The sequence below is a fragment of the Homo sapiens genome, chromosome 6, assembly GCF_000001405.40.
Source record: "Homo sapiens chromosome 6, GRCh38.p14 Primary Assembly".
Lineage (NCBI taxonomy): Eukaryota > Metazoa > Chordata > Mammalia > Primates > Hominidae > Homo > Homo sapiens.
Window position 1 is genome coordinate 97,284,391 of NC_000006.12, and position 576,716 is coordinate 97,861,106.

Below are 576,716 nucleotides of genomic sequence, written 5' to 3' on the forward strand. Positions count from 1 at the left end.
CTGTCAAAAATCAACAAAAGAAGAAAATTTGAGTATCTCTGTATTTATCGTAGTACTCAGAATCTTTGGTTAAGCCTCCCTCCTCTCTCTCTGCACACACACACACACACACACACACACACACACACACACACCACTTCTTACAAGAAAACTTCAGGCCAGGGCAGGCACAGTGGCTTTGGGAGGCTGAAGTAGGTGGATCCCTTGAGACCAGGAGTTCCAGACCAGCCTGGGCAACATGGTGAAACCCTGTCCCTTGTCTCCACAAAAAAAATACAAATATTAGCCAGGCGTGGTGGTGCTCATCTGTAGTCCCAACTACTTAGGGAGGCTGAGGTGAGAGGATCACTTGAGCTGGAGAGTTCGAGGCTGCAGTGAACTGTGAGTGTGCCATTGTACTCCAGCCTGGACAACAGAGCAACACCATTTCTCAAAAGCAACAAAACAAACAAACACTCTCCAGGCCAAATGGCCTTACTATTAAATTCTCCCAAACATTTAAGGAAGGAGTAATACCAATTCTATACTAACTCTTAGAGAAATTAGGAGATTGGATGCTTGTTTTATGAGGCTAGCACCACACTGGTATCGAAACCTGACAAAAGACAATTACAATACAATATCACATGCAAACATAAAAGCAGAAATGTTAGCAAGCAAAATCCAGCAGTACATAAAAAGGATGACATATGATGGCAAGGTGCAGTGGCTCACGCCTGTAATCCCAGCACTTTGGGAGACCAAGGCGGGTGGATCACTTGAGGTCAGGAGTTCAAGACCAGCCTGGCCAACATGGTGAAACCTCGTCTCTACTAAAAATACAAAAATTAGCCGGGTATGGCGCCATGTGCCTGTAGTCCCAGCTACACAGGAGGCTGAGGCAGGAGAATCGCTTGAACCCGGCATGGGGAGGTTGCAGTGAGCCGAGATCGCGCCACTGTACTCCAGAACAAGACTCCGCCTCAGAACAAACAAACAAAAAGGATGACATATGACAAGAAAATTAGATTCATGTTAGGAATGCAAGGTTATTCAAATTTCTACAAGTAATCAGTTCATTATATCAAGTCTATAAAAAGAAAAACTGTCATCTCAATAGACACTGAAAGATCACTTGATAAATTCAACATCTATTCATGATAAAAACTCTCTGCCAACTAAGAATGGAAGAAAACTCCCTACCTTATATGTGATATCTATGACAAACCTGCTATTAATATCATACTTAGTTATAAAAATGTATGTTCTTTTCCTAAGATTGAGAAAAAGGCAATGATGTCCACTTTTTCCACTTCTCTCAACATTTTACTGGAGGTAACTAGTCAATGCAATAAGGAAGATGAAGAAATAAATGTCATATAGATTGAATAAGAAGAAGTAAAACTGTCTTGATTTTCAGATGACATAATTATTCATATAGAAAATCCTAAAAAAATCTCTACAAATATATATAAAAACTATGAGTTCAGCAAGGTGGCGGGGTTCAGTGACACACAAAAATTAATTGTATTTTATAGACATGAAAAGACAATTTGAAAATTAGAGTTTAGAAAACAACACCATTTAATGACATAAACAAGGTTTAAATTTAACAAAATATGCGTCAGATTTTGTTTGCCAAGGATTCCAAAATATTGCTGAAAAAAATTCAAGAATATTCAAGTAAATAGAATGAGATAGCATAATCATAAATTGGAAGACTCAATATTATTAAAAGTTCTTCTGAAGTTTATCTATGGCTTCAAAGGACTGCCAATCAAAATCCTAATCCCAGAGAACTTTCTTTTGTAGAAATTGACAAATGCATTCCAAAACTGATATGGAAATGCAAAGGGCCTAGATTAACCGAAACAATTTTGAGTAAGAATAGTGTTGAAAGAATTCCAGTACCTAATTTCAGGACTTGCCATTAAGTTACAATAATCAAAACAGTATGATTTTGATCTAAGGGTAGACATAGCCAGTGGAAAAGAATAGAGACTCCAGTAACAGGCCCCCATACACGTTTGATCAGCTGCTTTTTGGCAAAGGTAATTCCATGGTGAAAGGATAGTCTTTTCAACAAATAGTGAGAGAACTATTGGATACTGATACACTTAAAAATGAACCTACCTCATATTATAAAATTTAACCCAGTAAGGATCATAGACCTACATGTAAAAGCTAAAACTCTTAAAAACTTTTAGATATTCAGCTTGCTAGTAATCAAGAAAATGCCAGCAAAGAAAAGCAAGAAATAAGGCTAGTCCACAGAAGAAAAATCAAGTGTGTGTGGTATGGTATGATGTCTGTCATGAAATCCAAGAGAAGTATTTTATGAAAGAATGGGTAAGCTAATAAAGGAAAACAGATTAATCATTGGTATTGGCAAGAAATAGGTCATTACTAATGTTGATAAAAGCTGTTTAAGTTGAGTAGTTGGGGAAAAACATCTGATAGGAGTGGGTCATATAGAAAATGGGAGGTGAATCAGCAAATATCAAAACTTTACCCAGGAATTTAATTGAAAATAAAGCATAAAAATAGGACAGAGGGACATATAGGGATCAAGAAATGGTATTTTCAAGATAAAAGATGTTAGAACATGTTTGCGAGGCTATGGCAGTTATTAAATGGAAAGAAAAAAGATGCTGAACAGAAGGGGAATAATTGCAAGAATAAAGGCATTGAAAAGATGAGAGGGGATAGTATTCATTACACAAATGACATATCAACCTCTGATAGGCTCAAGAAAAAATTTTTATCCTAATAGGAAGAGTAAAAAAAAAAAGTAAATCTTAAAAATACAGAATAAGATGGCTGGAGGTGGTGAACTACGTGTTGGAATGTTGAGTTGTTTTTGTTTTATTTCACCTATTTCTCTATGACACATCAACTGGAAGTGAGAAGGAAGAGTAGTTGTTAGAAATTAGAGAAGAGGTGCAATATTGTCATATTGGTGAGTAGAAAAGTATATTTACTAGGCAAAGATAATAAGAATGTCTGGAAGTGTTGAGTTATCATTTGAGATTTGTGACAAAAAATTAGAGTTCAGTCATCATGGTTTTGTCATTTTCTCCAGCACCATTCAGCTACTTGGTAAAAGAGGGCAGGACAGGCCAGGTACGGTGGCTCATTCCTGTAATTCCAGCACTTTGGGAGGCCAAGGCAGGTGAATCACTTGAGGTCAGGAGTTCAAGACCAGTCTGGCCAACATGGTGAAACCCTGTCTCTTCTAAAAATACAAAAATTAGCCAGTTGTGGAGGCACACACCTGTAGTCCCAGCTACTCGGGAGGCTGAGGCAGAAGAATTGCTTGAACCCGGGAGGCAGAGGTTGCAGTGAGCCATTATCGTGCCACTGCACTCCAGACTGGGTGACAGAGCGAGACTCCATCTCAAAAATAAATAAATAAATAGAAAACCAACAACAACAACAACAAAAAACAGGGAGGACATATGATAGAATTTGAATGTTGTATAATAAATGAACCCATTCTAACTTGCTGCTTTTTAAAAAATATACCCACAAACCATCTATTTAATAATGTATTCTTGTGTTTTCAGGTATCAGACTCAAAGTCAAACAATTTAATATGAATGTCATGTTTTGTAGGAGGGAAACTTTTCACAAATTCAACTTAATATGATATATTCCACTGATTGAAAGGTCTCAGTTTCAGAAAGTTTATGATTTTAATTGAAATCTTATTTAAAGTTTAAGACTGTTCCTTCTTATCCCTTAAATGTAAATGAGGATCACCTTACCACTTTATAGTAACTGCTGTTAAGTCTAGAATTGGATTCAACATTGTAGCAATATCTGACCAATATTAACTCCAGTTCTAATGATCTTATTATTACAGTTGGACACTGTTGAGGATACACTGAGATAGCTCAACTTAGTTATGGCTTTTAGTTCTGTGCTGTGCTATTGAAAATACTAGGTTATCTCCATGAGCTATCTATTGTAAATGTTTATACAACCTACTGTAAGCTGACTTTCTGTTGACCCACAGTATTTTAATGCACTAATTTTGTGCAACAGATAATGAACTCTTAACCTCTCAAGTGCTACTCCCTGGCACACATATTATGATTTAAACAACTACTTCAGTAGCAACAGAGAAATGTAGTTGGTTAAGAAGGAACAACTTTCCTATAAAAGGAAAAGGACTTTTCATACAACTGTTCAAGGCACTTAGTCATTAACAAGGGAATACACCACATAGAACTTTGAAAAAATCTACATACAAGAAAAACTCCATTATTGATCCTCATTCATTTTTCTATAGCTTTATCATCTTTCCCTCCTGCTTGTGCTCTTAATCCATTTTCTTTTACCTCCAGGAGCTTGATCCTTCAATTACCACTATTTCTTCAACCTTCAACCACTCCCTCTCTCCTGTCTTCTTTCCCAAAGCCTACTGTGATAGACATCTTCTAAGATTGCTCTCAGTAATATCTGCCAGTATTCATGTCCTTGTGCAGTCTTCTCCCCTTGTGTGGGCCGAACCTAAAGACTTGCTTCTATTGACCAGAATAAGGCAAAAAGTGATGAGATATCACTTCCACAATTAGTTTACAAAAGACTGTGATTACATCTTGCTAGAACTCTCTCTCTCACTAACATTCTTCCCCTGTCAGCTTCTTGATTAGTTCACTTCGATGCAGTAAACTTCCATGTTAGAAAGGCCCACATGGCAAAAACTGAGAGCAGACTCTGGACAATAGGTAGTGAAGAACCATGGTCCTCAGTCCATCAGTCCACAAGGAACTGAATTCTGCCAACAATCATCTGAGCGAGTTTGGAAAGCAGATTCTTCTGCAGTTGAGATTTGAGATGACTAGGCCTGTATCTATTGTATCTAATACAATAGATAGCTCATGGAGATATATAGTAAATAATTTAATCTTGTCCAAAAAGGAGTCTGGGCCTTTGCCCTTGGCTTATGAGAGGTAATTTCTAAGCCTCTGGAATGTTGTGTCTGATAAGAGTGTCTTTTTTGCCTGGGGCCTAGGATCATACAGGATAATCTAACAGTGTGATTTGGGCTGGCAGTTGGCCATGGCTGAAAGATCAAAAATGTAATTTAGGATGGGTCTTTGAGTCACGTGATATCAGTCTGGAGACTGAGATCAACCATGTGGGTAATCACTCTAACATGCCTGCATAATGAGGACCCACTAAAAACTCTGAACACTGAGGCTCAGGTGAGCTTCCCTAGTTGGCCGTATTCTGTGCATATTTTCACACGTTGATGCTGGGAAAGTAACACATCGTGACTCCACTGGGAAAAGAAAACAGAAGTTTCACCAAACAGAAGTTTGATACTTTCTCATATGGGTTTCTTCTCTTGGCTGATTTGAATCTGTATCCTTTCCTTGTAACCATAACTGTGAATATAATAGTTTTCAATAAGTTCTGTGAATTTCTCTAGCAAATTATCAAAGATTAGGGTGGTTTTGAGAACCCCTTGGACCTATAATTGGAGTGAAAATTGAGGGCAGTGGTAGTGTGGACTGTCTGCCCCCAACTTCACGGTTGGCTAAACTATTTTAGCAACATTGCTGCCAGTCACCCATGGTGACTGACAACTTGACTGCACCTGTGAAAGTCCTTGAAGCAAAGGATTCAGTTAGCCCACCTCCGGATTTCTAGATGAGATAATAAAATTTTGTTATCTTGAGAAACTATGAGATAATTTGTTGTTTCAAGCCACTAAGTCTTGGCGTAACCTATTACATAGTAATAGATAATTAATATAACTAATAGCATACTTTTAAAAAAACAATAAAGCTTGCTTCAAGCCAAGAGTTCAATATCAGCTTGGGGAACAAAGCAAGACCCTGTCTCTACAAAACATTTAAAAAATTAGCTAGGCATGGTGGCACATGCCTATAGTCCTAGCACTTTGAGAGGCAGAAACAAGATGATTGCTTAAGCCCAGGAGTTGGAGGCTTCAGTGAGCTATGATTGCACCACTGCACTTCAACTTGAGTGAAAGAGCAAGACTCTGTTTCTGAAAAAATTTAAAAAATTGAAAAAAAATAAAGCAACCAGGCATGGTGGTTCTTGCCTGTGATCCCAGCATTTTGAATGGCGGAGGCAGGTGGATCATCTGAGGTCAGGAGTTTGAGACTAGCCTGGCCAACATAGTGAAACCCTGTCTCTATTAAAAATACAAAAATTAGCCAGGTGGTAGTGGTGCTCGCCTGTAATCCCAGCTACTTGGGAGGCTGAGGCTGGAGAATCACTTGAAACCGGGAGGCAGAGGTTGCAGTGAGCCAAAATTGGTCACCGCACTCCAGCCTGGGTGACACAGTGAGAGTCTGTATCAATCAGTCAATCAACCAATAAAGCAAAACAAAACAAATCTTGTTTTCTTGTATTTAAATAGTCACATTGATTCCAAATCTAACCAAATGATAATAAGCACCCTTCACGTCTCATGCTCTCTATATATCTTTTAACTAATATCCTTATTTTTAGAGCATTTTTAGGATTATTAAAAAAAATTTTTTTCACCTTTTATTTTTACAGATGGAGTCATGCTATATTGCCTAGGCTGGTCTTAAACTCCTGAGCTCAAGGGATCCTCTCATTCTCAATTCAGCCTCCTGAGTAGCTAGGACTACAGGCATATGCCACTGCACCCAGCTTGAATTTTTAGGTTTACAGAAAAATCGAACAGAAAGGACAGAGAGTTCCCATGCATTCCCTTACCCTTCTTTGTACATAAATTACCTTACCCTTTTTCACACTCTGTATTTTTTCCTAACCAACCTACTCCAAACACATTTTCTATTACTACTTCCATGCAGATTACCTATTTAAAATAAGCTGGAGTGCAGTGGCGCGATCTCGGCTCACTACAAGCTCTGTCTCCCAGGTTCACACCATTCTCCTGCCTCAGCTACTGCAGGCGCCCACCACCACGCCCGGCTAATTTTTTGTATTTTTTTAGTAGAGGCGGGTTTTCACCGTGTTAGCCAGGATGGCCTCAATCTCCTGACCTCGTGATCTGCCCGCCTCGGCCTCCCAAAGTGCTGGGATTACAGGCGTGAGCCACAGCACCTGGCCAAAATTGAGATTTTTTATTGTTATGTCCTCAGGATTTAGGATAGTACCTGTATATGTGGTAGGTCCTTAAAAATATTTTTGATTAAATGAATAGAATGTTGCCTTTAGCGTTTAACTACTGATAATCATATCTTAGTTTTGGAAATCTTTTTGAAAGATGTTATTATGTCACTTTCTTTTCCTCAAAATTTCTGCTGAGGGACAAACCTGAGAAAAATAGCTGTAATGTATCCAATATTCTAACTGAGGTGCTAGACCACTATTGCAAAGGAGGTGGCCAAAATTTACTTTTATCAGCAAATTTGCTTTTATTAGCTCACTCTGTGTGTGTGTGTGTGTGTGTGTGTGTGTGTGTGTGTGTGTGTATAAAATAATTCACTGGGGGGATAAAGTTTCTAGAGTTAGGATTTCTTTAGAGACTAAATATGGAAAGGTGCAGTGTTTTCACTCTCCTTTAAGCTAAATAGGGGAACTACAGAGAATCACTTTGAGAGGCTCACATGTATCTTCTGGCACTTGGAACGCATAGAAATTGATCCCTGTCTGGATGCTGACATCTGAAGGCAAAAGGTTGGCTAGAGTGGCTCTTGTTGGCAGGGCAAGGAGTGAGTGCTGTGGAAGGAATACGCTGTATTGCCACTGGGGTAGGGAAGTAGTGTGTGAACCCCTGAGGCAGGGAGCCAGACCTGGGTTGCCTTGGGAGGGAGCTTGTCCAAGAGGACTGCTTGCAGGCATCGGGTAGCATCAACAGAAAGAGACTGGAAACCAGGTGCTGAGGGGCAGTCAGTGGCAGCCGGCAAGGGAAGGCACAAATTGGATCAACCTCTTTGCTTAAAATCCTGCAGTGGCCTCCTATTGTACTTACAGTGAAATCTATACTCCTCACCTTTGTGATTTGAGCCCTTCCTATGCCCACAGTCTTATCCTTTACTATTTTACACCTCTCTCACAAAATGTCAGCCACATGACCTTGTTTCAGTTCTTCTCATACACTGTATTCTTTGCTGCCTCAACATGTTAGCACAAACAGTGCCTTATGCCAGGACGATTTTTTTCTCTTGCTTTATCTAGGCTTGGCTCCTTTTTGTCTTTGAGATCTTGGCTAAATTTCCTTGCCTCTTAGAGACACTCAATGGACCCCTCAATTTAACATAAGTTTAATAATTTGAGTTTGGCAAAGTTGCAAGTGGCATAAAACTCAACATAACCGTAACTTAACAAGAAAAAAGGTTTCTATTCCTTTTGTGAGTCAGGTAGTCAGTCTAGATCTGGTAGACCTTTATGGTGTCAGGATCCAAGGATCCCTAATCCTGTCTTCACAGTGTGTGGCCTCTACTTTAAGTGTGCATCATTGTCCATGAGGGCTGTTCCTGCTGCAGCCAGTACACGTATATTCCAACTGGCAGGAAGGGGAAAATGGGAAAAGGGCACTTCTAAGGTCAATTCTAGAAGTTGCTCATACTACATCTGTTTACATACCACTGGCTTGAACTTAGTCACACACTCCCATTTAGCCACAAATTAGACAAGCTGGGAAAGATTATCTTTATTCTGGGTGGCCACATGCCTAACTAAAATTAAGGGGCAGGTTAAAATGCATCTATGGGACTACTGATAGTTGCTCCCACAAACACCCATCAGTTCTGTTTTCTCACAGCACTTAAGTTATAGAAGCTAAAACTTTTCTCCCTTGTGGAAGCTTTCTTTGATCACTCTGTCTAAAACAAATTTCTGTAATTTACTTTATTCTTTATTTACTTTAATCCCACCAGGCAGAGAAGGGGGTTCAATTGCAAGTGACAGAAAATTCAGTTTTAAAATGGCTTAACAAGGAAACAGTTTCGTTCCCATTCACGTGGAAGTCATGTAATCATTCTAGGATTTGCATGGTACTCTATGGTATCCAGAAAGGGAATGAGTTAAGTTATATCAGTCATCAAACTGTATCCTGTGGGCCAAAGCCACTTACCACCTGGTCTTGTAAGTAAAGTTTTATTGGAACATAGCCACACCTATTGGTTGAAGTATTATTTATAGTTGCTTTCTCACTAACTCTTTCTAACTTATGGCAGAGTTGAGCAATATAGCCCACAAAGTCTAAACTATTTACTATCTAGCCCTTCAAAGAAAATGTTTGCCAATACCTGAGTTATGTTAATAGGTTTGCTGAATAGCATGTATTTACAGGCATTACTCTCCTTGGAGCTGTAAGATTTTTTCCTTAGAAAGCCAGTAGTTGTAAGAAGAAGTGTTTTAAATTTGTTCCTACAACACCCCACCACACCCCCAATTTCTTCTTTAATTTCTGTTTTCTGTGGGAGGTTAGTGAGATTAAGACTCTTTAATTTTCTCCCTTAGCATTGTTAGCTGTCTAATCCTCATAATATCACGATTCTAAGAATCAGAGTACCAGAGCAGGAAGGTGCCATGTGTCTTACCCTATGGGGCACTCTGGTGTGCCACCTAGATTCCTAAATCTCTTTCTTATTTTCTTCAGGAAATCCAATTACATGAGTGTTAAGTCTTTTGATATTGTCCCACAGGTCCATGGGGCTCCATTTACTTTTTTCAACCTTTTTTCTCTTGTTCAGATTGTACAATTTTTATTGATTAACCTCAAGTTCACTAACATCCCCCTTGTCATCCCCATTCTGCTACTGCTGTCATCTTGTGAACTTATTTTAGATATGGTGTTTTTAGGTTCTAAAATTTCTCATTGGTTCTTTTTTACTTTCTATTTTTCTGCAGAGAACTTCTATCTTGCTATTTATTTCAAGAGGGGTCACTTTTACTTCTTGGAGGATGGTTATAATAACTGCTTTAATACCTATGTGTGATAATCCTAATATATGATCATTCCAGGGTTGGCATCTGTTGATTGTATTCTCCCTTAAGATTTGGTTCAATTTGCTGATTTCTTATGTGTCTAGTAATTTTGGATTACATCCTCTGCATTTTCAATTTGTGTTGTAATACCTTGTTAAAAATCCTTCCAATTATGTTTTTTAGGGGGAGGCAGGGGATGGAGAGAAGGGTTGTTTTAGGAATTAATTGGTCTAGTTAGCTTCAGGTTGTTAGTTTTGTTTCACTTTCTTTTGGTGAATATCTATGTCTTTTCAGTTTTCAAAGCATTTGTTATGTTCTTTGGGTCTCTCCCTCACATATGCCACTTAAGTGTTAGTTTGAGGCTTGGGCAGTGGTTTATTAAAGCTTTTGCTATGCTTCTTTGGTTATGTTTCACGCATGCGTAACTTGGGGGTGAGCCAGGGACTTGTGTTGATTCATATGCAGAAACGGGTGATCTCTTCCAGCTCTATCTGCACCAGGATTTTCCCCAACTCTCTGGCTCCTAGGGACTCTTCTAGTTCTTCTGAATAGAAATACAGGGTTCTTTCAGGTGAAGTCCTCTTGAACTGCCACTTAGTTTCTTGTGATAAGGCTTCTCTCCAGAAAAAGTGATGAAAGTAAAGAGGAAAAGACAAAAACAAAAACAAAAACACGGAGATATTTCCCCGCAACACACACTGTGCAACAAAGGCATCTTTTTCTACTCCTTCTATACTAAGATGGTTTTTTCTAAGTTTTAGGTGCCCACTCCACCTCCATCAGTTAATGCAGCACCATGACTATGCCTGGCCTTGGGGAAAGGCTGGGAGAGAAAAAAAGAGAAAACAAAATGAGGGTTTTTCTCAACACTCTCCTGCTTGAAAAGGTCCCTTTTCCTGGTCCTCCAGCAAGAAAGAGGGGTTTCTCTTAGAGATTTTGTTGTGCATGCTGACAATGGAGTTCCCCAATTCAATCTACCCTGAGTCAAAACCGGGAGATAGACGAAATTATAGAAAACTCATTATCACCATACCAGTCATCCTTTTAATTTTGACTTTCCCTACCAATTTGGTATTCTGTAAGCTCCAAAATCTTCAGCTATTTGGTTTTTTTGTTTGTTTTTTTAAATTATCCAGAGTTTTTAGTTGTAATTGATGGGTAAGATAGACTCTAGTGGGGTTACTCCATTTTGGCCAGCACTTTACCATAGGTAAGCCTATCAAACATAATTGTCACAATTGTTGGATAGGAGGATGCAAAAACTAATCAAGAGGTCAGTAGCTACTACCATAGGAAGCCATCTGTTATTTAACTTCTGTCTCTTCTTTTATTAGAGATAATACCACCTTGCTGTGACTTTTTTCTAAGGTGTTTTTTAAGTTGCAGTTTAATATATGTGATATGAACCCATTTATGTATCACAACAAAAGTTATATGTGTAAGGTTACACAGAGATTACACACAGAACTAGCTACTAGTTAAAATTGTGGAAGATGGGAATGAAGGCATACCTTTTTAAAACGCTATACATGTTTGTACTGTTGGAACATTAGAAATGACCAAACCAACCTACCAAAGAATAGAAGAATCCTCCTTATCCTAAAACTTATAGTGTCAGCTTTCACAGATTTCAGATTATTTATGTCTGATTTCTAGCTGCAGTAGAAACCTTTGGTGGGTGTCTGCTCAGCTCATCACAACTTTCTCTCTTTCTTTAAGAATCCTCCTCCCAATACACACTTCCCAGAAGGCCAGGCCCTTGGCAGCCATGTAGATAGTAAAGACCCAGTCTCACTGGCCAACTGAAGGATTCTGTCTCCTGAAGATTTATACTGGGAACTGAAGGGGCTAGCTTATTCTGGACTGTACACTTGATCTGATGTTATTCTGCTTAAGGAGCTGTAGGACAGCCACCTTCTACCACATATAGCAATAAGTAGAGAACTGGTCACTGTGGCTAATGTCTATAATCCCTGCACTTTGGGAGGCAGAGGCAGTTGGATTGCTTGAGGCCAGGAGTTTGAGACTAGCCTAGGCAACATAGCAAGACCCCATCTCCACCAAAAAGAAAAAAATTAACTGGTTGTGGTGATGTGCATACCTGTAGTCCCAGCTCCTCTGGAGACTGGGGTGGGAGGATTGCTTAAACCCAAGAGTTCAAGGCTGCAGTGAACAACTATGATTGTGCCACTGTGCTCCAGCCTGGGTGACAGAGTGAGAACTCATCTCTTAAAAATAAATAAATAAAATAAGTAGAGTAAACCATTTAGCAGAAAGAGGAGGAAAAAAGCACAGAAAAGTGCAAATGAAAAAACCAAGTGGTCAGAGAAAAGGAGAGAATTAAACATAATGAGAATTAGGTGGAGAATAAGCAAAAAATAAACTGAGAAAAGCGCTGAGTTGTTCCTAAAGGCTTTTAAATTCCCTAGTTGTACTAGTCTATTCTCACATTGCTAATAAAGACATACCCAAGACTGGGTAATTAATATAGAAAAGCAGGTTTAGGCTGGGCGCAGTGGCTCATGCCTGCAATCCCAGCACTTTGGGAGGCCAAGGCAGGTGGATCACCTGAGGTCAGGAGTTTGAGACCAGCCTGGCCAACGTGGTGAAACCCCATCTCTACTAAAAACACAAAAAATTAGCTGGGCGTAGTAGTGCATGCCTGTAATCCCAGGTACATGGGAGGCTGAGGCAGGAGAATTGCTTGAAACCAGGAGGCGGAGGTTGCAGTGAGCCTCTATCGTGCCACTGCACTCCAGCCTGGGCAATAGAGGAAGACTCCGTCTCAAAAAAAATAAAGAAAGAAAGAAAAAAAGGTCTAATGGGCTCACAGTTCCACATGGCTGGGGAGGCCTCACAATCATGGCAGAAGGCAAAGTAGGAACAAAAGCATGTCTTACATGGCAGCAGGCAAGAGAAAATGAGAACCAAGTGAAAGGGGATCCCCCTTATAAAACCATTAGATCCTGCGAGACTTACTACCACGAGAACATCATGAGGAAAACCATGATTCAATTGTCTCCCACCAGGGCTCTCCCACAACGCGTGGAAATTATGGGAGCTACAATTCAAGATGAGATTTGGGTGGGGACAGAGCCAAACCATATCACTAGTTCCACCACCTTTTGTGACCTATCAACATTGTTATCATTTTATTCAAGGAAATAATCATGTGTTTTTATAATAATTATTTCATTTTCCTTAAACTCTCTGAACTAAGACATTATATTTCTAGCAATAAATAGAAAACCAATGTTATAGAGAAAATGTGACTTAGATAACTATGATTTTCTTATTGTTTTGAAAAGAAAGAGATGGTTGAGATTGTACACATATGAAACAGCTCTAAGAAGGCATAATCCAGTATGCTATCACTATGGCCAGATCTTATCTTAAATGGGGAGCATAGTGAGAAAAAAATTGTATAGTAAATTTGGGAAAGGGTGGGAGCATGTGGATCGATTAGGAAAAAACAGATTTCTGGCAATCTTGGAATGAACAATTATGTTAGTCCATTCTTGCACTGATATAAAGAACTACCAGAGAATGGGTAATTTACGAAGAAAACAGGTTTAATTGGCTCACAGTTCTGCAGGCTGTACAGGAAGCATGGCTGGGGAGGCCTCAGGAAACTTACAATCATGGCAGAAGGTGAAGAGAAAGGAGCCACATCTTACATGGCTGGAGCATGAGGAGGAGAGAGAGGGGAAGAGGTGCCACACACTTTTAAACAACCAGATTTTGGCCCAGCGCAGTGGCTCAAGCTTGTAATCCCAGCACGTTGGGAGGCTGAAGTGGGCAGATCACTTGAGGCAAGGAATTTAAAACCAGCCTGGGGAACATGGTGAAACCCCATCTCTACTAAAAAACATACAAAAAAAGTAGCTGGGGGTGATGGCGCCTGCCTGTAATCCCAGCTACTTGGGAGACTGAGGCAGGAGAATCACTTCAACCCGGGAGGCAGAGGTTGCAGTGAGCCGAGACTGTGCCACTGCACTCCAGCCTGGGCCACAGAGTGAGACTCAAAAATAAATAAATAAATGTCTCAATAAATAAATAAATAAATAAATAAATAAACAACCAGATCTCACGATAATTCACTTACTATCATGAGAATAGCAAGGGGAAAATCTGCCTGCATGATCCAATCACCTCCCACCAAGCCGCACCTCCAACATTAAGGATTACAATTCTACATGAGATTTGGGCAGGGACACAAATCCAAAGAATATCAATAATTTACTCAGAAAAAAATTACCTGTATGCATTCATTCAACAAGTATATTTTGATTAGCCATTACATCCCAAGTATTGTAAGTGCTGGAGATGGAGTAGTGAATAAAACGAGGCCTTGCCCACATGGAGTTTATGGTCTAGGGGCAAGGAGGCAAAACAAACAAATACGAAATAGGGGTGATGGGTACTCTTTTTGAAAATAAAGTGGGGGTTACATAATACCTTGGCAGGTATGATACTTTGTATAAGAAGGCCCAGGGAAGCCTTGCTGATAAGGTGGCATTTAAGCTGAGACCTGATGGAAGTTTGGGAGAAAGCCAAGCTGATCTCTGCAGAGCACGGGTGGCATCTTTGAGCAACAGCAAGATTTCCTGTGTGAAGTATAAAGGGGAGAGGGTGGTAAACGACGGGACCATGAGTGGACATGTCATGAAGAAGGCCAGATCATCCTGGCCATAAGTACTCTGGTTTTTACTCTGAGCACAGTAGGAAAATGTTAGAAGGTTCTGGGCAGAGGGGCAAAACAACTAAATTCTTAGCAAATCACTCTTACCACAGTGGGAAGAATAGACCCTATGGGGTGAGTCTGGATGTGAGGCAACAATTAGTAGGCTCTTGGAATACTCTAGGTGAGAAAATTTAGTAGTTTAGACAAAAGCAGAAATGACGAATATAGTCTAGATGTATTTAAGATGGTGCTGACAGGATTTGCTGATGGGAAAATTGTGAGTTGTGTGAGAGAGGAGTTACATTTTTTTTTATCAGTAAGTTTTTGGATTAAACAGCCGGATGGCTGGAGATACCATTTACTGAGATGAAGAGTCATGATTTCTGTGTGGGGTTGGGGAGAAGATGCAATAGCTCTGTTTTGGGATGCCTATCTGTAGCTAACAACATGCCATGTGTCTAAAGACTGGACGGTTATAAGACATGCTTTAAATCTATTCGCTTGTTTAAGCAATCATCTGAGATAGAGTAATAATATTGAGCCATTTTGATTGAGGAAACTAGGCAAAGAGAAGTCACATATCCCTTGCCCGATTACAAAGTTAGGATCTAAATCTAGGGAGCCTAGCTCCAGAATCTGCACTCTTATCTATCTAAATGGATATATCAGCAGGCAATTGGATACAGTCTTCAGTTCAGGGTAGAAGTCAGGTCTAGATAGAGATATGCAGTTGGGAATTATTAGCACATTGATGGTATTTGAAGCCACGGTACTGTTTGAGATCATGTAAGGAGAGAGCATGGATGGAAAAGACAATCAGTTCAGGGGCTAAGTCTTGGGGTATTTCATCATTTGGAGCTCAGAAATGAGAGAAGGCACCAGTAAAGAAAAAAAAAGTTGGCCCAGCATGGTGGCTCACATCTGTAATCCTAACACTTTGGGAGGCTGAGGAGGGAGGATTGCTTGAACCCAGGTGTTCGAGACCAGCCTGTGCAACATGATGAGACTTCATTTCTACAAAAAATAAAAAAAAAAAAATTTAGCTGAGTGTGGTGGAGTGTGCCTGTAGTCCCAACTACTTAAAAGGCTGAGCCAGGAGGATTGTTTGAGCCTGGGAGAGTGACGCTGCAGTGAGCTATGATCATGCTACTGTACTCCAGCCTGGACAACAGAGCAAGACCCTGTCTCAAAAAAAAAGAAAAAAGAGAGGACTTGCCTGTGGAGTAGGAGGTAAATCAAGACCATGTTGTGTGTGGGAAGCCAAACATAGAAACCAGGCTGGGCATGGTGGCTCATGCCTGTAATTCTAACACTTTGAGAGGCCAAGGTGGGAGAATCACTTCAACCCAGGAGTTTGAAAACAGCCTGGGCAACAAAGTGAGACCCAATCTCTAAGAAAAATTTTAAAAATATATGGGCAGGGTGGTGAATACCTACAATGCCAGCTACTCAGGAGGCTGAGGTGGGAGGATCCCTTGAGCCCAGGAGATTGAGACTGCAGTGAGCTGTGATCACACCACTGCACCCCAACCTGGGCGACAGAGTGAAACCCTGTCTCTAAATCAATCAGTCAGTCAACCAATCATAGAAATTGTTTCAAGAAGGAATGATCAGCTCTGTCAAATACTGCTGATAGCTTGAAAAAATGATGACTGAGAATTGACCAATAGATTTGACAATACAAAAGTCATTGGTGGCTAAGCATTTTCAAGGAATGACAGGGGCAGAAGCTTGAAGGAGTGTGTCAAGGAGGGATAGGAAGAGGGTAAATGGAGATCACCAGCTTGGACAACTTTTGAAGATTTTTTTCTAAATAAAAGGAAGCATAACTAAGTTCTCTTTTCTTCTTCCCTAGTGGCTCTCTGCTGACTCCTCCAGATTGTGACACTCCATTTTTACCAAACTTGTAACTCCCAGAAAAGTCATATCTGGGGGCCTTACAAATCTCAGTTGTCAGAAACACACCTGACCAACCGCCAATCATATGCCCATTCTCACCTCTGCCCTTTTCTGGTTCATGGGCCAGTTATCAACCTAGCATCTGGTCCTATTAACCCAGGTGTCTCCCTCAAACTCTACCTCTTAACAGCCTTCCCAAACTCCCAGACTGGGTCAGGCATCTATAATTATGGGATCCTGAACTTTGCTCTATGGTGCTTATCACAGTTCGTAATTATACACATTTTTGTATGATTGTTTTATTTATGTTTGTCTTTTCTACTATGCTGTGCTAAGAAACTGGGCTCTGGAATCAGATCGCCAAGGTTCAAATCTTGATCACACGGACTAGTTGGATGGGCAAGTAATTTAGTCACACTGAGACACAGTTTTCGTATCTGTTAAATTAAAGTAGTATTCACTTCATCCAATTTTTGTGAGGCTGATACTATGTAAAGGGTCTAAAGACTGGTGCCTAGCATTCAATTAACCTGAAAATCATTGTGAATATATTAAAGTAGAAAATACATATTTTAATATAGCCAAAATAACCTAGAGCTAATCTGTTTATTTCCACCTACTCTTCCCTCCTTCCACTGCCGCTCAGGCTCACTGTGTTATATATTAGGCACATATCTTTTTTTTTACCTCTATTATACCCAACTGCAAAAACCATTATCTTACTGAATTTAGCAACTAATAGAATTTTTTAATGGAAGTGGTCTAAAACATTATAAGAAATTCCACCATTACTTTTTCCCTACAGTACAGAAGCCCCTTTGTTGTTTTGGGGGAATACCTAACAAGTAAAAGGCACTGAGTGAGTTTTCCAATTATCTGTTTCTCCATAACAAACCACCTCTCCACCTAGTGTCTTAAACCAACCATTTGCTATGTTTTATTACGATCTGGTGGGTAAATTGGGCTCATGTGAGTAGTTCTTGCTTGTCTCTCTCATACTATTGCAGGGAAAGAGATCCTGGAGCTAAAGTCATCTGTAGGCTACACTGTGCTGGATGTCAAATGTGGATTCTTCACTCACATGTTTAGGTGGAATAGAGTGATGGAACAGCAGCTGAGGACTAGCTGGATCGATTTCTCTCTCTCTCTCTCTCTCTCTCTCTCTCTCTCTTTCTCCCTCCCTCCCTTTCTCTTTGTGTCTCCTCTCCATAGTCTTCTCCATGTGGTAGCTTGGCTCTTTAATAGTATGGAGATTTCAATGTGTTCACACTTCTTACATGATGGCTGGCTTTCCCAGAATGAGACCTAGGTGGAAACTTAGGTCTTACCTTGGCTCAGGAGTCACACAGTGTCACTTCTACTGCACTCTGTTAGTCAAAAGCAAGTCACACAGGACCAAGCCAGATTCAAGTGGCAGGGAATGCACAAAAGCATGCATTCTGAGAGGCATGGTTCATTGGAGGGCCATCTTTGAGGACTAATGACCAAAGTGAGCCTATACACATATACAGTAAAACCACAAAGACTCTGCCTTTAAGAAGCTTATAGTATTGTATAGGGCAGGGGTTTTTAACTTTTGCACTACTGACTCTTTTTATTAAATACATTTTATTTTTAGAGTAGTTTTAGATTTATAAAAACATTGCAAAGATAGTACAGTTCACATATACCCTACACCCAGTTTCCCCTATTATTAACATCTTACATTAATATGGTACATATATTACAATTAAAGAACCGATCAATTGACATTATTATTAACTACAGTCTATACTTTACTCATATTTCCTGAGTTTTAACCTAAAGTCCTTTTTCTGTTCAAGGGTCCCATACATTACGTTTAGTTTACATATCTCCTTAGACTCCTCTTGGCTATGATAATTTCTTACACTTTGTTTTTGATGGCCTTGACAGGTTTTTTTTTTTGTTTTTTTTTTTGAGACAGTCAGGCTGGAGTGCAGTGGTGGATCTCGGCTCACTGCAACCTCTAGCTCCTGGGTTCAAGCAATTCTCCTGCCTCAGCCTCCCGAGTAGCTGGGACTACAGGTGCGTGCCACCACACCCAGGTAATTTTTGTGTTTTTGGTAGAGACGGGGTTTCGGCATGTTGGCCAGGATGGTCTCGATCTCTTGACCTCGTGATCTGCCCACGAGGCTGAGGGGCCTCCCAAAATGCTGGGATTACAGCCATGAGCCACCGCATCTGGCCAGGTTTTGTTTTTTTTAGAGACAGAGTCTTGCTCTATCACCCAGGCTGTAGTGCAGTGGTGCGATCACAGCTTACTGCAGCCTCGACCTCCTGGCCTCAAGTGATTTTCCCATCTCAGCCTCCCAAATAAGCAGCAATGAGAGCAACCATGCCTCACTAAGTTTTATATTTTTTGTACAGACAGAGTTTTCCCATGTTGCCCAGGTCAGTCTTGAACTCCTGGGCTCAAGTGATCCTCCTGCCTCGGCCTCCCAAAGTGCTGAGATTACAGGCATGAACCACCACACCTGGCTCCTTGGCAGTTCTGAGAAGCCTGGTCAAATGTTTTATCAAACGCCCCTCTATTGGAATTTATCTGATGCTTTTCTCATGATTAGATTGGGGTTAGAGCACACACATTATCAACATGACTTACCATTGTTGATGTACCTTCTCACTACCTGGCTGAGGTAGTGTTTGCCAGGTTTCCTCTGTAAAGTTACTCCCCCATGAAACCCCCATGAAACTCCCCTCCCACCTTCTACTGTGGAAGTCAGTAATCAGCCCACACTTTAGGAGTGGAGAATTATACTCCCTCTCATTAAGAGAGGTTATTTATATAAATCATTTGGAATTATTTGGCAAGGAAGATTTGTTTCTTCTCCTCTGATTATTTTTCAATAATTTACTTACATTAATATAGACTCATGGTATTTATATTATACTTTGAGTTATAACCCAATACTACTTTGTTTATTTTGTTGTTTAACTAGTTCTAGTTTTAGACATCGAGAGCTCTTTCTGATGGTTCCTGTGTCCCTTTGACATACCCCTAACAATGTGGGTTTTGTTTTGTTTTCTGAGCACTTCCTATTTCCTAGCACTGCAAGATACTCCAGGCCCACTTTGTATATTTTCAGCCCCAGTCCTAGAGTCAGCCTTTCGTCTAAGGACCCCCAAGTTCCTTTTATTAGAAGCCAAAATTTGTAGGGTGTATAACAGTATCCTTGGCCTCTGCTTATTGCATGCCAGTAGCAACCTTTCTCCTGTAGTCATGAAAATCAATGATGTTTCCAGACATTGTTAAGTGTCTCCTGGAAGGCAAAATGGCCCCAAGTTGAGAACCACTGCTATAGAGATAGACCTGCTGAAAATTACATTAAGATAATATGATGGAGGCCAGTGGGAGCATTCCAGAAGAAGCTTCTGAACCTGTCAGCAGATATTGCTGCAGAGGAGGTTTGCCAGAGGAGGTGCCATTTGAACTGAGAATTGATTTGCAATTCTCAGTTTTATTGAGCAATTATCACAAGCCAGACATAAGGTAATGTTTTACTTTAATTATTTCTTATAATTCCAACCTTAAAAAGCAGATATTATTGTCAGTTTACAGCTGAAGAAACTAAGGTTCAAAGGGACAAAGTAACTTGCTTAGGGTGCTTGAGCTGGTCTTGAAAGTTCCAGCTGTGCATGTGGATGGAAAGTTACAAGGGTGCTGACATGTGCCCACACTGCTTGAGTCAAGACTATCTCAACTACTTTCTTTGTTTACAAACCTGCAATACCACTTCATTTTAAATTTATTTTTTTCCCATTGAATTCTGGGTTCTCGAGAGCAGGAATCTTGCAGTGTTCATCTTATGTCTGCTTTCTAGCACAATGTTTGCAGTGATAGGTGTTCAATAAATGTTCAACAAGTGAATTAATATTAATCTATGTCATCAAATTCACCACTTACAGCTTATGGAATTAATTCAAGTTCCTTCCGGTCAGATCACTATCCTGGCAGCACCTCTGGTAGAGGACTCATTGCTAGACACACCAACCAACCTCCAGGAGTCTTTTAGTCACTCTGTCTCATTGTTTTACTCTCAGCATCCCGTAAGGCTAGTAGGCTGGTATTATGACTTCCTCAAATGATTATGGTATGTGATCATAATATGTTGCCATGGGTTAGAGCTACAAAACAGGAGTTCTCTAAGGAAGGGAAAAATATGCTACATCTCTAATATTAAAATGTCAGAATGTATTGTTACTAATTTTCACATGTAACCCCAATTTTATATATATATATGTATATATGTGTGTATATATATATTCTTCTGAAAATCCCTTTATCTTGATTGTTGTAGCATTTTAAGATGAAATTTTATGCAGATCATGAAAGAGTTTTTTTTCCTTTCTTTAAATTCCTTCCCATTCTCATCGTAATTTCCTTTTATTTAATTTATTTATTAATTTTTGGTTGTGAGGATGGAATCTTTCTCCTTGTTTATTAAACAAAACAAGGGGAGAAATGTCCTTTTTTTGTTGCTTTTCTTTATTCTACAACTTTTGGATCTGCTATTTGCAGTTGCTCTGAAATTTTGTCCATTGAATTAGAAGTTGCTCTCTGGTTTCAAGACTCTTTCTTCCTTTCCTTTGCTAAAATTTGGTCTAATTAAAAAAACAGTAGATCATAGTTAAATAAAACTGTACCCAGGATAACCCTAATTTCCATATGCAGATTTATCTGCACTGACAGCCACCCCCCTTACACACACACACTCTCTCTTTCTCATTCTCCTTTCCCTCCTCTCCATCTCCCTATTGCATTGTGTCTGACTGATTTTCAGAGCACCTTCGCTGTTTCCCCCTTCTCGTTCCCTTCTCATAAAATATCTAGACAGGAAGGAGGTGGCTGCAGAGGCTGAACAATCTCATATTCTGCCTGCAATGTCATCGTTTCTTTCCCCCATTTTAGGGGGCTGAAGTTGCCCAGCAAGGGATGCAGAGGAGCTGGAAAAGAAGGGGGGAGCTCTCCAGAGGCAGCTGCGGTCAGGGGCAGGGACTGCCGCCAGATGTGCCTGCCTTTCTGGGCTTTGATGAGAAAGGGGCAGCAGGAGGAAATATTGGGAGACAAAAGCCCCGGTTTAAATGATCATTTTCTTTATTTAACATGGCAGCAGACACTCTCTGCGTAGGATCATCATGCCGAGCATAAACTGGACTTTCCCACTTGCCTGGCAGGAGTCACACAGATCCCTGCGTGCTAAATGAACATCTGAGGTAAGACCCACTGTTTCAGATACTTGCTTTTTTCCTAATCGATTAATTTTCTTAAATATATGTTTCAGCCTCAACCACAAACAGCATAGTGGGGGCAAATCTGTGTTAATGTGTATCTAAAAAGCCAAGAAAAACCAGAGGCATAATAGATTCAAGTCAATTTGGGGAGGTTAGTTACTTTGTCAATTCTATGTATGCTGTTTGTTTTGTAGGAAAAATATTTGGTTTAAGAATAGACTAGTGTCATCCTAATCCACCACTGGTGATAATACTGATGTTCAGACTCTTAAAAAAACTTTGTAAAAAGACAGTGAGCTACAGATGCATGTGCTGTATTTTTAGCTCACATACAAATATTAGAACTCTTATTAAAATGATAGGGTTTTTTTTTTAGCAGAGAAGGATGAATGCTGCATAATTAAGTACAGTATTTAATTTGGCTGTTGTGAAGCAAAAGAATAAGGTAATAATTTTTATTGTACTAATCAGTCTCAAGATGTTCTCTGTGTTAATTGGGTTAAAAAAATTGCAGTACTTATTAGAAATTCTAATTTCACAATGCAGCACTGACAATAAGCTCAGCCAGTGAATTATTCACATCTTTAATTTGCTCACTTAATGACAGTGTTCTGTAATCAGAGTGCAGAGACTGCTGCCTATGCATTATGTATGATGCTCAGGACTTAAATGCAGGACATTATGAAGCTCTCAGTGGTTCAGTAATTAGTTTTCCACAAGACAGGATTTAGATATTCAGAGATAAAAGTCCACAGTTGGATAATATTAAGGTTGCAACACAAAATAACAAAGGAAAGGAAGCTCAAAGTTTGGACTGAAACTTTGTCTCTAGGGCCTTGTCCACCGTGGAAACAGAATCATGCCACCTGAAATAGTTGCCTAGCTCTGATCACATGTTTGAAAACTGTTTTTGAACAAAGTTGTAGCAGGCAAGGCATTTGAACAATTTCAGTGGACCAGAGGGGAAAGATAAAACCTTTTTAATTAGTGTTCACAGAAGCCCTGCAATATATCCTCCTAACAAGTCTGTAGTATGCATAGCAGGCATCCTCAATGTGCTTTGTAACTTAGTTAGTGCAAATGCAAATCAGGTTACAATAGTGTTTGGCTGTAATTGTGTTTGTAAAAGGGTTACATGCCCAAATGGAGATTGAGCTTGCTCATGGTTTTGTTCCAATTGCTTCTGAGGGAAGGTTTGAAAATCAAATGAGATATTAAGTAAATCTGGGCATGAAAGGAAGTAGATCCGAATTGTCACTGCAACTTTGGAATTTCTTACACTTGTCAGTTTGGAGTTGTCAGTTTTTCTTTAACGATGCTACGGTTGTTCTGTCATAATTATGTAACTTTAATGGATTACCCAGCCCATTAGCAATACTTTAAAAATGTATACTAGGTTTCAGAAAACATGTCACAGTATCATTTCTAAAGTTTAATAAGTAACTTGAAATCTTTAAGTGATTTTTTTAAAAGAAGAACATGCTGTTATGGTAGACTATATGGGGTATTTTTGAGAGCTTAAATATTAATATTTACTAATAAAATCTCACTGCTTTATCATTTATCAGTCTAAGATTTGTGCTCATTTTCAAAATCCAGGAATTAGAATCCTTAGTAAAAATTGGTATCCAACATTGGAATACACAGCAATACTTTGTAAAAACTGCCTTTTATAGGTTACAGCATTATCTACAAGAAAGTTGAGTTGAGAAGCCTTATAAACAAATGTAATGTTTAGTAAATAATGAAGGGTCAAATTTCTAAAAGTTACATCTTACCATACATTTGAAAAATTCAAAATTAAAAAATGTAAGTCACATCTCCAAATTTGACTTCTAATTTCTAAAACTAAAAAGTTACTTCAAAAAATAAAAAAACTTTTTCATAAATGTTTAGGAAGCTATTGCCTGTGTGATACTTAGAACATACTTTTTGGAAACGATGCTTGATTGGAGCAGAATTAGGATACTAGGCAGCTGAGCAGGTGACCTGGCTTTGACTTGGGTTTGGATACAGGTTAGCATCCATGTATGGATAACATGTGGCAGTCTAATCAGATGGTGGCAGTGGTGCTGGTGGTAGCTGAACAGAGTTTTAAAAATAAATAAATAAATAAAAAGAAATAGAGAAATGGTTGAGAATTAGGAAACTTGAGTTCTATTCTCACTTTTGCCACAAAACAGCCATAAAGTTGTTACAGGGATAAATGAGGTAGGAGCAAAAGTTTTTTTGAAGATTATAAAGCACTAGATAAAAACAAGGGAGCTATTTAACATAAAGTTAAATGTATTTCTTTGAACCTGTGTTGTTCATTATGGCAGGGATTGCCATCCAGATTTGCAACACTCTATAATGCTAAAATGTCAAAATATTCTCAAGCAAATCAATTTAAATTTAATTAAATGAAAAATAAGCCATGAGGGGAAAAAAAGTATTCTTCTTAGGTATTTTGGGGAGAATAAGAGCATTTTGAAGTCTCATAAATGTCAATTTGGTGTTACCACTCCAAAAAGGTTAGCAATCATCATGCTTTAGAGAGTTCTTCTACCCATAACTTAAGAGACACTTGCATATTAATATTCTAAGAAGTCTTATGCATGAAATGTCTGCTAATTACTAAGATTTTAGCCATCTTTTTCATTATAGATTGTATGAGTCAGATTGAAATCATTTATACGACTAGAATTTTGGAGCTCTTTTCCTCACTAAAAGTCAATTTATATATCAATCAATCAATAATTGACTATCGGCTGGGTGTGATGGCTCACACTGTAATCCCAGCACTTTGGGAGGCTGACATGCAAATGGAAAGCAAGCTGGTCAGATGTGTGTTTCACTTGAGGTCAGGAGTTCGAGACCAACCTGGCCAAAGTGGTGAAACCCCAACTCTACTAAAAATACGAAAATTAGCCAGACCTGGTGGTGTGGACCTGTAGTCTCAGTCATTCGGGAGGCTGAGGCAGGAGAATCGCTTGAACCTGGGAAGTGGAGGCTGCAGTGAGCCTATTGTGCCACTGTACTCTAGTCTAGGCAACAGAGCAAGACTCCGTCTCAAAAAAATTTTTTTAAAATAGACTATCGATTAATGATTTTTTTCAACACCTACTGAGCACTTATAATGCTAAGAAAAATAAGGTGATAACTTCCTCTCATTCTTGAGAGGCAGTATCCCCATATTCCAGGTGAGAAATTGAAGCCTAAAGAAGTTAAGTAGGCTGAGCGTGGTGGCTCACGCCTGTAATCCCAGCACTTTGGGAGGCCGAGGCGGGCAGATCACGAGGTCAGGAGATCAAGACCATCCTGGTTAACACAGGGAAACCCCGTCTCTACTAAAAAGACAAAAAAAATTAGCCAGGTGTGGTGGTGGGCGCCTGTAGTCCCAGCTACTCAGGAGGCTGAGGCAGGAGAATGGCGTGAACCTGGGAGGTGGAGCTTGCAGTGAGCCGAGATTGTGCCACTGCACTCCAGCCTGGGCGACAGAGCAAGACTCCGTCTCAAAAAAAGAAAAAAAAAAGAAGTTAAGTAACTTGACAGCACAACAGAGCTGGTGAGTGGAAGTTGGAATTGAACCAGCTTTAGGTCCTCAATTTTCAACAAATAGACCATATTTTCAGTTTCCAAGGCCTTCTGCTAAGGCTGAAAGAAGGTAGATTGAAAGAGGTTCTTGTCCTCAAACTACTCACAGTGGTAATACTTGAATTTCTTCTACCTGGCTCAGTTGTTGGTCAAGACTCTTGCTCCTCTTGGTGCAGTCCAGAGACCAGCAGCATTGGCATCATCCAGAACTAGGCTTGGATGCTTCTCAAACATTAATGTGGACTTCGAATCACCTGGGATGTCTTTACAATGCAGACTCTTATTCAGTAGGTTTGAGATGGGGCCCAAGATGCTTTTCTGACAAGTTTCCTGGTGATGCAATGTTGCTGTTGGGGAAACCTCCATTTGGTGAGTTCTACAATTTGTCTTGTTTTTCAGTGTGTCTAAGGTAGGCCCAGTATACCTTACTGGGTTCCTTACTGAGTCGTAGCTTTCCTCCAATTCTGATGTTCTCTTGATTCAAATAGAAGAGCTTTCACCTTGGCTTCTTGGCTATGGCCCTCTGCTGCCCTGGGTCCCAACCTACATAGCTATGGCCCTGCCTGCCTGCTTATCTCTAGCTTAGACTTTCGAGTCCACACTCCCAGTTACCAGTGATGTTCTAACATCAGCCTGGTTGAGGATCTTCATTCCCTCCTCTTCATCAAAACCAACTGTGAAGCCCATTAAAAACCTGTAAGCCTTCTAGGTCTACAACCATAGATTTTAATTCTGGGGCTAGTCTTTGGAATTTTATTTTCATTTACAAAGTTTTATAGTTGATTCTGATGGGTGTCACATACTGAGAACAACTTCCCTAGGGGCCCCTGCTATGCTCTGACCTGATGGGAACCTCTTGGAAAGTAATATTGGCATGGCTTGGGTTCAAGTTTGCAATACACTGAGAACTTTTTCTCTATGCCTCTGTGTTAGCAATGAGAGCACAGCATGGAGAGAACTTAAAACTTTACTGAACTAGTTTCAGAAGGCTTTGCTGAGTGATTGGCATTTGAATTGGATAGCCATTGAATGAAGAGGTCCTTTGTTCAGGCCAAAGGAGTGGTATATGCAATGATAGTTAAAAGTGAGAAGTGCCTTAAGTAAACATCCATTTGGACAAAAGTGTTTGTTTAACACATGGAAAGGAGAAGTAGGAGATAAAATTATAAAGGTAGGTAAAAGCCTCACTTTTAGAACTTCATGTGTTACACCAAACAGTATGTGCTTTATTCTACATATTGTGAGGATTATCAGAGATTAAGATGGAAAGCAAGCTGATCAGATGTGTGTCTCAGAAAGATAACCTTGGCATTGAGGAAGATGAATTCAGTGAGGCAAGACTGAAGACAAAGAGACCAGTTAGGTACGTGTGGTAATAGAGTGTGAGAGATGAAGAGGGATCCTTTCCTTGTGCCATATGCCTGGGCCCTGAACCTAAGTTCCTCTGTCTCAGACACTGATGATGCTTTTTTTTTTTTACAGTTACATTTCATAGCAATAGCCTGCTAAGCCTCTTAGACTTTATAAATGGCATGGCCTTGAGCATTCAGGTAACTCAAAGCTTTTATGAGCCATCAGTGGTTCTTACTTCTCCTGATTATTTTATTTTATAGTGCTGAGACAGCTAGCTCTAGGGTTCTTCCCTCAGGAGATACTTAGAGTTTTTAAGGTAATTATTTGGTAGAAAATCTTCTACTAATGGCCTAAGATAAATTTGAAACCAGTTAATGAGCAGCTATATGAATCCAATGGTTGGGAGAGTTGTGTCTAGGCCTGTTGAATGCACTGCTTTGCTCTACCTTTGGAGAAAGACTTTGCGTTATCCTTGACCTAGCTTGATTTTTTTAGGTACTGCCTCTGGATTTGTTCCTTTTAGAGCGACAGCTCCAGTCAGTTGCCTTTTAAAAGTAAGCGTAGATGTGGCTGGGCGCGGCAGCTCACGCCTGTAATCCCAGCACTTTGGGAGGTGTTGGTGGGTGGATCACCTGAGGTCAGGGGTTTGAGACCAGCCTGGCCAACATGGAGAAACCCCGTCTCTACTAAAAATACAAAAATTAGCCAGGCATGGTGGCGGGTGCCTGTAATCCCAGCTACTCGGGAGGCTGAGGCAGGAGAATTGCTTGAACCTGGGAGGGGAGGTTGCAGTGACTGAGATTGCACCATTGCACTCCAGCCTGGGCGACAGGGTAAGACTCTGTCTCAAAAAAAAAAAAAAAAAGAAAAGAAAAAATAAGAAAAGTAAGCATAGATGTATTGCTTCACCAGCCTTCATTTACTCACCTCTACGTGGAAAGCTCACTAAATTCTAACAACTACATATATTGTATCATAGAATATATTTTGGGGACAATAATACTCTCAGATATGCCTAGGCATTTCAACAAGTTTTTGACCCAGCCTAGTTTGTTCTTATTTCCATTTCTGTTCTGTACTTCCTTGTTATTAGCTCAACTCTGTCTTCCTTTGTGGGGTAAACTGAGTGTCCCCCTCCCATGAAGATTTCCACTTCATAACTCTCAGAGCCTGTGAATATGTTACTTATACAGTAATCCTCTCTTATCTGAAGTTTTACTTTCCACACTTTCAGTTATCCATGGTAAATCACAGTCTGAAAATATTAAATGAAAAACTCCAGAAATAAATAATTTGTAAGTTTAAATGCTGTTCTGATTAGTGTGATGAAATCTGTCACCATACCACACTGTCCTACTCTGTTCCACCTGGGTGTGAATCATCCATTTGTCCAGTGAACCCATGTTGTAGACACTACAGGCCCATTAGTCACTTAGTAGCTGTCTCCATTATCAGATCTACTGTCGAGGTATTGCAGTGCTTGTGGTAAAGTAACCCTTATTTTACTTAATGATGTCCCCAACATGCAATAGTACTGATGCTAGCATGTTGTTAAAATTATTCTGTTTTATCATTAGTTATTGTTGTTAATCTCTTACTCTGCCTGATGTATAAATGACATTTTATTATAGGTATGTATGTATAGGAAAAAACAGAGTATATATAGGGTTCATTATTATCCTTGGTTTCAGACATTCACTGGGGGTCTTATCTCCCTTGAGAATAAGAGGGGGAATACTCTATGGCAAAAGGGACTTAAGAGATATAATTAAGAATTTTGAAATGGGAAATTATTCTGGATTTTCTGGGTGGGACTTATGTAATCACAACAGTCTTTTTAAAAGGTAGGCAGGAAAGAGTCAGAGAAAGGAGGTGCTACTGTGCTGGATTTGAAGACAGAGGGAGGGACTATGAGCTAAGGAAAGCAGGCATCCTTTAGAAACTGCAGAAGAATGGAAACAAATTTTACCATGCAGCCTCCAGAAGGAACCAAACCTGCCAGTATTTGACTTCTTATATCCAGAACTGTAAGACAGTAGATTTGTATTATTTTAAGCCACAAAGTTTGTGGCAATTTGTTACCCCAGTAATAGAGTATTAATATAGCATATGGTGTACCTTTAACTGATTTGTTTCTTTGCTGTTTGTCCTACTGATAACATTTTTATTGGTTCATCGTTGTTCTTTCTTGACTACTTCTCTTTTATTGAGTCAGCACCCTTACTTTTTCTGAGCATCCATTTCCTCACTTAATGACAATAGTGTTTTCTAGGAGATGAATGACTGCTGGCGTCTGAGGTGAATGAGGTAAGGCCAGCAAAGCACGCCACAGTGTCTGCTGTACAGCAGGTGTGTAATGAATGCAGCTCCTGTCACTTCGTGGGCTTTTGCCAACCTGATCATTGGGGTTTTACTCACAATCTTGGAGACATTTAGAAGCTGTTTTGCATATTGGCAACTTACAGGATAGAAAAGTTTCATTTAGAATTTAGATTAGTAAGTGCTTAGTGCTAATAGCATTTCTAGATTAATTTCATTTTCTTCAATCCATTTCAAATCTCATTTAAAATATATTTTAATTTTGAATTCTTGACTTTTGTGGTAAAATACATCTCATTTGTGGCCATGTCTACACTTTAAATACTGAACTAGCTAAAGCTAAGCAGAGCAGAATTCCTCCCCCCTACCCCCCCAACACACTACAGTCCACAGTACAATTAGTGTCCTACATAGATAGAAGCCTTAAGGGTTAAGTGAGAATGCAGGTGAAAGTACTTTGTGAAGTCTTTTGCTGTACAATGTAATTTGTTGGTACATTGTTGCATTTTTAAGGTTATGAGCTCCTTGAGAATAACACTGTGTATTATTTCCTTGAATCCCCAAGGCCTTACAAGATTTATTAAATAAATTACTAAATAAGTTAGAAAATTAGAGTGGGGAAAGGAAATGAAGAAGTGTTAGAAATAAAGAACTGGATTTGGTAGTTCTTTGAGTAGGATCACTCACTAGTTGTCTTGGAAATGGCTCCTGATCCCTGTATTTGCGCTCTCACCCCCTAACCTATACACTGCTGGTGTGTAAATGCTAAACCCTCCCTCACATAACTTGTCTCAGTAACTCAGACTGCCCAACTAGGGTGGGCATGTAAAGCAACCCACTCCCTAAATGAGTTTCCTATTGTTGCCATACGCAATAACCATAAATGTGGTGGATTAAAATGACACACATTTGTTATCTTACAGTTCTATAGTAAGAAGTCTGGTCCAGAGTCTTAGCTCTCACCAGGCTAAAACCAAGGTGTCAGTAGGCTGTGTTTCTGTCTAGAAGTTCTAGGGGAGAACCTGCCTTGCTCATTTGAGTTGCTGGCAGAATTCAGTTCCTGGTGGTGGTGGGGCTGAGACCCCACTTTCTTGCTTACTGTTTGAGGGATATTTCCAGCTTCTTAAGGTCATCCACATTCCTTGGCTCATAGACCTGTTCCTCCATCTTCAAACCCCACAATGGCAAGTCCAGTTGCTCCCTCACTTCAGATTTCTCCTCCTCCTTCTTCCATATGATCTTTCTGGCCCATTCTTTTGCCTCTCTCTTTCAATTTCAAAAACTTATGATTACTTTGGATCCACATGGATAATCCAGAATAATCTCCCCAGCTAAAGATCCTTAACCTAATCATACCTGCAAAGTCCCTTTTGCCTTTAAGGTAAAATATTCATAGTTTCCACGGATGAGGAGGTAGAACTCTTTAGGGTGTCATTATTCTGTTTATCATAGACCCTAATTTATAACATTTACCTATATTTTAATTATTCCACATTTAGTTTTCTGATTTGTGTAGTAGCATTTTTTTTTTTTTCTTTTTGGAGACAGAGTCCTGCTCTGTCTCCCAGGATGGAGTGCAGTGGTGTGATTTCAGCTCACTGCAACGTCCACCTCCTGGGCTCAAGTGATTCTTGTGCCTCAGCCACCTGAATAGCTGGGATTACAGGCATGTGCCACCACACCTGGCTAACTTTTGTATTTTTAGTAGAGACAGGGTTTCACCATGTCGGCCAGGCTGGTCTCAAACTTCTGGCTTCAAGTGATCCACCCACCTTGGCCTCCCAAAGTGCTGGTACTACAGGAGTGAGCCACCACGCCCTGCCTTGATTTGTGTAATAGTATTTTTAGTTTCTCTCTAAACCTCAGTTATCCATTCTCGGAATTCTATCGGGCATCTGGTTCAACTCTGTTGTCAGCTTCGTTTTTCTGCAATATAAAGTCATTTTTACCCCAGTTTGTTTCAATCCAGTTAGATTCAATTCAATTCAACAACACTTTATTGTCTGCTGAAAACATTCCTAGTATGATAAGGTAAGGTAAGGTATAGAGTTTGTAATCTGCTTGTAGAGATAAGACATATTCACAGGAGATAGAGAAAAATGCAAGACAGAATACAGTCACCTGCCATGTGTATATTACAGACAAGGGAGCTGGAAGGGGAAGATGAACATGCATTGGTGGGATTAAGTAAACAAAGTTGTGATTATGCCTGGCTGAAGTCACTTATATGCTGTGATTTAAGGGACAATGGGAAGGGCTTTCTGCTTGAAACTATCTCCCTACATAGCCTGAAATTTGTTGCATCACTTTGTCACTATTAGATCACATCCATTTAGTTTAACAAACATTCTGTTTTATCAAGGCATCCTGCAGAACTCTTGCTCTCTGTTTAAATATATATATATATACTATTTTTTTTTGTTTGTTTGTTTGTTTGTTTTTTTCTAGACGGAGTCTCGCTCTGTCACTCCAGGCTGGAGTGCAGTGGTGCGATCTCGGCTCACTGCAATCTCCGCCTCCCGGGTTCATGGCATTCTCCTGCCTCAGCCTCCCAAGAAGCTGGGACTACAGGTGCCCGCCACCACGCCCGGCTAATTTTTTTTTGTATTTTTAGTAGAGAAGGGGTTTCACCGTGTTAGCCAGGATGGTCTTGATCTCCCGACCTTGTGATCTGCCCACCTTGGCCTCCCAACGTGCTGGGATTATAGGCGTGAGCCACCACGCCAGGCCAAATATATTCATAATTTTTAATCGAACCACTGTATACTAATCCCTGTACTTTAGTTTGAGTCAACTTTCTGTAGATCTTTTTTTTTTTTTTTTTTGAGACAGAGTCTTGCTCTGTTGCACAGTCTGGAGTACAGTGGTATGATCTTGGCTCACTGCAACCTCCGCCTCCTGGGTTCAAGCAATTCTCCTGCCTCTGCCTCCCGAGTAGCTGAGACTACAGGCACCTGCCACCACACCTGGCTAATTTTTGTATTTTTAGTAGAGACGGGGTTTCACCATGTTGGTCAGGCTGGTCTCAAACTCCTGACCCTCATGATCTGCCTGCCTTGGCCTCCCAAAGTGCTGGGATTACAGGCGTGAGCCACCACGCCTGGCCACTTTCTGTAGGTCTTTAAAGAATATTCCCCTTCCAAATTTGTTGTCCTAATAACTTGATAGGGTTTCTAGCAGCAGACATTTCGAGACCTCAGTAATACATAAGTAAGTCAGGACCAAATGAGAAAAAGCCTTGGAAAACTGATCTAGGCCAGGACACCTTTTATTCTCTGATGATGCCCCTAAGAGAAATTAACATGGCAGTAGTGCTGACTCCCACGGAGTGTGGCCGGGAGTCCATATTCCAGTGTTCAAGGGCAAGTAGTTCAAGTCTGAAGCAAACTACTATTAACATCATAGAAGTTCTTAAAATGTGAAGTAGTGACCTAGCTATAGAAGTATTTGGACAAGAGCAGATAATTATAGTCAGGTAGAGGTAGCTTGTTTTCAAAATAGTAAATCCAGTACCTTAGCTAGTGTCTGAGGATACAGATCTAAGTTCCAGCTCCATTAGGGAGAGGTGGCTGACAAGAGGTAGGTAAATTCGGATTCCAAGCAAATGGCCTAGAGTTCAGAAAGGAGGCTTGAACATAAAGTGGGCACCATGGCTGAAGCCCAGAATAGAGTGGGACAAAGGGTCAAGCTTGGAGCTTGGAGCACTAGTGTCATGGGAGACATGGGCTTTGGATGACAGGACAAATTTCAGACCACTGGGATCATGACTCTAATATCCAATGAGGCCTCATTCTCTTTGGCTCTGGCAGAACATGACTCACTGACTATTGTTCTGTAACCTGTAATGGCACAGCCCATTGTAGGCTCCACTTGTCAGCCTTAGAGGAATAGGAAGAGCACAGTCAGTTACCATTAGGGGTTTTATGGTAAAAATACCATCACAGGCATTTGTCCCACCTATGTTGTAGTTTGTCTAATGCCATATGACTCCAATCATGATTGAATTAACAAGTTATTCCTATTAAAGTGTTATTCTAAATCTAGACCTTGGTCATTAAATTATTTGTTCATTTTATTCATTTTCTAAGCCAAAAATTTAGGTTGTATTTTAGCTGAATAGAAGAAATAAATTCTAATAATTCAAGTTCTCTGAAGATGAAATGAGAGGCCATAGGCTCCCTGAAACTGGAAGGATCAAAACATACATTGGATGACCATTTGGCAGATGAGATGCTGAGGGATTAAGCAGGTGACATTTAAGGTCCCTCCTAATCTTAAAACCCCATCTAAGCCAGGATAATACAAACATGCCTAGAGTTCACAGACATTAGTTTTATTTGCTGAACACCTGGCTTCTTTCAAATTTTAGAAAAACACTTATTAATTAGAAAAGAGATATTAAAATGGAATAATTTTCATTAAGCATACTTGGCCATTTTTAATTACTTTCTTCAACTTAAAATCCCCTTAATACACTGATTACTTATTAGATAAACCAATAATCTTCTATGATTTGCAGTAAAATGGAAATTTATGCATAAATATTTAAATGTTACAGATAGTCATATACAGTGAGGATCCTCCTTTTTTTAAGCATAAAATTCATACTGGTATATTTTATTACAAAGTTGTTTGTTTTAATCCTGAAATAAAACCAAAGTTTGTCTCCTAGTTGCACTGAATTTCAATGGCCTTTTAAGTTGCAATTAAGCTCAGAGTTCTTTTAGAAGAAGAGCCTATCTGTACTTAAGATGTAAGTTGCCCTAGGTAAGGCTTTCAATCCCTGCTGTGCCTGGCAGTCTGTGAAGAAAAAGTCTAAAAGAATGGTGTGTGATTTTGGAATTGATGTCTATATCTAGGAATAGGGTCCACTGAGAAAGGCCTTTTCTAAACTTTTGCTTTGGTGCTTCCAGTTCAAGTCTGGAATTAACAAATTTTTGTGCTTCAGAGATCATTAGTGATGGCTCTTGCCTCACTGAGTCACAGTGAGTTTGAGTGGCTTATCTATTCATCTGTTGTACCTAAGAGTTCTCTAAGCTCTGTTACTTCCAATTTGACAGTGACACATAATCTCAATTATGGGATTCAGTGACACGGACAAGATCACACTTTCAGTAGATCGGAGTCATGTTACCTCCTCTTGTGATGCTGGGCTACAGCCTTCACAGTACTTCTTTCCATTTTTATTTCTCTAATGACTACAAGGTGACTAAATTGAACCTTATTTGTCTGATGGTAGGTAAAATAAGGTTACAATCTAGACCATTAAATGTAATTCTCATTTATTGAAAAATAATGTTTGTAAGATTTGTAATTACTTAAAGATACTTTTTTCCTAAGGTATTTACTAAACCTTATCGTGTGTAGTATACATTTTATAAATAATATAGATGTCAATCATATGTATTAAGATATCAGATATTTACAGGTTTCAGGATACTTAGCATTTTATAAATAAATTACTGCTTATACAGTAATAGTTCACTTGTTGCCTTGTGATTGTTAGTCTTAATGAATATTGTTATATGTAGTTGGAACAATCAGGAGCAGAAACTTGATCATGATTCAGGCTGAAAGTTATTCTCAGAATTTTAATTTCATAATGTCGTACATTATAAATAACTGACTTGATATCTCTTGATCTCTATGTGCCGATTTTAAAAAAGTATTCTTAATTACCTGCCTAAAGCTAGAGGTAGGCAGGAATTTTGATTGCAGCATTCTTATATCTTGTTTCTAAGAAGTTGCTTGTCCAAAGAAATAGCACCTTCCTTGCACCTTCCTTTTTCCCTCCCCCTCTCTCTTTCTTTCTTTTTCCCCTCTGAGCTCAGATGTGATACTCCCACAATTTCTCTGTTGTCATCACAAGAACTCTCTAGCATAGGGAAGATGTATCCAAGCCACTTTCCCTTGACCTTCATGACTGTACCTAGACTCACTGCTGGGCTCTTTACCATATGCCATCCCTTTTATTTTTATTTATTTATTCATTTACTTATTTTTTGAGATGGAGTCTCACACTGTCACCTGGGCTAGAGTACAGTGGCATGATCTCGGCTCACTGCAACCTCTGCCTCCCGGGTTCAAGCGATTCTCCTGCCTCAGCCTCCTGAATAGCTGGGACTACAGGCGCGCGCCACCATGCCTGGCTAATTTTTGTATTTTTAGTAGAGACGAGGTTTCACCATTTTGACCAGGATGGTCTCGAACTCCTGACCTCGTGATCTGCCCACCTCGGCCTCCTGAAGTGCTGGGATTACAGGCATGAGCCACCGCACCTGGCCGCCATCCTTTTTATTCTTACGACATTCCTGAGACCTAAGCATTGCATTAGGATTGTTGTTCTGTAAATGAGGGAACTGAGGTTTTGAGAGGTTTATTGTGTCCAAAACTCATTCAAGATATCCTTTCTACCACACCCAGCTTCTTAATTATATTTATTTGTTGGTGGGGGGGAGACAAAGAGAATAAAAATAAGATAAAAAATGGCATTTCACATCTGTAGACCACTTTAGAAATTTTTCTTTGTCTCCTAGCCCATTATGTTTTATATGTATATTACAGTGATCTCTAGAGAACTAATGTGTTAATGATAATAGTAATATTTGTTAAAAACTTGCTATATGGCAGGCACTGTGCTAAGTGTTTCACATACATTATTTCATTTCATCCTCACAGCAATCCTATGAAGTAGAAATTATCCTCATTTTTAAGATGAAAAAATGAAACTTGGAGAGACTAAATAGTTTGCCCAAGGTTACTGCTGTTTAAACCAGAGCAATCTGCAAATTTCTATCCCCTAACCACTCCTCTCTGCTGCTTGCACTGTACCTAAGGCTCTTCTTGTTTTGCTACAACATTTCTTCTCTTTAGGAAGGGTTGCAGGGGAATGACTTCTGCACTACCACTATGCTATTAGGAGCCACTGCTACTGACCAATGCCCTCAAATTTTAATGTGCATGGAAATTATCTGTTGTTTTCTAAGGCAAATTGTCCTAGACATTTCTGAAATTTTCATATTACAGTAAGTATAAAATTTAAATGAATTAGAGTTGCTTAGTGGATAAAACGCTACAACTTGATATTGTCAATAAATATCTAAAGTAAATAATCATTTCTCAACTTATTTTTTATATAAAATCAGATTTTGTAAAGTCAATTGCTTTAAAAATTTTCTTTCTTTTTTTTTTTTTTTTCGGGATGGAGTCTTGCACTGTCTCCCTGGTGCTGCATGGTGCCTTATCTTTGTAATTCATACAATTGTGGGATATAATCAGAAAAGATCTTTGTTTTTATTTCTCTGCCCCTTTAAATTTCTTTAGTGGCCTTAGCTTGTCTGCTACTGAATGGAAACATGGGCAATTCTATCACTTTACCACTCTCTCCTAGGATCCTACAGTGTCTGTATCTAACATACACAGTCTCAATTTAGTAATGAGAAGTGTCCACTCCCATGTATTGGCAAACACTTCCATCTTCATTCAAAATACAATTACTTACTTACCCTAGCTGAAGCTTTTTGCAGGTGGGAATCCAAGTGGGGAGTGTGGGCCTTCCTTTCTTCTCTTTTTTGAGACAGAGTTTCACTTGTCACCCAGGCTGGAGCGCAATGATGCAATATTGGCTCACTGCAACCTCTGCCTCTCGAGTTCAAGCGATTGTCCTGCCTCAGTCTCCCGAGTAGCTGGGATTACAGGCGCCTGCCATGACACCTAGCTAATTTTTGTATTTTTAGTAGAAACGGGGTTTCACCATGTTGGCCAGGATGGTCTCAAACTCCTGACCTCAAGTGATCTACCCGCCTTGCCCTCCCAAAGTGCTGGGATTACAGGCATGAGCCACCACACCTGCCTTTTCTTTTCTTTTTTATTTTTTTGAGACAGAATCTTGCTCTGTCTTGCCCAGGCTGAAGTGCAGTGGGCCAAGTGATCACGGCTCACTGCAGTCTTGTTGACCACCTGGTCTCAAGTGATCTGTTCACCTCAGCCTCCCAAGTAGCTGGGACAACAGGTGGGATGCCATGCCAGGTGAATTTTTGTATTTTTTTGTAGAGACAGGGTTTGCCATGTGGCCCTAGTCTCGAACTGGCTGGTCTCGAACTCCTGGCCTCAAGCAAAGTGCTGGGATTATAGGTGTGAGCCACTGTGCTCTGCTGGGCCTTCCTTTCTATTTCCCTATTTCAGTGGTTCTTAAAAAGCATGATCCTGTGGACCAGTAGCATGAACAGGGAAATTGTTAGGAATTGATATTCTTGGTTCCCACCCAGACTTACTGAATCAGAAAATCGGGATGAGGCCAGCAATGCATTTTAACAAGTGCTCCAGGTAACTGATAAACATTAAAGTTTGAAAAACACTGCCCTATCTGACACTTATTTCCCTCCTCATCCTTCTTGGTATTCTTAGTTTCTGTGACTAAACCAAAGGGAGCGGGGATAGAAAAGGGGCCAGTAGGGTTATTATTCCTCTAGTATTGTTGTAAGATAACTTCTTGCATTAGGGCCTGAGTCTTATCTATAGTTGATGCTTTCTCTGGTGGCTACTTTTTCAAAGGCCTTGGCTAAGAATATACGTTTATCCCTTTTCTTCTCTTCCCCTTTTTTCCCTACCCTTCTTCCATGTGAAAGGATCTCTCTGTTGGGGTCTTACTGTCCTTTCAGGGCCCAATCAGAATGACCCTAGAAATGCTTTTGTTTGATATAGTTTACAGAATACAAAGTTGTAAAATAAAAAATGAGTCTATTCCTTTATGAACAAGATTTTCTTTTCTCCCACTGACCCCCTGCCATTTTCCAAGTGTAAAGAAGTTTATGAATTGATTGATCTGGGGCTTCCTTGATAGTATTTTGAGGTCTCTCAGTCCAGAGTGAGATCATGAAACTAGACAACAGTCAGGGATTAGGTTAGAACTGCCTGATCATTACCTACTGAACTGGACTCCTCTTGTACACCATTTTACATCATCTTGTCCTCACTTATTACTCTAGTCACTGCTATAGTTACTAGGTCTAGAGAGACTTGACCAGTCATGTAGGTGCAACATGACAATGCCTCAGCCTGGGTCAATTACATCCTGTTTCCTGCCTGGTGCTTCTCTGATGGCCTAGTATCTGCTGGGCTTTCATGCATGATCAAACAAGAACTGGGTGCAAGGGAGTTAATGCCTATGGCGCCATTCTTGGCTAATAGGGAACACATTTACCAGATAAAAACTTCTGCCTTTTAAGCCAGGTGGGAAATTCTGAAATGGATGTTCATAAAGCTTCTCAGAACCTCCTACAGAATTGAGTAATTATTGCCTATAGAAGTTTCCAGCTAGATAATGCATCTTTGTATTGACTTTCCCTCCTTCCTCACTCATTCTCTCATTCCTCACTGCTGTTCCCTGATCGCTTCCTAAACAAATGGCCTGCTTACAAACCTTTTTCTCAGCCTTTCAGGGGGACTCAGGCAAAGACACCAATATGAACCTTTCGTATTTCCTATCTTTTGAAGATTTTGCAGACTCAAAGATTCAAGGTGATAAATTCATTTGAAACTGAGGATATCTGCAAAAGGGAATGTCTGAGATTTGTTGGCTTCAACTGAACAATTAGTCACCAAGAATTGAAATTACCCATATGTGATTCATGAAATACTATCAAGCTGCCATCATTTCTGGAGGCAGGGAACTACTAGATAACATCTTTGAGAAACACTGAGGATTTCAGTGACTATTTTACAAGAGGGAGGCACTTATTTTTTTCTGTCTCAGCAAAGTATCAAAAAATCTTGGCATTTATCAGGGCTCACAAGTGACTATACACTGAAGAGATGACTTATAGTTCACTTTAATTTAAAAGCAAGACATACTTGTCACAATTCAGAGTTCTCTTGGGTGACAGCGATGCCAGTATTGCCTCAACTTGCCTTTGTGCTACACAGAAGAAGCCATGCAAGTGCATTAGCTTTTTTAGCCTCAGAAACTACTGTGGTTGTATGCTAATCTAGCCAGTGGTTTGAGAAAACTGGCTATGAATTGATTATATTGAAATCACTAGGGAAGCTTTTTAAAAATACATGTTTCTGAGTTCCATCTCTGGGTATTTGGATTGGGGCTGGTGTGTGGGCAGTGGTGGCCTGAAGCTGGCTGTGAGAGCTGATTGTGCACTTCTCTTCCTTACTCTATGTTGAGTGACTTTATGTTGGTAGCTTGAAATCAGCTCTAGTGGGAGTATGTATACCATGAAAATTGGGAAATCCTACAACTTGGCAATTTATCCCCCTAGAGAACTGGTTATAAAACATTTACTAGAACATCACTAGATTGAGCCTATGAATCCAATGCAATCTTCTACCCAGGTAAGGAATCTGCCTTTCAGGAATGTTAATATTTTTATTTCTGATTTAATATGAGCTGTTCAGATGTCAGTACAATTAGTCCACTATCCATTTTTTGCAAGTATAATGTTTAAGGTAGATATTAACCTTTTGTATTTGATATATTATTGAAATTACTTTAATAAAAATACCAATTTGACTTGTATTACAGAAGCTAATGTAAATGACCTCCCCTTTGTACCTGATTGGATTTTCTAAAGGAAAACCAGTCCACATTAATTTAACTCCCTATGTGATACTGTTCTACAAAATTAAAATATTTATCTGGCTTGGTTTAAGGACAGTTGTTAGAATAATTGTTTTAACAGAAACTTGGACAATATATTCTCACACATATTATACTTTAATGAACGATTTCTGTGCTAAACTGAATAGTTATCATTATAAGATTTTATCTGGAATTTGGAGAGGTGGCCCGTTAGAGAGATTACAGGGGAGTTCCTATTTCTCTCTCCTATTGGTACCATTAATTATTAATATTAAATGTTAGACATAGTGAGGTTGGAGAATTCAGTACATATTAAGAAAGAGAAGGAATAATAATTTTCAACACAATGCCTATATTTCTGTACCTGGCAATAATGATTTAAAGACCAGTTTAGGTCATTTATGCCATTTCTAACAGAGTTTACACTGATAAACTTGAAATACAAAAAATCACAATGTGGTTTTAACATGAAGTGGAAATGTCAAATTGTTTGATATGGTATAGTATTCTGAAAATTGAATTAGATGTAAGGAAGAAATGTGTTCTAACCTCAGCTTCATCATTTCCTATTCAAATGCCATGGGTCAATCACATAATCATTCTCAACTTCGATTCCTTATTCTTGAAACTAGTGAATTTATATTACATAGCTTATTCTGAGGATCAAATAAGATAGTGCAGGTGTGAGCACTTTGAATATTCTACATTACTCTTCAAATGTAAGATGCTTCTTTTGGATGCTATCTGCCATTGACAAATGTGGTTATCTTCTTTTGGATGTTATCTTCTTTTGGATGTTATGAAATCATTCTCAAAATTCAAATAAATCTCTTAATAGCTACAAGCATTATTTTGCAATTATTTTATGGAAGAAGAGTTGTATTGCTTAAAATATTTCTATCTTCTGTGAAGGTGTAGTATAAATAAAAAAAATAGCTAACTTATGGAGTTCTTACTGTGTGGGAGGAACCATGTTATAAAGTAGAGTAGGTATTATTAGTATCCCATTTTTTTTCAGATGAGGAAACTAAGGCTAAGAGAGAATAATCGATTTTCCACGTCTAACAGCTATAAGATGATAAAGCTAGGACTCAGAAATTATTCCACCTGACATCCAAGCTCAGACTCTGAAACAAAATGCTAATACTGCCTCTTGGATTGTTCACCTTTGCCTTTATTCTCACTTTACCCACTATATATGAATGTATATATTTTATATGTGTACATCACTATACATCTTCATCACTATATATGAATGTACATAATGTATATAAAACTGTCCCTACGTTTAACAGTGGCTGCAAACTACCTAGCATCCTGACGGTCTGATTTCTGTCAATCACATGCATAGCAATTTATAACTGTAGTTAATGGTGTTATTTCCTCAATTAACCCTAGATTTGAAGGTCAAGTGGACCTTCAAATTTCCCTCAAAGGACACTTATTTAGTTTATTATGGGAAAGTAATAATAGGCACAATTTTTATTATTTGTTAAGTACCTAGCAATTTGTACCTATAACCCTTACTATAGGCATAGATATTATAATCCTCATGTTGCAGATAACAGACTGAGATGGACAGTACTCTGCTGGAGGTTATGCAATAGCTTAGTGGCAGAGCTGGAATTTAAACTGGTCCCCAAACTCCGTAGCCCATCATTTTCTCACTAACAACAAACACATGGCACACCATGTGTGATACACTGGGGGGATCCCCTTGTTAGAATTGGTCATCTCTAGATGCTAGTGTGATTTCAAAGCTTTGTTGACTGAGGGGGAAAAGTTAATTCTGTGCTACATTTATGATTAATTAGCAAATTGAGGGTAGAGCTGTTTTAGTTGTTCTCAAGATAATGTAGTTTGGGTCCAAACCAGGGATCTCTAAGAGAATAAATACTTTACACTCATCCTCTGGAATTGTGATTGATATGATGTAAATAACATCAAAATTAAAATTAAAATTTTGATGTTATTTAAAATTATGTCTGTGATTTTTAAGGTTTCTATACATTAAAATTTAGGTAGTAAAGAATACTGCTTGCACTAGAGTTCTTGAAAATGATAAGATCTTACATTTTGTTTGGAAACCACCAAATTCTAAATTCAGGGGATGAGTTGGAGAGGGAGCACTAACCTCTTTTTGTTCATTATCGTGTAAGTTATATTATGCAATCCTCAAAATAGGCTTTTAGGCCATTACTCAGATGGAAGAAGCAGATTTTGTTTTACAACTAGAGGATAATATAGTACATCTCCTGTAAAAACAAACTCAAGTCTTCATATTCAGAGACCTATTTTAGTTTTCTAATTAAAAAATGAAACAAACAAAAAATTGTTCTAGAATTACGAAAAAACTGAAGAAAATATACTAATTAAAATATCAATTTGGCAGAAACTTTAAAAAAAGAATTGTGTTTCTCAAGTATACCAAAGTTTTAAATAAAATCTTACAGGGGATTTTATTCATGTGTAGGCAGTCATAAAATATCTCAAGTTGAATGGGGGTGGGGAGGCATTCTTAAAGTTAGTATTACTTTTGTGGGTCAATTCTTTCTGAAATTTTTTATTTATTTATTACTTTGAATCCTCAAAAGCTATTTTAATTAATTAATTAATTTCTACTTTGAACCCTGAGAAGCTATTTTAAAAATTTAACTTAATTTTCAAACTAAATATAGCTCTTTTTTAAACTTTTTTTATTTTAATTTTTTTCTTTGTTTTTTGAGACAGGGTCTTGCTCTGTTGCCCAGGCAGGAGTACAGTGGTACAAGTGATTTCAGCTCACTGCAGCCTCGACCTCCAAGGCTCAAGTAATCTTCCCACTTCAGCCTCCCAAGCAGCTGGGATTACAGGCATGTGCCACCATACCCAGCTAATTCAGAAATTAATTCATATCTACACTCATATGTAGTCCAGAGTGTTTAGGTCACTAACAAAAATAGTTCACTTACATATCTTAATATGATACTTTATGTAAAAGAATTTCAAAGTTTAAAAACTGTAAGCAAACATAGGTTATTGTTATTATTTGGGCATTTCCCCTTCTTAATCAGTAAATACTTTTTAAGTGCATACTATGAATCAAACACTATTAGGTGCTGATATTGTTTGGCTCTGTGTCCCCACCCAAATCTCATCTGAATTGTAATAATTCCCACGTGTCATGGGAGGGACCTGGTGGGATATAATTGAATCATAGGAGTAGGTTTTTCCTGTGCTGTTCTCGTGATAGTAAGTCTCATGAGATCTGATGGTTTTATAAAGGGGAGTTCCCCTGCACATGTTCTCTTGCCTGCCACCATGCAAGACATGACTTTGCTCCTCATTTGCCTTCTGCAATGATTGTGAGGCCTCCCCAGCCATGTGGAACTGTGAGTCAACTAAACCTCTTTCCTTTATAAATTACCCAGTCTCAGGGATGTCTTTATTAGCAGCATGAGAACAGACTAATACAGTAAATTGGTGCCAGTAGAGTGGGATGCTGCTGTAAAGATACCTGAAAATGTGGAAGTGACTTTAGAACTGGGCAACAGGCAGAGGTTAGAACAGTTTGGAGGACTTAGAAGAAGACAGGAAAATGTGGGAAAGTTTGGAACTTCCTAGAGACTTGGAGTACTCAGAAGGCAGGAAGATGTGAGAAAGTTTGGAACTTCCTAGCCTTGTTGAATGGCTTTGACCAAAATGCTGATAGTGATATGGACAATGAAGTCCAGGATGAGGTAGTCTTAGATAGAAATGAGGAGCTTGTTGGGAACTGGAACAAAGGTGACTTTTGCTATGTTTAACAAAGAGACTACCAGCATCTTGCCCCTGCCTTAGAGGTTTGTGAAACTTTGAACTTGAGAGAGATGATTTGGGGCATCTGGCAGGAGGAATTTCTAAGCAGCAAATTATTCAAAAGGTGACTTGGGTACTGTTAAAAACATTCAGTTTTATGTATTCACAAAGATATGGTTTGGAATTGGAACTTATGTTTAAAAGGGAGGCAGAACATAAAAGTTTGGAAAATGTGGCTGGGTGCAGTGGCTTATGCCTGTAATCCCAGCACTTTGGGAGGCCGAGGTGGGCAGATCACGAGGTCAAGAGATTGAGACCATTCTGGCCAACATGATGAAACTCCGTCTCTACCAAAAATACAAAAATTAGCTGGGCATGGTGGTGCATGCCTATAGTCCCAGCTACTTGGGAGGCTAAGGCAGGAGAATCCCTTGAACCCCGGAGGCAGAGGTTGCAGTGAGCCAAGATCATGCCACTACACTCCAGCCTGGCAACAGAGTGAGACTCTATCTCAAAAAAAAAAAAAAAAAAAAAAAAGTTTGGAAAATGTGCAGCCTGATGATGCAATAGAAAAGAAAAACCCATTTTTCTGAGGAGAAATTCAAGCTGACTACAGAAATTTGCCTAAGTAATGAAAAGCCAAATGTTAATCACCAAGACCATGGGGAAAATGTCTCCAGGGCATGTCAGAGGTCTTCACAGCAACCCCTCCCATCACAACCTGGGAGACCTAGGAGGAAAAAATGGTTTTGTGAGTTAGGTCCAGGGCCTTGCTGCTTTGTACAGTCTAGGGACTTGGTAACCTACATTGCAACAATGGCTAAAAGAAGCCAACATACAGCTCAGGCCATTGCATCAGAGGGTGGAAGCCCCAAACCTTCGTGGCTTCCACGTGATGTTGGGCCTACAGGTGCATAGAAGTCAGGAATTGAGGTTTGGGGACCTCTGGCTATATTTCAGAGGATTATGGAAACACCTGGATGTCCAGGCAGATGTGTGCTGCAGCAGTGGAGCCCTCATGGAGAACTTCTGCTAGGGAAGTGCAGAAGGGAAATGTGGGGTGTAATCCCCCTCACAGAGTCCCCACTGGGGGACTGTCTAGTGGAATTATGAGAAGGGGGCCACTGTCCTCCAGACCCCAGAATGGTAGATCTACCAACAGCTTGCACTGTGCCCTGGAAAAGCCACAGACCCTCAATACCAGCCTGTGAAAGCAGCCAGGAGGGGGAAACCCACCTCTTGCATCAGCATTACCTGGATGTGAGACATGGAGTCAAAGGAGATAATTTTGGAGCTTTAAGATTTGACTGCCCTGCTGGATTTTGGACTTGCATGGGCCTGTAGCCCCTTTGTTTTGGCCAAGTTCTTCCATTTGGAATGAGTATATTTATCCAATGCCTGTATCCCCATTGTATCTACGAAGTCACCAACTTACTTTTTTTTTTTTTTTTTGAGATGGAGTCTTGCTCTATTGCCAGGCTGGAGTGCAGTGGTGCAATCTCGGCTCACTGCAAGCTCTGCCTCCCAGGTTCATGCCATTCTCCTGCCTCAGCCTCCTGAGTAGCTGGGAATACAGGTGCCCACCACCATGCCTGGCTAATTTTTTTGTATTTTTAGTAGAGATGGGGTTTCACTGTGTTAGCCAGGATGGTCTTGATCTCCTGACCTTGTGATACACCCGCCTTGGCCTCCCAAAGTTCTGGGATTATAGGCATGAGCCACCGCGCCCTGCCACCGACTTACTTTTGATTTTACAAGCTCATAGATGGAAGGGACTTGCCTTGTCTCAGATGAGACTTTGGATTGTGGACTTTTGAGTTAATACTGAAATGAGTTAAGACTTTAGGGGACTTTTGGGCAGGCATGATTGGTTTTGAAATGTGAGGACAGGATGTTTGGCAGGGGCCAAGATCAAAATGATATGGTTTGGCTCTGTGACCCCACCCAAATCTCATCTTGAATTGTAATAATCCCCATGTGTTGTAGAAGGGACCTAGTGGGAGGTAACTGAATCATGGTTGTTTTTCCTGGGCTGTTGTCATGATAGTGAATAAGTCTCATGAGATCTGATGGTTTCCTAAAGGAGAGTTCCCCTGCACATGCTCTCTTGACTGCTGCCATGTAAGATGTGACTTTGCTCTTTATTTGCTTTCTACCATGATTATGACACCTCCCCAGCCATGTAGCCATGTGGAACTGTGAGTCAATTATACTTCTTTCTTTTATAAATTATAGTTTTGGGTGTGTATGTCTTTATTAGCAGTGTGAGAGCAGACTAATACAGGTGCTGTGGAAGATTTATAAAAAATGTTTTTGAATATATATTTTATTTTATTTATTTATTCTTTTCAGACAGAGTCTCGCTCTGTCACCCAGGCTGGAGTGCAGTGGCACGATCTTGGTTCACTGCAAGCTCCGCCTCCCGGGTTCACGCCATGCCATTCTCCTGCCTTAGCCTCCTGAGTAGCTGGGACTACAGGTGCCCGCCACCATGCCTGGCTAATTTTTTGTATTTTTAGTAGAGACGGGGTTTCCCCGTATTAGCCAGGATGGTCTCGATCTCCTGACCTCGTGATCCACCCGCCTTGGCCTCCCAAAGTGCTGGGATTACAGGCATGAGCCACTGCACCTGGCTCCTTGAATATATATTTTAAATAATCAAATAGTTTACTATTTGAAAAGTAAAGAAAGGAACATAGTGAAAATACCTTGAAAATTATTGTTTCATTCTTATTCCTATGCCCAGAGGCAACAAATATTACATGTTTCTTGTGTATCCTTACACAGATAATTTATGCAAATATAAGCAAAGCAGGGATTGTTCTTTCCTTCATACCTGTTGTGCAGCTTACTTTACATACATGGTAGCAGATCCTACAAATAGTTCAGAATCTTGCCTCCAGCTCTCCATCCCTCTTGCTGCAAAGGACATGATTTCATTCATTTTTATGGCTTTTATAGTATTCCATGTGTATATATACCACATTTTGTTTAACAAAACAACCATCGAGGGACACTTAGGTTGTGACTCTTGCTTTTTCACATGCATATCTTGCAAAGTATTTCAAAGCCCAGGTCATAAGTTTACTCATTCTTTTTTTTTTTTTAATGGCTGCAAACTATTTCCTTTTATGGATGTTTCATAATTTATTTAACTAGTCATCTGGTATTGACACTTAAGTAATTTCCAATCTTGCTGTTACAAATCATATTGCAGTGAATAAACTTCTGTATAGGTCTTTTCACCCATAAATATCTATGTCTTCAAGGGAAGTCCTTGAAGTAATGTTGTTGGATTAAAGGTATATGCTTTTGCAACTGTGATAGATACTGACAAATTAAACTGCATAGAGGTTGTGTCAGTTTACACTTTGGCTAGCAACATGTGAAAATGCCTGTTTCTCCAGCCTGGCCAACATGGTAAAAACCCATCTCTACTAAAAATATAAAAATTATCCAGGCATGGTGGTGGGCACCTGTAATCCCAGCTACTCAGGAGGCTGAGGCAGGAGAATCTTGTGAACCCGAGAGGCAGAGGTTGTAGTGAGCTGAGCTCGCACCACTGCACTCCAGGCTGGGCAACAGAGCAAGACTTCATCTCAAAAAAAAAAAAAAAAGCCTGTTTCTGAACTGTCTGGCCAAACAGTATTATGAATTTTTTGTATCTTTGCCCATCTGCCAGATACAGAGTGATGTTATTATAGTTTTAATTATCATCACTCTTATTTCTTTATTCATGTATTTAAGAGTTATTTGTGTTTCATGTCCATGAACTATCTGTGCATATTGTTCGCTTATTTTTCTATTGGGTCATTTATTATCAAATAGTAGGTATTCTTTACTGTTTATTGGTTTGTGATATGAATTTCAAGTACTTATCCCAGCTTGTCGTTTTTCTTTTGTCATTGCTTATTGTGGTTTTTGCTGTAAAGATTATTTAAAATTTTTTGTGTTGTACAATTTATCAGTCTTTTGATTTATAGCTTCTGTGTCATATTTAAATGGGCCTCTCCTCTACCAACATTATAAAGATACTTCTCCCACATTACTTCTAATACTTTTAGGCTTTCAGTTTTACAATCATATCTTTCCATTTGAAATTTATCCTGATATAGAATATGAGGCATAACGCCAATGTTATTTTTTTTCTAGGTAACTACCCCATGTCGTTTTTTCTTCACCTATTTGAAATGCTGCCTTAATATGTTTTGTTATATTAATAATTATGGTGTACACCCTATGAATAAAGCATTGTGTCAGGCACTGTGGGAAAATTTATAAAGTGTAACGTAGTTCATGCAGCCAGAAATTGCCATCTAGTTATAGTTACAAAACTAACACTCACAGAAATAACCAAATGGTGGGTTGTATCAGAGAAGATTTTATGGGATGGGTCGTCATTAGTTCTCTAACAGTTGTAAGTGGATTTAGAGAATAAAAACACAGAAAAGAGGCTGGGTGCGGTGGCTCATTACTTTAAAATTTTTAGCAATAGAAGATTTAGAAACCTCTATAAGGATGATACAATTACATGTATTATTTTGTCGTTGTTTTTCAACTTAATCTTTTTTTTTTTTTTTGAGACGGAGTCTCCCTTTGTCACCCAGGCTGGAGTGCAGTGGCGCGATCTCGGCTCACTGCAAGCTCCGCCTCCCGGATTCACACCGTTCTCCTGCCTCAGCCTCCCGAGTAGCTGGGACTACAGGCGCCCGCCACCACGCCTGGCTAATTTTCTGTATTTTCAGTAGAGACGGGGTTTCACCGTGTTAGCCAGGATGGTCTCGATCTCCTGACCTCGTGATCTGCCCGACTCGGCCTCCCAAAGTGCTGGGATTACAGGCGTGAGCCACCGCACCTGGCCTCAACTTAATCTTTTTAAAAAAATTGAGATATAATTCACATGCCATTAAAATTCACCATTTTAGGCCGAGCATGGTGGCTCACGCCTATAATCCCAGCACTTTGGGAGGCTCAAACTCCTCGCTTCAGGTCAGGAGTTCGAGACCAGCCTGGCCAACATAGTGAAACCCTGTCTCTACTAAAACATACAAAAATTAGCTAGGCATGGTGATGCACACCTATAATCCCAGCTACTCGGGAGGCTGAGGCAGGAGAATTGCTTGAACTCGGGAGGAGGAGGTTGCAGTGAGCTGAGATCCCACCGCTGTGCTCCAGCTTGGGCAACAGAGTGAGACTCCATCTCAAAAAAAAAAAAAACACAAAAAAATTTTGGCATTTTAAAGTGCGTAAAGTGGTTTTTAGTAAATTCACAAAGTTGAGTAATCATCACTACTATTTAATTCCAGAACATTTCCATTACCCCAAAGAGAAGCCCTGTATGAGTTAGCTGTTACTTTTATAATAACCCACTCCCCAGCTCCTGACAGTTACAAATGACTACTTTCTGTATCTACAGATTTGCCTATTTTGGACATTTCATATAAATGTAATCATACAATATACAGCCTTTTGTGTTTGCCTTCTTTCATTGAACAGTGTTTTGAGGTTCATCCATATTGTGGAAAGTATCAGTAGTTTGTTCTCTTTTTATGGTTGAATAATATTCCACTCTATGTATGTAGCACATCTTGTGGTGTATGTGTTTATCAGTTGATGAATGTGGGAGCTGTTTCCACTTTTTGGCTATTATGAATAATGCAGCTATGGACATTTATGTACAAGTTTTTACATGGACATATATGTTTTCGTTTATCTTTTGTATTTACCTAGGAGTGGACTTGCTGGATCATTGATAACTCTATGTTTAAATTCTGGAGAAGCTACCAAACTTTTCCATATTGACTGCACTGTTTTATATTCATACTAGTAATGTATGAAGGTTTGAATTTCTTCACATCTTTACCAATACTCGTTACTTATTTATTTATTTTTTTGAGACAGGGTCTCACTCTCTCTTCCAGGCTGTAGAGCAGTGGCGTGCTCATGGCACACTGCAACCTTGATTTCCTGGGCTCAGTTGATCCTTCCACCTCAGCCTCCCAAGTAGCTGGGTCTACAGACCGGGTTTCACCATGTTGCCTGGGCTCGTCTCAAGCTTCTGGGCTCAAGTGATCTGCCTGCCTCAGCCACTCGTTATTTTGTGTTTTATTTTTAAAATTATAATCATCCTAGTGTGTGGAAAGTGGTATTTCATTGTACTTTTAATTTGCACTTCTCTAACAACTTACGGTGTTCAGTGGCCTTTCGTGTACTTATTAGGCATTTATGTGTCCCTCCTTAGGGAAATATCTATTTAAACGCTTTAACCATTTTTGAATTTTGAATTGGTCATTTTGAATTGATCATTTTATTACTGAGTTGTAGATTTTTTTATATATCATGAATACTAGAGCCTTATAAGATATATAATTTGCAAATAGTTCCTCTTGTTGCTGGTTTGTCTTTTCACTTTCTTTATAGTGTCCGTTGACACACACAAGTTGTTTTGTTTCTTATTAAAATTGCATTAAAAGCTTTTGTTCATTTTTAAATTTGAAAATGAATCCAAGTTATCTTTTTCTTTGATTACCTGTGCTTTTGTTTATAACTAAGAAACTTTTGCCTAACTCAGATTCATGAGGATTTACTCCTGTGTTTTATCTTTAGAGTTTTATGGTTTTAGCTTTTACATGTAGGAATTGGATCTATTTTGAGTTATTTTTTATGTGGTTTGAAGTAGGGGTCCAGCTTCATTTTTTTTTTTGTATGTGGATACTAGTTGTCCTAGTGCCATTTGTTGAAAACACTGTTCTTTCTTCATTTAAAAGTCTTGCCATCCTTGTTGAAAATTAATTGACCAAAGATGTAAGGGTTTATTTCTGTACTCTCAATTCTATTCCACTGATCTATATGCCTATCTTTATGTCAGTATCACACTATCTTAACTATTGTAGCTTTGTAGTAGACTTTAAAATCAGGAAGTATGAGTTCTCCAACTTTGTTATTTTTAAAGATTTTTTTGGCTATCTTGGGTTACTTGCACTTCTATGTGAATTTTAGAATCAACTTGTGTATTTCTGTAAAAAAGAAATTTAGAATTTTGACAGGGATTGCACTGAATCTGTAAATCAGTTTGGTCATTCAGTGTTTCCAAATAAGTTGATTCTACTATGTTTAAAATATTCAAATATTCTTCTCTTATAATTTTTTCTAATATCTGATCTAAATTTTAGGGTTAATACTGAATTTGTTCTCCTAGATCTGAATTTAGTGTGCTTTCCAAATCGTTACTATTGTCACATGCTTATTTTTGCAACTTTTCCTCTGGAAGAGTATTTTGTCTGACTTGAATTCACTTCGTGATGATCCTGGTGGTAAAGGTGCTGATGCATATAATGCTGGTTTTAAAGATACTAGACATCAGGCAACAAGGGACATTTATCCCTAGTGAGGGTCATATGATTTATGGTACAGATTAAGTGAAGGTTTTGTTATAGTTTGAATAAAGAAAAGTATGGGAAAACTGAGTTATCATGTGAAATATAGTAGATGCATGCGCAGACCAAATTAAAAAGAATCCTCAATAGCTGTCTGAACCATATTCATATTGTAAGCAGCATTTTTTTTTTTTTTTGAGACAGTCTTGCTCTGTTGCTGAGGCCGGAGTGCAGTGGCACCATCTCAGCTCACTGGTTTCAAGCAAGTCTTGTGCCTCAGCCTCCTGTGTAGCTGAGATTACAGGTGTGTGCCACCACGCCTGGATAATTTTTTGTATTTTTAGTAGAGACGGGGTTTCACCATGTTGGCCAGGCTAGTCTCAGACTCTTGGCCTCAAGTGATCCACCTGCCACAGCCTACCAAAGTGCTGGGATTCCAGGCTTGAGCCACCGCGCCTGGCCTGTAAGCAGCAATTTAATTTCAGGTAAATATCATGTGTTGGCTTCAATTAATATTATTAATTTGAATTTTATTAATTTTGGAGTTTTTGAGTGATTTTAATTTGAAAATGTGCTTTGCCTTTACAATTAAGAGCTATAAACAATAACAAATATTTATGTTAACTGGAGTTTATAAGAATTTAAAAAATATATTACATTAGGGGTCCTCAACCTTTTTGGCACCAGGGACTGGTTTTGTGGAAGACAATTTTTCCAGGGACACAGGTGGGGTGGGGATTGTGGGGGATGGTTTCAGGATGAAACTCTGCCATGTCACATCATCAGACATTAGATTCTTATAAGGAGCACGGAACCTAGGTCCCTCACACACACAGTTTACAATAGGGTTCTCACTCCCATCAGAGTCTAATGCAGCTGCTGATCTGACAGAAGGCAGAGCTCAGGTGGTAATGCTTGCTTGCCCACCACTCACCTCCTGCTGTGCAGCCTGGTTCCTAACAGGCCACAGACTGCTACCAGTCTGCAGCCTGGGGTTTAGGGACCCCTGTTTACATGATTGAGAATTTCTGTTCTTAGGCAACCATCATCTAGCCTCCTATATTCTTCTAAAATAAATATGTAGGTGATGCCCATATCTTCAATCTACCTCTACCTCTTCTTTTCTGGCCACACTATTTCACCCTAGTGCAGAATGCTAACAATTTGTTGTCTATATTATTGTTCTAGCCTTCTAAGTCTTTCTTCCACTCATTTTGCCTCTCGACCACCTCTTATATACACTTCTATTAGATTAAGTCATTTTTGTATTTTCCCATGCACAAACACCAGTTTTCCAATATCATGATTCTACTAAGCCACGTACCACTTACACAACCCTACTCTTTGCCTCTACCTTGCTCTTTAAATTTTTCTTGGATGTTCTTGGCCTGAATTTTAGGATAACAATAAAAGTTTTTGAAAATCTGTGCTGTGACATTGATTAAAATTTCTTTGAATTTATAAATTATATGGGAGGGAAATTTAACTTTTTAAATATCCAGTCTAAAAATATGGTATATTTCCTCACTTATTTAGAATTTCTTTTATGTTCTACAATTTTTAAAACGTTGCATGAGGTCTTGCACATCTTTTGTTAAATTTATAAATTTATTATTAGTTACCTTAGAATTTTTATCACTGTTGTCAGTATGATTTTCTTTTCCATTAGTTTTCCAATTGTTTATTACTGGCATATAGAAGCATTTTTTGTTTTTTGTACATTTACCTTAATGACTCTTATTAGCATAAAATTTAATCTGTAGCTGTTTTTAGAATTTTACACAAGTCGACCGGGCGTGGTGGCTCATGCCTGTAATCCCAGCACTTTGGGATGCCGAGGTGGGTGGATCACGAGGTTAAGAGATCGAGGCAGTTCTGGCCAACATGGTGAAACCCCGTCTCTACTAAAAATACAAAAATTTAGCTGGGCGTGGTGGTGGGCGCCTGTAGTCCCAGATACTTGGGAGGCTGAGGCAGGAGAAACACTTGAACCTGGGAGGTGGAGGTTGCAGTGAGCCGAGATCACGCCACTGCACTCCAGCCTGGTGACAGAGTGAGACTCTGCCTCAAAAAAAAAAAAAAAAAAAAAAAAGAATTTTACGCAAGTCATCTTTCTCAAATGTAAACCTGATAGTTTCTTTTCTTCTTATAAACCTTCCATGGCTCCTCATCCCCTGCCTGGCATACAGGCTTCTTTATGATCTAGCTACTTCCTTCATCATGCTTACTACTTTTAGCCAGACTCCAACCCCTGCAGTTCCCAAATGTTCCATGCTACTTTACATACATGTCTTTGTTCTGATTCTTCCAGCCCCTGAAAGAAGTGCTGAAGAAATGCTCAGTACTTTTTTTTGTTGTTGTTCAGAGACAAGGTGTCACAGTGTTGCCCAGGCTGGCCTGGAACTCCTGGGCTCAAGCAATCCTCCCACCTCAGCCTCCTGAATAGCTGGGACAACATGTGTGAGCCACTATGCCTGGCTTAATACATTTTTTTCTTGAGTGATTGAAGGAATAATTGAGTGAGCTTCCTCTGCTTGAAACATTTTTCTCAATTTTTGTCCATCTGCTTTAGATCAGCTAATACTTTATTCTCCCTCTAAGACTTTACCTTCTTTTAAAATCCTCTCTGACCATACCTAGGCAAATTCCGGCACTCTTTTTCTGTGCTTGCCTCTGTTACCCTGAATCATGTATGTGCATCTCTTGTAATACTTTTTATGTCTTGTAATTGTTCACATACATATACATTTTTATCTTAAAAATTGGAAGACAGGGATATTCTCTTTCTCTTTGTGTGTGACCCCACATCTAGCAGAGTATCTTATATGCAGACTTAATAAACATATATTAAAAATAAATAAGAAAAATATGATGTTTTCCTTTTTATGCTGGCTTTATTGACTCTCCCTCTCTCTCTCTCTCTCTCTCTCTCTATATATATATATATATATATATAGCTTATTTATATATATATATATAACCTTGGTCCAGAAAATTGGACCAAGATTTCAAGGATGAAAAATGTGGCACTCATGCAAATATCTAGAGAAAGCTTTCCAAGGAGAGAGAGAAAAAACAGCAAGTGCAAAGGCTTCTAGGTAAGGATGAGCTTGGCATATTCATGTAGGAGATACATAAAGAGAGCTATTATAGATAGAACATTTAGGAAGGGAAGGAAGTGAATGAGAGATGACATGGAGGTATGTAGAGACCTATCATGTAGGGGCTCTATGTGTCCTGCAAAGAGACTGGAGTTGGAATTTATTATAATTATAGTAAAAATTTATGGAAGGGTTTTAAGGGAGAGGGGTAGAAATAAGCTGCCCTAAGAAGCTTATGCACAAGGCATAGCTCTGAAATTAAATTCCAAACAGAGCAAATTTACTCAAATGTAAAGATGAGGCTGGGCACGGTGGCTCACACCTGTAATCCCAGCACTTTGAGAGGCTGAGGCAGGAGCATCACTTGAGGCCAGGAGTTCAAGACCAGCCTGGCCAACATGGCGAAACCCCATCTCTACCAAAAGTACAAAATTTAGCCAGACGTGGTTGTGCGCATCTGTAATGCCAGCTACTCAGGAGGCTGAGGCAGGAGAATTGCTTGAACCCAGGAGGCGGAGGTTGCAGTGAGCCGAGATCGTGCCACTGCACTCCAGCCTGGGCGGCAAAGTGAGACTCTGTCTCAAAAATAAATACATAAATAAATCCAAGTAAACAGTCCTGTCTCATAGAAGTCTCTCAAATATTTTTTGACTAATTATGACTAGTTATAATACTGTTTTCTCAACATGTACTCCAATTTTTCTTTCACTTATTTTGGCATATGATTAGTTTTTCTCCTATTGCTAAACCTAGTCTTTTAAAGGATGTCTCTAAATCAAAATTCAATTGCTTTATGGCAAAGAAACACAGATGTGTTCAATCACACAAATAAACTCTCAATTATTAGGGCCTTTTATAAACTATGTAAACAATTGTGTTTCTCTTCATTTTAAAATGCTAGTTTTCTGTTGTTCTGAACTTCTGTTTAACAATGTATTACTGTTATTTATTTTCTCTTATATATTTTGCCTTTTGCCAACTAGACCATAAGCTACTAGAGGCAGGGAACATGTTCAGTCCTTTGGATATCTGTGATGTCGAGTTGAGTGACTGAGCAAAGTTTCAGCTACTCGCATAGTTGTTTTCATTGCAACTGGAGTCAAGAAACAAAGAGAAAAAGAGCCAAATCAACTAGACATTACTAATAATGATCATCATATCTTTATAACAGACTTGGTGAAAGAAGGATGTTGATGTTTTTAAAAATGTGGTTTATGTGTTTTGTTACAAAACTTTCCAAATCAGCTCTGTTCATTGTGTAAAAGCTATTGTTCATGTTATCAACGGTTATAATGGCACGGCCTTTGTAGCTGATTAACCTGTGTAATTTAAAGCCTTTCAGGGCTCCTGCAAAATATATTTGGTATGGAGAGACACTAGAATTACATGTATGTTATGGACTGAATGTTTGTTGTTCTCTCTGATTTCCAATTTTGTATGTTGAAACCCTACCCTCTAATGTGATGGTATTGTGAGAAAGGGCCTGTGGGATGTAATTGGATTAGATGAAGTCTTGAGGGTATAGTCCTCGTGAATGAGAATAATGCCCTTGTAAGAGTCCTGAGAGATCTTGCTTCTCCTTACTCTCCGCTACATGAAGATACAAGCAGTTGGCAGTCTGCAACCCAGAAGAGAGCCCTTGCCAGAACCCGACCCTGTTGACAACCTGATCTCAGAATTCCAGCCTCCAGAAGTGTGAGAAATACATTTCTGTTGTTCATAAAACACCCAGTCTGTGGTAATTTGTTATAGCAGCCCAAACTGACTAAGACACTTCCTTTTAGGAACTCTTAATTTCTTTAAGGAAAAAAGCACAAAAGTAAATGTTTTAACATCCTAGTAGGGTTAAGATCTCAGTTGGAGGCCAGGCGCGGTGGCTCACGCCTGTAATCCCAGCACTTTGGGAGGCCGAGACGGGCGGATCACGAGGTCAGGAGATTGAGACCATCCTGGCTAACACGGTGAAACCCCGTTTCTACTAAAAATACAAAAAATTAGACAGGCGTGGTGGCTGGCGCCTGTAGTCCCAGCTACTCAGGAAGCTGAGGCAGGGGAATGGCGTGAACCTGGGAAGCGGAGCTTGCAGTGAGCCGAGATCGCGCCACTGTACTCCAGCCTGGGCGACAGAGCGAGACTCCATCTCAAAAAAAAAAAAAAAAGATCTCAGTTGGATTAAAAATATAAATTGGTAAACAATGCTCTTTCAGCAAATCTGATGGCAAATTACTTTTTCACTATAATTGAAAGAGATGTTATTACATTATAGCATTTGTGATATGCTGAATTTATTTGCAGTGTTTATAATATCTCTCATATATTTTATGGAAGAATTTTAGTATGTGTTTATCAAATTAAAAATTGCCTCTAAGATTGTTCATTCTGTTTTTAAACTTTATCACTGATTATAGATACAAGGCACTTCTATCATTTATTTTAAAGACTGTTTATTAACTTGTCTTTAGGCTAGTTCAGACTGCATATTGCTAAGAAATTAAGTGCTTTGGACAATCAGTAATTTGCATAATTATTGTTTTGGAGATAATTCTGTAGGGAATAGTCTGCATCTATGAATATTTATAAACTATCTGATTTATAAGCATAGAAACAATAAGTATAAGGTATTGTTGTCTAGTTGTTTGAAAGATAATAAAATATCCACAGAGAAAAAGTGTATTATCTTTGATACGGCTCAAATAACTTTATCACTAATCATATAATAGAAAAGAAACAGAGTAAGGGGAAATTTTCCATTATTTAGATTATTCTTTCACTTTCAGAACACAGTTCCTGAAATACTCAGTATAGTACTTTATATTCGAGTGTGTGTATCTGTGTATGATGATGCATATGTAACATGTCTGCATGATGTACAACATATCTTTGTATGATGAGATGTAATCTAGATCAAGATCTGGCAAACTTAATGCCTGTGAATTGAATCAGGCCTCACTTACAGTTTTTGTGTATAAGGTTTTGTTGGAACATAGTAATGCTCATTCATTTGCATATTACTTTATATGGCTGCTTTAATGCTCTGTCAGCAGAGTTGAGCATGGCCTGCAAAGGTGTGCCCTTTAAAGGAAAAGCTTGTGACCCCTCACCTAGATATTAATTATATAGATTCAGCTGACCCTCATGCCCCAGAAACACTATGTTGCTGTATTTTTAAGTGTTCCATTCGGTAAATGCTTTTCTTTCTAACATACAGGAAAACTGAGGACAGTCTACAGGTATCAACTTAAACAAGATCCAATAAATCTTTTTGATCCTTATCTTGCATCTATATTTATAATCATAAGCATCCAAAGTAAAGATATATAAAACACATTAATTCAAAAACCAAATATTCTGTCATAAAATGTTGTAAATTCTTTAGTGCTTTTTGAATACACAGGAATACCTGATTAATAGCTTGGAAAACTGAACACAAAACGTATTATACCCTTGATAGTATGCATTGTGACCCTCCAAAGCCACTCCGTCCATCACAAGAATAGTTTCCAACAATTCTCCTCCCTTATTTTACAACTGAAAAAAAAATGAGGAAAGCCAATTCCAATGTAACTATAAGAATATTTTATATCTTTATTTAAAGACTTATAATTTCAATAAAAATATTGAGTCAAATGACCTCAAGGGTTTTCTTAAATTTTAAAATCTTACAGTTTTTTTCAAGGTCATGTAAGATTTTATCAAACAAAAACAAATTTATACTTTTAAAGAACCAGTTTAATTTGTTATTAGTAATAAAAATGGCTGTTTTTCATAAGCTCATTCTCTGTAGAGATAAGTCATAAGAAAATAACTGCAGGCCAGGTGTGGTGGCTTATGCCTATAATCCTAGCACTTTGGGAGGCCAAGGTGGGTGGATCACTTGAGCCCAGGAGTTAAAGACCAGCCTCGGCAACATGGCAAAACTCTGTCTCTACAAAAAAAAAAAAAAAAAAAAATTAGCCAGGCATGGTGGCATGTGCCTGTAGTCCCACCTACCCAGGAGGCTGAGGTGGAAGGGTCACCTGAACCTGGGAGGTTGAGGCTGCAATAAGCCATGATCATGCCACTGCACTCCAGCTCCTGGGTGATGGAGTGAGACCCTTATTCAAAAAATAAAAAATAAAAAGAAATAAAGAGATATACCATGTTCATAGATTAAAACTCAAGATTGTTAAGATGTCGATTCTTTATAAATTCTCTAGACTCACTAAAATCACCAACAGTATCCCAGTAGGCTTTGTCTTTAGCAGAAACGGGTAAATTGATTCTAAAATTTGTATGGAAACATATGGGAATTAGAATAGCCATACACACAAAAATCTTGAAGTAGAGCGATGTTGAAGAACTCAGACAAACAACTTGACTTTAAGACTGAATTTGAAGCTATAGCATTAAGGACAGGTCTGTTATTGGCATAAGGATAGGCAAATAGATTATTTGAATAGAATCAAACACATTTGTGGTAGTCTGTTATTAAAAGTCAAATCTACAACAAATGGTCCTAGAACCAACGGGAAAATGAACTTTTCCCCTTACATTACACATAAAAATATCAACATGTATCATAGATGTAAATTTAAGACCTAAAAGAAAAGGCTTCTAGAAAAAAATAAGAGAATATCAATGTAGTTTTGGATATTTGAAGATTCCTGAGACAAGAGCAGAAATTCCCAACCACAAAAGGAAAAAATAGATGAGTTGGATTTTATAATAATTATTTTTTTTCTCATCACAAGGTATTGTTAAGATAATAAAAACAAGGTAAAAACTTGAAGAAAATATTTGCAATATTTACATCTGTCAATCTGTACCTATACATAAATAATATATATTCCAGAATATATCAGTAATCTTACAAATCAGTAATAAAGACAACCCAATAAAAAAGCTAATAAACTAGAACAGATACTTGAACAAAAAGAATAAAATGAATGGCCAATAAACATATGAAAAGGTGCTCAACATCATAATAGAGGTGCAAATTAAAATCACAGTAAATTACCGTTTAATACTCAAGAAATATCTAAAACTAAAAATTTTGACAAGAACAATGATTGATGAGAATGTAGAAAACTGGAACTTTCATATTGCTGACAGGTGTATGAAATTGTACAACTACTTGGAAAACATTTGGCAATTTTTTATAAAATTAAAAGTAGGTTTATCTTATAATCCAACAATTTCATTCCTAGATATTTACTCAAGAGAAATACAGATACAAAAAGCATGTTTATATTTGTTTGATTCATAGTAGATAAAAACTGAAAACAGCTCAATCACTCATTAAAAGGACAATGAATAAATAAATGGTGGTATAGTCATACAACATAAAACTACTGGGCAATATGAAAGAGCAAATAACTGAAACCTGGAACATCATGGATGGGTCTCAAATTTTATGTCAAATGAAAGAAAGCAGACACAAAATACCACAAACAACCATATATTTCAATTTATATGAAGCTCAAGAACAGGCAAAACAAAAAACTGAAAGCAATCTAAATGCCCATCAATTGGATAAACAAAATGTAGCGTTTATACAATGAAATATTACTCAGTTAAAAAAATGAACATCTGATATAACTGATCCATCTGATACAAGAGGTAAAGCATTATGCTAAGTGAAAGAAGCTAGACACAAAAGATTACGTAGTGTCTGCCGGGCACGGTGCTCACGCCTGTAATCCCAGGACTCTGGGAGGCCAAGGCAGTCAGATCACTTGAGGTCAAAAGTTTGAGACCAGCCTGGCCAACATGGCAAAACATTGTGTCTACTAAATATACAAAAATTAGCTGGGCATGGTGTCGCACGCCTTTAATTCTAACTACTCTGGAGACTGAGGCAGGAGAATCACTTGAAACCAGGAGACAGAAGTTGCTGCAAGCCAAGATGGTGCCACTGCACTGCAGCCTGGGTGAGGGGGTGAGACTCTCTCTCAAAAAAAAGAAAATTACATAGTGTCCAATTCCATATATATATACATGGAGTTTTTCAGAAAAGCCAAATCTATCCTGACAGAAAGCAGATCAGTGATTACTGGGACTGCGAGTGAGAGTAGGGATTGACTGCAAATGGATATGAAGGAACTCTTTTTTTTTTTTTTGAGATGGAATCTTGCTGTCACCCAGGCTGGAGTGCAATGAGGCGATCTCAGCTCACTGCAACCTCCGCCTCCTGGGTTGAAGTGATTCCTCTGCCTCAGCCTCTCGTGTAGCTGGGATTACAGGCCTGCACCACCACGCCTGGCTAATTTTTGTGTTTTTTTAGTAGAGACGGGGTTTCACCATGTTGGCCAGGCTGGTCTCGACCTCCTGAGCTCAAGTGATCTGCCCACTTTGGCCTCCCAAAGTGCTGGGATTACACGCATGAGCCACCGTGCCTGGCCTGATTTGGGTATTTTTATAGTATATAAATTATACCATAAATTAAAAGAAAAAGTCATTACAAATTTAGACTCTGTTGACTTGGAAAAAAGTAACAGTGGAAGTTACCTGGATTAAACTTTGCTTGATTCTGAGGCATGAAGGAAACAGACATGGAAGAAGATGATGACTGTTAATTTTATCATATGTGAAGTGATTTCTGAGGCAGTAAAACATGCAGAAGCTTGAGGAGAGAGAGGTGATGTCAACACAGAATTTATTTGCTCCTAGATACACGTGATTAGTAAAAGGAAGTAAAATTAAGCATCTTTTATTTTTAAGAGGCCACATTTCTGCAGTGGAGACCATTGTCACTTTTTTTCAAGCCAGTACTTTAAGAAGTTTGTTAGGCACATGGAGCTCTCCTCAGTTTACAACTAGAAGCACTATGAATAAGATAAGGTAAAAGTTTTTTGAGGAGTAATGAAAAGCTCATGTTTAATTGAGTAGTAATGAATAAAAGGTGTATAGTCTACACCTAAAATTTTTTAACCTCATTTCTTATTCTCTATTGGATGCTCTAGAGGCAGAGCCTGAGAGAGGGATTCTTGTTCAAGTGACTCATTGAAGGAGTGTTCTCTGGGGAAGGAGAGTGAGGGATGTAGGACAAGACAGGGAATGTGTCTCAGCTGGAGACTGGTTTCACTCAGATCCTATTGGGAAGGTCTGGGATGAAAATTACACTGAAAAGCTGGTCCCATCATGAGGTAAGTGGGTCCTTTTTACTCTTCTATCAGTTATTGGCTGAGGTTTCAAGGGCGGTAGTGTTGGAAAGTGTAGCCTTCCTGGTGTGGTAGCTTTCTTTGGTGATTGTCTTAGTCTGTTCAGGCTACTATAACAAAATACCTTAAACTGGATAATTTATAAATAATGTAAATATATTTCTCATGGTTCTGAAGGCTGGGAAGTCCAAAGTCAAGGCACCAGCAGATTCACTGTTACTGTCTGGTGAGGACCTGTTTTTCCCAGGTGGTGCCTTCTCTATGTCCTCACTTGACAGAAGAGGAAAAGGCAGTTCCCTTCAACCTCTTTTATAAGGGCACAAGTCTCATTCATGAGGGCAGAGCTCTCATGACTTAATCACCCCCTAAAGGACTCACTTTTTAATATTTTTGCATTGGGGGTTAGGTTTCAACATGTGAATGTTTTTTGTTTGTTTGTTTGTTTTGGTGATGGGTACCAACATTCAGACCGTAGTACTTTCCAGGGAATGGAGTCATTTGTGAACTATTATCAACCTACACTCACAACAGCCAGAGGATGAGAGCACCTGCCTGAAAAGGGGCAGGGTCGCACAGTGTCCACTACAGTATAGTATAAAATACATAACTCTGGAGGGTTACTTTTTAGGGAAAGGTTATGTGCATGTTCAATTAAGTGTTTTAAAACTCTTTTCCCCTTATGCTTGGAAAAAGCTATTTTCTGAATCAAAACTCAGGATATTTTGTCAAGTCATGTATCCTGACTTGGGATTTAGAAATGTATTTCTCTGATACTTTATTTTTATGAAACATGTGACATATAAATTTAACATATATTTATTGGTATACTTAAACATTAAAATAATAAATAAAGATGGGCCATTGGGATGCTTTGGAACATAAAAGGCTTATTATTCCCAAGTATCATATACAGAGTCTCAAACCAGATTTGATGGACAAAATTTCTCATTTGCTTTACAAATCTCAATTCCTTTTGTCTCACTCAAACGTCTATTCAAATTTTCTCTTCCTTTAAATTTTTCTATAATTTAAGTAACATCTTGTTTCTATTTGCTTTTTTTTCTTTCTATAAATCATATTTATTCTTCTTTTGCTTGCTTTTCAGGCATGGCTTGAGGTTTCTCAGGAAACTTATTCTTTTCATCTAACCTATTATATCTATTAATTGTTATCTCTATCATCATTTTTTTCACCTCATTGACTCATTATTCTCAGAGTCAAGCAAATGGGAATGCACTTAAGTGTACAGGAGAGAAATAGTAAAATGTTGACAATGTGTAATAGTGTTTTATTGCTATCATCATCTGTTATAACTCCTCTGACACCCATTACATATGTTTATGAAGAGCCAGGTTGGAAGAGCATGGAGTCTGCTTTTGGGAAGGCATTTGAGCTGCCTCCAGCCTGATAAAGAGTTTAGAATGGTTACCCACTCATCCCCAGATGATAATTATATTACCTTTATTCAATATTTTCTTATGCTAGACATCATTTCATTGTAAAAGCCAAATAAAATTTTAAATGTGTTTTGAACCAAAAGTGTTGCAGATTTCATTGTCTTTTAATTTTTTCTGTCTTACTTTGCATTCCTTATAATCCTAATATTCTGATTGTCTTGATTTTTCTCCTGTTCATGAACGATCCTTAACATGCTCAGGCTACTTTTCTATTTCTGAACCATATTTAATGCTAAAGCATACTGCCCAGAAATCCTGTTGTCTTGTAATGGTCCCTACTTCCTCATCAAGACCCTCTCCCTGCCTACAAATACCTTGGCTTCACCCAGTTGCTAAAATTTTCATCCAAAGACCAGAGTGGGAGCTGCCATTGCCAGTGCTTCCCAAAGTGCACTCTCAGGGATCCCCTGAGTACCATGAGGTCTTCCCCTTGTGCTTTTTCAAAACCTAGTTTTTTTTTTTCTTGCTTTTGATTTCTGTGGACCTCAGATTACTTCACTACTTCTGAGGCAACATGACCATCTCTTTTTGCCATCTCATTTCCTCAGAAGCAAGGCCTCACTTTTTTTTCATTTCCATTTAACAGTTCTTGGTCTTTTTTCATATGGGTTTTCATATGCCTTTTAAAAGACCAACTCCTGGGACTTATTTCTCTTCTACCTGCTCAGATCTAGGACTCTTTTGGATCTGAGCTTCTTTCTCTTTTTTTTTTTTTCCTCTTTGTGAACATTCTTACTTTAATGTCAAAAAAAAAAAAAAAAAAAAAAAAACCCAAAACTTTTAAAACCCGGTTTTTAAACTGTTTCTATGGGAGTTTCTATTTCCTTCAAAAGCTCTGGCAATTGTTTCTATTTATTTAATAGTAAATTTGTTTTTTGGTTTGATGTCTGTGTGTGTTTACTCTGTTTTCTGCTGCTGTAGCACAAATCAGATTCCTAAAATCAGTGTTTAGGCACAAGACCAAAAACACCTTCTTACCCTGGAAATATTGCATATCTCCTCTCTGCTTCCAGAATTCATTCTTACTTTTTCATCTCTCATTAAACTTCACTTTGAATAATCCTGCACTCTGGATTCTCAAAATTAGTGACAATGATTAAATCTTAGTAACATACCACTCCCTTCCCTCTTAAAAAACAAGATTAAGAGGGAAAAAAAATGAGCTGGAGTAATGAAATCCAACTCACATATTAAAGCAAAGGTAAAACTGCATCTCAGATTTCAATCTATTTGAAACAAATCTTTCCTGGCTTCCAGAATGACTTCTTACCTCCTCCACAACCAGATTTCTGCATGCTTCACATGATGTAGGGGCACTTATGAATGTAGCTACTATTTATAGAGGCTTCACTGAAACCAAACTGAATCTCTATTCACTCCATCTCAGATTCCTCTTATTTATTATCTGCTGTATAAAACTTACATCTACTAAGGATTCAGAGTTTTGAGATACATGGCTCTAAAAGTATGATTTTTTTTAGTAATCTCTTTTCCCAATTAACCATCCACTATGAAATTATCATCAGACTGGAGTGTTTCTTCTGGAGGAAAAATTACCTGTGAACCTAGATGCACAAATATCCCTACAACCTCATACTGTTGTACCTTGCCAAGATGCATAAGCATGGGAGACATTCTTTAGGCAAATGCTCTGCATACATTATTACTAGCTGTGGTTTGGATCTCAAGCCTGTTTAAACTGTGATACTAAATGTAGTCCACCAGAGCCACATGTTTTCTTCTAACTCGAATGGGTCAAGTGACTCCATTCTCCTAGGCCTATTTGCTGATCTAATTATTTTGGACTCATCATCAGTTTTGGAAAAGGAAGTAGACAAAATGGAATCCAAGAAAGTAATACCAGAGACAGAGCTAGTCAGAGACAGAGCTGACCTAAACGATCTCTTCCACGTCTTCCTCCTTTTGGAGCCCAACGAAGTCCATTATACCCAGCACCTTTCATAAGATTGAGAGATTCAAGATAAATAGAGATAATAGATTTTGGTGGGAAGATAATAAACTTAATTTTCAATAATAACATCCTTCTAAAATTCTAGAAAGTAGTTTGAAGTGCAGGACGAACCTGGGAGAGGAGTTAGGACTGGAAAAAGATTTCGAAGTCATCTGCATAAAGTATTTAAGGCCATGGGAGTAGGTGGAAGATTGTGTAAGTGAATCAGAAGTATAATAGTATATATCTGAGATCAGAATGCCTAGGTTTAATTCTATCTCTGTCATATTTTAACTGAAATCTTGGGCAAATTACCATCTGTGATCCTTGGTTTTCTCATGTTTGTAATGGGGTTTGATTTAGGTTATCTTTAAGTTCCCTTTTATCTCCAAAATTCTACTATTTTAAGAAATTGTTAAAGGTGAAAATGCAGAGATAAAATATAGAGGACCTGTAAGTACGTAATAGAATTGAGACTTAAGGCAGGTTTCAAAGCTGAGAACAACTTAAGAATGTGCATATTTGAATGAGATTATTTGTTTCTTGATTAACACATGAACTTTTTCCCCCCTGGGGGGTATTAGGACCCAATTTTCATTAAAATTTCCTCTTCACAAGGTAAAATGTAGTACTCTAAGGAGATTACAATAACTGAGACTAATGATGGTTTAAGCATCAAAAATTAGAATAAAACAAGTGAATTTTAGGGATGATATTTCAACGATAAAATAGCAACTGATGACAACCTGAATGTGGTATGAGAGAAGCAAAGTCAATTGGTTCTAAGATTGCACACTATTTGATATATAATTGAAGACATAGTGTAAGAGGAGATGGAAATTAAGAAGTTGTAATCATATGGGTGCCTTTATGAAGCACTCAAAACACTTTGCACACATCAAGTGTTAATCCTTATTATATCTTTAAGAGGCAAGTAAGAGAACGGGTATTATTCTCACTTAGAAATGGATGGCTTGTGTTTATGGGGTAAGCACGTGGCACATGCAGAGGCAGCCAAATGTCGCCACTGAAAGGATGTGCTCTACGTCACGGGGCCTGCATTTAGCTCCCCAAAGCACCACCCCACACATCGTGTGTCCTAGGGCGAGTTCTTATTTGGGCTTCAATGTTCTTGCCTACAAAATGGAAATAATAATGGTTATTAGTAGCTGTTAGGTTTAAATAATGTGTGTAAAGTGCTTCTAATGGTATCTGCCACATAGTAAATATAGTCAATATAATTTACTACTACTGCTATTACTGCTACAATGACAATCAGCAACATACAGTGAGGTTTTGATACATGTAAAAGGAAATTAATGTTTCTTCATTCTTATTTTGGGGCTTCTATTCTGTAAGTGGGGCCTGGGGAGAACAGGGACTATGAAGGTCCCTGTGGCAGTTCATTGCGTGGTTCCTATTAATATTAATATTAATGATACCACAGTGCCTTCACTTTTTTGAGTACGAAACTTGTTTATGACATTTTGTTGAAGACAAATGGAAGTTAAAAACAACAGCTTTTTCTTTTCCCATTAATTTTGTGTTTTTAATGGAGCAGGAACTGGGTTAGAGGCATAGTTTGTTTGAAGGGTATTTCTTCTCATGAAAGGGGTCAATGAAAAGCAAAAGCTTAGGAGATTTTGTGCCGGAGTATAACGGCAGGATAATAAATTAGTGATATTTTTAAAAAGATAGGTGAGAAAAGTCAGACTAATAGCCTGTTGCATAGTCTTTCAGATTCTACTTCTACCCCACACTGCGTCAGGATTTATTTCTATCCCATTCTTTTAGCTAAGCCTTCTACCCTCTGAAAAACTTTCCTTCCTCAGCTCATTAAGCCATGTCTTTTTGATCCTTTAATATGTGATTCAAAACATTCTGATTGTCTCCCCTACTTAGATCACCCACTGGATCACCTCAGTATACATATATTATTTGCACTATTTTAATTTTGCACTAATTTATGTTTCTTTGGAAACCCTATTTTAGTCCATTTATATAGCATGAATAATCAGTACTATTGAAAGTTCCTTGTTGTCAGGAACCATATTTTCTATTTCTATTGCATCTCCCTAGGGTATCTGTCATAATGTTCAGAAACATTTATGAAGTACCCAGTAATGCTTAATGAATGTTAGTGATGACAAGACTCTCATGCAATTGAGATAGCAATACAACATCTGAGAGATTTCTGGGAGACAAGCAGAGAAACAGAGGCCAGAGGTGTACAGATTTGAGTTTTATCCATGTAATGAGAGTAGTTTCACTAGACAAAAATTCCAGGTTTCTTAAACCTTTTTATTCACCTAAGTGCTCCATGTCTTTTTAAGCATTTTCAATGTCTTTTTTGGTATACTCTTACAAAATTTGTATGCCTTTTCTCTCTAAGGAAGATGACCTTAACTGATTGAAAGGTGAAAGGATACCATAATTTATATAATGGTATTATATTTCTTTCTAATATTCTCCAATTATGGAGAGCTTTAAGATTGTCCCTGTTAGCTATGGGATGTCATAGCTATAATCTTGTACTATGCCATGTACTATAATCTTTAAAATGAATTCATTTTTGACATTTTTATTTTCTTGTGACATAGCATCATCAAATTTTCAATAGTATATGTGACTAGTATATACAAACCTAAAACAAATCATACATTCTTTGAAAACTATGGAGTGAAAATAAACTACAAATGTAATTTGGTATGTATCTTAGCTTAAAGTGGGAAACATTCTAGGAGATATTTTATATAAAAAGAAAACAAAAGAAACCTAATTTTTCCCCTTTTTATGATTTCCAGAATTAGTGCTATAAATTGCAGAAGAAAATAGAAAATTATATAAGCGATGCAATATATGTTGAAGATACATTCTTGTAAGGAAACACTATGGTACATAATTGTCATAGTATTAATAATTCTTTACCTTGAAAAGTAGTCAAATGATCTTCACTTCAGACAAATCATAGGACCGTAAGTCAGGTATAATCACAATATAAATATTCATGTATAGCATATATAGGAATATATGTGTGTGTAGTATATATGTGCATATGTGTATACATGTTTATAATAGGTTCTGTTTAAAATATGTTATAGTAATGGAGAAAACTTTTGAGACAGTAACTTTTAAAATAGAAATCTTAAGGAAGGAAAAAGAAAAAAATTGTCACAAACCCTGAAATTTACACAGTATAGTACTTCTCATGGCAACTGTCGTTGATATTCATGTGGTCATCCATGGAATGCAATGTGCAATGAGGACAAGAGCAGTGATATCAGCAAAACAATTTAGTCGTGGATGTAAGCTCATTCCTGATACATAAAACACTATACTTGATTTTAGCCAAAAGGCTGAGAAGTGCTGGCATGTAAATGACATATAAAATAAATTTGGTTCTCTCTATTAAGCATATTAGGAATTAGCATCAATTAATTATATTTCAGGGGCTAATATGTAACTAATTTTAATGGGCCTTGGGCCTCAGTGCATTCAGTTATTTTTATAGAAAGCACCTTTCACTTCAGGTGCCAGATTAAGGTAACAGTCTGATAACAAGCACATGCACTAAGAATAAATGAGGGTTTGTTTGCCTCAGAGTGGTTGGAGTGACTTCTTTCATTTGTTTTCATCTTGCTGATCTCAAGCATTGTTACTTTCTGTCCCTTCTCCAGATAAACAAGGCATAGGTCTACTAGCAAGAGGGATTTCTGTAGTTCCCAATTATAGCTCATTTTGAAGGAAATGTGTATTGGACTTTTTGTGAAGAACACTAGTAGCCTTAAACAAGCCATTGAAATGCAAATACAAAATTATCTAATTGGAACATTTTTATGAATTGCTAGAATAATTTTTACATATTTTTAGAAGATATTACTAGAGTCTTTAAAATTTTAGTAGTAGTTCTGTGACTCAAATTTAGTGTTTTATAGAAAAGACAAGGTTGGCATACCTTCTGTTTTTAGGCATACTTAAGTTGAGATTAGAAGAAAAATCAGTGTCTCTTTTCCTGCATTCATTGGTGTATTATGTGGAATTTTGTCAAAGTCATGATCAGTAAGTAACAGAAAGCTGTGTAAATGAAAAGCAAAACTGCAAAAATCAGCTGCAGTAAAGGTTTATTTTTCATTGATAAAATTTTCTAATTCCCAAACAATCTGGAGTCTGGCAAATATGTAGTAGTATAGTAGTTTCATTAGGCAGGTTTATATGAGAGAAAAAACCAACAAGGAAAAGGTTTGCTTAAGCATCTGAAGGCCACCCTGATGATATCTAGTGTTTGAAATAGCTGTGCTTTAGAATTGTGCAAAAGGGAATCAAAGGAAATGCCTTAAAATTCTACCCAATATATTGGTTATGGAGTATCTCCTGGGAGTCACATTAAAACAAACACACACACACACACACACACACACACACACACACACACAAACAATTCATCCAAAATTGTTCAAATTGTGAATAGGTGGATATATCGCAAAAACATGCATATCAAACTCTAAAGAATGGTTATAACTATATGCAATTGAGCAATGTAATATAAAACTCACAAAAAAATTAAAACATTTATTGTTCTAGCCCAGCACTTCTCAAATTCATGCCTAGAGCTGCAACTACATAGATTAGATTCTGACTTAATTTGTCTTACGTGGGACTGAGGACTAGGTAATTCTTTCAAGCTCTCTTAGTGATACTGGTATGAATACATGGTTGAGAAATACTGCTTTACACCATGGATCCTTGAGAGGAAAGCAAAGACTTTAGGGTGGATTGGCCCTCTGTTGAAATCCTAGCTCTGCCACTGACTGTGTGGCCTTGTGTAGGGAACTCTCAGAGGCTTCATTCTCAATCGTATGGGAAATGCAAAACCACAGGATTCTTATGAGAATTATATTTGGTAATGTTCTTAAAGCCTTTGGTATAGATCAAAAATACTTGTTTACTATCTTTATACACTTCTCAGTCTCTGATAACCCCAGGCATAAGGTCACCTTGTCTTATAATATTAGGTAATATTAGTGTCACTACCCCCAATATATTATCTAGTACAATGTTCAGCATTTTTGAGGATTCTTTGGGGATGAGGTTAATGCATGTAATTATTTTTGGCTCTTTTTTCCTGCTTCTTAAATTCACAGTGTCTACCTCCAATTTTGCTTCTTGCTTCTGACTCTATTTCTATTTTGTAATGTGCCACTGGACAAGGTCTCTATCCCTTTGCTATCAAAAGTATCAACTGTAGCTAATTTTAATGAAGGTTTGTGATTCAACAATCTAAAATTTTACATTGGATAGTCAATTTCTTAAAAATATCGCAACCATTTCTGGCTCTGAGGAATTTTTATTGTCTATTCTAGTGGGGTTTTGACCTCTTTTTATGTTCCTGTTCTCTCTTTGTTTCTTTTTAAAACTCCATTACATGTTCTCCTAGATGTTTTTGCTTCAAAATCCCCAAATAGCTAGTTAGTCCTGAGTTCTCCATTTGGCTCACTTTGAGGCAATTCAGTTATATGCTGATTAATGTCTTTTCACCACAAAGTTATTGAACACAATATTTTGCTAAATAAAAATTGTTCTTGCCTCAAAGAGGAATTTTTCCATTCATGAGAATGATAATTTTCCTTGCCATTGTACAATGTTGGCACAACTGATTTTTTTTTTTTTTTTAGTATGTATAATTGGCTGAACAATGACACAGTTGAGATAGCAGAATACCTTCCAGAGATCAATAGAGCTAGGGTAGTATCCTGGAAAACTAAGTTTTGTTTGTCAGTTCATAGCTTTGACCTAACTAAATTTAAGAATCACTCCATATAATATCTGGTGTTGAATGCCACTGTCTTTATGTGACTTTCAGGATTATGCAAAATGGCTGAGAGTATTGACTTAGAAGTAAAATAATTCAATGGGTCCATCTGAAAGTTGGAACATACTTAGAATTTTTTATTTTTTTGTATAGTTAATACCTAGGTATCTATTTCTTAGTTCTTCTCCCTCTTTTTAATGTATTTAAATTTTTTTGTATACACAGTGATATTTGTCTGTTTTAGAAAATCTAGAACTTAAAACAAGTAGAAAATAAGAAAGTAAAAAGGATCTGCAATGTTACAATCCAATAATAATTACCACTGACATTTTTGTTTTAATCTTTCTTTCCTTTTTTATACAAACATTTTTGCTTACTAATAAAAAGAGGTTAACATAAATACAATTATGTAATTCACTTTATTCAGCTTAACATTAGGCAAACATCTTTCCATGCCACTAGATATTTACTTATACTATTACTTTTAGTGATATATATATATATATATATATATAGTGTCCCATTATATGGATACACTAATAATTCATTCAATTTTCTATTATTGAACCCTTAAGGTTTTTTCCCTTACCATTTTTATTATAAAAAACATCCTAGTGAAAATTATTTTAATTAAATTATTGCATACATTCAGGATAGACTTCTTAAAATACTTTATTTTTTAGAGCAATTTTAGGTTCATAGCAAAATTGCAAGGATGTACAGAGATATTTCCTATACCCAGAACTCTTGCATTTGCATAACCTCCCTTACTATCAACATCCCCAGCAGAGTGGTATATTTGTTACAATTAATGAACCCACACTGACACATCGCTATTATCCAAAGACCGTAGTTTACATTAAGTTTCACTCTTGGTGTACATTCTGTGGATTTTGGTTTGGACAAATTCAAAATGGCATGTATCCACCATTATGGTATCATACAGAGTATTTTCACTGCTTCCAAAATCTTGTATTCTACCTATTCATTGTTTATGGTTATAAAACAATAATCCCATCTCATTTTTAGAGTAGTACTTAGTTTTACTCTAATTTTAAAAATAAATCTAACCTTTGTGGAAAATTGCAAAAAAACATGAAAAGGAAATAAAAATCAACCTTAATTTTAGCAGCTATAAAAAATTAACGTTTTGGGTATATGCTCCTTTCTATGTATGTTTTTCCCTCAAATTATAAAGTAAGATGTGTTAATCATTGAAAACATGGTAGTAGAGAAACCTGCAAACAGGATAAAATTTTATTTATTATCTCAGTTTCCTGAAGTGACCACTGTTACAATGTAGATATAATATATACCTTTCTTCTTTATGTTTTTATTTATTTAAGCTCATATTGGATAGATTTGTTATGATTTCATTAACTTTCTATTGTTGTAAAATAATTTCCTGGCGTTATTAAGAACTCTAATTTTTAATACTGCTTAATAGTCTATTTTGTGGAAGTATTTTCTATTATTTGGCAGTTAGCCTATTATTTGATAGCTAGTTTGTGTTATTTTTAATATAAATATTATGAATACTGCTGCTTTATGTACACTAATGCATTTTTAATGTACATTAGGGTTTTTTTATAAGATTGGTTCTTCCAAGTGGAATTAGAGTGTAAATGTTATGAACTTTATTTCTGCTGTTTCTTATGTTTCTGGTTAACTGATGCTGGTAAACTCACATCAGTGGCATTAAAAGGCATGTTCATCTTCCTATTTTCTTGAGAAGGGTAAATGTAATTTTCAACTTTTGCAAATTGTTCCTGTACAAATGAAAAAGAGAATCAAGAGCAAATATAATTATAGTGGTGGATATAAATATATTTTCCTTTGTTTTTGTGTCTTAGAATTCTCATATATTTTCTTCAAATATATCTTTTTGAATTAGCAAATTGTGTGAGAAAATACATGCTAAATGTTTTTAAGTGATAGTTATGTTAATAATGGTTATTCATTAATCAAGTATTTTTTTTAAACTCCTACGTACCAGACATGTTCCTAGGGGTTTGTTTTATCTTTTCTCTTTTTAATGTATTTAATTCAGTGAGAAACTGAATGAGGAGATCTAAGTAGATTAATTCATTTAATGAATATTTATTCCATACTCTCTGCTGCATGGGGGTTAAGTGCTGGCAGTACAGAGAAGAATAAGACATGATTCCTGTCCCTAGGAGCTCCAGGTCTAGTGGGGGACAGTGGGTCAACAAGTGATTGTAATCCAAAGTGGGAGATGCAGCAAATTGGTGTGCTTGCTGTCCGTGGGTGCAAGGAGTGAGCAGTGATGCTCTGCAGGGGGAGATGATCAGTGGAAGCTTCACCTAGGAGAAGGCACTCAAGATGGTTCTGGAGGGATTTAGGAGTTGGCTAATATGAGAGGATGGAAGGTGAGGGGGTACTTGCTACCTTAGTCTCAAGGTAAAGGGAAGGATCGAAGATGTATAGCAGGTTATGAAATGGCATTAGCCTTGGTGAAGTCAACAAAAGCCTTATGGGTCAATTAGACAGTGATTTTGTGAAATTAAGCTTGAATAACATGAGACAGCTTTATGTTGTGCTTAATTAGTAGACATTTACATGTGTAATAATACAATTAACTAAGACAAATCTTTTTGCAGTAGTTATATTTTTCTGTGTTTACAGACTACATATTTGCTCATTGAAAAATTGTGAAAATATAGGAAAAAGAGGAAAATAAATATTCAGGCATAATCACTGTTAACATTTTAATGGACATGTTTTAGAAATTTTTTTAAACATATAAACATCCTTTAAAAATGTAATCATATAATGCATATGGCTTTTTATCTGTTTCTTCTCACGTAGTATATCATGAAATCTTTCTCAAAATAAACATAAGCTAATATTTCATATTAACATATTCTGCTATATGGATATGCCACAATTGGTTGAACAAATTCACGTCTTCTAGTACATTTGAGGTTATCCTTTTTTTCTATTAAGAAGAATGCTAAGGTAAACAGTCTTTTATGGTCATCTTTGTTCACTTCTTCATATCCTTAGGAAAAATTACTGGGTTAAAGTATTTATGTTTCAAATGTTGCCAAATTGGCTTCTTGAATGAAGGTTTGTATCGTTGTAATTATATTTTCACTAAACAATGTAAAAGAATATAAGCAAATCTTACTCTGATTCAAATTGCTTTCCTTGTAAAACTAACGTTATTCTGCTCAAAATAAAACCATTGGTGCCAATATACTTCAATTAGGCTTGTGATTAAATTATAAATAAAGAAGAAATCAGTAACTCTGTGCTTCTGAGTTTTCCCCTCAAGAATATTAAATGAAAGTGTAACAGACAAAATTGAACATAAATAAAATTTCTCCAATGAATTAATAGACATTTATATTTAAGCCAAAATTTGAAGAAACTGAAGAAATTTGTATTTTGGGGATGTCTTCATACTGAGAAGCTTCGCATTTTCAGTTGTGTTCTATTATTGAATAATCAGATCATCCAGATTTTTGTACCCATAAGCTAATGTTCTTTGTCTTCAAAGAAATTCATAGAATAAGTTATGCTAACTTAAATAACTTTCCCTTTCACGAGAGTAAATTTCACGAGAGTATTTCAGTGTTCTAAGTTAACCCCTAGTAATCTCAAAGAATTAAGACAACTTTTCAAAGTATACAATTTAACACTGGAGTGTTTTAAAATATAAAACAAAATTGGCTGGGCGTGATGGCTCACGCCTGTAATTGCAGTACTTTGGGAGGCTGAGGCGTGCAGGTCACGAGGTCAGGAGATCGAGACCATCCTGGCTAACACAGTGAAACCCCGTCTCTACTAAAAATACAAAAAAACATTAGCTGGGCGTGGTGGTGGGCACCTGTAGTCCCAGCTACTCGGGAGGCTGAGGCAGGGGAATGGAGTGAACCTGGGAGGCAGAGCTTGCAGTGAGCCGAGATTGTGCCACTTCACTACAGCCTGGGCAATAGAGCGAGACTCTGTCTCCAGGGGAAAAAAAAAAAATATATATATATATATATATTATATAATATATATTTATAAAGATTAATAATATATTTATAAAGATATAAATATATATTATAATTTATAAATATATTATATTTATAATATTTATATTTATAATATAATATGTTTATAAATATATTATATATAATATATATAACAAAATTAAACGAATCTAGAGGTTTATGTGTGCTTTTATTATTATTTAATATTCAAAGTTAAAAAAATTACATTAACTTCCTAAGATTTAATAGCAACTCAAAGTCCTGTATAAATATATTGATCCATTCTTTATAATTACTATGCATCAATAGTCTAGGCACCCCAAATTCCTGGTGAATGAGTCATTTTAGATAGCCATTTTCTAAGTAATAGAATTCCCCCCCGCCACTAAGAAATAGAAATATTTCAGAATTACCTTTTAAACTTCCTTGCCTTATTTAAGCAAGCCTCAGGTAATTGTTATATACTGTACTGCTGCATTGACCTCAGGGTCTATCGAATTTTATTTTTGCCCCTGCTAATTGATCCCATATTTCTTTGCTGAAAATTCTTGAGCTTGCTTTGTATTTTTCAGTCTTCTTTGTCAGTTGTCATATTTTTCTGTCAGTGTATCTACTTTATCTAATTCTAATTTGCTGATGCTAATCTGGCATAAATATGCTTGTTAAGATTGTATAAAGCAAAAGTAAATGAGAACTTGGAAAGGAAATGACAGCTTCTTTTTGAGCAAAGAACAAGCATTTTCCTTTATAAATATAAATCTTATTAATATACTGACTGGCTAAGGAGTCAAAATTACTAATTTCCTACTCTGGCTATCCTATTTTGAATAGAAAAGCTAATTTTCTTACTCTAAGTGCCCCTCTTGACCCAAACTAAGTGTCAAGCAAAAGGGAGTTTTAGGGAAGGCAAAGAATAAAGCTGTCATGGCTTTCTCCTACACTATCATCAGATTAAGGTGCAGCTTCACCTTAAATTCCACCAGCTGTAGTGTCTGTGTGCAATTTTCCCTGTTTTCTATGTTCTTCTAAAATGAACTGACTTCTGCTGTGAGGTTCCGTAAACTTATGAACATCAGCTCTTGTTTTCACCCTGCGTCACCCACTGTTCTAAAATCTGCTTTGATTTTTTTTCTTTTTGGTAAAAATAAGAGCAAGTTCCAGGGGGTTTTAGCTCATTTTTAGCAACATATGCATTAGAGAAGAAGGACTAATCCTGTTGTGATTCAGGAAAAATAGGCATACCATATATTTAGAGAGTGTCTGGACAGAGTTACTGGATTAAATTGGAGTTAAAGTCTTCATTTGAGTTTGATGGTGTTTTGTAGTCCAATATACACTGAAATCTTCCTTGGCCTGAAAGCAAGTTAGAAGTAGCTGGGCAATACAATTAGAGATGAGGAAAAAATGTTTAGAAGAATCACTGGTAATAAACACAAAGTTTTTAAAAAGTTAGAAAGCAAGTCTAGTGATACAAGTTATCATAAAAAAGGTTAAAGTAGAAGTGTAATCTTCTATTTAATATTTGATATTATTTTTTGTTACCTAACTTAGGGAACACAATTATGAAGTAATTCAAAGGAAATAATAGCTTTAGGGAGCATTAGAAATGACATTTAGGTATTGTGTTTGACATGGAAGCATCTGAGAATGTACCACCCCTTTATTTAAAGACAATGTGGCTAAAAATAAGCAGATCATTTTCTGATATGTATGAAGTTTATTGTTACTGAAGAACTGACTAATTTGCTTCCCATTTTTACCAAGAACGGGATAAATCATATGTAATCTATTCATTATTCTTCTAGAATTCTTTTTGGATTGTACCTATAAGAGGCAGGGGACTCTAAGAGCCTCATGATTCTATTTTTAAAAGACCAACAAAAAGAATGGAAAGATATGGGCATTTTCTCTTTTAAATGATACATAAAGAGGAAGATCTTGCTCAATTCTGGATTAAAGATGTTGGTCATTTTCTTCCCATCAGCTATGCTGCTGATGGGGAGCACTGACCTCATGCTTTCTCCTTCCCGTTATCTGCAGATAAGTCACTTTTCCATTTCTGAGGGAAGTGCTTAACATATTATATGAAACTACCACAAAGGCTTTGCCGTTACTGTTTTTAAAACAAAATTATTATATACATATTCATGTAGTTTTGGAACTCTTGTATTTCAGTTTTACTGCAATTTTTTAAAACTACAAAATACATGCTTATATGATAACATGTAAATTTTTTTAATGAGAGGAAGACTGATGGTCATGTTTTTATCATTCTTCTTGCCAATCTCTGCCATGAGTAGCTTTGACAAAAGTGTTTGGCAATTTATTTTTACTAGATATAAATTACACATTGTGCAAATATTTCTTTTGTAAATATGATTAAACCAGGATGATTTTTAAGAATATGTTGTGCACTAATAGGTTTGAATAATTTTCAGGACACTTAGGCAAACATGGTCACCTATCAGATTATAAGGCTCAAAGTGTTTTCAAATATATCTAAAAACTGTAGAATTAACTATTACAATGCAAACATTAATTCTAAATCCTCAAATTATTGCCTATTCAGATAATGTAGCCACATGAGTAAATCATGTGAAGTATTCTAACAAAGCATGTGTAACTATAAAAAGACACACTGAGTTGGATTTGTGGCAGCAAACCTTAGTGATAAAGAGCACAGAGTGCAAAGTCAGACTGTGAGACCTTGTGCTAGTTACTTTTCTAGTCTGTGTCTCAGTTTCCTCTTCTGTGAAAGGGGTATTAATAATAGTACTTACCATGTAGAGCTGTTGAGAGGATTGAATTAGTCCATTTAAAGTGCTTAGAGCAGGGCCTTACCCAGGTAAACTCTACAAAAGTGCTGGCTGTTGAATGATTATGTAAGTGAGAGCGATTGCAACAATAACTATGGAATGCCTGTACATTTCTGGGCACCAGGCCAGGCGCTTTATTTATTCAGATTCTCACAACAATCCTTCAAGACAAATAGTATGCACATTTTATAGATGAAACTAAAATTCATAGGTTAACTAATTTGGCAAGGTCATATTGCCAGCATCTACTATAGCCATGATTTAAGTTCTGGTCTGTTTGAGTTCAAAGCCTGACCCCTTTCTACTAAGTCATATTGTAGTTATAAGCTTTGTTATAATCATAAAATTATATGAGAATAGGAGGATACTTTTTCACGCACAGAATATACTGAATATTAAAGTAGCTACATCCTCTACAATTGAAAAAATAATTGCGGTGGCTGACGCCTGTAATCATAGCACTCTAGGAGCCCGAGGTGGGCGGATCACCTGAGATCAGGGGTTCGAGACCAGCCTGGCCAATGTAGTGAAACCCTGTCTATACTAAAAATACAAAAATTAGCTGGGTGTGGTGGCGCACGCCTGTAGTCCCAGCTACTCAGGAGGCTGAGGAAGGAGAATTGCTTGAACCCAGGAGGTGGAGGTTGCAGTGAGCTGAGATCACGCCACTGCACTCCAGCCTGGGTGACAGAGCTAGACTCCGTCTCAAAAAAAAAAATATGTATATATATATACACACACAAACAAATAGAATTTTTATATGAATAGAATCATATTTCATATTATATATTGCAGTTTTGCCACATCGGCATATATAAATAGACCTTATTTTTTTGTTGTTGAATAATATTTTTCTAGTTTTCATTACTGATAAAAAGTGCTGTGATGAACATGACACAGAAGTGCTGTAAGTTTAATATTGCGCTTGTTTTGAATTTAGCAACCTTCTGTTCTTTTTGTGTGTAACTGACTTCATTTATACTTCCTGGGCAAATGTCTCCATTATTATAGCAGATCACCACAAAGAGGTGCTTTTACTTCGATTTTGGGGCTCTTTTTTCCTCAGGCATCCCCCTTCTTTCGAAACAAATTCTGCCCGTTACCTCCTGTTTTGTGGTTCACAGACTCTCTTTCACCAGCAGAATTCTATGAGAAAAGACTCCCTGGTTTCTCACCTTTCTGCTACCTTTACACTTTATTCTTCCCTGCCTCCAATACCATGTCTGATTTTTGGCCCTCCTCTTCATCTATTCCTTAGGACAACTTAGTTACAGAGTAGGAATGAAAGCAGAACAGGTACAAGGAGTTTGGGGTAAGGATAAAGTCATGAATCGTCGTGAATTTAATGTGTTAAGGGAAGCAGTCATGATAACAGTAGTTGTTTTTTGTTGTTGTTGATTTTGTTGTAGTTTTGAGATGGGCTCTTGCTCTGTCACTCAGGCTCCAGTGCAGTGGCGTGATCACCACTCACTGCAGCCTGGACTTCCTGGGCTCAAGTGATCCTCCCTCCTCAGCCTCCTGAATGGCTGGGACTACAGGCATGTGCCACCATGCCTGGCTAATTTAAAATTTTTTTTTGTAGAGATGAGTTCTCACTATGTTGCCTAGGCTGGTCTTGAACTCCTGAGCTCAAGTGATCCTCCTGGCTTCGTTTCCCAAAGTGCTAGGATTACAAGTGTGAGCCACCATGCCTGGTCATAACAATAGTTTTTATCTGTTTTGTTAAAAATGTACAAATGTGGCCAGGCGTGGTGGCTCACGCCTGTAATCCTAGCACTTTGGGAGACCGAGGTGGGTGGATCACCTGAGGTCAGGAGTTCGAGACCAGCCTGGCCAACATGGTGAAACCCCCTGTCTACTAAAACTACAAAAACTAATGGCATGGTGGTGGCAGGCGCATGTAATCCCAGCTACTCAGGAGGCTGAGGCAGGAGAATTGCTTGAACCCAAAAGGCGGAGGTTGCGGTGAGTCAAGATCACGCCACTGCACTCCAACCTGGGGGACAAGAGCGAGGCTTCGTCTCAAAACAGAAAAAAAAAAATGTTCAAATGTTTACTTGAGACTGCTAGTCTTTAGCAGTCAGATTCTTCAAACAAAAACTTAGTTTCAAAGGAATGAAAATTGTCTGTGTAGTTTCCTATACCAAAAATTTGAGTTTAATAAAGAGGAAATATTACTTTACGTCTACCGTCAATAACAGCATAATAGAGTAATAGATACATCTTTAATTTGATTAAGTAGTATTCCTGATCTAATGATATGGGAAGGTCATTACCTATGTACATGGAATAATGTTTAGTTTTATATTACAAACCAGGCAAAATGAGTGCATATAATTAGAAAGTGAAGTTATATCATCACAAAATATCAAGAAGATGTTTCATCAAGACTAACACTATTAAATGAGGAAATGTTTATGGACATTCATAGTTTAATATATGAGTTCTGTGAGGGGAAATACATAAGGTGGACAATGTTATGTGTAAATAAATGCAACCATTAGAATAGAATATTAGAGCTATATAATTAGCTGAATGTGTAATATGCTAATACTGAATATTTAACTCATCTTAATTCTGTGTCGAAGTGGAGAAAATCAATTTAGAAAACAGAGTTTAATGGTCATTATACTCCCCTTTTTTGAAGACATATTTCTTCACTGAGCACTTTAGTTTCCCTGTGGAATGTTTGTGAACATTTAAAAGATTCAAACTGTGATTACTACATTAAAAACAAAGGTCTTTTAGGTGTAATTCCTTTGCAAGCAATTAGACTATATTAACAGAAGAACATGAGTTTTTAGTTTAACCTCTGGTACTTTTTGTGAACATTTATTAAAACACATAGGTATGTTATTAAGATACTATTTGCCATAGAACAAAATTCTAAGCTAGTCTTTACTGAATGTTATATTACAGGCTTTAGATGCTGAATTATCTCATTATAAGGGGCTTTACTTAAGGCAACATGACATTACAAATTCCAATAATAGTTCTATAGGAGACTTACAATAATAAATACATGCATATAAATATTCATGAATTATATGCCAATATACATGTATGTGCATTTATTTACAAGGATAACACGTCTGATATCCTTGTGGGTTGTTTGGAGCAGCACTATGTTAAGAAGTTAACATTATCAGTTAAGTCTTGGCCAGGGGCTGTTTTTGTTCCAGATTGTTGGATGGTCATAAGAGGGACAGGGAATGAATTGGTTCAGAATTATTGCTTCACCTGGTAAATTTTAAACTAATGCCCACTATTTCCCAGAAACTATGGGTAATAGGTATATGATTATTACAGGAAAATAAGTAAATGACTATTACAGGAAATTACTATTTAAATAGGTAAATGATTGTTACAGGAAAATTTTTTGTATACCCTAGTAATAATTTTTCAAAAGTTTTTGAACATTTATAATGTTCAAAACATATATATGTATTTTTGTTCCAAACTTTTGATCGTGGTACTGTTGACATATTTGTATAACACCAATAAGTGAACAAAAATCCTTTTCAGGTTGAGCATTCATTCATTCAACCATATTTTAAAAACACCTTTATTTATATGTAGTCAAATTAATCTTTTTCTTTATAATTTTCTCCATTACTTTTGGAGAAAAGCCTTTTTCTCACAGAGTTCAGATAATTATTCTTATGTATTATCTCTAAAGTTTTCATTTTTGACTTTTTGCATTTAACTCTAATCATCTGGAATGTTTTGAAATATGTGCAAAATTGGGTACTAATACATCCCTAATATTATTATAAAAAAGTAGAGCTGTATATACAGTATTTGGCACTGAGCACTCTGCTAGGCTCATAACTGGTGCTCAACACATTTTCTGAATCCACCCATCTACTTTCCCAAATCCAACCAGGGAATATACTCAGTCAGTGTCCCAGAAAATAAACATCTGACCTAAGAAGGGCCCAGTTCTTGATGCCAAGGCACTCGCCAAAAAGAAAAGGAGGAGATGCAAACAAATGACTCTAATATAACTTTGGTGAGACAAGAGGACAGAGAAACCTTCAAAGGGGGCATTCAACAATGCTACCTGAGATATGAGTTGAAGTTTATTAAATGAGTGGAAGAGAAATGACTCTCCAGGAAGAATGTACCTAAAAGAGTCTGGTGTGTTCAGGGGCTTCTCAGAAGCACAGCAGGATGCTGACATGGCTGACAGGAGGTGGAGGATGGAAAGAAGGCCTAGGCCAGATAATGAAAGAAGTGGCAAGCCGTGCTGAGGATTTTGGTCTAGAATTTCTTGTATATACTAGGATGCTAGTAGCATAGTTCATTCAGACTTTTTGATTCTTACATTTCTAGTACAATTTTTAGAGTGGGTATAAAATATCTTTCATGCAGTTTTGTGTCTGAATCATTAACAGTTCATAATACTCTTGGTTAGTCTGAAATTACTAGAGTACTTAATTTATAGTAATGCTTAGATCATGTGGGTTGAAAAAATTTGCTTGCCTTCCCCCATTGATATTTTTACTTATGTATGGGTCTATTTACTTAAATATTTGGGAGCATACTTTTGTAGCATACTCATGGAGTAGAAATATGGTTTTGCAACATGGGACTATGCCATATAACTTGTTTTTGCTCTGAAGCAGAAAACTATAATGAACTGTACCAAGACCATTTTACTTTATTCACAAGTTTTACAAACATACTTGACACCATTAATATTTATTAAGCATGCTTGGCAAACCACGAACTTTGTCAACAATCTAAACTGAAGGCTTGCTAAGTATTACTTGGGCATATCTGAATAATGGGACTTCATCTAATTTGTTCTCATTAACAGATGGAATGAGGAAGTTTTCACCTTTAATATGTATCTACTATAAACAAAGAGTATGTTTATATATACATAGTCTCTGAAGATTGTCTACTTATACATTTGCCTCAAGATAACACATGATTGACTGTTCCAGTTGAATCTTATTAGAGAATGAATCATTATATTTGCATGGGTTGTTTTGTTTTTGGGCTCTGAGAATTTTCCTGTGAAAAAAGCACTGATGTTCAAGTAGGCATGGCTGATACACTGTGTTAGAATGGGGGAAATGGGGAAGTTGAATGTTAAAGAGGGACTCCCAGAAGGCTGGGAGAAAATACAAGTTAAGGGAAGAAAGTTTGGAAGAAGGAGCTGCATTGAAACAGAGGGGTGGCAGAGGAGAGTGGTTCTATGGATAAAGTCATTGCTGTTATTTAAACTTACTTCAACCCAGCTATTCCGCTCCTTAAGAGAAAGTCTATGAGCATGTAAAATTAAATGATACTACAGCCTAGTATCTCCTTATGGGCACCTCTAAAAGATCCTGACATAATGGAGAGGAAGCCATTTTGTTTCTCATTTCTTGGTAGAATGATGGCCAGCTCTTGAGCAGAGTAGTGGGCTAGCATTAATGATATGGGTAGCTGCCTGAACACTGGGCAAGATTTCTGCTCATTTATGGGCCTAGGAAGGGAGTAGACTGTATGGAGTGGTTCTGGAACCTTGTAGCAGAAATGGTATATTCAGATGCTAGAATGTGGCCTGGAAGTGGTGGGTCACTGGAGTGGTACAAATGGAACCTCAGATGTTTGTGAATGTTGGTCTACAATAACAAATGATGACAAAGCTGCAAATTGAACTTGCCTGATTTGTGACTGAGGTATTGGGAACTGATTCTGTTGGGAATTCTGAAATAATTGAGAACTGAGATGAGAAATATATTCAAACTGTGAAAACTGGTGTGGCATATTGATATTATCCCATTAGTAACCCTGTGCTGAAGAGGGCTTGGAATACTTGGGTCACACACTGATTTGACCATTATCTTTACAAACGTCAGTTGGAGTTTTCAGTCAATGGCTAGGCCAGACATAAATAACTGTATAAATCAGGAAGGTTTATTTATTGCAAAAAGTGCTTTTCAACCATGTTTACATCATAGAATGCATAGAAGATGATGTATTTGTTTGGTATCCAGGAGTAAAATGGAGGAGGTTTGGAAGAGCATTTCCATGAGGCTTAGTTAAGAAAAAATTGTTTTCTTTATGTTATATAACAATGAAGGGAGAACTAAATAAAAAAAATTAGGACAAAATTGCATGTATGTCTAACTTTCAAATAAATGTTATTGAACATTTTAATAAACTTGACTTGCTTTAATGAACTCATAGTTTCTGATCAAAACATTTTAATGATAATTTCTTTAATACTTGATACTATAAATAAGAAACTTTTAAAACTATTTTTTTCAACAATCCAAATTTTTCAACTGTTACAAGTGAGAATTTGAAGAATTCTACAGCTCTTCTTTTCTTTCAGTGTCAAATGTAATGCTAAAATTTCTTGTGAATTCAAATGCACTTCAATTCCACCTGCACTTTTTTATATCAAAGATTTCAAAAGAACAGTCAAACTCTAATTGCAGAATATACATGCATTTTTACTCCATAGTCAGTTTGAATGCCCCTAGGTGGCCACAAAGTCATAAACTCACAAAAGTATTGGATATATGGAAACACAGAAATTTGGAGTCAGATTTAAAGCTGCGTCGTTCAGTAGTTCTCCCAGCCCACCTCTGAAAATTGTTCCCTGAGCTGTGTTTCTTCACTTCTGGAGTGTGAACTCTTCCATCAGCTTCACAGGCCTCTTGAGCAAGGCTGGTGGTAATTTGGTCTGCCCCAGGCTGCTAAAGCAGATATCCAGGTAATAGATCACCTCCCTAGGGAAACTCATGATGCCACAGAGGAGCAATAAGTGTAGCACATGTCATTTCTTGTGCACCCATCTGAGGGTATCATAGGGTGAGCCTAACCCTAACCTCTAACTTTTCTCCAAGAAGTCCTGGAAAATGCTTATTGAGGTCAAAGCCATCCAATGGGGAACTCCAACCCCAAGGCCCAAGTGGATCAGGCCTTCTGCATACACTTTTAAGCCACAGAATGCATATCAGTGTTCTGCAGTTCAACAGGTGGGAAACTAATCTAAATCCTACATGGGAGAGTAACACAACAGAAATATTAGCAGTTTTCTCCAGTGATAGATTAAGATGTTTCTGTGTCTCCCCAAAATACTTCACACATTTGCAGATGATAGGTCTGGATTAAGAAGAGTCAGTTTAGAGCTTGAAGAAGTGCAAATGCTCCCCTTATGGCCTGACCTTAAATACAAAAGGCTAAAGTGTTCCAAAAGACAACTTTGCCAGAACATGGGCCCCAGCACATTAATCTCAGAATTACAGGCCAGACACCATGGCTCACACCTGTAACCTCAGCATTTTGGGAGGCAATGTCTCTCAAAAAAAAAAAATCTCAAAATTACATACATAATATGTGGCATACAGTGTACTTGGCCCTGAATAAACTCCTTGGCCATTGTTCTCAGCCTCCTAGTGGGACACAGATTGGATCAAATACAATTAATTCAGTGGAATTTGAGCAAGTGGCAGCAAGATTTCTGGGATTCCTTTTCATATGTTGTGAGACAAGCCAAAGGCCAATTGTGTACAACACATGATCTGTACAATTTCTGGAAAACAGTTCAAAATATAGCTGGAACTGGCTATCATAAAGATTATTGTACGCAGTATTTGGGAGAATTTTCTGGTCTCTTAAATATCCTGTATTTTTCCTCTTTTGTGGACACAATGAGAAAAGGGGGAAATGCGAAGATTGAGATATCTTTTTACTTAACGTTTCAATGCGTAGATTTAATTAAGTTTGATTATTAAAATGTAGACAATATCAAGATGAATTTAGAAGCAGTGGATTATGTTAAATGTGCATTAGTCTTTCCATAGAAATGGATACTCACAGGACATTGAGGAAACTCATTTCCTGAGGAGACAAAAAATGGTTTGTCAAATGTCTTATAAATGTTGGTGTCTCAAATCTGAATGCAGCCAGGAGTTGCTTCTGGCAACTGCAAGATTTTAACATCACTTGTCTGTAAAGTTGGCTTATGCCCTGGAGCCAAGGCACATTCTGCTTCCTTGCTCCTCTGAACTTTCCAGGTTAATTAAAAACTATAATTATCACTGTTTCAGCAGCTTGCATGCTATAAAATGAGCTATAACAAGTGATTAATTGAAAAGTAGAGGGTTATTTCAGAAGTCTTAAGTCAAGAGGGAATGTACCTCCTTCACTACCAAAACAGTACAAAAATTAGTTCACACGGGGCAAGCGTAAGTGGGCCCACAGATGTCTGCCAGTCCCCTTGTCTTGGAAAACTTGAGATCCATCCTTCTTCAGACCAATTCCCTATTCTGATTCTGACCTCACGAGCATCAGCCATAAAGGAATCACTAAAGGGTGCCTGCGATTCTGCAAATAGAGTATAGAGTCCTGTAGTGCCCCTAAAGTAGAAGGATCAAAGTGTGGGCCCCTACTCACATCATTCCCTTGCCCTTCTCCCCATTGCAACAGCAGGTAAATCCTACATTCTGAGAATGTGCTGGGTTTTTGCTCTTAATTGGCAAGTGGTTGTTATTTTTGAGACTTATTTAATGTTCCCAGGGTTTGTGAACTGTCCTTTTTGCTTGGTGGGGGACAATTCCAATGTGCATCTTTTTCCAATCAAACGAAACCTAAATGATTTGTGTTAGTATACTCTTACAAACATCTGCCTTTCAAATAAAAGTTCCTAAGGACAATGACTTCTCCTTTGATAGAGTAAACTCAATTCTAAGGGCTTTTCATCATTCTGATTTCAAATCAAATGTTTCTTTTCTGTGAACTCTTTCATAACTCTCCAGATAAAGATAATTGTCCTTGCCTCTGTACTCCAAATCTTGTCCCTTTGTATATATTTCTGTAATAATGTTTACCATACTAAACTGCAGTGATTTGTTTATATTCTTTTTTGTTTCATTAGGCTGTGAACTCCTAATGGGCAGTACCTTGTTTTTCTTTGTATTTTCAGGGTCTAGCACTAGAGAGGAATAATAAGGACTTAATTAGTGAAAGAATGAATAACCAATCTGTAATGAATCTTAACCAAAGAATTTTAGTTTCTTAGGTGCTAAGTAACTACTTTAAAGTTACCAAGGCATGAAGTGTAAGAACATTGCTCTATCAATGTATCAGTATTTTGTTTATAGATTATAAATTTATATGCCAAGGAAGATATTAGATCCTAAAGTTCCTCTCCTACTTTCTATTCGAAATACTGGAATTCTTATATCTTATTTTAATGATTATATTAGATTTAGGACCTTGAATGATTTTCTGATATGCAAAGTAATGCCTGAATATACTGTCATCATCGGACTTACATAGGAGATAATGTAGGGCTTAGCACTTGGGGTTCGATGGATTATAATTCTAATATCAAATATATTAAAAGTGGACTACTAATCTCTACTTTATATAATTTGGTAAAAATTACTTTCTTAAGGAGATACTGCAAATCAGAATTTAAAAATCAATTTTTAAGAGTTTATTCTGAACTCCTTCTGAAAAACTAAGCCATAAGCTATATTATTTTTTAATAATTCTAAGGAATTACTCAGATTACAGATAAAAAATAAAATAATAGTTTGAGTTTTTTCCTTCCCCTTTCTCTTATACTTGTTTTTAAGTAAGATCTCTCACAGATATCTAAATTTTTTTTGAGAGAATTGCCAAATAATGGGGGATTGATCACCTATCATAGGTATGATATAGGCTGAAGCTTTGTATTTCTTTAGGCAAAAATATTATTCCTAAAGTGCTCATGCTTCCCTTTTCCTGACATTATCTGTTTACAAATATGATTTTATTTTCCATTTGGTTGGATCATAGTTGAATCATATATTCAGATTGAAGATTATAGAATGAAATCAAAAGCATCTGCAAATACAAGCAAGACAATGAATAATTAACAAAAGGAGAAACCTTGATCTTCAAAGTGCTTTCAAGTAGAGATTTAAAAATAAGGTTTTACTTATAGAAAGATGAAGCTGAACTACTACTGTGGAATCTCTTTATTTCAAAACCTCAAATTCAGGTTATTTTTGGAAAATCTTTTTTTTTTTTTTTTTACTTTTTTGCCATTATTGAAATTGAATTATTGTGGTTTAAATTCTTATGGTGATTTATTCTTGGGTTCCAGATGGTGATAAGGAGTTCCAGGCCTATATACTCCTAGGTTCAAGTTCAGCTGGAAGAATCACATGCCTGTCTTTTGGTATACATAGCAAAATCCACAGACTAGATCCCATTGGCACTGAAAAAGTCATGTTCCATTTCTGAGCCAGCCCTAAGACTAAAGGAATGAGCTCCTTTGACTACTAAGATTAGAGTTATATGCATCATCCCTGGAATTAGTAGTAAATTCACTTCTACAAGAAGCATATAGATTCAAGCAGAGCAGTGCATGATCCCTCATACAAAGATCAGGATTGTATAATGTCCTGGGATTACCAGAAGGTGAATGAGACATTACATAGAAAATACAATAGATTCCCACTACAAAGAGATTACAGGTCTGCCTTGCTTTATTGTACTTCCTAGATTTTTTTTAACTGATCAAAGAAAGGTTTGTGGAACCCTGTGTCAAACAAGACTGTTGGTGCCTTGTTTCCAACAGCATGTACTTACTTCATGTTTTTGTGTTATATTTTGGTAATTCTTGCAATATTTCTAACTATTATTATTATATCTGTTATGATGATCTGTGACCAGTGATTTTTGATGTTGCTATGTAATTATTTTGGAGCACCACAAGCTGCACCCATATACGATGGCAAACTTAATTGATAAATACTGTATGTGTTTTGACTGCTCTACTCACCAGCCATTCCCATCTCTCTCCTTCTCTTCAGCCCCCCCATTTCCCTACATACAACAATATTGAAATTAGGCCTATTAATAGCCCTACAATGGCCTATAAGTGTTCAAGTGAAAGGAAGAGTCACATATCTCTGACTTTAAATCAAGATCTAGAAATGATTAAGCTTAGTGAGGAAGGCATGTCAAAAGCCGAGACAGGCTGAAAGCTAGGTGTCTTGTGCCAAACAGCCAAGTTGTGAATGCAAAGGATAAGTTCTTGAAGGAAATGAAAAGTTCTACTCCAGTGAACTCATGAATGATAAGAAAATGAAGCAGCCTTACTGCTGATATGGAGAAAGTTTTAGTGGTCTGAATGGAAGATCAAACCAGCCACACTATTCCCTTAAAGCAAAAGCTAATCCAGAGCAGGGCCCTAAATCTCTTCAATTCTATGAGAGCTGAGAGAGGTGAGAGAGCTACAGAAGAAAAGTTGGAAACTAGCAGAGTTGGTTCATGAGGTTAAAGGAAAGAAGCCATCTCTATAACGTAAAAGTGCAAGATGAAGCAGCAAGTGCTAATGGAGAAGCTTTAGCATTGTCCAGAATATTTAGTTAAAATCATTGGTGAAGGTGGCTACATTAAACAACAGCTTTCAATGTAGATGAAATAGCAATGAGCCTTCTACTGGAAGAAGATGCCATCTATGACCTTCATAGCTGGAGAAAAGGTAATGACTGGCATCACATCTTTGAAGGACAGGCTTACTCTTATTAAGGGCTAGTGCAGCTGGTAGCGTTAAGTTGAATTTAATGCTCATTTACCATTCAAAAAATTCTAGGGCCCTTAAAAATTATGCTAAATCTACTCTGCTTTTGCTCTATAAATGGAACAACGAAGCCTGGATTGCAGCACATTATTTATAGCATGGGTTACTGAACATTTTAAACCTACTATTGAGAGGTACTGCTCAGAAAAGAAAAGATGCCTTTCAAAATATTACTACTCATTGGCAATGCACCTAGCCACCCAAGAGCTCTGATGGAGATCTGCAAAGGGATTAATGATGTTTTCATGCTTGCTAAAACAACATTCTGTAGCCCATGGATCAAAGAGTAGTTTCAACTTTCACATTTTATTATTTAATAAATACATTTAAAAAAACTTTTAAGTTCAGGGGTACATGAACTTAAAATGTTACATGGGTAAAGTTGTGTCGTGGGGGTTTGTTTTACAGATTATTTTGTCACCCAGGTGTTAAGCCTAGTACTCATTAGTTATGTTTCCTGCTCTTGTCCCTCCTTTCACCCTCCACCCTCCAGTAGGCCACCATGTCTGTTGTTTCCCTATATGTGTGCATGTGTTCTCATTTTTTAGCTCCCAACTATAAGTGAGAACGTGCAATATTTGGTTTTCTGTTCCTGCCTTAGTTTGCTAAGGATAACGGCCTCCAGCTCCATCCATGTTCCTGCAAAGGACATGACATAATTCTTTTATATAGCTGCATAGTATTCCGTGGTGTATATGTACTATATTTTCTTTATCCAGTCTACCATTGATGGGCATTTAGGTTGATTCCATGTTTTTGCTATTGTGAATAATGCTGCAATGAATGTATGTGTGCATGTGTCTTTATGATAGAATGATTTATACTCCTTTGGGTATATACCCAGTAATGAGATTGCTGAGTTGAACAGTATTTCTGTTTTTAGGTCTTTGAGGAATCGCCACACTGTTTTCCACAAAGGTCAAACTAATTTACACTCCCACCAACAATGTGTAAGTGTTCCTTTTTCTCTGCACCCTTACCAGCATCTGTTTTGTTTTGTTTTGTTTTGTTTAACTTTTTAATAGCTATTCTGACTGGTGTGAGATTGGTATCTCATTGTGGTTTTGATTTTCATTTCTCTTATGATCAGTGTTGAATTTTTTTTTTTTTTTTTTTGAGATGGAGTCTCGCTCTGTCCCCCAGGCTGGAGTGCAGTGGCGTAATCTTGGCTCACTGCAAGTTCTGCCTCCTGGTTTCACGCCATTCTCCTGCCTCAGCCTCCCCTCCCGAGTAGCTGGGACTACAGGTGCCCACCACCATGCCCAGCTAATTTTTTGTGTTTTTAGTAGAGACGGGGTTTCACCGTGTTAGCCAGGATGGTCTTGATCTCCTGACCTCGTGATCCACCCCCCTCGGCCTCCCAAAATGCTGGGATTACAAGCATGAGCCACCGCGCCCAGCGAATATTGAACTTTTTCTCATATGCTCGTTGGCTGCATGTATGTCTTCTTTTGAAAAGTGTCTATTCATTCCTTTGCCCACTTTTTAATGGGATTTTTTTTTCTTGTAAATTTGTGTAAGTTCCTTATAGATTCTGGATATTAAACCTTTGTCACATGCATAGTTTGCAAAAATTCTATGCCATTCTGCAGGTTGTCTCTTTACTCTGTTGATAGTTTCTTGCATTTCTCTTATGATCAGTGATGTTGAACTATTTTTCATATGCTCGTTGGCTGCATGTATGTCTTCTTTTGAAAAGTGTCTGTTCATTCCTTTGCCCACTCTTTTATTATTATTATAATTTATAAATTCTGGGGTACATAGGCAGAACGTGCAGTTTTGTTACATAGGTATACATGTGCCATGGTGGTTTGCTGCACCCATCAACCCGTCACCTACATTAGGTATTTCTCCTAATGACATCCCTCCCCTAGCCCCCAATTGCCCGACAGGCCCTGGTGTGTGATGTTCCCTTCCCTGTGTCCATGTGTTCTCCTTGTTCAACTCCCACTTATGAGTGAGAATATGTGGTGTTTGGTTTTCTGTTCTTGTGATAGTTTGCTGAGAATGATGGTTTCCAGCTTCATCCATGTCCCTGCAAAGGACATGAACTTATCCTTTTTATGGCTGCATAGTAGTCCATGGTGGATATGTGCCACATTTTTTAAATCCAGTCTATCATTGATGGACATTTGGGTTGGATCTGAGTCTTTGCTATTGTGAATAGTCCTTTGCCCATTTTTTAATGGTATTTTTTTTTCTTGTAAATTTGTATAAGTTCCTTATAGATTCTGGATATTAGACCTTTGTCACATGCATAGTTTGCGAAAATTCTATACCATTCTTCAGGTTGTCTCTTTACTCTGTTGATAGTTTCTTTTGCTGTGCAGACGCTCTTTAGTTTAATTAGCACCCATTTGTCAATTTTTGCTTTTGTTGCAATTGTGTTTGGCATCTTTGTCATGAAATCTTTGCCTGTTCCTATGTCCAGAATGGTATTGCTTAGGTTGTCTTTCAGGGTTTTTATAGTTTTGGGTTTTACATTTAAGTCTTTGATCCATCGTGAGTTGATTTTTGTATATGGTGTAAGGAAGGGGTTCAGTTTCAGTCTTCTGCATATGGCTAGCCAGTTATCCTAGCACCACTTACTGAATACGGAGTCCTTTCCCATGGCTTGTTTTTTTCAGCTTTGTTGAAGATCAGATCGTTGTAGGTGTGTCGCCTCATTTTGGTGCTCTCTATTCTGTTCCATTGGTCTATGTGTCTGTTTTTATACCAGTACCATGCTATTTTGGTCACTGTAGCCCTGTAGTATAGTTTGAAGTTGGGTAGCATGATGCCTCCAGCTTTGTTGTTTTTGCTTAGGATTACCTTAGCTATTTGGGCTCTTTTTTGGTTCCATGTGAATTTTGAAATAGTTTTAGTTCTGTGAAGAATGCCATTGGTAGTTTGATAGAAATAGCATTGAACTTATAAATTGCTTTGGGCAATATGGCCCAAATTTTAACAATATTGATTCTTCCTATTTATAAACATAGAATTTATAATATTTCTATTTGTGTTATCTCTGATTTATTTGAGCAGTGTTTTGTAGTTCTTATTGTAGAGAACTTTCACCTCCCTGGTTAGCTGTATTCCTAGGTATTTTATTCTTTTTGTGGCAATTGTGAATGGGATCATGCTCCTGATTTGGCTCTTGGCCTGATGACTGTTGGTGTATAGGAATGCTGCTGATTTTTGTTCGTTGCTTTTGTATTCTGAGACTTTGCTGAAGTTGTTTATTCGTGGAAGGAGCTTTTGGGCTGGGGCTATAGCTGCCATAGATAGTGATTCCTCTGATGGATTTGGTCACAGTAAATTGAAAACATTGTGGAGAGGATTCATCATTCTAGATATCATGAAGAACATTTGTGATTCATGTAAGGCGGCCAAAATATCAACATTACAGAAGTTTGGAATAAGTTGATTCTAACTCTCTTGGATGACTTTGTGGGATTTAAGATTTTAGTAAAAAAAGTAACTGCAAATATGGTGGAAATAGCAAGAGAACTGGAACTGCAAGTGGAACCTGAAGATGGCACTGAATTGCTGCCAATCTCGTGATCAGACTTGAATGGATGAAGAGTTGCTTCTTTTTTTTATTATTATTATACTTTAAGTTTTAGGGTACATGTGCACAATGTGCAGGTTAGTTACATATGTATACATGTGCCATGCTGGTACGCTGCACCCACTAACTCGTCATCTAGCATTAGGTATATCTCCCAATGCTATCCCTCCCCCCTGCCCCCACCCCATAACAGTCCCCAGAGTGTGATGTTCCCCTTCCTGTGTCCATATGTTCTCATTGTTCAATTCCCACCTATGAGTGAGAACATGCGGTGTTTGGTTTTTTGTTCTTGCGATAGTTTACTGAGAATGATGATTTCCAGTTTCATCCATGTCCCTACAAAGGACATGAACTCATCATTTTTTATGGCTGCATAGTATTCCATGGTGTATATGTGCCACATTTTCTTAATCCAGTCTATCATTGTTGGACATTTGGGTTGGTTCCAAGTCTTTGCTATTGTGAATAGTGCCGCAATAAACATACGTGTGCATGTGTCTTTATAGCAGCATGATTTATAGTCCTTTGGGTATATAGCCAGTAATGGGATTGCTGGGTCAAATGGTATTTCTAGTTTTAGATCCCTGAGGAATCGCCACACTGACTTCCACAAAGGTTGAAATAGTTTACAGTCCCACCAACAGTGTAAAAGTGTTCCTATTTCTCCACATCCTCTCCAGCACCTGTTGTTTCCTGACTTTTTAATGATTGCCATTCTAACTGGTGTGAGATGATATCTCATTGTGGTTTTGATTTGCATTTCTCTGATGGCCAGTGATGGTGAGCATTTTTTCATGTGTTTTTTGGCTGCATAAATATCCTCTTTTGAGAAGTGTCTGTTCATGTCCTTCATCCACTTTTTTGATGGGGTTGTTTGTTTTTTTCTTGTAAATTTGTTTGAGTTCATTGTAGATTCTGGATATTAGCCCTTTGTCAGATGAGTAGGTTGCAAAAATTTTCTCCCATTTTGTGGGTTGCCTGTTTACTCTGATGGTAGTTTCTTTTGCTGTGCAGAAGCTCTTTAGTTTAATTAGATCCCATTTGTCAATTTTGGCTTTTGTTGCCATTGCTTTTGGTGTTTTAGACATGAAGTCCTTGCCCATGCCTATGTCCTGAATGGTAATGCCTAGGTTTTCTTCTAGGGTTTTTATGGTTTTAGGTCTAACATTTAAGTCGTTAATCCATCTTGAATTAATTTTTGTATAAGGTGTAAGGAAGGGATCCAGTTTCAGCTTTTTACATATGGCTGGCCAGTTTTCCCAGCACCATTTATTAAATAGGGAATCCTTTCCCCATTGCTTGTTTTTCTCAGGTTTGTCAAAGATCAGATAGTTGTAGATATGCGGCATTATTTCTGAGGGCTCTGTTCTGTTCCATTGATCTATATCTCTGTTTTGGTACCAGTACCATGCATTTTTGGTTATTGTAGGCTTGTAGTATAGTTTGAAGTCAGGTAGCGTGATGCCTCCAGCTTTGTTCTTTTGGCTTAGGATTGACTTGGTGATGTGGGCTCTTTTTTGGTTCCATATGTACTTTAAAGTAGTTTTTTCCAATTCTGTGAAGAAAGTCATTGGTAGCTTGATGGGGATGGCATTGAATCTATAAATTACCTTGGGCAGTATGGCCATTTTCACGATATTGATTCTTCCTACCCATGAACATGGAATGTTCTTCCATTTGTTTGTATCCTCTTTTATTTCATTGAGCAGTGGTTTTTAATTCTCCTTGAAGAGGTCCTTCACATCCCTTGTAAGGTGGATTCCTAGGTATTTTATTCTCTTTGAAGCAATTGTGAGTGGGAGTTCACTCATGATTTGGCTCTCCGTTTGTCTGTTGTTGGTGTATAAGAATGCTTGTGATTTTTGTACATTGATTTTGTATCCTGAGACTTTGCTGAAGTTGCTTATCAGCTTAAGGAGATTTTGGGCTGAGACAATGGGGTTTTCTAGATATACAATCATGTCGTCTGCAACCAGGGACAATTTGACTTCCTCTTTTCCTAATTGAATACCGTTTATTTCCTTCTCCTGCTTAATTGCCCTGGCCAGAACTTCCAACACTATGTTGAATAGGAGTGGTGAGAGAGGGCATCCCTGTCTTGTGCCAGTTTTCAAAGGGTATGCTTCCAGTTTTTGCCCATTCAGTATGATACTGGCTGTGGGTTTGTCTTATTATTTCGAGATACGTCCCATCAATACCTAATTTATTGAAAGTTTTTAGCATGAAGGGCTGTTGAATTTTGTCAAAGGCCTTTTCTGCATCTATTGAGATAATCATGTGGTTTTTGTCTTTGGTTCTGTTTGTATGCTGGATTACATTTATTGATTTGCGTATACTGAACCAGCCTTGCATCCCAGGGATGAAGCCCACTTGATCATGGTGGATAAGCTTTTTGATGTGCTGCTGGATTTGGTTTGCCAGTATTTTATTGAGGACTTTTGCATCAATGTTCATCAAGGATATTGGTCTAAAATTCTCTTTTTTGGTTGTGTCTCCGCCCGGCTTTGGTATCAGGATGATGCTGGTCTCATAAAATGAGTTAGGGAGGATTCCCTCTTTTTCTATTGATTGGAATAGTTTCAGAAGGAATGGTACCAGTTCCTCCTTGTACCTCTGGTAGAATTCGGCTGTGAATCCATCTGGTCCTGGACTCTTTTTGGTTGGTAAGCTATTGATTATTGCCACAATTTCAGCTCCTGTTATTGGTCTATTCAGAGATTCAGCTTCTTCGTGGTTTAGTCTTGGGAGAGTGTATGTGTCGAGGAATTTATCCATTTCTTCTAGATTTTCTAGTTTATTTGCGTAGAGGTGTTTGTAGTAATCTCTGATGGTAGTTTGTATTTCTGTGGGATTGGTGATGATATCCCCTTTATCATTTTTTATTGTGTCTATTTGATTCTTCTCTCTTTTTTTCTTTATTAGTCTTGCTAGCAGTCTATCAATTTTGTTGATCCTTTCAAAAGACCAGCTCCTGGATTCATTAATTTTTTGAAGGGTTTTTTGTGTCTCTATTTCCTTCAGTTCTGCTCTGATTTTAGTTATTTCTTGCCTTCTGCTAGCTTTTGAATGTGTTTGCTCTTGCTTTTCTGGTTCTTTTAATTGTGATGTTAGGGTGTCAATTTTGGATCTTTCCTGCCTTCTCTTGTGGGCATTTTGTGCTATAAATTTCCCTCTGCACACTGCTTTGAATGTGTCCCAGAGATTCTGGTATGTTGTGTCTTTGTTCTCATTGGTTTCAAAGAACATCTTTATTTCTGCCTTCATTTCATTGTGTACCCAGTAGTCATTCAGGAGCAGGTTGTTCAGTTGCCATGTAGTTGAGCGGTTTTAAGTGAGTTTCTTAATCCTGAGTTCTAGTTTGATTGCACTGTGGTCTGAGAGACAGTTTGTTATAATTTCTGTTCTTTTACATTTGCTGAGGAGAGCTTTAGTTCCAACTATGTGGTTAATTTTGGAATAGGTGTGGTGTGGTGTGGTGCTGAAAAAAATGTATGTTCTGTTGATTAGGGGTGGAGAGTTCTGTAGATGTCTATTAGGTCTGCTTGGTGCAGAGCTGAGTTCAATTCCTGGGTATCCTTGTTAACTTTCTGTCTCATTGATCTGTCTAATGTTGACAGTGGGGTGTTAAAGTCTCCCATTATTAATGTGTGGGAGTCTAAGTCTCTTTGTAGGTCACTCAGGACTTGCTTTATGAATCTGGGTGCTCCTGTATTGGGCACATATATATTTAAGATAGTTAGCTCTTCTTGTTGAATTGATCCCTTTACCATTATGTAATGGCCTTGTCTCTTTTGATTTTTGTTGGTTTAAAGTCTATTTTATCAGAGACTAGGATTGCAACCCCTGCCTTTTTTTGTTTTCCATTTGCTTGGTAGATCTTCCTCCATCCTTTTATTTTGAGCCTATGTGTGTCTCTGCACGTGATATGGGTTTCCTGAATACAGCACACTGATGGGTCTTGACTCTTTATCCAATTTGCCAGTCTGTGTCTTTTAATTGGAGCATTTAGTCCATTTACATTTAAAGTTAATATTGTTATGTGTGAATTTGATCCTGTCATTATGAAGTTAGCTGGTTATTTTGCTCGTTAGTTGATGCAGTTTCTTCCTAGCCTCAATGGTCTTTACATTTTGGCATGATTTTGCAGCGGCTGGTACCGGTTGTTCCTTTCCATGTTTAGTGCTTCCTTCAGGAGCTCTTTTAGGGCAGGCCTGCTGGTGAGAAAATCTCTCAGCATTTGCTTGTCTGTAAAGTATTTTATTTATCTTTCACTTATGAAGCTTACTTTGGCTGGATATGAAATTCTAGGTTGAAAATTCTTTTCTTTAAGAATGTTGAATTTGGCCCCCACTCTCTTCTGGATTGTAGAGTTTCTGCCGAGAGATCTGCTTGTTAGTCTGATGGGCTTCCCTTTGAGGGTAACCCGACCTTTCTCTCTGGCTGCCCTTAACATTTTTTCCTTCATTTCAACTTTGGTGAATCTGACAATTATGTGTCTTGGAGTTGCTCTTCTCGAGGAGTATCTTTGTGGCGTTCTCTGCATTTCCTGAATCTGAATGTTGGCCTGCCTTGCTAGATTGGGGAAGTTCTTCCGGATAATATCTTGCAGAGTGTTTTCCAATTTGGTTCCATTCTCCCCGTCACTTTCAGGTACACCAATCAGACATAGATTTGGTCTTTTCACATAGTCCCATATTTCTTGGAGGCTTTGTTCATTTCTTTTTATTCTTTTTTCTCTAAACTTCCCTTCTCGCTTCATTTCATTCATTTGATCTTCAATCACTGATACCCTTTCTTCCATTTGATCGCATCGGCTCCTGAGGCTTCTGCATTCTTCACATAGTTCTCGAGCCTTGGCTTTCAGCTCCATCAGCTCCTTTAAGCACATCTCTGTATTGGTTATTCTAGTTATACATTTGTCTAAATTTTTTTCAAAGTTTTTAACTTCTTTGCCTTTGGTTTGAATTTCCTCCTGTAGCTCGTAGTTTGATCGTCTGAAGCCTTCTTCTCTCAACTCGTCAAAGTCATTCTCCGTCCAGCTTTGTTCCATTGCTGGTGAGGAACTGCATTCCTTTGGAGGAGGAGAGGTGCTCTGCTTTTTAGAGTTTCCATTTTTTCTGCTCTGTTTTTTCCCCATCTTTGTGGTTTTATCTACTTTTGGTCTTTGATGATGGTGATGTTTTATCTACTTTTGGTCTTTGATGATGGGTTTTTGGTGTGGATATCCTTTCTGTTTGTTAGTTTTCCTTCTAACAGACAGGACCCTCAGCTGCAGGTCTGTTGGAGTTTGCTAGAGGTCCATTCCAGACCCTGTTTTCCTGGGTATCGGCAGCGGTGTCTTCAGAACAGTGGTTTTTCGTGAACCGCGAATGCTGCTGTCTGATCGTTCCTCTGGAAGTTTTGTCTCAGAGGAGTACCTGGCCTTGTGAAGTGTCAGTTTGCCCCTACTAGGGGGTGCCTCCGAGTTAGGCTGCTCAGGGGTCAGGGGTCAGGGACCCACTTGAGGAGGCAGTCTGCCCGTTCTCAGATCTCCAGCTGCGTGCTGGGAGAACCACTGCTCTCTTCAAAGGTGTCAGACAGGGACATTTAAGTCTGCAGAGGTTACTGCTGTCTTTTTGTTTGTCTGTGCCCTGCCCCCAGAGGTGGAGCCTACAGAGGCAGGCAGGCCTCCTTGAGCTGTGGTGGGCTCCACCCAGTTCGTGCTTCCTGGCTGCTTTGTTTACCTAAGCAAGCCTGGGCAATGGCGGGCACCCCTCCCCCAGCCTGGCTGCCGCCTTGCAGTTTGATTTCAGACTGCTGTGCTAGCAATCAGCGAGACTCCATGGGCATAGGACCCTCTGAGCCAGGTGCGGGATATAATCTCCTGGTGCACCGTTTTTTAAGCCCGTCGGAAAAGCACAGTATTCGGGTGGGAGTGACCCGATTTTCCAGGTGCCGTCTGTCACCCCTTTCTTTGACTAGGAAAGGGAACTCCCTGACCCCTTGCACTTCCTGAGTGAGGCAATGCCTCGCCCTGCTTCGGCTCGTGCACAGTGTGCTGCACCCACTGACCTGCGCCCACTGTCTGGCACTCCCTAGTGAGATGAACCTGGTACCTCAGATGGAAATGCAGAAATCACCTGTCTTCTGCGTCACTCACACTGGGAGCTGTAGACCGGAGCTGTTCCTATTCGGCCATCTTGGCTCCTTCCCCCACCAAGTTGCTTCTTATGGATGAGCAAATAAAGTGATTTCTTTGAGAAGGAATCTACTCCTGGTTAACATTGTTGAAATGACAGTAAATAATTGAGAATCTTCCATAAACCTTACTTGATAAAGCAGTGCAGGGTTTGAGAGGATTGACTCTAATTTTGAAAGAATTTCTATTGTGGGTAAAATGCTAAAAAATCAAACAGCATTGCATACTGCAGAGAAATCTTTTGTGAAAGTAAGAGTCAATTGATGTGGCAACTTTATTTTTATTTTATTTTAAGAAATTGCCACAGCCACCCCAACCTTCTGCAACCACTAACCTGTTAAGTCAGTAGCCATCAACATCAAGGCACAACCTGCCACCAGCTAAAATATTGCTACTTACTTAAGGCTCAGATGATTGTTAGTATTTTTCAGCAATAAGGGATTACTTTTTTTTTTTTTTTTTGTAGAGACAGCAGTCTCACTAGGTTGATTTTAGGTTGGCTAGTTTTGAACTCCTGGCTTCAGGTGATCTTCCCACCTTAGCTTCCCAAAGTGTTGGGATTACACACATGGGCCACCATGCCTGGCAGCAGTAAGGTATTTTTAATTAAGATTTATACATTTTTTTAAAACATAATACCATTGTAGACTTAGTAGACTACAGTGTAGTGTAAACATAACTTTTAATGCACTGGGAAATGAAAACCTTTGTGTGACTTGCTTTATTTTGATATTTGCTTTATTACAATGGTCTGGACCTGAACCTGCAGTATCTCTGAGGTGTGCTTGTATAGTCATTGTTACAAAAATAGCACATAAATTTGCAAACGTAGAGCAATTGTTTTAGGACTGTAAATGTTCAAAGTCAAATGATAGTACAGAAAATACACTTTAGACCAAGAAGTACTCACTGAGAAGGTCCAAAGAAGACTTAGGCTTTGACCGGGAAGGGGACTTAATGGGTGTATTAGGTGCTTTATTACTCTCATTTATTCTACTCTTGAAAATACATAGTAGAGTATGTTACTTCACTAGTATAGATGACAAGCTCAAATTCAGAGAAGTTAAGTTACTTAATAATGGTAGTACATATTTATTAATGTTTTCTATATGCTGGAAACTGATAAGGGCTTTATTTATATATAGTTATCTATCTATCTATCTATCTATCTATCTATCTATCTATCTATCATCTATCTACATCATCATCATCATCATCACCAACAACCCCATAAAGATAAAGAAATGGAGAATTAGAGATATTAAGTAACTTAGCCAGGGTGGCATACATGATAAATAGTAGCCCTGGGCTTTGAACCTGAAGAGATTTAGTCACGAACCAATAGGGTCAATCTGTGCACTGTGACTTAGTCAAGGTTACGTTGCCAGTAAGTGATGGAGCTGAAATTCGTATTCCTGACTTGTCTGACTGCCAAGCCTATGATCATTTTCTCTGTATCATTGTTTTTGGTAAAATTTAGATAGGAATTAAATATTTGGTAGAGTATTTAAGTTAAATTATTAGGGCTGTAATGACCAAACTAATGTTCCCATAGCAAAAAATCCTCAAAAGAGGGCATATAGATGGAAAGGCAGTATTATATATATATCTTGTTAAGTGGTTTGGCCAGTATTAGCTCCCATTTCCCATTTTGATAAGCAGGATCTTCCATTTTATGTTTCTTTCCATATGTTTGTCTTAGACCTGCCACAATTCTAGACAATTCTTGTTCTGGTTTTTACCAGACATTGGATTGACACTTTGTTTCTCCTAATGCTATGTTTCTACTAATCCAACTTCCTTGTTTTCAATCCTTTAGCTTCAGGTTCTTTATACATTCCATTATCCAATCCAATAAACCAACATATGACAGAGCATTCGTGGAAAATCTGCCTGGGTAGATATTTTCTCCAATTTTTTTTTAGTTATAATCTGTCTAAGGGCAGTGATTCTAATGGTGAGAATTTCAAACTTGGTAGGAGAGAACAATTCTGTGGAGCAGGTCTCCCTTGGTGAAACCATCAGTTCAACTGCATCAAATTTCACTTTATTCCTGATTCCCTCTATGGATCTTTAAGTAATAAACTTGAATATTAGAAGTGAGCCTGAGGCCAGGTGCGGTGGCTCACGCCTGTAATCCTAGCACTTTGAGGGGCCAAGGTGGGCAGATCACGAGATCAGGAGTTCGAGACCATCCTGGCCAACATGGTGAAACCCCATCTCTACTGAAAATACAAAAAATAGCTGGGCATGGTGGTGTGTGCCTGTAGTCCCAGCTACTTGGGAGGCTGGGGCAGGAGAATCGCTTGAACCCCGGAGGCAGAGGTCACAGTGAGCTGAGATTATGCCACTGCACTCCAGCCTAGAGACAGAGAGAGACTCCATATATATATATATATATATAAAAGAAGTGAGCCTGCTTTTCTTCCCTGCAAGTCAAGAACTAAACATAGCTTAAGAGTTTTAGGAAATGAGAGGATCTGTGATTAAAAGGTGACTTTGCCGTAAATAATATTTTCTCAGTAAATACTGTTCAATATATCTAAATTATCTCATATTGAATCGTATTATAATTCTTTGAAATTTGCTAACCCATCCGTACTTTATATGCACCTTCTATTAACCAGAAGGGGAGATTAACTTACTGTTGGGCCATATTTTGTTGCGAATTGAAATACTGATTTTTTTCATTTTAAAATTCCATTTTTGTGTTCATTAATTGGTTCATCCTTTGAGTAGATACAGCAAAGCAAATTTAGATGTGGCAAAGCAAATTTGTAAGATACAGTTTTTAACTTAAAAGCCTTTGCAATTTAGTTGAGGGTATGACACAGACATATAAACATTAAATTATAGTAGAAGAGAACCATACTATTTTAGTGATTATAGTTTAGATATGAAAGGACCACCAAAATCTTTAATCCATTGTTTTTCACTTGTTTTTTTCAGAGGCTTCTTAGAAAGATTGTTTTTAGAGGTAGAGGGAAGAGAGGCTAGAGAAATGGAACCAGCCTGCCAGAGAACTACCCTTCTCCTTATACTTCAGCTATAGATACTCTACTGTCATCTATATTATATAAGGTTTGATTTGAACACAGAATTGCCGTACTAAAAATGTGTGAGACTCACTGATCCAATAGAATTCCTATTATTTTCAGATGAGATAATTGCTTGAAGCCAGCATAGATTATAGGACTGCCCTAGTTTGAAGAGTTTGGAGTTAAAGGAAGGGTTGAAACTGGTTCTGTTAATGTCCTAGTATTGGCCTAGTTTTATGCTATTTGTAGATGCCCACATTTTAGTAGCAGATATAAAATATTTTACATAAATTAGACTTTATTAACATGTATTATATAAATATGCATTATATATAAATATATATTATATACATAAATATATATATTATATATATATAAATGTAGACCACTCTTCTTACATCTAATAAATTAGCATGTAATTTTTCACTTTTCTTCCTGGTCTTTTATGTATAAGTAATTTTTATATAATTATCATTCTACAGATATATATGTCTATGATTTTTTCAACCTATTTTGTGATAAATATTTTTCTTTCGAATTTATATTCATATTTATAAATTTTATATTTATAAATTTTAATTCTTGTACAAAGTCCTATTGGTTGATATAGCATACTTTATTTAATCTTTTACACGTTATTGGATATTGAGGATATTTTTAGTTTCTTTGCAATTTTGTTACATCCATATACCTTTCCTTTCTTTTGGATTATTTAAAAAACTAAATTGTGAGGAGTAAGGTTAATGTATCAAACGGATATAAAAAATTTTGTAAGCCTTATATATTGCTTTCTCAAAGGGTTATATAAGTAGCATTTACCATGCCTCCCACCTGTAGGTATTATCAATATTTTGAAATGTTGTTAGTTTTTTTTTGTGCTACCACATTGATTTTTGTTTGTTTGTTTGTTTGTTTTTTTGAGGCAGAGTCTTGCTCTGTGGCCCAGGCTGGAGTACAGTGGTGCAATCTTGGCTCACTCTATCCTCCACCTCCTGGGCTCAAACGATACTCCTGCATCAGCCTCCCGAGTAGCTGGGATCACAGGTGTGCACCACCACACCAGGATAATTTTTTAATTTTTAGTAAAGACAGGGTTTTGCTGTGTTGGCCAAGCTGGTCTCAAACTCCTGGCCTTAAGTGATCTGCCTGTCTCAGCCTTCCAAAGTGCTGGGATTACAGGTGTGAGCCACCATGCATGGCCTAATGTTTTGATATTGTATTTTGATTATTAGTGAAGATTGTTATTTTTATCATTATACTTACATGCCAATTATCGTTCTTTGGATGAATGGATTGCTGATTTGTACACTTTTTTCTTTTGTGGTTCTCTTAATTTGTAAGAGCTCTTTACAAATATATCATTTTGCTAAAAATACATTCATAGTCACCTTTTAATATTTTTAACCAGTCACTTTCACGTGTCTAACTCAATTTCCCACTATTACTAATGCTTTTAACTAGGTGTTAAAAATATACATTGAAACGTTTATTTTTCCTTGTTAGAAACTGTCCTATTTTAATAAAAATGAGAGAATAATTTTTATAAAAGAATTGATTGCAGTATCTAATATATAGAGAGGATTAATTTTGGGCTGGATAATTTGGGCAAATAACAACATTTGTAAAACTCAAATCGTTTTAGATTTGCCCTACCATTTCTTACATAAAACACATCTTCACAGCTAGCAGTTGTCCTGTTTTTACTAGCAGATTTCCTCTTCGTAAACCAATTCAGATTACTGACAATTCTAATCTTTATATATGTGTGTATATATATATATATAATATATATATATATATATAATACTTTAAGTTCTAGGGCACATGTGCACAATGTGCAGGTTTTCTACATATGTATACATGTGCCATGTTGGTGTGCTGCACCCATTAACTCATCATTTATATTAGGTATATCTCCTAATGCTATCCCTCCCGCCTCCCCCTACCCCACAACAGGCCCCGGTGTGTGATGTTCTCCTTCTTGTGTTTCTTTGAGAGATGTTGGACTAAAGCATTTCATTGATCCTGACAGTTTGAAGACTAAAATTATAAATGATAAAAGTATAAGATTAGAATTGTCCTTGCAATTCTAATAAAAGTATAAGATTAGAATTGTCCTTGCAATTCTAATCTCATACTTTTATCATTTATAATTTTAGTCTTCAAACTGTCAGAATCAATGAAATCGTTTAGTCCAACATCTCTCAAAGAACAATTCACTTGTTATGCTTATTTCTATCTAAATAAAATAGAAAAAAAGCAGAAAATTGTATAGTCCTATGCAGGCCATCCTTAAGTTACACATGTGAGCTGGTAAAGTTGAGAAGGAGTCTTCTTTATTTGGGAATATTCTTATGAATGCATAAACAAGCAAGCACTCTTGGGTTTTGTTGTTGTTGTTGCTATTGTTGTTGTTGTTGTTATCTTAACCCTACAAACAAACAGAAAAGGATGCTTTAAGAATTTGACACTTGTGCACATATTTCCCTACTGGTGTTTCAGAGCTTCTGGAAACATCAAATACAGTCGGAGGTTGTTCAAAACTATGTTTGCTTGCTACTGCAACTGGTACAGTGAACTAATTTTTCTGAAGTGATTGGCCCCTAACCTGAATTTCTCTTCAGCTGCCTCCATCAAATTGAGTTAGAGTCTTTTCCATTGCTGTGAGGTTAATAGCATTTTCAGATTCTATTCTAGTCTGTGGAAAATTGTCTTTTTAAAAAATTAATCAATAATACTCATTTATATATCAGTATGTCAAACAAGGCAAAGTCTACCACATCAGGCATTTCTGCCACTAACTTTACTATCAGTAGATATTCCTACATGACAAAAGTCAATAAACTCACCATGCTTGCAGCGTTGCCATTTGTTCACGTTTTTAATTCACTCGTGTATTAAACTCAGCCTGGAAGACTCACTGGGCAAAGACACTAAATTCCCCTGAAGCAAATAATTTCAGGAAAAAGTCTTAAATACATTTTCATGTGTATATCCTGACTCTTTCTCTTCAGGGATACTGGACAAATGCTCTCTGAAGACAATTTATGTGTACTGCCACAAAATAATCAGTTAATGAATTAATTTCCAAAGTGACCTGGAGGTCACATCAAAGCAGATTTATTGAATAAGAAATCAGGAAGAGTTGTTTTAGGGATTTCATTAGATAATCATATAAAAACATATAGTTTCATGCCAGAAACATAATAAACAGTTGATATTAGCAATAATGAGCATTAGCAATTATTACTTACATTATATCAAATAACAATTACGGGTTGTAATTGGGACTCTGTATAGGGCAACATTAAGCATAACCATTTCCATCATTGATATTACCATGGTAAACCATTGTTTCTTTTTCCCAAGAGAACCAAACTGGCCAGAAATAGACTAAACTGTTAATAAAATCAATCATGGAAGAGATTGGGTATTAGACCGGTTATGGCATAGCACTTTTAGCTCAATTCAATTGACATAAAGCCTGTACTATGTGTCAGTTGTTATACTACAGGTATTATTGTATCCCATAGGGGTATCAAATGTAACTTTTAGGTCCTGTCTTAAAGGAACTGTGTGGTAAAGTATGGGAGACACAAATGTAAATTAATTATATTACACTGTGGTAAATGCAGTAATACAACATGTAGGATACAGAAGAGGACAAAGTGATTACGTGATTACTAACAGGCAAGATTGGAGAAGGCTACCTGGAGGAATATTCGAGTTGGATTTCGAAAGATGTAAAAGTTAGGAAGCATGTTATGACAGAGAATAAAGTTGCGCAAAAGCTTGGAGGCTGGAATAAACATGGTTCTTAAGGAAAATTTAACATGGCTGCAGTGGTAAATGTGAGAGGAAGATGAATGAAGAGAGATGAGGCCACATTTTGAAAAGGTTTATAACTACGGAATTTGGACACTGTTTCAAGGTCATGAAATAGAGCCAACTGATCATTCTTAAATATTATAAAGAATACTTTAATTCTAAAGTGTGAACGGGCATAGTGGCAGGTGCCTGTAGTCCCTGCTACTCGGGGGGCTGAGGCAGGAGAGTCACTTGAACCTGGGAGGCAGAGGTTGCAGTGAGCCTAGATTGTGCCACTGAACTCCAGCCTGGTGACAGAGCAAGACTCCGTCTCAAAAAAAAAAAAAGGATTGCAAGAGGCAGGAATAAAGGCAGGGATTTATAATTTCGGACCTCATTCACTGCTATAGAAACTTATAAATCCAAACATGATCAAAACTCTTACTTATCAATGGATCATTGATTAATGGTTTGAGGCAGTGGTAATATGTATATTTTGTATTTTCATCTTTGAAGATTGCCATTGAGGTCCCTTTTGGTAAGCTGGGCTCATACTTTAGGTTTATTTTCTGATTCCAGGAGTTTATGTCAACATCAAGGTAAGAATAAAATATATTACATTGAGGGCAATTACACACACACACACACACATACACAATTGTGTGTTTTGTGTAATATAATGCATTTAGGAATTCATGAGTGAGGCAAATGGGTATGGAACAATTTGATGAGTCTGAGATTTCTGGTTTGTGACACAGGATAACCTGAAGAGAAGAGCGGTTCTGAAGGATGTGGAGTTGAAGGGTGGAGAAGATTCAGCATGGACCACTTTTGCTTTGGAAGGTCACTGGGAACCTAGCTTTCTTTTAGGGCTGTCTGATGATCCCAAGCTCAGGACTGGACACAGGTTATACACAGTATGCTAGGGCTTCTGTGGATGAAGCCTAGGCTAGACCCTTGGTGCTGTTCAAACCTCCTTGTTATAGTCTGGTCTAGTTCCAGGGAGGGGCTGGAAACTGGCCCTATTTCTACAGGAGAAGGTTGGGTCTTCTTATTGGAATGATCTTCTATGCCAGTTTTTGTTTCTTTTTTTTTTCAGTTATTGTTTCTACAGGTTGTATTGGCAGCTGGTGGGTTTCTGAGTTAAATATTTTGTACTACTTGTGAGACTGTTGAGTATTTTATGTCCCCAATTACAGATATAGAACTTTATGTACTCAAGTGTATCAGACTTACATATATATAAGCACCTAAGGATAAAGGTGAATGGGTTCTAATTTACAAGTAGTTAATTTGGATCTAAAATTGAGAGACACTCATTTCAGAAAACTTTTAGGACTCAAATTTCAACTGTGTTAGTAAAAGAATTTTGAACTTCAATCAGAAAGTTAATAGGCTTTAATTACCTTTATTTCTCCTTTACTAGCCTTCTTGTTTATTGGATTTGGAAATTTTCTAACTTGTAAGGACTAAGCCAAGATTTTGCTTTCCTCAGGGAGCATTTCCTGCTACATCCTCGTAGTCCGTTTTTCCATCCTCTATCCATCCTTTATCTCTAATCCTGGCCTTCCCACATCATACTGTATTATAATTATATGTTTATATATGTTCTGTCAGATTGTGAGCTCCAGTGGAGCAAGCCCTGTCTTGTTCCACTCTGTCTTCTGGGCACCTAGCAGAATGTCTGCATAAGAAAGAAAAGAAAAGAAAAGAAAAAGATGGTGGATTTAATGAATGCAGCAAGTATTGCTGTCTTTGTTTACATATTAGATTCAGTGACTTCCATCTATACCTCAATTTCTAGAGCTATGACAGGCACATAGGTTTCTTTGTGTTTTCTTTTTTAAAACCGTTAAAAAATAGCATCAAAAAAGCAGCCCTAGTAAAACACTTACTTGCTTAGATCGTATGTTCATGTGAAACCCACACATACATACACACACACACAAACACACCCACTATTTTAAAAAGCATGAAACAAACTAGTTCAGCACAGTGGTCATTTTGATGGGAGAGAGAAGTATGGTCAATGAATGGGCCCTGGGTAGGACTCCCACTATATAGGTAATGTTTTATTTTGATCTGATGATACATAAACATATGCTCATTGCATTCTTTATTCATTTTTGCACATCCTATTTTATGCATATGAATAGAAGGTACTGTAATCTTGAATAGAATCTTCCTATCATAGGACATCTTGTATTAAATGTTTTAAATGAGAATTAGCAGATCTGGGGAACTATAGAGGCTTTTTTGATTTGTTTTACCTATAGGAATTGCATTTTGGACATAGATTTTAATGTTATGTTGAAATAAATCGTCTAATCAACATTTTCCCTAAATATTTTATAAATATGCAAAATTTATCAAAGTGCACTTGTATGTAGATCTTTTGACTATATATATAGTCTATATATATTTATATATTTATGTATATATATATAAAAATTCATATATTATATGTATTTATATACTACATATATAGTTAAAAGATCTACATACATAAATACATGTTTATCTATCGATATAAATATAATAAATATATTACTATATTTATTACATATTAATATATTTATATTCACCAAAGCTGAAGTGCAATAGAGTGATTATAACTAACTGCAGCCTCAAACTTGTGGACTCAAGTGATCCTCCTGCCTTAGCCTCTCGAGTAGCTGGGACCACAGGCATGTGTCACCATGCCCAGCTATTTTTTATTTTTCATAGAGATAGGGGTCTCACTTCGTTGCTCAGGCTGGTCTTGAACTCCTGGCTTCAAGCAATACTCCCTCTTCAGCCTACCAAAGTGCTGGGATTACAGGTTGAGCCGCTACACCCAGCCACTATTTTTATACATAGCTTTAAAAGTTTTGAAAAATTTTCCTGGGGGACTGATATTACTAAATGTCTATCTTTTCATGACTCCTCCATGCATAAAATATAATTAAGGAAATGGAAGGGCTAATTTAATCTGTAAATATTTTAGTAATGATAAGATATTAAAGAAAGCAGAAGGACGAAAGGAAGGAAAGCTGGGTCAGGGCGGGGGGATAAGGAAGACTTCAGGGAGAAAGCAAATGAATTGAGCTTTGAAGAATGAATAAAGGTTTGCCAAAAGGCTGTGGAGTGTGAGGTCAAAAGCATTCCAGACAAGAAAAAATTTCATGCAAAGTTCTAGAGATGTGAAAGGATGAATCATATGATTAGAGAACTTGGGTTAATTAGGAATTGCTGGATTTTAAATTGCAGGTGGAAGACACTATTCAGAGGAAGGTAGAGATCAGAAAACAAAGAACCTTATTTCCTTCTAAGGAATCTAGGCTTTATTTCTAAGTGATGGGAATTCTGAGGACTTTTGAGTGATAGGGCCAGGTTTCTGTGAAGTTAAGTTTAGATTTGTGGGATGAGATCATAGAAGGAAGGGAGTTAGGAGATTATCAAATGTTTGGGGCAGAGATAATGAGGTCTTAGGCTCAGAGCAGAAGGTTGAGGAGAGACAACTGAGAATAGAGGCTTAGAAGGGAGGAGGGAAATGGATGTGGGAGCAAGAGATGGGGAGGGAAAATGACATAGAGGAGCAGAAGTAGGTTAAGGAAGTCAAGCGTCCTGAGAACTCATTATTAACTCATACACATATATAGGCAAATAATGTTTTGTTGCAGACATGTGTTGTACAAAATAGAAAATAGTAAATCTGAATCCCATTCATTGTATAGATACTGATTTTTAAATATATGTCACACAGGCAGAACACACAAAGACATAAAGGTGAGTGGAGATAATTTTCAAAAGGAAACCTCTCAGTAAGGAAAATCACAGGTTGCTTGCTGTTTGATTCAGAATCAAAAGTGTTAATTGAAAATTGTTATTTATATTTCCCTAAAGTCTCATGACACTTTTTTGGTCTACTTATATTAAAATGCGGATAACACAAGGTATGATGAGGTAATTTTTTGCCACTTTCTAAACCTCTTGTTATTCACTCTAGTTGTTTAAGTGTTGAATTTCTTTGTCTTGTTAAAAAGTGTCCTGTTGCTGAATGGTACAAGTACTAGATCTGTTCATTAGTAGCTAATTTTATTTATATTTAAATGAAGAAGTTATTGATGGAAGGAGCAATGTCATAAAGAAAATCGAAGTAAACATTTTATGTATAAAAATTAGATAAATGGTTCCTTTTGAGTGGGAGAAAGAGGGACCAGTCCAGAAAGGAAGAAGGGTACTTCCTTGGCCATAAATGCTTTTCTTATGTTTTTGGTGCCTTGTTACCTGAAAGTAGATTTGAGGAGTGTGAGATGAACAGCATTAGTGGAACCATTAGAGAGGTGTAGGCCACCTCTTTTGCTTTGAGATCTGTTTCTTAAACTGAGAGAATCAGAGGGATGACTAATCCAACTAGGGGGAAATTGATCTTAGATTAAAGAGTCCAGGGTGAAATATAGTAAATTCCATTTTGGGGTCTGTAGAGTTAGAGTAAACTGCTAATTGGACAGCTAATATGTAGTGAGGTAAGATATCAATCATGTATCATAGAATTCTAATTTCTTTTAAAAATTTAAAGTGTATTGATACTTGTTCACATAATAATTACATTTCTTTTTGAAATAATTTTTAAGAAAGAAATTATCTCTGACTAAAATACTGATAATACATGCTTTTAAATCTGTGAGGAATTGGGTGCAAAGAACCAGCAGCCTAGAAAAGAGACTTCTAGATTTGTTGAATGAATGAATGCTTGGATATCAACACATCGAGGTGCTCTGGCTGCTTACACTGCTTCACTGAGCACTACTCCCACCTAGTGGCAATCTACCTGTAGTGCATGGGTATTTTAAAGGAATGAAAACTGAAGTTCTCTGGAAGGGAACTATGTACTTTGACCTCCTGTCAATCATACTTCAACATTATTAAATTTATTGAAGGAAGAAGCCTTGTAACATTCAATTCTGAATTTTCTATAAAAATGTAGTTGAAGATTTTGTTCACCATATTCATGATTCAATGTAGCTTATTTGAAAGAACAGTCTTTTAATAATTCCTAGAAATAAAAAAATAATTTACAAACAAAAAATAATTTACAAATAAGAAAAATATAAATTGCTAATATATGGACATATTTCAACCTCATTAAGTAACAAATAAATGAACATTTGGATACTATTTCTCCCTGTCAAAATAGCAGATTACAAAAAACAATAATATTGTGCTATAAGGAAGAAATGAAGGAAGTATCTTCAATAATTATTATTGGTGGGTGAGCAAATTGGAAAAATCATTTTATTTTAATTTTTAAACTTTTTACTTGTGAATAATTTCAAACTTAAAAAAAGTTACAAGAATATAATTAGTACAAAGAACACCTGCATGACTTTTACCTAGATCTATTATTAATATTCTAACCCATTTGCTTTATAATTACCTTGCAGACCATTTGAAGCTAAGATACAAAAATCGTGACCTCAACACTTCTGTATGTATTTCCTAAGAATAGGGATATTCTCTTACATATCCACAGTACTGTTATTGGCTTTGATGAATTTAACATTAATGCAATGATGTTTACTATCTAATCTACCATTCATTTAATAATTTTGTCAGTTGACTCAATAGTCTTTTATATTGATTTATTCCCCTTCAGTACAAGATCCAGTCTAAGATCAGCTGTTGCATTTAGTTGTCATGTCTCCTCATCCTCGTTTAATCTAGAACTGTCCTGCAGCCCTAGTTTGTCTTTTATGACTTTGACTTCTTTGAAGAGTATAGCTGCTTTCTTTTTCTTTAATACATGATTCTACATGTTGTGTTTGTCTAATGTTCCTCATTAGATTCTGATTATACATTCTTTGTTGAAATGCTTTTTATGTGATGTTGTGGCTTTCTCAAAGTATCACATCTGGAAGCACATGATGTCCATCTGCCCTTCCTTGACAATGTTCATTTCATTTACCTGGTCAAAAGTGGTCTGATTTCTTCATTATGTAATTATTTTTTTTCCCGTGTAGAAACACTTTAAGAACATAAAAATATTCTACTCTTTATAAAATTCTCCTGTAACCTAGTACCTATTGATCATTTTGTTAGTTCCTATCTTTACTGTGATGGTTGTAGAATGCTGATTTTCAACTCCAGTACCCCCTTTACATTTATCACCTGGCCCTAAGCATTCTATTGTAAGCAAATTGCCTCCCTTCTTTCTTATTTGTCTGTATAGACTCATTAATTCCAATTTTTTAAAATGACTTATAATTCATTACTGTACTCATTGTCCCAGATTTGGCCAGTAGAAGCCCCTTCAAGATGACTCCTTCAAGGTAACAAAGAAAGAAAAATAAGAAAAATGCACATATGTGATCTTGCTTCCTTTTTTTTTGAGACGGAGTTTCACTCTTGTCATCCAGGCTGGAGTGCACTGGCACAATCTCGGCTCACTGCAACCTCCACCTCCTGGGTTCAAGTGATTCTCCTGCCTCGGCCTCCTGAGTAGCTTGGATTACAGGTGCCTGCTACCATGCCCAGCTAATTTTTGTATTTTTTTAGTAGAGACAGAGTTTCATCATGGTGGCCAGGCTGGTCTCAAACTCCTGACCTCAGGTGATCCACCTGCCTTGGACTCCCAAAGTGCTGGGATTACAGGTGTGAGCCGCCGCGCCCGGCCTGCACCTTGTTTTTTAAATCTACCAAAATGTTGTGGAAGTTATTCCATATCAGTTCATAGTGATCTTCCTCATTCTTTTATATAGCAGCATACGTATCACTCCAAGGATTGTCTCTAACAGCAGGATCTTTAAAATGTTTATAGCCATTGATCAAGTAGCTTCAATTTTAGAAATATTTTTTAAAGGAAATTGTCAGAGTTGCAGATAAACGTTTCTATACAAAGATGGTCAATAAAATACCATTTATAATGGTAAAAATTTATGAATGATCTGAAGAGTTTACATTAAAGTAATGATTTGTTTACTATGTCCATGTAATTAAACATTATGTAATCATTAAAAAGGTTCATGTTAAGCAAATCAAACAAATCTCAAAATTATATACTTGGAACTAAAGTAGGTAGAATGCACAGAAAAGAGATAGGAAGGAAATACACTGAAGTGATAAAAATGGCTGTTTCTGAGGGCAGGATTTCTGATTTTTTTTTTAAAAAGTATGTTTCATATTTTTATACTCTCTGATTTATCTTCGGTGTATATATATTCATATTATTTTCAGAAAAGTTGAAATCAGTAATCTAGTGTTATAAGAAGCTTTTCTCCCTTAGAAACTGGAATGCTTCTTCACTGTGAACTATAATAGTCTTTATTATATTGCATTTCTCTTTATGCTCTGGGTGCCAGGAGCCAGGTTTAAAGGTCAAGCACAACAACTTAGAAAGCAGACACTTGAGTTGTCTTTTTCTTAACTTTTTAATATCTGTTTTTTAACCTTATTATGACATCTTGTTGAAAACTATCTCAAATCAGTTTTTAAAAGAGGTGGGATATAAATAAATAGAATCTAAATGAAATTTCTACGTAACAATTGTCCAAAAACTGCTGAGGTAGACATTATGGATACATAATAGATTTAGTTTTAATATTTAAAGTGTCTTATCATATACCATAGTAATAAAATAGTAGATTTCTCTGATGGTTAGTAGGTGGAATCCGAGAGAAATTTACCGATATTTCTATTTTCTGGAAGAATAAAAAAAAAGAAGGAAAAATTAAATCCACGATACTGAGTTGACACTGTAGAAAATCTACTCAAAAGCAGATTTAAGTTGGACCTTAAAAAGTTATATTTTTAGAATAGCAGATGTCTCCATTCAAGATAGAACCCACTTGGTACTTCTGTTCCCAGTCGTCCAACCCTACTAATGTTAAACATATGCTTGCTGACCCGCTCTACTCTTCTCTGCCTAGTACTTAGGAATTGTCTAACCCAAATCTTCCATGTTCTCATTTAAGCCAATTCCTTGTGGCGTTGGCCTCTAAGGACATGTAGAACAATTGTTCTAATTTCCATGTGGTGTTCTTTCATAAAAATGAAGACAATTGTTAAATTCAGCTCCTCTTTCTCTGTCCCACTCTTTCAGAATAAATTTAAATGAGAGATAGTAGATCCTTTTACATAACTATAGGGAAATGAACACCAAATAAAAGTAGCAGGGATTTCTGGATTTTGAAAAATTAGAGTTTATTTTCACATATCCACACAATTTCAGACACAAAAGAATGTCACTTCTTATTCAAAGAATTAAGGAAATAAAATTTTCTCTTTTTTGGCAATCAATTATTTAAAAAGTCTTACAGTAGGACCTTCCCGCCACAAATCTGACTACCTTTATGCTTCAATTTGAGCACTTGTCCTCAGTGGAGACGGAAAGAAGCAGAAGTTACATAACTGAATTAACCTGACAACTCTTACTAAGCTTCTTTTGATTTTTTTCTGTCTTTTAGGATAACAAATTTGGTCCTTTAAACTTGTTCTATAGATATTATTTTCTAACCAATTAACCATATCTGTAGCTTATCTATGAATTGTTTCCAGATTGTTCACATATAGTGATGTGTCACTTAATGTCAGTATATATTCTAAGAAATGTGTCCTTAGGCAATTCTGTCATTGTGCGGACATCACAGGGTATAGTTACACAAACCTAGATGGCATAGCCTACTACACACCTAGGCTATATGGTCTGGCCTGTTACTACTAGGCTATAAACCTGTACAGCATGTTACTGTACTTAATACTGTATGTGATTGTAACACAATGGTAAGTATTTGTGTATCTAAACATAGAAAAGGTACAGTAAAAATATGTATTATAATCTTATGGGACCACTGTCTCATATGCTGTCCATCATTTACCAAAATGTCGTTATTCTGTACATGGCTGTGCTTCCGTTGCCATGCATCTTAAACAAGACACAGTCTATAATCATCAAGCTATTATATTAAATATATGAAAATATCTTCTCACATTTTATGCTGTTTGTGTTACTCAATTTGCTTCTGGACTTGCTTTTATGAAAATGCTACTTTATTACAGATTTCTGTTTTAAGTACACCAATCAGCCTAAGATCACTAATAATCATCATTCAGACTAGTAACCATAATTCAGCATCAGGAGGGGAGAAACTATATTTGTTTTGCTCATGATTATATTTGCGGTACCTGACACACAGAAGACACTTAAATATTTGTAGCTGACCAACTGAATGGGTGAAATTTTCTGTAGCATTTCATAATTGGCAGCACAATTTTTAAACAGAATTTCATTTAATTTTCAAAGCCATTGGCAAGCTTGTTATTATAAGCTGTGGGAACTGGAATTCAAAATAATCTGTGAAAGGTTACTCTTAATCACAAAGTAGTGGGGCTGGGCGTGGTAGCTTGTGCCTGTAATTCTATCTGCTTGGGAGGCTGGGGTGGGAGGATCGCTTGAGCACAACAGTTCAAGGATGCAGTGAGCTATGACTCTGACACTGGAAAAAAAAAAGTAGTGGAACCAATTGTTTACCTACATCACTGTGCTGTGTAGAGGTAGTGTGCACCTTGGAAGATGGTGTGGTCTCAACTTGCAGAACAGCTAAGTTACAATGAGTGTCAGTGTGAAACAGGCCAGGTCAGGCCAATGGGACTTCAGAATGTGGTATAGAAACATAAGCAAAATTATTTTCTCACGTTATGTTGGTTTCTTGGATAAACTAGTGTTTTTGAGCCTATTTTTCTCATCTGCATAATGAGGGTAAGGGTGATATCTATTAACTATTTCACAGAGCATGTCTTATGAGCACAAAGATACAGAGAGTGTGTGAGTTTAAAAGTACTCTGTAGACTGTAAGGTACAATGCCTGTGCTGGGTGGTGGTGGCACTGGTGTTACTGCACCATGTAGTGTGTTCCTCTTTCTTGACCGGAAAAGGTTGGCTAACCCATAATTTAGATAAATGCTCCTCTCACTGACAAGAAGTAGTCAATATATGTGCACAACAAATATAATGTAAACTGTATTTCCAGTTTTAAAAATCTTTCTGTGTTTGGTCCCTCTATCTCACAGGCTGTCACTTTGGTTACCAAACAACCCCCAATCTCCACCCCCACCCCATCATCCCTATCCATTAAAATGAGAAGACTTGCATTGCTTTAGGTGAGGTACCCTGTGAGACCATGTACTTTTAAATATAAATACCATATTTATTAGATATTTGATAATGCTACTGCATTCAATGTTGTTTGTTTCTAGGTATATCTTAAGGTATCAGTGATGATCTATATATTTCTTAACAGTTCAGGTCTTTTTTCTATATGAACAACTCAGAATAGGTACAGCACTGTGGAAATTAATTCTGAGGTTCGTTATCTGGTGACAAGAAGATTTGTGGAGTTTGGTGGAGGCTCTAATTATTCTTGGCAGGGAAATCCAACCTATTGAGTTTGGGGGCATCTTTATGAGAGCTACTTGGTATTGTAATATATGCTGATGGCTGCTGCTGTGCTTTATGTATTTTAGCTAAATTTTTTATGTTTGTATTTGTACCTTCAGGCAATTTAATCCTTAAATATGTAAATTGATAAATTTTAAAAAGACACAAAATAAGAAATATAAAAAATAAAATGTAAATAAATGAACTTCCTCCTAAACAAAACCCAAATAAAGATAACAACAAACCAGAATTTTAAAAAATTGCCTTTTAGAGGCTAATGTGAAGAGTTATCTTTTCCTCTAACCCAGGTTGTTTATTTATTTATAATCTTAGGCGACTGTTCCTTTTAGAAGTGTGTACTCCCTGTTATCCCACAGTTACTAGTGTAGCAAGACACTACTCTTGAATGAATTATGTCTCTCAGTTGTGTTGGGGTAGAAAAGACATTTGATTTCATATCAGATGCAGTCAATTCTCCAGGATGCCAAAGGGAGAGAGAGAAAAAGTATAGGAAGTACATTGTGAATAAGAATGTAGCTTTAGGTAGAATATAGTACATTTAAAAGCAATTTAGCTAAAAAAAAAATAACTTTTAAAAGAAAATATGGTTGACCCTTGAACAAAGAAAGGGTTAGGGATGCTGATCGGCCATGCAGTAGATCCATGTATAACTTCTCACTCCCCCAAAACTTAACTACTAATAGGCTACTGTTGACAGGAAGCCTTACTGATAACATAAACAGCCGGTTAACACATATTTTATATGTTATATTTTTATATTTGTATTCTTGCAATAAAATAAAATGTAAACAAATGAACTGCCTCCTAGACAAAACCCAAACAAAAATAACAAAAAAAGAGAATTTAAAAAAATGACCTTTTATAGGCTAAAGTGAAGAGTTACCTTTTCCTCTAACTGCAGTTGTTTACTAATGAAATAAAGTAAGTTAGAGAAAAGGAAATCTTATTAAGAAAATCATAAGAAGGGAAAATATATTTACTATTTATTAAGTGGAAGTGCATCATCAGAAAAGTATCCTCGTCATCTTTATGTTGAGCAGACTGAGGAGGAGGAAGGGGAGAGGTTGGTCTTGCTATCTCAGAGTGGCAGAGGTGAAAGAAGCAGAGAAGGTGAAAGAGGAGGCAGGAGAGGCAGGCACACTCTATGTAGCTTTATGGAAATACATTGTAATTTTTGTCTGACATTTTTCCTTTTAATTTCTCTAGAAGTGTTTCCATGTAGTACCAATCCTTCTTCTACCATTGGCTTTAGTTTCAGTGATCCACAACATAGAAGGGTTCATGTTGTAAAATAAGTCAAAAATAGGCTTGAATAATTGGAACCCTTCTGCCAGATTGTCTAATGCCAATTTATTTTCTGGCACTGCTTCTTCTGTGTCCTCTTATTCATTATCCGGCACTGGTTTGGAAGCACTCATATTCATTAATATGTCTTCTGTTAATTCCTCTGGTGTGGTAACTGTTAGCTCTTGAATTTCTCCAAAATCCACGTCATGAAACTCTTCACACTGCACCCCTCACTTTTTTTTTTTTTTGGCCATATCCATAATCCCTCTCATGATTTTCTTGCTTGGTTCTGCTGTAAATCCTATGAAGTCACAAATGACATCTGGACACAGATTTTTTCCAGCAGGAAATTATTGTTTCAGGCTTGATGACTTTCCTGGCTTCTTATGTAACAAAAATGCATCTTCAATGATGTAATCCTTCCAGACTTTCACGATGATCTCTCTATTGGGGTTCTCTTATTGGCAAGGTACTTGCTGACTTCAGGGACGAGGCATTAATGGAACCAATCCAGGAAGAGTTTTCATTGTTCAGGCCTTCCTGTTGTACAACCAAAAGATGTCAGCTGATGTTTATCTTTTCCCTCAGGAGATAGCAGCTTTATAGTTAAGGAAAGTCCTGATAAAAAACCCAACTGTATTTGCACAAAACAGCAGAGTTAGCTTGTCCCTTCCTGCCTTAAATCTTGGTCCTACTCCTCTTCTCTTACTTGCTAATAAATGCTCTTTGTGGCATTTTTTTCCTCCAGAATAGGCACTTTCATCTGTATTAAAAACCTGTTCAGACAGATATTCTTTCTCCTCACTGATTTTCTTAATGGCACCTGAGAACTCGTCTGCTGCTTTTTGGTTGGCAGGAGTTCCTGCTTCTGTTATCTTGACATTCTTTTTTTTTTTTTTTTTAGGATTTTTTTTTTATTATACTTTAAGTTTTAGGGTACATGTGCACAACGTTCAGGTTTGTTACATATATACACATGTGCCATGTTGGTGTGCTGCACCCATTAACTCATCATTTAACATTAGGTATATCTCCTAATGCTATCCCTCCCCACTCCCCCCACCCCACAACAGGCCCCGGTGTGTGATGTTCCCCTTCCTGTGTCCATGTGTTCTCATTGTTCAATTCCCACCTATGAGTGAGAACATGCAGTGTTTGGTTTTTTGTCCTTGTGATAGTTTGCTGAGAATGATGGTTTCCAGCTTCATCCATGTCCCTACAAAGGACATGAGCTCATCATTTTTTATGGCTGCATAGTATTCCATGGTGTATATGTGCCACATTTTCTTAATCCAGTCTATCATTGTTGGACATTTGGGTTGGTTCCAAGTCTTTGCTATTGTGAATAGTGCCACAATAAACATACGTGTGCATGTGTCTTTATAGCAGCATGATTTATAATCCTTTGGGTATATACCCAGTAATGGGATTGCTGTGTCAAATGGTATTTCTAGTTCTAGATCCCTGAGGAATCGCCACACTGACATTTCTTAAAGCCAAACCTTTTTCTAAAATTATCAAACCATCCTTTGCTGGCATTAAATTCTCCAGCTTTAGGCCCTTTATCTTCTTTTTGCTATAAATTCTCATATAATGAGTTCACTTTTTCTTGAATCACATTAGAAAGACATAAAAGGTATGCCTTTCTTATAGCAATCCTGCACCCCATAAAAGCTGCATTTTTGATATGAGATTAAAAAGTATTTTGCACAAAGTGCAGGGTTATTGCACCTGCTGGAGTAGATGCAGTGACAAATGTATGAATTTCCTTTTCTTTTTTTTACATGCTGGATTCATTTTTCTTGAAATGGCAGGCAACTGCAGCTGCAGACTTCAATATGTGGTACTTGTCAAGCAATTTCACTTTTTCTTGTAATGTCATGACTTTCCCCTGCTTCTTGGGAAAACTTTCAGCATCACTTGTGGTACTTTGCATAGGTTCCATGGTATTACTCAAGGTTTACAGTATTGCAACAAACATGATGAAAAATACACAAAGACCATGAGAAATCACCTTTTACTGCTAAATTCATTTTATTGGAGAGAGGATCAATTCACTAAGAGATGATCAGCATCACATGGCGTTTTAAGCTAATACTAGCAACACTTGAGCACATTGCAATAGCAACAGGGGTTGGCTATGAAATTATTACAGTAGTACAATATGTACTACAGTTAATTTTATGTAGTTATGATTTAATACTGCATTTTTGTATTTTATTATATGTCTCTGGACTGCAGATGGCACCATGTATGGTCTGTAATGTTTGTGTGCATAAGTTTTGATAGTTTTAAAATGTTTATAATAGATTGGTATATACTTTAAGTGGTGAATGATAAAATGGACTGGTATCTACATATATTTTATATATTTATGACATTCCTAATTTTTTCTTAAATTTTTAAATATATATGGGCTACCTGGTTCATCTGTGAGCTTTTTCAAATTGTTGCAAATCTCCCAAAATTCTTTCAGTATATTTATTGAAAAACACCAGCATGTAAGTGGGCCTGTATTGTTCAAACCTGTGTTGTTCAAGGATTAACTGTAATATTATAACATCTTCAGTAAAAAGCTTTATTAAAAGTTTATTATTATTATTATTTTGAAACAGGGTCTCACTCTGCTGCCCAGGCTGGAGTGCAGTGATGCGATCATGGCTCACTTCAGCCTTGACCTCCCAGGGCTCAGGTGGCCCTCCCACCTCAGGCCCCTGAGGTTGCAGGCCTACAGGCATGCAACAGCATGCATGGCTAATTTTTGTTTGTTTTTTTTTCTTTTTTTGGTTGAGACGAGGTTTCACCATGTTGGCCAGGCTGGAAAACTTCCAAACTTCCAAATATTTTGGATATTTCAGTTTAAGAAAAGGATACTGTTTTCCTCCATATTTTCTAAAGAGAGAACTTGTTTAAGCAAATTAGTGGTTGAAATAATGTTGTAAGGAGATATTTACTTAGAAGAACTTAAACAGATTTTTGGAAATATTTAGTTATAAAAAAACAACAAATGGCCTTGTATATGAGGTTAGCATTATTTAGACTAGTACACAGTAAGATAGTACTTTTCCAAGGTAACATGGAATATTTTCATATATAAGGGATATATCTGTTACATTAGGCAAATATTTTAAATATGTATTACATATTATATATCTATTACTCCATATACATTCTAATAGAGAATTCTAAAAAGTTAAATAAAACCTTAGTGATTCTACAAATAAAGGAATTAAATAATTTATTAAAGCTTACCAATACTGTCTACTATGGAAATAAGCAGCACAACCTCAACTTAAATGTGCAAACTCAGATACCGTATCTGGCCCTCTGCAATATCTTTCATGAGCACAATCTTTAATTGATGTTCAGTAAAGGGAGATATTGTTCCACTTTTGGCTCACAGCCCTTAAGAAATCATTCTGAAAAAGTGTTGTGCTGTGACCCAACACTTTTTATTGAACTGCCAGTTCATGTGTGAGAGGTCCTTCTGTTTGCCCTTCAATGTCCTGGGGTTTAAAGGATAGCAAAAGCCTGACTTAATCACCAGGCCTGCAGCATGGCCACAGTGCAGAAGGACCATCTTTCTCCACCACTCTAATGTTCACAGTTCCTTTTGAGATGCATTGGTTCCCAGAGGTGTATTCTTCAGTATAAGCTGGCTTGGGTCTCGCTGAGCACTTATTGTCCTTTTCCTTTAGTATCTCTTCAACTCTGAAGAAAATACTTTGCTCAGCAGCTAATCTGCTTTCCCTCATTGCCTTGATATCATGCACAAAGAAAAAAAAACTTCTTAAAATCCTTTTACAAAACTTTGTCCATGGTAATAGAGTCTTTGACAACTCTTCACCACTGGGCAAGTGCAGGCTTTCTTTGGCACTTCACATTTTTCTGAGGGTCATAATTCCTGCAAATAGTCATACACGCAGGTTAACCATGCTTTCAACTTTCACTGAAGTTCTGTCCATTGATAGGTGAATTAATTTTTCACTATTAGAACATTCACTTTTGGTGGATTTGCCAGTGCTCAAGTGATTGAGTTGTGGACTTCTACATTCTACACTTTAATTTATTCTATGCTTGTATTTTTAGACAACAATCACTTAAGAATTTTTATTTTCATTTTATTATATTTGCTAGCAGTTAACCTTTTCTGATAAACTTTTCTGATTTTATACAAAAACCAAAGCTAAGAAAAAAAAGAAAAGAAGAAATCAATCCCTCAAGAGCATTACTGTGCTTGAAATTATAGGCTGAAAGCAACAAAATAGGACGCTGAGTGTGATGGAGACCCAGGCTTACGTGCTATTCAAATAGCTTGCTCTTGCCTGTCCAAGAGAGATCAGGTCCCTGCTTTTGTTAAATCGTGAATGACTCCACATTCTGAATCTGTAGGGTTGTTTTTAAATTGTTGAATTTAAAAATAATTTAAACATCATGAAACAATTTAAAAACATGAATTTAAAACATGAATTTAAAAACAATTTAAACATCAATTTAAAAACAATCGTGAAAGATAAACCTTGCTTTGCCCCAGTTCCAGATATTAAATGTTCTGCATAACAATGAAAATTGTGTTTAAAATGTTTTACAAATTTTATTCAATTATTGTTTTAAAGTAAAGTTTTTTAGTATGTGGCGAAATAAATACTTGTAGGTACATTTAGTTTGTTAAAAGAAAAACTTTAGAGAAAAAGTTAACAGGGTTTATTTGAGCAAAGGATAATTCGTGAATCAGGCAGCACTTAGAACCAGAAGTGGTTCAGTGAGCTCTGCCCAGTAGTGTCAGCAGTGATCTTTTATAGACTGAATACAAGCATAGAAAAAACAAAAAAAAAAAAACTGGAAAAATCACTTGATTAGGTACAAGTAGGAATCTGCATTATTCGGGCATAGTGTGATAAGGCATTTGCCTTTTTTGGGCATGATGCAATAAGGCATTTGCTTTATTTGGGCAAGTTCTAATCAGTTGGTTGCCTGCTGTTAGCTGAATCTTGACTGTTTGCAATGGGCTGAATTGCAAACAGGGCTGTAACTATGTGTAACTATTTGTTACAAAAAATATACTCCTAAATTACATTGTGGTTTGTTTACCTACTAAGTTAGGTGGAGTTTGTTTGTAGGAACTCAAAGTAGGAGACAGCCTCAGGTTAATGTCCTCTTGCTTATGTAATTTAATGAGTTTATATGCAGTGAAGCCTGGTTTTCCTTAAGGTTTGTGTTTTATAGAAGAATGGAGCTCCTAGAAAATAAGAAACCTATCTTTCTGTAATTAAGTGAGATGTATTTTTTCCACTTGCATTCTTCTCATAGAGACATGATTATAGAAAAATAATCAATCTGTGATGATGATCTCTGAGCTGAATATTAACATCTTTTAAAATGGATTTTTCAGATCTTTAATTGGCAACTGATAGTATTTGGCTTTGTGATGAACTTTTGGATGGACATCATTTAATTCTTACCAATTTGTTTTATTTTCCAAATATTGTCTTATCAACATTGTTTGTACTAAGTCATTAATTTTTTAGTAGATACAGATTTTAACTTTGACTTCAGCCTTAAATGAAATTGTCTATACAGCGTTTTTTTTCCCCAAATGCTGATTTAAACTTTTTATTGAAGATATCACTAAAAAATTATCTTCTTATTTGGATTAATTGCTCAATACATTTTGTTAGGTGAGTTTCCAGTTACATTTTTAAAGGTTTTATGAAAGGCATTCTGTGATATGGAATATTATATGAAATGATCAAATGTAGTAGGGTTTATACTTAATTTTACAAAATTTAAATGCCTACCCACATTTAGTGATTAATTTAATGCATTAGTTTTAAGTACAACATGTATCATGAATAGTTTTTGTTGAATAGTGCCCAATACCCTTCCTTTTATTTGATTTTTAAATGGTGTATACTTTTTAAAAAGTAAAATACCCAATATAAATATAAATTTTGTGCAACATTTATATTGAGCTAGTTCATTACAGTCCAATAAATCCTCAAATAGGAAAAGAGTAACTCATTTAAAAATGACTGCTGCTTTACCTGTTTTTTATGTTTAAAGGTAAAAAAGGTAAGCCTAAATTCCATCTATAAAAGTGCCTTTTTGATGTGTTTTATACACTTCTCTGCATCTCAGATCCTTTTAATGTTTTCAGAAAATGTACTGAACGACCAGATGTTGGAATTTGAGTTACCTGGAATTCTCTTGTTGACAGTTTATAAACATAACTTGCATTTTTCTTAAAGTCACATGATATATTTGTTTTACTTCCTAAGATCTAATGTATAGAAAGGCACAGCAACTTAATTTCAGTAGTGATTATTTAGAGCTATAGCATCTGAATATAAATAAGAAAAAATGTGGTTATTCTGCTGAACTTATAACATCACCATTCATCTGTAAATGAGAAGGTTGGGAGATTTTGTTTCCTCCATTGACTTAACCTAACATTGTCTGTTCATTATCTTCTTTACTTAATATTTGTTTGTGTACTTTTGAGGAACAGAATTCCAGAGGCCAAATAAAATAAAAGCTTATCTATTAGTCAGGATTTTCCAGAGAAACAGAACCAATAAAGAACAAAATAGAGGCATCATGCTACCTGACTTCAAACCATACTACACGGCTACAGTAACCAAAACGGCATGGTACTGGTACCAAAACAGATATATAGATCAATGGAACAGAACAGAGACCTCAGAAATAACACCACATATCTACAACAATCTGATCTTTGACACACCTGATAAAAACAAGCAATGGGGAAAGGATTCCCTATTTAATAAATGGTACTGGGAAAACTGGCTAGCCATAGGCAGAAAACTGAAACTGGACCCCTTCCTTACACCTTATACAAAAATTAACTCAAGATGGATTGAAGACTTAAATATAAAACCCCAAACCATGAAAATCCTAGAAGAAAACCTAGGCAATACCATTCAGGACATAGGCATGGGCAAAGACTTTATCACTAAAACACCAAAAGCAATTGCAACTAAAGCAAACATTGACAAATGGAATCTAATTAAACTAAAGAGCTTCTGCACAGCAAAAGAAACTGTCATCAGAGTGAACAGGCAACCTACAGAATGGGAGAAAATTTTGACAATCTATCCATCTGACAAAGGGCTAATATCCAGAATCTACAAAGAACTTAAACAAATTTACAAGAAAAAAACAAACCCCATCAAAAAATGGGTGAAGGATATGAACAGATACTTCTCAAAAGAAAACATTTTTGTGGCCAACAAACATATGAAAAAAAACTCATCATCACTGTTCATTAGAAAAATGCAAATCAAAACCACAATGAGATACCATCTCATGCCAGTTAGAATGGTGATTATTAAAAAGTTAAGAAACAACAGATGCTGGTGAGGCTGTGGAGAAATAGGAACTCTTTTACACTGTTGGTGGGAGTGTAAATTCATTCAACCACTGTGGAAAACAGTGTGGTGATTCCTCAAGGATCTGGAACCAGAAATACCATTTGACCCAGCAATCCCATTACAGGTTATATACCCAAAGGATTATAAATCATTCTACTATAAAGACACATGCACATGTATGTTTATTGCAGCACTGTTTACAATAGCAAAGACTTGGAACCAACTCAAATGCCCACCAATGATAGACTGGATAAAGAAAATGTGGCCATGATTCTGAGCAAACTATCGCAAGGACAGAAAACCAAACACCGCATGTTCTCACTCATAGGTAGGAATTGAACAATGAGAACACTTGGACACAGGGTGGGGAACATCACACACTGGGGCCTGTCGTGGGGTGGGGGGAGGGGGAGGGATAGCATTAGGAGATATACCTAATGTAAATGATGAGTTGATGGGTGCAGCACACCAACATGGCACATGTATACATATGTAACAAACCTGCATGTTGTGCATATGCATGTACCCTAGAACTTAAAGTATAATTAAAAAAAAAAGAAAATGTGGCACATATACACCGTGGAATACCATGCAGCCATAAAAAGGATGAGTTCATGTTCTTTGCAGGGACATGGATGAAGCTGGAAGCCATCATTCTCAGCAAACTGACACAGGAACAGGAAACCAAACACCGCAGTGAGTTGAACAGTGAGAACACATGGAGACAGGGAGGGGAACATCACACACCGGGGCCTGTTGCAGGGCGGAGTGCAACAGGAGGGAGAGCATTAGGAAAAATACCTAATGCATGCGGGGCTTAAAACCTAGATGACAGGTTGACAGGTGCAGCAAACCACCATGGCACATGTATAACTATGTAACAAGCCTGTACATTCTGCACATGTATCCCAGAACTTAAAGTAAAATTTAAAAAATTGAAAAAAAAGAGATTAAATATATACATATGTGTATATTTATGTATTATGTATACTATATGGAGATATTTACTTAATATATAACACATATATACATAACATAATTTATGCATATATACTATATACATATATAGACATATACATATGTTAACTATATGTGATATATTACATATATGATGTATATACATATATAGTGTATATATACAATATACATGCATATACATATATACAATATAATATGATGTATTATATAAAAATATATAGGCACTATATATGTATATTGTATATAGTGCATATATACATATATTTTTATTGTATATAATGTGTATATATACAATATACATATATGATGTAAATATATAAAATATATGCCTATATACACTAAATGTGTATATTGTATACATACACACATATATGATGTATATATAAAATACATGTATATATACACTATATATGTTTATTGTATAGTATATCTATGTATAGGTACATGTATACTATACATAAACATATATTACATGATATAGTAATATATTGATGTATATGTATATATCATATATTTAATATATCAGTATATTACTATATCAATATATACACATGCTGTATATATGCATATATACACATACATATATGTATACAATGTATACATACATATATAGATATACATACATATGTTATGTATGTATATATAAACACAGGCATTCCTGAGAGATATTGTGGATTTGATTTCAGAGCATCACAATAAAGCAAATATCACAATAAAGTGAGTTACACAATTTTTTTAGTTTCCCAGTGCATATAAAAGTTATGTTTACATTATGTTGTAGTCTATTAAATATGCAATAGCATTATATCTAAAAAAAAGTATGTACCTTAAGTAACAATACTTTATTGCTAAAAAATGCTAGTGATCTTCTGCGCCTTCAGTGAGGTGTAACCATTTTGCTGGTGGAGATTCTTGTCTGTATGTTGATGGCTGCTGACTGATTAGGATGGTAGTTGCTGAACATTGAGGTGGCTGTGACAGTTTCCTAAAAGAAGAAAATAATGAAGTATGCTGCATTGATTAACTCTTCCTTTCATGAAAGATTTGTGTGTAGAAATCTCTGATGGCATTTTACCTACAGTAGACCTTCTTTCAAAATTGGAGTCAATCTTCTCAAAGCCTACTGTTGCTTTATCAGCTAAGCTTATGAAATGTCCTACATTCTTTGTTGTCCTTTCAACAATGTTCACAGCATCTTCACAGGATTACATTTTATCTCTAAGAAACTACTACTTTCTTTGCTCATCCATAAGAAGCAAATCCTAATCCATTCAAGTTTGATTGTGAGATTGCAACAATTCAGTCACATCATTGGGCTTCACTCGTAATTCTGGTTTTCCTGTTCTTTGTATCACATCTGCAGTTACATCTTCCACTAAAGTCTTCAATCCTTAAAGTCATCCATGAGGGTTGGAATCAGCTTCTTCCAAAATCTTGTTAACGTTGACATATTGATCTCATTCTATGAATCACGAATGGTTTTTTTTAATGACATGAAGAATGGTGAATCCTTTCCAGAATGTTTTAAATTTACTTTACCCAGTTGCATCCTAGGAATCATGATCTGTAGCAGCCATTGCCTTACAAAAATGTATTTCTTAACTAATAAGAATTGAAAGTTGAAATAACTCCTTGATCCATGGGTTGCAAGATAGATGCTGTGTTAGCAGGCATGGAATCAACATGAATCTTCCTGTATATACCCATCAGAGCTCTTGGGTGATTAGGTGCATTGTTAATAAACAATAATATTTTGAAAGGAATCTTCTGAACAATGTATCTCAATACTGGGCTCAAAATATCCAGTAAACTATGCTGTAAACTAACATGCCATCATGAGGATTTTTGTTCTTCCATTTACAGAGCAAAAGCAGAGTACACTTAACATAATTCTTAAGGGGCCTAGGATTTGTGTCATCATAAATAAGCATTAGCTTCAACTTCTAGTCACCAGCTGCATTAACCCTTAACAAAAGAGTCAGGCTGTCCTTCAAAGCTTTGAAGCTAGGTATTGACTTCTCTGCAGCTATGAAAGTCCTAGGTGACATCTTCTTTCAATAGAAGGCTGTTGTTTTCTATGTGGAAAATGTGTTGTTTAGCGTGGCCACCTTGTTCTGTGACCTTAGCTAGCTAGATCTTCTCAACAACTTGCTGCAGCTTCTACATCAAGCACTTGGTGCTTCACCTTGCTGTTTTTTGTTATGGAGATGGCTTCTTTTCTTAAACCACACGAGCCAACCTTTGCTAACTTCCAGCTTTCCTTCTGCAACTTCCTCACCTCTCTCAGCCTTAATGTAATTGAAGGGAGTTAGGATTAACTCTGGATTAGGGTTTGGATTAACTCTTTTTCAGTTTGCCTTAAGAATACTCACCAGTGGCACTTGTGGCTGCAGCATTTACCCCAAAATAACTTTGCCAAGAAATATCTCACTTTTATTATTATTTTTGCATCACTCTAGTACATCAACTTTGGAAACAAAAGACATCATTCTACTTATAACATTCTGTTTTTAGTAGTGGTATTTCCATTGACAAAATGTAGTAATTTTCGATCACTGAAAATGTCAAATCCTAGAAAACGCAGCATTTCTATGCGTAATGTTAACATCTTTCTTGAACAGTTATTGGCCGGATTCATTTGATGAATTCAATTTTTCTGAAATAGATGATTCTGATGTTAGTTCTGTTTAGAAATAACTCCAAGAACAGTTTTTATATTTTATTTTCACACTAAAAATCAGTCAGATTTGCTTCAGCCTCAAAGAGTGTGTTTATGTAAATTTAAATGAGTGCTGGCAGAAAGCTGCACCTTTTTTTTTTTTCTTTCTAAATGGGAAAATTTAAGCAAATGTTGTGGCTGGTTTGACCTTCTATTCAGACTGCTAAAACTTTCTTCAAATCAGCAGTAAGGCTGTTTAACCTTCTTATTTTTCAAGTGTCCACTGTAGCAGCACTTTTAATTTCCTTTAAGAACCTTTCCTTTGCATTCACAGCTTGGTTAACTGTTTGGGACAAAACTGTTTGGTATAGCTCAGCTTTCAACATGCCCTCCTCACTAAGCTTAATCATTTCTAGCTTTTGATTTTAAAGTGAGAGGTACGTGCCTCTTCCTTTTACTTGAATACTGAGAGGCCACTGTAGGGTTATTAATTGACCCAATTTTAATATTGTTGTATCTCAGAGAATAGGGGGACTCAAGGAGAGGATGAGAGATGGGGGAATGAGTAGAGCTGTCAGAACACACAACTGATCAATTAAGTTTGCTGTCTTACATGGGTGCACTTCATGGCATCCCAAAACAATTACAATCGCAACATCAAAGATCACTGATCACAGATCACCATAGCATATATAATAATAATGAAAATGTTTAAAATATTTCAAATGTTACCAAAATGTGACACAGAGACATGAAGTGAGCACATGCTGTAGACTTGCTCAATGCAGTGTTGTCACAAATCTTCAATTTGTAGAAATCCCATCTGCGAAGAGCAATAAAATGAAGTGCAATAAAACAAGGTGTGCCTGTATATAAAAATTAGAAATTGGCTTCTGTGATTACAGAGGTTGAGAAGTCCCACAATCTGCAATCTGCAAGCTAGAGAACCAGGAAAGCTGGTGGTATAATTCAGTTGAAGTGAAAGCCTGAGAGCCAGGGGCACTGATGTCTGAGGGCAGAAGAAGATGGGTGTCCAAGCTGAAACAGAGTGAATTTGCCTTTTCTTTGCCTTTTTGTTCCACTGGGCCCTCCCTCAATAGATTGGATGGTGCCCACTCACACTGGTGCGGGTGATCATTTTTACTCAGTCAACCAATTAAAATTCTAATCTCATCTAGAAACACCCTCACAAACACACCCAGAAGCAATGTTTAACAGCTATCTGGGCATCCATTTGCCCAAACTGTTCATTTGTGACAAATTAGCCATCACAAGTCTGCCCCTTGTCAACTTAGCACACATATACATCTCCTTAAATCAAATTTAATCTTCAAATAAAGATAATAACAAGGTCATAATTCTACCTAATATGATACAAGTATCCTGTGTAGAAACAAAAACATACTAATCCTTTCTTTAGATGAGGAGGTAAGTCCTTTAGTGATGTTTACTCTTCTTTTGATATCCCTTTACTTAAATATTATCATGTAAAATTAACAATAGAGTCATTCCTCAGTATCCATGGGGGATTTGTTCCAGGAGCTCCTATGAATAACAAATCTGCAGGTGTCAAGTCCCTGACTGAAAATGGTGTAATATTTGCTTATAACCTATTCATGTCCTCTCATTTAATTTAAATAATCTCTAGATTACTTATAATACTTAACACATACAATGTAAATGCTATGTGAATAGTTGTTACACTGAATTGTTTAGGAAATAATCACAAGAAAAAAATCTGTGTATGTTCAGTACAGGTGCTTTTTTTCTCCAAAATATTTTCTATTTGTTGTTGGTTGACCCCGTGGATGGTAACGTGTGGATACAAAGGACTGGCTGTGCTTAAATACTGATATGCATCTTATGTTAATACATATTGACTTAACATAAGTTATGTAACATCTTATGTTAATGATAAGGAAATAGAAAAGAAAACAAAGATAGTTTGTTAATACAGGTATATTTACATGCAAACATATTCATAAAAATTAAGGAGGAAATACACATAACGATTAAATCCTCATTTTTTTTACTTTGGAAGAGTTCTTATACGTATGTTGCTTTTATTTATTATTACCTTTAATGGCAAAAACCGCGATTACTTTTGCACCAACCTAATATTTAAAAAAAAAACTCTTTTGGCCGGGCACAGTGGCTCACGCCTGTAATCCCAGCACTTTGGGAGGCTGAGGCTGGCAGATCACCTGAGATCAGGAGTTTCAGACCAGCCTGACCAACATGGAGAAACCCCGTCTCTACCAGAAATACAATATTAGCCAGGCGTGGTGGCACATGCCTGTAATCCCAGCTACTTGGGAGGCTGAGGCAGGAGAATTGCTGGAATCTGGGAGGTGAAGGTAGCAGTGAGCCGAGATCGCACCATTGCACTCCAGCCTGGGCAACAAGAGCGAAACTCTGTCTAAATAAATAAATAAATCAAATAAGATAAAATAACTCTTTCTGTTTTAAAATATTATCATTTGGCAAACTGAAAATGATCCCATAACTGGCCACCCTGAGAGATCTTTTTGTTATAGCATCTACTACAAGTGAATGATCATCAAATTAGTAATGTGAAAAATTGGTTTTACCCAAAGAAGAATCTGAATTTTTGTATAGGAGCTATCATTTTTAAATTTTTAATTTAATTTTTGTGAGTACATAGTAGGTGTATGTATTGATGGGGTATATGAGATGTTTTGATACAAGCACACAATGTGTAATAATCACATCATGAAGAATAGGGTATCCATCCCCTCAAACATTTATCCTCTGTTACAAACAATCCAATTATACTCTTTTAGTTATTTTAAAATGTATAATTATTATTGACTGTAGTCATCCTGTTGTGGTATCAAATAGTAGGCCTTATTCATTCTTCTAATTTTTTGTACCCATTAACCATCCCCACCACCCCTCCAGCCCTAACTATCTTTCAACCGTTCTTCCAGTCTCTATGTCCATGAGTTCAATTGTTTCGATATTTAGATCCCACAAATAAGTGAGAACATGAGATGTTTGTCTTTCTGTTCCTGGCTTATTTTACTTAATATAATTATCTCTAGTTCTACCCATGTTATTGTAAATGACAGGATCTCATTCTTTTTTATGGCTGAATAGTATTCCATTGTGTATATGTTCCACATTTTCTGTATCCTTTCATCCATTGGTGAACACTTAGGTTGCTTCCAAATTTTAGCTATAGTAAACAATGCTGCAATAAACATAGGAATATGTTTTTCATGTAAGTAAGTCTTTGATTTACTGATTTCCTTTCTTTTGGATATATGCTCAGCAGTGGGATTTCTGGGTCATATGATAGCCCTATTTTTAGTTTTTTGAGGAACCTCCAAACTATTCTCCATAGTGGTTGTACTAATTTACATTTCCACCAATAGTGTACAAGTGTTCCCTTTTCTCCACATCCTCACCAGCGTTTGTTATTGCCTGTCTTTTGGATAAAAGCCATTTTAACTGGAATGAGATGATATCTCTTTGTAGTTTTTATTTGCATTTCTCTGATGATCGATGATGTTAAGCACCTTTTCATATGCCTCTTGCCATTTGTATGTCTTCTTTTGAGAAATGTCTACTCAAATATTTTGCCTATTTTTCACTTGGATTATTAATTTTTTTTCCTGTAGAGTTGTTTGAGATCCTTATGCATTTTAGTTATTAATCCCTTGTCAGATGGGTAGTTTGCAAATATGTTTTCCCATTCTGTGGGTTGTCTCTGCTTTGTTGATTGTATCCTTTGCTGTGCAGAAGATTTTTAACTTGATGTGATCCCACTTGTCCATTTTTGCTTTGGTTGCCATACTTGTGGGGTATTACTCGAGAAGTCATTGGCCAGACCAATGACCTGAAGAGTTTACCAGTGTTTTTTTTGTAGTAGTTTCATAGTTGGAGGTCTTAGATTTAAGTCTTTAATCCATTTTGGTTTGATTTTTATATATGGCAAGACGTAGGGGTCTAGTTTCATTCTTCTGCATTTGGATATGCAATTTACCCAGAAGGATTTATTGAATAGATTGTCTTTTCTCCAGTGTATGTTCTCTGGGGAAAAAGACTTTGTAAAAATGAGTTCACTGTAGGTGTGTGGGTTTGTTTCTGGTTTTCCTATTCTGCTCCATTGGTCTATGTGTCTCTTTTTATGCCAATACCATGCGATTTTGGTTACTGTAACTCTGTAGTGTAATTTGAAGTCAGATACTATGATCCCTCCAGTTTTGTTCTTTTTGCTCAGGATAGCTTTGGCTATTCTGAGTTTTTTGTTGTTCCATAAAAATTTTAGGATTGTATTTTCTATTTCTGTGAAGAATGTCACTGGTATTTTGATAGGGATTGCACTGAATCTGTAGTTTGCGTTGGTTAGTATGGACATTTTAATAATACTGATTCTTCCTATTCAGGAACATGGAATGTCTTCCATATTTTTGTGTCCTCTTCAATTTTACTCATTAGTATTTTATAGTTTTCATTATAGACATCTTTTACTTTGGTTAATTCATAGTTATTTAATTTTATTTGTGGCTATTGTCAATGGAATTACTTTTTTGATTTCTTTCCGAGATTGTTCACTGTTAGCATATAGAAATGCTACTGGTTTTTGTAGGTTGATTTTGTATCCTGCAACTTGACTGAATTTGTTTATCTATTCTAATAGTTTTTTGGGGGAGTTTTTAGGTTTTTCTAAATATAAGATCATATCATCTGCAAACAAGGATAATTTCATTTCTTTCTTTCCAGTTTGGATACCCTTTAGGTCTTTGTCTGATTGCTCTAGGTAGGCTATAGCCTGTGTTTTCTCAAAGCCCTGGGGCTCCACAATCAGAAGGTGGCAAGCTGGACAGGTCGGTGTCTTTTCCTTTAGGATAGCAAGCTCCCTCAGGTTCTGTGTTAATCTGGAGGTGCTATCTGATCTGGGAGCCAGGGACTAGAGTCAGAAACCTTAGAAGTCTCTCTGATGAAGTCTCTCTGGTGTTCTTTCATACTGTGGCTGAGCTGGCACTCAAACTACAAGACACAGTTCCTCCCACTCTTCCCTCCCCTTTCCAAAGGCAGAGGAGCCTCACCCCGTGGTCAATGCCGTCAGTACTATGTTAAATAACAGTGGTGAAAGTGGGCATCCTTGTCGTGTTCCAGATCTTAGAGGAAAGGCTTTCAGTTTCTCCCCATTCAGTATGTTAGTAGCTGTGGGTCTGCTGTATATGGCTTTTATTATGTCGAGGTGTGTTCCTTACATACTCAGTTATTTGAGGGTTTTTATGACGTGAGATTGAATTTTATCAAATGGTTTTTCAGCATCATTTGAAATTATCATGTGGTTTCTGTCTTTCATTCTGTTGATATGATGTATCACATTGATTGATTTGTATATGTTGAACCATTCTTGCTTGCCAGGGATAAATTCTATTTGGCCATGATGAATGATCTTTTTAAGGTATTCTTGAATTTGGTTTGCTAGTATTTTGTTGAGGATTTTTGCATGGATATTCATCAGAGATGTGGACCTGTAGTTTTCTTTTTTTGATGTGTCTTTTTCTGGTTTTGGTATCAGGGTGATACTGGCCTTATAAAATGAGTTTGGGGGTATTCCCTCCTCCTCTATTTTTCAGAATAGTTTGAGTAAGATAGGTATTAGTTCTTTAAATGTTTGGTAGAATTCAGCAGTGAAGTCATTGGGTCCTGGCATTTTCTTTGCTGCAAGACTTTTTATTATGGCTTTGGTCTTGTTTCTTGTTATTGGTCTGTTCACGTTTTAGATTTCTTCATGGATCTACCTTGGTACATTGTTTGTATTTAGGAATTTGTTCATTTTTTCTAGATTTTAAAATTTATTTGCATATAGTTGCTAATAATAGCCACTAATGATCCTTTGAATTTCTGCAGTGTCAGTTGTGATGTTTCCTTTTTCATCTCTGATTTTATTTATTTAGATCTTCTCTCTTTTATTCTTAGTCTGTCTAAAGGTTTATCAATTTTGTTTAACTTTTCAAAAAACCAACTTTTTGTTCCATTGATCTTTTGTATTGTTGTGTTCATTTCAATTTCATTTATTTATGCTCTGATCTTTATTATTATTTTTCTTCTGCTAATTTTGGGTTTGTTTTACTCTTGCTTTTCTAATTCTTTAACATGCATTGTTAGGTTGTTTATTTGAAGTTTTTCTCCTTTTTTTTTAACAGGCAGTTATAGCTGTAAACTTCCCTCTTAGTACTGCTTTTGCTGTATCCCCTAGGTTTTGATATTTTATGTTTTTGTTATTATTTGTTCCAATTTTTTTCTCAATTTCCTTCTTAATTTCTTCCTTGACCCACTGGTCATTCAGGAGCGTATTGTTTAATTTGCTGGTATTTTTTACAAAATCCTTACGTGATTTCTAGTTTTATTCCACTGTGATTAAAGAAGATACTTGCTATTATTTTAATTTTTTTAGTATTTTAAGACTTGTTTTGTGACCTAACATATGGTCTACCTTTGAGAATGATCCACATGCTGAGGAAAATAATGTGTATGTTGCAGCTCTTGGGTGAAATGTTCTGTAAATATCTATTAGGTCCATTTGGTGTATACTGCAGAATAAGTCCAATGTTTCCTTGTGGATTTTCTGTCTGGAAGATCTGTCCAATGCTGAAAGTGTGGTGTTGAAGTCTCTAGCTATTATTGTATTGGAGTCTATCTCTTATTTTAGTGCTAATAATATTTGCTTTATATGTCTGGGTGCTCCACTGTTGGGTGTACATATTTTTAAAATTGTTATATCCTCTTGCTAATTGACCCCTTTATTATTATATCATGACCCTCTTTGTCTCTTATAGTTTTTGTCTTGAAATCGCTTTTGTTTGATATAAGTATAGCTATTCCTGCTCTTTTTTGGTTTCCATTGTCATGGAATATCTTTTCTCCTCTCTTTATTTTCAGTCTATGTGTTTCTTTACAGGTGAAGTATGTTTCTTATAGGAAACAGATCATTGGTCTTTTTTTTTAAATCCATTCAGCCACTCTATGTCTTTTTGACTGGAGGATTTAGTCTATTTACATTCATTATTATTATTGATAAGTAAGGACTTACTCTTGCCATTTTGTTATTTGTTTTCTGATTGTATTGTAGTCTTTTCTTTCTTCTTTCCTTCCTGTCTTGCTTTTAGTGAAGGTGATTTTCTCTGGTGATATGATTTAGTTTTTTGCTTTCTTATGTATTTGTTGTATTTTTTTTTTTTGGTTTGAGGTTACCAAGAGTCTTGTAAACACTATTTTGTAACTCATTATTTTAAGCTGATAATAACTTGACACTGTTTGTATAAACAAACAACAGGGGAGCAAAAAAAAAAAAAAAACTCATGAAGACTCTACACCTTAACTTTGTTTTTCCATTTTTTAACTTTATGTTGTTTCTATTTATATCTTATTCTACTGTCTATGTCTTGAAAAGTTGTTGTAATTATTTTTAATTGGTTTATCATTTAGTTTCTCTACTTAAGATAAGAGTAGTTTATATACCATAGTTACAATATTATAATAGTTTGCATTCTTTCTCTGTACTTACTATTACCAGTGAGTTTTATACAGATGATTCTTTATTGCTCATTAACCTCCTTTTCTTTCTGATTGAAGTACTCTCTTTAGCATTTCTTGTAGGATGGGTCTGATGTCGATAAAATTCCTCAGCTTTTATTTGTCTGGAAAAGCCTTTATTTCTCCTTCATTACTGAAGAATATTTTTGCTGTATATACTATTCTAGGGTAAAAGCTTTTTTCTTCCAGCACTTTTAATATATCATGCCACTCTCTTGGCCTGTAAGGTTTTCATTGAAAAGTCTGCTGCCAGCTGTAGTGGAGCTCCATTGTATGTCATTTGTTTATTTTCTTTTGATGCTTTTTAGGATCTTTTCTTTATTCTTGACCTTTGGGAGTTTGATTATTAAATGCCTTGTGGTAGTCTTTGTTAGGTTAAATCTGCTTAGTGTTCTATAACCTTCTTATTCTTGGATATTGTTTCTTTGAGTTTGGGAAGTTCTCTATTATTATCCCGTTGAATAATCTTTATACCCTATCTCTTTCTCTACCTCCTCATTAAGGCCAATATCTCTTAGATTTTCCCTTTTGAGGCTATTTTCTAGATCCTATAGGTGTGCTTCATTGTTTTTTATTTTTTTTGGTTGTCTTTTCTGTGTATTTTCAAATAGCTGGTCTTCAGGCTCACTAATTCTTTTTTTCTGCTCCATAAATTCTGCTATTAAAAAACTCTAATGCATTCTTTAATGTGGCAATTGCATTTTTCAGCTCCAGAATTTCTGCTTGATTCTTTTTAATTATTTCAATCTCTTTGTTAAATTTATCTGATAGAATTCTGAATTCCTTCTCTGTGTTATCTTTGAATTTCCCCAACACAGCTATTTTGAATTCTCTGTCTGAAAGGTCGCATATCTCTGTTTCTCCAGGGTTGGCCCCTGGTGCCTTATTTAGTTCATTTAGTGAGGTCATGTTTTCCTGGACGATATTGATGCTTGTAGATGTTCATCTGTGCCTGAGAATTAAAGAGTTAGGTATTTATTGTAGTGTTCTCAGTCTGGACTTGTTTGTACCCAGGCTTCTAGGGAAGGCTTTCCAGATATTCCAGATTGGTGGTTGTGATGTAAGCAGTATCTACTTTAGGGGACACTGTGAGCCCAGTAATACTGTGGTTCTTGCAGACTCGCAGAGGTACCTCCTTGATGGTCTTGGACAAGTTCCAGAATAATTCTCTGGATTACCAGGCAGAAACTCCTGTTCTCTTTTTTACTTTCTTCCAAACGTATGCAGTCTCTCTCTCTCTGTTTGAGCCACCTAGAGCTGGGGTTGGGGGTGACACAAGCACTCCTGTGGTCACCACCACTATGACTGTGCTAGGTCAGACCTTCCATAGCCAGTATAGCACTGGGTCTTGCCCAAGGGCTACTGTAATTATTTCCTGGCTATAGCCTGTGTTTTCTCAAAGCCCTGGGGCTCCACAATCAGAAGGTGGCAAACTGGACAGGTCGGTGTCTTTTCCTTCAGGATAGCAAGCTCCCCCAAGTTCTGTGTTAACCTGGAGGTGCTATCTGATCTGGGAGCCAGGGACTAGAGTCAGAAACCTTAGAAGTCTCTCTGATGAAGTCTCTCTGGTGTTCTCTTATGCTGTGGCTGAGCTGGCACTCAAACTACAAGACACAGTTCTTCCCACTCTTCCCTCCCCTTTCCAAAGGCAGAGGAGCTTCACCCCATGGTCACTGCCACCACAGACCCACAGAGGGTACTGCCAGACTACCACTGACATTCCCTTAAAGCCCAAGAGTTCTTCAGTCAACTTGTGGTGAATGCTGCCTGGCCTGGTACTCACCTTTCTGGGCAGTGGGCTTCCCTTTTGGATGCAAGAGCCAAGTCTTGCAACTGGGGACCCCAAGAGCCCACTTGGTGCTCTACCCCCCGTGACTGAGTTGGTACTTAAGGTGCAAGACAAAGTACCCTTTGCTTTTCTCTCCACCTTTCTCAAGTGAAAGGATTCTTGCCCTATAGCTACCACAGCTGGAAATGTGCTGAGTCTCACCTGAAGGCAGCAAGCCTCAGAGTCTTACCAAAGGCCCTTGACATAGTACCTGGGATTCACTGCTGGTTATTCAGGGCCTAAGGTCTCTTCAGCTAGCAGGTGATGAGTCCTGCCAGGACGTGGTCCTTTCCTTTAAGGTAGTGCATTCTCTTCTGGTGCAGTGTGTCTTGAAATGTCATCTGGGAGCTAGGGCCTGGAATGACTCTGACTGGTGCCCTATCCTGCTGTGGCTGAGCTGGTATCCTAGATACAAGACAAAGTTCTCCGCATTCTTCCCTCCCTTCTCCTCAAGCAGAGAGAAGAGGATTTTTTTGGAGCTGTGAGCTGTGCATCCTAGTGTTAGAGAAGAGGTGATGTCAGCACTTCCTTAGCTGCTCCAGCTGGTGTCTCAGTAGGTCATATACCAGCCCACCTCCCCACCCTCCCCACCCAGTTCACTGTCCCTGGGCCTGCCTAGTTCAGCACTAGGACTCACATAGGGGTTACAGTCCTTGAGGCCTAGACTGCCTTTCAAGTTTATTTCGGGCCCCAGAGTACTTTAACTCACAACAGGGAAGCTTTTGGGAACTTAAGTTTAGACTGCTGGGATCAGTGATTTCCCTCTGGCTATGACTGGTTTGAATGCTCCCTCTGTGGGTGGGCATCAGCTGAGTTTGGTCCAGTTTTGTTTTCTGTTATATTAGGGTAGCACTGAGTTCAGTGCCTAACAAATGCTAGGCTCTCCCTCTCTCCAATCGCCAAAACATGCTGTACCATGCTTTTGCTGCCAGGGGATGGAGGACGGATGGCGTCAGTGATTTAAGACTGTTTTTTTTTACCTCTTTAGTGCCTCTTTCAATGATATGAAGTTAAAACCAGGTACTGTGAGTGCTCACCTTTTCCTTTGTTCTTATAGAGTTTGTGTGTGTGTGTGTGTGTGTGTGTGTGTGTGTGTAGATAGTTGTTAAATTGTGTTTGCCACAGGGACGACTGGTAGAACCTTCTCTTCCACCATCTTGCTCTGCCCCAAGTCCCTAAATTTTTCATTTCTGTAACTGGTTGTGTGGTAGTAACTGGTATTTATAATTACCTTATACTGTCCATCCTGTATTTCCTTTGCCTTCAGCAAGAACCTCAGCTGGTTATGGTTCTTTACCTGGGGTGGGTGTGAGGAGTGACTAAAATCTTTATTTCTGAAGGGTCTAGACTATTTGTAGTACTGCCTGGATTGGGTTGTAGTTTTCCATGTACCTTAATCACAGGGCCTGGTAATACTAAGAGATACCCAAAGGAATCTCCTATAATCCAGGCATACTCTCCCTTACCTCCATTATGGAGTCATAGTCCAATGTCTCTTTTGTTGTCAGGACCAATTACCCTACCCAACACCCTTGTCTCTCTTCTTTACCTGTTGATTCAGAGGCATGAGGAGCCCAAAGTTTCCAGTTGGCACTCTTAACTTCCAGTTCAATGGAATGGTTGTTGTGTCTCACAGTTGTAATATTCTCTCTGAAACTGAGACTTCTAGACCAGCAGATTATAAAATCACTGAAACAGAAAGCAAGAACTTTACTAGTGGGTAACTAGGGGTAATACTGACTGGTGTCACTCTCATTTTCACTCTTAATTCCTAGACCCTTGAATCCTGACTATTGGAGAAACAGCACCATATTTTGGATACTGATTCAGACCATATACAGCCTTCTGGAGAATCTTGCCCCAGTCCTGAAAGGTATTTCTATTCATCTAGTTGGTGCTATAACTGAGTCTTCAAAAGACAATTCCACTGTTCTATCAAGAAAGCTGCTTCAGGATGGTGGGAAATATGGTAAGAGCAGTGAATTTCATGAGCATGGGCCTGTTGTCACACATATTTTGCTGGGGATGATTTCCTTGATTGGAAGCAATGCTGTGTGGAATGCCATCATGGTGGATAAGGCCATTATCAAATGCCATAATGGTGGATAAGGAATTATGTAATTCCATGGTTGGTAATTTTGGCATAAGCATGTTATGAAGAGAAGACAAATCCATATCCAGAGTAAGTGTCTATTCTGGTAGGGACAAAATGCTTCCACTTCCACAATTGAAGTGGTCCAATGTAATCAACCTGTCACCAGATAGCTGGCTGATTATCCCTAGAAATGGTGTCATAGTGAGGGCTCCCTGTTGCTCTCTGCTGCTGGCAGATTGGGCACTCAGTGGTGATCCTGGCCAGGTCAGGCTTGGTGAATGGAAGTCATGTTGCTGAGCCCCTGCATGACATCCATCCCTTCCACTATGGTCACTGTGTTCATGAGCCCATTGGGAATGACTGGGGAAAGAGGCTGACTGGTGTCCACAGAAGAGTCATTCTATCTATTCAATTATTAAAATCTTCCTCGGTTGTGTTCACTTTTTGGGTAGCATTCATATGGGGCACAAATATCTTCACATTTTTGCTCATTCAGAGAGATCTATTCACATACCTATTCCTCAGATTTCTTTGTCATAAATTTTCCAATCACGTTATTTCCAAGTGCCTGAATCTGTATATAACTGCACATCTGGCCAGTTTTCCTTTCAACCAAAGATCACAAGTAGGTGCACTTCCCAAAGTTCTGTCCCATGGGAGGATTTCCCTTCACCACTGCTCTTCAGTGATGTGTCAGAAAGGGGCCGTAGTGCTGCAGATATTTTCTTCTGGGTGGTGGCCACATATCATGTAGAACTGCCTGTAAACTTGGCCTCAGTCTTCTTTTTCTCTGTCAACTGATCTTAGAGAACCATCCATGAAGCCATAGGTGTAGGCTGAGAGAGAGAAAGGAGTGTAGCAGGAGTGTGGACCATGGGCATTTGCCATATCAATAGCTGCATACCAGGTACTGGGGAATGTGTGCATATAATAATGTTTCAAATTCAATAATATAAAGATAGACAACATTAAGTGCCTAGGCATTATTCTAAACACTTGATTGGTATTAAATCACTAATCTTTTACTGACAACCATGTGAAATATATCCTATCATTATCCCCAATATATTGGTAACAAAACTGAGTGTCAGAGTGATTAAATAACTACTTAACGTCAGACAGCTGGTAAATGGTAGAACTGGGTTTCAAGCCCTGTGTTTCTGGCTCATTGTTTGAGTTCTTAAACACTGTCTTTTGTCTTCCCATACTGTATGCCTACTTATAATAATGCTCAATTAACAGAAGACCAATAGATGAGATTCCCCAACCAACAGGAATGATGTTGAACCTAATTAATTTTCAAGACAATAGGTAAGGTTAGTTTGAATCAGTGATTTAGTAGAAGACACTTTTCTGACTAAATCCTTAGGTTGAACATTCGCCCCAATGGTATCATAAATGTGGTTAAAACTTAGAGTCAGAATAAATGTTTGGAATATAGTCATTGGTTGACGTTATGTTTTTGGAAAACAATTTAACTATTCAAAACCCCATTTTTTTCACCTATAAAATGGGAATGAGAGCTTTCATGTCTCTCTGATAGATTTCTCTCAAAGACGAAGTGAAATAGCACTGGTGAAAGCCCTTTGCAAACTGCATAGCACCCTACATCATTGTCTTCAACAATATAATAAAAATGATATTGATACAAAATTCCAAGATACATATGGATGGTATATAATTCTCCAAATGTAGAGTTGATACTTGCCTCTGACATTGCCTGGCACCTGCTCTTCCCTTTGGAATATTATGCTACTCTCTCATTAACCAAAACTACACCTATTTTTGTCCCTATATGTTCCAAAGCCTTCTGGTCAGCTTCACTGTTGCTTTCAATTACCTAAAACTGGACATTTTTAGTGCTGAAATCAACATCTCTTTCCTAAAACAATTCATTCAGTCTCTAATTCAATTGATGGTACCAAAAACCAGTCAAGAAAGCCATAAAGCTCTGTCACTCTTCCCATTCCCTCACCCCTGCTCCAATCAGTTACTTATCCAGCTGATTTTTGCATGACAAATATTTCTTAAACTATTCCTTATTGCTATCTCCACTGTCTCTGCCCTAGTTTAGGTCTTTCTTTCTCTGATTTTGAATATTGGCTGGAAGAATCTCCTAATAGATCCCTGAGACCCTAGCCATCTCTTCTTTGAATCACATGCCACATCAGGGGTATAGATGTAAAACAAAAATATAATTATATCAATTCTCTGCTACCTTCGTACAGATCTACTTAACCTACAGAATAAGCTCTTTAACATGGCACCCAGGGTTTTCCATTATCTGCCCTTGTCTATACCTCTAGCCTTCCATCTCCACAATCCTTGTCTTATGTTTGATGTTCTAGCACAGTAAATTGTTCATAAATACCTAAACACACGTATCTTTCTGCCTCCAGTGCCCTTCTGTAGGCACTCCTCTCCCCGGCCTACGTTTTCACCAGCCTGCATTTAAACTCTGAATATTTAAGACTCTTCTAAGAGATCGTGGATCCTTTACCTTTAAAAAGTAGGAATTGTAGAATCCAAGTCTGTTAGAAAACTTAAAAATGATACAAAAAGAAGATAATCTCTTTTTTTTTTTTTGAGACGGAGTCTCGCTCTGTCGCCCAGGCTGGAGTGCAGTGGCGCGATCTCGAAGATAATCTCTTAATAGCTACCAATTATTGATCCCATACCATATGCCAGACTCTATACGTGGTGCTGTCGTGCTTTCCCATCTAATGCTCACAGTAAACCTGAAAATAGGCATTATTAATTCCATGTAACAATCAAGCAACTGAGGTGCAGAGAGTTGTGTGTCTCATCCATGTTCATGCAGCTAGGAAGTGATAGAGCCATTATATAAACCTCAATTCATTTGTTGATAAAGTCTGCTTATAACTGCCTCTATATAAAAATATTATAATACTGTCTGTGGTTTCCAAAAATAAGATACCAGAGAAGATTCCAGGGAAGGAAGTGGAAAAACATTTTTTATGATTTAAGTATACAATATTTAGGGCATATATAGGCATATATATAGGATATACACAGCAATGGCCTTCCTTTTCTTTTCTCCTCTGGATACTTACTCACTTAACAAAGATTTAAGGGCTCTCCTACTACTTCCAGGTCCTGTGCTAAAAGATGCTTTAGAAAAGTTCCCTTCTTTTAAGAACATGTGATTCTTTTTGGATTCTTTTGGCTTTCTCATTACCAAAGCCTACACTTCTCTAGAAATAACAGAGGGAGCTTAGAGAGGAGGGCCTAGAAAATGTTCAGTGCCAGACTTATTAATTTGAATATTACACTCATAATAATGATGATGATAGTAAAAATGTGTGTCAAGCTTTATGTTTCACATATTGGACATGGCTTTTGCATATATTATTTTATTTAATCCCAACAAACCTTTGAGGTAGGTACTATCGTAATCTCCATTTTCAGATGAGGAAACTGAAGCACAGAGAAGTCAAATTATTTGTCAAAAGTCAGACAGATAAAAACTCCACAGAGTTGGAATGTAGACCCAAAAACCCATGATATATGTTATAAGTACTCTAATAGCATATATAAAGAGTGTCTTTGGAATGCAGTGGATGGAATTTTGCTTAAGTGTGTAGTTGAGAGGGAAGACTTCACAGAGGTGGTGTCTTCGACCTGGATTCCAAAGCAGAAAGCTTGAATTTTCCAAGCCAAGGAAATGGAGAATGGTGTTTCTCATAGTAAGAGAAAAATAAATATAAAAGCCTGGAGGTTTAACAGTGGTGATTTATTTTCAAGAAATGGCAAGTAATTCAGTGTAGCTAGAAATGGAAAATTAGAGTAGATACACAGTTTGTGGTCATATCATAAATGGCAAGAACTGTCAGCAGGGAGTGGGAAGCCATGAAGCAATTTTAAGAAAAAGGGAGAGAGATGATAATAGTAACAGTTAACATATAGCTCTTGCTATATGTCAGACACTATTTTAAGTGCTTTACATATTTTAACTCAGTTAATACTCATAAGAATCCCATGATGTACATAGACTGTTAATTATTATCTCCAGTTTATAGCTGAGGAAACAAGCAGTGAGGTTAATAAGTTGTTCAAGAATCATAGCTAATAAGTTGCAGAGGTGAGAGTAGAACTCAGATTGTCTAGTTTCAGAGTTTTTTGTTCTCACCAGCATACCATACCACATTTTTTATGAGTTTTGAAGAAAATCTCTCTGGAGGCAGCATAGGGAATTAATTAAATAGGTGGCTAGACTGGAAACAAGGAGAACCACTTGCAGTGGTCCACGTAGGAGATACTTGGGGTCTGAATCAGGTTAGTGGATATATCCTCCAAAATCAGAGTGGAAAATTGAAAGGAACTGTAACTGGCTTGTTACAGTTATTGATAAAGATGCCCAAGATGACAGGCTTATGCTGGTTGAAAACTCAAATGATTACAGAGGGAGCAGTTAGGTAATTTAGAGTCGGGAACATGTGCAAGTCACTAGATAGTGGTGGAGACTGTGGGGATTATAGAGCACATACTTGGTCTAAAGAGTGCACTTGCTCGGAGGCTCCAGTGGGTTTCTGCCATCGAAATATGAGCCATGTACTGTCTGATATTGTACTCTAATTTCTTTTCTTTTCTTTTCCTTTTTTTGAGACGGAGTTTTGCCCTTGTCACTCAGCTGGAGTGCAGTGGTGCAATCTCAGCTTACTGCAACCTCCGCCTCCCAGGTTCAAGCAATTGTACTCTAATTTCTTAAAAGGAGTTTTAAATTTGAATCTTTATGGAGAATCTGCTGATTTTTAAATGATAATAAATAATTTAGAAACAGAAAAACAATCCTGTATGACTCAGTCAAAACAAATCTTCCAGTTGAATTAAACCTGCAGCTGTCATTTACAATCTTTGCAATAATTCTGGATTTTGCAACTGAGAGAATATTAATGTCTATAGAGGATGTAGGAATAAAAGCAGGCTGGAGGATAGGCAAAAATGCGTTAGGAGTTTTGGATGTATTTTTGTGGATGTCTTGTTGGGTGGACCAGAAAAATGATTGGAAGCAAATAGTGTCATGAAGTAGAAGGCAGAAAAATGATCTTAAGAGCATAGATCAGTATGATAAGATGGAGAGAATTCCTATCAAAGTGTGATAGTCATAATTAACATCATCATTGCTGTCATATTGAAGGCTTAATCTGTGCAAAGCATATTCTTAATTTTACATTTAAGTTTACTGTCAAGCTAACATTTAGCATTTTTAGGATTAAATGTTGATCTCATTTAATCCTAAAAACAACCCTCTTAGGCAGACATTATCATTATTATTATTATCACTGTACCTATTTTATAGATGAGGGCAAGTCTTAAAACAAGTAAGTGGAAGAACTGTGACTCAAACCCAGATTTTCCTGTTACTAAAGTTTTTATTCATCTGGAAATATAAGTGGGAGTGTAGAGAAGACGGCCTAGAAATGTGCAGCACCAGCTTTCTACATACCAACATTTAAAAATTAAAACTTTTAATTTGAGATAATTGTAGATTTATGTACAGCTGTAAGAAATAATACAGAGAGTTTATATGTACATCTGACCCAGTTTTCCTCAATGGTAACATATTGCAAAACCAAAGTTGTGTATCACAACCAGGATACTAATATTGATGCATCCAAGATTTAGAACATGAACATCCTGTACATGTTTTAAATATACTCCTAACTGTTTACATTTTTTGGCATTGATGTAAATGGCATTATTTTTAAAAATGTTGTTATCCATGTGTTCAATACTAATATATAGAAATAAAATTGATTTTTACATGTTTATCATATATCTTCTGACCTTTCTTAACTCACTTATTCATTCTATTTTTTTTTTTTGGTAGATGCCTTGGAATTTTCTATGTAGACAATCGCATCATCTACAGTTAGGAAGAGTTTTATTTCTTCCTTACTAATCTGCATGGCTTTACTTATTTTTCTTGCCTTACTGTACTGAAGATAACTTGTAGCATGTGTTGAATAAGAGTGGTGACAGTGGATATCCTTGCCTTGCTCCAGATATCACAGGGAAAGCATCCAGTCTATCAACATTAAGTATAATGTTAACTTATAGCTTTTTCATTTAAAAAAATTTTTTATAGATGCTCTTTACCAAGTTGAGGAAATTTCTCTCCATTCCTAATTTTCTGAGAGTTCTTATCATGAATGAATGATGAATTTTGTCAAATGCTTTTCCTGCATTAATTAACATGGTCATGTAATCTATAGCAATGATTAATTTTTGAAAATTGAACCAGTGTTGTATCCCTGGAATAAACCTCACTTGATTATAGTGTACCTTTAAAAAAAAATTGCTGAATCCTATTTGCTAATATTGTGTTAAGGATTTTTTTCACATCTATATTCATGAGAAATATTGCCTATAGTTTTTTTGTATTGTCTGTCTCTGGTTTGCTAATAGGTTAATATTGGCTTCATAAAATGAATTCAGACATGTTACCTCTTCTATTTTCTGGAAGAGATTATATAGCATTGGTATTACTTCTTCAAACCTTTGGTAAAATTTTTCAGCGAAACCATCGGATCCTGGAGAATTTTTTTGGAGTGTTTTAAAATTGTGAATCAAGTTTCCTTAATAGTTTTAGGACTATTCAAATTACCTATTTCCTATTGGATGAGTTGTGATAGTTTATGTTTTTTAAGGAAATGGTTTATCTTGTCTAACTTGTCAAGTTTGTATTTATAGAGTTGTTAGCAATATTTACTTATTATCCTTTTATGTTCTCAGAATCCCTAGTGATAGCCTTTATTTCATTCCTAATACTGACAATTTATTTATTTTCTCTATTTTCTTCATTAGTTTTGCTAAAGAATTGCCAGTTTTTCTTTTCAAAGAAACAGCTGTTTGGTTTTTTTCTATGGTCTTTGCTTTTAATTTTGTTGATTTCTGCTCTTGTTTTTATTATTTTCTTCCTTTTGCTTACTTTGAGCTTATTTTCTTCTCTCTTTCTAGATTCTTGAGATAGCTTAGATTATTGATTTGAGACTTCGTCTTTCCTAATCTATGCACTTAGTGCTACAAATTTTTCTCTCAACACAGCTAAAGCAATTTTTATGTGTTGTATTTTTATTTTCATTAAGGTCAATAGATTAAAAAATTTCTTCTGAGATTTTCTCTTTGAACCATGGATTATTTAGAGTGTGTTGTTTAGTTTCAAATATTTGTAGATTTTTCCATTATGTTTTTGTTGTCAATTTCTAGTTTGGTTCCATTTGGTTATAGAACACATTCTGTATATTTTCACACCCACTTAGTTATGGTGTATAATTCTTTTCATAGGTTGCTAGGTTAGGTTTATAAGTATTTTGTTCATAAAAGATATTAGCCTGTAGTTTTCTTTCTTCTACCTGGTAACACCCATTACTCACATTAATCGTAGCAGATTCCAGTCTGCTGTATCAAATCACCTTAAATCTGGTGGCTTTAAACAACAGAAATTTATTCTCTTGCAGTTGTGGAGGCAAGAAGTCAAAAATCAGTTTCACTCAACTGAAATAATTGTATTGACAGATTAACACTCCCTGTGGAGGCTGTAATGAGAGGGTCTGTTTCTTGACCTTTCTAGCTTCTGGTGGCTGTCAGCTTTCTTTAGCTTATGGCTGCATCACTTCAATTTCTGCCATTTTGATCACCTTTATATTGGGAAATTTCTATTATTCCATCTTCTACTTTATTGAATCTTTTCTTTCTCCCTTACATTCATTCTGTCATGGAACCCACCCACTGAGCCTTTTTGTTTCAGTTATTGTATTTTTGAGTTCTACATTTTCTATTGATTCTTCTTTACATCCATTTTTTTTTTGCTGAAGGTTTCTATTGCTTTCATTTGTTTCAAGCATGTTTAATAGCTTGTTGAAGACTTTTTATTAAGTCTACTTTACAGTATTTGTCAGATCATCTAGTATTTCTGTCACTTCAGTGTTGACATCTATTGATTATCTTTTTTGCATTCAGTTTGACATCTTCCCAGTTGTTGGAGCCACATTTTTTGCTGCGGTGTTTGGCTATATTAGGATGGTTATTATCTGAACATTTTGTCTTGCTAGGCTGTCCCTTTCTTGATCCTTTTCCTAGAGAGAGAAAGCTTTTGTTGGGGCTTTAGTCTGTGTCTGTTTAAGTTTTTATGTTTCCAGCTTCTTCACCTTTAGTTGTGGTATAAGGCAAGAAGAAAACCCAGGGAACTTACTACGATGTTATTCTTCAGGTCTCGAGGTTGCAAGTAGTCTTTTATCTTTGCTTTCCAGTCTTATATTTATTGTATAGGAATGTCCAGAGTTTTCAATTGTACCTAACTGGAAGAATAGGAAAAAGTACATCTACTGCATTTTGCCAGAAATGGAAGTTCTATATACCTATTTGAAACTCTAATTTATTTTTTAAACTCTTTATAATAGAAAATTTCAACCATATATATAAATAAAGAGAAGACAGCATAATGAACTCTATGCTTCAAAAATGATCAATATTCTGCCTTTTTTGTTTCTTTTTATCTCACAAGACACTAGTTGGGGGAGATTAGGATATTATAAATAAAATTTTATTCGACTCTAATTTGTTTTATAGGATAGTCTTTGATTCTTCATTAAATTATTACTTAAAACTGCTTTGTACAAAGATTCATGTATTTTCTTCCTGGAGATGTTTGTACATATTATTAATTGAAACTGATTATACACACATATAATATTCTGAGCTACCAGTATGCTGCCATATATGTTTATTAGACATGACAAGGTGAGACTTTTGGTGACTTTAAATAAATGTAGTTAATTAAGTGTTTAATTTTTCAAATGCAGAAATGAATATTTGTCATTGCTTAAATGACTCAGAACACTGGTTTGGGAAGACTCTCATATAGAATTGTGAGCTTGAATTTATGAATTATCTACCTTTCCCTCTGTGTTAGTCTTTAAAGATGAATGCAAATTTTAAAAATTTTCCTGACTAGCAAAATTCAAAGGCAACTATGATCTGTATTAAGTAGTAATTTTGGTGAGTTGCTAATTTATTGTATGATACATAATTTAGTTTTTAGAATCTGAAATGCAAAAGCTGATTCAACAAAAACCCAATACTCTAAAGAGTAGTAACCATAAAAATGTCTTTCTATGGCCACTGATGTCACTGAGGCTTGGTGTGGACTCAAAATCCTGCACTATTTCCTCTTCTTCAGAGGAGAACATACTCAGCAGTTCAGTCCAAAAATAAGTGAGAGAAAAAAAAATGCTACAGATAGTTTAATGACATACCCCTCAGGGTAAGTGTAGTTTTAGTCATGGTAAACAAAGGACAAATGGCAGCCCATCCAAATTGAGTCTGAAATTTCTTCAGGTATCTGAACAGTATTTATCCCAACAATAATGTGAGCTGTCTCTTTGTGTCAAGAGTTATAAAGCCAGCCTTTTAGAGGAGTTAACACACATTATGCCAGATCTCTGTCTTGAAACTTTTTGGTCTAAAAATACAAATGTGGGACAGTTGTATGTTTTAATGGAGGGCTAACATAACCTTTACTATTCCCTCTTTCTTGCTTATCCTTCCTTTAAAGTTATATATTTCAGATTCTTGATGCAGACTGCTTTTAGAAATCTATAGATTAAACTGCTAAAAATAATAGGTTTATAGAGTTCTGTTAGTATAAGGCTCTTGAAATAATTGGGGTTTTTCTCTATCCCCTTGTTATTCTGTATAATTTTTCTGTCACTTCATTAGTGACTTCTAGTTCTTGGATTTATTTATTTAAGTTAGTTATTCCTGCTTCTATTTTCTCATATCCTCTGTTTATGTTTGTATTCTATAGTTCTGGCTCATTGTATAAGAGAAGTTTGCTGCCTTAGTGAGATTTGTAAGTACTCTCGAATGTAGAGGCTGTGTTACTGTCCTTTTATTCCCAGCATGTAGCACATGGTACATAATGGGCTGTCAGTCACTTCTAGGTTAAAATTTTGAGATGGTGTTATTTGAATTGAAGGACAGATGGGACTTGCATGAATTTTGGCGTTCAATAATCCCTCCTCTTGCATCCTCAAACACAACAAAGCACACAAAATGCCCTAAAATAAAAATTGTTTTCAATTAATTTCTCACTAATAACTATAGCTCTCTCCCAGCTGGACTCCTGATTTGAAGATGATAGTAGCTATAAATGAACATTGAATTGAGTTAAACTAAGTGTCCTAGAATCTTACCCTACAGGATCAATGGCAAGGTCCTTCCAAGGTACATCTCTTTCTTTTTGCTATGATTTCTGCTCTTGCTATCTCCTTTCTTCTAAGCAGAGGCTCTATGGGTTCCTTATTCCCTCTCCCCTACCCTTTAATTATAGCATCCAGAGTATATCAGAGAGACAGTGTCTATATCTACTTAGGTAGTGACCAATCCATGCTATACTTAAGAGAAAGGACATTCTCTCTCTCTCTCTTTCTGTCTCTTCCTCTCCTTCTCTCTCTCTCCATCCCTCTTTATCTCTCTGAGACAGGGTCTCACTCTGTTGCCCAGGATGGATTGCTGTGGCATGATCATAATACACTGTAACCTTGAACTCCTGGGCTCAAGGGATCCTCTTGCCTTTGCCTCCTGAATAGCTAGGATTGCAGGTGCATGCCACCAAACCTGGCTAATTTTTGTTAAATTTTTCATAGAGACAGGGTCTCACTGTGTTGGCCAGGCTGGTCTCAAACTCCTGGTCTCAAGCAATACTACCACATTGGCCTCCCAAAATGCTGGGATTACAGGTGTGAGCAACTGCACCTGACCTAGGACATATTTTTCTTTAACCTCTGTAATTGGTGGCTAAAGCAAAATTGCATTTTATCCTTTCTATTCTCAATTTTCTATTGTGTCTCAAGTGGAACAAGCCCGCTATGCTTTTGTGGAACTTTAAAATTAAGCTTAAGGGAAAAAATCTAAAAGAAATAGTGTGTGAAAAATTATTCTTCTTCACTTTTAGGAGCCTCAGATGATTTGCTTGTTTCAATAGATTTTCTTTCCTTATTGTCCTATTCACAAGGGCTAAAAGAATCTTCTGTAGTATCCCAAATTGATTGAACCCTGTGTCACCAAAGAAGAGCTAGCTATATGCCATGGCAAACATTTGTTGAGTATCGACAGGTATCAGGCACATTGCTTGGTGGCACTGGGGAAACAAATATGTTTCATATTCATATCCTTAAAGACTCTCAGCATAGTCGGGAAAAAGGATGTTAAGAAATAAGTGCCAGAATGGTGAAAGAGGGTAAAGTAATATGAAACTACACATTATATAATAAGAGGGGCTATCGCTTCTCTCTGATGTAGATTGTAGGAGGTCAGGGCATGCTTCCTAGTGGACATCACATTAGAATTGAACAATGAAGAGCATAGGAGACAGTGATTCCACAGGAAGCACCCTGGAGGCCAAGAGACTGCAGTGGTTGTTGACATAGCCTGAAGGATCCATTGGGCATTTTCTCAGAGATTTTCCAGGTCTCCAGAACTGATGTCTCATACTCACTTTATATCTCTGAGGGTTGTTTTAGGGTCTCTAGACCAATCCACTATTGTAGTTTTAGTTGGAGACCCTCTTGTATTAATGATATTTCCCATTGAACTGTTCTCTCCACCTGGGATCATTCTGCTGTGACTATGCCATAAAAAAGGACATTAGAAAATATGATATGAAGCTCTCTTTTCTCCATCCTATGGTTCTGAACTGTTTTGAGCTGGTCTGGAAGAGCATGCAGGCAAAAAGACACCATGAGTAGAGTGATAGATATAATTCAAATTTGGCAATGATATGAGGGGATATATGTTCTTATATTGAAGAAGTGCCTTTGGGTCTTACAAAAAGGGACAATTAACAATAATATTTACTTAATCAAAATCTCTTTTTTTCCACTTAAGAAGCCCACCGAGCACAGTGCTTATACTATTCTTCAAGGACTAGTGTACACTAATAGCATATATTATTCTTCAAGGAATATTACTGAGTCACTAGCTTGGCTATTCTACTTTGGTAGTATGGAAGTTTTTGTTATTAAGTACATTTAAAAGGCTGTGAATTTTGGTATAAAAAGAATATAATTAAGTTTCTAGTTTTAAAAATGTCAGAAATCTGCCTTAGTCAAGCGATCAATGTTAACACTAGTTGTAACACATAGTGACAACATGAATCCCTTGAAATGATGTTCTGAACAGAACACAATATCTCTTCTGTGGTATTCTTGCCAAAACTCACAACTTAGAAAGTTTCTAGGTCATGAAAGATAAGGAAAGACTGGTGAACAATTATAGATTAGAAGAGCCTAAGGAAAAATAACAAAGAAACGCAGTGTGGTGTCCTGGATGGGACATTATAACAGAAAAAGGACATTAGTGGAAAAATTGGAGAAATTTGAATGAAGTCTATAGTTTAGTTGATATTATTGTACAAAAATCAGTGTCCTGGTTTTGATAACTATGTCTAAGTACAAAATGCTAACACTAGGGGAAACTGAGTTGGGGTATACGGAACTCTGTATTATTTTGGCAAGTTTTTTTGATTTCTAAAATTAGTCAAAACAAACATTTAAAAGATCTTCATACATATGTAAATGTCATATAAATATGCAACTGGAAATAAAAGCAGATTTATTATTCATGTATTTACATTGCCAGTGATTGTTAATGGTTATTTTAAGTTTAGAGGTGTTTGTATCAATATGGACACTATAAAGTTTTGAATAAGTTTTAAAAACAATGTTATTCATATTAACTCAAAGTTTTTGGCCAGGCGCGGTGGCTCACGCCTGTAATCCCAGCACTTTGGGAGGCCGAGGCGGGTGGATCATGAGGTCAGGAGATCGAGACCATCCTGGCTAACAAGGTGAAACCCCGTCTCTACTAAAAATACAAAAAAAATTAGCCGGGCGCGGTGGCGGGCGCCTGTAGTCCCAGCTACTCGGGAGGCTGAGGCAGGAGAATGGCGTGAACCCGGGAAGCGGAGCTTGCAGTGAGCCGAGATTGCGCCACTGCAGTCCGCAGTCCCGCCTGGGCGACAGAGCGAGACTCCGTCTCAAAAAAAAAAAAAAAAAAAAAAGTTTTTGGTTTTATTTGAGTGGTTTTTGGTTGGTGTTCCTTCTCTTTAAGCTGCACTTTCTGGATATTTTTCTAAGCATTAATAATGATACTTATAGTAGATTGTAGCAGAAATAGGATTAATTTTTTTGGTTTATGAAACACTAAGTACTTTTTGAGGATAAAATTGGCTGTCAGTCCTTGGAAATGCTGTACTGATAAATTTGCTTGCTTTTAAACATTTTTTTATTTCTGCCCCCTACCCATTCTCCACCTTTTTGGATTACAAACCACAATGTTCTTGCCTTCTCTATTGCCCTCTAGGGGTAGACTAGAGAACTTGTGCCGTTGTGAATTCCTGACTGCAGTTCAGGGGGAAGAAAATAACTTGGAAGTTTCTGAATTTAGTGGAGATAAATACGGATAGCTCAGAAATATATTTACCAAATATCACAGTCTCGATCTTTGTCTAGCATTGCCAGCATGTTGTTTAAAGACCTATTGTTTATTGTGGCATATGCAAATCCCATTAGCCTTGTGCCAAGTGGAAGACTTGGGGGCATAGTAGATGCTTTATTCACAAAGACAATGTCAACAGAAGCCTTCAGGATCAATCTCTCATCTGTGATCCTTCCTCCTTCATCATGCACACCCCCTTCCCTCAGATGCCTCAGGCTCTTTGTTCCCCTTCCTAATATTAAAACCCATTCTGTTAGCTCTTTTTCGGAAATAAATGTTTGTGAAGAATTAAAATGTTATTTCACCTATTTCTGCTTTTGGAAAAAAAATCCTACACATTTACTCCCTACTAAGAATATATTATTCTTCAATTTATTTGTTTATTCTTTCATCTCTCTACTATCCTTCGGAGTTCAGGTGTTAGTAGCACCATATTTGCATCGAATATTTTCATTTGCTAAATTAAAAAAATCTCAGAAGTATCTTTACCTTTTTTTGGTAACATTGCACTTTTATAGCATTACTGAGACTTTATTTTCTAGGAATATAAGGCTAAAATGAAATTTAAGTCATAATTCAATATGGTGAATATTTTAATTCTTGACAAAAATATAACTTTTCTGAGATATATTTATTTTATGAATGCACAAAAGAAATATATATATGAGTTAATGAAAGCTTCCAATTGACATTTTTAGACTGGAAGTTAACTGAGGCCAGCTAAACGTGTTAATTAGTTGACTGTCATTTTTAAATAGAGATTTACAATATGAGTTTGAACTTATTAATATTATGAATTTCATTGTTGTTTTCCTGTGAGCTGTATGAAACTCACCACAGTAGAGAGCTGGATGGTTTCAATATCTAATGACTGAACTTTTCACCTCAGGCCTTGGGTCACATTAGGCTTTGGTTTCAAGTGATTGACAGCCATTTCATAGTAACCTGAAATGAATTGGGGGTCAAAATCATCCAAATGATGGAGAGAAAATGCCCCCGTTAGAAAAAAATAAAGGCAGAAGTAAACTAACCAGTGTAGTTGAAACTAATTGGCCTCCTTATTGGCAAAGGATTGAACGGGCACAGGGACTGAATTAATCTCTTGAATTCGGTGGCAGATCCTTGCAGGTTGAAATTGTGAATTGGCAGGTTAGCATAAGGGGTGGCTGTATCCCCCTAGCATGTGATACTTCTGTTCTGTGAATTTCCATTTTGTGGAGCTGTCAATCTGAGGCTTTTGTGAGCATTAAACTTTCTTTAGAAACAACACCACTAAAAAAAGAATGACCCCACCTCCTAAACTACCACATAAATCAGCTTGATTAGTAATCTCTATTAAGAGACATTGAGTTTTGAATTGGCTGGGGTATTGTAGGTCCAGAATGAAGGACTTGGCAGGCCCAAATAGGGAAGTTTGAACATCTGCCCTACTCCGTCCTAGCACTTCTGCAAGTTTTAAGCCTATTCACAAATGGCCTAAATTATAAAAGTGCAAACTGTAGTTCTCCACAAGCAGTTTTTCAAATAACATTAAGGGGTGAATATATAATATTAGTATTTATTGAAGGTGTAGAAATTCCATAAAATATTTTATATTAAGGAGAAAGGTAACAGTAACAGACCTTTATATTTGAGCCCATTAATACCAGCTTTCTTTTAGCATTCTTCTTTTCTGTAACAAGTGAAGTTTGATCTTGAATTTTTATTCAAAGCTCTGTAAACCAAAGCCACAGATGGGGTATTGCTGTGTCATTTCCATGGCCTTATACAGATTACAGAATGTATGCAGCTGTCCCATACTCCCTTAATAGACCTTCAGCTTTTCAATACATCTTCCACTGATGGCATTTCTGTGGATAAACATCATTTCAGAATGAAATGTGCCAGATGTCCTGCAGTGCACTTAGGTACAACAAGGCACTTTTTAAAAAAGTCGCGCCTGTATTATTTACTCATTTAGAGAATGTGACTTCTGGAATATACATTGGAAATCCAAAATTTGCTGAATGAGAGAGGAAATATTATAAATAGTTTTTAACTCATATGTACCTTAAAATTCCCTTAAATACATTTTTTCTGGACCATAAAGAAATCAATGTTTTATATCCAGGTTTCTCATAATTTTTTCCTCTAGGAGGCATAACTCAATCAAAATCTCTGGTTACTACTGAATAGAAATAGTCCTTTTTATTGAGGTTAAAAATTGCTAGATCAGGGATTTGGAATATATATGTATGTCTATATATACACACATATATATAATGTTTCCTTTAGTATAGCTAATTTTATGAAGCATTCCTTTCAACATTCTTGAGTTTTATATTCCTGCCACAAGAAAATATTATTTTCAAGTTCTGTATTTTGTTATTGTTGTTGTTAAGAGACTGGAATAGGTGATCCAAATGAAAGTAAAACACCAGTGAGAAATGGCAATTCAGGATCATTCCAATATCAGCATTTGATTCTCTCATATCAGATGCAACTATACCACATGCTCAATTGAGTGCTTGACTGACTATTGACTTATGTCATTTAACATTTTTTTACATACATACCACTCTTCAAAGCCTGCAAATCATTGACTGCAAGGACCATATCTTCTGCCACTTAATATGCCTCGTTGCTGAACACAATGTGAGATTTTAGTCAGTGGCTGTTGAGTTGATGACTACGTTTATGGTAAACTAGAACAAGGAGATGTGTATTAAATTTTTCTATGAGGAAATCCATTTTCACTTATAAGTGCTTATAGATTATACCAAAGATATAGACTTCACTTAATTGCGATATCGCAAACTGTGGTAGCTTTAGTGTTCTTCAGCATGTTTTTTATGCATTTTTCATTTTTTAAAGAGTGAGATTTGTAGAGGCAGTCCACTAATAGCTGATAAAACTGAGGTACAGACCTTTAGATGGTCCACAACTAAAGGAGATGGTGCTAGGCTGTATTTTGAAGCTTCTGAGAATCCCTAGGAATTATTTAAAAGAGACACGTCCTTCAATATTGCATAAACTAATTATCTATGAACTGTTTATCCTAAGCAAAATAATAATAATAATAATAATAAATCATAATGAGAAAATGTTACTCCAGGAACGTTGACAATTATTTAAAATCTCACTATGTATTTAATTCAAAAAGTGTGATTCTTGAGGCTGTATACTTTTCTATGTGTGCACTCCCTAAGAAAACTAGCTGAAACTTTTAATGATTTATCAAATCACTTGATAATTTTATATATTGTCAATTTACCTCCTCTTCCTAACAGCAATGTTCCTCTTAACACAAAATATACTGCATTTAGAAAACTGAAACATATTTATCATTTGTCTTGCCATCAAGGTTTTTAGAAAATATCTGCGCTGTAGTTCTGTCTCTGACAGCTGTGTGGTTAATTTTTCGATCCCTGGTATGTAGCTGTCTCTTTCGGTGCTGCTGCGTTTGCAGCCATGCTGTCAACATCCACCAGAGAGCAGAGCAGCTCCAACCCCCACATCTTTCATGCTAGAAATAGATGGAGACAGTAACACAGTCAGATCCTTGGCCAAACAACGCGGATTGCAGTTCATTTCAAAGGTCAGCACATATTTAAGCTTGCTTCATTACTGCCACCTTTATGCCTGAGATTTTCATTTAAAAAAAAAATCAGTTTACCCAGGTTCCTTTAGAGACAGAAAAATGAAAGTGCTGAGTCCTATTTTCATTTGGAGATATCAAGCTTTTTATCAAATTATAGTGGTGGCGTTTCAGAATATTTCATATCTGATCAAGAGGGAAATCCAAAAATAATTTTCTCTTTATTCAGGAGTCTTTCAGGCAGGAAAACTGTTTTATTTTTTACTTAATATTGTGCTCAAGCCAATCATTTTAAATTCATAGAGAAAGCAGACATTTAAAAACAATTTATAATAAAAATATTTTGGAGTTTAATATTTTTATTTATATTTTCTAATGAAAACACCACAATTTGTACTCTTTCGACATGTTTTAACTTATCAACTAGTAAAATAAATATACACACTTTCCTTTCTTATATTAAGGATGGTGAACAAGTGGATAATTATAAAACACTTTCTAGTTAAAAAGAAATAGTTTGCCTTTTAAGAAAAAAGCAAGGATGGTTTATTTTGTTTTAAATCAAATCTGTCCTTTTCCTATTTACCATAAGGATCTAATATACATAGGAAGAATATGATACAGTATACATTAGGAATATTAATATGGCCTGTGTATATTAAGGATTCTCAATGGTTTATGTCACAGATATCTTTAAAACTAATACTTTATTTTTAATTAAAATAATTAATTTTGAGACGAAGCTTTACATCTTCTTTGCAAAAACAGAGTTCTAGGAAATGAAAGAAAATCATTCTGAGATAGGATGTACAAGCCACTGAGAAAATACATTTTCAAAATAGTGTTTTAATAAAGGTTTTTGATACCAAAATGTGAAAAAAATTGTATAAGTGGTTTCGTTAATCATTGGAAATTAAACTGCCTATAATTTTTTTAATGACTAACAACATAAGTAGTAAAAAATTTTTCAAACTTGATGTCATGATCATTTTAGATCATTGAAATTTATATTTTTCTTGTAACACATTGTGGGAACATAATTATGGACATACCTTAGAAAGAGTTTAAAAGGAATGCCTGGAGGCTAAAGGCTTCCTAAAAGAAATACTCACATACTCAGGTTATATAGCTGAATATATATATTATATATATATATAATATATATATATATACGTATATATTTTAGTGATAATTTTAACTAGGTTATTTTAATTTTGGCATTCATGTATTTCTGAAATGAATATTTAAAATACACTATAACTGAAAGAGGAAAAAACATATCTATATTTAAAGTATAATAATTTTAGATTTATAAATAGATTTTATAAAAGTTTTTTGAATACTTCATTAATACTTTATCTATAACTTACTTTAAAATAATTAAGAAATGTATATGGCTGAAAGTCCAGTCATCAGTTGTATTTAGACTTGGACTACTTCACTCAATTCTATAGGCTGGTTGGAATTTGAAAACAAATTCTCATTTGTTTTCAGGAATAATGATCTATAAAAAGTATGTGAATGAGATCCAGAAAATATGATAGTAGGACATTAGGATAAAAGTAAGAAATGTGAAAGGTGAGAAAACTGGGAAAAAATAGGACCTCAAGTCCCTTGGACCATCCAAGTGCATCTTTTAACCTGAAAGATAACATGAACCCTTTTTCTTGTCCCTCAGATTCTAAAGTACATGGTGCTGATTTTACTTGTTATAAATTCTAACGTGACTTATATATAGGTTCATTTACTTCTTTCTTAGATGCAATTTAAAACAACAACTCAGCATTATGAAATAAAACCAGGTAACAAACTTGCATAAGTGCTCCCTGAATCTAAAGTAAAAGTTGAAAAAATTAAAACCAGCAATAAAAGAAAAGCAAACTTCTATTAGAAAATTATATTCCTATTTTAAAGGAAGTAAAAAGATATTTATTGCCAATTATTTGCCCAACAGCACATTATCTCATTTAACCTTCATTATCACACTGGGAGCTGGGTGGTGCTAGGCCCATTTTACAGAGAAGAGACTTAAAATTTTAAGAATTTAGTGATTACCTCTATTACCTAGCCAAGGCTTGGTCCCAGATCGTCTGACTTCACGTCCTATTTTTCTCTTTTGCTAAGTTAAAATTCTGGACAAAGACAAAAATCCTTTCCTTAAAGGTTAACTATCTTAGAGATTCATGGATTTGAATTACTGGCAGAAAGAAAAATTAGGAAGAGCAAAGATTAGCTGTGAGGTGAATGATAATACATGGGTGATTTCTATTTTTCAGTTTGCGATTTAATTCTGTAGTCAATTATCTGTATTAAAAAACAAACTAACTAAAGTGCTCAAAACTTAGACTGATTTGTTATTTATCAGGTATTTATCCTAACACTTTAATTACTACTCATAACAGAATAATTAAACCTATTTGGCCTATATTCCTGGTAAAATGGGAGTTTTATATATGAAAAAATAGCACACATCATTTTTGGATAATTAAAGGTAGTCCATTGTATGTGATATTAAAGGCTGATATCTTTAAATACGTCGTGACAATTTTAAGGGTGGAAATATAATTTAGCTTGACTTTTGGCTTTTTTTTTTTTTTAACATGGGTTAAAAAAGTTTAGTGTACTCAAAGACTACAGAATTGCCCTATTGTTATTTATTCAACTCAAGTACCAGGGGCTAAGAAAGTCAGGAAAGCCACTTTTTTTTTTTTTTTTTCCATTCTTCATCACGGCCTCTACTTCCCTGGCTCCCCAGATGTAGCATGGCCTTGTTTTGAAATGATACATTTAACAGCAATATTTTAAAAAGCCTTTTTCATTTGTACAAATGAGAAATCAGGTTCAAATGATTACAGGTAGAAGTGATCTTTAGCCTTTTCTTAGAATTTAAGTTAGGTTTACACGTAGAGGTAGGTGATCTTTGGCCTCACTTTAGAATTTGAGTTACAGGTTTTTGAAAGCCTGGTAGCCTGGTAGCCCTTTACATAAGCTCTACATATCCTGCAATAGAGCAACCAAAGGATACTTTGACTGCTGTAGTAGACAGTTTCTTTTCTTTTGCTTATTAATACAAAGGTGCTTAGCGGCACAGTAGGAAAATTTAAATTCACTCTCCAAAAGCCCATTTATGTGGAATGTGTTAAAATTACTTTTTCCAAAATAATTTGCTAACCTAGTATTCTTCTATATTCAGAAGTTTAAAAATAAATCTCTTAAGCCTCAAGCAGAATAATGATTTAATACAAAAATAAAGATAAATGATTTTTTTTTCTTACAATATGGTCATTGTCTTTCACTGAGTTCTAAGGATGTTAACATTAAAGTTCCTATGATGAAAACACTTTAAACTCTATGATAGGAACTTGGAACTTTCTGTGGAAGGCTCTTAAGAAATCTGATACAACCAAAATATTTTTCAAAACTTGTGTTTGTTGTTGTTGTTGTTGTAAGTTGTGCTTGATTAAAGGGATTGTACTTTACAATGCAAATATTAGAAGGCAGATTTGAAAGTGCTAGTATATTTTTAAAGAAATTCATATATGTTTTCTGAGTTGATTCTATCTGAACTTTTAAATAGACACAGAAGCAGAATCTCTTATCACTAAATTAGGTCATGGAATAATAGCACTATGCAAAGGTTCAGATGAAAAGATAGTGGTAACATCAAAATTTTCTCATTTTCTTAAAATTTAAGATAAAAATGAAGGGTCACTGTGTAGAGATTTCATGAGTTTGACTCATTAATTCACGAAGAAAGGAAAAGGAGAAGAATATATTTTTAAAGAAAAACATTAGAATGTGTTGGCTGTATTTCAGATGATGATTTGTTTTTAGTGATTTAGACCTCTATTATATTTCTGTAGAATTAGTATTGATCATTTCAACTTTTTTAGGAGCCTTATTTTGCTCTAATTCAAAGGCAGCACATTCTGTCTTAAAATCGTGAATACTGCAGAGTTCTTCATAACTTTATGGATCCAGTCTTTTAGTATTCATTTGGATATTGCATTGTTGTTAGCTAGGTATCCCTATGTTGCTTGTTTGTATATTTAGAATATGGCTGATATACTTTATTTTCTTAATATATCCCAATGTATTTTAATATAGGAGCTTGCATGTGGAGTTCCGAATTTATTTTATGATAGCACTCTCAAATTTTATAGTACATTATTAATTTGCTAGGCTAAAAATCTAAGCCAGTCTCTGAGCCTTCAAAGAAATTCTAAAAAACAAAATGCTGTTAGTTGGAAGTATGATTTCAGTAGGAATATCTTCTGAATTGTTTGTGGTTCATATAAATATATTTTGAGGGAAGTTCTTGTACCAAAGTTCAAGGTCCTGATATTTACATAGTTTCTTTACATAGTGCACCAAGTTGATTTGTGAGGAAATGAAGAGAATTTAAATTAAAAATTTAAACCATGAATGTAAAATTGCTGGATATTTGCACATAGTACAGGGTTGAAGGGAGTTTTTTTTTAAGTTATCCATATGGCAGCAGAACTTTTAATAAACAATAGTTCTAACACAGATTCTTTATGGAAACAGAAAATAGGATTTATGAGGTGACATTTTGAGTATGTTAAGTAAAATGAAATAAGATTAGCTTTATTTTCCTATTTCCCCCCAGCCTTGCGAAGGTTTAGTGGCTGAATTACCACTTATAATTTGTTTTTTCATTCCTCGCATGCATTTCATTAACCTATTCCTGGCTCTGCAGCCAGCCTGCAGAGAAAAATCAGCAGAAGGATTTCTGAACAGATTGGCTACAACACGCTATAGGACATATTTCAGAATCCAAGGACAATTTGATAACTTTTACTGTGCTTTACATTAATAATGTGAAAAGTTTCATTTTGTTTAAATGGTATCTTAGAGAATTAATGTTATTTAATAATATTTAAGTAAAAGTTATGAGATATTACCAAACAGTCAAAATTTAACTCATAGTTCATTGAAATTATTCTGACTGCTTCAGAGTCAGGATTAAATAGATTAGTATTGAAGTTCAGTTCAGGGATTTTACCACTTATTGGATGAACTACTGGAATAGTAGTAAAAGTTTTTTGTAATACAGTTGATTTTTCTTTGAAATAGTTATGAGACTCATGTAATAAAGATTGGAAGATATTTCAAACAGATGTAATTGTACAATTTTCTGAATATAACAGAATTTTGCCTTTCATTCTTTTTAAAAATAACTCTCAGTTATGTATGTTAGCGCAATAATGCAATTGCACATAAATAAATGAAATTGGTGTTGAAATGCAAAAAATTATTTTTCATATGAAAGTTACCTTTTAAATTATATTTTGATTTGACTTTAATTTTGTACATTTGCATTCCCCAACAGAGAATGATGGCTCAGAATGCCCCAGGTGAGAGGATGAGATGAGTTTGTGATTTAAAAATGCTGTGACTCTAAAAAGAAAATTTTTAAAGTTAAAAGGTACTTCAGTTCAACCTTTTGTCCTATAATTCCCTCATCCTGTCTGAAAACTCAGCATTCTCTGGTACTGTTTTATAACTTATTATTTGTTCGGGCCAGTGATAGTACACTCATTACCACCCTGCAAAAGGCAGCCTCTGTTTTGGGATATTTTAAGAATCAAATTGTTTCTTTCTTTTCTTCTTGCTTGTTTTGAGCTCAAATCTGCCCTATAATACCTTTTATTTGCAGTTTTTGTTCTGTGATAGAAAGCTACCAGAATGTCACTCATTCTCTACGTAAAAGACTATCAAATTCAGCTATTGCTACATTTCTCTGCTCTATTTTATAGCAAAAGTCCTGGAAAGAGTTCAATTCAGCAAATGTTTATGGAGTGTCTAATGTTATTTTAGGTTCTTAGGATATAAACAAACAAACAAACAAAATAAAGATCCCTGCCTTGAGGAAGCTTCTATTCTAGTTGGAATAACAAAATAAAAGACAAGTTTACTAAATGATTTTAGAACACCATTGGCTCTAATTGCTTTTCTTCGCATTCTTTCATGCACCTCCCAATAGGCTGTTGTCCCTGCTATTCTTCTGAACTACTCTTCACTTGAGAACTAGAATTTCATTATTTCTTCTTTATTCTCAGTCTTCATTAGTTTTTATCTTTTCAGCAACATTTGAAACAACAGAACACACCCTCCCTCCTTTTTGAAATATTGTCTTTATTTTTAGGACACCACTGGCTCTTACCTTTTTCCTTGACTCACTGCCACCCTTTCTATTCTCCTTTGCCAGCTTCTCCTCCTTTTCCAGGCCTTTAAATGCCCCAGGGCTCTGTCCCTACTCCCTCATCCTTCTCCTGTTTTTTTTCTCTGCCTATACTTACTTATTAGGTGATTTCACAGTTTCATGGCTTCAATGACATCTTTATGCTGGTATCTTTCACATATTCTATAATCCAAAGAAACTAAGACACTGATTCTGAAACTGACTTCTGATGCACCATTATTTTGTATACTACTAAGGAGAAAAAAAAGGTTGCCATTTCTCTGTAAGATATTATTGATTGTGAGACATGTCCCCATTTCAAAGATGTTAAAATAGTGAAAAAGAGTGTGTCATAGAATAAATGAAATGTGGCATATATCCTGACCTCTCCTCTCAGATTCAGACTGGTATATCCAACGGCATATACAACATCTCCACTGAGTTGTTGAATGGGTGTCTCAGGTGGCATTCCTTAAACTGAATTCTCAATTCCCACTCATTCCCAAATTTGCTCTTCCTCTAGTGGTCTCCACATCAATAAATGGAATCTCCATTCATCTGGTTGCTTTGCTCAAAACCCCAAAGGTAATGTCTGATCTGAGTTTTCAACTTTGGCACAAATTTTATAATAAGCAAGTTCTCTACTCTCAAATAAATCCCCAAATTTGATCACTTTTTACTACCTCTGCTACCACTCTTGTCTAAGACACTTTGTTTCTTGCCTATAATACTGAACCAGCCTCCTAACTGGCCTCTGGTGTCCATCTCTTGCTCCTAAGCAGTTGTATTTCACATATAGCCAGAGTGAGTGTTTAAAAAACAAACATCAAATTGCCCTACACCAACTCAAAACCTTACAGAGGCTTCTCTTTATATTCGAAATATATTCCATCCCTTTCCTTGGTTTTCAGGGCTCCACATGACCATGCTCCTGCCTCACTCTGTGACTTTACTCCCCATTGCTCTTTTCTGGGTGCCGTATTTTCCAGACACTTTGTTATTCTTGCTATTCCTCCACAGCACCATGCTAGTTTCCTCCCTGCTCCCAGATCATTAGAGTGTCACATAATTTGAAGCCCTGCTACATGATGATCCTGCTGTCTTCATCCTCCTACCCACAACCCAAGGTAACTAATTATGCCTTTGCCTTTATTTATGGTTTTAGCACATATATAGACACCTCTAAAGTATATATAACTTTTAGTTTTGTTCTGTGTAAATGGAATTATACTGTATGTGTTCTCATGTGAATTGCTCTTTCACTTAACATTATGATATGTACAGCTGTACTTTGCTCATTTGCCCTGCTGTGTAGTATTTCATCGCGTGGATATACCAAATTCATTATTCATACATTTAACTGTCAACAGATTTTTTGCATGTATGTGGATATATTAACAGTGCTGCTGTGACAGTCATGTGCATGTTTCAAGATGAAATTGTTAAAACGTTTCACTGGAAGTGGATTTGGCATCAAAAGGAATATGTATCTTCAGTTTCACTAAATAATGCAAATAATTTTCCAGAGTAGTTATGCCCTTCAGCAGCATATAAAATTATCTGCAAATCCCCGACCTCAAGAAATCCTGATATTGTCAGACTACTTTTTCTTCTCAGTCAAATGGGTATAAATAATATTTCATTATTTAAATTTATATTTTCTCTATAATTTTATATACTTATTGGCCATTAGTGTTTCTTTTTGTTACATTCCTATAAGTGCCTTTGCCAGTTTTTTTAAAATGAGATTTTTTAAGCTGATTTTAAATGTGTTCAACTAGGATTACCTACCCTCCTATATGAGTATTTTGTTGGTTAAATATTCTGTAAGTATTTTCCATTTGTCATTGCTTAGTATTTTACTCTCTTTATAGTATTTTTTGATGAATAATAGTTCTTGATTTACCAACTTTTTCTTTTATTAATTGTACTTTTTGGATGTTATATAAGAAAACTTCCCTAGTCTGAAATCTTGTAGATATTCTCCTATATTTTCTTCTAAGTGTTATAGAGTATTGTCTTATACATTCAACTACTGAATCCATCTGGAATTAACTTTTCTGTTTGGTATAGCTAACAGTTAAATTCCATTTTTTTTCTATATAGAAAACCAGCTATTTCCATGCCATGTATTAAAGTGATCACCCTTTTAAATAAACTAAGAAGTCAACTCTGTCTTAAATCACAATTCACTATGTATTGATACTCTTTCTGGGTTCCTTATTCTGGTGATAAATTTGTATATCTCTTTGCCAATACCACCCGTCTTAATTGCTACAGGTTTAAGTAATTCTATGTAACTGGTAAAACAAGTTCCCTGACCGTGTTCTTCTTCTGCAATATTTAGGCTGTTATTGGCCTTTTGATATTCTGCATACATTTTTGGAATACAATTTTCAAATTTAGTGAAAAAATCTGTTTATATTCTGATTGAAATTTTGGTAAATCTGTAGATCAATATGGAGAAGCTTTACCATAACCAGCCCCAGCTAAGTCCCTAGGCACTGCATCTCAAATAAGCTTCCCTGGTAGATGACATTTCACATGAGCTGTCACAATTCATTGCTGTGGGAATTAAGTGTGCTTTGTGTGACTCTGCTAGGCGAGAACTCTTGGAAGCTTGTGCTTGCTTTTCTCTTGACTTTGCCCATGTGCTTTTTCCCCTTGCTGATTTCCCTTTCCTGATTTCCTTTTGCTTCGTATCCTTTCACTATAATAAATCTTAGCCATGAGCATGGCTATATACTGAGTCCTGTGAGTCCTTCTAGTAAATCCTGGTTACTTCCTACACACCCAGAGTATTTTTCCATTATATTTTCAGCTTTCCCATGATTTTATATTTCAGTGTATCTCTTGATAAAGCCTTCTTACTGTCTCCCTTTGTGGCAAAGATTTATTTAGCTAATCTTTTCAGGGTGTTATTTTCTAGGGTCCTGGTTTTATTATTTTTCTTGGATCTCTGCTCTGACATTTCACCAAGCAAGAGGCCTAGACTGAGTCTTCTTTTTCCATGAATGTTCCCTGAAACAAAGGTCCAGACCACCAAGGACTGGCAAATGCTGTAAAAATGTAGCAGTCAGCATCTGCATATTAGCCTAACCCTCTCTGGCTTCATGCTCCCTCTCTCTCTCTTCTTTTTTTCTCCTGTAAACATTTTATGCAGATACCATTACTATTCAGAGGCTTTCACTCTCAATTTAGTCCCTCATCAAATGCAGTGCCAACGCAGTTCTTTGCATCCTCTACTAAAGGCGGTATCTTTGATAGTCCAAACAGTCCTGGGCCCTGGAGCTGACACAGCTTGCCTTGGAAGAGATTTGGATGCAGATGTGTTTTATCCGCAGCCTGTAGCCATCTCTTCAACAAAAAGTATTTGTTCTAAACAGTTAAATTTTTTTTCAGGACACATATTATGGACATGCAGTGTTATCTAATTGCTAATTTATATTTGTTTATTTTGAATACAAAATAATAAATCCATAATTCCTATTAAAACATTGAAAAAACCCATTATTTCTAAATAGAGGGGCTTTTCAGAAGTTACATTCTCTTTTCTTATGTACTGATTCATTCTTTTTCTGGGAGTAATAGATAATAATAGCTCTTTGTATTTCCTATATTTTATCATGAAAAGTAAAACAGTAATCACATAATGATTTTATGACTTTTTACCTTCTCTAAGTGACTCCTAAGTGACTCCTTAATATCCTAATATTAATATCCTAATATTTATCCCAAAGATATTTAGGGGAGTCCTTGAGATCCTTAGTTGCCATATTCGTATGGGTCCTAGATATAGAACTTGGTATTGATTGTAGCCCATAGTTCTGTTTTTGAGCTAAGCAAAACATGGATTTAAGTAAGACATGAACCCTAGCTCTAGGTCTTAGAAAAAAGCAATTATGAAATAATTTGAGGTTGCAGTATAAAGAGAGGCCATTTATATAATTCTGGGGACATGACTAGTTAGGATTTTAGGATAATGAAGGAAGATAGAGGTTTAGTCAGTTTAGGACATAGACTTTTCTTTGGCTTGGATTTTGTAGAAAAAATCTCATTCAATTGGGATTTCCAAAAAGTCATTGGATTATAGCAATTAAATTTTCAGTCACCTAATATGATTTTGGGTCATACAGTTGAGCATATCTCTGCAAGATTCTTTCATGGGAAGATTTTTATGGAGGAAAAGGGAAGGTAGGTCAACTGGTCTATTGACTTTAGCACAGACTATTAACACTTGTTGAGTATCTCTCATATAGCAGATGTTATCCCTGACTGTCTATATTTGTTATTTTATTTTATACTTCTAAAATCTCAGTGAAATTAAGCATTTAAAAAACCCCTCTCTAAGCCAGACATATTGGCTCCAGCCTGTAATCCCAGCACTTTGGGAAGCTGAAGCAGGGGGACTGGTTGAGCCCAGAAGTTCAAGACCAGCTTGGGCAATAAAGTGAGACCTCCATCTCTACAAAAAAAATTAACCTGGAATGGTGGGATGGGCCTGTAGTCCCAGCTACATGAGAAGCTGAGGCTGAGAGATCCCATGAATTCAGGAGGTCAAGGCTGCAGTGAGCCATGATTGTACCACAGCACTCCAGCCTGGGTGACAGAGTAAGACCCTGTCTCAAGAAAAATTAAAAATGCCTCTCACAGATGAACAAATAAGACTCAGTTTAAGTAATTTACTTGAGGTCATGCAACTTTTGGCTCTAAAGCTTTGGCATGCTTATTATATATGCTGTCTTAGTCTATTTTCTGTTGCTGTAACAGAATACCACAGACTGGGTGATTTATAAAGAAAAAGAGTTTGTTCAGCTTATGGTGCTGGAGGCTGAACCATGAGTATGGTAGATAAGTTGAAAAGTCCAAGAGTATGACACTGACATTTGGTGAGGGTCATTCCATGGTGGAAGGGCAGAAGGCAGGAACTCATGCATGAGACAGAGAAGAAAAGGGGGCCAAACTCCTGTGGTAACTAAACTACTCTTACAATAATGGCGTTAATCCATTCATGAGAATGGAGCCCTCATGGCCCAATTGCCTTCCAAAGGCCTCACCTCTTAACACTGCCATAATGGCAACCAAGTTTCCAACACATGAACTTTTGGGGGTCACACTGAAACCATAGCACATGCAAACCTTGTGTTCCATAGATCATATACAGAATTAGCTCTGGTAGAAATGTGTATCACATAAGTCATTAAGGCAGAAGCTTGAACAGAAGGGGAACTGGACTAGTTTAATGTTATTCTCCATATTTGTTTGAAATGCTTTAAGTTCCTCCATTTCAATTTAGCATAGACTTAGGGACTGGGACAAAGCTGACCCCACTAATGAGGATCAGTTAGATTCTGTAAGATCTAGAGGCCGGCGGAGCTGACAGCATCAAAGTACATATAAATATGGAGAGGAATTCAGAACAAATGGCTTATCAAAGTAAGAAAGAATTAATAGGGAAGGGGTTTTGTGGCAGAAAGGATTTGGATGATCTCTAATTCAGCAAATGTTTAACAGATGATTCTTTTGTATATGGCACTTTGCTTGGAGACAAGTAAAGCCAAGATGTATATGGCACCCTCTCTGCTCTCGAAGAATTTCTATTAAACAAATTACCTTAATATTTGGTGGAATGGAATAAATACTAAATAGAAGAACAAGTGCATGTTATGGAATCATGGAGCAATTACATGACTGGTGCATTAATGGAAGCCTTAACAAAAAAGGTGACAGGTAAACAGGTTATTGAAGGGTAAGTAAAACTTAAAAAAAATGGTAGATCAGTTGACAAATTTCATGAGACAGCAACACGAAGAAACAGCACAGAGCAGGGAGTTGTCCAAGGAGGTAAATGAGATAAACAAGTCAATTTTACTTAGGAAATGACATAGATAGAATAAGGTAGACACAATTGTTTTTGCCCAATGAATACTTATTTTTCTCTTGTTTTCTTTTTTTTAATTTGAATTTTTTTTTTTTTTGAGTTGTAGTTTTACTCTTGTCGTCCCGGCTGGAGTACAATGGTGCAATCTTGGCTCACTGCAACCTCCACCTCCTCGGTTCAAGCGATTCTCCCGCCTCAGCCTCCCAAGTAACTGGAATTACAGGTATACGCCACCATGCCTGGCTAATTTTGTATTTTTAGTAGAGACGGGGTTTCACCACATTGGCCAGGCTGGTCTCGAACTCCTGACCTCAAGTGATATGCCCGTCTCGGCCTCCCAAAGTGCTGGGATTACAGGTGTGAGCCACTGCGCCTGACCCTCAGTTTACCTTCTTATGATAACAACATGTTTATCTTACCTGGGGAATCATCACTCTTTTATCTCTTATCCTGATTATTTGAATATGATGGCTGTCTACCCTACATTTTCCCAAATCAGGAGTGAGCATGTGATCTAGGCTTGGCCAATTAGCAAATTAGACTCAATCTTGAAGTTTTGATTGAAAAAGAGCCTTCTTCTGAGATGGTTAGGCTGTGATGATGTGTTCCTGGAGCAGCCAGGGAGCAATATGATGGGAGATCCTCCCTTAGAATAACCAGAGAGAAAATCAGAGCCAAGGGTCAGAGACAGTGTCCTGATCTTGCCCCAAATTTTTGATTATGTGAGCCAATACCCCTCCTATCCTTTTTTAACTTGTGTTTATTTAAATTGAAGGTATAAATTGTTTCTAATGAAAGGGTCCTGACCAATATACAGGGCTTGGAGGCCCCACGTTGGAAACTGAGCAGAAAGCAGAGTAGAACAAGCTGTTGAAGTAACAGAAGCGGTTGGGCCATGTTGAGACTGGTGAGAAATGAGACAGGAGAAGTATGATAATACAAATTGGCACAGAGCTGAGCAGGGGATTGATATATTAACAACTAGGAGACAGTCCAGTGTTTTTTGGGCAGTAGACTGATACAGTGAAGAATTTTAATCTTTCTCTCTTTCTTGTAATTTTTTTGTATTCCACTTTCTACCCTCTCTGCTCTGGCATTGGTTATATTTATAGCAATGTTGATTTTGTTTCCTATGGCTATCTTTTGTGGAACTTAACACTGAAATTGATCAAGACTCCAAATCTCAGATATTGTGCCTCTTTGAAAAGAGATGAGAGTTTTCTAGAGATGATACACAGGGAACACAGACTCACTAGATACCTCTCAGTTGGATTTCATTTTTTCCTCTTCCAAATCCATGTACCACTGAATTAGTATTTCTTTTATGGCAATAAACCCAGTATGATGTAGGCTATTGTTGTATGGCACTTGTCTTCAAACTACCCAAGCCCTCTCCCTTTATGCCAGATTGTAGCCTTCTTGGTGGGCAGGAACTAAACATTGTGCATATTTTAGAAGAAATTTTTCACAGTGCCAGTCCATTCTCTTGTATACAATAGGTAGTCCAAAGCTTATGGGGAAAATTTTCCTTTAAATAAAACTATTACATGTTTATTAAAGCAAGTATTAGTATCTAGGCTTAGAGACTAGTTACCTGAAAATTTATTACTCTTTGAATGATTAAAGGAAGAAATAAGTTATGGAAGAGACTGTTTTGACATTTGGAATGTGCATGTGCATTTATCCCAAAAATAGGAAGTACTATTGTTTCCACAGGTCATAGGACGTTTCCTAGGAGTATAATTCTCAATCCTTAAGTCTCCTGTTCTCCTTTTCTCAAAAATTTTCTATTCAATAAAATTATTACATATGTGTAGATATTCCCTTCTACAGGAGGTGGAGTTCAGTTCTGCCCCCTACTCCCCTTGCCCTCCACTCTTTCCCCTTGAGTGTAAGCTAGACGTAGTGAATCATTTCCTAAGCATAGAGTGAGCAAAAGGAAAACAGTAACTTTACAGTGGAGAATACTGGAAAACATTATCTTAACCAAGTGATGAAAGTTACCATTAATCATGTTGTCATGTGGAGAACATGTACCCTTGATGTGACATGACAAAAGGGCACTTAACCTCTGTTGATTCCTTTTCAAAAGCCCATAACCTCAATCTAACCATGGTAAAAATAACAGAAAAGGCCCAAACAGGGGACATTTACAGGATATTTGGCCAGTACTGCTTAAGACTGTCAAGGTCATGAAAAACAAGGAAAGACTGAGAAACTGTCACAGGTTGGAGAGACTTGACAACTAAATGCAATGTGGTACTCTGGATTTGATCCTGAAACAGAAAGAAGACATTAACGGGAAAAAATGGTGAAAGCCAAACAAAGTCTGGCATTTGGTTAGTAGTAATGTACTAACATTAGTTTCTCCATTTTGACCCAAATGTATTATACAATACTAACGTAAGATATTAACTAATGTAAGATGGGGGAAACTGGGTCAAGGAACAGAAACTCTTAAGTACTAATTTTGCAACCTGTAAATCTAAAATTATTCCAAAACAAAAAGTTTATTTAAATAATTGTTATGAAGTATTTCAGTAATGTAGAACATTAAGAAGGATATAATTAACAACACGTATTAATCACCCAAACTTAAGAGAGAAAAATTACAGATATACACTTTTCCTTGTGCTTTCACAATCCTGATACACTTTTCTTGAGAGGTAACCAGTATTCTAAATTGTGTTCATCATTTCTGTTTGTCTTTGTTTTATTCTACATATATGTGAATCTGTAAACTTTCTATATTATTGTGTTATACATATTTAAACTTGAATTAATGGAACAATACTCTGTCAACATTTTTTCAGCTTGCTTTGTTCCCCTAGTAATATGTTCTTGAATTTCATCTGTAAGGTTGATCAGTCCTGCTCCAGTCATTCATTCCATACCTATTTATTATACCTGGTAGAATACTAGGTACTTAGGATTCAACAGTGAATCAAATATTTCTGGAAGGCCCTGTGCTCAAAGATGTATATATAAAAAGTGTTATTGATAAGCTTATAGTCTAGTTAGGGAGCTTTCACACAGTAAGAGGCTGTAATATGGATATTTATTTCTAACTTCATTGTTATCTACAAATACTCTCTGTTAGATATTTTATTTTGATGGCCTGCAGACATGTTTTGTTTAGTCAACTCAATGCCTTTTAAAATTTTGTGTTAGTTATCAAGAGCAGTTAAAAATTAAGTGATTTCTTATAATGATTTGGTTTCCAGCTTCTCTTGAAAAGTCTGGCCCTAATGGGCTGATTCCAACATGGTTACCACCGGGAGGAGCAGAGGAGCTGTGGCTCTGAGTTACTCACAGCTCGCTTTGCCCTTTGCACAACTGCCTTACTTGCTGGACACCCCGGGAAGTTTCAGACACTTGAGCTGTACAGTTAGGCATATGCATGCTCCTTGTTTTCCCATACAATCTCTTAAATGTTGTCATTGATATTGTTGACAAATATGGGAGAGTAAAAAGATGTGTATATACACATAGAGCTTGAGATTTTCAACACTGTATATGCTATGGCAAATTTTTCTTTTTTTCTGAAAAGAATTATATCATTTTTATGAACACACAAACCAGTTTTTCTACAAGTGGGCACAGTTTTCCAAATTAGATGCTTTTATTGCAGTTTATTCCACTGTTTCTTGAGGGCCCAATACATTCAGGACATGGTTCTAACTGCTGAAGTGATTCAAAGAAATATATCGTAAGGTAGTAAAACACATTCATAAATGACTTTGTAATTCAACATATTTGTTGAGCACTTGCTGTAGGCTAGGAACTTACTATATGCAAAGGGAATGACATAGGTGAATAAGATGATTCTTGACTTCAAGTACTTTATTATTATCTGGAGCAGTGGTCCTCAGAGATGCATGTGCTGACATGGAGATTCCTGAGCCCACCTGCGCACCTTCTAATTTAGTGATTGAGGTAAATACGAGGCATCTTCAGTTTTAAGAAGTATCTCAGGCAAAGGCAGATTTATTGTGATGGTAACTGGACTTAAGTGGCAGGGCCCTTCACTTGAACTAACTGCGTGAATTCTGGAAGTCACTGAGAATTCTAGAGTGTTTTATGAGGAAAGAGAGGAGAACCAGGTTTCCACTAGGAACCGTTTCTAAGCAAGCACTGTAAATTTTCTAATGTGACCTTAATTTCCAAGTCTCCAGTACAGTCGGCCCTCTATATCTGTGCATTCCACATCTGCGGATTCAAATATGGATTGAATTATATTTGGATTGAAATATTTGGATTGAAAATATTTGGAATGTACCATGGATTGAAAATATTTGGAAAAAAGCATTTCACAAAATTCCAAAAATCAAATCTTTAATTTGCTGTCTGTGGAGTACTATGTTGAATCCATGAGGATGTAGTGATATGTAGACATCGTAATAAGTATGACAAGTAATCTAGAGACAATTTAAAGGATGATATGTTTAGGTTGTGTGTAAATACGATACCATTTTATATAAAAGACTTAAGCATCTGGGGATTTTGGTATCCACAGGGTGTCTTGGAACCAATCTCCCACAAATACTGAGGGGACAACTATAATTTGTTGTGATTTATTTTCTCATGCTAAATAGTCACATTTGTATCTAACTTTAATTCAAATATTCTTTTCTTTTCCCTAAAATGACTTCACCAAATTATGTAAGCTTCAGGCTGATAGCCCTGGTGATTTTGGTGCATGTTGTTCCTGGACCAACCTTTGACAAATGCTATCCAGGGTTATGGAGTGAGATGGGAGATAGAATATCAGTTACATGTAATGCCAGCAAGATGTCAGATGGGCTGTTGTTAGAGAGTCAGAAATAGTATTAGAGGTGAACATTGGAAGTAAAATTTAATTTTGATTGGGAATTTTAGGCTTTGTGCCTAACCACTATGTGACCACTGGACACCAGCCTGCCATGCAGTGGTAGTTTGGATAATTTTACTTATTTGCTAAATATGGTACCTCTGGAAGGATGTGTTAGAGGATTGCCTGATTGTGGGTATATATTTTTAAAAAGGTTGGATGTCATTGAATTGATGAGAATGTACCTTTATGGACAGTCCAACCTCAGGTCCTCTGCTTCTGTTCTCCCTACCATCTGTAGCTTTTCAAAGTTGAGTCCACTGCTTTCCACACACCTCCCACCTCTCCCACCACCTGCAAGCTTAAACCCTCCCCCTTTTAGAGGTAGTCCTCACTGAGGCATAAAGTGCTTGAACAGCCTCAGCTCTATCATATAATTGGGCTTTCAGTTACATCCATATCCCAGAGTTGGTGGCACACCTAGGACTGCTAGATTCTACACCTTGTGATTTCTCAAGATTTTTCCAAAAACAGAGCCGGGGGCCAGGAGGAGTATTTGTGTATAGTTTACCTCCATTTCTCTCATTTCTCCTAATCCCCAGAAAAAACCCTGAGTTGTAGCCTAACACACCCTATAATTTGTCTTAATCCAAACTTAACTTCCCAGAGTCACAATTCCTACTGAATGTTAAGCTGTAATTATTGAGGAACAAAGTTTGCACAGAATCAGGGGCTGCAGATGGTATGAAATGATTTCCTAATAGTACAGGATATTATGGCCATGCCCTCTCCTCTCTTTATTTGCTGGTAATAGCCTGATCCAGAGCAACTTTGGAAAGCAATGGATCTCATTAGGAATCTTGCTGAAAACAGAGCCCAAGAGATAATCCGCCATTCTCTTGATAAATAGGTACCATAGTTTCTGGTTATCTTTTATGATATTCCAATTAGCAGAGGGTTGGGGTAAGAATGAACAAATGATTGAATTGTGGGTCCTGATAAGTGTATATTATCTAGCATGACTGAGTGCCTTTTGTATGCCGGGAACTTTAACGAATGCTTTATGTACATTATCTTAATCTTTTATATACATATATATATATAAATATATATATATAAGCAAACTCATTGTATATATAGATGACAAAACTGAGACTTGAGGAGAATGTGTAGCTTCTCAAAAGCCATATAGCAATCAAAAGAGCTGAAATATGAACTCAGATTTTAGGGACTCAACTTCATTGTATTATAGACCAATCATTATTTGTCTTCCCATGTTTAAGGCATACTCTTCATTGGTCTATATGGTTTGTATCTACGTACAGTTTCTTACATACTCCCAAAGCAATGTATTGATAAAGAATTAGAGTCAATCAGGACACTATGCAACCTGAGATAAAGGGTTCCTTAGCAGTGGTGCCCTTGGGAACGCAGAAGATTAGGTGAGGTTATTTGAGACAAACCAGGATAAAGGCAACAGGATTTTATCATGGATGTTCCTCACATCTGTAGAAGTGTTCCTATTGGCTAGGAAGAAGCAATATTAGTAGGAGTCCTAATTAGGTGTTTGCAACCATTATTTCTACTAACTGTTAACTCTGAGCTATTAAGACCCCATTTGGGCACATCCTAATTTAGGGTGTAAAAGAAAATAACAGGGTGGGCTGGGCGAGGTGGCTCATGTGTGTGATACCAGCACTTTGGGAGACTGAGGCAGAGGATTGCTTGAGGCCAGGGGTTTGAGGCTATGGTAAGCTATGATGGTGCCACTGCACTTCAGCCTGGGTGACAGGGTGAGATCCCGTCTCTCTAATAAATAAATAAATAAATAAATAAAAAATAACAGGGCTGTCAGTGATATCATTTCCTAGGGTTAACATAAAGCATCTGTCACTCTTTGCCATTTTTGCATTTGGTTAAAGGAATACTATCACATCACGTGACACCCACTAAAGGGTCCCAGAACAATCATTTTGTGAAGTGTTGGGGCTACTGCAATATAATTGCCCAAAGAACTATACACTTTGTTTCTTTATTGACTCTTAATGTGCTGTTGCAGACAGTGAAGATAGTGGCATAGTGGCTCCAGGGGAAAGTTATAGAGTAATTTCTGGTGGAACGGAGATGTCATCAAAGACAGAAGAGACCTTTAGAAACAATGCCACTGGCTGTACTTTCAAAGCCATGTAATCTGGGAGTAGAGATCTCACAGGGTGGCAGTGCCAGTGCTATGCAACACTTAGGTCTGTGGACCCAGCTCATGCTTCTTTCTCAGTGTCTGTTTCATCATTTTAAAGACTTCTGATGTACCATGATTAGCTATCGGTCTTTTTCTCACCTCATCCCTTGAAAGAACATATTTTATTTTTCTTAGTACAACATAGCATAATTCCACTAAACAGTAGTCATCTGTAAGCCTGCCAAGCCAGATAATGTTTGGCTCTCTTTTCTAGCTCATTCCCCTGGAGAAAAAATATAGTGAAATCCCAGAAAAGGTTACAGAGGTATTCTGCTGTTTAACAGTATTGCTGCCTTTTAAGAAACAAAATGAAAACTATCCAAAGCCAAATATCCTTTGATAATATGGATGCATATCATCCCTTTCTAGACTAATGGATAACTATGTTCAATTTCTTTTTTCCATTTAAAATTTGAAAAGACAATATTTACCTGTCAAAATTTTGAAATTCCTTGATTGGAAAGAAAGGTTTCGTAGGAGATGTGGGGGATGGGGATTGTGACTTCCTCTTCTCAGGGTCCCACACAGTGCCTGGCATGTAGTAGGCTCAAGAGAGGTGAATCATACTGCCTGGATCATCCCTAGTGTGTTTCATGGTCACTTCCGCATGTCCATCGACACTTCCTTTTTCTACTGAATGAGATTTACACTGAGGCATATGCACATTTATATTTACCCTTCTTTCAGGGACAGTGCAGCTCCAAGTGCCCTCTGCACGTGTGATTAAATATTAATTAGGCTTCTAATATAAGCAAGTGAGTTCACAGGCCTGAGTGTCACATGAATAATTTATGAGGTACCCGAAGGTTCAGCCTGGAAAGCTGATTGGCCACCTTGGATTTGTATAATTACGAAGTTTCATTATTAACAGTGGAAGCGGTGCAGAGATTTGCCTAGCTTGAGGGACTTTGAAAGCATAAGCTGTCTCATTAGGGAAAAAGGGAATAAGGCAAAATATGCAAACTTGTTAGCAGAAAAGAAGGGGGGTGGATGAGATTTAAACTTAGCTTTCAAACATGACTATAGTATGTATGCTTTTAGAAATATGTAGTAAAATTGGTATTCTGATTGATAAGCATGTTTGCTTTAAATTTTTAGTATACTGAGAAATGCTTCAAAGGTTTTTTTTTAAATTGAAGGCCAAAATCTTTAATATTTTACTGATAAAGCCACAGGTAGCCTAATGGGCCCTGTGGAGTGAGAGGTTTGGAGGTAAAAGAATGAAGACAGTCCAGGGCTCTTGCTAGAATGTGTGTTGTGCATGCAATTAAATCTCAAGGTCAAACAATTTACAGACAATTACTTTTCTAACATCTCCAGAAATGCCTGCTTACACGTCTTTAATTTTAAATGATACTGATATTCCAATTCTCCCCAAAGGTTAATGCTGACTAAATCCAGCTGTGACCTGACACGATGCGACAGCACAGTGCCTAATTATCCTCTGGATAGTCATTTACTTGAAACCATTAAAGGAATAGGCTGAGAGGAAGATTTAGGACCCTGAAAAAATGTTAGCCTGACTTCTTTCTTCTTGAAGATGGGATGGGCTGAAAAATAAAAATAAAATCCTGCTAAATGTTAGCCATTTGCTTTGATGGCAGAAAATTGTTCATCCCACTCTGTTTTTTTACAGGTTAAATTGCTAACTAGTTCATTTTATCCATTGCCTACGGCTGGCGCTAAATGTCAGTGACAAATTTTGTACTTGTCTTGAAGAATGAATTAAGTTATGCACAAAAGCTATAGTGCTCTTTTAAGATGAGTGAATTGCAGAGGGAAAAAAGTTGCTCTTTTGAGAAAGGATTATTTTGATTAAAGGCCTTTTCTATAGTAGCGGAAGACAGGTAGTGGTTTAAGATAATTCCGACAGTTACCTCCCACAGAGGCTGCAGTCCTTTGCTAGAAATTTTCCTAAGAGCAATTGTGTCAGATTATATACTATGATTATTATCATAAGACCATTAGTGACAGTGAAATAAATTACTAAAAAAAATTAAAAAACCCTAGTTTTTATTAACAAGAGTAAAAATCATTGTTTTCTGTTGTAGGGGTTAGCATTCCATCACTTTGTTACATAAACCTTTCACAGTGAGTTGCAATGGAAATTAAAGAGAGACATAATATGCTTGCCAAAATGTTGCGAAAATGAAACCTTAGGTCCTTAGGTAACTTGTAATAGAAAAATTTGACAACAGCTGCTAGAGACCTTCATCTCTCTTGTTTTTAGTTTCTTGGCAGTTGAGTCTTGACTCATCGCCTCGTAATAAAAACTATCTAGCAACAGTTATTGACATCCCATTGTAAGCTAGTTTACTATCACTAGCTTATATAAAATGAGATTTGCATCAGTTCTATTTCTGGTTTTCATTTTGGAATATTTTTGCTTATTTGATATACAAAGTTTAATAGGAGTAATTTTGTCATAGTACTGAATTATTCCAACTAAATTTTAGCACTCTTGATAAATAAAATGAGTAGACTAAAAATGCAATTTTAAAAAATTATAGTGCTAATATGAACATACCGAAGTATTGAGTACCTGAAGGGAGATTTCACCTCTGATTCAAATAGATGGGTTTTGTTTGAGTGGGGACAGGATTTTCTTTGATGAACTCCAAGAATGTGACTGACTACAAATAGTTTATAATTTCTATTCTGTTAGTCCAAGATGTTTACTTGAAGGAGCAAAAATATGCTGATGGTTTCTAGGTGAAGTGATAATACAAGGTTATTTAGTTAGAATTTTCCTTGCATCATAAGAGACAAGTATAACCAAGCTTTGTTAATTGATGCCATTTCATACTGTGAAATTATTATAGGGAATTTGATTTTAAAGAAAACTATAGTGATTAGTTTTAAAACCCTAGTTAAATAATTACTTACTTGGGATCGGCTCTTTTAAATTAAATTAATGAAATGAGTTGTCAAATCAGCTCTCACTAAAGTGATAGATAAATATAGGTATTTGAACTTCTGTCAAGACCTAGTATTCAGTCTTGGCAAGAAATGGCTTTTGTGATTGAATGGTTTCCTCTTTTACTCCTCGGTCCCCCACCCCTTTTCTAACTACTGCGATCCTGTTCTATAATTATGAGTAGTGTGAATGGCCTCTCAGTTGGAGTTGCCATTATCTTCATCCTTCCCAGCAAGAGTTTCAGTCTGATGATGTAGAACAAGATTTTGAGGAAACAGCCTAGGCTTCAGTATTAGGGAAAAGTGGTCTCCCAGAATGTTGTTTAGGATGTTTTTTTCTTGGTGTACATATATGTGTGTCTGTAGTGCAGTGTGCTGTGATGTAGTGTGGTATGCAGAGGGAAGTGCCAGCTGCATTTAAATAGAATTTTATCTACAAAATGGTTTCTTATGTATTCCTGCGTTTGGGCTCACACCATCTCTTTGGATAATTCTGCAGGGGCCAGATGCTCTAACTATCACGGGGGGGTGTATGTACACATTTTGCATGACTGATGTGTCAGGAAATTGGACAATAGATGATGGAAATCATGTGGCTGGTTAATTTACCTCATTGGATTGGAGTTCACTAACTTCATGAATTTGGTGCTGATTTTACCTGATTTTCTTCTCTTCCTTTTGTATTTTATGGTTTATATAATTAGCACATTAAACTTATAGGCTTAAAGAAAACATAATTTAGTTTTCAGTAAATAACTATGTTTAGTGATGCGTGTTTTTCTAGGTAGGTTTTGTCTTCAAATTGTTCCCACTGTGACTTGTTGGCATTAATAAATCTACTGGAAGAGTCAGAGGGATGAACAGGGAACACTATTTTCCCCAATGAAAATAATCTCTGGTATCTCCGTATTTGTGGCTGAGAATGTAGACCTACTACTAGACAGTGTTCAATATTGCAAGAGGTGTGTAGTGAAGCCTAGAATATATTTTGGCATTTTGCTTCCCCATGCAGCTTCTTGTATAATCAATCCCACTGTGTTTACAGGTGAAATCTTACTATGTTTGTTTAAAAAAGAAAATAGTGGAATTGGTTGGAATGTGTAAACTTGAAGAGTAAAGTCCTCTGCCATAATGCACACTGAGAGCCAAAGTATTTTAATTTGTGTGTAAATTGGACATATACTAGCAACATATCTTTTTGTGCTTTAGCTGTGAATTGTGTCCACTTATCTATTGTCATCAGTCAACATTTCTAGAAGAGTGCTTTTTAAACTTGCAGTTAATATTCAACACAGGTAATAACAAATATCCATTCAAAAAATAATTTTACCATTTCAATTTATTTGTTAGGGACTGTAAATCATAAATTGACTTCCAATATGATTTAGTCCACATAATCATTTCTATTAAAACATAAAGTTTATCCATGTAGATTAACATTATTGAGCATTTTTGTTTCCATTTTTTAATGGTGATATTGCTGTCCTGCACCTAACATTCCATGAAGTCACATGTGTAGCAATTGTAAGTTCAACAGAAGGAATGGAGTATCCATAGAAGATTGAGTGTTAATAGGACATTTTATATTTGATTCTACCTTTGTTTCCAAAGTTCTTCATATAATTGAAGTCTCCTTTAACCCCCTCTACTTTTCAGAGAGGCCTCTCTCCTTTACTGCTCAGACTATTATTTCAATAATTTAATTTTGATTTTATATTGCTAAATATTGCATTAAACATTCTCTTTTGAGAACTATGTACTGTATTTGACATTCCACTTGAAAAATCTTAAATTCATTTTCTGTCTCTGTTGCTTATTTTTAAACCCACTAAATTTAAACTGTCCCGTTTCTCTCCCCCCTCCCTGGGTGTTCAGACCACAAAGTTTTTTTTATGTGATATAGGGCACATAGAGGATGAGTCAAAAAATATTTAAAAATGGCCTCACTTATGTAACCATAATATAGATCTTAACTTCTTAGCAAATGCATAAATTATCACTATGTTTTCCCACAGCCTTGGACTTCCCAATTGCCACATGTAGTAGTTGTGGGATACTATTAACCAAAATGAAATAATCAAATGAAATTAATACATTTTCCTACCTAAAAGCTCACCAGCTTATTTACTTGTTTCTAGCTCAGAAGGCCAGAGCATGCCATCTAAAAACTTGGACAACATGAACTTGGACCCAAGTTTGTCCAACTTAGATCTCCTCTCTGTCTAACTTAGATACCCTCTTTTCCCTTGAATATGTCTCTCACTATTTTGGCAAAAGCTATGGTCCTTCTGAATCAGAGTCATGCAGTTTATTAGGGACAGCTAGCTGAGAAACCACAAATAAATATAGATCTTTTATATCCACTTAACATTTATTTTATTATTTCTCTGTGGGAAATTGGAAATAACTTGGAGTGTAGATGTATTGCTTCAAGCAGATCCAATGGATGAAACGGTTTGCTTTGGAGAACAAGCAAGTTACTGGTGATTTGCTTTATAGTACTAAGGATAATAACTATAGCAATTATACTTTTTTGAGCACTTACTGTATGTAACTCTTATTTAATCCTCACATTTACTCTGCAAGGCAGTTATAAACTGTATTTTACAGGTGAAAAAACTGATGTTCAGTATTGTACAATATGAATTAAATAAGTGAATCTATCACATCACTGACATTATTTTCTTGCTTTCCTCTGTGTTTGAATAGAAATACTCTGTAACTGAAAAAAAGAATAAGTTATTTGGAGTGAAAGTTTATGCAAATATTTTTTCTCATGGGATTCAAGTTATGGCTCTGGCTTTTTGCTTCCATCTCTACCCCCTTGAAATATTTTGCTATTCATATTGGAATAGGCATTTGTCTATCAGACATTTGTGATCTCCCAATCAAATAAGATCACTGAGAACTTGCAGAAATATTATTTAGTGTCATGATTTTACTTGGCATACATGACTTAGAAATAGTTGAAATATATATATTTTTAAAGGAAATCATACCTTAGTAAGTACAAGAGAAAATTCAGATTAACTTCATTTTGCATGTTGTCTTTTAAACGCTTCCTGGGATCTGATTTATGCTGACACTGTGGGCACTATATAAACAGTATGTTGCAGTGCTTCTCTCCTTGTGCCCCCACTTCCCTCTCCATCCCAGTAAATCCTTTGAAGGTTTTATTATTCAGGGGTGGGAAGATTGGAGTGAAAGCTACAGAATGATTTAACACTGTGGGAACTTAATCAATAAGAGTGTTGCCGAGAGCTCCCAGGAAAGGGTGTTGTTTTCCATCCAGATGATAATGAGGCCGAGTAGCAGCAACCTCTGGAGGAGGAGTGCTGGGGCAGCGATTCTTTGGTAGTGCTTTTGCTGGTTGCTAATTAATAGTTTTGAGGCCAGTGGGGCACCTTTTGGCCTCTCTGACATTTGCAAGCTTTTCTGTGGCTTGTCCCACATGTCTTTCCACCATCAGGGGTCACTCTCAACTGGATTGGAGTCTGACAAGTCTAATTGGCTCGAATCTATGCAGATTTAAACATCTAGCCCACATGCCAAAAATCTGATGTTTTCTCATGCTGCTTCTGAGTTCCTGGCATTATAGGATCGGTGCATGCCTGAATTATTATGTACCAGCTTATCCTTCTGTTAGCATGTTAAAGAGCAATTAACTGGATGTGGTGTAAGAAATAGGGGAAAGAACTTCAATGCAGTTCAGTTGTAAATGCCTTTTATACTTAAAAAAAACTGTCAGACCATTGAGCATTACTGGTTGGAAAGCAGATTGAATCGTATAGTCAAAATTTTTAAAGGGTGAATAATTTTTTGAGAGTTGGTTTAAAAAAAAATCCTTGCTGGGCAAACATACAACGGTAGTATAATATAAATCACCCAAACATTCTTGATTTACTTACGTTGTCCCACTTCCTTTCCCAGATCTTACACTTCTCTCTCAAACTCTCAACTTTTATTTTTCCAAAATTTCAACTTCCTTATAACTGGTGAGTGGTCAGCCAACTTGCTAGATGAGTTTTCTTGTAGAGTATGTCTTTTTCATCACTGCCACTTTATAGGATTCTGAGTTAATGGCAGAATGCTGAGCTGGATGCACTCATAGTCCACACAAGACATTTGGATAAGATAATAAATTTCCAGTTTTCTTGTAAATAATTTATTTTAATTGACCATTATGACATATACAAAATAACATAATAGATATGCTGATATATTGCTTTGCAATTTCTAATGCATTTTGCCATGTTTAATCTTCACAATAATCTTGAGAAGACAATAAAGCCAGATGGGTTAATATTATTAAATTTCTAAATAAATATATTGATTTACAGAAAAATTAGATGGCATGCACAGTGTGCCTGTGCTATTGAGAGGCGGAGTTGGATTTTGATTACAAGCCACTTTTTCACCATAACATATATGAAAATAATTTGTTCAGTTGATTAGTTCATAAAAATCTTTTATAACTATGGCTAATTTTTAAAAATGTGTTGGCATAGTCTTAAACTATCCAAGGAGTTTTTGAAATATAGCAATAAAGTGATGAGTAAATTTATCTATGTGTGACTTAACAATTTTAATACCAAACTACTCTAGAGACTGAGAATGCATTTGATTTTCATTTTCTGAGAAATCTGTGTCATCGATAATTCACCTGAAGACATCAACCTTGCCATACAACATGTGGGAAATATTAAATTAATCCTTAAAAGTCTTACTTTTTAATAAAATGTTGACATACGAAAGTATGTTTAATGCAAATAATAACTGAAAATATCAGTTAAATGCTATTCTTAGCTTTTGTCTCAAACACTTGAGAAATCTGGTAAATAAAATCTTTAATTTTTTTCCTATTTTTTTCCTCAGAGAATGCTCTCCTTTTGTTTTTTTTTTTTTTTTTTGACAATTCTTTTGTGTCTCAAAGTTTCTGAGGTCTGAAAATCCCTCTTTCCGTATCCTCACAACTTATATTGTAGTTGCAGTGTTGGAAAAATATTACAAGTTAAAAAGAAGAGTGTGTGTGTGTGTGTGTGTGTGTGTGTGTGTGTGATGCATGGATGTGTAGCATGTGTGGTTTCAAAATAATTTAGAATTTTCTAGCCTTCAGTATAATTGATTACATGGAATATAGTGAAATGCATTTGTCTCTTGCTATTGGCGTCTATTTGTGTAGTATTAGATACCCTTTGAGTGAAAAAGATGGACATTTAAAGATCAAACTGGTAGAGAGCTTTGATATCATTAGTTCAGCTTCTCATTATACATTATTTTATTTATTTGTTTTTCTGTTTTTTTTTCCCCAAAGCAAATAATTTTGGGCCCATTAGTATAAGAAGAAATAAAAGGGCTTTATATATCACCTATGGAAATATTTTGATGTGATTTTCTATTAGGAAGTGAATAAATATTAATTTTAGCAAATTTTAACATACGGTCAAGCAATTTCAATGAGCAAGATCCTAATTTTACCATTCTAGATAAGATGAAATTGGACTAACAGTTTGATTATTTATCTATTTATTTATTCATTTTAGAGACAGGGGATCGCTCTGTCACACAGGCTGAAGTGCAATGGCGTGATCTCGGCTCACTGCGACCTCCGCCTCTTGGTTCAAGCAATTCTCCTGCCTCAGCCTCCCAAGTAGCTGGGATTACAGGCATGTGCCACCATGCCCGGCTAACTTTTGTATTTTTAGTAGAGACTGTGTTTCACCATGTTGGCCAAGCTGGTCTCAAGCTCCTGCCCTCAAGTGATCCACATGCTTCAGCCTCCCAAAGTGCTGGGATTACAGACATGAGCTACTGCACCCAGCCTTCACTTTGAAATCATACAAAATATATAACTTGAATGAATACCTTCTGTTCCATTTGTGTAAACATTCTGTAATGGAATTAAATACCATCAGATCTGAGTTTCTAGTTTGAATTTGCCACTAACAAACTGTGTGATTTAGATCAAATTATTTACCTCCCTGTAAATCAAATTTCTCAATAGCAAAATAGGAAAAACACATACCTTTTATATAAAATAATAGTGACTCACCAGAACTTGCTAGTGTTTTTATAAAATAAGCAGAGAAGCTTTACTATTATCAGACCAAAAATTTTATTTTAAGGTGGTATCATACACTTTAAGATACATAATATGGCCTGGCTCACACAGACCTTGATTCAAATCCTGACTCAGCACTTTTACCAAATATGATTGTTTGGGGAATTATGTCAGGTTGTGGACTCCCTGCCTCCCTTTCTTCCTTCCTTCCTTCCTTCCTTCCTTCCTTCCTTCCTTCCTTCCTTCCTTCCTTCTTTCCTTCCCTCCTTTTTTCTTTCTTTGTTTTGGTTTCCATCTGAAAATAAAAGGGAAAGAACATGCTCTTTATCTCTTTGGCACAGATTTGCTAAATGATAGGCCCTCAATAGATGTTAGTTTCTCCTTTCCAGTTTTATGAATATAATTGGACAACAAAGCTTAGAGTAATATAAATGTGGCTTACCACTGTTATTATATAATAATGATAAAATATTATGTTTCATCTGATTTGCTCATTTACTTAAATCACTATGTTTAAATTTTCTTGATGTTTAGAAAGGATAAAAAATTAAAAATGACACTGAATTATAGATATATCTTGTTTCAGTGAAGGGGATGGAGAAAAGTTAGGAAAGATACAAGCTACTTGAGCCAAATGTGATATGGTTTTGGTGGGCTTCAATTGTGGAGGAAGGGACCAGAGTAGAAGTCTTGTCAACTGTCTGGAAATTAAGGAGAAAGAACCTAGGCAGACGAACAAGCTAAGATGGTGAAGGGCAGGGAGGGATGTAATTTGGGGTCTAGATATAGCCTTTGGCTTTAACCATGTCTAATTTGGAGTAAAGACCAGTTTTGAGTAGGAAATGTGGGTAGGGGTGGGTTTGTAATAGAATGGTTTGGGAGGAGTGGTAGGCAGTGTTAGGAAACTTTTAGTATGGGTTTCAAGCTCGATGCTATCATGGGTCCCAAGACTGGTTGAAATCATTGGCACATCTGCCTTGTTATGAGTTAGAGAAGAAACGTGGGTGAACTACATCAAGAGCTGATGTCTTGGTTTGTTTCTTTTTGTCAAATTCATTATTTAATGGTAATTTACACCATGTCCTACTTAGCAGTTGAGTATATGACATTTTTTCATTTTCACTGGGACACAAATGAGTAGGTAATCTCTCAGAATTGTGTACAGGTAGAGGACTAGAGCTCTATATCAAGCAAGCTTTATTCACTAGTTTCCTCTGGAATCTAACTAAAGGTAATAAATGGTTAAGCAATTATTTAAAAAAATTTATGTCTATTTTCCTCTGAAAATTCTACAAAGGACATGCTTGTAAATGCATCTGGAATGTCTACTTATTGTACGTTAAAAACTTTTCTTTTTTGTTACTGGGTTAGAAGGATCAATCTCTCAAGCCCACAATCAATTGTGACTACATCCATAAAACTAACAGTGGATGTACATTTTCAAAATTGAAAGTCATTATAAAACAATGTAGGCCACTGTAAATCATAGCTAAAAACAGTCATAATGGAAGTCTTTTATCTATGTCTGATCCACTAACATGCAGTTATTCTGAGAACTAATAACTTCTTCTTGGAGATAGGGCCCCAAATTCAATTTTATAGCTCACAGTCCCAGTAAATAGAAAAAGTCTGCCAAACCTGCATTTATAAATCTTAGTGATTTCATGTTTTTACCGTATGTATTAGACTAGAAAAATGAGAAGTGAGGTTTGATGAGTTTTCTTACTTGGCCAATAAACTCTGCTATGTCTGTATGGAAAGTTTTATTATTAATTTTTATATTATTTCAGAGCTATATAACTAGCATTAATTATTTTAATAAAATTCAAGAGTACTTGGGAGAAATATTTGCTCCTCTTTCAAATAATAATTCAGCCTCAACTGTTTGAATAGGCCATCAATCCTCATTTTCTACTCATTGAGCAGCTGGGCTACAATAATCGACTCCCACCACAGTGTTATTAGAAGGGAGTACACTGCTCACTTCCTGGCAATGGACCTCTTTGATGCTTCCTAGTTCCAAAGGAGAAATTTACTAAATAAAGCACCAGTGCTCTGGGAAAAGAAAAACTTAAAGGACCAATCTGCTTCTTTCACACTGAGAAACTGATGTCTTGTGAAGGGATTCAGATCCCAATGTTGATATTAGCTTTTAACATTATTTGGTAATATTTTCATAAAGCGATTTTATTTTTGTTTAGATATTTTTATTTTTATTGAATTTGTTATTTAAAAGTTAAATACTTTCATGAATCAGAGATTTTTATCCACACAAAAGAACCTGACTGGCTAATTTAAGACAGAATAGAAATTTGCTAAAAGGATATTTGATATTATATAATATTAAACAGATATTAAAAGGAATCTCTGGAAAGACTAGAGACCCAGGCTTGTGGGCTCTGTAGACTGGAACAAATCCTAAAACTATTTCTCAGAACAATCTGTTGGACACAGATATGACACCTTGTACCCCTGACAGTACTTACCCTGGACTCTGCTTACTTCTAATAGAATTTGCTGTCCCTGGAGTCTGGTTGTATCTGCTGCTATACTGGCCCTATCCTTGCTAGAATAGATTCTACATGGCCATTTCAGGAGGGTGGTGCCCTGGTGCTTGTCTCTGCTGAACGTCTTGCCATCCTAGAGATTAACCCAGAGGTTTAAACAATGAAAACTAAACAAAACCCACAGTGGTTTATCTAGTGGAGTTGTGAACTTCTATTCATGGAATTGCTCAAGTAGAGAATAGGTGAGCACTAGGGATATTTTAAAGGGGATTCCTTCATTGGTTGGGGTTTGTACAAGATAATGTTTAAGGTTCTGTAGAATTTTTAGTTTAAATCTGAGAAAAGTTTTAGGATATATTTATTCTCCCATTCGTTCATTTCTGTACTTTCTTCTTCATCTATTCATCTGCAAGGGCATCTGTTGCAATCTTACTCTGTGCATGTCCCTTTATAGATGCTGCTATAGGTGAATTAAAGGAGGATGATGTAGGTTTATGCATCAGTTTTATACTCCAAATAATAACTACTTCTGAATTACGAAACCCAGAAATAAAGACAAACTATTGTGGATGTTATGGGCTTCCAGTTTAACACATTGGGTTGAAAACAATTTGTGAAACCCAATTAAAATAACAAAAGTTTAATAAATATATAAACACATGGAATGGAAGAGGAGAGAAAAGTAGATAAAAGATGTTTCCAAGTTTGGAAGATAGAAAACATATGTAAAAGTGGTACCTAACTTGATGCAGCAAGATACGTGAGCTGGTTGGCTTTATAGTCCTTTGGAAAATTTCAGGAATTGTAGGTACCAGATAATTCTGCTATGTTTAAAGAATATTACATTCTGTAAACGTTAATGTTGAGTATTTAGGCTTTAGATTTGAGGAAAATGGAAATAAGTGACATAAATACTTTTATTTGAAAGTTAGACTCAGAGGGTGAGAAAGACTATACAAGATAAGGGAAAAGAGCGTCATACCTTGTTAATACTTCAATGTTCACTGATGAAGAAAAGTAAGCTCAAGTCTCAGAAGATGAAGAGATATTTCTCTTCAAATTTATATATGCTGCTTAGAAGCTTTCATGTTTCCAGGAACTTAAAAAAGTGCTCTAGATATTTTAGTAACACTTCTGAAATACTACTGCCTCTTGAAAATTAACTAACTCATTCATTTGTACATTTATTCAATAATTATGTTTCCCTGGAGTGGCTGAGAATACAGTAGTAAACAAGATTGACACAATGCCTAGATTCATGGAGTTCACAGTCTTGAAATGACAAATTTTATGGTTTTGTTAGATCAGTTTCTTCTTACTCTAAAAGAAAAAGAATTTGCCTGGTCATATGATAGATGTTTTATATTTAATCCTCATAGAAGCTCCATTAGGCTTCATTTTTAAAAATCTGTATATTGTTTTGGATTGGTGTAAGGATTAAATAAGATAATGGATATCCTTGGCTTAATGCTTGCCACTAAATAATCATTCAACAAGTGTTAGCTATAGTTAATCTTTCTTTTATTCTTATGATTGTGATATATGCTTTAGGACTCCACCTGTACAGATGAAGCAAGTGAAATTCAGAGAGAATGTATAACATGCTCCATGTCTCTTGACTAATAAATTGTGGAATTAAGATTTGAATCCAAGTCTGCCTCTCTCAAGACTGCATGCTCTCTCCCCTCTCTTATAAATACTCTGCCAATACATTATATAAAAATCTGCCTTTTCAGGTTGGCTTGCTATTGAGCAAGTGTTTATGAAATAATCTTTCCAAATATGTGCCTTATAAATGAGCTATTGAAATATAATTTGCTCATAAGTGGTGGCTTATTTAGCTATTGTGGAATCAAATGGATCCCCAGTAACTTGGAACATTTTTGTCTCACATTTCTTAAAACTAGTTAAGGGATTAAAATATAGTCATGTTCTGATCTTCTCGTTTTGGAGTGTCTAGGTAATGTCTGAAGGACTCTTTAACGACAGGAAGAATTCTATGTAGAGTGACGAGATTGCTTTCCTAAAACCATTTCCAAAGGTTGGTTTCAGTTAGATCGAGAGCAGACACATGGATTTCTATGGCACTGTATGACCAAAGATTTAATGACTAGGACTTCTGAAGCTAGAAGGCAGGGAGGTAGGCTGGGATGGTCGAGTCAGGGAGAATTATACTGTAACCCTACTTAGGAAGGGAAGAAAATCCAAAGCAGAGAAAGACAGAAACATTTCTGTGACTGTCATGTGAGGGACAAAAAATGAAACCAAGTGGTTGGAGCCCATCCATATTCATTGTTTGTTTGTTCATTTGATGTATTTAGAGAATTCTAAGGAAGCTCTGAATCACTAATTTTAAGGCCACCTAGTATGAGATAGTGAGATACTTTTGGATGACTTCATGTGTAGAGGTTCTAACTGAGCCACAAAAGAGTTAGTGAGACATTGAAAGAAAATCCCTGATTTCACTCAGCTTTACCGCTAGCCAGCTGTGGGAATCTAATCTCATGAGGGCTTATTTTACTCATTTACAAGTTGAAGATAAAATCTGATTTGTCTTTTCTTGTGGAAGTGTGTTGTGAGAATGGATCAAAGTAAGGCACGGTAAAGTCCTTTGAAAAGTCAAGCACCATGCAGATGAGATATATTACTAGTACTGGTTGTAGCGACACCCACAGGAGACCAAATGCCTCTAATACCTTAATTTCTTGCACACCTTTCTTAAAGAAAGCCATTTTTTATTTGGCACTGAGAAAAGTAGCAAGAAAGCTGTGGATGTAAAGCACTGACAAGAGTACCTACTGCTAGTACTATGTGTTAAAGTGATGTATTTTCAAGATAATAATAATGGGGGCTTACATTTATCGACAGCTTGCTATATAAACAAACATTATAATAAATAATAAATTAACTCATTTAATCCTCACAGAAATCATATGGTACATAATTTTCTTATCCCCTTTTACCTGTGGAGAGACTGAGACACTGAAAAATTAAGCTTCCCAAGGTCACATAGCCATTAAGGGGCTGAATCTAGTTTAGAAGTCAGATATTCTGTCTTCAAAGACTGTGTTACTAAACGCTACATCATTCAGGCTTTGGTATTGAGACTATCAGCTTGTCACTGATTTGAGTAAGCTCTTTAACACATGTTCAGATACTCATAAGATAACTTTTATATAACTTTTATTTTGGAATATTGTACTTTTAGATTTATTGAAGAGTTGAAAAGGTAGTGGAGAGTTCCCTAATATTAACATCTTCCATAACTGTGGTTCATTTGACAAAACTAAGAGGTTAACAACAATATACTACCATTAATTAAATTATACACTCGATTCAGATGTGACCGTTTTTTCTTTAATGATATTTTTCTGTTTTAGGATTGCATCTAGGATATCATATTGCATTTTGCTGCATGTCTTCATAGTCTCCTTTGCTTGGCAACAGTTTCTTAGTTTTTCCTTGTTTTTCATGATCTTGACAGTTTTGAAGAGTACTTGTCAGTATTATGTAGAATGTCTTGCAATTTGAGTCTGTTTAATGTTTTTGTCTTGGTTAGATTGGATTTACGTTTCTTTTTGTGATGAATACCACAGATGTGCCTTTCTCATCGCATTGTATCAGAGGGTGTCTAATATCAACATATTTTATCACCAGTGATGTTAACCCTGGTCACTTGGTTAAGCTATTTTTTTACCAGGATTCTCTACTGTGAAGTTCCTATTTTCCCTTTCTGTACTCTGTTCTTTGAATGCAAGTCACTAAGTCCAGCCTACATTTAAGTGGAGGGAGATTAAGTTCCACTTCATGGAGGCTGGAGTATATTTGTATGTATTATTTGAAATTCTTTTGAAAGGACTATTTGTTTCTTCTCTTGCCCCCTGTTTTTCTATTCCAGAATTTATTTATGCTCATGTGGGCTCTTGTATATTTACATCATATTTTGGGTTATGATCTAGTACTATGTTATTTATTTTGTTGCTTATCAGATACATTTAAAAATACTTTCTTCTTGGCTTTGAAATATGATTCAGAATATTTCATGACTTGACATCTGAAACCTATATTGAATGCAAATAGACTCTGGACATTTCCTAGTGTTATATGAAATTCATTATCTTGGTGCCCCCCCCCCCCAAAAAAAACCAGTTATAATAGGCTCTTTTAATTTATGCTTTTAACATTTTTTAAGGGCACATTGTGGTATTGTTAAGTATATGCATATTTTTGTAAAATAGATATCTAGAACTTTTTCGTCTTGCACAAATGAACTTTGTACCCATCGAACAACTACTCTGTTTCCCATGTCCCCCCCGTCCCTAGAAACTACCATCTCACTTTCTGTTTCTATGTATTTAATTATTTTAGATAACTAATATAAGTGGAGTCATGCAGTTTTATCTTTTTGCGATTGGCTTATTTCATAGCATGATAGTCTCAAGATTCATCCATGTTGTAGTATATTACAGGATTTCTCTCTTCTTAAAGGCTGAATGATATTCTACTGTATGTATATACCCCTTAGCTATTGTGAATGATGCTGCAATGAACATGGGTATGCAACTATCTCTTTGAGGTCCTATTTTTAATTTTTGGGGAGATATAAGCCCAGGAGTGGGATTGGTGAGTCATGTGGTAGTTCTATTTTTAATTTTTTGAGGGCCCTCCATTTTGTTTTTCGTAGTGTTTCCATCATTTTGCAATCCCTATAAGAACAGCACTGAAGGGTTCCAATTTTTCTACATCCTCACCAACACTTGTTATTTCATTTTTTTGATAGTGGCCATTCTAATAGGTGTGAAGGTGATGTCTCATCATCATGATTTCTTTGATGATTAGTGATGTTGAACATCTTTTATATCCTTCTTGGCAATTCCCATATTTTTTTTTGAGAAATGTCTATGAAAGTCCTTTGCTTGTTTTTAAATGATTTTTTAAATTTATTTTTTGTTTTTCAGTTGTAGGAATTCTTTACATATTCTAGATATTAAACCCTTTTCCAACATATGATTAACAAACATTTTCTCTCATTTCATAGGTTGTCTCTGTTAATTATTGTCTCTGCTACATGGAAGTTTTTAATTTTGATATCGTTCCATCTGTCTTTTTTTGCTTCTGTTACCCATGTTTTTAATGCCATATTCACGTAATCATTGCCCATTCCATTGTCATGAAGATTTTCCCCTATGTATTCCTCTGGGAATTTATAGTTTAGGTCTTACATTTGGGCCTTTAATACATTTTTGAGTTAATTTCACTGTATGGTTCAAGATAAATGTACATCTTCATCTTTTTCATGTGGATATCCAATTTTTCCAATATCATTGATTGAAGGGACTATTCTTTTCATATTGCATGGTCTTGGCACATTTGTGAAAGTTCATTTGACCATATACGGGAATGTTTATTTCTGAGCTTTCTACTTTGTTTGAACACAATGGTGTATATGTCTGTCTTTATGTCAATATCATACTGTTTTGGTTATGGTAGGTTTGTAATACGTTTTGAAATCAGGTAGTGGATGCCTTCCAAATTTGTTCTTCTTCCTAAAGATTGTTTTGGCTTTTAGGGTTTTTGAGATGACATATTAATTTTAGGATATTTTTCTACTTTGAAAAAAATGCTACTGAGCACACAATTTATAGTCAATAATAATTTATTGTATATTTCAAAGTCACTAGAAGAATTGTAATCTTCCCAACACAAAGAAAAGATAAATGTTTAAGGTGATGGCTGTCTCTCAATTACCCTGCATTGCTCATTACACATGGTATATAGGTTTCAATATATCACATGTACTCCCAAGATATGTATAATTATTAAATATAATTAAAAATGCCACTGATATTTTGATAGGGATTACATTGAATCTGTAGATCACTTTGAATAGTAGAGAAATTTAAACGAGGTGAAGTCTTCCAGTCCATAAACACCGATATCTTCCTGTTTATTTGTTTCTTCTTCAATGTTTTGTAGTTCTCAGTGTATAAGTCTTTCACCTCCTTGGTCAAGTTTATTCCTAAGTATTTTTTTGACATTATTGTAAATGGGCTGTTTTCTTGATTTCCTTTTTTTGGTTATTTTTTGCAAGTTGATTTTGTATCCTGTAACTTTGCTGAATTTATTAGTTCTAACAGTTGTGTGTGTGTGTGTGTGTTTGTGTGTGTGTGTGTATTTGCAGAATCTTTGGGGTTTTCAACATATAAGATCATATCGCCTGTGAATAGAGATAATTTTGCTGCTTTTTTAAAATTATGCTTTAAGTTTTAGGGTACATGTGCACAACGTGCAGGTTTGTTACATATGTATACATGTGCCATGTTGATGTGCTGCAGCCATTAACTCGTCATTTAAAATTTGGATGCCTTTTACTTCTTTTTCCTTTCCTAATTGCTCTGACTGGGAGTTCCAGCAGTATGTTGAAAAGAAGTCATGGAAGTCATGAGAGTAGGCATATTTGCTTTGTTCCTGATCTTAGAAAAAAAAGCTTTTAGTTTGCTGAGGTGATGTTAGCTGTGGGCTTTCTTATATGACCTTTATTGTGTGGAGGCAATTTATTTCTATTTCTAGTTTGTTTTTATGATGAAAGTCTGAAGAATTTTATCAGATGCTTTTTCTACATCAGCTGAAATTATCATGTAATTTTTGTTCTTTGTGCTGTTAACATGTTATGCTACGTTTATTGATTTTCATATGTCGAACCATGTTTGCATTTCAAGGATAAATCACCCTTGCTCATAACATATAATTTTTTAAATGTACTGTTGACTTTGTTTTACTAAGATTTTGTGGAGAATTATTGCACCAATATTCTTCAGGGTTATTCGTCTGTAGTTTTAATTATCTGGCTTTGGTATCAGGGTAATGCTAGCCTCATAGAATAAATTTGGAATTTTTTTTCATCTTCAGTTTTTTGGAAGAGTTTGAGAATAATTGACATTAATTGTTGTTTAAATATTTCATAGAATTCTCCAGTGAAGCCATCTGGTCTTAAACTTATCTGTTAAGAGGCTTTAGATTACTGAGTCAATCTCCTTATTAATTATAGATCTATTCAGATTTTCTATTTCTTCTTGATTTAGTCTTGGTAGGTTGTATATTTCTAGGAATTTATCCATTTAATCTAGGTTATCCATTTTGTTAACATACAATTATTTATAGTACTTTCTTATGATCCTTTTAATTTCCATAGCATCAGTTGTAATGTCTCCCCTTTCATTTATGATTTTAATTATTTGAGTCTTCTCTGTTCTGTTTTTTCTTAATCTCTCTAAGGGCTTGACAATTTTGTTGATCTTTTTAATAAACCAAATCTTAGTCATTGATGTTTTTCTATTGCTTTTTCATTCTCTATTTTGTTTATTTGATCTCTAATTTTATTATCTTCTTCCCTTTGTTAACTTTGGGTTAGTTCGTTCTTCCTTTTTCAATTCCTTGTGGAATAAAGTTAGATTGTTGATTTGAGATTTTTTTTAAATGTAAATGTTAACAACTATAAGCTTCTCCCTTAGTAATTCTTTTGCTATGCTCCATAAGTTTTGGTATGTTGTGTTTTAATTTTCATTTATTTTAAGATATTTTCTTATTTCTTTTTTTATTTCACTTTGACTCATTGGTTGTTTAAGTATGTGGTGTGTAATTTCTACATATTTTTGAATTTTCCAGTTTTGCTACTGTTCCTGATTCATTTCATTGTGATAAGAAAAGCTGCTTGGTAAGATTTCCATCTTTTAATATTTGTTTTACTTATTTTGTAGCCTAACATGATCTATTCTAGAGAATGTTCTGAGTGCATTTGAGAAAAATGTATATTATGTTGCTGTTAAATGGTAGGTTCTATATGACTGTTAGGTTCAGTTGGTCTGCAGTGTTGCTATGCCCTCTATGTTCTTAATGGTCTTCCGTCTGGTTGTGGTGGATATTGAAATTTCCTACCATTATTGTGTTATAGTCTATTGTTCCCTTCAATTTTGTCAATGTTTGCTTCATGTATTTGGGTGCTCTGATGTTAGTGCATATATACATATATATGTATATATATATATATTTTTTTAATTGTTATATCTTTCTGAAGAATTGACACTTGTGTCATTAGAGCATGTCCTTTGTCTCTTGTGGCAGTTTTTTAGTTAAAATTTAGTTTGTCTGTATAAGTAGCTACTTCTGCTCTCTTTTGGTTACCATCTGCATAGAATATCTATTTTTATCCTTTTACTTTCACGCTTTGTTCGCCTTTCCATCGGAGGTGAGTTTTTTGTAGAAAGCATATAGTTGCATCTTTTTTTTTTTTTTTAAAGTAATCCATTCAGTCACTTCATATCTTTTTATTGGGGAGTTTAATCCATTTACATTTAAAGATATTACTGTAAGGAAAAACTTACTACTGTCATTTCCTTAATTCCTCTTTGACTTTTACTTCTGCTAACTTTAATGTGTCTTTACATGGGTCTTTTTTTGGTCATTCTGGATAAGGTCCTTTGAGTTCTTTGAATTTGGATGTCTATTTCCTTCCTCAGATTTGGGAAATTTTCAGCCTTTATTTCTTCAAATAAGCTCTGTGTCCTTTCCTGCTCTCTTCTCCTTCACTGTGTATTACATGTTTTTCTGCTTGGTGGTGTACCTAAGTCTCTCCTACTTTCTTCACTTTTCTTCATTCTCGACCTCTCTGTCTCTGTATCTCTTTCTCTCTTTTTGCTCCTCTGATTCATTAATTTCAAATGATCTTTCTACACATTTGCTGAATCTTTCTTTTGCTTAATCAAATCTACTATTGGACCCTCTAGAAAATTGTTGAGTTCAGTTATTGCGTTATTTAGTTTCAGAATTCCTGTTTGGCCTTTCTTTTTTTAGTTTTTAAAAAATCATTTTTTTAAATTGGGAAATGGATCATTTTCCTGATTTCATTTAGTTGTCTATCTCTGTAGATCATTGCCTTCTTTACAACAATTATTTTGAATTATTTGTCAGGTAATTCATCTGTGTTTCTTTGGGGTTGGTTTTTGGAGATTAATTTTGTTAATTAATTTTGTTCTGCCATGCTTTCCTTTTTCTCTCTCTCTCTCTCTCTCTCTCTCTGTGTGTGTGTGTGTGTGTGTGTGTGTGTGTGTGTGTTTGGCTGAGTTTTATGCGTTTGAAAAAACAGCTACCTCTTCCAGTCTTCACAGATTGGATTTGTTCAGGGAAAGACCTTCACCAATTAGCCCAGCTAGAGATCCTGGGGGCTTGAAACCTTTTTTGGGGAATGTGATTTTTCCAGTCTTGTGCATATGATTTCCCAATTAGAGAGCTTTGCTGTTTTCTTTCTCAGGAGCTTATAATCTCTTGCTTTCTGTGATGTCTGTCAGTCATACTATAGGTTATCTCATAGAAGTAGCAAGGTACTCCTCTTTCGTTTGTCTTAGTAGCCTCCAGGCATCCAAAGCATGGTAGCTTTCCACTAGCTTCCCAAGTCAGATGAGACAGATACCAGTTCCTTGGGCAGCATTCCAAAAAGCCAAAATGCCAAATGTCTGGTTTACTTTTTTCCTCTTTCCCAAGGGAGAAGTGATGAGTTGAAAATCTTGTCCCAGTTGTACCAAGCCCTAACAGCCTCTACCTGCAGCACCACATGGTTCCCCACTTTCTTTCTTTTTTTTTTTTTTTTTTTTTGAGATGGAGTCTCACTCTGTCGTCCAGGCTGGAGTGGCAGTGGCACCGTCTTGGCTCACTGCAAGCTCCACCTCCCGGGTTCATGCTATTCTCCTGCCTCAGCCTCCCGAGTAGCTGGGACTACAGGCGCCCGCCACCAAACCCAGCTAATTTTTTGTATTTTTAGTAGAGACGGGGTTTCACCGTGTTAGCCAGGATGGTCTCGATCTTCTGACCTCGTGATCCACCCGCCTCGGCCTCCGAAAGTGTTGAGATTACAGGCTTGAGCCACCGCGCCCGGCCACTTGCTTTTGCTTTAAGAGACCTCCAGGCATCCAAATTATGCGGTTCTGTTAGTACTTTTAGTCAGGCAAAACAGATACCAGTCTCTTGGGCTGTCTTCCAAAAAGCCAGGATGTTAGATGTACACTCTTCTCTTTGCCCTTAAAGGAAAAGCCATGAGCCAACCTAAACTGTGCTGACTTGGAGGAACAATCATGGATAAAATGGAATGGCCCTTCTTACCCTTTTCAATGTTGCTGTACTTAGCTTTGTGCTCACGAGGGGTACTGCAACTTCTTAACGTTTTTCTGGAATTCTCAAAAAGGATTTTTGCTTTGTTTGTTGCTGTTAATTCAGTGACCCTGTGGGAAAAGAGAAGTGAGACTTCTTATTTTACCATCTTACTGATATTACTTCAATTATAATAAACTTAAATACCATCTTCAAGTTTATGATGGATTTCTACAAAATACTGAATGTGAGGAAACTTTCTCAAAGTTAGTAGTTACACTGAAATTGGGGAAAATAACTCATGAAACCCATAGTTTTTACTTAAAAATAATTAGTTTGCCATTTAGACTTTTTTTTTTTTTTTTTTTTTTTTTTTTGACACGGAGTCTCGCTCTGTTGCCAGGCTGGAGTGCAGTGGCGCGATCTCGGCTCATTGCAACCTCCGCCTCCCAGATTCAAGAGATTCTCCTGCCTCAGTCTCCCGAGTAGCTGGGACTACAGGTGCGCACCACCATGCCCAGCTGATTTTTGTATTTTTAGTAGAGACGGGGTTTCATCATGTTGGCTAGGATGGTCTCGATCTCTTCACCTTGTGATTGCCCCGGCCTCCCAAAGTGCTGGGATTACAGGCGTGAGCCACCGCGCCCAGTCATCATTTAGTTTTATACAAGTATAACATCTAGTTAGAGATAATTCACTTTTGATTATTCCAGCCCTATTTGCCTTTAACTTTAATAGCATCAACACCCAAGAGTTATTCATTGGCAGATTAACATTTTTAAGGTTTGTGGCCTCTAAATGACAGAATGAAAAAAAATCATTGTACAAATGTGAAGGAGCAAATATTCATCAACTGCAGGGAAAAATATTTTGATTAAAGATTTGAAAGTAGATTACTAGGGTTAGTTAAAATTGCTAGAGTTCAACTGCTATTGGGACTTTGTTCAAGAGAATGAGGAATATATGCTAGTAATAGAACAAGGAAAATAAGGTGGCTATGAAAATATACAGATGCAGGAAATCTTAGAATATGCATTTATTTTTAAAAAAGTGAGTATTTAACTATTTAGTATGTCACTGGGAAAATTTATGCAGTGACTGAGAAGCAGACTAGGTGCTTTGACCGATACATTTTACCTTCAATTTATGTCCTGTTGTGCATGTGTGGCAATCATCAAGTTATCATTTTATTGCTTTCATCCAAAGGTCATTAAAAGATCTATGGAGCAAAGGATAAATAGAGTATGATGTTTAGAATGGATTATAGGGACAAAAACAGAACAATATGACTTTCTGTATGTAAAACAAACTTGCATTTTGGAATAGAATTTAGAATAGAAATGATCAAACCTCTGCCATTATTATTATCTATAATTATTAAATAAACTTTGGCTCTAGATTTTTGAAGCACCCAAGAAATAGAGACATTCTGAGTCATAAGCAGAGCTCTGCTACAGATTAATTTACTTGTTTCTTTAGGTGTTTTAAATGATGTTTCTATTAAAAAGTCTGTATGTGAATTCTGGCTTCATTCTGGATGCATGGAGTGGATTAGTAAGTAATGAAAAAGGATTTTCAAAGTAAGTTGTGCAAGATGATCTCTTGTCATTCAGAAAGATACTATTAAAACTTCCTACATCGGGCATGGTGGGATCACGCCTGTAATCCCAGCACTTTGGGAGGCTGAGCAAGGAGGATCACCTGAGGTCAGGAGCTTGGGACCACCCTGGCCAACATGGCAAAGCCCCAACTCTACTAAAAATAAAAAAAATTAGTTGGGTGTGGTGGTGCATGCCTGTAATCCCAGCTACTCAGGAGGCTGAGGCAGAGAATCTCTTGAACCTGGTAGGCAGAGGCTGCAGTGAGCTGAGGTCATGCCATTGCACTCCAGCCTGGGTGACAGAGTGAGACTCCGTCTCAGAAATAAATAAATATATAAAACTTCCTTAAAAATTATTTTGACCTCATTTAAAACTTCTTTTTTTTGGTGTGTGGATGAATTTAAAAAAATTTCTATATCAGTACAGTAAAACACATATTTACTTTTAAATAAATAAGAATATTACAAAACTTTTTACAGATAAGACTGTCTTAAGTTTAGGTCCATTGAGATCCAAGGCTTGGAACTTTTGCATTCAATTAGGCATTGACATTTTTCAAAAAGCAGATTTATTGAGGTATAATTTACATACCATAAAATTCACCCTGTGTAACCAATGAAATAATTTTTAGTAAATTTTTAAAATTTGCAACCATCACAGTATACCAGCTTTAGAATATTTCCATCACCCTAAACATTTCTTTAAAGCTCATCTTCAGTAAATTCCTATTCCTTCTGACTTCTGTCTCTATAAATTTTCCTTTTTTTGGACATTTTATATAAATGGCTATACAATATGTAGTCTTTTGTGTGTAACTTCCTTCATTCAGCATAATGCTTTTTTAAATTTTAAACACTTTTTTCTTTGTTATATTTTAATAGTTTTTGGGAAACAGGTATTTTTTGGTTACATGGATAAGTTCTTTAGTGGTGATTTCTTAGATTTCGGTGCATCCGTCACCCAAGCAGTATATTTTGTACTCAAAATTTTGTGCTGTACTCAATGTATAGTCTTATCCCTCACCCTCTCCCACCCTTCTCCCAAGTCGCCAAAGTCCATGATATCATTCTTATACCTTTGTGTATTCATAGCTTAGCTGCCACTTATAACTGAGAATATATGATATTTAGTTTTCTATTCCTAAGTTAATTCACTTAGAATGATGGTCCCCAACTCCATGTAGGTTGCTGCAAATGCCATTATTTCCTTCCATTTCATAGCTGACTGGTATTCCATGGTGTATATATTTTCTTTTTCCACTGTTTGGTTGATGGGCATTTAGGTTGGTTCCATATTTTTGCAATTGTGAATTGTGCTGCTATAAACACCACTTAGTGTAATGTTTTTGAGGTTTACTCACATAGTAGTATGTAACCATAGTTCATTCCCTTTTTTGCTTAATAGTGTTCCATTTTATGGATACACCATATTTAATTTATCTACTCATTATTTAATGGATGTTTGGATTGTTTCCAGTTTGTGGTTACAATATAATGTTGATATGAATATAATAGTCCTCCCTTATCTGCAGGGAATATATTACAAGACTTAAGTGGATGCCTGAAACTGCAGATAGTGTCAAACCCTATATATACAAGTTGAGTATCTTTTATCTGAAATGCTTGGGACCCATGCTTCGGATTTGGAATTTTTTTAAAAATTTTGGAATATTGTATTATACTTACTGTCTGAACATCCCAGATCCAAACATTCAAAATCTGAAATGCCCCAATAAGCATTTCCTTTGAGTATCATTTCAGTGTTCAAAAAGTTTCAAATTTTGGAACATTTCAGATGTTGGATTTACAGATTTGGAATGCACAACCTCTTGTATATATTTTCCAATATGTACATAACTATCATAAAGTTTAATTTATAAATTAGGCATGTTAAGAGATTAACAACAATAACTAGTAATAAAATAGAACAATTATTAAAATATACTGTAATGTATGTGAATGTGATGAACAATGATGATGAGCATTTTTTCATATGTCCCTTGGCCATTTGTGTATTTTCTTTTGAGAAATATCTGTTCAGATCTTTTGCATATTTAAAATCTGGTTATTTGATTTTTTTTTAATTGGGTTGTTTGAGTTGTTATATGTTTTGGATATTTAGCCCTTACTGGATACACAGCTTGCAAATATTTTCTCCCATTCTGTGGGTTGTCTCTTCACAGCTTTGATTATTTCCTTTAATCTGCAGAAGCTTTTTAGTTTGATGTAATCTTACTTGTCAGTTTTTGCTTTTGTTGCCTATGTTTTTGGGGTCATAGAAAAAAATTGTTCAGACCAGTGTTGTGGAGTTTTCCTACTATGTTTTCTTCTAGTATTTAGAGTTGATTTTTGTAGATGATTGAGATAGGGTCTAACTTTATTCTTCTGCATGTGAATATTCTCTTTTCCCACCACCACTTATGAGACATTATCCTCTTCCCATTGTATGTTCGTGGCATCTTTGTAAAAAATCAATTGAATATAAATACACGGACTTATTTCTGGGTTCTCTGTCCTGTTTCATTAGTCTATGTGTCTTTTTTATTTATGTACCATGATGTTTTGATTACAGAAGTTTTGTAGTATATTTCTTATCAGAGAGTGTGATGCTTCTAGCTTTATTCTTTTTGTTCACTATTGCTTTGGCTATTCAGTGTCTTTTGTGGTTCCATACAACTTTTAAAATTGCTTTTCTATTTCTGTGAAAAACGTATTGGAGTTTTGTTAGGGATTGCATTGAAGCTGTAGATTGCTTTGGGTAGCTGGGACATTTAAAAAATATTAAATCTCCCAATCCATAAATACAAGATGTCTTTCCATTTATTTGTGCTTTCTTCAATTTATTTCATCATTGTTTTCTAATTTTAAATGTAAAGATCTTTCACTTTCTTGGTTAGATTTATTCCTAAGTATTTTAATTTTCTTAGCTATTGTAAATGGGATTGTTTCTTGATTTCTTTTTCATATAGTTTGTTGTTATTGTATAGAAATGCTTTATGTTCTTTTTGTTCATTTTGTGAAACTTTACTGATTTCAGTAAAGTTGTAGGATAATAAAGTTAACTTTACTAATAAAGTAAAGTTTATTAGTTCTAACAGTTTTTTTGGCAGAGTCTTTATGGTGAAGTCTTTAAGATCATATGGTCTGCAGACAGACACAGTTTAACTTCTTCCTTTCCAATTTCGATACCTTTTATGTCTTTCTCTTGTCTAATTGCTCTGGCTAGGACTTCCAGTACTATGGTGAATAGATGTGGTGTGAACTGGCATTCTTATCTTGTTCCTGATCTTAGAGGAAAAGCTTTCAAGTTTACACTGTTAAGTATGTTGTTCTCTGTGGGTTTGTTATGTATGGTCTCTATTGTGATGAAGTATGTTCCTTCTTATATCCAATTTTCTGATAGTTTTTATTATGAAAGTAGGTTGAATTATGTCATAATTTTTCTGCATCTATTGAGATGAACATATGGTTTTTGTCCTTCATTCTGTTAATGTGGTGTAACATATTTATTGATATGATTTTGTTGAATCATCCTTACATGTCAGGGATAAATCCCATTTAATTATGGTGAGTGATCCTTTTAATGTGCTGCTAAATTCAGTTTCTAGTATTTTGTTGAAGATTTTTGCATCTATGTTCATAAGGAATATTTGTCTGTAATTTTCTTTTTTTCAGTATCTGGGTAATGCTTGCTTCGTAAAAGGAGTTTGGAAATATTCTCTCTTCTTCAATTTTTGAATTTAAGAAGAATTTGCACTGCTGCTTCTTTAACTGTTTGGTAGAACTCAGCAGTGAAACTTTTTAAAAGAAACTGATTTGGTCTCTTTAATTGCCCTAGGTCTGTTCAGGTTTTCTATTTCTTAGTGATTTAGAGTGACATGTTGTATGTTTCTATGAATTTATCTGTTTCTTCTAGGGTACTCAATTTCTTGGCATGTAATTGTTCATAGTAGACTCTTATGATCCTGCATCAATTGTATTGTCTCCTCTTCCACTTCTGATTTTTTTATTTGAGTCTTCTCTTTTTTTTATTAGTATAGCTTAAGTTTTGTTGATTTCAGTTATGTTTTCAAAAAATGAACTCAGTTTCATTAAACTTTTCTATTGTTTCTCATATCTCTATTTCATTTATTTCAGCTCTGATCTTTATTATCTTCTGAATGATATCTTGATTATCTCTACGTTTTGTCAGTTATGAACATCCATCTGCAGGTTTTCATGTGAACATAAAGATTTCAGTTTTTTTGAGTATAGACCAAGGAGTTTGATTGCTGGGTCTTATGATAAATGTATGTTTAGTTTTGTAAGAAACTGCCAAACTGTCTTCCAAAGGGCTGTGCCATTTTGCGTTCCCACCAGCAATTAATAAAATTCCTGTTGCTCCACATTCTGACTAGCATTTGGTGTGTTAGTGTCTGGATTTTAGCCATTTTAATAGGTATGCAGTGGTATCTCATTGTTGTTTTAATTTGCATTTCCCTAATCACATGATATGAAGCAATTTTTTTTGTATTCTTATTTGCCAATTGTATATTTTCTTTGGTGGGGTGTCTGTTAAGATCTTTGTCCTACATTTAAAAATCAGTTTTTTATTTTCTTATTATTAAAGTTTAAGAGTTCCTTGTATATTTTGAATAATAGTCCTTTATCAGATATGTCTTTTTAAAATATTTTTTCTTGGTCTGTGGCTTGTTTTTTCTTTCTATTAACAATGTCTTTTGCAGAGCTGATGTTTTTACTTTTGATAAAGTACAGCTTATTAAGTCTTTCTTTCATGGGTTGTACCCTTGTGGTGTATCTACAAAATCATGACCAAATCCAAGGTCATTTAAATTTTCTCCCATGTTATCTTCTAGGGGTTTTATATAAAGTTTTGTATTTCACATTTAGATCTATGACCCATTTGGAATTAATTTTTGTGAAACGTGCAAGGTCTGTATCTAGTTTTTTTTTTTTTTTTTTTTTTGCATGTTGATATCCAGTTGGTTCAGCACCATTTGTTGAAAAGACTGTCTTTGCTCCATTGTATTGCCTTGCTCATTTGTCAAAGATGAGTTGATTATTTTTTTGTGGGTCTTTTTCTGGGCTCTCTATTCTGTTCAATTGAACTATTTTGCCTGTTTTTTTAATACTACACTGTCTTCATTACTATAGTTTTGCAGTAGATATTGAAGTTAGGTAATGGCAATTCTCCAATTTTGTTCTTCTCCTTCAATATTGTGTTGGCTATTCTGAGGTTTTGCCTCTACACATAAACTTTAGTATCAATTTGTTGATATCCATAAAATAACTTGCTCAGATTTTGATTATGATTGCATTGCATCTACAGATCACGTTGGGAAAACTGACATCTTGACAAAATTGAGTCTTCCAATCCATGAATATTAGCAACTCTCCATTTATATAGTTTCTTTCATCAGTTTTGTAGTTTTTCTCATAAAAATCTTGCACATATTTTTGTTAGATTTATACTAAAATGTTTCAATTTTGGGGTGTTAATGAAAATGATATTCGGTTTTTAACTTCACATTCTATTTCTTTATTACTGGTATGTAAGCAAGTGATTGATTTTTGTATATTAACCTTGTATTCTACAACCTTGGTTTTAGCAGTTGTTTTTTGTTTACTCTTTCGGACTTTCTACATGCTTTATGATTTGAAATGTACAAATTTTGCACTTCTTTTCTTAAATTTATTTATTCATTTTTATGCTTGTGTATGAAATTGTTTCCTGAATTTATTTTTGGGTTCCTCATTGTTAGTATATATAAATAAAATTAATTTTTTGAATTTGTGACCCATGACCTTGCTGAAGTTATTTGTTAGTTTTTTGTCCTTAAAATTTTTTATATACAAGATTATTTCATCTGTCTTCAAAAACAGTTTTACTTCTTCCTTTTCAATTTATGTGCCTTCTACTTCTCTCTTTCCCCTTCTCACTCTCATGTTTGCTTTATTGTACTGGCTGGTACCTCAAATAAATAAAATGTTGAATGGCATTGGTGAGTTTGAGTACCTTGCCTTCTTCCCAACCTCAATGGGAAAGTATTTACTCTTGCATCATTAAGAATGATGTTAGCTGTAGGCTTTTTATAGTTGCTGTTTATCGGTTTGAGAAAATTCTCTTGTATTTCTGATTTATTGAATATTTTTCATTATGAATGGTTGTTGGAATTTGCTAAGAACTTTTCTGCATCAATCAATATAATTTTTGTCCTTTATTCTACTAACATGGCGTGTTACTTTAAGCAGTTTTCATATATTAAACCAATTTTGCATTCCTGTTATAAATCCAATTTAGTCATAAGTATAATCAAAAGTAAAATTTTTTGTATGTTGCTAGATTCACTTTGCTAATATTTTGTTGGGATTTTTGCTTCTAAGTTCATGAGGGATAATGGTTTGTAATTTTCTTTTCTTGTAATGTCTTTGTCTGATTTTGATAATAGGATAGTTTGGGAAGTATTCTCTTTCTGAAAGTTTGTGAAGGATTAGTATTATTTATATATTAATTATGTTAGAATTAATCGTTTTTATTTTTAAAAAGTAAATCAGATCATATTAATCATTTGCTTAAATTCCAATTATGCCTCCACGTTAAATTTTGCATAGAATCCAGTTTCCTTACCAAGGCCTACAAGGCCCAGTGTATAAAGAGCCTTTCTATATCTGACATTGTTTTCTATTAATTTCTTACTTGCCCACTATGCTCTAACTACACAGGCCTTTTTATGTACCTCGAACACTCTAATCTTAGGGCCTTTTTACTTGATTCTTTCTATTACTGGCTCTTTCTCATCAATTATATCTTAGCTCAAATGTAATTGATAGAGTTATTCCCAGTTTACTCACCTTCATTTCTGCCCCAATGACTTTTTACCCCCTTATTATGTTTTATTTTTTTCCAGAACTGTTCAGTATTTGACATTCTTATTTATTTGTATATTTAGCATTTATTATCTGTCTCTTCTCCCTTAAACATAAGCTCAGTGAAGGCAGCTATCTGGCCTTTCTCATTTGTTGCTATATCCCTTGTACCTAGAACAGTGTCTGGTCCTTAGTAAAACCTCAATCATTATTTGCATAATAAGTGAATGAAATGAGTTATCCACGGTCTTGCTTGGGTTTTGGAAAGATAATTAGATAATGTGATCCTTCCCAAGAGTTCTTAATCAGAAACCTTAAAAATAGAAAAAATAGGCCCGGCACGGTGGCTCACACCTGTAATCCCAGCACTTTGGGAGGCCGTGGCGGGCGAATCACGAAGTCAGGAGATCGAGAGCATCCTGGCTAACACGGTGAAACCCCTCTCTACTAAAAATACAGAAAAATTAGATGGGCGTGGTGGCGGGCGCCTGTAGTCCCAGCTACTTGGGAGGCGGAGGCAGAACAGCGTGAACCCGGGAGCCTGAGCTTGCAGCGAGCCGAGATTGCGCCACTGCACTCCAGCCTGGGGGACAGAGGGAGACTCTGTCTCAAAAAAAAAAAAAAAAAAAAAAAAAAAAAGAAAAGAAAAGAAAAAGAAAAAGAAAAAATAAGTTGATAGAAATCATGAGATCCACTTTTGTCGGTAAATAGCATTACAAAAGTTTGGTATCAGTGTTGTCAAGACCGTATTGGTCATATGGACAGTAAGAAATTAAAGAAGTGGTTGGGATCTTTAGGCTCAATTACTTCCTCCGATAATTAAAATGATTAAACAAATATTTCCCTTTGCTCATTTTACTGATCCAAACAGATCATTCCATAACATCCTGGTGTGATCTGTGGTATCCTTAAGGACCTTGAAGCTCCATTATCTTCCTCATTTTCTTCATTCATTTAAAATAAAAGTCAGCCTCTAGTGGACGATACAAGACAATTTCCACCTTCTTAATAAAAAGATCCCCCGGAAGTTTTTGGCTTACTTATTATTTTAAACTTCTATGCATATAAGTCAGATCACGTAATATCCACATATAGTATTTCAGTTAGAAATTTGGTTTTTTGTTTCTATTTAAAATCTCATTTTTTAAAGCATTAACTGATAAAGTTGCTTTTTTTCCATTCATACATCATGGAATTATTGTATTCAGATTTACTTCAGTTATTTACCTCTTCTATGTCTGTATCAACACTTTAACCTATTTTTTTTTGTCATCGAATACCATTTTCCATTCAACGATTTCCAAAGTAGCTTATTTTTAAAGTTGTTTGAGATACAGCGATCTTGGAATCAGCATATGATACTGTCTCTAAAAATGTTATTCCAAGCTACAGGTAAATATTTATAAAATATTTTAACATTTTATAAACATTATAAAAGTTTTTATTTTTATTCACCCTATTTATTATATACTTATCAATACACCACTTTGTATATGTAAGTGTTGCATTTTTTTTTGTAACATGGTCTTTAAAAAACTTGTTTCTGTTTGAATTGTAAGCTCTTATTCCAGATAGAAGTACTGAATCCACATTTAATATTTTATTTTTTTGTCTTTTTTCTTTTTTGTTGCTTTTTAAATATCAATCTCATGATTTAAGCATCGCAAATTAGCATTGATTACAGACTAATGTGTCTTCTCCAAACTACACTTAGTTGCTTAAAATAAATATTGAATTCCATTTAATAAAAATATTTTAAAAGCCCTCTAATACAGTGCAACATTCTTTTTTTGTATGAGATCATTTTGGGGGAGAATTCATGCTTCCAGTTTGGCCAGATAGAGATTTTAAAGAATATATTCATGTCTTTTAATTTTCAGACTTCCAGGAATATAAATTTTTTTCCATTTGTTTAATGTAGATTTTTCTCTCCCATCTTTTAAAAATATTTGTGCAGAAGTGAGTATTTTATTTGATTACTTACTCTTCTACTAACTACCACCATAAAGAAATCCACCTAATTGATCCTACATGTTTGAAGTAACGTTGAACACTACATGCTTTGTGAGAATGTAACATCTATGAAAGTTCGTTTCTTTGAAAAATCAAACAAAAGCAGATGAATGACTTATTTACTTTAACTATATAGTATCCTAGTATTTGACGTGTTAGGATTAATTTTGTATTTTTAGATGCATAACTCAAATTTTTATTAAAACAGGAAACTTTAATATCTTTATAATTATAAAATCTTATTGTTAACAAATCTGTTAGATGGGCAGGTAGTTCACAGGCAATACCTGTGCCAGATATTATAGTATAGTAGTTAAAGGTATGATTTGGAGCAAGGCATCCTCAGTTTAAATCTTGATCTTTCTTTTATAGCCATGTGATTTTTAGGAAAGTTGCTTAGCCTCTGTGTGCCTCCATAGCCTCCTATATAAATTGAGAATGACGGAAAGATTAAGTAATTTGACAAGCATAAAGAAAATGTGTGGTGCATAATAAATATTAAATAAGTATTTGACATCTTAAATAAGTATCTGATATTATTGTTATAATCAACAATAACAATAGAATGTCCAGTCAAGAACTTAGTCTTTTTAAAAATTTATTAGTTTTCTGTAAACACTGTGATGACTTAAGAACTTAGTCTTAACACCAGCTCATCTAATTGTGATTCATTTTCTTTTTCCCTGTCAAACTGTTTTAATTTAAAATGCATTTATTTGTTAACTACCATTAGTTAACTATTACTAGGTGGGATATATCTTCTGCCAATTAAAAACTTATTATTGACAGGTGTGTTTGACAAAAAATCCAATTAACTCTAAATAAGATGAAATATAATAGGAAAAAAGCTAGTGTTTATTGATCATGTACTTAGCATTGTTCTTCAAATTCCTTTTTCTTTATTTATTTAATTCCAAACTCTTCAAAATTGGCATTACAATTCCAATTTTTACAGATAAAGAAACTGGAGTTCAAAAAGTTATGAAAATTGCTAAAAGCCACACTGGTGTAACTAGGATTTACAACTATTTGTAAATGAAGAGGGTAATTTTATTATGCAGAAAGAGGTTCAAATTCATCCTAGATGTTGAAGCTAAAGTTTCTGAAAATGCTGTTGCTTATGAAAGTGACAATTGGCTATGTTTCACAGGCTTTGGGACAGTTTTTCTTGAGGCTGTATATTGGTTCAGGCCTACTCTTGTTCCTATTTCAGCTAGGGCATCTTTCTGAATTTTTCAACTGGGGTATCTTGTCCTGCTTTTGACCACCTCTAGGAGGTTGCATATATTTGTTGTTAGGAATAACAAGGCACCTTATATTCCATGCCACCATCACTTCTTTATGATTCATTTGGACAGCTCTACCTACAGAAAAGCCTGGTTATCCTGAAAGTACATGCAATCCCAAAGATAGAACTTTAAAGAGAATAGATATGTGAATAATACATTGCAAATGAAGGTCAACTCCTAAATATCCAAATAGATTTTAATTCTGCTCAAGACAGATCAATAAAGCCAAATTTGATGATTTCAGGTATAGCTGATTTAGAGCTATTACCTTAAAACCAACTTGCTATTTCCTGTACCAATGAAAGATTGCATGACTTTTACAGTAAATGTTACTTAAAGAAAAAATTGCCCTTATAGTTCTTGGCCAAATATCTGGGGTCAGATGGAAAACCTTTGGAAGCTTAGCAATTTTGGCAGTTCCCCAGAGTTTAGTAGTATTAATGTTTTAGTTTCCTAATAACATTTTAAATTTCTTTAAATTCTCAAATAGATTATGTCATTTGAAAATATAGAATAATGTCAAAAAAGGAATATAATAACCTTGAGATTTTTAAATATTGATTTTGGAAGCTCTTCACACTTATATAATTTAATATAGTAATTGGTTGATTTGGGTTTTCTTTCCATTGTATTTAAATTCTTACAGGAATATTTTAACATAATAGGTTGCCAGCAGGAGCTTAAGTAGTAAAAATAAAGAATGGATGCCATTATAATAATTTTTGAGAAAATTTTCTCTATTTCTGTACTCAATAACTATTTATTTGTGCATTTATAGTTATATTCATCCCTGTGTCTTTACCTAGATTTGTTTACGGACTTCATACTCAAGTATAACTGGCTGCTGATACATTTTCACGGAAAGATCACCCTTGAGGCACTTCAAGCCCAACAGCTCCAAAATCAAATTTGTTATTTTTATACTTCGATTTTTCTTCCAAGTTCCTTAATTTGGTCAATGGTATCACCATCCATTATTTATTCAAACAAGAAACCTTTTAGTTATATTTAAATTTTCTTTTTCACCTTCCATATCCAATTAGTTACCAATTTTGATCCTGCTCTTTAATTTCTGAAATAATCTTTTTTTTTTTTTGCCATCTCCTTGTAACTGTTACTATAGCTTTCAAATTGGTCTCCTAGCCTATTCTCATTCCAAACTCACCCACTGAACCTGTCTTCTATTCTATCTTAGCCTAGGTCTTCCCCCAGAACAGATCCTGAGACAGGGCTCTCATGCTGGTTGCTTACTTTGGGAGGTGATCCTAAGGAACAAGAATGAGCTGCTGAGAAAAGTGAAACAAGCAAGGAGAGAGCAATGATCTGGATGCCTTATCAAGCTGGGTCCACCGGGGCAATTAGCACCCTGTCTTACTAAAGACTCCTGATGAGCTCTGTAGAATCTACCTCAGAATTGTACATCCGGGGGATGAAAACAGGGAGCATTTATCTACTAGCTTCCATTCTCCACTGTTCTAGAGTTTCTTAAAGGTGTTAACTCACATATTTTCAGGTTTAGTTGAACAGATGCCCACATGGGATTACACCAGAGAAATTCAACTGCAGAAAGCAAGATAGCAGGGCTAACTGCATGGGTGTTGATCTATGCCCTCACAGGCACCCACACTTTGAAGGTCCTAATGCTTGTTGCTCTTACTGTTTCAAAATTCATAATTATTTATGAACAAAAGAACTTGTGTTTTAATTTTCCACTGGACCCCTGCAAATTATGTAGCTGGCTTTGCCGGAGGCACAGAGTGGCCCTGAGGTGAGGGGCTTCCTGAAAGCAGTTGTCTCCCATATCAAAAGTTGCAGTAAAACAGTGAGCCAAGATAATGTGAAGTAAGACTTAAGAGGTATCCAGGACACATCCTGTGTCTTGCATCTATATCTGCGTGTCTGTGTTTCAAGACATGTGAGTCTGGGGCCTCTCTGCTTAGGGCAGTCCTTGAGGGCAACCATGTAGGCCATGATTCAGGCCTGGTGTGCTGGTTCCTCAGATTAAATGTGAGCGTGAGGTTATAAGCATTTCTGAATAAGCCTTCTCCTGTCTTCTCTGCACCTCCCTCCACCCCCAATTTTGAATTGAGGGGCTTATCCCTAAAATCAGCTGGGAAGATACTCCACCAACGTGGGGGAAGCACATATGGACGGGTAGGCCAGGAAGAACACCACTTTTGTTTGCCTGTTTCTTTTCTTAATGTGGTGATTGCTGTTCCAACCCAGAGCTTCGAGGAAGGAAGGGAAGCACATCCACAAAAAATGATTTAAGTAATTTACCGATATGTATGTCTTTTCTATAACATGTTTTTGCTATCTCTTATGTACCACTAAGGAATCTAAAGAAAAAGGTACAATTTGGGTGTATAATCTGAAATGCGCTATATTCAACTTGCTATTATATTTTTACTGGACAAATACTTTTGTCAGCTTTTAAATATCAAGGATCTGGGAGTGTTCTGATTGGTTCTAAGGTAAACTTTTGTTTTTGAGAAACAACAGAAGAAAAGGCTAGAAGCACAAAGTGAAAAGAATACATTTTATGAAAGAATAAAAAACACTGAAGTACTCCTATAAGATGTAGAAAATAGTCTCAAAAGGGCAGATCTAAGCATTATTGGCCTTAGGTAACAAATGCTTGTGAGGATGTGGTGAAAGGGAACTCTTGTACACTGTTGATGGGAATGTAAATTAGTACAACCACTATGGAGGACAGCTTGGAGCTTCCTCAAAAAACTAAAAATTGAGCTTCCATATGATTCAGCAGTTCCACTGCTGGGTATATACACAAAAGAAATGAAATCAGTTTGAAGAGAATCTGCACTCCCTATGTTTGTTGCAGTACTGGTTACAATAGCTGAGATTTAGAAGCAACCTAAGTGTCCATCAACCAAGGAATGGATACAGAAAATGTGGTACATATACACAATGGAGTACTATTCAGTCATAAAAAGAACGAGATCCAGTCATCATTATGTTAAGTGAAATTAGCAAGTCACTGAAAGACAAACATCTCATGTTCTCCCTTATTTGTGGGATCTTAAAAACAAAAAAATTGAACTCATGGACATAGAGAGTAGAAGGATGGTTAGTAGAGACTGGGAGGGTAGCGGGGACCCAGGGGCAGGTAGAGATGGTTAATGGGTACAAATAAAATAGTAGGAATAGAAGGAATGTAAAATAGTAGGAATAGAGGTAACAGTAGAAATAGAAGGAATGATTAAGACCTACTATTTGCTAGCACAATAGGATGACTATAGTCAATAATAACTTAATTGTACATTTTAAAATAAAGAGTGTAATTGGATTGTTTGTAACTCAGAAGATAGATGTTCAAGGGGATGGATACCCCATTCTCCATGATGTGCTTATTTCACGTTGCATTCCTGTATCAAAACATCTCATGTACCCCAAAATATATAGACCTACTATATATTCACAAATTTAAAAAATAGGAAAAAAATTTGAAATAATACATTTCATTTTTTTTCTTAGGTGACAATTGCCCCACAAGTTAAGGCATTGTCAAATAGTGTTTTTTATGGCTCAAAATCTGTAATGCAACACAGGGAGGGTTTCTAAGCTCTTCAATCAGAATTATCTAGCAAGCTAAATATGAATATGAACCCAGCCCAATATTTTGCTCATTGAATTGACAGTACTAGTTTTGGAATTTCAGTTGTAATTGAACTCTGAAGATAATCATTATCAATTTCTTTTCTCCCCACTCTACCCCCTTTTTCTTAGTATGAAACTATGAAGAAATGGGGATGACAAATGATAATTGTTTAGGACTATTTTTTTAATAGTCAAAAAAATAAATAAAACTATGTACATTTCATTGGATTATGGAAACAGTTACTGTTTAAGTGTTTCTTTTGTGAGTGTCTCTAGTTTACATGTATTCAATTTACAAGTAAATCATTGTGAAAAGAAAGTTGAAAGGATTTAATAAGATTTTGTTCATGTTAACATGTACAAATAATGTGTTTATATGCATATGCAGGGTACAAATGCATATGTTTATATGTGTATAAACACATAAATAAAAACAGGAATGATTCAAGCACAGGAATATGAAAGGCTATTATTGTTTTTGGGTGGTGTTTCTTCTCCAAAGAGGCAAATAGCTACATTCCACTGAACACCTGATTTTTCTTTGTGTCATTGTTGTAAATTAACTTGTTGTGATGATCTACATAAAAACTGATGACAAATTATTTTTGAAAAATGTGGACACATTCATCATGATCAGTTGTGATCAGCTGGAGTGAAGATATTCTTTGAAAATGAGGTGTTTTAAATTAAGATGCTTAAAAAGTACAAATAACAAAAGCCAACTGAGCAAAACCTCCAGCTTTTCAGACTTGGTATGTGAATGTGTCCATTTTTAATGAGGAAAATGAGGTCAGCATCAGTTGGGAACTTTCAGGAGAACACAGTGTACTGTACCAATTAGTGAGTCTTCTCAGGAGGCCGCAGTGACACAATTCTTTATCCTGCTGCCAGGTGGCGCTGTGCAGTAGTAGGTACAGTCTTGCACACTGCATAAAATGTCTGCTCCTGACATGGCAGTTTAATTGTATTACTAACCTGGTAACTGATTCTACTGGAAGTGTGAAAATAAACTTATTTTCCAAAGTTCCAAAATTCCAAATCATCTCTGTATAACTCTAGTTTAATCGGTCTAAATCCTCACTTTCGGTGGCAAGCTTCTGTGCTAGTGAATAAATCTTAAAAGACTAGATAAAAGACTCATGGTTTCCAAAAGCACTGTCTTTCATTATAACTGGTGCTTATGCCTTATAAACCCTCTGCTTTGAATTTAAATAAAGCAGTATTAAAATAAAACTCTTTTGTTGCAATAGAATGCTTTTTACTTTGGAAGAGTTAGACCAGAAGGAATTTAAAGGCAATGAATAGAAGAAATATCTTATAGCATTAGTTTAACATGTGTAAGCACACACTTTAATTTTTTTTAAGAAAAGACTTCTATTTAATTTTTTTTTCAAAAAATCTATTTTTGCCCATTTATTCCCCCAAGGATAGTTACAATCATTCTTAAAATGGTCAACTTTCTGTTTTTTTTTTTCTTTTGACGTGATGTAATTTGGTTCTTTTTCTTTGTTATGATAATGACCTGACTTCAAAATTACTCTTAAATCAATCTTCAGATAGGAAGTTCCCCAGCCCAATGCAGTTGGCATATATTAGATCCAAAATTATTTTAAATGTTTGATTTATTTGATTGCCATTACAAATTTAAATCCCCAAATTGTGTAAATGTATAAGGCAAATGTGCTCTTTGAGTGTGAAACACCTATCAGAAATATGATGTTTTGGGTTTTTAAGAGATGACATTTAAAAAATGTGAACGTTTTTGCAATCTATGTGAAACAGGACAGTTTTTCCTGTTGTCAACCGTATCTTTTCATGTTACAGAGTCATCTAGGCATTACAATGGTTAACAAAACAGGTGAATTTATAGATGTATCTTGATTGTATTGGTATTTATAAAGTCCCACGGTTTATAGAAAAAATTTCCAGAGAGAGGGGGCCATATTTAGCTGTAATTATTAAGTTTTTCATGCAAAATTTATTATGGCACTATGAGGAACTCGGAGTAGTATGAATGTGTGAATCAGTTTCATAGTGTTTGAAAGGAGAAATATTTTTATTGAATGTTAATTGGTGGGGACATATTTCTTAGAGTGGTTCTTATTGAATATCCATAATATGGTGGGGGTAGTTGAAATCAACTACCAGTTGGGCAAGAGTTGTGGCTTCAAGGAGATTTTACTTTAATTGATGACAGAAAATTCTATTTTGAAGGGAGTGTCATAGAAATAAAAGATGCTTATTAAAGAGTTACTGGGAGCAGTATAAATATTTTACAATAAAATGGAAGCTTAGCAAAGTACTGACATATCCCTATAATATGCTACTTTAACATCATGTTTTTAAGAATATATAATGGTATGGATAAATGCTCACCATTTATAATTGCAAAAAAAAGGTAGGCTATAAAAGGGCATATAATCTTTCTCCCTAACAACACACACATACGATAAACCCAATTTCATATTAAATAACAATAAAATATACATTAAAAAGATTTAAATATTTTCATCAAAATGTTAAAAGCAATTTTTTTTCTGGGTAGTAGGATTTTGAATGACTTTTTTTCTTCACATTTTGTGCTCTGGAAAATTTTCTTCACTACATGTATTATTTTTAAGTTATGAAAAATGCATTTTCTTTTTAAAAAGTAACAAAAATTATAGTATTATGTTCAGAAGTGCAAGATTTTGCACTTTTGCAACAGTTTGCAACATGCAAACATTTTATTGTCAATATATTTTATGAAACTGATAAAAAAATCTGGTTCTTTGCAATGCTGATATGTAATCTCCTCATTACCCTGAACCTGGGCTAAATTTTTACTCTGCGATATCTAACGGGCACTATTTTATATATTCATACCTTTTTAAAGATCTTTAGTTGCAATACATTTTGGATGTCTTGATAAGTAAATTTCTTTTATGTAGTTTTAAACACAAGCTTAATTTTGCCTTTCCACTGATTCATAATATATAGGCGAGGAGAGACAAAAAGTGGCATGAATAAATGTGCCTAAGGAAATCCTATTAAATGCTGGTTTCTAGGCTTCATTTTGTACTAATTGGCATCATTTTTCGAGCACTCACTGTGTGCCTGGCATTGTGCTAAGAGCATTTTAAAATACTTTATTTCATTCCCATGTTAACTCATGTTTGAGTTCATATTGTTCATATTGTTATTTCTATTTTATAGGCAAGTAATTGGGTCTTGGAAAGCTAATGGTTTACCAGAGGTCACAGAATCTGAGACTCTTTTTAGACTTAAAAATCTATGCTTTCTAATTGTAAATTAATCAGTTGTTTTACCACATAAATTACTTTCTAGGATTTAATTATTTTCTCATATTTAAAGTATAGGACTTGGATGAGGTTGCGGGGGTAAGAGGGTGGTGCTAAAACTCTTCCTAATAAGAGCTACTTTAAATTTTTCCAAAATTTTATGTTTGTATTTGGGGCTAAACCAAGTGTACTGATTAACAAGTTGTTGAGAGTGAAAAAAGCTTGGAAATTGAACAGATAGGTATACTTTTTACATTGTTAGTAGATAGGAAGTGACTGTCTAAGATCTCTGGATCCTCTAGGGAACTTTCAGACAATACTAGTTAGTGATTCTCATGTACCTTTTACTGGCCAAAATATATGTTAGTTAGCCTTCTGTTTTTTTAAAAAATGTTTGAGGTCTGTTTTAAAGAGTGTCTGTAAGAAGGATATAGCAGTAATAAGAGGGATTAGTTACAAGTAGGTAAGGGCAGAATTATTTATTTGTTACAAAAAGTCCAATAACGTTTAAAGGCAATGATTGTCAGGTTAGAAAACAATTCATCATAGTGAAAAAAGTAATGCAATGAAAGGAGAAATAATAGAATCTCATAATGGGAGAATAGACTCTATATTTGAAAATATTTTGCTGAGAGCACCCTGATACCAGGAACAGATGAAGTGAGTGACCTCACAGGGCTTTTCTAATTTCTGTGATTCCGTAACGGAGCACTCTGAAGGTACCTTGCTTATGACATTTCTGGATTTACATTTTACCACATAATGAACTGCTGAATGATTTTGGTTGAAACAGTTTCCATATTATTGGACGAGTCACCTCATTATTGAATGGAACAACTTCACAAAGATTAAAACTGGAACTTGACTATAATGATTTTCTAAGTTCATTTTATAATCAGTGATGCAATGCTTCATATTCATATTCATAAATATAAAAGGTTTTGGGGACTCTACATGTCAATATCATATGCCATTAAACTTATGCAATTTATTTTTATAAAATACAAAAAATGACCAGAATGATATGGAAACTATAGAGTGCATATTTCCTTTTTATTAGTACTTTTTTCCTCCCATCTCATACAGCGCCCAATTTAGGGCAAAGACAAAACGAAAGTGTATCTTGAATATGCATCACAGGTTCCAAAAATGAAAAGAAATTGGATTTGGATAGCACTTACTCAATAGACAGATATGATACATGGTAAGAAGGTGCACTGTCTGCCCTGTGATAGATTAAACTACTTTGTAGGAAAATTACTGTGAGCCAGTCACCACCACCACCGTGGCTAAATCTTTAATAAAATTCTCTTCCATATTCAGGAGTGAGGTATGAAGTACACAATAAGCAAAGTGAAGTAGAGTGCCATTTATCAAACACCGACCAGGTCTGTAATCTTCTGCTTTATCCTTTCTTTGTACTTTATTTCTTTATTGTTACAAGGAGGGATATTTACCCAGAGCAGTGGGCATGAAGCCCTGATAAACCTCCTCCTTCCTGTCTTTCCCCTTTTCTTACTCCTTTTCGTCAGCCTTGTCAGTATAATTTGTTTCCTTCTAGGTGGTCTTTTGCTTGTTTGGCATTCTTTTTTCTCTTCTTTTCTCTGCCTTTCTTTGAAATGTGCATTCATGATATGGGAAATGACACCAAAACTACAGGAAAATGCAATGGGAATGCTAACAACTACAATGAAGGACTGTCCAGGATGCATTCGGTAATGACTTTGAATGCCTCTTGGCAAGATAGCAGTATTAAAATGTTGTAGACAGCCCCTGGGTGGCAGTGCACAGCCGGTCCTGATGCCATCAAAAGCATTTTCAAAGTAAAGATTTTATATGTGGGTGTATGTGTATATGTGTAATATATATATGTATGTAATATATATGTTATATATGATGTATGTATGTATATGTAATATATGTATGTTTCTATATATGACATGAGTATGTGTTATATGTATATTTGTGTGTGATATATATACATGTATCTATGATGTAGATATGTAATATGTTGTATAAAATATATTTTATTATATATATACACACACAATGCATTTTTACCCAGCTGCTCCCAAACTAAAGAATTTAAAAGTAGCTTTCTATTTGAAAGATACAAATGCTCTATCTAATTTATCTCTTATTTCTTAAGTACAATAATGATAATTTTGCTAAAAATGATTTTCATGTTTAAAAATCATATACTGAAAAGGTCCTAGATATTCTGGCCATGTGATAATGTCTGAAATGTCTTTGAAACCATGCAGATATAGGTACAGATGCAGAAGCGTCTAGAGGGTAGTGAGAATGTGGCTGGAGGTATTTTGTGCCCCTCAATCTGCACACTGCCAGTCTATACAGCAGCCTTGGGGGTAAATTATTTTTAGTACTATTATAACCCTTTTTTATTGTTTGAATAGCAGTTTTATGACAAAACATTTATAGTCAGGCTGTCTTTGTACTTGACTGAAAGAGAGCAATCATGGAGAGTGATAAGGCAACAATGGTAATGATAACTGCATTTATAAAGATGTACAGAATTTAAATGGGTGTGCTAAAATAGACTGGCGGTAGTTCTCTATCTGTACTTGGAGCAGAGATGGGCACAATTCTTGTGGCAGAGATGCTTTTGTTATTTGGGGCAGATGACAGAGAGAGAGAGAGTGTGTGTGTGTGTGTGTCTGCGTGCATGCACACACATGTGCATGCTTTCCTTTGTCATTGTTTCTTCCTTTCAGTTAAATGCACCTGATATGTAGTTGTAGGGTTAGTAATAACAAACAGATAAATATCCTATATTCAGATTGACAATTATCATGATTTTGTGAGATTATGATAAAATGCAACTGCATTTCTGCATAAACTATTCAACTGAAGTATTAGTTCTTTAAAAATTATGATTATTTGCTCTTATCTAGCATTGGTCTATTTCTCTGTCTCTTGAGAATCTACCTCTCATGAAAAATTGATAATTTTCTCTGAGAAGGAGAGGAGGATGGAGGGGAGGGTGCTGTATCTCAAAACATAATTCAAGAGTGAGAGTTTATTCTGTCTGCTTGGTACCAATGGTTTTCATATATTTTTACAGTTTCATCAATTTTCTTTATTTCTAATGTTCTGACCATAAGTAAAAGTGAAGCTTCTTCAGGTCCAGTTACATTCCTTTGTTTCTTTTTTAATTTTTAGATATTTTGTAGCATTAACATAATGATATAACATAATAAAAAGGGTTGACATTGTACAATTGCCTTGTGCTCTACATAAAACTAAAACCATACAATGTGGGTTAGAAATAGTATCTTCTCTTCACAAGGTATCCCCAAGGTCTCTTAAAATCAGCCATACATTGCTGAAGTCTATATTTTGTCTTCCTTGGCCCACTCTCCTCTTCAGCAAAGTTAATAACTTCTATCATGAAGGGAAAAAATCAATTTATTTGTGTCCTACCTTGTTTCAAAAAGAAATTAAGGTGACTTACAAAGATACATAAAATAGATTTAAAACTAAGTGAGGGAAATGAAAGCCAAAGGAAAGCCAGAGAAGGAGGGAAGGGTGGAGAAAAGAGTAACTGTGGAACCAAATGCCTATTGTGAACCCCTATGTGCCTGTGAGACTTGGGCTGCAGATTTAGGTTTTAGCTCTCTAGCAGCCAATACAAAGATGGAAACAATTCCAAGATACACAGAGTCAACATCAAGAGAATAAATAGATTTCTCAGGAGATATGCAACTATTTCAGGGTATTCAGGCTTATAGGAAATTTATCTCCTGGGTTGTAATAGAACACTGTGTAATCCCAGGAAATATGTTTCTTAACTATAGCCTATGGTAAACACACGTGTAAGTATAATAAAAACTAGTTGTAGCATCTTGAGAAAGCAAAAGTCAGTGAAAGCAAGTCTAAAGTTTATTCATTCAGTAGTCATCTATTTAATGTGTCCTCTGTATTCTGCAACAGGCAGGAAATGGAACAGTAGAATAGTAGTGAGCAAGAGCCATAGCCTCCTGCCCTCATCAAACTTACAATTTTTTACTGAAACTGACATCGACAAATTAGTTATGTGTGTGATGAAAAATCCTGCAAGTGATGAGAAGGAGAAGACTCAGCTTAGGTCTCGTAGTCTAACCTAATCATCAGGTAGATATCACAAAAACTGGAGCTACATACAATGTAGGCAGCTGTATACAAATGGCACTTCTTTTTTAAAATAAAATTTATTTTAGGTTTGGAGGTACATGTGCAGGTTTGTTACATAGGTAAACTCATGCCATGAGGGGTCGATGTACAGATTATTTCATCACCCAGGTACTAAGCCTGGTACCCATTAGTTATTTTTTCGGCTCCTCTCACTACTCCTACCCTCCGTTCTCAAGTAGGCCCCGGTGTTTGTTGTTCCCTTCTTTGTGTTCATAAGTTCTCATCATTTAGCTTCCACTTATAAGTGAGAACATGTTGTATTTGGTTTTCAGTTCCTTCATTAGTTTGCTAAGGATAATGGCCTCCAGCTCCATCCATGTCCCTGAGAAGGAAATGATCTCATTCTTTTCTGTGGCTGCATGGTATTTCATGGTGTGTATGTACCACGTTTTGTTTATCCAATCTGTCATTGATGGGCATTTAGGTTGATTCCACATATTTGCTATTGTGAATAGTGCTGCAATGAATATTCATATGCATGTGTCTTTATAGTGGAATGATTTATATTCCTCTGCAGATATACCTAGTAGTGGAATTGCTGGGTCTAATGGTGGTTCTGTTTTCAGCAATTTGAGGAATTGCCACACTGCTTTCCACAATGGTTGACCTAATTTATACTCCCACAAACAGTATATAAGTGTTCCCTCCTTTTTTTTTTACAACCTCTCCAGCTTCTGTTATTTTTTGATTTTTTAAATAATAGCCATTCTGACTGATGTAAGATGGTATCTCATTGTGGTTTTTATTTGCATTTCTCTAATGATCAGTGATATTGAGCTTTTTTTCATATGCTTGTTGGCCACATGTGTCTTTTTCAGAAAAGTGTCTGTTCATTCTTTTGCCCACTTTTTAATGGGGTGGTTTGTTTTTTCCTACAAATTTGTTTAAGTTCCTTATAGATGCTGAATAAACAAGCAATGGGGAAAGGGGTCCCTATTTAATAAAATTGTGCTGGGATAACTGGTTAGCCATAAGCAGACGATTGAAACTGGACCCCTTCCTTATACCATATACAAAAATCAACTCAAGATGGATTAAAGACTTAAATGCAAAACCTAAAACTATAAAGACCCTGGAAGGCAACCTAGGCAACACCATCCTGTACATAGGAATGGGGGCAAGGATTTTATGACAAAGACGCCAAAAGCAATTGCAACAAAAGAAATAATTGATCTAATGCGACCTAATTAAACTTAAGAGCTTCTGCACAGCAAAAGAAACTATCAACAGAGTAAACAGAGAACCCACAGAATGAGAGAAACTATTTGCAAACTGTGCATCTGACAAATAGCATTTCTATGAATGCAGCTTTTAATTTGTGTGCGGTAGTGGTGAGTTCAAGATGTACTTCCTGACAAGTCTGAAAAGTTCACTTTTTCTGGGTTGCCAGTTGAGAACAAAGCCACATGCCTCAGGAATCAGTTGAGCTTTTGCTAGAAAGACAAGAAAAATTGAGAGAATTTCATATTTAACCATATTCATTTGCCTACATGAAGGAGAAAAGAAAGAAATGTTTATATTTGCATTTTGGCCGCCTAATTCTCCCATTATGAGTCTCTTATCTTGCAATGTGTTTAGTCTTTTCTTTAGTGTTTATTTGTGGAGTGTAACTCACATACTAACCTATATCTTTAGAATTTTTAAACAGATTTTCTTTCAACAGTCACTGTTAAAACCATGCTTCAGAAAAGAAATTTTTTAGAAGGCATGGTTATCTTCCAGGAAACACATACATCTATTTGAAAAATAGAATTTTATGACATCAAGGAATTTATTTTTCATTAATCATATAATTGGATTGTAAATGCTCTTGTTGTGTTCCTATTTAAGTTGTTATTAATAGTATTGAGCAGTTTCACTTTAAAATATGGAAATACAACATTTCAAGCAATCTATCTTTTTGGTTCCATGTGTCTCCAAGAATGGTCTTGTTTGTTTAGCTTTTAAATTCTTTTTACAGATCCATAATTAGCTCTCTTCAAATGATTTGTTTGTTCCTCTTTTGGAACTGTTTGTGAAAACAGTGGGGAGGGAGGAGAAAGATGTCTAGTAAAATGATGATGAATCCAGTATTATGATAAAAAGACGAAAAAAAAAAACCTCCCAGCAAATTCTGGCTTCGTGGTAAGATACAAAGAACACCTGGTCTTTGGTAACCAGTTTTGGATGATCAGGTCATGTTAACTTATCAGGAAGACAGTTGCTGTTTAGCATGAGATTGTTTACCAACATGGAAGGGATTTGGCAACTTCTCTCAGAAAGTAATTCTCAAGCCTATTTTGATTAGCAACCCTCCTATCCTGCCTTACCTATATATACAGGCCCTGCAGTGATATTGAGCACTCCTCCTCCTTTTTTTCCACATTCTATTGTCTTATTTGCTCCAAAGTAATGGAATAAATAAATAATCTTTATTACGATTAATTTGAATTTAGAGAGTTTAGAAGAGCTCTGTGTGGAATAATGGAACTCATCTCCTACACACTGACATATTAGAGGAACCAGAATATCTTTCTTTAAAGTGGATTTGCCTATGAGACGTGGGGATAGGAGATAAGCAATAGTTTCATCTCTTCTCTGAGTAATCCAGAAATCTCATGATCTTCAAAATATTCCTAAAAAGAAGTCACCGTGCTGTTCTCCATCCATCTCCAGACCCCACCACCATCCCCAGCTTTAAGCTACATGAGAAATACAAAGCATTTGTCCTCCTTTCCTCTCAGAAAAAGAAAAATAAGCCACAGAAATAATAACATTATTTTTTATACTTTTACAGCCTGACTATGGGAGATCCAACTCATTTGACTTTGACTGCTCCTTGAGAAATAACAACAAAAAAGATATTTCATAAAAGATATTTTACCCCTGAGTCATTCTAGTTAATGTCTATTTTCTAATGTATGTCTCTCGGGGTTTAAAAACAGTGATACAGAGGTGCATCCAAAAATTATAGAAATGCCTTTAGACTTGGTAGAGATGGCCATGCATAAAATTAAGCAAAAACCTGAAACTCCTCTTATTGTTGCCTAATGTTATCTATTGCATGTAGCCAGTATTAATTCTTCATGGAGCTCTGGTTTCACAGCATATATAAAACTATGGTTTAAAATGGGTAAGTGGACTTTACAACTACCTGAAGCTTATATCCATTCTTAAAAATGAAGGATGTCTCTATGGCATAATACTGGTTTATTTGAACATTAGAGATTCCAGTTTAAACTTAAGCATAATTAGTTATACTATAACACTAAGCAAGTTTTCTTCTAGTTGGCAGGTTACTTTCAGATACATAATGACAAAAATAGATTTGTTTCTTTATGTCCCTTTATTTCTTCCTTAGCTTCCCTAACAAAAGCTTTTTGGCAAGACAGAATCCAATAGGACATATTTCCTTTTAGACCTCATTGAGAAAGACTTAAGTGTTAACCACATTAGGGCATTGAGAAATAATACACATTAGGTATAAGAAGGGGAAAAATCAAATAACAAGAATAAAGAAAGATGAACTAAAGAAAGTGATAAAGAGGGAAGAGAAACAGGAAAGTGCTCTCAATCTAATTAAAAAGCAAAAGCTTCAATACAGCATTGTATTTCAAAGCAGATACATTTCTTCATGGACATATATTTTAATTTTTGATAAAGGAGATGATGTTAAAAACTCTAAAGACTTTTTTGTCAGGTAAGAAATGTTGCCCTACAAAATGGGATTTAGTAACTAACTTTTGACTCAAAATAAGATGTTCACAAAATAAGAAATGATTGGAAATAGCCTCACTCTAAGGGGGAAAATCTGCCTGTTTATCTATTTTGAGAAGTAGCAGTAGTTGTTACATTTCAGACGTTCTTTCCTAAAGAATATAATTGTAAAGATGTTGCAGATAAGAGATTTTTATCTCTTCAAGTTTATCTATGCAACTTGTCTGCAACATCTTTACTATGATAAAAATCTCCCCCTCTTCTCACCGTTTTTTTTTTTTTTTTTGAGGATAAAAGTTTTATCTTGTGGCCAGAAAGACAGTTCTTTTATGTCCAACTTAGTTGATAACCAAAAACAGTGTTTTAAGCTCAGTAGGGTCAATTCCATAAAGGGATATGGAATTACCAAGTAGCAGGTACTTATGGATATTAAGTACATCAGTTTCTCTTTTCCATCTCTGTCTTTTCTTTGTTACAATGATGTCTGCATGCCCTTTTTATGTACTATTGTGATATGATGTTGGCTCCCAAGAGATGATGCTATAATAGGCAACATGGCAGCATGCAGTGTGCTTTCCAGGAATACCCTGTGTTTACATCTCTAAATGCTACATTGAAATTGTAATCCCAATAGTTCTGTGAGATTAATTTGTCTACTGTGTACAATACATTAGCAACATCAATTCTGGGTAGCTGTCTGGTAGGGATTGTTAATGACCGTACTCAGCTGTGGCTCTCAAAAAGTCACAATATTTAGCAAAGATTTTACAGAGTGAATTCTTCACCTTCCTGCTAACTATGATGGTTAGGTAGAAGTGATAGTGTTATGGGAGGATAGGTAAAAGTTTAATAATACACTTTCACTTATATCTAATCCAAATAGAATTATAATAACAGAATCTTAGCGTTGACGGCATCCTTAATGGTCATTGATTCTCACCCTCATTTTATAGGAATGAAGAAATAAGGCTTAAAATGCAGTTCTGAAGGCCCCATGTTATTGGAAGAATAAATATCATGAATCAGATCTTAAAAACTAAATTTGCTGCCTTTTCCTGGCTTTGGGGTTTTTAGTGATATGATTTCCCCTCTACTAATATATTACTTTATTGAGTTTAGGTTGAATAAAAGCATAAAGGTCATAGTTCTCTTATGCACATATTAATTCCTTGACCACTTGCATAATTAACTTTTTGAATATTTTTGGATCATGCTTAACATTTTCTCAGGAGGAATTTCTTAAAATTGCACTTTTTATTACTTTTGTCTGTTTTAGATTTATAGAATTGTAGAAATCAAATGAATCTGTAAAAGATCACCCAGTGCAAACTTCTTACTTTACAAATGAGGAAACTGAGGACCAGAGACTTTTTTTGTCATTTGTACCAGACCCACGGTCAATAACTGAGTGGAGATGAAAGTGCCAGGGTTCTGTGACTCAGTCCATTGCCCTTTATAATCTTCTGCATTGTATTTTTTTCTACTTATATTCTATAAAAAATTAAATTTTGAAATATTTCAAGCATACAGAGAAGTATTAGTGGGATCCTTGCACTGTAATCCTTAAAATCATAATGTTTTGCTCTGTTTCCTTCCAGACATTTTGTATCTTTATTTTAAAGAATGAACCAGACACGGTTAAGCTGCTTGTGTTTTTCTGTCCCTCATTTCTACTCCTTTTATTTTAATACGTATTTTTTTTTCAACTTTTGGTAAGAAAAATTGTAAACATGGAAAAGCTGAAAAATCTTACAGTGATGATTGTATAAACTACTATCTGGATTCTGCTATTAACATTTTACTATATTGCTTTGTTGCATATCTATTCATCTAGTTATTCCTACATTCCTCAATATATCTATTTTTGGTTGCATTTCCAATGAAAGTGCAGATATTAATACACTTTCCCCTGAACACTTAGCATGCATATCACAAAGGAGTATTCAATATTTTTTACATTTTTTCTTTTGATGTAAAATTTGCATGCAATGAAATATACTTATAAAAAGTGTACTTTCATCAAGTTTTGACAGTTCCATCTACCTGTGTAACCACCACCGTGACTTTGCTACAGAATACTACCATCTCCCCAGAAAATTCTCTCATGATCCTTCTCAGTCAATTCTTGCCCCAAACCACCCAGAAATAACCACATTTTTTTTTTTTTGAGATGAAGTCTCACTATGTCACTCAGGCTGGAGTGCAGTGACGTGATCTCAGCTCACTGTAACCTCTGTCTCCCGGGTTCAAGTGATTCTTCTGCCTCAGCCTTCCCAGTAGCTGGGATTACAGATGCACACCACCACAACTGGCTTTTTTTTTTTTTTTTTTTTTTTTTTTTGTATTTTTAGTAGAGAGGGGGTTTGCTATGTTGGCCAGGCTGGTCCCAAACTCCTGACCTCAAGTGATCTGCCGGCCTTGGCCTCCCCAAGTGCTGGGATTACAGACATGAGCCACTGCACCCGGCCCCACTGTTTTGATATTTTTTACCACTAGTTAGTTTTTCCTGTTCTAGAGCTGAATATAAATTGAATCAAACAGTATGTTCTGTTTTGTGTGAAGCTTCTTTCCCTCAGCACAATGTTTTTGAGATGTATCCATGCTATTGGATATTATCAATAGTTAGTTATTTTTTATTGCCAGGTATTATTCCATTGTATGAATGAATCTTGGTTTGTTTATCCAGTTCTCTGTTGACAGAATGTTGGCTTTCTAGTTTTGCTCTATTATAAATAAAGCTGCTATGATAGACAATCTAGCAATGCTATAATTACTGTTTCAATTTCTTTTTCCATATATTTAAACTATCCATGTCTTTATATTTAAAATCCATCTTATGCAAATAACATAGAGTCTTGCTTTTTTAATGTCTGATGATCTCTACTTTTAAATTGGAATTATTAATCCACTTATTGTTAATGTAATTATTAATATTTTTTTATTTAGGTCTATTATGTAAAAATTTTATTTTTGCTTTTTCTTTCTCTGTTTTTCATTTCTTTTTTTCTCCTTTGCTGTCTTATTCTAGATTTCACAAATATGTTTAGAATTTTTAGAATTATGTTTTATACTTGGCTTTTTGGCTATGCTCTTTTGTGTTATATGTATTTTAGTGGTTACTACAGGTGTTACAATATACAATCATAATTTTCCACACTTTAATTAGTGTTAATTTTTTTAAATCAAAGTAAAATGTATTAGGTTGGTGCAAAAGTGATTGTTGTTTTGCCATTGGTTTTGCACCAACATAATAGAAATGTTTCAACTATATAGGCCCCTTTACCAATTCCCACCTTCTTTTATTCTGTAATTTTCGTATGTCATTTATCTGCATATGTTATAAACCCTACAGTTTAAACACAGATTTAAACAATATGTGATAAATAAATTAAAACGAAAAAGTAGTCTTTTGTATTTACCCAGATATTTATCATTTTCCTCATTCCTTCCTAAAGATCCAAGTTTCTATCTAGTATTATTTTCCTTCAGCCTGAAGAACTTTCTTTAGCATTTCTGGCAATGTAGGTCTTTCTAGTAATAAATACTCCTAGTCTTCTCTTATCTAAAAGTGTTTTTATTTTGCCTGTATTTTTGAAGGATTTTTTTTCTGCATATAAAAGTTCAGTTTGACAGTTTTTTTTTTTCTTTATGCACTTTAAATATGTTCTACTTTCTTAGGCAGTTTTTGTTTCTGATGAAACACGGCAGTTATTTGAATTCTGTATCCAATGTGTTGTTTCTTCTGTTTTTAAGAATTTATCTTTGTATTTGGTTCCCACCAGTTTGACTATGTATGCCTATGCATTATTAATTTCATATTTATTCTGTTTGGTATGTTGAAATAATTGAATTTGAATATTTATGTTTTTCACAAATTTAGGAAGTTTTTGGCCAATATTTTTTCAAATATATTATCTCTACCATTCCCTCTTCTCTTTCTGGGACTCCACATAACCCTTGTGTTAGTCAGTTTTGCATTGCTATAAAGAAATATCTGAGACTGGATAATTTATTTTAAAAAGAGGTTTATTGGAATCATGGTTTTGTAGGCTGTGCACAAAGCATAGTGCTGGCATCTGCTTCTGGTTAGGGTCTCAGGAAGCTTACAATCATTGCAGAAGGTGAAGGGGAGCTGGCATATCATGTGATGAGAGAGGGAGCAAGAGAAAATGGGGTAGGTGCCTGGCTCTTAAACAACCAGATCTCACATAAGCTTATAGAGTGAGAACTCTACCATGAGGAAAGCACCAAGCAATTCATGATTGATCTGACTCCATGACCCAAACACCTCCCAATAGGCCCACCTCCAACACTGGAGGTCACATTTCAATATGAGATTTGGAGGAGACATAACATCCAAACCATACCGTCCCAGTTAGACATTTTGTTAGTATTCCACAGGTCCCTGAAGTGTTGTTCCATCTGTTTTCAATCTTTTTTCCCTCTTTCTTCTTCATTTGGATAGTTTCTATTGTCTTATCTGCAGGTTCACTCTTTCCACTGACATCTCTACTCTTCTTATAAGCCTATCTATTAACTTTTTTTTATTTGTTTGTTTTTGAGATGGAGTGTCGCTCTGTTGCCCAGGCTGGAGTGCAGTGGCGTGATCTTGGCTCCCTGCAACCTCCACCTCCCAGGTTCAAGTGATTCTCCTGCCTCAGCCTCCCAAGTAGCTGGGACTACAGGCATGTGACACCATGCCCAGCTTTATTATTTATTTATTTATTCATTTTTTTATTTTTGTATTTTTAGTAGAGATGGGGTTTCACCATATTGGCCAGGCTGCTCTTGAACTCCTGATCTCGTCATCTGCCCGCCTCGGACTCCCAAAGTGCTGAGATTACAGGTGTGAGCCACTGTGCCCAGCCTCTAGTAACATTTTAAAATCAGATTTTGTGCTTTTCAGTTTTAAATTTTCAATTTTAAAAGTATAATTTCTTGAGTGATGTCACCCAGATGGCAGAGTAGGGGATACTAGCCTTCATACCCCCACACAAAACCAAATATAGACAGCTATTCACAAACAGAAATAGCCCAAAGAGGCTCAAGTTCACATTAAAAGATCTGAGGCAATAGAGTGGAACAAATAAACAAACAACAACAAAGGAGAATATCCACATAGAAAGTATTGTTGATGAGACTGGCATACCTGAGATACCAGGAAACAGCTAGGAGCAAAGAATAAAAATGAGACTGGCATACCTGAGATACCAGGAAACAGCTAGGAGCAAAGAATAAAAATGAGACTGGCATACCTGAGATACCAGGAAACAGCTAGGAGCAAAGAATAGAAAAGCAGATTATCACTATTAGCTACAGGGTGGGAACCACCATGGTCCCCATCAGCCTACTCCACTAAGAACACAAGGATGTCTTGCCACTCAGGTAACCAAGAGCTATTCCTACTGGGAACCCCCAAAAGGGAGATGATGGTTGCACATCCCTTTCCTGCCCAAGAAGTGGCCACTGTTGAGCTGCTTTGGGAAAGGAGTCACTGCCTCTCTCATCCCATGTGTGCTTTGATGCTAGACCATGGCTGTTCTGCAAGTGCTCACACTCCAGACCAGGGTTCTGCAGCTACACTGAATCCACTCACAGCTTAGACACTGGGACCATTGTCATATTGAGCTATTTCACCCTCTACACCCTAGAGCCAAGCCCTGATGCACCTGACCATGTCCTGGGTGCCAGCCTAGCTACTACAGAGAGCTAGACCCTGCCTTGACCCTGGAGTTGCACTAATTGTGCACACATCTATGTGCATACATTTTGACTACCTGGCTACTTCATAAGCATCTGTGCTTCAGCTACGGTTGCCAAGGCAGCAATACAGGTGCCTTAGCCTCAGGTACTGACTCAGCTGCCATAGAGAGCTAGACCTCACCCTAACCCTGGAGCCACTGTAACTTTGTTCATATATGTGCTTCCATTCTTGGCTTTCCAGGCTGCTTCACAAGCATCTGTACCTTACATTCAGTTACCAATGTGGCAGTGGAGATGCCTGTTCCCTGGTTATCAATGCCATTACTTGCTCAATCCCAGAGTCATAATTCCTCCATTCATGCCTGAGCTTCAGACCTCAGCTCTGTGGCTCTTGCAGGGGTGCCATTCATAAGACACCAGTTCCACCGTGACTGCTAGCAAGCTTATGATCCAGGCATAGTACCAAGAGGGATCCCCTGACCACAACTTCCCTGGTGAGAGAAAAAGAAATTGTGATGACCTTAGCAGCCATCACCACCAAAGACCCCAATAGCACTTGCTATCACTGCAAATATCCACATATTGGCTGCTGAGGATCCCTGCAATATTTATCAACACTGACTTCAGCTGACAGAGCTGCACAGAGACTACACAGCTGATACCCACACTGGTACCAGAACTGCTGCACTCCACCCAGCAAGTGCCCTCATACTCCCCAAAGGGGAAGGTCTCTCCATAGGAGAGCTAGCCTGTAAAGACTGCAAGTGGTTACTGCTCTATCAAATGCACAGACATCAATATAAAGCAGCAAGAAACATGAAAAACCAAAAAGATATAGCATTGCCAAAAGAACACAATAATCTCCCAGTAGTTAACCACAAAGAAATGGAGATATATGAAATGGGTGAGGAAGAATTCAAAATAGTTCTTTTAAGGAAGCTCAGTGAACTACAAGAAAATACAGAGAAACAATTCAGTGAAATTAGGGAAACAATAAATGATCAAATGAGAAATTTAACAGAGAGATTAAAGTTATTTTAAAAAAGGAACTCAAGAGCTTAAAAATACAATGAATAAAGTAAAAAAATGCAATAGAGAGCATCAGCAGCAGACTCAATCAAGCAGGAGAAATATTCTGTGAACTCAAAGGCCAGATATTTGAAGATATATAATCAGAGGAGAGAAAAGAAGATCAAAAAGAATGAAGAAAGCTTATGGGATTTATGGGATAGTATGAAAATAGCAAACATTTGAGTTTTAAAAGTTAATGAAAGAGAAGAAAAAGATAAATGGATACAGCTTAAAGAAGGAATAGGTGAAAACTTTTTAGATTTTGGGAAAGATATATATATATATGTGTCTTTCAAATGTGTATATATATGTGTATATATATGTATATATATATGTGTGTGTGTGTGTATGTATATATGTATATATACATACACACACATTTGACCTTCCTGTACCTGGAAATAGATGTATCTATATCTATATGTATATAGATATATAGGCATATCTCTTTCCTGTACCTGGAAATAAATCCTGTACCTGGAAATAGACATCTATTTATCTATATATCTATTACCAGGTACTGGAAGGTCAAATGTCTCCAGGCAGACTCAACCCCAAAAAGACTACATCAAGACATATTATATAACAAAATTGTCAAATATGAAAAGGAGAGGATCCTAAAAGCAGCAAAAGAAGAGAAAGCAAGTAACATATAAGGGACTTTCAAGATTTTTAGCAGTGGATTTTATAGGAAAAACTTAACAGATGAGGAGAGAGTGGGATGATACATTCAAAGTGCTAGGAAAAAAAAAACCCTGCTAACCAAATATACTGTGCCTGGAAAAGTTGTCCTTCAGAAATGAAAGAGAGGTAAGGGCTTTCCTAGACAAAGAAAAGCTGAAAGAATTCATTGCCAGCAGATCTGTCTTACAAGAAATGCTTAAAAAATGTTCTTCAGGCCAGGCACGGTGGCTCACGCCTGTAATCCCAGCACTTTGGGAGGCCAAGGCAGGCAGATCACAAGATCAGGAGGTTGAGACCATCCTGGCTAACATGGTGAAACGCCATCTCTACTAAAAATACAAAAAATTAGCTGGGCATGGTGGCACTCGCCTGTAATCCCAGCTACTCGGGGAGCTGAGGCAGGAGAATCGCTTGAACCTGGGAGGTGGACGTTGCAGTGAGCCAAGATTGCGCCACTGCACTGCAGCCTGGGTGACAGAGTGAGACTCCGTCTCAAAAAAAAAAAAAGTTCTTCAAGCTGGAAGAAAAGGACATTAATTGGTAATACAAAAAAAAAAAGTATAAAACTCACTGATAAAAATAAGTCAAATTCAGAATACTCTAGTACTGTATAGTGTGTAAATCACTTATATCTTTGGTGTAAAAGTTAAAAGACAAACTGTTAAAATATTAATAGCTATAATTTGTCAACGGTTACACAATATAAAACGATGTGAATTGTGATATCAAAAACATAAAATGTGTGCATGAAGATGGAGTAAAAGTGTTGTTGTTTTATGTGATCAAAGTTAAGTTGTTATCAGCTTAAAATAGCCTGTTGTAGCTATAAGATGTTTATGTAAGCTTCATGGTAACTGCAAAACAAAAACCTATAGTAGACACATCAAAGATAAAAAGTAAGGAATCAAAGTCTGTCACTAGAGAAAATCTTCTAAACTCAAAAGAAAACAGCAGAGAGGAAGAAAAATAAAAGATCTACAAAGCAACCAGAACAAATTAACAAAATAGCATTAGTAAATCTTTACCCATCAATAATTACCTTGAAGGTAAATGGATTCAATTCTGTAATCAAAAGACATAAAGTGGCTGAGTGAAAACAAAAACAAAAACAAAACAAACAAACAAAGAAACCTCAAGGTCTAACTATATGCTGCCTCCAAAAGACTCACTTCACCAGTAAGGAGACACATAGATTGTGTGAAAGTGAAAGAATGGAAAAACATATCTGATGCAATTGGAAACCAAAAGAGAGCAGAGGCCACTTTACTTACAGCCGATAAAATAGACTGTAAGTCAAAAACTAAAATGAGACAAAAATTTTGTTATATAATGGTAAAGACTTTTCAAAATCGTGCAAAAATCACAAGCATTCTTATACACTAATAACAGACAGAGGGCCAAGTCATGAGTGAACTCCCATTCACAATTGCTTCAAAGAGAATAAAATACCTAGGAATCCAACTTACAAGGGATGTGAAGGACCTCTTCAAGGAGAACTACAAACCACTTCTCAATGAAATAAAAGAGGATACAAACAAATGGAAGAACATTCCATGCTCATGGGTAGGAAGAATCAATATCGTGAAAATGGCCATACTGCCCAAGGTAATTTATAGATTCAATGCCATCCCCATCAAGCTACCAATGACTTTCTTCACAGAATTGGAAAAAACTACTTTAAAGTTCATATGGAACCAAAAAAGAGCCCGCATTGCCAAGTCAATCCTAAACCAAAAGAACAAAGCTGGAGGCATCACGCTACCTGACTTCAAACTATACTACAAAGCTACAGTAACCACAACAGCACGGTACTGGTACCAAAACAGGGATATAGACCAGTGGAACAGAAGAGAGTCCTCAGGAATAATGCTGCATATCTACAACCATCTGATCTTTGACAAACCTGACAAAAACAAGAAATGGGGAAAGGATTCCCTATTTAATAACTGATTGTGCTGCTATAAAGACACATGCACTTGTATGTTTATTGCGGCACTATTCACAATAGCAAAGACTTGGAACCAAGCCAAATGTCCAACAGTGATAGACTGGATTAAGAAAATGTGGCACACATACACCATGGAATACTATGCAGCCATAAAAAATGATGAGTTCCTGTCCTTTGTAGGGACATGGATGAAGCTGGAAACCATCATTCTCAGCAAGCTATCGCAAGGACAAAAAACCAAACACTGCATGTTCTCACTCATAGATGGGAATTGAACAATGAGAACACATGGACACAGGAAGAGGAACATCACACACTGGGGCCTGTTGTGGGGTGGGGGGAGCAGGGAGGGATAGCATTTGGAAATATACCTAATGTTAAATGACGAGTTACTGGGTGCAGCACACCAACGTGGCACATGTATACATATTTAACTAACCTGCACGTTGTGCACATGTACCCTAAAACTTAAAGTATACTAAAAAAAGAAGAAGATATAATAATTGTGTGTGTGTGTGTGTGTATATATATATATATATATATATATATGTTTCTATATATATATATGTTTCCATATATATATATATATATATGGAAACATTGGACTTGAACTACTCTGTATACCAATGGCCTGAGCAGATCATTCTGCTCAACAGCAGCAGAACACCCTTTCATATTAAGACCACAGAGAAAATTCTTCAGGATAAAAGACATCCAGATTGGAAAGAAAGAAGTTAAATTGTTTCTGCGGACCACATGATCCTATGTATAATAAACCCTAAGGACTCCCCACCAAAATTCGTAGAGCTAGTAAGTGATTACAGTAAAGTTGCAAGATACAAAATCAACACATGAGAATGAGTAGTATTTCTGTTCACTGACAACAAACTATTTGAAAAAGAAATAAAGAAAAATCCCATTTACAATAGCTACAAAAATAACATACTTAGGAATAAACTTAACTAAGCCAGTGAAGATCTGTACACTGAAAATTATAAAACATTGATGAAAAACGTTGAATGAGACACAAATAAATGGAAATATATTCAATGTTCATGGATTGGAAGAATTGCTCTTGTTAAAATGTTCATACAACCCCAAATGATCTGCAAATTCAAGGCAATCACTATCGAAAGTCAAAGATACTTTTCACAGAAATAGAAAAAAAACTTCTAAAATTTGTATTGAACTACAAAAGGCCACAAATAGCCAAAGCAATCTTTAGTAAAAAGAACAAAACCAGAGGCATCACACTAACTGATTTCAAAATGTACTACAAAGCTATAGAAATCAAAATAGCATGGTACTAGTACGAAAACAGCACATAGACCAATGGAAGAATTTAGAGAACCTGGAAATAAATCCACAAATCTATTGTTAACAGATCTTCAAAAAAGTGCCAAGAGCACACAATGGGGAAATGAGAATGTCTTCAATAAATGAATACATAGTGCTGTGAGAACTGGGTATCCACATGCAGAAGAATGAAATTGGATTCTTATCTTACAGCATCTAAAAATATCAACTAAAATTGACTAAGGAATTAAACATAAGATCTGAAACTAAAACTAGTTTTTGTTTCCACAAGAAAACAGTGGAAAAACTCCATGATGTTGGTCTGGGCAGATATTTTCTTGGATATAACCCTAAAAACACAGGCAACAAAACAAAGGATTACATAAAACTAAAAATCTTCTGCACAGCTAAGGAAATAATCAACAAATTAAAGAGAAAAACCTACAGAATGAGAGAAAATACTTGCAAACCATACATCTGTTAAGGTGTTAATATACAAAGTATATAAGGAACTCAAGTCAATAGCAAGAAAACAAATATTCAGATTAAAAAATTGACAAAGAACTCGAATAGATATTTCTCAAAAGAAGACATACAAGTGGCCAATAGATGTATGAAAAAATGCTCAGCATCACTAATAATCATGGAAATGCAAATTAAAACCACAATGAGACATCACTCACACCTGTCAGAAAGGCTACTATCAAAAAGATGAAAGATAAACAGTGTCAGCAAGAATGTGGCAAAAAGGGAACCATGCATGCTGTTGGTGGTGGGAATGTAAACTAGTACAGCCTTTCTGGAAAACAGTATTGAGGCTCCTAAAAAATTAAAAATAAAACTACTCTATGATCTAGCAATCCCACTATTGGGTATTTATCCGAAGATTATGAAATAAGTATATTAAAGAGAAATCTGCACTCTAGTGCTCACTGGAACATTATTTACAATAGCCAAGATACAGAATCAAACTTAGTGTTCATTAACTGATGAATGGGTAAAGAAAAGTATTATGTACACACAGTGGAATATTATTCAGCCTTAAAGAGAAGGAAATCCTGTCATTTGCAAAAATGTGGATGAACCTGGAAGATATTATGTTAAGTGAAATAAGCCAAGCACATAAAGATATATCCACACTAACTTATAGGTGGAATGTAAAAAAGTCAACCTCATAGAGACAGAGAGTAAAGTGGTGATTGTTTACTTGAGGCTGGTGAGAGTGGTTGGGGAGCTGTTGGTAAAAGGTCACAAAATTCCACTTAGACAGAGGGAATAATTTCAAGAAATGTATTTTACGTCATGATGACTACAGTTAATAACCATATATTGTATATTTGAAAATTGCTAAGAAGGTAAATTTTAACTGTCCTCACCAAAAAAAAGTGATAAGTATGTAAGGTGATACGTATGTTAATTATCTTGATTTAGCTACTCCACAATGTATATCTATACCAAATCACCATGTTGTATGCATTTGTAATTTGTAAAAATTACAAATATGTGTAATTTTTACTTGTCAATTAAAAACATATTTGATAAAAAGTATTTTTTCTATTTTCCTTCATTGCAGGCAGATTTTCCTTTAGATCATTGATATAATTGTTTGTTTAAACTTGCCTGAAAATTCCAATATCTAGATCATCTCAGAATTGGTCTCACTGCTACTCCCTTCCCTTGAAAATGGATCACATTTTTTTTATTCTTCCTATGTCAAATTAAATTCGATTTTTTTGAATATAATGTTTTTTGAATTTATGGTTTTTTGAATATAATGTTGTGGAGACTCTGAATTCTGTTATATTCCTTAAAAGAATGTTGATTTTTTTTAAAGGAGGCATTTAACTTAGTTCCACTATTAAGAAATTCTGGGTTAAGCAATGATTTCTTAGATATGACACCAAAAGTCTGATTCATACATAACAAAATCAATAAATTTGATTTTAACAAAATTAAAATATTTTGTCCTTCAAAAGTCAAGCCATATTAGAGAAAATATTTGCAAGTTCTATATCTAATAAAGGACTTCTATCAAAAATATATTAAAAAGGTGACAATCCAATTTAAAAAATGGATGTTATTTTATTTGTTTAGTTTTTATTTTTAATTAATTGACAAATTATAATTGTATATATTTATGGGGTATAAAATGATGTTATGTTTTATAATACAATGTGGAATATAAATATTTAAATATACATTGTAATAACAACACAAATATGATTGGCTAACAAGCACATGAAAGATGCTCGATATCGTTAGTCATTACTGAAATGCAAATTAGAACCACAGTGTGATATCATTACACACTTAATAGAAGAGTTGTAACCCAAGACTGAAAATGCCTGGGTTAGTGATGATGTGGAGCAATTGAGACCCTTATACATTGTGGTTGGAAATGGAAAACAGTTAGGCAGTTTATTAAAAAGTCAAAATGACCTTTACCATATGACCCAGCAATTTTACTCCTAGTTAGCCTCTCAGGATAAATGAAAACAGGTTCACACAAACACTTGTATGTAACTGTTTGTACAGGTTGAGCATTCATAATCCAAAAGTCTGAAGTCCAAAATGTTCCAAAATTTTAACTTTTTGAGTGTTGACATGATACTTTAAGGAAATACTAATTTAAGCATTTTAGATTTCAAATTAGGGATGCTGAACCAGTAAATAATGCAAATATTACAAAATCTGAAAAAAATCCTAAGTCCAAAATCCAAAATACTTCTGGGCCCAAGCATTTTATGATAAAGGTTACTCAGCCTGTAGCAGCATTATTCGTAAAGACCTTACACTGAAATAATCCAAATGTGTACCAATTGGTGAATGAATAAATAAAATATGGTATATACATATATTTAAATATAATTCAAAATAAAATGGAATAGACTATTGATACATGCTACATCATAAACAGACCTCACACACATTATGCTAAGTCAAAGTAGCCAGATACAAAGGACTACACCTTATATGATTTTATTTATAAGAAATGTTTAGAAATTTCAAAACTATATAAAGATAAAGGAGATTAATGTTTGCCTGGGGCTAGTGGTGGGAGTGGGGATTGATTGCAAACAAATATAAGGAAACTTTTGAGGTGATGAAACTGTTCTAAAATTGAATATTGATGATAATTCCATGGCGTATAAATTAACTAAAAATTATTAAGCTGTAAATTATGTAAATTACACCTCAATAAAATGAGATATTACTACTACCAGATTTGCTAAATTGAAAAGACTGACTCTACCAAGTGTTGGTGAAAGTACAGATCAGCTATATATCTCATTCATTGCTGTGGGAAGACAAAATGGCAGAAGGACTATAGAAAACAGTTTGGTAATTTCTTATAAAATTGAACATACACTTACATATAGCCCAGAAATTCCACTGCTAGGCATTTACTCAAGAGATATGAACATATATATCAATATAAACATTTATACTCAAATGTTCATAGCAGCTTTATTTATAATGGTCAACAGCTGTAAACAACTTATATGTGAATGGATGGAACAAATTGTGTTATATTCATATAATGAAATACTTCTTGGCAATGAAAATGAGTGAACTACTTATACAGCCAACAGCATGGATGAATCCCAAAAGCTTTACACTGAGTTAAAAAAAGCTGGACACAAAGGATTGCATACTGTATGATTCCATTTATGTGAAATTCTAGAAAAAGAAATATTGTAATAACAGAAAGCAGATCATTGGTTGCCAAGGGTCAGGGTGGGAGGAGTGAATTGATGACAAAGAGACACATGAGACAAAACTTCAGGGTGCAGGGAATGTTCTGGTTCATGATTCTCGTGATGTTTACATGTGTGTATACATTTTTTCAAAACTCATCAAAGTGTCTGTGTAACATGGAGGAGTTTTCTTGTGTATAAATCACATTAAAAGAAAAACGTTAAAAAATAAAAAATACCTTTTAAGGAGATAAATTATAAGAGCAAATTTTTAATGTTTATTAATCTTCCCTGGTTTAAAATTTGATGTAATTTTAAAAATGCCACTTTTATTAATTGTTCCCACTTTTTATTTTCTGTGAAACCTTACTAATGCCAATGACAGTTTTATCAACCTCTGTACTTTTAAGTAGAGAAGAAATATGTATATATGTATACGTGTGTGTGTGTGTGTTTGTGTAGTGTAGATTTGTGTATTTTTTTGAATTATGCTATTCAATTTTTGAAGCAGGAAAATTTAGATGCAAAATGCTTAGTTGTGTTCAAAGAAAGAAAGTGGAGACAGAAGGAATTACGGATGAATAGTATAAACAGTATAAATAAAATAAGGAACCTACGAAGTGGCATATTATTTTAATAACCTATAATAATAAAAAATAAACATTTTCTCAAAAATTGCTGAAAAATTATTAATTAAATTAGGAACCAGAATATTTTGAAGTTCATAAACAATTCTAATTTGTTTAAAAATGCAAGTGATATCAATGACAGTCTTTTTTGACTAACTGGCTTGTTGAAAAGTTAATCAGATATTAAAAGCTGGGTCAAGATTTTATTTTTCTAGACATAGGACTGAGACTGATAATCATGCCAGCCATGAAGTTATTTGGCCAGTGGACTTCTAACTTTGTAGTTAGACGGATGGTGGCTGCTTTATGACCAGGTCAGTTAGTAGAACAAAAATTTACTGGGTTGTGGTACTTTAGTTATGTAGGTAGGGAAACTGCAGTGGGTTCAGCCACTTTATTTGATTCTTCTTGTGAAGTCAGAAGTTGACTGGCCTTGTGTGGAAAAATCAATAAAGCATTTATAAACCTTCATGAAAGAAAAGATTTTTGAAAGGGGGAATATGTTGGTTACATGGAGAGATGACCCTGTGTGAAGGTGGGAAGGGTTAGAGTAAGCGGATTAAGCAGTAGTGACTACAGGGAACACACGCCAGTATTTTTGATTTATGTTAGCGTTCATGTAGTGAGCACTATCTGGAGAATAGCAGTGCTTTTCAAACCCTATTGATGAAGCTCTGCACACACATGGCAGCCTTGGGAAGTTGTTGGAATGTACTGTGCTGAAGGATGGTGCTTGTGTGTAGCTGATGATCCTTTTTTTCTTACGGGATGCCTGATTTAGTCTATATAGTTTGAATGGATGATATTTGGCTCAGCCTTCTTGCTTACATATAAGGTGATCAGTTGCTTTTTCTCTTTAACATTCCTACACAGCCAAATTTATGGTTGTCTAAATTTTAGATTTGAAAGTGCAGTCCCCTTTCTCTCTTGCTCATTGCTTTCACTTCTGCATGGTTATTTTGTGTGGGTCTAGTTGTGATGGACATGTTAGATTACCAAATATATGATACGGCTCATTTATTTTACCTTTGGTTAAAATTTGTTTAATTTTTTAACTGGTCAGCATTTATACCACACTTTTAGTACCCCAAAATTTAAGGACATCAGCTTCAGTGAAAAAAGTTATTATTGGATTTAGAAACATGATACAGTATAAAGGAAGATAGATATACAGAATTTTATGACTGCATGTCTCTCTATTGATGAATGTTTAGCATAATAGAAATTGAGTACATTTTCTTAAAGTACAAACACGTTGGTATGAGACATTGCACAAGTGGATGGGCTTTTAGGCTAAATCTGCCTGTATGCTCCTCAAATCTTTCTGGTTGTATCTTATATAATTTTCACTGCCAAAGCTCCTTTTTAATTTGTAAATGTGAAATGGTTGGATCAAAGTCTTATAAGATTCAAGGATTCTAATCCAATTTGATGTAGAGCAAAACACAATTTAAAATCTAAATAATTCCCAAACTCATGAAGCTGCTTTCTGATCTACTTTCTTTTCCAATCATCACAAAGCAAGACTCCTTCTGTAATTCTCTCTTCCCAACATAGGCATCTTTTCCATGCATCTCTTTGGCAACCTTAAAAAAATTACCCTTGCTCTGGTTCATTTGATTTAGTGGTCTGGAAATTTGAAAATGAGGTTGTCTGTTAAAGGTGACCCCCTGCAGTGGCTTTGGCAGCATGAGGTATTCCGGAGCTGGAACAACAATGGCAGGAAGCCTCTTGAAAGAGCAGCAGTGCTGACATGATTGGGCAGAGCAGCAAAGGCTGATTTCCTCACACCGAAGCTCTCCTGCCCCAGGCGTCTTCCTCTGACTGTCACCCTATTAATGCACAGCAATTGCTAGGCAGTCTCCAAGTCATCACCTTCTGAAAAACAACAGATGGGTTAACTGGCTTGAGGTCACTCAATGAGTCAGGAACAGAGCTGGGGGTTAAGTCCCCGGTCTCCTCATACCCATCCTGGTACATAACCAAATATATCCACTGTAGCTCCATCAGCATTTCTAATGCTTGGGGAACAAGCTCACTAAAACAGCTCTAAATTGATTAAATCAGGTTTATACTCAGTTTCTTTTTCTTTCTTTCTTTCATTAAAAAAAAATCCTGGATTGATCATACACTAGTTACTGTACAAATCTTCAAGGAATGCCTCCTAATTATACTTCTACTTCTCTATGTTGCCTCCTGATATCAAATGATAATCTTCCCACATCTCATCACATTTTTTGTTAAAAATGTAAAATCTGAAATTAAAAGTTACAAGATGTACCCTTGGTTTTAGAAGAGGAGAATTTTTTTTTTAGATGACTGTTCTGATCCCATATGTGAGTTGCCACATTTAAATAGCAGCTACTCTTTGATTATATGTGGGGGGAACGGAAATCACATTTAATTGATATCTACACACAAGAAAGAAAAGTGACTTTAGTTTACAACTTCAAACTACTGAATTTACAACCAAGCTTTTATCTAAAGGCATTTGAAAGATAGCAAAATTAGCCACTAAGTTTAAGTACTTCCCTCCTCAGACTAACTGCCAAAATGAATCAAACGCATGGGATGGTGGGTGGGGAGGAGAACCTAGTAAAAAACAAACAAAAAAACCAACCAACCAACCAAAGAATAAAGCTGAAGTAAGGGTTTAATTAATTTTATAATCAATTTGGAAAGGTGAATAATGGACTTGTGAATGAAAGCTTCTCTCAAATAAGTGATTTGTAATTTTTAGAAAAATTGTTTGTTTTTAGACTAGGACTGTGAATGAAGTTTGAAATTCTTAATAATGTTGTTAACTCTTCACAAGCTCATACACCATTTTAAATACAATTTGGGGTATTTCCTGAACTCTCTTAAAGCCTGTTTAAGAGCCCTAGGTTAAGCAACTGTATACTTAATTAAAGCACCTAGAAAACTATCTAGAATGAAAATTTAAAAATGAAATATTTAAAAATAATATTGGACCCAATCTAAGAGTTTTTAGCTAAGCAATGTACCTCCGCTGTGATTTTTCAAGAAATATGTCATCTTCTAATTGCATAAACTACCAACTTTCACTTTTGAAATCCCCGTTTCTCTTATCCCATTATTCTTTAAAACAGAGCTTTAAAATAATTAGTATTATCATAAAATTAAGCAGAGAAAAGGACTGTGAGAAATTACTTGAAATTTGAATGTAACTCTTGATCATTAGATTAGTAGAAATCTAAACCAGTCTAAAAAGTGAAACTGCTGCTATAAATTTCCAAATTCTACAACTATTCTCAATAGTTAATATATATAGAAGAAATAAATTTTATATTAGAGGAAGGAAATTTTTTATTAGAAGAAGAAAATTTTCTTTATATCTGACTTAAATTCTGTGTACTTCAAATTAATTTTTTTTTCCTCATCACTGGAGGTGATACACAGCTGGTCAACATCTTCTATGTAATGCTGCTCATATTTTAATCAACTAAAATATGTAGATAATGGGTTGTTTTGATTGTGTATTTAGTCTTGATCAGCTTCTAAGAGATTTTGCTGTGATTTAAACTCCTTGAATTTCAGCTTACGAACCAGAGTTTCCCTGGAACAAGCAAAACATTTTAAAATAGCAATTACTCTCGTAATTGCAAATAGCTGAAAGTTCCTAGATTTTTGATGCTCTTATTCTAGGTTTGATTTTCAGTATGTTTTTTGATTGCCTCCCTCAAATTTCTTTGCATTTTCTTGTAGTTCTATATATATTTAAAGCCATGTTTATAGTTTTAAGCTCATCAGGAAAATAAAAAGGAAGTCAGTTGTTGGAAGGAATGGGAAGGAAGCAAAAGAAAAATTCTTTAATCTCTTAAGATGCCATTTCCCCTTCTAAAGAAATTTATTCAAACGAGAGCATTTTGGGGGTCACTTTATGTTTATTTTCAAATGATATATTCCTTGTGGAGTTAAAGGGGCTAAGCTTTTATCACCAAAAATAATCTTTTGTTTTTTCTTTCTCTCCACCCTACCCCTTTGCTCTTTAGAATGACTGGAAGAAGTGTTTCATGTTTTCATATTATCTCTGTTCCTAAGCCATTGATCCTATCAAGCATAATACATAATGCAAAATGTTCCTCAGTGAATAGCATTTCTTCAATATCTTAGTAGGTTCTCAGGATGGCATATGCCCTATTCAGTGTGTTCCTCTCAGTCATTTTCTGTCTCTTAATCATAACTTTATAGATTGATTTCAGGCCCTTAACTACAATTCCCCTTTCTTGAGACAGTTTGTTTTTTAATTCAAGGAGACCTTAAAAATGACTTTATCAAGATATTAATTAAAAACAGGAACTCTCAGAATCATTTTTATTTATATTCTTGTTATTTTAACATTTCATTCTCAGTTGTTGCAGCAGATGAAGCAAGATCAGTCTCACAAACAAACATGATAAACGTAATGCAACAATATTAGAAATCAATAGTGTGTGTTTTATTGTATCCTGTACCTAAAATATACAATAGGGCAACTTACATAAATCATTTATTCCCAGTCATGATTGATAACCTCATAACTCACGAGTGACGGGGCAAAGCAGAGCCCCAAATGAGTTATGAAATGTCATCAATAACAAGTGGAAACAAATGATTTATCCAGTGTCACAGCCCATTGTATGTTCAGTTTATGCAACAGCAGTTAATGATAAAAATACCCCAAATGGGTGCAGCTTGTATTTTATCCGTCCTATATGCATATACTTTTTCTATACTATTTTACACTAGGTTAGTGCTTATTGGCCATGAAGAAAATGATCAAGCTTCAAATAGGAATGTGGGTTGATGGAGAAGATATTGTCTTTATATATGTAAATCCTTTTGGAATCTCTTTACACTTGTTTAGTCCCCTGCCCACCCCACCTTTTTTTCTTTCTTCAATATCTATTCCTTTTCTAGCAAAGAAAACATAAAAAAAGAGTATCTATAGCTATGTAATTCACATTGTTTCTTTTTGGGTTGACATTCTAGGAGAGAGAAGAATTAGCATGATTTTTAAAGTTAAAGGATGTTATTTGACTTTAACACTATTTTTTTCCCCCATGTGTTTTTTTCTGAGTGCAGCTTAGGACCAGGAGTTTTATATTCCCATATTCAAATGCAGTGAGAATTTGACTATTTTTATTTTGCAGTCTCATCCTGTTGACCTCATGTATATTTGGAAGTCCTGCATGTCTCATATAGAAATCTAATTTGCAACATTAAAATATAGTTATATTTTCATTGCAAATTTAGAAATATGTTTCAATGAGGTTAAAAATATTGGTGTTTGCTGGAAGCTTACATTTGAGGTTAATTTGATGAGGTTGACATTCCAGACTCAAAACTGATATTAACTTTTTTCGGGAAAATGTCATTTAAAGAAAATGTGAGGTTTGTTCTTTTGAACTGAAATAAAAGTCTGTCCCTTATGACACCCTCTTAAATATTTATAATATTGACTCATAAGGAACTCCAGAATCTTGTTAGATACCCCTAAATCAAGTGGATTTAAGAGACTATAATATGGGTATCATGCTGTGCTAGTTGTTATGCAAAATTAAGCAGATCTTGTACCTGAAATGAACAATTATACAAAAGGTAAAGGGATGATTAAAGAGTGAGTCTTAGTAGTTATAGAAAATAAATACAGTTTATAGGCATTGTATAAAAGCAAGTGTGTCAGGCTCTACTCCTTTTTGGTTTTCCTAGAGTATAGTTCTACAATGTGTCTGCCTGCTTCTTCAGATATCCATTGTCATCATAGTAGCTTAAGCAAATATCTTTTCTCTCTTAAACTATCTACTGTGAAGCTTCCAAATTTGATTTTTATTTTCTTTTATTTCCAGCAACATATTCTGCATATAGTAGCCCTGAGTGATCTTTTAAAAATGCAACATTCCCTACTACAGATCTTCAATGTCCATGCAGTACATTTAAGGTATATTTAAACCCCTCTAAGTTGAATTATGTATCTCTATAACCTAGTTTCTGTCTGGCTTCATCATGATCCATTTTCCCTTTTACTTTAGTACATGTCTTTATTTTTTTTTTTTTCTTCATTCTCCCAAAGGGACTGAGCTCCTTACTTCCTGGGATCTTCTCCTGTACTATTACCTCTGATTGGAGTTTGTCCTCTTTTGCCTGGCTGTGCACCGCACATCGTTCAGGTCTCTCCTAAAGTGAATTTCTAAGAGAAGTCTTCCCTCAGTTGTCATCTAAATCAGGTCCTGTTGTAAGCTGGGATTATGGGCGCCCGCCACCATGCCCAGCTAATTTTTATTCTACTTTTCCTTCACAATGTCTATCACAATTTCATTGCATATTCTTCTATGCGATTATTTGTTCAATACATGTCTCCCAATCTAGGCTTTAAGCTCCGTAAAGGAAGGAACATAGATCTTATTTATTCCTTTTCCCCAGTATCTAGTACCTGGTACCTAATAAACATTTAATAAGTATTTTTTGAAAAACAGGAGACATTAAGGTTTGAAAATGATACAATAGAGAAAGTTATTCACCTCCTTTGAATAATCCCTCATTTACTAATCACATGAAGACTGCAAAACCCAATGCCATGGAGATTTACTAAAGGATATGAGATATTGTTTTGTTTTTTAATCTTGGAACACTGATACTACATATGAACACTTAAAACTAATTCAAGTATTTATTGAATAGTTATAGGAGGAGGGAAAGCATAGCTAACACTAGAAGTTTTCTTGATATTGGTGAGTTTGAGCCTTAACTTAAAAATGTGAGGAAAATATTAACAATTAGGAATGGAATGGGCATGGTTTCCTATATTGGGTTATACATACAATCATAAGGGCATAAATTAGCAAGTTTTGATGTCTTACCCGAAGGTCTGCTATTCTGGAGTGGAATATTTCTTGATTTGAAAAATCTAAAATTAAAATGCAGGTTTAATCTAAGCTGAGATGCTATAAAAATAGCAATGATAGTGATCACTTACGAGCAATTTACCTTGACACAATTGTCCAATACATTGGAATAAGAAGATGGTATAGGCCAGGTGCGGTGGCTGACGCCTGTAATCCCAGCACTTTGGGAGGCTGAGGTGTGCGGATCACGATGTCAGGAGATCGAGACCATCCTGGCTAACACGGTGAAACCCTGTCTCTACTAAAAATACAAAAAATTAGCTGGGCGTGGTGGCGGGCGCCTATAATCCCAGCTACTCAGGATGCTGAGGCAGGAGAATTGCTTGATCCCAGGAGGTGGAGGTTGCAGTGGGCCAGGATTGCACCACTGCACTCCACACTCCAGCCTGGTGACAGAGTGAGACGCTGTCTCAAAAAAAAAAAAAAAAAAAAAAGGTGGTATAGATACTCCCTGTTGATTTTATTTCCTTGTATCCTGAAAATGGTTACTAATAATAATTGTGATAGATGCAATCGTATACTCTATCAATAAGAGTATAGAAATCAGGGAGATTAATTCTTTGGTCTGTGAGTTAGACTTCACCTAGAGTTCTAATTTAGTCCTACTGCAAGATTACTAAATCATAATCTATGTGAATGGGACCGAGAAATTTATGTTTAAAAAGCAAACTCCTAGACCAGCATTTGGGAAACACAGAACCAAAGCATATCCAAGAACAAATGGGATGGTAAAAGGGCATAAAATTATATCTTAGCAGGAAGGAGTTATAATTCTATTTTAGCATATAAATCTGGAAAAGACATTATAATTGTCATTCCATATTTAAAATCTTGTCAGATAAAATAATATGACTTGATCACTGTCATTCAGAGGGTAAAATCTGGATCAATGGGTAGGAGATTCAGGTGTTATGATTTGGCATCAGCATGAAATTTTACAAATTTTTGGTGTTGTTCGCAGAACGGGTCATATTGGTAATTTCCGAGATCTCTATTACTGGAGATATTTAACTAAAAAATAGGTAACCTCTAAGGGAAGGGCATGTGTCAGACTTCTACAACATTCTTTCTTCCCAAAGGGGGAAGTGGTTGAGTAGATATCAGAGTTTTCAATCATGCGAATGACAGAATATATTTTTAAAAAAATTTTCTCTGTCTTGGCATGTATAATATAGTTAGAAACATGCATATCCTACCTATTTGGTCCTAGAAATTTCCGCCATTAATTACTCTTCCATTTCAAGGGATCGAAGGTTGCCAATCAAATGAAGATATTTTGTGGGAAGATAATATCATAAGCCATTTTCAATTGCCACCTTCAACAGAGATTGCTGAAGGAATATTATGAAGAAAAGCTAATTTGTGAAGGTGATAATGAGAATGGATGGATTTAGAATATGAGCTCTGTCAAGCCAGCATAGGGCTGCCAGAATGGTATCCCGGGTTTGTAGAGGGTGGGGAGTAGGATTAGGGCTCTGAGAACTTCAGAAAGGGCAATATCTTGCGCGACAGGGGAATGGAAAAATACTGAAAGCTAAATTCCTAGGAGTTATTATTTTATTTGGAGTTATTCCTGATCTTTTCTTCATCCATACTCAGTTATTATGGAACTATTTTTATTTCTATGTCTCTTACTCAGACCTCTCTTGTTGAATTCCTTTGAAATGATCCCCTAATTTCACAATAATTGGTGATGAAATTAGGTGATTTCCTTTTGTATTGGGTTGGGAGCTACTGGTGTCCACACAGGTAATAGGATATTTGTATATCAGGACCCAAATATGGGTTTTCCAGACTTTACCTATTAAGCCTGTGATATATTATGAATGTTTGAGATTAGGTGGCTGTTCCTAGGATGTGGACATTTGAGTTAATTATATCTTTCCTGTGGTTGGGCAACTCTGTGTGATGACAGCCTACCAGGGGGAAAAAAGATAATTTCTTGTGAGATCCAGAGAGACACCTTAGGTCTAAACCAATACACAGAGTTTCTAGTCAGAGCAAGAACCTGCCATTGTCTGTTTTCATCTCTCTTCTCTCCACCCAGACTATTCATGTGTAATCTCTATCTTTTAAAGTTATACCTTAGCTTTAATTTTGTTCTTATTTCACCCAAATAAGAGTGTTTGAGGGATAGAAGGAAGAAGAAAGAGAACATACAATGAAATTCTCCATTTTATCCTAGACATGGCTCTGGAGACTGGCTCTTGTACATTAAAGTGATTTAGTGATTGATTGATTTATGACTTTTTTTTTTTTTTTTTTTTTTTTGTGTGAGATGAAGTCTCTGTCTGTTGCCCAGGCTGGAGTGCAGTGGCTCGATCTTGGCTCACTGCAGCAACCTCTGCCTCCCAGGTTCAAGTGATTCTCCTGCCTCAGCCTCCTGAGTAGCTGGGAGTACAGGCATGTGCCCCCATACCCGGCTAATTTTTGTATTTTTGCAGAGATGGGGTTTTGCCATGTTGGCCAGGCTGATCTCAAACTCCTGACCTCAGGTGATCGAGTTTTAAAAGGTTAATTTGATGTGTACTTAGACTTGAGAATGGTTTTCCTAAGTCAAGGATTCAGGGCTGGCTTAGTTAGGTGGTTCTGGTTCAGGGTTTCTCCTGAGATTATAGTCAGGACAGCAGGATCTGTAATCTTGACTGGTACTGGAAAGTCCACTTCCATGATTCAGGCTCACTTACATGGCTGTTGATAGGAAGCCTCAGTTTCTTATTACATGGGCCTCTCCATTGGCTGTTTGGTTTCCTCATGACATGGCAGCTGGCTCCCTCAGGGCAAGTGATCCAAGAGAAAGAAGAAGGCAGAAGCCACAATGTCCTTTATAACCTAACCTTGGATGTGACATTCCACTTGTCATGCAGACGAATCTTGACACAGTGTGGAAGGGTGCTATGCAAAGATGTAAATACCAGGAGGCAGGGGTCACTGGAGACCCTCTTGGAGGATTGTTACCACACATATCATGACTCATATCAATTCTCACCCCATGAATCAGAAAATAATCGATGGGACTTTTCCATCTGTCAAGGATGTCTATTTTCACTATATACCCAGGAAATGGAGAAATAACTACAGGATTAATTTGAAGACACACTGAACTGACTGAGTGCTGGACTTGGGCCAAAATTTCATTTATCATATGAGTACCATGAGCTTAATCTCTGACTAGTGGATCACGGTGGGTTCCCAAGGATTAATTTTAGCCCAGACCCAGTGTTGAAAATCTTCAAAAGTTCTGTGTCTTTCTCTTTCCTCAATGCATTGTCACTGCAGTAAATAGCTACGGATTGTTTGGGGAAGACTGGAAGGTGATCTTTGTAGGTCTTCCACATCTGTACCTGGCTTGTATGAGGCTGTGATTTTCTACTAGGGTGACTGAAGTCAGGCCTTTTTTCACTCTATTTATAAGTTTTCATTATGTGGATCAAATTAGGCTGCCCATTTATTTTAGTTAAAAGTGTTATGAGAAAAGCTTGGGACTGTAATGTCCCCTTCACACTGGGAAGGAACCAAGAGACTAAAGAATGACTTGAACAAGTCAAGTTTGATAAATAGATGAGTTTATTAAGACTTACAGAAAGGGTACTCCTGGATGGCAGCAGGACGGCTTTAGAGATCTGCCCTCACTCCCATCTCCAAACTGCTTTTAAACTAATTTTTTCGCCCCTTGCCTACCGTGTTTAACTGATGAGACTGTTTTTCTTGGTAGGTTCTCAGATACTCTCTGGGATGTTTAGGTTCTCAGGGCACCTTCTCCTTGGCTGGGCACCATGGCCTTGGCTCACTGCCCAGCCTTCAGTGTTGAGACATGCACCCTTAAGAAACATGGTGGGGAACCTGTAACACTACCGTAAGGAGCCTCTGATTAATTAGTTATTGTCAAAGTTCATTCTGATGATTCCTTTAGCTATAATACCTATTATGGTAACATTATTCTCCTTAGCTCTTATAGTTAAGTCTCTGCCACATTTGGATCTCATCATTCTCACTCAAATCAAGGACTCCATTTTGATGGCAACATATGCCACTTTCCTTCCTGACTTCAGAGGATAGCTATGACTATACTTTCTGAGGATGTTGTTCCTCAGGGGGAACTGTTCTGAGGATAAGGTGTTCCTTGTACAATTCATTTGTCAAGGTCTTTGTGAAGGGAATGTGCTTTGGGCCTGGGAGATGTGGCATGTGATAGGTTCACTTCAACATTTCAATTTCCCTAAGTCTTACATTCTCTCTTATGTATAATGCTATACAAAGATGTTTCCAACATCCTCACTAAATGATTTTAGGACTAAATGAGTTTAGGTTTCAGGTAATTAACTGACTACATGATGAAATTTGATACAGGTCTGGAAGAAAATAGGGTGTGGAAGGAGAAGAATTGGCATGTTTTTACAAGGTAATAGCCTCAAATGGGGACATTATCAGGTCTTCATACAAGGTAGAACCAGCCTCATCAGTCAGGCAGAGGATCTCTGTTGACTGGAGAGGTTTGGTAGGATTTGGGGGTGCTATGTACTCAAAAATATGAATGTTCCCAATTGTCACCTTTAAATTCTCAAGGTCCTACTCCTTCCTTGGGAATTTAAGGAAAATTCTTAAACTTTCCTTAAGAATTTAGGAAATTCTTTCCTAATCAAGTTTTTAATTTTCACATAAGAAACATAAGATTTTGTTGTAATTCAGCAACTAAAGGATCAGATTCTTCTTTTAGTTTTTAGTGAATCAGCTCTGTGACAGTAAAGATAAGACATTCTTTTAAGGCAGTCAGAGAAACTCCCTGTTCTTAGATTTTGGCTTAAAAAAAGAATTCATGTTATTTTTCTTCTTGTAATTCTCCGATGCAGTTATAAGTCACTAATCTACCTGATTGTCCTTGCATCCTTTTGCTCATCATACTATGTTTTGGAAACCACCTCATATTTCATTAAAGTTGTATGTTCAGTGGGCACTTCATTCCAGGTGACCATAGGTGGTAATTGAAGTATCTGCTTCTCTATTGGAGGCCATGTTCTACTGATATTCAACCCTTTCTGGAAATCAAATCCTTACTTTTTAAAGCAAACTCAAATGCTCACCTTTGAGCATTGCATCTACAATTATTTCTGATAAGAAATTCTGTATTAGTCAAGGGTTCATTTGCTGATAGCAGAAAACACTTCAGCTATTTTAAGCAAAAAGATATTAAATGCAAGGAGTTAGCTGCTTATGAAATGTTGGAATTCTAGGAGGATTCGGAGCTATACTGGGCCTCCAGGGAGACTCACAGAAGAGTGGCAGAACAGTTCTGCCAGGAAAATCACAGACTCTACTACAATTAAGAGGCTGGGGAATCAACAATCTACCACTAGAACTCTAGACTCCAGAGTCATACCACATCTACTAGTTCTGACCCAGAAAAAATGAATGATTTGTGCATCACAACTTCCCCCCAACTTAGATTAGTACTGAATTCAAGTATCATGCAAATGCGTATAATTGTTAATACCTAAACTATATCTGGAATTCTAGATACAAGGAAATTTAGAACATGTAGTTTCAGCTCTCCAGCCTCTGTAATGAAAAATTTATGTGAAGTACTTATCACAATTATTATGCATTCATAGTAAAATTTCAAAAAATGTTATTTTTATTGTTACTGAGAGAGTATATCATATGTTATTTGAGTGCACTAGACTATTTGGGGTGGACTCACACTTAGCATTCTCCCTATTTATGGTCCTCGCTGGCAGAGATTTTATTTTCATTTGCCTGTTGGCAGGTGTCTTCAGATTTTTGCATCTAGTGCATTTACCTTATGTAATTTTTATGTAGCTTTCCATAGTGAACAGTTGAACAAGAACTAAAGTTCTTACTTCATGGGTTCTTGTAACAAATTGCGTAATTCTTGCACCTCTTCCATTTGTTAAACCTATTTTAGTATTCTGCAGATAACTGGAAGACCATAAGAATATAATGAACAAGAAAAATGCTTTGTGCTTTGAAGTGCTAAGAAGAAGATGCTTATAATATATTCAAAGTATCTTATGTTTGATATTTGTCTCTGGTCAGTCACAACCTTTAGGTACTGCTTGGTTTCATAAAGATTCCCTTGTTTACTATTATTATTAAAGTATGTGAGAGAGCAAACAGTGTCAGGATTCAGAGATACTTAGCTAAGTAATAATGAAAATTCAAATATTGATTGTAAATGCTAAATCCAAACCATAACTCTTATATAGTGGCATAAATATTGACAAAGCTGTACAGATGTGAAAGAAAAAGTAGTTCTAAAAATGTTGACATTTTATAGAAGATTAGGACTGGAAGAGATCTTAAACATCATCTAGTCTAAACTTTTTATTTTGGATACTGAGAACAGAGCTGAAGTAAATTGTCTGGAGTTATAAAGTTGGTTAATTGTCAAGCCAAAAATAGAACTCAGTCTCCTTTGCAGCTGAGTCCAGTCCAGAGTTCTAGCTACTGTAAAAACACTTTTTCCTTTTAATATTCTTAGTATTAATTACCTAGCTGCTCTTTGTCCCCTATTTCTTTCAAAGTACTAAGGAAATAAAAAATGTTCAAATTAATGTCAGTATTAACACATTTCTGATTTTTTTCTGCTATTTAAAATGATGATCTTCGAAAAAAACTTGTACATGTTTGCAGGGGAGTTTGCCCTCCAGTAGTGGTGTATCAACACTTTCTTTTCTAGAGAATTTTTTTTATCGCCCAATAACTCCTTTTTCATGTTCATTGGATTGGAGCAGTGGTGGCATTCGGTGATTAATTAGTTCAAAAAGTGTTAGTTCTCCAAGGATAGCCTGTTAAATACTTTCCAGGCCATTTAAAAAAGAGAAATCTATTGCTCATGTTTACAGGTGGTGGCACACTGAATCTAGATTGGTTATAAGGCACACAATGAATCTGCTACATCTGCAAGTCTCGTTGCTACTCTTGTCTTACAGTAATCCCCAGCAACAATTCAAATTAACATTTGACAACAGAGATATGAACACGTCCCTGTTTGATTCTATATTATGTTAAACATTCTTTGCACTTTCTTTTTAGATTCTTGTGCTAGCCTCTATTTGGTCCAAAAATGTTTTAGCTTAAATTTTCTAGAGAATTATTTTGTTTTTTGGAATCCTGAATAATTTTTTTGAGTTAATCAGGTGAATTACTGGTTGGCACTAGTCCTGTGTAGGACTGTGGACACCATTAGATCAAAGTCACCCTTCAATTTAATCCCTAAAGGTTTTCCCCATAATGTTGGCACTGACTTACATAATAAAGTGTCAATTGTCCTTTAAAGTATTATTATGCTCTGTTTCACATTTGAAAATTACTACTTCATCTTGGTAGTGAAATGATAGTGTAAATACAGCCAATGATGCTAAGAGATTCTTGACAGAAACCTTGATGGAAAGACAGGGAACACTTTATGTGAATGTATTCAGAGTCCTGGGTGAAGGTATTATCTGATAACATTTTATAAAAGATTTGGCCTTTTCTAGGTTTTAGAGCCATTAAAATCTAGGGGCAAAATTTTACTGCCTGAATTTAGCAGGAGCAAGTGTTTGTTCTGGTTATTAAGATACATTATTACAGGTGCTCAGAGTCCTACCTTGTAAGGTACAGTGGTTGAGGCAACACATTTTCCTTAAGCATTTGCCATATTCTAGTGTCGTACAGGGTGCTCTAGGGAACCAAGAGAAGCAGAAATGGACAAGGCCATGGGCATCTGCCAGGGAAAGGCAAACACTGGACTCTCTTCATTTAACCGCTTATTAACCATTTTTCCCCCGCTACAAGGAAGAGTGAATTTGAAGCATTGAACTGTAAGATACACCTCAAACAATTATGGATGCTAATGTTCTGGTTCTCAAAGAGCTGAGAATATGGTTATCAATGAAAGTAAAATTAGACCTTTTTTTTCTTTTTGTTACTATCTAAAAGAGCTCTCATGGTTGGAATGTCACCTTTAATGCTTTCCTGTGTCTATTATGCATTTATTGAGCGTCTTTAATTACAATCTTGAAATTGTCAAGTAAATAAAGACTGCCAATATTAATTTTTAAATGTATCACTGTTTCTAAACCTGTGAGGATTTTATTTTCCCTCTTGTTTAGAAAACAAAGACAATAGCTCATTGTTTTAATTTGGTTTTATTTTTCCATTTTAACTCTGATCCATTGTTGTAAATACAAAGGAAATTAATTTCATAAAAAATTCACTCGTGCTGAAAAATGAACAGAAATACATTGAAAATGTCCTTTTGTTTTATTTTTAATCTAGATTTGTGTTCTTGATAGTTAATGCTTGCATTTTCAAGTTGAAAATGTTTACATAATTTGTCTAAAAAATACATTTTTCCCTTCATTACTCATAGTCATAATCACTACCATAAGCTATTTGAAAAATCATCAATCTGCATTCAGCTCTGCGCTGTGAACTTAAACTGTTTATTTACTGACTTGTATAGTAATACTGTCTTTTCTCCCAGAAGAAAACTGTCTCATACTATAGAAATATAACGAATTAACCACCCTACAAACCCCCTGTGAGGTAGAATATTTTATCTGACCCATCCCTTGTTTCTATTCTCTGCTTTTAGTAGAGATGGCCAGTTTTCACTAGAAGGCTGAGCAAACTCTCCAATAGTTGGCAGGTTCAGTTCTCAGTTCCAAGCTGTGGCTATCCTTCTGCTCCATTTTTGACAGTCTCACTCAGGGGACGTCAGTTAAAACCTGTAATCTGCCAAGGCCATTAAGTCATGTGGGAAAAATATATTTTTGTTCTTGGAATAGCAAAGACAAACAAACAAACACTTCTAAAACTTCTAGCTTTATACCAGCCTGGGCACTATGATAGATATTTAACTGACTGTGGCTAAGGTTTGTGCTCTTAGGGCGGCACCTTGTGCCAGGATAAATGGCAAATGAGTTCTTTGTGAGTCCTTCTTATAAATATACTCAAAATCTGACAGCTGTATATATAATTCTAGTTGTAAGAAGAGAGAGAGCATGACATGGGAAAGAACTGTCAATTCAGTCAAGGTACTCAGGTTCCTGGTAGTCAGTAAGTTGGGTAGTCTTGGGGTAAATCATTGTCCTCTCTGAGGCTTCACTTCTTCATCTATCAAATGAGAAATTCTAACTAGTTAAACTCTAAGGTTTTTGTTGTTGATGTTGTTATGTTTTAAATATTAAGTGTTAAAACTTTTAGAATGGAGAAAAAAACACAATTCTAAGGGTTAAGGGTCATATACATTAGATTGTGTATGACTTTTTGTATTTTTGTTCATAAAAAGCTAATGTTTTATTATCTTTTTTATTTGTAGGTGAATTGTGCTTTAGTAGCATATCTTTAGGTTTTCTATTTCTCTTTCATAGTATTCTCTACTTCTTTGGAACCCAAAGAAGTGTTTTGAGCTATACTGATTCCTGTATTGAAGAAGGTGTAACCCCCTCTCCATCTTTATCCAATACCAATATAGGACAGTAACAACTAGGTAGAAGCATTAGGGTTAACTTCCTGGATATAGTGCCAGAATTGACTAGGATAAACATACAGTTTGTCATCCAAACTGACACACTTTAAAAAGTGAAACAGAACACTCATTAATTATGACCAGCACTGTTAATCAGGACTATTAAGGGAGAATAAAAGGGCTGCAAAGGGGATGATTTTAATGTAATCCATATAGCTTTGCATGATACCCTCCTTTATTTATTCTGTAGCTTTCTTGAGGCAGAGAGAGAAATGATTTAGATTTGCATAAGGGTAAATTTTTGATTCAAATAGGCAAATCGTAGGTTTTGCTTTTCATATGTAAAATGGAATAAATTGCCGAATAGGAAGGCTCAAATTCAGCCAGAAATTCTGAAAAAGACAATTATACATAATCCAACAAACCCACTGAAATATGCAGTTCAGTACCTCATCTTGCTTACCTCTCCATGAAAGGTCAAAAGTGCCTCCTACTGTGATATGTCTGAAATCCCTGAAAGATTGATTAAATTTCTATATAATATGGAATTGCTGAATCTAGTGAACCATAACTTATGTAATTTGTATTATACTTTATCAGTCACCTTTTAAAAAGTGTTTAACAGTGAAACTTTCCCTTGCAGGCGATGGAAACCTGAGAAATACTTGCTTTCTTTATGATAACCTTAGCAGTTTGTTTGACTCATTAAGTCAAGGTTGGTGTGGATTTCTTAAAGGGATTCAAATGTAAAAACTGACTTAATTTTGGCATTTAAATTTTAGAATGAAAAGTCAGAGAATAAAAAAGATGGATCTTATATTGCATGAGAAACATAATCTTTTCATATATTATGAAAGAGTGGCCAAAGAGGTGTTTGAAAACTTCACTTACTCTTACTTTAAAGGGTATCATATTGATGTTACATTATAGAAACATGTCTACTTTTGGAAGATTCTATTGTATCCTGAGTTCCTCTTATATAAGACCTATATCTGCAGCAGGACAGTTAGAAAAGTCAGAGAATAAGAGTTTAGAGGTGAAGTATATTACAGTTTTGACAATGCGGATAATTTTCTCTTTCTCCTCCTCTATTCCTCACCCCTGTCACCTTCCCCATAGTTCCTAATTCTCAACTCATTTCAAAGTTTGACGGAAAGTGATCAAGAAGCATAAGATCTTCAGATAAGTCTAGAAGATAGAGCACCCTATATGTCCACTGAAGGATCTTGGGCAAGGTAGGATGATCCTTATCTCATCAAGCAGCAGAATTAAAAGCTATAGAGCTTCTCCCAGAGACTCCTGGGATGAAAATCTCCAGTAAAAGATACTCCTGATAACACTAGGGGAAAAGAACAGTAACACTGATCACTGGGAATAAAATCAGATTCTTTAACATGGTCTTCAAAGTCCTGCTTTATCTACCTCCCCCACCCCTGCCCTCCCCTCACATAATTTTCTATTTCCCCCTTCTTTACCACTCTAGATGTCTTTATATTTCTTGTGTTTGCCATGCTTCCTTTAGCCCCAAGCCTTTTAAAGATTCTAAATCTAAATCCTTTGTATCTGATTTCCATACCTCCAACACCTTTCCTCTGGTTAAATTCAATTTATTCCTCAGATTTCAGTTCAAATATCCCTTTCCCAAGAAAGCCTTCTCTGACTAGGTCAACTCTATCTTCTATGTTTGTATTAGTTTTGTATTGCTGCAAAACCAATGATCATAAATTTAGCTGCTTAGGAGAACACAAGTTTATTATCTCATAGTTTCCTTGGGTTAAGAGCCTGCACATGGCTTAGCTAGATTTTCTGCTCAGATCTTACAAGGCTGAAATCAGGGTTTGGCTTGGCTGCTTTTCTCATTTAGGCTCAGGGCTCTTTTCCATGCTCACTGATAGTTGGTAGAATTAAATTCCCTGAGGTTGTATGACTACAACCTGGTCCCCTGTTTCTTGCTGGCTGTTGGCCAGTGACTGTTCTCAGCAGCTAGAGGCTGTGTATAGCTCTTTGCCACATGACACCATAGGGAGACCATAAGATGGCTGTTAACTTTTTTCCAGGCCAGCAGGAGTGCATCTTTCTGATGCTCCACCTTCTTTTATATTTTACTTTTACATTTATTGTTAATTTAAATTTTTTAATTTTTAATTTTCCTGGGTATATAGTAGGTATATATATTTATGGGTTACATGAAATAATTTGATACTGACATACAATGTCTTTAGGATAAAGCCATTTTAACTGGGATGAGATGATATCCCATTGTAGTTTTGATCTGCATTTCTCTGATGATTGATTATACTGAGAACCTTCTCAAATGCCTTTTTTTTTTTTGCCATTTGTATGTCCTCTTTTGAGAAATATCTACTCAGATCTGTTGCCAATTTTTAACTGGATTATTAGATTTTTTCCTATAGAATTGGTTGAGCTCCTTATATATTTGGGTTATGAATCCCTTGTCAGATGGGAAGTTTGCAAATACTTTCCCCCATTCTGTGGGTTTCTGTTTTGATTCCTTTGCTATGCAGAAGCTTTTTTTTTTTTTTCTTTTTTTTGAAATGGAGTCTCACTCTGTCACCCAGGCTGGAGTGCAGTGGCGCGATCTTGGCTCACTGCAACCTCTGCCTCCCGGGTTCAAGCGATTCTCCTGCCTCAGCCTCCTGAGTAGCCGGGACTACAGGCACAAGACACCACAACCGGCTAATTTTTGTATTTTTAGTAGAGGCGGAGTTTCACCATGTTGGTCAGGATGGTCTTGATCTCCTGACCTCAAGATCCACCCGCCTTGGCCTCCCAAAGTGCTTGGATTACAGGCGTAAGCTTTTTAACGTGATGTGATCCCGTTTGTTCATTTTGCTTTGGTTGCCTGTGCTTGTGTGTCATTACTCAAAAAAGTCTTTGCCCACTCCAATGTCCTGCAGAATTTCCCCAATGTTTTCTTTTAGTAGTTTCATAGTTTGAGGTCCTAAATTTAAGTTTTTAATATTTTTTGATTTCACTTTTTTTGTATATGGTGAGAGATAATGGTGTAGTCTTCTTATTTTGCAAAGGGATATCCAGTTTTCCCAGCACCATTTATGGAAAAGACTGTCCTTTCTCTAATGTATATTCTTGCCACCTTTGTTGAAAATGAGTTCACTGTAGACGTATGAATTATTTCTGGTTTCTCTATTCTGTTCCATTGGTCTATGTGTCTGTTTTTACGCCAGTTTCATGAGATTTTTGGTTACTATAGCTCTGTAATATAATTTGAAGTCAGTTTTGTTCTTTTTGCTTAGGATAGCTTTAAGTATTCTGGATCTTGCATGCTTCCATATAAATTTTAGGATTGTTTTTTCTATTTCTGTGAAGAATGTCATTGATATTTTGATAGGGATTGGATGAAATATGCAGATTTTTGGGTCATATGGACATTTTCACAGTATTGATTTTCTAGTCCATGGACAAGGAATATCTTTCCACTTTTTGCATCTTTTTCAATTTCTTGCATCCATGTTTTATAGCTTTCATTGCAGAGATCTTTCTCTTCTTTGGTTAGTTTCTAGGTATTTAATTTTATTAGTAGCTATTATAAATAGGATTACTATCTTGATTTCTTTTTCAAGTTGCTTTTGGCATATACAAATGCTATTGATTTTTGTATCCTGCAACTTTACTATATTTGTTTATCTTTTCTAACAGTTTTTGGTGGAGTTAGATTTTTTTCGAGTGTAAGATCCTGTAATCTGCAAATAAGGATAGTTTGACTTCTTCCTTTCCAATTTGGAGGCCATTAATATCTTTCTCTTGTCTGATTGTTCTTGCTAGAACTTCCAGTACTATATTGAATAACAGTAGTGCAAGTGGGCATCCTTGCTGTGTTCCAGATCTTAGAGGGAAGGCTTTCAGTTTTTTCCCATTCAGTATGATACTAGCTGTGGGTCTGTCACATATGGCTTTTATTATGTTGAGGTATGTTCCATCTATACCCAGTTTTTTGAGGGTTTTTATTATGAAGAGATATTAAATTTTATAAAATGCTCTTTTAGTATCAATTGAAATGATTATATTGTTTTTGTCTTTCATTCTGTTGATATGATGAATCACACTGTTGAAGTTGCATGTGTTGAACTATCCCTGCATTCCTGAGATAAATCCCACTTGGTCATGATGAATGATCTTTTTAATGTATTGTTGAATTCAGTTTGCTAGTATTTTGTTGAGAATTTTGGCATCAGTGTTCACTGGAGATATTGACCTATAGTTTTCTTTCGCTTGCGTCTTTGTCTGGTTTTGGCATCAGTGTAATAGTGGCCTCATAGAATGAGTTTGGAAGTATTTTTTCCTCCTCTATTTTCCGTATAGTTTGAGCAGAATTGATATTAGTTCTTTAAATGTTTGACAGAATTCAGCAGTGAAACTATCTGGTCCTGGGCTTTCCTTGCTGGGAGACTTTTTATTATGGCTTTGATCTCGTTACTGGTTATTGGTTTGCTCAGGTTTTGCATTTCTTCATGGGTCAATCTTGGTAGGTTATATGTGCCTAGGAATTTGCCCACTTCTCCCAGATTTTTCAACTTATTGGCATATATTTGCTCATAGTGGCCACTAATGATCCTTTGAATTTCTGCAGTATCCATTACAATGTGTTCTTTTTTATCTCTGATTTTATTTATTTGGATCTTCCCTTTTTTTTCTTAGTCAGCTGAAGTTTTGTCAATTTTGTTTAACTTTTCAAAACACAACTTTTTCTCATTAATCGTTTTGTATTGTTTTCTTCATTTCAAATTTGTCTATGCTCTGATCTTTAGTATTTCTTTTCTTCTACTAATTTTGGGTTTGTTTTGCTTTTCTGGTTATTTGAGATTCATTGTTAAAGTGGTTATTGGAAGTTTTTCTTCTTTTTTGATGTAGGCAGTTAGAGATATAAGCTTCCCTCTTAGTACTTCTTTTGCTGTATCCCATAGGTTTTGGTATGTTGTGTTTCCATTATCATTTGTTTCAAGAAACTTTTCAATTTCCTTTGAAATTTCTTCATTGACTCACTGGTCATTCAGAAGCATACTGTTTGATTTCCACATGTTGTTATAGTTTCCACAATTCCTCTTGTTATTGATTTCTAATTTTATTCCTTTGTGGTCAAAGAAGATGCTTGATATTATTTCATTGTTTTGAATGTTTTTAGACTTATTTTGTGATCTAACATATGGTATATCCTTGAGAATGATCCATGTGCTAAGGAAAAGAGAGTGTATTCTGAAGCCATTGGATAAAATGTTCTGTAAATATCTATTTGGTCCATTTGATCTATAGTGCAGATTAAGTTTTATGTTTGTCTATTTTGTGCCTGGAAGATCTGTCCAATGCTGAAAATGGGATGTTAAAGTCTCCAGCTACTGTTTTATTGGGATCTATCTCTCTTTTTAGCTCTAATCATAATTTCTTTATACGTGTGTGTGCTCCAGTGTTGGGTGTATACATATTTAAAATTATTGTATTCTCTTTCTGAATTGATCCCTTTGTCATTATATAGTGTCCTTTGTTTTGAAATCTATTTTGTCTGATGTAAATATAGCTACTCCTGCTTTCTTTGGTTTTCATTAGCATGGGATTTTTTTTTCATCCCTTTATTTCTAGTCTATGTGTTTCTTTGTAGGTGAAGTGTGTTTCTTGTAAGCAAGATCTCATGACCACTGCCACTATAGGCCCACAGGGAGTGCTGCCAGGCTACCACTGATGTTACCTTAAGGCCCAAGGGCTCTTCAGTCAGCTTGGTGAATGCTGCCTGTCCTGGGATTCATCACTGAGGGCATAGGTTTAATGGGCTTACTGTTCCACATGGCTGGGGAAGCCTCACAATCATGGCAGAAGGTGAAGGAGGAGCAACAGCACATCTTACATGGCGGCAGGCAAGAGAGTATGTTCAGGGGACCTGCCCTTCATAAAACCATCAGATCTCATGAGACTTACTCACTATCATGAGAACAGCATGGGAAAAACCTGTCATCATGATTCAATTACCTCCCACCAGGTCCCTCCCAGGATACATGGGGACTGTGAGAGCTATTATACAATTCAAGATGAAATTTGGGTGGGGACATAGCCAAACCATATCACTTCTGGTGCAGATTGTGTCTAGAAATGTCATCCAGGAGTTATGGCCTGAAAAGAGTGCCTAATGACTCTGACTGGTGCCCTATCCTGCTGTGGCTAAGCTGGCATGTAAGATGCAAGGCAAAGTCCTCCCCACTCTCCCCTCTCCTCTCCTCTCCTCAAGTGGAAGATGGGGTCTCTCTGAAAGCTGTGAGCTATGCAGCCTCAGGTTAGGGGAGGTATGTCACCAGCACTCTGTTAGCTACCCTGGCTAGTGTTTCAGTAGGTTGCTGCTCTCACAGTCCACAGTCGTGGAGCCCAGTTCAACAGGCACTAGGACTCTCCTAGAAAGTGCAGTCCTTGTGGCCTAGACTGCTCTTCAAGTTTATTTAGAGCCCCAGTGCACTTTAGCCTGTGCAGTCATGATGCTTGCAGGAACTGAAGTTCAAGCTACTGGGATGGGCAATTCCCCTTTGGCCAAGGCCGGGCTAAATGTTCTCTCTTGCATGGATGTTAGCTGAGTTCTTTCTAGTTTTGCTTTCTGCTATAACAGGGCAACATTGAGTTTAATGCAATGTCTCAGAATTGCCGTGCTCTCCCTTTCCCAAGTGCTCAGATTTTTCTCTCTGTACCACACTGTCACTGCTGGGGATGAGAGAGGATGTGGCGTCGGAGATTCAAGACTTTTTCCTACCTCTTCAGTGCCTCTTTCAGGTGAGTGCTCACCAGATTTTTGATTCTTATGAAGGTGCTTTTTTGTGTTTAGATAGTTGTTAAATTGGTGTTTGTGGGTGGGTGAGGGTGACGATTGTTGGAGCCTTTTATTCTCCCATCTTGTTCCATCTCCCTACTTCACCGTCTTTGAAAAGCTCCTCTGATTGGGTGAGGTCCATCCAGGTACACCTAGGATAATCTCTCTTTTGATGAACCCAAAGCCAACTGATGAGTAACCTAATCATAGGAGAGATACCTTATTTCATTTACACGTGTTGCCCATGCTCAAGGATAGGGGATTATACAGGATATATACACCAGGGGGTAGAAATCTTGGGGACCATTGTGGACCCTGGCCCATGTCAATGCTCTCTTATGCCGTATGCCTCCTCTCTTTTACGACAAAATACAGTTCAATTGCATATTCATTTCTGTGATTCATTGATTAACATCAACCTTCCCAACTGGCATATGAGCTTAAGGAGAAAAAGGGAATACTGTTTTCAGGGATTGTCTTTGCTCACTAGCATATCTTTGGACATTAGCACAATGTTCAGGATAGTATAGTGGCTCAGCAAATATTTAAATAGATTAGGATGGCCGGGCACAGTGGCTCAAGCTTGTAATGCCAGCACTTTGTGAGGCCGAGGCGGGCAGATCATGAGGTCAAGAGATAGAGACCATCCTGGCTAACACGGTGAAACCCCATCTCTACTAAAAATACAAAAAATTACCCGGTTGTGGTGCTGGGTGCCTGTAGTCCCAGCTACTCGGGAGGCTGAGGCAGGAAAATGGCGTGAACCCAGGAGGCAGAGCTTGCAGTGAGCCGAGATGGCACCACTGCACTCCAGCCTGGGCGACAGAGACTCCGTCTCAAAAAAAAAAAAAAAAATAGATTAGGGACTTTTACTGATTGAATAAATACATGACTGACTGAAAACTCTATCGTGACTATATTGCACTAGGTGGACGTTCTTAGATCTAATCATTTTCTAACATATATGCATTGAAAGATGGAAGCTGAATGCCAGACAATAGGCCTATATCCTGACGTCACTGGCAGGACTGACACTCAAAGGAGAAATGGTTCCTTAGCTCACGAGATTGAGTGGAGTCTATTTATATTAAAACTTTCTTGTCATTATGTATTGAGGTTTTCTGTTAGAATAACTTTCACAGCCTGAGTGTTTACCAGTCCTCATACAGAGGGACCACAGTGAAACTACATCTTCTAGCCAGGCTACATCAGCTGGGGTGGTGGGTTCAGCTCATTCTTCTTACTCAGTCCATGCTGCTATAACAAAGTACCATAGAATGGGAGGCTTATAAACAACAGAAATTTATTTCTCACAGTTCTAGAGGATGAAAGTCCAAGATCAGAGTACCAGCATGGTTGGGTTCTGAGGAAGGCCTTCTTTGCAGACTGCCATCTTCTTCTTGTATCTTCACGTGGTATAAAGAGGGCAAGAGGGTTCTTTGGGGTCGCTTTCTTAAGGCACCAATTCCAATCATGAAGACTCCACCCTCATGACCTAATTAACTCCCAAACGTCCCACATCCTAATACTATCACACTGGAATTTGGATTTCAACATGTATATTTGGGAGCGACATAAACATTCATTCTCTTGCACTGTGGTAGACTCAGGTATTGATAAAACCAAGAGGATTCCAGAGAGGGTAGCATAAAGCTCACAGAGAATGAATGTGCATGTGTGTATGTGTGTTTGAATTTTGTGTTTATGAAACTAAGTACTGGTGATTGTATGGGAAATGGGAAGAAGTCTCCTTAGATTGAAGCTTGCTCTCTCTTGTCCTTAATTTTCTGTAAATGCAATAGCTCAATCAACATGACCCAGGTATCCTATAAGACTATAGAAATATAGCCATAAATTCTAAGTAGTTATGGTAAAACTTTGGGATTCTTCACATATAGAAGTAGGGCGGGGTATGTCTTTCTGAAGTGGGATGGCAGATCATGTCTTTAGTCTTGAGTGGTAAATTCTTTTCTTACTACTATTTGTACTAGTCAGGGTCCTCCAGAGAAACAGAGCCAAAAGGACAAAGAGGTGTGTGTACATATATATATGTATTTATATATAATATAAATGAATTATAAATGAAATATTAATGAATATATAAATATTCATGAATTTTGTATATAATATTAAGTATATGAATTAATAAATAAATAAAAATATGTATTTAAGGGACTCAGCTTATGTGATTGTGGAGGTGACTCAGAAGAGTTGGAATTAAGCTGATTTTGTAGAAGTCTGAAAGCAGTCTGCTATCTAATTTCCTTTCGTTCTTAGGTCAGCCTTTAGTTCCATTCAAGCCTTCAGCTGATTAGATGAGGCCTACTCACTTATGGATGGTAATCCACTTTATTTAAAGTCACCTGATTTAAGTATAAATCTCATCCAAAAACACCCTCACAGAAACATCCAGAATACTATTTGACCAAATATCTGGGCACTGTGACCCAGCCAAGTAAACTTAAAATTAACCATCACAGTGCCCCTATGATTTAGTCTTATATTTACTATTAAAGTCTCATATTTGCATGAGACTCAGATATTATTTGTTCAGTTTAAAAATTCTGTCCCTCAGAGGATTTATTGACGCAGAGATTTCTTTGGTAGTTGTTGATCTCTCAGAACATGTTCTTTTCTTGATGAAAACACATTGGAAGAATTGGATTTATAATATGATGAAAACATTATTTTGGCTATTAAACTGATCTTAAATTAGCCCCTCATCCTAAACTTAATTCATGCCTACAAGAGGTCATAAGATTAACTGTATTTGGAGTATGTGAAGTTAAATTTGGCAAACATATTTTTGAGCACCTGCCACATACCAGGCCCAGTGTTAGGCATGGAGAGGACAAAGGTGAATAAACATAATTTCCACCATTGATAGAGTTTATAGTTTAGTGTGTGGAACAGTTATCAAAACACTAAAACATGGTGAGTCCAGGTGTGTTGAAGCAGGTGTGGGGGGTGGTGCTGGGGAAGCGATGTGAAGGATACAGTTAATGAGAATGAGCAGCATGGAATTTAGCCCTAATGTGGGGAAGGTAACAGACTACTGACAGAAGATAAGAAGCCTGTTATCTATAGTCTTGTGTTTTGCCAGTAGGGGTACAGAGACCTAGGGCTTTAGATTTTTGTGATGATATTCTTTCTCTAGACCACTACCCACCTAAAATTTTGAAATTTTGATGGTTTTGAAAAGATATGCACCTCTTGGTAGCCACAAGAGAATCTGGGCCTGAAACATGATATAGCATGTAACCCTAGGTAATCTGTTAACTTTAATCTTCATTGTGAACCTCGTAATTCTTGATATACCTTGTCATTGGCTCATGACATATTTATTGTTGTGATGCATCTGCCAATGAATGTACGCTGCTGATAAAGACATACCTGAAACTGGGTAATTTTTAGAGAAAAAGAGGTTTAATGGACTCACAGTTCCACGTAGCTGGGGAGCCTCACAATCATGGCAGAAGTCGAAAGGCACGTCTTAATGGCAACAGGCAAAGAGAGAATGAGGGCCAAGCAAAAGGGACTTTCCCATATAAAACCATCAGATCTCATGAGATTTATTCACTACCAGGAGAACAGTGTGGGGAAATCGCCCCCATGATTCAATTATCTCCCACCACGTCCCTCCCACAACACATGGGAATTATGGGAGCTACAACTCAAGATGAGATTTGGGCGGGGACATAGACAAACCATATCAAATACCATATCTAGGGACCCACATTGTCCCCATGGAGACCTGTGTGAAGTGATCTGTCATATAAGAGTTCTCTGTGCTGGGCACAGTGACTCATGCCTGTAATTCCAGCACTTTAGGAGGCCGAGGTGGGCGGATCACAAGGTCAGGAGACTGAGACAATCCTGGCTAACACAGTGCTGAAACTCTGTCTCTATTAAAAATACAAAAAATTAGCTGGGCGTGGTGGCAGGCACCTGTAGTCCCAGCTACTCAGGAGGCTGAGGGAGAATGGCGTGAACCTGGGAGGTGGACCTTGCAGTGAGCGGAGATCGCACCACTGCACTCCAGCCTGGGTGACAGAGCGAGACTCTGTCTCAAAAAAAAAAAAAAAAAAAAAAAAAAAAAAAGGGACCTAGTTCTAGAGGAGTTTACTTGACAGGGATGCTAATAGGTACTCAGGCATGGGGTCAGGAAGCACTAGATGGGGAGAGGTGTGGTGGAAACACACACTTAAGCATTAGAAATAGAAGTTAGTGCAAAGACCTTGGGACACACAATAACTCAGGAGGTGAATTACTGGTACTGTGGCCCAAAAAGGAGCAAAATCAACAGTAGGCTGACTTAGCGCTGAGCTTTTCAGGTACCTTTTGACTTCTCAGCCATTGGACTTACCCTGAATTTCTTGCCTATCCTCACTAGTTGGATTTACTTTTTCCTGCTTCTGCAGAATGCATTGTTTTCCAGCCATCCTGCGAGAAGCTCTCTTTTTGTCAATAAATAATAAATGGCTTCAAAATTTGGAGATGATAATTGTGGCAAATAGAGTAAGTTTTTCACAGCTTTAAATTTGAATAAATTCAAGTCTGTAGAAAAATGTTGGAAGAAAAATAAAATAAATAAACTTGCAGTCTTTGTCTAGATTCACTAATTATTAAGATTTCACCATATTTGCTATTATCTATCTACTTACCTGGCTATGTATATTTATTTATATGTATATGTATAAATATAGTTTGCTGAAAAACTTGAAAGTTGGTTGCAGATTTTTCACCCCTAAATGCTTCAGCCTCTATCTTGTAAATATACAAAGACATTCTCCTACCTAACTGCGTTACCACTACCATTCACAAGAAATTTTGTATTGATGCAATAGAACTATCTGATATATATTCTATATTCAAATTTCCCAATTGCTTCAATAATGTCCTTTATAGATTTTTTATAGTGACTTAAAACATCCAATTTCATGAGGTATTTAGAAATGAAACTAGGAATATTAGATTTCTAAGGTATTTGGGAAAAGTGGTGTAAGTTGAATACGTTTGTGCAGTTTCCTCAAGAAAATTATTGTTTTCATCTTTCCACTGATGGGAAAGCACAACTATCAATCAAGTATATGTCAGTGTCTGGATGCATAGTATTAGCTTTTACTTAATGGAGTTAGAGTGAATTTTCACCTTTAGTTTAGAGTGAGTCTTCACTCTAAATAAGATGCTGGTTTTCATATTTAAATTGCATTCGTACTTGATCTTTTGGTCAAAGCAGCAAGAGACCAGTTATAAAAATCTATTCCTCTTAATTTAAAGGCAGCGATTAAAGGAGATTCAGAGCTTTGAAACTGTTGTGAGTATTCTACTTAGGAAAATAAACACTAATTGAAAGGGCTAATCAAAAGCTCATCATCCTGAAGGGCACTTGGATGGTTCACAAGTATGCAGTTTAGGTAGACAGGTGCTCTTATGAGGACCTCATCATTCTAAGTAAAGGGACTTTACGCCATGCGTTAGATGAGTCCCCTTAATGAGTGACTATTTATGATGATAAAATACATCTGCTGCTAACTTCCTTTATAATTTTTCAAATAATTTCAGAAATCATGAATGAAGGAAAAAATGAATGAGGAATGATTCAAACTCAATCAGTAACAAAAACTTTGCTTACATAACATTTCCTTAAAGAAAATCTTCCTTTTCCTAATCTGTAGTCTTTGTGCTTTTAATTATGTCACAAAATCTCTACAAATATTTGGGCAAACAAGTAATTATTTCCAATAAAGTTGTGCTCTTTAAAAACACATGAGTAATTAAACTCTGTTCCCCTTTACTCTAGTTATACAAGAAATTTTTCTGTCCTGGTAAAGATGACTTCACATGCCAAACCATTACCTCAGAGACTAAACCAAATTTCAGAGATGAAAAAACATTTAAAGATGCTTTTACAGATAATTCTGGATGATTCAGACTATTTCCTAAACAGTCAAAGTTCCTGTAAGTGGAATTTTCTCCTTACCAGACTATAAATCAATATGTGTTGGCTATAATGATGAATTAGTGACAAAGAAATTCTAACAACTATACCTGATGAAAAGGTCACTATTAGGTTGATAGTATGGTTGGTGGGGGCGGTTAGTGATTATCTAGGAAGCTTGTTTTTGAAACTGCTGCCATCAGTGGAACTTTGTTGGTCATTACAAGTGCACATGTGTACAATGGGCACGTGAGCAAGGCTGAGATGCATTGATCTATATAGTCCAAACAATCTGATAAGTATGTTTGAAAAGTACTATGAAAAAAATCATCAGTGTACATGTAAATGTTGTAAAATTTGGTCGCAGGAAGAATTCTGTTTCCTTCACTGAGTGCTAAATCATCCCATTTATATAGCTGCTTCACTTTTGCCCTCTATTTTGGCACTCCCATTTGCCTTTTTGCTATCATCATATTGAACTCAATAATATATGCAACTTTGTTACTTTTGTCAAATTCTAAAACATATGGGCCATTATATTTTTTCCAAAGCTGTTGATACATTTTAATTCTTAATAGGAAAGGGGATCTACGATTGGGAATTCACATTCAAATCCCATTATAGTAAACTTTAAAAAGGTATAATCATTCTCTTCCATTTAATCTTACTCTTTGTAATGAGTTCCAAGTTTGGTATAAAATAGTTGCCACTGGTTTATATATCCTGTGGAAACACATCTCATAAGATTTTCTGACCAATAGCCAATACTTCTATATAGCTGCAGGGAGGCATACACCTTCTAGATCTATGACACTAGCATGTAATTCTCTTAGACCATTTGTACTGCTATAACAAAATACCATAAACTCTGTAGCTTATAAACAAAATAGAAATTTCTTTCTCACAGTTTTAGAAGCTGGAAAGTCCAAGATTAAGGCATTGGCACATTTGGTATTTGGTGAGAACCAACTTCCAGGTCCACAGATGGCACCCTCTAGCTGTGTCCTCATATGGTGGAAGAGCTGAGGGGTCTTTCTTGGACTTTTTTATAAAGATACTAATCTCATTAATGAGGGCTCTGTTCTCATGATATAATCACCTCCCAAAGGCCTCACATCCAAATACCATTACCTTGGAGGTTAGGATTTCAACATACGAATTTTAGGGAGACAGAGACTCTCAAACAATAGCAACATTGTTCATTCTATGCCCTTTGTCTTCATGCCTCCTAGTGAACACATTGAGTGGAAATGGAATTTATTAGAGGCTGTAGGATTCAGTTTTTTCCTGAAGGCTCATCTTCAGAAATCCAAATGAGACACCAGGGTTATTTGAATAGAATTTTAGAAAGACTTTCTATAAACGCCATGAGACTATAAAATCATCAACTAAGTTGAATTATATGAACATGTTATATAGACAAAAGAATATTGCCCAGTTGGCACACATTTGAGAGTGAAAGGAGGAACTATTAATAATTAAAATAACAGGTGCACACTGGTACTGTTCAGGCAAAGCAGAATATAGGGTCACCCAGTAATAATAGTACTTACTGTATCGAGTTCTTATAATGAGTCAATGACAAAATATACGTAAATTAGTTAGCTGTCAATGGGAAACATTCAATAAGTGGTAGCTGCTTATGTTGGTATTTTTCATGCCTCCTTCTTTGGCTAACGAAGCAAGAAAATCAGTGAGTTATTTATTCTCTTTATCTTTTAACAGATGATGCTGGGTCTAGTAATGAGGTAATGAGTGTTTAGTAATATAATCATATGGAAGCCTCTTTGAGTGGGAAAGGAGCTTTATGTCTATTTAGTTATGTTTATTATAGTGATTCTCCACCAAAAGAAGGAAAAATCTGTTTTTCAAATTTAAAAAATTGAGACAGCCCATCCTGCCTCTTCCACACACCTACCTCCTTAGCTTGATAGTTACTTCCACAGGAAGCCACTCTTACTGAGTGGACTGTGTCCTAGCTCTTAGGCTTATTGGAGCAGACAAAAATTAAGAATAACTAATTTATTAGATTAATATTTCCTTAAAGGCAGTGATTTTTAAAATTCTGATTCCCTATGCTTATTACAGTACCAGGTACATAGAAGATACTCAATACGTATTTGTTGAATTAGTGAAATATGAATAAATGGATCTCAGCAGCTAAAAATCAACCTTATGAGGTGATGGCCTCTAGTGTAACCCTGCAACCAAAACTCCGCCATATTCAGGAACTTTCCTATGCTTCATCTGGGGTCATAGAATCAAGGAATTCAGGGATTTCATAGCTGCAGTTGGTGCCAAGGAGCTATTTGCTATTTAGATTGGTTCCCTCTGTTAATTGATTGTAATAAGTAAAAACTCAATAAAGCTAATCTGCCAATTATCTCAATAAGGCTTCCTGCTGCACACTTTACAGATTCAAAACACAGAAGTGTCGTGTATGGATTTAAGCGCTATATGAGATATCAACATTGCTTATTAGTATTCAGTATCTTTGTTGAAGTATTATTGAGAACTGTATAAAATATATTTGTTTTATGTATGAAATAGAAAATATCAATTTTATATATCACTTCCATTGTATAAAAGTGACACTAAAGGCCTCATATTAACCTAGTTGTCCTGGCACTTGCTGTCTGCTCAAAGCTGGGCTTGGGAGACTGTGTGATGCTTAATTCACTTTCTATCATCCCTCATGTTGTTTCAAGTTGATGCAGGTTAGTTAAAATGGACTTTGCATGTGGCCTTGGTTAATAGGATTAATTGCTTTTATATTACAGAAAATAGAAAATATGTTTTGCATTATTTGCAGCTTTTCCCCCTTCAGGAATTGCATGTGGTTTTAGTCCGTACAGATCAGTGCACAGCCAGTGTTGTAGCTTTTATTTCGATTTTCTCTTGCAAATCTTTGAGTTAGCAGGCTCCGTGTTGGAGGGTAGAGAATGTTATTACAAAGCACCATCCTTACACTATAGTCAAGGCCTGAGGGGTGAGGGATCTCCTCCTCATCCTACCACGTCTGCTTTCATCCCAAAAGATTGGCCCAGCTATCGAGTGTAAGGGCTCTAAATTGCTGCCACTGAAAGGTGGAGGTTGTTAAAAGGCTATGCCTGGGCTGTTCAAAAATTTCATGGGTGGGAACCTGTGTCACTTGGCCCACAAAACTAGATGGTAGGGCAGTTATGGGCATGATGAATTGTGGCTTTGGTCACTTCTAACCTTGGGCTGAATCAGAGACTCATAGGATGTTGGTAACTGCCTCCCTGAGCCAAAGAAACAAGAAAGACCCTCTGCGTTCACGGTCTTTTCTTTCTTTCCTCTCCTTAGTCTCAAATATAAAACGTACCTGCCTTGTTAGATCTTAGAAAAAAGACAAGCTGGAAACCCACATTTTATTACTTATACAATAAATGATGATAGATATTAACACAAAATGTTCTCAAACTTCAGCTTTTCATGCTAAGATAATGAATTAAAACAAATGGAAAAGAAATGTTTCTACTATTTAAAAATTACAGTTTTCCTGTTTATGCTGTGAAAATGGTACATAATAGGACAACACAAATGATTGAAATGCCATAAGCATATCCACAGAAAGGATTACAGGGGATGCTGAAACAGCAATCATACTATGGAACTGATTAAATTTAACATGACTTATAATAATATGAGGTAGCAAGTCTGTGCTCAGTAAAAGCACCCCTCTTCTGAGGGGTTGAGTGGGTATTCATAGTTGACTGATCAAGGTCTGTGCTTTTTTTTTAATGTAGTCAGTCCATCTTTCCCCAAGTGAAGGGAGTTCAGGGCTATCTCATAGGGTTGGCATAATACACTGCACTCATTTCACAGTGTAAAATTTTTGTTAGGCAGAAACAGGAATATTATTACATATCACCAAACTAATCATCCACAATAGTTGATATTGTTAAAGACAGTTTAGTGTACAAGCCACCAGAGATGATAGAAAAGCAAATACTGCATATTTGATACGTTATTAATCCCTTTTTTTGACTTAGGAAAGAAAACAAAGAAATACCTCTAAGGCTGTGTGGGTTCTAATTTCTGCTTCGGCTTCCTGCATACATTGACATGAGCCATTTTACTTTCCTCCATTTCATTTCCCACATCCATAAGATTAGGAAGCAATGCTGGATAGTTGCAAAGCAAATATAAAAGATTGCATTCATATTAAATCATCTTTTAGAAGTGTGTGAAAAAGGTTAATACTAATTTAAACATTTGATCAATAAAAAAATGATAGATGCTATTTTCCATTGTTTGTGCATTCTTACAAGTAAAGGGCAATTACATGCCAAGAATGATAGAAAAAATATGAATGTATTTGATATATTCCTGGTTTGAGTAGTGAGATTTCTTAATAAGAAAAGTTATTAGAATGCTTTATGAAGTTTATGAACTTGTAATTTGCTCCCATAATTAGATGAGATTCTGTTAGACCCATCCTTCTACAATTTCATAATTGAGAGGCTTTTGCCTACAACAATGTTGAATCAAATATACGTAGGCTTAATGGACTATTTTAAAGATTGGCCATAGCTTATGCAAAATAAGAACAATCCTTAGAGCATTTTCAAGGCTTCCTGCCACAAATTGCTTTTGCAATTTTCATTTCATTTTTTAACTATGAAGTTAAGGCATCTTTAGTTGTTTTTATTTTAAATTGCTCCTGCTGTTGTTCTCCTCCTAGGAAGTAGTCACTATTTTTTTTCCTTTCTGCTGGCCATTGTAATATTTCTTACATGAATAAAAACAAAGTGGTTTATTTAAAAAAGAGTTTTAAAATCCTCCTTTGCAGTTCCAAGAAAAATGCCTTACCATTATCAAATTGAAAAAGGGATAATGTAGCACAGTTACAAGTAAGTTTTATCAATGAGTGTTTTCCGGAAACTCTTTCTGCTGCATCCTTTAACATTGGCAGTTGAAAAGTTAATTCTGAAAACAAAGTACATGTGGAAAGGCAGGTGATTGATCAAGGCAAAAATTAAAATTGGGTACTGGTGGCACAATCTCTTACTTTTTGGCCCACAGGAATCCTGATAAAAATTAATTGTTTCTGTGATTCTTAGACCTTCATCAATCAGATGTAAATTACACCATGCATGATTGGCTGCCTTTCCATTCTGAGTTCCCCATAGAGAGCTGTTGGCTGCCAACTGCTACAGAGACACGGTGGAGTAGCAGCCTGTCTTTGGCCACTCTGGGACCACAAACTGAGAGATGGAGCTGACTTGCAACCACAATAGTGTGCCCAAGGATGCAGCCAGCACCTTTCTAGAGTAATTTCCATTTAGGGCAAAAGAGACATTTTTCAAACCAGGTTTAATATTAGGCAAATCTTCTGATTTTTAAACATGGTTTCAGACCAATCTAAGAGGATGCAAGAGCACAGAGCACCTAGCAGATAGTGGGAATAAACATAAGATTAATCTCAAGATTGATTAGGGAAAAACAAATATAGATTCCCTCAAAAAAAGGGTTTCCCAACATACTTTATGCACCTTTAGAGGCAGTTGTAATAATAATAGCTGAAACTTAATTAAAGTAAAATAAAAGACCCCAGTCAGGAGACCTTGTGACCACATTTGTAGCTGAGTACTGAATTTAGCCCCAAGAAATATGAGATCTACTTTTCATCTCACAACAATTTACCATTTCAAAAACCTCATATTAAGGAGGTGATTATAAGCTACAGAGTTGTCATATTTCATATGTAAAGAAAGAAGGGTTTGAGAATGTAGAAGGGCATCTTTTCAAAGAAACTTCACAATTAAATTTTAAACATGTATTGGTAAATGAGGTTATTGGAATGACCTGGGATACATGAAATGTAGTTTTTTTTTTTTAAATCTTAAAGCATGAACTCAGATCTTCATGGACATGTCTTTAGTGTAAATTACTTGTGTTTGTGAATTGTATTTTAAAAACGCTGATAAATGCTATTTGAAAAAGAAGGTGAATTGGCTCTTAGGGTTACAGTCAAGGACCAAATTGCCTGAGTTCAAATTTTGATTCAGCTCCTATGTGACTTTGGCAAATTACATAATCTCTCCAGTCCTTGGTTTCTTATCTATAAAATGGGCATAATAATACTTCATATTCTAACAAATTGTGTGGAATAAATGAGGTAATTCACTTTTAACAGTGCCTGATGTTTAGCAAATATTAAATACATATTAATTATCCTTATTATTTTTTATGTGTTATCTGTAACTCATTTAAACCATTATCAAAAAGGAAAGCTTTCCTTCTAAGAAATCATTTCTTTAATTGAAACATCAACAACTTCTTAGGAATTTCGGTCAGGTTTCCAGGAGCTCATGTAACTATATAAATTTCTGCTCCTGTAGCTTTCACCTGCTTGCTATTGCAGGGTTCCCCTGTAATTATATTGTCAAGTCTCTTTACTGGGTAATAATGTTTATTTCACAATGTTTGAGGATTATAGAAATAAGTAATTAAATGAGATGACATTTGTATAAGTGCTGAGAAGGGACTGGCTCACAGTAGGTCCTAAATAAATATTAGCTTTTTAGATACACACTTGCCTTCTGTATGAGGAAGGGAGCAAATGTTTAATGTTCCAAACAAAACATTATTTTTCACTATGACATTGAAGCTTGAGACACTCCTATGACCTATACATTAATTTTCTTTTAACTTTTCTTTTTGCCCCACAACAATTCTCTCCTAAGCACTCTGGGGCCATCACTTGACGGTACATCAGTGGTGGTATCTGCCACGTCTGAAGACAGTGGGACCTTAGAGTGTGTCAGTGAAGACAATTGCTCCCAAAGAAAGACAGTAAATTATATAAAGTGCCTGCTGGCTACTTAGGAAATCTTGCTATTATTGACTGGCTGTGAAGAAGTAAGCACCCATGTTGAGAAACCCCACTTGGCAAGGGATTGCAGGTGACCTCTGAGGGTAGCCTCTTGTTGACAACTGGCAAAAACCGAAGCTCTCAGTCCTAACAACTGCAAGGAACTTAATGCTGCCAAAAACTATATAATTAGGGAAGTGGATCCATTCTAGATTCCAGATGAGACTCCAGGTTGGCCAACATCCTGTGAGACTAAACAGAGGACCAAGTTAACTCGTGCCTGGACTTCTGACCCACAAAAATTGTGATATAATAATTTCTCTTGTCTGCAGCCTCTAACTTTGTGGTAATTTATTACATAGCAATATATTACTAATAAAGATTTTTTTCCCTTCTTATTTAATCTTAAGAAAGAAATCTTGTATTCTTGGAAAGTGGATTTTAATTTAAACACCAATGACTTCTTGGATTGGTATTTACCTAGGCATTCTGGAGGCATGTTCAACTGTAAAAACCATACTTTCTACTCTAATATCTATACCTAAAATGATGAGTGTAAATCCTTGCTCTGCCACTGTTTGGTAAATGTATTCTCTCTTAGCCTCAGTTTCATTGGCTGTAAAATGGAAATAATGCCAATTAGTTTTTAGTATTGTTGTAGAGATTGGCTAAAATATTCCATGGTGAATATATACCACGTTTTCTTTATCCACTCGTTGATTGATGGGCATTTGGGCTGGCTCCATATTTTTGAATTGCAAGTTGTGCTGCTATAAACATGTGTGTGAAAGTATCTTTTTTGTATAATGACTTCTTTTTCTTTGGGTGGATACCTGGTAGTGGGATTGCTGGATCAAACAGCAGATCTACTTCTAGTTCTTTGAGGACTAAGAGTTTGTTGTAGATGGCATTTATTACCATAAGCTATCTCACTTCTATGCCAGTTTTGCTAAGGGTTTTAATCATAAAGGGATGCTAGATTTTGTTAAATACTTTTTCTACATCTATTGAGATGATCATGTGATTTTTGTTTTTAATTCTGTTTATGTTATGTGGTGTATCACATTTATTGATTTGTGTATGTTAAACCATCCTTGCATCCCTGATATGTAACCCACTTCATCATGGTGGATTATCTTTTTGATATGATGTTGGATTCAGTTAGCTAGTGTTTTGTTAAGGATTTTTGCCTCTATATTCATCAGGGATATGTTCTGTAGTTTTCTTTTTTTTTGTTATGTTCTTTCCTGGTTTTGGTATTAGGGTGATACTGGCTTCATAGAATTATTTATGGAGGATTCTCTTTTACTCTATCTTGTGCAATAGTGTCAATAGGATTCGTACCAATTCTTTGAATGTCTAATAGAATTCAGCTGTGAATCCGTCTGGTCCTGGACTTTTTATTTCTTGGCAATTTTAAAATTACCATTTCAATCTCACTGCTTGTTCTTAGGCTGTTCAGAGATTCTATGTCTTTCTCGTTTAATTTAGGAGGGTTGTATATTTCCAGGAATTTATCCATTTCCTCTAGGTTTTCTGGTTTATGTGCATAAAGGTGTTCCTAGTAGCCTTGAATGATCTTTTGCATTTCTGTGGTATCAGTTGTAATATCTCCTGATATTACATTCTAATTGAGCTTTCTAATTTCTCAATTACTTTCTAATTGAGCTTATTTGGATGTTCTCTCTTCTTTTCTTGGTTAATCTCACTAACGGTCTATTAATTTTATTTATCATTTCAAAGAACCAGCTTTTTGTTTCATTTAGCATTTGTATTTTTTTGTTTCAATTTCATTTAGTTCTGTTCTGATCTTCATTATTTCTTTTCTTCTGACTGGTTTGGATTATTCTTGTTTCTCCAGTTCCATGAGATGTGACCTTAGATTGTCTATTTGTGCTCTTTCAGACTTTTTGATGTAGGCATTTAATGCTTTGAACTTTCCTAGTGCCACTTTTCCTGTGTCCCAGAGGTTTTGATAGGTTGTGTCACTGTTATCATTTGGTTCAAAGAAGTTTTAAATTTCCATCTTGATTTCATTGTTGACTCAATGATCATCCAGGAGCAGTTTATTTAATTTCCATGTATTTGCATGGTTTTGTGGGTTCCTTTTGGAGTTGATCCTTCTGGTTTCTTTTTTGATTTCCAATTGTATTTCACTGTAGTCTGAGAGAGTACTTGATATAATTTTGATATTCTTAAATTTACTGAGGCTTGTTTTATGGCCTATCATATGGCCTGTCTTGGAGAATGTTCCATGTGCTGGTGAATAGAATGTATATTCTGCAGTTGTTGGGTAGAATGTTCTGTAAATATCTGTTAAAACCATTTGTTTTAGGGTATAGTTTAAGTCCATTGTGTCTTTGTTGACTTTCTGTCTTGATTACCTGTCTAGTGTTGTCAGTGGAGTATTAAAGCCCCCTACTATTATTGTGTTGCTATCTCATTTCTTAGGTCTAGTAGTAATTGTTTTATACATTGTTAGGTGCATATTTATTTAGAACTGTAATATTTTCCTATGGACTAGTCCTTTTATCATTATATAATGTCCCTCTTTGTCTTTTTTAACTGCTGTTGCTTTAAAGTTTGTTTTGTCTGATACAAGAATAGCGACTCCTGCTTGCTTTTGGTGTCCATTTGCATGTAATATCTTTTTCCACTCTTTTACCTTAAGTTTATTTGAGTCCTTATGTGTTACGTGAGTCTCCTGAGGAAAGCAGAAACTTAGTTCGTGAATTATTATTCATTCTGTCGTTCTGTATCTTTTAAGTGGAGCATTTATGCCATTTACATTCAATGTTATTATTGAGATATGAGGTACTATTCTATTCATTTGCTTTTTGTTGCCTGAATTCCTTTTTTTTTTCAATGTGTCATTGGTATATGGGTTCTGTGAGATTTATGCTTTAAGGAGGTTCTGTTTTGGTGTATTTTGAGGATTGTTTCAAGATTTAGAGCTCCTTTTAGCAGTTTTTGTAGTGTTGGCTTGGGGCTTCGTAGGGACACATTCTCTCAACATTTGTTTGTCTGGAAAAGAATGTATCTTTTTTTCATTTATGAAGCTTAGTTTCACTGGATACAAAATTTTTGGCTGATAATTGCTTTGTTTAAGGAGGCTAAAATAGGACCGCAATCCCTTCTAGCTTGTAGGGTTTCTGCTGAGAAGTCTGCTGTTAATTTGATAGGTTTTCCTTTATAGGTTACACAGTGCTTTTGCCTCACAGCTCTTAATATTTTTTTCCTTTGTCTTGACTGTAGATAACCTGATGACTTTGTGCCTAGACGATGATCTTTTTGTGATGAATTTCCCAAGTGTTCTTTGAGCTTCTTGTATTCAGATGTCTAGATCTCTAGCAAGGCTAGGGAAGTTTTCCTTGTTTGTTTTTTCAAATATGTTTTCCAAACTTTTACATTTCTTTTCTTCCTTGGGAACACCAATTATTCTTAGGTTTGGACATTTAACATAGTCCCAAACTTCTTGGAGGTTTTGTTCATTAAATTTTTTTTTCTTTGTCCTTGACAGATTGGGTTAATTTGAAAGCCTTTTCTTCGAACTCTGAAGTTCTTTCTTCGCTTCAATTCTATTGCTGAGACTTTCCAGTGCATTTTGCATTTCTTTAAGTGTGTCCTTGATTTCCAGAAGTTGTGATTGTTTTTCATTTATGCTGTGTATTTCACTGAATAATTTTCCTTTCATATCCCGTATCACGTTTTTTGTTTCTTTAAGTTGGACTTCACCTTTCTCTGGTGCCTTCCTGATTAGCTTAATAATTGACCTTCTGAATTCTTTTTCTGGCAATTCTCAGATTTCTTTTTGGTTTGGATCTGTTGCTGGTGAGCTGGTATGCTCTTTTGGGAGTGTTAAAGAACCTCATTTTGTAGTATTACTAAAATTGTTTGCCTGGTTCCTTCTCATTTGGGTAGACTTTGTCAGAGGGAAGATCATAGATTCAAGGGCTGCTGTTCAGGTTCTTTTGTCCCATGGGGTGCTCCCTTGATATGGTGTTCCACCCCCTTTCCCCTAGGAATGGGACTTCCTGAGAGCTGAACTGTAGTGACTGGTTTTACTCTTTTGGGTCTAGCCACCCAGTGGAGCTACTGGGCTCTGAGCTGGTATTGGGGAGTGTCTGCAAAGAGTCCTGTGATGTGATCCATCTTCAGATCTTGCAGCCATGGATACCAGCACCTGCCCCGTTGGAGGTAGCAGGGGAGTTAAGTGGACTCTGTGAGGGTCTTTGGTTGTTTTTTTTGTTTAGAGAGCTGATTTTGTGTTGGTTGGCCTGCAGCCAGGAGGTGGTGCTTTAAAGAGTGTATCCTATGGGGAGGTCCTATAGGGAGGATGTAAACTTTCCCTAGGGACACCTGGTTAAGTATTCAGGTTTCTCAGGTGGTGGGCAGGACTATAGAGCTCCCAAGAGATTATGACCTTTGTCTTTGCCTACCAGGACTGGTAGAGAAAGACCACCAGGTGCCGGCAGGGATACGCATGTCTGAGATCAGCCTCTCTTTAGGCGGGGCTTGCTGCACCTGCTGTGGAGCATGGGAGTGTGGCTCCCAGGCCAATGGAGTTATATTCCCAGGGGGATTATTGCTATCTCTGCTGAGTCATACAGGTCGCTAGGGAAGTGGGGGAAAGCCAGCAGTCACAGGCCTCAACCTGCTCCCACACAGCTGGCAGTCCTAAAGGCTGGTCTCACTCCCACCATGTCCGCAAAAGCACTGAGTCTATTTCCAGGCAGCCAGTGACCAGGACTGAGAACTTGCCCCAGACCACGAGCCTCCCTGTTGAGAAAGCAAGCAGACTCACACAGTATTTTGGCATCTCAGAGAGCCTGCCAGGGTGATCCCGTTCCTTCACAGGGTCTGTAGATTATCTCGGCTTTTCTTGTATGGTCCTGTGGTAGTTCTTGGAGCAAAAGTTCACCATGTGAGTCTTTACATGCTGCTCTGTCTGTCTGAGTGGGAGCTGCAAGTTAGCCTTGCCTCCTCTCTACCATCTTAATCTAATCACCCTCCTCCATTAAATATATTTTTTACAAAAATTTTTTGATCATGAGGACTTCTTGTTTATGATGAAGAGATTTGATCCATTAATGTTTAATATTGTAAGACTTTATGTGATTGTTCAAAAGATTGTATTTTAAATGATAAAAAACCACAGAGTGTAATATATTTTTTGAAATATTTGTGGATACATAGGAGGTGCATATATTTATGGGGCACATTAGACATTTTAATACAGGCATGTCATGTGAAATAATCACATCATGGAGAATAGGATATCTGTCCCCTCAAGCATTTATCCTTTGTGTTGAACAATATCCAATTACACTCTTTTAGCTATTTTAAAATGTACAGTTAAGTTATTACTGACACTGCACTCTTCACAATAGCTAAGGTTTGGAAGCAGCTTAAGTGTCCATCAGCAGATTAATGGATAAAGAAAATGTGATACATGTGTACACATTGGAGTACTATTCAGCTGTAGAAATGAATGAGATCCTGTCATTTTCAACAACATGAATAGAGAGTAATATTTTTAAAGGAAACTGCAAAATGGAAATCAAAGTCATGAATTAGAAGAAAAAAAACAAGTTTGTTTGGAACTATTTGCTATATCTGTTTAAAACATAGCATTCTTTTTGAATGGCTCTTCTGCTCTTTGCCCTTCCATACTGGATACTGCCTCAGATCAACAGAGAAATTATCATAGAAATTCTGACTCTTTTTTGTTCTTTCACAGTTAATGCAATATAAATTTTGTTCATTGTACTTTAAGAGATGCCAAGGGGTTTGGTTTGCAATATATCTATGAAATAAGCACTTAAAAATCTTTAAAGGATTTTTTTCATTACAAAACAAATAATTTAAAATCTTTTTATTTAGGAAACAAGATGGAAGAACATGTTAACCATAGCAGCCACTAAAATCTTTCTCCGTATCTATTCAGTTACTTCTTCACTTACTCATCCATATTATCGAATGTCAACCTAACACCATACACTGTCCCAAGTACTGGGAATATAGTGGTAAATACAAAAATGTCCGAAACCGCAACTTGTACTATTGTCCCCGATTTAAGTTCTTTGTTTTCAATAGAAGTTTTGGCAGCTTGAAGGGCCTTTGAGTGGCTTACAAAAAGCACAAAGATAAGACAGTCAGGAATACAATGCAAGAACACCTTTGGTTGTTTGTTTCATTTCTTTCTCTTTCCTAAAAGTTGAAGCCATGTAGGATAGTAGAGTGAATCATAAACAAATGGTAGCATACAAATAAACAACATGTACAAATATTTAATTGAGGGTAACAACTAGATTTTATTAATCAAGATTTTACTGAATATACTCTTGGTTCTTCCCCATCACCAAGTAGTTGCAAAACAAATGAATATTGGACATTCATGCACTGATGCAAGTCTAATAATCATTAAATTCCATCTTATTTTTGGCCTTTTGACATATGAACCTATTTAATTTTTCAGAGATAACTTTACATAAAGGGTGTCATTCAGTACCCATAAAATATGTAATTATCCATGGCATATTGATGTGTATGTATGTATAAGTAGAAACATAGATGCATTACATATATTTTTACAGAAAGGATGGCCACAGGTTAGTTAGTGAGATTCTATGTATGCATGAGTAGAAACATAGATGCATTACATATATTTTTGCAGATAGGATGGCCACAGATTAGTTAGTGAGATTCAAGGAGGAATGAAAGACTCCTTGAATGGTAGATTGTATTATTCAAAGAATTGTTTGCTGTTCTTTCTTACTGGCTCCTCCCTGCTAGAGGATTATATTTTCTATTCCACTGATGTTAGGTTTGTCAAGAGACTTGCTTTGGTCAATGTAATGTAGTGAAAATGATGTGCACCACTCCCAGATGAAGCTTTAAGAGCCAATACATAATTCCACATTACTCTTCGCCCTATGCCATGAGACCACATGTCTCAGTTAGCTGTAGCTTCTTCAGCTTGGGTTTTCCAGTGAAGAGGATAGATAGCAGAGTTGCAGCCAATCCACAAATGAGAAGTAAGGAGATCAAGAAACATTTATAGCTTTAAGTCATCAAGATTTTTTATTTTGGTCACCTCAGCAGAATTTAGCCTAAACTGGAAGATACAGACAAATATAATATTAATTACTAATATCGAATAGTTTCTGTGGACAAAGAATGACATTTGTTAATTTCACACTTGTCTCATGTGATCCTCATAATCATTCTATGGTTAGAAATAATCACATCCTCATTTCACAACTGAGAAAAATGCAGCCCATCAAATTTGCTCAGGATTATCTAGCTAATAAGATACATGAAATATGAATAGGAACATAAGTTTAGCTAATTTCTAAGTTTCACCCACAGGGTCCTGCCTCATTGGACTTTAGAATTAGATATCATATAATACAATATGTTCATTTTACAAAAGAGTAAACTCAAGTTCTCAATTACCTGTCATATATAGTTCCACTACCTAGCTATAAAGCTGCAACTTAAAGCACTAATCTCCTGGAGCTAGAACTCAAATTTGTAGTCTGTACTTATTGTCTAGTACTCGTGTGTGTGATTGTATATACATATACATATGTAAAATGATACCTTTGTCAATATGAAATATATAGGGCATGTAAATAATATTTATATGTCTTTTTGGGATTAGGACAATAAACCTTAAAATTAAGAATTAATTTATCATAGCATGTATTTTTACCAATCTGTTAATCTAATACCAAGACAAGCAATGAAAATGTTTTGAGTTACTATTTTTTATTATGTAGTTATAGAGTCATTTTGGTTTGTATATTATGAACTCATAATTATAATAGTGTTGCTCATCATTGTTTTCCTTTTCCTTGAGCTAAAAAAAATATAAATAGGATAATCCTATTTCCTGAGGTGACTTAATACTTAATCTTTTATTTCTTGTTTACTTTGTCATTAAAATAAGACATTCTACTTCAGTCTATTAAAAATATAGTTATACTGTATTCAGAGACATAATTTAGCTTTACTAAATAAAATATACATATCTAGTTGTTCTTAAGTTAGGAGTATTTATTTAAAAAGGAGAAAATTTTAAAAACTGCTTTTATAAAATCTTGCAATAACAAACCGTGTAAATATATAAATGTGCTATAAAGTCTATTAATAGGCATTTTGTTTACGTATTTTTATCTCAATTATCCATGCCCATAGGACTCATTCAATCAATCTTTCACTAAGTAGTTTTCAAAATATAATTACTCTTATGGGTAGGTCTAAGAACAGCAGTGTCATTTACACTATAGTTCACTAATTGCACTTCCAAGCTATTATAATGAATTATACCAGTACATTCTTCAAGAAGATCAGTTAATGCTAATCACTTGTATCGCATATATCACTTAGAAGAGATCCATCCGTAAAAGCCTTTCATTTACAGCCTCATTTCTTTTTAATTCCCTTGTAATGCAAGTTATAGCTGTAAATATATACAACATGTGCTTCTGTTACCTGTTACCCTGTTGGATTGATTCTGAGTTAAGTATTGAAATCTAGAGACTATAATCTTTTATGGTAGGAGTAATACTATTTATTTTAAAATCTTGTGTAATAATTATTCTTATTATACACAATTAAATCATTACAATACATATAATTATCTACATTTGGATAAAATATTAAGGACCTAAATAAAATCTTATTTCCTCTAAATATTTTTATCATCCCCTCCAATGTTCCCAGACTATATTTTTGCATTTCTTTCTATGTTCAAGAAAACTGGTATTTAATATGTTTATTACTTAAAAATAAATGACAAGAAGATTTATGTTTTTAAACCTATACATAATGGTAAGATTTTCCAGACAATGAACATAGATACTAGGGTGTAAGCATATTGTTTTTTGGTAGAATATTGAAATAATTTTGTAGACCGAGTATCATGACAGAAGATTACATAAAGGGACAAAAATATAGAAAACTTCCTTTAAAATATTTCTTCTTTGTAAAATTTACCTATTAGGTAGTGTTTCTATAAATGTCACAGAAATGGAGAAATAGGAGAATCTTTTATTATCATTAGATATATATTATCATAAAATAAAAGTACAATTTGAATATTGGAGATGTTGATTTATTACGTGCTATTTGTTTTCTATTCAAAACAATACTTCTTAGAATTAATATAACTTGTTCTTAAGTAAGAGAAAAGGTTGTTGCATGTTGTAATCATGATTTAAATTTCTGACCTCACCTCATAAAATCAAGAGTGAAAGAGAAAAGATGACTTTGGTGAGTCTTCATTAGAAGAAGTTAAAACTGATAATAATATATGACTAATTAATATATAAAGTTCAGATTACACATATCTTTTAAAATCCTCTACAAAATAATGTTCTTGTCCCTATTTTACAGATAGTAAAACTAAGACTCAGAGAGATAACTTGCCCAAGATGACACAAGTGTTAAGAGATAGTACTGGGCTTTAAAACCATTAGGCCTAATTCAGAATTGTAACTTTGATATTCTACTGAAGTTTTGTGTATGTTTGTATATTGAGATGTGGCTGTGATAGGTTATGGTACAAAGTCTACTCTCAAAACTCCGTTTTGCTGTTCTACAGTACAGGGCTTTACCAACATACAAAGTTAAGTGTTTGTGTTTGCCTGATATTTGTTATATTCATGCAAGGAGATGGACCAGTCATTCTCATTGGCTCTTGTAAGCACCAGAACTAAGAAAACATTTAGCAGTGTTGTCCCTAGATGAATTATCTCAACATTTGCAAGAAAAATGGATGCCTTAATTTCAGAGCTAACTTCCAGTTGATATGCTTAATCATAGAGCAAAATATCATTTTAAAACATGTCAAACGACGATGCAAATGAGATTAAATGCTGTTTCCCCAAAACACCTTCTTTTTTTTTTTGAGACAGTGTCTTGCTCTGTTGTCCAGGCTGGAGTGTAGTGGCATGATCTTGGCTCACTGCAACCTCTGCCTCCCCAGTTCAAGTGATTCTCCTGCCTTAGCCTCCCTAGTAGCTGGGACTACAAGTGCGCACCACCACACGCAACTAATTTTTGTATTTTTAGTAGAGATGGGGTTTCACCATGTTGGCCAGGCTGGTCTCAATCTCTTGACCTCATGATCCGCCTGCCTCAGGCTTCCAAAGTGTTGGGATTACAGATGTGAGCCACTGTGCCCGGCTCCCAAAACACCTTCTAATAAAAGCCTGAGAATAGTAATTCTATTCTGTAACACCAGTAGTATATTTTATTCCATTGATTATTGTTGATGTTACTTTGTTTTAAAATATGGTTGGTATTTAGGTTATATGTTGATTTTTTGTTTCTTTTATGGGTAGAAATTCAGAGAAGAGCTATTTTATTCAACATTCAGATACATAAAAGTAAAGATTTCAGTTTCTAAGAATTCAGTGGCAGGAACCAGATTTATATTTTCACCCTAAGAACTGGGTAAAATAAATGAAACACAGTTTCAGATTTTAGATGACAGACCACACAGGATAATGATTCCTGAGAGTAGAGAGCCGTCCTGGAGAACCCTATGGTTGCCCCCACTTCTTAATTGGAGAGCATTTCCAGGATGCAGCCCAAGGAAGGGCAATCCAAACAGAACCTGTTGGTCTTGTTGGATTGAAAAGAAGGAATTCGAGCTTTGGGGAGGCCAAGACAGCAAGAAATTGTGAGGCAAAATATGCCAAAGGGATCCACAGAAAGTGAATGCTGGAGATGTACTAAAGGGTCCCTTTTAGTATTTGACTATGCATGAGGTCATCTTGCAGTCAGAGAAAGAACCACTAGGAAGGAGCAGGTAGAACAATTCTAGAAGCTCATATAGGGCAGAGAATGGTTTGTGTTCCTTCCAGCCAAAGTGAAAAGAATGCCCAATTTATAGGCATTGAGGACAATCCTCAGAATGGTAATGCCTTAAGAGTGAGTCCAAACTGGCCCTAGCCTAAAAAATTCCCAGATCCCAGGCTAACAGAGTTAAAAAGAAAGACTCAAAGAATGAAACTAATTATAAGTAATTTAATTATGTTAACCATAAGCTTAACCATATTTAAATAAGCTTAATCATATTTAAAATAATACAACAAAATTTAGCACCCAGAAATTTAAAATTCGAAATTTCTTACCTCCAATGAAAAAACTATCAGACACACACAAAAGGGAGAATTGACCTAGAACTAGGATTAACTTTAATTCGTAGAAACAGACCCAGAAATGATAGAGATGATAAAATTAGTAGACAAGGATGTCAAAACAGCAATTATAAATAAAATCTACATGTTCAAGAAGATAGGAGAAAACATGATCATGAAAAGGAGAGAAAACGATGTTATAAAAAGTACCCACATTTCTAGATGAAAAATATAATATCTGAAATGAAAAACACTGGCTGGAATTAATAGCAGATTAGACACTATAGAAGAAACATCAGTTAACTCGAAAACATAACAATAGATACTATCAAAAGTGAAGCACAGAGTAAAAAAAGATTGGGAAAAAAAAGAACAGAGTATTAATAACATATGAGATTATAACTTGTAGTCTAATATATATGCAATTAGAGTCCCAAAAAGAGAGGAATGAAGGGTCCCCAAAATATTTGAAGAAACAATGGTCAAAAAACTTTCAAATTTTAAAATGTGCTAAACCCACAGATTCAAGAAGGTGAATGAAGCCCAAACAGAAGAAACATCCAATATACCCAAATAGTCATAGTAATAAATTTTAATCTCTTTATTCTGAATAATTATTTAGATTGTATTCCCATTCTGCAAATGAGGAACCCAGAATTTAGACTGTTGATTAGCCGACAATCCTCAGTTTGTCTGTCAGACCCTGGCAGACAGAGAACTTTCCTTCCTTTACAGGGCTCAACCATGTGGGGTTTTGGGGTGCTATTGGCTGGTGGGCCACAACTGCCTTTCAATATGGTGCCTTTGAACCAGCGTTCAAATATGTGTAGCTCTACATAGTCTAAGTAAATTCCATTTGTACTATGGCCTTTTGCATAATGAACTCATACTGTGCATACAACATGTTGAAGGCTAATGAACAACTAGAAACTGGGGAGCTGGAGAAAATTATGTGCCAACAATATCTGACTTTAGAGCCTATATTAACCCCTGCAGAAAATAAAAGAATTGGTAGATTAGAACAAAAACTGTGCTGTCGTTTCTTTATTATGAAAAATAAAAAAGAAAGAACAATTGAAAAATGACAGAGCCAATCAATTTAGGAATAAGACTGAAAACAACAAAAGCAAAAGGTAACAGTATACAAAAATAAACCGGTGAGTCAAAACTCTTTATAACCAGGATCCAAACATGAAGGGATGATGAATTTAGGCAGCTGTTTCTATAGAAGTGTTTTTTGCTTGCTATTTAGTTTTCTAACATCCGTTGTCTAAACTGCATGACCTTATCTTTCCCTATTCTAATCTCTCTCATTGCTTAAAATTTTTACTCTTTTATTTCAAAATGTGGCTGTCATCCTTTGATCCACTAATTGGCTTTATTGCTCTAGCACCCTTCTTGCCTTCTCTATGTGTTGCCTGATGATTTTTTAAAAATTAAATCATTCCTACTATCTCACATTCCTCCTTTCCCGTTGTTCCCCCTTTTCTCTGGATATCTAGAACTGTAGCACACAAAGATCCTGCTTCTGAGAGAAATTTCCATTGTTTCAAACATTGACCTTGTGAGATCCCTTTTTAAATGTTGAATATTTAAAGTAATGTTGGAACAAGGACACCAAGCCATGATCCACTGAGATTTTTTAGGATATAGGAATTCTGTTCTTTCGTGTGCCAATCTTCTAGAAACTGATACAAAACTTCCAGAATGTTTTCTTTTTTAATCACCTTGTCAACACCAACTTTTCCTAGGATCAGAATCTTTTAATCTAGGGTTCACAAGGAGTATGTAGGTAGAACTCAGGGTGAGAATAAAAATTGTATCTTTATACTAGCTTCTGATGAAATTTAGCATTTCCTTCAATTATAAAGGTAGGCAACAAACCACAGTGGTGTTAGCAGTACTTGTGACTTTAGTATTTAATGTGAATCATTACTATTTTCATATTGTACTACAAGTATTAAAGATAACTAAAAATTGTTTACCTTCATCACTATTTCAAAGTTAGCATTATTAGAATTGCTGTTAGATAGATACTGTTAATAAATTTTAAAAAATCACTATTATCCCTATACATCAACAACAGTCAAGGCAAGAGCCAAATCAGGAACAAACTCCCGTTCACAATAGCTACAAAAAGAATAAAATACCTAGGAATACAGCTAACTAAGGAGGTGAAAGATCTCTACAAGGAGAACTACAAGCCACAGGAGAACTACAAATTGCTCAAGGAAGTCAGAGATAACACAAATGAAAAAACATTCCATGCTTATGGATAGGAAGAATCAATATTCAAACTATACTACAGGGCTACAGTGATATTAACTCAAGATGAATTAAAAACTTAAATGTAAAGCCCCAAATTATAAAAGCCCTGGAAGACAACCTAGGCAATACCATTCAGGACATAGGCATGGACAAAAATTTCATGATGAAGATGCCAAAAGCAATTGCAACAAAAGCAAAAATTGACAAATAGGATCCAATTAAACTAACGAGCTTCTGCACAGCAAAAGAAACTATCAAGAGTAAAGAGATAACCTACAGAATGGGAGAAAATATTTGCAAACTATGCATCTGACAAAGGTCTAATATTCAGCATCTATAAGGAACTTAATTTACAAGAAAAAAACAACCCCATAAAAAGGTAGGCAAAGAACATGAACAGACATGTTTCAAAAGAAGACACACATGTGGCCAGCAATCATATGCAAAAAAGCTCAGCATCATGGCTCATTTGAGAAATGCAAATGAAAACCACAATGAGATACCATCTCACACCAGTCAGAATGGCTTTTACTAAAAAGTCAGAAAGTAACAGATGCTGGGCAAGGTTGTGGAGAAAAAGAACACTTATACATTGTTGATGGGAGTGTTATTAGTTCAACCGTTGTGAAAGACAGTGTGGCAATTCCTCAAAGACCTAAAGACAGAAATACCATTAAATCATTCTGTTATAATGACACATGCATGTATATATTCATTGCAACACAATTCACAATAGTAAAGACATGAATCAACCTAAATGCCCATCAGTGATAGACTGGATAAAGAAATTGTGGTACATATACACCACTAAATACTATGTAGCCATAGGAAAGAGTGAGATCATGTCCTTTTCAGGGACATGGATGGCGATGGAGGCCATTATCCTTAGCAAACTAACACAAAACAGAAAACCAAATACCACATGGTCTCACTTATAAGTGGGAGCTAAATGATGAGAACATTTGGACGCATAGAGGGGAATAACACATACTGGGGCCTATCAGAGGGTGGAGGGTGGGAAGAGGGAGAGGATTAGGAAAAATAACTAATGGATACTAGGCTTAATAACTGGGTGATGAAATAATCTGTACAACAAACCCTCATCACACAAGTTTACCTATGTAATAAACCTGCACATGTACCCCTGAAGTTTAGATAAAAGTTAAAAAAAATGAAGTAAACAACAATAAAATCATATCTTTTAAAACTATTTTGAAATTGAAATGTTAATATATTTGGCTTTCAATGTAGTCTTATAGATATACCCTTTCATGCATTTAAAAACACTATCTGAGAAGAGGGTCATGGCACAAAACAGGTTGGAATTCCTGTACTAGATAATAGTGCAATATGCTTTTGAAGGAGGAGCTGTATTGGTTTACCTGAGACACGAGCGCCTGAGGCTGTTGTGGTCAGGTGACTTTCTTAATGTTGTAAGATGATACTACTGAGTGCCTCCTGCAACAGTTTTCTCAATTTAATATTATTATTTGCTGTTAAAAGACTACAAGACCAGCTTTCTGTCTAGTGTGATCTAATCAACAGATAGGACTAGTTCAAATGATAACACGTATTGTCCATGAAGAGCTACTGTACCGTAGGGGACAGAGATAGAAATTGTCCGGAGCCCAAAATTCAAATCTGTGCTCAGACTTTGGGTAGGTTATCTTTCTTGTACTTAGTGTTCTCATCTACTAAATAAAGGAATTGTGTTTGGTGATGTTTAAAATCTCTTTTCTTTTTGATGCTATGTGGGTCAGCTCCACCTGGCATTTAGAGGAGCTCTTCCATAGTTAGGATGCCTCTGCCCAGATTCATGCATTCTTTGCTAGTCTCTCCCACCTCTTGATCAATACACCTATGTAGGTTGACTGATTAGTATTAGGAAGCTGTTGCATGGCCTCTGGGTGACTGTGGACAGGTGGCTTCACTTCTCTGAACATCATTTTTCTTACTGGATAATAATAATATTTATTATTACTCTGAGAGCAGTAAGGATTAAATAAAATAGCACATGTCAAACTGCTAAAACAGGAGCTGGCACACAGGCAGATGTTTAGTCAATCTTCCACCTCAATCCCACTCAGAACAGAGGAAAACTAAATGTCTCACTGAAGACTGGACCTCAATACTTTGAAAAGTAAGTACCATTCTCATCAAGATTGAATAGATATGTGCGGGAATGTGTATACTTGTCAGTTAGAGTGGCACCTAGTAAGCCCCTGCCTTAAGTCCATCTCTTAGTAATTTATCAGAAATAATCATATGTCCTCTTCCTCTCCTTCCTACTCTTTCTTTTTTGTTCTTTTTCTTGCTGTTCTTCTTGGGTTAAAAATGCTATAGCTACTTTTTTTTTTGCCTACGTTTTAAAAATTATAGCTCTTGAAGGCTTTCATTTATCATGGTGAATAACTATGGTATGGTCATTGCCCCAAAGATAACTCTTATTTGCCAGCAATGCAATGTATGTGTGTCTGATATGTATATATATGTGTGTGTGTTTGTGTGTCTACACATGTACATGTGTGTATATGTATTTATTCTAAAAAAAAACTTCTCTGCTTGCAGTCAATAATATGTTCATTTTACCAGCATATACACTCAATGCATTCATGACAGTCAAAAAATGCAGAAATGCCTACAGAGGATATGAATATATTGAATTTCCTAACTTTACTGTTTCTCAAACTATGTCCTAACTAGATGGTGTAATCTAATTGTATGAACCTGGAAATATATAGGATTTTATTTTAATGCTAAAAAGGTCAGTAGCTTTGGAACTTAAAATCTTTCCTGTCTTCTTTTCTTTCCTGGAAGCTCATCATCAAAGGATTACAAGATATCTTTAATGAAAAGTAGAATTTTATAAACTTAAATTTAGTTATTCATCTTTCATATATAAAATTCTTTTGATGAATACTCTAAATATATGGCAAAGCAATATATACTTTATTGAATGAGAAGTGAAATTTATAGTAATATACTTTGTGTGGATGTAAGATTTCTTTTGAGGCAATTTCTTGAACTGTAACTATTATTGTACATTATATCTTTTTATCACTTCCAACATTATTTCAATATTTTATTGCTTTACTTCAACTTGAAAATGTTTCAGTTTCCTGAATAGTATTCTGCTAGCTTCAGAATGAAAGCCTGTTATTTTCTGATTTTGCTTGGATTTTTGGAATGTTGTTATCAGATGCATTTTAATTAAAAATTTAAAATTATCCACTGTATTCAGAGCTCTATGCTGACGATTTAAGGGAAGATTTTTTTTTTCAAAATGAATTTTTACCTTTATTTATCTTCTAACTTGAGAATTTAGATTTATTCTAATAAAATAAATGCAACTGATTAAAAATAGCATATCAATGAGTTTAAAACAAAGAAGTAAGATAGGTAATTGATTCTATTAGGATTTGGAACCAAATGAGCAGTTAGTAAAGGAAAGGTTTACACTAAGAGTTATAAAGGACCTCTTTTTTTTTTTTTTGGATGAGAGGAAAAGGCTCAGAGGAGAGTCACAGCATGCTTAAGGTAATTCAGTAGTTAATGCTAGATTCGGTAATACAACTCAAGTCTTTTGACTCCTAGTTCACTGTCAGATTTCCTAGGAGTCTTTGTGTGAAATGGACATATATTTCAATGTTGGGCCAAGGTATATAAGATTACTCACAATGTGATCATATGAAAGTGACTGGCCAATGCACTTTTAGTTCTGAGGAGGAAGAAATTTGAAATTTCTTTAATATAGATAGGCTTGTTTAGCACTTCCGTTATAGGAGAGATTCAGCAATAATAATGCCACTATTATAATGCCATTTCTGTAATAATAGCACTTCTGATACAAAACACCATTATTATAAAAATGCTATTATAAGAAACGCTGTTATTTAGAATTGCTTCAACAATAAAAGTGCTAAAAAAGTCTTGTATTATAGAAAATTATTGTGAATTTTTCTTGCTTTGCAATGAAATTTTCATTCCAAATCTTATTTGATTCTCCTGTGAAATGGCTCTCAGATTTTATTCTGATGACTCTGAGGCCTGGGCCAGATTGCCGTATAGAACAGGAAATTTCTTGACAGCCAAAGTCAGCTTGGTCAAATAAGTCGACTTCCTATCCATCAGTTTCCACAAGGTGAAGTAAACCTTCCTTCATAGCTTTATTCATTTTCAGATCCTATATTCCTTTATTGTCTTTCTAAAAATACTATGTACTACCTTTTAATAGAAGGTTGAGACAATTTAATTTTACTGAAGTTAGGTAGTCACAGTCTTGCTTTCACATTATGTCTGTTAAACTAAACTAAAACACATAGTGTAATTGATTAGAACAAAATAAATTTAGGTTTAAATTATACCTCATTTATAATTTACATAATGGGCAGGGTAAAATTCAATGAGCTACATGTTGTGAATTTAAGTATAAATGAAGAGAAATGGGGATTTATAAGCATAGAGACGCATTTAAAAATATTATCTCTCTTCTTAGAGTATTGGAACACTGTGTTACTGTTTGAATTAAGTTAGGGCTATCCTTTTTAGAAAATCATTTATAAGTCTTAGTAAAGACAAACTAGAGTTATCTTACAATCAATATTACATCACATAAAATTATAGGCCTGCAGGTTTTAAGGTAACTTAATGATTATGCAAGTGGTTTCTATACATTTTTAAACACCAGAAAACTCATTTTAGATATAAAATTTTATTCAGAATCTACAGCATTTAAACAGATAAAATGACATTTTACCAGCCTAAAATATCATAAATGTTCAGATTTACAATGATTTTCTTATTATAAAATCAGTCAGTGAGTCTAATACCACCTGATGATCACACATGTGAAACTGAAGAGTATATGTGTTGGTTACTGTCCTCTGGCTGCCTCAATGTATAATTTAGTTCTACATCATGACTTGGTTTTAAAGCAAGGGGAATATCCTGAGTCACACAGATAAGGAGATGCAAATGATAACTGTCCTTTAAAGGAGTGCCTCACAATGTCTTTATTCTCTTTAGTGAACAGATACATAAGCTTGAAACAGTAGCGAGAGGGAATTTTGGGTTCAAGATTAAATTGGTAACTGTAACTAAAAACAGATCTCATTCTTTACCCAGTCAAAGCACCAAGAACTCCAAATAAGCACTAAAATAAGCTCTATGTTTTCAGGACACGATTTATTGTATGTTCCCTTGTTATTGTGCAACTATGGCTGTCAGAGAGCACGTGCTGCAGCGATACACCATGGCGGTTCTAGCAGTTAGCCGAATGTGTGGCACCTACTTACTGGGGAAAACACCTGCCAGAATATCACCCAAATGGGATGGCTGGTGGCACAGAAAAACACACTGGTATATGGAAAATATTTATATTTAACGCATTTCAGTGTGTTTATAAAGCCAAAATTGTGAAAACAGATGAACAAGTATTTTCTTTTTTCTTTTTTTTTTTTTTTGGAGACAGAGTCTCCCTCTGTCACCCAGGATGGAGTGCAATGGCGCCATCTCGGCTCACTGCAAGCTGCGCCTCCTGGGTTCACTCCATTCTCCCACCTCAGCCTCCCAAGTAGCTGGGACTACAGGCGCCTGCCACCATGCCCTGCTAATTTTGATTTTGTATTTTTAGTAGAGACAGGGTTTCACCGTGTTAGCCAGGATGGTCTCGATCTCCTGACCTCGATCTCTTGATCCGCCTGCCTCGGCCTCCCAACGTGCCGGGATGGGATTACAGGCGTAAGCCACCATGCCTGGCCTGAACAAGTATTTTCAAAATTAAATTATATTCATATGTATGAGGAAATCCCTCAGGCACCAAGTTCCTTAGAAAAGTTTTTTTTTTAAAAAACCACTGGCCAAATCCAATGAGCCGTTCAATTTTTGAAACCCATCTGTAACAGTTGCACTAAATAGTTATTCAGCACCCACACACATATATTCAAGGAGGAGTATCCTCTTGCGTCCTGGGGCAGTCCATTTTGTCCATTGGCAACTCTCCCTATGGAAAAATCCTTCCTTACAGTGAGCTAAAATATGTTTTTCTGAAACTTCTACCATGTTCCAAGTTCTAATTCCTTGTGACCATAGTATACAAATCCACATTGTGTCCTTATGATATCTTTAGATATTAGATGAGTCTTACTTATGTTTGATTTTCTCCATCTGACAGACCAATATCCTCAGTACCTTCTGTTGTTCTTCACATAACTTGGTTTGGTTGCCCTTCATTATCTTGTTTCCTTTCTTCCAAATGAGTTCCATAAGCCTTTCTGCCTTTTAAGAAAGGGTATTTGGGCCTAAATATAGATCTGGACATGGTTTGACTTCACAGAGAATAGTGACTAATTATCATCCTTTTCCTATATGAAAAAAATTCAGTTTTATTGAGCTAAGATTCCATTAATTACGGTATTTACTCAGTTTGATCTTATTGCCATCAAATATTCACAGGTTTTAAATTTCTCAATTATACATATATTTTGATAATTTATGCTATTTTAGGCATTTGGTTTGAAGAACTGGAAAGAATAATTTTAGATTTAAGACAAATACCTATAACTTTGACTTATTCCATTCTTGCTCTCACTTAAATCATCCATTATATTTCTTTATGTAGTCTTGTGATCTGAAAATGTCATAAAAATTCTTTATGTTTATCCAAGTAAGGAATGAAGAAGAATGGTTAAAAATCTCTAATGAGGATTCTTTGGTAGTCAGTATTTCTCAAATTTAGGTACACTTTGTCTACCATATTTCTCAAATGTTTCAGTCAGTGAGTTTATTATTATTTTTAAAATTATACTTACTAAATGCATGTTGTTATTTCTCTAAAATATTTACAAACCATCATTTCTTCCTGGAATTGTGCTTGAGGTTGATGTTAAACTCACCATTCTTTTGTTTGTAGAATCTCTTGGCCTCTTTTTTTCCCCCTGTTGGAACACTTCAACAACAGTTTTAGTTTTTTTGTAATAATGAAATTAAAAAATTGGTGAGTGGTAAATTTGAGTAGATCTAGGAAAAAGTCTTACTCTAGTGTCCACCAAGACAACTCAGAGGGTATGCCTTAGTGAATTTACCAAAATCTAGATTCGGTTGTTTAGCTTTGAGCATCCTGTGAATGGGTCTGTTTCTCAGGGGTACACTTCCTTTAACAAGTCTTACTGGAGAGAGATGTACAAACTGAACTATCATCTTGTCAATTTATAATGATGCTTCCCTTTCGTGGAGACTGGTGTCCTGCATATAGATTTACAGAACATTACATTTTACTTAGAAGATTAGCTTGGTATATATGAAATTAAACCAAGCATTTAATGGCAGAAGGCAGCTGCAACAATCTCCTCAAGCTGGACACCTTAGTTTAGGAATGAATTATTCAAGTCCGTGAACCAGAAAACTTTTTCCTGTGTTTTAGAATCAGACTGTGATTTTCTGTGTTCAGACATACCAAGCATCTTTGAATCAACAAGTCTTTTTTGGGATATATTCATTAATTCAGTCAAGACTTGCTGTTGCCTGGGAGCCTTTCCTTTTCTTTAAGATGACTTTGTATATCTCTGATTCATTTTATTGTATGCCAACTTTAGAAATCTGAAGGATAGCTTATTTCTCATTTCCAACTAGAAGAAACAGCAGACCTCTATAACTTGGTGGCTCACATCTGAATTCAGCATAGGCAGAATTTTGTCATCTGATCTATTTTTTTTGTACTTTTTCAATATGATGACAATATTTACATAAAAATTGTGGATTTTTTTACTGCTCTTGAAAAATTATAAGATCTGTTAATTAATTCCCACATTCCCTCATGTTGACAATTAACTGAAATGGACTAGTGCTGCTTATTCTAGACAGAGCCTGTGTTCTCAGTTTACCACATTCCCTGCTTGCCCGCCTCCCTCATTTACACTACTCGTCTGCCCCTAGAGGCATTTGAGTTTGAGAAACTTGAACACTCTCTTGGTAGACAGTTCTACTTCCTTCCCCATTGCTTCCAAGAACATTCTCCAGCTTTTGACCATTTTCTTTTTTTTTTTTTTTTCAATGAAAAATTTTTCCATTTATTTAGATTTTCTTTAATTTTTTTTTTTTATTATACTCTAAGTTTTAGGGTACATGTGCACATTGTGCAGGTTAGTTACATATGTATACATGTGCCATGCTGGTGCACTGCACCCACTAACGTGTCATCTAGCATTAGGTATATCTCCCAATGCTATCCCTCCCCCCTCCCCCGACCCCACCACAGTCCCCAGAGTGTGATATTCCCCTTCCTGTGTCCATGTGATCTCATTGTTCAATTCCCACCTATGAGTGAGAATATGCTTAAATATTGCCAGCTGTGGTTCAATAATTTCACTTGCAAGTTCTATTAGTGCCCGAGATGTTATATGTCAGGGTAAAGATATTATAAATCACTGGGAATAGTTAGATACATTTTTACTATCTCTTTAATCATTTTTTTCCTTTGCCTTTTTTATCCACTAACATTATGTTTCCAATATCAAGAAGTATGTCTATTTCCTCATTTACTCATGTTACCTAAGTCAATGTTCCATAATAATAGTGAGCTGTTTATCTCAATGCAAAAATTTGCTATTATAAGTAATCCAGTATAATAGTTTTACACAGTGTTCTGCGTAAACTTGTTGATTATATATATTTTATATATATTTATATAAGTTTATATTGTATGACTAAAATATAAGGAGAAATATGACAACATTTCTAGAAACTGTACGTTACAAGAAATAAAAACAAAATACAGATTTAAGAAAACTCTCTTTTGACCAAAGGAGGAAAAGGAATAAAATAAACAGAGCAGATATATTTAGGAGTTTTGGGCTGTGATTTTGTAAGGCTAGAGAAATGGCAAACACTGCATGTTCTCACTCATAGGTGGAAATTGAACAATGAGAACACTTGGACACAGGGCGGGGAACATCACACACCTGGGCCTGTCGGGGGGAAGGGGAGCTGGGGGAAGGATAGCATTAGGAGATATACCTAATGTAAATGACGATTTGATGGGTACAACAAACCAACATGGTACAAGTATACCTATGTAACAAACCTGCACATTGTGCACATGTACCCTAGAACTTAAAGTATAATAATAAAAAAAGAGAAATGAATATGGAGAGATACACTATAGTTTAGTATAAAGATGGGATTGGCTCTTAATGAGCTGAATGCTGGCTGGTCTACCTGTAGTCATGAATGCTTGGGCAATAGGCTTATGTATTGAGCCTCAGTTTCCTCCAATAAAATTAAGAAATGAAGGGTCTTGTGCTTATTTTTGAAATCTCCTGTCTTTAGCAGGTTTTGGGATTCCAGAGAAAATGGAATGTGAGTGAATTCAGCTTTGTACTCTCTGTGCCTATCAGGTGTTTACCCTTAATTTTCAAGACATCTTTTTTTTTTTAAGAAAAGGTTTTTTTTAAAATTTTTAATTTTTGTGGGTGCACAGTATGTGTTCACATTTATGAGTTACATGAGATATTTTGGTACAGATATGTAATGCATAATAATCACATCAGGGTAAATGGGGTATCCATCACCTCAAATATTTACCCTTTGTGTTTCAAGTAATTCAACTATTCTCTTTTAGTTATTTTAAAATGTACAATTAAATTATTTGCTAAAATAGTTACCCCATTTTGCTAGCAAATACTAGGTCTTATTCACCCTAACAATTTATTTGTACCCATTAACCATCCCTACCCCCTTGCGCATCCCCTCTACCCATTACCCTTCCCAGCCTCTAGTAACCATCCTTTTACTCTCTATCTCCATGAGTTCAATTGTTTTAATTTTTAGCTGTCACAAATAAGTGAGACCATGCAATGTTTGTTTTTCTGTGGTGGGCTTATTTCATGTAGCATAATGACCTCCAGTTCCATCCATGTTATTGCAAATGACGGGATCTCATTCATTTTTTTGGCTGAATAGTACTCCATTGTGTATATATACTACATTTTCTTTATCCTTTCATCTGTTGATGGACACTTAGGTTGATTCAGTCTTGGCTATTGTGAATAGTGCTGCAATAAACATGGAAGTGAAGTTATCTCTTTGATATACTGATTTCCTTTCTTTTGGGTATATACCTTGGAATGGAGTTGCTGGATTATATGGTAGCTCTATTTTTAGTTTTTTGAGGAACTTCCAAACTGTTCTCCATAGTGGTTGTACTAATTTACATTCCCACCAACAGTATATAAAGGTTCCTTTTTCTCCACATCCTTGTCACCATTTGTCACTGCCTGGCTTTGGATAAAAACCATTTTAACTGGAGTGAGATAATGTCTCATAGTTTTGATCTACATTTCTTTGATGACCAGTGATGTTGAGCACCTTTTCATATACCTGTTTGCCATTTGTATGTCTTCTTTTGAGAAATACCTATTCAGATTTTTTTGCCAATTTAAAAAATTAGATTATCAAAATTTTTTCATTAGAGTTGTTTGAGCTTCTTATATATTCTGATTAGGAATCCCTTTTCAGATGAGTAGTTAGCAAATATTTTCTCCCATTCTGTGGGTTGTCTCTTCACTTTGTTGATTATATCCTTTTCTGTGCAGAAGTTTTTTAGCTTGATGTGATCTAATCTGTCCATTTTTGCTTTGGTTGCCTGTGCTTGTGGGATATTACTTAAGAAGTCTTTGCCCAGACCGATGTCTTGGAGAGTTTCCCCAATGTTTTTTTTTTTTTTTTTTAAGTGGTTTCATAGTTTGAGGTCTTAGCTTTAAGCCTTTAATCCATTTTAATCCGTTTTGGTTTGGTTTCTTTATATGATGAGACATAGGGGTCTATTTTCATTCTTCTGCCTTTGGATACCCAGTTTTCCCAGCACCATTTATTGAAGAGACTGTCCTTTCCTCAATGTATGTTCTTGGCACCTTTGTCAAAAATGAGCTCACCATAAATGTATGGATTTATTTCTGGGATCTCTATTCAGTTCCACTGGTTTATGTGTTTGTTTTTATGCCATTACCATGTCGTTTCAAATACCATAGCTCTGTAGTAAAATTTGAAGTGAGAGAATGTGATTCCTCCAGTTTTGTTCTTTCTGCTTAAGATAGTTTTGTCTAGTCTGGGTATTTTGTGGTTCCATATAAATTTTAGGATTTTTTTTTCTATTTCTGTGAAGAATGTCATTGATATTTAGATAGAGATTTCATGAAATCTGTAGATTGCTTTGGGTAGTATGGACATTTTAACAATATTGATTCTTCCAATCCTTGAACATGGCATATCTTTTCATATTTTTGTGTGTCCTCTTCTATTTCTCAAAGCATCTTTCTTAATACTTATGGTTATATATTATAGATTTTGCTTGTGTATTTAAAATAGCTTCTTTTGTTGGTTTCTTATTGCTAACACGTGTAATGAAATCTCACAACTTCCTTTTGTTTGTAGGCTATCACAAACCATAAGCACAGAGATATAGATACCACCTATTTTGTTTCAATTTTGATGAAGTTAGTCTTAGGAAGTTGAGGAAATTCAGCTTTGGTCCTGAAAATCTAATCTGCAGAATGGTTATGTATTAATAACACCCTAGCAAAGAAATTCTGTTAAACAATGTCGAATGTGATAGACTTTTAATGGCAGCTTAAACATAGAATGGTAAATGCAGAAAATAACTAATCACTGTGATACTTTTTCAGTAATACGGTTTTGCTGAATTTTCTCCACAAGGACTGCAACTGTGGATTTGTATGTGAGTGGATTTACTTTTGAGCATTATAGAAGATAGACCTGTGTTGACTTTCTTATCTGCTGGTACTTCACCCTGCTTGTAGCCTCCAGCCCATGAAACATTTCTCTTAAATCAAGGTTAAAAAATAACTATTTTAGTTCTGAAAATGATAGCTATTTTTGATCTTATAAACCTTGATTCAAAACCTGAATATAGTACTTATAAACTTTCCAAAGTTGAATAAATGATTTAATTCTCTTGACCTCAGTTTAATCATCTGTGAGATAAGAAAAATAGTATTTACCCCAGAGAATTCTGTGTGAATTAAATGAAATTATAATTATTGTCAATTACAAGGTATTCTGTATTAGTTTTTTTTCTTGCCTTCCTCCCTCCATCTTGTCCTCCCTCCCTCTCTCCTCCTTTCTCTTTCTTCTTTGCTTTCTTTGTTTTCTTTCTCTGTCACTCATTTTTTCTTTTCCTCCTTCTTCTAATATATAATTCTCCAATCCAAAAATGTTTTCATAGTTACAATTTTGTATTTGATGATTATTTATATTATGTGCATTAAAAAATTCAACCCAACATTTATTGAACACTTCCTCTGTGCGAGTCACATTGATAGATATTAGGATTCAGAGATGAAATGAAGACAGTGTTCCTGCTTTCAAAGTGATAAAAACTGAAATATAAATTAACTAACAGTTACAATACAGTGTGACATGACCTGTTTTGAGCAGGAAGTGCTATGATATACATAGGCATCCAGGTCAGCCTGGATGGTCAGGGAGGCCTTTTTTTTTTTTTTTTTTTTTGAGACGGAGTCTTGTTCTGTTGTCAGAGAGGCCATTTGTAGGGGAATGCACCTCATCTGTTAGCTGGGAGAAGGAATGATCTAGGTAGATCAAGAAGGAAATCAGGCTGAGCCCAAGAGGGCCTAGCATGTTTAGGTACCTGAGAAGGTTAGTGTGGTTCTAACACAGGATGGGAAGGACCACGAAAGGAGCAACAAATAGGATAGTGTAAGTAGAGATGAGATGATAAAGGCCTTTGTATGCTATGTTTAGAGGTTATACCATGTTTTTCTATCTGTTCTTCATCTTTTAAAATTTTGATTGGCTCTATAATACATATATTATTCATGTGCTCTTTTGCCTGTCTCTTCTTTTCTCTAGATGATAATCTCTATAATGGTGATTCTCAAATTTGGCTACACATTAGGATCACCCATGGGAGGGGTTAAAGAAATTATGAAGCCTCAGCTCACCCCTACAGATTCTGATTAAATTGTTATGGTGGTCTGGGTAGGGCAATGTGATGTCTTTGATTGACAGTGACTGCTGCCTCAGGCAGTTTCACTATTCTTTTTGGACAGTTGAGTGTTCTTGCAGGGGTTTCCTCATTCATTCTTTCTTTTGTAACTGCTGTTGTCCATAAGTTGCTTGAGAGAACTAACAAAATCGTGTCTCATGTAACAAAGTTCCAACAAAATTTGGACCTACAACGATGAAAATAAGATTAGGAAGTCAAGACTAGTGGGGAAGAGTGAGGGTCCTCACAAGCAAAAGTTAAAAGTAAGAAAGGGTGAGTAAAATACTTGTTAATGTAAGTTTCTGAGAAAACAAACTTCTCCTTATGATTTAGCATTAGCAGACATTTGTGATCTGGGAACTGCTTTAGACAATGAATACTACGGTGGACATCTATATGCATAGACCTTTTCATGGTTTTTTTGAGTAGTATTTCCAGCAGAATTACTAGGCCTTGCAATTCTTTCTAAAAGGTTGTACTGATATACAATTGCTACCAGCAATGTAAAAGGACCCACTCCAACCCTAACAATGAAGCAGCATGCTAACTGTGCATTTTCTCATGGTCTCAGAGTACTGTGAAAACAACATTATACACAACAGGCCAGTTACAAAGGCTATCTTGGGGTAAAAGAGAAATGGAGAGTGAGTTGTGTGTGTGTGTTGTGGCATTCCCTCTCTCATTCCTCATGGAGTAGCAGAAGGGATATTTCTCCCCCTCCAGCAAAGCTGGAGAAGCTTTAAGAAATCTACTTTGAGAGGGGAAGTGTCTTATGTCCCCTGAAATTTAAGGGAAACAGGAACTGCTACCCAACCCAGGCCTGAGCAGTCCCAAAGTGACAGCTTGGCTGGTTAGATCCTGTGAATGTAGAAGAACTAGCTGAATTACCCACAGGGGGAGCTAAGATGCTTGAGTTTTCCAGCAGACCAAATGAACTGGATGAAGGGAAGCCAACTGTATTATCTTGAAAGAGATTCTGCTCTGGAAGATTCACCTTCAGGAGAAACAAGTCTTCTGGGTTGGGGGAAACTTTCCAATAGATAGAATATCCATACTGTGAAGCCTCAGAAGGTAGGGGACTGAGGAAGTTTGTCTTAAAAGCCAGCATAAGATGACATCCTCTGCTTTCAATGAACCAAGAAGTTTCCCAAAATGCCCTGGGAAAAAAACAAGCAGTCCTGATGTCAGAGACAGCTCATTAGCCATAGTACACTGTCCCTTTCTCTTAATTTACTCCTGCAGACCCAACTCTAGAGGGACCAAAATAGCAGCTAGAGAGTAGTTACAAAGAGGTGGAGTGAAGAAAATGTGAAGAAGCTGCTTATATTCTTTTCCTTCCTGTGGGTTTCTGAGTCCAGGGCAGGCCAAAACTGGAGGAGGGAAGAAGAATGTCATTAGCTGATGATCTGTAGTTTTGATATTAGACTGAATCGAACTTTTACTTTCTGCAAGTGACTGCAAATAGCTTTGAAATCTGATCAATCAGGAAAAGTGGTGGGAAATAATAAATTAATTGTTACCTGCTTGTGACTGATCCAGTAAAGTCTCAGTAAATACAACCATTACAACTTCAGAATATTTTCTCCTACACGTGCTTTTTATCTGAGTTACTGATTTTCATTGATTGGGAGTTCTAAGTGAATGTATATTAAAATCTGTTGATCTTTTCCTTCATTATTTTTTCTTTGCTTCAAATCTGAGAAAGTTATTCTTTCGTAGATCTGATATTCTATTCTCTTTTCTATTCACTTTTCATCAATGTATAAAAAACATTTAACAACTCTCTGAAGTTTACTTTGGCATGTAGTAAAATGTTCATTTAATTTAAATTATCCCAGATTACTATCTATAGCTGAAAATTGGCAATTTTTTATTCATTCACATTGTCCTTCTATATGTGAGTCTTACTGTTTTTTAAGGCCCACATACTTGGGACCTATTTATGTTTGATAAATTTGAAACATACTTAGAGATTTATCTTATTCTTGAGTCAGGCTGAAAGTGGCAGGAGGAGTGGGTTGTAGCTGGTGGGAGTGAGCTTAGCGTATTCTGAGCAGCATTTGGCTCAACTGACCACTCCTTCCTTTTAAAAATTGGGCCGATTCTTGCAAGAAGCCACAAAAGAGTTACTCTCTTCATTTTCTTCTACCTCTTTTCCCTTGTGTTTGCCTAGTTTTTTCCACTTCTATCACTACATGTGGGAATTCCTCTGGATTTGATTTTGAATCTGTGTTCCTTTTCTATGCTTTCTTCCCAGGAAACGCAACCACTAATAATTTAAAATATATATTGATGGCACAGTAAGATTAAGTCTTCCAGCCAGGCCCGGTGGCTCAAGCCTGTAATCCTAGCACTGTGGGAGACCGAGGCGGGCGGATCACGAGGTCAGGAGATTGAGACCATCCTAGCTAACACGGTGAAACCCTGTCTCTACTAAAAATACAAAAAAAATTAGCCGAGCGTGGTGGCGGGCGCCTGTAGTCCCAGCTACTCAGGAGGCTGAGGCAGGAGAATGGCGTGAACCTGGGAGGCAAAGGTCTCAGTGAGCCAAGATCGCGCCACTGCACTCCAGCCTGGGTGACAGAGCAAGACTCTGTCTCAAATAAAAAAAAAAAAAAAGATTAAGTCTTCCATCCTTACAGCTTCTCCATGCTCTAGATTCCTATGTCCAGTTGTCCCTCATTGTAGTAAATGACTAAAGTCATCTAACAAGTTGCTAACTCATCCTTGAATTTTTTCTTTACATTTTCTTCCCGCATTCAATCTATTTTTAAAAAGCAGTAAATCCCAGTGCAAAAATACTTCTATATATTTTCTCTGCATGTCTATTTTCACTGCTGTATTCCAAGCTGTTAATTTCTCCAGGCAATTTATAATATCCTAAAAGGCTTCAGGGCTCCCCTAGCTGTCTTATAGTACTCTATTCCTATTTTGATGGCATGTAACACAATCTGTTATTTTTTAATGTGTTTGTCTATTAACTTCCTGTTTCATTAGACTGTAAACTTACAAGGGCAGGAAACATATCTGACTTATTCTTCCCCATCCCCCAAGTGCCTAGCATGTTACTCGGTATATATTAGACTCCTTATAAGGAGAAGATAATTTCATTTAAAAATCATGCTATATTGAATTAATTTTCCTTTTCCATACATTTTTATAATTTTATCATCGGTAAAATTTTTCAATTCCTTGGGACAATTTTCTTAATCGGTATATGGAGAAGAAATCCAAAAGATCCTTTACGCAATTTTTGCTCCTATTATTTCCAAATTATTTAATTAGGTATTGATTTAGTACTTAAAAAGAAACTATTTTATTTTATCTCTCATTATTTTATTGATTATATATTTGTATGTGTTCTACCTCCCTCCAACATGTTTTAAAACCAGAGATTTCTTATTGGTATGTAAGTTTTCTTAAGATATGAAAATCCACATACATTATGTTATCTAATTTGTTGATTAAAGAAAACTAAAATAATTTTGTTGGTCCTCTAACCAAAATTTTTTATAGTTTTTTTTCTTGGCAGGATTTATGCTGTTTTGATAAAAAGTTTCATTGGTTGGCTTCTTTTTTTTTTTTACATATTAACATTTTGTGGGCCTATTTTATTCTCTAGGCTAGAGTATTTTTTCCCCTTTTCTTTCTTTTGCTTTTTTCTGATGTTATTTTTCAGTTGGTTCTTATCACTATTTCTATTGGATACCATCTGTTGTTTTGGTGACATGTTGAAAACTTTCCTAAGGATTCCTGATTTAAACTTCTTTTTCTTTCTGATGCTATATGTGGCTATAAGACAAAATGAACTTTGCAACTAATGCTATGTTTGACAATAGTTGTAATTCTTGCATTTTTCTCTACTCATTCTCTCTGTTTTATTTTCCTTGGTTAACTGGTACATTTTGAAATATTTCTTATGACTTACAATGCATCTTAAAAATTGGCTTTTAATAAAATCATTACACATGGACTACAATTGGTTTCATAAATTTGTCATTCATTCAATAATATTTATTGTTCATTTACTACACATCAGACAATGTTGTTAACATAAATGTTGTTCATATTGGCATCAGCTCATGGGGATATCATTTTAATTTAAACTTTTAAAATATTTTCACCAGTTTTATTAAGTTAAAATAACTGTAATTAACTTAATGAACAGTATTCATTTCTATTAGAATTTCAGTGTTCTAATAGCTCTTCTTTTCCACCACTGAGCACTGACTGACTGACCTGTCTTTTATAGATACAGATTTTCAGTTGATAGTTCTCAGTTAACAATAATTGCTGAGCCCTTATTATGTGCTCTATGTGGAGTAAAAAGCAGTTATAACTCCTCCCTCATAAAAACCAATTTGTAAGAGATAAGGTTCCAGTAAACAAATAAATATGCGATTACAAATTGTGATAAATGCCTTGGAGAAAATAAATAATGTGTATTGAAAGAAAATAATAGGAAAAATTACTTTTGTTGATCTAACTCCATATATTCAATTAAACCTGTTGCCTGAATTATTGACACACATTTTCCCATTGTCTACTATATATTTCCATTGTGTGTCGACATATGATACCTCAAACCTAACATCTTCTCTCTCTCTCCTTTCCCTTCCTCCTTATTCATATAGTTTATTGAAGCCAACTTTCTGCCAAAAAATTTAGTAGGCACTTTACAGATAAATTTTAATTGTAGGTTATTTATTCGTATTATCATGCCCATTTACTGATAGAAGAATCGAGTCTCATAAAATTGAGTCTCATGAACTAACTTTCTCTTGGTCAATCAGTAACAAATTTTCAAGCAGGAGTGCTGACTTGGGTCTCCTGATTAGAAAGTTCAGATTCTGTCTGCAATTATACCAGCTTCACAGCATTTATTGTGTACCAACTCTGTGCTAAGAAGATTGCATTTCTTTATGTAATCATTACAACCCCATGAGATAAATGCTATCTTCATCTTACATAAAATACTCAGAAATGTTAAATTACTCTCCATTGTCACATAGATGGTAAGAAACGGAGGTGGGATACGAGTCCAGATCCACTCCAGGAAAGCCCATGCTTTTTCCTGTTCACTGCATACTTCTATGATATAGAGTACTGTTTATTCCTTATCTTGCTCAATAAGGCCTTGAGGCCATAGATGAAGTATTTTTTATGACTGTATATGAAGAGCGCTCATTAATTGTCTATTAAAGATTGCATAGGTAGTTTAATAAGTTGAGTGCTTCAAATTGTATAAAATTTGCCCAAAATGATTTTATTTTTTATGGCACTAATAAGGTACCATATCCTTATTTACAGGCCATAATGTTTAAAACAATCTAACTTAGCCAGGCTTTTCACCCTGTAGATGCTGACATTCTGTCAAGTGAATACCAGCTTCCTCATCTATTTGGCAGATATGTGAATATTTATTAGGTGTCTGGCACAATACTAGGCACTGTGAATACAATATAGGGAGAAACCTACGTGGGTCTTGCCTCATGGACAGCCTAGTGATGGAGACACAATAACCAAATAATAACACTGATAAATATAGAATTATAAACTAAGATAAATGCTACAGAAAATGGGAATTCTGTGCTAAGAAAATTTATCCATCATGAAGAGGCAGGCCTAATCTGGGTGGGAAAGGTGAGTGGAGAGGATCTATCAGGAAAGCCTCCCTGAGGATTTATAGGTTGTTACTTATGTTTACAGTATTTAGGGAGAAGTGTAGATACAGTACAACACTAGAAAGTTATGAATTGTTGTTTATGTACACTTGAATCCAGCAGATAGTACAAAACATATTTTTTCTCTTCTCATTAAGTCACTTATCAGTCCACGCAGATGCCTCCTCTAATTGTCATGTAAGAGATCCTTTCTCTCTTTATCTCTTATTTTCATTTCCCTCAGGGTGACCTTGGGAGCCTTCTATCTATATGTCCTCTTGCCAGTGTCTTAGACCTGTCCTACAATTTCTGTGTGGCTATGGAGATAACTTTAAGGGTGAATAGAAAATAATAATTCCATCTAACTGGAGCAGAACAAATAATCTTCTTGTGGTGAGAGAGAAAGGGAGAACAGTGCACTGAGGAAACCAGAAAGGAGAGTGAGGGGTAGCTATTATGGCTGGATCACAGAGAGAAAGTGATTTGAAAAGAGGTTGCAGGAAAGGTAAAGGTCAGATACTGATTTGAACTTAAGATTCAGCAAGTGCCTCAAGGAGAAAAGAAGTGCAGAATGTTGGGCTCATTTCTTTGCAGTAATCCCCTTCTTCAGGATCTCAGACCGTTAAGTCCTGGCTGCTTTGGTATTTCCATGTGGGGGTCTGTCCCGCAGACCTTGACCCAATGATGGATGAATAATGTACACTGACACAGACATTTTGCCTCTCAGTCTGGTTGAGGGTACGGGCCACTTGCAGACACCAAGGAGGGTGCTGTAAAGAGTTGCAACCACGGCCCTGACTCGCTGGCCCTGCTGGCATTTATTCAGCACACATTAAATGACAAAGGCTTTGAGTCAACACTATTAGAGGGTAATTAACCTGGTTGCCCTCCCACCAAGAGAGCCATCCTGCGCGCAAATGATGAAAGGTTAGTTTTAGGACCACATGAGTAAACAAGTTATTTAGATAAACTCCTCTACATTCCTCTGTATCTACATCCTGAGCTTTTAAGAGAATTCAGCTGCCTTCAGCCAAACATTTTACTGAAGCTATGCAAACCCCCAGGCCTTCCAAGAAGGTTTGTGTTTATTTCCTATAATTTTACAATTTTTCCCACCATCCTGACTGAACCCCCACATTTCCACACTCTAGTTTTTTGTTTCTGCACATCCTGGAGACTGAAGAAAGCTCTAGACCATTAGGATATCACTTGCTACTCTGCCTCTGTGGCCTGTGCTGCAAATCTGAAAATGTCTTAAGGGGAAAATAAGTAGAGAATGTCTGGCTCACCCAAATGCCCTCAAGTTCTAGTTGTTGTGATTACTTTTTTTTTCTTTTTTTGAGATGGAGTTTCACTCTTGTTGCACAGGCTGGAGTGCAATGGTGTGATCTTGGCTCACCACAACCTCTGCCTCCCGTGTTCAAGCAATTCTCCTGCCTCAGCCTCCTGAGTAGCTGGAATTATAGGCATGTCCCACCATGCCCGGCTAATTTTGTATTTTTAGTAGAGACAGGGTTTCTCTATGTTGGTCAGGCTGGTCTTGAACTCCCGACCTCAGGTGATCCACCCGCCTTGGCCTCCCAAAATGCTGGGATTACAGGTGTGAGCCACTGCACCCGGCCGTGATTACTTTTTAAATGCCATTTTAAAAAATTACCCCAAAGAAGCATTAATTAGACTGACATCTTGCTTGTCAACAGAAACACTGGAAGCCAGAAGCACATGCCATGGTATCTTTAACTTTGATACCAAAAACAGATAAATTCACTATGATATTTATAGTATAATTCATGGTATAATTTATCTTAAAGAAAATATTAGTACATTTTATCCAGCAGTATATAAAAAGTATGACACCAGGACTGAGTAGGATTTATTCCAGAAATTCAAGGTTGATTTAACATTTAAACATCAATTAATGTAATTAATTTAAAAATAAAGAGAAAAATCGCATGATAATCTCAGCAGAGTGAGCAAAACCATGTGATATGTCAACATCCATTTATGTATATATTCTTAGTTCTTAACCAGACATGAAATTAAAAAGCTTTACAGGAAAATTATACCTAATAGTGAAACGTTAGAATCCTTTTGTCTGAGATTAAGAGTGATACAAGAATACTGCTATCCTCACATCTATTCAATGTTGTAATGTACTTATAATAAGGAAAATAAATAGATAAATTAATAAAGGAAATAGGTTTTAAAAGAGTAAACATTTTATTGAATCTGATATGATTGGGTACAAATCAAATAAAAAATCTACAGAAATATTTTCAGGATTAATATGTAAATTTAACATGGTTGCTGAATATAAGAGTGAGTAACATAAGAAATCAATTGTATTCCTATATACCAGCAACAGTCAGGTAAAATACAATTTATAATATATTTTTCAGTAACATAAAAGTATTAAATGACTAGATACATATCTAACAAAACATGTAGAAGACCTATACAGAAACCATAAAATATTATTGATAGACACTAAAGAAGTCCTAAATAAATGGAGAATTGTAGCATGATTGAAAGATTCGATATTGTAAAATTATTAATTCCCCCCAAATTTATTTATGAATTCAATTCAAAATCCCAACAGATTTTTTTTTAAACTTGAAAGCTAGTAATAAAATCTACATAAAACTTCAGTGTCAAAATAGACAAGGCAATCTTGGTGAAGAAGAATGCAGGAAGACTTGCTCCACCAGATATTACATCTTACTATAAAGCTACAGGAATTAACACAGTGTGACAAAAATAGACAAATGGACCAGTGGAGCAGAACAGAGAGCCCAGAAACATATTGTTTTGATTATCTATATCTACATAAGAAACCATCCCAAAACTTAGTGGCTTAAACTCACAATCATTTGTTTTCCCTCATGATTCTGTAGACTTGGTAAGATGGTTCTTTTGCTTCATATGGTGTCAGCTGGAGCGGTAGTCTTTCTGTATCTTAATAGGTATGGAACTTTCTAGATGGCTTGTTCACATGTCTGCCATTTGGTTCTGGCTGTTGGCTGGGAGATTGTTAGATTTGTTGATGACAACACCTCAGATCTCCCTCATTTGTCTTCTCCATGTGGCTTGGACCTCTCATAAGATGACAGCTGGGTTCCCAGAGGGAGTGTTCCAAGCACACAAAAGCGGATACTAGCCATTTCTTAAGATTTAGTCTTGGAAGTCATGCAGCATCACTTTTGCCACATTCTGATGATCAACTAAGGTTGCAGAGTTAGCGCATATTCAAGAGGAGTGGAAATATATTCTGCCTCTCAATAGCAAGAGTGACAAAGGATTTGCTATCATCTTTAGACCACCACCCACAGCCATGCATATATGGGTACTAGACTAATGCAGAGGTGACACTGTGGGGAAAATTTTATCTTTTCAATTAAATGATACAGAGAGAACTGAATACTAATATGGAAAAAAGTGAAACTTGACCTTACATCAAACCCTAATAAAAAATAATTCCAGTTAGGGCTACACACTCAAATGTCAAGGCAAAAAAATAATGCTTTAAAAATGATATAGGAGAATGTCTTCATAATCTCGGGATAGGAAATGTTTTTTAAGCAGTACATAAAATGCATTAACTATAAAGGAAAATATTAATAAATTGGACTACTTTTTAGTTGTTGTCACCAGTGCCGATGTCACATTCCCTTGACTCATCTCTAATTTTAAACATAGCTAGTGGTTAGAGAGTTCTGTGCTGACTCAGACTCACCTCTGACAGCATCTCTCCTCAAGTTACATGGTTTATGTTCCATGGCTTAAATTTAGCAGCACCAGTGACTCTCTTGGCTAGTGTGAAAACACAGCCTTGGAGTGTGGGATTAAGACCCCTAAGCATAATCTCAAACAGCAAGGCGAGAAATGGGAAAAATGCTTCCATCTCCTGTCTTTCAGACAGACTGCGCTGAGAGGCATTCTGTACAATTCACAGGAGTTTCTGCCAGAATGAAGCCCTACTTCCAACAGTAATGTCAACAACAACCTTTATATTGGCTTTTATTTCTGCCTGAATTCTCCCTATTCCTTCATCTCTGTTTCATAGGATCATTTTCCGCTTAGACTACCTGTACACAGGTGTTTGTCTTGGTTTTTGGAGAGACTCAAACCAAAACAATATGAAAATTAAGAGTTCTGCTTATCAATCAATGTTCTTATTAAAGAGTGAAAAGATGGCTCACAGAGTGGAAGTATTTACTTCTAAACACTGTAACTGAAAAAATGCTTATATCCTAATTTTTTTTAAACCCTCTATAAGAAAAAAAATTACAATCCTTTAAAAAAATGGATGTCTTGTGAACAGGCCTTTTACCAAAGATATATAAAAATGGCCAATGAACAAAGGGGAAAGGTACTTAACTGCTAGTTCAAATTAAAGTATAGTAAGACGCCACTATACACCCATCAGAATGATGAACATTAAGAATCAGAATAATACCGTTAGCCATTCAAATTCTCCTATCTACCTAGTGGAAATATGAATTGAAACAACCAATTTGGTAAACTGAGATCATCTACCGAAGTTGAAGATATGCATACACTTTGACCTAGTAATTCCATTCCAGGATACAAACCTCTTAGAAATATTTGCACATGTGCCCGCATGTTGTTTGTAACAGTTAATAACTACAAAGGATCCAAATGTCCAATCATCCTACAATGATTGGAGAATATATATAGTGTAGTTAATACAATGAGATCTAATACAGCAACGAAAATGACAATCCTGGAGTGATATCCAACAACATTATATAATCTATGTAATGTATATTTAAACATACACAAAATAATATGCACTGCATACTTCCATATATAAGCATATATGGAACATAATACTGAGTTATGTTTAGTAATGAGTACATCTCGGTAAAAGTACAAAAAAAGCAGGATGTAATAATCATAAAATTAGAATGGTGGTTACAGAAGAACAAGAGTGGTGTGATTGGGAGTGGGCATACGGGAGAAGTCTAAGGTACTGATTTTTTTAATAAACTAAATATCAAGGTGAACAATTATGGAGAAATTCAAACATAAATAAAAGCAAATAAAACAATTTGATAAACTTCCATATGCTTACCACCCGTTTCAAAATGATCAATTTATGGCCTATCTTATTTCATCTCTACTATCCTATTACTCTTATACCCATAACATGGATCATTTTGGAGCAAAATCTCACACATCATATTATTTTATGGGTAAATATTTTTATGTATCTATAAAAGATAAGATATTAAAAACATGCATTCATAAAACCATTATCACATCCAGAAGCTTAATATTAATTTCATAACATCATTAGTTACCCAGTGTTCACTGGGTAAAATATCAGTGTTTACTGATATTCCCAATTATTTCAACAGTTGGTTTGTTCAAATCAGTATCCACAAAATGTATCACATCTTATATTTGGCTGCTATTCCTCTTGAGTGGGGTGACTGTGCATTCTAGATTGTCCAGAATCCCATTTTCAATAGCATCCCTTTTCTGTTTCTGAAATATCCTGTGTTGGGTGAAAATGTATATGGTTGCTCTATACTTAAGTCTCTTTTCATCTTTAAGCTCCCATTTCCTTCCTTTACCTTTTCTTTTACATTTTGTTTTTGTTATTAGAAGAAACTAGGCCTTTTGTCCTATGGTGTTTTTTACAGTCTTATTTGCTTATTACATCTCTCTGGTGTTGTTGAATATGTTCCTCTGTCTGCTGTATTTCTTGTAACTGGAAGTTAGAGTATTCTCCCCCTAGAGTTTGATGTATTTCAGATTCCATTTGGATCAGGAGTTGGGGGTCGAGGAGGGAATACTTCATAGATGATGTTGTTTACTTCTGTTAGAAAGAATGTAACATCCATTTGTCTCTCAGTAAGTTTAGCAGTCATTGATTATTATTATCTAGGTGTATTATTTCAAAAAGAATTTGCAAAATGCTGATATTAGTTCTGTCTCTTGATCTAGGAGGTATTTATATGGGTGTGGCTTTATAATACACTGTATTTCATTCAGCCATTTATGGAATTTTCTGCATATATGTTGTTTCATGAAATATATTAAACACACGTATATAACTACATATGTGTATGATGAATTAGTGAAAATATTTTAAAATTAAAGTTAGGAAATTAATACGTTTTGCATGTTAGGCAGAAATTATTGACTTACCAAAAGGAAATTTCCTCACTACTCTCAATACTAAAAGTAAGTTTTAAATAATGATGATTGATATGTCATCCCAATGTGGCCAATTGTTTAGGAAAGTGTCTAAGCTTGCTATGTTGAACTGATGTGAGAAATGTAGAAAAAGTAGAATGTGATAATGGTGAACAGGAAGAGGACATGTTGTGGCTTCATGACAGTTAAAGATTATAGTGTTTGATGAATAACTAAGAGATATGCCATTGTAAAAATGATAACTTGATTGGACTTTTGGATCTCAAAGAATTATAAATATTTATTCTATATGATGATTATAGACTGATTTATGTGTCTTATACACTGTATTCCAATTGATTCTAGATATCATCTCCTAGGAGAGATTAACCAAAGTAATACAGCTAGATTTAAAAATTTACAAAAGTTATAAAGTTCCTCCCTGACAGGAAAAATTGAATTTTTTTTTCTATTTCGTAGTGGGAGTGAAATTAAGAGTTGATAACTTTCTTGCTAAGGAGGTATTACTATCACAAAGAAAGTAAAACTACATTTTGAAACGTATTTCTCAGTGATGATAGGTAACTGAATTTAATTACTTCTGGGAAATGCAAAAGGAAAAAATTAACCTCATTGGCCCTTGGGAAAATCTGACATCGTATTCTGGAGGTCTCTGATTTAAATTCAGTTTATATTGCTTACTAGTGGCCAATAAACTCCAACAAGCTTCTTATATATTGATTGGTATTTATTGTAGATCTTTCAACTTGGTTAATAGTCTTTTTCTAAGCTATCATCTTGATGATGCATCTATTTCCCTAGTCTCACTCTACTTTGGTTTCTATTATTTGAAGCATCTTTTTCACTGGAGAGAATAGAGCATAGAAGTTGAAAAGACTGATATCTGAATACAGACTGCGTTGTAGCTATGTGACCTTGGACAAGTTTCTTAACCTCTTCTTGCCTTATTTTCTTTGCTTGTAGAATGATAATAATAGTATGTCTCATTTATCTGTAGTAGTGATTAAATACATAACACATCCACAGCAAATAATAGTTATCTCCCGTGTGCTTCAGCAGCTCGTTTACTTAGTCGTATATTAAAGATGTCACTGCCAGAACTATTCTATCATTTAGATCTTGAACCCTAAAAATATCTATTCTGATTACAACATTCTTGCCTTCTAAATGCAGTTTCTTTCATTCCCTCATGACTAAGATTCCCCTTTTTCTCTAGTTCCTTGAGCTATTCTTACATCCTAGTTCCAGTGGTTTCCAAATGTTTATACTTCATGGGCCAAAAAAAAAAAAAAAAAATCGAGAGACCAGTGAAGTATTATCAATTTATTGGCAAGTAAGAATGTTAAAATAACAAACACCATCACATGTTGAAGTTATGAAATTATTTGTGTTATTTTGAAAAACGTGTTATCTGATAAACTACATACTTCACTAGGTAGACTCATGAGGAATCTACCTTGATCACCTAGAATGTGCAGATCTAGTGCCTAAGGTATGATACTAACTTCAAGAAATACAGTATTTTTTAGAATGAGTAGGTTAAAAATCTCCAACATTTAATAAAGGTAACATATTTTAGCAAAAAATGAAAGTTGAAATTTGTAAATCAAATGTGTATGTGGAAAGTGTTCAGTGCCAAAAATAACAGCATTAAAACAATATGTTACTGTTTTGCTGATACAGGTTTTCAATTCATTAATTTGTATTCAGTAGTGAAATACAAAATGAAGCTCACATGTCCAAACTTTCCTGGTACTTTGTTCTTTAAACTGCAGTTAGTGCCAATACTCTAGATTCAGATAAGTGTGTTGGTGAAATTGTAAGCTACACTCCTAAGGCAACTTCAAAATTCAGAAAATTTTGGTCAGAGCCTGGCTGGGTCATGTCACTGTCTCAGACAGGCCAATCATTTTAAACCCAATTATGTATTTGTTTGACAACTATACAGTAGGATTGGGGCAGAGACTTAATTTCTCCTATTAAAATGTAAATGCCCCTTCATTTAATATCTTTATGTTAGTTATCTCATTGTACTCTTCTTTGAGTTCCCTTAAATTAAATTTCACTCACACATGAACTTAATGAATAAAGTAAAATTTAGGAAAATGAAAAGAAAGGGCATGGATTACACAGTGCATTTTTTCTAATTTAAGTAATATATTTCTTGGAAGTTCCCAATTCCTTTTCTCAGCCTCATAGGCATTAAAATCATTTCTTCTTGGTGTTCTCCATCATTCCTGGCCTCTGTCTCCAGTAAAGTCTTATTTGATTATTCCTGAAATACTTTTTTTGTTTTCAATTTCTCCTTCCTAATCCAGGGAAAGAAAAGGAATGTGAGTTGACCCTCTTAAGCAGATGAGATAGATGTAGTTTTAAAATAAAAACTCTTAAGGTGAGCCTCCTACTAAACAAGTATCTCTAAGTTTCAGGCAAATATGAGGAGTAAAAGACACTGTAAAGTTCGACATGATTACGAGCTTGTTAGAGTTCCTGTTAGCTCAAAGAATAACCTTAGAGCTACTCATCTTGTAAATTACTTACTGGCTTGATTTTGTGATGGAATTCTGCAAGTTGCTGGTGGTAAACAGTGCAGGAACTGGCAGAGGATTGCCAGGAGGGTTAAATAGGCAATCCTGAATTCAAATACTGCCAATGATGTTTATATTGCTACCATTGTGATTATGAAATAATTGGCCTGAGCTACAAATTCTTCATTGGTGAAAAGGAAATAAAATAGCATCCATCTCCAAAACTGTTAGGATTAAGTACCTGAGTGCCTGACATATAGTATTCACTCTGTTGAGCACACGTTCTCCTTCCCATCACTTCTAGTCTCCATACCCTCCTCAAAGCTAATTAGGATAAAGGAGAAACAATAACTTTAGAGCCTAAGGTAAATCAATAAACAATCCAACTAGTTCATACTGATTATTCTATATAGAACTATGCTGGATTGTAGGGGGATAGAAAATATTGTAAAATATAGTCTCTGTTGGAGGCTCCTATAGCCTAGAGACATGGATCCTTGAGATAGGGAGGAATCTTAAACCTTGTCTAGTTTATGTAACTACCTCCTCTCCAACAGATAAGACCTGAGATAAGTAGGCAGTAATACACAACAGTAGCTTATCAGGTGCTTCAGAGATTTAAACTGCATAATAGAGTGGATATTTCCTGAGAGGAAACCTAGATGGCCAACATGAGGTTCCTTATGGGTGGTTTTACTTATCTTGTCCAGTTGACCATAATCTACATTGTTAGCACGCAGCCAGTGGCTTAGTGTCTTTGTGTGAAAGCACATGTTTAACATATTTCAGTTATTGATGAATATCCTAGAATGCCAATTCATAAAGGTAAATGAGAAATTTATTGTCATGTCTAATGAAATACTCATCTATTCATGAACAGCCTCTTTTTATGGGGAAATCGTACATTAGTGTATGTGTGTGTGTGTGCGTGGGGGCATGCACGTGTATGTGTGTGTATATGTATATATGTGTGTGTGTATATGGAAATTATATATATATGAATCCAAATTAAAATCAGAAGGTAGATAGGGCATCAAAAATTAATTGAAGAAATTTAGATGACCTTAAGAAGTGTACCACTAAAGTAGCTTGAAATTCTTTTTTCTCATAATAGGGATATTCTTGCCAATGGATGGTAATGCTTATGTGGTAGTAGGCATAGTATGGAGTAATATAAGGAGAAGTGGCTAGTGTTAGAAATAATGGGAAATAAAAAATTATGAACAAGGTTATAACCTTCTGATAGGGGGTTAATTATGTACCAGTTAAAAATGGAAAGAATGCCTTTTGTTTATTTTAATTTTCTATATGAAATAATGTGGCATTTTTCAGAGTATTCCTTCAGTACATGTTCCTGAATATTTCTAACATTTTCTTTTTACCCATGGCCCAGGAAAATATGTCAGAATTAGAGGGAAAGGCATATATTAATAACTAGAATGCCTACATTTTCCTTTTGTCCCTAAGTAAATGTTAGTTTTCTAATTTATCTCTAAGCATTTGTAAAAATGCAAATAATGAATTCCAGGTGGTTGTTTAATATGCTTATTTGATTATCTACATGATACAAGATACAGAAGTAGGCTTATGGGGAAAAAGGTAAATAATAAACCCTGTCTTCAATAAACTCTGTCTTCAAGCAGCTTGAAATCTTGTTGGAAAGATAAAAATAAAAGGTTTTGTTTGTTTGTTTGTTTGTTTTGTTTTTTTTGAGATGGAGTCTCGCTCTGTCGCCCAGGCTGGAGCGCAGTGGCATGATCTTGGCTCACTGCAAACTACGCCTCCCAGGTTCATGCCATTCTCCTGCCTCAGCCTCCCGAGTAGCTGGGACTACAGGCGCCCGCCACCACACCCGGCTTTTTTTATGTGTGTGTGTTTTCAGTAGATACGGGGTTTCACCGTGTTTGCCAGGATGGTCTCGATCTCCTGACCTCGTGATCTGCCTGCCTCAGCCTCCCAAAGTGCTGGGATTGAAGGCGTGAGCCACCGCACCCTGCCAAAAATAAAAATTTTAAACGTTATATTATATTGATTATATAATAATGTCAGTTACTTAGAATTGATTCAATAAACAGTTATGAATAGCTACTTTGGGCACAGTTTTGGGCTCTGTGTTAAAGATACCACCATTGAAGATTCCTGCCTTTGAGGCACTAATTGGGGGTTGTTTCACTTGAATTGTTTAGATGCCAGGTATACAGAGACGATGTAAAGGGAAGATACAAAGATAGGATGGGGAGGTGACTTAAGGAAGACTTCCTGAGAAGGTGATTTCAGTATTGGGCCTGAAAGGATATGGGTTGATAAAAACAATGTAAGACAGATCAGTAGCTGGCACAGGCAGTAGGAGTGGGTTGATACTTGCATGATTGTTGTAGGGGTGGTGGAGAATAGCACAAGCAACAATATGGGCTTAGGAAAGAACAATTTTGCCTCAAGGAAGAGTGTCAGCTTCCATGTTGCTTTTCCTTTGAAAAATCTGTTATGTCTTCTTTCTACTCTGAATTTTTCTGTATCATAGTTCTTTATAGACAAGGATAACATTATATTGCTTATTAAGCTTTTAGGAATTTGGTTGCTAGACTAATCTGAAGTGACCAAGGACTAAGGAGGAAACCCATTGATCCTAGTCCATGATGAAAAACGGTACAGAAAGTTTTGTACCATCTGGTCATTAATGGATCCAGAAGCTCCTCTTGCTTTAATGCTATCCCCTTCAACATTTAGGGATACCAGCTCACCCTGCTATCCTATAGGCAGTGGATAGAAAAAGAGAGAGTGGTGTCTTGTGCAGCAGGCTTTAGGAGGCAGGATTTGAAGTGGCATACATCACTTCCATCTATATTCTGTTGGTCATAACTCGGCTATGTGGTTCCCTCTAACTGTGAGGAGGGCTGGGAAATGCAGACTTTGTGTTCTTCACAGGGCCCCTGAGCAATTAGACAATCTAGATCCTACATGGACCTATGAGGCATGGTTCTGTGTATCTAAGGATGTTATCAGGGAAATCAGAATTAGCTGATTAGCCAAATTAGGCACTGTTTGCCCTCTCCCCTGCCAGTTTATAGCTAAAGAAAATTTGTATGGCAGTAGTATAGTCGTTACATAAACAAAAGTCCAAGATAATTAGTAGAGACCCTTGTGTATGATGTATTACATATCTCAGTAAAGCTGCATAAAAATACAGGAATTGTTGATATTATTAGCTTAATAGGTATCACTGTACACTGGAGTCTAGTGGGTCACCACTAAATCCTCGGCACCTCTCTCATCACCCTTCATGGTTGTTCATCTTTGCCTTTTTGATGTTTGTGCATGTTTTTAGAGATTTATGCATAAAGGTCCAGTAAGCATGCAGAGAGACATCTTGTCTCTCCCATTCACCTCTGTTTTCCCTGTACCTAGCCCTGGGTTCACTTACTATGTGATAAAGTCTAAAGAAATGAATTTATGTTTATGTGAGACTTCAAATATGTCTGTATATGCAGTTACATTTGTCTATTTTAATTCTGTAAGTTTATAATCTCCTTTAACTTTGAAATCTATTAATAGAGTATAGTATTTTTTTTTTTTTTTGGAGGTGGAGTTTCGCTCTGCCGCCCAGACTGGAGTGCAGTGGTGCAATCTCGGCTCACGGCTCACTGTAACCTCCACCTCCCAGGTTCAAGTGATTCTCGTGCCTCAGCCTCCTGAGTAGCTAGGACTATGGACGTTCACCACCATGCCTGGCTAAGTTTTGTATTTTTACCAGAGATGGGATTTCACCATGTTGGCCAGGCTAGTCTTGAACTCCTGACCTCAGGCAATCCACCCGCCTCAGCCTCCCAAAGTCTGGAATTACGGGGGTGAGCCACCACGCCTGGCCAGTATTTTCCTATTTATTTTTTCTCTGATAGTCTTAGTGTTCATCGTATTTTTAGTAAATGCGTATTTACTGAGTAATGGTGATTCTTCAGTTGCATACACTATACACTGAGTAGTAAATTTTACATAGATGTTCTTATCCATTCTAGCCTAGTACATACTTGCTGCAGAGTCAAATATATAATATGTTTCTTTTATGCTTGGCTTTACTCCAAGTACAATGCATAGATTTGTTTTTAGCTTCATGCTAGCTTCTGATGCATTATATTTTCATACTGTTTAATGATAGTTTTCTTTCACTGAATCATTATTGAATGAAAGGAAGATATTACAGATAATAAGGGTGTGTGTATGTGTTTGCATATTTGTGTGTGTGTGTTTACTGTTGATATTATATGGGTGGGTTTTTAGTAGCTCTTACTCCAAAATAAACACAAATATTTCTTAGTATCAAGTCTTTTTTTTTTCTAAGTGGCATCTATACTTTTCTTTTTGTGCATGAATGAGTGATAGCTGAAAAGTGATTGCAGTGGTTTCATAGCTTAATAAATTAGTATGTAGGAGATTAACTGTCTTAATCAATGAAAAATTATTCCTTTCTGATCTCAGAAAGATCCAATAAAAGGGGTAACATATATAACCTTGTTCTTTTAGAGGCTGCAAATGAACTGTAAAATTATTAGGCACAGTTTAATTGCCTTTTATAGCTATGTTGAGAAGAGCATATATACATGATCTCTTATAGTGGGGAGTGGGGAACAAAACATGTCTCTTTTTTTTTTTTTTTTTTTTGAGAGGGAGTTTTGCTCTTATTGCCCAGGCTGGAGTGCAATGGCACGATCTCGGCTCACTGTAACCTCCGCCTCCTGGGTTCAAGCAATTCTCCTGCTGCAGCCTCCCGAATAGCAGGGATTACAGGCATGTGCCACCACGCCTAGCTAATTTTGTATTTTTAGTAGAGACAGAGTTTCTCCATGTTGGTCAGGCTAGTCTCAAACTTCCGACCTCAGGTCATCCACCCGCCTCAGCCTCCCAAAGTGCTGGGATTACAGGCATGAGCCACTGCACCCGGCCATGCCTCCCTTTTAACATGAATAAATTGTATTACAAACATAGTGAAAGTAAGAACATATATTTTTTGGAAAAATTGTTTCATAGTACATATGTCTTGATTAACATATTCAAGGGATTCATTGTGAAATTATAAATAAATGACAGATTCAAATTTAGAAAAGCTGTACCGAATTTTAAACTGAATATACCTGCTTTTATTTATTTATTTTACTTTTTCTAAAATTTTTAAAGCATTATTCGCATTGGTAGAGTGTGGAACAGTGGAAAGAACACGGTATTTGTGGTTATGTAGCATGGGTTCAAATACTGATGTTGTCCCCTGTGTACTCTGTGACATTTGTCACATTATTTTGAAGGCTCAGTTTGCTATTCTATAAAGCAAATATAATGATACTTCATGCAAGGTTGTTGAGGAAATTATGAATTGTCTATGTGATCTATACATATATAGCACTCAGCTCCTATACAAGTTATTCTATGACTTATACACGAGTGCGTGCACGCGCACACACACACACACACACACACACACAGTCTCTCTCTTCCCCATGCCCTCTCTGTCCCTCTCTCTCTCTCTAATAAAGTCTCCTCTCCCTGACACAGTAGAAAGGGAGAGGTATGAATGGGGTACTCTCTTGTAATAAGCTACTTGGGACTGCTCCAGCAGAGGTCCAAGCAAGGTAATGATTGATACCTTGTGGGAAGATTGCTAAAGGCCAATTGCTGATTTTTGTAGAATCATAGCTTCTGTAATTTGAGGGAGTTATTTCTCATTTTACATCCTTGGAAAAGTTAGAGTTGACTCTCTTATGTGGGCTAACCTTACTGTTTGTTTTTTTGTTTTTTTTTTTTGTTGTTGTTGTTGTTTTTTGTTTTGTTTTGTTTTTTTTTGAGTCAGAATATCGCTCTGTTGCCCAGGCTGGAGTGCAGTGGCGCAATCTTGGCTCACCGCAAGCTCCACCTCCCGGATACATGCTATTCTCCTGTCTCAGCCTCCCCAGTAGCTGGGACTACAGGCGTCTGCCACCACGCCTGGCTAATTTTTTGTATTTTTAGTAGAGACTGGGTTTCACTGTGTAAGCCAGGATGGTATCGATCTCCTGACCTTGTGATCTGCCCACCTTGGCATCCCAAAGTGCTGGGATTAAAGGCGTGAGCCACCGTGCCTGGCCTAACCTTACTCTTATGTTTTAATGTACAATGAAATGGAAGTATCAGCTTCATAAGAGCTAGAGATCAGTCAAAGATATTTGTATTATTTTTTTCTTCTCATCTAAGACAATATGACTCAGAGTTCACATGTGACCTGCACATCATTTAATCTCAGCTGAAGGTTGGTTGCTGGCTTGAGCACAGAGGATCTTTACCTTAACTTACAGCCAAGTCCTGAGGTCACCATAGGACAGCTTCTTCAAAAACAGGACGTCTGCCCTTACAGGAAAAACAAGGGCCACAGTGACAGTCGGTCACACCATCTTGGCTAATTTAAGGCACAAAAGGATTGTCCCCTTATTAATATCCCAGGGCTACGATAATCACCACAAATTTGGTGGCATAAAACAATAGAAATTTATTCTTTCAAAATTTTGGAGGGTAGAAGTTCAAAATAAAGGTGTCAATTGGCAAGGCCACACTCCCTTCAAAGGCTCTAGGGAGGCATCCTTTCCTACCTCGTCAATTTCTGGTGGCTCCAGGAATTCCTTGGCTTCCGGCCATATCACTCCAATCTCTGTCTCCATCTCACATTGCCTTCTTTTCTGTGTGACTTATCCTCTTCTGGTTTTTTTTTTAATTCATTTTTTAAAATTATAGGTTTTTGGGAAACAGGTGGTGTTTGGTTACATGAATAAGCTCTTTAGTGGTGATTTCTGAGATTTTGGCGCATCCATCACCCGAGAAGTGTACACTGTACCCAATATGTAGTATTTTATCCTTCACCCCCTCTCACTCTTTCCACCAAGTCCCCAAAGTCCACTGTATTATTCTTAAGCCTTTGCATCCACATAGCTTAGCTATCACTTATGAGTGAGGACATATGATGTTTGGTTTTCCATTCCTGAGTTACTTCACTTAGAATAATGATCTCAAATTCCATCCAGGTTGCTATGAATGTCATTATTTCATTCCTTTTTATGGGTGAGTAGTATTCCATGATATATATATATATATATATATATATATATATATATATATATATATATATACTGCAATTTCTTTATCCACTCATTGATTGATGGGCATTTGGGCTGGCCCCATATTTTTGCAATTGCAAATTGTGCTGTGCAAGTATCTTGCATGTGTGTGAGAGTGTGTGTGTGTGTGTGCAAGTATCTTTTTAATATAAGGACTTCTTTTCCTCTGGGTAGATACCCAGTAGTGAGATTGCTGGATCAAATGGTAGTACTACTTTTAGTTCTTTCAGGAATCTCCACAGTGTTTTCCATAGTGGTTGTACTAGTTTACATTTCCACCAACAGTGGAAAAGTGTTCCTTTTTCATCACATCCATGCCAACATCTGTTATTATTATTATTTTATTATGGTCATTCTTGCAGAAGTAAGGTGGTATCACATTGTGGTTTTGCCTTGCATTTCCCTGATCACTACTGATGGTTAGCATTGTTTCATATATTTATTGGCCATTTGTATATCTTCTTTTTATAATTGTCAGTTAGTGTTCTTAGACCATTTTTTGATGGGATTTTTTTTCTTGCTAATTTGTTTGTTTCTTGTAGATTCTGGACATTAGTCCTTTGTTGGCTGTATAGATTGTGAAGATTTTTTCCCACTCTGTGGGTTGTCTGTTTACTCTGCTGATTGTTTCTTTTGCTGTGTAGAAGCTTTTTAGTTTAATTAAGTCCCATCTATTTATCTTTGTTTTTGTTGCATTTGCTTTTGGGTTCTTGGTCATGAAGTCTTTGCCTAAGCCAATGTCTAAAAGGATTTTTCCTGATGTTATCTTCTAGAATTTTTATGGTTTCAAGTCTTAGATTTAAGTCTTTGATCAATCTTGAGTTGATTTTTGTATAGGGTGAGAAATGAGGATCCAATTTCATTCTTCTACATGTGGCTTACCAGTTATCCCAGCACCATTTGTTGAATAGGGTGTCCTTTTCCCACTTTATGTTTTTGTTTGCTTTGTTAAAGATCAGTTGGCTATAAGTATTAGGTTTATTTCTGGGTTCTCTATTCTGTTCCATTGGTCTCTGTGCCTATTTTTATACCAGTACCATGCTGTTTTGGTGACTATGGCCTTATAGTATAGTTTGAAGTTGAATAATGTGATGCCTCTAGATTTATTCACTTTGCTTAATCTTGCTTTGTCTATGTGGGCTATTTTTTGGTTCCATATGAATTTTAGGATTTTTTTTCTAGATCTGTGAAGAAGGATGGTGGTATTTTGATGGGAATTGCATTGAATTTGTAGATTGCTTTTGGCAGTATGGTCATTTTCACAATATTGACTCTACCCAGCCATGAGCATGGGATGTGTTTCCATTTGTTGCATCATCTATGATTTCTTTCAGCAGGGTTTTGTAGTTTTCATTGTAGAGGTGTTTCGCCTCCTTGGTTAGGTATATTCCTAAGTATTTTTTTATTTTGCAGCTATTGTAAAAGGGGTCTACTTCTTGATTTGATTCTCAGCTTGGTCACTGTTCATGTATAGCAGAGCTACAGATTAGTGTATATTAATTTTGTTTCCTGAAAGTTTGCTGAATTCATTTATCAGTTCTAGCAGCTTTTTGGATGAATCTTTAGGGTTTTCTAGTTATACAATCATATGATCAGCGAACAGCAACAGTTTGACTTCCTCTTTATCGATTTTGATGCCCTTTATTTCTTTCTCTTGTCTGATTGCTCTGACTAGGACTTCTAGTGCCATGTTAAATAGAAGTTGTGAGAGTGGGCATCCTTGTCTTGTTCCAGTTCTCAGGAGGAATGCTTTTGACTTTTCTCCATTTAATATTATGTTGGCTGTGGGTTTTTTATAGATGGCTTTTATTACATTAAGTTATATTCCTTAGATGCTGATTTTGCTGAGGGTTTTATTCATAAAGGGATGCTGGATTTTGTCAAATTCTTTTTCTGTGTCTATTGAGATGATTATGTGATTTTTTAAAAATAATCAGTTTATCTGGTGTATCACATTTACTTACTTGTGTATGTTAAACCATCCTTGCATCCTGGTATGAAACCCACTTGATCATGGTGGATTATCTTTTTGATACGCTGTTGGATTTGGTTAGCTAGTATTTTCTTAAGGATTTTTGCCTCTATATTCATCACGGATATTGTTCTGTGGTTTTCTTTTTTTTGTTATGTCATTTCCTTGTTTTGGTAGTAGGGTGATACTGGCTTAATAGAATGACTTAGGGAATATTCCCTTTTTCTCTATCTTGTGGAATAGTGTCAGTATGACTGGTACCAGTTCTTTTTTGAATGTCTTATGTAATTCAGTTGTGAATCCATCTGGTTCTGGACTTTTTTTTTCTTGGCAATTTTTTTTTATTACCATTTCAATCTTGCTGCTTGTTATTGGTCTGTTCAGAGTTTCCATTCTTTCTTTTTACATCTAGGAGGGCTGTATATTTTCAGGAATTTATCACTCTCCTCTAGGTCTCAGTTTATCTGTGTAAAGGTATTTACAGTATCCTTGAATGATCTTTTGTATTTCTCTTGTATCAGTTGTAATATCTCCCATTTCGCTTATTTGAATCTTCTCTCTTCTTTTCTTGGTTAATCTCACTAATGGTCTATCAATTTTATTTATCTTTTCAAAGAATCAGTTTTTTGTTTCATTTATCTTTTGTATTTTTTGGTTTCAATTTCATTTAGTTCTGCTCTGATCTTTGTTATTTCTTTTTTTTTGCTGGGTTTGGGTTTGGTTTGTTCTTGTTTCTCCCGTTCTGTGAGGTGTGACCTTAGGTTATCTATTTGCATTCTTTCAGACTTTTTGATGTAGGCATTTAAGGCTATGAACCCTCCTCCTAACACTGTCTTTGCTTATTCCAGAGGTTTTGTTAGGTTGTGTCACAATTATTCAGTTCAAAGAATTTTTAAATTTCCATCTTAATTTCATTGTTGACTCAATGATCATTCAGGAGCAGGTTATTTAATTTTCATGTATTTGCATGGTTTTGTGGGTTCCTTTTGGAGTTGATTTCTAATTTTATCCGACTGTGGTCTGAGAGAGTCCTTAATATAATTTTAATTTTCTTAAATTTATTGAGACTTGCTTTGTGGCCTATCATATTGTCTATCTTGGTGGTCTATCTTGGAGAATGTTCCATGTGCTGATGGATAGAATGTATATTCTGCAGTTGTTGGGTAAAATGTTCTATAAATATCTGTTAAGTCCATTTGTTATATGGTATAATTTAAATTCGTTGTTTCTTTGTTCACTTTCTGTCTTGACCTGTCTCGTACTGTCACTATTGAAGTCCTCCATTATTATCATGTTGCTCTCTGTCTCATTTCTTGGGTCTAGTAGTATTTGTTTTATAATTTTGGGAGTTCCAGTGTTAGGTGCATATATATTTAGGATTGTGATATTTTCCTGTTGGACAAGTTATTTTATCATTATAAAATGCCTCTCTTTGTCTTTTTAAATTGCTGTTGCTCTAAAGTTTGTTTTGTCTGATATGAAAATAGTGACTCCTGCTCGCTTTTGTGTCCATTTTTATGGATATCTTTTTCTACCCCTTTAACTTTACATGTGCCCTTACTTGTTAGGCGAGTCTCTTGAAGACAGCAGATACTTGGTTGGTGAATTCTTACTCATTCTGCCATTCTGTATCTTTTAAGTGGAGCATTTAGGCAATTTACATTCAATGTTCCTATTGAGATGTGAGGTACTATTCTATTCATCATGCTCTTTGTTGCTTGAATACCTTTTTTTCATTGTGTTTTTGTTTTATAAGTCCTGTGAGATGTATGCTTTAAAGAAATTCTATTTTGGTGTATTTTGAAGATTTGATTTAAGATTTAGAGCTCCTTTTAGCAGTTCTTGTGTTGCTGGCTTAATAGTGGCAAATTCTCTCAGCATTTGTTTGTCTGAAAAAGACTGTATTTTTCCTTCATTTATGAAGTTTAGTTTCACTATATAAAAAATTCTTCACTGATGACTGTTACTTTTACATACATGGCACTAATTATTTCGAGGTATGTTTCTTCAATGCCTAGTTTCTTGAAAATTTTTTTTTTATCATAAAGGACTCTTGGATAAAGAAAGTGTGATAGATATACACAATAGAGTATTGCTCAGACAGAAAATAATGAGATCCTGTCATTTGCAACAATATGGCTGGAACTGGAGGTCATTATGTTATGTGATTTTAAAGATAAAATCAACAAACTCTTAGCTAGACTAAGAAAAAAAGAGAGAAGACTCAAATAAAACTGAAAAGGAAACATAACAGTGGGTGCTTCAGAAATTTAAAAGGCCCATAAGGGATTATTATGAATAATTATATGCCAAAAAATTAGATAACCTAAAGGAATTAATAAATTTCTAGATACATACACTGCACCAAAACTGAATCAAAAAGAGAGAGACATCAACAAAATACTAGCAAACCAAATTCAATAGCACAACAGAAACTTAATTCACCATGATTAGGTAGGCTACATTCCCAAGATACAGGGTTGGTTCAACATATGTAAATCAATAAATGTGATTCACCATGTAAACAGGATTAAAAACAAAATCCATATGTTCTTTTCCATTGGTCTGTATAGCTACTATGTTGAATAGGAGCAGTGAGAGAGGGCATCCTTTTCTTGTGCTGGTTTTCAAAGGGAATGCTTCCAACTTTTGCCCATTCAGTATGATATTGGCTGTTGGTTTGTCATAAATAGGTCTTACTATTTTGAGATATGTTCCATCAATGTGTAGTTTATTGAGAGTTTTTTTTACCATGAAGGGGTTGTTGGATTTTATCGAAGGCCTTTTCTGCATCTATTGAGATAATCATGTGGTTTTTGTCACTGGTTCCGTTTATGTGATGGATTACGTTTATTAATTGTGCACATTGAACCAGCCTTGCATCCTAGAGATGAAGCTGAGTTGATCGTGGTGGATAAGCTTTTTGATGTGCTGCTGGTTTCAGTTTGCCAGTATTTTATTGAGGATTTTCGCATTGATGTTCATCAAGGATATTGGCCTGAAATTTTCTTTTTTTGTTGTGTCTCTGCCAGGTTTTGGTATCAGGATGATGCTGGCATCATAAAATGAGTATTTTTCTTCAGACTTCAGACTGCTGTGCTGGAAGCAAGAATTTCAAGCATTGGATCTTAGCTTGCTGGGCTCCATAGGGGTGGGATCCACTGAGCTAGACCACTTGGCTCCCTGGCTTCAGCCCCCTTCCAGGTGAGTGAATGTTTCTGTCTTGCTGGTGTTCCAGGTGCCACTGGGGTGTGAAAGAAAAATTCCTGCAGCTAGCTCACTGTCTGCCCAAACAGCCGCCCCGTTTTGTGCTTGAAACCCAGGGCCCTGTTGGCATAGGTACCTGAGGGAATCTCCTGGTCTGCGAGTTGCGAAGACTGTGGGAAAATTGTAGTATCCAGGCTGGGCAGGGTCCCTCACAGCTTCCCTTGGTGAGGGAAGGGAGTTCCCTGACCCCTCGCACTTCTAAAGTGAGGCAATGCCCCACCTTGCTTTGGCTTGCCGTCCGTTGGCTGCACCCACTGTCTAACCAGTTCCAGTGAGATGAGCTGGTTACCTCAGTTGGAAATGCAGAAATCACCTGCCTTCTGCATTGATCTCACTGGGAACTGCAGACCAGAGCCGTTCCTATTTGACCATCTTGCCAACCAGGGGAAATCAACTATTTCAAATTTTTTTTGAGGACCCTCCAAACTCTTCTCCATAGTGGTTGTACTGATTTACATTTCCACTAACATTGTACCAGGGTTCCCTTTACTCCACATCTTCACCAGCATTTGTTATTGCCTGGATTTTTGCATATAAGCCATTTTAACTGGGGTGAGATGATATTTCATTGTAGTTTTGATTTGTATTTCTCTGATGATCAATGATTTTGAGCACCTTTTCATATATCTGTTTGCCATTGTATGTCTTCTTGTGAGAAATGTCTATTCAGATTTTTTGCCCATTTAAAATATTGGATTGTTAGATATTTTCCTATAGAATTGTTTGAGTTCCTTGTATATTCTGGTTATTAATCATGTGTCAGATGGGAAGTTTGCAAATATTTTCTTTTATTCTGTGGGTTGTCTCTTCACTTTGTTGATTGTTTCCCTTGCTGTGCAGAAGGTTTTTAACTTGATGTGATGCCATTTGTCCATTTTTGCTTTGGTTGCCTGTGCTTGTGGAGTATTACCCAAGAAGTCTTTGCCCAAACCAAGGTCCTGGAGGGTTTTCCCAATGTTCTCTTTTAGTGGTTTCATAGTTTGAGGTCTAAAATTTAAGTCTTTCATCCATTGTGATTTTAAGCAAGAAATAGGGGTCTTGTTTCACTCTTCTTCAAATCCAGTTTTCTCTGCAATATTTATTGAAGAGACAGTTTCTCTTCCCAATGTGTGTTCTTGGCACCTTTGTCAAAAATGAGTTTACTGTAAATGTTTGGGTTTTATCTGTCGGTTCTCTATTCTGTTCCACTGATCTATGTGTCTGTATTTATGTTGGTTCCTTGCTGTTTTGGTTACTACAGCTCCACAGTATAATTTAAAGTAAGGTAAAGTGATTCCCTCAGTTTTGTTCTTTTTGCTCAGAATAGCTTTGGCTATTTCAGGTCTTTTGTGGTTCCATATAAAGTTTAGGACTGTTTTTTCTATTTCTGTGAAGAATGTCTTTGGTGTTGTGATAGAGATTACATTAAATCTATAGATTGCTTTGGGTAGTGTGGCCATTTTAACACTATTGATTCTTCTAATCTTTAAAGATGGAATATCTTTCCATTTGTTGGTGTCTTCTTCAATTTCTTGCATTAGTGTTTTATAGTTTTTATTCCAGAGATCTTTTACTTCTTTGGTTAAGTAATTCCTAGGCATTTTATTTTATTTGTCGCTATTATAAATGGAATTACTTTTTGATGTCTTTTTCACAATGTTAGCTATTGGCATATAGAAATGCTACTGATTGTTGTATGTTGATTTTGTATTCTGCAACTTTACTGAATTTTATTCATTCTAATAGTTTTTTTGTGGAGTCTTTGCTTTTCCAAATATAAGATTCCATCATCTGCAAACAGAGATAATCTGATTTCTTCATTTCCAATTTGGATGCCCTTTATTTCTTTCTCTTGTCTAATTGCTACAGCTAGGACTTCTTGTACTATGTTGAACAACGGTGGTGAAAGTGAGCATCCTTCTCATGTTCTTGACCTTAGAGGAGAGGCTTTCAGTTTTTACCCTTTTGCTATGATACTAGCTGTGGGTCTGTCCTATAAGGCTTTTATTATGTTGAGGCTTGTTCCTTCTATCATGGGTTTTTGAGGGTTTTTATCATGAAGCAGTATTGAATTTTATCAAATGCTTTTACAGCATTAATTGAAATGATTATATGGTTTTTATCCTTCATTCTGTTGATGTGATGTATCACATTGTTGATTTGCATATGTTTAACCATTCTTCCATCCCTGAGATAAATTCCACGTGGTCATGATGAATAATGTTTAAATGTGTTGTTGAATTTGCCTTGCTAGTACATTTTTTAGGATTTTTGTATCAATATTGATCAGTGATATTGGCCTAGAGTTTTCTCTTTTGGATGTATATTTGTCTGGTTTTGGTATTAGGGTAATAATAGCCTCATAAAATGAGATTGGAAGTATTCCCTTCTCCTCTAATCTTTGGAATACTTTGAATAGGATTGGTATTAGTTCTTTTTTTAATGTTTGGTAGAATTCAGGAGTGAAGCCATCAGCTATCAGGTCCTGGGCTTTTTTTTCTTTTATGGGAGACTTCTTATTACAGCTTCAATCCCATTACTTGTTATTGGTCTGTTCAGATTTTGTATTTCTTAACAGTTCAACCTTGGTAGGTTGTATTTGTCCGAGAATTTGCCCATTTTTTTTTTTTTAGATTTTCCAATTTATTGACGTATAGTTGCTCACAGTAGCCACTAATGATCCTTTGAATTTCTGCACTCAGTTGTAATGTCTCCTTTTGCATCTCCAATTTTGTTTATTTGAGTCTTTCTTTTTTTCTTAGGTAGTGTGGCTAAAGGTTTGACTATTTTGCTTATCTTTTTTAAACAAATTTTTTGTTTCATTAATCTTTTGTATTGTTTTCTTCACTTCAAATTCACTTATTTTTCTCTGATCTTTATTATTTCTTTTTTTCTGACTAATTATGGGTTTAGTTTACTCTTGCTTTTCTAGTTCTTTAAGATGTATCATTAGGTTGCTTATTGGAAGTTTTTCTTCTTTTCTGATGTAGGCAGTTACAGGTATAGACTTCCCTGTTAGTAATGCTTTTGTTGTATCTCATAGGTTTTGCTTAATTATGCTTCCATTAATATTTTTTCAAGAAACTTTTCAATTTCATTCTTAATTTCTTCATTGACCCATTGCTTATTCAGAGCATATTGGTTAATTTCCACGTGTTTATATAGTTTCCAAAATTCCTCTTGTTATTGATTTCTAGTTTTATTCCATGTGGTCAGAGAAGATGCTTGATGTTATTTCAATTTTTTTGAATGTTTTAAGACTTCTTATATGACCTGACACATGGTCTATCTTGAGAATGATCCATGTGTTGAGGAAAAGTGTATATATTCTGCAGCCATTGCATGAAATGTTCTGTAAATATCTTTTAGTTTCATTCGATCTATAGTGCAGTTTTTAAATCTAACGTTTCATTGTTGATTTTGTGTTTGGGAGATCTGTCCAACGCTGAAAGTGGGGTGTTGAGGTCTCCAGCTACTATTGCAGTGGTGTCTATCTCTCTGTTTAGCTCTAATAATATTTGCTTTATATATTTGGATGCTCCAGTGTTGGGTAGTTCCATTATTATGTGAATTTTAGGAATAACTTTTCCATTTTTGCTAAGAAAGGTCATTGGGATTTTGTCTGGGATTGTACCTAGCCCGTAGATTGCTTAGTATTAATATCTTAATAATAAATCTTCCAATTAATGAAATGGAATGTTTTTCTCTTTATTTAGGCCTTTTAACTTCTTTTAGCAATGTTTTGTAATTTTCAGTGTACAAGTCTTGGAATTCCTTGATTAAATTTATTCCTAAATATTTTATTCTTTTTGATGCCATTATGAACAAAATTGTTTTCTTAATTTCATTCTTATATTGTTAATTGCTAGCATATAGAAATAGAACTGATTTTTGTGTGTTGATCTTTATCCTGAAACATTGATGAATACACTTATCAGCTCTAATTGCTTTGATTATTTAGGATTTTCTGTATATAAAATAATGCTATCTCTGAATAGAAATAATTTTGTTCCTTCTTTCCAATTTGTATGGCTTCGATTTTTTTTTTCTTGCCTAATTGCTATTGCTGGACCTTCCAGGGCAGGGTTAAACAGAAATGATGAAAGTGGACATGAGTGTCTTGTTCCTGATCTCAGTGTAAAAGCTTTCATCCTTTGTCTTTGAATATAATGTGGGTTTTTCCTAAGTGCCTTTTGTCATTTTGAGGAACGTTTTTTTCTATTCCCAGCTTGTTGAATGTTTTTATATGAACAGATGTTGTATTGTGTAAAATCCCTTTTCTGCATCAATGGAGATGACCATGTGTTTGCCTGCTTCATTTTATTAATGTGGTATATTACATTGATTGATTTTTGTATGTTCAATTCTTTTGCATCATTTTAAATCCTCAATGTTTATTTTAACTATGGCTGTTTTTATCAGTTGTATGATTTTCTTTGATTTATTCCATGCAGATTCAAACTAATGGTGTCTCACCAACACATGGCATGAGAACACCTGTAGCAATCTGTTTGACAGTCATTCACGAGCAACTTAGAATTGCAAGAAAGGTAACAACATACAGAGCGATCTTTGATCACTGGGGAATAGGAGACTATGAGTTATTGCTTTCTCTTTTCTTTATCTGGAGACATGGTTCTGAAATCAGTTTCATAAGGTTTCTCAGAACGTCGGACTAGATTAAACAACCAGTTGCTCATAATGGCACCAACTTGATAATATATCCCACTTAATGTAATATATATTGTCTTTCTCCTCATCTGATTTAATTTTTCTTATCTCTTGATCATACTTCCCAAGGTTGCATTTTCAAATAAATTTCTCATAGACATTATCTTTGGCCCTGATTTGTGGGAAAAGCGGGCTAAGGCAGAGCTAAGGCATCTGCTGTACTCATATAGTGATATTGCGTAAGGGAGAGGGAATTAAAGGATATAATGCAGCACCTAACATGTGGTCTTGCTACCCTTATGAGATGTCTCATGGTGCTATAGAATTGTTTTAATTTTGTTTCTGGAGACTCTGATAATTACTTTTGCTGTAGGTTTTGAGGTAGTCCCTGAGCTCATTCAAAGTTCTTTTGCTCACCATTAAAATGTCGTACCTTTCTCTTTTGACTGTGGAGCAATCTTCTACAATAACTGCCTCCATTGATTAAAAAAGGGGCAACTAACTGGAATGAGAGTAAGAAGTGTGGTTCTTAGAAATATGTAAGTTTTAAATGAATGAGAATAATAATTTAAATGATAAACCTCACATTTTAAAAAGACTGTGTGTCTGCTACTGTGCTAAATTCCATCCTAATATCCCCAAGATGCAGATGTTAGTATTAACTCTATTTTATATTTAAGGGGTTTAACTTCAACCCAGGTGACACTTGCCCTAAAGCTTGGCTTAGATGACCTTAAGATGTACTTTCCACAAATGAGTTAAAGTTCTAGCTATAAAATTCATAAAATACTTTAATAAAAGCTCCATAAAATGTCAACACCCTGTCTGAGATTCTGTCCCATTTGAAATGAAAACCAAGGCTAACATAAACAAATTACAAAGAAGTTAGTTTTTGATATATAAAACCCAGTTTTTAGAATATGATGCTATTTTTGATGAAATAGTGAAAGAGAACAAAGCTGGATTTGACTTGATTCTCTTGATGATACACTCAGAGTTTATAAATCTGTGTTGCTCCTGTGTCTGCACAGACAGAATCTGGAGATGTTAATTTTTTGTCATTTGGCTTCTAGATGTCCTTGGCGTGTACACCCTGTGGAATCTGGTTCATCTTCAATCTGTCAGAAGGCATCAGAGGTGGTTTTGACTCCTTATGTCTTGGACCTGTGCACAAAAAGTGTGAGTACACTGCAATGAGGCCAATTTTACTGTTGTTGAGGGTCTTCTAAAATGATTTTGTAATGGTTAGTGTATTGAAATGAACTCACCCTGTAGTTCCAGGATGAGAAAGGAAGGATAATTTTTGGTCAAGATATTAGAAAATATCTTTCTTGGAATTGTCTTATTTGTGTAGGCTCATTCCTTGCCCCAGAAATGGCTTTGATGAACATGACTCTAAATAAAATGCAAGAAGTTTAACACAAAGAGGAAAAAGTTCCTTTCCAAGGTAGTTATCAAATAGCTTAAATACTACCAAATGATAGATGGTATATTTTTTCACATATGAAAATTTCACATTGCACACTAGGACCCCTTTTACTCGATTTTAAGTAGTTAACATATTTGGGATCCCTTCTCTATGCCTCTGAATTAGGTTATTATCATATCAAAAGAAATCCAGAACTTTAAAAGGCTTATTAGTGAAGCTCATAGTTATATACACAAGTGGTACCTTTTAATGCCTCAGAAAACTAATTTTGGCATTGTATATAGATGAACCATGTAAGCATAGTTACAATGGTTATTCTTGTTTTGGAGGGGTGGGTTAATTTGGAGAGAACATGATATTCCCCTGGTGAAAAATTAAGTTTTATGTTAAAGTTAAGTTTTATGTTTTTTATTTATAGGAATTCAGATAATGACTTCAGATGTAAGTTTATAAATTTTGAACTAATTACTGAGTTTTCATTGTTCCCTGATGAGCATTTGCTTAGTTTGTTGAAAACTGGAAGAGGGCTAATAAGTATTAAATTCATTAAATTTAGGGAAAAAGCATAATTTGACCAATTTTATGTAAATTTAAATAGATTTTGTTTGAAAACAAGAGGTAGCTTATTTTTTTTTGTAAATAAATCTATTTCACTTGTTAGCTGGACACTGAGCCTATTAGGCATTCCTAGCCCACAATATAACTTTCTTTCTCTACTTTAGATTGACCCAAAGTGGATGGTCAGCTTTCTAAACTGGCCTGGCTTCTTGATGAAGTTTTTGAATTCATGAGCTAGTAAGTTTGAAGTGCTTTGAGAAGGTTTGAGGTGAGGCTAGAATGAAGTGAAGAATAAGCTGTTTCTTTTTGCCCTTGCAGACTTTTCCTGTAGGAATGAAAATACAGTAAAGTATTCAAATACAGCTTCATGTAAAGTATTCTTTATTTTTATTTATTTATTTATTTTTATTTTTTGAGAGAGAGAGTTTCACTCTTGTTGCCCAGGCTGCAGTGCAATGGTGTGATCTCAGCTCACTGCAACCTTGGCCTCCCATGTTCAAGCGATTCTCCTGTCTCAGCCTCTTGAGTAGCTGGGATTACAGGCACGCACCACCCAAGCCTGGCTAATTTTGTATTTTTAGTAGAGATTGCGTTTCATCATGTTGGTCAAGCTGGTCTTGAACTCTGACCTCAGGTGATCCACCCACCTTGGTCTCCCAAGTGCTGGGATTACAGGCCTGAGCCACCGCGCCCGGCCCAGTAAAGTAGTCTTAATTAAAAAATAATCACTAAGTTTCCCCCAAAATCTTGTTTCACTTATGTATATTAGGTTTTATTACACATACCAATTAGAGTTTGTTGCAGGGAATAGCCACTCAAACTAGCCTGACTGGTATTGTAAGATTTCTGGGGAGTCTCAGGGGACCTTGTAGTTTTGGTAAAAATTTTAATTTTCGGCCAGCCTTAACTTTAGGAGGATAGTTAAACACGGCAATTTATTTTCTTATTTTTTTGTCATAATTTTTAAGAGAGACGCACATCGATGACATTTATTTCGGTAATTAGAATAAGGTACCAATAACGTCTCCAACAAGCAAAAACCCTTTCTACCTATCTAGCTATCAATGAAGAAGTATGTCAGTGTATATCAGGAGCTTTTCAAATAAATCAATTTGCAAAACTTTGTCAGTGGAGTTGATTTTAAATATTTCCTTTCCTAGAGTTTCCTGAAATCATGTTTTAAACATTAAAAACTTTCTAACAGGTCAGTTAGATGAAACTTTCTAACAGGTCAGTTATTGAACACACTGAGTTACCTTTTTCAATTTTCAAATTTTCTTCCTTTGATAATCTGTGTGCTTTATTCTTCAACCCTCTCCATTTTTCCATGTGAACACATCATCTATATTGAGCTTCCCTTCAACAGTTGTTCCTGGTTTTGATAGCCACATCTATGTTAAGTGAATTTGTTTTACTTTCAATATTTTTAGACATTATTTTTTCTTGAAGGTGTCCATTCTAGAGCCCTCACCATCAGTCTGAGATTTTCCCTTTATCTTTTTCCTGAGCTATGTTTCTCTTTCCTGTTGTTTTTCTTGGTTTACTGTCAACTTTGCAGTGGAGTTCATTTCCAAGAAAATTCCTGACAAGAATACTGAGGAGGTAAAATTTTGTGGCCTTGAATATACCAGAATATCTTTATTCTGTAATTATACTTGATCTATACTCTGGTAAGGTATTCAGTTTTACATTAGAAATAATTTTCTCTCAAAACTTTGAAAGTTTCTCTTCACTGTCTTCCACTCTTAGTATTTCTGTACAGAAACCCAACTTTCTCTCCAGAAACCTCATTCAGATTCCAGATTCTATGTTTTGTTTTTTTTCCTTTCATGTTAGAATATTTCTCCACAGGTTGAAGGATCCTTGACTGTTTCTCTATATTTAAGAGTAAGAGCCAAATAATAATTTGGGAAGTCTTTATAATGAGGTATCTTGATAGGTGTGGTTTATTAGTATGATGAAGTGGTAACATGGCTTTTTAATTGAGAGAGTCTAAATCTTTATGTGCGTGTATTCCCTGGGCCATTCTGTTTCTCTAGCTTGAAGGGAAAATCTCTTTGGGTTTTTGAGGTAAAATTGGCAGTTTCCTATTGGTTTTCTTCAATTCAGGTTAAGGCTTCAGCTTTATCTGGTTTGCTAAGCAGTTACTATTCATCCATTTACATTATAACATTTCAGGAATGTTTTTGAAATAACTTATCTGGCATCTTCTTCTCTCCTTTTCATCCTTCAGGGTTCTAAGTTTTAAAATTATTTTACTGTCAGTTTAGTATGATTTTCAAGGGTGAGGAATAAATAACTTCATGCACTTACTGTCATGTTTAATCAAATGTTTGTGAAATAATTTAAAGCAGTATATGCAGAAGTTGGTGATACTTCTATGGTGTGACATTAATACTATTTTAAATATATCAATTTATTACTATAATATCTGCAAGTAAAAGAGGCCTTAAATGCTCTGAAAGCATGAAGGCCTGCCTTTCTCAGTTCTCATGCTGTTTTCTCAGTAGAAGAGCTAATTCACCTGAAACCTTTACAGAGCCTCCTGCCTGAGTTCTCTAGTTGCACTTCACAGATACTTCTGTCATAATACTTAGTACATTTTCCTCTATGTGTTTATTTATCTTTTTCTCACTAAGCTCCACCATCCTTGAAGGCAAATATTACATCTTATTATTCATCTTTATAATCCTTGGGCTTAGCACAGTGCTTGGCATATAGCAGGAGCTCCATACATGTATACTAAAAAATGTCAAATTAATGTGTTAATAATTTCCCTAAAGTTTTAAGGAGATATTAACATTTTATAACTAAAGTAATTCTCTTCTAGTCTTTTCTTCTTCTCCTCCACTCTGTCAATTTTTCTTTCATATCATTCCCACCCCGGCAAGCAACATGAACTTTTACTCATCAGTTGAATTAAGTGGTATAGGTATGTTTCACTGTATTTCTATTGCTATGTTTCTAAGTCATATAGGTATATTTCACTATATTTCTATTGAAGAAATAGCTAGAAAATGTAGGTTGATCCCATTTTGTAGAGGATTTTAAATGTTGGGCTAAGGTATTTTTGCTCTATGAAGTAGCCAAGAGGGTGATGTTGAAGGTTTTAAGCTAGGAAAAGTAATATTTAAATCACAACATGATAATATTAGTGGGGCAGATGGACTAGAAAAGGAGATACAGAACAAGGAGAGACCCATTACAAAGCTACTCCTATAGCCTCAGAAGAAAAATGAGCTTCTGAGAAGAGTAAGGACAATAAGAATATAACATATGTTTTTAAAATATTTTCATTACTATTTATTTATGTTCATATTCAATTGTATACTTATTCATTGTCTCTCCCCTCCCACTAGAATGTAATCTCCCTGAGAGCAAGAGTCTGTATCTCCTTCAGCTCCAATCTCCAATGTCTAGAATAGTGCTTGCAAGATAGTAATTGTTCAGTACACACTTCTTGAAGGAATTAAGGAGACAGACAAGCTAAAAAGAAACAGAACAAAAATCAAATAGGGCAGTCTCAGATGCACAAATTAAGTGAAGTAAATTCAAACAGGCCGGTAGTCACAATTAATATGTATGGAGCAAACTCTCCAAATAAAAGACAAAAGTGGTCAGACTGGATTTTTAAAATTTCAGTAGTATGCTCTCTAAAGATTTGTACTTAAAACATAAGGACACAGCCATGATGAAAGTAAATGATGAAAACAAATCCCAGATAATTACTAGCCAGAAGAAAGGTGTTATCACTATATTATTTTTGTATAGAATAATTTAAGCCAGTATAAAGTTAAATGGAACATATAAATATATATGTATGCATATTAGAAAATTATATAAGCCTAATATTGTTAAAAATAAATATAGTTAATAATAGAGTATTGTACATTTCAAAATTGCTGAGAGTAAATTTCTAATGTTCTTACCACAAAAGAATGTTAAGTATTTGAGGTGATGGATATGTTAACTAGTTCGATTTAATTATTCCTTATTAACATCTCTTTGTGTGCCATAAGTTTATACAATTATAAATTGTCATTTTAATTAAAAATTCATTGTTAATGTCTTAATATTTACATATAGCTTTTAGTAATTGACTTTCAAATAAATAAATTTTAAAAGTACATTTATATATAATCTAAAGTTTGACTTAAGGCCAGCTGTGGTGGCTCATGCCTGTAATTCCAGCATTTTGGGAGGCCAAGGCAGGAGGATCAACGGAGGCCAAGAGTTTGATACAAGCCTGGGCAACATAGCAAGACCCTGTCTCTACTAAAAATTAAAAAATTAACTGAGCATGATGGCACATGCCTGTATTCCCAGCTACTTGGGAGGTTGACTTGGGAGTACCACCTGAGCCCTAGAGTTTGGAGGTTACGGTGGGCTGTGATTACGCCACTGCCTGGTTGACAGAATAAGACCTTGTTTCAAAATATATATTTATATATATAAATTTTAAAAATTAAGTTTGACTTAAAAATATATATAAACATAAATGGATAATACTACATGGGAGAATGACAAATCCACAATTCAAAAATATCTGAACACACTTCTCTCGGTAGCTGACAGAAGCTTCACCTAATGGGTCTATATAGAACTTACATAGAAGTTTCTTTTCAAGCACTCATGTAATATTTAGACTAAATGGGAAAAATAAGTCCATTATAGACTACAGAACTAACATAAGCTAGAAGAACGAGTAACAAAATGAAAAAGAATATGGGTGATACACGGAGGGCACTGGGGATGAGAGTGGGCATGGAGGATGACAGTAGGGAGGGACAAGCACATGGGGCTGGGCTGAGAAGAGTCTGATATGAGATCACAGGTTTCAAGTTGAGGAATAGCACAATCAGACTGTGTTAGCAAGATTATTTTAATGAGAATTTAGAGAAGGCAATGAGTGGTAGAATCTGAGATAAAGGAGACAAGTTGGAGACTATTACAGTAGTTCAGGCATGAGACAATGAGGTTCTGAACTAAGTATCAGCAAAGATGATTCTGTTTTAGCCAATGTCATGGAAGTAGAATTGTTAGTACACAGGTGACTTTTGAGTAGGGAAATAGCAGGATGGCTCCCAGTTTTCCGGGATAGATGAATGATAGTGCCATTAACCAAGATAGGATCTTTAGCCAAAGGGCAGGTTCAAGGGGATACATGTGACACTTGAGGTTTAAGAACACATTTTCATTTAAAATTAGTTTTGTAATTTTAAAATGCTTGTGATAGTGCAACAATGGAAAATATTTTACCTTCCTGTTGAATCTTTTTTTTTTCTCACATAACCAGGTAACATGGCATCTCTGGCTTACTGAGTATAAATATCACGTGAAAGACCTTTACCTGGAATTGGCAGACCTTCCCTCATTGCTATGTGACTTGATTTATATCTTCTGTGCTAGTGCATGTAATATGTCTTTTTGTTAAATAACTATATATATATATAGTTTTACATATATATGTAGTTTTACATATATATATGTAAAACTTCCTGGATGTAGTAGATTTTTCAATCCATTCCTTAAAGTATAATTTCTGAGAACGATCCCAATTTAGCTGTCCTCAAATATGCATGATCTGAATCAGTGAGTGTGTGTTACCTCTAGTGGGATCAGTGCAGTCTCACTAATATTTGATATACATCAAAATCTCTTGCTTCATATTTCACATTCTTTTCCTATTTTAAGAACTAATTTTTGAAAGTAAAAAAACTTGACAGTAATAATAGCGATGATGATCATGATCATGGTAAAGTAGAGAGCTTCTTATGGCTCAAGTTAAGCATTTTAAATGTAATCCTTAAAAACATCACCTTGCACATGTTATAAGCCCTATTTGAGGAAATGGAGGGTCTGATAAGTTAAATGACATTTTCGAGGTTACATAGCAAGCAAAAGTTGAGGCTGTAATGTAATTCCAGATCTCTGATTCCAGTGTTTGCATTCCTAATAATTATTGTAAAATGCTATAGGAAATTTGACCTGGATTTGATCAATCAAAAATAGTTATTTTCTAGAAGAGAAGAACTGTAATGTTCTCAACACAAAGAAAAGATAAATGTTTGAGACGATGGATGTAACAATTACCTGATTTGATTATTACTACACATTGTATACAGATATCAAAATATCACAGGCACCCCCCAAATATGTACAACTGTTAGATATTAGTTTAAAAATTTACACATTAAAAGTAGCTATTTATAAAGTAACTTCCTATTTTGAGATTATGTCTACTGCCTTGGGTTTCTTAGACAATACACGGCATATTTCTTATAAATCAGTCAATAATTGTGCAGCTCATGTACAGACATCAGTGGTGTCTGTTGTAGGAGATAAAAACAGTCAGCACAAATTTGTTTATTGTATTTATCCCAATTCATATTTACGATTTTTTTGTCTTTTCATCAATCTAACCACTGAAAAAGATTTAGCAATTATGGCTTTTTGCATTGCTTTGCTTTTTTTTCTTCAAGTGGTGAACTGTGGCATTATAGCGTGCTTGGGAAGTTTATCACTAGGAGATAAAACAAATACTATGTTAATTCTCAGAACTGAAACAAATTGGTGACGACTGTTTTGAAGTGTGCAATTACATATTGTTCTACTAAAAAGTCAGCAATGGTGATATATTCTCTAAGGTGCTTGAAGAATTTGATGACGTATAATTACCACTAAAGGATAGGTTTTCCAATATTGACCTTGGCGGATGTCATAGCTGTGTTGGGTTCTGTGCCAAACATGGGTCAACTTCTGAGAATCCAATTGCACATTTTTAAATTTATAAAATTAAAAATCATCTGCAAATTGTCTTTAGCCCTTGCCATATTCTGGGAAAGGCTCCAAATTTCTATCAGATCATATGGTATAATTTTTGCCTAGTATTAATAATAGTAACAATAATAATGGGAATATACAGTAGGTAACTATGTACCATGTGCCAGGAATTGTGCTCGGTGCTTTACATGAACTACTTAATCCACAAAAAGCATATCATTCTGGATATAGTTATTAGTCCCACTTTACAAATGATAACCATGAGCCTTGGAGAAGTTAAATAACTTGCTCAAGGTCACACACACAGTATGTACTAGAACTGGAATTTGATCACATATTCTGCTCAAGTATGCTCAGTAGTTCTGTAAATGAAATTTGCAAAGTTTCAGAGAGTAGTGGAGGCAAACAGAATGCCCATTTGTTTTTTGGCCTGACACCTAGGTCATCATTCATGACAGCTTGATGCACATTCACTGATTCCAAGTGTCAATTGAGAATGGCTGATGCAACAGCCCCATAGCACTCACATTTGTTGGAAAATTCCATGTTGATCTTTATATATATACATATATATGTATATACACATATTACATATATACGTATATATGTATACACATATATGTATATATGTGTGTATATATGTATATATGTATATCTATGCATATATATGTATATATAATGTATATACATATATACACATATACATATATACACATATATATGCACACACACATATATATACACACACACATATATATATACACACACACATATATATATAACAGTAGTTGCTTAAGCTTCCAATATTGGCCTCTTCGGTCATGGTACATTATTTTGAGTGTTGGGAGTCAGTATGCCTGAGGTGCAAAGATGATGATGTACTTCCTGTAGACATGAAGGCACTCAGAAATAAAGCAAGGCCATTGAACTGTCATTTGTTGTTCTTCCTACTCAGGCTTTTAAAAAAGAAACTAAGGTCAATTAACTGGGAAGCTTAACCTCTCTTAGCTTGTCTTTCTTTGCGTAGGCTTTTAGCCTTTTAAATAAATCATTTTTTTCTCTTCTCTCCCTCCCAACCCCCTATCCATTTTGAACACGTTCTTGGATTTCTCATGCTAGGCCTAAGGAGCAGACTGCTTATATTCAAGAATGATTTGGAGGGGATAAAGTGTGCAAGATTTTGAATTCTTGCCATAAGTCCCTGGCAGACAGCCAGGCAGCCTCAGAGGAATAAGGCTAATGAAGGGAGGGTAAAGAAGATCCGGGAGTGTGGCTGGTAATGCAGTATTCATTTAATTGGGAGCAGGTACCGGTGCAAACTTCTCCATTTTAATTGGAAAAAGGGAAGGGGATTGTTAAGGACGAAGGAAAAAAGAATGCATAAAGTTTCCAAGCCGAGGAGCCAAAGGCAGCCCTGTCTATGCCAGAGAAAGAACTCAATTTAGGGCAATTTGCTCTGCAAGCTGGGCTGCAGCCTCCCCTGGGAATAGGGATGAGGAAGAAAATGAAACCAAAAGAGAACTTGATAAAATCACCTAGCACAGACAATCTCGGTAGAATAGGTTTTACTGAGTTAAATCTGCCCCAATCAATATGATTCTTTTCATATAAGTTACAAATAAAAAGCCACAAGATTACAATAAAAATCGAGACTCGAGCGCTGCTGATGTTGCACCTGGGAGTCTTAAGAACTTGTTATGGAATATATGTTTTTGCAACTATAATGTTTGTTTTTCCTTTCACCCTGGTCATGTGAATCAACTGTTTGCTTTCCTTCTCTATCCATTTAGTTTTATATATTGTTTTTAAAACCCAACAGAGGCAACTCTTTCTGCTTAATTTCTCTTACACTAGAGGTTGGGGATCGGTGGTTTCATTTTGTTTTCCAATGTGTTGAATCTAACGTAGTTCTGATTTCTCATACTAATAATAAATGAAGAGATTTCTTCTTATTGTATATTTTTGTGATGTAAGGAATTATAAATGTTAATGTATGAGTAAAGGAATAAAAGGGAGGCAAGACTTCATGTAAGAAGGGAAAGAAATGCTTTTGAGGCATATAAGAAACTATTAAAATAGAACATCTTATAGTTTATATGTAATAATTATTAATAATCTTTGACTGTGCTGGAGAAATATGAATTTTGAGCAGCCGATGGTTTCAATGTGATAATTTTTTTTTATCCTTAGTGAATAAGGAGGCAAAAGACTGGAAAAAAAAATTTAGTCTTTCTTCCAGTGTGGTTGACTAATCAACAAAGAACTTGGAGACAGATACTTTATTTTAGTACATAAAAGTACGTCTTAAAGATTAATATAAAGGACTTAGATCTCAAGTTTCCTGGCACTTTTGTTTTGTTATTAAATTTCTTTAAAATAATGCATAATGGAAAATAAAAGGATCATGGTGCCTTGTTGTGGTAGATCTCACTTTCAGTCTGGTTGGTTATACATTCACTGTTTGTAAACCTAAAAGAAGAGTTGACTATGAACATTTTATCCTTTGATGATTATCACTGTGGGTTGGCGAAATTTTTGCTAATATGTGCTAGCAGACTGTGGATTGATTATTTGACTTTATCTCAGTTACTAGGAAGTTCGGATTAGAACTGAAAAGAGACTTTTCTGGATAGAGAAAAAAGAGTAACATTTCAAAATGTGATGAGATGTTACTCCAAATATTCCTTCTCATTTTTCTTGATACCATGCTAAATAAATGAGTCAATTTATCCATCAAAAATATTTATAGAGGACTTCTCCATGTTAAGCACTGTAGAAAATGCAAAGATGAGAATAACATAGAACTTGTCATCAAGAAACTTACTTTATAAATGGGAAGGCCAGACAAAATATAATACAAAGGCCAAGTACAAAATTAGACAACAGAAAAAAAGATGTTCCCAAACAATATATAACTGATGAAGTATCAAACCATATATTTTTTTAAGTTTGCAATGCTAATATCTGAATATGGACAATTTGTGTCATATTTTTGGGAAGAGCAGTAGATCAAAGTAGTTTGTTGAAGGCTGGAAAGTGTTTATGGAACTGATGGTACTTTACTTGCTTTGTATTTAGACGGGCAGGAGAGGATGCAGGAGACTGTACAAAGTTCAAGAAACGATATGCTTTAATCAAGGTAAGAAACTGGGAGAAGAGAGGAAGTGGCAAATATGTTTAGGTTATATGAGATTCTTATAGAGAATGAAAGGGAATTCATTGAGGCCACATTTTAGAAGGTCGTGATCAGAATGTTTTGTTTATCCTATATCTAATGATTTTTGATGAAGAATTTACAAAAAGGATAAAATGCTCTTTTAGGGAGACTGACCCAGTGGCAGGACATGATATAAATTAAAGGGATGGGGGCCTAACATTTGTTCATAGTCTCATTTTTCCCCCCACATGACTAAATATTCATGTTCTCCTTTGTTTTTCTCCATGGATGGAGTCTCCATCCATAAAACTGCTTCACAGAGTTTCACCTCCTGCCTATGCTGACAGGGGCCTTCCTCTCTTTCCTGGGTGTGGGTGGCAGTGTCCGTAAGGCTGCCAGCCCTGAGTGTCACAAGAGTGCAGGGTGTGAGGAAACAGCAGGGAGAAAGGCTCTTTCCCCAACTCAGAATCGCACTTGTGCCAAGAGTTACCCAAAGACTCTCATGAAAATATTTCAATATCTCAGGCTTTCTAAGAATCACAGGAAATCTCTCATAAGACAGTTCTGTTACTTTTTCACCTTTACCTCTGGAACCTTGAATGCATCAGGCAGGGAATGATGCCATCGCCTTCATTATTCTTGTCTCCCCTAATTTGATGGCTTCTGGTCGCAACTAAACTTTTCTTGCTTAATTATAAAACAACAGTTCACACAAATCAATGGGGCTGGTGTGTATTTAATATCAATGAGTGGAAGAAGGGGTCTTCTCTACAGCTCAGCCACCCACCCAAATGCTGTGTTTGATTCTGGTTCTGTAATCTGCTATTTACAGTTAAGCCTCTGGAAAAGTAGCAATTTAGGGGGTTTTCCTTCATCTCACTCCCACTGTTCCCTTCCCTTAATACACCTTTTCCCACTGGAGCATATTTAAAAGAGATGCAAATGCTTAAAATATGTTTGAGGATAGGAGGGGTTTTTCAACTCCTGGCCCTTTTTGTAGGCTTATTGACTGTTAGCACCTTTTTGTTATTTATAAAGAGGAAGAAGACTGAGAATCTTTCTGCCATGATATTTCTCAAAGTGTGCCAAATAAATAGATTACTACCTGCCTTATTCATCTATAAGATGACTCTGTTCTGGTAACTTTGGCATAGTTCTATAAAAAGGGAAACTACCTGTTTAGACTTGCTTGGAAGTTATCTAATAATTACCAATTCAAATGTAATGGGATTAAATATATTGCTTTGAAAATAAGAGGTAAAATCATTTTTAGGTGTATATTTTTGGAATGATAACACTGTTTTATAGTGTTTTAATTTCAGTAGCACCAGTGTAACAGCTGAATAGCTATTAGAGAAATGCATTAATTAAAAACTGTGGATCAATTATGGATGAGAATTTCTTATTAGTTTTTATATGGCCTTGTGCCTTTTCGAGGACTGTGATTTTGTACAAATTTTAATTGAAGATATATCTCTGCTTCTTCATAACTCATGAAATTCAATATATTCTCTCTTGCAGACAGCACCGATGACTATATTAATTTAGAAAGAACCAAGTTCAAGTGTCAAAAACAAGTTAAACCATTGATGTTATTAGACAATACCAAGTTCACCTAACATTTATGGAGCCCCTAGTCTAGCTAGACATTATGCTATTAAATGATATTGCTTACATAACTTATGATTCTTCAAAGGGAGGAATGACATAGGTATTCATATTCACATTTTACAGATGAGAAATGTGAAATCTGAACAAGTTAGACGGTGACTCCATGTCTAGTGAGTAACAGAGGTGGAATTTGTAGCCAGAGTTCCTGATGCTAATGTGGAAGTTAAGAAGTGATTTTGCTATTATTGAATTTATGACCTCAGTTTAACTCATCTACCTCAAAATCTGCAAAACTTTTCTGGAACTATTAAAAGAGTCAACATTCTTGTGAATTATTACACATATTTGGTGGATGAGGGCAAAATATGAGAAAATTACATTCTTCTTTCTGATAGGAATATTCCTTTAAGTAAATAAACAGCATACGCTTCCTTTTTAATTATTATTTTTAGGCGATAAAAGGCAATTAAATAACCCGACTATAATTTTATTATTATGTTTTAGATAGCCTTAGCTTTGTGCTGCTTAAAATAATAACTTTGAAACTCTTAAAAATAAATACATTTTGTTCATTAATGCTAAATGACTTTTTTCATTTCCTAAGTTTTTACTTTGAAAGATTTCAAGCCTATGAATAAACTAAAAACATATATAATGAACACTCATATGTCTCATCTAAGTACACCAGAGGTTACCAATTTCCTACACTGGCAATCTCGCTCTCTCTCTGTGTCCTTCTCACATACAGAAATATATTTACTGAACCATTTAGAAATCAGTTGCAGACATCATGATAATTCACCCCAAATACTTCAACATCTATTTCTTCAAGATGAGGACATTCTTCTTCATAACCTTAATGGTGTTGTTACACCCAAAATATAAACTATTGATGTAAGAAAAATACCTGATATCAGCCCATATTAAAATTTTTCCATTATGAAATTCACATTTCTTATAGTTGTTTCACTTTTCAACTGATGATTCAATCAAGGATTATTCAATACCCTTAGTTGTCTTGTCTTTAATATAGAATAGTCCCTCTCTTGTCTCATGAATTTGAAATTTTGAAAAGTCTAGGCCAGTGTTTTTTTTATTTTTTTCACAATGTCCCACTGATTATTTCTGGATTTTTAGAATCAGTTGAAATACTTTTTGTCAAGAATAATAAACAGATGATCTTGTGTCCTTCTCAGTGTATCACATTAATAATATTGACTTATACCATTATTGGTCATGCTTTATTGTTTATTTGATTAAACTGATATCTCTGAGATTCTTTCATTGTAAAAGGTAAACTTTTTTCTCAGTTGATAGATAACTGTGGTTAACGCTTTAAGACTGTATACAAATCTTGCTCTCAAAAAATTGATTTAATATTTTTTAACATTCATGATAATCTTAGCATTAGTGCTTGCAAAATAAAAATTTTTTAATTTATATCTTTTGTTTTATATTTACTAATAGACTTTCTTCAAGGAAGAACTTTCTCTTCCCCATCTCTTTTATTTTTTAAAATATCATTATGGAGTTAGGAATTTTTAAAATATTTGATGTGTTATCATCCATTGCCATCATTATTTTTTTGATTGCTCAAATTATCCCAAATATGTGAAGTAGAAGCCCCTTCAAGTTGACCTCGTGTCGTTTGATATAGCCTTATCAATCTTTGAGCATTTTCTTTGCTTTCTGTCTCAGCAATATGTTACAAACCTACCTTGCACTTTCCATGCCTAAGAGCTGGAATCAACCATTTCTCCAAAGAGCTCTGGTTCCTTATAGTGGGGAATTGTATTTAGAAACCAAGATTCAGGTTCATCATGTGCTTATTCAGTCAGTCAATGCAGTATATGTATCTCTTATACTGAAAGCTGCATTGCAGAGTTCTTTCACACTATCTCTTATACTGAAAGCTGCATTGCAGAGTTCTTCCACACTTCCTATGTTGGAATCTTACTTTTTCCACAGTGAAGATCCTGACTGTCAACACCAATATATTTATTCATTTAGTGTATTTTACAGCACCCACAAAATATTTTCAGAATTACTACACCGATACCACTACCAACAGCAAACTTGCTAAGTAAACTTAAAGTTTTTTAAAGTTCTTTTTGTCTTTAAAATGTATTCTACTAGGGGTTAATAATCACAGTACTGTGTTCAAAAATTTCTGAAATTGTGTGTGTGTGTGTGTGTGTGTGTGTACGGACACGTATGTTATAAATTTGCTATAGCTAAATTTGTTTCTGTTTCTGTTCAATTTTAGTGATTTTTTTTGGATTCTTGATTTAATTTCTAAATTTACATAAAGAAGTGATATGCTTACATATCAAATGCTATATATATATATATTATATATGGATGAATCAGAAAAGTTTGATTCTTTTTCCTTTCTCTTATACTTTTTTCCCACTTTTCATCTTTAGGTAACAATTTTCATTAGTTTCTGGTTTTTTTCTGAGTGTGTCTATTTTCACAAATATATACACAAATGTATTAAGCAATACATACACAAATAAACATGCTTAATGTGTGTCTTCATTCTCCTCATTCTTACACAGTAGGTTATAATATATATTTTTACATTTAACAATATATCCTGGGAATCACTCCTTAGCAGTTTACTGGCAACTTCTTTAGTGTTTTGTATAGCTACAAAGTACCCATTTTTGGATATTCGGTAATGTATAAAAATCTATTGCTTGCTACTGCAGGGAATTTAAGTTGTTTTCAATATTTTGCTATTATAATTAATGTTTCAATGAATACACTTAAACACTTATACATACGTTTTGTAGTTGTAGAGATATATCCTCAGATTAAATTTTTAGAAGTGGAACTGCTGGATCAAAGGATAGGTTTTGTTTTGCTAACTTTTGCTAAATTCCCCTCCACAGGATGGTATAATGTGATGTTCTGACCAACAACGTATGAGGATGTGTTTCTTCACAACCTCACTAGCAGGGTGTATGGTGAAGCTTTGGATTTCTGTCAACTTGATAAGGAAGAAATGGTCAGTCAGTGGAGTTTTAATTTACGTTTTTATAAATTAAGTGACTGGAAGCATCTTACATGTATTTTAAGACTGTTTGTATATGTTTTTTTTTCTGTGGAACATATGTTCATGTCTCTCTCATTTTTCAGATTTCTTTATATTTTTGGAATATTAACCTTTTATCTGCAATATATGTTGCAAATATTTTCTCACATTTTGTCATTTTTGTTTTGATTTTGCTCATAGTGTTTTTTTCCTGCAAAAGGTTATTTTAAAATATTTTATGTAGTTTAATTTATCTTTTATTGTATCTGGATTTTGTGGTAGAAAGGCTTTCCCCATATCAAGGTTAAAAAGGAATTAATCTATGTCCTGTTCTAGTATATATATGATTTCATTTTTTATATTTAGATATCTGATCTATTTTTAGTTTATTTTTGTATATTTGAGGTACAGATCTGATATCACATTTCCCCAAAAGGAGTGATTGGAAATGGTGTATATATATGTGTATGTATATATATACACACACACACACACGTACACATGTGTGTATATATATATACACATATGTACATACATATGTACACACGTGTGTATATATACACACACATATACACACATATACACATATATACACATATATACATATATGCACATATATATACATACACACACACACACACACACACACACATATATATATAATATATATAAAATTTACATACGTACTGGGCTTTCTCATTGATTCTGTTTATACTCCTGTAACACCGCGCCTTGATTATATCTTAGTATTTGTTTGGCTAGGCACTCTACTGCTGCTTTTGAGGATTATTCTAGTTTTTCTACCGTAATTATTTTCCTTAAAATTTTAAAATCAACTTATCTAGCTTCAAACATATTGTTCTTTGTATTTTTATGGAGTCATGTTGTTTCTAGATTAACATGGTGAGAATTGCCATCTTCGTGGTGTTGACTCAGACCATCTAAGAACAGATAGTTTTCCCTTTAAGTTCACTTTTCATTCGGAGTATTTTAAAGTTTTCTTTAAAAACCTTTTTAACATCACTTGTTAGGTTTACTTCTAAGTACTTCATTTTTTTTGGTGGCCATGAAAAATAGCATTTCTCTTACATTGTATCTTCTAATTAATAATTTGTATATATGGAGTACATTAATTTGTGTATAGTATTTCTCTTTCTACTGTTTTAAATTTTATTTTTGGTTTCAGTTTAGTCATTAAATCCTCGAGTTTTTTATGTATACTATCTTGTCATCTTCAAATAGGATGCTTTATACTTCTTTTATGTTCTTATGTCTCTATTTCCTCATATCTAATTTCATTGATTAATATCTCAAATGCAGGATTATAATTGGAGACAGTGAACATTTTGCCTTTTTCCTGCCCATAAAGGGAGTGTCTTTAGTGTTTCCTATTAAGTCAAATAGGTCAGATACTGGCTTTAGGATACACACAACACACACATACACACATCTATTTTATTTAAAATGGGTGCTGAAATGTGTTGAATCTTCTTTTAAGTTTTCAACGTTTATGGAATCAATCATGTGGTTTTTTTCTTATATTTACTAATATGGTGAAGTACATTGATGCACTGATGGATTTCCAAATATTAAGTTGCCCTTGCATTCCTGGAATAAATACCATTTGACCATGATGTATTTTTTTTGTATAAACTATTGGACTCTGTTTGCTAATATTTTAATTACAATTTTGAAGAAATATTAATAAATGTTATTTTAATTTCTTAAAGCTATAATTACTAGGTTTAGGTATCAAGGTTTTGTGTACTCTCCCAAGAAACACAACAGAATTTGGAAGTTTTTATTTTTCCCCTTATGCTCTGGAATTATTTAATATCATTGGACTTCTATTTTCATCCTTGGAGATTTCCAGAAATTGCCCTTTGAAAACATCTGGACTTGGTGATCTGTATGTGGGGTAATACTTTACTAATTTTCTCTATTTCTGCTGTGGAAATTGATTTGTTTACACTTTCAGTTCCTACTGAGATCAATTTGGTAAAAATATTTTTCTTTAGAATTAGTCATTTCATCTAGATTTTCAAGTTTATTTGTTGTGCAAAGTAAAAGGTAAAAGTCACATGATTTTGAAATTTACTCTTATTTTAATGTTTATTTTGTCCCCTGTAGTTTATTATTTCATGTAGTTTTGCTTTCTTTTAATGATTAGTCAATGATTTGTTTTGTTTTTTAATTAAAATACTAAATTTCTACTATTTTGTGTTTTCTAACTTTATTAATATCTGCTTTTATTTTATTTTGTTCCCTTTTGCTTAGGTTTACATTTTGTCCTTTTCTAGCTGTTTCAATTGGGAATTTAACTCGTATATTTTCTGCTTATTAGTGATTTAATGTAATGACATAAATCCTGATATGTAGAATCTGTAATTCCATTTTGGTCTTTTTCCTTTTGCTCAATAATTACTTATTAGAGAGTTTTAAAATTCAACTTGCAATAACCTTAAAATATTGTTATAACTGTAAAATGTCATGATGTTGTGGCCATGTTTGTATTTTTCCTCTCGTAGAAATTATTAAGATTTTTGTAATAGTTTATTATACAGGAATACTTCATTTTATTTTGCCCTGCTTTATTATGCTTCACAGATATTACATGTTTTACAAATTGATGATTTGTGACAACCCTGCACTGAACATGTCTATTGGTATCATATTTCAACGTGTGCCCATTTCCTATCTGTGTCACATTTTGGTAATTCTCAAAATATTTTAAGTTTATTATTATTATTATCATTATTATATCTGTTCAGTGATCTTTCAAATACTATCGTACTGTAATTGTCTTGGCGTACCACGAACCATGCCTATAGAAGATGGCAAACTTAATTGATAAATGTCACACATTTTCTGACGGCCCCACCAACCAGCTGTTCTCCCATCTCTCTCCCTCTCCTTGAAACCTCCCTATTCTCTGAGACACAACAATATTGAAATTAAGCCAATTAATAACACCACGATAATACTAAAGCTAGCACTGATTAAGCTCAGTGGAAAAGGAATGTTGAAAGTCAAGACAGGAGAAAAGCCAGGCCTCCTACACCAAACAGTCAGCTAAGTTGAGAATGCGAAGTGAAAGTTTTTGAAGGAAATTAGAAGTGCTATTTCAGTGAACTCATGAATGTCAAGAAAGCAAAACAGCCTTATTGCTGATATAGAGAAAGTTTTAGTGGTCTGGAAAGAAGATCAAACAAGCCACAACATTATCTAAAGCCAACGCCTAATCCAGAATTGGTACTAATTCTCTTTAATTCTGTGAAGGCAGGGAGAGGTGAAGAAGCTGCAGAAAAAGTTGGAAGCTAACAGAAGTTTATTAGGTTTAAGGAAAGAAGCTGTATTTACAACATAAAAATGTAAGATGAAGCAACAACTGTTGAGTTGAATTCAACTTAAGTCACCAGCTGCATTAGCAAGTGCTGAGGTAGGAGCTGTAGCAAGTTATCCAGAAGATTTAGCTGAGACAATTGATGAAGATGGCTGCATTAAACAACAGATTTTCAGTATAGGCAAATAGCCTTTTATTGGAAGATGCCATCTAGGACTTTCACAACTATAGAGGAAAAGTTGTTGAGTTCAATGCTTTGAAGGACAGGCTGACTCTCTTGTGAAGGGCTAATGGAGCTTGTGACTTACGTTGAATTCAATGCTCATTTACCATTCTGAAAAGTCCTAGGGCCCTTAAGAATTATGCTAAATCTACTCTGCTTTTGCCCTGTAAATGGAATAACAAAGCCTGGATAATGGCACATCTGTTTACAGTGTGGTTTACTGAATATTTTAAGTCCACTATTGAGACCTACTGCTCAGAAGACTCCTTTCAGAATATTGCTGCACATTGACATAGTCACCAAAGAGCTCTGTTGGAGATGTACAAGAAGGCTCATGTCGTTTTCCTGTCTGCTGACACAACATCCATTATGCAGCTCATGAATCAAGGAATAATTTTGACTTTCAATGATTATTACTTAAGAAATATATTTTTTAAGGCTATAGCTGCCATAAATATTGACTCCTTTTATGGATATGGGTAATATAAATTGAAAATCTTCTGGTAATTCTAGATGTCATTAGGAACATAAATAATTTATGAAAGGAATTCAAAATATCAGCACTAACAGGCTTTTGTAAGAAGTTGATTCAAACTCTCATGGATGACTTTGAGGGGTTCAAGACTTCAGGGAGGAAGTAACTGTACATATGGTGGAAATAGCAAGAGGACAAGAGTAGTGGAGCCTGAAGACATGGTTGAATTGTTGCAATCTCATAATAAAACTTTAATGGATGAGAAGTTCTTTTCATACATGAGCAAAGAAAGTGTTTGTGATGCTGTGAACATTGTTGAAATGACAGAAGAGATTTAGAATATTTCATACAATTAGTTGATAAAACAGTGACAGGGTTTGAGAGAATCGACTTCAATTTTGAATGAAATTGTGCTGTGAGTACAATGCTATCAAACAGTATTGCCTGCTGTGGAGAAATCTTTTGTAAAAATAAGAATCACTCAATGGGGCATACTTTATTGTTGTCCTATTTTAAGATATTGCTACAGTCATCCTAACCATCAGGAACCACCACTCTAATTAGTCAGCAGCCATCAATATTGAGGCAAGATCCTCCACCAGCAAAAAGATTATAACTTGCTCAAGACTCAGATAATGGTTAGCATTTTTAAACAATAAGGTATTTAAAAATTAAGGTATGTACATGGAGTTTTTAGACATAATGCTATTGCACATTTAACAAACTGCAGTCTAGTGTACACATAACTTTTATATGCACTTGGAAACCAAAACAATTGTGTGACTTCCTTTATCACAATATTTACTTTATTGTGGTTGTCTGGAACCAAACTTGCCATATTGCTGAGGTATGCCTGTATGTTCAGTTTTTATAAATGTTCCATGTGTGCCTTAGAATAAGGTAAATGTTTGTTTTTTTGCGATGTGAAGTTGAATATATCTCTATCTACCTATTGGTTTTCATCTTATTGATTCTGTCATTTAGTTTTTTGCCACCTATCTGGTAGGGAGTGTGAGTTAAAATCTCCTTTAAATAATGTGTTTCTGTCTGCTTGTGCTAGCATCATCTGTAATTCTGAATTGGTCAATATGTTACTTGTTGCATAGAAATTGATAGCTCATATCTTCATTGTCCAATTTTGATTTTTGTTATAAAGTTCTTATTAAAAAATCTTAATTAATGCTTTCTGGTCTGGATTGTACCTTGTTATAATTATCTCAATCACTCCTTTATTATTATTATTATTTTTTTTTTGCAGTTTGCTGGTATGCTCTTACCCATCCCTTTATTTTCATCCTTTCTGAATCACTTGGTTTTAGATTTATCTCTTGCATACAATGTAGCACTGGCTTTCATTTTGTGAGACAACCTAAAATCTTATTTCTTAAATAAATATGTTAAGACGACTTACATTGACTAATATGACTGATACTCTTTATCTCAACTACTATTTTATACTACATATATGGTTAATAAAATATATATTTTGTGCTACATTTATTTCAAATTTCTATGATATATATTTAGGCTCACACCATTTGTTTTCAGCTTTAATGATGTATTCTTTCATTCTCTCCTATTTTTTATTTAGGGGTTAATAATTTATTTGATTTCCCTTTTCTGTGTTCCTTTTTCTCTAATTTATTTAGTTTCATTATTTTCATTTGTCAGAACACATAACATTTACATTATTATACATTTGTACAAAAGTTTTGCTTTATTTAGTTTTTCATCTTAGGTCTGCAATTAAAAATATTACATAACTATTGTCAGTTATTCTGTGCCATTTTTGCAGATATTTTCATGTTGAATGAAGCTTCTATTACAGTAGATTTCTATAATATCCTGTGAGAATTTGCACACAACACTATTTTTATATAGACTTTAAATGTGAAGAACAGCTTACTTTGGTTCTCTGAATTTCTCGAAATTAATGTTCTGATATTGTCTTGCTTTGTATTTTGTTGTGAGACACTTATTTTAACCTCCTATTCTTTAATTATAAACTTCTCGATCTTTTGTTAGGAGACCCTGAAGAGTTCTTTTCTTTATCTTTAAATTCTAATAGTTTTCCTAGTCTATATTCAAATTAACCATTCTGGGTCAACTTTTCTAAGTGCATGAACTCTTTCAAAATACAAATTTATGTCTTCCTTTTACTTCTGGAACATTTTCTTAGATTATCTTTTAAAATATTAGTTTTATTCCATTGGTTTGGTTTTTTCGTCATGGACTCCAATTATATGTGTATTGGACAGTCTCATTTTATCTTTTATATTTCTCACCTTTTACCTCTTAATTTCATTTTCATTCTCTTGGTCATTTTTATTCATTCTCTAAATGCCTCTTATTACTTTTATAGTCAAATATATTCTACCTTTGTTATGTTTTAATTTTGTCTTTATTTCTGAGATTACTTTATCTTTTTCTTTTGCTCTTTCCTGAGGGTGCTTGTGTCTTGTTTACATCTTTATTTTTTTCATCTTTTTAGGTCTTAAATTTCTGGTTTGAAGGTTTTTTAAGTGTCTGAAAATGGTTTTAAGGCTATTTGTTTCTGATGAAGGTGTTAGACTACAAGTTTTCTATGCTTTAGATTGTGTTAGGGAGAAATTTGATTGACTAGAACAGTTTTATTCTTACTTCTATTTTGTTCTTATGGTAGTTTTGACTGATTTTCCTGACATTTCTATTGATTGTAATTTTTTGTTTACTTTACTTGACCGGTAATAAACATATACTTATGCATGAATAGGGAATATGGGTAATTTATTAGATTTATTAGCTCATGTGTATCCTCTTCAATTAATATTGTGAAGTACCATTTATTTAAGAGGTTGCAATTGGTGGGGGTGGTTGTATGTCTTTTAATTTATGATTTTTTTGTTGTTCTTTCTTTGGGGTCTTAATTTCTACCACTTGTTTCTGTCTTTACTACTACCACAGAGCCATTAAGCAACACCTTCACTTCCCGTAACTGACATCTTTAATCATGTGCATCTTCAAGTCCCTTCCTTTTGATTCCCCAACAGCCAGTTCTCTAATCCACCTGGCAGAAGATCTATTTTCAATATTTACTTATCCAAGCTAACATTCTTTTTCTGGGGATCAATTGACCTCAGTTGCACCAATATAAGCCCCTGATTTCTTCTCTTTTCCATGCAGTTTCTTTACTCTTCATACAGGTTTGGATGCTACTTCTGCTTATTTCATGTATTTTCCCTTTGGCCTGTAATTTGAAGACTTTTAACTGTTTAAGTTTCAGCTATACTATTGGCATGGATTATTTATTGGTATTATTTACTTTCCTTATTGATATCTCTCTCTCTCTCTCTGTCTCTTTTAGTACATATGGAGAGTTTCAGGCATAGGTATCTGTTGTTTTCTATAAAAACTCAGAAGCCAGCTCTTATAATATTTCCAATGTAGCTTAAAATTTAAATTCATATGTAGAAAATTAATTTGATTGGTATTGTATTAACTTACACTGTGAATGCTAACATTCTTTATTACAAAAACCATAACTTAATTGTCTGCTCTAAAAATGCTCTTGGCCTATGGACTAAAAATTTCTTTCAAGTCATGTGATATGTAAGTTGTTCTAATTTTTAAATTTAAAAGTCCTTTATGAGTATTTGTCACAGCTTTGCAAAGCAATATTTTATTATATAATTAATAGTTTGTGCTCTGGAGTTAAAATACCTCATTTTACAGTCTGGTTCCACTACTTGCAAGCTATATAATTGCAAAATTTACTTAATTCCTCTGTGCTTCAATATCCTTTCTGATAAATTTAGAAAAACTATGTTATCTATGCATAGGATTATTAATGCCTATATAAAACTTAGAACACTTGGCATATAATAAATGTTTAATAAATGGTTCTTCATTATTTTCAAGCCAATATTTTTGGTTAATAGGCCAAATATTTTAAGAGCTAATTTCCAGATAACATATTTAGAATTCTCCTACACTAACAATATTTCCTTGAAAATCTTGAGAAAAGGTAACAAAAATAAAAGTTATTGATTTTCTTGAATAGTTTTTGAGTTACTTTCCCTTAGAGTAGATGATCTCTGCAGTAGAAAGACAAGTTAGTAACAAGAATTAATGTTCTAGAGTTATTGGTACAGATTATAAAAGTTCTTTCACAATTCTGATTCTTTCAATAACAAATCTTATTAAACATTTAGCTTTTGGAGTTGAATGTTATATATATTCTTGTTGTTATCTTACTAGTTTTACTAAAATCCTTGAACATACGGGTAACTTCACTTTTAATTAGGTATATTTTTGTATCTTACCATCATCAGTATAAATAATTAGACCACCCTTCATAATTTGAGAGTATTTTTTGTATGTTGTGAGAGCTTGGGTAGCTGTTTCCTCATGATTTTCTAACAGCTTCAAATAGAGGATTATTCTAAATTCAGTAATCTTTTGGTGGGTATGATCATGTGAACATGCACTTTTTTTTGAAACTGGACATTTACAATCTGAATCTGAATAAAGGTAATCTTAGGCCTTTAACTCATGGCTCGTAACCGGATTACTGTTGATGGCCCTTCTAGATTTACTCTGATCTCTTTTACCAGGTCTGTTCACATTTTGCCTCTGCTAGGGTCAGTGGGTGTTACCCATCTAGAGCTCATGTAATTGAATCTTTTACCCTGGCTGTTTCTTAAACAGGTTGTGGTATGAATTTGAACAGCAGATATTTATGTGAGCAGGCTTAAAACCATGCATTCTCAGGGGAGATTATTATTGATTACCTATTCTAAAACTCTGATTCCCTGTATGAATTTTGCTTCAAAGTCAGTACTGCTGTTTGAGATTAAGTTCACCCTTTTGTTATTTCAGTTTACTTTTAATTTTTTCCTGGTACCTAAGGATTTTCTCTACTTATTTGTGAGCTTATTAATGCATTGCAGAATGGTATCGATGGTATTGGTTGTAATATGTCCAGCATGTGGATGCTTTGCAGTAGTATAATTTTATAGAATACTACTGAAGTATAATGCTGACTTTCAGATTTTTACTTCTTCTTCTTTTTTTTTTTTTTTTGAGACAGAGTTTCGCTTTTTTTGCCCAGGCTGGAGTGCAATGGCATGATCTTGGCTCACCACAACCTCTATTCAAGCGATTCTCCTGCCTCAGCCCCCTGAGTTAGCTGGAATTACAGGCATGCACCACCATGCCTGATTAATTTAGTATTTTTGGTAGAGACAGGGTTTCCTCCATGTTGGTCAGGCTGGTCTTGAACTCCTAACCTCAAGTGATCCGTCCGCCTTGGCCTCCCAAAGTGCTGGGATTACAGGCGTGAGCCACCAGGCCAGGCCAGATTTTTATTTCTAATTATGTTTTTTTACTTCCTGGTCTTTTGAAATATGTCTTCAAGAATTTTTTTTTTTTTTTGGTGGTACATGGAATTTTTTTCCTACTCTGAGAGTATTTAGCATGCTTGGGCACATAAAATATAATTTGGTACAATACTGAATTGTTGGATCACCCCATTTTCATCTCAGAAATCTGCACTTGCTCCAGTTCCTTCTGTTGTTTAATGCTATGAAGGAGAAGTCTGAAGCCAGCCTGATTTTTTGTTTGTTTGTTTCATTGTAGTTCATTTTTTGTTGTTTTACCAGTAGTTTACAAGAGTTATAACATTATTATTCTTATAATTCAGTTATTACCAAGATGTGCATTTGTCATTATGCCTCTTAAATTCTATTCTAAGAAACACTTTTTTTTTTTTTTGTGGTGAGAGATCGTATTTGAGGCGTAACAAGGAATAAAATGGGTTCTCTTGTTTAATTCATTGTGAAATTATTCTTTCTGTTCAAAAGGTATAACTTTGGAAGTAGTACAACAAATTTCCCAGTTTTTTAATTGTATAGTTTCTGGGTCTCTGAGTCAGGAGAGGTACTAGAAAAAAATGAATTTCGCATTTTTTTTCTAGGCTAATACCTATTCACAAGGTATAGCTTTGGCATTCTTAGTGTCAGCTTTAGTTTGGTTTTAGTTTCTATATTTTCTATTTCATATGTGTTCTTTAATCATACTTTATGAGAGGCTGATTTAAAAGGTACTGGGAAGAAAACATCTTAAATTTTAGTCCACTTACATTTTAATCATATGCAATTTGTTATTAAGATTATGCTTAAATTTTCACTTGTTTAAGATTGCTTTATGCATATACACTGCATAATAGCTTTAAATATTTTAAACTCGTGTCTTTGTCACAATTGGCGACTTCTGTCTTGGTCACTGATCTTTTCTAAATTATTTGTTTTGTCATTTCAATTGAAAAATGTGATGTTCCATCAATAATAAAATCCCAGTTGGATAAAAATATTTTTATATTATAAAAATTATCTGGAGTGTAGTTAGAACAAGAACTACAATTATAATGGTAAAGTTTTGGCTGTTTTTGTGTATTCCCATTTTTTGGTGGAATAATTGGTAAAGACATGTCTCTAAAATGTGGCTAACCATTGTCATATAGTGAAATTTAAAATGGTATCTAGAAAATAATTTAAAATGTTATTTTATCTTAAAAAGTAGATAATAATAAAGCATCAACTTAATTATACATTAGGAAATGAATCAAAGGCCAAATTTCCTTCATAAACAATAAGCTTTAATTTCAAGAACTACCAACAAAATGTTTTAACAAGTGAAGCAACATCAATATCAGTTAGATTATATAAACATGTAAGTAAAAATTAGCCATTGAAAACTCTAACACTATCTAGCTTAAGTGTGGTTCTCTGAAATATCATGCTCTTCGAGTTTTCAAATATCAGGTTTAACAGTACCCTCTCTAGTAAAGATCTAATTGTGGATGTCAGGCTTTGACTGCCTAATGCGATGTATTTAAGATAAGGAATCAGGAAATGAAATGGGTTATTTCCCTATACTCCTTTGCAGTCCATTTGGTTTCCTGTAATTGGGATCAAATTTTCCATCTGCCTTGGTCCTCTGTTAATTATTTCAGCTAAAACCATAACATTTCCCCTCTTTGAGTTTCTGCTACTATAACCCTTGATTAAATGTCAGGTTTTTGTTTTCATTGTTCTACTTTTTTTTCGTATTTACATTTTTGACAGCCTTCCCTCTCAACTGAATACTGTTATCACTTCTTTATTCTAATCCTCTCCCAAGCTGCCTATATTATCACCCCTGTGTTTGAGAACTCAGATTCTTACCCTTTAATCCACTAATTGGGTTTTTACCCCATCTCACCTTGCCTCCTCTTTATGCATCTGACCCTTCTTTCTACCATACAACCTGCCCACTAGGCTTGCGGTCATGCCAGATCTTCTTACCTTGTGCTCTCTTTCTTCACCCAGAGGACTTTATTAATATTTTCTCTTCCAACTCTCCCAAAAGTTTCTATGAATATGACATCCTTTATAATATTTTTCTAGAATAAATAGCACATTTTCAAATAGATTTTTTTTAAGAAAATAAATTTATTTTTTGAAGTCAGTATTTTTTGATTAAGTATATGTATTGGTTTCAACAGCTGGGAAAATGTATGTAATTAACAAACATTTATTTCATCCTATTCATTTCCATTTATATTTTCCCTTTGGTGAGAAAAGGGTATATGCTTATTACTCCTTCAATGAATGCTTTTCTCTTTAAATATGAATTTAGTCAAAATATTTATTGTAGGATATTAAAATTTATGGTTACTTTTTAGTGAATTTGAACATGTGGCAAAATCAAAATGTATGAAAATAAGCCAAGACAATATTCCTTGTAAAAGTTTACACAGATATAATGAGTGGTGATTTTGTCAAGTTTTTCTAATATTCTATTAATATAGTCTATGTAATTGGATTATATCAAAGAACATAGGACAAATTATAGAAGAGTATGTTAGTATGTATACAAGCTACGTTGTTCAGCCACAACTACAAATTTCAAATGAATCAAGAAGTTTGAAATCTGTATTATTTTCTATGGAAACTTAAAAAGAACATTTTCTTTTTTTTTTCAACATGATCTTGCTTTTTGTCACATGCACAGAATGAAATAGGCCTGGTTTTTACTGTAAATTTATAATTTAGACAGGCTGATTTTATTAATTGAAGGTAATTTTCAAATATTTGACTTGATAAGAAGCATGTCACCAAGCAACTAACTCACCAGGAAGAATCATGATAGGTATTCAAGACTGACGTGGATTTCTAAGAATTATGAACTGTATCCACATAATAGTAAAATTCTGGCAAAGGGGAATAAAAGCATGGAGTATATTGTCTAAGGTGAAGGAGAAAGTGTCAGGATGAAGACCTATTATCATATGACAGGCCAGGAAGTTGATGAGTAAATCAGCACAGAAGAAGATAAAACAAGACCCTACCAAATGCATTTAACATATTTCTGTTCCACGAATCAGATGTTTAGGGTGACTGCATCAAGCAGGACTGGAGAAGTCAAATTGGCACAGATTGACAGAAAGGAGCAAACAAACAATTTTCTGTAAGACACTAAACCTTACATTATAATCAGCAGACTGAAAGTATAATTTACCAGTAGCTTTAAGGAAAAACAAATATAAGGAACTAGATCATATTTTGCAGATGTCACTGTTACATATAGTGCTTTCCACAAAAGATACTTAAAAGTTCAAGTCTAGCTAAAAACTATAGATTAGTAACTACCATATAAATAAACAAATTACATGTAATTTTTCTATAATTTCATCAATATAAATTCCTTGACGTAAAGTTTTTTTTTAAACTCTAAACATTACCTTGTAAACTTGTTCTTCAAATGAATTTTCAAAGACTTTAGCTTCATGTATATTTGGAACATTTTTCCTTCCTTGTTTTATCTATACATTTTGATTGGACGCTCTGCAAGGACAGGGAAACCTTCTTTGGCCACAAAAGGATCTAGAGTTTAGCAGCATGGGCTTTCTATGTGTAGACTTGTTATACATAGAAATAGTATTTTAATGATCTACCAATAAATTAAAAGCAATGGGTCTGGAAATTGCTGCTAGATTTTTGGATCTCTCTCTAAGTATTCTAAATCTCTGCTGTCCAAAATGGTAGGCTCTGGCACATGTGGATATTGAGCACTTGAAATGTGGTGTGTCCAAAGTGAAATGTGCTATAAATAAAAATATACACTGAACTTTGAAAACACAGTACAAAAAGAATGGAAAGTATCTCATTGTCTGTTTGTTTGCATTGCTATAAAGGAATGCCTGAAGCTGGGTAATTTACAAAGAAAAGAAGTTTATTTAGCTCAAACTACTATAGGCTGTATAGGAAGCATGATGTCCGCATCTGCTTCTAGTAAGGGCTTCAGGCTGCTTCCACTTATGGGCAGAAGGTTGAAGAGGAGCCCGTGTGTGCAGAGATCACATGGCAAGGGAGGAAGCAAGAGAGAAGGGAGGAAGGTACTGGGCTCCTTTTAACAACCAGCTGTCTCAGGAACTGATAGAGCAAAAACTCACTCTCCAAGCCCCCAGGGAAGGGATTAATATATTCATAAGGAATTCACCCCATTACCCAAATATCTCTCATTAGGCACCACCTCCAACATTGAGGATTAAATTTCAAATTTCAACATGAGGTTTGGGAAACAAACATCCAAACTATCTGTAGCACTCATGAATCACTTTTTCTATTGATTATACCTTGAAATAATGTTTGAGATATAGTGGGTTAAATAAAATATATAATGAAAATTAATGTCATCCATTTCCTATTTTTTTTCTTTTTAAGAGATAGGGTCTCACAGTGTTGCATAAGCTAGTCTCAAACTCCTGAGCTCAAGTGATCCTCCCATCTCAGCCTCCCTAATAGCTGGGACTACAGGCATGTACCACCCCTCCTGGCTTAATTTCACTAATTTTTTTTTTACTTGCTTGCACATGGCTACTAGAGAATTTTAAATTACATATCTGGCTCACATTATATGTCTATTGAAAAATGAAGTTCCAAATGGTGGCAGAGCTTTAAAAAATCATTTAAACTTAATATATTCTGGTTATCTCACATAGATTAGTTGAAGCTTTATTGTATCATCTTCATCTATATTTTGATACCTGCTCTGAATCATGTATTTATAAATTTTCTTTCTAAAGAATATTTCTTTAGATTAAAAATTATGTATAGGAATAGATCTAAGTGAAAGCCTTTTAGAATTATTGATACCAATGTATTGGTATTCCAGAGTACATTTCATCATTTCTTTTAACCCATTCCCACATCAATTCTTTCTGTAGTTGTGAACGGTTAGATACATGAACTTTCTTATAGCTCTCTTCTCTTTCTTACCTTCTGAGGGTAAATCATGAACGCAATAGTCAGAAGGATTTGGTTAAAGGGAAGTTGGAAGGAAATCATCTAGAAGGTCTTGAACTGGATTTGCAAATGTGGATCATGAGGCCAGGGTACTTGGGTAATGTAAGTAAACTTCTTAAAACAGTCATTTGTAAATAGAGGTAACTTTCCAGTGTCACAGAAGAAGAATTGAAGATCTATTGCCTCTCAGAAACATTTATCTACTCACATTTTATTGCAAGGACACTTTGGTGTTCATATTTTTCTTATGAGCTGCCTTCCTTTGCTTTGCTTTCTAGACAATTTGTACTTTTCCTTTGATTTCCTTTTCTATTCAAGGGTTAATAAGAAATGGGTTTTTAATTTCCAAGTCTGCAAGATTGTTTGCTTTCCAGAATATAACTGAATTTTGCTTTTAAACCTGATTAGATGTTTTTGTTATGTAATAAGAAAATTTAACCCAGCATTTAGTGAAATGATTGACATACTTCATACTTTTTCATTTTGTATCTTCCTTATCCTTATACTTTTCCTTATTTTTGTTGCCTTTTTCAGTGAGATATTTATTCTTTGATCTGTTGTTGATTTATATGAACTACCATAATTTACCATTGCTGCTATCACAGTAAAACTACTATTTGAAATATACTATATCAAATATTTCCTCCCCTATCAAAATGCTTTGTTTTCTTCTTTGATGTGCAATTTGGACCATAACTTTATTATGTATATTTTTTAAAGTGGGGTCCATATTATTCTCTTCTAAATTAAATTATTTTTTCAAGCTGTGAGGAAGTTTTTACAAATTTGTGTTTGGTCAAAATAGGGTTAAGTTACAGTAGCTGCTGTAATATATCTACAACTCTTTTGGTCTTTTTAATCTTTGTGTTTCTTTTACAAACAGGTACTTTTCTTCTATGTGATATGCAAATCTCCCAGCTCCTAGGAGCAACTGGATAGGGATACGTGTTTCATCTTAAAACAAAGACCAAGAAAAAATAATAATATGATAAAGTTATTCAAAGGATTTCAGAAACAGGTGTTCTAAGTCTACACTAATTGGATTTCAGTTAATTATTCCTTTTACTTTAGGGAATATAAGTAAGAAATGTAAAAAAAAAAGTACCTGAAAAACTTCACTGACATGGTAATTGCTCTAATATTACTTAACTTGGGGGAAAAAAAATCCCACCTTAGTGTGACCGAAGTCTTAATTACCTTTTTCATTTCTAGATTTTAAGATACAAATTATAGGCCTTCCATACACTATATATTTCACAGGGCTATGGCCTACTCTAGTTTTTCATGTATATATAATTTTAATTTTCCATGACAATGCACAGAAACTATTTATATAATTTACAGATTAGATTTTTGACTAAACTCAGGAAGACTAAAACAATTATCTCTTATGTTTAGGTCAAGAAGTCTGCTGCTATTTGATTTTAGATAAATTGTTCATTTTTCCTTAATCTGATTTTCCTCTTTGAAAACAGAAGAGTAGTTTTATATATCACTGTCACCATTAGCATTCCTTAAAAGTGTGGGTTGAACAATAAGGGTATCCTAAAAGTGAGAGTCGTGTTTGTGAAATAATATGATTTTATAAAGTAAACTCCACAGAGATTTGGATTTTTGTTGTTGTTCACTGGTCTTTGCCTAAAGCATAGAACCATGTCCGGTGCATAGTTATTATGAAAGAAAATTTTCTGGATAAATTAATGAATGAATGATATATATTGAAGGAAGTCAGCAATAGATGCCTAGAATTAGGATACAGATTATCTGAAAGTCAATATTTGATATAGTACATATTGGTAGAAGGGGGAAAAATAAATCCACTATTTATATAGTGTTCTAGCTTGTTTTTTATTTGTAAAATAAAATTAGAAATCATGGCATCATGGTAAAAAAAATCATCCATTGATTGGTGAAAATGGGGAATTCAGTGGTTAAGTGAAATAAGTAAGTTCATGAAGCACACAAAGTGTTTAATAAACATTTGTTGAAAGTATATTTATAACACAATTTGTTATATTGCCAAATAAAAGTGGGATCCATATATTAGGCACATTTTTTCATCTGGTACAGTGCAGTGCTGATTCCACATTCAAGCTTCATACATCTAGTGAAGGTAGCATTTTTACCACTGCACTCATTTTTATATTTGAACTATCCTGCATTGACTTAAATAACCAATTTCATTCTGGTCTTAGTTCTAATCATGACACATTTTTTCCAAAGGCTTGAATTTTGAGGACTGCTATTCTAGTCAGTTCCACTAAGCTATCAGGGGGAAAGATTAGCAGACAAACTAAACATATTATTATCATTAGAGTGTATGAAAAAAAGGTGTCTACTTTCTTGATTTTTCTTTATGCCATCAATAAAATAATTACCTATTTTTTCATAAATTCACATTTGTACATGGTGAAAATAATTCAAATGCTTCAGAAGACTAAAAAAATATAGCAAAAGACAACTTTCCTAGGTTTCTGGCCCCATGTTCAGAGAAAATCTTTCTTAGTTTCCATTTTTAAATTATTTTAGTGGTTGCTATTATGTTTTAAAATATTATTCACTAATTTTTAATCAGATTTTTAAGTATTTTTTGAATACTACTACTGGAATTTTATAGAACTTAACACATTAGTTTCTCCTCCACTACTTCTTTTAACAATGAAATTTTTGTGGTTTTATTCTCTTTTTCACATTACCAATATAAATGACATTTATAGTTTTATGCTTATATAACTATTATTCAATATTAAATCAAGCATTGGGCCTGAAACTATAAAGAAAAAATTGTACAAAAAGTGTCCAGGGTATTAAATTTTTAGGTTATTTTAAATTTTTGTACTACTTTCTGATCATAATTAACTGGAACTTTTTCATATACTTCTTGTCATCAGACTTTCTAGCCTTCTCTTTGTTTTGCTGGAGAACACCCTTGAGTAATGTTTCATTAGAGGTTGCACAGGAGATGCATTTTTCTGTTCTGCTCATCCAAAAATATTTTATTTTACTCTGACAGTTGATTGAAAGTTGGCATGGGCATGGAATTATGGGATCAAAATAATTTTATGTCAGCACTTTGAAGGCATTAATGTAATATCTTTTAGTGTGAATTGTGGCTTTGAGAAATTTCATGTTTTGAATCTCACTGCTTAGTAAGTAAACTTTTTTCTCTCTCTCTGAAAGATTTTAGTCTTTTTTCTTATGTATTTATTTATTTGAGACAAGGTCTTGCTCTGTCACCCAAGCTGGAGTACAGTGGCATGATCTTGGCTCACCACAACCTCTGCCTCCTGGGCTCAAGCAATCCACCCACTTCAGCCTTCCAAGTGGCTAGGACCACAGGTGCGCCACCACACCTGGCAACTTTTTTTTTTTCTTTTGTATTTTTAGTAGAGACGGGGTCTTGCCATGTTGCAGAGGCTGGGTAATATTTCTTTATCTTTGGAATATTGAAATTTAACCAGAATTAATATAAGTGTATATTTTATCCCTCCACTCAAATTGACATATATAGGGGATTTTAGTTCTGAATACATGTTTCCTCCTTAGTGTAGTAAACTGTATTTTTTTTTTCTTTGATTATTTTTCCTTTCTTCCATTGTCTGTCCTCTATTCAGAGATTCCTCATTCTTTCTTTTAATTTCCCTATTTAATTCTTTTTTTTTGATAATTATACTTTTAAATTTTGTGCAACTCTTTCTCTTTCTATGATTGGTACATGCTGAGGCAGTCTTTTTTAGTGTGAAGGATGGAAATATCCCCTTAACTCACTTTAATATTATGAATTATATATATATATATAAAATGTGAGTGTGTGTGTGTGTGCGTATGTGCGTATATATATATATATATATATATATACACGCACACACACAGAAATAAATTTTTTTGGTTTCTTGAATTATTATTTTTTCTAGATGAGTGATACTTAATGTTTATCTTGGTCACTTATTTGTATGCTATTTGATTTTTTCTGGAATCAGATTCTAGGTCAGATTCTATCTTTGCTATCGACTGGTTGAATAACCAAGAACAAGTTATATAGCCACTTTAAACCTCAATTAAAAAAAAAAACATAACAAGAGTGATGTTGTGAGTCATGTTGTGATAATTTAACATGGAGTCAGCACATAGTTCATTCTTAATTTTCTAAAATGCCTTTTATTTCATCAATGACGTAGTTATAATGCCTAATTTTTTAAGTTATAATGTATTGATGGGGCTGGCTTAATTCCACTATAAACCTTTGTTGCAACATATTCCTATTGAATATTCAGAGCTCAGTTTTTCTATAAGCGAAGATAGTAAATGTTTTCAGCTTTGTGGGCATAGTCTCTGGAGTAACTATTCGCTCTGCTGTTATAGCACAAAATCAGCCATAGACAATGCATAAACAGATAGGAGTGGCTCTGTTCCAATAAATATTTACCAAGAACAAGCAACTGGCCAGGTTTGGCCCATAGACCACTGTGGGCCTACCCCTAAAATATATCATGTAACGTTCCATCCAGCATGTTCTCTGGAATTACCACTAAGCTTGGAGTTGGAAGCATAGATTTTAATTTTACTTACATGAGCTAGAGTAAGTCACGTAACCTTTTCAGGCTTTGTTTTTTCCTGATACATAAAATAAAAGGGAATAAATTGTCATTTAAGCTTATTAGAACTCAAGTTATTATTAAAAAAAGAAGCATTTCAACGCAAAAATCTTAATGCTCAACATAAAATGTGAAATCTCTTATTGTATATTCACCATTTGTATCCCATTTTACAATGCATTGTAGTTGATGTTATTTTTGAGAGTGAGGACTATGATGTTTGGTTTCCACTCATCTAAATAAAATAAACTTTACTGTTACTTTTTTGTTGTTTTAGAAATAATAACTTAATGATATATATGAAAATGTGTAATAAATAACAATGTTTTAATGGGTCTTCTATTGTGTTTGAAAAATGAATTAGAAAAGCTCTGCTTCAGGTTTATTTAATTAACTGGAATAAGGTTTAAAAGACGATGATACTAGAGTCTGTAAAATATTTATCACTAAATATAAAAAATATAAATTTCCAAGAAAGCAACATTACCAGTTACAATGGTAACTACAAATGTCTCAGCTGGTTCATAAATGCAGCTTATTTTTGAATGACTATTTAAATCTAAATTTTAGTACTTCTTTACATATTGATAATCCAAGGTGACATGCCCCTACTATTTTCCTTGGGCATTTTAGAACAAAAGAAAATAAACATCTCAAATTCAAATTGAAATGTGAAGTCAAATCTTGATCTTTTCTTGAGGTAGTACAATTATTTTGTTCCAATTTTTTCACATGCTAACATATTTGTAATAGTCTTTTTACAAGTCACCCCTCCCTTCTTCTACTCCTTCCTTCCTCCCCTCCCCTCCCCTCCCCTCCCTCCCTCCCTCCCTCCCTCCCTCCCTCCCTCCCTCCCTCCCTCCCTCCCTTCCTCCCTTCCTTCCTTCCTTCCTTCCTTCCTTCCTTCCTTCCTTCCTTCCAGAAATAGTTGTTAGCTATGCTGGATAAAATACTCTCCAGTACCTGGGAATAGAGATTAGAGAACAGTAAAGATAAGTAAACAGGCAATTGCAATACATTGTGAAAAATACTATAATGCAAAAGTTGTTGAAGGATACTTTAGGGGCAATTATGAGGAGAAAATATCCTAGTGAGGTGACACTAAGCTGAGACACAAAGAATGAATGGGAAGGTGCTAGTTGAGTATGGGAGGGATGGAGTCATGAGCACATGAAAACCAAATGAAAATTAGCTCATGTGCCACAAATTTGAGGATTTGCCTCAGTGGACAGATGGGAGGCTTTTAGACTCAATCCAGAGATGTGGAAATAAATTGTTGACATAGTATGGTTTTGTGGAAAGAATATGTGCTTCTGAGAAAGGCAGATCTAATTTGAAACCTGGCTTTACTTTGGCTTTGTGACTTGGGCATATTATTTAACCTTCTTGATTCTCAATTTCCTCATTTGCAAAATTGAGATAATGATATGTATTTTAAAAGAATGTTGTAAGGATTTAATAGGATAGCCACACAAAAGCGGTGGCTCATGCCTATTATCCCAGCACTTTGGGAGGCTGAGGTGGGCGGATCACAGGGTCAGGAGATCAACACCTGGCCAATATGATGAAACCCCTTCTCTACTAAAAATACAAAAATTAGCTGGGTGTGGCAGCCCGTGCCTGTGGTTCCAGCTACTCAGGAGGCTGAGGCAGGAGGATTGCTTGAATCCGGGGGGTGGAGGCTACAGTGAACCAAGATTGTGCCACTGCAGTGAGCCAACATCGCGCCACTGCACTCCAGCCTGGGTGATAGAGCAAGACTCGGTCTCAGAAAAAAGTGCCTTCCATGGAATTAATGTTTAATTAAAATTAGTTGCTAGTTACTTATTCTTCATATCTTAGTATTGGGAAAAGTTGAAGTCATCTGTGGAAAAAAAAATGTCTTTGACCGTAATCAGAGTACCCAGAGATTGGTTATGCAAAGAATTTTACAACTATCCTCTTTTTTTGCTCCCTCCCTTCTTCTCTCCCCCCTTTCTTATTTCTGCCTCTGTTTTCCTCCTTACAATTATGTTTTCTGTATAAGAAGGGGTTAGTGTCTTCTTCCCAAGCTTTAACTAAAATATGCTTGAGGGCACTTTTGGCTATGTTTCCATAGCTCCTAATGAAGAGTGTACATGCCATAATTCTTGTTTATAATGGAAGAAAAAAGTACAAAACCCAGAAAGGTCTCTAAGCAGAATATGGGGCCACTACACTTAATTAGCTAGGTGCAGTACAGGTTTGGAGTTCTTGGTGTTACCAACGGCATCCATAAAGGACGGAAGCGTACCTTAGGCAAAGAGCTCCACTACATGGTGGCTGTGTCCTTGCAATGGGACAGGCCCTAGCAAAGTTGAAGAGAATGGCAGTTTGAACTTCTCTGGGATACTGGAAGTGTCTCTTGCATAGCCTTTCAATAGTAGTAAATAGTATTTACTACCACTGAATACTCTGCTGATTATTAAGCTGTTATCTCTTTATCTTCATGTCCATTCTTCCATCTTCAGCTTTGTAGACATTCTTTTAAATTAAATATGTTTGTAAATAATGAAGTTAAGGGATGTTATAATGACTTGAGAAGTATAATTTTCCCAAGATTATTTGTCTGTTAAAATCCCTAAATATTTATATCTAAATTATTCTAAATATCCAAACTAAACCCAAACTAAATTTTCACTTTGGGGACCTTTAGCTTCTATCCAACTTACAACATTGCCCTTATGTATTTTTTTTAAAACTAGAACTTCGAAACTTAATTACATTTTCAAACCAAAGATCTCCAATATGGACTTACTATAAATTGTAGTATATCAATTGATGTTTAACTTTTAAATTTTATATGTATAATAGTTATAATTAATCTCCAACATACAGAAAAGTCTGTATTTGTTTTTACAAACTGAGCAGCATAAACATCAACTTGATTAATCTTTGTAGTCTTTTATCACTTTTATTTGCAGGTCTCTTAGTTTGCTTATCACCTCCTTTTTTTATTGTTGTAATTCCTTGATGTATTGTATTCCCTAAGTCTCCTAGGTATTTTAACTACTAGTCTTTTATTTTCTGGTACTCTACAAACATATTTAGTTTTACTTAAGACAAAACTATGAGATATGAATTGGGGTTCATTATTTATGGTCTTTTCTCTAAGGGATACAATTAGAAAAATAATGACAAGTGAGAGAAAACTCTTCTGTAAAAGTACAAAAATGCTTCATTTTATTCAAAAAGCAAGTTAAAACAGCTGCAATAGTACATAATGATATACATAATTTCCTGGGTGTATTGCCTGGATTCTTTTTAACCCTTTAAAAATAGAAATATTTATTATTTCAATAAAAGAAAGCAATCACATAGGACCAAGAGCTCTTGCTAAAAATGTGTATATTTCATACATTCTACTTGTGAAATATAGTAGGGGAAATATTTACGAGCACCATAAGATAGGAAGCTGAAACTGAAATCATTTCTAAATGAAAATTATGTGACAGTTTATCAGTATTTAATGCTAACATTGGTTGATGTGAGCATGAAGAATTTAGTAGCCATTTATCATAACTCTGTGTGTGGTTAGTTCTCTGATATACTTGCTTAGAGTAGAATGGTGTTTTAGTGGCAACATGAACCACAGCTTCAGTCTGAGATATTAAATAAATGGAAATGCCAAAAGAGGATTTGTTTTTGTTGCTTGGATTGTGTGTGTGGTTGTTGTTTTTCACATTCCTGTTAAAAGTAGTCTCCCATACCTTGCATGGGTTGGTTTTTGATCCACACTCCCCTGAACTATGGCTGGGCTTCTGCACCAGATGCAGGTGTCCCCTTGTGCTGTCAGCCAGGAATGATTAATGAGGATTTGCCCCTACTGAAAGCAGTCTTTGGAGCATTGTTCAGGGCATCTGTGGAACTGTCGGGGGAGACAAGGACACAAGTGAACAACCAATTATTTGGCCATCACTGAGGCAGCATGAAAAAGACATCAAATTGGACAGAGAAGCAATGCTTTTGTTTGGAGATCTAATATTATTTTTTAGGTATTAATAGTAACACAAGACTTTTAGCTTGTTTTAAAAGAATTTTGGTTAGGTCTAGGCTCTTAACCAGAAGTAGAATGCTTTTTTCTTTAAAGCTAATTGAATTACTTGAAAGTAGTATAAAAGGAATAAAACACCACCAAATTGATTCCTAAGTGGTTGCCTATTGTATAAAGATATATCGTTTTGCACGGCTAACATTAGAAAACAAGGACTAACTATGTAACAGGAGGGAAGGAGGATCCTCCATGCAGAGTTCCTAATTGTTGGTCATAGTTGACAAGGGCGAGGGGTTTTACAAGTGATCAGAGGGTCAGAGACATTGCACTGGAATCCTGAAGCAGCAAAAAACAAAACAAACCCAAAGCTGGGAAACGTTTCCTAGCCTATGTGCAGCATTTGAGTGTTTCCTTATTTCTAGAGTGACGTATACCCTTAGGTCTTAGTAAGAAAATATTTTTCAGGCTGTTACATTCTCATACTAGGTCTGTGATTTAAATCAAAAAAATTTGAAAGGCTAAAAAACGTAATGTATTTCGAGCACAATTCCAATGCGGATTAAGAAGCCCTTTCTTCCAGTAAAGTAGTTTCTTTTATGCTCTGTCCTTTCAGGCCTGTTGTCTTTAGGGTATTAAGAATTAAAAGCTAAGCTCTGAAGCCACTAAAACCTTCAAGGAGCAGATAATGATGTTTTAATATATAAAAAGTAATGGTCAGTAACAACTTTAACAAATGTGGTCCATGCAACAGCTATAAAAAAATACTTATTTAGCATTTATTTTTTGCAGGTTAATACTTTTGTATTATCTTTTTTTTAATGACAAGAACTTCAGGAACAGAGTAATTAGAAATCACCTCAAGATAAAAACAGGGATCAAATGACTACATCTAAAACAAATGTCTGAGAAGAGATTGATTTTATAAGTGATTTCTGGGAGAGTGCATTGCTTTGTGGGTCTTAAATAATTTTCTCTTACACTTACAGTGGCCTAGCTGCTTACTGATTTATATTCACTTGGTCAGTTCTAGAATTACATAATATTCTGAATTTTTAAAGCCAATCAGAATCTCCCTTATCTTATTTTTCAAATGTAGACAGGGAATACATACTATCACTCGTATTTCAAAAATTGGCCCATTTAGATAGATGCATTTTTATATGAAGCGGGCAAATAGGCTAGGCCCAAATCATGACACCCATTTCAAGTTCTTATGACTAGCAGCTTTGACTTGAAATAGGCTGAAAAGATAAATCCAAACCAAATGGACACTAATACTGCCTCTTTTCAATGTCATGAAAACAGCAGTTTCAAACTGTGTCCCATTTACTACTCACATTTAAATCGCCTCAGTAAGAGAGGATAAGTCAATTGTTTTTTTATTAATAACCCTGTTTTTCAAAGTGTTAGCAGATTCCCTGGATTTGAGATAGTTCGAGAACATTAAATTTGCACTGGGTCTGTTGGCAGATGATACAATTTCTACGGATGGAGTATTATGTATTTTTTCCCATGCAAATTCTGCTTCAGGTTTTGAATCTTTTAAAATTACCTGTATTAACAGGAATTGACCTTCACTATAGAGATTTAGCTTCATCTCTTCCCTGTTTTTTTTCGTTAGTAACTCTTGTCTTCTGGATGCTATCATGTCATTGTCATTTAGTCATTACAATAATTTTAATTGACTTTGAGCCGAGGCAGCTTCTCAGGCAGGACTGCTCATTTCACTTCTGTTGTTTGTGAGCCTCTGATAATGGCCTTTGAGTATGGTGCTTCAAACATTTGGCCTTTGAAAATAGCATGTTTTCCTAAAATTTTTATAGTAAGTATATCATAAGCAAAGCTAATGGTAAAGTTGCATCCTATTTCTTGCTTCTCTTTATCTACAATATCTACTCTAAGATTTGATTGGTGTGCCATGATTTTTTTTTCTTGTCATACTCAGGGTTTCTAATAGCTCTCAATTTTCTACAAGTTTGCTTGTAGAATTTTTATTTGAATGTTTGCTTCAGTTTCCTTTTGGAGTATTGACATTAAGCTATACTAGGTCAAACTTCCCTGGATTATTTTCTTTTTTTAAGAAAAAGATAATTGTAATTACCAATATAGGCATTTGGTTAAGAATCTGGGGTTGGAAGATTCAAAACTTCTTATTTTAAGGAATTCCAAGCAAATTTCTAGTATTAACTCTGAGATTTGGAAATGTGAGTTTGCAATATTGTTTAGGCCAGAAGAATCACTCAAAGAGAAACAGAATTATCAATATTTTCTTCACAGATGAGGGGCAGTTAGGGTTGTCAGGTAACATACATGATACCTAGTTAAATTTGAAATCAGATAAACAATGAATCAATTTTTAGTATATCTTAAATATTGCATGGGATATAATTATATTAAAAATTCATCCAATGTTTATGTGAAATTCAACTTTGAGTATCCTGAGTCCTGGTTTTTGGTTTCCAAATCTTGCAAACCTAGATAAGACCAAAACATTAAGAAGTGAGTGACTATAACCTGGATAGCAATCTAGAGATTTGGTCATATGGGTTCTGTCCCAGAATTTCATATGACAGTGAGCCAAGTTTTTTTTTTTTCTGCACTGGTAATAAGTCTCCAACTAGTTTATTGAAATATTGTGTAGATAATTTTAACTTAAACAAATATAGCTTAAACACTCAGAATTTTTTGACAGCAAGTCACATATAAGTAAAAGGAGGTAGAGTGATACCCCAAAGACCAATTAAAGGTCTTTTGAGACTGGCAAATTCAACCTACTTGAATTGAGACACAGACCTGCCATCTACAAGAGAACTAATGAAATGACTTCCATCATCTATAATGAATTGTATAAGAAAGAAAATATTTTATTCTTGACAGAGAATTGAACTTCCTTACGAAATGCAAAAGTTGAAAGGAAGGTTTGAAGTTCAAATAGGTTATAGGGAGAAAGGGGACAGGGATTTGAATGAAAATTGTCTAATTCAAATTTTGTGTGCAAAACTCAAATTAGGTAAGAAACATGTGACTTTAGGCTTTACAACTGGCATTGTCAGAGGAGTTGTCAGAGCCCAGGTGCCCAGCTTTGCCTTAATTACTTTTTCCCCCCCAAAGTATTGTTTTAAAACATTTGATGATATAGATGTTTAACTGTTGGACTATTATACTGTATTTTTTTTAATGAAAAAGAGTAAGTGGGATTCAGTGTCAAATTATTTTCTCAGAATTTTCCACTAGCAAATATAGGCTTATTTAAACCAGGGCTGTCCAATCTTTTGGCTTCCCTGGGCCACATTAGAAGAAGAAGAATTGTCGTGGGCCACACATAAAATATACTAATATTAACAATAGCTGATGAGCTAAAAAAAATCACAAAAAAACTCATAAGATTTTAAGAAAGTTTACAAATTTGTGTCGGACTGTATTCAAAGCTATGCTGGGCCGCATGTGGCCTGCAGGCCACAGGTTGGACCAGCTTGATTTAAACCTTTGCCAAATACTCTCATGATTATTGCACTCAGGTGTAAGCTATTAATATAGTATCCAATTGAGAGTGTGCTAGTAGCTGAAATGGCAAAGATGTATTTTATTTGTAAGGCATAAACATAAACAAGGAATTGATTAATTGGGCATACTTTCATAGATGTCATTAGATAATTCCTTTTTATTTCAATACATGAAATTTACATAGAACGAAAACCAAAATTTGTTATTTTTTATATGATAGGCAACCTAATTTGTAGCCCTCTTTTTCACTGCCACCCAAGAAATAGAAATATTGGAATAATATTCTTAGCCCCCAAGTTTTATTTTGCATTTTTATTGTTGCATGTGGTAAACACAGAAGAATACATTAAAACAGTTGACACATTTTTGCCCTATTGTTAGCATAAGTGTAAAATGAGATGTTTTCAAAAATCAATCATCATGTATTTATTGATTTCCTATTGTAAAGTATTATAATACAAGTAATATAGGCTGTTAGGCTATATGCTATTTTTAAAGTATTTACCTACACTTCTCTCTCTCTCTCTCTCTCTCTCTCTCTCTCTGTCTCTATTTGACCTATCTAAGATAGAAAGAGAGAGAGGGAGAGAGAGAGAGAGAAGTGTAGGTAAATATTTTAAAGATACCTTATCTAAGATAGATAGAAGTGCAGGTAAATATTTATAAATATATATATATATGTAGAAGGGTCAACTCAATTTACCAATAAGTACAAAGAAAATATTAGTAAGTACAAATGCACTAAAATAAACTGAATTCATGAAGAAAATTATATCCATCAGATTAAAAATCCCTTATTATTCTGACAGTTCTACCTACATACTTATCTGCATTCTCATTCTTATTTCCTCCTTTCTTCCTTTACAACTGAATAAATGTCTCCTCTCCTTTCTGGGCCAAGCTCTTGACTTGGGCCCTGAATTCCTTCTTTTTCTGCCTTCTCAGGGCTTTTGCAATAGGGGTTGTCCTTTCTGTTTCCTTTACCTTCAACCTTTCTCCACCAACTCCTTCCCGTGAGTTCTCAGATACACTCACATTCCTGCTATCTTAAAATCAACAGTTTCTTCATGAACTCCCCTCTCCAGCTATTGCTTAGTTTCTTTCTCCTAAAAGCCACAATTTTGGAAAAAGGTGTCTACATTTTCCCTTTGTACTTAGTCTTTTATTTCTGTGCTCAGGACCCAAATGAGAATCTCGTTTCACTGAGGTCACACAGCACTTCCGTGGGGCTAATTCCAATGAATATTTTTAACCTTCATATTAGTTGCCTGTGAATGGATTTTGATCTACATTACCACATTTTTTTGCCTTTTATTTTATTTTATTTTATTATTATTATACTTTAAGTTTTAGGGTACATGTGCACAATGTGCAGGTTTGTTACATCGGTATGCATGTGCTGGCTTTGAAAACATACAACCTCCTGGTATTTTTTCTCCCTCTCTCAGTCTTCTTTTCCTTTGCCCAGGCTTTAAATGTTGATGTTCTTCAGGATTCTGGCTTGGGGACTCTTCTCACTCCACACTCTTGGGGATTCTCATCCACTCTTCAGCACTGAGGTACAACTTCAGACCGAGGACTTATGTTAGTTTCTCTATTTCAGACCTCTCTGCTGAGTTCCATTTCTAGAAATACAATGTATTTCTGGACATCTTCACTTGATTGTCTTTCAGACATCTCAAACACACACTGTGTGAAACTTATCTTCTTTCCTAAATTGCTTGAACAGCCTTTTAAACTGACTCCCAGACCACAGCCTTGCCACCCTCCAATCTGCTCTCCACACATCAGCCACAGTAATCAAACTCAAGTCTTTTCATATTGCTTCTTTGATCTGCCTGCATATAATCCATCACTGACTTGCTATTCCCAAAGTCTAAATTCGTTAAGGTTTCCCAGGCCTTCTGAGATCTGTTCCCCATTCTTTGTAAGCTTCATCTTTTCCCTTCTCTCTCACACATTCTAGGGTAAAAATATACTGAACAATTTATTTTTCTGTTCCTCAGGTACACTCCCCTATTTTTTATCCACTTGCTTGTCATACATGGAATTATCTCTGCCAAGAACACCCTTCCTTCCTTTTTGTCTTGATCTACCTTTAGATCCCATTTCAGTTGTGCTATTCCTTTCCTCTGAAAGTTTTCCTGGTATCCCCATCCGCCCAGACTAGATTAGACATTTTAAGTGTGTGCTCCTGTGTCTACTTATATTTTCTCATTGTAACACTTGGAGACATTTTACTATAACTTTCTCATTGTCTGCATTTTAAGGTACTGCAACTCAGGCAGCACAATTTCTGAAGTCTCGGGTGCTAAACTAAAATTTTCCCAGAGACCAAAAATAATGTGAAATCCAATATAATTAAGACTGCGTAACAGTTCTCTGAATTGGCCACATTATGCAATTCATGTATTTATTCATAAAAATATTTATTTAGGATACTATAGAAGTGGTTAAGAGGGCAGACTCTGAGGCTAAGCTAGATTGCTTGGGTTCAAATCTCAGCCCTACATGCATGATTTACGATCAAGTTGATTAAGTTCCTTATTCAGAAATTAGGAATCAAAATAGTACTTACTTTATAGGATTATTGTATTAAATTATGTATTACATATAAAGTGCTTAGGACACTACCTGGATAATAGTAAGCACTGTGCAAGTGCTGAGCACGGCTAGTTCAAAGGTTTTTAGGGGCCAACACTAATACTACCTGCCATCATAGAACTTACAGATAGTGTAGGAGAAACACATTAAAAAAAAAAGATTTCTTACCTCTCTCTCTGGGAAGCTCTAACATGCTCTTTATTCTTACCATACCCACAGCTTGTGATATCTGGGGTCTTTCCCGTACATTTAAAGTAGAATTGTATCATTTCACTTAGAAATATTTTCAGACACAGAACCATTTTAACTCCAGAGTTCTGGGAAATCCTTAGCTTTTCACAAATTTGCCTCATAGCTAATTCATAAATTCTCTAAAGGAGGAGGATCCACTTTAAGGAAATTCTTTCCACTTGGTCTTTCCTTTGGAAGTAACAATCTACCATGATTTTCTCTGTGGCATTCTTCAGCCCAGAGCTCCCAGCAGTTTATGCTGTACCTGTGTGCAAATTAAAATAAAATGTTTTATCTCTCTCTCTCTCTAGCTGGAAGAATATAAAAGGTTACCCCTCTGTGCAAGAGCACCATCCTAGGCATACAAACTCAGGAAAATATCAAGAAAAAAGTGTGACCCCATGGGGGCACACTGGCAGCTTCAGGGAGCACATCTCTGTGAGAAGATGTGGGCTGGCCTTCACTGCTACTGTGCCCTCTTAACAGAATGCTCTTATGCAGAGCACAAAATGCCCACTGTATCCAGCCAGCTGTGCTTCACACAGTGGACCTGTTTGCTTCCTAGGCTTCCTGTGACCTACACTTCTCCTTGCCTGTCCAGGATCAACTCCAGAAGTAGCTTGCTATGCTTTAGGTATTTTCTCAGGTCCCTCTAATGCCTTTCTATGTGTCATATTTTCAGAGCTCTGCCCTTTGCTTTCCAAGGTGACAGCCTTGGTCCATTCTATCTAGCAGAGCAGGAGGCTCCAGAACATTTTACATTAGTCCAAGGAGGTAAGTAACTACAATGTTAGACATTTAAGACAGGCTTTCTAGTGATTCTTATTGCTGATGCTATGCAGGATAAAGTTAATTTTTCAAAGTCTCAACTGAAGTATCCAGAATTCTCCAGATCTTGAGCCTCCCATGCTGGGTAAAGGAAGATGAACTTGGTACATCAGCATTGATGTGTAAACACCTAAAGGCAATAGGGAGTAGAATCAAGAAATATATTCTGTGTGTAGACTGTGTTTGACTTGGAAAATAACAGTAAAACAGTACTTTTAAGTATATTTATGTATAATTTATAATATAAGGTATTTTCATATGCTTTATCTTCTTTAAGTGTTCAAATTAATGCTGTGAGGCAAATCAGGCAGTATATAATGCACAGGTTTTATGTTTTTTTAAATAAAACATGTGGATTGGCCCATCAAATAGAAAAACTATGAGATTTAACTTGTCACCAAACATTGAAGGGAGGAAGAAATTAATTCTAGGAGAATTTTAAATTGTAATAATTATTTATTTTTATTCACCAGAACTTACTTTCTAAAAATTTAAATAAATGTCCCAAAGGCAAGACAATTTATATTTGGGCACCCCAACAAAACACATCCATTTAAAGCAAAAAAAAAAAAAAATCAAGTTGTGATAATATTTCACTTTAGAGCAGTAATATTGGCCCTGTCTTGTCTAGTTATGAATCAGAGCTAATGAGGGATATGAACACAGAACTAACACTGTAAATCAAACTTTAAAAAGCTGCTTTGTCATCTTGTTGACAGCAGTTATTAATGATTCGAGGGCCTCTATTTTAGTAAAAAATAGGGTCTGTCTTTCTGGCTTTAAATGAACATTAGCACCTTACAAGAGGTTGGACATGACTCTTACCACAATAGGTAATTGCAGCTAACAGCTGCATTTGAGTTTTCATTGTGCACTCTTTTTGAGAAGATTTCCTAGTGATAGTTCAGTTCATGCAGAAAGTTAGCAAGCATTTTCAACCTGAGAGCTATTTATATAAATTTTAAAACAATATACACGAGAATAGTTTAGTAGCTCTTAAGTTTTAGGCACACATAAAAATAGAAATTAGGTGTCTTAAGGACATTTCTGTAATGCACTCATCTCCATTTTTTAAAGTAATTTATTATAAACGTCTTTCTTCTGCTTTTCCTTTTTGTTTTTAAAGGTGAAAGCAGTAGCGAAATAATTGACAGGTGCTACTGAGAATCTCCAGAAAATATATCTTGATCTGGATTATTGTGGAATCTTAAAACAAAATTTTCTAACATAATTGTAAACCATATTGTATTTTTGAGTGCAAAGGGCTAAGCACAGAAAGTGATCATAAACATTGCCTAGGTTATTCAATGTTCCAGGATTCTGAGGGTTGTGAGAAATGTTCAGAATGTTATCTCAGCTTTTGCATTTCTTTATAAAATGTAAGAAAACCATCCCCAAATGTTGGTGGTTGAGACTTCCATACAATTCTAAAAATCTTTGGAAATTGTTTTTTGTCTAACTAGTAATGCATATATTCCTCACCATGTTGTTGCCAGAATCATAAATTCTTTTATCTAGAAGCAAATGATTTTTATTTTTAGAAAAAAAGTATAAATTATGGACAAATTGAGTAAGAATGTCCTACTATTCGTATAGAGTTATATTTATACTAATCTTTCCCTTATAGCTTTTGCCCTTGTGTAAGTCATTTATCTAAAGAATCTCCTGAGCTTGCTTGCAATGTTGGTTAAGAAGTATTGACCATGAAGAATCTGAGTTCTAAACTCTGAGATGAGTTACACTTGTCTCAGAGTCAGAGACCCAGACAGAAAGGTGACTGTTGAGAGGCGGGCCAGGCATTTTCTTCCTCCTCACCGCCTCTTAACCTCATGTCCTCAAGGAGGAGTTCTGAGACCGCCGATAATCATCATAGCTCATGGGTCCAAGCCTTCCTACTGCAAGGAATTCTCATTATTTCAAGGGCTTTTTAATCAGTAAACAGTAGAAGACAATTACTGTATAGATCGGTTTAATTAGTTTATTTGATGCCCAGAGCATGTAAGTTTGCAACCAGGTTGTTTCTGCTAGCTATAGAATCATAAATTAATGGCAATGTTCTGGGCTGAAAAGATGATGCTCTGTGAGTGCTAACATGCTGGTACAGTCCTAATGGATTAGGAAGAGGATTGGTATACATGGAGCCTTTTACTAAAACAGGCCTCTCATGTCTTCATATCATCAACCATAATTTATTTTTTACCATCTCTTACTAGCATATTTCTAGTTTTCCATTAAATGACCTGAGGATACTGAGATATAGAGCTACCAAAAATCTGTATATTTAATATATTGAATCAAAATTTATTTATTCTCTATATTGTTTCTATCTTCTGTAGAACAATCTATATCAAATTATATATGTATAAAATTATGTATATAAAATAATTTCTGAGGATATAAGGACCTTGTATTTGAAAAGATGTTTTAATATTTTCTAGTAGGCATATTTTAGTGGCTCTAAATTATGTTTTCAAATTGTTGATTCAGTGCAACATCTCACTTTTTTAATCATTGTCATTTTTTTACTTGCTCCCCCAATCATGAAGCAAAGAAAACATGCATTTTCTCCTTCAGAAAATGCTACCCTTCCACAAATGCAAATTAGTTTGAGATAAAACAAACAAAAAAGAAACAGAAAGAAACAAAGAAAGAAAATCTTTAAAGCCTTTGACTGGTTACTTGAGCATTGTTCAGTAAGTAGACATAGTCACTATTCCCACCATGATTTTTAGAAGTTGTGACAAGAGCCATCCACATTCTTTTGTACATGACCAGTGGCACATTTGTGAGATGACCAGCGGCGGTTGGGGCTGTGTCTAGGAGCAGTTTTCTTTTTGTGAAGTTAATGGGCACATATGGGGATTGAACAAGCTTTACCATTCTTTCAGCTCCTCCTTCTTCCCTGGTCATGGATTTGAAAAATTGCCATTGAGACTGCAGTCAATGATCTTCTCCTTTCTGTTTTATGTAATTAATTGCCATTAATAGAAGATACCAGTCATGAGATAAATTTGGTTGAAGATGAGGTTAGACAATGAGACCTTGACTGATAATTTAAAATTTTAATTTTCTTTTCTTTTTTTTTTTTAAATTTGCTCCTTACCCCCTACATCATCTCCTACATCTTCCTAACTATCCTATGTGGTGTCCTCACTGATCTGATTGATGTTGGCCAGTATGAAAATAGTTTTTGTGGGACTATAGCCTGTTTACAATAAAAAGTAACACAATTAACTTAATTCTATAGCTTCTGAAACTGAGGTAAAAGTCATACTGAAATTCTGAATGCTTCATGGTAAACATACCTGAAAAGCCTGCTTCTACTGGATCTTCTCTTTCTTTTTGACTCTTAGTTTCAATGAAAAATGAAGAGCTTCTACTTATTGTAGAAGTCTTGATAATTTAGAACAATAAATAACAGTATGGAAGCAATTGACAGACAATTGTTTTCACAATGCTAACCAGGGTTTCCAAGTTGAACTATTTAACCCCAAATTTAAACAAAGCAGGCGTCTTTGTTTTAAGTGATAACACCTGTGCACAACCTGATGCCTGGTTGGACTAATAATTAGAAATAATATAGCAATTATTTATTGAATGCTTACCATGTGCTATTCATTGTACCCCAAATTTTAGTGTGTTATCTCATTAATTCTCATAGCAACACTATAAGGTAGATTTTTTTCCCCATTATAGATTAGAGAACCAAGTTTAGAATAGTTAATGTCAGGGTTAACTTACCTAAGGCCATGCAGTTAGTAACTAGAAGACTAAGTCTTTCTGACCCCAAAATCCCTTTGCCCATGTGCTTTTTTTGCTTGACTTCTTTGTTCCTTAGATAATCTTATTTTATTTATTTTTAAATAATAATAATATGGACTCAGTAAGATTATGTAGGGCACTGTATAGGTAGGAAACTGTTTAAACACGTATTTATATATAAAATGATAGAGCTGAATTTGATTATCCTCACACATCTATTAGTCTATAAATTGATGTCAAGAAATAGAGAATTTCAGCCAAGCAGGAATTTCTCTGAGAGAGGTTTGGTAATATTCATGGAGTCTAAAAAAAGGGGGAAAGAAACCAGGTTGGCAAACAAACAATAAAGGGACTAAAAAGGGGTGCCTTTTCTATGTAAAATCAAGAAATTAGAAAACTTCCTATTTTAACACATTATTAAAAATCACTTATTTTCTCATGATTTTCATTATAACAAAAAATCAAATCCAGAATCCTTTAGCAGGCATTCAGGATGCAGGGCCTCCTGATGCCAGAGTTAATAGCTTGTGATGAGAAACTGGCTGCCATGATCATATGTGGTTTGTGGGATCAGAAGTATGTTTGGTGTACTCATTTTCTAAATTAAATCTGTCCGGTCTGGATATCAGAAAGTAGGTTATCATTGATAATTCATTATCATACGTCTCAAATGATATTCCATGGAAGCCTTGGCCTTTTAAGATAGATAACAAAATAGTAGTAAATATTATCATTAGGTAAAAAAGGGGACGGCTCTGTGCCTTGGATATCTGTAGTAGGACCATTATCATTGTAGGAATGTGTTGAGAGAAGCTATTGGCATGCTAAAAATACACTACTTTAATAATAATCCATGCATAAAGGACCAAGAGAGAAGATATGGCAGAGAACTAATGAATTCTGGATCTTTTCCATATTTACCATTTCCACCAAAAAAATTAAATGCCGAATATTAAATTATAATGTTTAAACATAAAAAGTGAAATCTGTAATGTTAAAATGAACTTGAATCATGTAAATGTTAAATTTTTATTTAAAATGCGTCTCATTTTATTTATATTCAAAACAGATGCATGATTTTAAATACAGGGCGGTTGTAATATTCTAAGCACATATTTTAGGGACTTCCTCCCTTTTCCAAATCTCACTCAAGTGGAACATACACTCATTTCTGTAACAAAAATTCTTTCTACTCTATTGGCAAAATGAATAGCATCAACTCAAAATATTTAAAAATTTAGTCACATCCACATCCTGCAGCCTATAAGGAGCTTTCACGCTTTTGGGCTCGCTTTAGATCTTTAATACCCTTTCCTTTTGTGTCAAGGAGCTCACGAGGCGTAAAGAAGCACTGATAAACCCACTTAGATCCCTTCCTGGGCCGTCACCTCTCGCTGCCAAGCGGCTTTAGGTGGTAACTGATCTGTGACAGGCTGCCAGTCAAACAGAGCATTTCTGAAAGCTGACACAAAAGACTGAACGCTGGAGAATGGATAGGAAAAATAAGAAAAGGACCCAAACTGTATCAGTGCCCCCCACTCATCTCGGTCTGTTCCTCTTCGCTACCGCCCCCACCCTCTGGCCCACCCCTACCCTCCCTAACCTTTTTTGGTTGGTTTTTCTCTCTTTTCTTTTCTCATCCTCTTCCCTCCCAACCGCCCGCCTCCTCCCTCCCCCAGTTCCCTTTCCCAGAGCACAGCCTTTCCCCCCTGCTCTCTCTGGCTGGCTCCTTCTTAGTCAGGTTCATGGCAGGGGCAGCGTAGAGTGGAGAGATAGAGATCAGCAGCCCTTCCAAGCGGGGACTGCCCCAGTGCACTGCTGATAATAGAGGCAGAAGTGAGAGTGACAGTCAGATGGAAACTGACACAGGCCTTCTGTCAATGCCGCAGCTGCCCGTGGGACTGAGGAGGAAAGAGAGAGAGAGGGAGGGAGGGAGTTGAGCTGAAATGTCAGTGCCGATAACTGCACCAGCTCGCTATTTTTCTATGTAGGTGTCGTTCTATTCCACATGTGAGGCAAGGTTTTTTCCAACTCCGCAGCGCTTGCTGTTTCTTCTTGGCTGCTGTGAGTGTGTGAAGGAGCAGCTTACTTGGTGAAATCCTCACTTAATTTCTTCTGGTGCTGTGGAGCCCCGTTGTGTGATTGTGTTTGACAGTTTTTGTTCTCACAGCCTTTTGAGCATTTTAAAGATTGATAAATCTTGTCATATGAGAACCCCGAATGATGCCCGAATATTTCACATTCTTACAGCTGTAGATCGTTTCTGTATTTTCCTACATTAAAATAAGGCAAGAAAATATTAACTGAGAAATATGGGCAGTGACTCATTTTTCTGCCCAGGAGAAGGTTATGCTGAAAATGTCCCCAACAACAGACTTTTTATCTTGACTTTGGGACCTCTCTGGAGAGAACTTTAGGGTAGCTCTTCTTGTGTAATTAATTGTTTTCTTGAATTTTAAGAGTCGTAGTGGTACCATTGTTTATCAATAGATCCCATATTTCTATTTCTGAAGGTGAACTATTTTTAAATAAAATGACCAAAATGTATCTCTCTTTCTCTCTCTCTCTTTCTCTCTCTCTCTCTCTCTCTCTCTCACACACACACACACACACACCACACACGAAATAAAATAACAGTGACTGATGGTAACTATAGTTTCAGTTATACAACAAAGTGATAAAATCCATGAAGATACTTCAGTTCTGCTGAATCTCTACTTAACATCTCCAGTGGTTCAGAATCTCTACAAGGCTAGTAGCAGCTTAAAGTTTGAAGGATTTTTGTAACCCAAAAAATCAGGATCACCTGACATTTTACCCTGAGCTCAGTCCATTACAAATCATTTCTTCTTTTCTTTTTGAGAAAGTTACCAGCTGGGATCTTCTTTCTTGGCTATACTAAGGGCAAACCAAAAATCTGCACTAAAAGGGATGGGTGCAGATGAACTCATTTCACTATTGCGTATTTAAATAAAGGTAAGTGATAATAAACATGTTAGGTGATAGGTGATATAAAGATTATTATCCTGACAATCACCTCTTTCTAGGATGTTGCATTATGGAAGCATTGTGAGACACAGACACACACACACACACACACACACACACACGAGGGAGGGAGGAAGCAAGGGAGAGAGAAGATATCCCATGGGGGAATATTGATTATTTTTAATAGCCTGATTTAGCTTCTCAATTTAGTTTTTATGTCTTTTTCCTCTTAAGTAGATCTTTCAGGTGTATGTTTTATTCAAATTACAGTGCACCAAGGAGTATAGCTCAAGACAAAGTGAAATTATGTGGATTTAGAAAAAAAGGATCAAAATTATGGTTAGAAGAACTATATACATTTATAATTTTGCAGTACTGATATTTTATTTGATAGCATCTGTCAGAAACCATTAATCAAGTATCTGTATTTACATGGTGCTATACAACATTATGCAAATGGAGAGGCAAGAAAAGCAAGCCTAGGCTACCAGGGAGCTTTTTTCTCTAAGACATATAGAATTAACAAAGTTTTACACACAAGGCACAAAGACTAGAAGACAGCCACTAGCTAAGTGTATAAACTAAATTAACAATTGCATGCAAATAACATTCTATGCCAATGGGTCAGTGAAGAGAGTAGAGGGAACAGTTAGAATCATCATAGAAGTGTACGATGTAGAGAGAAGCAAGAAATGGGAAGGTTTTATGGACAAGATAAGATTTCAGGAGTTTCTTGAAATAAGGAGAAAAGGAGGAGTTATGAACCATTTCTTTCCATTCACAATAAATGCAGTCCTTTCTCAAGGATCTTTTCTCAATCCTTGGCCCTTGGCCTTTAACTTGCTTTTTGAAATGGAGATGACATCTCTGTTAGAGAGGTCAGAGTGAAAATTTTAGCCGTAAAGGCATCAGCACCAAACACTTATTGATGCATACTAAATGCTAAGTACTACTGTAGATGTCATTAAATTCATAACCTCCTCAGTCTTCCCAATGACGCTATGAGCTAAGTATTATTAACTTCATTTCACAGGAGAGGAAGGTAAGGCTAAGAGATGTGAAATACATATTCTCAGGAATATGTAAGTAATAGGGCATAACAGTCCTTCAACTCAGGCCATCATACCTCACATGTTTTGCTTTAATCATGACACATCCATACTTATCCAGTCTTCATGAGACTCCTGTGAGGTTGAGCAAAAGCAACTGTAATTATTTCAATGGTCTGCAAAGAACTCAAACTGTAGTTGAAAATTAGACCTTGCTACTAAGCTTCTTCAGTTTCCAGTAAGGCTTTGGATATTCCTTTATATAATGGTTCTATACAAACCATAATTGAGCAAACACTTGGAATCAGCTAGAAATATTAGGTGAAAGATATTTTTGGATCCCATTCAGAGTTTGTGATTCAAAGGTCTGGAATGTGTTCAAGAATTTACTTTTTTTTTTTTTTTTGAGACAGAGTCTCACTCTGTCAGCCAGGATGGAGTGCAGTGGCACCATCTTGGCTCACTGCAACCTCTGCCTCCTCTCACAGTGTGAGAGGACTAGTGTGAGAAAGCTGCTAATGAAAGAGCTGCTGAATGAAAGTACATTTCACCTGCCTACACCCACCCCCACCCGAGTGTTGTTTCAGCTATCTGCCCATCCACCCACTCCCCTCGGACCTCAGCATGGGCCTGGACCTGACCCTGAGCATGACATTTGGTGTAGTTGTGAACCTGACATAAAGATAAGGGATGTGTTGGGGATAGACAATGTGACTGAACCACAGAAACATCTTATGTAAAAATTTACTTGTCCCCTTAAGTAAAACAGATCAGTTAAACTAATAATATGTAGGCTAAAACCAAGGAGAAAATAAGCCTCCCCCTCTCTCCATTGCAATAGATATTCTGTACAGCACCATACTCTCTATGATGGGCAGCTGTAAGCAGTGACAATCAGGAACAAAGAGTTCATCTTGTTAAGACCACAGCTGCTACGGTGGACCCTGCAGAGAATCTCCTTGGATAATACTCTGCATCTCTACTTTCTTCTGGCTTTCCCTGGACAGATGTGTAGGAGTCCCATGAGTCTGGACCGTGGTCAAGGAACTGCTATTTATACTTCATTAATTATAAGCCATATCCAATACAAAGGGATAAATGCATATTATAGGGGTATTCTGCTATAGGGCCAACTATAGAAAATATGGGAATGACCAATTAATGCTGTTCTCATATTTTGAGTTTTTGGTTCACAACATGCAAATAAACAGTCTTGTTTTTCTTTTTAGAGCTTGGTGAACAGTGTGATTAATTGAATCAAACCACATGAGTGATCTTAGGAGAATTGGTATCAGCTGTGTGCAAATTAATCAAGCTAGGCTAAACGCTACTCTGCAGTTGATAAAACGTTTGTGGTTTACCTGAGAGGAATCAAGGAAGTAAGTGTAGTAAGAATCATGGTTTACAGAGAGATGGGGACCGTGACACTCTTAAACCTGGAATGGCTATAGCAATTGACAGAAGGCAACAACTGCAAGTTTATCTTGTCTCCAGATGATCAGGGCACCTGTTCGTTTAACTATGGCATGTGAGAGGGTCCATTCATATAATGAATGAAACACTGTGGATGCACTCCTGGCCATTATCTCTATAAGAAACAAATCTCATTGTGATTTTGGAATTAATAGATTAATTAAATCTCATAATGCCAGAGGCCAATTTAATAGCATGAATGTAAATCTAGGGTATAGAAAACTAGGAAGAATCAGTGCACCTCTAGGCTTGTTTTTCACAGTTGAATTATTGATTTGGTCAAGATTCTCCAAAGTCTCAGTTGAAACAGTTATTTGCTCATAATAGATGTTCAATAAACATGAACGATTGATTGTCTTGATGACCTAAACCATATAAAGTTGATGCTTATAAACTAGTGTTTTCTGAGCCACACAGATTTCTTGCATGTTATTAGTTTTTTGCAGGAAAGCTTTATTTTTGTTCTTTTTTTTGGTAAATAAATAATCTGAAGGTAATTCAAAACATAGCTACAGAAGGGAAAGTGGCATTCTTAGATTTCATGGTAGCAACATCTATGTACAATATGTGTTTGTATCACATAATTATTTTTAGGTGTATATTTAGCTGTGGTACTCATAATTTTACATTTGTGAGAAAAGTATCATATAATCTTTAACAGTTAAAAAAATCATATTATTTTTGACTCTGGGATTTTGGAAAGAAACACTATTCCATTACAAGACTATTACATGTAATTAAAAAAAAAAAAGTCATAGATAATTAGAGCCCCTCACACTTCTGGTTCCTAGTGTTTCAGACATTTCTCTTTCTCCATGAGAAAAATATCCATGGGTAGGTTTTCATGCCTTCTCCAATAAGCATGGAATTATGATGTCAAAGAAATGTGAAATGGTAATAAATGAATATTAGATAATCAAAAATTTTATGGAGATTTATAATGATTGATTAGAGGAAAAAACAAAAGTACAGAAAATATGATATATATTTTTCTAAAAGGAATGGGTTTTCTAATGAACGAAATGTTTATTATCCTCAGAGTTTTTGGTCAGTCTTCAGTTAGCTTTGCAACCAATTTATATGTATTTAAAATGACTTTGTATTCTGCTTTTTCAGCAGTTTCAGGAAATTTTAGAGATTGTAAATCTTGCATAAAATAATAATCCTATATGAAACCCCATCTCTACTAAAAATACCAAAGATTGGCCAGGCATGGTGGCACGTGCCTGTAATCCCAGCTAGTTAGGGAGGCTAAGGCAGGAGAATCACTTGAACCCCAGAGATGAAGGTTGCAGTGAGCCAAGATTGTGCCACTGTACTCCAGGCTGGGCAACAAGAGCGAAACTCCATCTCAAAAAAAATTAAAAATCCTATCTGCAATATAACTTTGCCATGGTGGCAGGCACCTGTAATCCCAGCTACTTGGGAGGCTGAGGCAGGAGAATGGCCTGAACCTGGGAGGTGGAGGTTGCAGTGAGCCGAGATGGTGCCATTGCACTCCAGCCCAGGTGACAAGAGTGAAATTTCATCTCAAAAAAAAAAAATTGTAAAATTTAACACTTATTTTAGAAATACAGGCTCTAAATTTAACAATTAATAAAAATTAGGAGGTATTCTGGACTTGGGACTTCCTGTTCTACTTTCCTTTTATGGTTTCTGTTGAAATTTTCCTTTTGATTGTGTGTTGTTTTCCTGATTTTGTTTATTGTCTATCTGTATTCTCTCATAGCTCACTGAGCTTCTTTAAGAGGATTATTTTGAATTCTTTGTCAGGCAAAAAGTCTCTATTTTTTAGGGTCAGATACTGGTGCTTTATTTTGATACTTTGATGATGTCATGATTCCCTGATTGTTTGTGATTTTTGTGGCCATGCATTTGTGTGTGAGTACTGGAAGAAGTATGCACTTATTCCAGTCTTTGCAAACTGGCTTCAGTAGGGAAAGCCCTTCACACGTCAGGCCAGCAAGAGATTCTAGGCAGGCTGTCTGGCACGGTCTGGAGGCATACTTACTGTCATAATCCTCAGGCAGGCTAATCTAATCCCTGGATCAGCAGGCGAGTGGGTCTGGTACCTGGGTGTGTGGGATTGGGCCTGGAACCTGAGTCTGCTGTAATGGGATTAGAGCTTAGGTCTGCTAGAGCAGGCTTGAATCCTGGGCCCATGGGGCTAGTGCATCATTGAATCTACTGGCAAAGAGCTGTTGACTGAGTCCATGTGGGCCAGCTTGGTGCTTGGGCCACAAGGGTAGTCTTGGAGCCTTAGTCCACAGGTGCTGACTTGCCATTGGGTAGGTCTGGAGTCTGTGTTTGCAAAGGCCAGCCCAGCACTTGGGTCTACTGGGATGAGTTTTAACTCTGGGTCTGCTGGAATAGGCCTGGATCCTAGATTTGCTGGAGTATAGGCCCTTGGTGGCCAGGCTGGTGGCTGGGCCAGATGCTGACCTGAAGCTGGGGTAGACAGGTGCTGACCTGATGCTATGATGGGGCTGGATTCTGGTTCTGTGGGTACTGGCCTTGAGGCTGGGCCTATGACCTGGTGTTAGGCTGATCTGGAGCCTGGGGTAGGCCTGGAGCCTAAAGGAAATTCCTGTTCCACCAGAAACTATGAATTCCAATATATATTATCCTTAAGAAATTATATTATTTTCTCAAGTTTTTGCCTTCTTATGATAAATTCTGAAATTCAAATTTTACATTGTTAAGAAATTTTAATTTTGAAACTTGGTTAGTTCACTTCAATAGTTTTATTTATAAACCTCAAATAAATTTTTACTCTCATGAGTCAAGGTATTTATAAATGCTTACTTTAAGCCACTTTTTTAGACAAAAAATATTCGTAGGAAAGGTGAGATATAGGCTGCATCTGTAGGGCAATAGACTCAACTCTTGATAAAATAAAATAAAATAAAATAAAATAAAACAAATTTACAAACCAATATATCCAGTCTCATACACGGGAAATTAAGAAAGAGATTTGTTGTCATCTGAAGAGGTATGACAGCAGTTTTATATAATTTTGGCTGTGACCAAATAAATAATTAAACTGGATTTGGCACTTAAGTTTGTCAGTTCAAATCCAGAGAATTATACTTATTCACTCATATTTTCTATACCTCATATAGGTGTAGAAAATGGCTACTGGTGTTCCTAAATTGGTTCCTGGCATGAAAATATTTATCCACAAACATTTAAAATCTCATACAAAGGAGTGAGAATGCATTAAGAAGTCAAGCAATGTCATCCATCATTATGCCACCAATTGGTCTGTCTATCATAGTTTGTCATTTGATAAAAGTATGGAGCAGCAATTATTAGATCCGTTCATAGTTGTACGGGATGCCTCATGTTTGTTTTCAGCGGTTTGTCTTGATATTGTGGTCACATTGTTTTCCTGAAGTAGAATTTGTAGTTTCTGGTAGAGCAGAAAGTCCCAAGTCCAGGATTTCTCCAGCTCTCATCCTTTGTACTACTGTGCAATGCTGCCCAGTAAACCACAGAAGCCATGTGGTTCACTTGTTTAGAATTACATCTTTTTTTGTTGTTGTTGTTGTTTTATACTGAATTTTAGTTTTCTTTTTATTTTATTTTATTATTATTATACTTTAAGTTTTAGGGTACATGTGCACAACGTCTTTTTAATTAACTTTTGGATTAAACTAAAAGGTTTTGAGGAAGGATACTTCAGATTTGTCAGAATGTGATTTGTTTGGGTGCAATCATCAGTTTTTAATATCCTGATACTCGAATTTAGTCAGTTTATTGTCTTTGAATATTACAGTCCCCAAACTGATATCCCTGTTTTCAGTTTTGTCTCTCTTCTACTCAACTGCTGGTGCCTGTGTCAGCCTTTCTGGTATTATTTCTTATCCCTCTCTGTCTTGTAAATTATTCTTTAAGACTCTAGAATTCATTGTAGTTTCCATATTTACATGATCCTATTGTCTCTGTGACTTTGTTCATGGTGCCGCCTTTTAGTAGGAAAATCTTTCCCTTTCTCTTTACCTGATTACTCATACCTTTTAAAACTCTGTCTAGGCCCACTCCAGAAATCTTTCCAGATAAATCATCTGTCCCTGACCTGGATGGCTGTCCTTGGTGCTTTTATAATAACTGCTGGAGTTCAAGGCCTGCCACTAACTCCCTCTTTCCTCTGGGCTTCCTTTCAAAGCTAATCTGTTGAAGAATAAAGTCTAATGAGGAAGAAAGGAACAATGTACTAATTCCTATATGTGTGCCTAATCATCCCTACTATGTGGGAAATTGGATTGGTGAACATGATTTAGGCTTTCTTAATTCTAACTACCTATGTATCTCTTTTACCCCTGTTGAGTAAGTGAGCCAGTAAGGACCACCTTTTTCTTTTCCAGTTCCATCTACATCTGCCCATCCATACCACTATTAGGGATATTTGGATTCCTAGATTAAAGAAAAGGGAGTTAGGATCAGAAGACCTCACTTATACATCTTTATCCAAATGTCATTCTCAAGTCCAGTTTTATTCAATAGCGGAGCCTCACTAGCTGACTTGAAAGGCTAGTCTTTATCCAGAGGCCATTCATTCAACAAAAGTGTTTGAGGATTGTCTATGCTTCGGTATCTTCTGTTCTAGACACTGGAGATATGACAGTGGAAAACTAGAAACTAGGGGCCTCCCTTCCCACTCTCATTGGTCTGGGGTTTAGAAGGGATCTGTGATGCTTGAGGTGTTTCATAATCTGCAGTTAATATGTGTGTCCTGTGTAACTGCTGAATCTCTCTAGATGCTGACTTCTGTTTTTAGTAACCCCCATAGCTACACACTTCTCTCTCCACGGCCTATCATGGCAATCATTGCAAATAGAGAAGTGTCAAGTATGCTTAGCAATATATAGTACATGGTATCTGTTCTTGTTTTGTTTAAGTAATTGTATTTGACATAAATTTTTAAAAAAGATAATATAGTTGAGAAAAAGAAAAACATTGAATTTTTAAAAAACCCACAATCCAGTTATAACCACTGGTAATATTTTATGATGAGGTCCCAAAATGTGAGTGATCTGCTCAAGATGAAAAAGTTTTTGGAATTGAATGGTTTTTATATAACATCAAACTTTAGGTTGGCAATGATTGTTATAATGATAATGATATCAAAATAGCAAGTATTTATTGTACATCTGCTACATGTCAGTTTAGTACACTGTGTACTCATTTAAACCTCACAACATGCTTTTAAGGTAGACATTATTATCCCCATTTTATAGATATAGAAATAGACTCAAAAGAATTATAAATATATATTTCTTGAACATAGCTTTATTTTCAAATGTAACTTTTGAGGAGACATATGCAAGTACACATAATTCATCTAAATTCAGAATGACTTCCAAAGGTCACAGGATGGTTGGAAAGAAATCTCAAGATTATTTTAAAGTAATAGCCCAAGAAGAGTTTAAAAGAAATAAATAATCTTCTTTGATGGCTAGAACAATTCTTCATGTCAGAAAATCCCAGGTTGGGAGAAATAACAGCTAGAGCGATTTAACATACGAATTTGAAGGGATAGATTGTTGTTCTGCTGTGAGTAGGTCCTTTATATTTTAAAAGTTGTGATGTTTTTATTTAGAAAATAAATTGGATTTCTAGGCATGTATGGTATATACCACGATTTAAAATTATTGGGCTTTCTTCGTGTTTTTAAGTTTTTCAGTCTGAAAGAACAAGGCTTTCCTACAAATACGAGGCAAATTGCTCTGAGTCATGCTGGTCGATCACCTCTGAATGGAAATGCTCACAGGAGTGCTAAAGTGTCCTCATAATTTTACAGCCTCTCTGAATCGTCTTGCTAGAACCCCAATCATTATCAAATTGAAGGACCTTCATAATTTTGAAATTTTATGAGCAATAAAAAATGATTTTAGTATTTTATGTTTCTATTTTTATATAATTTTTAAAGAAAATAACCCACACCCAAGTCTGTCTCCTAATGTGATATGTGATTTACAACTTCATTTGTGTATATCAAGTCAAATTAGTTTTGAAAAACAAATAAAGTACTTTTATTTGTAATGCATCTTCCAGAAAGTTAAAAAAAAGGATTAGTCAAAAGTCTATCTTGATTTTTGTTGGTTGAAACAGACAAAACCTCGACGTTAAATTACAATTTTACAAATGATCTTTATGAAGTAGTGGGACTCAGTGCCACATATAACAATGTGTCAAAAGAGAGACATAGATCTTTTAGTGTTGGTCCTAAGTGATTGAAATGGAGAAAAGCTAGTATAGCTACAATTTCCATAGCCTTTTTCTTTGCTGCAGAATTATTCAGGAAAACAATGTGGGCTCATTTATATCCAGTGACCTTACTGTATGTCCTGGAGATATCATAGTTATCTTGTGCTATTAAGCTTTCTTTAGAAAATGTAAGATTAATATTAGTTTAATTGAAAGATTGAACAGAAACACTGACATCCATTCAACCAAATCATTAAATTCAACACTTTATATGGACACAAAGAACATCTAATTTATCCAATTAAAACAATTTCTGTGCCCTTCAAAGGTATATTGCCATAACAAAAGATGAACTAGTTTTTAACAATGCTACACACTCTGTCCTCTTATGATGACTTTAACAGAAAAGAAGTATTTTATTTGGTGGACTAGGTAACTTGGATCCTAGGCCTAAGCATCATAAAATAAAAAGGAAAATAATAGAGTCTCCTTTAATCATGCTCCTGCTTGAAATTTTGGCAAATAAATGTATTTACTTTATTTTGGGTTCCACATGAATTATTTTATTGGCAGGTTTATTTATTAATTATCCAGAGCAATGGTTTTGAGAAGCTCAAGCAAGCCTATTGAATAATAGATAATGTAGCCTTCCCAATAAGTCCACCAGGGATATTCAAGTTATTCCTGACAATAAAAAAAAACGGTTCTAAAACAGAGGCAACTTATGAAAAATATCTGAAACTTGAATTCGAGTGGATGGCAACGTAAAATAATGTTGCCGTTTTTCATGGGGCAAGGGGCTTCATGATCACAATAAAGATGGTATGGACTTAAGGGAATGCTAACTTAAAATATCATAGCAGCAAGTTCATTAATCTTATTTTGGAAATAAACTGAAGATAGTGTAGTTGGATAAAATTTAAGCCTGAGAAAATTAAACATGTTTTTGCAACCAAATAATCAAGATACATTTATGTTTTTTGATCCAGATGAGTTAAATCCCAGAACACTGATGAGATTTATGGGTAATAGTATTGTAGAAAAAAGAAATGACAGAAGATTGGAGTTCAATTTTTTTGGAGTTCCATTTTTTTAAACAAAAAAATTTTCAAAATAGAAAAGAAAGCAACTGTACAAACTATAGATCAGTGATCTACATTTTGACCTAAAGGCATTCTGTCTTATAATATCTAAAATAATTTTATAATTATTACTAATTTTGCTATGTTCCCTAGACAGGTCAACAAATAAATATGGTAGAATTAGTGTAATTAAATGTCCAACAAGGTATTTGAGAGTGTATGATGCCAAATTATTAAACAGTCTGGAGACATATAGGTTATGTGATAACATAGGCAAACAGGTTAGTAACTTATTGATTGAGTGATTATATCCTAAATATTCTTCTTCTTTTTTTTTTTTTTTTTTTTGAGACTGGGTCTCACTCTGTCACCAAGGCTGGAGTGCAGTAGTGTGATCACTGCTTACTGCAACCACTGCCTCCTGGCCTCAAAAGAGTCTCCTGCCTCAGCTTCCCTAATAGCTGGGAGTACAGACGTATGCCTACAGACATATGCCATCATACCTGGCTAATTAAAAAAAAAAAAGTTATTTGTAGAGATAAGGTCCCACTATGTTGCCCAGGCTGGTCTCTAACTCCTGGGCTTAAGCAATCCTCCTGCCTCGGCCTCCCAAAGTGCTGGAATCACAGGCATGAGCCACTGTGTCCAGCCCCAAATATTATTCTTAATGAACTGATGTCTGTAAGAAATGTGATCCCTGATAGTGTGTTTTGAGTTCCATCCTTGGCCATCCCTTGTTCAATATCTTTATTAATGATTTGGACGAGGATGATAAATGGCATGATAGTCACTTTTTAAAGATGATTTTTAAGGTTTCTGTGTTACCACAGAATAGCCTGATTCATGGGGAGTCATATCTCACTGGTAACTCGTGAGTGAGTTATGCCAGTAACATGAAGGTAGAATAAGAAGTAAGTTCTACAAACAATTTATTATTGCCTAGCACAATAAGAAATATGGTAGCTATTCATTATGCATTTGCTCACTGAATGAATTATTTCTCTAAAGAGGTCTTAGGTTGAGCAATGGGTTAAATCCATAATAAAAATATTTCATTAGGAGCAAAAAGCCAGCTTACAAATGAAGACGTGTAGAACAAAAAAAGCATCAACGCACAAAAATTTAGTCAATAACAAGCCACTTATGAGTTACAGTGAGATATAACTCCCCATGAATCAGCCTGTTCTTACCACAGAAACTAATCAGAACTCTGGTAATATCGATGTCTAATTAAAAAATACAGTAGTTTATAATTGAGAGAAAGGATGAGTCCACCATATAACATGCCATTCAGATCCTAACTTGAATCCTATTATATTCTATGTGCAGTTCTTCCTATTGGACATGGATAGACTAGAGCACATCTGGAAAGAAGGCGGGAAGGCAGTTGGAAACAGTCATGTGCTAAAGATATTTGTGCCAAATATCTTCCTGTGATACATTATTCATAATATTTGATGTTAATTTACAAACTGTGGGGAAAGTATCTCAACTTCTGTCCACTGAAATCTCATGTCCCATCTACAGTTTCATGGTAACTGTTTTCCACATAGTCATCAATGCCTTATGTTCCAATACATTCAGTACTAGAAGATATTCTCATTTTTGACGTTTTAGTTGCATTTGACACAGCAGATAACCCCACTATCGTCTTCTGAAATTGTCTTTCTTCTTGGCTTCCAGGACACCATACTTTCCAAACTTTCTTTCTATTTCTGGCTCTGACTTCTTATCCTTCTTTAAAGGCTGCTTTTCCCTTTCTCCATTAGCCACTGGCATTCCTCACCCCTTTATCCTGTCTCCTCTCCTTGTGTCATTGTTCACTATCTTTCTGGAATCATCTTCATTTGTCTTGCGTGTGCTGAGGGCTCTCAACTCTATTTATCAATCACAGACGTCTCTTCTGAATTCCAGGCCTACTTATCCAGGAACAAATTGGACATTTCCACTTTGATAGGAATATATTTTGGTAAAATGTATAAGGAAAGGAACCAGTTTATTTTTCAAATGGCAAGCCATTTGAAATAATTTATTTAATTTAATTTAATTTTAGTTTAGTTTAGTTTAGTTTAGTTTAGTTTAGTTTAGTTTAGTTTAGTTTAAGACAGAGTCTCACTCTGTTGCCAGGCTGGAATGCAGTGGCACTATCTCGGCTCACTGCAACTTCTGCCTCCTGGGTTCAAGAGATTCTCCTGCCTCAGCCTCCTGAGTAGCTGGGACTACAGATGTGTGCCACCACGTCTGTCTAATTTTTGTGTTTTTAGTTGACACAGGGTCTCATCACGTTGGCCAGGCTGGTCTCCAACTCCTGGCCTCAATCGATCTGCCCGCCTCAGCCTCCCAAAGTGCTGGGATTACAGGCGTGAGCCGTCGTACCCAGCCAAATTTCTACTATTAATGAAAAAAACAAAAACAACAACAACAAAAACACACACACACTTCTGAGCTTGGTCTGTACTAACTCTACAATCTGTTTTCTGCCTTCCTATTTATGACAATCACTTGACATTTCCCCTGTCAGTTTATATGCTACCAATAACCTGGATGTTTTGCTTCTTTAAATGTGCCATACTCTTCTTCATAACACTGTTTCCTCCTGGCTAATTGTCTTCAGATCTTGGCATAAAATTACTTTCCACAGGGACCTTCCCTGATTTGTTTTCTTAGCCCAAATTAACTTTTCCTTTGGCTTCCAAGGATTCTCTGTATTGTCTTATAGCACCAATTCTTACACATTTTCATAATATCTTGTTTAATTGTAAGTCTTCTCTACTAGATTGCCAGTTGTGTTGAGTAGGACCAGGTCAGTCTTGTCTATGGTTAGGTTCCCAGCTTCTAGTAGAGTGCTTGGCTCTTCACAGGCACACAAGTTTGGATGCGTAAACAGAGTGACTGTAGCATGTTCACAGATTGCCCTTCTTGTTTCTACTGGATTGTGCTATTCTTCTAGATATGATACAATTTAATGCATGACAAAGAAAATTAAACACCTCTAAAATCATTCTGTTTTGAAGTGCAGTAATATATTTGCAGACCAGAGGTTTAATTAAAAATGAATGACTTATGTAAAAAAATATGACAATTGGATTCACAGAACTGGAGTCTATAGTCTATTAACTCCAGTATTTGTAATGTAGTGTGGCAAATAATATGTCTAAAAAGAGTTAGGAACAATATTTAAATTCGTTTAGTATCATTTCAAGATTTGTTGGGGAATCAATTAAATGGGAAAGTTAAAAGAAAAGACAAGTGCACTTAAAGTAAAATATTCAGAATTTAGTAAATAGAACTAAAATTTTGGTTTGCATGTGTTTCAACTTAATTAAATTATTTACTCCTATAGGAAACCTGTGAGGTCTGTGACATATTGACAGATTAAAAAAAAAGAAGAAGAAGAAACTGAGAAAGGTGAACCTGTGCAAAATAAACGAGTTACTAAGTGTCAGGGTTGCACCTCAAACCTAAATCTTCTAACTCCCCACCCCATGTTTTATGCAGTAGGCTAAATAGAGTATCTTGTAACTCACTTTACATAATTTTCTGGTCCATTTGTTCACTTGCTTCAGTAAATGTGCTCCTCCCTTAGTTCACTTACCATGATATTTTGCCTTCTTTGTATCTCCATTTTAGCCCAGAGCAAACAATTCATTTAAAAAAGCGTGGTTTCCATAAAGCACTAGGAAAGTGAGGGAAGGAGTACCAAAAGACTGAACCATTTACCTATAGAAATGATAGGCAAATGAGTTTTGTAAAGTCAGTCCTCTTTTTTTTAATTAAGGGAAAATTGAGAATTACATTAAAAACATATATATGATAGCAACTTCTAAATGCTCTATATGTATTAGCTTATGTAATCCTCACAATAACCCAATGAAGTAGGCACTTTTGCTATCCCCATTTTAAAGATGGAGAAATTGAGGCATAGAGGTTCAGAAACTTGCCCATAAGTGCTAAGTGTGTAGACAGGATTCTAACCTAGGCCATCAGGGTCTAGAGTCTGCTTTTGACTGCTGTGACAACCTGTTTCCCAATAACCATTTTCTCTTGGCTTCCTTAGATCTCTTCTGTTCATTTATTCAACAAACATGTATTAAATACCTAACATCAGTCAGGCACTGGAGGGGAAAATCAGATATGGTACTTGCCCTTATAGAACTTCATTAGTTTAGCTCTATGATACTGAGTATTCTGTGGAATGAGGGTTTTTTTTTTCTTCCTCAATTGGATGTCTAATGAAGGTCCAACTATGTAACAAGTTGAGGAATTGATGTTTGAAAAGCTGTTGTATTGTAACAAGAAAACACATATGGATTTTTTATTGAAAAGAGGCTGTATAAATTTGGATATGAATTTTCTTTGCAAATATGGGTATAAACAACTAAGATTACAGGTAATAGTATCAGTGGAGGATATTGGGACAAAATGAGAAGTGTGTGAGTGTATGTGTGCGTGTGTGTGCGCACATGCATGTGCATTCTTGTGTGGTGTTACTACAGGAACTAACACGGTAGGATGAGAAATTCAATTTCTTGTTACAAAAATGCCAGTGTTGTAACAGTAAAAAAAGGAAAGGCTGACAATGAGAGAGATGATTGGTCATCCAAAATACGGGGAGACAAAAAAGCAAAAAGAAGAAATAAGACCTAGTGTTAGATAAATCAGTAGTGTGATTATAGTTTACAACAATCTATTGCACTTTTCAAAATAGCTAGAAGAAAATAATTCACGTTTCTAGCATTAAAAAAGACAAATATTTAAGGTGATAGCTAGCCCAAGTACACTTATTTGAGCTTCACAAATTATGTGGATGCCTTAAATGATCATATGTACCCTGAAACTATGTACATCTATTATATGCCAATAAAATGTTTACAAATCTAAATTGATAGGTTGTAAAGTGTGAAAACATTTATGCCAGCAATATCATGTTTAGATATTTGTGCTGTAGAAATACTTTCAAAAGGGAGTAAAATGCATCATTGTTTATAATAGTTAAAAAATCAATAAACAACCTTAATATCTAATAATAGGGGATAATTAAATAAATATTGGTACACTCACATAAATGAATACTATGCAACTGTTAAAAATAAATATTTTAATAGATGTTCTAAATGTGAATCATGGCTCTGCCACTCACTTGCTTGGGAATCTTGGCCAAATCACTGTATCTCTCTGAGCCTCAGTTTCTTTCTCTGTGAAATGTGCATATTTATCTGATAGTCTGTATGATGATTTAATGTCATTTTTGTGAGACATTAAGCAAAGTGCCTAATATATGATAAGCTCTCTGTATAGTTTAATTGTAATTGTCATTGTCCCCATCATCCAAATGAACTGATATGGAAAGATATTTGTAACATTTAGAGAAGAGTAAAAATATATTATGAGAGGAATAAAAGGAAAATAACTTTTAATAGCTATGGACAAAGGTCTATATAAAATATATGAAAGTTATATAAATTCTTATGTAAGGAAGTTTGTATGCAGAAAAATAGTGAGTAGGAAAGAAAGTCTAGGGAACATTTATTATTAAAATATTCTTTAAATAACTAAAGCATCAGGCATTAATGGTTTCTGCTTTTCTTATTCTGATTTTTCATGTCCTAACCACTCTGCTTCCCTTCTCCATTACTCTTCTCCTCAACCCCCTTAGTTTAGTTCATCTCTTTAGAGGAACTTAGATCTGTCAGAGTAGGCCAGTAGTACATACTGCAGGTCTTTTGTCCAAGCCATCATCCTCACTTGACGTTTTGTAGATCCAGACTGCGATGGTATAAACTCTGCCACTGAGCGATTGTACCTGCATGAACATCACATACATTTCTGGGTACTTCAATGTTGGAAAGATGTCAGAAAATTGGAGTCAGTTCAGAAAAGAGTAACAAAACTTAAAAGGAACTTGGGGAGGGGGATGATTTCTGAGGAAATATTAAAATAAATATATACTGTGCACATCCCAGACTATGTAATATAAAATTCTGCAATAGGCATATATATTTTTTTAAAAAAACAAGTACTTTCAAGGAAATTTTAAAATATATTTGAGCTGAGGTAATATGTAGCTGATTTTAAATTCAATTGTTTAGTAGAAATTGTTATATTAATAAGTAGTGACGAATAATAGTCATTAGTTAAAATATCTAGTAATTTTATAAAACAAGTATAGTTTTTAGATGTTTACTGTGGCCTAGAATATTGTTTTGTTTTTAATGAACAAATGTTGACATTTAAAGTTGATTAAGTGAGCTCAACAGTTAATGAACAATAGCCCAAATTAAACAACTTTTGTGAAATTACTTTATGCAATGTCAGGCACATACTGGGCTCTTATTAATGTTTTTTTTAAACAAATAACTAAATACCAAGAAATTACATTGGCAACAATGCTATGTATCTACAATGTGAAGGAAGTAATAAGAAGATAAATGATAAAAATTTACAATTTTCAACATTCACCCATTTCATGGAGGAGTCAAATGTGAAAGAAGAGCTCCAAAAGAATTGGTAGCAACAGTTCCTAATGTAAATATTTATTTTTATTTTCTTTTACTTTTATTTTAAGTTCAGGGGTATAAATGCAGGTTTGTTACATAGGTAAACTTGTGCCATGGGGGTTTGTTGTACAGATTATTTCATCACCCAGGTATTAAGCCTGGTACTCCTTGGTTATTTTTCCTGATCATCTCCCTCCTCCCAACCTCCACCCTCCAAAAGGTCCAGCGTGTGTTGTTCCCCTGTATGTGTCCATGTGTTTTCATCATTTAGCTCCAGAAGTAAGACTGAACACCTACAACTTTCTGATCTTCGACAAATCCGACAAAAACAAGCAATGGAGAAAGGATTCCCTATTCAATAAATGGTGCTGGGATAACTGACTAGCCATATGCAGAAGATTGAAACTGGACCCCTTCTTTACACCATATGGAAAAATTAACTCAAGATGGATTAAAGACTTAAATGTAAAACCCTAAAGTGTAAAAACCCTGGAAGACAACCTAGGCAATAACATTTAGGACATTGGCATGGGCAAAGATTTCATGAAGAAGATGCCAAAAGCAATTGCAACAAAAGCAAAAATTGACAAATGGGATCTAATTAAACTAAAGAGCTTCTGCACAGCCAAAAAACTATCAACAAAGTAAACAGACAACATACAGAATGGGAGAAAATTTTTGCAAACTATGCGTCCAACAAAGGTCTAAGATCCAGCATGTATAAAAAACTTAAACAAATTTACAAGAAAAAAACCAAACAACTACATAATGTAAATATTAATGGAGGAATTATTAAAGGAAATGGAAAGATATTTGATTCTATGATATTAATATTAAAATGATGTGCTATTGAATTCTGTATTTTCTTGTCACAACGAGAAATTTTAAAGTTACAGTGGCAATTTCACATATGGTATATTACCAATTCCTAGAGAAGGGATAAAATACCTATTTAAAATATCTTTATGGCATTTGTTATAAACTAGATTTTAATCAGAAATCTACTCCATCCATTTGGAATTCTAGTTTGGCTTTAGAGCACAACACGATTTGAGTAAAGATTTTGTAGATGCATGTTATATATTTATTATAATCGATTGATTAGTTATAGGTGAATATGTACATTTATTAATTCATTGCACACATTTGTTGAGCTCCTGCTCTATGCCAGGCTCATTATGAAGAGCATCGGGTTCTTTAAATTGTCACATGTCCAGCCTTTGACAGGAGACCAAATCTTTAGTAATCATTGTTTCATTCTTCCATCTGACTGGGCAAGTGCTCTGAATCATTCATTTTTCCTACCAAATTTGGTGGGCTTCCAAACCAGAGTATTTATCTAGGTAAAATTTAAGTTCATTTGTCAGGTTAAAAAAAATTTATTTATAAAAATTATTTATTTGGGATCTGAAATTATTTTTAGCCTCTATGTTTTCTTAAAAAAATAGCTGTATTTGTGATATTAAGCCTTCCACAATCCAAAACTTGCTGATTCTCTTTATTCACTTTCAAATTTTATTTGTAAAGAAACTACAGATTTTCTTATGGTTTTTCCTAGACAGCCTATGTATTTATGGCTTTTATAAAAAAACTTTTCTCATTTTCATTTTCATCTGGTTTCTTTTTTTTTTGAGACAGAGTTTCACTCTGTTGCCCAGGCTTGAGTATAGAGTGGCGGGATCTCAGCTCACTGCAAACTCCATCTTCTGGGTTCACGTGATTCTCCGGCCTCAGCCTCCCAAGTAGATGAGATTACAGGCGCCCACCACCACACCTGGCTAATTTTTGTATTTTTAGTAGAGACGGAGTTTCACCATGTTAGTCAGGCTGGACTTGAACTCCTGACCTCAAGTGATCTGCCTGCCTCAGCTTCCCAAAGTGCTGGGATTACAACTGTGAGCCACCATGCCCAGCCATCTTCTTACTTGTTAATGATGTAGTAGAGGAAAGTTATGGGGTTTTGTTTGTAGTACTATTTCTTCTCAATGATTAGTTTATCTTACTAGTTCTATATTTTTCCTCATTTTATTTCGTGTGTTCACATGCCAAACAGTAGTTTTGTTCTTCTCCTTATGCTGGTTATTTCTTTCATATATCATTTGCAATGTTAAATAACATCCAGATTGCTCTTAATAAAATGGTGAGGGATGTGACAGGTTTTGGTACAAACATTGCTAGCAATTCACTTTTAGATTAAGACCAATGACCCTTGATCCATATTGTCTGAATTTGAATCTCTTTGTGCCATCTACTAGAATGCTGAGTGATTGGTTTACCCTCCTTGGCTCTGTATAATAACTTTATCTGTAAATAGGTTAATTATAGTGAGATAGCCAGGTGGAAGGGGTTCCTCTGAAAAACTCCAACTGACCTGCACACTGGGCTGGAGCATCAGGAAGTCCATGCCTTTCGCAGCTGGGAGGAGCCTGGCCCCTCCTTTTCCTGTGTGGAATCTGGGATTCAAACTGCAAGGCAGGAAGCAACCTAGCAGGGACTCTGGGCTTGGGGCGAGTCCCTGTTTTCCCCTTTTCTTCCTTTTCACCCAATAAAACCCTGTCTTACTTACCATTCAAATTGTTTGCGAGCCTAAATTTTTGTGGCCGTGTAACAAGGACCCTGCCTTTAGCTGAACTAAGGAAAAGTCCTGCAATAGTACCTATACCATAGATTTATTAAATGAATTAATAAATATAATAAACATAATAAGACAGTATTTTTTGTATATTGATAAAATAATTATTAAATAATATCTTGCCTTTAAATCAGGAGTTGGCAAATCTTTTCTGTAAAGGACAGGATAATAAATATTTTAAACTTTGTTAACAGTTTAGTGTCTGTGTCAGGTCCTCAGCTCCGGCTTTGTAGTGAAAAGCAGCCACTGATAATGAACAAATAAATGTGCATGGTTGTGTTTGAATAAAACTTTATTAAAGCAGGCTTTCAAGTCTGATTTTTGCTTTGGATAGTTAAATCTGACCTTACTTCTGGTAATTTAAAGCCTTTTGTTTTTATGCTATTTCGATGTTTTCTTTGTTGACTACATTTACTTTTATCTTTTTATATAATTACATTTATATCTACTAATCTTAGTAATACAAATAGGAATAAAATTGACTATTGACTACCTACTTTATGAGTAAGAAAATTTGATTAAGTAATTCACAAATGAAGAACTACAAATGTTCAATAAACATGACCATATGCTTAGTCTCACTAGAAGTCAAATAAATAAACATTTGAAAAGAAGAAATATATTTATATTTAAATTTATCTGCCTATCAAGCTGCCAAAAGTGAAAAATCATTACACAGTTATACGTGTGAATGTCTGTATGTTCAGTGGGGAACGAGCACTGGGGAGAATTTGTTTTCTGATGAAAAAAGTAAAGGTAGCAAAACAGATTTTCTGGAAGGTTAGTTAATGATACATGACATGTCTTAAAATACACAGAATATGAATGCAGCAATTCATTTTCAGGAATTTAAGGAAATGACTAAAAGCAAAAGGTATATTTAAAGCAATTTTCATTATGGCATCATTTGTAATAACAATATTATAAAACAATAACAACTGTGGATAAAATTAATTTTAAACAAATTAGAATAGTTCAGGGGGACTTATTTCTTGCAATGATGAATTGGTAACGCAGACCAACCACCAACCACCCTAGAAAAGACAATGTTGAAAAAACAAAAAAATCCTGGATGAAACGCAAAATATCTTCTTAAATAGATCGTGGGGTTAACAAGATAGTATGAAAATACCAGACCCAAAACAGGAAATGAGTGAGAGCTGAAAGAAATATGTCTTTGTCAAACTTTGGCTATGAAAAGCAGCTAAATTGTAAACTGCTATTTTGGTCCTGTCAAAGAGAAATAATCCTAGTCTGGCCCAGATCCCTGAAAGGCTGGTCTCTGCAATAGGGAACAAAAAATGTACTCTCTATGGTCTTCTAAATTGTCCCTAAAATCTCAAGTCTTGGTCTCATGTGGGCACCACCCTTCTGTGCAAAAGGAAATGAAGTATCCTTCTGAAGTAGTATATCCTTTTCCTGGGTTTCAAATTACTTCTAAAAGTAATTTTTCAAACAAGTCCTTAGCAAACAACCAAGGACAGTATGGTACACAATACATCTAGACAGTATCAGCCACTATCCACAGAAGCAGAATACACTAGAAACAGACCACTGGGACTACAGATATTAAAAATTAAAAAATCGATTCTATATTAATGGAGGTAATGTCTAAGTTTAAAAATTTCAGTAAAATATGAAAACTATAAATGTGATGTGATAAATGTGCAAAAGAGCCAATTGGAATTATAATAACTAAATATCAAGTTGATATTGAGAACTCAAAGAATGGGTTTACCAGCAGATTATGTAGGTTTGATATACTCTGAACTGGTATATCATTAGAAATTAGAAATTAGAAGGTAGATCATTAGAAATTATCCAGAATAAAATACAGAGAGACAAAAATATGGACAATTTAGAAAATGGTAAGGGACTTAGAGGACCTGGAAAGAAGATTTAGCATGTTTGAGGCCCAGAACAAGAGGAGAAAAAAAATGTGCAGAAACTATTTTGAAGCGACAATGGCTAATAATTTCCGAGAACTACTGAAATGCATTAAGCCACTGATTTAGGAATCCCAAGAAGCCACAAATAAGATAAAAATGTTTTTAAAAATGTACAGTTAAATATTCACTTAAACATAAAAATGAAAAATAATAATATGGAATAGGTTAAACCTACTGTAGTCTAACAATGGGACCCTGTTCAATATATGAAAATGTAGATGCATAGTTATTATTCTAAAAAATGCTTATAATATAGTGAGTGGAAAACAACTATAATACAAAGACAACAGTACCTTTTAAATGTGTATATGTACATGAAGTATTGTTTTGAATATATGTTCAAAGTAGTAATTTCTAGATGGTGGAAATTTGGGATCTGAAAATTCATTATTTATTTATACTTATACATATTTTATTATTTTTCTGTAATTGTTATCATATCACAATGTAATTTAAAAATCAAGGTCAAAATGCAATACCCAGTGCTGGTGAGAGAACAGTAAAATAGACACTTTCATACTTTATTGGTAAGATTACATCTTAAAGCAAACGCAGTGTTGGGGAATTTGATTGTATGTGTCCCAAAGTGTACAAATGGTTATTTCCATTGATCTGGTGATTTAATGTCTAGTTATTTATCCTAAGGAACTAGACAGGTACAGAAAGATTTATGTAATGCACAGAAGGTCCTCAGTACACAAATCCTTTGCCTAGAATACTCTCCTTTGCTAGGCATTCTTCAGGTCTCAATTATGTCACTTCTTCAGTAGGACTTTCCCTCCAAATCCAGTAGTGGTTTATATTCTCACTTAACCCCTCCTATGACACACTATCACAATTGTAATTACGTGGGTTACTTTCATCAGTATCTGCATAATTTCTGTCTTCCCATCTACAAATATTCTAAGGTCTCAGAGATGGGACTATATCTTTGTTCTTGCCTCCACCGCCTGTGCTGAAACACTATCTCTAGCTCATTATAGGCAATCACTAAACATTTAATAAATTAATAAAAATGTTTATTTCAGATTTCATTTTAATAGAAAAATAGAAAGATAAAAATAGAAAGCTAACAAAATTTGTTAATCTTAAAATTTATTGTTACATTAATGTATTGAATACCACTGTTGTGAAAAATTAATATTTTCCAAAAATGTTTAGTGACTTCTAAAGGTTTTTTATGTTGTTAAGGAAAAAAACATGTTTGAAAGTATGTTTACATTACAAATTCACCATTAAAAATCTCACATAAAACTCTGTATATCAAATATATCATCTTTTCACTATACTTACATGAAAGTATATGTGTACATACATATATATATAAAATATGTACACACATGTAAATATACACAAATATATGTTAATAGTTCTTTCCGAATTTCAGCGTATTTGGATATGTGTAGACAGAGATTTATCTGCTTTCTGAAATTTTGAAGAAACATAATGGTGAAACCATAGGACTATGAAAGTTTTACCAAATTGGGATGAAATTATTTTATAGCTTTGTTAATTTCTCCTGACCAATTCAGCTTTCTATTTTGTTTCCCCCCTTAATTTGGATACTTTGTATTTGCCCAGAACATAAATTTTATATCAAGATTTTAAAATTTTTTTATTCATTCACTCAACAAATATTTACTGAGCATCTACCATGTACAGTAAGAAAAACAGAAAAATCACTGCTCACTTACACCTATTCTTATTGAGGGAGGGAAAAAGATAATAAACAAGATAAATAAGTAAAACATAGGTTATATTTGTTTGTTTTTTTTGTTTTCTTTTTGTTTTTTTTTTGTTTTTTGTGTGTGTGTTTTTAGTAGAGACAAGGTTTCACCGTGTTAGCCAGGACAGTCTCGATCTCCTGACCTCGTGATCCCCCCGCCTCAGCCTCCCAAAGTGCTGGGATTACAGGCATGAGCCACCGCGCCCGGCCAAAACATAGGCTATATTAGATAGTCATAAGGAGCAAGAAAAAAAATTAAACTGGGAAGGGGGATAGAAAGTGTCAGGTGTGTATGTGCATGCATGTGTGCAATTTTAAATAGGGTAGTCAAGGAAGGTCTCACTGAGGAGGTGACATTGGAAAAAGACTTAAAGGAGTGAATTTGCTGATGTCCAGAGAAAGAATTTTAGGTAGGAGGAAAATCAAGTGCAAATGCAAGTATATGCCTGGCATATGCAAGGAAAAGCAAAGAGACCAGTATGGGTGGACTGGATAAGGGGGAATGGGGGAGATACGTTCAAAGATTTATTAGCAGAGATTTTGCTTTCTTTATATGTTTTTAATTTCTAGTGTTGTTTGACTTTTCACTTTTTCTTGATTATAATTAAGGGATTTTTTAATGTTTTAAAGCATAGCTTTATTTTTTAAAAATGGTTGTGTGTTTTTAAAATTTCTCTTTCTATTTTCTTTCTTTTCCCTTGTTTTCCATTGACTTTTAAAATTATTTGGCTAACTTCTCAAATTAACTTCATTTACTTTTGTTCCTTTTCTTTTAATAGTGAAATGATTAATTAGAGTTTATATTTTGCTTTGAAAAGAATTGTGATTGAATCATAATTTTTACATTTAGTGTTCTCTTTCTTGTTTTTTTAAATTACTTTGCAAGTTATTTTTAAGTATGAGCTTTTCTGCTTATACAACAATATGTTCATGCTAGAAACAGAAGAAAATCTTCAAAGGAGATGGAAGAAAATAAATCATGAGTTTACTCACATATGAATATATTCATTTATATATATAAATACCATATTTTTACTTAAAATTAAGATAATACTTTATAGTTTTTAAATGGACTTATTCCATATTGGGCTGAAAAAGTTTTAGACATTGTAATTAACTTTTTACTGAGGAAATGTATTTTTGTATTTTGTAATAGAAATATTAAAGCCATAACAGAACATGTAATAAATGTAAATTCCCCCTGCGTCCTACATTGCCAGAATTCTCCACTTGCCCTAGCTAAAGACAATCACTGTTACTAGTTTGCTATGTGTCTTTGCAGAGGTATTCTATCACAAGAAGTAGCATGTTGTTTTCTTTTCTTTATGGTCAGAATATCTCCTCTGTTTCTTGTGCCACTTGTAGCTATATTTGTGAGCCATTGTTTTACTAAATCTAATTCAGTTAGGTTTTAAGTCGATGGAGATTCTATCCAGATTTGGCAGTGGCTGTTGATTCTTGTTTCTAGTATTTATTTTCATTTTGAATTTTTCTGTTTTGCCTTAGGTATTTTACTGATGAATTTGGAAGCCTGAATTAAGGACTAATTTATTCAAAACACTACTTCTCAGGAGAGTTTTATATTTTTTCTTCCTTTTATTTGTTTCTCTTTTCTGTTTTTTTATATCAAATAATTTTTCTTTTATAACTTATATTTTTCTTGTAAGCCACTATAAGTTCCTTTTGGAAAGACATGGTCTACAAATCAATCTATATAATATTTTATTATTGAACTATAAAAGAATTACTGTCCCTAGATGTCCATCATCAAGAAACTGGAAATATAGGCTGGGCGCGGTGGCTCATCCTTGTAATCCCAGCACTTTGGGAGGCTGAGGTGGATGGATCACTTGAGGTCAGGAGTTCAAGACCAGCTGGCCAACATGGTGAAACTCCATCTCTATTAAAAATAGAAAATTAGCCGAGTGTGGTGGCGCGTGCCTATAATCCCAGCTACTCGGGAAGCTGAGGCAGGAGAATCGCTTGAACCTGGGAGGCAGAGGTTGCAGTGAGCCGAGATCGCACCACTGCACTCCAGCCTGGGTGACAGAGCGAGACTCTGTCTCAAAAATAAATAAATAAATAAATAAATAAATAAATAAATAAATAAATAAATAAAATAAAATAAAAAAGAGAAATTGGAAAAACAAGCCTTGGTACAAATGCTGTACTAACTGTTAAAAATATATTTTAATTGACTTGGAAAGATGTTTGTGAATTTTTTCTGAGAGAAAGAGCAGGTCACATAGTACTGTGCATATTGACATGATTTTAATATAGGACTGTTTATGTCCATCTGTCTATCCGCGGAGGCGGGCGGATCACGAGGCCCCTTCCATATATGCCCATATTTATATATGTCTATAAAGAGGTCTGGAAGGGAATTTGGCAAACAGTGACAATCTCTGGGTGGTATACATCTTGTATGAATTTTATAATCTCTCATTTATACTTCTATTGGTTGTCTGAATTTTCCATATATACCTAAATAATTTTATCAAAAAACTTTTATGTTTCTAAAGGATATATGGCAAATTTCTTTAAATAATTATTTTGCTCAGAATGCCACAGTTTAAAAGGCTACTTGTTAACCTACAGTTAACATATTTTTTCAAACTTCACCTGTATTTACCTCTAATTTAAAACCAACGAAAGGTAACAACACATTGGCATTTTGAATATTATTCAATAGGTTGCGATTTCTGTTTACAGAGAATGCACAGTACTTTGAAACCAATTTTATATGTTGCTTTTAATGATGAATGGACAATTTTATCCTAATTTCTTGTCAGTTGGTATTTTAGAAACATTTCTAAACAAAGCTCCCTGAGGAACATGGAAATCATACTTTCCTTTTTTAGTTAAGTTATATCTTTAAAAACTATCAAGTAGAGTCTCTACATTAAATAAGCTTTGCAGTTTGTTCGTAATGCACATGTTTGCTCTGCAGTTTCAGGAACAGGAGTATCAGAAAGCTTCTGTGTAGAAGCTGGTTATTTAATATCCAGGCTCAGTTTACCAGGACCTTTATTTCATTACAAGAACTCTTCTATAATGATAAGCTACTTGTAACATCAAAGCACAAGAGACATTATCTCTTCCTCCCCATAGCCCATGATCTAAAAGCTTGTCTTTTTATCTTTGTTTGAAAGAGAAAACATGTATTTCAAAAAAGCCTCAGCAGATTGTGGACATGGCATAAGTAGGCTCTGGGCATAGTCTAATTTTTTTTCCCCTTTTTCTGTGTGTTTTGTCTTATGTTTCAGTATTATGCTTTTTCGGCTTTTTTGGGGGGAATAAGATAAAGGAATTTTGTTTTAAACTAATTGTGAGAAGGAAAATGCCTTCTAACTGGTATATATATATATATATATATATATATATATGCACACTTATATATGTTATATGTATATAACATAGTCACTTTTCAACCAAAATTACTTGTTGAGTCTCTTAGAAAATAAGGGAAGTGGCTGGGCATGGTGGCTCATGCCTGTAATCACAGCACTTTTGGAGGCTGAGGTTGGTGGATCATTTGAGGTCAGGAGTTCGACACCAGCCTGACCAACATGGTGAAACCCCATCTCTACTAAAAATACAAAAAAAGTTAGCTGGGCGTGGTGGTGCATCCCTGTAGTCCCAGCTACTCGGGAGGCTGAGGCAGGAGAATCTCTTGAACCTGGGAGGCAGAGGTCGCAGTGAGCTGAGATTGCACCACTGCACTCTAGCCTGGGCTACAGAGCGAGACTCTGTCTCAAAAAAAAAAAAAAAAAAAGCGTTTTTGTAGACTTTTTTTTTTTTTAGACTTTAGGGAAAGTTTTAGGAGTCTAAAATTTGAACACTTACAATAGAGCTAGAAAACTAGAAGCCCCTGAATGATGAAGTGGAATGTCAGTATACCTGCCGGCTTTTGATTCTCTATCAAATACACGATATTGGGGGCAAAACAAAGATGGATATGATACACAGATGAAACCCAGGGAAAAGAAACTTTTCTAAATAAATTATCCAAATGTTTGCTTTTCATTTGACCTGAGCTGTACCTCTCAATATCATATATGTAGGGACTTTGGTTAATCATGTTATTTCTATTTGCACAGGGACACACAATCATTAACAGTTTGTAAATGCTTTTGATGATAATTTCACATGGCTGCATGAGAAAAAAATGTTAACATTCTGTCTTGGACTGTGTGAATGCCTCTAATTTTTTATGTGAAAAATTACAAACACCAATATTTGCTTTGTTGGTTTATAATCATTAGAAACAGAGATAAATTAATGGAAGATATATTTTTGGTGATTAGAGGAACAGACATGAAGTAAATCTGGTTCTTGAAATTATACTCTTTTGCTTGTTAAGTAAAATACTGAATGTCAGTTAGAAGGGTAATATTGACATTTAGTATTTTACTTAACAAGCAAAAGCATATGATTTCAAGAACCAGGTTTACTTCACTTCTGCTGGAATGTTCCCAAACATTCCAGACTGTTCTGACATGAGGTCACCATCATGGTTAGTCAGCAGGGTGAGATGCTGGTGTCATGAGGGTAGACTAAGGTTTTATAATTCATTCAGAAAGACATTTGGATGACCAGGCTATACCACACTGGGTCTCTCCTCCCAGGCAAGAAAAATGAAGTTTCTTGTCATTTTCTTATCTATCTGGTGCTCATTCTTGTATTTGTCCACTTAAAAATATTTATTTGCTCTCCCACCATGTGCCAGACCCTATGCTGTATATGCAATAAAATGAGACTAAGACCCCTACCATTAAATAGCTTACAATATTTCAGAGGAGACAGTGATAGAAGCAGTTACAAAACAATAAATCAATTAGGGAATGCAATGAGAACACAATAAATCAAACAGACAATGCTATAAGAAGAGGGCACACACAGTACTTTCCTGAAGGTACTGGGGTGGCTTCTCAGAGGAGCTAAAGTCTGGCATTTGACAGGAAGAGAAGTTGGGCAAAGCCAATCTTGACAGAAGAATGTCATGTTTAAAGGCACTGAGGTATTCAGGATACCAGGCAAAGGTGCACATGGAGGAAGGGTAGGAGATGAGACTGTCCAGATAGACGCCACTTCCCACATGCAAAGTTTTGGAGTTAGAATGTTATATTATAGCTAAAAATGTACATATATTCAAATTATATTAAAGTTACAATTCAAAGATGGGTAACACGTGAACAATAATCAGATTTGCAATTTTGAGTGACCAACCAGATAGTATTGTGTTGATTTGGAATGATGTGAGACTGGAAATAAGGAAATCCTTTAGGCAGTGCTTTGGAAGTACAGCTTAACTATTTATGAATTACTCCTTCTAAACTCCTGCCTTTTCCTCATATACTCCTGGTAGATACAGGATAGATATAGATTTTAGTAAGACGGAAAATTGGGGAAAAAAAGTATTCATTGAAACAACTTGTTACTGTGCTGTCTCATGAAAGTCTTATAGGAGGCCAAAGTTTGCTTAACTGTATAAACATGAAGCAGGAAGTCTTTCATAACGTATTTTAAACTTGAGTGAAATATATGCAAATGCATCAATATAATTCAAAGAAGAAGGTTTTAAACGCTGGAGAATAAATTCAAACCACCAACTAATATTGGAATACAGATATGAATCTCCTGGCTCAAAACCAAAGAGTGCTTAAAGGAGAAGGTGACAATTATATATTGAAGAAGAGAATTGCTTCAATAGGTATTTGACTGTATGGAAAAGGATAAGGAAAGATATTGGAGACATTTGGTAACTGAATAGTTTGGATGATCTCAGTATGTATGGGGAAGTATTTGATTCTGGACTCCAGAGTCACATGGGCAATTTTCATGATATTTGAATGTGTCACCAAAGATGACAGTTTTTTTTAAATGTATATATAGACAATGTGGAAACACTGAAAGTTTTTAAGGGAAGAATTGACTAGTTCAAACTTATAGAGTAGGAAGACAGCTGTGACAGCAATGTGTGGGGAAATTGTATGTAGGAGATACTGGAAGCAAGAGAATGTTAGAATATCGCAATAATCTCAGCAAGAAAAATGAAATGTTGAACATAAATTTTCCTGACATAAGCTGACTGAAATGCCAGCTACTAGATTAATAGAAAGGTTTAGTATGGCAAATATAAGTGTCTCTTTTCAGGTACTCTGTTTCCACCACAGAAAGTAGACATTAAAGCCATATGTGTATGGGTGCCCTGACAATAATTTGCTCAAAATTTTACTTTCAACCAATCTTCACTGCATCAATTTTTTTAAAAAAGCTATTATGTCAAATGAATACTTTTCTCAGTGGTCCAGTGAGCTTGGGTTGTAGTTAGCAAAGTCTAAGTTCTAAGCTTATAGCACCTGACAATACAAAATACTTTTCTTTTAAAGAATTTCTGTGATGATTTTTGCTTAAAATTTGTTTGACTTCACCTGTTTTCTCAGCCAGTATTGTGTCATTTTGTAGAAAGGACATTTAACCTAGTGGCCCACTGAGGCCTTCTGCCATGGACCTGCTGTGCGTACTTTGCTAAAATGGCTGCAGGGCTTAGACCTTGTCTAGGTCTGTTTGTCCATCTTCACAATGAAGATGTTGGATGAAAACATCACTAAGCCTCATGTGAACCTTACAGTCTTGAAAATCTATGTTTATCCAGTAGAACCAAACAAAAGTAAAACTTAAATTCTGCATTAAGATATACAAGCAATCAAACAACTGGTCTACTCATTTTGACTGTCTTAAAGTATCTGAAAAAAATTTATTAAGCCTGAAAGTTAATAACTATTGGGTTGCCACCTCCTCTGATGTTCTAAAACATTTTTTGTGTGTGTATAAATTTTAGTGTTCTAAATCCTTTGATCTCTCTATTGTATGTTCTCAAGCTTCCCTCCAGTCCTAGAGCAACTTGCTGTGAGTTATGAGCTGGGAGAGGTGATTAGGAGATAATATATAAACAATTAGAAGACAAGATGTCACTGATGTTGCTATTATGAAGAAAACACACACAAATGTTTTTTTGAGAGGTTAGAAGACCCCTGTCCAGCAGCAAAGCTTTCGTATGTAGGCTGTGTGTGTGAATGTTTGCTACAATGAGACTCTGCCTCTAGCCTGCTAAGTGATTAGGATAGTATCATGGTGGAAGATCACTCATGTTTATTTATGACTGAATGATTTTATTGAGGATGGCGTAGAAACCCCTTACCGCCGCATGCACTTTCCTACTGCCACGTTGCCACCAAATATGGGTTAAGGGCATTAGAAAAGAAATCCCACATGCAGCCGGGCATGGTGGCTCACGCCAGTAATCCCAACACTTTGGGAGGCCGATGCAGGCGGATCACGAGGTCAAGAGATCGAGACCATCCTGGCTAACACAGTGAAACCTCGTCTCTACTAAAAATACAAAAAATTAGCCGGGTGTGGTGGCGGGCGCCTGTAGTCCCAGCTACTCAGAGGCTGAGCCGGGAGAATGACGTGAACCCGGGAGGCAGAGCTTGCAGTGAGCCGAGATGGCGCCACTGCACTCCAGCCTGGGCGACAGAGCGAGACTCCGTCTCAAAAAATAAAATAAAATAAAATAAATTAAAAAAATAAATAAAAGAAACCCCACATGCTATGTCTGTTTGGATTAACTTCACAAACAAAATACAGGGAATATAAAGAAATATGAATGAAGGAATTATAAACCAGGTATAAAACTAAGAAACTTAATTTTTAACTATGGCTTGGGTTATCTAAACGTGTACATACATATAATATATGTGATTATATATGTAAAATACATATATATATACACAAAAATACTGAGGATTTGGGGCATCTTAGCCTCTGAGCTACCAGTTCCTCTAATGTTCTAAAACATTTTTATTTGTTATTATACTTTTATATATTTAAACACACACATATATATGCATATATATATACGCGTATATATATGCGTGTATATATATATACACGCATATATATGTGCAGAAATGCAGTCCAGTTTCATTCATTCACAATGGCAATAATATGGTCAGGAGGGGACATTTGGTAGATTTATAGGACAAACGGATATTTGTGTTCTGAATTTTTTTTGTTTCCTTTGGTTTACCATGTTTTCAATTCACAACTTGCTTGAGCATTGCACAGATTGGTAGAATATGATTTTATTAATAAAGCTCAATCTAAATGCCAGAAATTTAGGTTGTGGTATGTTACTTACTAGGCTTCTTATGTGGAACCAATGCTAAAAAAATAATTACATATGCACACTATAGTTCATATTTTAATAGGTCTTCACTGAGACCTACTATGAGCCCTAGAGGCCAGCTCAGTCACAATTTTTGAGCTGAAACTCCTTTTAAAGACACTGTACTTGTTTTTACTAAAGGTTAATGATAAAAAATAAGCAATTCTCAAAGGTAAGTAAAAACATTAAAAAATAAGTTATTTCATTTCAAAATATGTCCCTATTGGCTTTTACTCCTTTTCTATACAAACTTTTTGTGCAGATTTTGTAAAAGTCTTTTTATTCTTCTGAATATCACATTTTTTCCATCTACATATTGACTAATATTGTTTTAGCTTTTTAGAAGTGAAAGAATTTTAAAGAAATGTATAATAAACCTGATCAGTAAAAAAACCTTTTCGCAGATATCTAAAAGCTAATAATTTAATCATGTGATCTTATGTCACCCCAGTTTCTACATGTATAAACAAATACAGCAATATCTTACAATTATGGTGTTTTAATATTGTGAAAGATTCTCAGTCATACAGCTTAATACTTTAATATCTGATGATGCAAACTTAGCTTGTAAGGATTTGCGCATCTTGCAATAAAGTTCAAGTGACTAAATTACTTTGTGTATTTACAAATGACACATGATGGTACATTTACCTCTTTACTGATGTTAGCTGATACATTAGTCAGATCTCTAGATTGTGAGAAAATTCTGAGGAAATATTGCCTGGGGTAAATTTTAATTTATGCAGGAAAAAATTAAATGTATGCTATTTTGCATAAAAGCGCAAGTGTGAGTAAATTATGTATGGTAAATTCTCATTGCTGAAAGCTTCTTGCAAATGAAGAATAGTTTTATTTGTGTCTTACTAATATACCAACGTTTGGTTAGTTACATTTACTCCTGTTTGCTACAGGTAAAATGGATGGAACATCAGACAGCTCATTATAGAGACAAGTAAGCTCCAGTTCCAAAGTTGGTTGACAGAACAAGTCATGGTAAGTCTTGTAATTTTAGCACTACTGTACATCTGCAAGCTGTCTGTGGGTAAAATGCTTACTAAGCACTGCATTGGGGCTGTCAGAATGCTCATGGGTTGGTAATTAAATACAGACAGTGCTATGGTTTTATGGAGCTAAGCCAATATTTGTGCACTCTAGAAATCTCTTCTAGAAAGCTTTTACTTTGGACTTTAAGTTTTGGAAGAAGTACATTTTATTTTTATTGAGTAAACTTTCATTAAAAACACACTTTCTAGAGCCTTCACTGAAAACATTCATTTCTGTTTTTGTGTGATAAGTCAATGGCCAATTCACCTAGCAAAGAAGTCAATTGTCAGCAGTGCTGGCCTTTGCAGTGTTAGTTTTCCCTCTCTCAGGTTTTATCGTCAATTACTATTTTTAAAACACTCAACAAAAAGATTTGAAAGTAAATAGAAAGATCTAAAATAGAGCTGCTGGAAAGAAATATATTTATTTGCCAGGTGTGGTGGCTCATGTCTGTAACCCCAGCACTTTGGAAGGCTGAGGCAGGAGGATAGCTTGAGCCCAGGAGTTTGAGACCAACCTGGGCAACACAGGGAGACCTTGTTTCTATTTAAAAAAGAAAAAAAATTATCCAAGTGTGGTGGTGTGAGCCTGTGGTCCCAGCTACTTGGGAGGCTGCAGTGGGAGAACTGCTTGATCCCAAGAGGGACTGCAGTGAGCCGCGATTGTGCCACTGCACTCCAGCCTGGAAGACAGAACAAGACCCTGTCTCACACCCCCCCAAAAATGGTGTTTATTTAATTCTTACCACTTTTTACTTTCCTTCTGGAATTTAGTGCCCTAGTTTAAATATGAATTGCTTGTATACTTCAGTAGGAAATGAATAATTTTTCCTTTATTCTTGTTATAGATGTTCATTTTGATAGGTATAGAGTGTGTCACATAAAAGCATGCTATATAGCAGCACTAGAACCTGCAAACTATGACCCAGAAATCAAAGGCCAAATTCTGCCTGCATTTGTTTTTTTAAATGAAGTTTTATTGGAATACAGCTCATTTATTTATAGTTGCTTTCCTGCCACAATAGCAGAGTTTAATAGTTTGACAGATATTTGTAAAGTCTAAATTTTTTACCATCTGGCCCTTTACAGAAAAAATTTGTTGACCACTGGACTAGCACATGAAAACTTGTAAAGGAATACATATTTTTTATTTGTTTTTGTACTGTTTAATAACAAGAAAGAATACAAAAATATCATTTCAAATGAATTTTATTTTCTTTAACAGTGAGGAAAATTTGTGTTATTGCTTTACATTTTTAAAAAAACCTTAATAATATCCTGTAGCAGGAGTTTGTGGTTGGATGCAAATCCGTGTACACTCTTAGGTGGATAGTTAGTAAGTTTGTGTACCTTTAAAGGGAAATATTTTCTAACACATGCTGTGAGATTGGCATAAAAAGGAAACGGAGAATAGAGTTCAGGTGAGTCAGTGAAGTGGCTTCTAACCATGCAGCTATTATATGCCTGAAAACTGCATGCATTGAGGTTAGTCTGCAAGCCCTTACCAGCTTGTTATTGGCAAGGTTTCCAAACCTCTAACTGTATTATGGCTGTGGATTCATTATCTATAGCAGACTATTCCCCATGACTGTCTCAAAGATAGTTCCTGGGCCAACTTATATTTTTTAATCTGTACATTTACTTTCCAAAGAAAAAAAGTAAAAGAAACTTGTTAGGAAATTAAAAGTGTACATGTGCTGTTATTTTAAAAATTTTTTTGGTGTCATTTAGTTGTGAAGTAGCTGTGTATGCACATTTATGGTTAAAAAAACTGGTAGGACTGTGAGGTAATATACTACTTTCCAAAGTATAGCTTTTCTATAAAACATCTAGCAGAAGGATAATAGGTAATGATGCAATGGTTAACATTACCATTTTCAAAAAATTGAAAAGGAATCATCACTTGGAGCCAGTTTGGCATTTTCCTATAAGACATCCTATTTAGAGCTCTGCATCTCTGCTATGCAGTTCTGTGAATTTGAATCCAACAGAGAAGATGTAGCTTTCATACAATTTTCTTCAGTTATAAGAACCATAATCGTTCCAATGGGATGCTGTAAGCCTGGGTCACTTAAATCATTTCTGAAGACAGCAGGTGCTCTTCAGGGATGTGCAAGATGAGGAAAGCACCTGTTGTTGATTGTGTCTCAGCATCACCTACATAAACTTAGTGCAGGTCGACGTGTTCAGGAATCAGTTATGGAGAAGGATATGAAAATTTTGCACTAAGCAAATGAGCTGGAACCTAACAACAAAGAAAAATTTCCTGAAAAGTTAAGCAGTGTAGGTTCACAAAATATTTAGATACTCTCTCGAAGATAGTCCTAAGAATGTAACTGAATGGGACACAAAAATGAAGATATAAGTATTTACATTGAAATCTACTTCTCTGAAATAATTACTCCCTTCTTATCTGTTGTAAGATGTAACGCAAGATATAACATTCCCAGTCTTCTGTATTCCAATGATATGTGGAAGAATTGTGAGGATATAGAGCAGAGGTCAAAATTTGTGACATTGGGACAAATATAGCCTTCTAATATTTTATTGACTACAAATGTATTTTCATAAACTGGAAATTTTATTTAAAAATTTAGATTCCCAAATTACGTTGAAAATCTGAAATATTTTGATATTTGTTTTGTCTTTAAAATATTTTTTAAACATAAAAGTTGTACATGCTGTTGGTAAAAAAAAATTCAAATAGTACAGAAAACCATAAGGAAATGTTCTTGATCCCAGTTTCATTTTCACATTTTATTAAGTATTCTTCCATAAATGTAGATGAACATACATGTGAAATATACAATTGGATCATGATAACCATATTTTTCTATGCATAGATATTTTTCATTCCGTATTTTAACAATTCTCTTCGATTTTATTAACTTATATTACTTGAATTGCTTTATGCTTTCTTTTATTCCATTTTTATTTTCATTGCTTTAGTATTTTGAAATTAAATTATTTGATAAAGCTTCCTTTTCTCCTCTCCTACTTGATTTTGTATTGTACACATTTCAAATGCTGTCCCTATGATCTTGACAGTGTGTTCTTGCAGTGATAGAGGGCGTTGGGCTTCACAGCACCAAGGGCAGGTTGGGGCTTTCCAGCCACCTCTGTGAATACCATGCTACCTTCTTCTTGGATGATCTGTCATTCCTTTATGTGGCCATCCAAAAGTTTTATTCTGGCATTTTTTCTGAAAACTCACAAGTAATAGTCATTTTTGGAGAAATAATGGTCCTTTTCTTAAAGATGTGACCATGAGGTGGCAGTAGCACACAGCAAGCATTACTTGGGTGGTGCTTTGGTGGTTTTGTAAATGGGGGAGGTCCCTTATTGCAGGACGCCTTCCCAAAGGCAATAATTAGGGGGCCACCAAGCTAAAGGAGAGGGAGGCAAAAGGAACTCTTGGGAAGAGGAGGTTTGGAGAAGGAGGCGTCAGTCTAGAGGATGTTGCTCAGCAGCATGATGGAGAGACTCTGGGTGGGAAAGCTTTTAAGGGCAGCAGAAGCTTGGGGTCTGTTACAGACCCAGGGTTTATCTTATCTACGGTTAGCAGATGTTAGGTGCAGTTTTGTGGGGTTGCGCAAAGCAGGCAGGCTCTAAATGGCCAAAAATCTACTTATTTGGACTACATTTGAAACAAATGGATGTGCAAAAATGTGCATTTGTTGCCAGTGGGCTTTGGAGCTAGTGGTTCCACCCTGCTGTGAAGAAGTAAACACTGTAGGACCAATGTGCACAGACCATCTTATAACAACTAGGCCTCACTGGTTTTGTTTGTGTATGTGTGTTTTGTCATTATAACATACTACAAGTCTACAGAAAATATATACATAAATGCTTGTAGATACACTTATGTACAAATATGCGTAGAAAATAGACACATATAATGAATAGCATGTACGTACCATCTAGATTTGTTAGATTTATAATTTTGTCGTAAATGCTCCAAGTTTTTTAAAGGACTACATTACTAGAGTTGAATTCCTCTATACCCCTTCCTAGAACGATTCTCTTCCCTGCCTTCTTCAGAGGCCTTCCTATGTGTGCTTAGATTTGTATCCTAAATACGTATCATTTTAAAAAGATGTATAAAATTGTTTTGGGATGATTTAAAACTTTATATAAATGATATCATACTGTACATAGCCTTCTGCACTCTGCTTACAATTTTTGAACTGATTGAAATGTATTCAGTTGATACTTGTAGATCACATTTATTTACTGTTGCTGCTAAATAACATTTTACTGTGTGAATATAAAATGATTTAAACAATTTCATATTAATGGCGATTTAATTTGTTTCCAGCTTTTTATTTTTGCAAATGATGCTGTAGAGAACATTTCTGAACACGTCTTCTTATGCAAATGCTTCTACTTGGCTGTTTCATTGAGAGATTCTAGAAGCAAATCAGCAAATAATTCCCAAATAACCTATTGGCACAGGTCTAGAGTTATATCAAAATTAGATATAATTCCTATTCTTGATAAATTTATACTCTTAGTTTATAAGCTTTGTGTATACTTACAAATAAGAATTTTTCTACTATTTGGTAGTGTTTATCTCACCTGTCATTTTACTAAGTTTACGTGTATTTCTAAGACAGATATGTCATTAATGTCATTGCTTGATTATTTTCTCCAATACTTGGTTTTGGTAATCCCCTAAGATGCAAAGCAGATGTGACTATCTGAATTACAGTTTTGTCTTTAGGAGAACATTGTGTTAAAAAGCTTCCCTGAATTCCTAGTGCTGTCACTTTCTCAGTTAATGATTTATTAAATACATCAGAGCAATTAGAAAAATGAGATTTTTAAAAAATGTTTTCCACTACAGCTCAAGTAATTTAAATCACTCTTCTAAGAGATGTATGTTGGGAGAAGTCATAAGTGGAATGCACATGACATAGTAAGGATAATGATCAATGTAAGCAGATAACTTCTAATGGGAAATATATACATAGCTTTGGAATTACATTCCAAATCACTTGTTTTCCCAGCATTTATTGTATGCAACAAACACATAGAAAGTGGTTAGCTGAAACAGGTAGTTTGGAAATATTTTAACATTTTTATCTAAACAAATGACAGATTTTTTTTAAATGAAAAATGCTAAGTATAATAAAAGTGTATATTTATGTTCTCGGCAGCCAAATGTGCTTTTTAATGGAATTTAAATAAATGGAATTTTTATGACAAAAAAAGCAACAGTAAAAGCAGTGATTATGTTTTTCATAGTTCATTTGCCTTCTTTGCCCTGCAGACCTTGTGTGGAGGAAAATGAGATCCCGAGTGAAGTCTACAATGTCATTGACTCTGAAGAAGGACTCAGAGACCCATTGGTGTTTAATGACCCTTACTGGCCTATGCAATGGAAACTGGTATGATCTTCAGAAATAGATGGTTCTTTGGCAGTGTTAAGAAATATTATTTTTGTCATGTTCTAATGCAGTAGATAGGCACTTTTATGCACTGCCTGCTTTTATCTATTGGTTTTGCAGAGAGAGACTTAGCAAACTTTTGATGAAATATTACTGCCATCTTATTAATGAACACTAATCCTTTTAATTTGATTACATCCTTAGGGTTTGATTTAATCTATAAAAGACACCAGTAAAAACCCCAAGATATTTAAATTTGGTGTGTGTAAACAGACTCATTACATAGAAATGTTGTTGCCATTCAGGCTTGAAGTTTTTGTTCTTGCATAACTTAGAATATATTCTATATTACATCAATACTGAGAGAACTTGTCTTTATGGATTAAGTGGATGTTAGAACATTGCCCAACAGACTTTTTTTCATAATGCTTATTTTGTTGGACCTTTTAGTATCACATTGCCCTCCCATTTATATAAGACGGTAATAATGAAAAGGTTTGAGAAAAGCACCCTTAATTTTGAATGCAAATAAGTTTAAAAAAATGATGTACATACCATGGAAAATTTTATAAGGAAACATTTAAAATGTGAAGATAACTTGGTGATAATATTGGAGAGAAATTACAACCTTATTATATGCATAATTAGTTCTTCATAGGTCTGCAGATTATATTGTGTTGTAGAGGGTCCAATGTTGCAAAATGAGGAAAAGGTTAGGTGCATTTTATCATTTTAAGGGCCATGATGAGATAAAACATGGTAAGCTGTTGTGCTGGCTCTTTTTATGTTGATCATTGGCAGTTACCAAGCTGACTATCTGACATGAGCTGAAAACCTATGTTGAAAAAATGTCCAGTTCCATTTTATGTAGCTTCAACTCATCTTTAAAAAATGAAGTGATTTAGAACACATGTCACGCACTCCTGGGCCAGCCAGCTTCCCTTTCTCTCCTCGTATGTAATATCTTTTTTTCCCCTTTCTAGCAAGTACTTTCAAAAGAACTCTGTACATTTTAACATAAAAAATAAATTATGTTGGGCCATTTTGGAAAAAAAATACTTATTTGGCTAAATTTAACATTTCAAACAAATAAAAAATTCAAGCAGAAAATAATTGAGGACTGCTTCAGTTTCCTGGAGGTGGTATAATCAGTAACAATTTAGTGAACTAGAGTCAATCAGGATTATGAAAGTCAAAGAGAAAAAGAGTGATATTAAGAAAAAGGACTGAGGAAAGGTAACTAGATAAGGAAGAAGGGCATGAAATATGAAAAAAAAAACCTTTCTTTTTTTTCTTTACCTGAAGAAACAGCAAAAATTAAGATGAGTACTTGAAGATTACACATATGACACATTGTAATTTGTCACCTCAGAAAGAATACTTTCTTGTATTGGCAATAAAATGTCAAGCCCCTCTATAATGAGGTCAAGAATTTCAGCAGACACAATAGGGAAAGGAGATGGAGGGCAAGTAATACAGGAAAGAAGAGAAGAATTGAGTAGCAAGCAGTCAATAAAGTGACAGGGATTAGAAATGGAGAGAAGTCTTAGAGACCATTAAGCAATAGATCCTCTTAAAAGCAGCATAGAAGAGATCATGAAAGGAAAAAGCAGAAAAAAGAAGTTGTATGATGACCCTATATCATTTTCTAGGGCAGGAGTTGATAAACCTTTCCTGTAAAAGTTCAGATAGTATATATTCAGGGTTTGTGGGCCACATAATTGGCTGTGGCATATTCTTTTGTTTCTTTATTTCAGATTTTTTAAAATGTAAAAACCATTTTTTCACTTAGGGCCATATGAAAACAGGTTATAGGCTGGATTTTACTCACTGGCCATAGTTTACTGACACCAGTAGGGAGTGGGAGCTATGGAGAAATGAGGAGTCAGGGAGGAAGCAGCCATTCAGATGTAGGCCTTCAAGTGCTGTGCTGAGTTATACCCACATTACACTAGTACAATTCAGAGATGAAAGGTCTGGATTATTATTATTTCCAGGTAGCACCATTCTGGAGGCACATCTACCATTATGGAAAAGATTCGTTTTAGTACCCAGGCAAGGCATGGTACATAATTGCAAAGAATGGGCTGCACTTTACAACTGGATGGTGTATCTAAAACATATTAATAACAACAGACCTAAACTGTGTTGCAGAATCCATCCTCTCACCAGAATACCAACTTTATTTCAATGAAAGACTGAGTGGTTCAGGGTGTTGTGCTGCCTTAACAGGGAAATTTGAGGCCTTATTCTGATGAGCACCCTTTAAGCAGCCTCCTTCAGTTACTAGTTTCTCTCTCCGCTCTTCACAGCCAACCTTCCTGAAATGGTCTTTCTTATCTTCATTTTTGTGCTCATCTACTCCTCAGCCAACACTTGTAGCAATCTGGTTTTGTGATGCCCTTCCACGTATCTCTGCCATCGTGTCACCCCCACACTCTCTACTTAATCTCTCAATGCAACAGAGACTTTTCAGTTCTTGTGTTACTTGAATCATCAATTATGAACTTATAACTACTCATATAAAACCTTTGATAATTAAAATCAGATTTCTAATATTCATTCATTCATTCATAATATTCCTTTGCTGACATTACTAGTTTCAATTCTGGCTGTTTTGGTTCTAGACTACAAACTAAATACAACAAACCCCATAAGAATGCAAATAGCCGTGATTCCTCTCCCAAAGCTCTTTGATTGTGCCTCCCCAGCATTCCTTCCTGACTAATTCCATCTTGTATTCCAAAATTGACTCTGGCACTAAATCCTAAGAGGAGATTTTTTTTTAACCTACTACCAAAGTGAATTAGGCCACTTTTCCTCTGCACTCCCATGAAACAGTTGTGCCCTCGCTGCCATTTGAATGAGTAAACACATGAATTAATCAATGGGTTAATGCTTAGCAATTTGTGGGAGCTCTCAACTTGAGAATAATATGCTTAAGGACAGGGATTATGCCTTACTCCTAGTCCCTCTTGCAACCCATGCCAAGAAACCTGACATTTTAAAATACCATATTAGTATTTGTTTAATGAGAAAATTTTAGAATGCATATATAAATGTAGCTACTCATTTTTCTTCACTTTTCTATTCTAAAGTCCAAAAATCTGTTTAGTCCTTACTTGCTACAAACCTGTATTCTAATAAATATTGTTCTCACTTGGAAAATAAACTCCCATCTCTTTACCAATAATTTTAAGGGCAAAAAAATAAAAAAAATAAAAATAAAAGGATTATGTAATAAGAAGCCCCAGATAGAATGGCTTGAGTAGGCTGAGGCTTATTCTTTCACATCAGTAGAAGAGTTGGTCCACAGCCAGTATGAAGTCTCACAGATCAAGAGGCTCTTTCTGCCATCTCTTCCACATGGCTCACCACCTATTCTGCACACCGCCTGGTGGGAGGAGGCAAAAAGAAAGGAGGTGTATAGATGCCCATTCCCTTGCAGACACAGACAGAAAGTTGTACATATGTGCTCAGATTAAATGTGGAGGTTATCTTTCTAGAAGAAGGAAGAATAGCTGTAAGGAGACAACAGTCTCCTCCAAACACTAATTTAAAAACAAAATATTTTAAGCAAAATGTAAAAAATTATCTGAATTTTCTAATTAGTGTTTGAGATATAGTATAAACAAAAGAAAAATACTATTATAAAATAAAGGGATTTTTGAAGCTGCAGAACAAATTTTGAGATTTCAGTCTTTTATGAGCATAATTAAAACAATTGTTCAATAGAGTAGGAAACTCATCTTATTTGCCATTATTTGTCAAAATTTACCACAGTAAATGCTAGAGACTCAATGTCCTTAAGTTTGCACAGAGTATTATTTATACAGGCTAATTTCATCATGTCTATAAAATATCAGAAATGAAGGCATCTAAAACTATAAAATTATTTTTCTATCTGATTCCACCATTATTATTGTTTTCAATGAAAAATAATTTTAGTATTATAAAACTACCTGCAGATGGCCATGGTATTCTTTTGTTAAAGACTTGCAGAATTCTGATAATGTAAGATAATATTTATTACATTTTTGTCCTTGTACATTTTTTAGAGCATATTTCTTGAGAAATTCTAATAAGACTTTTAAATATCATATAGTTCTAAAGACTTGTATACAAATTTAATGAGCTTCTGCCTAAAATTATGCTAAAAAGTAGATATTTGAGAATAATTTGAAGAAAATTTTGACTTAATGTTATATTTTCTGAAGTACAATATTCTAATGACAAAGATTTTTAAGACCTTGTACTAGATTTTTGTGAACACAGCAAGGTATTACATCATGATGTCTGGAGTAAGTGGCCTAGGAGAAGAAGTAAAAGCTAGAAAAGAGATGACTTTTTATTAGATTAGGTAGGCAGAAATAATAGAACCATTTTAACAGATGCTCAAAGCTCCAAAGATGTGAATGAGAAAACTTACAGGAATATAGATTTTTAAGAAAGTGTATTTTCTGCTTTAATTTTTGATTCAGAAATTAATTTTGGAAAAAAGCAGTGTTGAATCTGCACATGCTTTATTTTACCTGTAAAACAATAGGGCCGAGTTGACAATGTAAATCTCGTAGAAGGTATCAGGACCCTTCCACTCTTGGAGATCATGTTTGTGAGCCAGGACTGTGTGGACTGTCACAGCAGAGGCCATGGGGCCAGGGTAGGGACAATGGAGAGACAAATTCAGCCTGCAAGTTTAACAAAAAAAGAAAATGTTTAATTTTTTTAATTGGACTTTAATTTTTGGAGAAGTTTTAGGTTCACAGCTAAATTGAGTGTAAGGTGCAGAGATTTCCCACATACCCTTTTCAGAACACATGCATAGCTGCTGCCACCTCCAGTCCCTTATCAGCGTCCTCTACCAGAGTGGTACTTTTGTTAGAAGTTATAAACTTACATTGATGTTTGATCATTTTAATATGGCCTTTTAGGTTAAAAATGTTAAAATTAAAATAAATGTTGCTATCACCTGGTTTATTAGAAAAAATGTAGGCTTTAGGGTTACACGAGTGTAAATTCAAATCCTGAGTCTGTAACTCCCGACTGTGCCGTCATTAACATTTTAATCTTTCTAAAAATCTATGAAGTAAGTATTATGAAAGTTACTTCGCAGGATTGTTCTTAGAATTAAATGAGATTATGGAGACAAAGCACCTGTCACCCTGTGTTTGACATGTGGTAAGCATTCAGTGCATAACTTGATAGCTAGCCAGATTTTGTTCCTACCTATAATGTGTTAAGCTTTTATTACATGGAAAATAAACTATGCTGACTTCTCCTTTCTCAATAACACTAGATAACTAAAGCAGTAATAGTACAGATTATTAATAATTATTTGTTATAATATAATGGGAATCATGTCTATGTCACTGGTCTCCAAAGAAGGGCTTACCCCACAATAGTTTATACAAACAGGTGCATTGGTATGTGGGGAAAAACATGAGAACTTCCATTTATTTTTTTATCTTTTAAAATTTAAAATTTTTGAATCTATTGAAATTATAGTATATCTGTACATGTTTCATTTATAAATAAATAAATATACACACATCGTGGGTGTATGTATAAACTTTTTTGAAGACTCATGAACAAAATGTTTGAGCCAATAGGTATACTCAGTGAGCATTCATAAAGTAGATGTCACAGTGTTTTTATTGGGTGTCTGCTACATGAACAGGACTAGGTATTAAATCTTTAAAGGCAAATCAGATATGGATATGGATTTTTACTTTAAAAAGCTTAAAGTCTAAAAGCGATATTAGCACATACTAATAAAAAACTATATTACTAGGCAGAAAGCCATTCTATTAAGAACACACAATTAAACAAAATCATTTTTAGCTTGTGGGAGATAATATTTGAACTAAGACTAAACGTGGAAACACTGCAAACAGAAGCATGGCAATGAGAAAAATATTTTTGTCCAGAGGAAAGTGTCTTGAATGTTTGACTGAGAAGTCCAAACTTCATTCTATACCAAGAGATTTTTTTTTTTTCGAGACAGGGTCTTGTTCTGTCACCCGGGCTGGAGTGCAGTGGCGTGATCATGGCTCACTGCAGCCCCGACCTCTTGGGCCCAAGCAATCCTCCCGTCTTAGCTTTCTGTATGTCACCATATCCATCTTATTTCTTTAATTTATTTTTCGAAGAGATGGAATCTCACTATGTTGCTTAGGCTACCAATAGATTTTTAAAAGAATTTTAAGCGGAAAATTTGAGTTATGTTTGAATACCATTAATTTATTATTTTGTCCATTCATTTATGAAACTCTTGTTTGTCAAGTACTATGGTCATGCCCAATGCTAAGCATGCAAAATACAAACATAAATTACATGCTCTTCATTTTCTCAAAAGACTCATAATCTAGCGCAATAGTCATGTAAACATACTCACTTCATTTTATGAATGTACCACAGAGTTATTTATTAAAAAAAAAAAAAATGTGATGGTGACAATGCAGGGAATGCTTATTCTGCCCAGATGTGTTTTAAAGGCTTCACTGAATCAAGAGAGAAGTCAGAAAACATAACAGTCCAAGATAGAAATTGAGTTACGCTGCAGCCTTTATTTGTGTGGCTGGAGGCTGGAGGAACAGTGATGGAGAAAAGGCTAGACAGTTCAGTTGAGCCCAGGTCCATGGGACCATGTATCCCCAAAAAAGGCATTTGCCCTTTGTCTTATAGTTCATGCAGATTAGAGGTTTTTAAGAGGGATGTGATGCAATCACTTTTGTTATGTAGAAAGATGATTTAGGTAGTAGGTTGAGGAAAGGAAAAAGGGGACAAAGATGGGAGGCAAAAGAGAACAGACACAACACAACTATAGTTCAGGAAGATGAAGAAATTGGGACCTAAGTAACTACAGTGAAGATAAAGACAAAAATATAATATTAAATCATATTTGGGAGGAAGAGTCTTAGCTAAATCTGATACAGGTGTTTAGGGAGAAGGACATGTTCAGAATGATGGAGATGTTTGGTGACATGGAGGGTGATGGTATCAGTCAGCTAGGGGTGTCTTAACAGGATACCAGAGTCAGAGTTGCTTAAAAAACAGAAATTTATTTCCTTCCAGTCTGGAGGCTGAATGTCCAAGATTAAGGTGCTGGTAGGGTTGGTTTCTTCTGAGCCTCTCCCTGGCTTGCAGATGGCTGCCCTCACACTGTGTCCTCACATGGCCACTCCCCTGTGTGCACACAGCTCTGGTATCTCTTCCTCTTCTTATAAGGACACCCATTGTATTGGATTAGAGCTCCACCTTTATGACCTCATTTAATCTTAATTATCTCTTTAAAAGTAATTGAAGGGCTTTTAAGAGCCCTGTCTTCAAATACAGTCATACTGAGTATAAGGGCTTCAACATGCAAATTCTGGGGGAATATAGTTCCGAACAGTGATGCAGTATCTTAAAGATGAGGGAAAGTTTAGTGGTGTGGTAGAGTTAATTAATTATGTGTTTGACAGAGTAACCAATATTTCTGTGAAATAACTGAAATTAAGAGGAAAGAAAGATACTTAAACATTTCATAATTAGAATGGGAAGTTATATCATTATCCATGTTTTCAGGCATTGAGACCCACAGAATTGAAGATAACAGAGAGAAACTTAGAAATAAGGAAAATAATATTATAATGTGGGCATTGTGTTATAAACACAGATTTGTAATATAACAAACATAACATAAATTCATAATTCTGCTACAAATATATAACTACAGCATGCTGCCCACAATGTAACTCATTATCTTCCATATTTTAAGTGCTTACCTGTTATATTCAAGCCTATGAATCTCAATACATAATATGTAGCTATAACATTAATTAGAAGGTGTGCATGTGTGTATTTGTATATACATATATACACACAAGCACATATATATATGTGTGTTTCTGTTTGTATTTATTTGTATATTTGGAGGTACATTAGTAAATGTATAGATGGTTATTGAATAAGATTGTCCAGACATATGTGTTTTGTAAAAGAGAGGAGGAACAACAGTATATAAAAGCCAAGTAGACTATATTGATATGAAAACAGTGTGTAGGTTGAAATGTGAGAGAGGAAAAGATATGGACATGTGTCTGGAGGCTATTGCAGAAATTCTGTAATGAAAGCTGAATATAGGCACTACCATGGTTGATGGAAAAAGGGGAGAATAGGACAGACTTATTCATTTATTAAGTATTTACTGAGTGCCTAGTGGAGTCTAGGCTATGTGCTAGACCCTGGAGACTCAACCAAAAACAAGATGTCCCTACCCTCATAAAGCTGATATCCTAGTGAGAAATAATATAATTAAACCAACAATTAATGGTAAAAATAACTTCTACAACCATGTGGTTGACAGCAAAAAGAACAGAAGCTCTTAAACTACTGTTGGGAGTGTAGGAAAGGCTTTTTTTTCCCCCCCAGAGGAAAGGGCATTTAATCTGAGATTCAAAATAAATATAACTTACCTTGACAAAGTAATTTACAAGATAGGAGGAGTGGATGGTTTAGTAAGGAAGATACTATACAAAGGACCAAAAGATTGCAAAGACTGTGGGGGCATTGAAGAAATAAAAGGCTCGTGAATACGGCCAAAGTGGCTGCAAGGGGAAGATGAGTCTGAAAAGTTGAGACAGAAGGAATATACATACAGAAATAAAAACTAAGAGAATATGCCATTGAAGAATCCAACATAAAATGTCGTTGACTATGGGCAATCCTTTTGAGCAAACAACAAAATAACATTGCTGCATAAAAAAAAAAAGTAGCAAAGATGCTGTTGTTCTTAATGAGGACAGTTCCAGAAGTTAGGGATAGAAGCTACTCTGTAGTGGACTGATAAATAAGTGGATATTGAGACAGTAGAGGCATTGAATAGAGACCTATTATAGAAGCCTAATTAATCCATTTATTGTTGACTTACTGAAAATATTATAGATAGATTTCAGAGTTCAAGATACCTAGAAATTTGAGCACTGGTGATGCTATAGTACAAACAATGGAAACCAAAAAATAGTGTAATTATCTCTTTGAGATGTTGAGATGCAATTATGAACAGCCTGGAATTCTATTCCAGGGAAATAGTATCTTTTAGGGATGAAGGTGACATGAATTTATTTTCAATCAAAGAAAAACTGAAAGCCTTCATCATCAGCAGATTTATACTGCAGGAAATACCAAAGATTCATGCTACAAGAAATACCAAAGATTCATGCTACAAGAAATACCAAAAGAAATTATTGCAGATGAAAAATTTTAAAGTTATGTGAAGCATAGGATGAGACTATATTTTTTCAGAGAGGACTTACCTTTGCTTCTGTCAGGCAGCCAGAGAAACTTGCAATCTGGGATCGCCTTAACCCAAGCTCAAGGATCAAGATGATTCAAAGTTGGGCATCAGTCCCCGAGAGAGCAAGCTACTTGTAATTCACCCTGACTCCTATCAAAAGAGCTGCTCATCTCCTTAGACTTTCAGCCAAATTTTCAGGAACCGCAGATGTCCCTAAGGAAAAAGTAGGCTCAATTGCCAAGCTTACTTGTCTAGGTTTCAGCTTCTCCCAGATCTTGGCCTTCAGAGCTCTCCAAAGCATTCAAGTATTTGAATATTTATCCAGTTTTTTTAGTGTCTTTAGCAGGAGTGTTAGTAGGAATTATTTAATCTACCATTACCAGAAATAGAAGTCTGAAGTTTGTGCTATGTAAATAACCAAGTAACCAAACTTCAAAATGTAAATTGCTTTAACACAGTCACATAAAACAAGTAGGACCATTACACTGACGTTGTCCTTGGATATGTGCTTTTGCCAGAAGTACACCAATATATAGTCTGAATGGGGAGCCATTTGTTTCAAGAGTGAAGCAAAATCCTGCCTTGCCTAATGCTCAGAATTTCCTTCTATTGGATTCTCAACTTCTACGTAAGGTATTGTCTTGTAAAGACAACAGAAAAAGAACACATACTGAAGAGAGTCCACATGCATACATTGTAACATCAACATTTTTATCAGTTCCATATGGTAAGCTGCCACCAAGAAGAGAAACATTTGTATTGATTTTTTTTCTGATTAAAAAAGTAAATATTTAGACAATAGAGAAAAATATAAAGAGTAAAAATATTCCCTATGATCTTACCACTTGTATATAATTACTATGAACATTTTGTTACATATTGTTCCATTCCTGAATTATATGTTACATCTATACTATACATTATATTTAGTAAACATGTTTAAAGTTTTCAAATAAAAATGTAACCATGCTGCAGATACTCTTTCCTACCTGTTCTTTTTTTTTTCTTAATACATTGGTGATTTTTCTATCTTAGTTAATTTGTATTAATTCATTTCTTTTTATAATTGTTTAATATTCTATATTTTAAAAATTATTTATTGATGGTATTCAAGTAGTTTCTATGACCTTTGATTTTTCTCTCAACATGTATTCCTTAACATATTCTCTTCTCCAATTCCTGCTGGTGGAACTTGGGGATGTCAAAACAGTGCAAAGGTGCAGTCTCCAGTAGGAATGGACAAAAGAGGGAAATTGTGACAATTCACGTGTGAGAGAAAGTCACAGTTCTACCTAGGCTTTATTTATTTTTTCTTTCCTTTTGGATTTATTGAAGTGGTCTAAAGTTAGCTGGGGTATTGTAAATCCCACATTCCCTCTTTACTCACCCAGCTTCTCTTATTGAAGAACACCAAGGTAAAATACAAGCTTCATACAAACTGTGCATCAGATGAAGTAAAAATAAACAATGGGCCACCCTTCTGGGAGACAGCCTCCTCTAGGAACTGTCTTTGCTTTATGTCGTACTGTGTAGACCTTGGGGATTTTCTGAGTTCTGTTGGGGAAACCTAACTACTCAGTTTGTAAGTTCTTCTCCTTTGTTAATGTTGAATAACAGGCCAGTCAACAACAATCAGTTTTTCTTTTAATCTAAGTCATTCTCCTTCACAACTTCCAGAAAAGAAAAATTAATGTTTCTTGACCATTGACAGCTTCTGTATTTTAGCAATACCAAGTATTTTTTAAAAGTTGTTTTTGTATTTTTTCATTTTTAAATTTGCTTTTTAATTTTTTCATCATGTCAGTGATATTTTACAGGGATGTGTAGACTCAATCATTATTGAAATGGAATGTTGACCCTTTAAGGTTTAATGGGGAGGAAGAAGATGAAAATATTTAATATCCTTGTTAAACATGGGCTGGCATCATGGGATGTTGCTGATGGAGGTGTTTCACATTTTAATCATGCCAAAGAACCACCAAACTCCTGGGTTGGTGTAAGGACTGGAACACTAGACAGAGATGCAAATGTGTATAAAGAAAAGGTAATAATATTTTGGGAACATGCTCTCTTGACTTCGCTTGGTGTAGAACAGACTCAGTAATTGAATTACCCTGTGGATAGGATTGTGATGTTGTAATAAGGTCCTTTGCTCTTTTAGATACTAACGATTTATTGATGTTTTCAAAAGAACCTTTTTTTAACTGTCTTCTTGGATGAAACAAATATTATAATCAATTTTTTTAAGAGCTTGACTTTCTGATTTTGTTACCTTAAAAGTTCTTTCTCTGTGTTTGGATAGAATTTCAGTTGCTGCTGGCTGGCAGCCATTCTTGAATGAGAGAAGAGAGTTGTGCTGGCAGGCGAATGAATTTGTCCTACATGTCCTCTCCAGCAGAATGTCATGTGGGGTCAACTTCTAGTCCCAAGTTTGATATCATCTGATGAATTCCTCTGTACAGATATTCTGATTCTTCCATGTTATAGTATGGAGCTGCTTCATAGATCTTTGGTTATGTGGACATTTGTATATCTACCATTTTTCTATGCCCAAACAGATTCTGGATGAATCTGTTTTTAAAAAACTATCTGGGATCACCAATTAAATGATTTTCCTGATGCTAGGGTCAGTGATTGTTCGAGCTCAGTAGAAGCTGTGGTGTCTTGCCTAGGTCCCCCTTCCTGGGTTGTTGCACTTATTCCTCAGCTGCTGGCAATGCTGTTTGCAAATGTATCAGAGCTCCCATCCACCCACCTCCTAACTCCTCATCTCTCCACCCACTGCGCCCTAAAAATTGCCCTTAGCTATTAGGAGCAAACTAGCCAAGGAGGCTGTGACACTTCTTTCCTCCTTCAGGAATGGTATGTAAACAATGCCTGGAATATACAGGGCTATAGAAGTCTAGCTTTCTTGCCTCAAAAGGGAACAACACTCCAGTGGGATTTATATTTCAGACTCCCTACAATACAAATGGATCAGCCCAAGACTACACTTTACCCGAGACCACATTCTTGATCACCTCTTTCTTCTTCCCTATCCTGCTTTATGCTCACTCTTAGAGGCACTCCTGAAAACATCTTCCTCAATAAAGCTCTAAAAACCCTGGATCAGGCTTTGTTTCTAGGGAAACTGGCTTAAAATTCTATCAAAAGTGGTCTTAGAAAGCAGACCTCAAGAATGGCATCCTGAAGTTAGAAACTTGAGAGCTGGCTTATACCAATGACTTATCACTGGTGGTAGCTTCTGACATGCAGCCACAGTGCAATTGCTAAGGTTATCACTGAGGTCAACTTGGATGGGATATGGGCAGAAGAAGATGCACTGGTTTGTGCAAAATCTCTGGTGTTGGAGAGGTACAAGAGAAATATAAATTTGAAGGTCTGTGGAATTCAGAGGCTATTTCTGAATGCCATTGATGTTTCAAAGAGATGAAATAACAGGCTCAGGGCAATCAATCACCAATTTAAAGCCAAGTATGAAAGTCAGAGGGCCTCTTTGGCAGCTTGTAAACAGACCTTCAGTTCCTACAGCTGGAGGGCAGATGAACTGAAGAACAGGCATAGGACTTAATTATAAAAGTCACAGAACTAAAGAGAAAGCATAATTCCCAGCCATGGAAAGTCTTATATGCCAAACTCAGAGTCCTGAAAAGTAAAGAAAAGGGCACTGAAACTTGGGATAGGGTTATCTGGGTATATATAGAGTAAATCTTCACTTAATGTTATTGATATTTTTTTGGAAATGGTGATTTTGAATAAAATGACACATAATGAAACAAAATTTACCATAGACTAATTTATATAAACAAGAGTTAAGTTCCTATGGAATATTTCTGGTCAAAAAAAAATCACCAAACTTCTAAATAAAGACCCCAAACACTCCTAATATTAAACACTGACTTAAGTGTGAGCAGTACACACACTTAAGAAAGATTAATAAAAACACATAAGATAATTCTTTACCCATTTTTTTTTGGTGAATCAGTGAGTGATGGTGATCATGGTGCAGGTGGGTTAAATGAAGGAATAAATGTTTGCAAAGCAAAAATTGTAAGAGCACCTCTTGCCAGCACACAGTTCAAATGCAAATAAATATTGTGGGCTCAATGGGCACTTTCTCCCTGCATCATTTATTGTTGTGCATTTGTGTGATTATCATAGACTTGAAGAATTTTTATTTGATAGTAATTTGTGTTCCATTCATTCATTTATTTTCCAACCCACTTGTTCCAGTTCAGGGTCAAGTGTGTTAGGAGCCTATGATGGCAGTTGAGGGCAGAAGTAAGAACCAGCCCTGGACAGGGCTCCATCCCATCATTGCAGGGCATACTCACACATACACCCATGCACACTCAGACTGCGACAACGTGGACATTCCACTTCACCTCATGTGTACATCTTTGGGTTGTTGGAGGAAATTGGAGTATCTAGAGGAAATCCATGCAGACATGGAGACAGTGTACAAACTACACAAACAGTGGCTCTGGCCAGAATGCCAGAATGGATTGCTTTTCTTATCAATGTTACAATACAATGACATCGAATGAAACAATGTTATTTGAGGATCTGCTGTACATGTAATCCTTGGACTCCCAGATTCCCCTGGAACTTTTGGGTTTGTACAGTGGTCCCCCTTGTTGAAAGATAATGCCTCTGCCACCTCTTGGTTGAAGACTGTGAGAAAACTCACATGAGGCAGGCAGATGCTTTACAGGATGTTACTAAGTACTTCTGGATCTGCCTCCTACTCCCTTCTTGGTCACATAAACAGCAACTAGGATCACTATCTTAGCCTAACACAGTTGAAAAAATGTGGAGCTTCCTAAAGGAGGGGATGGATTATATGCTCAGAGTTGCAAGAATAGCTAACAAGTACAGCAGTAACTAAGAAAGCATTCTTGAGAGTGGATTCTAAAGGTGTTGGATAAGGATTGTGGGGTAGAATATAAAGTTAAATAAGGGAGAGTATGCTAATATAGGGGGACCCTCCTGTGATACAAAATTTAACAACCAACAGTAGTTCTAAGACACTCCTTGGGAGTATCTTGGAAGCTTGAAAAGCAATGGCTTACATTTAATATAGTAGAGATGCTAGATTACTGTGACAGACTGGTGGAAATGACCAAAGGCTCAGCAAAGTGGGCATTCTAGAAAGGATTTATTGTATAAATCTTGAAGACCTGCTTGCTGATTAACTTTCTTAGAAGAATCTAGTGTATAATACATTTATGAAGGAGACATCATCATTATTTAGAAGCTCATATTGGCTATACTTTGTAGGCTGGAACTAGATAGAAGAAAACACTATACAGAATTGGATACCATTGTAAGGTACTCTCCAGCTCTCATATATTTCAGGGATTGCCTCGGCTACAGAGAGCTGCCTGTCTCATGGTCACTCCCTTTATGGATCGATGCAAGTACAAATGCCTGGTTACTTTGGTCGAATGCAAGATAATTCTGCAGGGCCTTTTTAGCTATCTACGGAGACATTTATCTGGAAATCCCCATGGAGTTGGACAAGACTGAATTAGAGCTTGAATTATTCTCCCCAATCCTTCTTCCTTCTTCTCCCTTCTACAAGTGTTGCTCTCAAGAGGACTCCTTAATAAACACTCTGTGTTCTAAATTCCATAACTGAGCCAACTCTTATGGGAACCTAACCTGTGACAGGCCTCAAGGAGATTTCCTGTGACCAGGTGACAGAGGGGGATAAAACTTGAGCTTGGTTCACAGATAAAGTGGCTTGCTACCACGGTATGATCCTAAGATAAATAGCTGATGCATTACACTTCCATTCAGGTGTAGCTTTGAAACAAAATGATGAAGGAAGGAAACTAACCAATAGGAAGAGCTTTAAATTATTAACTTGCATAAAGAAAGAAATGGTTTGAGATAACAACATTTATGGATTTATCGATAGTAACAAATAATCTAGCCTTTAGTCAAGGGATCTGGAAGGAGCAATATTGTGAGATCAGGGTCCAAGAGGTTTAAGAGGAGACATGTAGGTGGATCTATGGATGTGGAAAGGAAGCATGAAGCTCTTCTCATTGCATGCTAGAGCAGACTCATTGTAGGAGAGGTGCTAAATAACCAAATAGACAGGATGACTTGGCTGATTGTTTTTAGCTCCTGCCCTTGACTATGACAATAATGGCACCATGGGTGTATGAATGGAGAAGCCATGGGACAGATATGGACTGTATGTATATGCCTAAGAATATGGGCTCCATCTTACCAAGGCCTGTGTAGCCAGTCACTACTGCTGAATGCCCAACTCGTCAGCAATAGAAACTAATGCTAAGTGTCCTGCATGTGAGTATTCCCCAAAGAGCTCAATCTGCCACTTGGTGCAAGTTTGATTTTGTAGGACCCTTTCCATTTTGAAAAGGGCAGAATTTATCCTAACCAGGATTAACACATATGGGTTCACTTTTCTTTCCTATAGGACTTTGACAAATACAATTTTTCATGGACTTGTGGAGTGTTTGATTTGCTGATATGATATTCTGCATAATAACATCTCAGACCAGAACAATCTTTTCTTGGCAAAGGAGATAGAGAAGTGGGCACATGACTATGGGGACTGCCTTAGTCTATTTTGTGTTGCTATAACATAATACCTAAGGCTGGATAGTTGATAAAGAAAAGAGGTTTATTTGGCTCACGGTCCTATAGGCTGTACACAAAACATGGCTTTTGTGCTGCATCAAAACATGTTGCAGAAGGTCAAAGAAGAATATGCACATGTGAAGAAGGACCAAACATTGATAAATGTTACTACCTCAAACCATTTTCCTCTTTACACAAGTTAATAACTAGGAGATCTCCTCAAAGCTCTGCCTATTGGTTGATATCCTTCCTTCACTGTTGTTCTTAAGGCCACACCTGAGTGGAAGTGTAATGCATCAGCTATTCATCTTGGAGTTGCACCACCACACCAAGCTTTATAATTATCTTTATAATAGCCCACTCTGATGGGAACTAATCCAGTCCCATGAGAACTAATTCCATCTTGCTAGAATGTGAACTTGCTCACTACCATGAGAACAACACCAGCCCTTTCATGAGGTACATACCTTCATGACTCAAACACCCCCAGCTAGTCCCAACCCCAGCACATTGGGGATGCAATTTTAACATGAGTTTTGATGGGGACAAACAAACTGCATGCAAACCATAGCAGGGCCTACTGGTCTCATCAACTACGGCATCCAGTGCTATCCTTGCAGAATGCTTGAGTGACCTTTAAAAGATGCAGATTAAGCACCAGTTTGCACGTGACACTTTGAAAAGATGGGACATTATTCTTTAGAATGTAGTTTACTTCTTACACCATATCAATTGCATGGTGCTATGTTAGCAAAAGGTATAATCTATAGTGTTATGGACTTAATTGTGTGTTCCCCCCCTTTTATATCTTGAAGCCCTAACCCCTAATGTGACTATATTTTGATATATGGCTTTTACTTAGGTAAGTAGGGTTACACAAAGCTATAATCCAATATGAGTAGTGTCATTATAAGGAAAGGAAGGGATATCAAGGATGCGTATACTCAAAGGAGAGGCCATGTGAGTATATGGAGAGAAAACGGCCATCTGCAAATCAAAGAAAGAGATGTCAGGAGAAACCAATCCTGCAACCATCTTGATCTTGGACTTTTCTTCTTCAGAACCGTGAGAAAATAAATAAATTTCTGTTAGTTAAGCCAGCTAGTCTGTGGTATTTTGTTATGACAGCCCCAGCAAACTAATAATATATGCGGTTTGGGAACGAAGTGTGAAAGTGGGAGTGGCTCCATTCACCATCACTTTCCAGTAATCACTTGGAGAATTTGTGCTTCCTGATCCTGAAACCTTAAGCCCTCTGAGTCTAGACATCTGTGTTTTTAGAGTGGGTTATTTCCAGCTGTGGAAAGCTGTACACTAAAATTCCTACTACTGTACTTATAAAGGTACACATGCCACTTGGTAGCTTTAGGCAGTGTGTGCCGGTAGACCATCAAACACAATTTAGGAATAATCCACCCTTTCCTTTTTGGGAGTTAGGAAAGCTAGGGAGGAGGGAAGAACTTGTTTGACGCTCAGCTGATCCATTGGGCAGGGTAGGGAACCGTCTCTGGATCTTCCTATGCTCATTTGTACCTGTGAATGGTACAGCAACAATGACCTTCCTAGTAAGGGCATCAGAATGGGAGCTCAATCCTCAGGAATAAGTCTATGTGTTACACCATGAGGTAAGCTACCTCAGCTAGTGGACTTGCTAGAGAGAGAGAGAGAGGAACATATGTTCGATGATGGAAGGAGATGATGGGTATCAGTTTTTTCCACAGAACCGATGCAGAAACTAGTAAGTTTCCTCAAGAATTGTAACTACAGTAGCCTGGAGAATCTGTGCTTGGATAGAGTAAAGTTGATGTAAGAAACAAGTGCATTTGAGTGGATGCTATAGGTTTTCTGCCCAGATCCCCTTTACTAGGCCCCTTTTATTGTCCCCTAGCTGCGGGGAGTGGGGCTACCCGCAGCTCACTGCTGTCTCCTTCTCTGGAGATTTGCCCTCAGCTGAGGGAGTTGCCTCACCTAGGAGGTTATACAGCTCTCACCATCCAGGGGTGGCCATTGTTAAGACTGAATAATAAGGGGTACAACTGGCTGGCCCTCCAGCCTCAAGGAGAGGCATTTGTGTGGCACAGTTTATGCTTCAGACACCCGCTTCCATCCACGTTGAGGAGCACGCCAATGCTAGATTTGGCCTGAGGTCACATCTTTGCTCAGTTGTTCCTACCCTGTTTTTCTCCCCCCTTCAGAACCTTTGCTTGAAGATCACGTTCTCAGTACATCATGTGCATTTAATCTATTTTCTCAGGCCCTGCTCCTAGGGAACTGGACCTAAGACAATTAGTCGTAAGATAAAGTCAACAGGACATATCAATAAGCTCAACTTGATAGAGCTGCTTCTCTGAGCCCAGCACTCTGCCATCAGTGTGTGGGTGTGCAATGACATGAGGAGCAGCTTCTGCTCCCATCAAGCTTACCATGTAGCTCGGAAGTGAAAACATAAGAGTGTGTACAATGTAAGTTGCATCATAATGCTAGCTCTAGATACCAAATTGACAAGTGGTAAAATTTGAGGTCAGCAAACAGGAGTGTTTTCCTCAGAGATCTCCATAATTGAAAGTAAGTATCAAAATGCTTGTTATTTAAAGGAATGTTGACTACCATAATTTGAGAATTTGTGTAAGGCTGACAATATGTATTAAAGTGATGAAGTTTGCGAAATGTTGTTAATTTACTGCATTCATGAGAATTTAAATCAAGTATATATATTTCCCAAATTTAGGATTTGAATCAATGCTCGCATGCTGTAAGGTGTTTATTCTAAACTGAGCTAAAGCTAGAAGCATAGTGCCCAGGTGCCACTGTACACCCAGAGGACAGAGCACGTTTCTTTTCCTTGGGAACTGTCAGATAGCAACCATAGGTGGCAATGCAAGCTCAGCAGTAGCATTCTCTGCTCCCTGTCTGCAACAGCTGAAAGTGTCCTTTTAAGGCATTGCTGTTTTATTATTCTTGTATAAAACAGTCTGAATCTTTACAGTTTTCCCAGTGTCTTAAAGTGCATAATTACTTTAATTTAGGTTTTGGGGCAAGCTATATGTGGAAATGTAAAATAGTTGAACCTACAGAAAAATATTTTATAAAGATACAAAAAGTAAATGGGGATGGAAAGGGTTTGAGTTTACCATTGACACAAAATAGGACAGAAGTTCGTGGCTAGTCCACTAAGAATCTAACCTGTTTTACTAATTTTTATTTTTCTATTTCCTGTTTCCTAGAAAGACAAGATGACTGTGGAAGTGGAAATTGATTCTTATTTAAATTTGGTTACATTTCTTAATTAATCTGGTGTTTGAATATTGTGAATAAAAAGATAATTGTTAAATAAAATAGTTCTTACAAATCATTTTAAGAAGCATAAGCATTTCATGTATTTCTGTTCTGTTATTTTAAGGCAACAGAGTCAGTGTACCAATATATGCATATGGATGCAAATAGATGAGTATGATTTTCCTGTCCATCATTATAAAAGTACCTTTCCTAGTTGAACTGTTAATGAAATGATGAGAAAATCTGAGGTGAACATTTAGCAGTCTATTTTCATTTTGTTTCATCAAAAAGAATCTATTTTACAATTACTATTTACTTGCAATAACCTGCAGCGAAAAATGATTTAATGTTCAATATGTGCATTAAAATGCACTTGCTTAATATGTAAAAGCTGATGGAAATTTCATTTAAGCACAATTCCTGTGTCACAGATTTTAAGCAAAATGAAAGGAAGTTAGGGTACCATTTTAACATGGCTATAAAAATAATTTATTTCAGTGGCTGGAGGGAAGGAAGGATTGGTCAAAGTAATTTTTATCTTCGATGGGATTCCCCAGTAGCCTGCTTTCTTATTTGGCTTAATGCATGCCACAATAATCATGCTATTTCTTGTGAGCATTTTTCTAGCTCACAGTAATAAGAATAATTGCATGGTGTTTACATTCTAAAGTGCCTTGTCTCACTAAGCTCTGAAGTCCTTTTTGAGTATTAATTTTCACAAGATTTCTGTGTAGCACACAAGCATGTGTATTATTATCTTGTTATTCCTCTTTTAACAACAAGGATAGTGAGGCACAGATGCAGAAAATGATACACAAGTCAGAGTCAGGATGCCAGAAACAGATTAAGAATTGTAACTTCCTGTTCAAAAGCAAGGCCATGCTTTCAAGGAATTATTAAGGCACTTCATTGAATTCTGGCAATTAGTAGTTATCTTTTAACTCCTAGTTTTTACTCCTAGAACATTAACATTAATAGGAAAAATCTAATAACTTGTAGTTAGTTAATTCTGTTGCATCATGGGTAGTACAGAGATTGTAAACAAGCAAGTTGTACATAACTGTAAAATAGGAATGTTGTTGATAATAATTTGAAGTGTAAATGTTTAATGGCATGGATGAAAAATTCACAACAATTAAAACAAACAAACACAAACTTTTAAGTAATAGCCAGCCTGGAGGCTGCTCGGAACAACAACAAAAAAAGAATTAGGTGTGTAATTTGAGTACAGAATCAAACCTGTCTAAATGTGTTGACCAGAATTCAAAGATGTGAACATCTGAAGATAGGCCTGGAACACAACATACATGCAATATATGTTATTTTGTAATTACATGAATAATATATTTTAAGAATTTCTACACAAATTATTTTAATATCTTTGAGGTATGATTATAACACTGCAATTATATATTTTTAAGAATTGTATCCTTTAGAAATGATTATCTAAAAGATAGTATCTATTCTGCTTACAAATGAAATAATTTTGATGTTGGGGATTTGCTTCAGAGTAATCTGGGGAGTGTGGGGGGCTTGATAAAACAAGATTGGCCATTATCTGATAATTGCTAAAACGGTATAGTTGATATTTGGGGTTACATATATTCTTTACTTCTGTTTATATTTAAAATTTTCTATAATAAAAATTTTAAAATATAAAATATTATAGCCATGTATATTAGATAAGACATTATTACAAATCTGTTATAAGGAAATACATCTCATCTTGCTGGAACTATAATCTATCAAGAACATAGTCAAGAAATAAAATATACCCTACGAAAGTGAAGAGCGCTATCAGAGGGCAATATAAACTTCATAAGATAATATCCTGTCACATGCTATTATTTGAGCCATTCTAATAAAAGATACTACTTAACTACACATGCTTAAGATAATTAATAGTTTGAGCATTCACAGACTTAGGGTCAAATACTTGTGCTAGAATTTACTCATTTGGTAATTTATTTCAATTCAGTAAATCTCCATCTCCTCAGATATAAAATAAGTATGATAATATCTACCTTACAGCGTTTTAATGAAGTTTGCATGTGATTAAAGTTTTGCCTGGTACTTGGTGTTATATAAATGGTAGCTAATAATTTTCAGCTTAATTATATAGATTTTAGATCCACAATATTAAAGCCAGAGACAGCTACATGATTTTCAATGAAGAATGACACCCCTGCTGTACACCTAGGAAAATATGGTCGGGAGAAATCTACAAGAGGAAATAAGTTAATTCATAAAAGCAAGAAATCTGAGTCTTCTTTAACTTAAGGACCCAAAGCCCTGCATTCCTTGTTAAAGCTTAGGTATGCCTTTGTATTAATATTACAAAACAGGACAATGAGTTACAAAATGATCTTTGAGAATTACTAAGAGTCAGAGTAGTAAATGCTAGCTGTTGGAACACACAAACCTAAAATCTCAGAGTCTTAACATGACAAAATATTTTTTCCCACTCATGACGATGTGGGCCAGCAGGTTCTCCTGGAAGCTCTTCATCCATACCACTTTCTTTTGGCATGTCACACCATGGAGTATTCTTGGAACTCTGTGATAGTTCCTCTTCATTTGTTTACTTAATGGGTGATGGAAGAGAGGTTCCATGGAGGATTGCATGAGATATTTTAGAAGTCATGCCTAGAAGCAAAACCCATCATTTCTGGCAACACTTCATTATTCATGTCCCCAGCTAGCTACAAGGGACCTGAGAGATGTAGTTTTTCTGTGTGTCCATGATGTGGGGGCCATCGACCATTGTCTGCTATAATCAATAAAGAAAGAAGTATCTCGTCAGTTCTAGGAAGTTTTATACAAAAAAAAAAAATAGATTGAGTTGTATATCCATATGTAACTCTGTAGACTGTAAGCTGAGGCTGGGGGCACATCTTGATCATTTCTAACTTGCAACTAGTGTTAAGTGAATAGTTTCTGGTAACTAGTAGGTTTCTTATATAAGTTAATCCAGAAAGCCTAGTTTCTTAAAGATTCTATATAATTTTGTATTTATGGTATTGCAGTTTGGAAATAATCATCTCACATATTGAAGAGAAATAAAGTTGTAACAAACAATTCAGTGTGGTCTTAAATAGCTTTACATGTTAACTGAATAAGAAAATTTATAGTTACTATATTTGAAATATTAAAAACTTTCTGGACACTTTACTGGATCACCTAGAATTCGGGCTAGAATTTATTTTCATAAAGATAATAGAAATAAACTTGGATATATATATAAATATATAAAATTTGGATTATATAAAATTCTAAGAAGGAAACAGCATTTACATAAAACATTTTTGTTTATTCCCTACCTCCACAAATTATTACAAAGGGATTTCATTTTCCTAAGTATTCCTTTGCCTTCTAAATCTGGAGTCATAGAACTGAAAGAGAGAAAATCTCACTCTCCTTATTTTCTTTTCACCATCAAGAGAGAAATGAGGAGAATTTGATTCATTTACAGTAAATAAATAAATCCTTTAAAATTTATTGGCACATGGAAGGCAGCAGAACAGATGAGTATTGCAGGAAGTGCAGAAGTATTGCAGGTAGCAGAATCACCCATAGACAATGACAGGCCCTCGGCAGTAGCTTATTGTTTACAAGTGAGACTTTGGACCATAAATAGCATAAAAATAATGTACTGTTCATGCCAAAGTCATTTACAAGTCTTATGTTTGGAGATGGGTCAGACTGCTGATGAGAGCTATAGACAATGACATAATTTTGGAAAAAGACATTAGAGTGAAAGAGATGAGAAATGTTTTTGTAAGTAACAGCGACAACAATAAAACAGTAATAAAACCATTTAAATGTAAGAATTACATTGGAAGGTACTGAGGATGTTTTAGATTTTTTTGCCATCTCTATCATTGATTCTGGTGAATCTTACTTCAGATCAATACTCATCATCCTTCTGTAACACGTAATTTTTAAAAAAGAAAACCAATGAACAAAGCACCAATAAAAATTATTGCTGAAAATAAATGGTTATTTTCACTTATTTGAGATGTAATAGCACCTGAACCTCAGTGAAATTTGGAAACTCATAGAAGAATATTGAGAAAGTAAATAAAAATGTATAAAGGTGTGGCTAAACGTAGGTGATTTTTTTAGAAGGCTTTCGATTTAGAACAATTTTCTTAAAAATTCAAAATCATACTTGTCAGCATCCTGGAGTAAAAGATCTGAGAAAGTTGCTGCCGAAAGATTTTTGCTCATCTCAAAACAAACAAAAAAATGAAACATTAGACTTAGTACTAGAGATCGTGTTGGATATGAGAGATTATTTCTATATTGTCAGTAGAAATGGAAACAAGTCAAAATTCTATAGTTTATGAAATACAATATATTGTTGACTTTGCTTTGTTACAATTGAAATTATCGGTTGGGCTTAACAGTGATTTGCTTCTTTAAAGTAACTAAATTGATCACCAGAAGTTATCTGCTTTTAGGCTCTTTTCATGTCCTTCACCACCTAGAACATATCTATGTGTAATTAACTTTAAAATGCATGCTTTTTATATCCTCTCCCACAGTTATCAAAACTCCAGAAAGGAACTCTGAGAAATAATTTCTAAATTGTGTTTGCCCTGCATACACACACAGACACTCACTTTAAACATACAGCTAAGGGTTACATCTTAATGTGATATAGATTGGGTTCTTTAATATCAGAGATTAGTCAATATTTTTCTAATTTTATTGAAATCAACCAAGATTTTAATGGTGCCGTTTAGCCAGCTGACACAATCTGAGACACCTTCATTATCAGCATAGGTGAAGCTAAGTGTAAACCTTTGTACTGCTTTCTACTTTCTTTCATGAATAGAATTGAGTTGTACTAAGGTAATGGTGCAAATTTACAGTATCCATAAAAGCACCATTATTGTACTGCTTTGCCTAATGCATTAGGAAGAGAAGACCACTTGGCAGACACCACATATCTACAAATGAACAAAATGGACTAAAATCAAAATTGCATTACTTTTGTCAATAATTTGCGTTATAATTTTATGGCAAATATTAATGGAAAGAGTATCTTAAATAAAAATGAGTCTGATGGTTTCCTTTTGTTGTTGCAGCCCTGATTGTATTTACATCCAGTCATTTATTGCCCATTAAAGGAGTAATGCTATGTTAATGTAAAGGGGGAAAAAATCAATGCTACTGAGATCAGTAGCTGTAGGGAAACAGTGCGGCAGCTGGTTTGCAAACAGTGAGCCCATATAGATCAATGAAATTACAAGCTAAATCTGCTGATGCTCACAAACTGCTCCAGCGGTGTGCTGTCTAACCTTTTTCAAGTTCAAGAGCTCTAGAAAGGCAGAGATAAATAAATGGAAAGCAGGGCAAAGGCAACCAGGAGACGGTGACAGTGTACCTAGAGTACTGTGATATGTGATATTTTACTTTTGCAGATATCAAGATAACTGCACATTTTAACCTATAAAGAAGCCCTATAATCTGTCGGGGAGCCACATGGAGAGCCTTCACAACCCAGAAAATCTACCTTAAAAGGGTTCTTTTATTTGGAGCATTGGAAGGCTACATGATACTTCACAAATGTGCTTGTTAAGCTAAATTACAAAAAATATTATTCAGTGAGCTAATGATGGAATTCTAAAATATATTGTGGGTTGCATTTGATGACTTATTGGAGTCCCCAAAATATTATTGTAAAGATAAATATTATATACATTGAGCCTCAGCTTCTTGATAATAAATCACCAATCAGATTCTTGCACATTTAATGTTTGAAAAAAGATAATGAGCTTTTCATCTCAATCAAGTGATTTTGTATCAATTTGCATGCCATTAGTAAGTGTTTTTCCTCATAAGTTTTGAATTTTCAGTTTTTCTTTGTCTAAGCCTTCCATGGACACTCAGCTGTATTTTGACTACATTTCTTGAGACACACAAAATCTTTACTGGAGGACTGTTAATTGACCCAATCAGAGGAATAGGTGATATTTCCAAAAGAGAATCATTACATGGATTGATTTTTAAAAAATAAGTTGACTCTGTTTAGAACTACAGAGGACCTTTGACATTGGCCCATGCAACATCATTTTTCACCCATAAAGGATCAATGACTTTCCCAAGAACACATACATCAGAACTCATCCAGGGGCTTCCAGGCTAACAGCAGTACTGCTCTCAACCCATGATGCTGCCCTAACATGATTGGGGTAGGAAAAAAGGAAGAGAGTGTAGAAGAGAGAAAAAAGTAGAATGAAGGTTTACATGGGATGTTTTTATTCAAATATTCACAGAAAATAAAAATACTAAAATCATACATGGGATAAAACTAATCACAGAATATTATTTCTACTAAATTATTCATAAACAAATTGTTGATGCAAAGAACAAAAACCCAGCCTGGCAACATGGTGAAACCCTGTCTCTACCAAAAATACAAAAAATTAACCAGGTGTGGTGGTGCATGCTTATAGTACCAACTACTCGGGAGGCTGAGGTAGGAGAATCACCTGAGCCAGGGAAGTGGAGGTTGCAGAAAGCTGAGATGGTGCCCTACTGCACTCCAGCCTGGGCAACAGGTGTGAGAACCACACACACACACAGACACACACACAAAGAAGAAAAAGATGTCTTTCTCTTTCCTCTCTTCCTCCTTAAATCAATCAAAGAAAATGCAAAACAAAAACACTGATTAAAGAGTCAACCAAAGTGTAGCCTGTCAGCAAGGCTGACCAAACTTCATCTCTTCCTCAGACACCCTCTGAGTACATGTCCTGAGAGGCACAAGACACGCTTTCTTTGAACCCTAGTGCAGTAATTATATCGATTTAAATAATTCTATCTGTCTCAATCCTCTAAGATAGTGACACAAGAGTGACATGATCTTTACAGGACTGGCTTACTAGATAATGGCAGAAATCTCAGCCAAGTAGCATGAACTGGTAACTCTTATAGTTTAGATCCCTGTATTTAAATATACCTCGGTTTTTACAAACCAGGATGTTTTGTTTTGGTACACTGTGTTAAAAATTAATAAAATTTTTAGCAGTTGAGATAAATATGAATTATTTTCTACTCCGTGTAAGGAATAATCATACTTGAGATAAGTTATTACATTTTGGAGAGTATCCTTTAAAAAATAATGTCAAAAATAATCAGAGGACATATACTATCTCCTAAGTAATTTTAGAATAAGTTAAACCTGAGCAATACATGTATTTACCTTGCTAATGATTCAGGTAATATGAACTCTATCAAATTCACTGTGTTATAATTTTACATTTTATTTTATAATATCTTATTCTCATATTTTCAGGTTTTCAAAGTATGTTCATCTCTACTTTCTGATATCTTCATATGAATACTGTGAAATAGGTAGATTGGATATTATTACCTCCAGTTAACGTAAGGATACAGAAAGAGGCCAAGCCATTTTCCCAAAGTCACTTGTCAACCATTCAGAGATGAGAACTCAATTCCTGGGAAAAAAAACTCTATTATTTTATTATTGCCTCTACTTTATGCTTTGAATAGGATGCTTTGAATATGGGTAAGAGAAAAACTGAAGCATGAGAAGAAAAATTTTAGCTATACCTTGTTCCTCATACTAAATGATTATACTAATGATCAGAACTCCAATAACGAAACCAGACACTCAGGGTCTTTAAACTTGGGTAAGGGAGTTCATATTACGAAAATAATTTTTCAGGACATTTTAAGGAGCAATGTGTTAACACTGGCAGAGCGTCACCAAATTATGGTGAAGTCTACACAAAAAAGATACGAGTTAATAAAATACACAACCATGTTTTACTGTAGCTATGGAGGATGATTGATGTAACAGGTAACAGCATGGTAGTATTGTGGAGTTAAATATACTCATACTGTGGGGGAGGCATTTCCAAATAATTCTTGGCCTGGAGATTTTCCTTTCCCCAGCTAAAAGCCAGATAAATCTCTACACCTTTCATCTTTAACTGTCAGTGATGTTCAGGGCAGGTAGACAGAGGGCAAAAAAGAGAAAGCAGTGGGTATAGCTGACATTTGCAGAATGTACACTGAAGGGAATAAGATCTCCATAATTTTCAATATTGCAGTGATTTCTACTGCCGGCTCTTTTAGTGTCCCTGACACACTGTCTTGCCTCATGCAGGAGGTGACAAATCCAATTTCAGGTACTAATCTGACACTGTACTGAAATGACCCACTACCTAATCTCAGATATTCAGATCCAATGGCTTTGGATTCCAGCTCCTTTCTGTTTATGGACCTCTTTCTTGTTATGATGACCTAGTTGTACTCTCTTTCCTGGTCTTTTTCTTTTTTTTCTTTGAGATGGAGTTTCACTCTTGTTGCCCAGGCTAGAGTGCAGTGGTGTGATCTCAGCTCACTGCAACCTCTGCCTAGCAGGTTCAAGCTATTCTCCTGCCTCACCCTCCCAACTAGCTGGGATTACAGGCATGCACCACCACTCCCAGCTAATTTTGTATTTCACCATGTTGGCCAGGCTGATTTCAAACCCCTGACCTCAGGTGATCCACCTACCTCGGCCTCTCAAAGTGCTGGGATTACAGGCATGAGCCACTGTGCCTGGCCAGACAGCCCTCTCTACTCCACTCTTTATTTCTTGTGCACAGCTCTGAATATGGAGACATCCACTGCTCTTGGCAGCAATTTCTTACTCCGGTCAATTCAGACTTGCAGAGCTGACAAAGTTAAACTGACTTTCTTGTCCCTTCTACTAAAGAGACAAATTGGACATGTTTAATAGGTGAATAAACTTCTTCCTGGTTTAGTCTTGGGAGGGTGTATATGTCCGGGAATTTATCCATTTCTCCTAGATTTTCTAGTTTATTTGTGTAGAGGTGTTTACAGTATTCTCTGATGGTAGATTGTATTTCTGTGGGATCAGTGATGATCTCCCCTTTATCTTTTTTTTATTGTGTCTATTTGATTCTTCTCTCTTTTCTTCTTTGCTAGTCTGGCTAATGGTCTATCTATTTTGTTAATCTTTTCAAAAAACCAGCTCCTGGATTCATTGATTTTTTCAAGGGTTTTTCCTATCTCTATCTCCTTCAGTTCTGCTCTGATCTTAGTTATTCTCTTGTCTTCTGCTAGCTTTTGAATTTGTTTGCTCTTACTTCTCTAGTTCTTTTAATTCTGATCTTAGGGTGTCAATTTTAGATCTTTCCTGCTTTCTCCTGTGGGCATTTAGTGCTATACATTTCTCTCTTAACACTGCTTTTGCTGTGTCCCAGAGATCCTGGTACATTGTGTCTTTGTTCTCATTGATTTCAAAGAACTAACTTATTTCTGCCTTAATTGCATTATATACCCATAGTCATTCGGGAGCAGGTTGTTCAGTTTCCATGTAGTTGTGCAGTTTTGAGTGAGTTTCTTAATCCTGAGTTCTAATTTGATTGCACTGTGGTCTGAGAGACTGTTTGTTATGATTTCCGTTCTTCTGCATTTGCTGAGGAGTGTTTTACTTCCAATTATGTCGTCAATTTTAGAATAAGTGCGACGTGGTGCTGAGAAGAATGTATATTCTGTTGATTTGGGGTGGAGAGTTCTGTAGATGTGTATTAGGTCTGCTTGGTCCAGAGCTGAGTTCAAGTCCTGAATATCCTTGTTAATTTTCTGTCTTGTTGATCTGTCTAATATTAACAGTGGGGTGTTAAAGTCTCCCACTATTATTGTGTGGAAGTCTACTACTCTTTGTAGGTCTCTAAGAGCTTGCTTTATGAATCTGGGTGCTCCTGTATTGGATGTATATATATTTAGAATAGTTAGCTCTTCTTGTTGCATTGATCCCTTTACCATTATGTAACGCCCTTCTTTGTCCTTTTTGATGTTGGTTGGTTTAAAGTCTGTTTTATCAGAGACGAGAATTGCAACCCTTGCTTTTTTTTTTGCTCTCCAATTGCTTGGTAAATCTTCCTCCATCCCTTTATTTTGAGCCTATGTGTGTCTTTGCACGTGAACTGGGTCTCTGGAATACAGCACACTGATGGGTCTTGACTCTTTATCCAGTCTGTGTCTTTTAAATGGAGCACTTAGTCCATTTACATTTAAGGTTAATAGATGTCAAATCCCTGAATAGACCAATAACAAGTTCTGAAATTGAGGCAGTAATTAATAGTCTACTAACTAAAAAATGCCCAGGACCAGATGGATTCACAGCCTAATTCTACCAGAGGTACAAAGAGGAGCTGGAACCATTCCTTCTGAAATTATTCCAAACAATAGAAAAAGAGGGACTCCTCCCTAACTCATTTTATGAGGCCAGCATTATCCTGATACCAAAACCTGGCAGAGACACAACAAAAAAGGAAAATTTCATGCCAGTATCCCTGATGAATATCAATGCAAAAATCCTCACTAAAATACTGGCAAACCAAGTCCAGCAGCTCATCATAAAGCTTATCCACCATGATCAAGTCAGCTTCATCCCTAGGATGCAAGTCTGGTTCAACATACACAAATCAATAAACTTAATCCGTCATATAAACAGAACCAATGACAAAAACCACATGATTATCTCAATAGATTCAGAAAACTCCTTGGGTAAAATTCAACACCCTTTCATGCTAAAAATTCTCAATAAACTAGGTATTGGTGGAATGTGTCTCAAAATAATAGGAGCTATTTATTACAAACCCACAACCAATATCAAACTGAATGGGCAAAAGCTGGAAGCATTCCTTTTGAAAACCAGCACACGACAAGGATGCCCTCTCTCACCACTCTTATTCAAAATGGTATTGGAAGTTCTGACCAGGGCAATCAGGCAAGAGAAAGAAATAAAGGGTACTCAAATAGGAAGAGAGGGAGTCAAATTGTCTCTGTTTGCAGATGTTGTGGTTGTATATTTAGAAAACCCCATCATCTCAGCTCAAAATCTCCTTAAGCTGATGAGCAATTTCAACAAAGTCTCAGGATACAAAATCAATGTGCAAAAATCACAAGCATTCCTATACACCAAAAATCCTGAGTGAACTCCCATTCACAATTGCTACAAAGAGAATAAAATACCTAGGAATACAACTTACAAGGGATGTGAAAGACCTCTTCAAGGAGAACTACAAACCACAGCTCAAGGAAATAAGAGAGGACACAAACAAATGGAAAAACATACCATGCTCATGGATAGAAAGAATCAGTATCATGAAAATGGCCATACTACCCAAAGTAATTTATAGATTCAATGCTATCCCCATCAGGCTACCATTGACTTTCTTCACAGAATTAGAAAAAAACTACTTTATATTTCATATGGAACCAAAAAAGAACCCATATAGCCAAGACAATCCTAAGCAAAAAGAACAAAGCTGGAGGCATGACACTACCTGACTTCAAACTATACTACAAGACTATAGTAACCAAAACAGCATGGTACTGGTACCAAAACAGATATATAGACCAGTGGAACAGAACAGAGGACTCAGAAATAATGCCGCACGTGTACAACCATCTGATATTTGACAAACCTGACAAAAGCAATGGGGTAAGGATTCTCTATTGAATAAATGGTGTTGGGAAGAATGGGTAGACATATGCAGAAAACTGAAACTGAACTCCTTCCTTACACCTTATACAAAAATTAACTCAAGATGGATTAAATACTTAAATGTAAAGCCTAAAACTATAAAAACCCTAGAAGAAAACCTAGGCCATACTATTCAGGACATACGCATGGGCAAAAACTTCATGACTAAAATGGTAAAAGCAATGGCAACACAAGCCAAAGTTGACAAATGGGATCCAATTAAACTAAAGAGCTTCTGCACAGCTAAAGAAACTATCACCAGAGTTAACAGGCAGCCCAAATAATTGGAGAAAATTTTTGCAATCTATCCATCTGACAAAGGGCTAATATCCAGAGGCTACAAGGAACTTAAACAAATTTACAAGAAACAAACAAGGAACTTAAACAAATTTACAAGAAACAAACAAGCAACCCCATCAAAAAGTGAGTGAAGGATATGAACAGACACTTCTCAAAAGAAGACATTTATGTGGCCAACAAACATGAAAAAAAAGTTCATCATCACTCATCATTAGAGAAATGCAAATCAAAACCACAATGAGATACCATCTCACGCCAGTTAGAGTGGTGATCATTAAAAAGTTAGGAAACAACAGATGCTGGAGAGGATGTGGAGAAATAGGAACGCTTTTACACTGTTGGTGGGAGTGTAAATTAGTTCAACCATTGTGGAAGACAGTGTGGTGATTCCTCAAGGATCTAGAACCAGAAATACCATTTGACCCAGAAATCCCATTACTGGGTATATACCCAAAGGATTATAAATCATTGTACTATAAAGACACATGCACACGTATGTTTACTGCAGCACTATTCACAATTGCAAAGACTGGGAAGCAACCCAAATGCCCATCAATGATAGACAGGATAAAGAAAGTGTGGCACATATACACTATGGAATACTATATAGCCATAAAAAAGGATGAGTTCATGTCCTTTGCAGGGACATGGATGAAGCTGGAAACCATCATTCTCAGCAAATTAACACAGGAACAGAAAATCAAAAACCGCATATTCTCACTCATAAGTGGGAGTTGAACAAAGAACACATGGACACAGGAAGGGGAACATCACACACTGGGACCGGTTGGGGTTGGGGGTCTAGGGGAGGGATAGCATTAGGAGAAATGCCTAATGTGGATGTTGGGTTGATGGTTGCAGAAAACCACCATGGCATGTGTATACCTATGTAACAAACCTGCACATACTGCACGTGTATCCCAGAATTTAAAGTATAATACAAAAAAAAAAAGAAAAAAAAGGTGAATAAAAATAGCAGTAGTGAGAACTAAACATTTTAATTGATTAAGACTTAGTTGAACTTTGAGGAACTGCAAAGTAAAATGTCTCTGCAATTTATGTAATACTTGGTTAAACAGAAGAACTCATTTACTGGGGCCATACATAGCAAGGAATACCAAAAAGGATATGCAAAAACAAAGGAGAATCAGGTTCCCCACTCTAATATGGCATTTTCCTTGAGCTACGTGGCCCATAGTATGAGCAGTTGGATCTCTGTAAAAAGGTGTCCCAGTGATTATTCTTTGAGGGTTAGATGCTGAATTGATTTTGTTCATCTACCTTTCACTCAATACACAGGCCAGACCACTGGCGTCTGTTCTCATTCTTTCATCACTGATGTTCTTTTCTCATAGTAGTGACCCCTGATGGACTTTTCTCATCCTGGTGACCCCTTCGACACTGTCCAAGAAAATTCTGATATTCTACCCTATTCATGCTGCTGTGAGTAAAATATTGTCTGTAGACTGATACTTTCTCTTATGAGTGGTTCAACCACCAAGCAAGATCTAGGCAAAATAACAGAATGATAAACTAAAGAGAAAAGGGAGAGAGACTTTCTTCTAATACATTAATGATTGATTGATCGGCTTATAAATTCTTTTTATGAAGATTGTTTCTTATTATAGATATATATATATAGGTGTTGCCTGAGTTGACTCTAAAGAGAAAAGGGAGAGAGACTTTCTTCTAATACATTAATGATTGATTGATTGGCTTATAAATTCTTTTTATGAAGATTGTTTCTTATTATAGATATATAGATACATATATATAGGTGTTGCCTGAGTTGACTCTTAGGTAAATGTACTTAATTCATTTCACAATGTGACTGACTTTTTAAAAAAATTCTCAACTAATCCACTTTTCTACATTGTGTAGTTCTGAATTAACATAATCTATTAAGAATGGTTAAAAAAAACCCAGAAGTATCTGAACTTGGTGGAGACCATTAGATAATTATAATTACAGTCCTAGCATTGCATAGAAAAATAATAGGATAAGCTATCCTCTCTCAACATACTGCCTTAATAAGGCCTCATCTTGTCTGTGTCATTCTTCCCAGTTTTAGAATATAAATTGTCCAGATTTTATTTTTCTTTCAATACATTCCACATAAGACTCATGTGTTGAATGAGTAAATTGACTGATGGCATGCATATGTAGCTTTAAACAATGTGTATGTACAAATAAATGTTAGTTTAGAATTTATTTAGATGTCACACTTATAAATTGTTTAATTTTTTGGAATTTATGTCAATTTTACATGCAATACACTGCATCTAATTTATCAGTTTTGACAGTGGTACACACCCAAGAACTCACCTCCATAGTCAAGTACAGAACATTTTCATTATCCCCCTGCGGTTCCTTGTATCCTGTTGTCCCATTGCAGAATATTTCTTTTGCTACCCACTGCTCCAGGCAAGCATTGTTTTTATTTTTTTCTTTTATCCCTGTAGATTAGTTAGCACTTCAAATAATTTTATGTAAGTGGATTCATGCAATATACACCCTTTGGCTTTTTCACCGAAGATAGTGATTTGGGATTGATTCAATCGCTTGTATATATAAATAGTTCCTTTCTTTTTTATTGCTGAGTAGTATTTCATTGTTTGAAATCACATTTTGCCTAACCACTCAGCTGTTGATTGACAACTGGGTTGTTTGCGGTTTTTGAATATTTTTAATAAAGATGCCACTAATATTTGTGCATAAGACTTCGTGTAAACATGTTTTTATTTCTTTGTGAAAATACCTGAGTGGAATAACTGGGTCAAATGGTATGAATATGTTGAACTCCAAGAAACTGACAAACATTTTTCCAAAGTGGGTTATGCCACATTAAACTCCCATCACTAGTGTAGAGTTCTAGTTGCTGCATATCCTTACCAACACTTGGGATTTTGAGTAAATTTTGAATTTAGCCATTTTCATGCGTGTAAAGTGGTAGGTCAGCTTTAATTTGCCTTTCTCTGATGAATAATGATGGTGAGCATTTTTTCTTGCACTTCTTAATTACTCAATATTTTCATTTGTAAAGTATTATTAAATATTTTGCTTATTTTTATTGAGTTGTTATCTTATTATTGAGTTGTAAATTTTTTTGTAATCTGGATATAAGTTCCATGTCAAATATATGTATTGCATAATTTTCTTCCATTCTGTGACTTGCCTTTTTATTTTTGTAAAAGTAGTTTTCAAAGAGCAACACTTTTTAATTTTAATAAAGTTTATCATTTTTTTATTTTATGATTTGTGTTCTCTGTGTCCTCCCTAAGATATCTTTGCCTCCCCAGATGTCACATATCTTTAAAATGCTTGCTTCTAGAATTTTTATTGTTGTTTTTTTATGTTCAGGTCTATGATCCATTCAAAATTACAGGCATACCTCAGATATTACAGGTTGAGTTCCAGACCACCTCACAAAAGCAGATACGCAACAAAGTGAGTCAATGATGTTTTTTTGGTTTCCCAGTGCACATAGAAGTTAGGCTTACACTATATTATAGTCTATTAAGTGTGCAATAACATTATGTCTAAAAAATCAATGTACATATCTTAATTTAAAATATTTTATTGCTCAAAATGCTAATGATTATGAGTCTTCAACAAGTCATAATCTTTTTGCTGGTGGAGGATCATGCCTTAATGTTGATGGATGGCTGCTAACTGATCAGGGTAGTAGTTGCTGAAGGCTGGCATGACTATGGCAACTTCTTTAAAACAAGACAATAAAGAAGTTTGCAGCATTTATTCGCTCTTTCTATCACAGAAGATTGTTCTGTAGCATGTGATGTTGTTTGATAGCATTTTACCCAGAGAAGAATTTTTTTCAAAATTGGAGTCAGTCCTCTCAAACCCTGCCATTGCTTTATCAACCAAGTTTATGGAATATTCTAAATTCTTTGTTTTGATTTCCACAATGTCCACAGCATCTTCACCAAAAGTAGATTCCATCTTAAGAAACCATTTTCTTTGCTCCTCCATTAAAAAGCAACACCTAATCTTTTAAAGTTTTATCATGAGATTGCAGCAATTCAGTCTCACCTTCAGATTTCATTTCTAATTCTAGTTATCTTGCCATTTCTACCACATTGGCAGTTACTTCCTCCACTTAATTCTTGAACTCTTCAAAGTCATCCATGGGGATTGCTGTCAACTTCTTTCAAAGTCCAGCTAATATTGATGTTTTCACTTCCATTCATAAATCATGAATGTTCTTAATAGCACCTAGAATGGTGAATTCTTTCCAGAGGTTTTCAATTTACTTTGGCTAGATCCATCAGAAGAATCAGTATCTGTGGCAGCTATAGCTCTATGAAATGTCTTTCCTAAACAGTAATACTTGAAAGTTGAAATGACTCCTTCTTGATCCATGGGTTGCAGAGTGGATGTTGTGTTAGTAGGCATGAACACAACTTTAACCTCCTTGTACATCTCCATGAGAGCTCAATAATAAATATCTATTAATTTGCATGGAAATCAATAATAAGCCCAATACATGTTAACATAAAAAACATAACTTTGTAAAAATATTTATATATTTCAGAATGAAAAGTTAATGAGAAAAAGAGCATTGTTGTACACTAAAAAATACTTTAATGTCTGTTTCTACATTAAATCTGTTGAGATTTTACAGATCATTTACCTTCTGGAAAACTCCACTGTAAACTTGTGAGAGTGTGAGAGTGAAAAGGCGATTAGTATCTTACCATTATTAGAAAAATAGTTTTAATTCAGTCCTGGAACAGAATTTGAGAACTGCTGCTCTATTATCTTCTTTTTTAAAACAAATACTTCTTTTTTTTAGTTACTTATTTTTTTATTTCCATAGGTTATTGGGGAACAGGTAGTGTTTGGTTACATGAGTAAGTTCTTCAGTGGTGATTTGTGAGATTTTGGTGCACCCGTAGCCCGAGAAGTATACACTGTACCCAATTTGTGGTCTTTTATCCCTCATTCCCTTCCCAACCTTTCCTTAAAAAAAAAAAACAAAAAAAACAAAAAAAAAACTATTCTCTTGCCAATATCACACTGTCTTGTTTATTGTAGCTTTGCAGTGAGCCGTGAAATCAGTCAAATAAATCCTCCAATTTTCTTCTTTTAAAAAAATTGTTTTGGCTATTGCAGGCTGTTTGCATTTCCACATAAACTTTATAATGACCTTCTTAGTTTCTACTAAACAACCTATTGTAATTTTCACTGGCTTAATGTTTAACTGTAGATCAATTTATGGAGAACTGATATCTTAAAAATACTGAGTTTTTTTAATCCATGAACATAGTTTCTCTCTTATTTTATTCAGATATTGTATAATTTCTCTCAGCAATGTTCCATAGTTTTGAGTGAAGAGATAGTGTACATATTTTGTTAGAATTATTTCTAATTATTGCTAATTATATTTCATGTGATTGTAAATAATTTTTTAAATTTTATTTTCCAATGATTCATTGGCAGTATATTAAAATACAATTGAGTTTTATATATTAACATTGTGTACTGAGATGTGGATAAATTTAATTATTTTGAGTTTATGTTAGTAATAAACAATTACAGTCATTGAAATTATTTTTATCATTATGAAATATTTCTCTTTATCTTTGTTAATACTTTGTAAATTTATCTAATATTGATAAAGATTTTTCTGCCTTTTAATATTCATTATTTGCATGTGTATCTTTTTAAAAAATCCACTTATTCTTTAAATAACACACAAAACTTTAAAGTGTGTCTTTTGTAAGCAGCATATTGTTGCTTTTTTATTCATTCTGATAATATCTGCTTTTTAATTAGAGTGTTTAGTCCATTAATACTTTAAAATTTTTTATTTCTAAATAATTTTAATTTAAAAATGGGAAAAGTAGTTCAATGATTTCCCATGTAGTCTTCACCTGGATTCCACTAATGTTAACATATGTATACATAATATTATAAAAACTAAGAAACTAACATTGATATAACACTCAACTAACCTGTAAACTTTATTCGGTCTCAGAAGCTTTATTGCTGGTTGTGTTTTTTTGTTCCAGGATTTGGTCAGTAATCCTTCATTAAATTTAGTTGTTAATTCCTTTTGTGTACTCCAGTCAGTGAGTTTTGTAGTCTTTCCTTGTTTCTCATGGCCTATTAATTTTGATGAGTATTAATGAACTCTTTTGCAAGAGCCCCTCAATTTGGATTTGTCTGATGTTTCCTCATTATTAAATTGAGGTTATGTATTTTGGACAAAAAGATTGACTTGTTCTTTGCAGGTATCAGGGGTACATGATGTTGTAATATTAACTTGATCACTTGATTAGCTTAGTGTTTGCTGGGTTTTTCCACTGTAAAGTTTTGTTATTTGTAATTGATTAACATTTTTAAGGATATGTTATTATTTAATGCAGTTGTTAATATGGCTGGATTGATGTTTACCATTTTATTATTTGCTTTGTTTTCTCTTTTTTGGTCTTTTTTTCTTTGCTCTTTCTTTGGATCATTTGAATACCTTTATAATTTCATATAATTTAACTTTTGGCTTTTTACCCATAACTCTCCATTTTAGGGGTTTTACTAGAATTTAAAATATATATTCATAAATTTTTAAACTTTATTTCAAAGTATTATTTGCTACTTTACATAAAAGAAATTTTACAACCATATAAGTACATTTATCTTCTCCTGTACTGTCCTACATGCTATCACTGTCATATGAATTGCAGCTACATATATTATAAACTCCACCAAACACTATAATTTTTATTTCAAATAGTCATATATTTTTTAAAAAGTGAAAAAGTAATCACTTATATTCTACCAGATACTTACCATTTCTACTGTTCTTTACTTATTCCTGAAGATCCACTTTTCTTTTGATATTACCTCCCTTCAACCTTAAGAAACTCCTTCAGCATTTCTCTTAGTGTAGGTCTGGGCCCCACATACTCTCTTCAATTTTTTTTATCTCATAATGTCTGCATTTAGTCTTTGTTCTTGAAAGCTATTTTTGCTAGATGCAAAATTCCCCTTTGAGCTTTTTATTTTTTTTTCCTTCTTTGGCACTTTTCTGCCCTCCACAGCTTCTGATGAGAAATCAGTAGTCATTGAATTGGTATCTCCCTGTATGTAATGTGTCATGTTAATTTCATTGCTTTCAAGATAATTTTCATTATATTTAGTTTCAAGAGTCTGACATAGTGTGTCTAGGTACAATTTTTCTTTTGTGGGAACTCTGAGCTTGAATCTGGAAATTTATGTCTTTTACCAAATTTGAATTTTCAGCCTTTGTTTCTTCAAATATTTTCTGCATTGTTCTCTCTCTCCTCTTCTTCTGTAACTCCAATTACCAATATGTTATACATTTTTGTTTTTATTTTAAATCTCTTCTTTAGACTGGATCATTTCTATAATCTATCTTCAAGATCACTAGTTCTTTTTTGTCTCTGCATTCTTGTATTAGAGCATGCAGTAAATTTTTTATTTGATATTGTATAATTTTTCCTACTCAATATGTTTTTTGGAGCAGATTTAGGTTCAGATAAAATTTGAGAAGAAATATATAGTTTCCATATACTTCCTACCCCTACACGCTCATAGCTTCCCACACTATCAGCACCCTGCACCTGAGTAGTACATTTGTTACAGTTGATAAATCTACATTGAGTGACACATCATCACCCAAAGTCCATAGCTTACATCAGGGTTCCCTCTTGATGTAATGCATTCTATGGGTTTTAAAGAATGTATAATGACATGTTTCCAAGTTATAGTGTCATATAGAATAACTTCACTGTCCTAAAAATCTTTTATGCTCTGCATACTGATTCCCCTTTCCTGCCTAACCCTTAGTAACCACTAATCTTTTTCAGTTTTCATGGTTTTGTCCTTTTCAGAATGTAATATAGCTGGAATCACATTGATGGAAGCCTTTCTAGATTGTCTTCTTTTGCTTAGTAATATGCATTAAGGTTTTGTGTCTTTTCATGGCTTGATATATCATTTCTTTTTAGTGCTGAATAACATTTCATTGTCTCAATGTACTGGTTCATTTATCCACTCATCTTCTGAAGGACATCTTGGCTATTTCCAGGTTTTGGTAATTATGAATAAAGCTGCTTTAAACACATATGTTCAGGCTTTTATGTGGACATAAATTTTTAGTTTGTTTGGGTAAATACCAAAAAGTGTGATTGCTTGATTGTATGGTAAAAGTATGTTTAGTTTTCTGGGAAAGTGTCTTCCAAAATAGCCATATCATTTCGCATTCACACTAGTAATGAAATAGAGTTCCTGTTGCTCTGCATCCTTGTCAGCATTTGGTGTTGTCAGTGTTCCGAATTGTGGCCATTCTAACAGTTTTGTAATGGTATCTCTTTGTTTTAATTTGCATTTCTCTGATTACACATGATGTGAACTCTCTTTTTATATGCTTATTTGCCTGCTGTCTGTATATCTTCTTGACTCCTTCTGTGGCTAGGAGTCAGTTTAGGTGTTTGACCATTTTCTATTAAGGTTATATGTTTTCCTATTGTTGAGGTAGATATATTTTTTCAGTTATAACATTTCATTAGGTTTATTTTTATGTTTTGTATTTCTGTGCTAAAGTTTTCTTTCATCCATCACAGGCATATTTTCTTCTACCTCAATGAGCACATTTATAATAGTTGCTGAGCTGTTTTTGCCTGATGATTTCAACATTTGGATCATCTTGGAATTGGCTTTTACTTATTTTCTTTTTGCTTGAGATTGTCACATTTTCCTAGCTTTGTGGGTATAGAGTAATTATACATGGTGTCCTGGATGTTTAGCATGTTATGTTTTACAGTCTCTGGATTCTGTTGTATTTCTTCAAAGAATGCTACTGTTTTGTTTTGAAAAGCAATTAACTTCATTGGACTTAAACTTCCCACTTGTGGTCAGAGACAGCTTTGATCACTGGCTTTCTCATTTCTTAGGTCCCCCTTACTTTCTGATGGCTCTGGTTGCCACATGTCCCTTTCTCTAGCTCCTCCAGCCAAAAAAGGGTCAGTTTTATATCAGAGTTTTAGCCACTCCCCTCCATGGGTAGAATTATGGCTGCCCTCAGGGCAAAGCTACAAAAAACAAGGCACTCCATGCCAGTGTCTTCCTCCAAATTTTAACTCACTTATCCAATACCTCTGCTTTGTTTACTTTCCAGAGTCTGGATTATTTCTGCTTGTTTGTTTTTCTCTTTTGTTCCTCACCCTCGCCCACCTCAAATGTAGGGTTATTATATGCAGGAATGCAGGAAGTTTGATATTAGGAGCTCACTCCTCCTTAATAGTAGCAGACTCTTAGACTATTTAATTTTTGATGACTCACGTGTATCTCACTCAAAGAAATTAAGAAAGGTCTTAAAGAGTTGAGATGCTCTATTGTCTGACATGTCATTTGATTATATTTCTATAAGTGGCTTTTGACTATTTCTAGTTAGTGAGTACAACTAATATCTTAATCTTGAAAGATTATTCCATAAAACAAAAGTACAAGTAGAGAAAAAAATGGAGCAGTTAATGAGTGGTTTTTGCTTAGCAAAAGGTAGTTTGAATGAACTCTCACAGTTGATGGAATCAGTGATGATAAAGCCAAGTCACTCTGATATCTACACAGCATTCCACATTTTTATATATAGTTCCATTTTAATTTTTTCTCATATGAATAACTGTTTTAATCTTAAGACACTTGAATTGTTGATTAAAGCTGAGGAGGCATTACTGTGCAGTGGATAAGAGTAGATTGTACATGAACCCGGGAGGCGGAGCTTGCAGTGAGCGGAGATCTGGCCACTGCACTCCAGCCTGGGTGACAGAGCGAGACTCCATCTCAAAAAAAAAAAAAAGAAAAAAAGAATAGATTGTTTATATTCAAATCACAATCCCACTACTTCCTAGTTGTAAAACCCTGGGTAAGTTACTTAATTTCCTATATATCAATTTTCTCATCTTTAAAATGGGAAAAATAATGATATATACTTCATTAAGATGCTTATAAAGAAATTAATGTGTTCAGGTTTTAGAGAGTATCTGACACATTAAAAAATGCCATTTTTTTTCTTTTTTTTATTACACTTTAAATTCTGGGATACATGTGCAGAACGTGCAGGTTTGTTACATAGGTATACATGTGCCATGGTGGTTTGCTGCACCTGTCAACCCATCATCTGGGTTTTAAGCCCTACATGCATTAGATATTTGTTCTAATGCTCCCTCTCCCCTTGCCCCCCACTCCTGACAGGTCCCAGTGTGTGATGTTCCCCTTCTTCTGCCCACATGTTCTCAATGTTCAACTCCCACCTATGAGTGAGAACATGTGGTGTTTGGTTTTCTGTTCCTGTGTTAGTTTGCTGAGAATGATGGTTTCCAGCTTCATCCATGTCCCTGGAAAGGACATGAACTCATTCTTTTTTATGGCTGCATAGTATTCCACGGTGTATATGTGTCACATTTTCTTTAACCAGTCTATCACTGATGGGCAAAAAAGTGCCATTATTTGTTATTGTTATTTTTATCCTTAGAAATATCAGGATGATAGATATGTCTTTAAAATTTGAAATAGATAAGGGGATTTATGGAGAAGTATACAACATAGAGAGAATGGTAATTATTCCTCATTTAGATCTTGATGGGAGCAAATTTATCATTATTTATGTTTCACCTCAGCAGTTATTTTTCTCTGGTAATATTTTACATACATTCTTTTTTATCATGTTGGTCCCTCTGGGTAGAATTGTCTGGAAAACTCCTTTGAGGTATATTCTTTTAAAAATTGTCCAGTTATCCCTTACCACATATTTCAAATGATCCCTGAAAGGCAGTATAATGTAGGGAAATTCACCTTCTTTGGAATCAGATAGATTTTGAGTATCACCTCTGTCACTCACAAGATGTGGACAGTTGAGACTTATCCTCATCTAAAAATGGGGGAAAGATTGTTCATATAAAAGGAATATTGAAGATTAAATAAGATGGCATTTGTTTAGTGTTTACTCAGGGTCTAGAATGTTTTAGGTACCCACTCACAGTAAATTCCCTTCTCTTTTCCCATGTCATTCTGCTATGAAGTCTTCCTGAACACTTCTAGGAAGATCACATCTGTCCTTTCTCTAGTCTTTCAATTAAAATCTTCATCATATTTCATTAACATGTCTTTCTTTATCACTGTGTTGGCTCCTCCTTCAGGGCAGAAACCTACATGTCTTTTATAGGGTTCACTGTAGATTGTCTCAATGTTTGTAGGTTTAGTGAATGAATAAAAGTATGATTAACTTGAATTTTATTTGAACATATAATTTTCACGTACTAATTAATACAATCTGAGAGTAGATCAATGAGCATTTAAATCAAATGAAATACTGTAGAGCAAAACAAATATAAAGACTTTTCTTTTGTCTTACTCTGACATTTTTTAAAGGTAATGAAAACATCCCCATGACCAGAAATCCTCAGGAATAATTCCTCTTGACTGCAGTAAGTACCTACTTTTGAGAAACAGAAAGCTGATGAGCTGCAGGCTTCCCTGCTGCTAAATTCATCTAACAAGGCACTCCTGATGTGTTCTGATTTTAAGGCCAATGGGAACTCTATAGATTGGTTTGCTGCTCTCTTTCCTGATAAAGAGAAGACTTTGAGATGTGCATGTTTATGTTGGTAAATAAATTCTGGCATGAAATGAGAATTCAGGAATCAAGCCTAAGGCATCAAAAACAGTAATAAAGTGAATTTGTAGCCATATTGTCTTTGGTGCTTCCAGGACAAAGTCTGCATATTTAAGGTAAGTCTGAAAAATCAGTAGTCATCTCCACCTCTGGGTGTTATAGCCAGGACCTGAAATGATGTGTCTGTGTGTCTAACAAGATAGTTGAGAGATACTGGGTCCTTTAAATGGATTAATCTCTTTGAATAAGTTATATGATTGGGAACTAAAACAATGATATCAGAAGTGCCCAAAACAGATTGGTACAAAGCTTGCCAAATACCAATTACAACTAAAATGACTTTTTATTTGGGTGTAGAAGGAGCTAAGTAAAAAAGGGTTAAGTTTCTTCTTAGGAAGCTGAGGAGAAACAACAAGACTATTCAATTCCAATTGCTACATTCTACATCAAGAAAAGTGGTATGCAAATGACAAAGAGAGAAGTAACACAAAGGAAGAAAATCAAACTTACCACTGGGACAAACATGCAAGAGCACATCCAACTGTAACATGTGAATTAATTATTCAAATTAGAGAGACACATTTCATGCTAGGATACTGAAAACATGATAGGATGACAGAAACATTATCTATTAGGAATTATGAGAAGTCAGAAAGGTAAAGGACCCAATTAAGAGAGATACAAGAGGGAGAGAGAAATGAAAAGGGAGAGGGAAGGAAGGAGGAGAGGGGAAAAGGGAGGAAGGAAGGAAGAAAACGATCTAGTTTTTAGAAGATAGAAGGGTGTTAGGACGAGAATGTTAACTGTAGAAACCACAGCTTGCAAACTTTGATGATGGTATTTGGCAGAATTCTGTTCTTCATTGTTAAATTGAATGGTACTAATCTCTTAGCAAAAAGAAAGCCTTAATTAGGAACCATAAGGAGTATATAAAAACATTTTATTGGCTGGGCGTGGTGGCTCACACCTGTAATCCTAGCACTTTGGGAGGCCGAGACGGGCAGATCACCTGAGGTCAGGAGTTCGAGACCAACCTGGCCAACATGACGAAACCCATCTCTACTGAAAATACAAAAAGTAGCCAGGCGTGGTGGTGGGCACCTGTAATCTCAGCTACTTGGGAGGCTGAGGCAGGAGCATCATTTGAACCCGGGAGCCACAGATTGCAGTGAGCCGAGATCATGCCACTGCACTCCAGCCTGGGCAACAGAGCGAGACTCTGTCTCAAAAAATAAATAAATAAATAAATAATAAAATTTAAAAAAAATAAAACATTTTATTGGTAGACTAAAATAATTTTATTGGCATGAGCTGTCTTTTTTTCAGCAAGGTGTTTGAAAAGTTTTCTCCATAATGTGCTAATGAACACGTCTTATTGAACATATGTTGAATGATCGTGTTCAAGATGAGGGCAATGAATTTTCAGCCAGCATCACAACACATTATAATGACATTTAGGAATAGCATACTTGTTAAGAGCAAAGGATCTGGAATCAGTCAGATCTGGGTTTGAATTTAATATCTAATGCTTAATACTTGTCAGTCCTTTGGAAATGTACTTAGTTACTAAGTCTGAAAAATTGAGATAATAACAGTACCAAATTCCTAGAGTTGTTCAGAAGATTAAATATGAGAATACACATAAATTGGTCAGCACAGTGGCTACAGCATACATGGAGATATGCAAAGAGTACTTACTATAAAGGCATTCAGAAAGGCATCTCATCCTTTTGTGGAGTAGGAGTCAGAATTGGTCAGGGAAGGAGAGGTGTAGGGACAGTCACTAGGAGCAAATATATACATGCAAGAGGGTAATAGAGCTGATGCATTTCCTCATCTGCAAATAACAGTTACAGCTTTAGCTTGGAGAAAGGGAACACTTAAGGAGACGAAAGTGGTGAAGGGTGAGACAGGGTAGGGAGACAGGGGTCAAATTAAAATGGAGTTTACATGTCGTATTCAGGGTTTAGAAGTTATACTAAGCATGTGTATGAGAGGAGGTTTCAGGATAATTTGAAATAGTAGAGCTTGAAAATATTTTAGTAACTATAACATTGAACTTTAAGGGGCTATCAGATTAAAATGGAATAGCTATGCCGATTCTTCACTGAAAGAGCACAAAGTCAAAGAAGCACCTCATCAATATGTTCAGTAGATCAGGAGGTAGCTCTTTCTCAATAACTTTCAAATAATCCTACTTTTGTTATGATCTTCAAGTTTCTTTCTGTTTACGAATTTTTTCCCCCCACAAATGCGATTGACGGCATTTGGTAAAGTCCCCACAAGAGGGTTTGCACGTGATACGGTTCTGAACCGTATGCAGCACACACTTATATGTTAGACTGAAAAGAGAATTAGGCATTAGTGACTTTTAAGAAAGATCACTAATGCAAGACAAAAACCAATCTTCTCGAGGGTTTTTTTTTTTTTTTTTTTTTTTTTTTTTTTTTTTTTACTTCAAAGGGAGGCTTTGAATCCTAGCATCTTCTTTGAAACTCTTTAAGATGGCATCAAAATTTTAAGCAGTTGGTTTCCATTTTGCAAGTGACTCTGAGCTCTTTAAACTTTGGGAATGAAAACAAAAAAAGTGAGTGATGTTAATCTTCTCATTTTCGGGATTTTTGTGTATTATGATTTCTTTTTTTCAAAATACCTGAATGAATACATTATTAGAAGAAATTGCTTATGACCTTGATTCTGGTATGAATGAACTATGGCTGAAATAGTAAAACAAGAAAATGGGAGTGAACTAAAATGTTCTTTCCCCACTCTGAATTAGCTTTTCAATAATGAAATTCATGTTCAAAGAATATAGTGGTTCCTTCATCTATTCATTCAACTGCAATAAAAGATTACAAGTATTTACATCTATTTATCATAGCAGTGCTTTTTATTTTCTTTACTACTGTTTATAATTTGGTCTTTAGTCCTATATTTGAGGGTTTTTAAATCTAACATTTTGAAATTAAATACTAAGTTCTGAAGCTACAAAATTTGGGTTTGATTCTTTACTCTTTCAAGTTTTGACTTGCAAAAATGATACCATTTTTTTTAGCTCTAAGTTTCTCCACTATAAAATAGGTCATGAATGGAATCAGAGGCTTGAATTCTGAGACCCCTGGTTCAAATTTATATAAGGTAATTTTATTTTGAGGGTTAAGTTGTCTAATACCAGTAGTACATTCGATAACACATAGTAAGTGCTGAATAAGAAGGTACAATATTAATAGTAACACCTGCTCTTCTTAATTCTAGGCTAATGGTGCAGATTTCTGAGTTTTATGAAATATGTCATCATGTGATGGTATGTATCAGAAAAATACTCAGAGGTAGAAAGTGCTAAACAAATATTTGATGAGTAAATGAATTAAAATTGAACATATTAAAACTTAGTATCCTCCTTTGCTCAGAGTATATTATAGGGGTAATAATAATTGACAAGGTATAAAAATCTTAGCTCAAGATGTAATGTTCTATGATTTGAGGCAAAAAAAAATTATACCTTGTAAGACTCAGCCTCCTTTTCTGCAAAATGAATATAACACATGTGATTACTGTTATTTAGGATACTATAACATTAAATTATTATTCACCATTTTTTTGGGAAAAATGCTGTCAGCAGTTAGATATGTTTGAACTGATAACACGTGATTACTATTATTTAGGATACTATAACATTAAATTATTATTCACCAGCTTTTTGGGAAAAATGCTGTCAGCAGTTAAGTATGTTTGAACTGTTGTTTTAAAAGAATAACCGGCCAGGCGCGGTGGCTCACTCCTGTAATCCCAGCACTTCGGGAGGCCAAGGCAAGTGGATCACGAGGTCAGGAGATCGAGACCATCCTGGCTAGCATGGTGAAACCCTGTCTCTACTAAAAAATACAACAAAAATTAGCCGGGCGTGGTGGTGGGCACCTATAGTCCCAGCTACTGGGGAGGCTGAGGCAGGAGAATGGCGTGAACCCGGGAGGCAGAGCTTGTAGTGAGCCAAGATCGCGCCACTGCACTCCAGCCTGGGCGACAGAGTGAGACTCCATCTCAAAAAAAAAAAAAAAAAAGAAAAGAAAAGAATAACCACATTATTAGAGGTAGATATCATTTAGGATAATTTTCAAGTTTCAACTTTTATAAAGGTTTAGAATTGGTCTCATCGGTTATTTAATTTTGTAATTAAAGCATGTTTGAGGAAAATACACTTTGTTGTTATCCATTGTGAAGTATTAGAAGTTGTATGCAAATAACTTGCATTTTGAGAATTCTAGAGTAAATTAGAATTGTACACACATCTCACCTTCATACTGAAACTAGAGGTGGTTCTGTGTATAATATTTATTACAACACTGAGGCTTTAACTCCACAACTGGTAGGATTAAGCACAAGATAACACACATGACCGTCTAAAGTATATATTCACAATACAACCACAGACTGCAGGGTGGACTTATGGATGACTTGTCTGAGGGCTGACAAGTCCTGGATTACATGGGAGCTTCTCATCCTTGGCACATCTGCCTTTGAACTGACAGCAGCCACCTGTGGTCTGGCTCGCTGATCTCCCGTGGCCTGTGCTGTTTCACATCCAAACTGGATTAGGCTACTCTCTCTGAGGTTTGAGTCTCTATCCATAGACTTATAGTCTAATTGCCATACCCAGTCCCCACCATGTGATCTAGCACTGAACACAGAAACTTTTTTTTTTTTTGAGACGGAGTCTTGCTCTGCTGCCCAGACTGGATGGAGTGCAGTGGAGTGATCTCGGCTCACTGCACACTCCGCCTACCGGGTTTACGCCATTCTCCCTCCCCAGCCTCCCAAGTAGCTGGGACTATAGGCACCTGCCACCACGCCTGGCTAATTTTTTGTATTTTTAGTAGAGATGGGGTTTCACCATGTTAGCCAGAATGGTCTCGATCTCCTCACCTCGTGATCCGCCCGCCTCGGCCTCCCGAAGTGCTGGGATTATAGGCGAGAGCCACCGCCTCTGGCCCAGAAACACTTCTTATAGTTCATTGAGGATGTTAAGTTGTTCCTGACTGTGCACATGCTCAAAATAAAGGACAACAAATGCTTTATTTCTCTCCATGTTGTCTCTTGTTCTCCCTGAAATTGGGTGGAAATCTATGAATAATACACCTAATGAATATTTACGGAGTGCCTAGTTTGTGCCAGACCTTTGCCAGGTATATTTCATGGATTGCTTTGAAATGATTATATTATTCCTTTTAAGTGTGCAATATTCTTTTAAGGGCTAAAGGGATATTTGAACAGTTTTCATCAGTTGGAGTTGTGTGTTTGCGAATTGGCAGACAGCGTTATTGTTTCACACTCTTGATGTGTATGCTGAACAGGTCAGCAATCCAGCTGTTTGTTGAGTCTTCGCTGGGGTTCCCTAGAAAACAGATCCTGAGGAGGAAAAGCTCACTTGTTAACCATTTAAGGGAGGGGCAGGGCTGGTATGAAATCTCAGAACAGTATGAAGAGGCAGAAAAGGGGAGTAGGATAGAAAAGGAGGAAAGCAAATATAACATTCTGTATTACCAAGATGGCAACAGCTTCCCAGTTAGCTGGTTGATCGATCCTAGGGCCCTTTCAGGACAGGCTGTAGAGAACCACTGTGCCTTTGAGCAGAGTCAGTGGGCCATGCGCAAAATGAAAATAAATTATCTCCCAGATCCTTCTGTTCTGTTCTCACTGGTCCATGTTCAACCATATAACCCAGCTGGTTAGCACTCTGAGCTATTGTAGCTCAAGTCCCACTTTTGAGACACTCTGAAGAGCTGTGAATGTTTAAGACGCCCTCCCTTCTAGTGGTGTTATCCAGTGCCTCCTAGTAGACAATAAGGAGGCCTGGCCGACATTGGGTATTGCACTTCATCTAAGACTGGGTGTCAGGCCAGTAGAGGGTTTGCATCTTCCCACTGGCTATGCAGAGCATCAGGGAAAGCCATGCCTGAGCCCAGTCCACATGCAGGTTAAGTGGAACCAGCTGGTTGGGGCTCTCCACAGAGCAAGCCATCAAGTGCCTAGGAGACAAATGGAGCCAAGCAAATCTAGGGAGGTATACAAATTGGGTTGGGTATGATTAGACTTTTTAATGGACCCGGTATAGAAGTAGGATGCAAATCAGAAATGGACATTTATTGAGGATCTACTGTATGACAGGCTCTATGTGAAGTTTTTTTTTCCCACGTAACAACATATGTTATGCTGATAAGCATGCAAATTTTTATATATTAGTATGATGTAAATAAATATGTAGCTATAAAGATTTTTTAAGGCCAAATTGACGTGGAAGATGCTTTTCTTATCTCATATTTCCATAATCCTATTTAATTCAGTCAACTCTTTCCAATCCATCTAGAGTTAATTATCTCTCTCATTAATTGTTTGGGAATTACAAGTTGTGTGAGACGTGGACTCTCCCCAGTGCTCCCATCAAGCTCTGGCAACCTACAGCTTGTGCTGCTTACACATATTGTTATATTTGCTGACTTCCACCTGTAACAAACTCATCTGGACTCTTAAAAGTTACCTGTATCTGACCTTTATCCTCACTTTCACCTTTTCTGCCTAACCTTCTCCCTTTTTGTGCACTGGGACTTCCTTGTGTCGAAGACTGATCTCTTTAACCGTGTCCTGGTTCTGCCATCCTTGCTCCACCTCTCCTTAACCAGAGACCTGCAGCCAGCCCTTCTCTTCTCTCCCTGCTGCACCTCGACCTCTCTCTGTCTGCTAGATATTTCCATGATAGGCTGTGGCCGACACTCTTAACTGTCTAACTCAACTTCTCCCTTCTTTTTGTTTTTTGAGACGGCGTCTTGCTCTGTCGTCCAGGCTGCAGTGCAGTGACGCGATCTCAGCTCACTGCAAGCTCCGCCTCCCGAACTACTCCCTTCTTTACAATCACTCTCTTGCTTCTTGCAAGCATAGCAGAGCCCGCATTTTATCACGTGCTTATCTTTTGCTGTCTCGTTTTCCAAGAAGGTGCCCATCTGTAGTTTCAGGGAGTACAGTCTTCAATTGTGTTGTAGTCTCACCCACCACCTTACTGATGATTGGTCTAGGGCTGAGCACATACTATTTTGGCCAATAAGGATGAGGGGAAGTTTCCTGAGTGATACTGGGAAAAGTTTTCTCATTTCAAAAAGAAATAGGCAGGAAAACATCTTCCCCTGATTCTGCTCCTCCGCCTTTTTCTTTGCTTCTGAATGCTGTTGTTTGAGGACTAAATGCCTGAAGTTGCTGCAACCATTAAGGAGTATGAAGGGGCAAGCCTGAGGGCAAAATCCAAAATGATGAGGATATAACAGAAAGATGAAAAGACCTAAATTCTGATGATGTCATTTAACTACTGCCCTACGCATTGATAGGTGGGATAACAAACAGCCTTACTTTTTAGTTGTCAGCTTGTTTCATCTTCTTTTTACTCTTATACCAAATAACATTTGTCATCTGCCCCACGTGTCTTCTGAAGCTGTTCTCAGTAAAGTCACAATAATCTTTCAATTGACAAAACAACTGACAGTTTTCAATCTTTATCTTGCTTGACCCCTGCATTTTATCGTTGACCTCAGCCTACATGAAATGCCATCCTTCCCTGGATTCAAGTAAGTAGCTTCCTCCTGCTTTACTTCCTGACTTTCTGGTCACTTCTCAGGGATTTCAAACATTGTTTTGGAATATTTGAAACAAACTAAAAGTGTAAGAAATAATGTAACAGACATCTGTGTTTCCACCAGCTAGCTTTAACAAACATTAACATCTAATCGCATTTATTTGTTTTGGATCTTTTTGGATTCGATCTTCTTTTCTGTCACCCACCCTCAAAGTCACCTTCTCTAGAGTTGTTCTTCTGCTTTTATTATTGTTATTATTACGATTTTATTTACTTGTGCCTTCCTTGGCAACTGTATCTACACTTATGGCTTTACAATAGATTTTTCCATCTGGGACTGCCTTCCCAAGTTTAAAACCTACGGATCTTAGGCATTTTCACAAAAATATTTTATAGGTACCTTAAATACATATAATACACATCTCCGTCTGGTTTTACGGCACACAGAAGTTCATCAACACAGAAGGATCTATTTCTCAGAAGGAGAGTGGCCCCTCAGGGACTGTGTTCTTTATTCAAAATTCTGGAGACTTCACAATGGTTCTCATTTTAAGGATACACACATATGCTCTCTCCAGAATGGCTGTCTGCCTCAGATACTTAAAGCAGAGAAGTCATGAGTGCCTTACACTGGAGCTTGGATCAATTAGAGTTTTTTATCTTGCTTTGAGTAAGCCTGTACTCAAGATGAGTAGCTTTATGGTCACATACACACACACACACACACAAATCCCTTCCTGGCTGTGAAAAACTCAGAACTGGAAGATTTTAATTTATCAGAATCATCTTTTGTCAGTCAGCTTTTAATTAAGTGAATCCTCAAGCTTCCAATGGAGACTAATCACAGCACTGTGTTGCTCAATGCACATTATACACCCATTCACGCATTCAATCAATGTTTATTGAACGTTTACCACATGCTATTAGGCACTGTTATGGGTGATAGGAATTTGGTGGTGATCTCCATGAAGTTGGGATTCTGTTGAGCAAGATAGCCATTAATAAATTCATCATCCAAATAAACTTAAAAATATACCGATGATAAGGCTGTGAGTTATAGATCCTATGGACATGTAAAATAGGTGATCTGACATAATTTGGGGATGGCTATGGCAGAATTGAGTGTGGACCAAAAACTTGCTGATTATTTGGAGCTAACAAGAAAAGTGTGTGTGGTAGAGGTGGTGGGGGTGGGGAGAATGTTCCAAGAGGAAACAAGATATGTAAAGACCCTATGATAAGAGAGTGCCAAACAGGTCTGTATTCTTTCTTTCACTTTGAATTCTCAAAGGGCATACCTAAGAAATTTAAGTTTTACAAATACTGTGAGGAAAGTGTTGAATACATCTTAACCTCTTTCCTCTTTTCATAGATTCACAAGGCATTTTAGCCTACTAAAGATTGAAAAATCATGGCATATATAACTGGTTTAACTTGGTTTAATTAAACATGCCCACATGTCCCAAACTTATTTTACCATGAAATTCTTTTTTTCTGCATTAATGGTTATTCAGCTGGAGCAAAATTAGTAATCTCATCAAACAAAACAAAACATACAACTGTCTGGGCTACATTATTCCAGGGATTAGTGATTCCCTGGCTCTTTGATGTGGGACATCTCAGGCCAAAACTGTGGCTGACCAGGTTTAGATAAGAGATAAAGCAGTTAGATCTGCAGGTGTCTGTCCTAGTCTGTAAAACGTGGGGTCTTTGGTGAAAACCTCATTAACCAGTCATTTCAGCACAAATTACTCCCAGATCTCCCAATCCTGGGGCACACAGACAAGTCTATTCTCTTCTGCTTCAGTCAGAAATCTCTAGTCTACACCAAGGGTCACGACTTTCTTCTGAAAGGATCAGATAGTAAATGTTTTATGCTTCAGGGCCATGTGGACACTTGCAACTACTAAACTCTGCTACTGTAGTAGAAAAGCAGCCATGGACAATAGGTAAATGTATGAGTGTAGCTGCATTTTAATAAAAATATATTTGCAAAAACAGGCAGTCCACCAGCAGGCCATAGTTTGCCAACTCTACGTCTATCCTATTTCTGAAAGTCATTCTGGGTGAAGTTACTTTCTAATGCCATTTTGCATCTAAACCACAGGTTCATGTGCAATCACACCTTCCTTATGGATTACATATTGCAATGTGACAAACAGTGGTGGTGAATACTGTGTGATGGTTTCCACAGGGGTTCTTCCTGAAGGGTGGTGAACAGTTTGTGAAGGTTTCCACAGGGGTTCATGGGGCAACCTGCTTCTACCCAAGTTTTCTCACATACCTCGTAGATTTTTTTTTTCATGTTTCTAGAAGAAATTCAACTTTGTGGAGCTATCATGTGGTTTTACAAACAAGGGGTTCTAAAGTTAACTGACATTATGGCTTCAAGAACAGGTCTTAGCATACTGACTATGTGACTACAAGCCACAGTCATACGATAGCCCTGTGTTTTCTACCATCGTCTAGCTGTGAAATCTAGAACCAGAATTGGCCTTTGTCTCAACAAAGGTCACTCGAAGTTAAAAAAAATTACACCAAAATACATACACACATATAAAATAACTTCACTACCTGTACATCCTTAAACCCTAGGAACAACTTTTATGCATCAATCACCAGGCATCTTACTTGCAATGTGCACAGGAAAGCTTTTAATTACCTGCTTTTTCACAGCTAATAATGGGCTCATAGGTTGATATGACTCCAGGATTGTATTATTTTCAATGACCCTAAGTGCTATGGCATAACCTTATCTAGATTCTGACCTGAGGGCAGTGAACTTGCTGGGTAAGGTCAGCCATAGGAAATTAGCTCACAAAAGAGATGCCACCCTCTGCCCAACTTCTGTTACATGGCATTTATTGACACTTGTATCACAGTCTTAGCTGTCAGACCAATCACTTTTAGATAAGTACTCACAGGAGTGATTGCTCTCACTGCTTCCCACCTTAAAACTGCCTTTAAGCCACCAGCAGTTCACATTCCACCTGAGGGTCCATTGTTGCAGCCCTGTTCCTGGAACTAGTTTGTATGTGTGTGTTTGTCTTTCAGATTGTTAGAAAAATAGAACCCGATGATCTCATATAATTGGGGGATATTGTAAGAATGAGGCCTCAGCTCTTCCTTCTTGCTCAGCCATTCTGATGCCTCTCTCACCTCTCTGTTGGCCTCTTGATCTCTTTCTCTGTATTTCATCTTCAAACTCCCTATGCAAGAAGGACATGATCATCCAGGCTAATTACCATCTGATATCCAGCACAAATTTTCATTAGCATTTGGGCTAGACATAGATTATCTGTCCAACAGAAATAGTATTCTTGAAAGCACATGACTTTGCTAGTCATAAAGACTAGTCTGAAGCTGGGCAGAGCTGCTAGCTGATTCCTGAAGGCCTTGAGATCTGACCAGTTAGAGTATAGGCATAGAGTATATGAAGTCACAGAAGAAATATTGAGGAAAAAAAAAAGAAAAATATAATTCCCAGGAAGAAATTATAAATGGTCCCAGTAGCAGCCACCAGCATCATACTAGTTGCTAAATCCAATTAGTGTTATTCAGTCTTTATTTACTTCATCTCTGCAAAATTCAACATTGTTAAAAACTGTGTCCTCCCCTTGATTTTCTTCTCCTTTCTACATCTTCTCACCTTTGTTTTTTAGGATTCCTCTTCTTCTTATCTTCTAAATGTTTGTGCCTCTAAGGCTTATATTTGCCCTCTGTTGATCTTACATTGTCCCTGAAAATCTCATCCAGTTATTGATTATACCATGATTTGCTAGATATATGGCTCCACTCAGAATCTCTCTTGAATTCTAATTTTATAAAGTTAGCTTTTGGCTGGGCATCGCAACTTGCCTAAATGAAGGAACTAAAACTCATTATAAGACACTGTAACAAAAACTGAACTTATTATTGTTTTTTCTTTTTTTAAAAAATAAATTAGTGGTTCTCAGTAGGGGATGATTGAGGTCCCATGGGACGTTAGGCAAAGTCTAGAGACATAGCCTTGACAATGGGTGGGGGTATGTGCTACTGGCATCTAATGCATAGAGGTCAGAGATGGTGGGAAACATCCTACAATGCACAGGACAGTCTCCTCAAATAATTTTTTAAAAAATAGCCCAAAGTGTCAATAATGCCAAGGTTGGGAAACCATGCTGTAAATGTATTTCGCATATTCCCATTGTGTGTGGGAATAGCATGATTATCTGCCGTGTCACATAAGCCTAGAAATCTACAAGTCATAAAGCAATAGTTTGGAGGCAGGCCTTGGAGGCAAGTATCCTGTATCGGAATCCCACCACGGCCACTTACCAGCTGTGTGACCTTTGGCAAGCTACCTAATCTGTAGAATTTCCTCATCTTTATAGGAATATAATAATAATTCCTCTCCCATAGAACTGTTGTGAAGTTTAAATGAGTTATTACAGTCCAGGTGTTTTTTTTGTTTGTTTTTTGTTTTTTGTTTTTTTTTTTGAGACGGAGTCTCGCTCTGTCGCCCAGGCTGGAGTGCACTGGCGCGATCTCGGCTCACTGCAAGCTCCGCCTCCCGGGTTCACGCCATTCTCCTGCCTCAGCCTCCTGAATAGCTGGGACTAGAGGTGCCCGCCACCGCGCCCGCCACCACGTCCGGATAATTTTTTGTATTTTTAGTAGAGACGGGGTTTTACTGTGGTCTCGATCTCCTGACCTCGTGATCCGCCCGTCTTGGCCTCCCAAAGTGCTGGGATTACAGGCGTGAGCCACCGCACCCAGGCCAGGTGTTTTGAATAGTGTTTGGCTCCTAGTAAATGCTCAATAAATATCATTTATTATTTATGTTATTGTTATTCTGACTCTGCCTGACCAACTTCTCCTTCTCTGCTTATTAAATCATTCTTGCTGTTAATGCCTTATTGCACATAACCTTTTTTTTCCTTAAAAAATGCAACAACTTCCTAATTGATCAGTCTTGCCCTGCTTAAATTCATCTTCTATATACTCACTACAGGGTGCTATTTTTAAAGCATAGTATTGATCATGTTACCTTCCAATTTAAAACCCTTCAAAGGTTTGCATTGTTTATAGGAAAAAGTCTCAATTATTTGACATGGCATAAAAAGCCAGAGAGAATAATTTATCTGCAGACATTATTATTTTCATCACTTTCCCATACTCCTCCTATAGCTTGCACTCAAACTTTGCTAAACTACTTCTTATGACCTGAATTCATCATGTTTAAATTTTATTCACAGAAAAACAGAACAAATGATAAGGATGAAATGAGTATCGTTCAATTATTTATCAAGAGTTAAATATAAAGCCAACTGTTGTGATAAGTCCTGAGATAATAAAGGTAGACAAGAAATGATCTCTGCCTTCAAATAATTTAAAGTCTTAACTTTTTCTATTTATTATTATTTAACTACTACTAGTTTTAAGCATAATTCTCTAATTTCTATTCCCAGACTTGTTTTGTAGAAGTTTGTATTTGTTTCTTAGAGGTTTGCTCTTATAATATTAATAACATGGATGATGTAAATTAATCCTTTAAGATTGAAACACTCCAGAGAAATGGCTACAGCCCTTTAGGAAGGTTCTCTGAGATTCATGGTTTCATGGTCAGTTATTAACCTTCATAATCTATCTATTGATAGAAAAAGTTTTGGGTACACATTGTGGACCACATTTTGTCACCTGACATAAGAATTACTGTAGTTGCCTAGAACTATGCATTTAGATTTTTTCCTTGTTCATCATATCACTTGATGTACAAGTGATTTTTGTCACTTTTACATTTGTTATATTTTTGTGACTAATGAGAGTCATCTGTCACTATTTTTCTCCCTCAAATTACTCCCAGACATGGACACAATATTTGATGTAGGCACCTGATCAAGATCCACCAGACTATCAGTGAACTTGAAAGGTTCCCAGGGACCTGATGTTGATGCTATTTCATTACAATGAGAGCAAATGATCAATTTAACATTTCTGAGATTAATGACTATTTTTGTGGTGTTAAAAGGCCACCCGTGAGAGTTTGCATTTTAATTCTGTAGCCCTTAATATATTTAGCAATAAAGCTGTAGATTCAAATAAAATATACAGTATTTTGAAAATACATTACACTCTAAAATTTAATCTACTTTAAAATTGTTATAGACTCTTTGAAATGTCTGTCTGATGATGCCACATAAATTGTCAAAAGCAAGAAAATAGTGATGTGGAAAGTGACAGTCTATTCTTAAACCAACTCCATGTATCACAAGAACTACATAAAATCAGGGAGCCTTAGTCATTATCCATTGTGCTTCAAAATTTGAGTGATTTAGGAGCAGATTAATTTAACTTAAAACTAATCCCCCCATACTCTCTATTTTAACCCCATGAATATAATTCACATGTCTCTAAGTTAGTACTTAGTATTAATAGAACAACCAAAATAATGGAGTGTCTTGTATTCGTATGCCGTCTTTATTTTCCTTATATAACCTGCACTATAAGTGAATTTGACATCATTATTAAATGAGATCTGATACATAATTAAATGTATGCCAATAACGGTAGCCTTATTAATATCTTTGGCATCATTAATTTAGCTTCTCTCCCTTTCTTTCATTAATTTGAAACAACCTCTTTTAGTACCTGGGAACACTTTAAGAACTGTCAAACTTTTCTTCTGCCAGCCTTCAAAGGTCAAAACTAGCTGTGACACCTAAAATTCAAATGTAATTAGTTTGAGATTTACAGGGATTGTATGCCAATCTTCTAGTAGCTTAGAAGTGACGTGGTATCTAACCTTTGGTGGCCTCAAGAGACATTCAGATAGATGTGAAGATAAATAGAAAAATATTACCCACCACATGCACTGTTGGTGTGCCTATTAGATTTCTTTTTTCCTGGTTTGGGTTTTGGAGTTTGTGTTTTTACACTTTCTCTTGATTTTAAGAACAAATCTCTCACAGCATCCTAGCACTGAGTTGGTATTCTTATTTAAAGCTTGGCTCACGTGATATATACTTGGATCATTAAACTGAAGGACTTGTACAGTCACGATTTTTAATGAAGCATGTTTGAATAATTATGCTAATTTACAAAGCACTAGAATCAAATCAAGTGATCAAAGTTTTCATGATTGCTATCATGTGTTCCTAACCCCCCTCTGCCACCCTCACAATTTGCTGCATGTAGAAGTCTTTCCTAGGAATGTGTTTGGAAATGGCTATTAATCAATGCTGAGCCATTAGAAAAAAAATTTTGTAAGCAGCCTAATGCACTTTATGTTATGCTTCTATAGTGGACTATATGTGACTGTAGAGGTAATATTATTCTGCCACACTCTCGCCTAAATACCACCTACAATCGATACTGCATTCTGCCTTGACAGAAAGCTGAATTTTTATCTGTTAAATGCGTGAGCTTGGGGCAGTGATGTGTCTGAAGTGGTTTAAATCTGAAATGTGATGTGCTGCAAAGAGAGTTGATTGACATCTTTGTTTATTGAAAAGTATTACATGAACAACAAAACATAGGCAGAGGCAGAACACTCCATTGCAAAATGCAGCTGTGTTATTTTTCAATCCTATGTGCTCTGCCCCTTTGAAGCTTGTCTGATGTAATAAAGCCAGAGGATATAAAACAAACAAGAATCTTCTTGATTCAACACTCAAAAATTTAGACAAGGATGCCAAAGATGCTTTTTTTTTTTTGTTGTTGTTTTTTTTTTTTTTTTTTGGCTTGGGGTAAAATCTCTCCCACACAATGCTTGCTGCCCTGACATTCTATAAGGATACTTACTTCTGAAAAACTGTACATTTAAAATTATGTTCTTATGTTTATGAATTTGAATATAAATTCAGAATTATTTAATAAGAAAACAAATTGGAGAGGGTTGAATGTTTTTATGTATCCTCTATAAATGAGAAAAAGGACATTAATGACACTAATCTTAAAGCACTAAACATGCAAGAATAAGAAATTAAATTCCCTTTAAATTTTATGTTAGAATAATTATCCCCCTCAATGCAATTTGCCCATGTTTTATTAAAGCTTTATTATGTCAAGGTAAATAGAGGTTAATGCTGCTGTTACTTCTTCCAATGAAGTATTATCTTTAATCTTGCTTTAATAAAATAGTGGCAAATTGCACAGTAGGGGTAATCACCATGGGCTAATTTAGAGAGTTGTAAAATCCTTTACCAAGTATATACTGTAGTTAAAAATAGAAGTAGTCTTAAAAAAACACAAATTGCAATGTAACTTGGAGGAAGTTAAGGAGATTGCTATTCATAATTTCAATTACTTAATTAAATAGATGATTATTGAGTACCTACTATGTGCACTGTTCTGGCTGTGTCGAGGGTATGAAAGTATATAAAAATGGACTTTCTCCCTAAGGAGCTTATGATTAACTACTTGGGAAAATACATAAAAACAAATCACTATTGACTATGAAGCTTGCCATAGCAGAATTGTGAACATCCCTGCCATGGATTTTTAGAAGAGAGAAAGGTCACTTCAGGCAGAAGATCAAGAAGAGGTCATCTGAACTGAGTCTTGAAGGATGGTATAAAATGGAAATGTGTCAGAGGAAAGGGAAGGATATTTTAGGTAAGGAAATGGCAAGAGCAAAGGACTGGGGCCAAAGGGTACCAGATGTCCAATCAATATTTTCTTGCCAGGTTCAATCAGAGCTGAGAGTTGGACTGAAAGACCAGTCAGAGTCTATTACAAAAAGCCAGTTGAGAAGCAGAGAGGTCTTCTACCATTCTGGATTGGACAGCCTTAGCTGGAAAAAAATTTCGCTAGGTATATATAATATATATGAATATGTGCATATATTTATATATAATATATATAAAATCTCCCACATTACTGAGTTAATATACTATATACATTATTAAACATATGTACAAATAGAAAAAAGGATGCTTTTTGTTTTTTATCTTCACATTTCTTTTATGTATTTTTTAAAATTTTAATTTAATTTAATTTTAAGATCCAGGATACAAGTGCAGGATGTGCAGGTTTGTTACATAGGTAAACGTATGCCATGGCGGTTGGCTATACCTATCAACCCTTCACCTAGGTATTAAACTCAGCATGCATTAGCTATTTTTCCTAATGCTCTCCCCCTCCCCACCCTGCCCCCTGACAAGCCGTCGTGTGTATTGTTCCCCAGCCCTGTGTCCATGTGTTCTCATTGTTCAGCTCTCGCTTGTAAGCGAGAACTTGGGGTGTTTGGTTTTCTGTTCCTGTGTTAGTTTGCTGAGGATAATGGCTTCCAGCTCCATCCCTGTCCCTTCAAAGGACATGATCTCCTTCCATTTTTATGGCTGCATAGTATTCCATGGTGTATATGTACCACATTTTCTTTTTCCAGTCTATCATTGATGGGCATTTGGGTTGATTCCATGTCTCTGGTATTGTGAGTAGTGCTGTAACGAACATATGCGTGCACATATCTTTATAAAAGAATGGTTTATATTCCTCTGAGTATATACCCAGTAATGGGATTGCTGGGTTAAATGATATTTAATTTTATTTCTACCTCTAGGTCTTTGAGGAATAGCCACACTGTCTTCCCGAATGGTTGAGCTAATTTACATTTCCACCAACAGTATAAAAGCATTCCTGTTTCTCCACAGCCTTGCCAGCATCGGTTGTTTATGGACTTTTTAATAATTGCCATTCTGACTGGCGTGAGATGGTATCTCACTGTGGTTTTGATTTGCATTTCTCTAATGATCAGCAATGTTGAGCTTTTTTTCACATGTTTTTTGGCTGCATAAGTGTCTTCTTTTGAGAAATGTCTCTTCGTGTTCTTTGCCCACTTTTTAATGGAGTTGTTTGTTTTCTTCTTATAAATTTAAGTTCCTTGTAGATGCTGGATATTAAGCCTTTGTCAGATGGATAGATTGCAAAAATTTTCTCCCATTCTGTAGGTTGCCTGTTCACTCTGATGATAGTTTCTTTTGCTGTACAGAAGCTCTTTAGTTTAATAAGATCCCATTTGTCAATTTTGGCTTTTGTTGCAGTTGCTTTTGGCATTTTCATTATGAAATCTTTGCCGGTGCCTATGTCCTAAATGGTATTGCTTAGGTTTTCTTCAAGGGTTTTTATAGTTGTGTGTTTTACATTTAAGTCTTTAATCCATCTTGTTAATTTTTGTGTAAGGTGTAAAGAAGGGGTCCAGTTTCAGTTCTGTGCATAGGCTAGCCTATTCTCCCAGCACCATTTATTAAATAGGAAATCCTTTCCCCATTGCTTGTTTTTGTCAGTTTTGTCAAAGATCAGATGGTTGTAGTTGTGTGGTCTTATTTCTGAGATCTCCATTCTGTTCCATTGGTCTATGTGTCTGTTTTTGTACCAATACAATGCTGTTTTGGTTACTGTAGCCCTGTAGTATAGTTTGAAGTTGGGTAGCGTGACGCCTCCAGTTTTTTTTTCTGCTTAGAATTGTCTTGGCTATGTGGGCTCTCTTTTGGTTCCATATGAACTTTAGTTTTTTTCTAATTCTAGGTAAAGAATATCAGTGATATTTTAATGGGAATCTCATTGAATCTATAAATTACTTTGAGCAGTATGGTCATTTTCATGATATTGATTCTTCTTATCCACGAGCATGGAATGTCTTTCCATTTGTGTCCTCTCTGATTTCCTTGAGCAGTGGTTTGTAGTTCTCCTTGAAAAGGTCCTTTACTTCCCTTGTTAGCTCTATTCCTATTTATTTTATTCTCTTTGCAGCAATTGTGAATGGGAATTAATTCATAATTTGGCTCTCTGCTTGTTTATTGTTGGTATGTAGGAATGCTTGTGATTTTTACACATTGATTTTGTATCCTGAGATTTTGCTGAAGTTGCTTATCAGCTTAAGAAGCTTTTGGGCTGAGATTCTGGGGTTTTCTAGATATAGGACCATGTCATTTGCAAAGAGTGACAGTTTGACTTTTTCTCGTCCTATTTGAGTACCCGTTCTTTCTTTCTCTGGCCTAGATTGCCCTGGCCAGAACTTCCAACACTATGTTTAATAGGAGTGGTGACAGACAGCATTTTTGTCTTATGCCAGTTTTCAAGGGGAATGCTTTCAGCTTTTGTCCATTCAGTATGATATTGGCTGTGGGTTTGTCATAAATGACTGTTACTATTTTGAGGTATGTTCCATCAATACCTTGTTTATTGGGAGTTTTTAACATGAAGGGATGTTCAACTTTATTAAAGACCTTTTCTGTGTCTATTGAGATAATCATGTGGTTTTTGTCTTTAGTTCTGTTATGTGATGAATTACATTTATGATTTGCATATGTTGAACGAGCCTTGCATCATGGGGATGAAGCCCACTTGATTGTGGTGGATACGCCTTTTGATGTGCTACTGGATTTGGTTTGCCAGTATCTTATTGAGGATTTCTGCATTAATGTTCATAAGGGATATTGGCCTAAAGTTTTCTTTTTTTGTTGTATCTCTGCCAGGTTTTGGTATCAGGATGATGCTGGCATCGAAAAATGAGTTAGGGAGGAGTCCATCCTTTTGAATTGTTTGAAATAGTTTCAGAAGAAATGGTACCAACTCCTCTTTTACCTCTGGTAGAATTCATCTGTAAATCCATCTAGTCCTGGGCATTTTTTGGTTGGTAAGCTATTTATGACTGCCTCAATTTCAGAACTTGTTATTGATTTATTCAGGGATTCAAATTCTTACTGTTCAGTTTTGGAAGGGTGTATGTTTCCAGGAATTTATCCTTTTTGTCTAGATTTTCTAGTTTATTTGCATATAGCTGTTTATAGTATTCTCTGATGGTTGTTTGTATTTCTGTGGGGTCCCCTTTATCTTTTTTGTGTGTCTATTTGATTCTTCTCTCTTTTCTTCTTTATTAGTCTAGCTAGCAGTCTTTTTTTTTTTTTTTTTTTTTGAGATGGAGTCTCACTCTATTGTCCAGTCTGGAGGGCAGTGACACGATCTTGGCTCACTGCAACCTTCATCTACTGAGTTCAAGTGATCCTCCTGCCTCAGCCTCCCTAGTAGCTGGGACTACAGTTGCATGCCACCATACTCAGCTAATTTTTGTATTTTTAGTAGAGACAGCATTTCACCATGTTGTCTAGGCTGGTCTCGAACTCCTGACCTCAACTGATTCGTCTGCCTTGGCCTCCCAAAGTGCTGGGATTACAAGCAAGAGCCACCATGCCCGGCCCATGGTCTATTTTTTTGATTTTTTTCAAAAAATCCAGCTCCTGGATTTGTTGATTTTCTTTGGAAGGGATTTTGCTGTCTCTATCTTTTTCAGTTCCGCTCTGATCTTGTTTATTTCTTGTCTTCTGCTAGCTTTGGGGTTTGTTTGCTATTGGTTCTCTAGTTCTCTTAGTTGTGATGTTAGGATGTCAATTTGAGATCTTTCTAACTTTTTGATATGGGCATTTATTTATTAATTTATGACCATAGTTTTGTTAAGTATAAAATAGGAATAATAGTAACTATATAAATTAATTTGTGCAAATTCAAATGGGAAAACCATGTTTTACATCAGTTCTACTGGGATTATAAAGCACAAGGATTTAATTATTATGACATAGTAACTTTATAAAATGAAGTAATCAGAGACATTATTTAATTGGAAGGGCATAACTAGGATCAACATGGATAAAAGTGCTAAAAGGAAACAAATTCAAATCAACATTATAAGTATAATTCTTATAAGAACAAGTATACATTATAATTCTTAATTATTTTCACCCCATGTTCAAAATGAAACATATTAAAAATTATTTCTTGATTTGACCATGAAAAGTAAATGCCTCCCTTTAAGACTTAAGTAATGAATGAATAAGCTATTGAAGTTGTCTGTGGATAGTACAAATATTTTAACCCTAATTTGGGAATTACTACATGGTATATATTAAAAAATGTAAATACAGACCCTTCTTTCCCTAACTTATCTTTTGTTCAGCACAGCTTGTGCATCTGTACCTCATGATCAATATTTTCCAAGTATACTGTAGTTTTATACAATAATCTTATTAGATCATGGTATGTATTTTTAAGCAATACAGTATCTGTAATTTGAATCTAAAGCTTATTTATTTCTCAGGTAAAATATTTCTACTACATAGTGTCGTATAACGCAGAAGTACTAGTTTCTAGATTTTTCACCTAATCACCAGTATTCTTACACTGTAACAGTATTTCATGTCTGCAGGTGAATTGTAATTTCCTCAAGGACAGACACCTTATTTTCTATACTGTTTTACCATTTTGCATCTTAAAGCAAAATTAGAGACATATTTTCAGTGTTTCTCTAGCATTTTTTCTTTATGGAATGCTCTGGGATATTCAAGTTTGGGTTGTACAGTGAAGGATGAAAAGAATCAAAATGACTCTCCATTACTCAGGGGTATTTAGAAAAGTCAGGACTACAGCGTGACAGTGAGTTATGGGCCCTCTTATCTTGTGTTCTTGCTTAAGAAAAACTATTTAGTGAATGGATCCCACTTTTTTGCATATGAATAGGGTCACAATCATTCATGCAAACAGAAACATGCCGTCTTTCTTGGTGCTGACTTAGTTTTTCATCAAGCCTCTTCTCTTCTACTTCCAGACATGACATGCACTCTACTGTGTGGCATGATGGGCCCTTCTCAATAATCTGTGTAAGACAAGTTCATATCTTTTGTTGTAAAAAAATAACCTTTACACACTGATGAAAATGTTGTTGAAACATGGCACATCTTTAAGTCTCACACACAAGGTGAGAAGCACTACCAATTGACTCTACAAAAGCATAAACCAGAACATAATTTTTGCACTTAAAAACACTAAGACCTGAAATTAGGAAACTGTAAAACTGCAGAAGCACTCAAACCAACATACAGCTTTACTCTGAGTAATATAAGAGTAGAGGTATTTTAGACCTAATACACAGAGTTCTAGGTGTAATTCTGTTAAGCAGCTTTACATTTTGCCATTAGAACTATTTCCCCTCTGTGTTAAGCTTTAATATCCTTTCAAATGCATTAATGTGTCACCAGAACAGACTCTCACAGACTCCTGGCTGCTTTAAATATTTCCATTTTAATAACAGCTTCAGATCTTCACTCAGAGCTTTATATACCCCTTACTGTCACAGAGGCTTGTGAAAGACAGAAGGAAACAGCTCATCATCCACAAAAGTCATCCAATGTACAATTGTTTGCTTTAGAATACAACCCACATGAAAATTAAAGGGAAACATAATTTACATTTGATTTTCTCTACCCTTTGTGCTCATCTCTGAATACTTCTACAGACATTTTTGAAGTTCCTGTAAGGACGGCTTAAATTCTCTCTTTCTGAAAGTGACTGTAGTTTCATACTAAAAGAGTTAAGGTCCCTCTCTTAAATCTCAGAAAGGCAGAGTAGAGCCAAATGTTGTTTAGACCTTCATAATGTGAGGTGTTGCAATCAGATTTGCTATTAAGTAGCATGGGAGCTGAGAGGTAAGGAGTAGCACTTCACCAATGCAGCAGGGTTAAAACGTTTGTGACAGTGGTGATGGTTCTTCATGTTTGTCTAAAAGGAAAAGTGGGCATTTAATATTTTGTGTAATTTCTGACCTTACCGGTAACCACTGTCATGCTTCAGAGAAAGCCAATAATAATTTTGGGATTAAGGAACAGGGATAAGTTAAGGCAAACTAGAAGAAGGTTCCAGATATAATCTTGAAGACCTGCAAAAGTTTTCATTACAAAAATGAAGACAAAATTAGAACAGGCTAGAATGACTATGAAGACACAAATAAAATAAGGAGTTGGCGGGGTAGACAAACTGTCAGAAGACAGAGGATCCTGGGCACATTTTTTATTTTTTATTTTTTATTTTTTTGAGACGGAGTCTCGCTCTGTCGCCCAGGCTGCAGTGCAGTGGCGTAATCTCGGCTCACTGCAAGCTCCGCCTTCCAGGTTCACGCCATTCTCCTGCCTCAGCCTCCCGAGTAGCTGAGACTACAGGTGCTTGCCACCACACCCGGCTAATTTTTTGTATTTTTAGTAGAGACGGGGTTTCACCATGTTAGCCAGGATGGTCTCGATCTCCTGACCTCATGATCCGCCCACCTCGGCCTCCCAAAGTGCTGGGATTACAGGCGTGAGCCACCGTGCCCGGCTGGCACATTTTGTACTTTGCTCATATTGTTTATCTATGAGTATTGTGCCATTTAATATTACACCTTCAAAAAATGCGATTTGGGGCTAGGCGTGGTGGCTCACGCCTGTAATCCCAGCACTTTGGGAGGCCGAGGTGGGCAGATCACCTGAGGTCGGGAGTTTGAGACCAGCCTGACCAACATGGAGAAACCCCGTCTCTAAGAAAAATACAAAAATTAGCCGGGCATGGTGACGCAATGCCTGTAATCCTAACTACTCGGAAGGCTGAGGCAGGAGAATCGCTTGAACCCCAGAGGTGGAGGTTGTGGTGAGCTGAGATTGTGCCATTGCACTCCAGCCAGGTCAACAAGAGCGAAACTCTGTCTCAAAAAAAAAAAAAAAAAAAAAAAATGTGATTTGCCAAAGATGGTAAACTCTTTGTTCCCTTACTGAATTTTGGTTAATTTATAATTGTTAATGAAAATATGAGGCAAAACTGCATACTCTCAAATGATAGTTCACTCTGATCCACCAGAAAGAGGAATAAGAATGAGGCTCAACATTGTGGGACTAGGCTCCAACCTAAGTGAGTGTTTTAAACTAACTTAGTGTGTTCCTCATTGATGACAATGACCTATTTGAAGTCTTCCCCTCTTCATTACACCCTCAGTGATCCCAAAGGGTCTTATCTAATTTGTTTTCTTTGGTAAACTGAAAATAACTATGAATTAATTTCACTTTAATTAACACATATCTTTGAACAATTGAGTGTCTCTCTTTATTTTTATTATTTATTTATTCATTCATTTATTTATTTTTGAGACGGAGTTTCGTTCTTGTTCCCCAGGCTGGAGTGCAATGGGGCCATCTCGGCTCACTGCACCTCTGCCTTCTGGGTTCAAGCAATTCTCCTGGCTCAGCTTCCCGAGTAGCTGGAATTACAGGCACCTGCCACCAGTCTCTTTTATTTTAAATACTAGTTTAGTTTAGTTTGAATGTTTGGTGTATCCAAACAATCAAATCAGCAAACAACACCTGAATTCCAAGTGTTAATTTCCAATTGTTTGCCACTTTTCACATTGATATCACACCAGAAACTACAACACAATACATTCCAAAAAAGTTTAACATTTTTACTCGTAATTCCCTGCTCTTCTGTCTCTTTCTGTTACTAACACTTTATTCACCCAGACCCACAGGCTCAAATCCTTGGAGTTTCCATTGACTTTTCTCAAGCAAAGCTTACATTTTAAGTTTATAATACTTTCTTCCTACTCTTTTATATTCTAATTCTTTCCTGCTCTTATGACTACCACTATGGCAGAGGTCCTCAAGGAGCACAAGATAATCTATTAAGGAAGAAAGAAATCATTAGGATTTCTACAAAAACAACAACAACAAAAAATCCTTAGGGGAGGGGCCAAGATGGCTGACTAGAAACAGCTGCAGTCAGATGCTCCCACTGAGAAAAATGAAAATGGCAAGTGAATCCTGCACCAACAACTGAAGTATTAGGGTCTCTCACTGGGATTGACTAGATGGTTAGCACGACCTATGGAGAGCGAGGAAAAACAGGGTAGAGTGACAGCCTACCCGGAAGCCACACAGGTAAGGGGAGCTCCCACTTCCCGCCAAGGGAGGCAGTGAGTGAGTGTGCTACCCCACCTGGGAAACCACGTTTTTTTCCATGGATCTGTGCAACCCATGGATCAGGACATCTGCCTCGTGAGCCCACGGCACCAGGGCCTTGGGTCCCAAGCACAGAGCTGTGCAGATTCTCAGTGGCCACTCAGCTGCAGACTGCCTAAGACTAGTGAGTTCCTGGAGTGAAGGGCATCAGTCCTCATTGCCTCTGCCTGCTGCCTAAGATGACTGAGCTCCGCGGGGAAGGGCAGCAGCCATCACTACAGCTCTAGTCAGCCATTTTTCCCCTGCTGGCGCTGGGGAGACTGAGTAGTTTGGACCCAGGAGGAATTCCTCACAGTGCAGCACAGCAGCTGACAGATGGTGACCAGACTACCTCTTTAGGCTGGACTCTGACCCATTCCTTCTCACCGGGTGGAGCCTCACTGCAGGAATTTCAGCAACTCCAGCCAGGAGTTCACAGACAGAACTCTTGATTTCCCTGGGAAGGAGCCTCAGTGGGGAGGGACGGTCACAGTCTCCAGGGATCAGCAGTCTTAGTCTTTCCTCCTGCTGGCTCTGAGGAATCCAGGCACTCCCAATGAGAGGAATTCCCCCGAGTGCAGTGTACCCTCACCAAGGGGCAGCCAGAGTGCTTCATTAAGTGGGTCCCTGATACCATGCCTCCTGACTGGGTGAGACCCACCAACAGGGGCCACCAGACACCTTACACAGGACCATTCCCGCCAGCATCAGGTTGGTGTCCCTTTGGGACAGAGCTTCCAGAAGAAGGAGCAGGCAGCCATCTTTGATATTCTGCTGCCTCCACTGGTGACATCGTCAGGTGAAGGAGGGACCCAGCTGAATTGGGTCTGGAGAGAACTCCCAGCAAACCGCAGCCCTATAGAAGAGGGGCCTGACTGTTAAAATAAAAACAAACAGAAATCAACGACAACAACAGCATCAACAAAAACATTCCCACAAAAACCCTATCCAAATGTCAGCAACCTCAAAGATCAAAGCTAGATAAACCCATGAAGATGAGAAAGAAAACTAAAAACACGGAAAACTCAAAAAACCAGAGTGCCTCTTCTCCAAATGATCATAACACCTCTCCAGCAAAAACTGGGAGGAGGCTGAGATGGATAAATTGACAGAAGAAGCCTTCAGAAGGTGGGTAATAATGAACTTCACTGAGCTAAAGGAGCTAAGTTCTAACTCAATGCAAAGAAGCTAAGAACTATGATAAAACATTACAGGAGCTGTTAACCAGAATAACCAGTTTAGAGAGGAACATAAATGACCTGATGGAGCTGAAAAACACAACAGGAGAACTTCGCAATGGAGCCACAAGTATGAATAGTCGAATAAACCAAGGGGAGGAAAGAATTTCAGAGCTTGAAGGCTACCTTGCTGAAATAAAACAGGCAGACAGGATTAGAAAAAAAAATGAAAAAGAACAAACAAAACCTCTGAAAACTATGTGATTATGTAAAAAGACCAAACCTACGACTGATTGGGGTACCTGAAAGAGATGGGGAGAATGGAACCAAGTTGGGAAACATACTTCAGAATATCATAGTAACTACATCACAAGGTTATTGTAAAGATTAAAGAGAATAATATATATTAGTATAAATTACTCAATGTAGGGTGCCAGTTATTATTATTAATTTGTAAAACATACATACTTTTACCTATCATGATAATCTTGTTTTGTTACAAAAGAAAAATTAAGACAAATGGGAGATAGAAGAAACACAGAAAGTGTAGAACACATAGAAAACATAAAAATAAATGTAAATATATTAAACTCCCCAGTTAAGGAAAAAGATTTTCAGTCTGTTAATATCCAGTTGTATGCACTATATATGCTCAGTGTGTTTACAAGAGATGCAGTGGAGATTTACAGATAGACAAATATGCAATTCAAAGTAGGGGAAAAGATATAGCAGATAAAGTCTAACTACATGAAGCCTGGTATGAAATATTAATTTCAGATCAAATAGAAAACAGATAAAGAGAATCATTTTATGATGACAAAAAATTCAAGTCACAGGCACTCAACAATTTTAATTGTTATGTACTTAACAACATAACTTCAAAATAGTAAAGAAAAAATTGGCAGGACTGCAAGATAAATTGAAAGCCTACCTTATTATTGAAATAATTTAAATAATGGAGTAAATGATAAATTAGGCAAATAAAATATTAGTAGGATATTAAAATTTGAACTGCCCAAGTACAAGTTCAACCTAGGGGATGGGCATTAAAGTACACCCCCCAACAACTGTGACATGTGCATTCTTCTTAAGCACATCTAGAACATTTATGAAAATTGACTATGTGCTAAGCCATAAAAACTAACCTCGACAAATTTCAAAGATTAGTGTCATGAAGACCACACTCTGCTTGCAATGCAATTGCATTAGTAAAAAACAACAAAAACTACAAAACTCCCAAACATTTGGAAGTTAAAAAGCAAAGCTCCAAGTAATTTTTAATGAACGTTAGAAAGTATTTACACCTGAATTATTTTAGAAAGTATTTACACCTGAATTATTTTGAAAATACTACATATCAAAACTTTGGGATATAGCTAAAATGTAATTTAGACCAAAATGTATGGTTCTAAATGCTTTTGTTAGAAATGAAGAAAGTATAAATTTCCAACTTTATAAGTTAGAAAAAAGAACAATAGAAAAAAGATTGGAGAAAAGAATTGCAATAAAAGCAGAAATCAATATTATAGAAAATAAATATTTACTAGAAAGGTTTAACAAAGCATTTTTAAAAAATGAATAAAATAGGCCAACTTTAGCAAAATTGTCAAATAAGAAGAGGTGCTCCTTGTAACAAAATAATATTTAGTATGGAAACGGGGGTATAACTACAGACATAGGAGATATTAAAATAACTTAAGATGCTAATCAATAATTTTATATCAATAAATTTACAAGCATTTTAAGATACATTTATCAAACTAGTTCAAGAGAAGTCAGTACAAGAAAGAAATAAGCAGATTACTCCTGGAAATAGATGCAGAAATCCTAAGCAAATCAAATCCTGTAATGTATAAAAACCACACATTAAAGGCATTTTGTGTTTGTCCAAAAATACATAATTTAATATTAGAAAATCAATTAGTGTAATTAAAATAGCAGCATATTAAGGAAGATAAATTACAAGATTATGTCTTCAGATACAAAAAAAGCATTTGGTAAGATTCAATAAAACAGAAACTATTAGCAAGTGAAGAAGAAAAGAAACTTCCTAACATTGATACAGTCTATAAAAGCCCAAAGCAAATATTATATATGCTTAATGAGAAAATATTGAAAGCACTGTCTTTAAGATAAAAACAAAAAACAAGCAAACAACAACAACAACAAAAAACCCAAGAATTTTTGCCATACAAAACCATTTTTTTTTCTTGGGAGTATGGGTTTCCCTAGAGTATATTGCAATGGGGAGAAAATGCCACAACTCTTGTGGGAGTTGGAGGCCAAGTGTTGACTCTAGCATCTAATGAGAAATAAAGTTGCATTGTAAATCAAAAACAAAATCTAGGCCCCCCAAGTGACTGAAAAGATCCCTTTTGTGGGCCAAGGGCATTCCAAGGTAAACCTGATAAACTAGTCTGGCCATGATAGAAAGGAGCGTTCAGACATGCCTTGTTACAGTCTCCTCCCTTTGGAATTCAGGTACAATTGACCAACATTAACATTAAAATAGAGGTCTTAAGAGTGATAAAATAGATTCTTTGTAGCAATAAGATACCAAATTTAGTATAGCATCACAAGACAAATAGCAGTCCGTGAAAGAAACTGTATGTTTTACCCCAGAATATATTTCTTAGACATATTTTGAAATGACCCCTGTAAAGCTATCTCTTGTGGGGAAAACTTTCATTCTGTAGAGAATCTCCTTCCCTTTTCAGGTCTTTTCCTGATCTAGAAGAGGTTAACTAAGAGTCTGGCACCTTTTTATGCCTAATTAGAGACAGTTACGGCTATTTTTTCTGAGGCCTGCTACCCGAAGTCTTCATCTGCTTTAAGAACCTTGGTCTCCACAGCCCTTGTTATCTTAATAGTCCTTTCTGTTGATTCCAGATCTGTAGATAATAACTTAACTCTTTCAACCAATTGCTAATCAGAAAACCTTTGAATCCATGAATCCAACTGTGACCCGGAAGCCCAGCCCTTTCCCCACTTTAAGTTGTCCTGCCTTTCCAGACTGAACCAATGCATACCTTGAATATACTGATGTATTGATTGATATCTTATGTCTCCCAAAAATGTATAAAACCAAGCTGTCATCCAATCACCTTGTGCCTATGTTCTCAGGACCTCCTGGGGCTATGTCATGGGCACTAATATTTGGCTCAGAATAAACCTCTTTAACTATTTTACAGAATTTGACTCTTTTCATCAACACCATAATGTGATAATGGTGGTGATGCTGATTATAGCCATGGTGATAATGATGTCTTTATACAGCAGAGTTCCAAATTATTAGCGTATATTAATTCATTCTTCAGAAATTTTTTGTGTACTTGCTATGTGCTAAGAAATAAGAAATAACTTTTCCAGTAATCAAAAACTTGGTCTTCTTAATCAGTAAATTATCTCACTATATATGATCTTCCTTTTTATTATGGGCTGTTCTGGGTACCTTTTGTCAGGCCTCTGAGCCCGAGCCCAAGCCAAGCCATCGCATCCCCTGTGACTTGCACCAAGTATACGCCCAGATGGCCGGAAGTAACTGAAGAATCACAAAAGAAGTGAATATGCCCTGCCCCACCTTAACTGATAACATTCCACCACAAAAGAAGTGTAAATGGCCAGTCCTTGCCTTAAGTGATGACATTACCTTGTGAAAGTCCTTTTCCTGGCTCATCCTGGCTCAAAAAGCACCCCCACTGAGCACCTTGTGACCCCCACTCCTGCCCGCCAGAGAACAAACCCCCTTTGACTGTAATTTTCCTTTACCTACCCAAATCCTATAAAATGGCCCCACCCTTATCTCCCTTCACTGACTCTCTTTTCGGACTCAGCCCGCCTACACCCAGGTGAAATAAACAGCCATGTTGCTCACACAAAGCCTGTTTGGTGGTCTCTTCACACGGACACGCATGAAATTTGGTGCTGTGATTCGGATCGGGGGACCTCCTTTGGGAGATCAATCCCCTGTCCTCCTGTTCTTTGCTCCATGAGAAAGATCCACCTACGACCTCAGGTCCTCAGACCGACCAGCCCAAGAAACATCTCACCAATTTCAAATCCAGTAAGCAGCCTCTTTTTACTCTCTTCTCCAACTTCCCTCACTATCCCTCAACCTCTTTCTCCTTCCAATCTTGGTGCTACACTTCAATCTCTCCCTTCTCTTAATTTCAATTCCTTTCATCTTCTGGTAGAGACAAAGGAGACACATTTTATCCGTGGACCCAAAACTCCGGTGCCGGTCACGGACTGGGAAGGCAGCCTTCCCTTGGTGTTTAATCATTGCAGGAACACCTCTCTGATTATTCACCCATGTTTCAAAGGTGTCAGACCATGCAGGGACGCCTGCCTTGGTCCTTCACCCTTAGTGGCAAGTCCCACTTTTCTGGGGAAAGGGCAAGTACCCCAACCCCTTCTCTCCTTGTCTCTACCCCTTCTTTGCTTTTCTGGGAGAGGGGCAAGTACCCCTCAACCCCTTCTCCTTCACTCTTAGCGGCAAGTCCTGCTTTTCTAGAGGAGGGGCAAGTACCCCAACCTTGTATCTCTCTGCCCCAATCCCTTATTTCCACGCCCTGACCTCTTATCTCTGTGCCCCAATCCCTTATTTCCATGCCCCAACCCCTTATTTCCATGCCCCGACCCCTTATTTCCATGCCCCGACCCCTTATTTCTGCACCCAATCCCTTATTTCCACACCCCTACCTCTTATCTCTGTGCCCCAACCCCTTTTCCCACTTTTCTGGAAGGTAAGAACCCCCAAACCCCTTCCCTCCATTTCTCTACTCTCTCTTTTCTCTAGGCTTGCTTCCTTCACTATGGGCAACCTTCCACCCTCCATTCCTCCTCCTACTCCCTTGGCCTGTGTTCTCAAAAACTTAAAACCTCTTCAACTCACACCTGACCTAAAACCTAAATGCCTTATTTTCTTCTGCAATGCCGCTTGACCCCAATACAAACTGGACAGTAGTTCCAAATAGCCAGAAAATGGCACTTTGAATTTTTCCATCCTGCAAGATCTAAATAATTCTTGTCATAAAATAGGCAAACGGTCTGAGGTGCCTGACGTCCAAGCATTCTTTTACACATCAGTCCCTTCCTAGTCTCTGTGCCCAGTGCAACTCATCCCAAATCTTCCTTCTTTCCCTCCCGCCTGTCCCCTCAGTACCAACCCCAAGCGTCGCTGAGTCTTTCTAATCTTCGTTTTCTACAGATCCATCTGACCTCTCCCTTCCTCCCCAGGCTGCTCCTCGCCAGGCTGAGCTAGGTCCCAATTCTTCCTCAGCCTCTGCTCCTCCACCCTATAATCCTTTTATCACCTCCCCTCCTCACACCTGGTCCGGCTTACAGTTTCATTCCGTGACTAGCCCTCCCCCACCTGCCCAGCAATTTACTCTTAAAAGGGTGGCTGAAGCTAAAGGCATAGTCAAGGTTAATGCTCCTTTTTCTTTATCCCAAATCAGATAGCGTTTAGGCTTTTTTTCATCAAATATAAAAATCCAGCCCAGTTCATGACTTGTTTGGCAGAAACCCTGAGACGCTTTACAGCCCTAGACCCTAAAAGGTCAAAAGGCCGTCTTATTCTCAAAATACATTTTATTACCCAATCTGCTCCCGACATTAAATAAAACTCCAAAAATTAAATTCCGGCCCTCAAACCCCACAACAGGATTTAATTAACCTCGCCTTCAAGGTGTACAATAATAGAAAAAAGTTGCAATTCCTTGCCTCCACTGTGAGACAAACCCCCCAGCCACATCTCCAGCACACAAGAACTTCCAAACACCTGAACTGCAGCGGCCAGGCATTCCTCCAGAACCTCCTCCCACAGGAGCTTGCTACCTGTGCTGGAAATCTGGCCACTGGGCCAAGGAATGCCTGCAGCCTGGGATTCCTCCTAAGCCGCGTCCCATCTGTGTGGGACCCCACTGAAAATAAGACTGTTCAACTCACCTGGCAGCCACTCCCAGAGCCCCTGGAACTCTGGCCCAAGGCTCTCTGACTGACTCCTTGCCAGATCTTCTCGGCTTAGCGGCTGAAGACTGACACTGCCCGATCGCCTCGGAAGCCCCCTAGACCGTCACGGACGCCGAGCTTCGGGTAACTCTCACAGTGGAAGGTAAGCCCGTCCCCTTCTTAATCAATACGGAGGCTACCCACTCCACATTACCTTCTTTTCAAGGGCCTGTTTCCCTTGCCTCCATAACTGTTGTGGGTATTGATGGCCAGGCTTCTAAGCCTCTTAAAACTCCCCAACTCTGGTGCCAACTTAGACAATACTCTTTTAAGCACTCCTTTTTAATTATCCCCACCGGCCCAGTTCCCTTATTAGGCTGAGACACTTTAACTAAATTATCTGCTTCCCTGACTATTCCTGGACTACAGCTGTATCTCATTGCCGCCCTTCTTCCCAATCCAAAGCCTCCTTTGCGTCCTCCTCTTGTATCTCCCCACCTTAACCCACAAGTATAAGATACCTCTACTCCCTCCTTGGCGACTGATCATGCACCCCTTACCATCTCATTAAAACCTAATCACCCTTATCCCATCCCGCAGCACGCTTTAAAAAGATTAAAGCCTGTTATCACTTGCCTGCTACAGCATGGCTTTTTAAAGCCTATAAACTCTCCTTACAATTCCCTCATTTTACCTGTCCTAAAACCAGACAAGCCTTACAAGTTAGTTCAGGATCTGCGCCTTATCAACCAAATTGTTTTGCCTATCCACCCCATGGTACCAAACCCATATACTCTCCTATCCTCAATACCTGCCTCTACAACCCATTATTCTGTTCTAGATCTCAAACATGCTTTCTTTACTATTCCTTTGCACCCTTATTCCCAGCCTCTCTTCGCTTTCACTTGGACTGACCCTGACACCCATCAAGCTCAGCAAATTACCTAGGCTGTACTGCCGCAAAGCTTCACAGACAGTCCCCATTACTTCAATCAAGCCCAAATTTCTTCCTCATCTGCTACCTATCTCGGCATAATTCTCATAAAAACACACATGCTCTCCCTGCCAATCGTGTCTGACTGATCTCTCAAACCCCAGCACCTTCTATAAAACAACTCCTTTACATCCTAGGCATGGTTGGCACAGTCAGAATTCTTACACAACAGCCACGACCACACCCTGTAGGCTTTCTGTCCAAACAACTTGACCTTACTGTTTTAGCCTAGCCCTCATGTCTGTGTGCAGTGGCTGCCGCTGCTTTAATACTTTTAGAGGCCCTCAAAATCACAAACTATGCTCAACTCACTCTCTACAGTTCTCATAACTTCCAAAATCTATTTTCTTCCTCATACCTGACACATATACTTTTGGCTTCCCAGCTCCTTCAGCTATACTCACTCTTTGTTGAGTCTCCCACAATTACAGTTGTTCCTGGCCGAGACTTCAGTCTGGCCTCCCACATTATTGCTGATACCACACCTGACCCCCATGACTGTATCTCTCTGATCCACCTGACATTCACCCCATTTCCCCAAATTTCCTTCTTTCCTGTTCCTCACCCTGATCACGCTTGATTTATTGATGGCAGTTCCACCAGGCCTAATCGCCACACACCAGCAAAGGCAGGTTATACTATAGTACAAGCCACTAGCCCGCCTCTTAGAACCTCTCATTTCCTTTCCATCGTGGAAATCTATCCTCAAGGAAATAACTTCTCAGTGTTCCATCTGCTATTCTACTACTCCTCAGGGATTATTCAGGCCCCCTCCCTTCCCTACACATCAAGCTGGAGGATTTGCCCCACCCAGGACTGGCAAATTAGCTTTACTCAACATCCCTGAGACAGATAACTAAAATACCTCTTAATCTAGGTAGATACTTTCACTGGATAGGTAGAGGCCTTTCCTACAGGGTCTGAGAAGGCCATCGCAGTCATTTCTTCCGTTCTGTCAGACATAATTCCTCAGTTTAGCCTTCCCACCTCTATACAGTCTGATAACAGACAAGCCTTTATTAGACAAATCAGCCAAGCAGTTTTTCAGGCTCTTAGTATTCAGTGAAACCTTTATATCCCTTACGGTCCTCCGTCTTCAAGAAAAGTAGAATGGACTAAAGGTCTTTTAAAAACACACCTCACCAAGCTCAGCCACCAAAAAGGACTGGACAATACTTTTACCACTTTCCCTTCTCAGAATTCAGGCCTGTCCTCGGAATGCTACAGGGTACAGCCCATTTAAGCTCCTGTATAGACACTCCTTTTTATTAGGCCCCAGTCTCATTCCAGACACCAGACCAACTTAGACTGTGCCCCAAAATCTTGTCATCCCTACTATCTTCTGTCTAGTCATACTCCTATTCACCATTCTAAACTACTCATACATGCCCTGCTCTTGTTTACACTGCCGGTTTACACTGTTTTTCCAAGCCATCACAGCTGATATCTCCTGGTGCTATCCCCAAACTGCCACTCTTAACTCTTGAAGTAAATAAATAATCTTTGCTGGCAGGACTATGCTGAATCTCCTTAGGCACTCTCTAATCAGATATCCTGAGTCGTCCCAATTCTTAGACCTTTTATACCTGTTTTTCTCTTTCTGTTATTCCATTAGTTTCTCAATTCATCCAAAACCGTATCCAGGCTATTACCAATCATTCTATATGACAATTGTTTCTTCTAACATCCCCACAATATCACCCCTTACCACAAGACCTCCCTTCAGCTTAATCTCTCCCACTCTAGGTTCCCACGCCGCCCCTAATCCCGCTTGAAGCAGCCCTGAGAAACATTGCCCATTCTCTCTCCATACCACCCCCCAAAAATTTTCGCCACCCCAACACTTCAACACTATTTTGTTTTATTTTTTGTATTAATATAAGAAGGCAGGAATGTCAGGCCTCTGAGCCCAAGCCAAGCCATCGCATCCCCTGTGACTTGCACCAAGTATACACCCAGATGGCCTGAAGTAACTGAAGAATCACAAAGGAAGTGAATATGCCCTGCCCCACCTTAACTGATGACATTCCACCACAAAAGAAGTGTAAATGGCCGGTCCTTGCCTTAAGTGATGACATTACCTTGTGAAAGTCCTTTTCCTGGCTCATCCTGGCTCAAAAAGCACCCCCACTGAGCACCTTGTGACCCCCACTCCTGCCCGCCAGAGAACAAACCCCCTTTGACTGTAATTTTCCTTTACCTACCCAAATCCTATAAAACGGCCCCACCCTTATCTCCCTTCACTGACTCTCTTTTCGGACTCAGCCCGCCTGCACCCAGGTGAAATAAACAGCCATGTTGCTCACACAAAGCCTGTTTAGTGGTCTCTTCACACGGATGCGCATGAAACCTTTTATCTAAAATATTTTTATTTTATTTCATTTACCAAAGTAATACATAGGGCTGTATTGTATTCAAACTAGAAAAGAGAAAGTAGAAGGCAAGCTTAAATAACGTGTCATAAATAACAAGACAGAATTTTCAGGAAAGATTGGAGACCCGTTGTTTTCTAATTTTACAGAGGGTAAAAGGGAATGAATTGGTAACTATATCATACCAGGTTGATATAAGGTTTAAGAAAACAATTACTTATAAAGTGTTACAGTGAATGCTATGCAAGGACAACTATTGAGTTCACTCTTTTGTAAATCTTAATATGGCTTTGATTTATCTGGAAAGAGTAATAAAATTCTTTTGTCAGGTCTTATTTATTTATTTATTTATTTTTCTGAGATGGAGTCTTGCACTCTCCCCCAGGCTGGAGTGCAGTGGCGCCATCTTGGCTCACTGCAAGCTCCACATCCCGGGTTCACGCCATTCTTCTGCCTCAGCCTCCTGAGTAGCTGGGACTACAGGCGCCTGCCACCACTCCTGGCTAATTTTTCGTATTTTTAGTAGAGATGGGGTTTCACCATGTTAGCCAGGATGGTCTCGATCTCCTGACCTTGTGATCTGCTCGCCTCGGCCTCCCAAAGTGCTGGGATTACAGGCATGAGCCACCGTGCCCGGCCTGTCAGGTCCTCTAAATTCTTTTGACAGTCCTGTAAGTTTCACTTTCTTTCAGTTAGTTTAATTCTACTACTCTATCCAAGTGCATCTTATCTTGTCTATATTATCATCTTATCTTATTAATATCTTATGGTTTGAGAATCAGTCCAGCATGGCCTCTGATATAGATTGTCTAGATTATTGAACTCCCTATATTCCATAACCTGTCCTACAATTTAGTCTCCTAAAACTGTTCCAGTGATTCTTGTTTTCTTACAGACTATGGGGTTCTTTTTCTTTTTAAACAGATTTTATTTTTTAAAGCAGTTTTAGGTTCACAGAAAATTAAGCAGAAAGTAAAGAGAGTCTCATGTACCCACAACCTCCACATGGCCATCTCCAACATCAAAATGGTGTATCTGTAATAACTGAGGAACGTAGTATGATACATCATCATCACTCAAAGTCCATAGTTTACATTAGGGTTCACTCTTGGTGTTATATATACTGGATTTTGACAAATGTATACTGACATGTATCCACTATGATAGTATCGTACAGAATAATTTCCCTGCCCTAAAACTCCTCTCCTATTCATTTCTTCCTCCTACCAACCCCTGACAATCACTGATCTTTTTACTATCAACAGGGTTTTCCCTTTTCCAGAATGTCATATACCTGGAATAATGTGGTTTGTAGTCTCTTCAGACTGACTCTTTTCACTGAATCATATGCATTTATGGTTTTTCCAAGTCTTTTCATGGCTTGATTTTTTTCAGTCCTGAATAATATTGCATTGTCTGGATGTACTACTGTTTATTTATCCATTTACCTACTGAAGGACATTTGGGTTGTTTCCAAGTTATGGCAGTTATGAGTAAAGCTGCCATAAAAATGCATGAACCATTTTTAAGTGAACATAAGTTTTTAACTTCTTTGGGTAAGTACCAAGGCAGGTAATTGCTGAATGGTATGTTAAAAGTATGTTTCATTTTGTAAGAAACTGCCGAATTGTCTTCCAAATTTGCTCCGCCATTTTGTATTCTCATCAGCAATGAAAAAGAGTTTCTATAGATCCACATCTTTGCTAGCTTTTGGTACTGTCAGTGTTCTGGATTTGGGCTATTCTATTAGGCATGTAATGGTAGCACATTTTTGTTTTAATTGGCATTTCCCTAGTGACAGGATGTGGATGTCTTTTTATATGCTTATTTACCATTTGTATATCTTCTTTGGCAAAGTATTTGTTCAGGTCTTTGCCCATTTTTAAATTGGTCTATTTATTTTCTTATCGTTAAGTTTTAAGGTTTTTTTTTAAAAATATTTTGGATAACAATTGTATTAGTCTGTTCTTCAGTTACTACAAATAAATACCTGAGACTGGGTAACTTATAAGAAAAAGAGGTTTAATTGGCTTATGGTTCTGCAGGCTGTACAGGAAACATGATGCTGGAATCTACTTGGCTTCTGGAGAGGTCTCAGGAAACTTACAATGATGGTGGAAAGCAAAAGGGAAGCAGGCACATCTTACATGGTAGGAGCAAGAACAAGAAGCGGGGGTGGGGTTGGGGGGAGGTGCTATACATTTTTAAACAATTCACTCTCTATCTCAAGGACAGTATCAAGGAGATGGTGCTAAACTATGCATGAAGGATCTACCCCTATGATCCAATCACTTCCCACCAGGCCCCACCTCCAACACTGGAGATTACAATTCAACATGAGATTTTGGCAGGGACATATATCCAAACTATATCAACAATCTTGTGCAAATATTTACTGCAAGTCTGTGGCTTGTCTTCTCTTGACTGCTTTTTGCAGAGCAGACATTTTAAATTGAATGAAGTCCAGCTTATCAATTTTCTTTCACAGATCATACCTTTGGTATAGTATCTAAATGTCGTGTTCCTACATAAGGTCATCTAGCTTTTCTTCTATATTATCTTCCAGGAGTTTTATAGTTTAATATTTTACATATAGGTCTGTGATCCATTTTGAGTTAATTTTTGGAAAGGATGTAAGGTCTGTGTCTATGTTCATTTTTCCTTTTTGCATGCGGATGTGCAGCTCTTCTAGCACCATTTGTTAAAAGACTGTCTTTACTCCATTACATTGCCTTTGCTTCTTTGTCCAAGATCAGCTGACTATACTTATGTGGGTCTCTTTCTGAGCTCTCTTTTCTGTTCCATTGATGTGTTATCTGTTCTTTTACCAATACCGCATTGTCTTGATAACTGCAGTTTAATAGTAAGTCCTGAGTTGGGGTAGTGGTTGCCCTTCAACTTTGTTCTTATTCTTCAGTATTGTGGGTATTCTTAGTCTTTTGGCTTATCATTGCTGAGATTATGATTGAGACTGCATTGAATCTATAATCAATTTTGGAAGAGGTGACATCTTGACAATATTGAGTCTTCCTAACCATGAACATGCAACATATTTCTGTTTATTTAGTTCTTTGGTTTCTTTCATCTGAGTTTTGTAGTTTCCTTCATATAATTCTATTTATATTTTGATAGATTTTTACCTATTTTTTTCTTTTACCTATTTTCTTTTCTTCAACCCCACTATAATCTCTTATTAGTTACAGTTTTTTTTTGTTGTTGACTCTTGAATTGTATACATAGACAATCATGTCTGCAAACAAAGACAACTGAATTTTTTTTTCTTCTCAGTCTATATACCCTTTTTTTTGTTTGTTTTATTGCATTAGCTAGGACTTCCAGTATGACATTGAAAAAGAGTGGTGAGAGAAGATATTTTTGCCTTTTGACAATCTAGGTGTTTGGTGGATATTCTGCATCCAGTTGAAGAAGTTCCCCTCTAGTCCTAGTTTGCTTACATCTGTGGGTTTTTAATATGGAGTATTTGATTATAGATTCCATGGATTATAGATTACAGATTATAGATTCCATGGATGTGCTTGAAATATTTGTTAGCTCCCTAGAAGTTTATGTGCACATGCATTTTCCCATGGAGAAAGTTTAAAGTGTTAGGAGATTCTTATGTGAAATTCTACTCATGCACTTTTTACTGTTAACCTGTTTTCTAACTTAATGCCTTCTTGAATCTAGAGCTTCCTTAGAAATACACTTCACGTAATTCGTCTTGGGCTGAATCCATGATAAAATAGACAGGAGTGACCATTTATTTGTACCTATTTAGTTGCTTCAGACTTTGCTGTGGCTCTGTTTATGCCACTTCCGACCCATTTTGTCAGGGGAGCAATAGCAGACACAAGTATTTTCCCCTCAAAATTTTTCATGTTTCTTCTAGTTAGTAGCCAGAATTAGTTAGTACTAAATTTGGTATTTCTTAGTGAGACTGCCAAGTTGAATCTAGGTGGTAAGTACCTCCTTTAGCTTCTTTTTTCTTTTTTAATTTTTTAAGTCTAGAAGATGACTACAGGGAAGCAGTTTTATAAGGTGACCTATTTCAGGAATTAGATTGGTATGTTTGCATCTATTAAAATTTATATTTGGCTACTCATGCTATTTTATATTAAGAATGTGTTTATTTCACTAAAGTTATTTTTATAGCTTGCTGATACCTTATGAATGATTTATCCCCTTAATTCTTTAATGCAACTTATAATTTAAAAATTTCTACCCAATATCTATACCAAATCAGTTTCACCAAGTATCAGTTAGCTTTAATTGTTCAGCTTTATGCTTATTTTTGACAATTCTCTTGTGAGAATCTGTTCAACTTTTTAGTGAGGTTCAAAATCATCATGTTGGTAACCAGTAAGTTATTGCTTGAAATTGTGTAGTTCACTATTTTAATTCCCCTGCTGGCCTCCCTACCTATCCTTCTCCTAGGAAGACAGCTTTTAGGAGTGATGGGGAAGCTTCAATTTGGGTTCAGTATACAAGCCAGCAGATTAGAAGTGCTTTCCATCTGTTTGAGCTACTACAATTGCTCATAATGTAATAACTGCAAAACCTACTAAATGGTCTTCCTGTCTCTAGTCTTTTCACCTGCAAATATCTTTTCTGCAATGCTACAGGAAAAAAGCATTGGTCTAAAAGCTAAGGTCTAAATCTGTGTTCTTCATATTTTTCACTGACTTTCTGTCAGTTTATAACACTCAAAAATTTCCATTCCCCACCCACAAACCTATCCAGCCTTAACTTTCCCCACTCTTTAAATCCACTTGTCTTTTGGCATCTAGAACTGATTGTACTCTCTCACTCTATACTCACCATGCCATTGTTCATGCTATTCTTTCTGCCTAGATATCTTTCCTTCTGGCACTACCTTTCTCCAACTATTTCTCCAACAGTTGCCTACAATTAACACTCGGAATCTCTTCCAATATTTTTTTTTCTGAGCCCACCCAGGCCAAGTTACATTTCTTCCTCTTCAAATCCTTAGTACCCAGTTACCCACTTATCTCCTGTAGTGGATTACACAGTTCCCAAGATGAAAGATCATTTCTTTCTTATTGTTCTTTGTATTCTCAATGCAATATTTGTTCAAAAATGGTTTGTTGACTTGATTTCCATGCCTACCTTGCTGTAATGTCTGGATATTTTCATGGAGAGAACTGGGAGGCGGAGTTGAACAAAAGCTTCTTCAACAGAATATTTGGGCTTAAATCCTCTCTGCTAAGAGACATTGGAGATATTATCTAATATCTTTATGTTTCTACCTCTTATCAATTAGATAAACCTTTCCTTTCATAATTCATGCTATGAAAGTAAGACGAAACACATTCTTACGACGAGTTGAATTAAATGCATAGCTTTGCGTTCGTATGCAAAGAAATGGTTAGAACTTCTTCCTTAGATATCTAATTATCAGATATTTTAAACCAACTTATGAAAATGTTTTGAAAGTTTTAAAAAATCCTATATAATTGTGACACAGGATTTTTTCCATGCCTCTTCTCCAGCCAGAAACCTCTGTGGCCAGCAGGGCCTCTGCTTGAGTTTTGCTCACAACCACTGGGCTGGCTGCACCAACTCAGCCTGGCAGGCTATGCTCAGCTCACACTACTGGCCCAGCTACCACGCCCGCTGCAGGTGAGCCAGGCGTGAAGCAGCAAAGAGTGTGTGAGCAAGTGGACGTGGGGACCAGCCATAGCACACAGCCAGGAGCACCAGCACAGGCGCGAGCAATGTGGGAGGCTGTGGCTGGACCAGGTGTGCCTCAAGTGGCTTCCGCCTTGGGCGCCAGCATCTGGATGAGGTGAGCGAGGTGGTGCCTGAAAACTTGGAGACGCCAGCGACCATGGAGCCCCAAGGGGGTGTTACATTGTGTCCCAGCTCTGTCTGAGGGAGCCCCAAGGTCTGGGCCCCCAGAGTGTCACAGCTCTTGTCTCACACTCTGGTGATTGGGTGTGTGTCACTGCCCTAAGCTTGGTGGGCTGGCCAGGAACGTGTTTCAGCTTGCTCGTGTTACAGCTCATTCCATCCTGCTATCCCACTCCAGCCCATGGCTCCTGGGCTGACCCAGCCCCACCGCTGCTTCCTGTCATGTGGGACAGCCACCCGGCACCGGCGGAAGGTGGGAGGACTACAGTGTTACAGCGTCTTTAGTAGGTCCTGGGTTCTTGTTCTGTGTCCAAGAAGAATGAGGTTACGTTGACAACCGAAGAGAGAGAAGGTGGAGAAGAGATTTATTGAGCCACAGAACAACTCTTAGTGGAGAGAGGACCCGAAGTGGGTAGCCTCTACCCCAAGACGGGTAGTCTCCACATGTGGCTCAGTCCGGAGCTTTTATGGGCTCAGAATGGGGGAGTGAGTACTGATTAATCCGTGGGTAGGCCTGGAAAAAGCACCATTTGATTGGACAAAAGGTATCGAGGAAGTTCTTACTCTGCTCTAGGACTTTACCTGGAACTGGCAGCTTGATTTTCAGGCTTCAGGCTGTCTTTGGCTTGAAGGTCAGGTTTCACCAGGGACCCTCCCCTGTCTGCTTACGAATTTGTCTACCTCCTGCCACTATCAATTACAAGGAACTATTAGTGTTATTGGTATGTTTTATTATTATTTTACTACTCATTCTGAGGTTCAGTTTCTGAGATACTGGCCTTTATATTAGGTTTTATTATATTGACTTCTGATGCTTTTGCAAAATTCTTTTTGCTTTCTGTAATGGTTAATTTTATATGTCAATTATATATATAATTTTATATGTCGTGTTTGGGCCATGATTCCAAGATATTTGGTCAAATATTAGTCTAAATGTTGCAGTGAAGATATTTTTTAGATTAGATTAGATGTTAATTAGATGTTAATCAAATCTAAAACATACCTTCAGTGCAACATCTAGACTGGTATTATTTAGATGGTATTAATTATAATTTACAAACTGAGGTGAATAATAAATAGAATTTTTTTCCATAACTGGACTTTCTGTCATAGGCCAGAATACAATAAATACCAGAATTGTAGTTCTAGCTCAGAACTTCTCTCCTTCAGGAGTCTAATTTAGAGAGAGGAACATCAAGGACAGGAGGCATTGGGTTCTCAGTTGTCATGTTCCTCACTGTAGTCCATGGAGCTATTTTCAATCCTCTCTAATCTTTGAACTGATGACCACTGAACTTTTCTTGCCCTGTCTTCTTGGCTTCATCAGATCCACCTTCTTACTTGATCTACCCTCAGAATTCCAGAATAAAAGAACAATAGTGTAGGCATTGTGATTAGTGTCTTAAACATAAAATGAAGCCCTATTTCTCACCTCCACTCCTAATTTTCTGTTATTAGCCTTTGTCTGGATGAATATTTATTTGTTCTAATATTTTAAATTATTCTCTCTATTTTTGATTAGATGTGTCTGTGGTAAACATCATATGGCTGAATTTTGTTTTCTATCCTTTTTGAGTTTTTCCTAAGGAGAAAATTTTCTGTCTTTACACATCATATCTGATATGATTGTCTTCTGACATGTTTCAGACTTTCTTTTTTTATACTCTTGACTCTTTCATTCTTGCTTTTCTTTTCTTTTTCTTTTCTTTTTTTTTTTTTTGAGACCGTGTCTTGATGGAGTGTGGTGGCATGACCATGGCTCACCGCAGATTCAACTTCTCAGATTCAAGCAGTCCTCCCACCTTAGCCGCTAGTAGGTGGGACTATAGGTGCATGCCAGCACACCTGGATGATTTTTTGTTTTTTTTGCAGAGACAGAGGTCTTACTACATTGCCAAGGCTGGCCTCGAACTCCTGGGCTCAAGCAATCCTCCTATCTCTGTCTCCCAAAGTGCTGGGATTACGGGTGTGAACCACCACACCAGGTCCTCTTGCTTTTTTGTTTTTAGAAATTTTTATCTACATGTTTTAATTTCTTCTTCTAGAAGTCAGAAACAATACCAATCAACTGTCCCCCACATCTCTACCTTAAAAGATAAAAAAATTAATATGAAATTTATGACTATATTCTTCTTACCTACTGCAATTTTTGTTAATAGGATGTTGGCATTAAAATGTTACTTTTTTTTTTTTTACAACTGAATTATATCTTACAACTATTTCTTTAATATGATGATTCTTGAGGCATCTATGCTTATTAATCTTAGTCAACTGAAATACACTGTATGTTTTAAAGAGGAGTTCATGGTTAGTATACTCCTTAAATTTTTGTGTGCTTGAAAATTTCTTTTATTTCTTTGTTAAAATGACGTTTTGGTTAAGTATACAATATTTGGTTAAGAGTTATTTAAGTATAAACATCACATTATTATCAACTAATGTCTAGAGTTACTAAGAATATTCTTGTAACTTGATTGCTTCCAGGATAATTATATACAGTGAATAGAGAATGACCTCATGGAGAGAATTCATAATGTCATACAACATTTTGTTATGTCAAATACACAAGTAGAAAATAACTATAAAATCAGATCACAAAATGATACACAGTATCTGCTTACTGTCATCACAGAGTAGGTACATTGAAATAAGAATATGCCTTCTTTTCTTTTCACTTATATTTCACTTTTCAGTATGAATTCCAGTGGTCTCTGGAATTAGCCAGTGGTATAAGGGGGACTGTCTAGAGTTAATGGGTAGAACTTTCAAGTAACGCTGGTTTTACTGTGAAACAAATGTGGAAATAAAGAATGCAGGCATCTGAACCACATGGCCACATTTCTTGGAATCTGGGGAGAGCTTTACAACAAAAGTTTCCAGGAGGAACTGTTTCTAGAGTAGCACTGGACATCACAGTCTAATCACAAATAGGAAAAGTGAGGATCATTCAGGATTCAATTCAATGTAAATATCAGGATCTCTAAATACATCTTTGAAAACAGGGACCCCTTGATTTTCTACTATTCTTTGAATTCATCCAATTCTTTTACAATTTCTTTTTCTAAGCTTCATAACTTCACCACTATGTGACCATATGCAACTTATTTAACAACTTTATGTTTCAGTGCCTTCATTTAAAAATAGAGATAGTAATAGAACCTACTACATATGCAAGATAATGTATAAAATATGCTTAGTAATAAGTTTGGGATATAGTAAGCATTCAACAGAATCAGCTTTTACCTATGCCAAGATCCTAGATTGCTCTGTACCATGCTTAGGGGAGGAGGGTATACAAGTAAGAAGCCAGGGAAATGAAGCCTTTCTTAAACCTTTGACTTTAATTGTCTGTACATAAAGGATGTTTTAAAAATTTGACAATTATATTGATGTGTTAGAAAACTATTATCATATGGTTCCCAAGCAAAGATGGCCAAATAGGAACAGCTCCAGTCTACAGCTCCCAGCATGAGTGACGCAGAAGATGAATGATTTCTGCATTTCCAACTGAGGTACTGGGTTCATCTCACTGAGGATTGTCAGACAGTGGGTGCAGGACAGTGGGTGCAGTGCACTGAGCATGAGCCGAAGCAGGGTGAGGCATTACCTCACCCGAGAAATGCAAGGGGTCAGGGAATTCCCTTTCCTAGCCAAGGAAAGGGGTGACAGACGGCACCTGGAAAATCGGGTCACTCCCACCCTGATACTGTGCTTTTCTGATAGTCTTAGCAAACGGCACAACAGGAGATTATATCCTGCACATAGCTCAGAGGGTCCTATGCCCACAGAGCCTCGCTCTTTGCTAGCACAGCAGTCTGAGATCAAACTGCAAGGTGGCAGTGAGGCTGGGGGAGGGGTGCCCGCCATTGCTGAGGCTTGAGTAGGTAAACAAAGCGGCTGGGAAGCTCGAACAGGGTGGAGCCCACTGCAGCTCAAGGAGGCCTCCCTGCCTCTGTAGACTCCACATCTGGGGGCAGGGCGTAGCCAAACAAAAGGCAGCAGAAACCTCTGCAGACTTAAATGTCCCTGTCTGACAGCTTGGAAGACAGTAGTGGTTCTCCCAGCACGCAGCTTGAGATCTGAGAATGGACAGACTGCCTCCTCAAGTGGGTCCCTGACCCCCGAGTAGCCTAACTGGGAGGCACCCCCCAGTAGGGGCAGACTGACACCTCACACGGCCAGATACTCCTCTGAGACAAAACTTCCAGAGGAACGATCAGGCAGCAACATTGGCTGTTCAGCAATACTCGCTGTTCTGCAGCCTCTGCAGCTGATACCCAGGCAAACAGGGTCTGGAGTGGACCTCCGGCAAACTCCAACAAACCTGCAGCTGAGGGTCATGACTGTTAGAAGGAAAACTAACAAACAGAAAGGACATCCACACCAAAACCCCATCTGTACGTCACCATCATCAAAGACCAAAGGTAGATAAAACCACAAAGATGGGGAAAAAACAGAGCAGAAAAACTAAAAATTCTAAAAATCAGAGTACCTCTCCTCCTCCAAAGGAACGCAGCTCCTCACTAGCAACGGAACAAAGCTGGATGGAGAATGACTTTGACTAGTTGAAAGAAGAAGGCTTCAGACGATCAAACTTCTCCGAGCTAAAGGAGGAAGTCTGAACCCATAGCAAAGAAGTTGAAAAACTTGAAAAAAGATTAGATGAATGGCTAACTAGAATAACCAATGCAGAGAAGCCCTTAAAGGACCTGATGGAGCTGAAAACCATGGCACAAGAACTATGTGACAAATGCACAAGCCTCAGTAGCCGATTCGATCGACTGGAAGAAAGGGTATCAGTGATGGAAGATGAAATGAATGAAATGAAGTGAGAAGAGAAGTTTAAAGAAAAAAGAATACAAAGAAATTAATAAAGCCTCCAAGAAATATGGGACTATGTGAAAATACCAAATCTATTTCTGATTGGTGTACCAGAAAGTGACGGGGAGAATGGAACCAAGTTGGAAAACACTCTGCAGGATATTATCCAGGAGAACTTCCCCAATCTAGCAAGGCAGGCCAACATTCAAATTCAAGAAATACAGAGAATGCCATAAAGATACTCCTCGAGAAGAGGAACTCTAAGACACATAATTGTCAGATTCACCAAAGTTGAAATGAAGGAAAAAACGTTAAGGGCAGCCAGAGAGAAAGGTCGGGTTACCCACAAAGGGAAGCCCATCAGACTAACAGCTGATTTCTCGGCAGAAACTCTACAAGCCAGAAGAGAGTGGGGACCAATATTCAACATTCTTAAAGAAAAGAATTTTCAACCCAGAATTTCATACCCAGCCAAACTAAGCTTCATAAGTGAAGGATAAATAAAATACTTTAGAGACAAGCAAATGCTGAGAGATTTTGTCACCACCAGGCCTGCCCTACAAGAGCTCCTGAAGGAAGCACTAAACATGGAAAGGAACAACTGGTACCAGCCACTGGAAAAACATGCGAAATTGTAAAGACCATCAATGCTAGGAAGAAACTGCATCAACTAATGAGCAAAATAACCAGCTAACATCATAATGACAGGATTAAATTCACACATAACAATATTAACCTTAAATGTAAATGGGCTAAATACTCCAATTAAAAGACCCAGACTGGCAAATTGTATAAAGAGTCAAGACCCATCAGTGTGCTGTATTCAGGAAACCCATCTCACATGCAGAGACACACATAGGCTCAAAATAAAGGGATAGAGGAAGATCTACCGAGCAAATGGAAAACAAAAAAAGGCAGGGGTTGCAATCCTAGTCTCTGATAAAACAGACTTTAAACCAACAAAGATCAAATGAGACAAAGAAGGCCATTACATAATGGTAAAGGGATCAATTCAACAAGAAGAACGAACTATCCTAAATATATATGCACCTAATACAGGAGCACCCAGATTCATAAAGCAAGCCCTTAGAGACCTACAAAGAGACTTAGATTCCCACACAATAATAATGGGAGACTTTAACACCACACTGTCAACATTAGACAGATCAACGAGACAGAAAGTTAACAAGGATATCCAGGAATTGAACTCAACTCTGCACCAAGAAGACCTAATACACATCTACAGAACTCTCCACCCCAAATCAACAGAATATACATTCTTCTCAGCAGCACACCACACGTGATCCAAAATTGACCACATAGTTGGAAGTAAAGCACTCCTTAGCAAATGTAAAAGAACAGAAATTATAACAAACTGTCTGTCAGACCACAGTGCAATCAAACTAGAACTCAGGATTAACAAACTCACTCAAAACTGCTCAACTACATGGAAACTGAACAACCTGCTCCTGAATGACTACTGGGTACATAATGAAATGAAGGCAGAAATAAAGATGTTCTTTGAAAACAATGAGAACAAATACAGAACATACCAGAATCTCTGGGACATATTTAAAACAGTGTGTAGAGGGAAATTTATAGCACTAAATGCCCACAAGAGAAAGCAGGAAAGATCTAAAATTGACACCCTAGCATCACGATTAAAAGAACTAGAGAAGCAAGAGCAAACACTTTCAAAAGCTAGCAGAAGGCAAGAAATAACTAAGATCAGACCAGAACTGAAGGAGATAGAGACACAAAAAACCCTTCAAAAAATCAATGAATCCAGGAGCTGGTTTTTTGAAAAGATAACAAAATTGATAGACCACTAGCAAGACTAATAAAGAAGAAAAGAGAGCAGAATCAAATAGACACAATAAAAAATGATAAAGGAGATACACCACCGATCCCACAGAAATACAAACTACCATCAGAGAATACTATAAACACCTCTATGCAAATAAACTAGAAAATCTAGGAGAAATGGATAAATTCCTCGACACATACACCCTCCCAAGACTAAACCAGGAAGAAGTTGAATCTCTGAATAGACCAATAACAGGCTCTGAAATTGAGGCAATAATTAATAGCTTACCAACCAAAAAAAGTCCAGGACCAGACAGATTCACAGCCGAATTCTACCAGAGGTACAAGGAGGAGCTGGTACCATTCCTTCTGAAACTATTCCAATCAATACAAAAAGAGGGAATCCTCTCTAACTCATTTTATGAGGCCAGCATCAACCTGATACCAAAGCCTGGCAGAGACACAGCAAAAAAAGAGAATTGTAGACCAATATCCCCGATGAACATCAATGCAAAAATCCTCAATAAAATACTGGCAAACTGAATCCAGCAGCACATCAAAAAGCTTATCCACCATGATCAAGTGGGCTTCATCCCTGGGATGCAAGGCTGGTTCAACATATGCAAATCAATAAACGTAATCCAGCATATAAACAGAACCAACAACAAAAACCACATGATTATCTCAATAGATGCAGAAAAGGCCTTTGACAAAATTCAGCAGCCCCTTTGTGCTAAAAACTCTCAATAAATTAGGTATTGATGGGACGTATCTCAAAATAATAAGAGCTATTTATGACAGACCCACAGCCAATGTCATACTAAATGGGCAAAAACTGGAAGCATTCCCTTTCAAAACTGGCACAAGACAGGGATACCCTCTCTCACCACTCCTGTTTAACATAGTGTTGGAAGTTCTGGCCAGGGCAATCAGGCAGGAGAAGGAAATAAAGGTATTCAATTAGGAAAAGAGGAAGTCAAATTGTCCCTGTTTGCAGATGAAATGATTGTATACCTAGAAAACCCCATTGTCTCAGCCCAAAATCTCCTTAAGCTGATAATCAACTTCAGCAAAGTCTCAGGATACAAAATCAATGTGCAAAAATCACAAGCATTCCTATACACGAATAACAGACAAACAGAGAGCCAAACCATGAGTGAACTCCCATTCACAGTTGCTCCAAAGAGAATAAAATACCTAGGAATCCAACTTACAAGGTATTTGTAGGACCTCTTCAAGGAGAACTACAAACCACTGCTCAACGAAATAAAAGAGGATACAAACAAATGGAAGAACATACCATGCTCATGGGTAGGATGAATCAATATCGTGAAAATGGCCATACTGCCCAAGGTAATTTATAGATTCAATGCCATCCCCATCAAGCTACCAATGACATTCTTCACAGAATTGGAAAAAACTACTTTAAAGTTCATGTGGAACCAGAAAAGAGCCCTCATTGCCAAGTCAATCCTAAGCCAAAAAACAAAACTGGAGGCATCACACTACCTGACTTCAAACTATAATACAAGGCTAAAGTAACCACAACAGCATGGTACTGGTACCACAACAGAGATATAGACCAATGGAACAGAACAAAGCCCTCAGAAATAATGTCACATATCTACAACTATCTGATCTTTGACAAACCTGACAGAAATAAGAAATGGGGAAAGGATTCCCTATTTAATAAATGGTGCTGGGAAAACTGACTAGCCATATGTAGAAAGCTGAAACTGGATCCCTTCCTTACACCTTATACAAAAATTAATTCAAGATGGATTAAAGACTTAAATGTTAGACCTAAAACCATAAAAACCCTAGAAGAAAACCTAGGCAATACCATTCAGGACATAGGCATGGGCAAGGACTTCATGACTAAAACACCAAAAGCAATGGCAACAAAAGCCAAAATTGACAAATGGGATCTAATTAAACTAAAGAGCTTCTGCACAGCAAAAGAAACTACCATCAGAATGAATAGGCAACCTACAGAATGGGGGAAATTTTTGCAATCTACTCATCTGACAAAGGGCTAATATCCAGAATCTACAATGAACTCAAACAAATTTACAAGAAAAAAACAAATAACCCCATCAACAAGTGGGCAAAGGATATGAACAGACAATTCTCAAAAGAAGATATTTATGCAGCCAAAAGACACATGAAAAAATGCTCATCATCACTGGCCATCAGAGAAATGCAAATCAAAACCGCAATGAGATACCATCTCACACCAGTTAGAATGGCAATCATTAAAAAGCCAGGAAACAACAGGTGCTGGAGAGGATGTGGAGAAATAGGAACACTTTTACACTCTTGGTGGGACTACAAACTGGTTCAACCATTGTGGAAGTCAGTGTGGCGATTCCTCAAGGATCTAGAACTAGAAATACCATTTGACCCAGCCATCCCATTACTGGTTATATACACAAAGGATTATAAATCATGCTGCTGTAAAGACACATGCGCACGTATGTTTATTGCGGCACTATTCACAATAGCAAAGACTTGGAACCAACCCAAATGTCCAACAATGATAGACTGGATTAAGAAAATGTGGCACATATACACCATGGAATAGTATGCAGCCATAAAAAATGATGAGTTCATGTCCTTTGTAGGGACATGGATGAAGCTGGAAACCATCATTCTCAGCAAACTATCGCAAGGAAAAAAAACAAGGCCGGGCGGTGTGGCTCACGCCTGTAATCCCAGCACTTTGGGAGGCCAAGGCGGGCAGATCACAAGGTCAGGAGATCGAGACCATCCTGGCTAACACAGTGAAAGCCCGTCTCTACTAAAAATACAAACAATTAGCTGGGTGAGGTGGCGGGCGCCTGTAGTCCCAGCTACTCGGGAGGCTGAGGCAGGAGAATGGCGTGAACCCCAGGGGATGGAGCCTGCAGTGAGCCGAGATGCTGCCACTGCACTCCAGCCTGGGCAAGAGCGAGACTCCATCTCAAAAAAAAAAAAAAAAAAAAACAACCAAACACCGCATGTTCTCACTCATAGGTGGGAATTGAACAATGAGAATACATGGACACAGGAAGGGGAGCATCATACACCAGGGCCTGTTGTGGGGTGGGGGGAGGTGGGAGGGATAGCATTAGGAGATATACCTAATGTTAAATGACGAGTTAATGGGTGCAGCACACCAACATGGCACATGTATACATATGTAACAAACCTGCACTTTGTGCACATGTACCCTAAAACTTAAAGTATAATAATAAAAAAAAAGAAATCATAAAACACAGGTAAAATATGCCTATGGAGAAGATACTATAGGCAACGAGGGTAATTTTTTGAAAGCGAATGTTTTATGGTCTCCAGAAATTTCAGAAATGTAATTTTGATGTAATATAAAATAAAGCTGAAATGATAAAAAAAAGAAAATTATTATCATATAATCAATTACTATATTGGTGTACTGTAAGCTCAGTAGTGGGCCCTCTCCTATTTTCACCCCACACTCTGTTTCCCATAGAGATCTCAAATACTTCCACTGCTTACTATTCCCATGCCAGTGATGCCCACATTTCTTAGTTGCAGATTTGAGCATCTTTTCTTAGTTCTACATCTGAATGTTCAATTGCCTATATTGAGCATTTCTGCATTTCTGAGAGTCACTTCAAACTCAGTATATCCAAAACTCAGCTCTTCATCTTTTTCTTTAGATATTCTGCTACCTATTTTCCTTTCTCAAAGGCCCAAGTCCAAAACATGCCTGTTGTTCTTTAATTTTTCCTCTCCCTTTAATATCCACCACTAATTTTTATTGATTCAACATTGTGAGTGAATCTTAAAGTCGTCCTTTCATCTCCATTCTTATCTCAGTTTAGGTCGTATGACTTTTGTCTCTTCTAATTGTTTCATTTGCCTCCAATCTTGCCCTCTTCATAATTATTCTCCAAAAAGTAGCCAGAGTGATTGTTCTGAAACCCAAACTTGATAATGCTACTATATTACTTAAAACCTTTCAATGACTTTAATTGCTCTCAGAATGAAATCCAACTTCCTTAACACGACCTGCAGGGTGAGATTTTTCCTTAAGTCTACCTTTTTTTCAGCCCCCACCCCTGCCTTCACACATACTCCATAATCCTGCTATTGTTACTTCTGTCAGTTCTTTGAATATACCATGCTTCCCTTGACTTATTGGCATTTAAACACTCTTCACCATGTTTTATGCCACAATAACTCCTCATAATGCTTCATGTCTCAATTAGATGTCATATTTAGAGGGAATATTACTCTCATGTCCCAATATTAGATACTACCTGTTCAGGTAATAGTGTAGCATGACCCTGAAACTTAATTTTGTGTGTATGTTCTCAATTAAAACCTAAAGATAGCAGGACCCTTGATCATGTGCATTATCAATATGTTTTCAGAATCTAGCCTAGTGCCTGGCATACAAGAGCATACTTACTTAATGTTTTTCAAATGAATGATCTCTCAATGTTAATATAGCCAATAGAATTCTTATGTGATACTACTCTTTCTATGGCTTTACACAGGTTGTCTGATAATTCTTAAACATGGACTTTATTTATCAGATATATGTTTAAGAAATTTGTAGACGGTAGTCTTAGTAGAACAGCTTCTTTCTAATCTAATTTTCATCAAGTAAATGACTAGTCTAAAAGGAGGATGTAGCCACGAGGGATTCATGCCATGAAGCAGGTTGTTTGAGAATAATGGACAATAAAAACATACAAAAAAGCTTACTAAACCATCTCCAGTCAGACTAGAATGATAAATTATATAAGACAAATCAGTCTGTTTTATGGTGCTTTCTTATTCATCATTTAAATTTGTTATTTTTAAAAGTAATTAATTATTTTCATCAAATTATTATTATTATCATTATTATTATTATTGCAGATGAGGATTCCGCTGTGATGTCCAGGCTGGCCTCTAACACCTGGGTTCAAGTGATCCTTCTGCTTTAGCTGAAGCTGGGACTAAATGTGTATGCCACCATACCCATCAGTAAATTGTTATTTTTAAGAACTATAGGTTTAGACTCAGTTACACATTTTTGTACCTGTAATTAAGGTCATAGACATTTTATCACCAAAAGGTCAGAGTACAAACTAGTTCATTCAGATTTATCCAGCTTAGTGCCTGACACAAAATAAAATACTAAAGAAAAAGCTAGCTAAAATGCATTTCTCTTTTTGCTCATACCAATACTTTTTAAATTCTGCAAAAATATAATTTATTGTCATATTGGAAATGCTGAAGTTTACCATACATAGAAACGATTCTTTCATTGATCCAAAGGCTATTAAAATCCCAAGAGGTAACCTTTGAAAGCAAACTTTCAGACTCCGTGGTAGGCTCCCCACCATTTTAAAATAGCACCCAAACCTGTGTTTACTTTCAAATAGTGTTCTCAAACTTTTGGGTTTTAGGACCCCCTTTAACCCTTAAAATGTATTGAGCACTCCAAAAAGCTTTTGTTAATGTAGGTTATATCTAGCAATACTTATTTGTATTAGAAATCAAAACTAAAGGTTTTAAAAATACAAAATATCCAAGTACTCTTTTCGTTATCAGTCAGAGTGATGACATTATTACATGTTTTACGGGCTCTAGACCATTTCTCTGTACATCTGTGAGACAATGAAGGTGAAAGGGAAAATGACATTTTAGTATTATTAAAAGATCTTTGAACTCATGGATCCTCTGAAAGTATCTTAGGGATGCCTAGGACTTCCTAGATCACACTTTGAGAAATACTGCTTTAATATATTATCACCCATCACTCTCGCAAGCATTATAAACTTTTCTACATTTTCATAGCTTTATGAACATAATCTGTTATAAGAAACAGTAGTAATTATTTCCCAAAGTAAGCCCTGTGATATTAATAGATTTACTATGTAAACTTGGGTCTTCAGTCAGTTAGGTTGGAGAAAAATTCAATTAAGCAAAACTTAAATACCTTCTGCATTGCAGGCCTTTTGAGAACCTTTATTATGATAATTTGCATTAGGAATGTTCAAGTATGAAATATCATATTTAATGTTCTAGTAATTTGCTTTATTTGCCTAAAATTTTAGACAACATCTACTAGGAATAGTGACATAAAAGATAAAGGATAAATAATTTAAAATTTATAAAATGTTGCCATTTTATTTATTTTAAATATGGAGCCTCTCAGATTCATTATTTACCTACTTTAAGTATCACAATCCAGATATTACATACTTTTGTTTATTGGTTATGAGTTCATTTACATTTTGTGCATTAATCAGCTTTCCATTTTGAAATTTCTCCAGCAACTCATTTCAGAACCTTTCCTAATCCACGTATTTAAGTCTTCAATAATTTCGTTACTCTCTATACTTACCAACAATGTTGAAATGTTAGAGCTCTGTGGTTAAAGGCTACAATTGTTCTTTTCATCCATCATCCTTGAGTTTGCTTTTAATAATACTGTTACTTGGAGGTGGAGAAGCATTGAGCAGAGTCAAGTAAGATGCAGCTTTACAATAAGGGAGGCTTTTCTCTTCCCTCTCCGTTATACTCTATCTTGTGAACTTCTGTTCAGATAGGCAGATTGTGGCTATTAAATGAGATGTAGGAGAAATCTCATTCTCTGCCTTCTCTGGAGTACTATTCATCTTCAATACTTAGAAAAAATTATTTTAGCCAAGGGGAAATTATCAAATGAATGAAGCTTAAGGTAGAATCTTGGCAAACAACTCCAGCTATGTGTACCTTAAAGTTCTGCAGAATTTTAAATAGCTTCTGATTCAAATGAATTTGAGAAAATCTTGACTAAACAAAGCTAAATAGTTTCATTTGTTTTGAGACCTCTCAAATTTACTTGATTGTTTCTCTTTTTAGTTGCTGAGAGGAGGGTAGAATGTATAGAATGCCCAAATATAACATGGTGCAAATTTTTTTAATAGGAGTAGATCTCAAATGACAGTGCTGCAGAATATATTTTGGAAAAAGTTGTTCTAGATTTTAGTAAGTGTTTTACACTTGGTAAAACAGGGTAATTATGAGTTTTGTTTGTTGTTTGTTTTTAATTTGCTGTACTGTTAGAAATAGATTTTTAATTATTTCATTAAGGGCAGAAAGATGTTAAGAAAACTAATGCTTCGATTCGCCAATATTTAAGCATATTACATAAATAGGAAGAAAGAAAGTGTTCTAGGTTTTCAAGTAAAGTAACTGTAACACCACTTAATTAAAAAAAACACTCCACTTATACTTGGCCTCAGGCTAAAATCAGATTGAGGAATCAACATCTACGATTGGAAACCCAGCTAAAGTGTGGCCAGCTTTTATCATGAGTTGATTGTATACAGGCTGATTTCAAGTTGGTAAGGCAGGCTGGTCCTCTTTTACAGCATCTATAAACAGGGCCAGAATCTGGCTGACTAGAGCCTGAGAACATGTTAGGTCGCTTCATATTCAATTCACAGCCCTATAAAGAGAAGAAAAATGAGCCTTGTCCAAAACTCTTACCTCAGCACCCACTGGCAAAAATAAAATGTAAGCTGGGGACCAAGTCTCTTTGAAGCTGATTTTTTAAAAACTCTCTAACAGGCCTCTGGTGGTTACAGATATTGATCGTCAGAAAGTAATCTGTTCAGGTTTGGGGGCATGCCAGTACAAATTGTGGAATGCATTCCTTCCTCTCCAAGGACATGTTGAGCTTTTTACATTGTCCCTACTGGTTCACTTGTCAGCTGTCTACCCTATTTGACATGAATTATTTTCTATCTTTTGTGGATGTATAATTAAATATATTTTAAAAATAGGAAATTTTATTAACATAGAATCTTTAGCTTGAGTCAAAACATTCTTTTCATCTTTTTTAACCCTCATTTTTCTTCCATAATCATTATTTGATTCCCTCTGGCTGCCTGCTACTTATTTGTAGTAGTACCATTCATCCATTGAGACCTTTCCATCTGTCACACAGCTTTGCTTTCTTTCCCCAGAAGCTTTATTCTCCTACTGTGCCATGTTTACTTTTTTTTTCCTTTTTCTTTCTCTCTTTTTGTCTACTAGTTGGACTGAACACTCTTTTGTGCAGGTGTTTTCATCTTTTATTTTTGTTATTTTTTGATTTATACTTGGAAAATAATGCTGAATTAGATAAAAGTGACAGTCAGAAAGGGCATATTTGCTAATCTTTAAAAACAAATGTAATTTTTTAAAAATCCATATGTTTTTATTCTAATATATAAAAGGTAGAATTTCAGTAGATCCGGAACATTCTGATTGTTAAGTGAAGTAGTAGGAATTGCTTCAACCAGTATTTACATATGGTGTGAGAGTGATGCTGATATTTTACTCTCCATGTGTGTACTTTAATGTTTCTTAAGTGTTATTGCTGATTAAAGGTTTATTTACTGTGAATTTCAATGCTTAAAAATACTTAGACATAAAGACTAACATTTTTGGATATTACTTTCCCTCAGAGATTACCAACAAGTTGTATTAAAAGGTAGATATCTTCCGGCTAGAGAACGGATTCTAGGGATAGGAAAATAAATGCAAGCGTTCATGGTAAGATTAAGTGATTGGAAAGTCTCCATTTTGCTTAAATTATTGGTGAATTTTTCTTAACTATGTTATGGTAAAGTATTGAAAGACAGGATTCTTTCTTTATTGATAAACATGTTGAAAATGATAACCTAGATTATTGAATGTTTTCTAGAACAAACTCAAGGTGATAAAAATAAGGAGTTTTATATTAACAAATGCAAATGCATTTCTATTTTTGCATCCTCAGAAGAGTATTAACTTTTCTTTCTGTTGTTTCTGACCTAATACTTTGGATTTAAATATTGAATGATGTGCAATATGTCTTTTCAAAATAGTTAGCAATATTTTTTAATGAATTCCTCAGTGGCACAGTAAGTTTTCAAGCGTGTGTCATGGGCTGGAAGGCATTGCTTTAATTGAATATCCATGTTTTCTGATTATAATGGTTTGGAAATCAGAGCCAAATGAGAAGCATGTTATGCCCACTCAACTAAAAAATAATTGAGTCTCCTTTTCGAGGTTTACAGATAACCAAATCCACATGTATCAAACCTCTGTTGTGTACATGGTGCTGAACTCACATCAGTAAGGGAGTAGATGTTAAGGGATAGCTTCTCCTGTCAAGGGACTCAAAGTCTGTCTGAGGAAGAGAATACAGTACTGACTTCACTTAAAGCATTTGATTTGGCACAGAACATTAAGAATATGTTTGCTGAGGTCTGATAGTATGATAGATTATGCTCTGATCACAGTTGTTTAGGGCCAGGAAATAAAAAACTTCCTAAAGTATTTTAAAACAGTGTTTTAAGTAGATCAGGGACATATCATGGGATAGAAGAGAAGGATGATACTAGCAATCGGAAAATAGCAAGTAGAGATGTATGCAGGAGTTCAGAAGAGAAGTATGAAGACAGGACTTTTTTTGTATGTGTGGAGTCTGGAGTGGGAATAAGAAGTGCAACCAAAACATTAATAATTGTTCAGTCCCTGAACAACCAAAGATAATGAGTCAGAGTCTTTGACTATAAGAAACTAATAATCTAAGTAATAGATATGTCATATGTAAAAATAGTTATCTTATAGTCTAAAAGGCTATAAAACATATGCTGTTTTTTTTTTCTTGAGATATAATAACAAATCCTGTTACAACAATAAGCTTTGCATGGAGAATGAAATAAAAGCTCATGATGCAAAAAGTAGCTGCTTAAAGGCATTGTAGAGAAACCAAAAGAGTCAGGTCGTGAAAGGCTAAAGTCTTAATAAAAAGGAAAATAGGCCGGGTGCTGTGGCTCATGCCTGTAATCCCAGCACTTTGGGAGGCCAAGGCGGATGGATCACGAGGTTAGGAGATCGAGACCATCCTGGCCAACATGGTGAAACCCTGTCTCTACTAAAAATACAAAAATTAACTGGGCGTGGTGTCATACCCCTTTAGTCCCAGCCTCTCAGGAGGCTGAGGCCGGAGAATTCCTTGAACCCACGAGGCAGAGATTGCAGTGAGCCAGGATTGCGCCACTGCACTCTGGAGACAGAGTGAGACTCTGTAAAAAAAAAAAAAAAAAAAAAAAAAAAAGGAAAAGGAAAAGATATTGAGGTGAAATTGATATTCAGTAACACCTTCTGTTGAGGAATTTTCAGATTTCTAAACTTCATAAGGCAGAAAGCTTTGAAATCAAGGAGAATAAGCATTTTTAAAAATTGTTTTTTTTCTTGTCTGTAATTTTACAGTGCTGGGGAGACAAAAATAGGAGGTTAAGTCCTGAAAAGAAGGAGGGATCCCCTCAAAACTCTAGAACTTGAGAACCCAGAAGGGTAATGTTCTAGGAGAAAGGTTTCACAAATTTTGAAACCCAGTCTCAAATCATCTTGATTCCTAATAAGACAAAGATGATCTGTCCTACTCAAATGGCCCGCTTGAAGAAAATATTATAATGTCTTCCAGAGCTTTTAAGTCATCATACTCTGTATTTAAATTTCAATTTAGAAAAATTACCATGCATGCTAGGAGACAGGAACAAATTAACAAAATCCCAGAAAGAAAGAAATAACCGAAAGAAAGAGGTCCACAGATGATGAAATGCTAAAATTGAGATATTGAATTTTAAGGTATCTTTGAGTAATACTCTCAAGAAAAAAACTCTCTGGACTACTTCACACAAAATGGAATCAATAAATAGAATAACATCAATATTCTGGAGCTATAATAACTCAATAGAAGGTTTTTAACAGCATATATACATAGCTGAAAATAGAACTAATGAACTGGAAGATAGATCAGTAACAATTATTAAGACTCGTAGTCAGGTCTGAATTTATGCTCTTGCCTTAAATAACTGGAAAACCAGAAAAAATACATAAGACAACTGTTTTCAGAGATTAGAAAATGGGTACCGAATCATGATCCCTGAGAGACAGTGGTGAGTGGGGAGGCTGAGATTGCTGCAGTTTACAGTGCAAAGTATGAGAGAGTTAAAAGCTGTCAAGAAAGAACTTCAGAAATCAATATGGTCCTGTACAAACCTGTGCATGCATAAGGTAAAACTACATAAGCCTGATTAAAAAAAAAAAAAAAAAAAACAAATTCTAAGGACAAAAATTTGCTGAGAAATGTTAAGCCAAAATTGTTTTAGACCTCATAAAAGGATGTGAATTGTTAAAATTCCCATTAGCTAGCATAAAGTAACATTATTGAAATCATTGTGTTGAAATATGGTGGGCTGAGATCCACTCTAAAATATAAATAAATGAAGTTTTAAAATGATCAAACTAGGTCACACATAACTTAACTGCCTTTTAGAACAACATCTAAAATACTTAAAGAGAATAAAACAAAATCCAGCACTCAATAATATAAAACTTATGGTATGTGTTATCAAATTGCTAGACATGAGAAGAAGCAAGCGATCTGCACAATATTAAAGAACCAAAAAGAATGACTAGAAAGAAAAAATATAAAATCTGAACCAAAACTTTCAGGATGGCATTAACATATTAGAGACTGAAGGAAAACAAAAGTCAGTGAACTTAATGGCGCAGCAATAGAAAGTACCCAATAATAGACAAAACAAAGAATAGACAAAACAAAATCAATGAGGGCTCAGTAACTTGTGAGACATTATAAAGTAGTCTAACATAAGTGCAATTGGATTTCTAGAATGAAAGAGGAACAGAAAAATATTTGAAAAAGTAATTACTAAAAATATTTCAAATTTGATTTAAGAAGATATAAATCCACATATTAAAACATGCAACAAACTTCAAGCAAGGTAAGTCTAATGAAAACCATGCCAATGAATGTCATCATCAAACTGCTGACAATCTGTGATGAAGCAACCAAAGAAAGATTATAGAAAAACAGTAAGAATTGTTATAAACTTAAAGAAGCCAAAAACCGTGGAATGATATATTAAAAATGCGAGGAGAAAAAAAAAACAAACTATCAACTTGTATGCCTATTAAAAGTGTCTTTCAAAAGCAAAAGAATATTTTTTTCAGGCAAGTGAAAGATGAGAGAATTCATCACCAGCAGACCTGCACTACACAACATGCAAAAGGACGTTTTTCAGGCAGAAAATGACAGACAACTAGAAAGTTGAATCTATAGAAAGCAATGAAGAGCCCTGGGAATAGTAAATAAATAAGTAATGAAATAGTCTTTTTTCTCATTTAAAATGTTTAAAAATATAATGGAGTTTTCAAAAGAAAAAAGTAATGACAGTGTATTGGGTGCAAAAATGCATGCTAACAGTAGACAAATGAAAAGAGTAGAAATGGAAATATACACTTGTAAGAGTTTTAAGTTATTTAAAAAGTTGTAAAATATTGAAAGGAACACTCTGAAGTATGCATATTTTCAACCCTAGGGCAACCACTTTTCAAAAGAGGTATAGCTAATTTTCCAATAGTATAGACAAAATACTTTGCAAAATATTTTGCAAATAGTATAGACAAAATGAGATGATAAAACATAGTCAAACAAAAGTAACAAAAGAAATAGGGAATAAAAACAGATGTAACAAATAGAAAATAAAAAGCAAGATGTTACATTAAACCCAATCATATTGGTTTTCATATTAAATGTAAATGGCTAAACAACCCAAATGGAATGGATGGAGAGTTTGAATACATCTTTCTGATCATGTATAACAATAGTTCCAACACATTCCAGAGAAAATTCTGTAGGCTGAATTGAAGCATAGGCCATTTGTAAAAACTGAAGGGATCTGACTATCCCAAGTAGGATTTGGTTTCAGATTTGAAGTCCTGTCTGTGAATTATGCACAACATGTCAATGCAGTTTGTTGACTAGGTGACTTGTTCTTCCTATTATAACAGATTCACCTGCCTGTCTAGATAGGAGAATGGCTGACACAGAGAGGGCACTTAGTAAAGATTTGTTAAATAATTGAACAAATCTGGAAGAAGAATCATGCAATATGTCTTCTTGGGAAGGAAACAGAATGCTTTGAGGACATAAGTGGTGTTTTCATCTCTTCTTTCAGTATAAGACCTTGATTTGGGGTAGATAAGGATAATATACTAGTTTTCAAGAAAGAAAAAACTATAATTATTATTTTTGTGCTCTGTGGCTGACAGTTGCAGATGATTTGCCACCTGATAGGTGACAGAGTTCTGAGACATCAGGAAGAGTATATTTTGAAGTAGATTCAATAAGAATATAAAGTAACATTTGAAAAAGAATAATAATTTCAATCAAAATTGAAAGAAACTGGATACTACTCAGTTTAATAAAAGCAACATACATAGAATAATGAAGTCATGGAAGCAAGAATAAACTAGTTGTATGGTAAACTAGTAAAAACTATAAAACTGTGTCAAGAAAGTACCTAATATGGCCACGTACAGTGGTGCATGCCTGTAATCCAAGTGATTTGGGAGGCAGAGGTGGGAGGATTTCTTGAGCCCAGGAGTTTGAGACCAGCCCGGGCAACATAGAGACACCTCATCTTTACAAAAAATTAAAAAAAAAAAAGAAAGTACCCAGTAATTCTAAGGAGAAAACAATACACATAAGTTACATATATACAAATGCACATACACACATATGTAATAATTAACCGTATTTTAAAAATAAATGTAAAATGCTAAAGAAAAAGCAATAACAGTCTTGGTATCGCTGAAATTGATCAGATTATTTAATGATTAAGTAGATCACTGAAACTTGTTTACAAAAAAATCTAATTTGTAGTTTTTCATGGTGAGAGAGTATGCTTGTCTATGTGTGTGTGAATCCACAGGTCTAAATGAAGGAAGTAAGTAGAAATTATTTGAGAGAGAAACAGAAGTGAAGCAGTTATCGGCATTTAATTTGACAGCCTGATCAGAAGGAAAGTGTGCTTTAAATTTTCCTATTATCAATAATAAGACTGGTCCAAAGGCAGAGGCAGTGATGAAGAACAGCACTATTTGTTATATACCAGTAGTCTAAAATACATTTGATGTGTTTTCACTCTCATAATTTCTCATAAAGGTAAGGAAGCAGTGTGATAAATTCTACTGTTTTGTACAAGAACTTGTACATAAAGTAGAAGTGATGTTAACCTTTTGAGAAAATAATATTTTTATGTTAGAATTTTAAATAGTTACATAAATGCATAGCCAAATATGATCACCATATAATTTCAGTCAGTAGATTTCAGAGTTCAGAGAAATATGGGTATAATTCCATGTTCAGGGACTCTTAAGATGAATATAGTTAGAAAATGATGGAGGGTTAAAAAAGGAATTTTGATTTATAATTTTAAAAAGCTGTAGTGAGAAAGGCAAGAGATGTGGCATGCTACTAGTGTGCAGCTCCATGTGTTACCCACACCTGGAAAGCATATCGACACAAGAGGTGGTATAAGGAGTTTAGAACCAAGAATGAGTTCAAATACATAACATATTTCTGAAAGCAATGCCAAAACTAGTACAAAAAATTATAATCTTCATAGAAAACTCATTTTAAAAAAGAGCCCTGGGGAGCAAAATTTAGGGCAAGTTAGGGCAAGAAGAGGAATAGGACCACTGCCTTTGGTAAAATGTTTTATGAACAACAACAAAAAATTTTCTCAATTCCTGTGTTGCTTTGCTGTGCTCATTTAAGGAACAATTTATTTCTACAAAATAAATTACAGTTCATATATAAACTATAATTAATTAAGAACTAATTAAAGATGACTATTTCTATGGGGAGAGGGCTAGAAATCATGAAGAATGATAGAATTGAGTATGCTTAAATTAGAAAAGGTGAAATTTAAGGATACCATTATAGTTGTTTTCAATATTTTGAAGATCAGGCATGCAAAGATGTATTCTGTTCATAGTAAGCAATATAATATAGTAGACTGCCAAGTAGGCAGTCTCTGATTGTATAAAGGGCAGTGATTTATCAGTTGGAAAGGATTTTCAACTAAGCAAGTAAGGTCTTCTTCAGCAGAAGTCTTTCAGCAGACTCTTCAAAAGGCAGAAATGGATTTATTCCATGGAAGACAAGATGCCTGTTAAGATCTCTTTCATTTCTCCTGCTAGAGGATATTGTGAGGTTAGATGATATCACAGTGACAAGTCAGTGTGGGAAACAGAACTAAAGATAATGGTTTAATTAACTAGACTCAAAGGTCAAACACCTGAAACTGAATGAGGGTCTGGGTAACCAATTCTATACTGCAATTTTCTGAAGTGAGTAGCAGAAAGACAGAAACAAGGGAAAGACCAGCAGTGAGCAGAAGTCCAGGTGACTTCAAGAACTCTTGTTGAATTGAGACATTCAAGACATTCCTGACATTCAAGACATTCCTGTCTTCCTTCATAGGGTGGAAGAAGCATTAATGTTAATGCTTTTTTGGAAGGAAGTATGAAATGGACTGAAATATTTTACTTGGTCTAGAGACTGAGGCAAGAATTGGAGACTTACCTTTTGACATTCTCCAAGACAGATTCAATGAAAGTTACAATAAAATCAATAAACTTAGAGCTAATCAAATAAATATAACATACAACTTTTGCAAGTCATGTATGCTATAGTAGTGCCTAAAGAACCCAGTTTTATCATACGTATTCTAGTAGCTAACATTTATTGAGTTCTTGTGTATATTTTGTGTGTATTAAACTATTTACATGTGTGTATTAAACTATTTACAAACATAAGATACTCTCATAATTTTATCTTTTATTAACTCCATGAAATAGAAACAATTACCATCATAATTTTACAAATAAGGAAACTTCAACTTAAAGAGATCAAGTAATTTATCTAAGAGCAGTGCCCCAGAGTATTATAAACAGGATTTATGTCTCAGTTTGTCTGATACCACAGAGCCTTCATCTTTAACCTGTAGGTGATAATGGTGTTGTATTACTGATCTGGTTGGAAATCAAACAACTCTGAATTGCAGCTCTGGGAAACAAAGAAATGGAAACCTACTCAAGACGGCCTGTGTGCCTTTTAGGAGGTTGGCAGTCAAATGTGGCACCAAACTCTGGATCCAATCAAATGTTTGGTACTGTCCAACCTTCCATATGGTTGGGAGGTCTGGATCTGTCACAGATGTCGCAGGCAGCTTCCCGCATCACCTGCAAGACATATGTGACATAAATGGGAAAGCAGGATTACTAAAAGTGTGCCCCCAGCTGGGCCTATAACTGAAGCGAAGATCAGCACAGCAGCAAGCATGGGAACTGGGCAAACCTGGGGGATGGTTCACTTTAAGGCCCTGAGTCAGCTGCTCAACAGTGAGCCGAAATGGGGGCATTGTGAGTAGGAGTAGGCAGGGCTGGCAAAAGAAAGGCTCCAAGGACACATTGAATCACAACTTCTAACAATGTGGCATGGCTGTGCAAACAACATCAGACAGGCCAAACTTACATGCAAAAAATCAAAGACTGAGTGACTCTTTTTGGGCAAATGTGTCTGGCAGCCTACAAGGAGGAAAGGCAGGGCTGCAAGTACAATATGCTCTACAGACAGAGGAGAGAGTCCCAGCCCAAAGACAGCTTCCATGTGTATGAAGTGTGGAAAATCTGAGACATGCACTGGGCTCTTCAGCCACATTCTCACCCTTGGAAAGCAATCAGCCAGCAGAAAAATCTCCAATTTAAATGACAGCAAAATGTATGCTTGGAGTTATCTGACCAAATTAGCAACTGAGATATTCTAGGGACTTAATTTGCACATTGAGTTTTAATAGTATTATATTTGTATAGCAGATTATATAACCAAAAATGTTAATGGGAAAATGATTTTATTTGACTGGGAAATTGGCACCCCGACTAATTGTCTGAAAAGAAGCCAATTTTAAAATTCAGATGCTATTTGAATGAACTGGTATTGGCTGAATTAGGATTTATTGTGTAAAATATGCAGTTTTTAAAAATAGTCTAAGGAAAGAAAAAAGGACTCAATGAACGAAGTTTGCATACTTCACTATGTTCTGGGATAGGTTTTGCAACGGTACAAACAAGATGATCATAAAGAATATTGGGGTTGGAGTAGGGGTGGAGGAAGATGAAAAAGTGACCTGAAATGAACATACGTTATGAATGTGTATGTGGTCAGAGTAAATAGGATGGCTTGTCATCTGTCTATAATTTAGCCAGATAGCAACTCTTTACTAAAATATTTGATTACCTTTTTATAAATAACTTGGAGTTTCATGTGCCTATTTCATATAGATTAGGATAAAGTGCCATACATATTTAGGAATGACCATGTTTTTGGTATGCTATTTGTAGCACTTAACACATTAAGAAAATTGTAAGCTTGCAATTAACTCTGGCAATAATTTTTTTTATGAAATGTATTAGCTGCAACTGGCTAAGACTAAATAAGAAATTAGATTGTGTGACAATCATAGGAGAAAGCTTTGCGAGTAATACACTTTATTCTGTTGAAAAGTCTTTTTTCTTAGTCAATTGAAATGGCCTTATTGTTCTGGCTACCACCTCCTCCTCCTGAAGAAGCTTAGATCTTCTAAATAACAGGTGAAAATGCACTTTTCATTTATTACTTGCCTTCAGGATGTGGAAAGCACAAGGTTTCCTTAGAAAACCAGGCCTTTTCCTCTCCACCCCACCCCCTACCAGCCCTACACTTTAAGACAACATCTTCAAGTTGCCATAGACCAACTGTGAGTGTTAAATGAATATCTTTGACAGGAGCTAAGTCTTTTGGGCATTGAAATAAGGTTTTCCTCCTCTCTTGGCATGTGAAGATTGAGAGTGTGCTTTGACACCAGTAGCAGAGGATGTGAGCAAAGCAACCTTCAGAGCATCAGAAGTGTCAGCAAAAGGAAAAATCAGCACAAGTAGAAAGCATCAAGGTAATTTCCCCACCTGTAGTATTCCATGAAGTCAGTCAGCTCATCGCCACTTTTGTCTGACGGAACCTCCCTCTCTATTGTTAAATGCCACATAAACTATCTGTCAGCCTCTAGGGCAGTTCACTTCTCTTACACAGAAAGAAACACAAAGGTACAAACAAAAGCAGCAACATATTGAGCTAAAATAAAAGTTAAAAAATAGTATTTCATACTTCATTCATAAGTATATATATTGGGCAAATTTCCCTGGAATATCATATAGCCAGAATACCTACTATGTTTGATTCCATTTCTTCAAGAGTTGAAACAATCTATTCCTGTGTGGAGAAGGGTTTTCTCCTATTTATCTGGTGCTTTTATTTTAGATTTGGAACCAAAAACTATGATTATATTTCTGCATTGTGAATGTATTAAATATTTCATTGTTGATGCTAAAGTTTCTTAAACATATTAATATATAAGTATACCTATCATAAGTTGAAAGCTGCTGAATTTTTTCAAATAGTACACATCCATGTATCTAGTACCTAGATTAAGGAACAGAAAATTCCTCGTGCTAAGTTTTTCAATAGTTGCATTTTCCAAATGCTTTCATTTCTGTGGCTTTTCCATTTTTGGAAAAAAAAAATGTTACCACATTAGAGTGGCAACACCTGCATTCAAACATCTATTTCCTCAATATATTCCCTAATAGCATCATCAAATAATTTTCATTAATGTTTAATTCATTGCACATAGCAACCTGTATAACTATAGGAAAGGACATAAATTAGCATTACACAGTATGAACATTTGCTACATGGCAAAACTGTTCCTTTTGGCAAACATTTTGCATTTTTAAAGCCACAAGCACCCTGCTGAACAGAACTCCAAACAGAGGAGTAGCAAAATGGGAGGAAGGTGCTGTGACTAAATGAAGGAAGGCTGAGGGGTTAAAATCATTGCTGGGTGATTTCACCACTACTGCCCCATATTCATACTCTCGGTAAATGAATGAGGAGAGCCCCATGTGGGATTACAAACTTGCTGGAAATGGATGAGAAACCTTCTGCTCTGCTGGAGTTTGTAAGTAGTTTCTAAGGGCTGATTTCTGCACAAGTGAAATTGATTGGATTGTTTTATTTTTCTTCTGGCAAGAAATGTTTTTCATCTCTGCATATTCCTCTCCCTGTTTTCTTGGGTTGGCTTGACGACAAAACCTTCTGCAAGACCCAGAAACAAGTCATCTCTTCTGTGAAGCCTTCTTGATTACACTGCCTCGGTCCTTGCCCCTTCGTGGATTATGTGGCATTATCCTCCCTAATAACTTGTACAATACCTTAAAGCTTCTCATAGTAAACTCTCTCAGTCTCTGCTACTCACTCATTCCCTAGGTTGTGAGCTTCTAGAGGACACAACTTGTGTCTTTTCAACTTTGTGTGTCACCGTCCTGGTTGCTTTACTTCTAATTCCACTGCTTCTAACCTAGATGTAAATAGAAACTCAGTTCCAGGTATGAACGGCCATAGGCAGATGACTTACTTGTGAGGGTTAGACCACCATAGGCCATCATCATCTGGAGTTCCCTCCTGTTAGCAAAGTTGTTTCTTCAGGCTGATCTACTAATTGTTTACCCACAACCCACTTCTGAGCTGGGGATGAGTGACCACCTGCCTAGATTTTCTTGTTAAGCATCATAATGAAAGAAAAGAGACAGCGTTTGCTATTAAAGTATTTTCTTAAAAAATGGTATTCTAGAAAAAATAATTGTCTTTCTCTTGCAAGGAAAGAGGAAAATAAAAGCCCATGCACCATAATCAACAAACATTTAATTGACCAACACTTCCTTTTCACTTACTTCCCTTTTTAAAAATAAGAAGTAGGTAACAAGGATAACACAAACAGTAATCTCTTCTAACCCTGTTAATGTTGATGAAATAAAAGGAAAAGAAAGGAAATAGCTGAAATCTGTTGTCCTTCCTTGGAGTTTGGGGTGGCCTCCATCTTTTTCTCCCCTTTCTTGAAGTCAGTCAGAGGTGCTTTTGCCTTTCTTTCTACAGCCTACCTTTTAAAGCCTTATTTTCTAGAGAATGGACATACACGTGTGATAATCATGGTATTTCCTCTGAATGGTGTATTACAATTTGATTAGTAAATCATATATATATATATATATTTTTTTTTTTTTTTTACTGCTTGGAGATACTGTAAAAAAAATTCAATGCAATTGGAATATATTCAAATGAATATATATTGAGGCATTGAAAGCACTGAGTTATCAATACTAGAAGTGTTATACACAAGTCAGACTGCCTAGGTTTAATTCGGGCTTCTGGTTAAAATGCAATTGCTTTTGGGCAAGTTATTTAACCTTTCATCTGAATAATTGGGATAATAAAATACATCTCTTAAGTTGTGAGAATTAGATATGTCAGTATATTTAAAGCTCTTATAACAGTGTATAGAACATGATAAATGTTCCATAAATATTCCCTATTATGTAATAATAACTATTTTATTATGTATGATATGCTAGTACTACTACTAAATAATTAAATCAAAAAGGACAAGAGATATCAAAATGAAACATTTGAGTGTAGTGTGTAAAAATGGATATGCCTGTTAACAGCTAGGTCTTTCATGTTCTTGAATCATTTTAAGCAAAAAAGATTTTCTTTATTCAATAATCATAAATAGCGACTCTCAGGGAGAACAGAATTCCTATATTGTTCTTTGTTACTCTCCTTTCATATAGCAGCTATATTTAATAGCTACTCTGTTATTAAGTGTATTTTAAACAGCTATTATGTAAGTGACCTATATGAAAGAGTTTTATTCAACCAAATTTTGTGCCCTTTAGTAAAATATTTTTATATAATAATTAATAAAAGTTCTATTTGTTGATAACTTTTAGAAATAGGCTTTGTAACACAGTGAAAATATGCTAACATAATCAAGATCATGTCTCTTAAAAAAAAAACCCAAAAACTTAAATAAGGTTTAAGATCCTTGTTCTCAGAATTGGGGAGCTTAAAAATAATTTTGGCAACATTTGTGGTATGGTGGATTTGGCTACCATGTTTTCCCCATTTTATTGCCTGAAATGCCTTTCCTCAAAGTTTTCAGATTTGGTGATTTGCTTTCTGAATAGAAATATGAGGATCTTCCATCAAAAAGATTCAGTGCAATTCTTTTATCAGAGTGTGAGTTGCTAGCTACAAGAAACAGATGCCTTTTTTTTTGCATTGCACCATTTACAAAATGTACTCATACCAAACAATAAAAAAAAAATCCCTCAGATAAGCCTCAGATAAACCGTATAGAAAGATGAATAACACAGAGATTATAAGTTGGTTTAGAATGCAAAGATATATAACGAATATCAAAGAAGCATCAATTCCTGGTATGGAAATAATGGCATTAAGCAAACTTACTCCTTTTCCTTTCAGTAGGTTAAAAATGGACACATTGTAATTAAAATTATTTGAAATGGAAAACGAACTTAAATCTTCTGTCCTAAAAGTTGACTATGAGTTTTTCTATGAATACTAGTTTTCACCGTCTCGAAAACTTTCACATTAAGAGCATTTGAAAGCAAATAAACAGTAATTATTATTGACCTTTTTATAATGGTCAGAATCTGGAAGTAATAAACTCTGTTTAAATCTTTATAGGAACTGAAGTAACTAAGGAGTTTCATCCTAATTAGGATGTTTTCGTTGTGTAGTTATATATGTTGATTCTGAAAACATTGATCTTGCCGAAAGAAAGGAAAAGAATGGTAGAGATGCAGGCAGACTGAAGCAACAGAGCAACACATTTCCATAACTAATAATCTTTCATAGATATATTGGTTCTGATAGGAGTCCAGATAGACGCCTGAAAAGATTGAATCAAATTGGGCCAGTTTAAAGTGGGGAGTGGGTATCACTGCAAGTTGGACTAGATCATTATGGTTGATGACAAGTTACTGTTATTTTGACTGAGAATATCATTATGTAATATATTACTTAAATTGTTGAGCCTTTTATTTAACTTTCATCAGTTGCAAACTTGGGGGGTAGTTATGCTTGCTTTTGGTCATTGCTAAAACTCTTACTGTTTCTCTGGGAACCACATTCTCTGTGCTTTTTCGCCTTCCCTGTTCTGCCTCCCCTTTTCTTGAAGTGTTTCTTTTGTTTGTCTCCATTACACCAGCACGCAGGGACACAGTGTTTCTGCACAGTGGGAGTTGGCAATCTCCGAAGAGCCTTTCCAGCATTGCTTTTTAGAATGAAATCATTACAATCTTCAATAGCTACTTGGATTTAAAAAAAAGGAAAGAAAGAAACTAGCACATTATTATTCTCAAAACCATCTCAATGTAAAAAGAGGCTATTTGCTTGGTCCTCCTCAACTCCCCCCTTCCCCCATCCTCCTGCAATCCTTGCTCATCTTGCTCCTTTTCTCTCTGGATGTGTTTCCTTCACACCTAAGTTTCGTTTGCATGGTCCTGATTCACTAACTCTATTCAAACCGAGTACACAAATACATTTTTTTCTGTTGGTTTTGAATATTTTTACACTGCTTATGCAAAGGAGTATAGTCAGATGTATCTTGCATTCGTTGATACTTGAATTATTACCTTCGAGAATGTGAAATATCCTGGTACTGACCCATGGTAATTTTTCAAACCCAGGAGTTATTAGCATATGTCTAGTTGATGGGAAAGTTGTTTTAGTAATGCCTGCAACTAATTTTTAAGCAGGTGAGAATTCTTGTTTATCGTTACTCATGTATCAAACACTCCTACCCTGTGCTTTTCTCCAGGTCCTGAGTGCTTGCTTTTCATCAGTAGTAACATTTGTTTTATACACATGCCCAGGAGTGACCCTAGGTGCACAGTGGAAACTCAGGGCATGAGGAGCTGTTTGCAATGCCTTCACCCTCTGAAAGGGATTAGTGTATGCCAACACGTAATATTTCCAACAGAGGTTTGTATGGTGTCGTCATACGATTTATTTGTTCTCTTCGCTGAGCATAACTATAAATAATGAAAGGGAATGGCATGAAAACAAAGGAGAGTAATTTATGTACTTTATCAAACAAGCACAACCAATTTATATCCTATATGCTATCCAGATGTATGTATATTCAAATAAAATCAAAATAATATGTTTTCATTGTTAACTAAATGTAAAAAATGCACTAAAAAGAAACTATAACCAACATGTAATACTTTGTTATTGATGTTTCAGATTTTTATATCTTTTAAAATAAGTGCTCCATGAAATAGGATAGAGTATATGTGGTCTTACTTGAAGCTACAGTGTTCCCTGGACATGCCATAGAGTTTTCCCAGAAGATGTCAGTAAAGCTACTCCATCCTTCCATCTCTAGTCATTGAGCTTCAAACAAAATAACCAGTAAAGAGTTAGTAGTTTTTTTGTTTTTGCTCACATTGTTTCTTATCTCTAACATACTTTGATCTTTTCATCAGATTAGAAATAATTGGTGAAATTTATATGCTCTAAAGTCAAGTAAATTATTAGAATTTAATCCTATTTCTTAGATTCATATAGTTTTATCTGATAGGAACAAACACAAGTTTACCTAAAACCAGGCTCTTAGACTATATCTCACCAACATTTTTCTTTTCAAAATTCTGTCTATAATTCTAGGAATAGTTAAATGACATTTTTAGCTTTTTTGTGTTGTCTTGGGCATATTTCTGCCTTGTTTTGCAATCCTATGGCCCAGTGTTTGTCCATTTTTCATGGAGCAAACTAAGTTTCCTCTTGCATTATAAGCATTTGTGTAGCACCTCCTCTCTCCTATTAGTTCTAAATTAACACGATGTGTCCTTTTTTATTTCAAGCTCCTCCAAACTCCTTCCTTAGTACTTTGCACACTGATACTTGTTGAATATGTAACTGAGAAATAGAAAATAACTATGATTTAGTATCTCTTCTGTGTGGCACTTAACTTCCTATGTGTGTATATCTATTAGAAAAAAAAAGCAATCATGGTATTTATAATAAAAGACTGATATGGGCATAAATCAGTATTTATTATTTTCAGGTCCATAAAGACATATATTTACATTAATATGGAAGCATTACAGGTAAAGTTATATTATTAAAATAAAAAATCATGAAAAATATAGTCATAGATTGCCTTTCTCATGTCCTGCCAATAGGACTATAATGTAAAATAGAGTGAATAGTTCAACTTTAATATCATATCTGCAAATTACAGCTTTTCCAAATGTACCAGTTGCTCAAAAGGTTATGAATGATGTCATTTGCACCCATATAGGGAAAGGCTCTTGCCTGACTTTTCAGATCTATTTACAGAGATCCAAAATGTTCTGCCTATTTGTTTATCTAAAATATGTTCCTTCATGAATGCCAGAAAGGAATTGCTACTATAATCCCAGGTATCAATTTGCTTCCTGTAGGATATTGCCTTATGATCCCTGCTAGGTCTCCTTTTATTTTTTTATAATCCCAAACCCTAGAGGCATCATTTCAGCCTAAGTCAGTGATTTAGAGGCTCTCATGCTTTTATTTATAAATGTGTATGCCATAAAAGTTACATAGTCCAGAATATAATGAAAACTGGTAGCAAAATTTTGCTTTGAAAATCACAAGCATGTCCTAGTAAATACAGCTTCTGCCCAGCTGCATATTTTCTTGATACTAGAGTACCTGACTGATTGTACATGTTTGCACTAGGTTCACATCCATGTTAGCATGTGGGAATCTAATTTTTATGGGTCATATAATACATTCAGCATATTGGTTAATGAGCTTCCAACCATCTCAGTCATTCTTTTTGGGCAAATTGCAGGCCAAATATAAGAACTGAAATGGCTGCCTAAGGGCTAGGCATATAGTATATGCCATGACTTTTCTCTTCTTGGGTCATTTAGGAGAAAAGTAGTAAGCTGTGAGGAAGAATGCAATTAACTAACTTTTGTTAAGGGCCCAGATCATTACTAGGTGCTTTCCATGTATTATCTCATTTCTATGTCCAGGTAAATTCATGTAGCAGCTAATAGGAGCCAAATCAAAAATTGAATGCTGGTCTGCCTGACTCATTTGCCTGATTAGGAGAGTTAATCCTGAAGTCGCTTTGGTCAGTAGCATCCAGGAGATGGAGAAAGGGCTTTGACTATTTAGAGTTAGAATCTACTCTGCAGTTACTATTTGATTTGCAAATGAGCAAATGGAAACCGCCCAAGAAACAAAAGGAGAGTTTCATGGAGGGAGGGAAAGAAGGAAGGAAGGAAGAAAGAAAAGAAGGAGAAAGGAAGAAACAAAGAAAAGAGGAAAGGAAAAGGAGGAAAAGGGAAGGGGGAAGGTAAAGAATCACAATAAATTATTTAAAATGTACTTTTTGGTTAAAGATAGGTTAAATAAGACCTACTGTTTTTGATTTAAATATATTAATTTCAATTGAAGTACTCATGCTGACATAATAAAAGTCTTTTAAGGTAATGAGTCATTATTTTAAAGGTCACCAATTAAATTCCTTCTCCTGAATAATTTTCCACCTGCCATTCTGCAGGTGGACAGCCCCACATGCATAGCATCATCTACTTGCTCTGTAGTCTTTGATGGTGCCAGGCATTTAGGTGGAAACAAACATACTTTCAAGACCCAAGATCTGTGGCTAAACCTTGTCACTCAGAGATATTTAGATATGTTTGGCATTCAAAGTAAGTTTTCTTTTTCTCAGTTTTCATCTGATTCTAGGATAAGTCCCAGAAAAATTGGCAGCAGATGATGAAAATAAACTGTTTTCTATCCTATGTTGGGGGTCTGAATTTTGCATTTTATTCACATATATGCTTTTAGGGCAATTTTTGTTTTTTACTATTTACTGTACTTCATTCTCCTATACTGATTTTGCTACACTGATAAGCAGGACCCAGAGCTGAACCTGGCAGGGCAGTGATCCCAGAAGTCTTGAAGAGTGAGGGGCCAAGCCAGAACATGCCTACCGGCCTCAGTGAGTAGAACCCAGCTGGTGCAGATGGAGAGAAAAGAGCTCTGGAAGGAGAACTTCAATCAAAAAGCCAGCTTAGTTCTTAAGTTAAAAGTAATCCTGGGTTTTGTGGGTCCTGAAGCTTATAAAATATGGGAGGGGTAGTCTTGTTTGGGAGAAACAAACAAACAAACATAAAAATTGTAACATTTTCAACATAACTATAAAGAAAGACTTTGTGGGCAAATTGCTAGGTCCCACTCAGGGCCATGGAAGGGGTCTGTGCAAAGGAGGGCCCCTGAAGCTTAAGCTTTTCCTAAAGTTGCCTTTGAATGAAGGCCAGTCTCTAGAGATTAGGCATAGGATGCATCTAGCTGTAATAGCCAAAGGACCTGAGACCAGAAGTCAGAAGAAGAAGGTTCAAGCAGAGACTGGAAGGGGCAGATTGTGGAAAGATAAGATGCTAAGTTAGAGAAGACCATAACAATGTCTATAGTTTACCCCTAGTCTTCTGTGGTGGGGGAGGTCGCTATTTAGGATGTCATTCTGTGTGAGACAACAAGCATGATCATGACCCTGAAAATAAATGTTTCAACCAAGTACACATGGACATAAAAATAGGAAGAGGAGATGCTTGGGACTACTAGAGGGGTTAGGCAGGGCAGGGGATGTGGCTGAAAAACTACCTTGAAATTATGAAAAATAAAAATAAAAAATAACAAACAAACAAAAAACTTAGCATTAACCAACAATGGAAAATCATGGTTTGAATGAGTACTTTATGACTGACCTTTTTCACTCAAAGCATATCTGAACTCTGAGGTTTGGATAAAACAAAGAAATAAAGTTTTCATTATTTCCCCATAGGAGCTTCAAATATGTAGCAACACTGAGTGGAAAAAAAAATGTACTAGTAGTTTTCTAACAGCTTGTACCTTACCTAATATTAACCCGCTGGGCATATGGGAACTGTAAGGAATCTGGACGCAATAGTAAGCTTTGGTTGAAAAAAATGCACCGATCAATAGCTTGCATTACTGTAAAAATCCTTCTGGGCTTAAAATTTTATTTTCTTGTATTATGATAGAAACCCTGAAGAGCAAGAATGAGGGCTAATCAAAGAAATAGTAGAAAACAGCATATATGTCCCAATACATGATGGTCTTTATCAAGAGCATTATGGTTTCCACACGGAAAGCTATATAGTAGTGGAATTTTTTTTTTTTTGTCTTAAGTCTCCATGGTGCTATTTCAGGGTGCTTTTTACAAAGATTTTCTAGCAACCAAGTAAGCTCAACAACATATCTTAAAATAGAAAAATAATTATTCCCATAGTTGTGTATATATGTACACACACATACCTATGTGTATGGTACTATTTGTTTCTCTTTTAATGTTCTACTTGAACACTTAGGAATTAATCATTTGATTTTTTCCTGGAATATAACTTTTACTTGTATTCTTTATGTCATTGGCTGGTGTTGTATATGTATCTACGAAAATTATTTTTATCATAAAATGGATATATCACTGGATAAACATAAAATATAAGGAAACTAATTACATAGAGCCACACTGTAGCTGTTTGGTTTTAGAATAGTTTGGTATGTGAAATATGTAAACATATGATTAATATTATGCATTTGCAGCCTGTTTCATTGAAGAATGCAATTTATTTGCTTCTTTTTATTTCTCTTCTCCAGGAGAAGGAAGTTGATAGGAGTTGACTGGAGTCTTAGAGAATAGTAGAATTAAGGAAGTTAAATCAGGGTATAGGGAAGAGAATGGTACATGAGGCTTAACTCATGAAGGGGAGGGAAAAAGTAGCTGTAGAATGCAAGTCCAGAATTAGATGTGCACAAGGAACTCACAGATTCAAGGGTCTCTGCATGTGAGGAGGCAGATCTCATTAGGAGAAACTCCTCCCCCCTGAGAGATCATACCTCTCATTTTTCTTCCTTAGTCAACCTGTGGCAATGATTGCAGTTAAAGCAATAATTCAAAAATGCAGACCTAAAACCTAACCCATCTATTTCCCTTTTAAACCCCTTTGTTGACTCCTTTTGATCTATGGTACATTTTGAACCTCTTAGAATGGCCTTACCTGGCACTTGTATCCAGTCTCCAGACTCAGGTCCCACTAATATGTCTCATGCCTTATATTCTGGCATAAAAATCTGGTTGTTGTTTCCTGACCATCCTGCATACCTGTCTTGGGGATCTTCTCTCTGACTAGATGCTTTCTTCACCTTTTCCTGGCCAAATTAAACTCATAAGATTCAGCTAGAACATCACCTATTCCAGGGAATCCTTTCCTGAAAACCTCCAGGCCTAACAGCATATGTAAATCACTATATTCCCAGAACACTTGAAAGGATGTCAAAATTAGATTACATTGTATATTTATTATTATTCTCTTGAAGACAGAGACCATATTAAACTTCCCTATAAGATTCTGACCAGTTCTATTGTTTGTGTACTAATAGTTTTAACTGGGAAGGGTGGCAAATAAATTGTGGAGTGCGTTGAACTTCATACAGGCAAAAATTTAGGAACATACAAGTATCTCAATTGAAAGGATTATTTTTATATAAGATAATTTTATTTATATTCAGAAAGATGCTTGTGTTTACTTGTTTGGGGACTTTCTATACCAGGCAAGCCCTTTTACATGTGTGAAGTGAGACTGCAGGTGAAGCCATCTGGCAGATCACATATTCGGTGTTCCTAGTAGCATGGATAAAAGACCTTTAAATAAAATTTCAAATCTATCTAAATTAGGACTGGATGCATGATTCTGAATGTAATTGATTTGGCAATATATGCCACCAAACCTCAAGAAGGAGACACATACTTGTTTGGGCGTAAAAATTGATGACATTGAGCTGGAAAACTATTTAACACACAAAGCTAAACAAGATTTCTCAAGCTCTAGGAAGTGATTCAACGTAAACATAGACTGGTTTGGGGAAAAGAGGGTAAAACAGCATCTGTGTTTTGTAGTCCGTAACAACTATACCCAAGCGTCAGTTCGTGCTTCTGAGAACTTTTTCACTGTTTTCCCTACATCAAATAAGTTTGAACCCGATTTATATGAGATTCTGCACCCAAATCTAAATAATTAGAAATAAACTTTATCACTTTAGAGATTGATGGTAAAACAGGGGAAATACCTAATTTCTCGAAGAAAATAAGAGACTGATAAGAACCAAACAACCTATTTCTTAATAACATGATCTGGAAATGAAATGATTGTTTGTAATGATTCAAATGAAATGTAACAGCAGACTGGATGAAAATTTCATTTTATTAGATAGTAGCATTGTAATTATTTTTTAATTACCACATCTGAGTTAGAACAAAAAGCTTGATAGTGTTTGGAATCATAATTTAAGGTCAAATAGATGCATTTAAAAACATTCTAGTTTAAATTTGTCAGCATAAGATCCATGAGGGGAAAACAAAAACAAAAACAAAAAAACCTAAGAATTTGGGGAAATGGTGCAATGCTTTAGCTGGATTATGGTGTAGAATGCGGTCTGTTTGGTGACAGTCAATATACTGCTATTAAGTATGAACTAACCTGGTGGCCCACAACATGTGCATGGTGTCTGCTTTTAAGAATTCTTTTTTTTTTTTTTTTTTTTTTTTTTTTGAGACGGAGTCTCGCTTTGTTGCCCAGGCTGGAGTGCAGTGGCGCGATCTCGGCTAACAGCAAGCTCCGCCTCCCAGGTTCACGCCATTCTCCTGCCTCAGCCTCCCGAGTAGCTGGGACTACAGGCGTCCGCTACCACGCCTGGCTAATTTTTTGTATTTTTTGTAGAGACGGAGTTTCACCGTGTTAGCCAGGATGGTCTCGATCTTCTGACCTCGTGATCCGCCAGCCTCCGCCTCCCAAAGTGCTGAGATTACAGGCATGAGCCACCTGCGTTTAAGAATTCTAATGAGAATGTCAGCAGATACTCAGATGATCATTGAATTTGCTACTTTATTTGTTTCTTTATAGGAAGTTCACAGTTGTTTATGTCACCACTGCATTCATGGAAATTTGGGGATAGAAATCACATGATTTTTCCAATATATATATAGTAAAGTCTTTAATTAACTGAATAGGGCCTTAAAATAAAAGCCCTTTCTTAGCTTCCCTTGCAGCAATATTGAATTTCCTTATTGGTTGAATGTTTACTAGAATATTCCTTTGGTTTTCAGCTTTCATATAATATGTTCATTTTTTCTTATAAATTATAGTGATTAAGAACATTCTGATGCTAGCCATTATGCTAGAGATAAACCTTTGTTGTACCTTACATTATACACAAATGTAAAATTGCATTGAATTTCCCCAGAGATTTACCTTCAATAAGTCCATAACATTGTATTTGTTTTGTTTTAATTCCTTTTTCTTAGATCTTGAGTGTGCCTTAAAATTCCATTTCATGGAGAACTGTGCGTGGTTGAATTTTGATTGATTACTCAATTAACTGATGTATTGGTAGAGTGATTAAGAAAGAAGACTTTGGGATCAGACCAACCTGGTTTTGAATTCAAGCTCAGCAACTTACTAGGTGAGTAACCTCTAAACCCACATTAAGCCTTTTTTCTATCCATAAAATGGAGATACTAACATTGCTTGTCTTGTTTGGCTGTTATGATGACAAAATCAGAAAATATGAATAAAACCTTTTGAATTATGCCTGATGCATACTAATCTTAATGTCAAGTATTACAGTTTCTACATGCCAAGGTAAGTGGATTTATGAATTATATTACCCATTTAAATGAACCCCTATGTAAGGAATAAGTGACTTGAAAAGATTTTTGCTAAGAAAAGGCAAATTAAATATAATGCTAATAATGCAGGAACATAGTACAAAAAAGGATACAGGCAGAGTGGATGTTTTATTCTTTGTCACACTTCATACAGTATAAAAACAATGATGGTCTATTAGGTTTCACAAGAAGTTGGCCAAAAAGGTTAGACATTATTAAGAACTCATTCTGATGCAGGATTTACATTCACTATCCTAAAAGTAAACTTCATGTTATTTGGGGCCTTGAGAACTCACCTAATGATAGTATGATGCCATCACAATGAACACATTTTAAAAGTAACCATCCAGATTATGAATACAAAACTCTACCACTTTCTTAGCTATTTTATAATATTGCCATACTCATATGATAATTTATTATTTTTGAACTTAATGACTAGTATTTAGAAACTTTCTTTGAGGTTTCTCAATAACTGTGGCAGAGCATAATTTTTGTTTTGTTTTGTTCTGGATAATCTACCAGCCACATACCACTGCCCTTTCTCATGCCACTGCCCTTTCTCATGCCACCCCTACTGTAAATTCTGGAAAGCCTAGTATGCTCTTTCTCAGCTTCCCTTGCAGCAATAGGGGAGCCGTAAGTTCTCATTATATCCATCCAATGAGGCATGAGGAAAAGTCTGCTGGGCGAGCATCTAGTGATACTTTCTTCCTGACCCAGGTGTGGCTAGTGCTGTCCTTCCTTGTTCATCGCATCTTTGAATATAGTTTTATTATGCAGAGTTGTGGCAGCAATCTTACAACCAAGAGTCAGCAAGCACAGAGACCAAAAAAAAAAAAAGTCTAAGCAGTGCAGAAAGGTGGAGCAAACCTGGTCCTTCTGACACTGCTGAGCACCAGCCATGGACCACCTCCCTCTAGAACATGACTGTGCTGCTCAAGCCAATGTGAGTCAGGTGTTCCTTTTAGTTAGTCTGTAGGACTTTTGTAATATGAGCTCATTCATTTTAACCATTTCTTTTATTATTTACGCCACACCCTGTTTCCCAAAAATAGTTGAAATGATGGGTAATACAGGAAAAATGGGAATAAAATAGATAAATTTGGTTTTCTAAAGCTTAGTATCCACAAAGATAAGCTCTAATAGTTTCTCAGGGGAAGCATAGATTTTTTTGAGTACTGATTTCTAAATGACATTTCCTATGTGAATCTTGATGTATGAAGAACATCAGATGATGCAGGGTGTAACCTCTTCTGCAACCTTGCTATGTGAACTGCAATTTTATTTATAGGAATTTTATGGAGTTGCTTTGTTGTATGCATCCTTCTATAGAGTGGATCGGGGCATCAATACACAACTCAGTGACATCAATTTTGTGTGGGGCCAGTAAATGCAATATATCATACCCTCTTGTGGAACGTTCTGATTCAAAGCAGAAGTTACAATTTATAAGAGAGAGAATGGCCTTCAGTTTTGGGGGTTTCTTTTTCCCCAAGCATTATAGTTCACACAGTTTAGATTTTGATGGGCATACAAGATCTGAGAGATCAACATTCTACTCTTGGATGAAAGCCCAGGGAGGAAGTCTTTTGTATTTCTGGTTGAGGGCAGATTCATATGTTTAAGAAGCAGTAAAACTGCTCCTGTGTTTGGTACCCTATATGCAATACTTGGGGCATATAATAAATACTCATCACTGGATAGAGAACCATCACACTTTGCCTGAAGGTGGCCTTGTGGGCACATGTTTTCTTATGAGGCAATGCTGGATCCCTTTGTAACACATGAGCTAGTGACAAATTAGGCTTCAAAGTTTTAGCCTATAGGAAACAGTAAAGATAATTTTGACCTAGAAATATTTAAAGCCACTGTTGCCACTTACCCATCATAACTATAGGACAAAAACAAAAACATAGTACAGTGCCATCACAATTAATGCATTATTAACACATACATATACATACATACAGGCACAAACAAAAATTCCTTATGTTATATTCTCATATTTTATCTGGTTTTGAGCAACATGGCCTTTGTCTGAATCCACTAGGATGAATTCCTTGCAAAGTAAACTTTTAAAAAATTTAGATATTCCCTGTCAGATAAAATAATTTTAGCATTAAAATATTTAATATGAAGCCATGCCTTCTGATAGTGTTTCATTGGATAAACTCTGCTTTGTGACAATTAAATTTTACAGTCAATATGTAGAAATCTTATTTTCATATTTTCTTGGGGGAAAGGAGGAAAAGTATGTTCTTTATGTGGTACAGAATAAAGAGCACATTCAGTTGCTTTTCAAAATATATACCTGGACTGAGAGGAATAAATTTATATTCATAGATACTACCTTAGGGTAAGAGCAGGCAGATAAGGAAAGCCCAACTCTTTATAGTTTATGCCAGAGTGTTTATTCTCATGTGGGGGTATCTCTCTTTATATAAAGATGTAAAATTAATAAAAACCTAAATAATTAATAGGAGATACATTCATGGGACAAACCGAAAAGACTTTAAAAATTAAGCTTACTGAATTAAAGTATTCCCCCCAAATCCCTACCATGTCTCTTTTTCAGAGATGTTAAGAATGATACCCCAGCTCTTTAACTGGAGGATAAACTAGTTTATGTTTTCATGAAAACATACCGCCAAATTATTTCATTTCTACTACTACTACATTATACTGAAAGAATTAGGTTAAAATATGAGCAATGTTTTTTAATTCTCTTTCACTTATTGCAGACTTCTCCAAATAGCAGAATCTTTTTCTTTCATGGCTGTTTTATTTCCCAGGGCATCACCATTAGTGTCTGTGTTTATCTTCGTTATCAAAACTTAGTCTGTAAAGTCATTTTTGATAATTTTCCTTTTGGCTTAGCCTCACAAAATCTATTATTCTAAAGCTGGATAACATGCCACATTCCACCTCTGCCTGTGCTGCATAAGCACTCTGAATGATGACAGATCAGAGAAGATGGGCCTGAATGCATAATTATTGTGACATGTAGTTAATGTTGGTTGATAAAAGTAGGCACACACAATTAAGAAAACATGCTTGATAAAGCTAGGCAGTTTATTAAGGATTTGGGTAAAACAACTGTGAGAAGTTACAAGGATTCATAAACTTCTTTTTGCCTCCTCCAATGTCACTGTCTCTGATTGTCTTCCCAATCTTTTCATAAGGTTTGTCTCATGCATAATAATTTCCTACTCCCCCGCCCCATTCCATTCTAGAACAGTTTTGCCTTTTCAACTAGTTACTGTTACCACCATTTAATAAGAAGGTTTTGCTTGGCTTTCTAATCGAAAACTTGCTTTTATCTTTCTTCATGAAAGAATTGAAATGGCTTCTTTCAGGTTGCTGTAGCCTCTGGGGAGATAAGGACCCTGCGGTTAACAGGATGAGAGATTTTTGTTTAGAAATTTTTATTTAGACAATGAAAAATGACCTCTGTAAACTCAAAGCTATCTTATTTTTGGGCTTTAGGCTTCTGGCAGATAAATCAATTGGGCCCTTGGGACAGCAAAGGAAAAACCTTTGCAGTAACTATGTCAGGGCAACGCAATAGATTTGTTGTGAGTATGCAGTTGTGTTGAATGTAGAATGCACTTAAAAATAAATATCATTTTATTTTCTATTAAATATTCAGGATCTGGATTCTACTGTTTTCAGCTGCTACAAGGAAATATTTCTTTTTGTGATACAAACTGAAGAAGGCAGATATTTTTTATGTATAAAATATGTGGCTATTGTTGGTATTCTGATTTTGACTTTTTAATTATTTACCTGTGCATTCTCTAATGGAGACTGTTTATAGACTTAAATTCCAAAGTTATATCCTCACATTAAAAATATTAGTATTATGAATGGCTGTTTTGTGGGTAAACAATTTCATTGTTGCCTACATAATACAATAGTCTAAAAAATGCTTTTCTAAAAGATGCTTTTCCAGATTGCCACCACATTTTTCACACCTGTTCATAGGTTCAAGGAGCTTTGCAGATCCTCACAGCATGAATTTGCACCGCATGCTTACTCTCTAAAGAAAGAGTGTTGCACTTGGCAGTGTGCTTTTTTACCTGTGTCATGTAGAGTGGAGATTCAGGGTGAAAAGTTATGCAGAATAATCTGTAAATTTGACAAGAAACAAACCAGGAGACAGATGCTCACTCAACCAAAATGCATGGATGTGCAGTTGTTAGTAATGGAATTGCTGATTAACATGGTAAAGAGGCAGTTTTCAAGGGGTTAATTTGTTTTCCTATTGTACAGGAAACCATTACATCCATTTTTGCAATGATGCTAAGGTTATGATATAAACCAATAAGATGCATTAGACCAGAAATTAAGGTATACTGGAAAAGAGAGGTACAATATGCTTAGCAAACAGCACATGAAGAGTCACAAGAAAACCAGTGGAAAAGACAGAAGTGAGATTAGGAAAGTGAGCAAGAAATATAAATAAAAGCTATGCTTTTTGTCTTGAACTTTTAACTTTGGAATGAAAGCAAGCCTGTTTGATCAGCTTCTTCTATCTTTTTATCTTTTTCTAAATTTCTTTTTTGATTTTGGGGTTTTTTTCTCCTTTCTTAAAGTTGATTAATTCTAGGCTATGGTCAGAATTAACAGGTAAACCATATTTTATTTATTTTTGCAGTTCTCTCAGTTTAGGAACTTGAATAATATAAAAACATAAAACAAAGATATTGCATAAATATCCTTGAATTAGCTACAGTCACACTTCACAATAATCAAATGTAAGTTTCAGTTTTAGGGATACTGGGACAGATAAATGATATATGTTTGGATCTGGGTTTCCTTTTCCAAACAAAGTGGGCATGACATCAATCTCAAAGTATTGAAATAAGTAATAAGTGAGATTATAGATAAAATAACAGTAGCTAATAGTTTCTGAGCACTTGCCTCTGTGGGCACTGTTTACATATGCTCATTTACTCCTCACAATAATTGTATGAGATATACATTACTATAATAATCCCAATGACTGGTACAACAGAAGCATAGAGAGGTTAATTCATCCACTAGTATGTGGCAGGGCTGGTAATCAAGCCAAGAATCCTGTGCTGTTAACTCCTGCAGTATGGTCCTCTGCGCCAAGTACACAGTATACATTCAGTAAACACTAGGACCCCAGTTCTTTCCTTCACTGAAGTCTAATATGTTGAGTAAGATATCGGTGATCAACTTCTGTGACTTGAATATTAAAGTATTCATGTTATTAAAGAAAATTTGTATATTTAAGTGTTTAATTCAGTTGTTAGAGCAAATATGCCTGCTTATCATACCTTTTTTGAAATAATATATCACATCCGAATATTCAATAAATCATCAGCATTTACCATATCCCTATCACAGTATCTACTATTGATTATGCAAAGTAAATTTGTCTCAAGACCTTTACCAATCAGCACCTTAAAAATCAGGTAAAGAATAAGTTTATTTAAAACCAATAGAAAATAATTTACAATATTACTTTCAATTGTTAATTTAATAAAAATCATTGTTGGGCTGTACAATACAGATAACAAAGATGGTGAACTATCAGTCTAAAATAATTATATTTGGTTATAATTAATAACGAATGCTTCATGAAAAATCTTTGAACTTAAGTTCACTAGACATTTTCTGAAAATGTAGTTGTCCATACACAGTAGAAATGGCATAAATGATCAATTAAATTTATAAACTATTCATAGAATCCATGCTTATGAAGTTTCACTCATCCCAATAACTGACTTATTATTCAACTTTCTGAAAAACAGTTGTAAATCCAGAGATGGGCTACCCAAAGCTATAAAAGAGTTGCAATAATCACAAAGCCCATTTAATGAAAGTCCATGTATGCCACTCTGAGGTGGTCCCCAGACTCCCACTCAGGATTTATTATTATGCTTATTCATTTTCCAAGCTGATGGCAGATTCAAAATATCAAGTGAGAAAGAAAAAAAAAGAGGGCACTTTTAGGAGCAGATATAACTACAAAGTCTTGTGTACCACTAGTAATGCTTAGCTTGGCATCCCCTACAACAGTTGATGGTCTGTAAGTATGTGTTGAGTAAAGTGGTAGTAGGGAAAGAGAAATCAAACAGCAAAAGTAGGTAGGCAAATAGGACTGTACAAATCTATGGTTGTTTAGCACAGGAGCCAGTGCAATAGTTTAAAAGCTGTTCAAGGCATTGCCTTACAATAGTTCATGCTTATAATAATGAGATGTCTTTATCTGTAAGATTAACTCGTGTTCTAAATACTATGTTTAAGGCATCTGAGTAGTATTATGAAATTCTCTGAGAATATTTTAATTAAAGATCTTAATATTTTAAAAATTGTGCAGGAATTGAAAAATCCAACTAAAGGAGATAGAAAATAATGAAAATGAAGAGGTAAAAGTGAACATCAAAATAAATAGTAGAGTGAGAGGAAAAAGACTATAGGCTAGTGGATATTCATTTGGAAATGAAATGCGTACTACAGCTTTAGTTCTTTAAGAGCAGACACCCTGTTGTATTCTACTTTGTATTAATAATTTGTGTCTGAACCCCAAATCTGGATTATGGGGAAGCCAAAGGTATGTAAAATTTAAGGAAGCACTAAAATATTCAAAAGTCAAGATAAAGAATATTTAGATATAACATTTTAAAAATAAAAATGAATGCAAAAAATTCATGGTAAATAAAATACCAAAATTTAAAATTTAAAATATTTTAGATATAAAATAAGACAGATTTTTTTTTATAACCCTGCATTATTATACACATATTGTGGTAACAGTCATTTCCAACCAGGCCATGGTCCCTGAGTCCTGCAAGTGCTGCAACCCTCACCAGTTAGTTTTACAAGGGTTGAACATGGCATGCAAACAGATTGGGCAATGTGGAGTTTTGTGTATAATCTTGCTTGTGACTGCAGAGTCTTCATTAACTTTTCTCACTGAGTTCAAAATATGGGAAGATACTTTGATAATAAGTGTATACCGAAGGGCATATTTTTCCTTTTACCTCAAGCTTCAATATGTCTCAGCACTGGAATGCTGAACACTTCCTAATACATAGTTGATAACTGATGTTTATTGAATGAAAAATGGTTAATGAATTAATGTGGCTATCTTCTTCTCCAAATATGCATTACTAAGATTCTAATATTTGGTGTCCCTTCCAGCTTGTATATTTTTTCTTCTTGCTGCATAATTTATGGACTTTCTACATCTAACATTCTTTCTCAAAGTTGCAAGGGAGGTTTTAGGGGCATGATTAGAGATATCTGGATGCTCAAAGAAGGCTGTTGTAAAAGCTCATGAATAACACACTATGTATGAAATTTTATAATAATAGTTTACCAAAACTGCCAGTTTCCCTGACTGACTTCCCTTACTACCTCTATACCTGGAATCTCCCTCATTTTCTTCTCAATTTTATTTAAGCACACTTCTAATATTCGATTTGGTTAAATATTTCTAAATAATCAGATTTCAGTATTGCAGAAAAGTTTAGTTTTGCAACATTCTAAATTGCCACCTATTATTTCCATCTTTCATTAATTGTTCCTTTATAGTATCCTCAAGTGTGTTTTAAATTTGTTGTGTATTCTCTCTTGTTTGGAATGATATCTATCTTAAAACTATGTCCATCTTGAAACTCTCTGCAATACCTAGAAGATCAGGGAAAATAAATATTAATTAATGATCATGGTAATAATAATGATATAGCAATTTAACTGTCTTATGTCTTTGCTCACATTGCCCTTATGGCCTCACTGGAATAATACTGATTTTTACAACCAACACAATTTCTTATCTTTGAAAGCCTTTTCTCTGACTCCATTTTAACGTCTCCCATTATTGTTTTGTTACACATAAATTACGTGAAAAGAGACTCTCCTGCATTATTTATTTTTTTCATAACTAATATTTGAATAAAACAAAGGTGAAATTTGACATAGGAAAGTTTCTGTTTTTCTAAGAACTAGATCATATAAATGCATATGGTCAAGATGTATTTTTTAGAGATTTTGAAAATATTATGTGGAATGTTGATTTTTTTAAGTAAATAAGAAACAGCACCCTTCAGAAGTCTTATATATTATTTATGATTCTATTTTAAAAAATATTTTTTCATGAGACTATTTTACTTGGATCTTCAAATTGTACATTTGTTGGGACCAGTTCACCTACTGGTCCATATCCACATAAGTCGTGCTTTACAGTCATAGACTGGTGTGACACACTGTAATAGAAAATGATGCATTGACTGAATTTAAAGGAACATGGACTATTTCTGGATCTGCCGTGCAGCATGAGATCTGTATCATATTTGAAACAAAGCTAACCAAGCAGACAAAGCAAAAAGATATCTATAGCATCCATTAATCAGGATAGAGTATATATTTTTTCAGCATCTTACTCTATTTGCTTAGCATATTTTAAGCCTGAAATGCAGAACAAAAACAGCCTTAGTGACCATTTGCATTGATTCTTACATGTTTGTCCTTAGGGAATCATCCCTTGAAAAAGCCAAAGCAAACTCGATTTCTTTGAAAATTGTCAAATAGTTAGTATTACATGTATTTCTTTATGCCATCTTTTTTTTCCACTGGGGTGGCATTAAAATATTCTGCAATGTATGCATTTTGATTTAACTATAAATATATAACTAAATCTGCCATTTAAAAAAAACTGAAAATAATTTAAAGTGTGTTGTTCATAAGAAATGCAAGCATAAAATTACTTGAAATTTAAACTAGGAAGAGTAAACAACATAAAAGAATCAACTAAAAGATGCATATTCATTCTTAAGACCTTCAGTTTGGGTAAGACTTTAGAAACTCTTTGAGACAGAATTACCACACCTGCTTTAAAGAAGGCAGCTTATATTTCTCTCCACTCTATAAGGTATATTAAACATTCTCAAGTCCTTTCCCATAGGGATTTCCACATCTAAAATTCTTGAAGTTGAGCCTCTATGTTTCTCTCTATTCAAATTGCTTATTCCTCCAAGTGCAGTGAGGTAAAAGCGTCTGGGGATCAGACTGACACATGTTTACCCCATCTGCGTCCCGCCCCGCCCACCATCTCTCACCTTATACAAAAATCAACTCACCATGGATTAAGGACTTAAACCTAATACCTGAAACTATAAAAATTATAGAAGATAACATTGGAAAAACCCTTCCAGATATTGGCTTAGGTAAGGATTTCATCACCAAAAACCCAAAAGCAAATGCAATAAAAACAAAGATAAAGAGCTAAGACCTAAACTAAAGAGCTTTTAATCAAACTAAAGACCTTTGCACAACAAAAGGAACAGTCAGCAGAGTAAACAGACAACCCACAGAGTGGGAGAAAATTATCACAATCTATACATCTGACAAAGGACTAATATCCAGAATCTACAATAAACTTAAACAAATCAGTAAGAAAAAAACATTCAATCCCATCAAAAAGTGGGCTAAGGACATGAATAGACAGTTCTCAAAAGAAGATATACAAATGGCCAACAAACATGAAAAAATGCTCAACATCACTAATAATCAGGGAAATGCAAATCAAAACCGCAATGCGATACCGCCTTACTCCTGCAAGAATGGCCATAATAAAAAAATCAAAACAGTGGATATTGGTGTGGATGCGGTGGACAGGGAACACTTCTACACTGCTGGTGGGGCTGTAAACTAGAACAGTTGCTATGGAAAACAGTGTGGAGATTCCTTAAAGAACTAAAAGTAGAACTACCATTTGATCCAGCAACCCCACTACTGGGTATCTATCCCAAGGAAAAGAAGTCATTATTCGAAAAAGATACTTGCACACATGTTTATAGCAGCACAATTCACAATTGCAAAATCGTGCAACCAACCCAAATGCCCATCAATGAGTGGATAAAGAAACTCAGATATATATATATATGAATACTACTCAGCCATAAAAAGGAATGAATTAATAGCATGTGCAGTGACCTGGATGAGATTGGAGACTATTATTCTAAGTGAGGCAACTCAGGAATGGAAAACCAAACATTGTATGTTCTCACTGATATGTAGGAGCTAAGCTATGAGGACACAAAGACATAAGAGTGATAGAATGAACTTCAGGGTCTTGGGGGGAAGAGTGGGAGGGGGAAGAGGAGTAAAATACAACAAATATGGTGCAGTGTATACTGCTTGGATGATGGGTGCACCAGGGTCTCACAAATCACCACCAAAGAACTTAAGTAACCAAATACCACCTGTACCCCAATAACTTATGGAAAAATAAAATAATAAAAAATTTAAGAAGTAAAATACCTGTAACTTTGCTAGTATTAGACATCTGTAACATAACCCCGATCCTCATTTTTATTTTTCTTAATTTTTAAGTTTTTTGGGTGCAGAGTAGGTGCACATATTTATGGGGTAAATGAGATATTTTAATACTAGGCATGCAATGAGTAATAATTATATCAGGGTAAATAGGGTATTCATCACCTCAAGCATTTCTCTGTGTTACAAACAGTTCCATTATATTCTTTAGTTAATTTTAAATGCACAATAAGTGATTATTGACTGTAGTCACCCTGTTGTGCTATCAAATACTAGATCTTATTCATTCTATCTAACCATATTTCATTAATGCTTCTCTCTGTACGTTGATTTCCCCTCTTTCCTTTGTGTCATCCACATCTGCTCTCTCCTGCCTTCCCTCACAATCACACCTCCTTTCCTTTGAGATAATTATTTTTAGGGTTTTTGTAATTGGAAAATTACTTATCAAGGGTCTTTAAGTGATTTTCATTACTAAGTACATATAGCTAACTCTCGCATTTCTGTTCCCATCCCTGGCCTAGTTAAATCTTCACAGCTGCATTGAAATTACCTGTTCTTAGAAATCAGCTAAATGTGTTATGTCATATATACATCTTCCACCCTGAAAAAGCTGTCCATTCACTATTCCATAGCTCCCATTAACCTCATCACTACTCTCCCAGCTGTCTAGGCTGTGCAGTATGAAGAAATAAAAGGAGTTGGGAAAGAGGAAAATATACTTGGAGAATGATATTCTGTAGTTATTTGATCTGTTCATTCAACATTATTCCTCACAGTCAGCTTAGAAATAATATTGAACAATTTTCTCTATAATATTTCTGCATTTACTTCCCCATTTTCATTCTGACAACCACACTGAGCCCAGTTATACTTTCATTACTTCACATCCAGTCTCTCCTCTCATCCTTTTCATGCTATAATCTATTTTAGGTACAAAAGCGGGAATAATCTCTCACACATCTGCAATGTTTCCTTTTTCCTTACTGTATTAGAATGACGCTATTCCACCCTCTTCCATCTTGTCCTTTTAATCTCATCAGCTGTATTTTTCTTAGTACATTTCATGAACAGTTCGTTCAAGTCAAAGTCACCTGTTGTTTGCAGAGAAGTTGAAAATTGAAAGAAGAAATTCTCTCCTTTCTTCTCATTCATTCTACCTTTCCTTCCTCCTCCTTCCCCTCCACTACTCTCTTCCCCTTCCCTTCTCCTGTGTTTTTACTTTCATTCATTAAACAACTTATTAAATACCTACGATGTTGACATACCCTGGAGCTAGATGATACATCAGGCTTAATTCCACTTCAAGGCTGGGAAGTAAGTAATGTGGCATGATATTAATCTTCCCAAGACATTTGTATGGGAAATATTAGCTATAATTCATAGAGGTGGAAACTAAGATTGAGAACGGTTTTATAATGCACAGAGGTCACATAGGAGATAACAAATAGACCTGGGATTCAAATCTAGACGTTTTCAGTTCCAGAATACATATGTTTCCACACAAAATTACTTGAAATAAAAATCCAGGAAGTCCAGGGCACTGAGGGAGAGAGATGAACACAAATGAATCTGAGGTGCTAGAAGCCAGCATGCCTACAGGTTAAAGAGTGGACACTGGGCTTTGGTGAGATAAGGCTGGAGGAGTAAGGAGGGATTTGATTATGTCCACCCTTATAGGCCATATTAATCAGGTTAATTTTTAGTCCTATGGCCACTAGGAAACCACTGACTTAACTTTAGTTAAGTGGGTGACAAAACAAGATTTACACACTGGAAAGATAGCTCAGAGGTCAGGGTGAATGTGGGTAACTAGCAGTGCAGCTAAGATGATGGACTAAGGTGATGTGATTAATACGTATAATATAAAATGCTAGGATTCGCTGCTACATTAGATATGTACATTAAAGGGTGCAAGATTTCTAGTGTGACTCAGAGGTTTCAGACTTCCTTACTGGGTAGAAATCACGTTTGATCTAGGATGGGATGAAGAGGTGGAATGTTAACTGAATACATGCATGTGTGAGGTTAAAGAAAATATAAAATAAGAAGAGGCATGACACCAAGTTATGAAGAGCTACAACATTGATGGTTGGATAGAAGGAGTGATCTTAGAAAAGGGAGAATAAAGAAAAAAAATCAGAAATCAGAAGATAGGTCAAGGAAACTAAGAAAGGCAGAAGAAAGATTTTTAAGGCAGGAGTGGTCAGTAGCGTCAAATTCTGTTGAAATTAACAAGTGTTCATCAGATTTAGTGACTGAAGATCATTGTTAACCTTAGAGCTCTTTGAATCAAGGTTCTAGAAGTCAGATGAGAATGGATAAAGTTAGGAAGTGGATTCTGAAGGAGCAAGAATAATTTTGTAGAGAGGCAGTGGGGCAAATCAAGAAAGATTTCAGAAGAAGTCATAATTTGTTTTCCCTTTTTCTTAATATTTTCTTGGAAAAGAATTCCCTTCTTAAAATAATTTGAGAATGTAGAGTTGTAGCATTCTAATTTTCATTTTTTTAAACGACTCTCCTTTTTTTTTTTTTTTTAGTACTGTAATTCTATCTTTACCACTCAATTTTACCACTATCTTTACCACTAAATTTTAAGGCCCTTAAAAGAATAGAATAATAAACCTATTATTTTATATCTATTTACAATCTTCTTTCAAAACAATATACACATGCATGTAGATTAATTAGTCATCAACTATTTTATACGTATATTTACATATATACACACATACACATATACATATATACTATTGCAATATATACTATTCATACAGCAGTTATGCTATTTATGCCAGAAATTCTGTATCAGAATTTCAATTAATTTTATGTTTTCATTCCAGTGATAACCCTAATATTGTAATTAATTGTGTTTTAGATCATCTGATTGAGCACCAAGCTCTGTCATGAAATTTTAGTACCCAAATTTGTATGTGATTTCCATTTTATTTTCTTTCATAAGAAATCATGGTTTGCTATATGAACAAATTCTGTATTGTACCAAATGAAGGAAAGTTGGGGGAAATTGAATTTACATGCAGTCATGTAATGTAAACCTCTGGATCAAAGATGGCTGCTCTGTCAATAGAATCACATTAAATTAAGCAATAGATAACAATAAGTAGAACCAACTGTATGTGCAACAAGTTTTAAAAACAGCGAGTAATGAATGCACAATGAAAAAGCCAGACATGGTGGTGGGTGTGTGCCTGTAGTCCCAGCTACTTAGGAAGCTGAGTCAAGAGGACTGATTGATCCCAGATGTTTGGAGGCCGCAGTGAGCTGTGATCATGCCACTGCAATCTAGCTCGGGCAATGGACCAAGACCCCCATCTCAAAAAAAAAAAAGAAAAGAAGAAAAATAAAAGTAGAAAAAGAAAAAATAGCAATGTGAACATCTTATTCCATCTTATTCAAAGGAAAAATACAGCTTTAAAGAGTTATCAAGCAATACCTTATTAAAATTGGCAAGATAATGATTACGTACAATGTTAGGTTCTCTTGAACTAGCAAAACACTGAAGCCATTAATCCCACTTTGTACAACACGTGTGAGCAGGGATTCTCTCCATTAAATATTAGACTTTTGAAATACAAAGCCATGCATATTTAGAATTAGATCTGTGCCTACTTCTTTCTGCAATTAACTAAACATCACTTTTTGACTTAATGCCAAAACATTTTTGAAAAATAATACAAATTTGAATTTTTTAATTTGATTTTTAAAAAAATTTCTAATTGTTTTGGGTTTTTATCACAAATATATTTAAATGGGATTATAAAACATTTTAGAAATACAGTATTTGTTTTCTCTAAAAGTGGGCTAAATATATTATTCAAATCGAAAAAATTCTAAGGCATTTGGATTAAAGCAAAGTTTCGTAAAGCATTCCAATTCTTCCTCCCAAGGCAGTTTAAAATCTAATTGATGAAATGGGACCTAGTAGACTTGGACCAATGGATACACAAGAAGATATACTGCTGCAGGCCAGATGTCCAGTGGATTCTGATGTCATGGATGGCTTCAAGGAGGAAGTAGAACTTGGCTTGATCCTTTATGGCTAGGGTGAAGTTTGGCATGGTGTTCTAGGAGAGGGAGACTAGATGAGCAATGGTGTACAGAATTGTGCTCAGGATAATTAGGGCTTCAGTTTAGCTGGAGACTGTGTGAAATGATCAGGGGAGATACAACTGCAAAATAGTCTGGGGGCAAATTATAGATTAAATACATTTACTGTCAGTAAAGCCATTGATTAACATCAAATTCTACTCCCTCACATTTATTGTATTTCATGGATTTATGTAAGTACACTGAGGATATTTCTTCTAGAGGTTTCTGTGTTCCATAAAAATATTTTCAGATTAAATAATTTCTCATAGAAAACACATGACGAATCATAAAAATAGAGGAAAAAACTTGTAAATCACATGTTACTGAAATAATCATTGGGATTTGGTTGGCTGTTTTTAGTAAAGTTAGACTTATTATTAAGTTCATTACTCCCCCAACCCCATTTTTGTGACTCTTTCTTCATTGTGTTTCACATCCGATAGGGAAGTAAGTGAGATAATATGTGTGTAATTTCCTTGTTTATTTCTTCCTTTATTTTTATCCCTTTTTATTCTTCTTTTATCTATAGAAAATGATATCAAAATGTTTATCATTACAACTCTTCCATTCCTTTCACCTTCCTTTAGTTTACTCATGAATTTTCCAAATGGGGGATCTTTGCATCAGGTTGTCTTTGGAAATGTTTGGAGTCTTAGAGATGGAATACAGAAAGACAGTTGATAAAGAACATTTTTTTTCTTCCTCAGTAGATCAATACCAGACCTAATGCTTATCCTTGTTCATGTGAATGCTTTTATATATTTGAACTGCCAACATATAAATGTTGACCAATAAAGGCATACACATAATTTTTAGTCATGTGGATTTTAACATTTTAACTTTGTTAAATAAATAAAAACATTTGTTACATGCTTCATGTTCTATATTTGACAAACACTAGTTCTATTCTGATTTTCATAGACTTCTGTAAGGAAATGCCTATAGAATACATCACCTTTTACTTTAATGTTCTCTCAGTGAACTTGTCCTATGCTACAGAGCATCCTTGAAAACAACAACCTGCTAAAATTTTAAAGATAGCCTCCTTCCAGCAGTAAGAATTTCTTCAGAAGTAGAACCTTTTCCAAACATATTAATATTTTCAAAAAGATGATAACCCTGTCAGGGATTAGACTGTCTCCAGGGTTAAAACCATAATCTGGTAAATAACTTCAACAGAGTATCTCTTTCTCCCTGAATAGGAAACTTTCTCATCAGGGAATCCCACAGACATTCATTTCTTCAAAGACAGGACCATTAAAACATGTCAGAATCTTCAAAGTGGGAAACATGCCACCCCTTAGCAAAATGAAGTCCTTTAAAGTACAAGCCCAACAGCATTATGAAGGCTCTGAAGGAAAAGTCCCAAAGCTCTACAAAATACTGCTTCCAGTACCCAATCCTCAAGATTTTAATTTTAAAATGTTATGCAGATGGTGCGTAATCTACTTTTTTAAAATAGACTGTATTTTTAGAACAGTTTTAGGTTCATAGCAAAATTGAGCGGAAATAAAGAGATTTCTTTATATACCCACTGCCTCCACACTTACATAGCCTTCCCCATTATCAACATCCCTCACCAGAGTGGTGTATTTGTTACAATCCATAATCCTACATTAACACATCATTTTCACCCAAAGTCCATTGTTTACATTCGGGTCTCACTCTTGGTATTGTGCATTCTATGGGTTTGGAAAAACATATAATGACTTGTATCCACCATTATAGTAGCATACAGAGTAGTTTTTTGCACTGTTCTAAAAATTTTCTGGGCTCCACCTATTCATCCCTCCCTCCTTCCAATCCCTGGCAACCAATGATCTTTTTACTGTCTCCATAGTTTTGCCTTTTTCAGAATGTCATATTGTTGGAATCATGCAGTACGTCTTTTTAGACTGGTTTCTTAGACTTAGTTGTATGCATATAAAATTCCTCCATATTTCTCCATGATTTAATAGCTCATTTCCTTTTAGCACTGAATAATATCCCATTATCTGGATGTACTAGTTTATTTATCAATTCACCTACTGAAGGACACCTTGATTGCTTCCAGGTTTTGGCAATTATGAATAAAGCTGCTGTAAACATCACGTGCAGGTTTTTACGTGGATTCAAAAAAACTTCTTTGGGTCAATACGAAGGCAGGTAATTAGTGGCTCAATTGGCAAGAGTATGTTTAGTTGTTAAAGAAACTGCCGCCCTGTTTTCCAAAGTGGCTGCAACATTTTGTATTCCCATCAGCAATGAATGAACATTTCTGTTGCTCTATATCCTTGCCAGCATTTGGTGGTGTTGGTGTTCTGGATTTTGGCCATCATATTAGGTGTGTTGTGTTATCTAACTGTTGTTTAAATTTGCATTTTTTGAATGACATATGTAATGGAGCATCTTTTAATATGCTTGTTTGCCATTTGTATATCCTCTTTGGTAAGATATTTTTTAATTTTTGGAACTTTTAAAACTCAGGTTTTCTTAAGTTGTAAGGTTGCTTTATATGTCTTATATAACAGTTCTTTATCAGATATGTTCTTACAAATATTTTCCCTCCATCTATGGCTTATCTTTTCATCTTCTCAACAGTGTCTTTTACAGAGCAGATGTTTTTAATTTTAATAAAGTTCAGCTTTTCAATTATTTCTTTCATGGGTTTTTTTCTTCATTGTTGTACTTCACAATCATCACCAAACCAGGGGTCATTTAGATTTTTCTATGTTATTTTCTAGGGGTTTTACAGTTTTATACTTCACATTTAGGTCTATGATCCATTTTGAATTAATTTTGATGATGGATGTCAGATCTGTTGGATGAAGGTATGGATTCATATATTTGCACATGGATGTCCAGTTGTTACAGCACCATTTTGTTGAAAAGACTATCTTTGCTCCATTGTATTGTCTTTATTCCTTTGTCAAAGATCAGTTGACTATATTTATGTGGCTCTACACTTGAGCTGTATTCCTTTCTACTGCTCTATCTGTCTATTCCTTTACCAATACCACACTGTCTTGATTATTGTAGCTTTATAGTAAGTCCTGAAGGTGCACAGTGTCAGTTTTCCAACTTTGTTCTTCTCCTTCAGTATGTTGGCTATTCTGGGTCTTGTGCCTCTCCATATAAACGGTAGAATCATTTTATTGATAGTCACAAGATAACATGCTAGGATTTTTTCTTAGGATTGTACTGAATCTATATTAAGTTGGAAAGAACTGACTTGTTAATGTCCAATCTACTTTTGAAATGTTCCCATTTCACTTGCACCATTTTAACTGATAAGTAAAATGCTGCAAGATCTAATTATCAATTTAAAACATTGGTATTAAAAACTTCATATGTGTATATTTAAAATCTAATACAAGGACCTGGGGGAAAATAATATATGAATATTGAACAGAACCCTATGCAGTTGCATTATGTAACAGCAGTCTTTCACTTAGTTCACATTATTTGTCATTTAGAGGAGGGGCCTACAAGTCAGGAGAACAAGTTTTCTGAGGATAAGTCTTCTTGATTGTGCTTTTTTCTTTAGGAAAAAGGGTTTATCTGCTTTATCCACCTGACAGATATTGTGAGACTACATTAATATCAGAGAAAGCTCTGTGAAAACGGATGAATGCCATTATAACTATAATCATCATCATTACTTTTTATAATAAATAAAATAAACACGGGGTCTTGCTCCGTTGCCCAGGCTGGTCTTGAACTCCTGGCCTCAAGCCATCCTCCCACTTCAGCCTCCCAAAGTGTTGGGATTATAGACATGAGCCATTGCATCTGGGTGTCATCAATGTTATTAATTATGTGATTGTCACTATTTCCCACTTCAGCAATTTTTATGTAATCAAAGAATATTTTTTATCTTAATATGAAATTTCATTGGGCTGTGAGAGTTTTGGGTATAAGCTAATGTTAAAATTACAAATAAATTAAGTATATGAAAATCTATGGAATGCATAAATACTAATATAAACACAGTGTACAGAAAATATTTGCAGCAATAGTTTATTTTCATTTTTACTTTTTATTATTATCCATACAGTTAGTCTATGTATTGATTATAATAAAAAATATGATTTGAATCCTATCTATGGTATTCTATTTCCGAAAACATTTGGGAAGCTGATTCAGAGTACATTAATTTTGAGATTATGGGGATCAGGAGCAGGAAGTGGGTTAGGTAAATTTTTCTTTTCTCTCCCTCAATTATTTGTTTTTGCAAGATGATGATGCCATTCTACATTTGAAAAAGGGCCAAAATCATGTGTTTAGTGTGTGTGTGACTGTGTATAAGACTTCAATGTTATGGAATAGAACTCAATATAATATATAATAAAAGTTTATATTACCATCTAAAATGTAAATATAGTTCAAAGATACCATGCACAAAATATAATGGGTTTGAATCTTGGAATTAAAATTGTGGTTGCAAAGGTTCTGGGTTAACTGATGTTACATTTTGCTGCCTTTTACTTATAATCAGCTAAAACCATTTTAAAAATGTCTGTAGTTCTATTTCCCAAGACAAACTTCTACCTACTAACAAAAATCACTTAAACATGATCAGCATTTTAGCTCTATAACTTTGAACAACATGATTTTCTGAATTCTTAACACTTCTCTTATAAGAGTCTTGAGAATGGTCATTTCCCAAGAATGGGAGCAGCCTGTGGGAAGCACAGCCTCAGTGCAAACGCTGTGGCTGCAATGCAAGCTAAGGCCAAATGTCGATGACCTTTAGCAGCAGTTATAAGAGATCTGTGGGGCATGTTTTAATGGCCAGCACAGTGGATGAGAGCTATTTTATGATTAGAGGAACTACGGGGGCCAGGAAAATGAAAGCATCACAAGAATACCAAAATACTTCAGCACTTGTTATGTTCCAGGTGTTTTGGATATTTATATACTTGGTATCTCTTTTAAATCTTACAGCAACCCTAAGAAGGTAATATTATCCTGATATTAAATAAGTTTTAATATATAAAAATGAGGTTTAGATGACTGACATTATTTTAATTTTGAGGAGATAGTCGAAAAGTTAATAGTAATATGTGAAACTAAATTGTTAAATGGATGCCTCAGTAGAGTTTTAGAAAATATGTTCAGTCTTGACAAAAATGGTGTGAAAATCAGGAATCATAAGGTAATCCTTCTGTATTCATTTTTCATTCTAAATAAGAGGTTTGTGTAGTGATAGGCCACAAAATTTACACTAACAAATTTTTTCTCTTATTGAGTCTTTCTGGGTTACCTGGAGATCTGAGGCAAGCTCATAAGACATGCTATGGGCCCCATACAGATAAAATAACCAGTCTGAAGAACTGGTTTTCTGCTTCACAGTAAATTTTCCACCATGAAAATGAGATTTCTTCTAGTGTCAGGAATAATGCACAACTAATGAAGATGAAGGGCTGTATTCTAGACCTGTGCTTCTTAAACTTTCTGATCCGAATACTTTTGTGGGTTATATTTGTGACTGTTTGCATATTAGACATCAAAACTTAGAAAATAATTAAATATTCTAAAACAGTTAACTTAAAATAATGGCACTAAACCCATTATATGCAAACATAGATAACATTTTTTATGAAAATAACTATCCCCCCCCAAAAAAGAAAAAGAATGACAGGAATGACATTGCTTAACATTTTTGCAAATCAATTTAATGTTTAAATTAATAGACAATAGTAAATTCTGATATCTGTGCCTTCATTTCATCTGCTGCCAGACATGATTGAAGTATATGAAGAATCTCTGGCCTTACACAGACATGTAGTTATCATTACGGATAATTGCAAGTATTCTTTGATACCACACCAAAACTCAGGAAGTGGTTGTTTTTTAAAGGTTACAATGTGAAACCTGAAATCATATCAATCAATGTTTCATATTTTGTTAAAATCCATTGGGATCTTATGAACTTTGAATGGACCCATACTTAAATTTATAACATCATATGTTGGTCTTTTGAAAAGTACTGGTTCACAGAGGTATTCAGATGTTCCAAATATCAAAACAAAATATTTGTTTTTATTAACATTTGTTAATATCACCATCAGTTTCATCAAAAAATGTTAAGTATTGGGAAGTTCAAATTTTATCACTAGCAGCAAATATTGTTGGTTTCTTTCTCTGACACTTCAATCACTTTCCATAAAATATCTGCTCAATATCCGTATCTGAATATCCATAATTTGTCAGTCATTCTTTCAAGTAAAAGGATACTCCATGAAAGACTAGCTAGTTTAGCTGTGATTCAGTTGCCCAAGTGCTTTTCCTCCAAAGAACCATCATACTTCAATACATAACAAAACTACTTTTTGTGTACTTCTAATTTCATTACATGGGATACTGAAAAGATGTATATTCAAGTTTCAAGATTTCATCAAATTGCAAATTTTTACTGCTTCACTGAAGACATTCTTAAGAGAAATCCTTTAATTAATTAGTTTAGTTATTTGGATAAGTAACTGTGGATATGTGGTGGGGAGAAATATTGTACAACGACTACTAGTACAGTTTGGTGCAAACAGCTAGGAGTTTTATCCACCATTGCTTTTTGTAACATCAGTGCAATTGTGAATACTGTGAAAAAGTAAGTAACGTCTTAGTATTATGATAACAATATTTCTGACTTTGTGTTCCCATCCCACATCCCAAAGGTGTCTTGGGTGACGAAAAGGTCCACAGACCACACTTTATAAACCTCTGTTCCAATAATACAGTTAAAAATTATTGAAACTGTCCTAGAGTATATTTGCTCAATGAGGTCAGTGATCTGACCTCTGGCACTTAAGAGCAGTTCCTAACAGCACATGATGTAAGTATAAAATATTATTTGGTGAATTAAAATAGAAACAACTGAATGTATGAGTTCTGGTCCCTCTCCCCATTCTTACCTCCTCCAACCAGGCTATGTGCTGAATGGCTCTGTGATTTATTTTTCTTTTCTATACAATGGAGATAATAACAGCACTTAACTTACAGGTTTGTTTTAAAGGTGACATGTGAGAATATATTAAATGTTTCACAGAAAGACCAACACATAGTAGTGGTATTCCATTATTGAAACATACATTAAGAATCCCCAGTTGTCTCAGTTATGGTTGGATTTCATTGCCTATTATAGTGTTTCTATCAAAAGAGCAGAGTATCATGCATGAATTAAGAGCTAGCTAGGAAAGCACTTGGAGGCTTGCATGATAGCTTCACAATATCTTCGGCTACTCAGGCTTCTATTTTTCTGCACTCATATCATACCATGTTATTTTCATCGTAGGGTCACATCCAGATGCTGGATGCATTCAAAGTTTATGCATTGAAGGCCAGAAAAAGGAAGAAAGGTAGGAAGGGTTTTCAAAAAGGCTGCACTGAACTGAGTCAGTTTCCTTTAATTAGCTTTCTCAGAAGTCGTATATGCCAGTTCTACATTTCATTGGCTACAGCTTGGCCACAGAGAAGGGAGGCAGAGAAGTTAGATTCTATTCTGTGTGTTACTGTAACTACCTAGAAATTAGGGTTTCTATATTAAGGAGAAATAAGAAAACTAATGGCCTCTGCTGAAACAGTAAAATAGGTGCTATGTAACATATAAAATGGATATATTCTATTGTGTAGAAGTGTGACTGATACAGATGCTTTTTGCTCCTGTATGGAGATAACAACTATTTGACCTAGCATTGAACTCAGCACCTTACCATCAGCCTTTATCCTCACTGAAGGGTAGAGACTGTGCGTCAGACTGTATCTAGTGTCTCTATGTTCTCCCCAGGATCAAGCAATGGAAATTTATATGTACAGAGCGTTGGATGTGATTCAGCTACACTGATGACTAACCATTTTAGGCTGAACTGAGAGCACTACAGCCTCTCTAAGTTTCCTGAATCTTATCCCAATTATATTTCATTTAATAACACTCAGTGAAATATCTGGTGGCAGGGGAAATGAAACTACATGCTTTTATGGGCTCATTCATCAAGAACTAATTGAAGCTTTCATGCAGTTTAGTGATGATAAAACAGTGTAACAATAAACAATAACAAAATTCACTGTAGAAGGATTTGTTTTGCCGTGAGGAAAATGGTTCCGTTTCATCTTGGGATTCCTGGTTAAAAGAGTCTCCAGTTTACAAAGGGATAAGCACAGGCTCCTCTGCATAATGACGGGGTGGAAGCTGTGTCAAATGTATTAGTGTTGCTCCACTGGAGCCATTCTTATCCTAAGTATTTGCTATTGTGTGGGACACTGGCAGGAGGCTGCAGGACCAATAGGATTTTTAAAAGTTTCTTTTTGCTATTTATTGTTATTGTGCTTGAAGCAGCTCCTCCATAGTTTTTATTAAGAAATATAGAAACATCTTTGTGTACCTTCACAAAGTTCAGATTCCTAAAAATTGCATTTTAAGAAGTTCTTTTTTGAATACTTCCACATAAGAAATTGTCTGGCTCTTTGTCATTGGAATCCTTGTTCCTTCACATGTGGTGTTCAGACATCTGGCTGAATTGAAAAGGAAGAAACAGAACGTACTTCTTCCTCATTTTTTTGGTAGTGATTTAAAAGAAATAGTAGGAAAATGAAATATATGAGAAATGTGCTGCAAACCACTGTAAACCCGAACAGCCATTTGCTTACACACCTTAAAATGTGTTGCTATATTTATATGACTTCCATGGCAGTAAGCACTATACTCTACATGCAGAATTTACTTGGTAACTGGTATGTCTTATATGTAATAACCACAGTTTTTATTGGTAAAACTTATTACCTAGACTCAACTCGACTCAAGGCAATAAGATTAGGCTGTCTACTATCACCATTTAAAAAATGTCCCAGTAGAATGTGTATATGAACACAGATTGCAGATAAATGATGCTCATATAATAAGGCTCATAGGATAAGATACCATTAATATTGATTTATGTGTTTTGAGAATTTATCTGCAAAAATAAGAAAGTTGTAATATAGATATGGTCAGTTATAAATTTAAAATGCAATTTTTTGTTCAAATTTACTTTCATTGTAAAAAGTAATTTCTCTTAAGAGCTTTTTAAAAATGGCACAGTCTTAATGCATGTTAAACAAATCACTACCAAGCCTAAATTATTCCATAGAATAAGAAGGATTTAAAGAAATTACAGTCACTCTTTTGGTTGGCTAAGAAGCCAAATTAATCCTTCATGTGTTTAGTTGCCAGTAACTTCAGTCAATTTGTAATCCCATTAATGAATGAGGGATAAGTTCATATCATATCTAAGAAGAATCAATATAATGCCTATGTTTTGAGATAAATTAATGATTGTAGATTGTACAGTTTCATATGGTAGACCATATGTGACTTTCCAGATAGATTTGTCAAATAGTAGAATTTTATAGCAAAGGGATCTGAAGATGGGAACAACAACAACTTAGCCTAAATTTAATCTGCCCCTTGTTGTAATGCTTCCACTGTAGTTCTCAAAAAACTAGGCAGCTTCTACCTCAGGACCTGCCCTCTACATATCATCCTTCTTCTCAGTATTTCCACAAGGCTTGTTCATTCATGTCTTTCAGGCCTTGATCAAATGCTGCATTCTAAATGATGACTTCCTGCCCATCTTATAGTGCATAGTGACCCACGAACTCATGCACCCTAATTGCTGTTTTATTTTTCTCTCTGAACATATATCATCATCTGACACCTTGTTTATTACCTATGTATCTATTTGCTGTCTACTAGCTAGAATTTAGGCTCCATGAGAGCAGGTGTTCTGCTGTTTTGTTCATTGGTGGATACCAGCACCTAGCCCGGAGCCTGACAAATAATAACAGCATTCGGTGACATATGTTAACTGAACGGTTTGGGGTTCTAGACCTCTCATGTCACATACAGTGTTTAGATAAGGGAAATCAGTTAGTCTACTTATTTCTGTTTCCTTATCTATAATATATGAAAAATAATGATTACTGTTACACTTCACTTATTAAATAAAACAATGTGTTTGAAAACTCTTTTCTAAAGGCAAATGATTGCAATCATAACATCAAATGGCTTTCAGACAGCCCTGAGGAGTTAATAGATTTTGCCTTTCTTGGCTTTTTTGGTTAAAAGGAGACGTAGAACTGAGGTAAAGTGTTGGCCTTAGTACACAAGTTAAAGCTACATTCAACTGGTCAAAAGAATGCCTATTACAAGTTGTTAGTAATGTAGCAATGAGATAATCTTGTGATGAATAGCAGGCAATGATTTATACAAACAGAACTAGAGGTGACACTTTGAAGAGAGTTGGAATTTGAGGGATAGAAATTTAGGTAGCATGAAGGTGGTAGGGTGCAAAAACTAACTGGACTACGTGAGAAATAAACCAGTGAGTGTGATCTCATTTATAGTATGTTAATAAGAAAAATGGTGCATTACAGTGGAAGGGTAGTGCAATAGTTAATTATGTATGTCAGCTTGGCTCTGTTATCCAGTTGTTTAGCCAAACACTAGTCTAGATGTTGCTATAAGGGTATTTTGTAGATGTAGTTTACATTTACTATGGTCAATTGACTTTAAGTAAAACAAACTACCCTCAATAATGTGGGTGGTGGGTCTTATCAACCAGTTGAAGGCCTTAAAAGCAAAATACTGAGGTCTTCTGGAGAAGTAATTCTGCCGAAAGAATGTAACATAGAAATCATGCCTGAGTTTTCCGTCTGCAGGCTTGCCCTGTGGATTTCAGATTTACCGTCTCCCACATCCACATGAGCCAATTTCTTAAAATTAAGCTTTCTCTCTCAGTATACATCTCATTGGTTTTTGTTTCTCTGGAGAATGATGGTTGATACAGCTAGGTATCTGTGGTTTACAATTCCTGATGTGGAGATTATTTTGAGGGTTAAATAAAACAGTGTGCTAATTTCATAGTAAAATGCTGGCACACCGTAGGTGCTCAAAGAGTGGTCATTCTCATGGTGGTGATGGTGGAGGTGATCTGTGATGTGTTTACCAATGGAGTCTGATCTTCATCTGATCTTCAGTTAGTCTATGATAGCAGCCACTGAGCACCTGAAATTTGTTGACTGACTTGACAAGTCAAATAAATAAAAGTGAGTTCCTTTAATAAGAAAATGTGGTCAGAAAATTAACTACAGCAATAAACAGGAAACACAGTGTTTGGAATGGATATAAATGCTTCACCAAGCAGGCTGGGTTCAAATTCCATCTTTGTTTCTTACCTACTACATGATCTTACCTGTAAAATCTGTAAAATTAGTATAATAATACTTTCTCCAAGGGACTTAGTGCAAGCTTTAGTAAAATAAATTATGTAAATGCCCAGGACTGAATGTGTCATTTTTTCTTCCTCATGTTCCTAAGGTACAATAGGCCAACATCAAGTTTTCCAATTTTTGAAATTTAGACTTTAGACCTTGTATGTCAAATGAGAAATCATTTTCAAGTTCCTTAATTGGAGTCAGAAACTTTTTTTTTTTCATTTTTCCCTCAAGATAAAACAAGCTTTATAGAGAGAAAAGAATGTGGGTAAAGCAGGAACAGCTTTTACAGTAGTCTCACATGGACTAAGGCTTTGTTGAGAAGAAAAAGTGGTTTCCTTATTGGATAGGACTGTGCAGAGTCCAAGCCTCTCGCCCCTACAGGCAGGTGTATCAGAGAGTGGGGATGAAGTGCAACCCAATACCAAGGATCCTCAGAAATTCCTTTTCTGGGCAGCTTTTAGTGTCTCGTTCCAGTATATTCAAGAGCAGTAGCATGGCCCAGAGGTGTATAATGTCATTTCAAAGCCAACTATGTGATGCTGGTAACAAAACTAAGTGCTTACAGAGCAAAGAGAAGCTGAAGTCATCAGTGTTATAAAATACAGTATGTATTTTATTGTGTCCATAAGTTGTGCATTTTATTATCAGTAGTGCTTACAAATGAAGATTTGTTCATTCTCTGGGGTATCATTTAATTTGAAATAAATAAAGCAACAGAGTGCCGTTCTAATGTCATCTTTTGCAAACATTACAAGGGTAATGGAGAGGAGAAAGGAGCTTCTTGTTAAGAAGGAAGTAACAAGGGAATCTGATTATATTATTTCTTGAGAAATTAACAAGATGTATTAGATGATACTTTAAAAAGCAATTTTGGTACCATGGTTTGAAAGAGATATATTTCATCTAAATTATTAAGAAGATAAATGAGTGAATTTATTCCATTTCACTAAAAAGCAATTTTTTATATATATATTTTAAAGCAAAGTGCATGCTTCCAGGTGTGCTGAAAAACTATATTGGGGCAAAGGCTCTGTTAGCACTACTCCAACAGGATGTGCCTGGGGATGGGTCAGAAAGGCAGATAAGTTTAGGACAAGTCAGGTAGGCAGAAGCACAAATTCAGGCAGGAAATGTTCTGCCAGAGCATGTGGGTTCAGATGCCCAGGGCTGAAGCAGTGTGCATTGTGCATGAGCCAAGAGCATGCTCATTAAGACAAGGTCAGGACTGAAGAGAAAGGTGGAAGGTGAGGCAGCAACCAGGCTGTGTTTGATGGTACTGTAAAGAAGGGCTTCTGGAGGATTGAGGTAGCTGTGAGGCCAAAAGGTGAACCCTTTTTTTTTTCTTTCTAGGTCATTAATAAGCTTTACTTGATTTTAATTATAAATATTACTAACATTCGGAAACATTTAGATAGTATAAAAACTAAAAAAGAACACAAAGTGAAATCTTGAATTCCATATATTTGGCAAATATGATTCCAATTTTTTTTTGTTTGTCTTCCTGTATATAGCACATATATTTTTAAAATTTTAAATTGGGTCACACTGATACACAACTTGTTTTTAAGAATTTCATTTTATTTCAATGAATATAAATCCACCCTGCCATTTTCATTATGTGTATTACTACTCATTGGGTGAATATATCAAATGAATTTTATCCACCTTTTGTAGATGAGCATTTAGGCTTTTTATGTTTTTTCTTATGTAAACACTGTCATAATAAACATTCTTTAAAATTGCTATTTCTTTCCCAATTACTCCAAATGTAAATAAATTTTTTTTATTTTATTTTAAAAGCAATATAACCATATGATAGAGAGTTTGGAAAACAGAAAAAGTAAATAAAATGTTTATGCTTCTCCCATCATAACATATCATCATTTTGCCTCACTTCCTTAAGGTGTTTTTTTGTCCCTATTTTTATTACTTTCACTTATCAATTTATATGCTATTCAACTCAAAAATTGTGGTAGTTTAGCTCAAAGGCTAAACTGTGTAGTTGTTTTTAGTTTTTGAGGTGCCAACATGCATCCAGACAGAGTGTAGGGACAGGAAAGGAGGTTGTGATAATCAGAGCATCTTCAGTCCAGGAGAGATGGTGGATATATAGAATGTATAAACACATCAATCTGAAAATAAAATTACATGCAATGTATCAACTGGCTCACTGTTAATAATTTGGTGTTGTTTCTTTCAACATAGACTATAGTAAATACATCACAAATGGAATGGAAAGCAAATGACAAACAGGGAAAATATTTGCAGCATGTAGAATAGACAAAGGATTTCATATGTTTCTCAAAATGTGACTACATGGCTTTAAATGTCTTCATAGAAATGTGTGTGTGTGAGTGTAAAATACAAATACATAGAAATTATATATTATGTCTCTGTATATAAAATTTTATGTAATGTATTTGGCCAATTTCTCGTTGGTGGAAAGTTAGCTCAAATTTTTGTTAATATAATTTCAATTAACATTCTTGTATGTAAATCCTAGAAGACCTCTGTGATTATTTCTTAAAAAAAAATTCATGGTAGAGAAATTACTGCATCAAGAGAAATGAATATTTTGAAGGCACTTGATATGTCTTGTTAGATAAGACTCGGAGATTTTAAAAAATAGGTATTAACATATTTAATACATGGTCTTTGTATTACATGTATATAAAATGTTGGTAGTTAATTGCTTGGCCATTGGACCTCTTCCGATTGTAACTGCCCGCCTCCGAAGTAAGCAATGTCGGTAGGCTGCTGTGCCTTCTTCTTTACCCATGCAAACATATGCAAACCTGAACATGGAGAGTGTGCTTCTTTATTTCTACCACCAAAATAGAACCATATTAATGACAATAATCTGTGATTTACGCATTTTCCTTGTAAAATATCATCACCATCCTATAAATCAGCCGAAGATTTTTTTTTGGTAATTTTGAAATGCTTATTATACTCATATATATTTATAATTTTGTATAAATATGATCACACCCTATGTAGTGTTTCTTTTTTAGTGCAGTTATTGTTAGCTTTTCCAGCCCTCCTTCTCTTCTTCCAGTTTTCCCATCTTTCCATACCTACCTCAGGAACAGACAACATAGTACAGAGCCAGATATATATATATATATATACATATATACACACACACATACACTTATATATATGTATGTAAGTGCATACACGATACACACTTATATATACATGTACTTATATATAAATACACACACAAATACTTACACAAACACACACATGCACACTCATCCATAAATATATCTGTATTATGAAGAGCTGTTTATCTAATTTTATACTGATTCATCTATATTTTTAACAGAATAATTAATATGCTATATTCTTAATAGTATCTTGCTTTTCTGACTCAAATACACCTTGCAGAAATTTGACAGCATTCCAAGTCAAAGGTTACAGTGTTAATTCGCTCTATTATAATGGATATGTAGTAGTTTATCTTGATGTACAATAATTTTTTCACATTTAACTACGGAGAGATCTTATACATTTCAATTGTTGCAAATTTGGTCATCAAATTTTAAAATCTCACTTTGTTTTACTTTTATTTACTCGCTGTGTGTCTGATCATTTTTCATACAATTTTGACCATTTCTATGACTGAGAATTCCTCTCATCTAACACTTTTTTGCTATTGAAGCATTAACCTTTCTATTAATTATTAATGCTTTCTATATACTAAAATACTGACCCTTTGCTTGCTGTATGTGTACCAAATATTTCCTTCAATTTTCTTTTTTTTAAAAATTACCTTTTGGAGATTGTAGTTTTGAAGGACAGATTTTAATTATTCTGTATTTAAATTTATCAGAGTTTCCTTAAGTGTTTATCTGATATTCACATATAATTTATGTGTTAAGATGAATTGTCATTCTTAATGTGTCAGTTCAAGAAATTCTCAGTATATAAAAACACCATATATGTGATATTTATTTTATTTGATAATATACTCTTCATAGCTGCAATTTTTGTTATAAATCTACATGTTAAATCAAATTTATATGTATTTATTGTTAATTTTACATTTTCCTTTATATATTTTTATACATTTATTATTAAATAGACAAAGGAATCTAATATTTTCATTTATTTGTGGCAAATGGGAATTATTTTTATATTACATTTTATAATTGACATTGACTAGTATGTAAGAAAACTGTTCTTTCAAATTTTAGTTTCTTGATCATGATGCAGAGCTCTAATCCCTTAATGGTATTTTTTCCTAGCTTTTTTAGTTATACAAGAATATTATTGGCTAACGATGATAATTTTGCTTTCTCCTTTCCAATAATGATATTTAGGTTTTTTTGTTGTTACTTTTCTATTCATGTTAAGTTGCTTTGGATAGCTTTGTGTTAAAATAATATGAAAAAGACTTTTTTTCTTACTCCTGCCTATAGTAAATTCAATAGTGTTTATTCTTATTGTTTTATAAATAACATTTAAATTGTTTATTTAAAATTTTAGAATGGATCTTAAATTTTAGCCAATATACTTTAGAGTTCTTTTGAGGTAATCATATAATTTTATTCTCTGAGCTATTGAAAAATGAATAGTCCCTGAATTATAAAATGAATTTTAAAAATTCATGTTGTATATTTTAATAATTTTAATATATGATTAAATATTTTGTTATTATCTTATATAGAAACTGTGCATCAATAATTTAAAAATAAATTTTCCACATCATTTTAAAAGTTATTTTTGTAAGTCTTTGATATTAAAAGCATGAAACTTCATAAGTAACTAGAAATCACTTGAGGTCAGGAGTTCGAGACTAGCCTGGCCAACATGGTGAAACCCTGTCTTACTAAAAATACAAAAATTAGCCAGGCATTGTGGCCTGTGCTTGTAATCCCAGCTACTCAGGAGGCTGAGGCTTGAACCTGGGAGGTGAAGGTTGCAGTGAGCAGAGATCGTGCCACTGCACTCCAGCCTGGGTGACAGAACAGGAACCTGTCTCAAAAAATAAAAATAAAAAACTGGGCATGGTGGTGTGTGCCTGTAGGCCACTGCACTCCAGTCTGAGACTCCATCTCAAAAAAAAAATATATATATATATATATGTATATATAATATATATGAAGAATTATAATAATATTTGCCAAAACATTTATGAGAAAATATTGCTTGATAACTTTCTTAATTTCTTTCATAGTTATTGGCTTATTTAGTGGTTCTTGAGTCAGCCTTAATGATTCATAGTTTCTAAGAAAATAATTCATTTCAAACAGTCTTGCCAATTTATTAGCATATTTTACCTGTCTAAATGGGAGAAATGTGTTTATGTTGTTATTTTTATATTTGTTTTTGCTTTTGGTTTTTCTCTCAGTCACGATTTCTGGTAGAAGAGGGAATTGCAAGACATCTATAAAGGTTTGGATGTGGTTGTCATCTTCAGTTCTTATCCAACAAAGTAATTATACTATTTACTTCCTCCACACTCAGTAACTAAAAGTGATTAGCATTTTCAGTTTTAGACCACGTTATCTTATATTTTGATATTAGTAACAGTAAATATTATTCCGGTATTTAAGACAGGCTAAGACAGAGTAGATATTATAATAGCTCAGTTATGTTGTAATTTGGATTTCTAAATTTTTATTAATCCTTTCTATTAAAAAAACTGAAAAGGAGGAGGAAATTATCTGCTTTTCTAATACCCTTTTCTTGAACTATGAAACTACAGCCAGTTTTTGCTATCTGGCAAAACTGGATATATCCAGCCACATTTCAACATTCTCTTTAAAACTGAAGCTACAAGCATATTTTTGGAAAGAATGTTACATGAAAGCATTGTTGCACAATTAGAAGACCCCATACTTATAAATAGCTTCACATTTGTTATGCAGCTTTACATTTGTTGCATTGTTAAATACAAAATATTTGAGCATATTTTCCATTTTATTCTCTTCTTCAGAAATTAAATTCTGCATTTGTTAGATTTAATTGCATACCCACCTTCTTGGCTGATAATTGACAATTTATATTTGCCTACAGTTTTCTCAAGCTTATTATTCATATCTTAGATTCAGTTTTCAGCATTGTTGACTCTTTATTTGGTTGTTTTTAACAATATTTAAAATTTTATTATGACATAATTTCTCTCCTTAAAATATTTCCTTAGCTTGTCCCACATTGTCTTCATTGTCTATCTTCTTGTCTTATCTTCTTTTATATTTTTAAAATATAGTGTTCATATTTTCTTTATTTCTTTTGGCAGTACCCAGTGCTTATCATCTAAAATTTTATATTCCTGGATATGTTCTTCATCAATATATGCTACACTATATTTATTTTCTTTTCTCTGTTGTAGATATTTTTTGCCTAAATAGCTTATAGGATTTTGTTTCTTTGTTTACTTATCTTTAAATGGGCCATCAGAATGAAGAACTGCTGCAATCTGAAAAGTAGGCCAAAGGAATTTCATTTCTTTCTGCAATTTCTATTTTTCAATCCTTAAACATTGACTTAGAGTGCTGTAAAGAACTGGGTGGTGCAGGTGTGTGATATCTAATAGAAACCCTCCGCTTTATGCCATTATGTAATATTTTACAAAAACATGACCTTGAGTTTTTAGTTTATCTACATGCATCTTGCTTTGCAATAACAGCCCATAATATAGGGATTAAATTTAAGCTGCTATCTCTACTTCCTTATCCACAATTCATTATCTAATCACATCTCCTGCCCCCATTTTGATTTCCGTCTCTACCATGCACTGTAACAGCTCTTATTTCTCCCACCAATTACAGCCATGGCCCATTAGCCAAAATGAATGGACAATTATTGCCTCCTTTTGTCTTTAAACAAGCAGCAAGATTTGACCACTCCTTTCTTTTTGAAACCAGCTCCTCACTTAACTTCCTACTCCTACTTCTTCTATCTCTTAATGGATCTCTTTTCTTAGGCCTCTACATAATGAAATACATTTAGGATTGGTCTGGAGACTTTTTCTCTTCTCTGTCACTGCTAACTTTCCAAATGATCTTCCTTTAGTTTTAGATACACT

At 35.7% G+C, this 576,716-nt stretch overlaps 3 long non-coding RNA genes across 3 annotated transcripts, besides 15 other annotated features; 2 read left to right on the forward strand and 1 right to left on the reverse strand.

Moving 5' to 3' along the window:
• Nucleotides 1-21,195: 21,195 nt before the first annotated feature.
• Nucleotides 21,196-424,527, forward strand: LOC101927314 (uncharacterized). Its single transcript, NR_110757.1, has 5 exons — nucleotides 21,196-21,706; nucleotides 327,778-327,949; nucleotides 333,736-333,841; nucleotides 417,893-417,974; nucleotides 423,297-424,527. It is a non-coding gene; the product is annotated as an uncharacterized LOC101927314 (long non-coding RNA).
• Nucleotides 21,777-23,247: an enhancer, noted in NCBI's record as "VISTA enhancer hs978". NCBI's record gives its function as "enhancer in: forebrain[3/4]" and the evidence as "EXISTENCE:transgenic organism evidence [ECO:0001131][PMID:17130149]".
• Nucleotides 137,701-138,404: an enhancer, noted in NCBI's record as "OCT4-NANOG hESC enhancer chr6:97869967-97870670 (GRCh37/hg19 assembly coordinates)". NCBI's record gives its function as "activates a minimal SCP1, AML or CMV promoter by ChIP-STARR-seq in naive and primed H9 embryonic stem cells {active_cell/tissue: H9 hESC(naive and primed)}" and the evidence as "EXISTENCE:reporter gene assay evidence [ECO:0000049][PMID:30033119]".
• LOC105377909 (uncharacterized) lies at nucleotides 172,181-172,512 on the reverse strand. The gene is made up of 2 exons (XR_942808.3): nucleotides 172,372-172,512; nucleotides 172,181-172,266 (listed from the first exon to the last, which is right to left on the reverse strand). It is a non-coding gene; the product is annotated as an uncharacterized LOC105377909 (long non-coding RNA).
• Nucleotides 180,559-183,716: an enhancer, noted in NCBI's record as "VISTA enhancer hs1564". NCBI's record gives its function as "enhancer in: forebrain[6/7] | other[3/7]" and the evidence as "EXISTENCE:transgenic organism evidence [ECO:0001131][PMID:17130149]".
• Nucleotides 240,399-241,004: an enhancer, noted in NCBI's record as "OCT4-NANOG hESC enhancer chr6:97972665-97973270 (GRCh37/hg19 assembly coordinates)". NCBI's record gives its function as "activates a minimal SCP1, AML or CMV promoter by ChIP-STARR-seq in naive H9 embryonic stem cells {active_cell/tissue: H9 hESC(naive)}" and the evidence as "EXISTENCE:reporter gene assay evidence [ECO:0000049][PMID:30033119]".
• Nucleotides 255,867-267,916, forward strand: LOC107986627 (uncharacterized). Its single transcript, XR_001744269.1, has 4 exons — nucleotides 255,867-255,937; nucleotides 256,342-256,457; nucleotides 261,901-262,005; nucleotides 267,846-267,916. It is a non-coding gene; the product is annotated as an uncharacterized LOC107986627 (long non-coding RNA).
• Nucleotides 307,251-307,760: an enhancer, noted in NCBI's record as "OCT4-NANOG hESC enhancer chr6:98039517-98040026 (GRCh37/hg19 assembly coordinates)". NCBI's record gives its function as "activates a minimal SCP1, AML or CMV promoter by ChIP-STARR-seq in naive H9 embryonic stem cells {active_cell/tissue: H9 hESC(naive)}" and the evidence as "EXISTENCE:reporter gene assay evidence [ECO:0000049][PMID:30033119]".
• Nucleotides 307,761-308,268: an enhancer, noted in NCBI's record as "OCT4-NANOG hESC enhancer chr6:98040027-98040534 (GRCh37/hg19 assembly coordinates)". NCBI's record gives its function as "activates a minimal SCP1, AML or CMV promoter by ChIP-STARR-seq in naive H9 embryonic stem cells {active_cell/tissue: H9 hESC(naive)}" and the evidence as "EXISTENCE:reporter gene assay evidence [ECO:0000049][PMID:30033119]".
• Nucleotides 341,825-343,456: an enhancer, noted in NCBI's record as "VISTA enhancer hs1035". NCBI's record gives its function as "enhancer in: forebrain[8/8] | limb[3/8]" and the evidence as "EXISTENCE:transgenic organism evidence [ECO:0001131][PMID:17130149]".
• Nucleotides 383,819-384,677: an enhancer, noted in NCBI's record as "VISTA enhancer hs282". NCBI's record gives its function as "enhancer in: hindbrain (rhombencephalon)[6/8] | midbrain (mesencephalon)[6/8]" and the evidence as "EXISTENCE:transgenic organism evidence [ECO:0001131][PMID:17130149]".
• Nucleotides 480,063-482,435: an enhancer, noted in NCBI's record as "VISTA enhancer hs1220". NCBI's record gives its function as "enhancer in: branchial arch[4/5]" and the evidence as "EXISTENCE:transgenic organism evidence [ECO:0001131][PMID:17130149]".
• Nucleotides 494,919-495,695: an enhancer, noted in NCBI's record as "OCT4-NANOG-H3K27ac-H3K4me1 hESC enhancer chr6:98227185-98227961 (GRCh37/hg19 assembly coordinates)". NCBI's record gives its function as "activates a minimal SCP1, AML or CMV promoter by ChIP-STARR-seq in naive H9 embryonic stem cells {active_cell/tissue: H9 hESC(naive)}" and the evidence as "EXISTENCE:reporter gene assay evidence [ECO:0000049][PMID:30033119]".
• Nucleotides 496,472-497,248: an enhancer, noted in NCBI's record as "NANOG-H3K27ac-H3K4me1 hESC enhancer chr6:98228738-98229514 (GRCh37/hg19 assembly coordinates)". NCBI's record gives its function as "activates a minimal SCP1, AML or CMV promoter by ChIP-STARR-seq in primed H9 embryonic stem cells {active_cell/tissue: H9 hESC(primed)}" and the evidence as "EXISTENCE:reporter gene assay evidence [ECO:0000049][PMID:30033119]".
• Nucleotides 497,249-498,023: an enhancer, noted in NCBI's record as "H3K27ac hESC enhancer chr6:98229515-98230289 (GRCh37/hg19 assembly coordinates)". NCBI's record gives its function as "activates a minimal SCP1, AML or CMV promoter by ChIP-STARR-seq in primed H9 embryonic stem cells {active_cell/tissue: H9 hESC(primed)}" and the evidence as "EXISTENCE:reporter gene assay evidence [ECO:0000049][PMID:30033119]".
• Nucleotides 499,751-500,542: an enhancer, noted in NCBI's record as "OCT4-NANOG-H3K27ac hESC enhancer chr6:98232017-98232808 (GRCh37/hg19 assembly coordinates)". NCBI's record gives its function as "activates a minimal SCP1, AML or CMV promoter by ChIP-STARR-seq in naive and primed H9 embryonic stem cells {active_cell/tissue: H9 hESC(naive and primed)}" and the evidence as "EXISTENCE:reporter gene assay evidence [ECO:0000049][PMID:30033119]".
• Nucleotides 500,543-501,334: an enhancer, noted in NCBI's record as "OCT4-NANOG-H3K27ac hESC enhancer chr6:98232809-98233600 (GRCh37/hg19 assembly coordinates)". NCBI's record gives its function as "activates a minimal SCP1, AML or CMV promoter by ChIP-STARR-seq in naive and primed H9 embryonic stem cells {active_cell/tissue: H9 hESC(naive and primed)}" and the evidence as "EXISTENCE:reporter gene assay evidence [ECO:0000049][PMID:30033119]".
• Nucleotides 528,479-528,980: an enhancer, noted in NCBI's record as "NANOG hESC enhancer chr6:98260745-98261246 (GRCh37/hg19 assembly coordinates)". NCBI's record gives its function as "activates a minimal SCP1, AML or CMV promoter by ChIP-STARR-seq in primed H9 embryonic stem cells {active_cell/tissue: H9 hESC(primed)}" and the evidence as "EXISTENCE:reporter gene assay evidence [ECO:0000049][PMID:30033119]".